Genomic DNA, 576,716 nt, shown 5'->3' with positions numbered 1-576,716 from the left:
TAATGTTCTATTACACAAGTATTACACTCTTTTGATATATCCTGGTACATTTTCTTTCTACCAACATGACATTTAGAAGTACATATATTCACATATCAGTGATTTTTACTCTTACAGAACCTCATTCCTGTTAGGAAAAGTATCTGATGATACATCCAGCTACATGCATATTCATTTAGACAGCATGGATTTACTTCTTGCCAATCATATGTTAAACATTAGTAAAGTTGACATTTCTTCTTAATTTCTAAGCAAAAGTGAACAGCTTTAGTAGTCGCCCCATATCCCAATCTTTTAAAAACTTTAAAATTTTTTTTGATTTTGTTTTTGTCCAAGTCTTGTCTTGGAGCCTTGTCTTCTAACCAAGTATGTTTTTATTTTATTTTATTTTTTTACTTTTTAAAACTATCTTATTTTATATACTAATCCCAGCTCCCTCTCCCTCCCATTCTCCCACTTCCCTCACCATCTCCTCACCTCATCCCCATCCACTCCTCAGAGAGGATGAGGCTCCCATGGGGAATCATCAAAGTCTATTACATCATTTGGGGCAGGACCTAGGCCTCCTCCCACTGTATCTAGGCTGAGCAATGTATCCCTCTGTAGGGAATGGGCTTCAAATGGGACTGCTGGCAATGGAACCAGTAATTATTCAAATATGTTTTGATTATGCATAATCTAACCTACCATTTCTCTTCCACTCAAACTAGAAATGACAAGAGAATCTGTTTCTGATCAAAGAAGTCCACCACTTTTCCACCGCCCGTGACCATCTTTTAAAAGTTTCTCATGGGGATTGTGACTCAGTAGGCAGAGTACTTGCCTAGCAGAACAAACTCTGGGTTTGATCCTAGCATTGTGTAAAATAGGTGTGAAATTCCATGCCAGCACTTATGAGGTTGAAGCATGAAGAATCTAAAGTTTAAGGTCATTCTGAGCTGTGTAGCAAGTTGGGGATCAAGTTGGGCCTCAAATAAGTAAGTAAATAAATAATAATCCCTCAGTGTTAAAGCAAATCAGGATTTTTTGTTACTTTTTTTCTCATTTCTATCAATCCCAACCACTCGACACAAATAAATCTTAAGACTACATAACATACTTCATTGCTGAGGGTGCATTGGGCCTTTCTCCTGGTGGTTACAAATCATGACTCTAATTCTTTTGTATTTCTAAGTGGAGAAGTGATACCATGAATATATGCTTTCAAAAACATGAGAGGTTGTGTTACCTTCTTAAACCGTAGACAACCCATGCCACAAAATTTCCTTAAAACTCCTCTTCCTCCTACTTATCGTCTTGAAAGATAGCTCTAGAATTCCAAGAAGATGAAAAACCTAGTTCAAAACCATCTCTATTATTCTACCTAGTAGTACCCTCTACTCAGGAATGGCTCTGTTGTAATCTCACCCTAGTGAAGGGCTGGTTGAGGGATCTTGTTAAGTCACTACTTTAAGCCAGTCAGGAAAATTTCTGGAGGTAACTTTTCTGAACTACTGAAGATTCTATGTAGGAACACTATGGATTTGAACTGAAACTAAGAATCTGGTGGCTTGGGTGACTGTATATGTAAGGGGAGATCTGTGTATTCAGTCCAAATTCTAGGGGAAAGAGGTCAATTTAGAGATGTGTGTGTGTGTGTGCGCGCGCACGTGTGTGTGTGTGTGTGTGTGTGTGTGTGTGTGTGTGTTTTGACAGAGATCTTTATTTTCTGCTCTGGCTGCTATTCATCTTGTTTGAATACTAGGATTACACTTTTCATTCCCTTTATTATGTTTTATATTGAATTTCTGTATTGACTCTTGGAAGTTTTACATCATATACCTCAATTCTGCTTACCTCCAGGTTCCCCCATTCCTAATGATAAAGAAGTCAACTGAGTTCACAAGCTGTTCAAAATCTCAGTTTTCCTCTTAGGGTCAATATGAATCTGAACAAATGGTTGACTTCTCTGGAATTCACCTCCTGTTCTAAACAATGAGACAATAATAATTTTCCCTATTTACTTTGTGAAGCACAAATGATAGATTATCTGTAAGGTATCCAACTTTTTAAAGAGTAAGAGAATGATAAATGTTACCATGGCCTCTTGCCTTCCCATTTTATATGTGCAGTTGGACTTAATGTAAACCCCAGCATGACTAGGTACCACAGAGTAAATACTGTGTGATGTCTAACATTCATATGTACTCATGGTGGTTCCCCGAAGCATGATCACTAAGTGATGGTTTGCAAATGTTGAATGCTTCTAGAAGTCTGCCCTGGCAGTTGACTTAAGACTTTATTTAGATTTTGTTCATTAGTGCTGCTTGCTGAGTTGGTCTGATGAATGGCATACTAGGGACTGGCCTTTGAGCAAGGAGATGAGCTGTATGCTATATTCTTTATTTTGCTAGTTGCTGGTCAAAATGCGTAACAAAAGGTTGTTTTGGTTCAGTTTGAGAGACTAGTCCACCATGGCAGAGAAGGCACAAGGAAGGAGCAAGGGATGCTGGTCACATGGCATCCACAGTCAGGAAACAGAAATGGATGAACGCTGGTGCTCAGCTGGCTTCTCTTTTAGCCTTTAGTTCAGAACCCCAGCCCACGGGATTGTGTTGTCTATTTTCAGGATGAGTCATGCCACCTCATCTAACTTAATCTAGAAAACCTTTCACAGATATGCCAGAGGCTCCTTTACTGAGTGATGCTACATCCCGCCAAGTTGACAATCAGTAATAGCCAACGTATGTATCAACTCAGCTATTTATAATCAGATCTTTGCTATGAAATGGGGATCTACTGGCTAGAAACACTGTGATTATCTGTAACTTGAAACTAAGCCATCTGACCACCAGAGTCAGAATTTATATGTAAACAAGATTCCTGGGAGGTTCATAAGTAAAATAAGATTCAAATTGTGATTCTTGGATGTTTAAAATATATATGACAACACTCTCATCTGTGGGTATAGCCCAGTACAGAGCACTTACCTAGAAGTCACAAAACACTCAGTTCAGTCACCCAGTACTCCAAACAAGAGTGCCACCACCACTAAGGAAACCAATGCCATTCTTCTTAAACAGACATGCTGATTCTGTGTATGCAACATATAGTAAAAATGGTGGACAAAAGGCCGACAGCACATTAAATTGAAACACTAATTTTTGATTAATCCACAAAATAAGACACAGATGCATGACGGGTATAAATTTTATATATGCATCTTGCCAATGGCCATGAGTAATACATTAAGTTTTGGACTATGGAAGTATTACTAGCAGTACCATGTAGTAATACACAGTTCATCACGTGCCAAACTAGAAAGTTTTATACACTGAGATGAAACTGCACTTGTAGAAAACTTCTTGACTCAATTTTCCTATAGAGTTCCAAATTCGTGAGTTCCCAAGGCATTCTTGAATATACCTCCATTTCTAACAATAAGAACATGTTGCTCTAAATATTTCTGCAACCCATTAAACATGGACATTGAAAGTGTTGAACAGGATAAAACATAATAAATACTAACACCATGCCTGGCACAGAGTGTGTCTTCCATATATGTACAACACAGGTAAACCAGCACTTTCCTCACATCTCAGGTTCTCCCTTCTAGAGGCAATGCCATGCACAAGTTAAGAACACAAGTCTGGAGTAGATAGATTCCCCTTGACTTGAAGGCTTATTTATTCATTTACTATAAGTGGGACTTTGTGGGTATTTTGAAGGCTCTCCAAGCCTGTCTCCTAGACATGATGCTATGTCTTCTACCAGTCTGTACAGAAGGCTAAACAAATGCTTGTACACAAACCACTCAGCTAGTGTGGGGTAGATATTAACTTTCAATACAGCTATTCTTTTGGGAATAAAGTTGCATTGTCCCAAGTTTCCAGATGTTTGGGCTCAGTTTCCCTAGATTATTCTAAGTAGAAATACACAATTCTTTGTTAGTCCCTACTCTTATTACTCTGTTATTCCTTATTAAGTGTTCATATTCTCATTCTAACCATGGATACAAGAGTTGAACTCCTAATGTTACCAGCAATATGCTCAAATCACTGTATGCCAACCAAAGAAAATTGTTGAGGCCCATAAAGATGACTGCTTTATCTTGCCTCAAGGCCGGAAAGTTCATAACTGTCCTTAGTAAATCAAAAGACCTAAAGGTATAAGGCTTAGCTACTATAGGATATTTTGGTCTTGATAGCAGATGTCTTATCTAAATAACAACAGACTTGGGCTGAGATGTGTTTACTCTTGACTTTCAATACTGGATAACTTGTGCGGCTACCAAATGCTTAGAGGATTAAGGGAAGAAAGTCTGTTCCTTATACATGATAAAGAAGTCTTTTGCCATGTCCCCCTTTTTTGTAATACTTAGGAATGTTGAAGAATAAATTGGGAACGTTCAGTATTCACTGGATTGCCCTCCTGACTCTATCCTGTGTTTCTGTCTCTTTCTTCATGTCTTTATCTACTTTTCTCAATCCACACTCCCCTTCTCAGGCACAAACTGCACAAGTCAGGTGGATCCGACTGAAAGCCCACAAAGACAGGTTTCCAGAGAAAATTAACTGAATACAGGTGTGTCCATTAAAACTGTCACTTACATTATTCAGAGTTGATGAATCCACCAAAATACACAATTCTTTAGAAACAGAAAAAGATGAAGACTGTTTCAGAAGTTAATCCAAGAATAAATGAAATCGGAAACAATCTTTCAGATGCTGTATATTATCAAATTGTCTCCTTAATAAAAATATTCCCTGGTGTGCATTGTAATTGGGTATTGTCAGTTTAATATTGTCTATATAATGCATTGTCTGTGAATAACAACAATGAATGGTGCTAATTATATTTGGGTGAAAGAACTATGTTGCATATTCACTGAAAGACACACTCCTCAAAAAGTGCGCAAGTTGAGTGAATACTGAATGGGAATACCCTGAGTTATTTGTTCTAAATTTGCCTCTTGGTTTTCTCAGGGTGTCTCTTGTCTTTCTACAATCCAGCATCTAAGATAAAGATATGATTGCTTTTCTTCCCTCCTCGCAGTGTGTATATCAAAGACAATTGTTACTCCCGCCCCAGATTCTGGTCTATTTCATATTCCATTACGGACTTCTTGAGCATAGCTCTCACAAGGGAATCTCGGGGAAGTGTCAAAGGCTTCCCAAATGCATCAGCATGTGCTAAACAATGAACATACTACTGAACACATTTAGATGACCTCAGGGGATTATCAAGGATTTGTGTAGTGGAATTTGATTTGTTTCTTAGATTTTTATTTATTTACTCATTTATTCTGCTTGTACATGATCGTGTGTGTGTGTGTGTGTGTGTGTGTGTGTGTGTGTGTGTGTGTGTACACATGTGAGAAATACAGGCTACAATCTTATAGTCCTTCCTCAAGCACCTTTCATCTTTCCTTTGAGACAGGCTCTCTCATTGGTCTATAGCAACAGAGGAGGCTAGCAGCTGGTTAGTGAGCTTCTGGAGGCACACTAGCCTCTGCCTCACATCTCCCTGTCACTGTGATGACAGGTGCACTCGCCATAACAGCTGTCCTCATGGTGAAAGTCCAGCACTTTGCCAAGTGCCCTTCCCCTGGCCTGTTGTTTCCTTTGCATGTGTAGTTTCCATGGGTCTTCACCATCTTTCTGATTCTCTGCCCCACTCCAGACACCACCTCTCCCGACCCTTGCCACTGTCACTGGCTCTCTTTGTAATCCATTCTGTCAATAATTCTTTTGTTCACCAAATGTTTCTTGGGCTCATTTTAGGTTCTTGTTGCTGTGGTGAGAACCCAGGATAAAATGACAAACAGAACAGACATAGTCCTTCTTCCTCAAGGAAAATCCCTCCGGGGATGTTTCAGAGGAGACTAACAATGAGAATAGCCAAACACTGAGCCCACTCTGCATTTCATTAGGGCCACTGATATAAACCCAATATGGAAATGGTGTTTCCCTGCCTGCTATTCCACACACACTATGCCCTCTGCTCATAAACTCCACATTTTCTCATTTCTGTGTATCCAGAATTCACAGAATATTGGTACCATGGTTGAGGAGTGTTTAAGTTTTTCTAAGATAAAAAAAATATCTCTTTGTGGTTGTTTGAATAAGTATGGCCCCAGAGGCTCATGTATTTGAATGCATAATCACCAGGGAGTGGAACTTACTGAAAAAATTAGGAAATGTGACTTTGTTGGAGAATGTGTAGCATTGGAGGTAGACTTTGAGGTTTTAAAAGTCTATGCTGCTGTCTATGGGTCAAGATGCAGATCTCAGCTACTTCTCTAGAACTATGCCTGCCACCATGATAATGACAGAGCAGCATTCGAAACTGTAAGCAAGTCCAGATTAAATGCTTTCTTTCATAAGAGTGGCCTTGGTCCTGGTGTCCCTTCATAGCAATAGAGCAGAGACTAAGGCACCCTTCTTCCCAATGGAATAATAAACTAGTACCAATACAAGTGGAACCTGCAGGAAAATCCCCAGATTACATTGTCATTTGGCATAGAATTCCTCCTGCAAGTCGACTCTGAGGTGAGAGAAATTCCAAGAAGTCACTTGGAGATGGAAGAAAAGCTCATATATGGACGTTGGGGGAGGGAGGGAGAGAAAGAGGAAGGAGGAAAGGAGAGCAGAAGGTAAGGAAGGAGGGAGGGAGGCAATGAAAGGAAAGACTATTCAGCTCTGTGTGAGGAGGTGGGCCTCAGTATTGTTATTGCACTGGGGAGAGAAAAATGGGAGCAATGGAAATAAGGTAGAGAAGGAGAATCCCATGAATTGAGAGATCACAAGAGAGAAGCTTACAACCAGTGACACACAGGATGCAGTGAGGCAAACAATGTAACCCGCTAGCTCCCAGAGAACCCAAGATTTCAATAAAATTCTCATGAATATTTTCCTATTACTTTAATTAGGACACCTCTCACATTTGCACCACATACCCTGTAATCTTAAATACAAGGTATCAGTTGATAAATGCCTCCATGAAGTGCTTTTGTCACTGCTCACATGTATGGAAAGAAACAGAGGGGCTGGATTTATATCTAAGACGTCACAATGAAGACCAGAGCCAGGATTCATGGAGGAGTGGTAGGGTTACCTTAAGGATTAAATTAGTGTACCTGGTTAGGATATAATTGTGACTATTACTACTGACACCACAGCTGTCATCGCTGCTGCTAAGGCAGAGTGTTAACACTTACAGCAGGATCCCAGAAGAGTATCTGAACATGTGACGTCACCTCCTTCATGTTGCCCCACAAATCTATGGTACAGGAACTGTTTCAATCCATGCTTCACAGATGTGGAACCAAGGTTTAGAAACATTAAGTAGATATGCCAATGCCACATAACTAGCAAGTGATAACTGAATGAAGCTTGACCTTCAGCATATCTGGTTTTTAAGTTCAGATTTCTTTAATCTGTATTTACTAATGATAAACAATAGTGAACAATTGTATGTGGGTTAATATATAGAGAAACTAATGGTTTACATGAGGTCAATCAATAAATCATTAGTATGAAACAGAGGGGACACCATGATGCTCAGAGGGAAAAATGTCATAAAATGATGGAACGGGTCATGGGGTGGGGGGTTGCCTGTAGTTTGTGTCAGCTAGGGCAGTGTGGGGATGGACTGCCTTAGGAGCATGAAGGTGCTGAAGATGTCAGGACCTAAAAGGAGGAACAGGGTTGATTCACTTACCAGATCCCTGTGCACTCACTCCAGTAATCTTGGGCAATTTCATCTTTCTGTACCTTGATTTTGTTATTTGTAAGTGGGAATGAAAACAGCACTGTTGTTAAGGAGCCGAAAGTGAGGTAAAGCGTGTAGAAATTATAAGATGCTTAGCTCAAAACAAATTCTCAAAAAGGGTTGAAACAGAGAGAAGAAGGTAAAACTGAGAAGCATTTCAAGTTTGGTGATGGACTGGAGGATAAGTAGAGGAGACCTCTAACTAATATCTGCTTCAAGCAGCCAAGGGGTAGTGGTGTCTTTACTGACATAGATAACCCTAGTGTGGAGTCAGATTTAGTCAAAGTGAAATTAAAAAACAGCTTCATTTTCTCTATGAATCAAAGGAAAATAGAAGGTAGGAGGCTTATGAGAAAAGAGGAGGCTGGACTTTTATAAACTTTAGAGGCAACGTTGAATCATTCCTCCTTGTAAAAACTGAAGCCTTTAAAATATTAGAGAAACACAGATGCTTTCGCATGATGTAATGTCTACCTGAGTCTCTCTCCAGCAGATGCTGGGAGCAGCACAGGAGTGCAGGTCGTTTCTATGGAGAGATCAGGCACTGGAGGTGGAAAGTTGAAGATGGAGCTAGGATGGGTGGTAGGCTGCTGGGAGCAAAGAGAGATCATCTTGCTGGGTATCATTCTGAGAAGCCAGGTAGATGAAGAGCAGAATGCTCCCCTTTGCTGCTTTTACCCATGGGCTCTCTTTCCATTGGCTGAACTTTGAGCAACTGCTGTGAACATGCTGTACTTCCAAATTCCACCTATGTGTGGCAGGAGTGAGCTAGAACCATTTTTTTATTTAAATTAGAAACATAGCCGGGCGGTGGTGGCGCACGCCTTTAATCCCAGCACTCGGGAGGCAGAGGCAGGCGGATCTCTGTGTGTTCGAGGACAGGCTGGACTGACAGCCTCCAAAACAATACAGAGAAGCCCTGTCTCGTAAAAACCAAAAAAAAAAAGAAAAGAAAAAAAGAAACATAGGTGTTTCACATGTCAATCCCAGCTCCCTCTCCCACCCCTCTTCCATAGTCCCTCTACCAGCCCCTGTAGCCCCCCATCCAATCCCCACATCATTCCCCAGGGAGGGTGAGGCCCTCCTTGGGGGGATATCCAAAGTCTGTTATTTCATCCAGGGCAGGACCTAGGCCCTTCCCCATGTGTCCATTTTTTGATAAAATGTCTTTAGAGAGAAACATAACTGTGGCTGGAGTGATCTGGGACTATGTAGGTGAGCCTCAGCTACAATGCAAGTAACAATTGAGGCCTGTATATGTGACAGTTCTCTGAATGGTCTTGGCCTGACCTAGTTGTCTCTACTTCTTGCCTATAGTTCTCAGGGATAACTGTATAGCACACAGGAAATGCAATATTCTGAGACAGGAAAGAATTGGCAGGAATTGCATAGGCTCTTGTCCATTTCTCCTCACCCCCAAACTCAATGTCACCCTGCACATTAGCACTGTGACTTCCATTGCCTTGAGGCATAAGACTAAGGGTGTGCTGCTTCCCAGGCTCCCTCAGCTGCTATACAAGTGCATAGGTGAGACTCCCATCCATCCCAGAGCTCAGGCTCATCATGAATCTTCAGTGGTCTCTTGCTACCAATGTGTTCTAAGTCAACATCTTGTAGCATTCATAGGGGTGTTGTGTATCACCAGACTCCATTAAGTTGGGAACCAATGTGCAGTGGACCTCTTTTCCCAGAAGAATGAGACATTGAGAACCTACAATATCTGCTAGGAAAAGATAAGTGAACAATAAACTCAAATTTTACAGAAATCCTGAAATGTGTAAATAGTTTCAGGGTCAATTAACATATAACTTAGGGATCAGATAGGGGAAAGTTAGTGTTAAATTGGGGTGTGAGACTCATATTAGAAACAAACTACACAATTGCCCATCCCTCCATGTAGTCAGCCTTCAGCTAAGAATCTCACTAAGTTGAGAATTTAAGTGGAATTAATGGCCCTCTTCTGTCCAGAACTAATTACTGGAACTTTTGCTGACTTATTATTGTATAGACCAGTATCTAAAATTATACATTTTTAAAGGAGATTAGATTTGGTGTCAGAATAAAGAAGAACACAATAGCCATGGAGAATTCATCTCTGCTTAGAGTCCAATGGGCTGGAATTGCAGTTCTCAGGTCAATCATAGAGTCCAATGGGTGGGATTGTAGTTGTCAGTTCAATCAAGAACTGCTATCCCAATCAGAGTCCCTGGCTTGGGGACTGTAGCCAGGTCGAATCCTCCCCAGACGGACGACCAAGCAACCAGGAGCCTGCAGAGAGAGCTGGTACACTTCTGCCATACTCAGGGCAGAGGACAAAGGTGAGCACTGGGTCTCCATCTTAGACACGATTTCCTCCTGCTCACCCTCTCCCAGAGCCCCTGGCTTGGGGACTGCAGCCAGGTCAACTTACCCACCCCCCGAAGGACAACCAAGCAACGACCAGAAGCCTGCAGAGAGAGCTGCTCCATTTCCACCCAAACCCAGGGCAGAGGGCAGAGTGGATTTGCTTGCACCCACCAAAAGGGAACCCTGGTTGCCTACCCACCAGAAGAGGAAGACACTCTTTCTACACCCACTGGAAGAAGGCATGGGGAAAAGGAAATATAAGAACATACTCAGCAACAGAAAAACAAATATGACACCACCAGAGTCTAGAGATTCTTCACCAGCAAGACCTGAACACCCCAATGTGGACGAAGCAGAAGGAAACAACCTTAAAAACACCTTCATGGAAATGATAGAGGCCTTCAAGGAGGATATGAGATAATCCCTTAAAGAAATGGAAGAAAAAACAAATCAAAAAAATCTAACTAATGCAAGAAAGGGAGGAAAATACGACATGAAAACTACAAGAAACAATTCAAACAATGAAAAGATTGAAAGCTGACATGGAGACAATAAAAAAAAAACAGTCTGATCGCAGCACTCGGGAGGCAGAGGCAGGCGGATCTCTGTGAGTTCGAGGCCAGGCTGGACTGACAGCCTCCAAAACAATACAGAGAAACCCTGTCTCGTAAAAACCAAAAAAAAAAAAAAACCAAAACAAAACAAAAAAAAACAGTCTGAAGGAATGCTGGAAATCAAAAACCTGGGAAAACGGACAGATACTAAAGACGCAAGCATAACCAACAGAATACAAGAGATGGAAGACAGAATCTCAGGTGTTGAAGACAGACTAGGAGAAATAGATTCATCCATCAAAGAAAATCTGAAGTCCAACAAATACATAACACAAAATATCCAGGAAATATGGGACATCATGAAAAGACCAAACCTAAGAATAATAGGTATAGAAGAAGGTGAAGAAACCCAACTCAAAGGGACAGAAACATATTCAACAAAATCATAGAAGAAAACATTCTCAACCTAAAGAAAGGCATGCCAATGAAGGTGCAAGAAGCTTACAGAACACCAAATAGAGTGGGTCACAAAAAAGCTCCCCTCACCACATAATAATTAATACCCCAAGCATACAAAATAAAGAAAGAATACTTAGAGAAGCTAAGGAAAAAGGTCAAGTAACATATAAAGGCAAACCTATAAGAATTACACCTGACTTCTCCATGGAAACTCTGAAAGCCTGGATAGATATTCTATCAACACTAAGAGACCACGGATGCCAGCCCAGACTACTATACCCAGCAAACCTTTCAATCACTATAGATGGAGAAAACAAGATATTCCATGACAAAACCAGATTTAAACAATACGTATCCACTAACCCAGCCCTACAGTAAGTTCTGGAAGGAAAACTCCAGTCCAAAAATGTTAACTACAACCAGAAAAACTTAGGAAATAGATAATCCCACTCTACCCAAAAGAGAAAAGGGGTGGAAATCCACATACAATTCCACCAAGAACAACCATTCCAAAACAAATGAGAACCAGCAATCAAAGGTCATTAATATCCCTCAATATTAATGGTCTTAATTCTCCCACAAAAAGGCACAGGCTGACAAAATGGATTCAAAGACAGAACCCATCCTTCTACTGCATACAAGAAACACACCTCAGCCTCAAAGACAGACATTACATCAGAGCTAAGGGCTGGGAAAAGATTTTCCAATCAAATGGAGAAACTGGAGAATAGTTACACTAGAGAATAGTTACACTAGAGAACAGCACAGCTGAAAGTTCTAGAACACAAAGAAGCCAGAAAATAATCAAAGTAATTAAGGGCTGAAATCAATAAAGCAGAAACTAGGAAAACAATACAAAGAATCAATGTAACAAAGAGTTGGTTCTTTGAGAAAATCAACAAGATAGAAAACCTTTATCCAAACTCACCAAACGGCAGAATGTGAACATGCAAATTAACAAAATCAGAAATGAAAAGGGGGACATAACAACAGACACTGAGGAAATTCAGAGAATCATCAGGTCATACTTTGAAAACTTGTACTCCACAAAATTCAAAAATTTAAAGGAAATGCACGACTTCCTGGATAGATATCACCTGCCAAAATTAAATATCAAGGACAGATAAGCAATTTAAATAGACCTATAACACCTAAGAAATAGAAGCAGTCATCAAAAGTCTCCCAACCAAAAAAACCCCAGGGCCAGATGGCTTCAGTGCAGAATTCTACCAGAAATTAAAAGAACAACTTATACCAATTCTCCTCAATGTATTCCATGCAATAGAAGCAGAAGGGTCTTTGCCAAACACTTTTTATGAGGCTTCAATAACATTGATACCAAAGCCACACAAAGACAGAACTAAGAAAGAGAACTTTGGACCAATTTCCCTCATGAGCATTGATACAAAAATACTCCATAAAATACTGGCAAATTGGATCCAAGAACACATCAGAAAACTCATCCACCATGATCAAGTAGGCTTCATTCTAGGTATGCAGGGGTGGTTCAACATAAGAAAATCTATCAATGTAATCCACCAGATAAACAAGCTGAGCAACAAAAATCACATGATCATCTCACTATATGTTGAAAAATCCTTTGACAAAATCCAACACCACTTCATGGTAAAGGTCTTGGAGAGATCTGGGATAACAGGAACATGCATAAACATGATAAAATCTATATACAGCAAACCAACATCCAACATCAAACTAAATGGACTGAAAGTCAAGATGATTCCGCTAAAATCAGGAACAAGACAAGGCTGTCCCCTCTCCCCATACCTCTTCAATATTGTACTTGAAGTTCTAGCTAGAGCCAAATGACAACAAAAGGAGATCAAGGGGATACAAATTGGAAAGGAAGAGGTCAAACTTTCACTATTTGCAGATGATATGGTAGTTTACATAAATGACCCAACAACTCTACCAGGGAACTCATACAGCTGATAAACACCTTTGGCAAAGTGGCAGGATACAAGATCAACTCAAGAAAATCAGTAGCTCTACTATATACAGAAGATAAGAGGGCTGAGAAAGAAATCAGTGAAATATCACCCTTTACAATTGCCACACACAAGGTAAAATACTTTGGGATAACACTAACCAAACAAGTGAAAGGCCCCACCGGGTGTTGGTGGCACACGCCTTTAATCCCAGCACTCAGGAGGCAGAGGCAGGCGGATCTCTGTGAGTTCGAGACCAGCTTGGACAACCAAGCGAGTTCCAGGACAGCCTCCAAAGCCACAGAGAAACCCTGTCTCGAAAAAAAAACCAAAAAAAAAAAAAACAAGTGAAAGGCCTGTATCACAAGAACTTTGAGTCTTTAAAGAAAGAAATTAAAAAAGACACCAGAAAATGGAAAAATCTCCCATGCTCTTGGATAGGTAGGATCAATGTAGTAAAAATGGCAATTCTGCTAAAAGCAATCTACATACTCAATGCAATCACAATCAAAATCACAGCACAATTCTTCACGGACCTTGCAAGAAAAATTCTCAACTTTATCAGGCAAAGCAAAAGACCCAGGATAGCCAAGACAACACTGCTCAACAAAGCAACATCTGGAGGCATCTCCATTCCTGACTTTAAGCTCTATTGCAGAGCTGTAGTTCTGAAAACAGCTTGGTATTGACACAAAAATAGACAGGTAGACCTGTGGAATTGAATTGAACACTGAGAATAACCCACACACGTATGAACATCTGATCTTTGACAAAGAAGCTAAAAATATACAGTGGAAAAAAGAAAGCATCTTCAACAAATGGTGCTGGCATAACTGGATGCTGGCATGTAGAAGACTGCAGATAGATCCATATCTATTGCCATGCATGAAACTTAAGTCCAAATGGATCAAAGACCTCAACATAAATCCAGCCACACTGAACCTCTTAGAAGAGAAAGTGGGTAGTACCCTTGAACGAATTGGTACAGGAGACTGCTTCCTGAACATAACACCAGTAGCACAAACACTGAGATTAACAATTAATAAATGTGACATCCTGAAACTGAGTAGTTTCTGTAAGGCAAAGGACATGGTCAGCAAGACAAAAAGGCAACCCACAGATTGGGAAAAAATATTCACTAACCCCACATCTGACAGAGGACTGATCTCCAAAATTTACAAAGAACTCAAGAAGCTATTCTCCAAAACACCAAAGGACCCAATTGAAAAATGGAGGACTGAACTAAATAAAGATTTCTCAATAGAGGAGAGACACTTGAGAAAGTGCTCAACACCCTTAGCCATTAGGGAAATGCAAATCAAAACAACCCTGAGATATCATCTTACTCCTGTCAGTATGTCTAAAATCAAAAACACCAATGACAGCCTATGCTGGAGAGGATGTGGAGAAAGGGGAACACTCGTCCATTGCTGGTGGGAGTGCAAACTTGTACAGCCACTTTGGAAATCAGTATGGAGATTCCTCAGGAAAATGGGAATCAGTCTACAACAAGACCCAGCAATTCCACTCTTAGGCACACACCCAAAAGATGCCCATTCATACAACAAGGATGTCTGTTCCACTACGTTCATAGCAACATTATTTGTAATAGCTATATTCTGGAAGCAACCTAGATGCCCCACAACTGAAGAGTGGATAGCGAAAATGTGCTACATTTACACAATGGAGTACTCCTCAGTGGGGAAAAAAACAATGGAATCTTGAAATTTGCAGGCAAATGGATGGCACTAGAAGAAACCATCCTGAGTGAGGTAACCCAGTCACAAAAAGGACAAACATGGGATGTACTCACTCATATATGGATTTTAGACAAGGATCAGGGAAGTGTCAGCCTACAATCCCAGGGCCAGTGAATCTGGGAAACAGTGAGGTTCTTAAGAGATATGCATTATACCCTAGAGAAGTAGAAAGAGGCAACATCTCCTTAGCAGATTGTGAACATGGGGGGAGAAGAGAGGGAACCAGGAAAAAAATAACCAGGATAAGAGGAGGGTAGAAGAAGACATGGAGGAGCAGGAAGGCTGAGTCGGGGTAAGACTAGAGGAGACCAGGATGAGAGATACCATAATAGTTGGAGTCATTATAGTTTTGAGGAGAGAGTTGACACTAGTGAGATTCCCAGAGATGTACAAGGATGATAACACCAACTGGAAAACTAAGTAATAGCAGAGAGACTACATTAATAGCCCCTACCTGATGATAAGGTTGGTGACTACCTTATGTGACATCCTAGAACCTTCATCCTGTGGCTGATGGAAGCAGAGACAGATACTCACAACTAAACAGTGAACCCAGTAATAGAGATGGAGGAGTGATGAGCAAGTCGGTCAAGACCGTGCTGGTGAAACCAACAAAGACAGCTGACTGGACAAGAGGGAGCTCTTGATGACTAAGAGGCCAACGGGGGACTGATACAGACTCCATGAATGTAGTGTCATTCAGGAGGCCTTAGAAATCTCTGGGGCCTTGGGTAGTAGACTAATGCTCACCATGGCATACTTTGGGAACTTTGGGAGCCCATTCCAAATGGAGGGTTGCTCTCTCAGCCTGGACACATGGAGAAGGGTCTAGGTTCTGCCCTAGATGAAATGACAGATTCTGTAGATCCCCCCAAGGAGAGCCTTACCCTCCCTGGGGAATGATGTGGGGATTTGGCTGGGGGTGGGAGGGTGGGGGTGGGGTTGGTGGAGGGAGAAGGGGGGAGCCTGGATTGACATTTGAAGTATGCATGTTTCTAATTTAAATAAAAAATACATAAAGTAAAAAAAAAAGAACTGCTATCCTTAGGCGTACAGTGCTATTTGTGGTTCAGGATTGTGGCTTGTGAGGAGGAATTCCAGAACTTTCTTCCATGATTTGCTTACTCAGCATTTTGCGCCCTGCCCACTGAGCTCTTTCATTCTGTTTTCATCATTCTGACAGGTTCTTCCAACACCATTCGGTCCTGAAAACACTCTGTTTTTTAGGCCTGCCAACCATATTGTGAGCATCTCACTGCTATACTGAAACATCAGTGGTATTACAGCTGCCCTTGACCCCTGGAACACATAACCCTTAACCATCTGATGCAAGTCAAATATTATGCAGGAAGGGGGCTTCCGCTCTCATCCTCCTTTGGGATTCCCATGCACAGGATGAAGCACTTAGAACTGAATGTGTCCTGAGAGGTCTGAAAAGAGAACAGAATTCTCTGGTTTCTGTTTCCTAAAGGATGGAGAGAGAGAATGAGATGTGTTGAACACTTATTTATTTCAACTACCCCTACATGTTCATAGATTATTTTACATCTATTGGTACTGCTGAATGTGTGTGTGTGTGAGAGAAAGAGAGAGAGAGAGAAAGAGAGAGAGAGAATTTACATTTCAAAGCTGCTCTTTCCCATCTGCCCCTTGTAGATACCACTAACCAATCAAGCATTTTATTTCCTTAACATTTGAATGTGTCTCATTCCCGCCTCTCAATCAAATGGAGTGAGGTCATTTGATACCCTTCCCACTTACGAAAGATTTGTCTGAAAAAGGAAGATTCTCTTTCAAAAGGGGTTGTATCCATTACAGAGGCACACAACAATTCTCCCAATCTTCAGGACCATAGAGCACGCCCAAATTGCCACTGAGATCATGTTTCTATGATAACAAGGAGCCAACCCACCCTTTCCCAGCAGCAAACAATGATAGCATGTTCCTGCATTTGTGTCAATTCTTCTTCATTTTACACATTTTACTGTTGACTTGAGCTTAATCATCAAACCAGAGCAGATTGCAGATCCTGCCATCTCACTTGCTGTTAGCAAGAAGCACCCAGCAAACTCCCATAACCTAAGAAATCCCATTTGTTGACATCTCTTCTACTTCAGGTCCATAGAAAAAGGCAACCAGACCACATACTTCCTTCATTCATTCTTCTACCATCCCGATGCTTAGGGTGGATATTTTAAAAGATCTATTTATTTTCATTGTACGTGTATGAATATTTCATCTGAAAGTATGCAAGTGCATTACTATATGCCTAGTGCTTGCAGAGGCCAAAGACTGCCCCAGATCCCCTGGAACTGGAATGACAGCCTGGAGAATTGTAAATCACCAACCCTGTGGATGCTAGGAGCCTAGGTCGTCTGCAAACACAGCACAGCAAGCATTCTTAACCACTGAGCTATCTCCTCAGCTTCATAGAATGGATTTTTAAAGGAGGGTAGGAAATGAGTGTTGCACTTCAGCTTAGGCATGGCTTGGGCTGGGAAAAAGTTGAGGTGTAAAGTCTGAAGGGACTATCCTGTAGGCCTCCCATCTGCTCTCCATACTTTCAGCTGACATCTCCTTTCCAGCCTGTTTTGATGTCATCAAAGCCTTTAGGTTGAGACACAGCCAGAAGTAGCCTGGTGGATGCACAACTTGTTATTACTCTCTCCTTCCTTGCAACAGTGAATCTGGAATGAGTCCTCCTAGGAGAGCACTGTGTTTGCTCTCCTGCTGCTGTTCCCTGTGTTTGATCTGATGTTTCTTGCCTGGAGCTCTTATTTCAAACTAGAGTAAATTATTTATCAATGTTAGCAACCAAGCCTCGTGTTATTCAGGATATAAACCTGAAACATCCAAGGAGTCAGACATTACCAGCTGACGCTGTTTATGCTTTGTAGATAGACAGATCAAAGGGTGATTCATAATTATTCTAACACAATGTGATTCTTCCAAATGGAAGGAGGAGAAATGCAGTTTCCCCCTGGTGACTAGGTACTAAAGGATATGTGCAGCAATTTGAGTGAGTGTTGACTTCTCTTCCTTAAAGTGTCTGCATCTAGAAGGAACAGAGAGAATGTCAGAACCTGGTCTGGCTTGAAAGCAGTCCTGGCTTTTGCCTTGTATATCCATGGTTCTTGGATTATGCTCATCGTAAGGCATGCCCTGGCTGATGCTTCTTCACTTTCTATGATCCCAGCCCACAGGTTTCTGGTGTCAACTCCCTTTTTTCTTGCCCCAGGGATGCTGATGGTGGCCATCCAGAAAACCTTTGTCAGCAAACAGACATTTGAACAGGACTCAAATCCAGACCTATGTCACTCAAAGCCCAGTTTCTTCACCACTTCTTCCACTCACACCCCAGCCACCATTCCTTTAAGGAGGTCAACCAGAAGACAGACTTGCCCCCAAGTTCCTGGTTCTCAACTTCCTCGTGAGTAGAAAAAGGATTTTCACAAAAATGGATTGAGAAAATTTATATTAAATAAATAGTCATGCGAAGGAGGTTGTTGTAGAATATTATTTTAAGATTTATGCTGTGGAACACTTCTTTAATGACATAAAGATGTCTTGCTTTTGTTTAGATTGCATTTGTTTAACTCTTTGAAGCTATGAATCTTTGCCTGTCTAAAACACCTGATGGTCTAATAAAGAGCTGAACAGCTTATATCAAGGCAGGAGCAAGGATAGGTGGGGCTGGCAGGCAGAGAGAATAAATAGAAGGAGAAATCTTGGAAGAAGAAGGAGGAGGAGCAACAGAAGGAGGAGCAAGATAGAACAAGGAGAGGAGAATGGCAAGGGTCAGTCACCTAGCCATCCAGCTAGTCATGGAGTAAGAATAAAAGTAAGATATGCAGAAGAAAAGGAAAAAACCCAGAGGCAAAAGGTAGGTGGGATAATTTAAGACAAACTGTCAATAAACAAGACAAGCTAAGGCTGGGGGCATTTATAAGTAATAAGTCTCCCTGTGTATTTATTTGGGAACTTGGTGTTGGTCTCCCAAAAGACAAAAGGTAAAGACAAAACATCAAAGAACCAAAAAAATTAAGAAAAACAACTAACAACAATAGGAATTAGCATAGCCCTTGTCTATCAATTAACCAGACTGTGTCCATTACTGATGTTGGGCAGGTTTGAAATCTTCCTATAGCTCTAGGAAGCACTGTTGGTAGAAGATATTTAGACTTCTATTCACTGCACAAGGCAGATTCTGCATGAGCATACAACTTGCCTACTCAGACGTTGTCAAACATATTTTGAAAGAATAAAGAGGGTTTCTGTGCAATGAAGAGAAAAATCTTAAAACTAGTTCATATGTCAGCACTCACTCCATCCCAGAATAAGTGCAACTAAGGAGTATGTGAAGGGACTCTTGGGTACAAAGATCATCTAAGACTCACCTCACATGTGTATGTCTGCAACCCCACAGTTCCAACATGACTATCTGAGGCTGGAAAGAAATAGAGCTCAACTCCGGCTGTGTGTCTTTATCAGTGTAGGCACAGGGCTAGACAAAATGGATACATAGTAGTTGTCTAGAAGTCTTTTTGCCTGACTTCTGCGTAGCCTCCTTTGGAACAGAGAAGTACAGTGATAAGTGGCATACACATACATACAACATAAATACACAAACACACACATACAAAACATACATGTCTTTGTGTATGTACATATGCATATGTGCATAGGAATATATAAATCTGAATAAGATCATATAAGGTATATAAGAGCATAAGATGTACATAAATATATGATCATATATACATAAGAATAATGCTATACACATACATATATAAGATATGTAAGATGTATGCAGATATATAGAATAAGTAAATATGTATGATATATCAAATATATTAAATTATGTAGATATAAAAGAATGCATGCATAGTTAGCAGACGAAGAAGTGATTTAGGAGAGGCCAATTTGGAAGCTCTTAAGTCTCAGAATAAACTATGTTCTCGCCAGAGAATCTGGGAGAACTAGTGTGGCTAAGTGCAAATTCCAAGCTTTAGAACCAGGGAAGCTGTTACTATCTCAGCCTATGTCAATGGACTAAGATGGTGTGACCCTGAAGTCTGAAAACAAACTAAAGCTTTGGCATCCAAGAGCATGAGAACAAGAGTGCCTAAGCTCCAGAAGGGATCCAATTGCCTTTCAGCTCTATCTGGGTCCTCAGCTGATTGGCTATTGTCGACAATACCTTTCAATCTCAGTCTGCATCCAGTTATACTAGCACCATTTGTTGAAGATGCTTTCTTTTTTTCATTGTATAATTTTAGCTTCTGTGTCAAAGATCAGGTGTTCGTACATGGGTAGCTTAATATCAGGGTGTTCAATTCAATTCCATTGGTGTACCTGTCCATTTCTGTGCCAGTACCAAAGTGTTTTCAGGACTATAGCTCTATAATAGAGCTTGAAGTCAGGGATGGTGATGCCTCTGGACGTTGCCTTGTTGAACAGGGTGGTTTTGGTTATCCTGGGTCTTTTGTTTTTCCATTTAAAACTGAGAATTGTTCTTTCAAGGTCTGTGAAGAATTGTGCTGGGATTTTGATGGGGATTGCATTGAATCTATAGATTGCTGTTGGCAAGATTGCAATTTTTATTACATTGATCCTACCTATCCAAGAGCATGGGAGATCTTTCCATTTTCTGGTGTCTTCTTAATTGCTTTCTGTAAAGACTCAAAGTTCTTACAATACAGGTCTTTCAATTGTTTGGTTAGAATTACCACAAGGTATTTTATGTTGTTTGTGGCAATTATAAAGGGTGATGTTTCTCTGATTTCTTTCTCAGCCCTTTTATCGTCTGTGTATAAGAGGGATACTGATTTTATTGAGTTGATCTTGTCTTTATTAGCTGTAGGAGTTCCCTGGTAGAGTTTTTTGGGTCATTTATGTAAAGTATCATATCTTCTGCAAATAGTGAAATTTAATCTCTTCCTTTACATTTTGCATCCCCTTGATCTCCTTTTGTTATCTTATTACTCTAGCTAGAACTTCAAGTACAGTATTGAAGAGGTATGGAGAGAGTGGACAGCCTTGTCTTGTTCCTGATTTTAGAGAAATAGCATTGAATTTTTCTCCATTTAGTGTGATGTTGGCTGTTGGTTTGTTGTATATAGCTTTTATTATGTTTAGGTATGTTACTATTATGCTGAATCTCTTCAAGACCATCATGAAAAGGTGTTGGATTTTGTAGAAGGGTTTTTCAGCATCTAATGGGATGATAATGTGAATTTTGTTTCTCAGCTTATTTATTTGGTGGATTACTTCGATGGACTTTCATATGTTGAACCATCCCTGCATCCCTGAGAGGAAACCTACTTGATCATGGTGGATTGGTTTTCTGATGTGGTCTTGGGTTGATTTGCCAGTATTTTTGCAGCGATGTTCATGAGGGATATTAATCTGAAGTTCTTTTTCTTAGTTGTGTCTGTGTATTTTGGGTATCAATGTTATTGAAGCCTCATAAAAAGAGTTTGGCTGCTGGGCAGTGGTGGCACATGCCTTTAATCCCAGCACTCAGGAGGCAGAGGCAGGCAGATCTCTGTGAGTTCGAGACCAGCATGGTCTGCAAGAGCTTGTTCCAAGACAGCCTCCAAAGCCACAGAGAAACCCTATCTTGAAAAAAAAGAATTTGGCAATAACTCTTCTGCTTCTATTGTATGGAATATTTTGAGGAGAGTTGGTATAAGATGTTGTTTGAATTTCTGAGGCCATCTGGCCCTGGGATTTTTTGGGTTAGGAGACTTTTGATGACTGATTCTATTTCATTAGGGGTTATAGGTTTATTTAAATTGCTTATCTGTTCTTGATTTAATTTTGTTAAGTGGTATCTATCCAGAAAATTGTCCATTTCCTTTAAATATTTGAATTTTGTGGAGTACAAGTTTTCAAAATATGATTATTCTCTGGATTTCCTCAGTGTCCGTTGTTATGTTCCCTTTTTCATTTCTTATTTTCTTAATTTGCATGTTCACCCTCCCTCTGCCCTTAGTTTGGATAAAGGTTTGTCTATCTTGTTGATTTTCTCAAAGAACCAACTCTTCATTACATTGATTTTTTTGTATTGTTTTCCTAGTTTCTACTTCATTGATTTCAGCCCTCAATTTGATTATTTCCTAGCATGTACTCCTTGGGGTGAGCTTGCTTCTTTTTGTTCTAGAGCTTTCAGTTGTGCTGTTAATTATTTAGTGTGACTATTCTCCAGTTTCTTCATGTGGGCACTTAGTGCTTTGAACTTTCCTCTTAGCATTGCTTTCAAAGTGTCCCATAAGTTTGGGTGTGTTGTGTCTTCATTCTCATTGAATTCTAGGAAGTCTTTATTTTCTTTTTTATTTCTTCTTTATCCCAGGAATGATGCAACTGTGTATTATTCAATATCCATGAGTTTGTAGGGTTTCTGCAATTTGTGTTGTTGTTGAATTCTAACTTTAAAGCATGGTGGTCTGATAAGATACATGGAGCTATTCCAATTTTTGTACCTGTTGATTGATGTCTGCTATGTTGCCAAGTATGTGATCAATTTTTGAGAAGGTTCCATGTGGTGCTGAGAAGAAGGTATATTATTTTGTGTTTGAATGAAATGTTCTAAGAATGTCTATTAAACCCAATTGGGTCATAACTTCTATTAGTTCCTTTGTTTCTTTGTTAAATTTCTGTCTGGTAGTCCTGTGTAGTGGTGAGAGTAGGGTGTTGAAGTCTCCCACTATAACTGTGTGAGGTTTCATATGTCATTTGAGTTTTAGTAATATTTCATCTTGGTGGACTTCTCTTGTGATGAGTATGAAATGACCTCCTTTATTTCTTTTGATTGATTTTAGTTTAAAGTCTAATTTGTTAGATATTAGGGTTGCTATCCTGGCTTGTTTCTTGGGTCCATCTAATTCAAAAAAATTTTCCCAACCCTTCAATCTGAGGTAACATCTGTCTTTGAAACTGAGGTGTATTTCTTGTATGTAGCAGAAGGATAGATTCTGTCTTCAAATCCATTCTGTTAGCCTATGTCTTTTTATGGGCGAGTTAAGAGCATTAATACTGAGGGATATTAATGACCATTGATTGTTAATTCTTGTTTGTTTTTGAATGGTTGGTGATGGTAGAATTGTATGTGGATTTCTACTCTTTTGGTTGTTGGTAAAGTGGGATTATCTATTGCCTAAATTTTTCTCATTGTAGCTAACTTCCTTGGGGTGGATTTTTCCTTTCAGAGCTTTCTGTGGGGATGGGATATGTATTGTTTAAATCTGATTTTGTCATGGAATATCTTGTTTTCTCCATCTATAGTGATTGAGAGCTTTGCCGGGTATAGTAGTCTGTGCTGGCATCCGTGGTCTCTTAGTGTTGGTAGAATATATATCCAGGACCTTCTGGCTTTCAGAATTTCCATGGAGAAATCAGGTGTAATTCTGATAGTTTTTCCTTTATATGTTACTTGACCTTTTTCCTTAGCTATTCTTAATATTCTTTCTTTATTCTGTTTGTTTATCATCTTGATTATCATGTGTCAAGGGGAATTTTCTTTTGTGGACCACTCTATTTGGTGTTCTGTAAGTTCTTATTGTAACTTCATTGGCATGTCTTTCTTTAGGTTGGGAAAGTTTTCTTCTATGATTTTGTTGAATATGTTTTCTGCCCCTTTGAGGTCAGCTTCTTTGCCATCTTCTATGCCTGTTTTTCTTAGGTTTGTTCTTTTCATGGTGTCCCATATTTCCTGGATATTTTGTATTATGGATTTATTGAACTTAAGATTTGCTTTGGTCAATGAATGTGTTTCTCCTAGTGTATCTTCAATGCCTGAGATTCTCTCTTCCATCTCTTATATTCTGTTGGTTATGCTTATATCTGTAGTACCTGACCGTTTGCCCAGCTTTTGTATTTCCAGCCTTCTTTCAGACTGTGTTTTTTTTAATTGTCTCTATTTCAGCTTTCAACCCTTGCACTGCTTGAATTGTTTCTTACAAGTTTTGCTTTGTCTTTTCCTCCATTTCTTGCATTTTTCATTTGCTTTTTTTCTTCCATCTCTTTAGGAGATTTTCTAATGTCCTCTTTGAGGGCCTCTATCATTTTCATGAAGTTGTTTATAAGGTCATTCTCTTCTACTTCCTTTGCATTGGAGTCTTGCTGGTGTAGAGTCTCTAGACTCTGGAGGTATCATATTTGTTTTTCTGTTGCCGAGTATGTTTTATATTGTCTCTTTCCCATCCCTTCTTCCAGTGGGTGCAGGAAGGCAGCCCAGAAGCAGGCTCTGGTTTACCTAGTTCCCTGGATGGAGACGAAAACTACAATGTTGGGTTGCGTTGTCTGCCCCCGGGATGGGAGCCACCTATAAATGTAATTTTCAATGGGTGTGTGTGTATGCGTGTGTTTGTGTGTGTGTGTGTTCACACTGCATGTGTTGCCAGCAGTGAGCATAAGCTCCTCTGGAGCTGGAATGATGGATGAGCCACTTGAGGTGGATGTTGAGAACTGTACTCTGGTCCTCTGGAAGAGCAGTAAGCACTTTTAACTGCTAGGATATTTCTCCAGACCCTGCTTTATTTCTCTAATCTAGTTTTACATTTTCTGAAGAACTCCAAGGTGCCTTTTTAGAGATGTCTATCCTTTTAGCTCATCATTCTATAGTCCCACAGATGCTTGAGATGCCGTGAATACCAGTAGTGGGAAAATCTAAATTGATGGCTATATTGAAGCTCACTGGTTGATTGGTGGTGATCATTTCATGTCTCTATGTAACAAGCTATTGAAGCAAGTGTTATGCTCAAGAGGCATAATATTTCCCTCACTGGAGTGGGTTTCCTTTTAAGGAACTAAATGCTTGTTCTAGAAACAACCTACTAGTTTGATGTACATCAATATCATCTAAAAGTATATTATGTCATTCATTGATAATATACTTCAGAACTATAGCTAGGCTAGGTCTACTTTAGTGTTGTTTCTTCATCTAGATATATAAAGTTTCTTTAAGGGAAGTCCTCAAGTTTCCTTGCTCGCCTGTTCTTAACAGTTATTTCCTCTGCGTTATTATCTGACAGCAGAGACATATGGGTGTCGAGGACACTTGGATAGTCTCAGGTTGTCTGCGAGTGTAAGTGGGTGCTGACCTTGCATTGTGTCATTTCACTTGGAAGCATATCTGAGGAAAAATGAACTCAAAGCTTATTCCTTGCTTCCTATAAGCTCCAGGATATGAAGCAAACATACAAAATACTTCTGTAATAAGGGACCAAGAAGTAAAAATGGATACCAAACACTATATTTTTTCATTTATTCCTCCAAGGGAACAATTAACAGCAAACTAAGTACAATCTGCTATTTTATTTTGGTTGTTTTTGAGTCACTGAGTGAAGGTAGAAGAGAGGAGCCAGTCTGAACCAAAGACTTACAAGCCACATCACAAAGAATGGGAATAAATGCCACTGTTCAATGGAATGGAGAGACAGAGGAAGTAGACTGGGGTTTATAGCACTATGTTGTTTGTGCAAATTAAAAACATTCACACACAAATGGCAGGTACCATGTTTTTCAAGGGTGCAAGTACATTTTATTTTTTATTTATTTAATTTACAGTCTTATTTTATATATCAATCCAAGTTCCCTCTGCCTCCCATCCTCCCATGTCCCCCACTGACCCCCATCCCACCTCCATCCACACCCCAGGTGAGGCCTTCCATGAGGGAATCATCAAAGTCTGTCACATCAATTTGGGGAGGGCCTAGGCCCCTTACCCTGTATCTAATCTGAGAGAATATCCCTCCATGGGGAATGGGCTCCTAAAGTCCATTTGTGCACTAGGGATTAATACTGGTTCAGCTGTCAGGGTTCCATATACTGCCCATGCCTCTTAACTGGTACCCACATTCAGAGGACTTGGTTTGGTTCAATGCTGATTCCCCAAATTTACGACAGGGGTCTGTGTGCTCTCACTTGGTCAGGTAGCTGTTTCTGTGGGTTTCTCTTCAGCATGGTCTTGACCCCTTTGCTCATCGCTCCTCCCTGTCTACAACTGGATTCCAGGAGTTCAGCTCAGTGCTTAGCTATGGGTGTCTGCTTCGGCTTCCATAAGCTACTAGATGAAGGTTCTAGGATGGCATTTAAGGCAGTCATCAATCTCATTATAGGGGAAGGGCATTTAAGGTAGCCTCTCCACTATTGCTTAGATTCTTAGTTGAGATCATCCTTATGGATCTCTGTATATTTCCCTAGTGCCAGATTTTCTCTTTAAACCTATAATGACCCCCTCTATTAAGGAATCTCTTTTCTTTCTCTCCTCTATTCTTCCCCCAAGACTCAGTCTTCCTGATCCTGCATGTTATTCCCCTCTCCTCTTTTCCCTTCTCTGTTTCCTACCTCCCTCTCCCCATTACACGTGCTTCCAATTTGCTCAGGAGCTCTTGCCCTCTTTTCCCTTCTCTGGGGGACCATGTATGTCTTTCTTAGGGTCCTCCTTGTTTTGTATAAAATAAGGTTGTTGAGTTAGGGAGTATATATTCAGTGTACTAGTGTGTGTAGAAGAGTGGTTGTAAACATTTTAAATGCTGAGACCCTTTAATACAGTTCCTCATAGTGTAGTGACCACACAACCATAAAATTACTTCTTTGTCACTTCACAACTCTAATCTTGCTTCTGTTAGGAATTATAATGTCAGTATCTGATATGCAACCCCCAAAGGTTGAGTAGCATTGTTGTAGAGAGAGAAGAAAATTAAAAATGTTAAATGAAGAGGTGTCTCACCAACTAGTTCTGATAACACATTATGCATGAGGAGGAATCAACCTCACCCTCTCATTAAAGAAAAAAAATAACAGTCTGTGTGTGGTGACTTGCTGCTCTTATTCTGGAGGAATGGTCAGCCAATAGGGCTTTTGGTAGAAGAGGAGGTAGTATGTAATATTATTAGACTTGGGAATCTCCAAGGGTTTAGGTAAACTGCACCACCAAATCTATTCTGCTCCTTAGTAGGCCCAGTTTTGCCTGACAGCATGATTGTCACACTTTCTACAAAGCTATGGGAACCATCATCTCATAATCTGAGAGCATCATAGCTGATTTAATCTGTCTTCTTACCACGTGTACCCAAGCCAGCAGGTGTGTGAGCTATTGAACGTATCGCAGAAGAGAGGTTCACTTAAAGCTGTGGGATTCCCAAGGCTGATTTCTTGTCACTTTCTTCCAATTTCCATATGCATTGAAGATTTCTGATGCTTTGTCTTTATCTATGGATTGAACAGAGTATCGGACCTTTGGTATTTTCTGATCAAGGAAGCCATGAGAATGAATACCTCCTTCATGTTCCTTATTGCAGTGGCTTTCCAGTTGTTCCAAGAACACAGAGGACTTGGTGTGTTTCATGGGCTTGAACTTGGGTTCTGTCATTTACTGATTGCACATCTTGGAGCCTATAATTTCATCTTTCTGTACCTTGACTGTCTCCACTTATAAAATCCCAAGAATAAAAGTATCTGCCATGAGCTCTTAGCATCATGCTTGGAAAACGATACAAATCTCATAAGAATTGCAGTTACATTACTGTTGTTGCAACAATCATCATTTCCATGGCCACCATTACTGTCAGTGTTATTACCACATTATCCCGAGCAGACATGTTGCAAAAGTATGATTGTTAGAAAATAATTTTGAAATTTTCAACACATGTAAAGAAAGAAGAAAGAAGAAATAATAAAAGGAATGTTGGTAGGTATCATTTTGCCTTCATTGGAGCCATTCCTGGTATGTAGTAATCTTTATGCCTACCACCCTTTACATGTGTGCATACTTGCACACACACACACACACACCACTTTAAATATTGATTATTATACAACCAGTAACTCAGTGAGAACCAAATACTGATCTATTGTCCAGGTCCAAAAGACCCCTACCCCTCCTCATTGCTTCCAATGCCAACTCACACAGTAGGCTTCCCTGGTGATAACATTATCAGTGAAACAATTCTAGAACTTTTCTTTGAGCAATAGCATACATTGATGAAATTGTCATTGATCTCTGCCATTAAGAAGTCATGAGCTGTGGAACTCAGTGTACTCTTCAGTCTGTGACATAGAAGCATGCTCTTTAATGCTCTAGATTAGTTTTGCAAGCTGATTTGTTTTTGCTTTTGCATTATGACAGCAATGATTAATTTCAACCAAATTATCCTATCATTGTTAAGCTACCATGTTGTTCTAAGCATTTTTTATGGATTAGTATTGATGCTGGGACTTCTTGGAAAGCCCAGCCAATGAAGCAAACACTTCCCAAGATGTTTATGGATGCTCTTCTATTGATCTAATTAAAGATCATGGTTCCTAATGCAATTAATTCAGTTGTCTTTTCTGCCAGAAAAGTTCTTATACTTTGGAAATGTGAGCACCAGAACTAAATTGCTTTGGGAATAATGAATTTTGAAGGAAATGGCTGTCAGGGTACAAAACTTTAAATCAACTAGGACTTTAATCATGGGATTATCCCCTTGTATTTTAAAGTAGTTGATAGCTATTCTCCTTCAAGACCAAATCTTTATCCACCTGGAGGTTAAATATCCCATGAATTTTGTCAAGTATGTATCCAGTTCTTTATCTGAGAGTCTGTCTTGAGGCCAGGTCATGGAAAACAGTGATTTTCACATCAGCCCAGAAGATTACTAGCATTTCTGGATGTTACAAGGGGGACAGAGGGAAGATAGAAACATGCAAAGACACACAGCAGCTGAGGCTATCTGTAAGAGACTCCCATCATGGACACAGGAGGTGTCCATGAGACCCCATAGATTTTAGAAGAGGTATTGACTATTAATGGTTGCTGGAACAAAAAGTGCATTTTTCATGGTTATCCCTGAAGGGCTAGTTGGGAAGAGGAGGAGGTTCAGATGGAAGAAAAGAGAACTAGCAGACAGTAATGTGTGGAGGTGACATAATCACAAGACAGTGCATGTATGTATTAAACTATTAAAATAAATTAAGTCTAGATCACATATTGTGGAGTTGACTTTTGGAAGGTGAGAAACAATTTATATAGAGAAGAAAGAAGATCAGTGAAGATGTCCAGGTTCTTCGAAACAAGAATAAGGAAGTATGATCTGAATTTTCCTAACTTCTAAATTGAGCATGGTATGAGGAATCTGCTGAGTGCAGGGCAGGTTAATGATGATGACAGCACTACTATCAATAATACTCACTCTCGTTGAGAGTATTCTGTGTGGCAAGGAATATATTAGTCATTGTGCATTCATTAACTCTTAATATTCCAACAGCTTCATGAGGCTGGACTAGATCTTAAAGAGCATAAAAACAAGTGCACTGGGAGAAAAGCATGCATTGTAACTAGCGGACTAGCATGTTCTGTCTTCTGGTTGTAGCTGCTCAGGTGTACAATGGAGAGAGCATATGATTTGCTGTATCTAGGGCTGGACTTTGCCAGGCAAGTATGGTGGAGACAGAGAGCAAGGAGACACAGATCCTAAGTACATGGCACTTAGAAGTAGTTATTGCTAGTGATGGACCAGGAGATCTCAAAAGGGTGATAGCAGGAGCAGGAAAGTAAGATGATTCATAAAGAAGGAAAGCTACAGTGTGAACAGACTGAAGTCACAGAGAAGCTAAAGGGTTACAGCAGGTCAGTAGACTCCAACTGAAAGGCATTGCAGCCATGAGGCATGGAGATGGCAGCTATAAGTCTGTAGATGGATGAGGCAGAGATCAGTGACAGTAAGTTCTAAGTGTGCCCTGAAATACTAGCTGAATTTCAGAGGAGGTGCAAAAAAAGAACAGATAGTATGAGAACTGCATTTACAAAGATAATCAGACTGGCAGAAGTCAGTCTAGAAAAAGAGTTTTAGCCACTTTGGAGAGTGATCATGGAGGTGTGGTTATGATGAGATCGGTAAGGAAGTAGGCAGGTTGGGGAGACATTTTTGTAGGATGGTAGGGATAATTAATTCTTATTCTCAACATGACTAGATTAAGAAATGCATGGTACATTAGTGAGATATACTTGTGGGTATGTCTGTGATGAAATTCCCAGAGCTAATTAGGTCTTGAGGATTCTCACATAATGAATGGGTCAAACATTCAAGGATTAATGACATGTTGAAGTTATTAGGAGGTGGTAAAAGGTAAGAGGGGACTCTTTGGAAGAAATAAATCCTTGGAGTGTGTTCTTGTCCTTATACTTTGCTATATCCCTTCTTCATACTTGGCAGTTGAGTGAGTAATTTCCTCTGTCACATACTCCTCATTCATAATATTCTCCACAATTACAAATGTCAAGTACCCATGAGCGCTGAGACGATGAGCCGAAACAATTTTTCCACACTGATTTTTCATGAATTTTGTTACATCTACACATACACAGTTAGTACAGTGGTGGGTGGGCTCCCTGGGCCTGTTTGTGTGAGTTCAGGAAGGTGTGAAAAGCAGAAGTATATCCAGAGGTTGTGGCCACTATATTGTGGGGAGGAATGATGAGTCCAGAGTAGACATAGAGTCTGGGATATTTTTTAAAGTTTTAAGAAAAATCAAAATGTCTCTATGCTGTAAATACGAGGTCTTCACATGATTCTTTCAATGTTTCATCTCCTAAGAGGAGCAATTTTCATTTGACTAGGTGACTAATTCATTCTAGGTTTTGCGGGAGGAAAGAGTGTTTAAAGAGAAGTGATGGATTCAGAAGTTTAGGGTAGGTATTACAGTATCAGAAGTGAAGATAAGCCCTACCAGGCCTAGAAATAGCTGAAGTGGTACTTCCTGGCCAGACTGAAGAGTCTTTTGAGCCAGGATATAAATAACTGAAGTTATAAACTCTAAACATCCTTTGTGTTTTCCAGAGCTGTGGGCATTGCCAGTGTTGTTCATCTTCGTTTTGAATTCTCTCGGCATTGCCCTCAGAACTTTCTCCACGTCCATCTTACACTCTCACGAAAGAGTAAATTGGGCTGCAGATAAGAAAAACACACTTATACAAGATTGCACAAAGTGTAGGAATGGAATGGAATGATTTGGAGGGTCTTTCACAAGTGGAGAGAAAATGTGAATAGAAGGATGCATTAGAAAGGCTGGAGAAGAGGACAGCTCTGAAAAAATTCAGCAGAGTTGACCTATGAACTCTCAACTTGTAGTTCTGGCCATTGTTGGATTTTACCATTGGTTAAGCAAGGATTTATTGAGCACAGTGTATGACCCTAACCCTAACCCTAAAGCGAAATCTAAACCTTGCCAGGTGCCACGAATACAAAAGCAGATAAAAGCAAAGGTCATCCCAGGAGAGTATGGAATGTGTTAGAGACCTAGCCACCAATCAAATCATTACACATACAAGTGTGTAATTGCAAGTGTGGTTAGTGTTATAGAAAGGTACATAATGCAAAAGTAAATGGGCAAAGTTGCCCCAATGGAGTAGATCTGAGAGCCTTTGCATGACAATGTGTCCCCTAAAATACCAGAGACATAAGTGGTTAGTGTTATAGAAAGGTACATATTGCAAAAGTAAATGGGCAAAGTTGCCCTAATGGAGTAGATCTGAGAGCCTTTGCATGACAATGTGTCCCCTAAAATACCAGAGACATAAGGGAGAAAGCAGAGGTACTGGTTTTCCAGGTAGAGGCAACAGAATGTATGAAGGCCTTCTTATAAGGCATACCTACTGTCTTGGGGTTTCTGTTGTTGTGAAAAAAATACCATAGCAAAAGCAACTTGGTTTATGTCATTGTGCAGCTTTCAGTTCATCTTCCAGGGAAGTTAAGCAGAACAGAAACCTGGAGGTAGGGACTTGCTCCCCATGATTTACTCAATCTGCTTTCTTATAATACCCTGGACCACTAGCCTGGAGGTGGTATTGTCTACAGTGAGATAGACTCTCCCACATCAATCATTAATCAAGAAGATGTCCCACAGGTTTTCATACAACGCAGTCTTATGGGAGCATTTTTCTTAATTGAGGTTCCTGGTTCCTAAATAAAACTAGCTTGTGTCAAGTTGACATAAAATTAAGCAGCACACCTGGTGAGTTCAAAAGCCATAGAGGGCTAACTAGCATGTCTGCAGCACTGGAATGAAAACTAACATGAAATGAGATTATACCTGAAATGGCCATGATGGCTTAAGTAAAACTTGCTAGGACATTATTCCAAGAACATTAGGGAGCCATGTGCATGCTTGAAGCAGGGAGAGGGTTAATGACTTTCAGATTTTCCTTTCAGCCGGGCGGTGGTGGCACACGCCTTTAATCCCAGCACGCAGGAGGCAGAGGCAGGCGGATCTCTGTGAGTTCGAGGCCAGGCTGGACCGACATCCTCCAAAACAATACAGAGAAACCCTGTCTCGTAAAAACAAAAACAAAAACAAACAAAACAAAAACAGATTTTCCTTTCAAAAGGATCAATATAGAAGAATTGTCGATTATGATTAGGAATAACTCAGTTTCTCATTACTTCTTCAAAGAGTGAATCAGATTAGTCCAATTCAGGTCAAGAGTTCATCCTGGTCAAAAGACATATAACAAGAGGGTCAGGTTGTAGCAGAAACAATGGTTTCTGAGAACCTGCCTTGAGGGTAGCTTTCTGAAAAGATGAACTTGCAGGACACCGCTAATAACAGATCACGGCAGTACCAGTTGCTACCATGAAAACCCAAAGGTCCCACTGACCAGCCTGGTTAATCATGGTCTCATTTTAACACCAGTCTAACCCTAAGAGTAGAATTAGGTGGTTATTGTCCCTATTTTATAGAAGTCAAAATAAAACGTTGAACACATTTCAAATCAGGAATGACAAGTTCTGTTGTCTACATACTCTTCAATATTTTCCCCAAACTCCACAACCCTGCTTAATTAGATAAATAATTATTTTATTTTTATCTATAACTCCTGAAAGAAAAAAATGCTTAGTAGATACCCACACAATCTGTGGTGTGCTAAGATGAGTATATTTGCCACAAGCTGTTGTAAGCATTCGTTCATTCAACTCTGATAACAAGCTAATAACTAAAGTAGTGCTCTTGTCTCCTTTGTATTGAGTATAGCAAGCCTCTGAGGACTTAAGCAGTGTAAGCAGGTAACTCACAGGATGGACATAAATCGAAGCTCATCTGGTTGGCCTCAGACTCCAGATTATTAAAGATCATGGACTGTGTCTTCTCCCCTTCCCTCTCAACTCTTCCCTTCTTTTCTTCCTACTTCTTCTATATCTCCTTCTCACCTTCCTTCTCCTCCCAATACACCTCCTTTCTTGCTCCTCATTTCCCCTCTTATTCTTCTCCATCCCCTATCTCTCTCCAAATGCATATGTTGAAAGAGTAAAAATATCACTGAAACCATTATCTATGAATCCATTTAAAATTTAATTTTTCTTTTGGTTTTTCGAGACAGGGTTTCTCTGTGGCTTTGGAGGCTGTCCTGGAACTAGCTCTTATAGGCCAGGCTGGTCTCAAACTCACAGAGATCTGTCTGCCTCTGCCGCCTGAGTCCTGGGATTAAAGGCATGTGCAATCAACGCCCGGCTTAAAATTTAAATTTATGATTAGTGTGTGTCTATTCATATATGATGTGTGGGGTACTTGTGCCATGGTACGTAAAGAAGTCAGATGCCAACGTGTAGAATTGGTTCTCTGCTTCTACCTTTACCTGGGTTCTGGGAATTGAACTCAGGTCATCATGCATGCACATCTATACTTTACCCAATGAGCCATCTCCTCTATTCATTGATTATAATTCTGTGTATACTTTAAAAATGAATCATAAGAAACCATCTACTTTGATTAATAATCCCTCACAGTGTTTGTGCTATTGTTGTTCCTAATGTACTGATAAGGAAACTGACATGCAGGGAGATGGATTGTATATTTGAGAAAACACAGACAGTGCCCAGAGGAATCAAGATTCTAGCTAAGGTGTCAGTTCCCAGAAAATAGCTTCCCTGTCTCCTAGTTACATTTCAGTTCTTCTTGGGTGAACTGTGAGATACTTACCCAAAACAATCTTGGGACATGTCAATATAAAGCACCTAACAGCCCTGGATTCGTGCTACTTCCTACTCCATGGCACCCATACCGATGCGGCTGTGTCCTAGTTTCAGAAAAAAAGTCACAACAAGGGATTGATTTCTGCCATTTTCTGCTTCAGTTATAAACTCCTGGCCTGGGAATGAGTTATTTAGATTGTTAGCATCTGACAGTCCTCATAAATTGCAAGAGGAGGAGGCTCAGCAGGGTGACAGGTGGCACTGGTTTTTGTCTCTGCCATTCTCTCTCTGTCTCTCTGCCTCTCTCTGCCTCTCCCCACTCCACAGATTCTCCCTGCATTTCCCTGTACTGAGTGGTCATAAATTCTACACATACTTTCTGAAGTTTGATGAAAGTTCTTCCCACCTACTAAATTGATAGGTTACCAAGTCTGACTAAAATCTAACCCAAGCACATTTAGGAAAGCAATGTGTTCTTTGTTCTTCTATTATCACAATTTTTTTTCATTGTATCACGCAGTCAAAGTGCTGGGAGAGTTTCTGCTTGCAGTATAACCATCTAGGGAATATAAACTAAGCATCAGTCAAATGAGGCTCTGGTAAGATCATAGAGGTTAGAAATCCAAAAAGTACAATTCTCAACATTCTATTTTATCAGTCAGGACACAGTCTCTGACACTGGAAGCAATAAGCAGAAAAAGACAGAAGCTGTAATAGAGAAACCAAACTCAAAAGTAAGGTTGCAAGACAGAGAAAACTAGAGCCAACTCCCCAGCCTGCTGCTGTGGCTCACCTGTGGGGACAGAAAATAAAATTTAAAAAAATGTATCCTAGGTTTGATTGAAAGCAAAAGAACAATAATGTAGATTGCAAGTAAAGGTAAAGAACCTACTATGGATACAATCTCTGGTGTGGGCTTAAGCAAAATTGTATGAGTCAGGAAAGTTGAGGGACAGTAAATGATTCAAATAGCTCTGAACCCAAAGGAAGGATTCCAATGACATCACTAGGTTTGAAATTCCAAGGCTGCCTTGGTCAGCTTAACTCAGTGTTGTTAGTGCTGCAAAGAAGCTCTCCAGCTGACAGGAACCTCTGGGGAATAATAGCATAGCCATAATGAAAATAGTGCCTCGTTTAAAAATACTAGAAATTTCAACTGTTCATTAAAATTTTGCAGCATGAATAAATGGAGAATCCCACGTGCATAACCTGGTTGAGTGTCCATTCATCACTCATTAGTAAATGATAACTGCAGCCTGGCTGTACAGAGGTGGCCCCTTGACACCCAGTGTATGCTCTCCCACTAATGAACCAACCTCCCACATCCTGGTCCCTTGACAACCAGTGTATGCTCTCTACTAATGAGCCACTCACCCACATCCTATTGTCTCCCCAACTCTAGAGTATCAACATTCTTTTCTCCTCATGCTTTCATCGTTGTTTTTATTAGTAGCTTTTGTGGCCACATTTGTGAGAAAACTAGGTCAGTTCATGAACACTGAGAGCCAAGTGAATTTTGATTATCTGTTCCACTCTAATCACATATATCACCTGTCTGACTTTTGACACCATGAATGGTTGAGTCTCTGAAGGAAGGATGTCCTACTTTGGTGTTGTTTGCAAAATAATGACTTGTACTTAAGGAAGTTACAGATACAGATGAAGAGTGAGGGCAAAATGAAATGACCAATGATTTCACCCATGAATTGGGTATTCCATATTCCTTCACCCACTCAAACTGATTGCTCTCAGCAATTGTTTAAAGGCAAGTTTAGGTACTCTCTCTTCCTCTCTCCTTCTCTTTTTCTTCCTCCTCTTTTTTCCTCTCTTCTCTCTGCTAGGAATCAAATCCATGGCCTTGGAATGGCGCATTACTCACTTTTCCTCTTGCTGTGACACAGAAAAAGATGAAAACAATTCAAGAAAGGAAATGTGTGTTTACGTTGGCACACACTCTGAGGGCATTAAGGAAGGCATGACAGCAAAGTCTGAGGTAGCTGGTCACATCATATCCATAGCCAGGAAGCAGAGAAATGGATGCTGGTGCTCAGTTCTCCTTTTCCTTTTTATTCAATTTTGGACCCAACCCACAGATTGATGCCATACACATTTAGAGTAGATCTTTGCACTTCAGTTCCCTGTCACTGACAGACATAGAAGTTTGCCTCCTCAATGATTCTAGAGTTTCATCAAACAGACAGTCACATTAACCACCACAGATGGGCAGAGGCCGTCTGCATTTATTTTAAGAAAACAATGCTTTAGGTTGCTAGGAAATTCTCTGGAACTGGATTGATTCACTGAGTGCCATTTGCCTGGGACAAGCAAATGGTAACAACTTTCCTTGTATTTTCACATAACTCACTGGGCAGTAGACAAAGATCCAGGTCCTTAGTAGCAACAAAATGTAGCTTCATCAAATTATCAATTGTTTCTTTGGATTTCTCCATAATTCAGAATCTTGACTGATGTCTTTGCACAGGAACCACCATTGCTAATAATTTTTTAAGATGAGGGTTACTTCTCTACCTTTGAGTTTGGTGAAAGTCAGTTCTATGGTGGCTAAACGTTTACCTGAATCCATCTGGAGAAGCCTGGGAACAGTATGGAGCCTTTCCCTAAACTCCCATAAAGGGGGAATCAGAGATCTTCTGGTCTTAGGAGCCTCTACACTGGAACCCACTCCCTTCAGTATTTAACTATAATTAGTGAGAACCATCCATATGGCGCGTCTTCTCGGGCCAGATGGGTGGCTGTCAGGCGGCACATGATCTTTGCTTCAGTTTGAAAGAGTCATGAGTAATCCTGGGGATATTAATCTGACAAAGGCTATATTTATCCTCCTTCCTTTGGCTGATTGCATGTCTCTGTTTCTTCTCTAGGCATCAGGGAATAGAGGGCATAATCACCAAGATGGATTTTGTCAAGACCTAAAGATGCAGGATGCCTGTTTGGATCCTACTGGAGCCCACAACCCAATCCTCAACTTACCTTGGGAAGCCTTGAAGACATGAAGTATCAGAATCTCATGTTATTACAGAGCCTTTGAGGCTGCCCAGGCAATTTCATAGACAAGGAAAACATGGGTGATTCACAACAAGTTATGGAGAAAGCTAGAGTAATGGTCACATGACATCACTGTGGCTTTATGTAAGGCTTAACTTGAATTTTGCATCTCCTAGCACGATGTAGTTCTTTAGTTCTTCAAAACCTATAGCTGTATATGCTTTGTCTGCTATGTGCAGCAAAAGGATGCACAGGGCTGGTACAGAAAGCAAGCCTTGCTATAAGGGACTAGAAGATAATCATAACTCGAAGGAGTTCTAATGTACTCTGTCTGGCTTCCTTCTCCCCAGCTTTCTCCCTGACCAGTGGCTCTACATATTTTATCTCTTAATTTTATTACCTACCTTCAGTCCTAATGATCCCACCTCCTTAAGAGAACATCAGTCTCATTGGCTCTGCTTATAGTCAACATGTTTCCTGGCCATCCTCTTGAATCAGGAGACCTCAGTGGTCATTAATCAACCAATGGATGAGTAACATCCAAGCTCATGATCCACTCAGTTGTAACTCCTAGATCAGAGAGAGCATCTTGTTTGAGAAGGGGTAGCAGTAGAATCATGCTTCTGGAAGTCGGTGTGGTCACAAACACCCTTTGGGTTGTATGCAGAAGGGTCCTTAAGATTTTAATGACTTCATCAACAACATCACAATGACACATTTTATTGAGCATTTCCTAGTACCAATTTATAAATCTTCACACAATACCAAAATATAGGTTTTAATATCCCTATTTTACAGACATGGCTGTGGATAGAGGCTGGATAGTTATTCCCACAAAGCTCTTTAATCCAAACTCCAACTACCTCTACCATCAGCATGTCACATTCTAGGCTAATCTACCCACCCCAGCTATCTCGGATCAAGTATCAGAGTCAGGCTCGATACCCCTAAAACATGCAGCCCTTGTGCAATGGAGCTCATCCTATCCCAGTCAACCTCCCACAAATACCACATTAAGGGATTTCCCCCATAGTGAAAGCTACTCCCATCTGCCTGCCTTCACCTGGGACCTGGTGCTTCTGGGTGTTTCTTCCCAGAACCATGACTGTAACTGACAAAAGGGTGGCCTTGCTGTGCTTCCCCAGCAGTGATATAGTTAAGAGGATGGCAGAACTCAGGGGAGGTAGAGTCAGGCTCAGCCCAAACATCTGCTCATCAGGGGCCATGAACATGAAGGAACCTTGCCACCTCTCCTTCAACCAGGGGCTGAGTCACTGAGCCACACCAGCTCACAGACATATTGCTGTAAAGATCTCCAAATCCTCTGGGCAAGAATCATCTTTTGTATTTCCAGTCTGGACACCTCTTGGAGTTTGTATTGAAGTCTTGAGTGTCATTTACTGACTTCAGCCTTCAGACCCTGGTAAGCTTTATCAAGTCTTTATGACTGTTGTCCTTGCTTTTCACTAATAGTAAAAACCTTTATGATGTCCAGAAAAAGTTAAGACCCAGAGTAATATCTTCATTTATGCTACGAAGGAAAAGGAAGAGTGAAAGTACATGTCTGTACAGTTACATGGGATTTGTGTTGTTATTTTACATTCTCCATTTCTTTAGCAGGCAAGCAGAGACAGCACTTTTCACCCCTGAGTTGTTATGAAGAATGGAAGATAAAATGTCCATGGAAGTGCCCAAGAGAGACACTGGCATTTGGCACTTGCTCAGTACACATTGGAATCCCACCACTGAACTCAGAATTGTCTTGGGGTCCCAGCAGTCATGAAGAATATCCATTTTTTGTTCAAAAGACATTTCCTTGATATTAGTGCTAATTCTGTCTCATTCATTATTTCTTGTTCTCTCATTTTGCCTCATAACATGACTTGCACCCTTAAAGCCTCCCTTTCCCTTGCATTTTAGATGAGGTGACTGCCCTCATCTTTGGCCTTCCTCAGATACATCTCTCAGGCTCTGCTCTGCTTTCCAGACTGTTTCTAAGTGTGAAGACTGACTGTGATTGTGTGATGAAAAAAAAGGGTTTTGAAGTAAGTTTTTAAGTTCAAATTCACTGAGAAAGACTTCCACAATTGTCTAGTAATGTCTGCCTGGGCACAGAGTGCAGAGTGACAGCCCACATACCACAGTTAGTCTTTACTAACATAGCTCTACTCCCCTCACATGCTAGAATTGCTGCCACATCATGCTGATGGTCAGCACACAACTGAAGCCCAGTGCACATCTCCACTGCCACTCAGCAAACCATTTAGATGCATGTGGTGTGGTTCACGTATCACTGCAAAGGGAAATGACCCACTCTTTTCTGAGCAGCTGGAATCAGATAATTAGAATCTTTGTCATTTTCAAACACCTGTAATGATCCATGCAATTAGATACAGGGAAGGGGACGTCTCCGTCTTTAGGCAGGGTTCTAATAGATCACTACCCACACACATCCGAGGGTGCCCTCTACCTTCTCCCTGGCACCACGACAGCCATGCTGTGCAGCATACTTACCTGCCTCCCTTCTTCCTTCCTTTGTACCTACCTTCCTGTCTTTCCCCCTTCTTTACTTTCAATAAAGTTTCTACATGTGTGGAGCCTGTGTTCCTCTTCTACCTGCCTTCTAAATATGGGACCACAGACGTGCACCACAATGTTCAGCTCTCATTTAATTTCTTAGCAACACTAGGAAGTCAGCTCTTGTTGGTTAAGGAACTTTGCTATATGGCACTGTATGTGCATAACCAAGCCAGATGTTACCCTAGATGCCTACTGTGTCCAAAACCTGTTCAACCCCCCCCCCCCCCCGAAATATGTTATTTTTATTTCTTGGCAAAATTCTGCAGATCAGCCTGCCTAGCTGTATAATGTTCTTTTCTTGTTTGATATTTAGTTGTCATTTGAGATGGGGACTTGTGTGTGTGTGTGTGTGTGTGTGTGTGTGTGTGTTTCTGTGTGTGTGTGTCTGTGGATGTCTGTGTGCAAATGGCTCCATGTTTTTGTGTAGTCAGATGTATTTTTTTAACACAGTAGAATGAGCAATACTGAGCTGGGCGGTGGTGACACACACCTTTAATCCCAGTACTCGGGAGGCAGAGGCAGGTGGATCTCTGTGAGTTTGAGGCCAGGCTGGACCGACAACCTCCAAAACAATACAGAAAAACCCTGTCTCGTAAAAAACCAAAAAAAAAAAAAGATGAGCAATACTGTACTCAAGGTGGCAGTTATATAGCATCCACTGATAATTCAAAGAACAGCCATTATGGGGAAATTCTAGACTGGGCCTCAGCCGAATTGAACAGCTTTAGAGATCCCCATTTCCAACTCCAGCTAGGTGAGTTTTCTGTGGAAGGCTGTGATGAAGAATTTTGGATTGAGATGGTTTCTGGCATACTTAGCTTCCTAGCACATAGACAGAAATGCAATATCTTATTCCAGGAGAAAAGGATGGGTCCTGTTTGTGGAATCCCAGCATGTGAGGCTCCCTGCTAAGCACTCTGCAGTAATAAACCCATTTATTTCAGTGTACAATGGGGCTTCTTTGTGCCTGTGTATTCCTCACAACAGGCCAAAAGGGGTAATTCTTTTTTTTTTTACTTTTAAGTTTAAATTTAGATTAGAAACAAGGTTGCTTCACAAGTCAGTTCCAGGTCCCTCTCCCTTTCCCTCCCCTCCTCCCGTGCCCTCCCCCAACACCCCATTGTCCCCTCATTTCCCCAGGGAGGGTGAGGCCCTCCATGGGTGTGTCCATAGTCTGTCATTTCATCCAGGGCAGGGCCTAGACCCTCCCCCAAGAGTTCAGGGTGAGAGTGCATCTCACATTGTTGGATGGGAGTCCAAAGTCCGTGTGTATACTCGGGATGAGTACAGATCTACTGCCCAAGGCTCAATAGATTACCTAGGCCTCCTCACTGACACCCGCATTCAGGGGGTCTTGATCAGTCCCATGCTGGATTCCCAGGCTGATGCCTGGGATTCAAGAGTTAACCTTTATCAGGTCAGCTGTTTCTGGGGGTTAAAGCAGCCCAGTCTTAATCCCTTTGGTCATCAGTCCTCCCTCTCTGTTACTGGCTTTCTTGAGTTCAGCTCAGTGCTTAGCCATGAGAGAGTGCCTCTTCTTCCATCAGCCACTGAATGAAGTTTCTGTTTCCCAGACTCTCTGGCCATGGGATTGTAGGCTGGGACTCCCCAGATCTATGTCTAAAATCCATATATGAGAGAGTACATGCCATGTTTCTCTTTTTTGTGACTGTGTTACCTCACTCAGGATGGTTTCTTCTAGTGTCATCCATTTGCCTGCAAATCTCAGGATTCCATTGTTTTTTTTTTCTGCTGAATAGTACTCCATTGTGTAAATATACAACATTTTCTCTATCCACTCTTAGGTTGAGGGACATCTAGATTGCTTCCAAGTTCTGGCTATTACAAATAATGCTGCTATTAACAGAGTGGAACAGACATCCTTGTTGTGTGAATGGTCATCTTTTGGATATATGCCTAAGAGTGGAGTTGCTGGGTCTTGTGGGAGGTTTATTCCCATTTTTCTGAGGAATCTCCATACTGATTTCCAAAGTAGCTGAACAAGTTGGCACTCCCACCAGCAATGGAGGAGTGTTCCCAAAAGGGGAATTTTTACTGGCCCAAGTGTGAAGCCTAGAAAAGACCCCTGTGAGAGCAGGGCTCAGACTCCATTCAGAAGGACAGGTTTGCTTCTTCCTACCACCTGCTACATGTGTCCATGAGGGCTGGTTGTTGACCAACACCAGCCCAAAGTTCAGACAGACAAGCCAGTGTTGACCAGGAGGACATTGTCCTCAGGATGAGGGGAAACATGAAAAGTACAAGAAAGAAGAATGCAAAGCAGTCTGTTCTGATTGTCTAGAGGTTCCACTGATATAACTATTGACTGATAGTTATTGATAAGGTGAGAACTGTTCTTGCTTTGAAACTCTGAAACTCAAGGTGGTGTTGATTTTGTGATCCACAGATGGCCGAATAGTTTCCACTTTGCAAACTGAACCTGTGACTGTAATTGGGGGCATCAGGAGGAAGAAGAAGCGTGGGGAGATATGGAAACATGGTGGAAAGGCATGCTGCTGTGGCTTCTGTGACTGCTGCTATGTCAGGGACAAGCTGGGTGCTAGACAAAGTGAACTTCACTTTTTCCTTTCCTTCTTTTCTCATTTTTTTCTGTTTGCATGTATGCATATCTCTCTCTCTCTCTCTCTCTCTCTCTCTCTCTCTGTCTCTCTCTGTATATGTGTGTATGTGCGCGCGCGTGCGTGTGTGTGTGTGTGTGTGTGTGTGTGTGTGTGCATGTCACAGTGTTTGTGTGGAGGACAACTCTTGAGAGTCACTTCTTTCCTACTGCCTGTGAGGTCATGGAATGGAACTCAAGCCATGATCAGGCTCATACAAAATTGCATCTACCTGATAAGACCCAGATGAGCTTTACTGAGAAGCAAGGCCTTTGTAATTAATTATTTGCCATAGGTTGTAGAGTTTTAACAAGAAAGTGTATAGCAGAAGTTGTTGCATTAAATAAAGGAATTAAAAAACTCTCATATACCACCACCATCATCCCATATTGGCTTCTGAGAATTGGGGTGCCAGGACAGAACATGTGGATGCTCAGAGGCAAATCCCTAGTTATCCATGATGACATCTTTTATTATCTTGCCATATGAGGGCTCTGGAGAGCCCTTCAGGATTATGCCCTATGAAATTTCTTTTATTCCCTAGTTGCTTCTCTATTTGAGGGAAAGGTCAGTTGCTCTGGGGTTTCTGAGAAACAGCAGAGGTCCATCTGAACAGTGCAGCTTCCAGGATGCTCTGGTGGAGAGAGCTTTATCCTTGACTATGTTATCAAAAATATGTTCTCTTAAACAACTTTTTATTTTTATTTTAGGTATGTCTTCCCTACATGTAAGTGTTCTTACTGTGTGCATGCCTAGTGCCCATGGAGGCCAAAGGATGGCATCAGATCTCCTGATACTGTTTCAGATAGTTGTAAGCCACCACTTGGATGCTGGGAACTGAACCCAGGTCCTCTGCAAGAGTAGCAAGTGCTCTTAACTGCTGACTCATCTCTCTGTCCCTCAAACATGCTTTTAAGTCATATTTGAAACTTCTTTGGGAATATGTGACTCTGAGATCAACAGAAATTGAGTCATTTTTCTGGTTGTGATTGCTTTCACTCTCATGGTCTCTCAATTGACGTTTTAATATTTCTCTAGCAAGAAATGGAGATTTCTCTGCAAGGGACTGACAAGCACAGAGAAGGTTCATCATAACTCCCCAAAGGTGACAACACTGAGTGACTCACCTGTTCTGCTTTGTCAAGATCTTCCTAGTTTTATCACTGAAGGCCTCACAAATGGGTAATCCTCTCAGTCTCAGACTAATTAAAATAGATGGTCATCTTTCAGGTTTCTAGGACTGTGGGTATAGTCCAGCTGGTAGGGGTGCTTTTTTTAGCATTCCTGAAGCCCTGGGTTCAGTCCCCAGCATAAAACAGGGTGAGTGGCATGCACTTGTAATGTCAGTGCCCAGGAGGCAGAGAAGGAACAAAAGTTCCATGTTATCTTCACTTACATAGTAAATTTGAGATCAGCCTATCTAGAAAATAGACAGACAGTCACACACACACACACACACACACACACACACACACACACACACACACACACCTACCTAATTACCTCTTCCAAAATTCTTGTTTTTCACCTACCTAAAGAAATCATTTCTTTTTTTTCTACCCAATGTTAACTTTTTTTTCCTTAAACTACTTTCAAGAGTCATCTGTCTTGATATCTCCCTAAGTACCACTCTCTAATTTCCTCCCTGACTTGATTAGTAAGAGACCCTTGTCCAGGACTGACAGAGGCAATATCTGAAGGGTATCAGGAGTGAGACATATACAGCAATATCTACCTTAAACACACAGCTCAGTGTCAGAGCTATAGTGCTCACCATGTAATTATCTCAAGGTGGGATAAGTTTTATTAAAACTTTTGCTTTCCAGAGAGGAAACCAAAGGCTTACTGAAAATCACACCATAGATAGTGTGAATGGCATCTACACTGTCTAGGTCATGACCAGAGAGAGAAGAGGTCATCTTTTTTCTTTTAGCATTTCTATTAAAATGTTTATTATTTTTCCAGACATTCATATTTATGCAACATTTTTTCTTTTTAACATTTTTTTAAATTTTAAAATAGCTTGTTTTACATGTCAATCCCAGTTCCCTCCCCTCCTCCTGCATCCCACCCCATCCTACCCATCCTCCCACCCTATTGCCAATTCCTTCCACATAGGGGATATCTAGAGTCGTGGGGATGTAGCGCAGCAGTAGAGAAGAGGTCATCTTGAAATAAAAAATTTCAATTACAGATGCAAAGTTTTTCAAAATGTTGGAACTAAGAGGGGGAAAATGTACTGTGATGAAAGCAGGCAAATGAAGCAGCTATATGAAAAACTGAAATGTATGCAGTCCTCTGTTTTTTTTTAAATAACACTATGAAGCTTAAGCTTTGAAACTTAAAAAAGTATTCTGTATAATGTGATTTGTTCATAAAATTATCGTGTTTGGTGTATTTAAAGATGTGAGAACATAGGAGGAAGCAGATGAGTTTGGGGGAAATAGCTCTTTTTTGAGAAAAGTTAAAACGTTTTGAAAAAATTCTATTAAGGTGAAATTTCCCATTTTTTTCCTGCAGATGTTCACAATTCTATTTTCAGCCATCAGTGTTACCCATTCTCAGTTAGCTCTCAGGAACTCTATAGGACTCCAAGCAAATAGCCCAGAGATCCATTGCCTCCTCCCATCTGTCTGTTCTCTCTTCCCCTTGCCACTTGTGGGGCACTAAGTCTGATAGCTCACTTTACCTGACACTTAAACACACTGCAATCTTGTATGCAACTTCCTACTCCTGTGACAGTCTTCTCACTGGGCTGGGCTCTGAGATAGGCTGGGACTAGCTTCATTGAACTGACGTCTTTTGGGAATGACATTACCATTACAATCATGAACTCACAATATTGGTGACTGCCTGAATTGGGCCTGTAGAAGACTGGGCCTGTTAACATTGTCATGGATTTGAGAGGGGCTCATGGGTTTATTTCTCTGGAAGGATGCTGGTAAAGGGAGCCATCCTTTTTAGTGATATACCCACTGCTGAGTCCCCATAATCCAGAGGGTAGCTCTACACCCAAGCCCACATGGGTGGCCCTGCTTAATTTTACTGTGTAAAAACAAAAATACAAAAGACACTAAAGTGAGAGGGAGTCTCTTAAGGAGGAAAAGGGGGGAAGAGGGCAGGAGGGGGTCAGAGAGGGTGTAGGGAAGAATGTAATCAGAATGTATTATATACCTGTATGAAACTGCCAAACAATAAATTTAATAAAAGAAAACAAACTAATGAATCAAACATTACAATGAAAGTAAGTGTGATGTGTAGCCATTAAAATGTCAAGAAAGAACCATGTGCACTAAATAAAGTACAACTTTCTAAATATGTAAGTGAGGGAAGTGAAATACAAAAGAATGCAGATGTGTGTTCCATTAATCAATACATGGAACAGAATAAGAACAATGATAGGCATACAGTAACTAAGCTTCACTGGAAAGGGTCCAAGAAATTGTAACAGAGAAGGGACATAAGTTTTACTTTAAAAAGTAATTTGCATATATTGGCTCCACAATTTTGGTTAACAAAATAGAAGAATGGGTAAATAAATTGTGTCAGTGATACTTTGACACATTGTGTACATTCAAGAAGTCACTGGGCTGGGGAGATGGTTCAGTAGGTAAAGGTGCTTGCTGTACAAACCTGAGGAGCTAATTCAAAATTCCCAGCATTCATGTGAAAAAGCCAAGCATGTCAGCGCATGCCTGCAACCCATGCAACCCATGTGGGTGGGGCACACAGATCCCAGAGCTTGCTATCTAGCCAGTCTAACTAATCTGGTGAGTTTTGGGTTCTGTGATGGACCCATCTAAAGGAAATATGTTGCAAAACAGTAGAGGGGGATACCCAACATTCCTCTCTGGCCGCCCAAGGTATGCGCACTTACACACCTCCACATGCTTTCCATGCACACAAACAGAAATTGTCATACCTTAATTAAATGTTTGAAATCTCTATCAGTTGAGTCATCATCCACACAAAGAGCAGTGCACACCTGTAGTTGAATGACCTGAAGTCCCCCGACTGGCTCTGAGAGTCTTGCTGATTATCTGAGTGTGCCTCCACATGGTTCCCTCAGCAATTTAGCCACTTCTACATCAAATAGTGCCTGGGGACTTTTACTAGGCTCAGGACTGCGGCGCACACTTGTGCTGCAGAGATGAATGTGTCTTGGCTAACTCACCTGACACACCATCCATCACTGCAAGATGATGCAATAACTACTCAGCACAAAGATACTTGATAATGACCCACAAAGAGGATTATTGGAGTAATTGAGAATTTCCCAAGTTCAGAGTGACTCAACATAACTTAGGAGTCCATCTTGTTCAGTTCTCTCACGAGAAAGCCAAGGAAAGCAGACCTGATCAAGGTCAGGCTATGCTCTGAACGTGAAATAGGCTTAGTAATATGCTGAACACTTGGCAAGACTATGACAACATTTAGGCAGAATCTCATTGGAGGAAGCAGGTCACTGGGGGGAAGGTCTTGAAGTTTTATATCCTGGATCACTTTCTGTTCACTCTCTGCTTTTTGACTGCAGATGCAATGTGACCAACTGACCTCTTGCTCCTGTTATCAAGCCTTCCTTCTTGTGACAGACTTCAATCCCTGAAACTGTAAGGCAGAACAAACCATTCCTGAGTTAAATTATTTCTTATCAGTTATTTGATCATGATAATAAGAAAAGAACTAATACAACCATATGAAGATCAGGAATCAAAGCTTTTTAAAGCCAAATATGTAGTTTTGCTTTTGCCATGAAACAAACACTCCAGCATCTCAGCAGCATGAACATACAAGCATTAATTTCATTCTATATTAAAGGGTTGATGAGGGCTACTCTACTCTGCTCCATGCAACTTTTATCCAACAAGGCGTCCTGGGCATAAAATTCTCCTGGCATGGAATACAAACAAGAAAGTAAATAAAGAATAACTCACAAGGCTTTGGATGATGACGTCTTGGAGATGGCACAATGCCATATCTAGAATTCTATTGACTAAAGACTCACATGCTAGACTCAAATTAGAGTATCAGGCATTGTTTTGTCCTCTTTCACTAGAATAAAAAATTTAAAAAGCTAAAGACAAAAGGTGGGATGAGAACAAAGGACGAAGAAATAGTATCAACAAGGAAATCTATAACTGGTGTTTTGGTCACAGCTCAGTGCAGGGGGTTCCTCTTATAGAGTGATTTCTGCTGTGTGAAGCCAAATTCCCTAGGGAGTAGGGAGGGTTGTGGAAGACCCCTATCATCACTCTGCTTTTGGGGACAGCAGGGCAGAGGAACTGGATCTTTTTCTTCTCTTTCTAATCTAATCCAATCTGATTAACATGTAGCAAGTACAGGAGCTCAGGAAAACGATGCTGAGGGCCACCTCCTCAGGAGCTTTGGGAGGTGATGCTTAGAGTCTCCTTAAGGAGGTGACGCTAAGATTTTCCTTAAGGAGATGATGCTAAGAATCTCCTGAAGGAGATGATGCTGAGAGTCTCCTTAAGGAGGTGATGTCGAGGGCCACCTCCTCAGCTCCTTGGTGGATTTAGACCATGAAGAGAAGATAAGTGTGTTAGAGGGGATGGGTGCTCTCCTCTTTCACATATTGCAAAAGTAAGTCTTTTCATTATTTCTTCAAAGCTAGGATATGAATGTTGTGTTGCTGTGAGGAACATGTGTTTAGATAAAGTATGTGTGTGTGTGTGTGTGTGTGTGTGTGTGTGTGTGTGAATATACAATCTTGAGGTGTGTAAAGAAATGCAAAGTCTGACATTCTGGGTTTCTATTGACCTTTGTAGTAAAAAAGAAGAGGCTCCACCTCCAATAGACCCCACTTCTTCCAGGCCCCATTTGGGCTCTCTTCCTCCCCGATAGGGACCTTGCTAGATCCCTGTGGTGGATTAGTTATGGAGAGTGGCTGGAGGAACTCTTTAGTCTGGAAGGTTACTTTCACAGTAATCACAGCAGGTATTTCCTTAGGGGCAAGACTTCTATAAATTGGGAAACACTACAGCAGGAGCTGAAATGACTGTTATTGAGCTGCTTCACACCTAAACCATAGATATCAGTGCTGGAGAAGAAGCAAATATGTTGGGTGAGTGTTGAGTTTGTTTTCAGGAAAACTGGATTGCAAAGACATTCTAGGATGATTCACTGATGACACAGAAGGAGAGGGGTAAAAATAATAACAATGGATGCCCATATATGGAGCTCTCATTCTCTCTCATTCTGTGCTGAACATCTCTCCCAAGTCAACATTTGTCACTACCACAAGGCAGCAATGATAGGTACATGATCTATTGTAGGCTGATCATATTCCTTCCTTGGGTTCTGATTCTAATGATGTGATATAAGAGAGTGGGAATCATTGGGATAAATCATTGTTTTTCCCAAAGTTGACACCTAAATAAATCTCAGTGGTATGTTATTTTCTCTGTCATCTTAACTGAGTCACAGCAAGCCCAGGTATTTTGTTTAACAGTCTCAGTGTGTTCAGGATGGGTTTCCTGGGTTAGCGTTTTAACAGGTGGGCTAGAGAAACAGATTGCCCTTCCTAATGTGGGTAGGCCTTTTCTGGAGGCATAAGCAAAAAATAGGCAGTCTAAAGGAGAATTTTCTTTCTCTGTCTGGCACCTTTTGAGTTGGTTTATGTGTTTATTCCTGCATTTGTACTATTTCTTACACCATTAGCTTCATTGGTTCTTGAGACCTTGGACTCCAACTAACGCCTCACGATCAGCTCTCCTGAGTCTTTCACTTGTTGACAGTAGGATGAGAGACACCATGGTTCCATAATTGCATCAACCAATTCCCATAATAGGCATAGATATAGATGTGAACATGGATACAGAAATGCATATGGATGGCTATAGATATAGATGACATATACAGAATGTAGATAGATGTAGATAGCACAGTGTCCTAGTTTCATTTCTGTTGTTCTGATAAAAAAAACACCCTGAGAAAACTCAACTTAGAGGAGAAAGTGTTTTTGTCCTTACAATATTCATTTACAGTCCATCACTGTGAGGAAGTCAAGACAGGAACCTGAAGAGTCATGTCAGATCCCATCAAGAGCAAAGGTAATCAATGAGAGCATGGTTATTCACCCTTTGATCACTCAGAGTCCTGCTCATGAAATAGTGCCGCTCACATCCAAGGTGGGTCTCCCCACCTCTTCCTAAATAATTAAGGAAACCCCCAGCAGGTATGTCTACAAGCCAAGCCAGTCCAGGACGCCTAACCCAGGCTGTCTTCCCAGGTGGTACTAGGTTGTATCAAGCTGACAATTTGAAGCAAACACCACAGTTACAGAAATATCACCTATTGGTCCTGCTTCTTAGGAAGATCCTTAATTTTTACGTTTGTTTGTTTTAGGTTTAATCTTATTTTGTGTATGAGCATCTTGATTTAATGCATATATGCTGTATGTATGCCTGGTGCCTGCAGAGGTCAGAAGAGGCATTGATTTCCTGGAACAGGAATTACAGATAGTGTGGGCTACCACAGGGGTGCTGAAAATAGAAGCCAGGTCCTCGGCAAAAGGAACAAGTGTTCTTAACTGCTGAGCCCTGGAAGATCCTAATATAACCCTCAGGAAGATTGTGCTTTCCATTGGAGAAGCCAGGGTGTTAAGTAAGTGTTTGTTCAGCCTGCCTCCCACCATCCTGAGAAAAACTTCTGTTCCCTGACTGCATTCAAAGGACCAACAACCAGTTTTTGCAACTATGACCAAAACCTGTAGCTGATAAAACATCCCTGGTACATGGATAAACACTATTCTCTTAAAGGCTAAAACAAATCTGTAGCTATGGACCTGGTGCAGGACGCCAAGATAATGATAAATAGGTGATTTATTGGGGAATAACTTACACAGATAAGAATAAATAACCATTGCGGCCTTCATGCTCCAGAAGATGCAGTCTCTACACTTCTGATGCTTTCTGTGACCCAAAAGAGCACAATCACTCCCAGCTACTCTACCTTAAAGCACCTGAAACCTTGCCCAAAGGGTGTGGCCACCTCTTTAAGTACACTGGCAAGGCAAGATGTTATTCCAGCTACTCAGACAGCAGAAGCAGAATCATGAGTTCAAAGTCCCCACTGGCTAGTACAATTTTGGTGACATTTTGAGTGAATCAGTAAGGCACCTCTGTCCAAGATTTTAAAAGTGAAAAGACCTTAGGATATAGTTCAGTAGTAGGCCGCATAGATTCCTTCCCCAGTAAAGCAACGAAACAAACCGTCCCCCAACCCCAGGAATTCATGAGAGAAAACCAATATCCAGGGAGCATTAGAGCCAGGATTTGAACCAGCATGCCTTATCTTGAGCTCCTCTGCCCCACCCAGTTACAGTGCTCTGAACATATGTTATTGTATTATGGAGGTTTCCTATCAGAAGGTAGCAGACTGGTTGTGGATTGGCGTTGCACCCTCAGTGCGGCTTTTTGCCAATGCTCGAAAACAGAAATTCCCAGAGTGTGCCTCCTTGCCTCAGTCTGAATAAAAAAGATGCAAATAGTCACAGCTGGATAGACAGAAGGTGTGATCTGCTTCAGTCCAGAGCTCAGCACCACACTGTGGACTCTCACTAAATCATCGGGGGTTCTTCCACTTGAGGGATGTAGGAGGTGGTGTATCTTCTTCTGAGGCTTCATTGGTAGACTGAGGAATGGCCATGAGACCAATCACAGCATATAATTTACACAAAAGCACTCTGTATAAACAAAACAATAATAAGAACGTTACTTTATGATGGGTACCTCTTAAATATTTCTATAATCTGCCCTTAATTGTCATATCAGTATCAGCATTATCATCTTCTTTTCAGAAATGGAAAACCAAAGAGAAAATTAAATAACCTTGCTAAGACCTCTAAGCAGGGATTGGAGCCTAAACTCCAGCTATGTTTTGCTACAGAGCTGGGCTTGGAAACCAGGTTGTCAACCATGTTAGTTAAGTGACTGACCACTGGACTGCATTCCCAGCTCTTCTTCTGACCCAGAAGCAAACAGCAGATGCTGGGGCCCCAGGAAGACTCTTTCAGGTACCCACTTCCTGCATACCTGTTTCTCACAGTTTTGGTCCAGAGCTTGAGACATTATCATGTTAGACAGTCTGCTCAGAAACCTTCAGATTTTTTTAGTTACTTGTTTTTATTTTATGTGTATGATTGCTTTGCCTGCATGTCTGTCCCGGCACCATGTGCATGCAACATCATGGAGGCTGGGGGTGGGGAATGCTTGCTGCATCCCCCAAGATTGGAGTTACAGAAGGTTGTGAGCATCCATATGGGTTCTGGGAACTGAACTCGTATCCTCTGGAAGTGCAGTGAGTGCTCTTAACTGCAGAGCCATCTCTCCAGGCCCAGCACTTAGATTTTATGAGAAGTATGATGTCTCCTGTGACCCCAAATAGCACCTGAAAGCTTTGCAGGCTGTTTTTGATGGACAAGGATTTGTGGTTCTGATACTGCTGTTGTGGCTCTGGATTCTTTCACACTAATAAGTTTTGTTCTTTATGAAGCCAACTTCCCAACCACCTACACACCAGGAGTGGGAAAGGATGAGGGCACAAGCCAAGTGGAGCTCATTGCAGAGGTGTCTGTTGCTACCACTATGTTCCTGTTTTGTTTTTGTGTACATATGGGAATGCATGTTCAAGTAGGCAGGTGAGCATGTGTGTGTACATGCACACACACACACACACGTGTGTGTGTATATGTGCACACATGTGCAAATGCAAGAGGGCAACCTCAGGTGCGGTTCCTCATTTACTGGAACGTGCTGATTCAGCTAGTCCAGCTAGCTCATGAGCCCCAGACAGTCACTTGCATTCACCTCTGCAGCGCCTGCATTACAAGGGCACACTGCCACACCTGGGTCTGGTATGTGGGCTCTAAATATTGAACTCATATCCTCACGCTTGCATGGCAAGCACTTTGCCAACTGAGCTATCTGTCCAGCTTCCCTTTGTTACTCTTTATTTACTTTTAGAGAGTAAACATCCTAGCCTCTGATATTCCACATAAGCCTGGACCAGTCTCCCAGGCTCATGGACTAATTTCATCCATCTGCGGTATATATCTTAGACATGGAGAGGGGGCAAGAACACACTCCCTACTCCCCCACCCACAACCTTGTTTTCAGAGGGTTCTAGCTGGCTCTAAGCCTGGAGCCTTAATAAGCCTGCTGAATTAGCTGCTAAGAGAGAAAAAATGGGAAATTATTGGGCAAATATCTGGCTACTTTGGGACTTTATGGCTCCAGGGGTCTTAGGGACAATGGTCGGTGGCAGGGTGCATGGAGGGAGACTGGATTTGAAGTTGAGGCTGAGCACATTTTCAATTATCTTTTTCTATTAGTTCACAATATTGTCATCACTATTATTCTTCAATGCTTATGTGGTTGACTGAACTCAGTCAAGACCTTTAGATATTTCAAGCCATTTCCATATCTGTTTAATGGAGACAATAGACTACAGAGCAGACATATTGTCATGAGAATTAAAAGGAGTATTAGCCATGCATTTACTCAGAAAATACAATACACATATATGATATATACACTATATAATTAAAGCTCTCTTATGGTGTTTATCAAGTGCTTAACAAGCGTTAATCATATGCCAGGCTATTGAATTGGTTACTTAGAAAATTTTAGTTAATTACCACTAAGATACAGTTCTTACACTGTGCAGATTTCAAAGAAAGAGCTTTTCAAAACATTGAGTAGCTGCTCAATGGTCACATGGAAGATAATTGGTAGAGATGATTTTATTGTGACTTATTATTAGCCTTGTCATATGAATCCTGGCTGTAACAAGCCATTGCACATATATTCATGCTCAAACACACCAGTGAGATAAGACACACTCACCTGAATACATAGAGAACAGACATCATGCAATAATACACAGCCAAGTGTACCGCTAAACACCTGTAATTCCAGCACTGGAGATGATGTTTCTTAGTTATGGTTTCCTATTGCTGCTACAAAACACCATGACTGAAACACAAGTTGCAGAGGAAAGGGTTTATTTGGCTTACACTTTAATATTTCTGTTTAACGCTGATGCAGAGGCCATGGAGGGGATATGCTTACTGGTTTGCTCCACATGTCTTGTTGAACCCACCTTATTACAGAACCCAGGACCAACAACCCAGGGATAGCTTCACCCACCATGGTCAGTGCCCTCCCCAATTGATCACTAAATGATAAAATGCCTTACAACTGGATCTCACTGAGGCATTTCCTCAGCTGAGCCTCCTTCCTCTGATTACTCTAGCTGGAGTTAAGTCGACCCACAAAACCAGCCAGTATAGGTAGAGACAGGGGGATGAAGACTTCAAGGTTATCCTCAGCTACGTACAACATATAGGTCTCAAATAAACAAACAACAGAAATAAAAACAGAGATAAAGGATAAAGAGAAAAATAAAAAAGCCTACACAGAAAAAAAGCCCTTGTTGGTTTATAGACTTTAACTTCTCCTCTACAATCATGGTATTTTTGAATTTTTTATTTCAATGCCAATTCCCAGGGTGATAAATTATGGACAGCAAATGCAAAAGCTGCCCGAATTATTTTCTCATAGGGGAAATTTGAGGCCTATGAAAGATGACAATAGAAAACATTGTCAATGATGTGTTGTTGGCCACCAACTATGTCTTGTGCACTGTGGAAGACACCGAAACAGCCATGATGTAACAAGATGCTTGAGTCTACAGCTATCAAAGATTGCTGGTGTTAGAAATGCTCTTGTCACATCCTTGTAATGCCACCTATTTCAATGAGATGGTTGTAATCTGGAGACAGTGGCTCCAATCTTGAGTGTGGATACTGGAATTTGGGGGTCTACCATAACAATCACTAGCCACTTTGGTTAATTACACTTGAATTCAAACATATTAAAATGAAAGCTTAGAAAACCATCAGGGACTCCATCACCATAGCCACAGTTCCAGTGTTTAGGACCTCCATCAGACACATTTATATAACTCAACATATAACCTGACTGAGGGCTCCATACCTGTTGACACATTCTATCAGTGCATAGAGCTCCATTCTGAAGCACAACAACAGAATGTTAGAAAAAAGATAATTTATACATAAACAGCTTTCATTCTCTTTATATAGTTGGTAAAATGGAGACCCAGAAAGAGGTAGCCATACAAGGGACACATAGTGCATGTAACCTTAAGGGAAAACTCAGTCTTTGCCAAGTAATAGCCCTACTTCCAACCTTGCATTGAGCAGCATGTCAGCTTCCCTTCAAAACCAAGGGTATTTTGACCCTGGGTTTGACATTGCTTTACATGTTCTGGGGATGCCAGATAGTCTTCAGAGGAAACCCTCCAGCTGTTTTCACAAGAGGTCATGTTCATCACTGATGACAAAAAGGAAGAGAAGAACAGCAGTCTTCCTGTGTGCATGGCTCCTGATACTGTGCTTGGCAAGCAGTATCTGTTTTAATGGTCTGGGGTTGTTGCAACAGGAGAAAAAAACAAGAATGAGAAAGCTGCATAAACTTGTTCAAGATTACCCAATTACAAGGGGGAAGGGAGAGCCTGAGAGAAAGGAGGAAAGGGAGAGAGGGAGGAGAGAGGTATGGACTGGAACCTGGGTCCTGATCTATGAGCCCATGTTTTCTCTAACCTTGAATTTTATCTTAAGGCTTCATTTTAATTAGATAAGAAACAATTAAAATGACACGCTTTCCTGTTTTCTAGCTCTCCTTCAAATTCAAAAACCAAAACAAATGTAAAACCAAAGTTTGAACAAGAACCATCCCTGCTGGGAAAACCACACATGCTCTTTTCCTTACTGGTCAATTGTAACAGCTCTCCCCCATCTATACACTGGGACCCCCTGGAAACATGGCTGAGGCCAGGAAGGATAGGAGGAGATATGGGTGAGGTTTCTAGAGACCAGGGATACACTGAGGATTCTGAGTTATCCCTATCCCCTCTGTCTCAAGACAGATAAGAGGGACAAACACAGAGACTCCTTTGATGCCAGGCTCCCTTTTAACCTCAGTCATCGCTGTGACACTTCAAGTCTATGTTGGCAAGGATAAGAGCCAGCTTTATTCTTGTGTGATAAGGTGTTATCATCTCTTATTTATGTAGGGTTTACCTTGTTTGTAGTCACTTTGATGACTGAAATATTTGCTTGAGAGTTCTCCCAATGGATCTCCAAGAGCAGGAGGAATGCAGCCGGCTAGTGAGTTTTCTCATCACTAGTTGAGTTTGTTTTGCAAAAATAAACACAGTGAAATGAGTCTTTGGAGACCACCTGAATCCAAAGGGGAATGCAAGTGGGGAGGCAGGGGGTGACTTAGAGCCACACCATAAAGGGCTAAGGCACTGCAGCTTAATTTAGAAAGTGAAAAGGATTTTAGAAACGAGATCTTTTAGTTCATTTTTTTTCAACAGACAACTGTCATGATTTGGGGTTATTTGATCATTTTGCAAATATTAAGTCCCTGCAATGTACCTGCTACTCCTCTAGGCCCTGCAAGCTGCAGCGTGCACCAGGGAGACACATCCAGGCTCCTATGGAGCTGGCATTCATCTAGCATAGTGATTCTCAACTAGGGATTTTGGAACTGTCAGGAAGTGTGGTTAATTTCCACACCAGGTAGAGGGTGGAACACACTTTTGGAAACTAAGAATGGAGTTCAGGGATGTTGTAAACCATCCTGCAATATACAGAACAACCTGAGCACAACTGGCAAGATGTCCAGCTAGTTTTGAAAGCAGTGGGAAACCCTGATCTAGCCATAAGCTTAAGAATAGTATGAACCTGTCTCCTTGCAAATAAATCATGATTGGTACCATAATGCCAAGTGCACAGGTTATAAATAGCAGGTTTTGTGAGATAGCTTTTGAAATGATCCAAGGATATACCAATGTCAGACCTTAAATATTACAGACAAAATTTGAAACCCTGTGATGTTTTTACTTCCAAGTAGCAGTTCAAGGTATTCAATGTGAGGCATTTACAATTAGGACCTCCAGTTCTGGGGGAAATGACTAATGGGGTACTAAGAATCAGGAAGGGTCTGTGACAAGCAGTCATAGACTTTGGAATCTGCCACACAAAAGGGCTAGTGATAGATGATACTTATCAGATACCAGCTACAAAAAAAATGCACTCATCATTGTGTGTATGCAACTACCCTGTGAAATTCAACCACAGATATCCTAGCTTCACAGATGAAGGAACAAAAGCAGAGGGCTTAAGTAACCTGCACATACCCACCCAACATAGCAGAAGCCAGCTTTGAAATATACAGCACTTTGGCCGCAGAACATGCACAGTGCCGACATTTCTTCTCGGGTTACTTAGTTTCCTCTTGTTGATGTTTAGGGACTCACCATTTAGCATCCCCAACTGGCCAGTTAGTCCTGGAAGGTACTCAAATTGCAAACAAATGTATAAAACTTATCTGGAATAGTTGGTAAAGATTCATTCAAGCCAACGCTTGAACATTTTTGTCATCTAGACTCTGATGTTGGCCTAGGTCCCACAATTCCAAGTATTGCTCCTGCTTATGTTGCTATTGTAATTTTCAGACATCCAAGACTAGTGAAGGCTCATACAGAAAAGCTCCAGAAAAGAGTTTCTAAACCAGGGAAGCAGCTCAGGGGTCAGGCTGTGGGAAAAGGGGGATATAATATCAGACTCAGAATGGGGGAGAGGGGAAAGACTGTGGAAGGTGAACAAGCCTAGATCTGTCTGTCTAGGTTTAACTATTGGCTCTACTCACTGTATATAAGTCATTTAATATACCTCTAGTTTCCTATTCTTGAAATAGGTCTATATTAATACTTGCTTTGTAGAGCTGAGTAGAGGACCAAATGAGCCAATGATGCATTTAATCACTCTTAAAATGTGCATCTACATGTTACCATCTCTGGGATTTGAATGGGGCTTACAATTGACAGACTATCATAGATTAACGTGCAGGCATTTTTTCTCAGTGGTGCATAAAATAAAATGTAAAATATTGATTGCATCTCAGAGTCAATAATGTAGTATGTCTGAAATTACAAAAGCTTAAAATATCAGGAATTATTGGCTCTATTTTTATTACCGGCTCTTAGCACACCATCAGGACTCAGTAAATGTAAGTGCAGAACAGATTTATCTTGGGTTTGAGTCTGACCTGAAGGTACATATGAAGATTTGGATCCATACAGCATGTGGAGAGGTTACACTCTGGGCAGTCCTCCTACAGAATCACCTTGGCAAGAAGAGATGACAAAACTCTGGCTGTAATAAATCACACTGGACAGCTTTGTGGTTGCAGGGCACTGTACTGTCTGGAAGGAAGAGGAAAGAGGTAAAATGCCACATGAAAATTTTAAAATATCACTAATAAAAATGGCCAAGAATCTTAAAATACAAACAAGCAGAATCCAATTCAGGCTGGTAGTCATAGCCATAGAAGGAAAGTATTGTCTCTAAAATCAGGAACAGATGATGCTACCTCACCCTCTTCTATTCAATATCTTGCTCAAAATATTAGCTCTAACAATGTAACAAGAGAAAGAAATAAAAGGCACACAGATAGAAAAGAAAGAAATCAAATTATCCCCATTTGCATGTTATATACTTCTTTGCTTAGAAGATCCTAAAGGCTTCACCAGAAAACCCTTAAATTAGATAAACACTTCCATCAAAGTAGGTGGATACAGAATCAATGCATAAAATATTAACCTTTCTATAAACCCATATAACAAGCTATGATAGCATGAGGACCTGATTTAGGTTCTAGCACCCACAAAAGAGCTGTATACATCAGTTTGTGCCCGTAACCTCAAAGCTGAGGGTGTGGAGACTGGCAGATCCCTGGGTCTCACTATCCAGACAGTCTAACTGAAACAACAAGCTTCAGGTCCCAATGAGAGACCATATTCAACAAGACAAGGTGGAGAGTGATAGGGGAGAACACTTTGCATCAACTTCAGGCTTACACAATTGCAAATACACGTTCATACACCTGCACGCACCATGCATACATGTGTATACACATAGTTTTTGATACAGGAATAAGAGGGGAAAGACCCATTCACAATACTTCAGTCAGAAAACCCTAAGAAGAGGCCTAGTGTAGAAGGCAAAAGAACCAAGCAATGAAAACTTTGAAGAAATAAATTGAAGAACACAAGAGATTGTGGGAAATCCTTCCTATGCTGATAGATTGGTATAACCAATACACTGAAGGGCTATACTACTGAAACTGATCTACAGAACTGATCTACAGTTTCAACACAATTCCTATCAACATTTTAATCACATTCTTCAGAGAATTGGGAATAACTCTTAAAATTCATATAGCAACAAATTCCTCAAATATTCAAAGCTATTCCTATGAATAAAAGGCAATGCTGGAGGGACATAATATGTGCCCTCTAATTATACTGAAGATTCATAGCAACAAACCCAGCATGGTACTGGCACAAAACAGATAAACAGATCAACAGAACAGAACATAGTACCCAGAGATTAAACCCACACAGCTATAGTCACTGTTAAAAACCAAAATGCCAAAAGCATAAATCAAGAAAAAAGCCTCTTCAACAAATGTATTTTAAAAAATAAAACTGGATATCTACATTTAAAGGACAAAACAAGATCCATGTCTTTCACGCTGCACTAAAATCCATTAGAAATGTCTAACTACAAAATCTGAAACTGCGGAGGACTATTCCTTTACACTGTGTGAAGATGTGTCACTGTGATTGGTTTAATATTGAGATGAATATTGAAATGAAGCTTAACTATGCAGAAAACTTAATATTGAGATGAAACTTAACTATGCAGAAAAAGTTTATGCAGGACTTCTGGGGACAGAGAGGTCTCAGGTGAGAGGAAAGGCAGAGCAGCCAACCAGATGCTGAGGAAACAGAACACGCAGGAGGAGAGGTAAAACCCACAAGCCTTGGGGCAGCACATAGATCAATAAAGAGTTAATTTAAGTTATAAGACCTAGTTAAAAACAAGCCTAAGCTAAGGTTGAGCCTTCATAATTAACAAGAAGACTCTGTCATGATTTGGGGATTGATGGTTCAAAAAAGTGTGTTACATGAAACTCTGAAATTGCTAAAGAAAAATAAAGTCAAATTACTTGAAGATATAGGCACAGGGGAGATCAGTCTGAAAAGGATTCAAACAGCACAGAAAATAATCCTAAGAACTGACAAGTGCTATTTTATGAAATTCAAGTTTCTGTACATCTAAATAACCAACCATCAGAGTGAATAGATAAACTGAGAAATGGGAGAAATCACTGTCAGCTATACAGCCAACAAGGGATTAACATTTAGACTTTTAAACATTGGAAAATCTAATCAATAAATGGGCTAATGAACTGAATAGACAGCTATCAAAGGAAAAAAAGAGAAGTGATCAATAAGAATTTCAAAACATGTTCAATACCCTTAGCTATCAAAAAACTTGAATAACTGAAGAAAGATAATGTACATGCACACAATGGAATTTCATTTAGCTGAAAAATAAAATTGTGACATTTTCAAAAAATAGATGGAAATTGAAAATAGAATAATGAGTGAAATAAGCCAGACTCAGAAAGACAAATACATTATTCTATAATGTATAGAGTATAGGTGCGCGTGTGGACGTGTGTGTGTGTGTGTGTGTGTGTGTGTGTGTGTGTGTGTGTGAGACAGAGAGAGAGAGAGGGGCGAGGGGGAGAGAGAGGGAAATAGGACAGTGAGAAGGGAGAAGAGGCAAGAGAGGTGAAGGGAACAAGAGAGAGTAATAAAATACACTTGACAATAGAAGGAAAGTAATGTGGGAAAGGAATGTGACCAGCTGGAATGAGAAGCAGGGTACTGTGGGGAGGATAAATAAGAATGAAGTATAATAAAACATATCTATGAAATGAAAATATCACAATGAAACCTGTTGCTTCAGGTAACAACTAAAAAAATAACCTAGCATATTGCATCCTAGGCACTTATCAATGAAGTGTGCATCCAAATATTTAATTCTAGGTTAAAGATATCATGCCAAGGCAGTAACGGACATATCTCTGTGTGTTTGAGTCCAGCCTGGTCTACAAGTCCCTAGACAACACAGAGAAGATCACACCATATATAAGGTGCATACCCTTTGAACATCCCAATCTTTCATGAGAGGAAGAGTGCTTCCAGTGGATGCCCAGTTTGCCCCATTACAGTTGGACCATGACACACAGTGGTTCCATTGCCATGTTCTTACCTACAATTCGAAGTAGCAGCCCAAATTAGATAAAAATGGCTCCCTAAATGGAAGAACTATGGCAGGGTTGTCTGGGGCAGTGTATGTGAAGCATTTAGCCTAGTTCTACAGTATCGCAACAAATAAAGGTTACTGTTGTAAAAGCATGTACCTTGTGCTGTCATACCATGTCCTTAATGTAGAATCTCTTGCTTTAACAATGGAAGCTTCATGGTATGGCCTAGCCTCTCCTAAGTACATTTGTAGGTGCTGTATTAAAAGGGGTTTCTTTCTGGCCACACCAAAAATAAAATGAGTAGTAGGTCTCTTATCACCAAACTTCCTTCCCCCCCCCCATACAACCTGTGACTACAACATGTTCTATTTGACATGGGTGTACCCATATGCCATTTCAAGGTGACCAAACAAGTTTGGGATTTGGATCATAGATAGATTAAGGTGCCAAGAATAAGGAGTTGTGGTAAGGAAGATTCACATGGGTCTACCCCATCACACTTTTGTAATGTATCAAATAGCATGATTAACTGCAGGCCCCATGCTTTACAGTAGATCTCTAAGATCTGATCACCTTTGGGACTAGAACTTTGTGCCAAGCAATGAGCTCCTTGGTTTCTACCCACCAAGTTCCTAGCAACTGCCATCTTATTCTATGCTTTTTAAATTTTTTATTTTACTTTTTATCTGTGTGTATACCACTTGTGTGTGGGTGTTCACAGAGGCCAGACAAGACATCTAGTACTCCAGACCTAGAGCTGCAGGAGGATGTGATCCACCAGATGTAGGTGTCAGGTCCCCTTCTGAGCAGGGAATGGCCTTAAGTGCTGAGTTATCTCCTCAGTTCATTACTCCATGAGTCTTACGACTTTTGAATTCATGTAAATATTCTTAATACAAAAGAAAAAAAGATGGGAGAGTGAGAGAAAGGAGAGAGAGAAGGAAAGTGATGGCTTCATGGGCATATGCATGTATCCATGCTCATCAAAGTATGTAGATTTAAGCACGAGGGTATTATATGTGGCTTTTCCATCAATGAAGCTGTTAATAGTAAAATAAAGTGAATAAAGGATTTCCCTTATTGCATAAGGAATTGCCCCAGAATTAACCCTAAGCTTCTAGAGGGGATGTCAAACTTAGAAATCCATGGAGGGTGCATGTGGCCCCTGGGCTTGCCCTCTGCCTACTAGCCAAGCCCTCCCTTTGTCCTGGTACCCACCACAGAGGTTTCCACACAAAGCTTTATGTATAGTTTACCTTGGCAGAGTAAATGCCGTGTGTATTTGGTGTAAAAAAATTAGGAAAACACTGAAAAAGAGAAAGTTGCGACAAAAATAAAATGATCCATTTCCCACCACCCAGAGAGCTGTAGATAACTTGGCACAGTTCCTTCCATCCCTTTCCCTCTGTGTAGCTTCAGGTTTGTTTTCCCTTTCATCTTCATACACTTGTGAATGCTTTGTGTACACAATTTGCTACCAGACTTCCCACTTAAATTAGAAGCTTTTCCATGTTATTGCAGGCTGTTCATAGACATTGCTTCCTTCCCATTAATGAAATGCAGCATCCCCTGACCTCTTCCCACTTTTAACCATTTACATTTGAGGTTTTCCTGACAGTTACCTCAATTGTAAGGGTGTATTACTTTCTTGTCGCTGTGATGAAAGCCCATGACAAAAATCGACTTCCAGAATAATGAGTTTATTTTGGCTTCCAGATCTAGAGAGAGTCCAGTATGACAGGGAAAGCATGGTAGCAGGTAACCAGAGGAGAACAGGCAGAAAGGCCAGGCCAGGGAAAGGCCACTTTGTGCAAGGCCTCCATCTTAGTACTTAATGACTGTTTGCCCTAGACTCAAAATTCCAGAAAGATAAGTTCCCAGAAAGCAACCAACCAGAAAGGAACAGCCATGACTGTTTAGTTGTTACGATATGACTGTTTTTTTGTTGGTTGGTTTGTTTGTTTTTTGGTGTTTCTGTGGCCTGGTTATACAGATACCCAAACATTGTTTTAAGTTGCTTTAGCCTCTTGGTAGAACAGACCAATTTTTGCTTCATTGCATAGATGTTGAATGTCTTCTTATAGTCCCCCCCTTCAAAAAACAATGACAAGAACAACAACAATAATATAAACCTTCCCCATACCTCTCCTTCAAAACATGACTAAGATTTGGCATTAAGGATGTTGTCCTGTCCTGCCAGCAGCTGATCAATCTTTTTTAACTCTAATCAGATTGAGGCTATAGTCTTATCCCAGGAGTCATAAAATTGATAAAACAGGCAGCTGGGAAAGTGGGGGAGTAAAAGGGAAGTGAGGAGAAGCAATACACTATTATTATAGCCAACCCCAGTGATAAAATTCCTCCAGCAAGTTCCTCCTACAAGTTCCACAATTCTCTAAGCATGGGGAACTTAACTCCTTCACATTAAATTTTCTCCTGTTGCTTCCCCAACAGTTAGCCCTTCATTTTAATTTCACTTCCTATTGCAATTATCATTTTGAAATAATTTCCAAGCACCACTTTTTCCTTCCTGTTAACTGCTTGTCCTATAACACTTCAGGATTTTAGACATGAATCAGGGGATTGCCAGCATATAATCCCACTGCCAGAGAGTCTGGGAAACAGAACCTTCATCCAGCAGCTGATGGAAGCAGAGGCAGACACCCACAGCTAAACACTGAACTGAACTCCTGGAATCCAGTGACAGAAAGGGAAAGCTGATGACCAAAGGAGTTAAGACTGGGCTGGTTTAACCCACAGAAACAGTTGACCTGAACAAGGGGTAGCTCTTGGACACCAGATTGATGGCTGTGTGGAAAGCATGGGACTGACCCGGACCCCCTGAATGTGAGTGTCAGTGAGGACGCCAAGGTAATCTGTGGGGCCTTGGGTAGTATTTATCCCTGGCGTACAAATAGACTTTGAGTGCCCATGCCACAATATGAGAGGCTCTCTCAGCCTGGATTCTTGGGGGAGGGCCTAAACCATGCCCTGGATGAAATTACAGTCACTGGAGATCTACCATGGAGTGCCTCACCTCCCCGGGAATCAAAGTGGAGATTGGGTAGGGAACTGGGGTGCCTGGTGGGGAGGGTGAGGGAGGGGGGATGAAGAGGGAGCTGGAATTGACATGTGAAACAAGCTTGTTTCCAACTTAAATAAAAATAAAATAAAATAAAAAAATTTCAACCAGAAAAAATCTTTTCTTGCTATTCTTTTTAATCTTTCTCAATTTTGAGTCATAGTTGTTTTTCCAATTAGTCATTTTTGATAATGTTTACAGTCTTTATCTGAGCCTTGAAAATCATTTTCAAAGTCTACATTATTATAAAAAGGCATCTGTTAATGGCTGCATAATATTCTGTATTTTGACTGTACCACAACTTGCTTCAATATTATAAATGTTTAGGTTAGATTATAAGGCAGTTATTTAACTATTTGCTTTTATGAATTATGCTATAATAAGAGATCTGAGTTTCTGTGCCTGCATCCATTTTTATTTTGTTCAAGTGTCAGGCTTTCTACTCCATTGTGTACTCTTGATCAATATTTGTTGAATTAATGGACCAAGCATAGCAAGTTTGAATAGTGGTAAGACCTCTGATGCCTTACTACTCCCCAGCAAGTCTTCTACGTCTTGGATACCTGTGACATTCATGACCATACAGCACGAACCATTATCATATCATCCTTATTTGAAAAAAAAGAAAGGAGAACTGAACTAATTTACAGTAACTGTGACATTGCCTAATTTTGTAATAAAAGTTTTATTTAAAACATTGCCACAAACATTTGTCTATAAATTACAAGATTCATGCAGTGACACAGGTGGGTCTTGTTGAAAAAGACTATAGTATTCAAATGGTAAAATACAGTAGACTTAAATGCTTGCTGCTTGGCAGGGCTGTGGTGGCCAACATATTAGTTCTAGCACACAGAAGGCAGAGGCAGCAGATATCTGAGTTTGAGCCAGCCTGTTCTATAGAGCAAGTTTCAGAGTAGCCAGGGCTACACAGAGAAATCCTGTCTCAATAAAAAATGAACAAAAATGCTTACTGCCCAGATTTTTATGGACACATTGATAGAATTCTTGTCTACTAGGTCTTAAAGAATATGCCTAAGGTTACTGTCACAGTTTTAGACAGAGGAAATCACCTGGAGTGGGATAGTTTTAGACAGAGGGAATCACCTGGAGTGGGCTTTGCCTTTCTTCCTAAGCATTGTCTCAAAAGAAGAACAGGGAGTATGTAATTCAAGTATGAAAGAAGCAGGCTTGCATATTCTAGCTCTTTTAGTTTTCCTAGAAATCTTGTGAAGCACCTCCTATTTTTGTTAAGTCTTCTGTTTACAGAGGAAAGAACTGGCACAAAAATCATGCCTAGTGATGGGCATCAGAATAAAATCAATCATACCTGGTAGTAGGCATCAAAATAAAATCACAAGAAAAGCAGGCAGGCTGCCTGCAGACTCCTCTTCTTTCTTTGTTCCTAAGGATCCAATACCCCAGTCTTTTTTATTATTATTTAGGTTAGAAATAATCCTGCTTCACATGTCAATCCCAGGTCCCTCTCCTTCCCCTCCTTCCCTGCTCTCCCTACCAGGTCCCCCCCCCCATCTCCACTCTGATCCCCAGAGAGGGTGAGGCCTCCAGTAACTGTCATTTCATCCAGGACAGGCCTAGGCCCTCCCCCCAAGAGTCCTGGCTGAGAGAGCCTCCCATATTGTGGCAGCGGCACTCAAAATCTATTTGTACGCCAGGGATTAATATTACCCAAGTACCCATAGATTATCTAGGCCTGCTCACTGACACCCACATTCAGGGGGTCTGGGTCAGTCCCATGCTTTCCACACAGCCATCAATCTGGGGTCCAAGAGCTGTTTCTGTGTGTTAAATCAGCCCACTCTTAACTCCTTTGCCCATCAGTTCTCTCTGACACTGGATCTCAGAAGTTCAGTTCAGTGTTTGTCTGTGGGTATCTGCTTTTGCTTTCATCAGTCACTGGATGAAGGTTCTGTTTCCTAGACCCAATCCCCCAGTCTTATCCTAGGTTCTTTAGCAGAACAGCCTTGACAACATTCCCTGACCTCCTCCCATCTCCTGGGGACCCCACAGCTCTTCCCCTTCTATCTTTCCTCCCCCTCTTGTTGCTTTGTCCCAAACTCCAACCCCAGAAGGCACCACCTGATAATCAAAGAGCAGATCCTTCCAGGACAAAAGTAGTCTGAAGGCAGACTCATACCTCTCTTACCACTCCTGAATTTCAATACCACCACTCTCATCTGTAGCTCTGTATCAGGAAAACCACTGTGGTCTCCCTTCCGTCTTGGACCCCATCCTAAATAAACCACAAAGACCGTCTCCTCCAACCTCACTTCTCCCAACTCATCCCAGTGTCCCAACCTGAGACACCAGTAGGCATTGGCTGTGAACATACCAGATGAGCAGGCCAGAGAACAGGAAACACACCACCATCACACTCTCCCAAAAACAGAAACCAAGGAACAAAACATCCACCCAACAAAGACAAACCCAGAAATCAGCAGTGAGTCCTATAATCATCCCAAACCAAGATGCCTAGACACCAATGTAAAAAGACAGTCAACTAAACCAGGGCAATGTGCCTCAGGACAAAGATTTGGGAAAATATTTTGTAAGCAAATGAACCTAAGAAGCACACTGGAATAGCCACTTTAATATGTAATAAAATAGACTTCAAACCAAAATAAATCATGATACGAAAAGATACTACATATTCATCAAAATAAAAATCCACCAAGATAGCATTTCAATTCTTAGTATGTGCCCCAAACACAAGGGCATTCAAATTTGTAAAAGAAACATCACTACAGCTCAAACTGCACAATGACCTTCACACACCAATAGTGGGAGATTTCAATGACTCACTCTCACCAATGGACACGTCATTCAGACAAAACGCCATCTAGACAAAATCTAAAGAGATAGCAGATATTATAAACCTGTAGTGAGATATCCACCCTGCTTATACCTGTAGCACTGACCATGCCCATTTGTGCATGGTCACAGGTGTGGATGTGACAGAGAGTGGGTTTTATATTGGGGTCAGAACAGGTGACTCTTTCTTGCTTCAGGTCAGGTCACAGAGGGCAGCCTGAGTGAATCCTTGGAGATGGAACTTGCAGCAGTCACCTGCTTCTTGGGTAAATTCATTGTCCCCTACTAAAGTTACATTAACCAATTTTGAGACTACACCCATGAATCTTGGTCCATGCATTCACATAAACAAAATGGACTTAGAAACTAGAGAATCTACACCCGCAAGACCTGAACAGTCCACTGCAGACGAATCAGATGAGAAAGACCTTAAAAACAACTTCATGAAATTGATAAAGGCCCTCAAAGAAGATATGAAAAAAAAACCCTTAAAGACATGGAAGAAAAACAAACCAAAAAAATACAAGAAATGGAGGAAAAAACAATCCAAAAAATGCAAGAAATGGAGGAAAAAACAAGCCAAAAAATTCAACAAATGCAAGAGGGGAAAGGACAAAGCAAAAATTACAAGAAACAATTCAAACAGTGCAAGATTTGAAAGCTGAAATAGATACAATAAAAAAAACACAGTCTGAATGAATTCTGGAAATAGAAAAACTTGGAAAATGGTCAAGTACTACAGATGCAAGCATAACCAACAGAATACAAGAGATGAAAGACAGAATCTCAGGTGTTGAGATATACTAGGGAAAATAGATACATCTAACAAAGAAAATCTTAAGTCCAACAAGTCTCTAACACAAAATATCCAGGAAATATGGGACACCATGAAAGTACCAAACCTAAGAATAATAGGTGTAGAAGAAGGTGAAGAAATCCACCTCAAAGGGGCAGAAACATGTTCAACAAAATCGTAGAAGAAAACTTTTCCAACTGAAAGAAATACATGCCAATGAAAGTACAAGAAACCTACAGAACACCAAATAGAGTGGACCACAAAAGGAAGTTCCCTTGGCACATAATAGTAAAAACCCTGAACATACAAAATAAAGTAAGACTATTAAGAGAAGCAAAGGAAAAAGACCAAGTAACATACAAAGGCAAACCTATCAGAATTACACCTGACTTCTCCATGGAAACTCAGAAAGCCAGAAGTTCCTGGATAGATATTCTACCAACACTAAGATACCACAAATTCCAGCCCAGACTTCTATACCTAGCAAAAATTTCAATCACTGTAGATGGAGAAAACAAGACATTCCATGGTAAAACCAGATTTAAACTATATGTATCCCCTAACCTAGCCCTACAGAAAGTTCTGGAAGGAAAACCCAAGGGTTTTCTACAACCAGAAAAACATAAGCAATAGATAATCCCTCCTTACCAACAGCCAAAAAAGAGGTGGAAATCCACATATGATTCCACCACCATCAACTATTCCAAAACAAACAAGAATGAGCAATCAATGGTCATTAATATCCCTCAGTATTAATGGTCTTAACTCGCTCATAAAGAGACACAGGCTAACAGAATGGATTCAAAGACAGAACCCATCCTTCTGCTGCATAGAAGAAACACACCTCAGCCTCAAAGACAGACATCACCTCAGAGTTAAGGGTTGAATCCAGAGATCCAAGTTCAAATCTTGGTGGGACCTTCAATTGCCATGCCCACTGCTCAGCCTGTGTCTGAGAATGTGCAGAGGGTGTTGGGATTGATGACACTGAGACCTGTCAGTGGTGTAAAGAAAATTTTAAGAAGGCTTTTCAGAATGCTCCTCAAGAAGGCTCTGCTTTATCTTTACCCTGGCTGGTTTTATACACCAGAGGTGGTGTGGTGGGTCAGAGAGAGGCGGTTAGTCTTTGGAAAAGGTCAAGGTCAGGGTGTTCCTGTGGGTGAGCCCTTATCAAGAACTTATTGCTCCAGGCACTGTATTGTTTTTAGTAAACATTGTCTTACAGCTGCCTACTCCCAGGCTGATGGGGAATGGGGCCTCAGGCCAAGGTCTGTTGTTCCCACAATTGGGAAAAGATTTTCCAATCAAATGGACCCAAGGAACAAGAAGGGGAGGTAATCCTAATATCTAACAAATTAGATTTTAAAATAAAATCAATCAAAAGAGATGAAGGAGGGCACTTCATACTCCTCACAGGAGAAATCCATGAGATGAAGTTTCAGTTTTGAACATCTATGCCCCAAATACAAAGGCACTCACGTTCATAAAAGACACATTACTAAAACTCAAATCACATATAAAGCCCCACACACTAATAGTGGGAGACTTCAAGATCCCACTCTCACCTCTAGACAGGACTACCAGGCAGAACTTAACAACGAAGCAAAGGAATTAATAGAAGTTATGACCCAATTGGTATTAACAGACATCTATAGAACATTCCACCCAAATAAAAAAGAATATACCTTCTTCTCAGAACCACATGGAACCTTCTCAAAAATCGATCACAAACTTGGCAACATATAAAACCTAAACAGGTACAAAAAAATCAGAATAACTCCATGCACCTTATCAGACCACCATGGGTTAAAATTAGAATTCAACAACAACACAAATTGCAGAAACCCTACAGACTCATGGGAGTTGAATAATACACAATTGTACCATTCCTTGGTCATAGAAGAAATATAAAAGAAATTAAAGACTTCCTAGAATTCAATGAGAATGAGGACACAACTTATCCAAACAAATGGGACACTTTGAAAGCAGTAATATGAGGGAAGTTCACAGCACTAAGTGCTCACATGAAGAAACTGGAGACTAGTTACACTAGAGCATTAACAGCACCACTGAAAGCTCTAGAACACAAAGAAGCAAATTCACCCAGGAGGAGTAGACGCCAACAAAAAATCAAATTGAGGGCTGAAATCAATAAAGCAGGAACTAGGAATCAATACAAAAAATCAATGTAATGAAGAGTTGGTTCTTTGAGAAAATCAACAAGATAGACAAACCTTTATCCAAAGTTACCAAACAACAGAGTATGAACATGCAAATTAACAAAATCAGAAATGAAAAGGGGGACATAACTACAGACAGTGAGGAAATCCAGAGTATCATCAAGTCATACTTTGAAAACCTGTATTCCACAAAATTTGAAAATCTAAAGGAAATGGAAAATTTTCTGGATACATATCACTTGCCAAAATTAAATAAAGAATAGATAAGCAATATAAATAGACCTATAACCCCTAATGAAATAGAAGTAGTCATCAAAAGTCTCCCAACCAACAAAAGCCCAGGGCCAGATGGTCTCAGTGCAGAATTCTACCAGAAATTCAAAGAACAGCTTATATCAATTCTTCTCAAAGTTTTCCATGCAATAGAAGCAGAAGGGTCTTTGCCAAACTCTTTTTATGAGGCATCAATAACATTGATAACCAAACCACACAAAGACACAACTAAGAATAAGAACTTCAGGCCAATATCCCTCATAAATATTGATACAAAAATACTTAATTAAATACTGGCAAATTGGATCCAAGAACACATCCACCATGATCAAATAGGCTTCATCACAGCCCTGCAGGATTGATTCAACATATGAAAATCCATCAGTGTAATCCACCATATAAACAAGCTGAGAAACAAAAATCACATGATCATCTCACTGGATCCTGAAAAAGCCTTTGACAAAATCCATGTTAAAGGTCTTGGAGAGATCTCAGATAACAGAAACTTACCTCAACATAATAAAAGCTATATACAGCAAATCAACAGCCAACATCAAACTAAATGGCTCTAAGATCAGGAATAAGACAAGGCTGTCCACTCTCTCCATACCTCTTCAGTATTGTACTTAAGTTCTAGCTAGAGTGATAAGACAACAAAAGGAGATCAAGGGGATACAAATTGGAAAGGAAGAGGTCAAACTTTCACTATTTGCAGATGATATGATAGTTTACATAAGTGACCCAAAAAAACTCTACCAGCAAACTCCTGCAGCTGATAAATACTTTCAGCAAAGTGAGAGGATACAAGATCAACTCAAGAAAATCGTTAGCCCTCCTATATACAATTGATAACAGGGTTGAAAAAGAAATCAGAGGAACATCACCCTTTACAATTGCCACAAACAAGATAAAATACCTTGGGGTAATGCTAACCAAACAAGTGAAAGAACCATATCACAAGAACTTTGAGTCTTTAAAGAAAGAAATTAAGGAAACACCAGAAGATGGACAGATCTCCAATGCTCCTGTATAGGTAGGATCAACAGAGTAAAAACAGCAATCTTACTGAAAGCAATATATAGATTTAACTCAATCCCCATTCAAATCCCAGGAGAATTCTTCACAGACCCTGAAAGAACAATGATCAACTTTATATGAAAAAAAAGACCAAGGATAGCCAAAACAACCCTGTTCAACAAGGCAACATCTGGAGGCATCACCATCTCTGACTTCAAGCTCTATTACAGAGCTATAGTCCTGAAAACAGCTTGGTATTGGCACAAAATAGACAGATACACCAATGGAATCGAAGTAAACACCACGATATTAACCCATACACGTATGAACACCTGATCTTTGACAAAGAAGCTAAAATTATACAATGGAAAAAGAAAGCATCTTCGACAAATGGTATTGGCATAACTGGATTTTGGCATGTAGATTTTGCAGATAGAGCCATGTCTATCTCCATACACAAAAATTAAATCCAAATGGACCAAAGACCTCATTATAAATCCAGCCACACTGAACATGTTAGAAGATAAATTGGGAGGCACCCTTGAATGAATTTATACATGAGACTGCTTCCTGAATATAACTCCAGTAGCACAGACACCAAGATCAACAATTAATAAAAGGGACCTCCTGAAACTGAGAAGCTTCTGTAAGGCAAAGTACACAATCAGCAAGACAAATAGGCAACCCACGGATTAGGAAAAGATATTCCCTGACTCCACATCTGACAGAGGGGTGATCTCTAAATTTTACAAAGAAATCAGGAAGCAAGTTTCCAAAACAACAAAGGATCCTATCAAAAAGTGAGGTACAGAACTAAATAGAGAATTCTCAGTAGAGGAATCTAAAATGGCTGAGAGACATTTAAGAAAGTGCTCAACATCCCTAGCCATCTGGGAAATGCAAATCAAAACAACTCTGAGATACCATCTCATTCCTGTTAGAATGGCTAAAATAAAAAACTCCAATGACAGTTTATGTTGGAGAGAATGTGGAGACAGGGGAACACTCCTACACTGCTGGTGGGAGTGCCGACTCATACAGCCATTTTGGAAGTCAGTATGGAGATTCCTCAGGAAAATGGGAATCAGTCTAAGACAAGACCCAGCAATTCCACTCTTAGTCATATACCTAAAAGATGAACATTAATACAACAAGGATGTCTGTTCAACTCTGTTCATAGCAGCATTATTTGTAATAGCCAGAACCTGGAAGCAACCTAGATGCCCCTCAACTGAAGAGTGGTAGAGAAAATGTGGTACATTTACACAATGGAGTACTACTCAGTGGAAAAAAAACAATGGAATCTTGAAATTTTCAGGCAAATGGATGGCACTGGAAGAAACCTTCCTGAGTGAGGTAACCCAGTCCCAAAAGGGAAACATGGTACTCACTTATTTATGGACATGAATTTTTTAGACATGAATCAGGGTAGGACCAGCATACAATACCATTGCCAGAGAGTCTAGGAAACAGAGCCTTCATCCAGCAACTGATAAAAGCATAGGCAGATGCCTACAGACAAACACTGAACTGAACTCCTGGAATCAAGTGTCAGAATGAGAGAACTGATGGGCAAATGAGTTAAGACTGGGCTGGTTTTACCCACAGAAACACTTGACCTGAACAGGGGGGTGCTCTTGGACCCCAGATTGATGGCTATGTGGAAAGCATGGGACTGACCCAGACCCCCTGAATGTGGGTGTCAGTGAGCAGGCCTAGGTAATCTATGGGTAGTATTTGTCACTAGGGGGTTGGGGGAAGGGCACGGGAGGAGGGGAGGGAGAGGGAGAGGGACCTGGAACTAACTTGTGAAGCAACCTTGTTTCTTATCTAAATTTAAACTGAAAAATAAAAAAGAGTAAAATAACAACAAAACAAATAGACTTTGAGTGCCCCTTCCACAATATGGGATGCTCTCTCAGCTGGGACTCTTGGGGGAGGGCCTAGGCCCTGCCCTGAATGAAATGACAGTCACTGGAGATCCACCATGGAGGGCCTCACCCTCCCTGGGGATCAGAGGGAAGATTGGATAGGGCACTGTGGGACCTTGTGGGTGGGCAGGGGTGGAAGGGAGGGAGATGGAGCTGGGATTGACATGTGAAACACTCTTGTTTCTAACTTAAATAAAATACAACAGCAAAAAAAAGAAAACATAAATGGAAGGAATTCTAGAAATAGAAAATCTTGGTAAGCAAAGAAGAACTACAGATACATACATCATAAACAGAATACAAGAGATGGAAGACAGAATCTCTGTAATTGAAGACATGATAGAGGAAATAGATACATCAAAGAAAAATTTAAATATAAAAATTCATAACACAAAACATTTAGGAAATCTGGGACACTATGAAAAGACCAAATATAAGAATAATAGAAATGGAAGAAGAAAACTATCTCAAAAACCCAGAGAAGATATTTACCAAAATAATAGAAGAAAATTTTCCCGAGATAAATAAGGACATGCCTATAAAGAAGCTTACAGGACACCAAATAGATTAGATTAGAAAAGAAAATACCGTAACCAGATAATCAAAATATGAAATATACAAAAACAAAGAAAGACTATTAAAAGCGACAAGGGAAAAGGGCCAAGCAATATTTAAAGGCAGACCTATTAGAATCACATGCAACTTCTCAATGGAGAATCTAAAATTCAGAAGGACCTGGACTGATGTCTTGCAGTTTCTAAGAGACCATGGATGTCACTCCAGACTACTATACCTAGCAAAACTGTCTATCACCATAGATGGAGAAAACAAGATATTTCATGTCAAAGTCAAATTCAAATAATATCTGTCCATAAATCCAGTCCTATAAAAGGCACTAGAAGGAAAACTCCAATACAGGAAGTTAAGTATACCCACAAAAGCACAGGCAATAGATAATCTCATACCAAGAAAACTCAAAGAAGGGAAACACACAGACATAGACACACACACTCACACACACTACCACCACCACCAACAAAATAACAGGAATTAACAATTATTGGTCATTAATATCCTTCAATATCAGTGGACTCAATTTGCCAATAAAAAGACATAGGCTAGTGGATTGGATAAAAACCACGATCCAACATTCTGCTGCATACAAGAAATACACTTCAACATCAATGATATTACCTCAGAGTAAAGAGTTAGAAAAGTATTTTCCAATCAAATGGATCTAAGAAGCAAGCTGGTGTAGATATCCTAATATTTACCACAATAAACTTCCAATCAAAAGATCTGGAAAACGGCATTTCATATTCATTAAAGGAAAACTACACCAAGGTAATGTCTTGTTTTTAAACATCTATGCCCCAAATGTAAAGGCACTCATATTTGTAAAAGAAACATTAATGAAACTTAAATTGCACATAGGTCCCCACACAATAATAGTGGAAGGTTTTACCCCTACCCCTCACTATCACCAATGGATAGTTAATCCAGACAGAAACCAAACAGAGAAATCACAGAACTAACAGATTTTATGATTTAAATGGACCTAATAGATTTCTACAAAATGTTTCACCAAACACAAAAGAATATACCTTCTTCTTAGCATTGTATGGAATCATCTCCAAAATTGACCTTATACTCAGCCACAAAACAAGTCTTAACAGATACAAAAAAATTGATCACCATGGATTAAAGCTGAATTTCAACAACAAAAACAACAGAAAGTCTACAAACTCATGGAAACTGAACAAGTGTTTACTGAGTTATCACTGGGTCAAAGAAGAAATAAAGAAGTTGAAGACTTCTTAGAATTCAATGAAAATGAATCACAACATACCCAAACTTATGGGACACTATGAAAGCAGTGCTAAGGAGAAAGCTAATAGTTTTAAGTGCCTTCATGAAGACTTTGGAGAAATCTCATACTAGTGTCTTAACAGAATACCTGAAAGATCTAGAACAAAAAGAAGCAGAAACACTTAAGATGAGTAGATGACAGGAAATAATCAATCTGAGGGGTGGAATCCATAAAATATAAGCAAAGAGAACAATACAAAGAATCAATGAAACAAAGAGTTGGAACTTCCAGAAAAATCAATAAAAAGTAGATAAACCCTAATCTAAACTAACTGAAACACAGAGAAAAGGTACCTAAATCAACAAAATCAGAAAAAAGTTGGACATAACAATAGACTCCAAGGAAATACAGAAAATCATTAGATTATACTTCAAAAACCTGTACTCCACAAAATTGGAAAACATAAACAAAAATGGACAAATTTCTGGATAGATATCACTTACCTAATTTAAATCAAGATCAGATACACAATTTAAACAAACCTATAACTGCTAAGGAAATAAAAAACTCATTAAAATCTCCCAACCAAACAAAGCCCAGGGTCAGATGATTTTAGTACAGAATTTACCAAACTTTCAAAGAGATAATACCAATACTCTTCAAATTATTCCACAGAATACAAAGAGAAGGAACAGTGCCAAATTATTTCTATGATGTCACAGTTACCCTGACACCCAAGCCACACAAAGATCCAACAAAGAAAGAGAATTACAGACCAATGACACAAATATAGATGCAAAAATACTCAATAAAATGCTGGCAAACTGAATCCAAGAATACATCAGAAGATAAATCCACCATGACCAAGTAGGCTTCTTCCCAAAGATTCAGGGATGGCTCAGCATATGCAAATATCTCAATGGAATCCACCATATAAGCAAAATGAAAGAAAAAAAACCACATGATCATCTCACTAGATGATGAAAAAAGGCCTTTGACAAAATCTAACATACTTTCATGTTAAAAGCCTTCAAGAGATTAGGAATGCGGGGCAGACCTAAACATAGAAATGTAATTTACAGCAAGCTTATAGCCAACATCAAATTAAATGGAGAGAAATTTAAAACAATTCCACTAAAAGCAGGAACAAGAAAAGGGTGCTATTCTCTCCATATCTATTCAGTATAGTACTTGAAGTATTAGCTAGAGCAGTAAGACAACAGTGAAACAGATCAAGGCAAACACAAACTGGAAAGGAAGGAGTCAAAATATCCTTATTTGAAGATAATATGATAGTAATTATAAGTAACCATATAAATTCCACCAGGAAACTCCTACAGCTGATAAATACTTTCATCAATGTAGCTGGGTACAAGAGTATCATAAACAATCAGACAAATGGGATGAGAATGAAATAAAGGAAACAATATCATTCACAATTACCACAAATAATATAATATATATTGGGGTAACTCTACAAAGCAAGTGAAAGACTTGTATGATAAAAAATGTCAGTTCTTTGAAGAAACAAATTGAAGAAGATATCAGAAGATGGAAATATCTCCCATGATAATGGATGGGTATGATTAACACAGTAAAAATGATCAACTTACCGAAAGCAATCTATATATTCAACACAATTCCCATAAAAATTCCAACACACTTCTTTACAGATCTTGAAAGAGCAGTTTTTCAACTTAAAAAAACTCAAGTTCAGGTGGATCAAAGACATGAACATGATCCTAATACACTGAACCTGATAGGAGAGAAAGTGGGGAAAAGCCCTGAACACATTGGTACAGGAGACAACTTCCTGAATAGAACACTGATAGTGTAGGTGCTAACACAGGTAATCAATAAGTATGACCTCATGAAACTGAAAAGCTTCTGTAATGCATATGACACTGTCAATAGCACAAAACTGCAGTTTGTAGAATTGGAAATGTTTTTCTTTTTTTTAAACCAACTTCACATCTGATAGAGGACTAATATCAAAAATATATTAGGAACTCAAGAAACTAAATATCAAAAACAAAATAACCCAAAATAGTTAAAAATGGGGTACATATCTAAAGAAAGAATTCTCAATAAAGGAAAATAAAGTGGTTGAGAAACACTTAACAGAAATCTTTGACATCATTAGTCATCAGCAGAATGCAAATCAAAATCTCTTGAGATTCTGAAGCAGCAAGAACAGGCCTACATGGGTCTACACCAGGTCCATGATGTGTATAAAGCTTAATATTTGTATGAGTCTCTTGACTGTGAGGACAAATGGGTCTCTGACTCTTGTGCCAGCTCTAAGGACTCTTTTCCTCCTGTTGGGTTGCTGTGTCCAACTTTGATATGGTAGATTTTGCTTCATCTTATTATGTTTTATTTTGTCATGTTAAAAAGGAAGAATAAAATTATGCCCAGTGGGGGGACATCAACATCTGTGATGTAGAAAAATGAGAAGGAACATGCTTACAAGAACATGGACTATGCTAACCTGAAAGCTGTGTGAACACCACTGTTTGGAGCAGGCATCTTGCATCTCCCTGCTCATATCTTCCTTCTTTGTCTACTTCCCTGTGTTGCTGTCATTTATCAGCTCTGCTTAGTTAGTATGGCTCAAAGTATTCAACAGAACCTGGGCCAATTCGTACCCCACCCAGGGACCAAGTGGTAAAGAAGACATGTATTTATAGAAGTTATTTAAAGTTGCCAGATAGAATAGAGGATTCTCACTTAAATTGAAGTTGTTGATTAACAATGGATATTTTAGTTTAAGTATACTCGAAAATTTTAAAGGACTCACATGAAAAATGTTTGTGGTTTAAATTCAAATTTATGAGTGTTATACTCACATATAAAAAGCATAATACACATTGTGGTATGTTTAGATTTGAGTGTTATATATATTTTTAGATATGGTATCTCTACATATACCTTGCTTCTGGGAAAGCTTGCATGATATTTTTATTCTGTACATACATACATACATACATACATACATACATACATACACTTATATATTGAGCTCAGGACCCTCAGTGCTATATATGTTCTTAGTTTGAGAGCTCTATGAATACTTTTGGTATGGAGGAAGACAACATAGAGTAAAAAAAAAAACATCAAGCCAACACACAGACAGAAACACACACACACAGATGAAAGAAGAAATACCTTCTGGGCCCTGACTCATTGCTTTTTGCATTCCCAAACTTGAATTCCACTTGAATACCCACCACCTACAACTCAAAACCATATTGATAAAACTCTCATGCAGTGTTAGATACTGAAGTACAAAAGCAAAGATATATTTATAATTTATGGAGGATTTCAAACAAGATTCCAATTTTCCAATCCCTGTTAGAATTCTTGATGGTAGGTTTGTATCTATGGCATGCAAATCTACAAAATTACTTTTCTTTCATACATCACTATTGAATTAGATTACCCCTGATGAATAGACAGAATTCTAAGGCAAATATACATCAGAAGAGTCACTCTTTGGGCCAAAATGTAGGATGAAGAGTTTAAGGGCTGAGACACACATAAGGCTTTAATTGAATTTTTCATGGTTTAGTTCTCAGACTATGAAATGAATGTCTGCATGTCCATTCAATTGTTCCTGGACAGTTTACATTTCCTGAACACTTTATAAAAATAACCCACTACTCTTAAAACGCATTTCCAATTCTTGAACTTAACTATAACTGTAGATTAGGAGGAAGTTCACATCTTTATTTTATCCTTGTCCAATATTTTGAATACAGAAGTTATGTTTTACTTTGCATTTGTGTTTTGTCCACTTTTTATTTTGTTTTATCAATTATGGCTTGGTCTGGAATTTTGTGGAATGGGCCTGTGCTCCAATTTTGACTGTTCATTTTCTCCATGCAAAGACTTCACCACCTGTTGGGGAAGTCCTTTGACAATAAAGCACTGCTGGCCAATAGGAATCTAGGTAGGTGGGACTAGAAGTCCAGGAGGACTCTGGGAAGGAGAAACACAGAGAGTCGAGATGTAATGCCATGGGGTAGGAAGCCCGGAAACTTCTCCGGTAAGAGACATACTTAGATTAACAATTATGGGGTAATTACTTAAGTCAGAGCTAGCCAGTAAGAAACAAGCAAGGCCAACAGCTTCATAATTAATATAGCCTCCTGTGTGTTTACTTGGGACTGATGCGGCTCTAGACCCAGGCTGGCGGGAAGGCTTCTCTCAAGGAAAAGGCTTCCCTTTACAACCACCCAGAAACCAGTGTTCAATATCTATTGAATCAATAGAAGACAGCAACATAAATTCTTGGCTGTGAATGACTATTTCCTTTATATCCTACTTCACCTCCCATCATAGATGTGCTTATGCCTGTGCTATGTTGGGAGGGAGACAAGGTAGACAAGAGGGAATTTGGTAGGGTTATTGTTTTCTCTGAGACCAATGCTTATTGAACATTATGTAACCAACTTGGTTTTCACCAATTTTCATTGAATAAAATGAAATGAGGGCCGTGGCTTCAGGACCCTCAATGTTGTGACTACAAAGGATGGGGGAGGACCAGGACCCATTATTCTATGTACCAATCTCTTGCCCTGCTACTCCTCCTCAACTAGCATGCTCTCTGAAATTTATAAGACATTTCAACCACATGGTCACTCACAAGAATCCAGAAAAATAAAACCCAGAAATTCTTCTTTCCCAAGAGGATGACCTACAAAAGGAAAGTTCATCCAGTCTGATGTTTTGAGGTTAAAGTAGCTGTAGGATACTGTCTCTCATTTTCTCATTGTCCTGTTTGGGTCTATAGAACCTATAAATAATTGCTTTCTGAGAAGATCTTAGTGTGGCAGAGGTACACTGAATGTCATGAGAGAGCAAAGGACCCACGAGTATTACAAGGGGCATGCAGCAAGATCAGTAGCGAAGTTTCCCAATCTAGTCTGTGGAGCCAGCACCCAGGCTATGCTTCGTGAATGTCACCTCACTTTAACTACAGTGACATCCAACTATAATTTCTGGCAGGATCACCAGCTGTCCTCACCTCAGCATAGATGTAAGTCCCTAAGTTTCCCAAAGAATCGATGCTTGGATCTGGATTGCTAGCTCAGTTTGAGTTGAGTAAAACACTACCATGGCACATAGAATGGCTCAAAGTTCATTTCCCAGAACTCATGTGAAGAAAAGGCTAGGCATGGTAAAAGGTACATGGAATCCCAGTGCCCAAAACACAGAGAATGGGAATCCCTGGGGCTTGCTGGCCAGCCAGCCTGGTCTACTTGGTGAGTTCCAGGCTAATGAGAAATCCTATCTCAAAACACAAGATGGTCAGTGTCTGAGGAAGGAAGGCTGAGTTTAACTGTGACCTTACACACATGTGGCATATGCATGTGCTTCTGCAAACACATGAGCATGTGTGCACATACATATACACACATCCTAAAAGGAAATTCAGCTCACTGGGTTGATAAGAGATATAGTCATTTTTAAGTGTAAAAGAATAGTTTAAATCACTCTTTTAAAATGTTAGAACAAGTGTTTTGTTAATTTCCTACCCACTAAAGGTACGTGAACAGCCTATTGACTTCTATATTGATTTCTATAGAGAGAATGAGCAAGTAAAAAAACCAAGTGACGTTCAATAAAGTCTTGGAGCTTTATTGCATAAGAACAGTGATTTCAAAGGCTTTGAGAAGAAATTTGTCTAATTAGTCATTGTAATCAGATGTGTGCAGGGATAAGTGCTAATTGTTGAAATAGACAAGCAATTAATCATGTCTACTTGTCATCTTGAGGGCTAGCAGCAGCCTCTGTGCTCCTGGATTTTTATACAGACAACATGAGCAGACTGCTTTCCCAGGCTTTCACAATGGAAAGTTCACCCCTTTCAAATGATGAGAGCCCATCATAGCTCATCACCCAGCTTCTAAATTCTTAAAGCTTCAACCATGAGCCCGGAAAGACAGTAGCAGAATATATGGGGAAAACACATTTTAAGCTGAATGTTTCTTCTTTGTTCAGAAAGGAATGATGCTGACAATAGATCACATTTTTTAAAATGGTTACTATGTTCCAGTTCTGCATCAAGGAGTGGAATTCTCTTTGATGTCTTAGGTCTGCTGTGATTCTCATGTAACAGGTAGCAAAGCAGGCATTCAGAGTTGACAAGTGACAGCTTTGAGTTTGCATGGATGCAAATGAGACTCGAACCCAAGCCAGCATGCTGTCAGTTTCCATTCATTCCTTGATACCACAGGACCTATCTGTAATAAAATAAATAATAAAAAACTTGCATACAATGTAACTATTTCATTCATAAACATTCAGAAACTACTACACTGGCACAAATGCTACTGACTTCCACAGGTACATATGCAGGTATCCCTATGTGTGCATTTATCTTAAGGTGCTTGATACATTCACTGATGTCCTTTGATCCTAACAAGGAGAAGTGACAGCTTAGGACTTGGGAGTCTGGAGTTAAAACCCTGGCAGGTCACAGCCACTCACTGATTTTTGGATTGCTTTGCTCTGGGAGAGGGTGGGTACCATGTGAACAGCTGATGTAAGAATCCTTTCCTTTGTGGAAAGGATCTGGAAAGAGCCATCTTGAAAGCCTCTGAAGGGAAGGCTTTGATCCCTCTCCAGCCTGCAGATGACCAAAACCCTAACTACCTTGTGGATTGCTGATTTTTGGAGCAGTTGAGATACTCTGAGAATTTGAAAGTCCCAACCTTCAGACAGTTAGGTTTTATGTTTTTATTATTCAGTTTATTTTTGATTGATTATGAAATGTGTTTTGTTGTATTAAGCCAGGGATGTTGAAGCTTAACAATAAAATGAGAATTTGTGAGTGCTTTAAGGTTTTTTTAAATTGCTACATTTTAGGGTAATTCATTACATAGCAATAACTAGTACCAGAGCATGCCTTATACTGTATCTTTATGTATCTATAATCTAATAGTGACTCAAAATTTAAAACAAAAAAGCTGAAGGGCAGTGGTGTGACCCATGTGCCATTAGTCCCAATGCTCCCTGCTCTTGGCAATCCTCTTCCTCTAGTCTCCAGCTTAGTTGATGAAACAATTAATCATCTGCTCAACCAACCAAATGAAAACAAACAATTCCAGGCTGCCCTTGACTCCTCCCTCCTACAGATTAGTTCTCAGTGATAACCCAACTCCTGTTACCCATCTGTCATCACTCTTACCAGGCTATTCATCAGCACAAAGCTATATTGTTCAGAGCATTTTCTTAGTTAACTCTTACTATACTTCAAAGCCCCGAGACTCTTCATTTTTTATGAGTCCTTTCTTCCCGTCTCTGTACTTGGCACACACTGGTAGTTCTGTTTAAGTAGCTAGCCTCCTACTTTCACTAGCTTTTGCTTTTCTGATGACAAGAGCTATGTTTCATTCCTCGTTATGTCTCCTTTCTCATGCAAGGGTCTGGCAAAGGCAGTAATAAGAAAATATTACTGTACTGATCATCTGTTCCATTGTAACAGATTATCTCAGAATAGCTTAAAGAAACAAACATCTCACATTTATTTTCAGTGAGTGATTTAAATCTATTGTTTAATTCTGAGTCCTGCCCAAGGATTCAGTCTTCACTCAAAGTTCATCTTGAAGTTAAAAAAAAAATGTACTAGCAGGCTGTTTGCAGGGTGCGGCTGCTTCCCAATTGGAATTATCAGTTCTTCACCTTATGGGCTTCTCCCACAACACAAAAGCTGGGGCTCACCAGAGAAAGGGAAGGAGAGACAGGGGGCAGAAACAGGGATGAAGGATGAAGAGGAGTAATCATAGGAGAAACAGGGAAGAGAAGATGAGGGGGAGAAGAGGAAAGGGAGGAGGAAGGATAAGTAAGGGGACACCAAGTGCTGGAGCCCTAACCTCAGAAGGCCTAGCCCAGCACCTCTGTTGTTACTGTGTGCATTAGAGGCTGGCCCAGAGGGGTGATTACACGAGAGCCTGAATACCTGGAGGATGGGTTCATTGGAGATACTTTAGGAGGTCACTTTGGACTTGTCTTTGGGAATAAGTCCACTCCTGTTTTCTCACACTCCTACCATATCCCTTTCCTGCAAAGACCAAGCTGAGACATCTGACTCTCAGTGGTGGGGGCCTCATTTCCTTGGCCCCATTGTCCATTCATGTGTCTGCATTTCCTCTCTGGAGGTGGCATCCTGTCTCACCAGCAAACTGATTAGTAATAAAACTCATCACATTGGTCTTAAATGGGTGTGGCCTGCATGTGTGCCTGTGCATGCAAAGGCCAGAAGAGGGCAGTGGAGTCCCTGGAGCCAGAATTCCAGGCAGCTGTGAGCCTCCATGTGGGTGGTGGGAACAGAACCCAGGTGCTCTGGAGGGGCCACAGTGCTTTCACTGGCTGAGCCATCTCCAGCCCTCACCCTGTAAGTTTCTAGTGTACAAATGTTCCATGCAGGGGGAGGCAAGGCAGCTTACAGGAAGGACACATGCTCCAGTGGACAGCTCCACAGGCTGGAATACATGGGCAACACAAATTAAACTTTAGGTTGTTTTTTGTTTTAAACATGAAGTTGTCAATGGGTGAAGGTAGAGGTAGGAGTCAGTGGTGAATGTGATCAAAATACATCCTGTGAAATTCTCAAAGATTTCATAAAAATATTTTATTGAAAGGGTTTTAGTAAGGATAATTGGGTACAGTCACTCACACCTGTATTCTCAGCACCTGGAAGATGGAGGCAGAAGCCTTGCCCAGTGAGTGATAGTGTAACAGAAACCAGAGACCTCTAACCAGACCAGTGACTCCTTTCAAGGAACACTTGAAAGTAAACATACATGGATAAAAAGGTTTACTGTGTGACTCACTATCACACTATAGCTTCTACGATGAAGTTTTTCTATTTCCTTTTTCTCTTTTCTTTTAGCTTTTATTTTTGGGGGAGTAGGCTGCATGGGCAGAGGATGCATATGAAGGGACTGGGAGATGAGTAGGATTGAAACCCATAAAGAATCAATAAATATATATTTTTAGAAAAGAAAGCACACACATTCTCTTCATTGTACTTTTGACCATAGAAGTCAAGGCATCTAAAAAACAGCTTCTATGTGGTCTTGAAGGTAGGGTCTGGAACTTGAGGTTAAGAAACACAAGACTGAGAGCAGCCTTGAAGACAGATGTGCTAAGACGGACACTAGAAGTAGATTGAGACTAGATACCAGTTGAAATTAAACATAAAAGCCACAGTACTCACAGAAACCAGGCCTGAAGGAGACCACGGGTGCAGCTGGCTTGTGTTATTCAGGACTCTCATGCAACCATGTCAAGCAGGTAGTCATTCCAAAATTCAAAGAAAAAAAGGAACCATTTAAAAGTGAGCAACAAAGTAGCACTGAGAAATGTGCACCTTCCTGCAGCTCTCACCCTGTTACAGCTGGAAGGCATCTCCATTGTCCTAGCTCAGAATGCTTTCCTTGCTCAGCATCTTGCCACTGTCTTCTCCCACCAAGGCCCTGGCGATGCTAAGGTGCATAAGTCTCATTCCAGGTCCATGTTTATTGTTTGGCTTCTTTTGCTTCATTTTTTTTTGCATAGTGTTTTTTGAGGTGCAACCACATATTTTACTTTTCTTTTTTGACAGTATATACACATGTATATAATATTGTTAGGGTCTTGGATATATCCCACAAAAGATCACCATCCACATATGCAATCGGCAATATTGTTTGTTATCTTGAGACTAGAAGTATCAGTACCCTGGTGTCGCACATCCAACACAAAGGCAAAGATGGTGAATGGTGACCCTTCCAAGAAAAACTTGCATGTTCATTTATACAACTAAATGAATTCTAAAAGCAGTATGATCATTCTATCAAGGATTGGCTTACACAAGTGGCAATAATATTAGCACTTTTCTAATTGGTTAGAGCTAAAAACGGCTCGGCTAAGGCTTTAGATTTTTCATTCTTAGGCAAATCTGTACAAGTCCCAAGCTTTGTTCTTACTTGATTATTGCCACAAGGCCCATGCCTAGTATGTACAGTTCTCTATGTCTTCACTGTCAGGAGTGTTGCTGATTGGTTGCCTTTTGTTTGTGTCTTCCTCAGAAACTATCTTGTTTAGTTTTGAGAGGCAGGAACTGAAGCCTAGTTCGTAAATGAGTTACTAGAGGCCTGTTAATGATGTTTGCCTGGCCCTCTCAAATATATTTTGACCATGCTCACCCCCATTAGGCTTTCATGCCCTTCCTAAACTCCCTCCTTTTCCCAACAAGACCCCTCCTACTTTCATGTCTTCTTATGTGTGTGTGTCCTGACTTTACTTAGGGTTGCTAGCAGAAGCATGGCCATGGGGGTATTAATAGAAGCAAAAAGCAGATGTTATACCTAGGGAGAGCATGGAGCCTTATGAGTCCCACAATCTCACCCTTTTCTCATCCATTCAAAGTGTTAATGAACCCAGTCTTGAGCGGGATGGTGCATGCATGTTGGGGTGTATACATGCAGTGGATGGGTGCTGGTGATAGGTGTGCATGTCTGTGTGGAGTCCAAAAGTCTGCATCACATGTCTTCCTCAATCTTTCTCCACCTTCTCCCTTGAGTTGAACCTGAAACTTACAAACTGGGCTAAGCTGGGTGGTCAGTGAGCTCCAAGGATCCACCTGTTCCCATTTTCCTATCACTGGATCACAGATGCACACTGCTGCACAAGACTTTTGCATAGGTGCTGTGGATCCAAACTCAGGTGCCTGTACCTATGTGTGTGGCAAGTTCTTTACCAACCAAACTATCTCACCCTAAGGTTCATCTACATTCCTGGTGGTTCGTCTTCAGGACCCACTTGATTGACTTGAGGATCACCTGGGAGATTGATGAAGTACACCTCCAGGTATCAGAGGGGATTTTCAGGAAGGTTTAACTGAGAAAAAAAGCTCAGCTGAAATTCAGCAGCCAACAACCACAAAGGCTGACTCAGAGGGGATACAGAAGGGGAAAGCTAGAGTGCACAGGCATCACCTCTGTCTCTCGGCTTCCTGGCTGCTGTGATACAAGTTTCTCTGCTTCACCACATTCTTCACACCACAATGAACCAAAAGCTCTCAAACCAAGAGAGTACATGTAAAATAGAGCCGCTCCTGTCTGTTTAACCACCGGAGGAACTTACCTGTGTCTCCTTCCTACAGATGGAGAAAACAGTACAACTTCATTTTCACAGATTCACAGTCCTTTAGGGAGGGAGACCTGGAAGAAAGAACCCACTCTGGGTCCAAGGCAAGATACCTAAGAAGGGAAGAGAACAACTGGGACCCCACCCAGAGGCTCCAGATAGAGGAGGACTCCATGACACATTATGATGAAGGAAGCAACTATGTCTCACTCAGGCTGAGGTCCTGCTTGGACAGAATGTGGTCCAGAGGGCCTCAGCTGTCCTTCCTGGATATTTGGTTGATAGAACAATTTACCATTCAGAACCTTGACAGATCCAAGCCCAATGCCATCTAGGCTCTACTAAGACAACTTGCATCACAAATCCTCACAGTTATTTCCACAGTGAATTCGTGCTTGAAGTAGCCAGGCTGACTCTCATGTGCTGCATTAGTTTCCATCACTGTGAGGTGTAGGCTGAGTTTCTGTTCTGCCTGGTCCCACTGCCATTTAGCCCCAAATAAACACAGAGACTTATATTAATTATACACTGTCGATGGTTCGGGCTTCTTATTGGCTACCTCTCTCTTATTAACCCACTTCTATCAATCCAGGTATTTCCACATGGTCTTATGTTACAGGAGAACAGTCTGGGCCTGTTACTCCTTCCTCGGCTACATGGAGTCTCCTTGCAGGCTTCTCTCTGCCCTCTCTTCCAAGAATTCTCCTCATCTGGTAGTTCCGCCTGTACTTCCTGCCTGCCTACTGGACAATCAGTGTTTTATTCATCAACCAATAAGACAAACATATATACAGAAGACATCCATCAGTGAGGATGCCTGGCAGAAGCAGCTTAAGGCTCACAGTTTCAGAAATTTGAATCCTAATGGACAGGAAAGTTTGGTAGAACCCAAGTCAGTGGGAGCACAGTGGAAACTCTTCACATCCTGAAGGACCAGGAAGCAGACAACAGTTGGGAGCCGGAGTCAGGCTATCCACCTCTACACAGGCCCTAGCGACCTACCTCTACCAGCTAGGCCTCACCCCTAAAAGTGCCATAACCTTCAAAATCAACTGGGGTTGAGTGCGCAAAGATGCGGATTATTCTGATTTGATTGTGACATGCGCGGGAGTGAAGACTCTCGGGGAAAGTGCCAACGATATTTTTAAAGGGGAAATGAAGACGACCTACTTGGAAAGGGGAAAAGAGAGCATTGGAGCCCAGAGTGGGGAAGAGGAGAGAGAATGCAGAGAACTGAGAGACAGAGACACAGGGAGAGATCTGATCTCAGGACTAAGGGGTGTCTTTATCTTTGCATTGGGCAGAGTCCACACTTCTCTGAATTGAAGCATCGTTCCTTTGGACAATTTCCCCCTGACTGGAGGCCTGTAGGGGAGAGAGTAAAGACAAGAGATGATGATGTGGCACATGTATTGATTCCATTCCCCCAGGAGCACATCGGAATGAATTCCAGGATTCAGGTGAATCGATCCCTTCAAATTAAATCCTTTGTTTGCAGCTGCTTCTCACCCGGTCTGTCCTAATGGGTCTCTGATGTCCGGTTCACAATGGGACTTTCAGGAGACCAACTTCACATTCTGCTGGCGGGGTTCACAGACCACACGGTAGGTAGGGTAAGATGTGAGTCATGCCCCTTTCTGACTTTTTCTGGAGGGCCCAAGATGCACTAGCTAGTAGGCAAGTAAAGACAGGAGTGGGGAATCACATTTGCAGAGGAGCTCCCCTAATGATCGGGCTAAAGAGGAGCTGGCTTTCCCTTACAGTTCCTTACATCATGGCATCCTACTCAAATGGAAACTGGGGGTGGAGCTGGTCCAGGGAGCCAGCACATCGTGAAATGCAGGAGTACCAGGGAAAAAAGTGAGCAAACCTGCTTCTGAGCTCTGTTCTTACTCCTGCCAGCATCTTACATCTCATTTTACTTGAATCAAGGTGCAATTTCACATTCTGGAAGAAGAAAATTGATGGGCTACATTGAAATAGGGAGGGCTGGATACAGGTGGAAATGGAAGGTGCGATTTGGGGAGGAGTCTCTTCAGGAAAACCACAATCTATCTGGAGTAGCATCTGCGGGGTGCAGATGAGGACACCGAGGCAGGGTTACACAGCAGAGCCGGCACTTGGCCATTAGCATACATATTCATTTCTACCACGTGGAACTCCACAGCTCGTTCTGAGCAGCAGAACTTCAGCTCTTCTGCCTACCAGCTGTATGAGTTTGGGCAAGTTATGTAACGTCTCAAGGCCTCAGCTACTCTGTAAAGGGGAGAGGAAGTTCATATCCACTTTAGGAGGTTGCCAAGAGCCAATGAGTTGCAAAGTCTCCATGATCTAAATGCTCCTTTAGAAGAGCAGCTGCATGTGCCAGGAGATGCTAACCATCTTTGAGCACAGGGATCTTTAGACCCTTGACCACAAAACAGTTCAGTGCAATCAAAGGAGTGATGCTAGTGTATTTGCTGGAGAGGCTGTGTAGACAAAGGAAGAATCAAAGCTCAACTGGGCACTGGCAATGGCCAGGAAGTCACTAGCCTGTGCTCATGAGTATCTTGCTGAAAGCCCTCTGCAAAACAGCTTTTGCCTTGCTTTGTCAGTTCTGAGGGGAACCAGTGAGACTGCTCATATAAATCAAGGGGACTGGGGACAGGCCTCCAGGCTCCCTGTGCAGACAGTTTTCCACTCTGTTTGTAACCGGAACCCAGCACTGTGTGCAAAGATTGCTCTGAAAGCCATAATTAGGTCAGACCTCAGCATGGGCACCAGGATGTGCTACATGGAAGTCTGGGCCCTCCTTCCCAAGGGCCCACTTAACTGAAAAGCTCATCCTAAACCTGCACATAAGCATTATGCCAGATGAGGCATGAGCTTTCTCTGATCTGTAGGGCTACCAATCCCAGAGAATGCACAATGTGGCAGTCAAGAGCTTAAGCCCTCTGTGTAGAAAGAAATAGGTTCAAATCCAACATCTGCCACTTCTGAGTGCTAGGATCCAGGGGAAGTTACTTATAAGGACATAGTGTGCTAATCCCTCACCCCAGCTCCAAAATAAGTATAGTGACATGAAAGCATCTGGATTGCTTGGAGGTGGTTGCTGTGATAATACAATATCCAGATTGTTTTGGTGATCGCTGGTTGAGACCTCCAGCTAAAACTTCCAACACACCTCCTGGGATACACTGATAAGTTATATAACCACCACTCCCATGAACAGACTGCTAGAGTTTACAGTGGACTCTCTCCCGGGGACATAAGCCAGTCTCTTCCTCATCAGTAGGATCCACTACAGCCTCTATGACCTCAGCTTCTGGGGCATCTGCAAAGTCATGTCTGGGAAGCGTGGTGCATTGTTACTACATGGAGAGGAGTGTCTCTGAATGAATAGCAGTGAGTTATTGGATTGAACAGATCCACTAAATTCACTTCCTTTATCTGCACAGGTTTGTTCAATGGAGAACTTCCAAAAGTGTTGCCTGAGCTCGACAGCACCCAGAGGTCTACTTCTTTGTCTTGCTCTGACTTCCAGTAAGCTGCAGTCAACAGTTATTCCAACAACTGTCTTACTGTTTTTCCTGAAGCCAGTCCCTTTCCTGACTAATGGTCTTGTGTCTACTGTACCCTTTAAATGTATGACTTTTTATCACCCTATTCAAGTACCCATCTAGGACATTTCTCTGACTAAACTATTTCAGATGCCCCACTGCAGTCCAAGCACTCCTGGCTCCCTCGTCTGTTTTACATTTTCCAAAGACAAATGAAAATCCAACTCCAAACATTTGTTGGCTCAACATTTTAACCCATAGGAGTAACCTAATTAATATTAAACTCATAGAATGATGAAGAAAGCCTTTAAGATGGTCCTTCTTGACTGAGAAGTTGGTAAGTGCCCAAGTTCCATCCACAAGGGAATGGGCTAAACTATAAGCAATCATTGGTGTACTGGAGAGGCATGTGGGCATCTCATCTTTAGTGCTATGTGGATGTCCATAGAACCGGTCATAAAGCAGGCATGCTGATTAGTTTTTACTTCACTTGACAAAAACTGAAGTCACCTAGGAAGAGGGGATCTCAAATGCCCAGATCAAATTGTCTTGTGACATATATCTGAAGGGAACTGTCTTGATCATTAATTGATGGGTTGATTGAGAGTTGGGCTCACTGTAAACAGAACTATCTATCCAGCAGGTGATCCTGGGCTGTATACAAAAGCTCTCTGGGAGTAGCCAGTGAGTGAACCAGGAATCTGTCTCCATCATTGGTTCTGCCTCAGTTTCTACTTGAGCCCCCACCCTTCTTTCTGTCAATGATGGACTAAGACCTGGAATCATAGAATGAAGTAAAATCTTTGCTTCCCAAGTATTTTTTGTTCATGGCATTTATCACAGCAACTGACAACACCCATAGGTGTGTTAATATTTATGTACAGAGTAATTCTAAAAGATGCATGGAAGTCTACAAGTCAAGTTGCTATAGGCATTGCTGTAAGAAAGAAATTGTATTGTTCTCTTTGCTTATATTTTATGGATTTCACCCCTCAGATTGATTATTTCCTGTCATCTACTCATCTTAAGTGTGTCTGTTTTCTTTTTTCTTTTGTATTTTGTCAGGTGTTTTAAAAAGTAATGATCGTGTTAAATATAATAAGGAAGTAATATTGTAAGATATATAGAGACTTTAATAAGCCATGCGCCTTATGGCCAAGGATGTAATGATCAGTTCAACAGACAGAATTGTACTCCCTTAACATTCAGGGTCATCTGGAGTCATCTGCCACATTCCCAATGTGTGTTTTAGTGCAGTGAATCAGAGACATGCCCCCCCGTGTGTGTGTGTGTGTGTGTGTGTGTGTGTGTGTGTGTGTGTGTGTGTGTACACTCATGTACTCTTCAGGAAACAGAAGATAGAAAATAACAACCCTCTAGATAATTTAAATGGATAAATAATGCCAGGATTTGTTACATAAAATGCTAAACATTTGTAACTTTAGGATGTAACCACTTACTTTTCCACCTTCAGAAATTCTAGAGCTTATTTCTTCCAAAAAAGATGATGAGTGGAGTTTTTTTCCATATTTTTTATTTAACTTTTTATGCATGCCACTTTCAGTTCCCTCTCCCTCCCCTCCTTCCCCACCTCCCATCCCTCCCATCCCCTCACCTCCACTCCCTCTCCCCTCCACTCCCCAGGGAGGGCAAGGACCTCCATGAGGGATTTCCAGAGTCTGTCACATCAAGATGATGAGTGGAGAATTTTACAGAGGGGGAAATTACAACTCTTTTCTTCCAAAAATAAAGAATAGGTAGGAGGCAGGAGATAAGCTTTCAATAAAATAAAGGATTCACCTATGTCTCTGTTGACAGCACACTGAAAGGTAAGCTGGAATTCATAGTGCAGATGTGGCAGTTAGGGCCTGCATGAGGACCAGACCTCACTTTGCAAGTTAGCAAATAAGATTTGGTGGAGGACAGACCCTCCCATTCCTACATCACGCAAGCAGGGTCACATGGCTCAAGAGATGCCATCTCATAACAACAAGACATGGGTTTTGATTCTCTTTGCACAAGCTTTAGAATCTTAGAAAATGCCTTTTCAGGGGGTTGGGGGAGGAAGGGAGGACCTCCAGAAGTCAGCTCAGAATGCATTCTTTAGGCAATGGCAACTTATATCTTACTTTTTCCCTCTTAGAGCTTCCTTTCCCCTCCTCAGTCACATCCTTTTCACTGCCTCACATTTTAAACTTATTTCAGCATTTGTTGTGAGTTGTTTTAGCTCTGACCTAATGTAGAGTTCTGCTTTGTCAATAAGTGCCCTTCTTCCAATGTTACAAACCTAGTAAAGGTTCTACATACAATATCTGGTGAAGAACACATAAGAGTTTTAGCAAAAATGTGGAAACCTCTTAAGGCTTCAATTTAGAAACAGCACATACCCAGGCATGGCGACATATGCCTTTAATCCCAGCACTAGGAAGGCAGAGGCAGAGGATCTCTGTGAGTATGGGGCCAGCCTGGTCTACATAGTGAGTTCCAGAACAACCAGAGGTATATACAGAGACCCTGTCTCAAAAGAGAAGACAGAGAGAGACAGGAAGGAATGAGAGAGAGTGAAAGAGAGAAGAAACATCATTAATTTGCTTCATTTAGTTTGAGTCACATGGAAAAATCAGAAGAGGGAAATAATATCTCACCCATGTAATTCTCCTGGTGCCAAAAAATTAACAGTTGTAGGCTCTGCACTGCTACTAAGCCACTGTTACTCTCATGAATTTACAAATAAATGGCCTCAATTCCCCAGGTACAGGATGAAAGTCAGTTGGATGGATTAATAAACAAAATCTACTTTCCATTAGTCTATAATAAATTCATCTTGCCTTCGAAGATATGAGCCCTGAAAGTAAAAAATGTAAAAATTATTCCAAGCAAATAACTGATGTCACTGTCCTAATACTATCTACTAAAATAGACTTCAAACTAAAACAAATCAGAAGAGAATAAGGAAGGACACTTTGCTCTGGCTACACAGTGGGAGAAGGGACTTAATTTAAGAATAGACCAGAGGCAGGGACAGTCATTAGGAAGTTGCTGAAGGTGTCCAGGTAAATTAGCAGAAATAAGTAAAGAGATAGAATAAAAACCAGGGACTGCTCTCCTTCTTTGTATATATTCGATCATCAATCTTTTACTGTTTTGCTATTGTTTACTTTTTTTAGAAATTTATTTGTTAATTTTATTTTAAAATAATCTTAATAAAAAATTAATTAAAATACAATGACATCACTTGCCTTCTTTCCTCTCTCCAACCCCTCCCATGTTCTACCCCAATTCTCAAATTGGTAGCTTTTTTTCTTTGATTATAATTGTTACAAATATATAACTACACTGATGAGACAATTTTGTTGTTTATGTGTATATGGTTTCAGGGCTGGCCACTTTGTGTTAGTGGGATCCTACGAGATGTTCTCCTTTTTGCTTTATCATGTCTATTTATACTGTCATTGTTCAAATCTTGTTTATGCAGTCATTCGTAGGAGAGAAATGATGCAGAATGTAGTTAAGGTATTGTACTGGCCTAGCAAAGGGATGCTAGTGATGCTTCTAAGAATAAGGGCCTTGCTAGCCTGGAATGGTAGCTATGTTTCGAGTTACAGGCATGATTTCCCTCCTGTTAAGAAGGCCTTAGGTTCACTGAGACAGCTGTTGATAACCACCAGTATGTGAGTGCCACTATTTATACCTTTATGAATGTCTTGTTATGTTGGTCATTGTTGTGGATCATAGGTGTCACAGCTGGGAATGACAATTAATTGCTTCCCTCTCTCAGCAGCTTGCATAGTACTTTCTGGTATGATGGAGGCTAGACCACAAGAAGGAGGCATTCAGTTTCGCTCCAGCTCAAATAACCTCTATGTTGTGTTCCAAGTATACAATGCCTTCAGCAGTAGGGGCTTACCTTCAAACTCTGAGAACCCTGGGGTAACCCTATTATTGTTTGAGGTATTATACTACCCTGGCCAACCATCTGCAAGGATGTGTCTCTTCTTAGGACTGGTACTGGGATTTTTGTTAGTGTGTGGTTTTTCTGGAGAGTATTGTCAGATCAAATGTCATAGCTTCATTATGTTTGGATGTATGCATTATGAATATATGTATGTGTGTATGTGCATATGTATAAGTATGTATAATGTGAACATTTATAATACACATTATATTATTCATTTGTATTATTTATTGTATATAATTTTATGTAAATATAAAATAATATGATTCCCAAAGTGTTTATCAAACAACCTGTTTTTGTCCCTCCCCCTTCTTATATTTCTGCAATGATCTCATTTTTCCATTTTCCCCTTCATATCACATGCATCTGCTATTCCCCTCTCAAGGCCCACTCCAATGGTCCCTTTATAGTTTCCTTGGTTTTGTGGCAACTCCACATTGTTTAGTAATACCTTATATTTTAGAGATAGGAACTCCAGATGAGAGAAAATGTATGGCATTTGTCTTTCTGGGTCCAGTTTATTTCACTCAATGTAATTATTTGTAGATTCATCTATTTACTTGTAGATTTCATAACTTCATTTTTCTTCATAGCTGAATAGTATTCCATTGTGTGTGTGTATATATACATATATAATATACATACATATTATAGACACTACATTAAATTGCAGCTAACAATTCACAAATGAGACCTCATAAAAATAATAAAACCTTCTGTACAGCTAAAGAAACAATCGATTGAGTTAATACGAAACCCACAGAGTGGAAGAGAATTTTTGCCAGCTGCACATCTGACAGAAAGTTAATATCAAGAATATACAAAGAACAAAACAAACAAATAAACAAAAACAGCAACAGCAAAAAGAGACAAGGAAACAAATGACCCTATTAAAAATAGGATCAGAATATAAACAGAGTTCTCAATAAAAAAAATAGCTAAGAAATACCCCCAAAAAATCCCACCACCAGAGAGTCTGGGAAACAGGGAGGACCCTAAGAGAGATATGCATGGTACCTGGAGAAGGGGAATAGGACAGGGTCTCCTGAGCAAATTGGGTGTATGGGGAAGGGGAGAGGAAGCAGGGAGAAAGATAATGGGAGAAGAGGAGGGGAGAGCAGGACATAGGGGAGCAGGAAGGTCGAGTTGGGGGAAAGAATGGAGAGCAGGATGAGAGATACTATAATAGAGCTAGTCATTATAGGTTTGAGGAGAGATCTGGAACTAGTGAGATTTCCAGAGATCTACAAAGATGACACCAACTGGCAATCTAAGTAATAGTGGAGAGGCTACTTTAAATGCCCTTCCCTGATAATGAAATTGATGACTATCTTATATGCATCCTAGAGCCTTCATCCAGTGACTGATGGAAGCAGAGGCAGACACCCACAGTTAAACACTGAACTGAACTCCAGGAACCCATTTGCAGAGAGGGAAGAGTGACGAGAAAAGGGGTTAAGAATGGGCTAGTATAACCCCTAGACACAGATGACATGAACAAGGGAGAGCTCCTGGCCCCCAGACTGATGGCTGAGAGACCAGGATGGGACTTATCCAGACCCCCGAAATTGGGTGTCATTGAGGAAGTCTCAGCAATTTCTCGGGTCTCTGGTAGTAGATCAGTATTTATCCCTGGCATCCGAATGGACTTTGAGAGCCCATTCCATATGGAGGGATGCTCTCTCAGCCTGGACACACTGGGGAGGGCCTAGGTCCTGCCTCAGATGATATGATAGACTTTGGAGTTCCCCCATGGAAGGCCTCACCCTCCCTGGCAGGGAGCAGAGTAAGGATTGTGTGGGGGATTGGGAGGATCGGTAGGGGTGGGGGAGGGAGAGGAAACTGGGATTGGCATATAAAGCAAGTTTGTTTCTAGTTTAAAAAAAGAATACCTCAAAAAGGGTTCAACATCCTTAAAATGCAAATTAAAGCAACACTGAAATTTCATCTTACTCCAGTTCGAACGACCAAGATCATTCGAACAGTAATTGCGGGAGAGGCTGGGGGAAAGGGGAATCCTCCTTGACTGTTTGTGGGTGTGCAGACTGGTATATCCACTATGGAAATGAATGTGGAGAAATCTCAAAAATTAAAATGAATGTGCCATATGACCCAGCTATATCACTCCTAGCATATACTCAAAAGGTTTTTCATCCTACTTCATAGACACTTGCTCAGCCATGTTCATTTCCCCTCTATCCACAATAGTTAGGAAATGGAAACAACCCAACCCAAATGTCCTTTAGAAACAGTTTTGTGAATTAGGTACCAATACTTCCTCATTTAATGGTGGTGATATTTATTTATTTATTTATGACGATGCTAGGGGTTAAACCCAGGCTTTGTGGATTTCTAGACAGTTGTTCTGCCTCTGAGTTGGCTCTCATACCTTGTCTCTTTGGAGACAGGACTTTATTAAGTTTCACAGCCTGATTTTGAACTGATCCTAAAGCCCAGACAGGCCTTGAACTTGCAAACCAACTCAGTCTCTCAAGTATCTGAGATCACATGTCTGCACTACCATACTCAGCTCAGATGGCCTTTGAGGTAAGAAATCTGTCTAGATTTCAACCCAAGAGGCTTAGATTCTGAGTGCAGGGTAGTAACTTCTTCATGATTCTTCCACTGCAAACAGTTAGGAGATTTATGGGTGGAGCAGAGAACATGACTTGTGAGTGATTCCATGGAGGAGATGAAAAGAAGAATCTCCTCTCAAGGGAAATGCATGTGTGCAGGTGTGTGTGCACGTGTGTGTGAATATATATGTATATATATACATATACATATGTGCATGTGTATCTGTACATATGTATGCATGTGCATGTGTGTATGTGTGTTGCATGAGTGTGTATGTCTTTGAATGTGAATGTTTATGTGCATATGTATGTGTATGTGTGCATGTGTATGTATGCATTTGTATGTGTGTATATATGTATATATGTAGGTGTATGTGAACATGTGTGTGTATGAATATATATGCATGTGTATGATTGAGTTGAGTTGGAGGTATTTACATGTATATTTCCACTCACAATGATACACAGCACAAAGGTCTTAGTGTATCTTAAGAGAGTAAGATCGTTTTGTAAGAAAACTCATGAGCCAGGAGGTGGTGTTGTATGTCTTTAATCCCAGCACTCGGGATGCAGAGGCAAATGGATCTCTGTGAGTTTGGGGCTAGCCCAATCTACAGAGTGAGTCCCAGGATAGCCAGGGCTACACAGAAACATTGTTTTGAAAAAACAACAACACAAACAAAAACAATGAAAGACTCATGAGAGAATGACTACAGTCACCAAATGTTTGAAGCATTTTCAGATGGAGGTTGATTTTGACTTGTTTGCTGGAGATAAAAGAATCAGAATTGGGACAAATAGTTTCTCAGCGATGGATTTGTTTTTAGTGGATAGAATCATTCCAAAAGAATGGGCTGCATTCATCCTGCACAGGGACTCCACATCCTAAGGCAGAGATAAAGGCAGACCACTACCCTCCTTTCTCTCCTCCCTCCCTTCTGTCTGCTACAGAAGAGCATTTTCATGCAAGTATGACGTATACTTTAAACAAACAAACTTGCCCAATATTCCACTCCTGGACTCACTAGTCCCCTTCATTCCCTAAACAGTTTCATCTCTACTCCCATATTACCAGTACATATATGATCTGATGGGATCTCACTTTAGCCTGGAACAACATGCAGAGACTGTGAAGAATCTGCTTGTGTACTGGATTGCTTCCAAAACTGCAGTAAGTTCTTGACAATGGGAATAATACTTTAAAGAAGAAAATGCCTGGGTGTTCTGGTGTTGTCTTGTTCTTGCTCTGTCCCTGTTTGCTTAGGGAGCAATGTTTCTTGTATCTGAACAGAAATCAAATCTGGGTTTTCTGCAAATTTAAGCAAGAATTTACTTTTATAATGTACCCACATTCAAAATGGGTAGCTTAGAACTTTTACCATTTTATTGCTTTATTTATTTATTTATTTTTGTGGTAGTTTTGAAATGTGGCCCCGGAATGGCCTTAAGAATCTATAATCTTTTTGCCTCAGTCTCTGAAGTCCTGAGATTACAAAAGTATGTCACCATGCCTAGCTGAATATTTTCTTGTTGGCAATTTGGAAAGTGTACTTCCTTTGATTAAGTTTTTCTTTGTAGACAACCTGTCAAGACATGGTATAGAGCACAGCCTCCGAGTCTCATCTCCTTTTCCTGCCCTTGTTTTGAAATTGAACTTTTTGGATTAGTCCCTCTTATTTGAGAAGCTGATTACATCTGGTAGGAGACAGATGACAAACTCTGGAATGAGAGGTAGATCTCAGCCTGGACACCTGATGAGGGCTACTAGAAAAAAGAGAATTTGGGGAAAACTGGAAATCTGAGAAATAATTGAAAGGATGAAAAATACCCAGATTTTTTCTCTGGAATCCATTTTGTTTTAAGTGTAAGTACTAGCAGGCCAGTGAGCTGGCTTAGTAGGTAAAGGTGCTAGCCACCAATCAGGGCCTGAGTTTGATCCCTGAGACCAGCATGGTGGAAGGAGAGAGCTAACCACTGCAGTTGTTCCCTGGCCTCCACACACCAGAGTAGCATGCACAGCCCCACTTCACACATACCAATAAACAAACACAATAAGACTTTTAAAGCTCAAGGTACTTTATGAGCTCCACACATAAGATAAAAAGCAAAGGTAGGAGCAAACATGAAGAACTCAGCCTCTTCTGAAGAAGGAGGCAGGACTAGCAGCTCTCTTGCTCTGCTTCTTCAATTGTATGATGCAGCTTTTAAAATGAGCAGCCAAGGCAACACACAGACACATATGAAGTTGCAGTTGACTCTTGTCATTCTCAACCTAAAGACTCTCAGCAATCTGGACCAGAGTTCACCTTGGCAAGAGACTTCAGAACCATGGATAGGACACCACTTTCAAGGTGCTAGAAGCTAGTACAATTGGTCTTTTGCTGAGATCATTTCAGAAGAGGAGGCAGAAAGACAATGAGAGCTGAAGAAACTGGGGGTTTCCTGCAACATTGTGTCACTTAGAAATGTCAGAAGTTACATAGGTAAAGTCTCACCAACTTGACTGTGCAAACATGAGCTGAGTGAAGACAACACCAACAGACATGCTGACACAGACTGGGGAAAGCTCAGAAGGTCTCCTCCCTACACAAAGAGCTACTGGCAACTAAGGAAGGCTGAAAGAGGGGAGAGCATCAGGGAAGTTGATTATCTGATATCAAATGGTCAGCCCTGAACAACATATATACAAAATGAATCCTATATAGACTGAGGAAAAGAATATATATAATCACACACACACGTCTTGAGTTTGAAGAAAGGAAATGTATATGAAAGGGTTTGGAGGGAAGAAAGGGGAAGAGGAAATTATGTACTTATACTATAATCTCAAAATATAAAATAAATAATTTTGGAGGTTATTTCTATAGAAGAATGACGATCCATATTAATTGGTGTTCTCTAGAGGCACAGAACCAATAAATGAATATACTTTTATATCAAAATAATTTACTAAAAAGCTTATATTGAAATAGTAACAACAACTGTCTCATGCCTGAGAGGCTGAGAACCTGATAGTTTCCCAGTTCATTAGGCTGGGTACTTCAGGCCTCAGAGTAGACAAGTAGTAGCTGTCTCAGGAGAGGCTGGCAGCTCAGTCCATATGGCTGGGTGCCTCAGCTATCAGGTCCTGGTAACAGACAATTGGAAGGTTCCTGAAGAACTGCTGGTTCTCAGTCAGTGGTGGACACCTACAAACTCTAGTTCTACCATCAGTAAAAGAATCAGCAGTTGCAACAACAGGGTAAGTCAACTCAAAAGTCAGGGGGAAAAGCAGGTCAGCACATGTTCTTTTGTCTGGCTGCTACCAGAGGCACTGCCCACGTGTCATTTAGGGAAGTCAGGACAACTCTTGAGTTGAGGCTTCTTGCTCTGGTGATTCTAATCCATGGAAAATTGACACTAAAACCAACTGTCACAGGACCCGAGTTCATTTCTCTAGCACTCACTTAAAAGAGCCAGGCATTGTGGTGCATGCCTGCAATCCCATAACTGAGGAGGAAGTGTCAGGAGGATACTAGGGGCTCACTGGCCACTCAGTGCAGCCAGTCAATGAGCTCCAGGTTCAATTAAAGACCTATCTCAAAAAGTAAGGAGTATAGTGATGGAGGAAGACATCAGAAACTGACCTCTGGTTACCACATGTGCACACATAGAAACACACACACACACACACACACACAGAGAGAGAGAGAGAGAGAGAGAGAGAGAGAGAGAGAGAGAGAGAGAGAGAGAGAGAGAGTCTAGAATCAAAAGGAATCTGGTAGGGAAAATAAAAATATAGGGAAATTCTTCTAAGCTTAAAAGACAGAAGAATTTTATAGATTCATATGTAAGAAAATTGTGAAGTCCAATGAAGAGTATTGTAGTCATGCCTTTTGTCAACCACCTTCTCTGTCTCTTTAGCAGAATTCATGTGTTTGTGACCCCTATGGTGTCTCCTAGGAAACTCAAAGGCAGGTTTCTAATCTGCCTATCACAGCTGGCTAAGGATATAATAGTGCCTATTTTCACCCTGTGCCTGATTCTGTATTATTGCTCTACTCTTCTATTTTTCAGGTTTACATCTATCTGTGAACCCAGACTTTCTCAGTTGAGATTAGCATATTCTTTAGTATCAAAACTGTGATTCTTACAAAACAAATCATATTAAGACATACACTGACATGTGTGTATGTAAATTCAGATGGTTCACACACACAGGCTTATATTTTCCCTATGAGGACCCTTTCTGTACATGTAAAAAATACAATATGACTACATGAACAACATGAAAACATCTAACTACACGAAGTGTGTTTGTGTAATGGAGTCAGTGTATTTATTTTGTTATTCTTGTGTCAACTTCAAATTTCTAGTCAGGTATATTCAGTTTGCAAAGATTAAAACAAGAACAAGTTCTAGTCAGCAAGCCTGGTGTATCAAGTTGAAGCAGGACCAAGACGCTCCCTTCTGCATCAAGGCTGATCAAGACTTCCCATCACAGGGAATGGGTTCCAGAAATCCTGGTTCCACTGCCAGGGCTCCACAAACAGACCAATTCACACAACTGTCACACACATTCAGAGAGCCTAGTTTGGTCCCATGCAGGCTCCCCTTCCAGAGTCTGTGAGTTTCCATTAGCTCAGGTCAGCTGTCTCTGGGTTTCACCATCATGAGCTTGACACTCCCCTTGCTCACATAATCCCTCCTCCCTCTCTTTGACTGGACTCCCAGAGCTCAGCCCAGTGCTTGGCTATGAATCTCTGCATCTGGATGAAGGTTCTATGATGACAATTAGGGTAGTCACCAATCTGATTACAGGAGAAGGCCAGGATCTAGACTTGATTTCAAAACACCTTGAGTTTGAACCAGGAACTTGATTTCAGCAATAGAAAGTTAGAAGGTACGATCTTCTCAAGATTTGCAGTTTAGGTTTCATAAAGTCTTGTAGTGGCTATCTTCAGTCATGAATTACTGTCTTGAAAGCACCACATAAAGAAATAGAAATCATCTACTGAAGAGGCCTGAGAAACCACATAGCATAGCCAGCCTGCAGTAGCTCACGAACAAATCAACAGCACGAGTGAAACAAAGCTCAGTTCTCCTGGCTCTAATCTCACTCCCTTAGAGGACAAGCTCAACTCTGCCTTTCCTCCACAGGAGAAGACAGCATCTGTGTAATCAGAACCCTGATGCAAGCAGGAGACCAGGACAAACATCAAAACACAGACATGCAGTCCCAACAGTCACCAACACTGGATGTTTATAAATGAGTTAAATGGCCTCGGTTCTTTGCCTGCCAGCAGGTGGATGGAGAAGATCTTCTTTAAGCTCTGAGAGTTCTCAATGGTGTGACTTGAAAGCACATCTTCCTTGCTCTTGGATGTAGAGTGTGTGAACCACCATCTGGGAGCTGGTGAGAGGAAACATGGGGGGGTTTCATTTCATTCTGTAACCTCCCCTTATTCTAAAGAATAACACTGCCACTCACATCTTATCTCACTGTGAGCTTGCCTTAATGGTTTATTTGGATTTGAGTTTGGATTGATCATCCTGGACAACAGGCCACACAATGGACTTACCACTAAGTAATAGCAGTGACACAAGGTATCAAGTTCCCTGGTTTCTGTTTCTAAACCAGCCTGCTGCATCCTCTTTGTCTTAACAATGGTGTGACAATTCTTTCCTGGTGTTTTCATCTTAGCTAATGCCTAGCATGAGTGTCCATCATGGCAAAGGATGACAGAGAAGACTCAATTCTATTGACAACTTCGTTCCCTCTAAAAACCAATGTACTTTGGCTCTCTTCTATAAATGAACACCTTTGCCCTTTCATCATGTTGAAGAAAAATCAATATTATTACCACACAGCAATACTATAGAAGTATAGACTAGATCAGACACAAATAGTCCCTTTCATCTCAAAATGATTTATTCACACCCAGCTACACATACAGCATAACCCATGTTTAGTCCCAAATTTCCAGCCATAGAACAATTCTATGTGAATGAATAAATCTTCATTCTACTGCATTTATTTTCTCTACATTTTTAACCCTTGTTGGAGTCCTTAGGTCATAGTGCTAGTGTTTTTGTCCCCACACCAGGAATCTCAGTGTTAGTCAGGATCATCCAGGCATCAGGAGGAGATCTAGGACAGGTCAAACTAGCTTCTGGGAAGGCAGATTTTGTGCTATGTGTCTGCAAAGGCAGAATAGCTCAATTGGCCAAATACATGTGTGAGAGTTCTTGTAAGTTTTAGAGCTTGGATGCAAAGGTGTCCTGGCAGTCAGGCACCAAAGTATACCACAAAGTCATACTGCCCAACAAGCCTCACACAAGAGCAGAGAACTGAGCAGAAACCAGGGTTTATGCAGTTTCTTGGGAAGTGGGATTGAACTTTTCAGAATGAAACTTTCCAGGGTGGAAAATGGTGGGATTTCATGTCCAGAGCTTAGCTTTTTATTCTTTAAGGCAGGGGCAGGGTCCTGTGGGAGGAACCTGGCAGCTGGAGGCCCTAGGAGGAGGAGCCTGGCAGCTTGTGTGTATGTCTTAAGGGGCTTCCTGTGTTTATCTTGTAGATCTGATGCTAAAACCCAACGCTCTCAGAAGCCATTATTCTATTCTGTTCTATTCTATTCTATTCTCTTTCCATCTCTCCCTCCTTACCTCTTTTCTTTTGTGCTTCTACCTCCCAAGTAATTTGTGCTTCTACCTCCCAAATAAGGAACAAGGAGACCACACAAGAACATAACCCTGCTGCTGTGCAGCTTGTAATTACAGACTCCAAATTGAGAAAAAAATCTATTATTTAAGCCAAATCTATGCTAGTTTGTAATAGTTGTCCAAGCCAACCGATACAAAAACAATACAGTTCACTTAAGTTCTTGTCTCTGTAGCTGTTTGGTGCTCTTTTCTCAGTTGGCTTTTACCTGTTGGTTATTTTCAGCTAACATTATCACTTTAGCCTCAAGATTTACAACTCAGGTTTATAATATGAGGGACATAAGATTCTGTGGCTCAATAACACCCTTGTGCTTCACACTCAAAAGTCAGGGTCGGAGCTGGGGAGATGGCTCAGCTGCTAAAGTATCGGTTACTGGAGCACGAGGACCTGAGTTTACATCCCCGGCACCCATCTAAAGGCCAGTCACTGCAGCATGAATCTGGAACCTCAGTGCTAGGAGTGGGAAGAGATAGAGAAATCCCTAGAGTTTGCTGGCTGGCCAACTGAAACAAATTGGTGGACTTCAGGTTCAGTGAGCGCTGTCTCAAATAATCACTGACTCAGAAATTCAGGTGGAGAGCAATTGTGGAAGAAGTTGAATGATGATTTCTGGCTTCTGTGTGTTTGTGTGTGTGTGTGTGTGTGTGTGTGTGTGTGTGTGTGTGGTGTGCTGTGTGTGTGTGTGTGTGGTGTGCTGTGTGTGTGTGTGTGTGTGTGTGTGTGTGGTGTGCTGTGTGTGTGTGCGCGCAAACACATGCATGCATTGCACAGGTGCATATCACACAGACCAAAAAAATTCAAAACTGAGCATGTTTGTTTCTCTCAAAGCTCCTCCTCTGATCCTACATCCATCACACTCTTGATTTCTGTGAACTGTCCTTCATTCACTGAGTAACTGCACCCTTCTCACTAGTTTTTATTATATAAAATAAGCAGCTCTAGATCATTCTTGACTTTTCCCTATGTTGTCATTTTGATGACAATATCTTCACAAAAGTACATATCAATGCTCATCTAAATTTCTGCCACACTCTTCATTCTCTGTAATTCCAGTTCTCCACTCTGTCATAGGCTCCTCCCTCTATACCTTACATCCTATATGTTACATGAGTCACAGCCTCATGATGTTTCCTATGCCTAAAACATAAAAAACACCCTTTGCATAGCCTGACTCCTACATACTTTTAGCTACCACTGAATATGGCTTATCTTCTCAAACTCACCTAAATGTTTAATTACCAAAGCTACATGTTAGTATCATAAGGGGGGTAAATTTTAATCAACTATTCATATGTAAGATGTTTAAGAAGTAACTAAGTTTAGATTTTCTCCATGATGGAATTTTGGTGGCTTTATGAGAAGAGGGATAGAGACCAAACCCTCAGAGAGACTTAACACTCATACTATGACACAATGCATGACAGTTGCTAGAGCCTACAATATTATTTGCATTTCTAGCCTCAAAATAGGGAGCTCAATAAACCTCTTTTCTTTATGAAGTGGCCCAGCTTGGGTGTTTTATCACAAATGTAAAGCTAAGCTAATAAACACTCCCAACATCATATCATTTCTTACCACTTCCTATTTAGAATGCCTACTTCAGCAATGTAGACCAGTTACTGTAGGGGTGAGCCCCACAAAACTCTTCACGCCCGTAAGGGCGGAGATAAGGAAATTAGAACAGGAAATTAGCAAAAGGAAAAGGAAGCCCTCTTTGGAAGCTTGCCATGCTTCTGATTCCCAGCTTGTGTAATTCTTTCTTTCTTTCTCTGGTAAATAAATATATTATATTCCCTATTGCATTGACTTTCATCTTAAATTACCATTCTCTGAAACTACATCATGTCCGGTAATGTCTCTAGATAGTTGAAAGTCTCTCTAATTTTGTTCATCCCATCTCACTCAAGTGAACTAGTTCACATTATCCCTTCTAGTTTCCATTTCTTTCTTTTACTGGGAGACCCTATGCCACATACACACTCCAATGTAACTGAGTTTTCATGGGTTCCTGTAGGCCCACTTTATGCTCTTTTAAATTGGGGATTACCTTTTCTATTTCCTGCTAGACTGTGAGTACCTTGCTGGTGGGAGAATGCTTAGAGCCTACTCTGAATGCTTAATTAATAGTAATACTTGCTCAATTAATATGTCTGATGGGGATGTCCTTCTGTATATATGTTTCTCTTATTAGTTGATGAATAAAATACTGTTTGACCAATAGAGGCAGGTAGATAGGCTGGATGAGGAGATGAGGAGAATTCTGGGGAAGGTAGGCAAAGGGAGACTGAGAGGAGATATCATATAGCTACCAAAAGCAGCAGTAAGCCAATACCACATGAAAATACTTAGATTAATAGAAATGGGTTAATATTTAAGACAGAGGTAGCCAATAAGAAGCCCTAGATATAGACCAACAGCTTTATAATTAACATAGCATCTCTGTGTATTTATTTGGTATTGAAGCAGTTGTGGGACCTGGCAGGACAAGAAAACTCCAGCAACAATATGTCAAAAAGAAAAACACTTATGAAAAGTATTCAGATCCTGCTGGCAAATAGATTGAACCAGAAAAAATCATCCTGAGTAAGGTAACACGGATGCAGAAAGACAAACACAGTATGAACTCACTCCTAAGTAGATATTAGATGTGAAGCAAAGGATAACCAGTCTACAATCTTCAACCCCAGAGAAACTAGGTAACAAGGAGGACCCTAAGAGGGATGCATGAATCTCCATGGGAAGGGGAAATGAATGAGATCTCCTGGGTAAACAGGTGGGAGAGGAAGTAGAGGAGATGGGGGATGGGAACATGAGGTATTCAGGATGGGATAGAGGGAGAGCCTGAGAGGGAGAACAATGAAGGAGATATTTTGACAGAGAGGGGTAACAGGGAAACTCCCAGGAAGATTCTTAGCAATAGTGGAGAGGGTACCTGAACTGGCCTTTTCCTATGATGACATTGGTAACTACCCTAACTGTCATCATAGAACCTCCATGCAGAGATACACAGCCAAGCACTGGGACAACCTCCAGGAGTCCAGTTAGAGAGAAGGAGGAGGGATTATATGAGCAAGGGGGTCAAGATCATCATGGGGAAATCCATAGAGGCAGGTAACCCAAGCTTGTGAGAGCTCACAGACTCTATACCAACAACTAAAGGGCCTTCATGGGACTGACCTAGGCTTTCTGCATGTGGGTGACAGTTGTGTAGCTTGGTCTGTTTCTGGGGCCCCAGCAGTGGGATCAGGGTCTGTCCCTGGTGCATGAACTGGCTTTTTGGAACCTATTCCCTGTGGTGCCATGCCTCCATCAGCCTTGATGCGGGAGGGAGGATCTTGATCCTGCCTCAACTTGATATCCCTTGCTTTCTTGACTCCAGTGTGAGGCTTTAGTCTTTCTGAGGAGTAAATGAGGATAGGGATAGGAAGGAGTTAGGGGGAAGGAATGGGAGGAGAGGAGGAAGGGGAAACTTTGGTATATAAAATAAATTTTAAAAAATTAATAAAATGAAATAAAAAAGTATTCAGACCCATGTCCAAATCCCAATTCACAGTAGTCAGAACCCATTCAGTTCAACTTTTTCTTCTGTAAAAAAGTAAAAGGGCTGTAAGATGCTCTAGTGCTAGCTATTAAACATGACAACCTGAGTTCAATGTCTAGGACACATGTAATGAAAAGAGAGAACAGACTCCCTGAAAGTTAAAGTTGTACACACACACACACACACACACACACACACCGTGTCAAGTGTACTCTGCACACACATAAATAAATATAAAAATAAAAAATCTTAGGTTGCATAAACAAAACTGGAACAATGACAAGATGAGTAGACATACTAATGTGGGAGGGGTAAACGTCATGGGCTCCCACACCTAGATAGGAATTATAGGCAAGTAATGACTTCTGGGAGAGAGAAAATCAGAATCCCCCAGGGTTGAGTCTCCTTATCCACCACAAAGTAGGCAGCCCTGAAACTATATACATATAAACAATAAAAATGGACTCAGCATATTATATTTATACATGAGTATATACACAAAATATATTGTAATAATAATAACCAACTAAAAAAAGCTGTCAGTTTGAGAGTGGGGGTTACATAGGAGAGGTTATAGGGAGGGTATTCCCGAGGGAGCTGGAGGAAAAAGTGGAAAGGGAACAGTGATGCAATTTTATTTTAATTTAAAAGTATTACATTTGTAAAAAATAAAATTCAAACAATCTCCTCCAACATACCACATCATGAATACCTGGAGTCTGTGTGTAAGGTCTCTGTGCAATGTCATTTTCATAACTTTAGATGCCAGGTCAAGTTGATTCAGGCTCTGTGCTAACTTCATTAACGTCTTGAAAATCTATTCTACTTGTCAATGTCTGTCATTCTGGAGTACGTTGATCTACAAATGAAGATCTACTGTGTCATTGATTATCCTCAAGTGATGAATAGACACACATAAAAGCTTTCAGATGGATTTTGCAGATGGTGTGTTCCTTTGTTGTTTACCTTCTCCTGAATATAGATTTAAAGTGGACTTTTTATCACTGTTCACTGTGTGATAAGAAACACTGGGTGTTATATTTCACCCAGACAAGGTATTCACTTAGACCTATGCGTTTAGTTTATCTAGGCTCTGCAATTTTACACTGGCAAATAAATGTAAACATAAACAAAATGTTTGGATACAGTAGCTGCTCTGAACAGGAAGCTAGGCTGTCATCAGATGCTTCTGGGTTAAAGTGTATGACTGGGTGGAAGAAGAAAATCAGCCATAAATTAAAGGCATCCCCAGAGGCTGAGGACATGGCTCAGAGGGCGGGGTATCACTGCACAAGCATAGAAACACAAGGTCCCATTCTAGACCCACACAGGGTTTTATGGCTTTGTGGGATGAACCCTGGTACTGGGGAAGCAGCAACAGTCCATCTGAAATAGACAATTCTAGATTCAGTGAGCTACACTGTCTCAAAACAAAGTGGAAAGTGCTAGAGAAAGATATTCATGTCATCCTTTGGCCTCCACATATGCATGTATGAGCATCCCACCCCATATGTATGTGTACACACATGCGTATATCAACACACACACACACACAATTTTAAAAACAGCAATCCATAGCGTAATTAGAAATATGGTAAGAATGTTGAGAAACCACAATAATAGAGAAAAGTAGCTGGAAAAAAAAACTGAAAATGATGAGTGGGTTAAAAAAGCAAAGGGTCACTGTTTATCAGAAGGAAAACTGATTAAAAGATAGAGCAGTTAATTCAGACCCTGCATATCAGAATTGCTTCATGTGATCTGTTCAAGCTTATGAGAACATCTTGGGTGTAGACCTTAGACCAAATATTCTAAAAGTGGAATCTATGACTAGAGACATAGAGCATGGCCCAGATAACTTCCACCTTCCAGGAAGGACAAATAACAACACATTTTCAAAATAAAACATCCTCTACAGACACAGCAAAGGAAATCCCAACCTTCCTCCATTCCCTTATCTTATTAGATAAAATAAAGAAACAGAATTAAAATCACCCATGATCTAAATCTGCAGTCATCGCCAAGAAAACAGAAAATGTTCTTGAAATTTCTGAATAATTGCTGAGCTAAAGAATTGCTCCCCAGCTGGCAACATCACTCAATTTAAATCTCATCGATAATTACAAACAAAAACCAATAAATACCACTCATCTGAAGAAATCCAATAGTGTATAAGAGCATTCAAAAGACAATAAGGATATTAATCTGTAAGGAACAGTTAACAAATTAAACTAAAAGAAATTTATTGTACTGTCACACCAGTAGGAAAGATCAGGCTGTGGTGGGGAGTGTAATAACTCTCAAAAACAATTGGAAACTAGTGTGGTGGTTTTAATTGACAACTTGACACAACCTAGAATCTCCCAGAGAAGAAAATCTTACTGTGAGATTGTCTATATCAGGTTAGCCTTTGGGCATGCCTGCAGGGCATTTTCTTGGTATAGGTGATGTGGAAGGGCCTGCCGTGGGTAGTGTCATTTCCTAAGTTTGGCCCCTGGTCTGTAAGAGTAGACAGGGGACTGAACACAGGAAACTCTTTCTGCTCTTGAGCATGGATGTGACTGGCCTTTTCCAGCCCCTCTTTCATTTTTTCTCAGTGATAAACTGTAATCTGGACCTGTAAGACAAACATCCTTTTCTTAGAGTTGCTTTGGCCAGCATGTTTATCATAGCCACAGAAAGGAAACTAGGACAATGAAGATTGCCAACCTAAGAACTAAAAAATGGATGGTCTGTATAGAAGCGTGGATAACAATGAATATTAAAAACTTGACTAAAGTCGGGCGGTGGTGGCACATGCCTTTAATCAGCACTCAGGAGGCAGAGGCAGGCAGATCTCTGTGAGTTCGAGGCCAGGCTGGACCGACAGCCTCCAAAACAATACAGAGAAGCCCTGTCTCATAAAAACCATAAAAAAAATTTGACTGAAATATTTAACTGAAAAATATGTCCATAACTAGCTAATTAAAAAAAACATCAAATATAAAATGCATGTACTTGGTAGATTCAGTATTTACTCCGTAAACCTTCCAGAGAATGAAAGAAATTATCAAATAAACATGGAAGGATTGGTTTTTAGAATTTATTTTAGTTTTAATTATGTATTAGTATATGCATGTAAGTGTATGCACACAGGACAATGACACTATCCCTCTGGAACTGCAACTCCAAGTGAATCTGGGGTCCCCAGCATGAGTAGTGGGAATCAAACTCGGAGCCTCTGTAAGAGCAATACCTGCTCTTACCTGCTGCCATCATGCCAGCCTCCTGAGAGGAATTCCAGGCTTCCCACATAGTCAGTGGTAATATTTCATTTATTTAATTTATGTGTATGTGTGTAAGATGTGGGGGTACACATGCCTTGGCACATGAGTGGAGGTCTGAGGAGGACTTTTTAGAGTACAGAGGTTCCACTAATGTACAGAAGCCAAGGCCAGGAATGATGTCTGGCCTCCGCAACAAAGAAACTTGGACTCTGTTTAATCAATTGATATTTGTAATGTTATCAAAGACATGAATGTGGACATTGACTTTGATGGAGAGCATTCCTTCTAGATCCATAGCTTAATTGAGGTGTCTCCAGGCTTAGTAGATACTAAATGTTATCGGTTGAAAATGGAGCTTAGACCCTATGGTGCTGGAGGAAGTATGCCGAGATGTAGGGGTTGCTGGTTCCAGAGTGCAGAGACTTGTTAATACTTCCATGCCATCTGGGAATCCAACTGAGACTGTGGATGCCTTTCTTTTAAGATAAGAGAAGACACTAAAATAGGACTGACCCATGGCCTGCCCTTCTGACAGTTGAGAGCAAGTTTGAATAAGATCTGGGGAGAGCTGTAGATGAGTGAGCCAAAAGATCTGACAGACAGGTCTATATTGGATTCACACTAGTCAAGTGAAAATCCAAATATGCGAGTTCATGGCCATCATCTATCACTCGGAGAGCTTCCTGCCCAAACAAGAAGAAGACTCTACTATCTCTGCAATATATTATCCACCATAGTTAACATTAAATTAATCCACTGAATACACACAAAAAAACAAGTTTAAAAGTGTTTCACCACCAAGAAAAATAAAGCCATCACTCTGATTAGTCCTGAGCTGGTCCAAATATGGAGATGAGCAGATGAAAAATTTATACAACTATCATAAATCCTGTCAATCCTCTGTATCCACAGGTTACACCAACATATAGCCTGCAGACTCACTCAGCCAAGGACCAAAAGTTTTAAGTATTTAAAATTGTATCTGTCCTGAGCATGTACAGGCCATTCTTCTCGCCATTACCATCTTCAAATGCAATGTAAAGTATTTAGGTGGCATTATCATAAGTAATCTAGAGATGGTTAAAGCAATTGGTTTGTGTCAGTTCTGTGCAAATACTATACAATTTTGTACCAGAAATAAGATCATTAATAATTAAGGCCTTGCAACCAATTCTGTACTAACAGTGAGAAATGACTGTATGTGAAAATGATTTAAGAATTTAAGGAAAATATTGTCTTTATGGGTGAGTAAGAAACCTCATCACTGATACAGAAGTAAGGAAGGATCAAATGAAAATCCTAGACCTTACATGCAGAATAACTAAAAGCCCAATAGCTGAAATGTAGTAAATCACTGTGTGGGCAAATCAAACTCACAGCAATAGTAATCCTAACTAAGACAATGACTCAGGATCTTCTGGGCTCCACCAAGGGGCTTGTGTCACTTCTTTGGCTCTGCCCTGGGTAGTACACACACACACACACACACACACACACACACACACACACACACACACACACAAAGCTTATCTTTTGGGCTCTGACTGGCTCTACTCCACTGTTGTCACTGTTTTTGGTGGTCTTCCCATCGTATTAGCATCCCCAAAATGCTGTGGTCTTCTGCTGCAACTGGGCAGCACATTTGCTAGTAGCCTCTCCTGGGTTCTCTTTGGTGACTCTAGCCCTACCACACATTGTTAAGCCTCAGCTGCTCTCCATGACTCCTTTATGCCTTCAAAACCAGTACCACCTAGGGGACTCTTACAAATTACCAAATCCCCTACCAACAGGAGGTACAACCTCAGCCACTTGTGGAACACAGCTTCCTAAGGGAACACTTCCCAGAAGACTTCAACTCAGTGATGCTGTTTCTTCTTAATCACAACTGATTCTTCAGCCTCACTGACCAGCATCCTTTGTCCCAGAAAAGCAAGGTTTTGCTTTAGTTGTTCTGCTCTCTTGTTACTCACAGCTGACTCTTCATCTCCAGATGACAAACCACCACAGATTCTTCGCACAAAGAGCCTGGTATAGTCTTTGTTTCACTTCACAAGCCAGGCCTCCACCATCTTTACTGACTATTTTATCTTCCAAGCTCTCAAGTCTCAATGACTGTTTTAGTTCAAAGTTCCAAAGTCCTTCCACACCCGCCCCCCCAAATGATGTAGTCATGTTTATCACAGCTATACTCCACTGTCCTGGTACCAAATTGTCTTAGTTAGGGTTGCTGTTGCTGTAATGAAACACCATGACCAAAGCATCTTGGAGAAGAAAAGGTTTATTTGACTCACACTCCTAGATTGTAGTCAGTCAGTGAGCAAACTCAGGACAGAACTCAAGCAGGGCTGAAACCTGGAAACAAGATCTAATGCAGAGGCCATAGAGGGGTGCTGTTTGTTGACTTGCTTGTCATGGCTTAATAAGCCTGATTTCTTATAGAAACAAGGACTACAAGCCAAGGATTGTCACCATCCAGAATGGGCTGGTCTCTCCCCCAATGAATTACTAATTAAGAAAATGCATTAGCTTAACTTAGGTTCCCCCTTCTCAAATGACTTTAGCTTGTGCCAAGTTGGCATAAAACTATCCAGCACACTCATAATTAAATTATTTATCCTAAAGATGAAAAGTTTCACAAAATCATAGGGGTAGGAGGAAGTAAAGCAGTGGGTTTTAGTTCAAGAATCTCAATAAATATAATCACATTAAGGAATAATACAGTTATCTTAGTTAGCATCTGCGATCACCTGACCCAGCTTGGAGTCATCAGTTAAGGGACTGCCTCAGCCAAACTGGCCCATGGGGTATTTCTTTGACTGTTGGTTTATGTAAGCAGGTGGCTCTCAGCTGTATAAAAATGCTAGGAAGCAAGAGTAGAAAAAGAGGTTCTGTTTCAGTTCCTGCCCGGACAGTATAAACTGTTATTTATTTACCTTTCGTCTCCTAGTTGCTTTCAGTCGGTGCTTTATTACAGCAAACAGCAACCAAAAGCCAACAGAAAAAAACAATGGCCCAACTGGAAAACAAAAATAAAGTCTGAAAACAAAAACATGAGATACACAAAACACAGGAAGCATGGAGAAGAAACATCAGTGACTTCTCCCTGAGCCAATGGAAGACAAAGACAGTAGAAGGAAAAAGATGAACATAAATCTAAATATGACAGAAATAGCCATCCAAATTAGGAGATAACATGGACATTTTAGATAAATGCAACCTAGGATGATATATTGTGAACAGGGACTGCATTACAGGACATAGAAAGGTTATCCTTCAAGAAAAAAGGAAACAAAACAGATAAAAGTCTGGTTAAAACAAACAAACAAACAAACAAACTATGAGCAACAGAAATAGTAAGAAGACATAAAATGTGATGCTTTTCCTCATAATTTTCATAAAACAACACTGACTAGACAAAAACAGCATTGCAAAGTGGGATTTAAAACAGACATAGAAAGAAAACTACACAGACCAGAACATAAAGCAGAGGGGTTCTTTGTAATGAAATCATACTCATCAAGTGACAGGCATGAAGTGTGAAATGTAGAATTTGAAGCAGTGGTAAGGGGGAGTAGCTGTGAAGAGCAAACAGAAGGTATTCAGTGTGAAAATGAAAGGATACAATCTCATCATATGCAGATAAATTAAAAGAATATATTTGTAGAACCAGAGCAACCACTGGAAATCACAGTGTCTTTGTTTCTTCCCTGTTACTTTAACAAAATCCTCTGACAAAGGTCAATTAAGGGAGAAAAGGTTTATTTCAGCTCACAGTTCAAGGTGTGGTCCATCAAAACAGAGAAGCCAAGTCAGGAGGAGCTTGAAGCAGGTAATCACATCATATCCATAGTCAGGGTATGGGAAAGCAGGTGATCACACACACCCACAGTCAGGATGTGTGTGGGATGAGAGTGTGCTGGTGCTCAGCTCCTTTCTCCATTTACATGGTCTAGAGTCTACTACTCAGAGAATGGTCCTGCCCACAGTGGGCAGATCTTTGATTCTCAAATACAGTAATCAAGATAATCCCCTACAGACATGCCCAGAGACCCTCTCCTGGATGAGTCCAGATCCTGCCAAGTTGACAATTTAACTGTCATATAGGAGATATTTAATTAAGGAGGTGATGGAGAGTGTCGTATAGATAACACATTACACAAGACCTTAAAGAAACATGTTTCAGAACATAAGCCCATGGTGTGACATTATAGCTCATGTATAGACTGCTTATCTAAAGCTGGGGGTTCATTGTGCCAGGTTTGTGGAATCCCAGAGACTAACCCAAGGAATACACACTTACGATGCAAAAGCAAAAGATTTCTTTTAATTGTTCAAGTTGACCAGATTGGATCTCACCCCATGGCAGGGAAATGAGATGCCAACCAGCCAAAAAGAGCAGATTTAAAGGGAAAAGGGGAGGGGAAGTCCTGAGACCAAAAGTCTCAGTTCTCAAGGTTCCCATGGTTACAGAGATTACTTAGCACACAAAGTTTCCATACAAGTTTATCATGAAATGAAGGTCCATAATGAAGGCAGTAAATGTCATTTGATTAGGTAAAATTAATTGGCACCTCTGTGGGGTAGGGTCTTACGACTGGAGCACATCCTGCGATCTAAAAGTTTTACAGCTGGTAGGTTAAGAGGCTACCTGGCTCCCAGTCTTTTCAAGGCAAGGGATTAGGGGCAAATGTTGGCACAACTGCTCCTGGGTTGGAGATTCTGGGCAGGTACTCTGTGATCAGAGGGCTCTCTCTTTCGTTGTCACAGCCTAAAATTTTATGTCTTTTAGTTATTAATTTTTTCTATCACAAGTTCAACCCCCATGGGATCTAAATAAATAAATATATGTATGCATGCATACATACATACATGCACATGTAAGTACACAGAGAAACATGTACAGCACTGACATTTAAAACGTTTGCTGTGAAAACAGCAAAAAAAGCCATGAAAGCCTATTTAAAAGGAGTACTATGGGCTGGCACTATAGTTCAGTAGTGGAGCACTTGACTCACATGTGCAAGGGATTCAATTCCCAGCATGGAAATCAAAAAGTCATTCCCAATATCAGGTTTTATGACAAGAAGTTTTAAAGAAATGAAAAGGAAGCATAACAACAGTAATACTCACCATGAATATGCCAGAATATTAAAATTTATTAAGCAGAAACTGACAGGAATAAAGAAATAAATATTTTAAAATCATATTTGGAGGTGTGAACAAGCCCCTCCCATCAGCTAATAGAGGAAGTGAGAAATTCTCAATGAGGGTACAAAACTTCAAAACAACACTGTAAGCCAACTGACCCAGCTGGTGTTTGTAGAACTGCTCTCTCAAAACTTCAGAACACATTCTTTTCAAGGGCTTATGAAGCATTCACCAAGGTATGTAGGAGGAGACTATAGGACTGTGCAGTTAGCCATACGGTGCTCTAGAGGCACATATGCATGTGATAATGAAAGGGCATTGAACTATGCTGCTAACCATGCCCACTTTGGGGTGTGGCTAGAGGCGTGTACGGAGGTGGGAATAAAAGACCGTGCAGGAGAGCTGCACTCTTTCTCTTCATCTTCCAGTTCTATGACCAAAGCTACTTGACTCATCTTGGTTGCCCATATTCTCTTGTAAGTAATTTCTACAATAAACAATTACCTATTCCCTCAACAAGTGTGCCATTTATCGTTACAGTTACATCTGGTGTCAGGAGTTTCTGGACCCAGACCCAGGCACCCTGGGAGTGGCTGCTCCTCCTTGGCCCGAAGTGGAACATAATGTTGAAATACGTAATGAAAAAAACTGTTCTGTGTTTGATGATTTCACTAGCAAACTACAAAGACTGGAACATAAGATTGAAATGCTAACAGAAAAGATTTGTTCCATGTCTGAGAACAATGACAAACTAGCTGATAGAACGTTATTTCTGGAGGGCAGTTTACAGGCTAATGAGATACTTTCTAAGGATAAGACTATTAAATATTTGGAATCACATATAAATAATGACTGCAAAAAATGAACGATTTCATGATGTCCTTGGAAATTTATTTGAGCCAAGAACTTCAAGAGCTCAGAGGAACAATGATAAATTGATTGCAGGTCTCAGAAGACATCCAATCTGATACTTCAGAATCAGACATACAAGCAACAGGTCATGACAGAGGTTTCCCTACACCTCCCAGATGCCAAGAAGTCCTTTCCAAGGTTGTTATGCCCTCTCCTATGGTCTTCCCAGTATCTGTAATGGAAAAACCAACAACAAAGGAGCACCTAATCGGTTTCATTGCTTATGAATGGGGACCTATACAGATGAAGGACCTAAAGTAAATCAAAGAGGCCATTGCTTTATATGGTCTTGATTCTTCTTATGTCAGAGAGCTCCTGAACTCATGGGCCACTGCAAATAGAGTGACCCCTAGAGATTGGAGCCAAATGACATCAGCAGTGCTCAAAAATTCATGTCAAATTCAATGGAAAGCTTTATGGAGGCAAGAGGCAAAAGCCCTAGATATTCAGGGATTAAAGAATGGCTATGAAGCACTCCAAGACAAGATTCTTGGGAAGGGGGATTATGCTAACCCACAGGTTCAGTCTGCATATGATGAGCACATGTTGTCTCTATGATGTACAGGCACGTTGAATGCTTTGGATAAGGTTTATGAAACAGGAGAGACAATGCAACCCTATGCCAAAGTAGTACAGGGTCCAAAGGAAAGATACACTGAATTTTTAGAAAGATTGTCTAGAGCAATAGAAATACAAGTAACAAATCCAGAATCTAGGTGACTCCTTATAGAATCATTGGCATATGACAATGCAAACCCACAATGCAAGCAGGTACTTTGGCCATTAAAAATAAGATCAGCGCCATTTTTGGAATGGGTCTTATATACAGCTAACCTTGAATATAAAAGTCAGGATACAGGATCTTGGGTAGGTGAAGTGATTTCTACAGATTTGAAGAGGCACCAGGATGACAAATGCCTTACCTGTGACAATATAAAAGCTTGGGTAGGGGAAGCAATCTCCAAAAATTTCAACATACATAAAAACACTAAGTGCTTTAACTGTGATAGAATAGGATATCTGAGTAGGAACTGTAGATGAAGCATTTCTAGAAATAATGCTACTAACAGGAATGCTTCGAACAGAAGGCCTCAGGCTTCTGGTCTCTGCAGGAGGTGTGGCAAAGGCAGACACTGGACCAAGGAATTCTGGTCGACCACAGACAGACAAGGAAAACCTTTGCAGATGGGAAACTGGTCCAAGGGCCTCTTGTTGGAGGCCCCCATATTGAAAGTGGACAGGTCTTTCCCAGTAACAGTGGTGGACAGCCTCTCCCAGGCCAATTAGAAGATCCACTGCCAATTATAAATAATATGGTGCTGAATAGTACGTTAGCTACATAGGATGAATCAATTATAACTGGAAGAATACAAAACATCTATTTTGGCAAATTTCTATACAGGATCATAGACCCAAGTTACCAGTTAAAGTGAATAATAAGGTGATTACCGGCATTTTAGCCTTAGGAGATGATGTCACTATCATAAATCAGAAGTCTTGGCCCTTTAGATGTCCTCTAAAAGCTGTAAACGTTCAATTCTTAGAGATTGAAATGCTATCTCAACTTAAAGAAAGCACTAGATGGATTGACTTTATTGGTCCAGAAGAACAGAGAGGAAGATGGAAACCATATGTTGCAGATATTGCTATACATCTCTGGGGTAGTAATCTATTACAGCAATGAAATATACAGATTAACATTCCTCCTGTATCAGATATAAATCATAGACAAGCTGTTGGTGGTAGAAAGAATATTGTAAGGCATTACAGAAAACAGATGCCAAACATACAGGATGTACATAAACAGGATGCTAGTGCCAAACCTACAGAGCAACCAAAAGCTCTACTCTTAAAATGGCTAAGAGATGAACCTGTCTGGGCAGGTCAATGGCCTATGACCTTTGAGAAATTAGAGGTTTTGGAGAAGTTATTTCAGGAACAGCTAGATGCTGGACATATCAACTATTGCATGGATTTCACCTGTTTTGTTATCAAAAAGAAGTCTGGGAAATGGAGAAATGTTACTGATCTTAGAACCATCAACAAGGTAATTCAACCAATGGGCTCTCTACGACCTGGGATGCCACTACCTTCTCTAATACCTAAGGATTGGCCAGTTATAGTTATAGATTTAAAAGACTGCTTCTTCACTATACCATTACAAGAAAAAGACAGAGAAAAGTTCTCCTTCACTATACCTACCTATAATAATTCCCAACCCATATGAAGATTTCAGTGAAAGGTTTTACAACAAGAGATGTTACATAGCCCAACTTTGTGTCAGTATTTTGTGCATAAACCTCTGGAAATACTTTGCAAACAATTTCCACAATCGTTAATATGTCATAATATGGATGACATATTATTGTCTGATTTAAATAAAGGTACTTTGGAAAAGATGTTTAAAGCAGTAAATGAAACTTTGCCTTGCTGGGGATTACAAACTGCCCAAGAAAAAAATGCAATGAGGAGATTCTACTAATTGTTCAAGTTATAAAATAGACTCACAGAAAATTAAACAGCAGAAAGTACAGATTAGAAGAGATCGTTAATGATCTTCAAAAACTATTGGGAGAAATCTATCAACTCTAGATAATTATTGGTGTAGAAGGCCATGATTTAAAACACCTGAAAATGGCTTTAAAAGGCGACAAAGACCTAAATAGCCCACGAGCACTATCAGGTGAGTCTGAAAAGGAATTAGAATGGGTAGAAAAGAGAATATTAGAAGCACATGTGGACTTTGTGGATCCAAAACTGGACTGCATTCTGGTTATTTTACCATCTAGAGAATACCCCTCAGGAATTTTAATGCAGAGGGAAGACGTACTAGAATGGGTATTTCTGCCACATAAACAACATAAAAAAACTGAAAATGTATGTAGAAAAGATCTCAGATTTGATATTAAAAGGTTAAGTTAAGACTTCCTCAACTGACTGGAAGAGACTCAGCATAAATTATTGTACCTTTGACTAATGAGGAAATTTCCTCCTTATGGAAGGATAATGAGTATTGGCAAATGGCTTGCAGTAACTTTTGGGGAACTATTAGTAACAACTCTTCCAAAACAGAGAGAATCAAATTCATAAAGAAAACAATTTGGATTCTTCTTTGTATCATGAGAAAAACACCTATTTCTGGAGTTCTCACCTTCTACAAGGATGCAAACAAATCAGGTAAGACAGGGTATAAATCAGGAAACATAAGTAAAGTAGTTCAAAGCCCTTACTACTCTATACAAAAGGCAGAGTTGTATGCCATTCTCATGGTACTTAAAGACTTACAGAGCCTCTCAATATAGTCACGGATTCTCAGTATGCAGAGATAGTTGTTTTGTACATTGAGACTGAAGTATTTGTTCATGATGGCACAGAATTAATATCATTGATTTTACAATTACAGAAAATCATCAGAAACAGAACTCATCCCTTATATATAACACTCATCAGATCCCATACGGGTCTGCCAGATCCTCTGGTGCAAGAAAGTGTGTTGGAAGCTTCAGAATGTCATAAGAAACACCATGTTGACAGCAAAGGTTTAAAGAAGGACTTTTCTCAGGCTTCCAATAGGCTACTTCCCTCAGCTCTGATAAGGCTAATTCTGTTATTACACACCTCTTAGAGGTGATGGCTGTTATGGGTATACCTGCACAAATAAAATTGACAATGCTCCAGCATATGTCTCCAGTAAATTGGAACAGTTTTTCAAATATTATAATTTAAAACATGTAACTGGTATACCTTACAATCCCACAGGACAAGCAGTGTTGAAAGATCTAAACAAACCTTAAAAGAAATGCTTCAAAACAGCCAGGGGGAATGAAGACCCCCAAACAAAGGTTGCATCCTGCTTTACTAAGGTTGAATTTTCTTAATGCTAATGAAAAAGGACACACTGCTGCAGAAAGACAGAGAAAACTTCAGAACTGAACCAACCGGTGTATTTTAAGGATGTTATGACCTCAGTCTGGAAACCAGGATATGGGTTACCTTGGGGAAGGGGTTATGCATTTGTTTCCATAGGAGAAGAAAAACTTTGGATTCCATCGAAAATAATCAAGATTTGATCAGAACAGAAGACACCTCAGGAGGAGGAAAGATAACAGCTCATCTACAAGGTCATATTCTATCATGGGTAAAGTGACCTCATAAAAGAAAAGAGAAGTGTTTTGATTTTTGTCTTCACAGGAAAACTCAACAAAAAATACTGGATGTTTTCCAGAGAACAAGGGATTTACTGACAGCAGTCTTCAACTGCTTGGGAAAGAGAACGGGACTCCAGTTTACCAACTCCACCTGATTCAACTTGATGCATCTGAACTGCCCCACATCATTGATTCCACCTGACAAGCACCATCCTGAAACCTGCTTGGAACTACATCACTCGACACAACTCCAGACCAAGGAACTGATATAGTGCACCTTCTACAATCTGGCCAGAGCTTCAGACGACAGCTTCAATCAACACTAGAATTCCAGTCAGGAACTTCAATCAAGAACAAACGGCTCCAGTAGTGTATAACACCCCCAAGGACAGGGATCCTGTCCAGTCCTTGAATGTTAACTGTAAAACTTTTTGTTTATGCTCTGTTTAAATACTGAGAAGGGGACTTTACCACTCATTATGGTCCATGTGTTCAATTGTTCTAAATGGATCCTTTTTTCCCCAGTGGGAAAAACTGGCAAAAATGAATTCTGTGTTTTAAAATCTCCAGTACTTTGTGGTATCTGGGATGAAAACTCACAGGTTTGGGGAATCGATGTAGTAGGCCTGTTGAGAAAATGGAAATCTCAAACCGACTGCTTTCTTTTTGGGACTGAAGATTCAATGACATCAAGGGTCAGGAACACTAGTTTAGTGGATCTCCCTTGAACTGGCTAGGGCAGGTTCTCAAGGTCTCAGGTCTGTTTGTCTGCTTGTTTGTTTGTTTGTTTCATGCATCTTAAACATTTTGGCAGTCATGGAACTTTTTTCCTGTAAGAAAACACAAACACGTCCTCAACCCGAAATTGTTTTTTTCTACTGCCTGGTGTATAGATGTTTCCATCTGACCTGAGAAAAAGTTGTTAGAGTTCCATCATGTCAGAATCTTTTTGCAGCAGATTGCTCACTGGCATCCATATTTAAAAAAAATAGAAGTGTGCATGATTTAGTGTAATGCCCAAGCTACAACAATTTTTAAAGATTTGGGTGAGGGCCTAAGGATTCAAATGAAGACAAAAGACATCGGGTCATTCATGTAAGGAGAATGTCGTTTATTACAAAAGGGGAGCATTATATACCAGTTAGTAAGCACGGTGGAAAACTACGAAGGACAGAAGTTCAAGTTCCCGGGGCCCTCTGGCAATAAGGATGGGTGGATAACAGGAACTTGCATTTAGGCCTTATTGGAAGGAGAGTAACAAGAGGTAAGCTCCTAATCACAAGATGGTCTGCAGATCCCAACAGACTATGATACCTGGAGTTGGGTTTGACATCTGACAGGTTTAATAAGAGGCAGTGATAGTTTTTAATAATTAAAATTAATTATGCCTTAGAAACATGCATGCATGCTTCACATGTCAATCCCAGCTCTCTCTTCCACCCCTCTTTCCTTGCCTCTCCCCCAGCCCTCCCCAAGCCCCCACCCAATCTCTACATCATTCCCCAGGGAGGGTGAGGCCCTCCTTGGGGGTTCTCCAGAGTCTGTTATTTCATCCAGGGCAGGACCTAGGCCCCTCCCCATGTGTCCAGGCTGAGAGAGCATCCCTCCATATGGAATGGGCTCCCCAAGTTCCTTCCTACACCATGGTAAACACTGATCAAATACCCAAGGCCCTAGAGATGTCTGAGGCCTCCTCACTGACACTACATTCATGGAATCTGGATCAGTCCCCTGTTAGCTCCTCAGCCATCAGTCTAGAACCCCCCTTCTCTGGTTGCAGTCTTTGTGGGCTTCACCACCACAGCCTTGACCCCTTTGCTCATCACTCCTCCACCTCTGCCACTGGGTTCAGGAGTTCAGTTAAGTGTCTAGCTATGGGTATCTGTCTCTGCTTTTGTCAGTCACTGGATGAAGGTTCTAGTATGGCATATAAGGTAGTCATCAATGTTATCATCAGGGAGGGGCTATTAATGTAGTCTCTCTTCTATTGCTTAGTTTCAGTTGGTATTATCCTTGTAGATCTCTGGAAATCTCACTAGTGTCAGGTCTCTCCTCAAATAAATAATGACTCATTCTATTATGGTATCTCTCATTCTTCTCTCCTCTATTCTTACCTCAACTCAACCTTCCAGCTCCCCCATACCTGTTTCTCCCCTCCTCTTATCCCCCTTTATATTTTCTGGTTCCCTCTCCCCTCCCCAGATATTCCCAATCTGCTCAGGAGATCTTGCATCATTTCACTTCTCTGGGGTATAATGCATATCTCTTGGGAAACTCACTGTTTCCCCCAACTCACTGGCACTGGGATTGTAGGCTAAATTCCATATATGAGTTAGTAAATACCATCATACCATGTTTGTCTTTCGTGACTGGGTTGCCTCACTCAGGATGGTTTCTTCTAGTGCCATCCATTTGCCTGCAAATTTCAAGATTCCATTGGTTTTTTTTTCCGCTGAGTAGTACTCCATTGTGTAAATGTACCACATATTCTATATCCACTCTTCTGTTGTTGGGCATCTAAGTTGCTTCCAGGATATAGCTATTACATATAATACTGATATGAAGATAGTGGAACAGACATCCTTGTTGTGTGAATGGGCATCTTTTGGGTATATGTCTAAGAGTGGAATTGCTGGGTCTTGTGGTAGACTGATTCCCGTTTTCCTGAGGAATCTCCATACTGATTTCCAAAGTGGCTGTACAAATTGGCACTTCCATCAGCAGTGGAGGAGTGTTCCCCTTTCTCCACATCCTCTCCAGCACAAACTGTCATTGGTGTTTTTGCTTTTAGCCATTCTGACAGGAGTACGATGATATCTCAGAGTTGTTTTTATTTGCATTTCCCTAATAGCTAAGGATGTTGAGCATTTTCTTAAGTGCCTCTCAGCCTTTTCAGAATCCTCTATTGAGAAATCTCTATTTAGTTCAGTCCCCCACATTTTAATTGGATCCTTTGGTGTTTTGGAGACTGTCTTCTTGAGTTCTTTGTAAATTTTGGAGATCAGCACTCTGTCAGATGTGGGGTTTCTGAATATCTTTTCACATTCTGTGGGCTGCCTTTTTGTCTTGCTGACTGTGTCCTTTGCCTTACAGGAGCGTCTCAGTTTCAGGAGGTCCCATTTATTAATTGTCTCTCTCAGTGTCTACTGGTGTTATGTTCAGCTACTGGTGTTATATTCAGCTACTTGTGTTATGGTACAGCGGTCTCCTGTACCAATTCGTTCAAGGGTACCTCCTAATTTCTATTCTAACAGGTTCAGTGTGGATGGATTTATGTTGAGGTCTTTGATCCATTTGACTTAAGTTTTGTGCATAGCAATAGACATGAATGTATCTGCAGTCTTCTACATGCCAAAACCCAGTTATGCCAGCACCATTTGTTGAAGATGCTATCTTTTTTCCACTGTATAATTTTAGCTTCATTGTTGAAAATCAGGTGTTCATAGGTTTGTGGCTTAACAGGGTGTTCAACTCGGTTCCATTGGTCTACCTGTATATTTTTGTGCCAAAACAAAGCTGTTTTCAGGACTATAGCTTGAAGTCAGGGATGGAGATGCCCCAGACATTGGTTTGTTGAGCAGGGTTGTCTTGGCTATCCTGGGTGTTTTGTTTTTCCATATAAAGTTGAGAATTGTTCTTTCAAGGTCTGTGAAGAATTGTGCTGAGATTTTTGATAGGGATTTCATTGAATCTTTAGATTGCTTTTGGCAGGATTGCCATTTTTAGGACATTGATCCTACCTATCTAAGAGCATGGGAGACTTTTCCATTTTCTGGTGTTTTTTTATTTCTTTCTTTAAAGTCTCAAAGTTCTTGTGACACAGGTCTTTCACTTGTTTGGTTAGCATTACCCCAAGGTATATTATGTTGCTTGTGGCAATTATAAATGGTGATATTTCTCTGATTTCTTTCTTAGCCTTGTTATCGTCTATATATAGTAGAGCTACTCATTATCTTGAGTTGATCTTGTATTCTGCCACTTTGCTGAAGGTGTTTATCAGCTGTACTAGTTCCCTGGTAGAGTTCTTTGGGTCACTTATGTAAATTATTGTATCATCTGCAAATAGTGAAAGTTTGACCTCTTCCTTTCCAATTTGTATCCCCTTGGTGTCCTTTTGTTGTCTTATTGCTCTAGCTAGAACTTAGAGTACAATATTGAAGAGGTATGGGGAGAGGGGACAGTCTTGCCTTGTTCCAGATTTTAGAGTAATTGCCTTGAGATCCTTTCCATTCAGTTTGATGTTGGCAGTTGGTTTGCTGTATATAGCTTTTTTTATGTTTAGGTATGTTCCTGTTATCCCATATCTCTCCAAGACCTTTATCATGAATGAGTGTTGGATTTTGTCAAAGGCTTTTTCAGCACCATGTGATTTTTGTTTCTCAGCTTATTTATATGGTGGATTACATTGATGGATTTTCATATTTTGAACCACCCCTCATCCCTGGAATGAAGCCTACTTGATCATGGTGGATGAGTTTTATGATGTGTTCTTGGATCTGATTTGCCAGTATTTTATGAGTATTTTTGCATCAATGTTCAAGAGGGATATTGGTCTGAAGTTAGTTGTGTCTTTCTGTGGCTTGGGTATCAATGTTATTGAAACCTCATAGAAAGAGTTTTGCAAAGATCCTTCTGCTTCTATTGCATGGAATTCTTTGGGGGAGAATTGGTATAAGCTGTTTTTTTTATTTCTGGTAAAATTCTGCACTGAAGCCATCTGGCCCTGAGCTTTTTTGGGCTGGAAGACTTTTGATGACTGCTTCTATTTCTTCACTGTCCATTGTTATGTCTCCCTTTTCATTTCTGATTTTGTTAATTTGCATGTTCATACTTTGCCATTTGGTAAGTTTGGATAAAGGTTTGTCTATCTTTGTTATATTGATTCTTTGTATCGTTTTCCTAGTTTCTACTTTATTGATTTCAGCCCTCAATTTAATTATTTCCTGGTGTCTGCTCTTCTGGGGTGAGTTTGCTTCCTTTTGTTCTAGAGATATCAGTTGTGCTTTTAATTCTCTAGTGTGACTATTCTCCAGTGTCTTCATGTGGGCACTTAGTGCTATGAACTTTCCTCTTATTACTGCTTTCAAAGTGTCCCATAACTTTGGGTATGTTGTATCTTCATTCTCATTGAATTCTAGGAAGTCTTTAACTTCTTTTTTATTTCTTCTTTGACCCAGAAATGGTGCAATTGTGCATTATTCAATTTCCATTAGTTTGCAGGGTCTCTGCAATTTATGTTGTTGTTGAATTACAACTTTAAAGCATGGTGGTATGATAAGATATATGGAGTTATTCCAATTTTTTGTACATGTTGAGGTTTGCTATGTTGCCATGTATGTGGGTGATATTTGACAAGCTTCCATGTGGTGCTGAGAAGAAGTTATATAATTTTGTGTTTGTATGGAGTGTTCTATAGATGTCTGTTAATCCCAATTGGGTCATAACTTCTATTAGATCATTTGTGTCCTTGTTAAATTTCTGTCTTGTGGTTCTATCTAGTGGTGAGAGTGGGGTGTTGATGTCTCCCACTACAAGTGTGTGAAGTTTTATGTGTGATTTGAGTTTTTGTAATGTTTCTTTTACAAATGTGGATGCCTTTGTATTTGGGACATAGATATCCAGAATTGAAATTTCATCTTGGTGGATTTCTCCTGTGATGAGTATGAAGTGACCTCCTTCATCTCTTTTGATTGCTTTTAGTTTAAAGTCTAATTTGTTAGATATTAGGATACCTACCCCTGCTTGTTTCTTGTGTCCATTTGATTGGAAAATCATTTCCCAACCCCTAACTCTGAAGTAATATCTGTCTTTGAAGCTGAGGTGTGTTTCTTTCATGCAGCAGAAGGATGGATTGTGTTTTGGAATCCATTCTGTTAGCCTGTGTCTTTTTATTGGCGAATTAATACCATTAATATTGAGGGAAATTAATGACCATTGATAACTCATTCTCGTTTGTTTTGGAATGATTTTTGTTGGTGGAATTATATGTGGATTTCCACCACTTTTCCTTTTGTAGGTAATTTCCTTGGGTTGGAGTTTTCCTTCTAGAATTTTCTGCAGGGCTGGGTTAATCGATATATATTGTTTGAATCTGGTTTTGTCATGGAATATCTTGTTTTCTCCATCTATAGTGATTGAAAGCTTTGCTGGGTATAGCAGCCTGGGCTGGCCTCTGTGGTCTCTTAGTGTTGGTAGAATATCTATCCAGGACCTTATGGCTTTCAGAGTTTCCATGGAGAAGTCAGGTGTAATTCTAATAGGTTTGCCTTTATATGTTACTTGGTCTTTTTACCTAGCTGCTCTTAATATTCTTTCTTTATTCTGTATGTTTGGGGTTTTGATTATTATGTGGCGAGGGGACTTTTTTTTAGGTCCACTCTATTTGGTGTTCTGTAGGCTTCTTGCACCTTCATTGGCATGTCTTTCTTTATGTTGAATATGTTTTCTGTCCCTCTGAGGTGGGTCTCTTCACCTTCTTCTATACCTATTATTCTTAAGTTTGGCCTTTTCATGGTGTCCCATATTTCCTGGATATTTTGTGTTAGGGATTTGTTGGACTTAAACTTTTCTTTGGTCCATGAATCTAATTCTCCTAGTGTATCTTCAACACCTGAGATTCTCTCTTCCATCTGTTGTATTCTGTTGGTTATGCTTGCATCTGTAGTACCTGACCATTTTCCCAGCTTTTCTATTTCCAGCATTCCTTCAGACTGTGTTTTCTTTTATTGTTTCTATTTTAGATTTCAGCCCTTGCACTGTTTGAATTGTTTCATGTAATTTTTGCTTTGTCTTTTCTTCCATTTCTTGCATTTTTTGGATTGTTTTTTTCTTCCATCTCTTTAAGGGATTTGCTCTTATTCTCTTTGAGGGCCTCTATCATTTTCATGAAGTTGTTTTTAATGTCATTCTCTTCTGCCCCATTTGTGTTGGGGTGTTCCAGTCTTGCTGGTGTAGGGTCTTTGGACTCTGGCAGTGTCATATTGGTTTTTCTGTTGTTCCTTGTGTTTTTATATTGTCTCCTTCCCATCCCTTCTTGCAGTGGGTTCCAGAGGGTGCCTCTTCCTCTCCTGGTGGGTGTGGGACCAGGGTTCCCTTCTGGTGGGTGTAGACAAGTCCAAAGCTCTGGTAGCTCTCCACTTCCTGGTGTGGTGGGTGGAGAAATGGACTAGGATGCTGGGGTGCTTTGGATCCCGCTGGGATGGATGGGAGCCCAGTGGTAGACCCCAGACACAGGAGTGCAGCCTGGAGACAGGCCCTGGTAGTCTTAGTCATGTGGATAGAGCAGGAAATTAGGGTGCATTGATTCCCACCACTGTAGTGGAAGCCTCAGTGGCAGACCCCAAGCACAGGCAGCCTGCCTAGTCTGAGGGTGGAGCAGGAGACGAGGTTGCTGGAATGCCTTGGCTCCTGCTGCTGGAATAGAAGCCACCATGGCCGTCCCCAAGCACAGGCCCGGCCACTTCTTGCAAGGGGAGAACTGTAGCTCTGTCGGCTTTGGCAGGTTGAGAGCATGTAGCAACTCGAGAGAAGGTGGGGAGCATGTGAAAGTGGGTGTGAGAGATGGCCCCTTGGAGCAGCCCGGTGCCAGACCAGAGGTGAGTAAGCTGGATGGAAAGAGACTGAAGAGGAAGAAGGAGGAGGAATAGGAGGAGAAGAATCAGACTGTATAGTCAGATGTTGGGGGCCAAGCAGTGGAGGTTTGTCAGCAGGGTCTAAATTAGTAGAGGTTTCCTCAAGTTTAGCTTCCATGCCTAGAAGAACACAATATGGAGAAGAGCAAGGGGAAAGAGAACGTTTAGTAGAGAGGTGGAGGAAAGCTTGGATGTAAGGTAGCTCCTTCCATCTACCCTTTCACTGGCAGTAGTTAGAAAGGTATGGTAAAGTATCTGCGTCCTGAGAGCCATTAGGTGGCCAATTTGATTTATCATTGGGGGGGTACCTAGGCTATTTCTTAGTACTGAGGTAAGTGAGTCTGGATGCCTTAACAAACAGCCTTAAGTGAAAGGGTTTTAAATTTTCTAGAAGACATCCCAGTGGAGTGGATGGGCTTATGTCCTTTGTTGGTTTATTTCCCATGGGTGAAGAAAAAAAAAAAGGCAAAATTCTCTTTTCAAAGCTCGTCAGCCTGAAGAGCACAGCCAGGGCAAGAAAAATGGCCCTGATAGGACACAGACGTTCAAAAGGCGGCAAAACCACCAAGTCTTGGAGCTGAAAAGATTGCCGGTAATGGATCTCACCCATGGGAAATGTACCAGAAGTGATTGTCAGCGAGAGGGATCAGTAGTAATCATGAAGATCATGGGTGGGTGCTCCCCCCACCACTTCCAAGAATAACAGAAGTTTCTGTGCACTCAGCAGTCAAACCTTCGGGTTCAGGCAAACATTTACGCCAACCGAGAGGGGTTCCTTACCGAATCTTAGTTGGTAGGATCTGTAGGGCCCCAGCGAATGGATGAGATGAAAAGTGGGCCATCAGTTTGAGATTAGGATTCCCATGGGTTCTCATGTGCCCACCCACAGGCTGTGAGGGGGAGAGAGAGACTGAGAGACAGAGACAGACAGAGGTTCCTAATTCATCTCATTCTAAGAGGTGAGCATGCCTCTCATACGTTAAATGCATTCAAAGAGACAGATTGCAGAGTGATATTTCTCATGAAAACAGATGCACATATCCTCAACACAACTTACCTAATGGAATCTAACAATGTAACTCTATTTTTATAAGACACTGGGGTAAAACTAAGTGCATCCAAATGAAATATGAACTTTTGTTAGAACTATGTATAGTATGTTAACACTGGTTCCTTAATGAAGCATGCACTGTGACAAATGTGCCATACCAATGTAAGGCACTAGTGATAAAGGACACTAGGGTCTAGTATAAGGACCCTTCTGAAATATCTGCAGAATAATTCCATAAATCTAAACTACTCAAAAGTAAGAGACTTTATTTACAACATGGGAGGCGAGAACTGGGAATAGTTGCAGTGCATTTGTATCACGGATGGAAGTGAATAGAATGTGGGTAGAGGGGTGGAGGGTAGGCAGAGCAAATGTACGAAAATGAAGTTCTGAAACTCAGAAATGTACTAGTTTGATTCTCATTTTAAAATGTAGGTATACTCCTTAGAAAAAAATTGAATGTAATACTATTGTTCAGTCTACACAAGTCAAGAAAGCAAAATGGAGACACACACACAGTTATACACTCACACATACACACACACACACACACACACACACACACACAAACCACACCATCTGATAAAAATAAACATTTCTGTGAATGGGAAAACTGGTTCAAATCCCACCAGCAGTTACACAAAATGCAAACAGCCTGAGCATGTAACCTGTTATGGGGTTTAAAAAGAGAGTGTTCTACTATTTGATGTCTGTCTATAAGACTCATGCTTTATTATTGCACTCATTGTCTTTCTGTTGCTGCGATAAAGTATCATGACCAAAAGCAACTCATACTGCCTAGGAAGGAAAGGCTTGGTAGCAGGCATCAAAAGCAGAAGCTGAGAGATCACATCTCAGCTGCACCAGGAAGCAGGAAGCCAGTAGCTGTGGGGAAGGCTATAAACCCTCTAAGCCAGTGGCTTTCAACCTGCTCATATCAGATATTTCCATTACAATTCATAACAGTAGCAAAATCACAGTTATGGAGTAGCAATGAAGTAATTATGGTTGGGGTCACCACAACATGGAAAACTAACTGTATTAAAGGATCACAGCTTTACGAAGGTTGAGAACCACTGCCAGCTATCCCAAGTGACACACTTTGCCCAGCAGGGCTCCATCTCCTCTGGGTTCCAAGACTTCCCCCAAATAGTGCCTCCCTGGGGCAGGGATATGGGGTAGAGACACAACAAGTATTCAAATACATAGGACTTTTCTTATTCAGACACTGAAATTAAAGGGCTCCAGATAATCAGAAATGTGTTCCCCGAGCATATCCCACCCGAGCACGGGTTGGGAACTGTGACACTTGCCCTTCACAGCAATGAACTTTTTTCTTTATTTTGAGTGGTATGCAGTGAGTGCAAGTTAGAGGCAGACTCAAGGCCAGCCTTCCTGAGACACCTGATCATATGCCTCACCATTGGTGGGGAAGGTAGACCAGATAGTGAGTGGCCTATGACACTGCATTGTTAAATAAATAACCTTGGCCACGTTGGGAATGTGTGTTTGATAGTAAGTAGCTGATGTCCTTGGCTAGAGGGAATTCCATGGAGGGATGGAGATCACTGCTAAGTGCCCTTGACTTTTTCAGCCACTAAGGTTTCTCGGACAGCCTGTGCGCTGTGGAATTTGGGCCATTTGATCCAGTCAGAAATTTTCTCCTCCCTCCTTTCAGGGTCAGTCAGTGGTAATTTGGCTCCCCTCTGTCTGCCCCCATTATCTCTTCCCTAGGGGATTAACAACCACTTCACTGCAAAGCTGCTAGAAGCAGGGCTTATTAATTAAAATTTAAAAGAAAACCATTTTATAAGCCTTTGTATTAGAAACCACAGGAGTGACTAACCTCTTAAAGAGATTTCAACTGCTTGTCATGGGAAAGAAAACTTTTAAAAAATCATATTTATATTTACTATTTGAAGAAACCTTCCCCCCTCTAAGCAACATTAGCAGCATAAAGTCCATTTCCTAAGCATATATATCAGTAATCAAGCCATAAAGGCATACATTAAGGCAGAACAATCTTGCTGCATATAGCACTTGGAAATTTCCCCAGAACATTAAATTGGATTCATATGGGGAAAGCAAGAGCCAGGATACCAAATTAAAGAAGAAGAAGAAAACTGATGAATAAAAGTGACAATTTATGATAATGACCAGTCCATTGTCTTCTTTATCAGGTGCCAAGACAACTTTGGATGAACAGAAACACATTTTTAATGTTTTCATTTATGAGGCTTCAAGTGAGAAATAAGCAAACTAATGACATGTGTTATAGACATCTGTCTGGCCAAATCCCTTACTTGTGTCACAATGAAAAGAGGCAGAGGCTGTGAGTGACTTTCTCAAGGACACAGCAAGTGATACACTCCTAAATGGGATCACTTGGGAAGCCTGGACAGAAGGCTTAGCTGGTGACACACTTGCACCCAGTTTCAGTCCCTGCACCAAATGCGTAAATCAGGATTTAATAGTCGAGTTTGTATTCCCAGCATGGGGAAAGCAGATATACAGGATCTCTGGAGGTCAATGGCCAATCTAGCTGAATGGGTGAGCAGCTGGTCCAGTGAGAAACCCAGCCTCAAAATATAAGATGAAGAGGAGCAATGAGGAAGACAACTGGATGTCAACTTCTGAGATCCAAGCATATGTACAAGTACATGTGAATAGGTACGTAGGCACATACCACACACAGATACACATTTTAGAAAATTCAGTTTCCACATAGGTATTTTCAGCTTCAACCCACTTGAACCTGATACCCTGATTGGTGGCCCCAGAAGACTGTCAAATACGATCCCAAAAGATGAGCAACTGTGAATTTGACAATGGATGGCAGAGCTGCAGGCTCTTAATTTTAGGAGAATCAAGGGAGAAAATGAGAAATTCGCTGAGCTTCTCCTCTGAGACTGGCCCCACAGCCTTTTTGTTTGAAAACTCTGGTTGAATTTTGCTAATGCCTTCACATTTAGCAGTGGGGGAGCCTTGAATGTTAAGAGACTTACCCACCAACACAGCCACCTTGCTGCAGACTGGGATTTCACAAAATAATGCTGGGGCATTATTAAAGAGTCTCAACCAGTAGGGTTGGGCTGTTTTGCGTTGTCATGCAGGGGACACAGGTGAAAATCGGGTCCTTATTAGCACTGCTGTCCCACAGTTAAGAGCAAGGTGAGTTCAAAGGAATATAGCAGAAATTCTGATGAGTCACCTAGAGGCTGGGGCACAATATCTCTACTGTTGTTAATCCACAGTTTGACAAGTTCAGACAATGGGAGCAAAAGCAGTCACACAGATTTCTCCAGAGTGTAAATCTTCAGGGAGAAATATGGAGGAGGGCATTAGTGAGTCAGCATGGAGAGTTTGCAGGACTGGTAAAGGACATGGGTGGTAAGAAAGGCTGGGGGAAAATGAAGACCCTTTCTACCCATGTGTAGTCCCATGAGAAACTATGGCATGGCAGCGTATCTTAAGAAAGAGGAGAGAAAAATACAGCATGGTAGCACATCATAAGAGAGACAGTAGAATTCAGTATTCCCAACCCATTGTGCCCAGTACACTCAGCACTTACATAACTATAACTTTTTTTTGTCTACACATGGTGCATTGCTGTCATTTTTCCAATAACAGTTGGCTCTACCAGTTCTATGAGAGTGCCCACAGATACCTCCCCTTCCCTATTGATTTTACTTATACCAGAAATAACTAGATGTTATACACTGTACTTAGGTGGACAGTAGGAGGATGGGGTAGTTATCCCGACTTCACACTCACATCAGATGATTGCTTGCTTACAGTCTACTACCATGGCTTGTTTTTTGTTTTGTTTTGTTTTGCTTTGTTTTTCTCTTTTGAGTCAGGTCTCTATAACCCAGGCTCAAACTCCCTACATCCTTTGACTTTGAACTTATCATCCTCTGGCTTCCACCTCCATGTGCCTTCATGTCTGGCTCCATCTGTGTTTCTTGCTGTCTCATCACATTGCTTTTATAAGCAGCTCTGTTGTGGTTTAGTTTGCATCTCAGGGACCTCACCTGTTTCAAATATACTCTTGTGAATTTCAGTAACTTAACCAAGTGTTACAGCTACCATAATCAATCAGGTGAGAACATTTGCAGGCAGGCAGGCAGACAGACAGACAGACACACACACACACACACAATCATGCTCACACACGGTATTGAGTTAATAATGATTTTTATGGCTTCTTTCCCTTCTACCTTCCCTTTCTCCCTATCCCACCCACCCCTTGCTTTTCTTCTTCCTTCCCTCTATCCCTCCTGCCTTCTCTTCCTCCCTCCCTCCAGCCTTCCTTTCTTCCCTTTGGAGTATACTGTGAGAGTGTGGTGTGTGCAATGTATGAGTACACATATGTGTAGATGTGCCTATGCAAGCACATGGAGGCCAGATAAAGTCACTGTGAACCCTCTCTTATCTGTCTCAATGTTTTATGTAGACATTAAGGATTCGAACTCCTGTTTTTGCAGCATGTGCTCTTACCCATTGTGTCATTGTTTATTCCACACGATGTATCTGAAGTCTACCAGTGAGCTCCTGAGCCAGGACTTTGTTTCTTTCTGTTTTGGAGAGGGGTCTCAAGGATCAAGCAGACCACATTCCAGCTCCCTGTGACTACACAGAGCTGAGCACAGGGAAAGCACGGCAGTGGGTTTGTGCACAGCTGCAGGCTGGCACCAAGGAAACACTCTTAAACAAGTGTCCATTTTTGGTTCTCAGGACCAAACGCACATGATGAGTTTTGAATGGGCTTGGAGGTCTCAGGACATTCCTTGGCAGTCAAAGTTCCCTGGAGGCACTGCTCTGCAAAATCAGAGACAATTTCCCTCCTTTCTGAGCTTCCATAGCCCAATTCTAGATCACCATTGTGGGCCTTTGACTTACTGTTTCTTAACGTGGCCTAGATGGGATGGATGTGAGTCCCACGATACAGCACTTCATCTGGACAGCTGGCTAGGACCAGGGCTCTGCCATCCAAGGTGCTTTCCAGGCTATCTTTTTGCAAGGTCAGTTTTTTACTTCGTTTACCCATCAAAACCCAAGACAGGACCCCTTCTGTTTTCAGTAAGACTCCTAACCGAGCTCCCTCTGCTGGAATGTGTCCTTCAACTGCTCCAAGATGAGTTCTTTGGGTTTTCCTGGCTCCAAGGTGCTCTTCCCACGTTCTGTTTACTGCCTATTTCACTGGGTTAATAAGAGAAAAGAGAAATTCAGCACATTGTGGCACTGTCTGCCCAGTCACCCCATCACGGAAGCATATTATTATCTTTATTTCAGACACTGATCCACAGATAGGTTAATTGGCCAAGGTCATATAACTGCTAATTGCAAATCCAGTACTTCAACTCAAGTCTTAATTCCAGAGTCGGTGTACTTTGTAGTACAATCTGCTGGCTTCCTTCCATCTTGCTTCTTAGCAGAGAGGGTTTATACTTTCCCTTTAAAGTGCAATTTAATTGTAAATACATGCTTGCAAAGCTCATTTTCTCTTTTTCTTTCTCACTCTACCAAAGGTCTCCTTCCAAAGAAGCCAGTGGAGGTGGCCTGGAGAGTTGCAGCCTGTCCTGATACCCTCCCTGTTGGGTCTGTGGTTTCTGAGTAAAGCATTAGCTTCCTGCTATGAAGTCCTCTAGCTTACTTCACCCAGCCTGTAGCCCACAGACCCTCACCTCCAGGGAAAATGCAAATGAAAGGCAAACTGAATTTTTCATCAAATAAACAGTTGGATTCGTTTGGAGTCTGGTGAGCAAGGCAGGGCATTACTCCATTTAAGCCCTTATCAGAGCCGAGCAAACATTTCCTTCAATGTATGAGTGGGTTAAATTGACTGCTGCAGGTAGAGAGGTGATAATGGAGTCATCCTCTCAGGGTCTCATTTCAGAGCACTTGTTATACAAGTTATAAAAGCTCTCTTTGGGGAAGTGTCAGCCTTGCTGTTGAGAAACTTTCCAGAGGTAAAGTTTCAACAGATCTGTGGTGCCCACATGTGTACGGGTTTTATTTCCAAACCTGAGATAGATCTAACATCTGTGTTTACAAATTACATGGCCTTGGTCAAATTATAGCACTTCTTTGAGTGACAGATGGCTACCATCTCTACAGTTTTATTTCTGCCATTGCTTCATGCATTCACCCAGAACTAATGGTCATGTTCTTTCTTCTGGCCACAACAGTCTACAGTACTACAGCTGAGAGAAGCCATCTTATTTCTGCCTATGTCTTTTAGATAGGAAACAGAACTATGGAAAGGGGAGCAATATCTAAGATCACAAAGAGTCAATAGAATACAGGGCTTGGTCAAGGCTCACTGTTAATAGAGTAAAATGGGCAAGCATGGAACAGAGTGAGCCCAGACATGGTGATCTAAAGGAGAAATTTGGCCTGTGGGTGACCACTAAGAGTTTGAGAATGCTGAGATATGTGGAGAAAGCATTGCCTTGCCAATTTCTCATAGACTTTAAGTCAAGTTCTGAGGGAGTCAGTAGTATCTCCATCATACTGGGTGTGTAGTTGATCCAGCTGCTATTTATTTGTTTTATTTTTTAAACTTCTAAATGTTTAGTTATTTAAATATTTGTAGGAAGGAATGTATATCCATGCGCATACAGGACAAATGTCTGTAGGAGTCAAAGGTCAAGCTCAGGTGTTTTTCCTCAGAAATTGCTCACCAAGTTTTTTAGGCAGTGTCTGTCTCTGGAACCTGGAACTCAGAGTGAATAGCTTCAATGGCTACTAAGTGCCAGAGGCTATCTTGTCTCTACCCAGGGATTACAAGTGCATGCCAACATATCCACCTTTCTTACATGAATGGCGAGGACTTTATCAGCTGGGCATCTCCCAAGCCTTCCAACTGGGATGTAATCTCTGACTTGGATGGCATGCTGTGTATTCCAAAGGAATGCAGATTGCTGCAAAAGTCTTGCAGTGCTTTGTATGAACTCCAGGTTTATACCTTTCTCTAGGGTCAGCTCAGGCTGAATACTTCTTGAAAGGCTTCTTGGGTTCTGCTTCTTAGGAGCCCCTTCTGTCCTTCCTCTGAAAGATACAGCACTTGGCCTGTACCTTCCTGATTTGAGCATACAGATTTTGTTTTTAACCTGTGGTTCTTCATAATAATTTTATTATTTCTGAATTTTCTTACACTTCTACAATGTATTTTAATCAGGTACATCCACTACTATCTCTCTCAAAACTTCATCACTCTATCATTCACAGGCACCTGGAGGCAACCTTAATCCTGATATTCTAAAAAATGGCATCAATAAATAATATGAGGGAAAACGGAATACAACATACTCATGTATGAATGTTTAGTAATGCAGAAGTAGCCTTTGTAAAGGTCTTGTCTCTAGGGACCCACTAAGAGGGGAGACCTGAAGACAAGATGAACAATGTAAAGCTAAACTGTGTAGAGATTTAAAAAAAGGAGCACATGTTAGGAATATGCCAGTGACCATGAAAACAGACACTGGGTTCCCATGAGCAGAGCTGGATTCTTCTTCTCTGACCCTGAAGCTCAAGAACAAAGATTCTCCTGTCCAAGCCAGCAGGTGCGAGGAGTCAGATTTGTGAATGGTGCTTCCCTGGGTGAGTATCCTTTGCTCTCTGCACACAGGCACGTTATCCTCACAAAGCGAATCTGCCAGAAATGTGCCCTTTGTTATCTTTTGCTTGGAACCCACTATGAGTGCTAACAGCTATATGTATAATGACAGGCATGTGGGTATAATTAGTATGATGTGTCCACTTGAACACATAATAGGGACTTAGAAACTTTGTGTATGGAAAAATTAGTGACAGTGGTTTCGACCACTGTTGCTACTTTTTTTCTAGCTGTGTGTTGACTTTTTTTTAAATTAAAGGATATCTAGGATAGATATAAAGACATTTAGCTCATTAGAGAAGAAAAATCCCAAGGAATTGTGCCTACCATGCTACGAGGGAAGAAATGTTGACATTAAGGAAGGAAACAAACCCATTGACACTATCAAGGGAGCATCTTCATTCTCTCATATATGTGGAGAACATTATGTACTGCAAAGCAGTTTGCACAGTGTGAGTTTCTCCAAGGGGGAGTTTTTCCTTGAACATAAGGCATGGCTTACTCATTTCAGCATCTAAGCGTCTTCCTGGCCCTTATCCACCACTGATTCCTACTACAAAACAGCTAGTCAGTTTCCAATGGACTGCGGGTATTGTAGGAGATGAGCTGGAAGGTGGGGAGGTCAGGAGTGGGAGGTCCGACATGGCCCTCTATGGAGGTTTTTGGCTATAGGAATCCTTTGAGAGGATGTGTACTCCAAGAGAACAGTTCCAGTTGCTACCTAAAGAAAGTATGGGACAAGAAAAGACCCCTGGGGCCAGATTCTCACTACCTCCAGGGACCCATTAATTCGATTTTCCAAACATAAGCAATATTCTTGGAGATACAGAGAAAATAGAGCAGCGAACAGACCCAAGTTGCTCTGACTCACTCCTAAAGGCTTACCTCAAGTAGCAAATGGATTGTATCATTTTCTTAACTATCCCCCTCTCCTTATACAGTTAGAACACATTGTTCTTTTCACCATTGTAAATAACACAGTGAAGTGGGGTGGACTTTTTTTCTTCCTTTGAATACCAAGTATCTCTGGCTGCCTTTAGAATTGCTGGAGGTAGAATTGAATTAAGAAGTATGGATATTGATAAACATCAATCTTCCCAAAGGCCAGTAGCATCAGCTCACATGGGCTCTGGTCCTTGCCTGTATGAGTCTCAATCCTGCCACATCCCAGTCAGTTCTTTTCTCCCCCACCCCTCTCTCTCTGAAATGGTACACAGTTTCCAACAAAAAATAGCATCTCCAGATTCATTTTTATTTCTTTGTTTACCAACAAAGTTTAACACTTTCCCTTATGTTTTGCATTTTGTTTACTTTTTATGCTATTTTTTTCCTCTTTTTGGTCTTTTTATTTTCTTGCCTGCTTTACCTTTTAGGATCTTACTGATTTTCTCAGCTTTTTATGTTAAAACTGGCAAGCCTCAGTTTGCCATTCTTGCTTAGAAAATGGTCCCATTTTACTTCTCAAGATTTGTGAAGTCCCACAACTGAAGAATGGATAGAGAAAATGTGGTACATTTACACAATGGAGTACTACTCAGCGGGGAAAAAAGAATGAATGGAATCTTGGAATTTGCAGGCAAATGGACAGCTAGAAGAAACCATCCTAAATGAGGTAACCCAGCCACAAAAAGACAAACATGAACATTCATCCAGTGACTGATGGAAGCAGAGACAGATACTCATAGCTAAACATTGAACTGACCCTGTGGAACCCAGTGACAGAGATGGAGGAGTGATGAGCAAAGGGGTCAAGACCATGCTGGTGAAACCACAAAGACAGCTGACTGGACAAGGGGGAGCTCATGAACCCCAGACTGATGGCAAAGAGGCCAACAGGGGACTGATCCAGACTCCATGAATGTAGTGTCAGTGAGGAGGCCTCAGAAATATCTGGGGCCTTGAGTAGTAGATTAGTGTTCACCATGGCGTACAAATTAATTTTGGGAGCTCATTCCATATGCAGGGATGCTCTCTCAGTCTGAACACATGGGGAAGGGCGTAGGTCCTACCCTGGATGAAATGACAAACTCTGGATATCCCCCCCAAGGAGGGCCTCACCCTCCCTGGGGAATGATGTGGGGATTGGGCTGGGGCAGGACTGGTGGAAGGACAAGGGAGGAGGGGTGGGAGAGGGAGCTGGGATTGACATGTGAAGCATGTATGTTCCTAATTTAAATAAAAACATAAAAAAGATTTGTGAAGCCAAAGACTTGTTCTAAAATATAATTTAATCCACCAATCCAACATTTTGTGATGCTGTCAACCCAGTCTTTCTGATTCTGCTCCCTGATAAATGTTCAATTTTATTTTATTCTGTTGCTTATTTGTATTTAAAAGAAATCACCTTTTATTCTGGAAGCTTGGGACTTCTTTTCTTTTCTCTATTATCAGGATCAACTCTGATGTGAGATTAACCTGAGCTTTTGCTAGATTCCAACCACCGTTTGTCTCAGTGGTATCTATTGTAATAATCCCACAGTTCCTCGTCCTCATTAAGTTCTTGTTTCTTAGAAAGGCTGTTTCTGGTCCCTCCGTTTGGAGCTATACAAAGGCTACTGCGGATGCTCTTATTTCTCTCTGTCCCAACCACAGCCACCTACTGAGTTTCTCTGCTAGCAGAGTTCCCAGAGACAGCCTAGGACTTCAGACCAGAGGGGAGCCTCTGGAAGACTTTGCTTTTTACCTATTTTGCATTCGCAGTGGCAGCCTGAACTCTGGGAGGTCTGGGACCTCCTGAGCAATTCCGCTAGACACCTAGCCTAGGCCTGTGCCTGTGGGAAGCTGCTGTGTGTCCGAACCTGTTGACATTGCTGGCAGCAAAGTCTCCCTTCTCTTGAGCCTGCCCAAGTCTCAGTGTGTAGACAGCCTGAACAAGGTTCTAGAGAGGCACTGAAGGCTCTGAGAAACACAGAGCCCCGATCTTAGTCCAAGACTGGAAGAACTCAGTCATCTTCTGAAAAAGGAAACCAATAAATGACACAGAAAAAAAAGCAACAACAACAACAAAAACCCAGCTATGCATCCATGCTTAAAACTATGAAACAAACTTTCAAGAAGAAAGGCCCCTGCTTCGAGGGATTGGCCAACAAAGGGAGAGAGGAAGACAGGAGAACAAGGGCTACCACTCTTCATCAGAAAGTTGATTGACACTTCTAAGGGTGGGTAAACAATTGCTCTGAGACAAAAACATAGCACATCTTGGGGATCAATCAACTGAGCATGGCAACACAAACAAGGTACACAGCATGCTTACAATCATACCCGATGTCTGGTGAGAAGAACTGGATCCCTCTCCATAATGTAAGATAATAAATTCTGCTTACGTTTCTCCTTAGGGAGCCTGCAGAGGTCCAAGAACACTAGCTTGTAGTGGTGAAGACCCTATGTAGGCACCAGCTCTGCTTCTCTGTATTCATGTTTGTAACTTGTGTAGGTGGTGTCTTCAGCGATTGGGCCTTTCTGTCAGTTTGTGGAGAGCAACCTATAGCCTTGAAAACCTCCTGGACTTTGGGGGCATCCCGTGGGACCCCTTTGACCAAAAACTCAATTAGATGTTAACCTATTCCGGGTACAGAAAGGTTTATTTGGTGGGAAAAGATGGCCAGTTGGAACTTTGTTTCCCCTCTTTCGGGTGTCCCGCCTCCAAAACATGCTACTGTTAATGGAGCCACAAGGCTTGTGGGAGTGGCCCACTAATCCCTGATCTGATCCATGAGATGGAACCCATACCCGTTTCTTGTCTTTTCTCGGGCTCTTTTCCTTCTGTTTGTTTCTTTTGACCTATTCTTATCAGTGTCTTTTTGTTTTATCTTACATTCTATTTCATTATTATCCTTAACATACCTGTTTGTTTTCTAATGGAAGGTAGAAAGGGAATGAATCCAGATGGTGGGAAGGTTGAGAGGAACTGGGAGGAGCAGAGGGAGGAGAGGCCATAATAGGGATATATTGTATGGGGAAAAATTTACTGTCAAGAAAATGAAGGAAAAAAAAGAAAGAAAACCACCACCATACACTCTCCCCATCCAAGCCAGCAGAAGAGAAACGTTAGAGTGGGGAACTGTGTTCTCACTGTGGATGTGCACTCTGGGTGTGGGCATAATGTACTCTGGGTGTGGGTACATATGTACTCTGGGTGTGGGCACAATGTACTCTGGGTGTGGGTACATATGTACTCTGGGTGTGGGCACAATGTACTCTGGGTGTGGGTACAATGTACTCTGGGTGTGGGCACAATGTACTCTGGGTGTGGGTACAATGTACTCTGGGTTGTGTACAGTGCACTCTGGGTGTGGGTACAATGTACTCTGGGTTGTGTACAGTGCACTCTGGGTGTGTTACAGTGCACTCTGGGTGTGTGTACAGTGCACTCTGGGTGTGTGTACAGTGCACTCTGGGTGTGTTACAGTGCACTCTAGGTGTGTGTACAGTGCACTCTGGGTGTGTTACAGTGCACTCTGGGTGTGTGTACAGTGCACTCTGGGTGGGGCACATGCATTATTTTCATAAAATGAGCCCCCTCAAAACCTTCCTTTCATTTATCTTTTGCCTCTGAAGCGAGAAGGTTCTCTCTCCCACACTAACAGTCCACAGTATGGGAGAAGAAACAATGTCTCCTTCCTTTCTTTGGCTGCAGCATCTGTCACATAATCTAGGGTGGTTTTCTGTTCACTTTGGTTTTCAGACAGGACCATGCTGTGCAGCACAGGCAGCCTCAAATTCACAGTCCTCTCTGCTCAATGTCCTGATTACAGACACAGACCACTATGCCAAGTCATCAGTGCATACATATGAGTGGTGAATATTGAAGGGGGGATAGAAGGGAGAGGAGCAGGAAAAGAAGGGAGAGAGGGGAAAGGAAGGCAGGGGAGGAAAGAGGAGGAATGTTGCTGTTTTCCTCAGATGCTTATCCATTGGTCTCAGATGGCCTCTGGGAACATAATCTAGTTTTCATACTCAAGGTCAAGATGAATTCTTTCCCCAGTCTTGGACTAAGGTGAGGATTCTGTGACTAATATCAAAAGTAAATACACTGTTCTTCAACTTTCCTTCATATTCCTAAAGCAGGACTCATCCACTCGATGCCAGATGTTCGGAGGAGAATCTTTTGCAACACAGCCCAGTGCTAGAGACAAGAGGGAGGCAGCTCTTTAGCATAGTGAGACAAGAGAGACACCAACAGCAAAGCTTTTATTGAATTTTGGGTACTTCAAACGACCTTGCTTAGAAAAGCAAGGGGTACAGCCGGGCGTTGGTGGCGCACGCCTTTAATCCCAGCACTCGGGAGGCAGAGGCAGGCAGATCTCTGTGAGTTCGAGGCCAGCCTGGTCTACAAAGTGAGTTCCAGGACAGCCTCCAAAGCCACAGAGAAACCCTGTCTCGAAAAACCAAAAAAAATAAAAAAATAAAAAATAAAAAAGAAAAGCAAGGGGGTATTCTGCTAGTTTTCCTCTGTACTCAAGGTTGAAACATCCTTCCTCCTCCTTCCTCAGCTGTGTCCTGGAAGTTTGTGTAAATGTGGCAGCTGGATAGGAAAACCAAACACACCAGGAGCAGGAGAAACCCCAAGGGCCAAAATTGTATCTCTGGTTATATTAGTGTTGGTAAAATTATACACATAAAAACACATTGTAAGGGAATTTTTATGCTACATTTAATGGCATGCATATGTAATCCCAGCAGTCAGGGGGTAGACACAAGAGGATCTGAGTTCAAGGCCAGTCTGAGCTAGATAGCTCCATACTTTCTCCAAATATTTAGAACTGAAGAGAAGGAATGATTTTCCTGGATAATAAAAAGTATATAAGCAAGGTTTTTCTATCTACATAACCCAATCTCCTTATTTGGAATTGTGTATAAAATCCCAATAAGTTCTGCCATTGTAGACAGATCTCATACACCCTTACATTGCCTTACCTGATAATGGTCAATGAGTACTGGCACAGTCACAAAAAGGACTTTGCACATAGCCATGAGGAATTATGGGTTCCCGATCATAGTGTCTGTGGCTACTATCTGCAAACACTATGCCCATAAACTTCCCAAATAACAGTCCATGCCAGCTCCAGTCCCCAAAGGAAGTATCTGAGGGAGGTGTTTGTGAGGAAAGATGGCATATGTGAGTAAGGTTGTGGAAAATGGCATGAGAACCCTAGAAATGAGTTTAAGAGACAAAGAAAAAAACTGAGTCCTCAGCAGAGGGGGTGGTTATGTTGAAAGAAACCTAAAGACAACCAAGCAAGGGTATCTACGTGGATGCCAGCATCTGAAATTCTGCCTTTTAAGTAGGTTGCTGATGTTCACTCATTCTTTTCAGGTATAGAGCATATCAGAACTAGCTCTTTACTTGGTGATTGACAGTCTGTTGTTTTTGCTAGATTGTTTGGAGACATTTGAGAGGGGAAGAAGTGTTGTTTTCCTCTCAGTCTAAACCTCAAAGAGAACTTGTGTCTCTTATCTCCACTTTCCAAGACTCTGTCGAGGGGGCCCACCTGGGCTGACCGATTTAATTAATGTCTACATTATCTACCTGCTGTTTATGAAGCTGTTTGTCATGTTGTTGATATTACAGCTGCACTGTGACATGCCTGAAGGCTAGTTTTTGCCAGCAGACTTCCAATTCACTGACATCCTCAGCCATGGAACAGAGAAAGGAGGCAAGAGATGCTTTGATTCCTGGGGAATAATTTATTTCTTCTCCTAAGAAATTTGGCCACAAATACATTCAAACATCAGTAATTCTATATCAATATCCTCATTCTCTTTGTCACGGTCCTCTAAGGCCCGTGAATGCCATGGTCACCAGCCCATATATCCTCACAGAAAGTGGTTATGATCACAGCCCTCGTCTGTTGGACATGTAGATTATACTCCACCAGCTTCTTCCAATATGAATGCCCAAAATGTGTCTGTCATTTTGTGATTGCCATGAGCAAAGTCCTGAGATGAGTGCTTAGGAGGGCAGGACTGTTCTGAGCGCATGGTTTTAGAGTGTCTAGTATGCACTGCTTGTCTAGTATGAGTTGGGCAGAGCAGCATCACAGTGGATCGGACAGTTTAGCTAAGTATCTGCCTTATTTCTTGGTAGAAGAAACAAAGACAACAGAAGGACTGGAGATCTTGTATAACCTACCATGATGTACTTCTAGTGATCTACTTCCTCTAGATAGTTTCCACCTTCTGAACCCCCCCCCGAAATACCACCATATACTGAGACCACACTTCTAAACATGGGTTTATGTGGGACATTTTGTTTTCAAGTCATTACACAAAACATTGAAAACAGTGTGCTGGGTTATAAGGAAGTCTATGATAAATATAATTATACTATAATGTTTGGGTGCCCAATATTCATTATTGGTCAAAGTAAAAAATACAAGCCCTCAAGCAGCCCCATTAGCTCGACAAAAACTGATGAGAGTCTCCAGATCTGGAGTAGCTGAATATAGTATAAATTGGACTCTTATCTTTGCCATCAAACAATTCTCAGCCCAGTTACCTCATGTCAGTGTGTAGCAAAATAAATGAATGTTGTACTCATCATTGTCAGTGTTACTATTTCCCAATCAACAGCAGCAGCAGCAACATCAAAATCATTACAAATACTGTCACAAGTATCACTATCATCATCATCATCACTAGCAGCAGCATCACCATGACAATCACTGCCATCACTATCATCGTCACCAAAAATATCATGACAATTATTATTGTCATAATAATAATAACCATCACCAATAACCTTGTGGATTAAGAATGAATTAATACCACTATTTTATGAACTATCCTAGACAACCCTCGATGGCATAAAAAACAAAATCTTGTACGTTATCACATCCTCATTTCCAAAGAACGTGGCTGAGTGCCCTGTAACTATTCAAATATTATTACATTGGTGAACAGGTAGACGGGACTTGGGACTTGCTAAGCAATAAAGTTATTAATTTTTTACATTCCAATCCCAGTTCCCTCCCCTCCTTCCCTCCCAAACCCTCCACTCTCCCCCCCCTTCCCATCTGTAGAGCCTGGTTTTCAACGCTCAAGGTATCCTTGGGAGATTTCCACATCCATCACTAGGCTATTGTTATAAAGATCCTGCAAAGTTAAGTAACTTCTCAAAAGGCAGATCATTAAGAATCGGCAATGAGCCGGGCAGTGGTGGCACACGCCTTTAATTCCAGCACTCGGGAGGCAGAGGCAGGCAGATCTCTGTGCGTTCAAGGCCAGGCTGGACCGATAGCCTCCGAAACAATACAGAGAAACCCTGTCTCGTAAAAACCAAAAGAAAAAAAAAAGAAAAAAAACATTTGGCAATGGCAGTACTCAAGCATACATCTGTCCAGTGATCATTTCATACCAGGCTGGCTCCCTAATGAACAAGCAAGAGTACCTATACAAAATTTTTTACTCTGAGTAGTCTAAGTAATCAGACTTTTACTGCCTCCAAATAAGAGAGAGGAGCTAGGATTGGGAATGAATGGCAGATGGCCCAACGGTGTCAACAACACCAAATTACCTGGCATTCAGACTGCTAAGATTTTCTAGTCAAATTCTAGTCACTTATAATTAAGAGAGTGTATATTTTTTCCCATTTGCAAAACTATCCATCCAAACAGGGCATGCTGAGAAGTCTGGTCATGATGTTGTTATTTGCACAGGCTGCTTTTAAAATATCTGCAAAGAAAATGACAAACACAGGCTTAAGTCACCAATAAAAATAAGTATTTAAACTGGGGTTTCTTCCAACACAACGAGCAGATTTCATCAAAGGGAGAGGGAGCTAGCTTTCCAACTGAAAAGGTCAAATTATAGGACTTTTACATAAGTACTTATGGGGGCACTCTAAGGTACCATATGGAGATGGTACTCTGTGTAAATGACACCTGGGCTGTTTCTCAGAACCACAATATTGAAACTGATGTAATAATGCCTCCAGGAAACAGCAGTCAAAAGTCCTCTACTCCATGAAAAACAATCAAAATGCTGCTATAGGGATAACAAATCAAGTCCAGGGAGATGCTGTGGTTGGCAAAATGCTTGCAGTGTTAGTCTGGGGACCCAGTTCGGTCTCTAGACCCATGTGAAAATAAGCTGAATGCTGTGGTATGCACTTTCAACTCCAGTGCTGGCGAGGCAGAAAAGGTAGATCTCTGAGATTCAGTTACCAAGCAGCCAAATGGGTGAGTCCTGGGTCAGCGAGACACTGTCTCAAACACTAAATGGCAAAGTGGGAGGTAGAGAGATTGCTCAGGGAATTGGCTGGTGAGATGGCTCAGCAGGGAAGAGCACTGGCTGTTCTTCCAGAAAACAGGGATTTGATTCTTAGCACCTAGATGGCATTTTACAATCATCTGTAACTCCAGTTCCAAGAAACCCAACAACCACTTGTGGCCTCTGCAGGTATTGCATGCACTTGGTGCATATACTTGGCAGTCCAGATACCCACACACATAAAATAAAATTAAATAAACTTCAAAAAATTAAGGTAAATAACATCATGAGGCATGGCATCCATAGTTGGCTTCTGACTAATAAATGTAATCCCACATACATATGAAACCACACACACACTACATACACACACACAAAGTTTGCCATCACATAAATCAAGATATCTGGGTTCTAAAGATAGTGGTGATTATGATAATTGCTGAGCATGTAATGTAACCACAAATACCCTTAGTTACCACCCCTGGGGTTCTATTCAGTACCTTCTAGGGTTGTTATTGTTAGACCAATCTCACTGATTGGAATGAGAGTCCCAGAGGTTAAGTAACTTGCATGTAATTAATAAGAAGTAAGTCAGATGCTACTTAGACCAGCTTAATTACATTCATTAACCCATACACAGCATCCCCAAGTCTGTCTTCAGGGTTATAACAAAGCATCTTAAATCAGTAGCAATATTGCTAAAACAGAAACCTCCTCTCAGAAGGTTTCCATGCCAGTTGTCAAACTATCCAGGCAAGAGGAAGTATGTCATCCCTTGGAGGTGGTATCCTTTTAACAGTGGAGGAATGAAGAGGGAAATGACAGAGGAGTCTAGTCCTATCTCTACTCTTACAAAACAACCTAAGTGAACATAGATTTCCTGGTAGGTCATTTACATGATATCAGTTTTAGAGTTGGAGTGGTGTGTGTGTGTGTGTATTCATGTAAGTGTCTGCATGTAAATAGGCAGATGTACGTAGGCAGATGCATGTGTATATATGAGTGGAGACCAAAGTAGAAGGCCAGTGTCTCACTCAAACACTTAATTTTTGAAACAGGATCTTTCACTGGATCTGAAGCTCAGTGATTTGGCTAAGCTGGTGGTCTTAAGCTGCAGGGACCCAACTGTCATCACCTCCTTGGCACTTACATTACAGACAACTACAACAATGTTCAGAAATGTATGTGGATGTTGGTAATCCAAACTTGGCTCTTCATGTTGCATAGTAAGCACTTCTTTGACTGTTCCATCTTCTGGAGTTTATAGCACTGGGTCCAAGGGCAAATTAGGTCGACTGATATATGGGCCCAAGAGTCATAAGTCTACATATTTTTTTCTGGGTAAAGAGTCACCACCTTAATTAGATGCTCAAAGGTTTGAGACATCCTTATCACCAAGGAAGAGCTTCAATCCCTAGGACCATCAACCACAAATTGTCTTTCATACTCAGTAAGCCCTTGTCATATATGTTCAGAAAGCTATTAGGATGTAGTAAAAATAGCATTCATTCTTATAATTTTGGTTGTGAGCCTAGCCTTTAACAGCTGAGTTATCCCTGGAGGGTCTAGGCCCTGCCCTGGATGAAATGACAGACTATGGGCACCCTGAAGGAGGGTCTCACCCTCCCTGGGGAAATGAGGGGATATTGGGGGTTGGGGGTAGGCCCAGGAGGAGGGGAGGGAAACGGAGAGGAACCTGGAACTGACTTGTGAAGCAACCTTGTTTCTAATTTAAATTTAAAATAAAAATAAATAATAATAATAATAAATAGCATTAATTCATGTATTCACTTTTCTCTTGTTCAAGTCCTTCATAATTCCTTCATTTTATGATTTGTTCCAAGCACTGTTGATTCAGAATCCATCTTTAAGGAGATTTGTTGCATGAACTTGTCCTGGTGAGACATGAGCAAATGTCTACTCTTCAAAGTGTATCATCAACAATAGAACTAGGTAATGATTCCACCCAAGTCTAGATTAGTGAGTTTATTGGACTTATTTATGGAAGCATGGGTGATTCCCAAATTACTGTCCCCATCTCATCATAGATAGGTACCTCCCAAAAGTTGTGGAGATTAACTCTCTCAGCTCTCTTCAAGGGACCTCCCAGACTCTATTTAGAAATAACCCCCTAAGGCCATGTGTGGTTAAGGAAGAATTATATACTACCAAGATGGAAATGCATGCAGGAGGGAGTGACTGAAACCTCAGTCTAGGCTCTGAGAACCTTCTCTACTCTCTTTCTTTGCAGAAACGTCAGTAGATCTTGAGGCTGCCTTTCTGGTAATCCTGACTACTCTGATTAAGATGGCAATGGCTGCTATGAGCAGAGGACAGCAGTCTATGAAAAACTCCCAGCATGGGAGATTCCTAAGCAAAAGATTACAAGGCTGGATGTTGTCTTTCCAGTTATGGTTATTTCAGGCCATAAGAAGAAATGAGCCAGGCTGGAAAGGCTGTGGGAAGTTCTAATTCATGTCTTAGAGAACAAGATGTAGAAAGCAATTCATTCTGAGCTGAGCCTCAGATTAACCCAGATGGTATGAAATACAGGTGGATGAATGGAGGAAATCCAACATGAATTTCCCCAGAGCATAAAATGTTCAATAATAGTAAAGGATTAGAGAGGTTGCTGGGCAGGTTGTAGAGACTGTCATCAGGCACTACTTTATTATAGGGAGGTGACCTGTCTTAGAGTTTCTTTGCTGTAATAAACACTGTGAGCAAAGGTAACTTGGGAAGAAAGGGTTTATTTCAGCCTACAGCTCAACAGCACAGTAAATCATCAAAGGAAGTTGTGTCAGGAACTCAAGCAGGGCAGGAACCTGGAAGGAACAGCTGATACAGAGTCCACCAAAGAGTGCTGCTTATTTGCTTGCTCCCATGACTTGCTCAACCCACTTTCTTATACTATCCAGGACCCCCTACCCAGGGATGACACCACCCTCAGTGAGGTGGGCCCTCCTATGTCAATCCTCAATCAAGAGAATACACCACAAGCTTTCCCTAAGGCTAATCTGGTGGGGATGTTTTCTCAATTGAAGTTACCTCCTCTAAAATGACTATAGCCTGTGCCAACTTGACATAAAAGTAGCCATTAAAGGACCTTTTATGTTTTTTAACACTTCTGTAACAACTTATTATTCATATGATGTAAATGTAAACAAAGACAGAGGTCATTGCTTGCCATGGGATGGAGGTTATATTTCACACTGTCTTTCCTGATATGTGTTTCCAGAACCACAGACAACTAATCTCATGTACAATATTTTTGAATGAATAAATTAGCAGTAGAGATAAGGAGGTGGGATTAATGTTTGACAAACATGTAGCATGCTAAATCAGCACAAATTTGAGATAATCAGATGTGAAAAATAAAGAAAGGGGAAACTGAATCTCCTTCTAGCATCATGAGATGAGTTTACCTTCTGAAGTAGAAGGCTAACTTTTCAGAGATCACAAATGTAGGGTTGGAAAATGGTTGTGGTGGCCTCACATGAAGTGACCGGAAGGCAGTTACATTCTTTCTGTGTGTGAAAGAGAGGTGTTGAAGAAAGGAACTGAGAAGTAGAAAAGAAGAGTCGCAGAGTTTCCAAAATGGAAAGACAAAAAGAAAGCCAGAAAAATCAGGTTTGGGAGAGGGCAGGTTTGAAGGTGAAGGAGTGCATAAAATACAAACTAAGACAAAACGATCAAGCAAAAAGTGTGTGTGTGTGTGTGTGTGTGTGTGTGTGTGTGTGTGTGAAAGACAAGGGAGAAAAGCATGGGCAAGCAGTGTGCAGGCAGTGCGTATTGACAGCATTTTGTCTGGTAAGGTCAAGTATAAGTACACAAGTGTGGGGAGTTATTAAATTAGTTAAGAGCCTGAGGAGGATGAAGAGAAGAGAGGGGGAAGACAGAGAATGAAAAGAAGTATGTGCAACAGGCCCCTCTGGATGGAGAGGAAAGCTGTTGTGATGCTAAGTCTGTGCAGCCTCCTGTCTGACCCTCCTAACTAGGATCTAGTCAACTGATCCATATAAAGGCCATGTTGCCTCTGTTTGCACCTGTTAAACAAGATGGCACTTCACAAGCCAGGAAGGGACTGATCCTTCACTTGCCAAAGTCCAGTTCTTTTGTTTTGCCTCCAAGGTATCCACTGAGGATTCACCTGATGCCACAGAGGCAGAAAAGTTTTGATGTCATGCTAGGAAACCATGCTTTCGAGGACATTAGGACATACATGATTTTTTCTGGGAAGAATCATGATAATTGCTGACAGTCCTCTGTGTGACAGATGGCAAAGTCTTGGAATATGCAAATAATGAACGAGCGTTCTATTAGTGGATCTGCTATTACTGACCTTCTAATTGGGTGTCTGAGTCTCCTAGGGTTCCCTAAACCATGACATGGCTCTCAAAAAACCCAGAGACCAAAGCTGAAACATAGTTACTCATCACGGATATTCTGATTGCAATCAGTGGCCACTTTGGAAACAGGGATGAATCCCATTGTCTTTTCCCCAAGATTTGTGGTGATTAGACAAGGACATTTCTCTATCAGGAAACAGACTTGAATAGAAGAATCCTGGCTCTCCCAATTCCTCCTTGCTTAGCTTGTACTCTGAAACTCATTTTCTTTCTAAAGTTAGGACTAATAGTTCTCACCTCAGATGAGTGTGTGTGTGTGTGTGTGTATACTATTGGTAATATATGCAAATTGCCTTGCACATAGTAGACTTTCAATAAATGATAGCTATTGGCTTTATCATTTTTATTATGGTGGGCATCTTTGGCCAGGATGCAAAAAATTGGCAGTCTGACAAATAAAAATCCAGAGCTACATTTAGAAAACTACCACCCAAGTGTGCAGTAGCCCTAATTAGAATTATCATTAAATTCTGATAATGAGAAATGTGTGAGAAGACACTTTTCAATCTCCCAGGAGAAAAGAAGAAATGAGAGAATTATTTTTAAGGGAAAAAAAGAAAAAAATGACTTTCCATATTATCTTACTTGACTTCTCAAACTCTGTGAGTGCTGTGGGGGGTTAGATGAGGTGTTCTTGTGTTCCCTTTGACACCCTTTGACAGGGTGTTCCATAATTTTCTTGCCAAACAACGGCCCCCACATTGTTTCTGCCAAACTCAAGAAGTAGTGAACTCTCACAGTGAGTGAGCATGGGCTATGGTGTAGTTCAGAGTGCTGGAAAGGAGGCTAGGACAAAGGTTGGCACAAGTGGACAGGCTTTAGCCTGAAGTCATCCCCATATGAAGCCATGTAACTGAATGGGGTCACGAAAAACATGCAACAGTAAAAGGTTTTTTGAATAAGCAATAATGAAAGCTGAATTCAAAAATCAAGTGCCTAATGAATCCAAAATGTTTGCAGCAGTGTTCCCCCACTTCAGCCTTGCTCTGAACACACAGCCTGTGCACTTGGCACCGTGCAGTGTGGGTGAATGTTACCCTAAACACATCTGCTCACATTTGAGACTTTTATATGCTATGAATTGTAGGGCTTTTTCGATGCACACAAAGTCTTCTGCTTGTACAGAAGCCCAATGCTGTAATTATGAACAATGAAGACTTAATATTTTTCTACCACCATCCTTCAGTGTAAAAGTATCAAGTTAGTATATCTTTGGGTCCCATTTGTGGTTTGAGTAGCTCACTTGAGTTTTATTTTAAAAATCATTAAATGAATTTCAACTTGAGGGTTGAACAGAATTTGCAACTATTTCTAAAATAGACCAAAACATACTTGAGCCATTTAGTATTATGTCATGTCCATAGTACTGATGTTATAAAACTAAACTATGTATCAACTCTGAAAATCATTAAAAACATGCTACATCCTACAGTATCAAATATTCAGCCAAGATTGAATTCTTTATGCCAAATCAAACTTCTCTCACACTGGTATGCAAATTTACATTAGTTTATTTTTTTAATTAATGGGAAGATTGCACATATATTGAAGAACTACTTCTAAGTAGCTTTATAAGGTTTATTACTAGAAAATATTTGTGTGTATTTTATATGGCTACATTCTTAGGATCATGTAACAAATTCTTGAGGGAAAGGGGCCCAGATGGGAAAGGTGTAAGAAGCTGTGTTCCATAGCAACACGTTCCTTCAAGGTTATCGTGTGACCCAAGAAAAAAAGTGAAGCTTAAAGAGACTGAGCAGTGTGAACCAGGACCAAGAACTTCAGTGCTGTCTTCATGAGAAATGCTAGTGAGATTTCTTTAAGGAATAGCATGGGGCTACACACAGAATTGGGTCATTAATGGATAGTCTATGGTTTTAAGAAATCTTTGAGGTTGGCCATCTTGTTTTTTAAAGCATCTCTTCCCATATGCAATGATGGGGCCCTTATTATAGTAGCCAGGATAGGATCATTATCATTTGAATCCCAAGACACTTCCTTTAGTTATTCTTTTGTGTTTTCATGATGTCTAGAAAGACCTGTTGAATATCCATACTGTCATAAGCACTATGGTGGATGTTGGACATTACAACTACAATAAAAAATTGGCACTCTCAGGGAGCTTCCATTCCAATGAGAAAACATGGATAATATGACTAGACATAAGTAGGTAAAACAATACATTATGAAGCAAAGCAGTCAGTGACATCAAAGAACAGAGCAACTTAAGTACAGATGAGAAGATTTGTGACACCACGGGTAATGCAGGAATAGGCAAAGACGTAGGTATCTGGCCTCACTGAGAAGGGAGAATACTAGTGGAAACTTGAAAGAAGTAAGGGAAGGATGTAGGGAGGGACAGAGGAAAGGATGGAGGGAGGGATAGAGGGAAGGATGGAATGAAGAATGAAGGGAGGGATGGAGGAAGGCATGGATGGAGGCAGAAGAGTGCTGAATGAAGAAGGATCCTGCATACTCTCATTGTTTAGTTACTTTTCCAGTTGCTGTGATAAAACACAAGATGAAAGCAACTTTAAAGAGAAAGGGTTCATCAGGCTACAGTCCATTTTGGCAGAGAATATGGAACAGCTGATCACCCTGTATCCAAAATCAGGAGGCAGAGAGAAGTTAATGCCAGTGCTCAGCTAACTCTATAAGGTGCAGAATACTGGCACAGGGAGTGGAGCCTAGTATACACAACCCCTCACAGGTGTGCCCTGAGGTTTGTGTCCTCAGTGATTCTAGATCCTATCAAGTTGTGAACAAAAATATCACCCTCATCTTTAGGACTGTGCACATTTAGAGCCATATCATCTTCTGTTGCTGTAACTGGATAGTCCTATATGCTCTAGGCTATTTTGCAATATCCCTCGCTTCTATCTGCTAGGTGCCAATAGCAACCTGGCCCCACTCACCTACAACCCAAGTGGTGACAACCAAACAAATCTGCCCAGGTAGGGAGGTAAATTATCCCTACTGAGAAGCTCTGTCAAAGTAGCAAACCAAGTGTGAGCACAAAGAGAAAGCACCAACAAAGACTGATGGCTAGAGCTACATTAACATAAAGATGAGCTGGATGACAGAAAACAAAGGAGAAACTGGGTGCCAGACTACAGTCTGTACAGTTTTTCAAAGGATGCAATAAAGAGGGAATGCAAGAAGAGTGTGGTATGGTTTGTGTTGAGGGAAGGTGTTAAGTACCAGACATTGCTGCAGGATACTTTACTTACATTGTGATTGGCCACAGATCACAATGCTAGGATTAAAATCTGTTCTCTCTGGCCACGTGCAAAAATCTCCTCTTACCTGACCCTACTATATCACTAAATAAATAAATACTGAATGCTGCTCCTAGACCTGTAATCTTGTTGGCTATCTAGGCGGCTCCAACAAAACAGGGGATACAAGAACAAAGTCTAGACAAGGTACTCTGTGAAAGCAGTGATTTGGGGAATGTCCTTGAAAAGGAGAGAAGTGCTAGGAAAAGTGAAATGAAGAGGGGAAAGCCAAGCCAGGGAAGAGATAAAACTTATAACCCCTGTGGACAAAAGTGAAATGAAAAGGGGAAAGCCAAGCCAGGGAATAGATAAAACTTATAACCCCTGTGGACAAAATGGTTTCCAACCCTCTAAAGACCCAGAGAGAAGTTGTTATGTTACTTAAAAATCTTCTGCCCCAAATCAGAAACGAACAGTGAGTTTTCACCCTCCACCGTTCAGGATTCTGGGTATGAGTATTTACCCATTCAACCTCGCATACAGTCTCAGGGCCCACAGAAATGGCTCCCTTCATCTTGTCTTAAGGTCAGAGAGTTCAAACCCACAATTGCTCTCTCAAGGTTAAACAACAGAATGGTTGGCCTGAGACGTGTCTAAAGTAATGAGTATCTTACATTGACAACAGGGTATTTGGCCTAAGAAGTAACTAATGGAAGTCTTACTTTAGCTAGAGTATATTTCAGCCTATGGTGCAGCTATTGTCTATTTTGCCTTGACAACAGGATATTTGGTTTAGGGTGTGGTTACTTGATGTTTTGGGTATTGAGAAGTTAATTGTGCTTGCTTGTTCTTTGTATCTTGGTAAGGAAGTCTGTTTGCCTTCCCTCACTTTTGATTGGGGTATATAAAGCTGTGTGTAATAAACTTGGGGCTGTTTCCCCCAGTATTCACTGGAGAGCCCTCCTGATTCTGTCCTGTGTCTGTCTTTTCTTTAGTATCTATAATTTTTCAACCTGCCAATTCTTAATCACACTCCCCTTCTCAGGCATGAACATGGGAAATGACACTCCAGGTACTGGAAGGAGAAAGGCAAAGAGTCAGAAGAGCAGATACGCCACAGCTCACCTTGCCAGGTACTGCCTGCTATTTGTTATAGTCATGGTCAAAGTTAAAATTACTTAGCCAAGAGGAATAAAACTGGGCTCCGAGGGTATCTGATATAAGAGATGGGGTGAAGAGCTGTGTATGGTCATGTTCTGTAGGGGTCAACTGGTTGCTCTGAGCATAAGGAGGAACAGGATTGCTTAGCTACATCCCATCCTAGTAAGGAAGTCACCAGCAGGAACAGGAGGTGTATCTTCACATTACACCAGTGTGAAGAAGAGAGCAACGAGTGTGTGCCTGATGCTGATCTCTCTCCATTTCATGCAGTCAGGGTTTTCCTGCTCAGGGTGTACTCCTGCCTGCACTTAGATGGCCTTTCCACACCAATGAGTGAGTGTAATCAACCTAATCAGGCATAGCCAGAGGCCCGGGCTCCTTGGTGATTCTAGATACTGACAAATTGACAGTTAACATTAGCATCAAACTACTTTTCCTCCATATTGTATGGAATTATGAGTCTCCTTGATTTGATGACAGCTGCAGGAGACTGCTATGCATTATAAAACATGTACCAAAGTCGAGCTGTTTGTGGGTAGACTATCCTGGAAGGAATTCCCTACCAGCCATTGTCCTCTACACACCTCCTTAATCAATAAGGTGTACCAGTGTAGGGGATAACCCCTCCCCCAATAGCAGTGACTCCCGAGAACAATATGCATCAGATGGGATCCTAAGCAGGTAGACCTGGAAGCTATATGGCTTTTGCTGTGAGGAATAAGACATGAAACTGAGCTATCTCCCAAGAAAGGTATTCTGCATCTAAGTGAGGAATTACAATAACAATAATGTATATATGGATGGTATCTTCCACAATCGACTCTTATTTGGCAGAAAAGTGATATTGGGAAAAGATGAGATGGAGCTGCTGTCTTGATGTTTCTTACATCTGCTGCTACGTAAGGACTGAGACTAAAGGTTAGATCTGTCGTTGTAAATCCTTCCTAATATCCAAAGACTTGGAAGTGATGGGGGGAATTAGGCAGTGGAGAGAGTGAGGTGAAAATGGTAAAGCCCACCTCTCAAGTCTAACATTTAATACAGTAAAAGTAAAAACCCATGATAGGGAATACTCTGCCTCTGAATGACTTGAACTGAGAAAAAACTTCTAAATTGGAAATAAAATAGCCAATCACAGGCTGGCTTGTGAGTCTGTGGGACATCGAGAGGATGCAAATATGGTTGGTGTAAGTGCCCTGACAGCATAGAAACAGTAATAAAACCACCCATTCCCCCTTAAGACACAGGTTGCATGACTTAAGGCAATGTGAAGAAAAACAATCCTCTGGTGGACTGGCTAATATAAGACATTAGGGACATTAGGTTATTTCTGGCTGAGGCCTTCGTAAATATAGGGGCTAAAACACAACAGGAGCACGGAAAGAACCGGGTGTATGGAAGGCCATGTATGATGCCCAGTGTGCTGGCTTTAATAGGCTTGTGTTCACAGGGGAATTAAATATGTTCATTCATCCAGGACCTCACGGCTGTTTTATAGGACTCTAGTGACTTTTCTAAGTGTCATTGTGGAATGTGATATTATACAGTGTATAAATTGGCTTTGTAAGGTCTTAAAGCATTCAAGAGAAAGAGGGGAACAGGAAAGCAGATGAAACTGGTCACTCATAAACAAATGTGGAAAGATTTGTTTTGAATAGAAATTCCTACAAAAAAAGTTGACAGAAAATCAAATGCTGTGATAGTCAAAGCTCTGGGAGACCTTAGAGCCTATACAACAATTCATCAAATGGTTGAAAAAAAAGAGTGAATGGGTGCAGCATACTTAAATAAAAATATGAGTATTGTAGAAATAGGAAGTTAGCTTCCCTAAGCATGCTAGACACATTCTCTCCTGCAAGAAAGTTTGTGGGGTAGAGATTGTTTCACCAGCCTGGGGCCCTTTCAGTAGCCATGCCTGACCATTAGAAAGTTAATGGCCAAGGAGCTGCCCTAAAGCCTGTGAAAACTGGGGACCCAGGTCCAACACTAGACACAGTCAAGAGGGTGGCCTTGCTTTCTCATAGCCTTTGGCCATGCCAAGGGGTATACACTGGTCTGGATGAGCTCACCAGGACAAGGAGGTGGGCAATAATGAAGAGATGTGAAGTATGGATGATTTATGGAGAAGATCTGGATTGGGAGGATATAGATGGAGTTTCTGTTCCACCTGATCCCACAGCTCTTTAGCCCCAAATAAACACACAGAGGCTTATAATTAATTATAAACTGTTTGGCCAATAGCTTGGGCTTTATATTGGCTATCTCTCTCTTAATTGTTAACCCATTTCTATTAAATTATGTATTACCATGAGGCTGTGGCTTGCCCATAATTCAGCATGTTACTCCTTCAGCAGCTACATGGCTTCTCCTCAGCAGCTTTTCTCTGCCTCATTCTCCCCAGAATTCTCCTCATCTGGTAGCCCTGACTATACCTCCTGCCTGGCTACTAGATAATCAGTGTTTTATTCATCAGCCCGTAAGAGAAATATATATACTGAAGGGCATCCCCCATCAGAAGGAAGGCAGTGTCTCCCATTTTCACCCTTGTAGGCAACACTGTTTTAGTGAAGCAATTGATAATTGATATGGATAATGAGATCTTCTAATGCTCTATTGGACCTTTTTACCTTTAAAAATTACTCTCTTAGCTGCTAAAGACCAATTGGCATTTTCTTGGAGTAGATGATAGTTAACCTTCAGAGATTCCATAAAAAGATTTGTTATTTAGGGTTTTCTAAGTTTGGAGTTAGTGTTTCATAAGTCAGAATAAGCATCTGGAAGAATAGAAAAAACAGCAGTTACCGAGTATGAATAAAGATATCTTACATGACATGTGTGGGAAAAGATTCAGTGCCACAGCTGAGCTATCTGCCTATGAATTGTTGGCCATAGAAGCACTTGAAGTCCCATAAACAGTGAAGACTATTGTTGCTGTTCTTATTTGCATGTCAGAACTAGATGGAAAAACCTTGATGAGGAGATTGCACTATAAGAAATCAAACTGGAACTGAGCTAGAAGTTCTCTTCCTACTGGCTAATTTCCATAGTTCAGGAAGGTACTATGTAGATTGCTAATGAACCTTTCATCAACTTTCATCAACTGTCCTACTCAGCTATAGATGCTGAGTACCACATGCCAAATAATACACTCCCACTTGTTCAATAGTGGCATGGCTATTATGGGTGTTACCAACCATTTTACAATTACATTTGTGACCTGCTTCACAGGAAGAAATCCATGTTTCATACTATAAACAAGAACCTGTGGTTGGGAGGTCATGGATACCAGTGTGAAGACCATTGCAATCATTTTATTAAAGTAATTTGTCTATTGAATTGACTTCTAGACATTGTGATTATACTCAAAGATTATTTGTGCTGTCAGCTTTGCTCACAGAGGGAAAATTCATATTTATAGTGGGTAATGTTTTCTTTGGAGGCTCGTTAATGGCCAAACTAAGAATAAACGACTGTAAATTTGTACCTCCCCTTCCAAAGTTCAAAAAACATCACAGAGAGGAGGCAAATATATCAGGACAGGAAGAAAGTATGGAATATTTCAGAACTTTTCCCTCTTAATAGAAAATGTTTCTTCCTAGAAGAAAGCAGAAGCCTTATAAGACTCAATCTCATGAGAATTAGGAGGCCCAGAAAGCTCATGAAATTTGGAAAAGAATGGGTTCCCTTCCTGAGGTTATATACCTAGTATTCAGTTGCTGAGCAGAGGAAACTTTTCTCAGGAGCTGCCTACACAGGGCAGCTCCAGGATTTGTAACTGAATGCCCTACTGGGATGGAATTTGTTTATGTTTTTGTTTGGTTTTGGTTTTGATGAACCAACATGCTCTTGTAGATAGCCTTTCATGCATACTGTTACACATAACTTAGATACACTACTGGTTCACCACACTGAATTTGAAAGGTCCTTTCCCTTGTCTGCTGTTGATGTCCTGTCTGGGGTGAATAGGCAGTAATCATGTCTCTTCAGGAAAAGTTATACTACAATACATAAGGGTAGTTGGGTTTGTTTCTTCTAAAACCTTTTAGGTTTTCACATCATCCATTTCATTTGGTACTCAAAGAAGTCCTGCAGTGATGCAGCACATGGTTGAAGAGCCTCACTGTGCAGAGATGCTCACATGCCCTGACAAACTAAGTGAGAAGCTGACAAAGGACTAGTGGCAGAGCCAAGCTTAAGTCTCTGTAAGTGTGTCTCAACAGTTGTCTCCAATAACTTACATTAGAATCTCTGAGGTGTTTCTTAAAATGACTGGTACTTCCAAATTATACTATTAAAGTCTAAGACATACCACTTTATGCAAGTTGGAAGAGTTCATCTCTCCATATGCAAAAACTAACCTCAACTTTCTAATATTAGTTGAATGCTTCTAGCCAAACAAGTCTGAGTCCAGCTTTCTGGATGTAGAATTTTTCCCAACCCACATGTAATCATGACCTAGAATCCTGAAATGAAAAGTACTAAATTGGTTTCTATCTACTAAGTGCCATACCTTGAATAAGAAGAGATAGAAGAAGAAGGAAGAAGGCAGTGTTCCTGGGTAATAATATTGGAGTTGTCCTAAACTACCAATGAGAATTATCTCTCAACTATATGAGCAGGGGAACATGTCTAGTATCATGAAGCTGAACTTACAGCTGGAATTAAAGCCAAGAAAGTCATCCTGGCTCTAATTTAACTCCCTTAGAACTACATTTATCTCCAAAATAGCAGGCAAAGCATCTCTGCAGCTCTGTTGCCCAGACCCTCAACTCCTCACTGCTGATGTAGTTGCAACTATAACCTTGATTTGCAATTTCCCAGGACTGCTTATCTGCACCCTCACCTTAACCACCTTCTGGATAGTTTGCAGTTATCTCTAAGTCATGGTCTACCACGGATAAGTGTAGGAGTTGAACTGAGTTCCCAAACCCTCATGGACTATGTAACTTTCAAGAGAGCTTGGGACACTTCAGGAAGAGGCAAGGGCTTTACAGTGCAGAGATGGGATGTTCTTCTGTGTATATACTAAACTACTTATGTATGTGAGGGGATGGGCAAGGGAGGGTACAAACCAAAAATGCAAAGATGAAATGAAGTAGAATGGAGTAGTGTGGGAGGATGGAGAGAAGAAACAATTCAGATATAGAGAGGGAGAAAAGTGAGAAAATGTGAAGGAAGGATACAGAGTCTTTAATTTGTGTGTTTTCCTCACTCTATGTCTTGCCAAAGTCTTAGAAGACAGGGCTGATCCATGACAGTCTACCAGTGATTGGTCCTGAGTCTGACATACAGCAAACATGTACATGTTTGTCAAATAAATCAAGGAACATAAAGATATCTCTACCTATAAACAAACTTTTAAAAAGTGTATTGTTATCCTTATTTCATATATAAGGAAATCTAACTTTAAATCAATTACCCAAGTGGTACAGTGCTAATGGCTTGAGTGTCCTCTCCAAAAATGGGACTTAGAATTAGATTTCCAGTGTAATCATAGTGAAGGGTAGGACCCTTAGGCATTTAAATTCTGAGGACTCTATAGAAAAGGAATCATGGTCTGGTTTCCTGATAACAGACCATGTTCCTGACTCTTTAGTCTGTCTCACATATGCTTATGTGTCTGTCAGCCACATTATGATTCAATGTGGAGGCTGCTGCCAGACACACTATGACCTTGAACTTTCCAAACTTCAGAATCATAAAACCCAATAAAACTCAAGTATCTATACTATATCAAGCTGTGGTATTCAAATACACACCTAAGAAACTGACTAAGACACATGGGCTCTAAAACATGAACTGTGGGTGTAGCTTAGTTGTTAGAGTACTTGTCTAGCATACATGAGGCTCTGGGATTGATCTCTAACACTGAAAAACAAGAAAATAAATAAATAGATATGTACACTGAGATTGAACCTTAAGTCAGACTGACCCCTTAAGACCACACTCTACAAGCTTCCCATTATATTTAGTTCTCATTGATAAAATTCTCCAAATTTCTTGCATTCATGAACCAAAGAAAATTTATCCTTCTGGGACCAAGTGAGAACTAACATCCTTCAGATACATAGCTCATGCTTCACCTCAATGTTTCTTTCTGGGTCCTACTGGCTCCCTCAGGAGATACGGTGAGAAGGCATGGCATCAAAGGCACAGACAATGGGATTTAGGTAAAAACAAACAGCATCCTCATTATTCAGCAATGGTGAGAGCCTTGTATACCGTCTCACCACCCAGGTGTTCTGATCCATTGACAATGTGTGATCGCTTCTCGTTGGCTAGGCATGATCAGGACCTCTGACAGCATCTGTTGCTAGACCTTCAGACAGACTGCAGGTTGGTTCATCTCTTGGTCTTGTAGACCTTATCTTCCTATATATCCACCCTTTTTTATTTATTACAGGGGCACTCAGTGGGAGTCAGAGTTCTTTGCTCAGGCCTTGTTGACCCCACTCCATGAGGGCTCAGTGACTGGACTGTGCCTGTCTTAGGTTGGCCTGCCCAACAAGCTCTTACTTGTCATTGACTACCAGCCCTCAAAAAGCATTCATTCCTACAAGGTTGCCAGAGGGGACTAGGTGGTAGTCTTTTGAATTTCAGATAACCAGACATGCATAACCTGCTGCAGAGGACTTCCAGAGGGATGCTCAAGAGCCATTAACACCTCAGTTGCTGCCTGATGCTGTCAAATATGCTGCCAGAGACATTTTAAGAGAATAAGGATTAATAATATCATTCTGTCAATTAAGGCATATGTGAGCATCCAGGAGGATCAAATAGCCTTTTTTATAATATTCAAGCCTTTAAAAAAATGAAGAGTCTCCTGGCGGTGGTGGCACACACCTTTAATCCCAGCACTCGGGAGGCAGAGGCAGGCAGATCTCTGTGAGTTTGAGGCCGGGCTGGACAGCCTCCAAAACAATACAGAGAAACCCTGTCTCGTAAAACTAAAAAAAAAAAAAATGAAGAATCAAAGGCCATAACTGCTTCCCTTATCTGATCCAATTGAAAAAATTGTGTCTTAGCTGTAACGAATAATATAGAAACTTAGCTGACCACGGGCTCTTAATATATGCAGCCAGCTCCTGGCAAGCTAAACTAACATTCCTCATCTCAAAAAGTGTCATGCAAAAGGAAGAAAGCAAGGGTCACAATTGGGTCTCATCAAGGTATTTAAAGTGCCAATTTCTTCCACTGACAATAAATCAATTTGTTTGGTGGGGGTGGCAATGAGAGCAACAACAGGGAATATATGCTACAACAATAAATCACTTTGTTTGGGGGCCAATGAGAACAACGAAAGGGAATATATTCATTGCCTATCCTGGGTCATTACCTCCTTTGTAGAAGCAGGCTGATCCAAGGTTGGGTGCATGTCTCTTTCAGGGACCCATATTGATGTCATGGCAGTCTCAGGAAAAACACCAGCATGCCCTTGCCCATGGGTTAGCATGAGGCTGGCAACTGCCATTGGAGGAAGATACGATCTCTACATTTTACCAGGGACAAGGGTGTGTTCTTTGGCAGAGACACCCCATGCTGGTAGGCCAGACTGAGCCCCTTGTCATCAAAACTGAGAAAGTCCATATGCAAAATGACCTCTGTTAAGGCCAGATGAGGATCTCTCCTAACCTCTGGTGAGATAGACCTGGCCAACAGCCCCTTAAGAGCACATTGCGTCCTCTTGGCAATGGCTTGTTCCTGCAGATTTCAGGGGATGCCAATGGTATAGGAAATCTTCAAAGACTTCAGAAAGTCATTGAATTGTTGAGAGGCATAGGCAGGGCCATTGTCAGTCTTAAGTGCTCAAGATACATGCATAACTACCATGGCTGACTTGATGGCTTTGATAGCATTGATAGCTATCAGAAAGGGTGAGGGCATAAACAAAGAAGGAACAAGTATCTATTATCATATGAGCATATTTAGTATGAGCATATGTAAGGTTTTCAAAGAAGGCATAATGCATAACAGATGGCACTAGGCAACAAGCCCCATGGATCAACCCCTGTGAGCTGAAGTGGTCCTAAGAAGGCAAGAGAGGAACAAGTAGCACATGCCCAGGATGAATATTTACATAGGGAAAGTGGCAATTTTGGAAGAAGTCTATGCAAATTCTGTGGAGACAGCCACACAGACACTTGGTTCAAGAGCCATATCAATGGAATGGGACTAGGAGGCTCAGTAGTGATGGATTTCTGATAGACAGTGGCCCTTAGAATTGGGGATGTGACTCATCCATAGGATAGTGATTTGCCAAACCTGTCCTTTCATGGACCTGAAGGTCATCAAAGAAAACTCTAACATCAGTAGTACAGCAGCCATATCCTCCAGGATGTCTCTGCCCCAGATGTTTCTCAGTACAGTAGAAATGATAGCATGAATGGCTCCCTTGTTGCCATCAAGGTCTTTCCAGTGGACCCAGTGGGTGGTATGTTTGAATCTTGTTTGTCTCCTACTCCATTGAGGGGAGGACAAGATCTAAATTCCCAATGGGAGAAGCAGAACATCTCCATTTCTGTTAATATGGTGATGTCTTTACCCATGTCCAACAAGCCTCTAATGGCTTGTCCATCAAGATATGGTCAGCATTGGGGAGGATGGAAAAATGGACAGTGTCCAGCAGATTTTTGGATTACCAGAGTTTCCTCTTACTGGCTTGAGGAGCATCCTGACTGGAGGTTATAGGGGCAGGTGCTTCTTCAAGCTGTGATTTGCAATCCTTTTCCCAATATAATCCTTTATTGCATCTGGAGCATCGGGTCCTAGGTTTTGCCTGGGGGCAGTCATGCCACAGATGGCCTGGTTTACCACATCCTCAGCAAGATCTACCTATTTGGGTGCCTTGTATGTGTCATTAGCACTCTGCCTGTCTGCAAAGAGGGCATCCAGGGAAACAGTGAGGGCAGAAATAGGACCGTTACTGAGGTCAAGATCTCTTGTGGTCAGTAGCCACTTGTGAATGTATTCATTGAGGACCACTGAGACCACTTTGTATGTCGGGGTATTAAGCCCTTCCCAAATTAGTTGCTTGATTAACATTTCCCTAGTCAGGCTTGGGTCTACTTGCCACTCCATTGCCTCATTGACATGTATGAGAAAGTCAGTAGAAAGTTCCCCTAGCTGTTGAGTAAGATTGTGGAAGTAAACTGAAGGGTACCTCAGCGTGCATGCCTTAAGAGCCTTGAGGCCAGGTCAGAAACCTGTAGTAGGCTTGATGGCTAATCTTTACCTGATGGATGGGATAAACAAAGTTACCTCATCCAGTGAGCATGTCAAGGGTCACTGGAACATTAATTAAGAGGTTTGTTTGTGCTGGAGCTTCTGCCTAATCATCGTAAACAGATTTCCAGTTATGAAAGGCAGCAGGGTCCAGCACAGCTTTTAGCAGACCGTATCAATCGAAGTAAGTCTGTAGATATATTGCCCATTGAGTGAGAAACTGTTCAAAGTAAGGTTACCCATTTTGTACAGGGAAACAGTAGTCGAGCAACTATCAGAGAGAATATGGCATCAATAGGGGTGGAAAATTGTGCCCACTTTCATGATTTATGCTGAGTGGGGGACTTCCATGGTCTTTTAGGCCATAGCTGTATGCCCACACAGTGTCACTATGCCAGGGATGGTGTTCAGGAGCTGAGCCTTGGTTCCACTTCCTGGAGGGTCAGCCCTTATATGCAGGTGCTAGGCAAACCAAAACAGAAAAAAAATGTGCCTTCCTAACTGGATGGGCAGTCAAACATGACAGACTACACAAAAGAAGGAAAGGAAGGGTCCCAATACCTAGATGCCAAAGGGACCAAAATACACTACTTCTTGGGGCCTCCTCTCCAAAACATGCCATTTTGGGAGCGCTGTCCATGCTGCCAATGAAGAAAGGGAGACAACTAGAACCTCTTTGGGCACTAGATGTTTCTGGATCCTAATGACTCTCTCAGGGGGGGGGGTGAGAAGGCACAGCATCAATAGCACAGGCACCAGTAGTCAGGTAAAAGGCTAGTTTATTCAGCAAAGGGGAGAACCCTATATACCCTCCCAGCACCCAGGCGTTCTGAACCACTGACATTGTGTGGTCGCCCCTCATTGGCTAGGCATGATCAGGATCTCTGACAGCGCTGTTGCTAAGCCCTCAGGCAGACTCCAGGTTGGCTCATTTCTTAGACTTATCTTCCTACAGATATCCTCACATTTTCCTATTCCATGTACTTCTTTTCCTGGGTTTGTGTCCCATTGACTATTTCAGTGGCTGGGGCTGTTTGTGGTCTTTGACTTTCCCATGTTTTTGACAAGTGGGTGGCAAATGCTTAAGGATTAAATCTCAAGACCCTGGGCACACACTGTGAAGAGTTATCCCCTACCACCACCCACTGTGAGATGTCACCTAACATTTGATCCTTGTTTGGTTTGGATTCTTCCTCTTCTGCCAGGCTGTTGTCATTCCTTTGTCATTTTTCTCCCAAGATTTCCTTCCTGGAGCATTATCCTCATCTCTGCATCTTTCTGATGACCTTGGCACACAAAAAAATTCTAAAAACTGACCTACCCCATTAGCTTGGCAGTCAGTGAGTCAGAAACAATGGTACATGAATGTTTCATATTAATAATAGCCCTGACTTATTGAACACTCTCCATAATTAGATGCTGTTCTGTCTTTCTAGTCCTCAAAGAACACTGGATTGGTGTTATTGGATTTTTTTCTAGTGATGAAAATTACAGGCACTGCAAAGCTCAGCAGCTTTCCACAGTTTACACACTAGAAATGATTCAAATCCAAGGTTTCTAACTTTCTATTTCACATTCCTAAGATGGCACATAGTTACTCAAAGCCCATGCTCCCCTTCTTTAGGAGGAGAAAGAAGTAGGCAGCCAATGGATTCATGTCCTGCACATTCCCTACAGAATCCTAAGCAGACTCTGTGAACCAAATAACTAAACAAGGAGGTTTGAGCAGAAACATGTTCTCTATATTTTACACTAAATTCCATTGACTCCTCATGAAATGCATTCTTCTAAAGCCTATGTCAAGAAATAAAAGTGAGGACAAAGACTTCCCTGCACAACCTACACAGTGTTCACTTTCGGTGTGTAGAACCTGAGAATTCTGCAGGCACCTAACTCACAGAATCACTGTACATTCAGCTCAACTGCCTTTGATAAAGGGTCTCCAAAACATGAAAACAAAATAACAGCATCAGAAACAGTTTCAAATTACCAGAAAATAAGACACCTGCACAGCCTAAATTGCATCTTCAGTGTTCCAAATTTTTGCCTTTTAAGATGGAGACAATGAGTGCTCTGTTTGGATGTTGGGATTTAAAAAAATGATGGGCCCTTTTTATAATGGTTTTCAAAGAGACATTATACAATTTGAATCTAAGTGAAACCTCTGAACTGGCAAACGAGAAAACTTCAAGAGAATGTGACAAAATTATTTCAGCAACCATGACATTTCTTGATGTGAAACACTTTCTTTGAACTGTACAACACTGAACGAATAAGTATTTGGAATCTGACAGGAAAATAAGTGAGATGCCAAGCTAACGATGAAGACATTCTTCTCCTACCAAGTTTTTATTCTCCCATAACTGAATCTAAGTATAGACAGCAATATTGAGAGGGGTAAATGGAGTACCTGAAAGTGGCAGAGTCAGGCAATCTCAAACTCAGATTATCACTCTAGCATTTGCCCTGTGACCTTGACTAAATCACTTAACCTCATGGTTCCCTTATCCATAAAACAGAGCAATTAACGTTGGAGTTGCTGGGAGGATTGAAGATAAAGCATTAAAGTTGTTAGCCTGGGCAGTGATGTTAATGGTGGTAGCATGTTTCCTAAGTGACTTTTATGTACCAGGCGCAATTTTGTCTTTGCTAAGAGGATTCTGGCTATTCTAACAGTCTCTAAAACTCAGGTCTAAATGCACGAGAAGAGCATGTTGCACAGGGAAACTGAGGGGGTTGTAGGAATGGTGGTAATGGAAGTTGCATATACACAAAGTCATCCAGAAATTGCTTGAAGGAAGTGTTGTCACCTTTAACATGTGCTTGCCAAGATGGCCTGGGTGTTGACATTCAAGCATTGGTTTGAAAAGAGCACTGGATGGACCGTGCTGGACGTTTTCAATGGGCTAGATCTCAAAGTGTCCAAAAACAGACACATAGCTCCCATACTCATAAAGAGAGGGAGGGACAGGACAGTTATGACTATAGCCACAACTTCCACACAATGTCCTTCTTGGATATTCACTCAGCAATCCATATCAATCAAATTCCATAGTAATGACCTCACATGGAGAGCTGGAGGGGTGTTCTATTATCATCCCAAAGACAGAAATCCTGAGGCATATGAAGAAATGAGCAAATGAAGGACTAAAGTCTGGTCTCAGGCTATCTGGGTAGCTGCTATTCTAACTATATTTATGTGTTCATGCTTTGGGAATGAAAGGATCTTATATAACATCTGTAGCAGACAGCTTCCAAGATTCTATGAGTAGCTCTGGCATCTGCTCTTCAGAGCCTTGTGTGATCTTTTCTCCTTCGGTAACTTGCTTCTGATCAATAGACTATGATAAGTTGAAAAGATTTCACTTCTGGAATTACACTTGAAAAAGTGGTGATTTCTGTTTTACCAGTAGACACATGATTCTGACTACCACTTATCATCTATCTCTCTATCTCTATCTCTCTGTCTAACTTTTTATCTACCTACCTACCTATCTATCCCTGTCTCTCCCTCCCCTCACTTCCTCCTCCCTTTCTGCAAGCCACCACACTGAAGATATCAACATGGAAAGGGATTGATGATAGCCTTCATCTAAAAGCCAGCTAGGAACTGTCATCTCACCAATCCCCTGAGAACTGAAATCTGAGAGGTTAGAAGCATGTTTTCCCCACTGAGCCCCCATGTGAAGCTCCAGCCCCTGTTCACACTGATTCAGGGCCTCATTAGAGGCTCTGATGTAAAGGACAGAGTGAACCTTACTCAGACTTCTGACCCCAGAACTATAAAAATCTGTTTTGTTTTTACAAAAGTATAGTTTTGTGGGCTTCTGGGGTCTTCCTGGACAACAGTTCCTAGAGAAGGATTTTCTTCTTTCTTTTGTTTTTTACTCTTAAGGTTCTTTACTTAACAAATTTCACTTTAACAGTAAAATAAGTGTACCTATTAAATTATATTAAGAATGTTTAGGACATTAAAAATGGTCTTTGGTGATGTTTAATTAAATCAACCCATGGATCATGAGATTGGCTTTATCCACACATATGTGGTGCCTAAATGTTTCTAAATTATCATTTAAGTTAGCAGGTTTTCACATGACTTCTCAATACAGTGTTAGTTTTAATGATTCCTCAAGGGTCCCTTTTTCATATAGGTCATCTTTTTAATTCTTGTCACTCCAAGTATACCCTTCCTGCTTCCCCATCACATGTCCTACCACTGCCATCCCCTTTTAGGCCTCTTCCACCCACCTCAACTCTGACCATGGCCCTTTGCTAACTTTCAAACCTCTATGAACTTTCCAAACTAATTAAACAAATTAAAATTTGAAACTATGATGTACATATGAGATAAAACATGTGATATTCAGCTTTCTTGGCCTGGGTTACCCATTCATTATAATATTTCTAGTTCCATCCATTTTCCTTCAAGTTTCATAATTTTCAGCTTTCTTCTTGCTTTCATTATGTTTATATGCCCCATTTCCTCTATTCACTCACCAGTAGATTGACATCTAGGCTAGTTCCATTTTCTATCTACTGTGAATAGAGCAGCAATGAATGTGGATATGAAATTATCTCTGTGGTAGGGTATGAAACCCTTGGGTATATACCCAGGAGTGGAATAACTGGGTCATGTTGTAGGTCTACATTTTGTTCTTTAAGAAACTTTCAGACTGATTTCCATAGAGGCTGCATTGATTCCCAACTCCCACTAACAGTGTATAAGTGATCCTGTTTTCCTCCATCCATACCAGCATTTGTTATCATTTGTATTCTCAGTGAAAGCCATTCTGACTTGGGTGAGGTGGAGCTCATTTTTTTTCTGATGACGAAGGATGCTGAACAGTTTCTGAAATGTTTGCTAATCATTCGTATTTATTCTCCTCAGGAATTTTGTTCAGTTCTCTAGCATATTTGTAATTGGTATCTTGTTTTCTTGGTTTGTTTTAAGTTCTCTGTATGTTAATCCTCTGAAAGATGTATAGCTGGCAAAGCTTTTCTCTTCCTGTGGACTGCCTCTTTGTCTGATTCACAGTTTCCTTTGCTGTGCAGAAGCCTTTTAGTTTCAGAAGATGCCATTTTCAATTGTTATTCTTATTGTCTTCCAGAGTTGTATTCAGAAAGTCCTCACTTATGTCTGGAAGTTGAACTACACTTCCTACTTTTCCCTCCAGGTGTTTCAGAATCGGCTCTTATGTTGAGGTCCCTATATAGCCTTTGGTTGCCTACTAGAACTGGGTGGTAAGACCTTATTGCTAGAGACACCATACCTTTGCTACAGAACAAAGAAAAGCTATACTGAGAATGGCCTGCAAGCTTTCTCTATGCTGGCAAGCTTCCCAAATAAGGGAAGTTGCTATGTAGGCAGCTGGCAGAGAAAAATCAGCAATAGTCCCCCCTCAGTTTTGAACACTGAATGCTACAATACCAACTTGCTAAGGAAGGTGTGCCTATTGGTACAATAGTGGCAAAACTGTTGTAGAAATAACCAGCTGATTTCTGACTGAATCTGAAACCCACTCCACAGGAGGGAGTTGATGTCTAGTACTACAGACCTTGACAAAGGTTCAGACCTTGATATGTAGGCACTAAGGGTGATTCTAATATATTTTGTGGTAGTAAGTAGGCATGTTGTCAAACTGACTCCTAATAACTTGTATTTACACACACAAACCAGTGCTGTCTTCAACTCTGATAAAAGAAGCTTCTCTTTTACATGAATGATGATCAACACAGAAAACAATGGCTGATGAGGTATAAGTGACAGTTGTGTGCTCAATTTTAAATAGAATAGCAATATCACCCTGTCAAAGGACATCAATAAAGAGAGCAAAAAGAATGTAAGTTTGACAATGGTGAGGAAGGTCATGCAGTAGTGCCTTGTGGGCATGACATGGTCATGGGACCCATGAGTTCACATAGTTTGCACAAGACTGAGACTGTAAACATCTAACCACAGATGGAAGAGGAGTTCATACAGGGCCCACTCCTCCCCAGGAGCTGAGGGCTTCTGAAAAAGAGGAGGCTGCTATCTTCATTGTTGTAGCCACTATTGAGTTATTCATACTCCTGTACTTTTGTACCCATGCCCATGTAGGAAGTCCTGATCAGACTCCATGGCTCAAAAACAAAAATTGTCTGAAAGTGAAAGGAGATATGGCAGGGGTAGGGTGAGATGTCTAAGAGGTAAGAGTAGGCAGGGGTTGCATATCCAGAATGAAGTGTGTGTGTGTGTGTGTGTGTGTGTGTAAATTAATTTTTAAAATTGGTAACTTTAGGGAGAAACATGTGGTATGCAAAATAAAAGTAATCCATGAGTTCTCAGATTTTTTGACCACTATGTGCCTCAATAATTATTATTTTATTCGATTTAGACTGCTAGATCAGAAAAAAATTCTTTCTACCAAATAAGCACATTCACTAAGGAAGATTGGTTTTCTTTCTGTTTTTTAAAATATTGTATTAAACTATATCTAGAAGACTATACAAATACATAGTATTCTGGTCTTTGTCATGACATTGTTAGCAGACAAAGAATTAGAGGAAAAGGCACTGTATCAAGTACACTCATGTCTCATCTAAAGAACATGGTACTTTTTCACCCAAGGCCTGGGCATGTAGCCATCTCTAAACAAAATTTTAAAATGTTGAACATAATGTTCTCTAAGCTTGTATACTTCTGTAAATTCTCTTGCTTCATTGTCATAACAACACTTTGATGTTGTTCTTTAATGCTGACTGGGGCTCAAATCATTCCTGAAGCTCCCAGGTTCCTTCTCTGTGTTCACTAGTTTCAATTATCAACTTGATTACATCACAGTGCGCCTATGAGATTAGTAAAGCATACTTCTGAGTGTTTCCAACAGGGATTGATGAAAGAGTTAAGACTTGTCTTAATACAGTTGGTACCATTCCATAGTCTAGTCTAGGAACTCAGAAAGAAACAAAGGGAAAAGAGGCAGTCCAACAGCACAGCTCTCTCTCATTCCCTCCTCTCCTACCTTTCTCATCCTCTTCTTCCTTCCTTCCTTCCTTCCTTCCTTCCTTCCTGTCTAAATCCCTCATTTCTCCCTCACCATCTCCTCCTCATCCTCCCCCCATTTCTGTTCGCATTCTTGGTGGCCATGATATCAGCTGGTTTTTCCCACTACAACTTCCCTGACATGATGAACTGAAACCTCTGAAACCATGAACCAAAATATTTTTCCTCTTTTCCTCACTGAAGTCATCCTCAGATACTTGTTACAGTACCAAATACTCTGAAGAATAGATATTCTCATTCTTCTCATAGAGATGAAGGGTGGGGCTATCCTTTGTTGTCTACTCCAGTACATTTCTGGCCTCATTTCAGAGACATTTGTTATAATTCTTTAATGATATAGCATGGTATATTATCAAGACTTTGAGGCTAAATCTGAAGGAAACTTAAGATTCTTAGTGTCCTGTCTATTTGTCCCAGAATCCTCCTGTTGTCTTGCTTTCCTTCCCTGGTCAGACACTTAGGAATTATAAGTACCAGGTCATCTTTGTTGGTCATCTGTGAATGGAGAATAAACATGAAGAAGATGAACAGAAATACTAATGAGCAAAGTGTCGTTCAGTGCCTCCACATCAGTGATAAGTGAAGAAGAGACACCAGTGGTGGACGTGACCTTGTCCAGAGGATTATGCTCTTCTCTAAACTGTATTTACTTGTAACGATCTTTATCTGTTTGTAGTTGGACAGGAGAGGAAGCAAGCAAAGGTATGAATCATGGATGAATTAAATGAGCCACAGCAATAGAATTCCTTTGGAATCAGACAGTCTAGTTTGGCTTCCAAACGTGACACTCACCAAATGTTTCACCATGACTCATTTGACTTCATTGAAAATTAAGTTTCTCTATCTTGAACATGGTTGTAAATCTCCTGTTTGGAGCTCTGTCTAGATGAGGACATGAAGCAATACATATATACTGTCTAGTCCAGATGTTATATGATAAATATTCTATTGGTGATAAGGATTGTTATTATTTTAATATTAAGAGTATGACTATCTTCCCATACTGAGGCTGGGTCTATAAAGAAGGCTACAGTTTTGTGTAAAGTATTGCTGATAAAATTTGGTTTTATAAAAAGAATCTTTCTATTTCTGGGTCTTTGTAACTTGGATCTTCTAATCACTAAATTGGACAGAAGTTACTTAGCATTCCTCTAAACAAGTAGGCAACTACTGAACTATGACACCTACATCTTTCTTCTCAAAAGGGATGAAGAGCTGGGAATTTATTTTGTTGTCCACTAGAGCATCTATCTGGTCTCATTCTAGGAAGTAATGAGGACATTTAATACAATTACATTTTTTATAAAATAGTCCCACTTGTTATGTGATCAAGAAATTGAGGATGAATTGGAAGAAGGAGATGTCAAATAGCTATGCCACTGATACACCGCTTGCTACTTGAACAAGCTTAACATTTCTGGTGCTTTGTGTTTTCTTCTATGAATGGAAGATAATAAAGTACTATTTCATAGGGTAAAGTAGACACATAATGAAATAATTATTATGATAGCAAAAATGCCTTAAGTATTTTCTAAATGTCAAGCCCTGAGCTAATATCATTATTATTTTTCTCCTTGATATAGCCAGCAGTAATTATATTGCTGTCTCTATTCTAAGGTTATGACTATGGAAGCTTAGAATCAGGGGTAGCTCTGTGTCTCCTAAATCTGCCAGTCCAAGGGCAGACTCCTGAGAGATCTATAGGTAGAATTCAGTGGACTTGTGAACTTAAATGGGGAGAGCATTATTTTCACAAGACTCTAACGGAAATATAGTGTGTTCTTAAATGATAAATGTAGAAAAAAAACAAAGACACTACCACCACTGGGAGTATCAAACCATAGTTGCAACAGAAAGCATGAAGAACTGTATTTCCAGTGATTGGAGAGATGGCTTAAGAGCACTTGGCGCTCTTGCATAGGACCTGGATTCAATTCCAGCATCCATACAGTGACTCACAAACACTTGTAACTCCAGTTTCAAAGGATGTGATACTCTCTTTGGTCTTTATTGGAAGCAGGCACACATATGGTGTATATACATATATGCATGCAGACAAAATATTCATACACAAGAAATAAACCTTTGGGGGGGGTAAAAATTGTGCTGTCATGACTTAGAAACTGACCACAAGGCTTTCTGTTTTAATACATTTACTGAAAGTGCATATATTTTTTACATCACAAAAATGCGGAGGTTTAAAATATTTTCATGACTATATTGTAATATAATAAGCTTTGGAATTCTATGGGTTTTGTGTATTTAAAAACATCCTTCTGAGCAAGGAACTAAGGCACCAAAAGTTAGGTCTCCAACCAGACATGGTGGTGCACACCTGAAATTCTGATGATTAGAAAGCAAATGTAGGATGACTGTAAGTTTAAAGCCAGAGACTCTGAAGAAAGAAGGGAGGGAAGGAAGGGGTGGGGGAGGAGGTTCTGTCTGTGTGAGTCCACTGCTGGTTGGGAACCAAGCACCTAACATGTACGCAAAGAACAGGGGATTACTAGGAAAGGAAGCAACATTTCAGGGTTGCAGACAAAAGTAAAGCAAGAAGAGTTTCAACCCATTGGCTGTTCCACCGCCAAGGTGATTCCAGGGAAGGCTCAGTCAGATGACATGGCAAGATCAAAGACTAAGCCAGACTTTCTAACAGAATCACAAAGAAAGCGATTTCCAGGCCTGGAAACACAGTGAGCAAGTGTTGGAGTCAATAGCATTGCCTACCAGGTCTATTTAGCACAGGACAGAACCTTCCAGTGTTGGAAACAAAGCCAAAGGAGGCCCCCTCTCTGCATGGGCATCGTGTCTTTCCATTTCCTCTAGGTCCTGAGCTCTCAGGAAGAGTTGCAGAGGTCAGACGCCCAGTGTGCTGCTGCTCAAACCCCACCCTAATCTGCTGCCTTGAAAAGGTCTGGAGCTTGTTCTAAGTGCTGGCTGCCCTAACTCACACCCACTTCATCTACCCTGTGCAGGAGCACCTAGGGACCAGCATGCTTCTCAACTCCCTGGCTATGAGAACTGCTGGCAGAGCAGGCAAAGATGAGCTTTTGTTCAAATTCCTGTTTCACTACTTATTAGATGAGTTGATCTGAATGAATTGCTTCATTGTAGACACATCTATAAACTTCAGCTCTAAAGCAAATACCTGTGAGGACTAACGTGCCAAGACGCGGTGTTTGGCAATATCTGTCTCTGCAAAGATACTTTTGGTTGTTGTTTATGAGTGTGACTTAACTCGGGTAGCTTAAGTAGTACAAAAATGTGTCTCTCTCCACAAAGGCAGAAAATGCTCTGTACTGTGACTCTGTCAGTGGGGCTCCAATGTGTCATGGTTGGTGGCTTGACCTTTGAACATGTTCAAGTGCCAGAAGAGCACTCTTTTCTTCCAAATACGCCTGACTGCCCTGCTCTGTATCAGAGAGTTTACCAGATCATCTCTGTGCGATGCCAAGTAACCCTCTGGCCAGTGGAGGACTCTCCAAATGAGGGGCAAAGTCCCTGACCCTGACTGCTGATTGTGATCCACATCCCCCTTTGTTTCATCTGGAAAGCTTTTCTGAACACCCCAGCCCCCAGCTTGTACACGTTATGCCAAAAGGACCGTCAGTCTCTGGATGTGAGAAGCCACTGTGCTTTTCTGCCCAGCTCTGGCATCTTTGCACCAGCTGAAGCTGGTGCACAGTGACTGTTACCAATTGGTTGCCAATTGGTGCATCTCTGGGGTATGGCTTTCTCTTATACTGAAAATGTCTCTGTTCTTGTACTTGCCAGCCTGGAACTATTTCCTCATGTGAAGTCCCCAGAATGAGTTAATTCATGATACAAATCAGACTTGGATAGAGTAATTCTGATAGTGTGTGCTTAACACTTTTCTTCCTTTAGGGACAGGAACTCACTCTCTAGTCCTGTCTGACCTAGAACACACTATGTAGGCCAGACTGGCCTCAAACTCTGAGATCTGTCTCCCTCTGACTCCTGAGTGCTGTTTTTGAAACACATGCTACCACACCTGCAGTATCTTCTTATAGAGTTTATCTTCATGAGAGCAAGGAAATGGAACCAGTGCCTAAGTATCCATTAAAAGATAAATTGATAATAAAAATGTGAGACATGAAACTGATGGAATATTACTCAGCAGCAAATAAATACGAAATCATGAACTTGCAGGAAAACACATTGATGCATACAAAGAAAGGCAGACATTGCACATTCTTCCCTGTATGGGATGCTAGCCTATAATGTACATATGTGTGAACGTAATACTGGGTGATTATGAAGGATGGGAACAACACAGAGGAAACACACAGGAAAAGATATTGGGGGCTGGGAGCTGCATAGAGGACCAAGGGGACAAAGAGATTGAGTCAGGAGAAGCACACGCACACACACACACACACACACACACACACACACAAAACACACTCTTTCCCCAAATGTCATATATCTAATATATTACATGATGATTTTTAAGTATATAAATAAAGTCAATAAAAGTGAAAAAAATAGTTTACCTACAACATTAAGCCTCAACCATCTATGGTGACAATCGACATGATAAGGTCCCCAATTTGCTAGTTTCCCTTTCATATTCTCCATCTCCTCCCAAGAACCCATCTTTTAAAAAATTGTATTATACTTATTTATATGGAGCATTGCATACATAACATAGGGAAGGTACTTGTGGAGATCAGAAAACAGCTTGCAGGTGACAGTTCTCTCCTTCTACCAACTGGGTTCCCAGGGTCAAAAGCAAGTTACAAACTTGGCAGCAAGCTCCTTTGACTACTGAGCCATTTGCCAGCCCACATTTACTTCTTAAATTAGTGACTTTCTCTCTGTGTTTCAGACTTTCAGCCTCTTTCAGGAGGAGCCATACTCTAACAACTTCTTCTCAATGCTGACAGAAGCCATCCAAGAAATGCAGTTTAATAAACAGGGGGAAGAATCTCATTCCATCATGGCAGTAGTCATGTCTACTATACCTTGATTACTAGTAGACACAAATGTCTGAAGCTCAGCCATGCTCTTTGCCACTAACCTGTTTAGTGCTGATGAAGAGACTCAGAAATGCCATATATAAGGATGCAGAGTGAACTCTGACATGTGCATACTTACAAAAAAAGGCTAAACACTCTGGAACTCATGTCTAAGTCGCTCACAGCTGGGAGCCTCAGCTCCCTGTGAGGATGAACACTGTTCATCAAATACTCATTAATAGAATCCCAGATTAGGCTGCAGGTCTCAAGAAGGACGAGGAGACACCTAGAGCATCACATATAATCAGTTTATTGCCAGGTAAGAAATTCATATTAATATAGTGAATACATATGTTTACAAATAAACATTCTTAGAAAACAAACAAACGTTTTTTTTTTCTTCATTGTAGGAAGTGTTATTGTATCATAAACTCTGCAGTGTGACAAATGTTAACACAGGGTTACTTGCAGAACATACAATTACTAAAATATTTGCACATAAAATATGCTCCATTTACACAAAAAAACTGGGGGAGGTTAGATGGGAATTCCAGGCAGAGCCCAAGGCAGATGGAGGCTGAGACACTCCAGGAAGGTGAAGGAAACCAGATTCTGGTCACATGGAGTTAGAAATCAGCGGTCACAAGGACGGAGGAGAGAATGGTTTTGTAATCATATTTTTCTCTTCTTCTATTTCTCCTCTGGCTGGCCACAGAAGCCTTGTCACATGGCAGCCATTAATTGTTCTACAGGTCGTGTTCCCTTTAAATATCAGAAGGTTTATCTACCCTCTCAAGAGGAAGAAAGAATAGACAGATCTTCCCTGCCTTATTGTCCCTTCTCAGTTGACCTCCCAAAGTCAAATGGGAAGTAATGAAACCAACGCTTTGTGAGCTGTCCATGGCCCGAATTACTTGGGAAATATATGCCACATCATATTGGCCAGACTGTATCTTTGAAGTCAAAATTACAGTTGCACACCTAGAAGCCAAGTTCACTGGATGAAATCTACTCTGAAAAGAAGAGTGAGCAAGAAATAGAAGACTATAGACTAGAAATCAAGAAAGACCCTTAAATTAGAATTAGATAAAAGGGAGATGAAGTGAGTGGAGGGGAAAATGAGCTAGAAGGAAAGAAAGGATTGCAGAACTTGACCTGGAAAGTATCTCTCAAGTAGGTCAACCCAGGATTTCTTGAAGTATGTCACTAGTACATGCAGATTGTATGGCATGGAGGTAGCATATTTAACACCAACTTTAAAAGACTTTCTTTACATCTGCTTAACCCTTTACTCAATTATCCCAAGGAAACTCTCTATTGGGTACCATAATCTTTAATGACACTAATGCCTTTATGAGAAGAGACAAGACATGACAAGACCTTCACTAGAGTTTCATTTTTGAGGCCTTCATGTTTTTCATTATGCTTACTCTCTATTCATGGTAATTGATGCTGGTATTCTATATGTGATGAAGGCAGATGTTTCTCTTTTAAAATAATGTGGATTAAAAGTGAGTCCATTTAGATGCCAATATTGTGATGGTAATCCCCAGAAGATGATGTGTTTCAATGGTAGAGCTAACTCATGTCAAAGAGAGATGAGTATGTCAGGAGTGCGTACTCCCCTATGGAGAGTGCTGGGGTCTCAACATGTACTCTGACCTCTGACCTCTGTGTTGCCCTTCTCTGCACCTCTTATATGGAAATCTTATAGAATCTACTATTCTTTGCAGAACTGTAAATAAGAACAGAGTAATATTTAAAAAAACTGAAAAGGCTTGACTTAGGCCAGGTCCCCCATGCTTCAGATGGGAGACAGCCCCAGAGAGATCAAAGGTATTTCCAGGCTCTTCATACTTGCTTTGAACATGGAGAAAATATTCGGATGTGCTGATGTTGTGATGCCAGAGAGACCCAGGAGGCAGCGTACCACATGGAGTGCTCCAACTCACTTTCACATGGATCTTTACACTGAAAAAAGCTGTGAGTCTTTGGAATGTTTCTGTCAATTAGTTAAGAACTTCAGGGATTATTTGAAGACTTTCCTCTTTAAACAAACTTCTCTTGTTTCTCCATGCACCTGTCTACATTTCCACAAAGCATAGGACTTTTAGCAGGGCCCTCCTTCTTGGAACCCAATAGCTGTTGGCTCCAGGAACCAATCTGGAAAGCAGTTTTGGGAGAGTCCAGGGAGAAAAAGATGGCACAGAATGACTCTGGAAGTCATCTGGCGGGATTGTGGGATTCTGGGAGTGTCCTTAGGGCCCCCTGACATTGTCGCAGCCCCTTCAAAGAGTATTAATTGATTAGCTGGGCTCACCTACAAAGGGAAAATGGGACATCACTACTGCAGAAGAAACAGGAGGAGGAAGGCTAAAAGAACAGAAGACGCACTTAGAAACAAGACCGTCACTTGAACAACAGCAACACATTGAAGGCACCACCCACGCTTATGACGTTTTCACTCCAAAGCAGTTGAAGTTTGGCAGCAGCAGCAGTGACACGCTGAAGAGGAAAGGACAATGGGGACAGACAATTCATAGAGGACATTTTTGCCATTGTCTTGCCAGGTCTTGGAGGTGAAGGAGAAACACCAGGAAGTGGAGGCTTCTCAGTCCCCATCATACACACCTCCTGTTAACTCTCCAATTGCACATTTTCTAAGGCCTGGACAAAATTAATATGCTGCTCAGTTTACGTGTCACTTTAAAAGTTCATTTTTTAGTATCCTCTGGACCCTCTGGCCATCATGAAAAGCCCATTCCTCCCAACAGCATGGTCTTTCAGGGAGTTCTCTAGAATGTTCTTCCCTTCCATCACTGATGGTGGGCTTAGAGAATATTAACTTGTGAGTTTTTTTTGCTTTCAGCTTTGATAGTATGCAATATTCCATCAGTATAATGCTTAGGGTCCATTACTGCCTCACACTCATCACTATTCTCTGTTTCCACCACTTCTTGGGACTAGGAAATGCTTGTGATGTGAACAAATTCCTCCCCTAAGCACTCTGAAGCTATCCCTGCCAGTGTGCCCACTCTCTTCCTTTTACCAGGAAAGACAGAACATGGGGGATGGAGTATACTCCATGGGCAGTTTGTCTATTTTGTGCTACTTATATATATTTGTTATAATGGATTTAAGTTTCCAGTTAGGGGGAAAAGGAACATGAGCCCCGACAACTTGGGCCTGAAGCTGAAAATTTACCCTCTGCTGTATTGCTGAATGTCCATGCTTCATTCTCACTCAGCTGCCTGCTGGAGCATATTAGGCATGGTCCAGGGAAAGCATGATTCCGTATCACGAGTAGGTCTGTGGTTGGTTCCTGGAGAACGGAGTGTGTGTGTCTGCTTGGGGGTTGGGCAAGACCAGGAAGGTATAGGTGGGATGGAATTTTTTGCCTTTCTCAGTTGAGTATGGTCTCCAGGGTACTCCCTGAAGTGAAAGCTCAGACAGTCACTTCTGTTTTGCTGTTGGTGATGAAGTATGGCTGTGTGGGTGGGAAATGCTGGGTGCGAGTCCCCAAGGGGTCGCAAGAGCCTGACTCAGCTATACCAAGCTTGCCCTTGTTGCCATATGCCTGTCGCCGAAGAGACTGGTCACTGGGGTCCCAGGTCTTAAAGTTGGCAGTAGAGTTGTAGGCCAGGGGATGCGGGGGCATCTTGTTGGTGCGAGACTTCTGTCCATTCTGCTGAGTAGGCCCATGCTCTGGGCTGAAGGCCCGGGGCTCATCTTCCACTCTGACAGGGTGCAAAGGGAGATTTCCCTTGGCAGCCAGCTCTGCCAGGTGCCTTCGCTTGGTGTAGAAGTCATCATTGACCTTGTCAGCTGCACAGTGGGGTGGGCAGATGGAGAAGAGAGCAGAGACAGGGAAGAGAGAAAAGATAGTTAGGGAGTTAGACTGGTCAGTTTGAGAATACTGAAAAATGGGCTGACAGTCCAAACAAGACACATCGGGACTCCACCTGGAACAAGACAGAGGCAGGCACAGCACCATGCCCTTTTCACAGTTCAGAGCAGGAACAGGAGGTTTAAAGGTACACCCAATCAAACTCATCTAGACCCACCCAATTAAACACATCTAGAACACCCAATTAAACACATCTAGAACAACCAGTTAAACAAATCTAGACCATCCAATTAATTAAACACATTAGACCACTCCAGTTAAACACATCTAGACCACCCAATTAAACACATCTAGACCACCCCATTAAACACACCTAGACCACCCAATTAAACACATCTAGACCATCCAATTAAATACATCTAGACCACACTAGTTAAACACATCTAGACCATTTAATTAAACACATTAGACCACTCCAGTTAAACACATCTAGACCATTTAATTAAACACATTAGACCACTCCAGTTAAACACATCTAGACCACCCAATTAAACACATCTAGACCACTCAATTAAATAGTTCTCCCACAGCAGTTCCATACCTCTCCCCTAACCTTGGGTTTTCTAACATTCAAGTGTTGTTTCTTCATCACTAAGATAATTCTCACTGAATAAAACACTGAAAATGTTGAGAAATGTGTATATCATTTATCACTAAGGAACAGCAGTATTGGCCGGTGGTTGTATGTATCTTCATCTGGACTCTTGTGGAGTTTGTGTGTATATGGTGGAGGGTATCAACTTTGGATGTCTTTCTGAATTACTCTCCATTTTTTTTCAAGCAGGATCACAGATAATGCCAGATGGCTAACCACAGAAGTTCAGGGGTTCTCCTGTTTCCATTTTCCCAGCACTGGGATTACGAGAGCATGCCTTGACTTTTCTAGGTCTCAAACTCAGGTCTCCACCCTCCCACACACACGCTTGTACAGAAAGCATGTCACCAACTGAGCCATTTCTCTGCTCCTCTCCTGGATTGTTCCTAGTTTGTGGGATTACTTCTGTTTTTGCTGTAAGCTTTAACTAGCTTTGTGCTCAAATTCCAGGTCTGTCACAGGCCTGAAGTGTAACTTTGGCTGTCTTACTTAAATTCTACAATCAACTTTTACATAAGGAAAGTACTCAAAACAAACAAACAAAGTGTATTTCATGGTGTTGTGTGTACAGCTAAGTGATTTGATGTGTACTGAGTACTTTCAGCGCTTCTGTCTTGGACATCACTATTATCAAAACAGCTATAACTCCTCCTATGATAGTCTATGGAGCATCCCCTAACTTGCCATAACTACTTAACAAACAACATCTTAATGACTAAGTATTATTTCATCAATTATCAAAATAAATCCCTTCAGTGATGAAAAGTTAAGCAATGCCGATTTTGTACTTTTATAAATAAAGCTGAGATAAAAATCTTTTTAGTCGAATCTTTTGAATTAAGATTAATTTGAATACGTGTTTTCTTAATCTGCACCAGAAAGTAGCAAACTGTGGCTCACGAACTTAGCTACCATCTGTTATTATAAATAATGTTTTCTCTAAAACAAAGCCACGCCCATTTACCTATTGCCAGTGGCTGTGGTGTAATTGAGTTATGTGGCAGACAATCAGTGGCTGAAGAGCCTGAAATCTCTACTACTCGACCCTTTAAGAAAAGGTTGACTGACTCCTGATCTGGATTGTCCAGTGTAGAGTGCTATCTCCAAGAGTAAAGATGTTGTCACTGCTCTTCATTTTGCCAACTGTTAAGAGCCGATTTGAGCCGATTCTCACCACACGCTGTCCTCACTGAATGATCCCTTGCTTTCTCTCTTTCTCCTCACTTCATTATTTTTTATTCATTTTTTAGAATTTCTTAAATGAATACTGTGTTTACATCATTTACACTCCTTCACCTGTACTCCATTTCTCCCCTTCAAATTCCCTTTTCTTCAATTATATTGTTGCATATATGGTGTGTGTGTGTGTGTGTGTGTGTGTGTGTGTGTGTGTGTGTGTGTACAGTCTAATGAGTTCTCTTAGTGTTGCTGAAAGGGCGTGCACTTGGGACTGGATGGATACCCAGTCAGGAGACTCATCCTGGAGAATACTAACTCTCCCTTCTTCAGAAGCCATTTATTGCCTGTAGCTCTTGACCTACAAACAAGACCTTATTTATTTAGATCCTATTAATCTAATAATCTGATGATTGCCCTTTTAAATTTCTTCTTATTTTATCTTGTAATTTTTATTTCTATGGTTCTTTATAACTTTAAATTCATTTCTTAACAGTACACTTTTGAAATTGCATCTCACTAAGAAGTTTGTTGTTCATTTGCCTATGCTGATAACAGCTAGCATCCCATAGAATCCTTAGGAGGCTACAGATGTTCCATAAGCACCATTCCTCATTCTTTCATCACTTGATTTTCATTTTGAACTCTTTACATGGGTTCTGCTATACAAACCAGGGAGCTATCAAATTCAAACACATGAAATGACCCAACTGAGGTTACCCACAGCTAGTAACTCAATCCTAGTAATAAAAACAGCTACCTGGGATCAAGTGGACAAATATCCAGGTACCCAGAACCATCTCTAAATGTGTTTAATCAGAATCTCTGAAAGGCCAGTCCAGAAACCCTTAAAGTCCATGCAATCAATGCTAAACCACTGCTTGAGGACTCCAGGAGCATCCTATCACAGTGACGCAGGTAATTTTTAGTGAAAACCAATGGGCAATGGATCCCAACACTACTGGTATCCTTCACTTCTCCACTTGAGAGGATCCCTCCATAACATGCTCTTATCTGAGGTTCTTGCCATTGCTCCCACTCTACAGCTGTTCCACACTATGTTCATTGTTGTTTATTTTGCTCACTAAAACTCCATGAAGGCAAGGCCAGGTCTTCCCTTTCACAACAATGTGAAGCTTGGTATCTAGCAAATATTGGACATACAGATGTTCAATGGTGAATGTACAAGCAAAATACATAAAGCACAGAGGAACATATCAAGAGTATGATGGAGAGATTTTCCTCACTAATGCTTTCCCAATCTTCTCTTACTGAAAAATCTCACTTACCTTCATTTTGTACCCAGTCTTGGTCTAGCATGGTCATTTGTGTACTCCTACTCCTCAGACATTAAACTAAGCCCAAGATCTGCTCGGACTATGGCTCAAAGGTTCCCATCTTCACAAATGGAAAAACTGATTATGGAAGAGGCAAGGCCATCTCTGAAAGCTATAAAGAGAAGTAAATATGGGAACAGTTGACCCTTGGGCTGTCAAGGAAGAAGAGAGGGTCCTTGTAGCTGACCCAACCCAAGCTGTTATCTTGGTAAACCTGGTATTGGAAACACCTTGGAAAGTGTAGAGTAGACTTTTTTAAAAAGTGTGTGGACGCTGAGGTCAGATAGACCACAAATATGCCACTAAACACCTTATACCTGTTTACTTTGGCTGAAATGGGGATAACACTAAATAAGGGTAGACATGAAGAATAAAGTATATGTGATATATATGCTATATACCATAGTTCCTACAGCACAATACAACTGCTCACTACATATATTTTATCTACTTCTTGCCTAACATAAGTAGCACAGAATCATAATAAATATACATTTATTGAGCATTTACTCTGTACCAAGCAACCTACTGGGCATGAAGTGGGCGTTCATCAAACCAATCTGCTTCATTCCTTTACCACACCTAGCATGTTCCGTAAGTGTCCAGTTACTCCATGAGAGAATATACAGAAACTAAGTAGTGGTCAGGGCAGGCTTCCATAAAGAAATCTTTGAGTTGGCATGCAAAGGTGGCGAGTAAATCTTCACTATATCACAAGACTGGCCATAGTCCTCTGCAGCTCTTCCTATCAGGGGACAAAGTCTATTTCTGCACACCTAGAACTGGGCCTGCTTCAGCTAGATTTTAGCAGCTCCTGGGAGCAACTGCTTGGAGCCTCTTCCTCGTGAAGCCCAGCTTCTTATCCTTAAAGGGTAAGAAACCCCCAGGCCTACTACTCACATTCAACACAGTCAGCAGTCTTCCAGTGACCAGTTGTCTAGTGAGAGCATGCTCCTGGAAAACAGCTACAGTCAGCCTGGCTAAGTACCACGTAGAACATTCAATCACACCAGAAGAAGGCTCAGAACCATAATCCAAGTAAGTAGTGGCTATGCTGAGCCACTAAGTGTTGGAACCATTTGTTCTGTAGAACTTGAGCATGTTGTAAACCCTCGTTGTGGGAAGAAGCATGGTAGCTTTGGGAAACTGAAACACTCATGTGGTATAGGGAAAAAAGCAAAATTATATCATCTATCATCTAATGTCCCATGCCTGTTGACATGGCTGACAAAATCCCTCCAAGGGACTCTGGGGTATTTTAGAGAAGTGAAGTGTAGGCATAGCTTTAGTACACAGGCGCAGAACAGACACCTCCAAAGGATGTTTCAAAGATGATTTCAACCACAGATTGCTGATTGGAAGCTAGCAGGATGAAGCACTCTCACCTGGCAATGCAGTGTTCATGAAGCCCACACCCCCTCCAGTATTTCTGGTCTCCTATTTGTGGACTGAGATGGGGTCTGTTTACCTGACACACTACATGTGTGGTCCTGTTTTAATATGTCACAAAGCACCTAGTGAGGGAAATAACAGATTCACTGAGCAGTCTTGTAAGCCCCATTAACAAATTCATTAACCTAATCATCCCCACAGCTGATAGGCAGATGGCTGACAAGCCGACTAAGAAACGGATGCTGTGGTCATTCAGCAGCATTAAAACTCTCTGGTTTGATTTTCTCTTTACCTGAAAAAGAGGGAGAAAAGAAGAAAAAAGTGTTTTCTTTCCAATGAGTCTAATTGCCTTGAAGGAGCCAGGATGGTAAAATACAATTGCACCTTCCTCTATCTGTCTCTCTTTTAATTAGCAGCAGACATTGTAGAGGTGCAGGTCAGGTGGAAGCCTGCATCTGGGGAAGTAATGTTGAGATATTAACTAATTCCTCAGACAAGCTACACATCTGAGGGGCTTGGTGGGTGGCCACCCACCTACCTCCTTTCCTTGGGCCAAAGGAACCTCCAGGAGGCTTCTTATAACTTGTTTTCACCTGGTGATATTCAAGAATCTCAGAGATGGGTTCAACTGGAAAGCAATGTCCAACCAGTTGTCACCAGCTCCCATCTCTCTCTGTCTTTGGTTCAATGATATGATAAATATAGCAATTAGTCTTTCAATCACATTTAAACACAGGGTCTGCATTCTCTGCAGATACCCCCAAGTGTGCATGACTGGACTCTTGACCTTTGTGCACACTGCTCTATTCTGTACTGATGGAAACCTATCACAGGATGCATTTCCCCCAAGGCTGCTGCAATAGGATACCACAAACAGACAAGCTTTAGACAACAGACACATATTCTCTTTTAGTTTTGGAGGTCAGAAATCTGCAGTTACCATGGTGGCAGAACCACAGATGTTCTCAAAGCTTTGCCTTCCCTAGTGTCTGTTGGTTGCCAGGAATTTGGGGCATCCATTGCTTTATAAGGTCTAGCTTTACATGGCCTTTTCCTTTCCCTCCCTCCCTCTTGTCCTTCCTTTCCTCCCTCAGTCCCTCCCTCCCTCCCTCCCTCCCTCACTCCCTTCTTCTTCTACTCTCTCTCTCTCTCTCTGCCTCTGTGTGTGTGTTTCCAGATGTATCTCCTCTTGTATGACCTCAGTCATTATGTTAGATCCCACATTAATCCACTTGCCTTTATTTTAATCTGATGGCATTTACAAAGACCTTATTTCCACATGTGTTTACAGCCTGAGTAGACATGATCTCGGGGACACCATTCTACCCAGGATATACAAATTGTTTTCTGTTCTTGAACACAGAATCAGTATAACTAGGCCTTTGAACCTCACTCCTATTTATGTTAGGTAAAGTTCATCTTTCAGCCCTCTGACCATAGCCTACTTCCTCTTAATAGTTTTCCTTCTGGCCCAAGAGAAACATTTCCTGATATTGTCCTATTAGGCCCATCATTTATATTGCTATATAAAATTATCTTTTTAGCATTTTCTTTCCCTTTGGTTAATATAAGGTCTCTACCTGTTGTCACTGCTGTTTCTCAAACACTGAATTCAGTGTCTCATGCAGAGCAGTCACTTTCCAAGACAGGAAGGAGTCAAACTGTACTTTGTGAATCCCATACAGATCTCCTGAAAGCCACAACATATTCCCCCCTGCCTTGAACTGGAAAGACTGCAGTAGTGAATCTGGAGGCACTGAAATGAAAATAGGTATTTTGCTCCTCCCTCCCTCCTGGTTACCATAATGTGAAGTGTCCTGCTTGACCACTCTTCCAGACCCATGATGAACTGAAGCTATGAATTCAGGTGCTTTGCCTAAGCAATAAGAATCCTAACCCTGATGGCACTATTGAAAGACAGTGGAAACTTTAGGAAATAAAATTGGGACCCTGACACCCTTCTACCATCCACCAGGATACAAAGCAACAGGGTCAAGTGTCCATGAACAAAACATCTACAATGAAAATAAACCCTTTCTCCCTTTAAGATATCCCCTCAGGCATTTTATCACAGCGGGAGAAAGCAGAGCAACACTCTGCATGATACCAACCAACTCTGACAATGCAAATACTGGTAACACAGCTAGGCACTAAAGCTGCAGGGTAGTGAAAGCTATATTCCTGTGGACCACTTGGGGCCATATGGCAGAGAAATACATCTTTCTTTTAGGCCACTGTATCTGTAGAGCAATATTTACTTTAACTGGTCCCTGCCTATTTTCTTCCTCCTTCACAAGCTAAATTAGAAGTAAGAGGCAAGGTGGGCAACTCAGATTGTTCAGGGCATCCTCCAGTCATTTGAAATGCATGCTGTGAAGCAGTCCAGGTTCTGCAGAAGTCTCAGCAGGCAGGAACAGGAAAGGCAGAGGAGGCCTGATCTGTTCAAGGGCTTCTCCGCACCACCAAGGTGGAGAGAAAACATTTCTCTAGGGCAAGTTAGTTCTTTACTTGGTTCAGGGCCTTTCAAGGAGAGGAGATTGTGTTTGAGCCAGGCCCTAAGGATGGAACACAGAACACCATATCATTCCTGCAGCAAGCCTCTCTAAGAGAGGAAAAGAAACAAAGACAAAAGCAGAAAGTAGCATTTGGGCACCTGGTCTTTTTCTGCCTTAACTCTGAAGTCCCTGACTGGACGTCTTGCTGGTTTTGCTGGAGAAGGTCCTGCCTGGCTTGGGATTTGCATCAAAACCCTCCAGAGCACACCATGAACTGCTTGATTGTAGCTGATGGTCCTCTGAAGTGCTGGACCCTTTGTCATTTTCCTCAGGCTGTCTGGCTGGGTAGTCTACATTTTCAGCAAGGCTGCTAAACAAAGGAGTATAGACTGGGCTCCAGCCAGAGCTAACCACAGAGTCTCTGACACAATACAGCACAGAGTGGATTGTGTCTGTTCACTGCCTTCCTGTGTGTCTGGCAATGCTGCTACACAAACACAGCTCTACTGAAAAAACCATTATGTGGTTTGACTTCTGTTCTACCTCCAGACTGGTGAAATGTTCACGTGCGTTTAAATTGGAGCAACTGAAGAGAAAGGCTCTAGTCCTACGCCCTGCACTCAGCAATTTCTACTTTACTGACTCTTCCTGGGACAATCTAAAGTCCATTGGTAAGATTTGAGGTGCTCTGGTAGTTGGAGGTATTAATGAAGTTTTGCTCTCCCTGATATCAGTAACTTCTCTCCATATGACATTAAACTCGTCCAGAAAAAAATAAAAAAGAGAAATAAAGCAACTTGGAGAAAAAGCTCTCATTTTTTCCCTCTACCACTGGGCTCTAAGTTCATCCCCATGATCGACAATATTCACAGACAGGACCAAGACGGTGGTTGGAAGAAGTGCATGCTGGGTTTGCTTGCTCTCTGGTTCTATCATCACTGAAGCTTGTCTCAGCTCCCTCAGTAAGATGAGACTTGTAGAGCTGAGCATTCCATCATTCCAGGAAAAAGAAAGTGCCTAGATGAGCCAATGTTCAACAATCCTGTTTGGGGGCAAACTCAGCTGAGATCTGAAGAACCTCCAAACCCACAAAAAAAAAAAAACACTGATGCAAAGAGTCCTCATCTGAACAGATGCTGAGCCCAGGGAGTTCTGTGTGCTCTGAGCCCCTTTGTCACACAGTGTTGTATGGTGACCTGAGTTTCCAGGTTGGATCCTCCTTGATGCTGCTCCTGGTATTTGTGTGTGGATGATAGATCTGCCCACTTCTGGTTGTTTTTCCACTTCTCTGTCCTGTTTTGTTTCAGTAGTTGTAAGAAAAGGACAGGATTTTCTCGAGTGCTTTGCATCTCTTCATTTAGTACTACGAAATTATGCTGAGTGTCTACTGTGAGCTGCGAGTACCGCACAAGTCGGCTCTGCAATTGATGGGTCTGGCTGGCTTACACTCAGAGTGACACACTTTTAAAATAGTAAACTGTGTATTGCAATCTTGATGTGATGGCATTTTTATGAAGGCCAAAGAGCTCTTTCCACAGGCTCATCTCATAGCCCGGGGGTTCTCAGGCAGGTTCACCAAATATCCAGTGCTGCCCTGTGCTTTCAAAGGGGGCAGAATGGAGGACAGGGTGGGATTTGAGTTTTATTAAAAAAATTCTGCTCTTATCACCCCTGTTCCCTCTGCTTACTACCAATAACCCAAATCAGGAAATTGCCAAAGCTACAGCATCAAGAAATAATGTCTTAAGGCTGCCTTTGGGTGAGCATTTCACTAGCGTGGACTGCAGGCTTGTATACTTCAATGAAGAGGTAAGCAAATTGAACATTTGCTTTTGTCCTGTGCCTCCTATAGCATTTCTTAGAAGAACAACGGTCACCATGAGACGTTTGTCTTCTTCCTTTTGTCATCCTTTTGTTTCCTCCTTCCTTACTCATTTCTATGTTTTTATCAAGAGATTGTCTCACTATGTAGACCAGGCTAACCCAAAACTTGTGAACTGCCTCCCTCAGGCTCCAGAGTGCTGCGATTGTAGGTGTGGGAAACACCTGGCATAGCTATCTCTTATGAGAATGAAGTAACTAGACATTTTTAAGTACCTACTATGGGTTAGATAATGTTTTAGCCTTTCACTTCTGTTATCACATTTAAAGCCTCTTAAAGAAGCAAGACAGACAAGGCATCATTGCTCTTTCTGTGAGGTAGAGAAAGGAAATAAGACCCAGAGACAATGGGCATCTTGGTTGTCAAGTCACTCTTCCATGAGTTGCAGAGCAGGAAATTATATGGAAGATCTACCCCACTCATGTTCTTTCTGCTGTGGCATGGCTTTAACTACCACAAGTAATATAGTTTTCAGCAAACATAAAAAAAAGCATTGTTGGTTGCCTAGGGATTGGGGTTTGGAGAGGCACAGCTAAAGGGGCTGCTATGTTTTGTTCAGCTAATGAAAATGATCTAAAATTGACTGTGGTAATAGTTGCATTTCTGAGGAAATATAGTAAATGCTGAATTATGAAGGGAAATGCACCTTGGGAAAAACGATGGCATGTGAAAATTGGTGCTCTGAGGCACCGATTATGTATTCATGTTTGCATTTAGGGTTTGGTATTAGACAAAGTGGAATAAAATAAGAATACTCAGAAGATATATTAAACAAAGAATGTTCTGGGATCCTTCCCCCCATATGCACACTTACAGGCTCAGATTCTTAAGGGTGGGTGGATCCAGGACTTACATTTGCAACTTACATCTCTAGTGATTCAGGGTTAAGTCCTTATGTCCCTGTCTGGTCTTAGCCCTGATCCTGTTGAGATGTAATTTTCTCATATAGCCTGAGGCAACCCCTAGTTATCTCCAGAAAGATAGGGATGGGGTCCCAGTGTCCTTACCTGTGCATTTGTCTCTGAAAGTCTCCTTCACCATTACTAAGAATAATCTCTAAAGAGTTGAATAGAGACCCTTGGACCACTGGCCTATTCTTTGAAAATTCTGGACATTGCCTCCTCATAGAGGTACCACCACAAACCTCATGGGGAGTGGATACTATGATTGCCTCTGTCTTAGCAATGGTAGAAACAGGAATACAGAGTATGTCAGTGGTTTGAGTAAGAACACAATGGCTAACTCCAGTCAAAACAGCAGCATTCTGGGAGTGTCCTTCAAATTATGTATGCTCCAGTGTAGCTCCAGAAGATCCATACTTATTTAGAAGAATGTTTTCACAAAAGCTGGCTTCAATTTGATTGTGGACTTGAAGCATTGCCTTCCTTTTGTGGTTTTCCCACAAACAAGCAGGGATTCTCAGGGTTGATCACAGTGAATCAACATCAGTGACCACTACAGGTGATGTCCATGGAGGACACTAGGTGTTGAAAGATGAATGTGATGGCTGCCACTTCCTCATACCATTTCCTGTCCTAACAGATATGATTCTCTCCCAAGGTGAATCAAAACCAACACAGATGGCAGGAAGAAGCAGGCATCAATGGGGATTTTTTCTATCATAGTTACAATTTCTTACCCAAACTCTCCGGGAGAGACCAAGCCCCTGCCATCTTCACACTGTTCTCCCGAGGTTCTAAAAGTGGACCCCCAACAATATCAGAGTAACCAGCTGTTAAGATGCCAAATGACCTACCATAAAATAAAAGACCTGATATCAAGGGTGTCTGGGAGATGAGTTAACCAAAGTTTAACTGCTTTGCATTGGTATGGAACTCTCCCTAGTCCCCGGCCTTTCTTCACCTGCAGGCGTTTACCACTTTCTATATGTCAGGGAATATAACATGTGTTTAAAGCACTATTCCATTTTTGCAGCCATCTATTTAGGAACTATCTGATGTGGTTATCTCCACTTTGCAGGTCAGGAAAGCAGGACTTAGAGTTTTCTACTTTGAACATGCCTGATAGAGTCTCTTCAGAAGCTAATCCAGGTCGGGTCTGGTGAGTACTTGGATGGAAGAAAATACAGATAGAAAAATTGAAGGACTAGCTGAAAGTACCAAGACCATCAGAGCAAGGGCAGGGCTGGGACTCCTGTGTGGCTGGCTGAGTCTAGGCCCAAGCCAGCTTGTCTCTTCCTATAAGAAGGGCATGACTGTACAAACCTCAATCTTGTTTTCATGCTTTGTCTATAAGGTGAACAGGTTACATTTGGGAAAGACCAGTGACCCCAAAAGAAGTTGGTCTGGCCCTCTTTTGTTCTCCCACATAAGGTGAAATAAACAGAGGTGCACTAAGCATAGCAGCTGGGGGCTCCATTTGAGCAAGAAATAGCTTTCAAGCCTTTGACATGGCCTGAAATACTGTCTAAAGACATCAGACCACAGCAGACTGATAAAGGCCAGGATGCAGCCTGCTTCCCCAGGGCTGTCACAGGACCCTAATAGCTTTGTTTTTCACATGCATACTCAAATTAGCAGGTCTGTTGTGTTCCAATTTTTTGCATTTCTAAAAATGGGATTTGACATGTGAAAAATTATTATCCAACGCAGGACCCCAAATCTGCCTCTCTCAAGTCAACAGCCTGGTAGTCAGGGGACTTCCATTATACATGGGCCTCTTCCCCAGAGTGGGACTGTTGTGTCCCCTGATTGAGTTTGAGCTCTGGATTCTTTGCCAAATTTCTTCTTCATTTCTTTCTTAAGTCTTGGGGAGATATTCCATGCCCTCATTTTAGGGTGTCTGCCTCCCAGCAAGATGTCTGCCCAGCAATAGTAATATTAAGTGCCCAGGTCAGCAGTGAAGCCCGCAAGAAGTTATGGACAACTCAATGCCTGGAGCATCATCCAAGACCTAGTAAATTCAAAGCCCCTGAGCAGCAGAGGACTCACCTTCTTCTAGTGCAAAAACCATTTGCCTAGGGTCCTTACTTGTCATGTCCACTTGCTTACATAGCCTGCAGCTCCCAGTTGTCTCTCCAGTCCACTTTCTTCTCTCTACTCTATAACTATGCCAGTGGAACTCCATCTGTGTCCAAGAACATCCTACCTGGTGTCACCAACCCCATTCCAACTTTCCATAGTCTAGTTCCCATTGAGAAGTCATAATGACCTTTTAAGAAGGCAAAAATGACACAGAGGCACCTTGTCTAGAGTTTCTCTTGTCTGTATCCTGCTCTTCCTCTGTTCACAGTCAGTAAAGAGTTCTATCTCTGCCTCTTTGGGGTGGCCACTCCATTCCTACTGTGGGATCCAGTGGTGTATATTGAATGAAGAATGATGAGAGCAATACTTGTAGTTGATTCTGAGAAATAGATGTTCCTACCCTCCACCCCCTGGGGAGCAACTTCTCCATTATCATCAGACAAACACACTCTCAAGTTACAGTACCACCTTCAGTGGCCAAATTCCTTTAGATAAGTGTGCCTCTCTCTCACTTGGACATGCATGACCTAGTTCTGAGTGGGTATGACAATACTCAGCCAAGCTTTTGGAAAATCAAGTGACACAATAAATGTGAATGGCCAGAACCCTGGCACATAGTAGGGGATTAATACTTCAATGATATCCACCACTTGACCTAGTCACCCAACTAGTTAATTCAAAGACTCAACTCAAAAAGTTCCTCAGTCCAGCTGCTCACTCTGCTGGGAAAATTGAAAACAAATTTGTTCCCCAAAAGCCCAATTCCCCAGACTTATGGTCAACAACTTGACTGTGTTTATCTCCCCATGAGGACTGTTTCTTCCCATGTACCAGCAGTGATTCTTCCAGAATTAATTTCTCTTATGCTTTATTTCTGCCACTTTGCTTTTGTAGTTCTCTTTGATGAAACTGCCTTTCCTGAAATGTGCCTAATAGAAGAATTTCCTTAAAATGACAAATAATGGGAAGTGAGCAGAGGAATAGCACATTGTCCCACAACTTCCCTGAGCGTGGACACCACACCCACGTGCATGCACATGTGTGCACACATGCTACGAGACACACCTCTGCACTGGAGATTACACAGACTTATAGGCACCAATTAGAGAACACACACACATAACCAGGTAACATACAAACACGGGGACTCTCTGTCTCTTCATTATTCAATGTTGAGTTTGACAACACCTGGACAAAGAGTGAGCAAAAGCAATACGGTACCTTTTGGTGACTTAAGTGTCGCCACTGCCCAGTCACCATCAGAATTTCCTAAAAAAATAATAATCAAGAGATGCTGATCTGGTTGCCAGAAAGCCCATGCCGTGGTACCCTCACACCCAGGTGGCATTTGCTGTCTCATCTGCAGTGTCCAAGGAATCTGGCCTCAGGGAACCCAGAGAACAAGGAAGAAAGCCAGTGTAAACTTGCAGTAGGTATGCACTTGTTCCTACCAGACCTAACAGGATATCAGGAGAGACTTGCCCTGAACATCCAAGGCAACAGCAGCAAAGGAAGAATTAACAAACAGTAGTCTGCTTACAACTTTCTACTCACTATGAGAGGTTGGTTTCACTAATGTATACACAAGTGGACAAGATATGGAATTTTCTTCCTGTTTGCTACCGACATTCTTCTGAAAGAGGGTATGTTATTGTTAAGGCACACTCCAATCGCAAAGCTGAGCATGCCCTCCTGCCCATAGTTGTAAATGCTGCATTGGGTATAACCTGTCTTTCCAAATGCCTAAGTGTGAAAAAATACTGTGAAAGAGTGAGTGGATTCACTCTTCTCCAGAGTCACTTTTCTTAAGTAGGGAAACGCCCCCCCAAAGCTAAAGGGATTAAGCTTGTTCTCAGAGAACCCTATAATGAGTAATATGTTGTTTTACAGAACTTGTGTGTAGATGGAATTTGAGTTATAAATCAGGTTTTCCAAATCTAATTCCAGATGTACCCAGTAGCCCCTGGGCAAGTGGTCTCATTAAGAGAGTCTCAAGGGATGTCTCGTAAAATAAACAGCTATGAGGAGAACTCTGATTGTACCCCCACTTCTTCATTAGCGTCTTCTGTAAAACTGAATTTAAAGTGGAACAAACTCTGCCAATTCAAACCTCACTCTATTGGCTGCTAGCCTGACCAATCAGTGAGTGTTACTGGCTCTCCTTTTCTTTCCTAGGAACCTATTTGGAGAGACCAGCACTGAACACTTTCTGTACTTCCAGAAACCAACAGACTGAGAGGAAATCGAGGGAATAGCCCGTGGCCAGTATGATTATAGAGCACAGATCTGGCCCCATTTAAATATTTCTGGTTGGTCTCCCTGGCATGCCAAAGAGCTTTCAAACTGTCATGTATGCCCTGGGGATCCGAGCCTTACACCCTCAACACTCAAACAGAGTGGAACTGGGAGCTGCAGGAGAGTAAGGTAATGTTCAGTGCCCTGCCTGCTATGTTTCACCATGTCTTCTCCCCTCTGGAAATAGGGAAAACATAGGGACCCAGATCTTCCTTTGCTTGTGGACACCAGTCTGACCAACCCCCAAGTCACAGGCTCCATGGAAGGAATCTTCCCTGAATCAAGTTTGCCTTTAAGGTAGGATCCGGTCTTCCATAACCTTTTGTCCAGCTTCCAAGTCATGGTGGCCGGTCTGACCATGTGGTAACTAACTGAGACCCAGGGAGCCTAATTGTTTCTAAAATTCATTGATAATGATGGAGTCCGGACTAAAAACTCAGTCCTGACCAAGTTTAGTGTCAAGTACATTCTTCCTTCTTGCTGGTCACCTAAGGTTCTGACTTGACATGATATCTATCACATGTCAGTTCAATGGCTTTACAAAGGGCAATGATTGTTTGAAATGCCCCCTATAGTGCTGCGTACTGGAGACATTGTAGATGGTATTATACAGGTGCGTAGCTCAGTGTCACCTATAGTCAAGGGACACAAAGTTCAGTACCTGAATGAATGATATCTAATTCCAGCATACTTTCCCCCCACAGAGTCCTGTGTGGCTCAGCCCCTGAAATTTCCCTCTTGTGTACTAGTCTTTTACCAATAACATAGCAGTGAGACCTCTGGGGACAGACCATTCTACTGTCACATGCCAGATATGACCAAACAGTGTGTGTCAAGGCCCTGAACTCTAAAAGAAGAAAGTTCTGAATATGAATGGGGTGATTTCAATAAAGCAACAAAAATAGAATGAGAAACAAAGGCAGGCAGGTTTGGGGATTTAATTCAGGGCTTTAAAAAAAGTGTATAACCCTTTCTTCACATCTGACCTCCCACCAACACTGGCATTCGGTGAATGAGATGTTTCAGCCCGCAGTTATTCTGGTAACTGGAAGAGGCAGAATGGTTTAATATTGCAATTACCAAATTAGAGTGGTATTGGGGACCATCCAACCCTGATCCCTTGCTTATCATATGAAGTAGAAGTCTATGTGTTTCTGTGGCTGGCTCAGTGGCATACAGCTAAGTAAGGGAAGAGCCTGAACACTCTAGGAGCACCTGAGAGATAAGCACCTGATGCTTTGGATATTAAAGCCTTCAAGGTAGAGTTTTTTTTTAAGTTGGCAGTTAACAATACAGGTTGTCTAGGCTCTCCTTATCCACTGGATTGAAAGTTTTCACACAGTGAGTCTGGCTCTGGGAGGTTGCAGAGCTTTAGATAGCAAACCATTTTTAAACAGCCTTGCCCCTGGGTGGTAATGATCTTCTGATGGAATACATTTCCTCTCCTTACACTGGCTTGCATTACACCTTAAAAAAGAAACCTTGAAAGAACATTTACTATGGGATTTGAAGTTCATTGATGCAGGCAAACACTGGGGTCCCAGGGATTGACTGGGTCAGGCAGTTCCTCAGTCAGTCACAAACTGACACTCCACTCAAAGGCAATGCACCAGCTCACCCAATTAGAGCCCAAGAACTCCACAGTTGTCTGAGGAGAGGAAGGGAAGCCAGTTAGCCATTTACTGCATTGGGGCAAAATCCCAAGAGAGATTCTTTCATTTGCTACAAGATATAAAGATGACTTCTTAAAACCCAGCTAGTATCTGATTCTTGTCAAAGGTAAGCTTATTCATCCGTGCAAAAATATTCTAGGAGTTCCTGGTTGCAGAAGAAAGGGCTACATAGGGAGTGTCAAACATATTTTCATATTGCAAATTCCATTCCAAATGTTCAGCAGACATTTCTTGTCTAAAGCAACTCTGCAGAAATCCCAGGGTGGATCAGGGAGCTGTGTTGGAACATTCATCAATTATTTACCCTAAGAGCTACTAAGTATTTGGTTTGTGTGAGGGTCTAAGTTAAAGAAATGAGTTACATGGAATAATTTGACTATTTCTCAAAGAAATAAAACACATCTGTGTTGATTATTTTAATGTCTAAAGAAGAATCTCATATAAGAACAGATGTTATTTATCACTGAATTGCAGGGTTCAGAAAGGGAGGGGGCAGACTAGCACTTGCAGATTGCTGCAACCATGTGAGCAGTGAAGACACACTCATCTGCTCTCATCATCAATATTACCTCTCCCTTCCTTGTAAAATGCGGATGCTTAGGATATAAATGTTATACAAGAACAATATGGAATCAAGAAAATCGATGACTATAGAACATAACACGGGCGTTTTCTTTTTCACCAGGGGCTAAGAGAGGCAGGAAAAGAAAGCATAAGGCTTGAATAACTAGTAGGGAAAGCCTTACCAGGCAGGAGATTTAGAAGAGCTTGTCTGTCAATTAAATTTGTGACCTTGGCACTCTACACTTTGCTCAGTCTCTTCTAATTACTCCATCCTGAAGACTCAGGCAACTGGGGAATAGGAGCTCTTCGACTTCTGATACAAACACTAATCACCTAGACTGTCTCTGGTCTTAAGTAAGGTTCTAATACACTTGTTTAATGAGTATTATTATCATTATCAGCCATAGATACCATAAATGTCAGAGCCACATGGTAGTGAGTGTCTGTCTATACTTTGAGGTTAGGATATTTTGTAGCTGAATGAATCAAAGAGTACCTACTATCCCTTCTCTCTGAGGAACTGGAAGAAAAGAAGCTGAGCAATTGAGAGAAAAAGACAGCATATCTGTGGCATCCTCTGTCTATCCAATGTTTCCTGGGACCAGAACTATGTGAGAATAAATGAGTAATTGTCAGAAGAGCAGAAAGAGCTCCACCAATCACTCAAATGGAATTGTACCCTAAGGATTCCAAGAATCTAGGATTCTAAGGTCCTGGTAGTCAACCCTTTACTGAAGGAGAAGAGTCTTCCATTAAGGAGAATATTTAAAGATAATGAAGAAGACCTTCTGGGAGGACCCAAGCTCAGTCCAAGGGCTGCTGAGGGTAGGGTGTTGCACAGTCACCCAGAAGCCATGTGGTGGAGCCAGGATTTGAGTTCATATCTGTCTGGCTCTTTTCAGCTCCTCAAAACATAAACCCAGAGAAGTGGCAGGCTAAGTGGAAAGGCAGACTTAACCTCTCCTCAAAAAGAGGACTAGAAAATGGAACTCACGGTGTGTAACAATAAGGAAACAAATTTCCTGTGTCTGGAGTGAACTAGAATGGAGAAAGCAGGCATGGGACTTGGGGGGAGGATGGGAAGAGCATGCAGTGGACATGGGGTCCAGTTCTACCAAATGACTGCTTGTGGAGGCGTCTAAGTGTGTAGCCTTCAGCTTTGGCTTTATATTAGAAATATTTATACTTTTTAAAATTTCACATATAAGGGTGTTTAGTCATGTATCTCTATGCACCTTGTGCATTCCTGTGCTTATGAAGGCCAGAAAAAGTGTCAAATCCCCTGGAATTGGAATTACACATGTTTATGAGCCACCATGTTGGTGCTGAGAATTGAACCAGGGTCCTCTGAACGCCACTGAGCCATCTCTCCAGCCCCCTTTGTTTTCTTTTTCAAATGATCATGTCTGAGATCCACCCTCACCCAGTTCGGTTAAAATCCCCAAAGCACACTGGGGCCCTGGTACTATTTACTGCATGTGAGACAGCATGCTTAGGAAGTCAAATGGAGTACTATACACTTGGTAAGAACAACATTTATATCAGCTCTAGAGTCTGTAGTCTAGACCACCCTTCCTCAGGAAATGTTACATCCTGGAGGACAGAAACTACCTGAGCATAGATTGTATAATATCCATAAGCTTCTCAGAGATGGCAGAGGATGTGTGGGTGATTGGCATGACCTTGTTAGAAGTCCAGGCATTGCTAAGACTAACAGGCCAGGTTCCACATCTGAGGGTCCTGAGTACTACCTAGGGCAAATGGGGAATGATAAAGTGGGTTAAACATAAGTGGGACCAAATGAGCATCCAGGTCTGTCTCCCCAGGAAAGAATCCCAACTAAACAAGTACTCCAGATGATCACCCTGCCCAGACAGCAAGGCAGGACTCAGCTAGGTCAGAGGAGGGGGTCCTGGTTCTATATAGATCTGTAGATAGAGGGAAGATAGATAGATAGATTGATTGATTAGAGGATAGATTCATAAATTGACATATATACATAGATGATAGATTTGTAAATAGATATTTATATATACACATAGATGATAGATAATAGATTCATATATATATACAGAGATATAGATAGATGATAGATATACACACATAGATTTATACATACATAGGCATATACATGCATAGATACACACATGAATTGTTTAGTAGATATATTTATACAAATATGATAGGCAGAAAATTATAAATAAGCAGAGGAAATAGTTTTAATAAAGAAATGAGTAAAAAATAAAGAAGTCTATAGGGAGAAGCCAAGTAGGGAAGCAGGAGGAGAAAGAAAACAGGTTTAAGCAGCATGTCCTTACCTACTGCCTTTAAGGAGGCATACTTGTTGAGCTCTTTTCCTGGAGGCTGCTGTTCATATGGATTAGAAATCTGGCCCAGGTTGGGATAAGAATGTGGGTGTCCCATCTGCTGGAGCAGAGGAGAAGTGGGCACTGCATTGTTCATCTGAGTGGTATCTGAAAATGAAGAGAGAAATGGTCATAAACAGAGCAGGACCTTCCCAACCACCCCCCATCATCATCACATCCCTCTAGCCTAAAACCCTCCCCCCACGCGTGGAAGAGCATCAGACAGAATGGTAACACGTCAAGTTTCTGTCACTGTACAGCTACTCATGTTGTCAAGACAGTATGTGGTACAGTAGAGAAATGGCTCAATGGTTAGGAGTCCATTGTGCTTTACGCAACTTTGATTCTCAGCACTGGTAATCAGCGTTTCACAAACACCAGTAACTCCAGCTCCAGGGCACCTGACATCTCGGCCAACCTGAGAACTTGTACTCACATGCACATACCCACTCAGACACACAGAGACTCAGAATTAAAATTAAAAGAAGTATTGTAAAAATAACAAGATTTTGGGACTGGGGGAATGGCTAGGGGGCACGAGTCACCCAGCCTCTGTGTCCAGAAGGCAGGCGTGCCCATGTCTGCCTGCACTTCTCACACTAGTGGGCAGAGACAGGCAGACCCTTGGAGCTTTCCAGCCAGCCTAACAGAGACACCCAATTTCACAATCTGTAGCTTCTACATGTGTGTGCACTGATGTATACCTCCCAACACACACACACACACACACACACACACACACACACACACACACACACACTTTAGAACAAACAGGATTTGTGCAGCAACAAGTTCAGCTTCAGCAAATGTAACTCAGAAGAGCTCCTAGCATCTACCCCTTTGCCACAAAGCTGACGGACAGGGGGACTGCAGGTCCTCACTGATGGCAGGAGTGCTGGAACAGAGGCCTCGGGAGCATGAGGCCTATGGCAACCTGCTCAGCCTGCCATACCAGCCTGCCACACCTGCAGACACGCTGAAATGCCCATGACATGTGTATGTGAAACAGACAGAGCCACCTCTGGCAACCAAGCCTACAAAAACATATAATCAATCGCCAGAATGTACAGATATTTGCTCAGAAACACTTTTTGAACTATTTTATTATTTTGATTTTTAATGTAAACTGGAAAAAAACTGAACTACTATTATAGAAATTCTTTTCCTTTCTTTCTTTCATTTCTTTTTTTATTTGAGACAGGGTTTCTCTGTAGCTTTGAAGCCTGTCCTGGAACTCACTCTGTAGACCAGACTGGCCTTGAACTCAGGAATTCTTAAAAATATTTCATATATGCGTTATGTACATTTGTTGTGCATATGGTAGAATATCATCATCTGTCGGGGAGGGAGAATTTATAGTAAATCCACACTACGTGTCTGGGAAGTTTCCAGAGACTGGACAGGAAGCACGCGAGATGGTATAAATTTTAGAGTGTTTATCTTAGAAAAGAAAACGTGCCTATTTCTGCACACAAAGGCTTGCATAAGCTAAACAGAAGATTAAGAGGTACATGTATTGGATACTGACTACTTGGGAGGGACTGAAAATCATGGGAAGGAAATTTCCAGAAGGTTCATCTCATCAATGCATTCTGAGATGAGACATAAAGGAAAAGTAGAATGTCAGCCGGGTTTGGCAGATGAGGGAAGACACTAGAAGAGATTACAGGCAGAGGAAATGGCAGGTGGCTTTGTCACTGGAGGGAAAAGGGCAGGTTCAGGTTCAGGCTCAGAACCTGGGTCCTTGGTTTAGAACTAGGGTTTTCCATAAAGGGTCAGATAGCTTAGGCTTTGCAGACCTCTGTTGCAACTACTTAATCTGCCATTGTAGGATGAAACTAGCCTGAATGGTATACAAAGAATAGTCATGTCTATTTCAGTAAAAATTTATTTTCAAAGCCAGGTGATGCCAGGCTTAGCTCAAGGGCTTTTATTTGATCAGCCCTGTCTACACTTTGCCTGACACCAACACACTTGTATGGCTACTGTACCTTCCCTTTGTGCTTCTGCACATGTGTGCACGCACGCGCGAGCGTGTGTGTGTGTGTGTATGTGTGTGCACACGCGCGTGAGTTCTCTGAAAAGCACTCCCCAAGAGCCATGAACTGAATCCCTGTCTCAGACTCTGCATGTAAATGATGCAACTCATGACATATATAGATGTTTTTAAATTCAGAAACCAGTGAACCCAGTTGTAAAGAGACAGGGTACCATAGGTACTTCACAAATATAATGAGTATGTTTTTATCACTACACACATCTGGGCTATCATATAAACCAGAATGTCTAGAGGGGGTGCTGTGAAGCACAAGCCATCTAATCCAGCCTCAGGCTGGCATCCAAGACATAGGGTGTCCTGCCACCATAGCTTTGGCTCACCCCAAGTGTTGAGAGGAAAGGTGTTGATAAGATACGACGCTCACTATGCCCCGGGCCCTGAGATACTCCTACATTTTCCGATGCAGATCCAACCTCCAGCTGATATGTCTTCTACTTCTGGAAATGTCAGGCCAACCAAATATTTTCCCAAATGCTGGTACAATGGAAAGAAGCTCAGGATGCATCATCATCTGATGTGCGCTGTGTTTCGTTGTGTGTGTGGTTTGTTTTTTTTTTTACTGTTCAGCCACTGTATTTATAAATTCAGAATCACCACTTCTTTTAATATGCTTCTCCATTTCTATCAGAGTCATATGATGAGCTGTCAACCATATTAACTGTCTGAGTGTGGGCTTGCCTGGAAATCGTGAGATAGGACCTTAAATGCAAGCACATTTGGGGTATTATCTGAGGAAACACTTGGAGCAGAAGAGCAGGAGACACAGGGAGGAAAATGAAGCAAAGAATGTGATATCTAGGGAGATACACTGGTGGTGACCTGGCTTAATGTCACTCTTGGATTCTACTGCGTGGTGCTGAGTGCCTCCTTTGCAATATATCGCTACAGGTACAATGGGACTCCCTTTGTGTTTGCATAGCAAGCCTCATCTATTGCTGGTTGAGGACCCTTCTTAAAAACTGAGCTCTCAGATTGGATTTAGGTTTCTATAAAAATGGTAGTTCTCTTGCCCCACTGCCTTGCTACCAAGCTACATTAGAAACTTCCAGATGGAAAGCAGGGGAAGAGGCATGGGACAGGTTGGCTAACAGGTACAAAGATGAAGTCTTATAGTAGAATGAAAGAACTAAATTCTGATATTAATCTCATAGTAGGGTGACTATTAATAATAATGAATTGTCTATCTACAATACCTAAAAGAAAAGATTTTTCATGTTCTAGCCATGAAGATATGATAAATGATTTGAGGTTATGGATATGTTGCTTGACATAATTGAATCAATTATTAAGTGGCATGATCCATGTATCAGGGTACCACACTTTACCCCTGGATATGACAATCATTGCATGTCAATAAAAAGTGAGATAAAGCTTCTAAGATTGACTGAGTGATGCATAAAGAAAGTCCAAGGACATTAGTAAATGTCTTTTTGCCCCCTCCCCCAGAAAGAGATCTTAAACACTAAGGTCTAGTTAGAACTGACATCCTCAAAGTCAGTCCTCCAACATGAACCTAGTCCTCCAATCTCTCCATCATGCATCCTGGACCCTCACCGCTACACTTAAAGACTATTTCTAAACTCACCTAGGAATGCTAACCACTTCATTAAAGGAGGAAAAGACTGTAGAGATGCTCTGCACAAGATGGGACAGCTTTTATATTATTAAACAGAATACTTAATATTCTATTACAGACCATTTGCTTTTAGATGATTTCTGCTAAGTCTTGTGCTGCCTCAAGGGCAGTGAGTGGTTTTTGAACATAAGTAGGTATGACGGAGAGGGCCCACCGAAATGAACCTTCTCACAAGAAGAAACGTGGCTGCCCCCAAGTCATGCTTCTGCTTCACATTCACAACCTCAGAAAGTGACTCTCTGGCAGCCTTAGCCAGCCATTTTGTGCTACCTTCCAAGCTCTGGATATTCAGAAATATTAAAATTCCAACCCTCAGGGAAGCCATCAAGGACTGTTAAACAGATACTTGACTTTTGACACATTATTTTTGTTTTCCTAGACCTCATAGCCTACTGTCTGTTGAGTTCCCCCAAATGTGCCCAGCAAAGGAGACACAAAACAAGCAGATGAGAGGAAATCCTGGGCTGCTGTGTGAAAAATACAGAACAACCCTGTGGAGAGGGCAAAGCAGGGGAGAATGAGGCTGTACTCTGGAGCCACCACAGCCAGAAGTGTAAATGTGTGCATTCAGATGCTATCTGTAGCTACATGTACAAATGCACACATCCACATACCTACACTGTACGCACACATAATTTCTTTCACATAGCTGTGGCCATAGAGGAACCCAGTTAAACTAGGGGAGTCTTTCTCTTTGAAGAGTGATTTCTCTTCTAGATACATCTCAGCTCCAGAGAGATCTCATGCACCTGCATAGAAACAGACTCTGTCCAACCCAAAAACAAAATTGTTCCACACCCTTATATTTTTACAGTTCATTACAGCCCTTAGAAAGTCACCTTTGTGTTTCTTAGACACTAACCATATTACAGAAAGAACTCCATTAGCATGCGAGAAGCCATTGACACCCCTGCACTTTTCTCCCAAGACAGAAAGGGCCCTCATGTATCTGAATCATTTTCAAAGAATGTCGAGGCATAATTACTCTAATTGGAGGCATCTAGTATTCTTACACCAAGGTAACCACCTTGGAGGTACCATTATTATGTAGTATATCTTAGTCATTCAATAGAAGTAAGGTGCATGCAATTCAGATCATGTCAGTTAGGGTAAAAAGCACTTAGTTACAAATATGGAGAGGGTGCTTGGAGTTTCTGTGCAGAAAAGACAAATGATGACCAGTAGCTCATTTTGGAATAATGACAACACAAAGAGCCCCAAGACATTTCATGTGGAAGATTAGCACTGAAAATCCGGGAGGCCCCAAGTGTGCTGCTTTGATGGTACTCACGGACTAGCTTCCCAAATGCTGCCTCCTTTGCTTACTCTGTCATGTCTGCCAGCAAGGGCTGAGTGCCTGTGTGTCCATGTTCATGCTGATGGGTGTGTATGGGGAGGCCACAGGTCAGCATCAGGTGTCATTCTTCACTATTCTCTGCTATGTTTCTTGAGACAGGGTTTCTCACTGGACTTGGAGCTCATGGATTTGGCTAGGCTGGTTGTCCAGGGCTTCCTGTGTCTCAAGCTCCCCAGTCCTGGGACTGTAGGTTCATGCTGCCCAGCCCATCTTTTCTACACAGAGGCCAGGGATCAGACTCATGCTCAAACAGCAAGCACGTCCTTGACTGACAGTCTCCCCAGCCTCTGGAGGATAGACATTTAAATTTTATCTGTGGATGAATATTTTATCTGCATGTATATATGTGTACCACATGTGTGTCTAGTACTCAAGGATGCCAGGAAGGCATGTCAAAAGCCATAGAACTGGAGTTACAGGCAGTTGTGGGCTACCAGGTGGGTGCTGTGAATCAAACCTTAGTATCCTAAAAAAAGTGCTCTTTACCGCTGAGCCATCTCTCCAGACAGACACTATCATAAAATAGTTTTAAATCTACTAAAATACTTACAGTGTGGTACAGAAACATCCACTATTGCCCTCAACCCAGTTTCTCTATTATGAACATGTTCTTTTGGGATGTTTGCTGCAATCTATGAGCCGTTATTGACAGTTTACTAACAAAAGTTCGTACTTTATCAGGGTTCTGGCCACTCTTACCAATGCCCTTTTAGAATCCCATTCCAGCACTACATTGAACTGAATCATGTCTCCTTCATCTCCTTTGGCAACAGTTTCCTCAGAATGAGCACTTTTTTATGTTTTTGATGCTTTTGAGGATCGTGGTCTGGTGAGTACCTTGTTCAATGTCTTCCTTGTGATTTAATTGGGGTTATTGTCTCAGGGGAAGGAGCATGTCATCGTAGCATGTCATTGCTGGGATGTACATTTTTATCACCTAGCTCAGCTGGCAGTGTGCACAGGGCTTATCCACTAGTGATCTTCTCCACTTCTTTTTACCTCCTGCCTCTCACTCTTTTGAAGGAAGCAGATGTGCATCACCCACACCCAAAGAGCAGCAGGGGTGGATGCAGCACTTCCTCAGTGGAAACGTAACACACAGGCCACTTCCCCATTCCCCATTCCAGTTTTTATTCCTATCACTGTCGAAGTGTCTTATGTCTTGGGTTATAATACATAATACTTGACGTTGCTGTGTTCCTCAGTTTGCTACTTTGTTATACTTCCGTGTTTTTATGTTTGGGGGCATTGTTTATTTCTTGGTAATGTAATATATCTCGTATTGCATATTTCCTGTCTTGGCCCAAGGATCATTCATCTCTTCAAGGACCTAATTCATTTTAAAGAGGACACCAAAATTTGTGTATAAGTGAGATGTGGTTACTTTTCATATCACTCAGATGACAGAATAAGAATGTTTCCATGTGTGAGGAGATAGACATGCACATAACCACCTGTACCTGTATTAGCCTGTGCATGCATTCATTCTGATGTCCATAACTATGATTCATTATCATGTGCAGCATTCTTTATCACCCCACCAGCTTATCTTAGCTCAACTTCTGAACTCAACTCCCATTACCCTCCATCCTTCCAGTTAATTATTGATTCATATATATATATATATACATATATATATATATGAATATATACACACACACGTGTGTGTGTATGTGTATGTGTGTGCATGTGTGATGGCATTAGAATTTTTAGCTCATATTCAGAAGGGAACAAATTTTATCCAATAGAATAAGTGATTGGGAACTGTGTATTATCATTACTCATTATACAAAATTATGCACTTCATTATGACATTTCATATACGTTTATCAGGTGCTTGCATTCATATCCTATACCCTCTCTTGTCCCTGACTTCCCAATTCCCCCTGATCCTTTTCATCTTCTACTTTCATATTCTGTGCATATTATTTGAACTCTAGATTTTATATGTAAGAGAAAACATGTAACATTTGTCTTTCTGAGTCTCCAGTTCCATCCTTTCCCCCAGCAAAATGACATAGCCTTTGTTCTTCTTTGTGACCAAATAAAAATCCACTGTGTACATGTATCCTGTTGTCTTTATCCACTAAACTGTTGGATATGGAGGCTAATTCCATAAATAATGTATTTGGGTAATACTACAATGATTGTGGATATGCAGGCATCTCTGTGGCATGCTCATCTTGATTCCTTTGTATTTATACCTGGACTAGTTAGAACAGGACTGATTTTAGTTTCTTGAGCCACCTCCACACTGATTTACAAGGGGGCTACACAAGTTCACATTTCCACCCACGGAGAATAAGAATTGCCTTTTCCGGAATCCTCACCAGCATTTGTTGTTGTTTACTTGGTAGTGATTCTGACTGGAGTGAGATGGGATCCCAGTGTACTTTTGATTTACATTTCCCTGATGGCTATGGAAACTGAACATTGTTCATATGTCTATCGGTCATTTACTTTTTGAGATTATAATGTAATTACAACATTTCCCTCCCTTTTCTTCACTCCAAACCCTCCCATATAACCCCCTCCTCTCACCTTGAAATTCATAGCCTTTTTTTCACTAATTGTTATTGCATGTACATACACATTTGTGTATGCGTGTGTATTCTGAAATAAAAATGTTCAGTCACTATAATGCTAATTGTATGTGTGTTTCAGGGCTGACTGTTTGGTGTGCTCTTCCCTGGGAAAGACCACCTCTCCCAGCTTTCCTCAGATACCTGTAGTTCTTTGTGTAGGGATGAGGCCCATTGTAGTTTTTCCTATCCACTTTGGCATGTCCATTGGTGTCTTTCTTGTTCAGGTCATATTTGAACAGTCATACTGGTGTCACTTCTTTTGAGAACTGTCCAGTCTATACATTTCCTAATTTATATATCAAATTATTTGGGTTTCAGTATTTACTTTTATTTTAGTTCATTACATGTTCTATCTTAATGCCTCATCAGATGGAGAGAGGGTAAAGACAATTCCATCCTTCAGGCTCTCTCTTAGCTCGCTGATTATCTCCTGTGCTATACAGAGGCTTTCTAATTGGAAGTCATCCCATTTGTCATGTTCTGTTATTTAGCTACTAGCGTCTTTTGCCTGTGCCTGTATCTGGAAGCATTTTCTCTGCTTTGCTCCAGCAATTTCAAAGTTCCCCATCTTACATGGAAGGCATTGATCTACTCTGTACAGAGAGAGGAACAGATATCTAAACTTCTACACATGAATATATGAATATCCACTTTCCCAGCACCATTTGTTGAAGACATTTTGCTAGTCTGAGTTGTTTTCACTTTTGTTGAGAGGGAGAGAAAGAGAGGGGGAAAGAGACACACACACACACACACACACAGAGAGAGAGAGAGAGAGAGAGAGAGAGAGAGAGAGAGAGAGAGAGAGAGAGAGAACACAAATTATTATCTGGAGAACCTATGCTTGGCAGATGCTGTGTAGAGCTAGGAATTTAGGATTTATGAGGAGGTGCACAGTCAAGGGAGAGTGACAATGATGAAGACAATGCTAAAGATGGAGAACATGAAAACATTGCCTATTCATACCAAATACAGAAGGCTATTGAGACACAAGACAGTCTTCATATATGAATTCATCCACTTTTTCTGGAGTACCTATGTATGTGCATATTCAGCTCCATTTCATTGAGGAAGAAATTCAGGCACAGGAAAGCTTTGTCTACATGAAATCCTGTGAGAGCGGTGGAGCCATCCTGACTCCAACAATAGACTATAACTCTGTGGTTTCAGGCATTTCCTTCCTGTCTCTCTAGGAGCCAAGATTCAAATTTCTGATACTCAAAAATCATTTTACAGACAGATAATAATCAATTTCTAAGCTAGGCTATTATCTTTGCAGAATATTCCCCCCTCAAATTCCTTCATTTCCACTCCCTGGCATATTAAAAACAAGACAAGGTTGACAGGACAACAGAGTTTTGATGAAGATGGACCAGAGAAGAAAAACACAGAAAGCTCATCTGCATTGACTCTCGAAGGGTCTGAGGATGAAAACAAAGAGACAAAGAAGACTAGATTCTATCATGTGACTTCCCTTCCACGAACTTCCAAGCCCAGGTAAAGAGAGGAATGCTGGAGAATCAAGGGAGGGAAATTAGAGGGAGGTCACTCGCAGAGCTCCTGTTTGGGATTCTAGCTAGAGTATACAGAATTAGCTCTGAGTTCCTGGAATAATTATGTAAGAAACAGTGATGTGGGGCTTGTGAGATGGCCCACTAAAATGCTTGCTATATTAGCACAAGGGCTTGAGTTCAGTGTCCCAGAATCCATGCACAAAGCTAGGCATAGTACCTTTCACCTTTAAACTCAGCACTGGGAATGCTGTGACAAGATACTCCTGTGCACTTGCTGGCCAGTCAGCTAGCTGCATTTGTGAGCTCCAGGCTCATTGATAGACTGTCATATCTTTAAAAAATAAGGTAGAAAGTGAATGGGAAAGCTACTTGACATTGACTTCTGGTTTACACACACACACACACACACACACATGCATGCACACACAGAAAAAAACAGTGATAAAAGCTGACCAAATGATTGCCTAGTTGTTTCCACGATTCTAAGCCTGGGATCTCGGGTCATTGAATTGATCATTGAACCTGACACACACAGCAAATGGAGTAAATTTCCTCCCATTTCATTCTATTCTCCTTTCTCCCCTAAGTACATTTAAACCACAGTACTCAGACATAGGTCATATATTCCAAAAGGCTAAATGAAAGGCACATTAACCATATGGAAACATTTCTCTATATTATTTAATACCAGTCTATAGGTAAGGAAACCAAAGCTCAGAGAGAGGATCAGGTAGATGGCTCAATCATAAATGCTCATCATGAAACCACAAGGACCCAATCCCTAGAACCTATATTAAAAGCCAAGTGTGGAGGTGTGGAGGTGCGGAGGTGCACTTGTGATTCCAAAGCTTGAGACTGAAGACAGATCCTGGGACCTACTGACTGGCAAGCCTTATTTATTTGGCAAGTTTCAAGTCAGTGATAGACCCTATCTCAATAAAATGATGAACAGTACCTAGGGAATAACACTGAACATGTACTCCGGCCCCCACGTGCACACATATGCATGCATACTTGCACACATCCATGTACCCTCATACAAACACACACAAAGGAAAGAAAACAAAAGCCAGGCGTATTCAGTGATTTGTCTCTGCAGTGTTTCCTCCACTGAGCCAGGCTGCAGTTAACATAGCACTGAGCCTTCTGTATGGACAGAAAGTCCCCTGCCTCCAGTCCCTTTCCTTCTTCGTGTGGTGTCCCAGTCAAAGGAGAAAGCCCTGTCCAGGGCCATGCCCTGCTCAGATCCATGCCCATCCAGAGAGCAGAGTTTACAATATATTCAGAGAATGAATGGGCCCTCCATTCTACAAAACCCAGTGTCCTTTTTGAATCCCTGGTTCCCTCGCCCCATCATTAGATTCACACATTCATTCCTTGGCACAGACTTTAGTATTTCTGATCTTCCCAGGTTTCACTTTGCAGGTGAGTTCTAGCTTTTATACTAAGGAATCTCATGAAATCATTTCAACCCTTTTACCATTTGAGAAGGACTGAGTCTTTATCTGACTCCAGAAGCCGTGGTTCCCTGCATCCCCACCCTTTCCAACACACTGTGCACAAAACTCAGACTTAGGCTTTTCTTGGGTATCCAGCACTATGGTGGATAATATAATGACACAGGAATGCACTCTAGGAGGCAGTCTGGCATTCAAACTGTGACTTGCTCATCTACCTATAGCACCTTTGATGTGTCATAAAGTGTTTATGGACCTCAGCCTTCTAACCTCCAAACTGGGACCATAACAGCTCCCTTCTGAGATGCTGTGGGTTTACAGCCCTGAAGCAGAATGTGTGTAGTATCACAGGTGAATCGTTACCGGCATCCCACACTCCCCCACAGTAGCTGAAGCCTTATTGTCTCCAGTTGCCAGGAAATCAAAGCAGCATAAGATGGCCACGAGAAGAGGAGTGTCAGGTTTCAGAACGCCTGTACACAAACCAGAATTTCTTTTCAGCTATATCAAAACTGGACCTTTGAGAGAGAAAGGTCAGAAGATGTCCCTGCAGGCACCAATTGCTCAGGTAATTATCACAACAACAAAGAGAATGGGCATTCAAAGTCAGAACAGAACCCTGGCTTTTAGCTCTGCTTTTTCCCTTCTAACCTTTCCCAGTCTTTATGCCTACCGTCCTTTTAAGGGAGAAAACCTGAAAATTATATTATTTGAAATACCATGTAGATTTGTCTTTTGCCACGAACAAGAAAAAAAAAGCTAGTCAAAATTAGCCTGAATTTGTCAAAATAGGACATAGCAAGCTACTCTCCGACCAGAAAATATTCATGCCTAAAGAGAGTTAAATCCATCTCACTGAGTCTCAGTAGCAGAAGGGCCAATTCACAATGGAGGAAAAAGCACAAACGTACGGCAGTAAAACCTCTGGCAATAGCGGCTCATGCAACCCTCAGGTTTACATCTTCATTGTGTGTAAGCACTATTATTTCTATTTTGACCATTTAAGAAGGGAATATTTTTAAAACTAGGGCTGTAAAATATTTATTTAATGTTCAGTTTGTGGCCAGTTTTATGTCAGCCCTGGAGAACAGAGATTCATGTCACTGTCTGGGATTGTACTTCAAGAGAGTGCAGAGTGAGAGTCACATGGGCTAAGGGACAGAAAACATGACAACAACACAAGTTATAATCTGCGCAGTTAAAACTGTGACACAGCCAGATAAGAGCACTGGTGGAAGTGCCAGAAAGGAGCTGGAGAATTGGCCCTGCACTTAAGAGTGCTTACTGTTTCTACAGAGGATGCTCCTACAGAGGACCTGGGTTCAGTTCCCAGCACACACACCGTAGCTCATAAGTGATGGGGGAAGTCCTGTGTATATGTCAATAAAGCACTGTTGGCCAATAGAGAACCAAGATAGGTGGGACTAGGAGTCCAGGAGGACTCTGGGAAGGAGAAACAAAGAAGTCGAGATGTAACGCCATGGGGTAGGAAGCCCGGAAACCTGTCCGGTAAGAGAAATACTTAGATTAGCAATTATGGGATAAATACTTAAGTCAGAGCTAGCCAGTAAGAAACAAGCAAGACCAACAGCTTCACAATTAATATTGCCTCCTGTGTGTTCATTTGGGACTGATGCGGCTCTGGAACCAGGTTGGCAGAAAGGTTTCCCTTTACACATAACCACCCATTTCTTGAGTACCCAATGACCTCTACTAGCCCCTACATGCTCCTGCATGCACATGGTGCACATAAACACATGCAAACAAACATAAAATAAAATACATGTACACAGAAATAATTTTTAAGTGCAAGATGTCCGTGTAAGTTGGCTTCGCAAGATAGAGTCTGCTTTGTCTCTATTTTTTAAAAATAAAAAGTAACAAAGACAGCAAAAACAAGAGGAACCAATTTTAATCTGAAGTGTCATTGTGTATTTGCTTAAGGAACTTGGTTACCATCTTGCCACAGTCTGTTGTTAACACCTCTACACAGATCATCTCTGCTATGCCATTATGGGAATGCTGTGGAACAGATGTTGGAATTGATCCCTCACCATAACGGCACTGAGAGGTCACGAACCCTCTGGAAGATGACTAGAACATTAGGATGCCCTGATGAAGGTCTCGTGGGACAGTCAGTTTCAGCGACAGATGGTGTTTGCCCCTTTGTTTTGCAACATTTGTCTCTGCACACAGCCACTTGCTCTTCCGTTGCCTGCCATGAACGGACACACCATGGTTCCTTTGCCAGCTAGAGCTGCCCAATTCAGGGCTGCCATCCTCTAAACCCTGAGATAAATCATCATCTTTCTTTATAAATTACCCTGTCTTGGGTATTTTGTTACAGCAAAAGGAAATGGACTAAGACAGGTATTTAACTTGAGGCTGATGGTTCAGAACCATCACTGTGCATACAAAGGATCGTTCAATGCCTATACCAGACATCTCAGCTAACTTCATGGAAGCGTTCTAGAGGTGGACACTTGCCCCTTTGCTCATCAGTCTCAGAGTGCTGAGATTTTGTTGGAGTTTCTTCATCTCTTCTCTGTACACCCTGTCTTATGATTCTTCTTATTCTGTGGTTTCTATTTGTCCTGGCTCTTTCTGTCATTCTCTGCTGGCCACAGAGCAAGCAGTAGCCAATCCTTTTAGCCTTTTTTATTTCAAGCTTTAATATTGTGAGATTAGAAACCAGGTGTCCAATCATGTTGGAAAAGATTACAAAGTAAGAATTAACCACATTTTAAAATGCCACTTAGTCCATAACATGCTCTGATTTGTGTTTGTGAAACTAATGCTGAACTGTCTTTTATTTCTCAGCTTGAGTCCTGCATGACTTTCACAGCATGAGGAAAGACAGCTTTACACTACATTAATGTATACATCAATGATGGAACACGTATATGTCAGTGATCCTATAAAATATCACTCATTGATGCTGTAGCCCTCTTTGTATAAGTACACTCAATTATATTTGCACATTGGCAAAATACATTCTAGAATGGCAATGTACATTCTAGAATGTATCTCTGCTGCTGAGTGATGTGTAACTGTGCTGTTGTGGGTCCCTTGACTAGCCTGGGAAGGCTATGTAACAATATGCTATAAAACTGAGCAGTGTTGACCATAGAAACATATTGGGAGCTAGGAGTTCAAGATCAAGATGTGAGCAGATATATTTTTTTCCTTAAGATGGCAAGGGAGAGCCTTGGTGGCTGGCATTTGATATCCTTGGCTTACAGAGGTCAGCCGTCACCTTACATTCTATCCAACAGCAAGCTGCTTCATCTCAATTCCTTGCTTCAGTCTCATTGAATGAGGGTCCACTCTGCTCCAGCATAGACTCATCCCAATTTATCATATCTGCAGTGATCTTGTTCCCAAATAAGGTCACATTTACTGACATTAGAAACTACAAACATCTATATGAATTTGAGCAGAATATAAGTCTTCCTTACACACTTGACAACTCTTCCTTACACACTTGACAACTCTTTTCCCGTTACTGCTTTGAGATCATGGAGTATATCTGTTTTCTTTCTCACCCCTGCCCCACCCTAGCTTCTCACATGGAAATTAATTCTCTTATAGGGGAGAAAGGGAAGGAGACTGTTTCCAGATACCTACTTTGTAACAGGCAATATTTAAGATAAAGTCAGACTTTGCTCAAAGCAAACGCACAGGGATTAATATATTGGTTTAGCAATATAAGCATTCGGGATGCTCTGAATTCTTTTTCTCTTTTTGGAATATGTGCATAGTGCATAAATCCTTTGTTTATGGAGCATTTGATGCCTGGGACCAAAAATGACAAGAACAAGGGGGTATAGGAAGATAACAAAACAAATGAGAAAACAGGGCTTAGCTTTCCTGAAAAGCCTGGATACTGAACTACTCAGATAAGAAAACAGTCCATTTTTCCCCTGGATGTGAGACAATAACTAAGTGATCCACAGCATGACTGTAGCAAAGACAGTTGGCACAGGACTGGGAAGGGTTGCTTGCTTTCTTGCTTGCACCAATAAGGCATTTGGGTCAGCTTTAGTCAAAGCTGCCTGTGGTCAACATGTAGAGCCTTAGGAGGACAGGACACACAAGAGCTGGCAGGAAATAGAGAGAGGACAGGGGATCTGGATCCAGAACTAAAGACAACGGGGGGGGGGGGTTCATACAACTAAATATTTCTAAACCACTAGTGAAATGGATGATGGTCTTAAAGCAAGGTCTGTATGGAATTTTGCCTAAGTGATATCAGATAGGTACATTAACCCCTCTGATGACTCTGACTTATCTCCGAAGCATGAGCAGGGTCAGGGAAATGGCTTCTCAATGAAATCCTTGGTGTGCAATCATAAGAGCCTAGAATCATGCTCTAGAATCCACTAAAAAGCTGGTTGTGGTGGCTCTTGCTAACAATGGGAAGGCAGATAGGTGGGTCCCTGAGACACAGTCCAGCCAGTTTGACTTAGCGAGTTCCAGAGAACTGAGAGACCCTGTCCCAAAAATAAAGGCAGGAAAAAATGGATGATGCCTAAATGCTCTCGAGCCTACACACAAGCACATGTAGCTACACACAGACACAAACAGACACACACATGGAGAGGAGACATACTCATCAATAAATAAACTAGCATATAATGAAAATATATTATCCTCATGTATGAATACAATTTTTTAAGTCATAATACTTATCTCAAACAGCATGCTTACCCTCAAAAACACCTGAAAAATGAATCCCAGGAGAGCACAGGAAAATTCAAAATATTGTGGAAGATTGGGTAAGTTTTATTGTCATACTTTGGATCTTCCAGGATCAATCATTGGATTTATAACTTTCTCTATGCGTGTTCCACATCCCAGCATAATGATGCCCCAATGTCATCACCTCCAGCGTTTCTTACCTTCCAACATCAGCCCTTTCATACTGATGGCATAGGACAAGTTTTGTTAAAATTCTAATCATTGTCTCTCCCAATTCTTTTCTGAGTCTCCTAAAGTAATTGTAGGTAACCATGGCTCTGTTTCCCAGATTTACCCTGAAATACACATTACAGGACATTTTACTTTTTAAAATTGTTCTTTGAGAACACGAGCAATAGTATCTTACATATCCTTCCTTCTAATTTCCCCAGGACCTCCATAATCCCCTCCCAACTTAATCCTCCCCCTCTCACTCATCCCCCCTCCTGCTCCCTCTCCTCTGTGTCCCTCTCTCCCTTCCTAAAGAGTGACTTTATAAAAAAGTAGATGCAAAGAGAGTCCAACATGCTGAGTAAGAAAGCATTCTACACAAAAAAGTGAAAGTTACGAGTGTGTGTGTGTGTGCGTGCGTGCGTGTGTGTGTGTGTGTGTGTGTGTGTGTGTGTGTATTCACTCTCCTTTCTGTACCACAGCTGGTATGAGTTAATGAGCGCAATAGACATGCCATATCCAGAAGACAGCACTCCACAGGACTCCTCCTCATCTTCTTCCTCCATGTTCCCTGAGCTGTGGTCAGGGGTCTGGGATTGATGCATATGTCCCATGTAGAGAGAACACTGGGCATTTTATTTTCAGCACTTTACTGGTTATGATTGCAGCCACTGCAACAAGAAGCATCACTGAACAGACTGAGATCAGCTTAGGTCTATGGGCACAAACATAAATATTCAGAAGGTAGTCTGAGGATGTCCTCCAGTTCTCCTTCCAAGTTATTTCCCAGATTCACTCCTTCTCCCATCTTCTTTCTAGACCAAACCACCATTGTTCTTCCAGAGACAGATATGTCTGCCTTCCTTACACCCACTCCTATATGTTCAGTGCACATATACCAGCGTACCAATTTCCCTTGCATCTTAAGATGGAAAAACAAATAGACACCATTTTAGAGATCTCATGTGCACTTAGCAGCTGTTTTCTCTGCAGATATGCTTCACTGCTTTCCCATGACTCCACACAGTGTGCCCAGAAACCTGAGACCTCATTTGTACACACACACACACACACACACACACACACTCGTAACTTTCACTTTTTTGTGTAGAATGCTTTCTTACTCAGCATGTTGGACTCTCTTTGCATCTACTTTTTTATAAAGTCACTCTTTAACCTCCTTACAGAAATGCAGTCATTAAACTATTGAAATTAATTACTAGATATAACTATTATAGAAGGACAAAATGATAACACAACACGTTTTCCTTTTCCTTCATAATCATAGTTCATGATAGTACATCTACTTGTGTGATTATTTATTGATGCTCCTCCTCCATCTACGTGATGGTCTACCCTTGAACCTGACCCAAGGGTGGAAGGACACCCTGAAACCTGAGAAGAACAGCAAGATTTCTCTCCTGGAATTGTCCTTAAAGTTCAAGCATATTTTCCATTCTGTTCACAGAATCTCAGAATAAGTCCATTCTTTCATCCATTTATTCATTTATTCATAATAGTTTGCAATGTCTTTCTGTACAAGACATTTTCTCTGTCACTGAGACTATATCAGTGAAAAAGTAGACCTTAGTGCTTAGAGCTCAGAGCCCAGTAGGTAAGACAAAAATTAGACAAAAAGAAATCACACAAATGGATGCCTACTTACAACTGCCAGATTATTCTTAAAGAAAATGTTGGCTAACAGCCATGCTTAATGCAGTCATAGTGGGATATTGTAAATAACTGAGTATAATATTTCCCCTAAGCCATTTTTGAATGATGGGCACTTCCTTATTATACAGATGCTCATACGCAGCCAGTCTCTGAGAAATTTATAGTGGGATCACCTACAAAAGAGCCCAGTTATTGATTTTTGAGGTTCCAAATACAGTATTGATACAAAACAAAAAACAATGTTTGTTTGTTTTAGTATATCCCAGGAGGCAGGACTTCTAAGTTACAGAAGAAATAATTTCAAATAGACAACAATTAATTGAGTTGTGTGTTCTCTTAGATGGAGCATTGTACACTGTACCCTGTCCATGGTAGAATCAAGATGCCAATCTCTCTAACCTGTAGATTTTCAAAACATCTCAGAGTTTGGTGGAGGATTACACACACACACACACACACACACACACACAGAGAGAGAGAGAGAGAGAGAGAGAGAGAGAGAGAGAGAGAGAGAGAGAGAGAGATGGTGGATTTAGCAGAGAAAAGGAAATACAAAGAGAAACACACTTGCTAAAGTTAGCAAATGAGGATTCCCAGCCCTGGGCCCTCAAAGATCAAAAGTGGAAATAAAAGGGCTATTATTGGATTCATGTATCTTAGCCAGCTTTGGAGTAACCACACAGATGAATAACATTGAGTCAACACCGTGGCTTGTTTATTGTCTCAACAACAGATTAAGAACAGAATGAGAGAAGAGACGTGGGTGATCTGAGGGCTATAGATCTGTGAGGCCATTATCTGCCTTGAGCTTCAGCCCACCCTACCACCCACTCCTCCAAGTGAGGTTATAATGTAACAATAACCCTGTAATTATATTTCACTTGTGAGGGGAAAATGGTGATGAGTCAAAAGGCAGCTCAGAGATGCACTGGGCACCAGTCTTCCCGTAAGTGAGAAGAGCCATGCTTGGGTTGAATCTAGAACCCTCAGCACATGTGATGATTAATGCTAATTAGTCATCAACTTGACATGCTCAGGAATTACCCAGGAGACATGCCTCTTTGCAGACCTACAAAGGATTATTTAGTGTAGGTTAGCCTTTGGATGCACCTGGCAGGGGTTATCTTCATTATGTAAGCTGAGGTGAGAAGATCCATCCTAAAAGTAAGTGACACCATTCCCAGGGTTGGGAGTGTAAACTTGGGAAGAGGAAAGCTGGCTAAGCCTGCACATTCACTAGTCTCCTTTTTTTTGCCTGTAGTTATAATGAGACAGTTGCTGCCACCCTGACTTCCTCACTATGATGGAGTAGACAAACTGTGAACCAAAATAAACCCTTCCTTAAGTTGCTTTTATTAGGCATTTTGTCACAAGATACAAGTAACATTGTGGGTCCACGTGCTGTCCTGGGCTGGGTCTCAATGTCTACAAGAAGTCCTTGGGCCTGACTGGCATAAGAAAGTGTAGTAATTGGCCATTAAGTGCATTAAGTTGTGAGTGCTAAGACCCAGGCTCTAATAACAGGAGACTTGGAGACTTGGATAGGCCTTGGGATCAGGGAAAGAATCCATAGCAAGAGTTGTGGATCATACAGTCAGAGGCCAAAGGAAAAACTGACTTTCTCTCCTAGAGTAAGGAGTGATGGGCTCACAGCAACCAGGAACCAAACTGGGTAGCCAAAGCCACTGGAATTAAGGACCATAAGCAACACCTTGACAAGTACATGTGGAGACTTTGTGAGACTTCTCTAAAGTTAGATGTGACAACCTCAGGGATAAGAGTATGACATAGTAAATACAGAAATCATAATTGGGTGAGCTTTTAATATTAAGCAGAATAAATGCAAATGAGAAACAAAGGTGCAACTTTGAAAGACACACAACATTGTATATCATAGAGAGGCAGAAGAAAAGAGAGAGTGAGGGAGAGATTGAGACTATCTTTGTTTAAAGGTCAAACCCAAGCCCTATCACTGTATGCCTTTGTTCCTTCACTGGTCTCTTGTTTGATTTCCTTATACACTTTCAAGTCAAATGGTGCTAGACCTTCTCAGGCTCAAAAGTACAAGCAAAGCCATGTTTCAGTGTCCACTGTCACCACTTAGCACCTCTCCTCCCAAATGCTAAATTCTATGAGTGAGAGTATCCCTCCTAGGGATTCTCAGCAACACTGGAGTAATCCCGGATTCCTTAAGGACCAGCTGAGGAGTTCCTTCACCTCTTGCTGGATGCATGCTATCATCGTCAGCCTGGAAGACCATGAAGCCATCTGCCTGGGTAGATGCTGACCTCAGAATCAGGTATCAGCTATGTCTCATCCAACCCAAGAACTTTCCACCCCCACTAATACTTTTACTTTCTCTCAACTTAACCCTCCAGCATCTCTGAAACATGGGAAGAGTCACCATCTTATTGTATCTTCACTGACAATTTTATACCTTTATGGGATATAATGTGCAACTTGGATAAACAGTGGGTATAAGGATTAAATAAAAGCAACTAGTGTCAATCAGAAACATCTGTCATTTCTTTGTTCTGGCTATTAGTTACAGTTTCACACAACAGAGCAGAAACATTTTCCTTCTACACTGGGTTTTCACAACTACCGGTCAGCCTCTCCCATCTTCTCCCCACTCCCATCTTTCTTTTTTTAAAGGGGAGACATGAAGCTCAGTGATATCAAACACATACAGATCTTGGAGACAAGCTGACACTATTCCACACCAGAAGTGGAGGAGTCCTTTGTGGGGCTCTGTACTGATATCAGGACACAGGCTAGACTCTCTTGTCTCTTGGAGTGTAATGAGTAACTGGACACAAGGAGGATTTCCTCCTCATGAGAAGTCTTCCTTTACTGGTCTCAGGACCATCTCTGACCCATGACAGTGAAGATTGTTCCTTGGTCCCTGTCTGGCCCCTTTATTTGGAAAGGAGGAATGATTGAGAGCCTCTCCTCTACCAGCACAGCTTACTTGTATACTCACTCAAGAGTTCAAGTCCAACTGTTCCCCCCTGGACAGTCCCATCTCCTAACCCCTGGGTGCAGCACTAACTTGAACCTCGGATTCCTTCTCATCAACAGTTTCAAATGTCTTACTCCCTACCCCACTCCCAGATCCTCCCCCATTTTATCTGTCCTATTTCAAGCTATCACATTTTTCTAAAACCACCAATGGGCCCAAGGCTACTAGACTTCTAAGAGGAGCTCACATACTATGGTAGAGATAGAGAGAAAGGTGGTATACAAGTCATATGAGGGAAGAGTTCTGTGTCTTAGAAGCCAGTACAGGGCAGGCTGTGGACTAAGAAAAGCCATTTGCTATTAAGTAAATAACGAGGAGTCTAGAACTTTCCATGTGAGCATATTTTTCAATTAAGGGCAAAAAATAGAAAATAAAGTACACATCTGTACTAGAAAATAAATTATTTTGTACATAGTATATATCTGTCCTCTCAGTGGGTTCTAGGTCATAGGCTACACAGCATTCATTGTGTACATTGAATTGTGTGAAACATATCATTGTTTCACAAATGATAACGAAGTGTATGTCTAAGGAAATAAAATCAATATGTTGAAGAGAGATACCTTCACTCCTGTGCTCACTACAGTGTTTTTCATAATCTCCAAGAAATGGAAAAACCCTGGTACTCATCCACAGATAAATAGATGAAGAATGAGTATAACATACAGTGCTCACTTTATACAGTGCTCACATTGGCAAAATATAAATTAAAATTGGAATGATAGAGTAGCAGAGAAAGATATGTGGAATATACACATATGGCTCAGCCATTTAGAAAATATATGAAATCCTGTCCTTTGAAACATCATGAGTAAAAACAAAAGTCATTGAGTTACATGAACTAAGCCAGGCATAGAAGGACAAGAATCACCTCTTATAAGCAGACTCTAAAACAACTCAGTCTCAGAGAACTTGAGAGTAAAATGATGGTTGAACAGGGTAGATTCAATTAGATGATAGTTACAAGGGAAAGAGAGATGAAGAAAGGTTGACAGATTGGTATTAGATTATATTTAGATTTGAGCAAGAATCTCTGGTGTGCTTTAGCAGATGAATGAGTGTTTACTTTAAGTATCATATGATGTAAACTCTAAACATGCATGTTCTGGACATGGCAGTGCACACTTGTCATACCAATATTCCACAAATAGGGTAAAGAGGGTTATGAGCTTAAAGTCAGCCTAGAACCATATTTAGTTCTAGGTCTGCCTTAGAAACATAATGAGACCTTATCTCAAAGAAACAGCATTATATGTGACTCCATCAATGTGTATAATTTTCTATGTTATGAGCTAGTTAAAAAATGAATTACTTTGAAAGCATTTAAGTCCTATGTAAGTGGATGCTAAATGAAGACATAGAACAATAAAGCAAGTTAGAAATGACTTTGGAATCATCTATTCCAATTCCTCATTTTACTAGGAGGAGTAGGAGACTGAGGTCCTGGGAGGTGAAATCGTTTCAGTAAAATCATGCTTACTGGAGCTGGCCTGTGGCTATCGGCAGAATTCTAACCCCCTATTTATGCTTCTCAGAGTCTTTTCCATTTCTTCTTTTGGTTAATAACTTCAAGCTTTTCAGTTCAGCCATTACTAGGAAACCCAGACTGCCCCACCTCAAGCTGGATTAGGTAACCTACTATTTGCACTGGCAACAATCAGCCTAAGCTCCCCATTGACACTGACTGTGTTTATCAGACTCTGTTACAATGGCTGGACTTTTCATTAGGCCATGATCTCCTAATCTTGGTAAGACTGACATCTTGGGGATAGATGACTCTTGGCTTGGGAGTGAGAGGTTGTGCTACACCCTGCAATGTCTTGTGGCATCCCTGTCCTTTGCCTACAAGATGCCAGGAGTCTCTCTTGCAACCCAAGATAACCAAAAATGTCTTTAGACATTGCTACATGTCTCCAAATGGGGTGGATGGAACAAAACTGTCTCCAGATGAGCACTGAGTCTATAAGAGCAGAGATGAGACCTGTGGTTCTCTGCAGTTTACTCTGCCACACAGGTTTGGCAGCTCATTAACTAGGTGATGTGCTATGTGTGTATTTCAACTTGTCATTCCCATATTGTAGTATCCAAAATATGTTGTCAAAGGATGCAAAGGATATTGTTTCGCTGGGACTTGGCCAACATTTCTGCCTCTTTCTGTGGCATTGTTAGAACAAAAGTAACGAAACATGGGGTTGAGGAGATGTGCTTGTCATACAATCATGAGCACTTGAGTTCAGTGTCCAAAATCCATGTAAAAATCCTGGGATGGCAGTATGTGCTTGTAATCCCAGAGCTAAGGAGATGTAGACAAGTGAATCCTTGGCACTTACTCTCTGGCCAGCCTAGTTTACTTAGCAACCCCTGATCAATGAGGGATCCTTATCCAAAATAAAGTTAGAGGTGCTTGAGGAAGAACACTCAAAGTTGACCTCTGACTTATACACACACACACACACACACACACACACACACACACACACACACACACACACGGAGGGGGTTTTGCTGATAATCAAAGTTTAATAAGCCTTTGCTTTGGGAGTAACTGAGAAAGTGTTTGTGTGTGTATGAGGGTATGTGAGAAAGTATTTGTGTGTGCATGTGTGTGTGTGTGTATAGTGTGTATATTAGAAAATGTTTGTGGGTGTATAAGAATGTGTTTGTGTGTGTGTGTGTGTGTGTGTGTACCTCTGCTCTGATTGATGAACAATTATTTTTTAAGCAATATTCTCTTGGAGAAGAAAAAGTATTTTCAGTGAAACAAGAAATCCCTTCCTCAGTTTCATAAAAGACATTATTGGGTCATTAAAGTCTCATTATATGTTGAGCTTCTAATACACTGGTCTTTACTTGGGAGCACGTAGCAATCACAAGGAAGAATTTTTATTGCCAGATGAACAGATCGGGAAGTAAGATATTATGAAATGTGCTCTTAAGCAGCCGATAAGTAATTAGGTGACAAGCAAAATACATTATCTGGCATTTCACAATATTTCCACTTCATCACCAATTCATTAAAATCCCGCCTCCTCTCTCATGGCCCACTAGGAATTAACATCAAGATTATTTACTGAAAATAAATACAAAATGAAGCCATCAAGATAAGTGAATTGTGATTAAATCCTACGATTGCTTTGAGTACTTTTCTGGGTGTCCAAATAGATGCGGGATCAGACTCCAGTTGTCACTAGGTCAGTGGATCACTGGATCACTGGGTGATGCTGTGCTTGCCAACTTGGGGAATGGTAAGGTGATGTTTTAATGATTAGTCTGCAAAAAGGGGAACTGAGAGGTCATAGATGATGCAACAAAAAGGAGAATGGTAGAAGCCAATAGCAAGATTATTATTCATCCTTAAAGGGATGGTGTACATTGACTTTCTGCTGTGACTGATGACTGAATTCAATAACAAACTCCCCAAGGTAGAGTGATGAGCAAGCCAAGTGGTTTCTGTTTAGTCTATTTATGGAACACCTTCATTTTTTTGGTTTTTATGAAACAGGGTTTCCCTGTATTGTTTTGGAGGCTGTCGGTCCAGCCCGGCCTCGAACTCACAAAGATCTGCCTGCCTCTGCCTCCCGAGTGCTGGGATTAAAGGCGTGCGCCACCACTGCCCAGCTGGAACACCTTCTTGTGTTCTTTGGGTAATATACATGCCCAGGTTAATTAACTAAGATGTGGGCACACAATGAGAAACCAGGCATAAAGTGGTCTACTAAATACTTGTTAGTGGACTGACAGATTCAGTAAGAGAAACAAGCAAGAAGGAGATCCCAGTTTAGAAAGAAAAAACACCAACTCCTAAAGTTTAAAAGACACGAGGCATATGCTTAGTTCACTTTAAAAAGACAGAAGAGAGGATGGGGAAAGGAAGAGAGGGGAGGAGAGAAGCAGAAAGTGAGGAAGAAAGAAACGAGGAAAAAGTGGGAAGAGAAGAGGTGGAGAAGAAAGAGAGAAGGAAGGAAATGTTCCTGCATGAACTCTCCAAGCACTGGGAGCATTTTTAGCTGTGTGGGTTTGTGCACACCTAGTGAAATCCAAAAAGCCTGCCATTAGGACAATTTCATTAATGAGGAATGGACCAGAGAGAGAAAGTAATTCATCCATTCTCTCAGAGTATTTCAACCTTAACACAAGCACATGTCTGTGTGCTCACATATACGTAAGAACAACCATGCCATTTGCTGCTCATGGTGGTATCTATTCTCTCCAGATGAAGATCGCAATCTTGTCTGTTCACATAGTACCTGGCTGTTCTCAGACCCCTGTTCCAGGCATTCTCTTATCACCCACTACACTTTCAGCTACCTGGCCTCCTTACCACATTCCAAATGTTCTTTGTTCCATGCTCATTTGGGATAGGCAGGGGCCATTTTCTTTTTTGTTTTTTTATTTGGTTTGATTTTTTTTAATAGCCTCCCCATTCATCCATTCATCCACTCACTTTGCTTCTGAATACACTTTTTCTCATGTCAGCTTTGGAAAGAGCTGTTCTCCATTTTCTTTGATGCTGATGCTGCCTAAGTCCTCCATCTGTTACATCAAACTCATTTGCAGTTGCTGTAACTTCTCGGTGCAAGGATATTCCCTATTATACTAGAGGGTCTCATGATTCAGGGATCTTATGCAATCCATTCACACCTCAATCTCCTGTAGCTGCCACAGTATACAATTTGTGATCATTGTCTGTCACAGTGGTGAATCAATGAGCCATTGGCCACATATGTTTAAATGACTATAGTTATAAACACATGCACAAGAATTCCAAATGAGACTTTCCATACCAGCCAAAGATGCAAGAAACCCAGGAAATCCCCAAGAGAACAGAGTGGTCCTGAGCTGGGAGCAGTATGGGCTTCCACCCAGAGCTATGACCTGCCATCATTAGATTTGTGGGAGCCTAGGGATCACACCACAGTGGCTGTGCTGCTCTATAACTGCTGGCCTAGAATGCACACAACTGTTTCTGACACCCAACACCAGGAATATGTTGAAATGTTCTCCATGTTCTGTCTCCTTTGAAAATGACAGATCAATGGCTCTGAGTTTTCATATGTTCTTCAGTCCTATTTTTCTATCAGCATTTCACATTAAGGATTCCTCATGAAAATGGCTATAAGAGGAGAAGAATATAATGGGATTGTGAGTTTTTAAAGCTCTGTCTCCCTAATTAATACCCCAGAGGGAGAGATTTTTCTAACATAATGGCCTTTCAGTGTTAAAAGGGCATAATATTATGGTAATATGTTCCCTTCCTGGCTTGCTGACCCAGCTGATAGCATGAAAAGGGAACAGATCTGTCCTGCTTGAGCTTCTGGCACCCCAAATGGTGTTGTTTTCCGTGTTTCCATAATGAACTAATCAACTGCTTATTCACTAATTTTGTCTACATTAAAAACTTATTACCCTGGAAAAGGGATGCACTGTAATTGACCTTCCAACCAGAGTGGGAGGGGTGAGCACCACATGGTAAGTTGGAGACAAGAGGAAATAGCCAACATGAGGCAGGATATTTTTCTCTTCTCTGAAACAGGTGTGAGGTCCTCTGTCAGGTCACCATATGTAGAGATGGAAATCCAAATGCGAGGAGATGTTGCTGTTTTGTTAATGTCTGTGACTGTAGGTTTGCCATAATTACCAAGATAACTGAAATGGCCACTCTAATGACGGCAATCAGTTGCTGCGCTCTGTGCACGCATCATCACTGATGCCCAGATCAACTCTGTGAGGGAGTCATGGATGCCCATTTCTACTAATAAAACTGGCTCAGACAGGGGAGGTATGACTTGAAAAACACCACACACCCTTTTCTGACTTCCATTTTCTCACCTTAGATGTTTATCTTGCAAGGAAATGACAGAAAAATATGGAATCCAGAGCATAGGACTGTCTCCTGGTTTTCTACATAACCTTGTCAAGGGTTCTATTCTCCTTTATATCATGTACCAGGAAGCTCATGATTTGTGCTTTACTGTAACCAAGGCACATTGGAAAGATTACATTTCCCAGCTTCCTTAGCTTATATCCACTAGGTACATGTGATCACACATTGGTCAATAAGGTATGGGTAAGAAGTTACTGAAAACCTTTTCTATGCTACTAGTGTAGTAATTTTAGAGATCATGTTTGGATGTTTGACTACAAGATGGAGGTGGGTGCCCAATGTATGGAAGACTTTGTATAAGAAAAGTTTCATTGTGATAAATTATTGGATTGGCAAGTTTGTTCATCACTGCTAGCCTAGCCTAACAAGGAAGCCCTTATAGAATCTGTATCTCTATGTTCTACATCTATTATAAACATCTTTCATGTGCAAAGCATCAGAGATACAAAGACTATCAAGACATGCATATCCCAAGCCTCAAGTCTAGTGGGCGAACAGACACGACAAATAACTAGACAATAAATTTTAAAAAATAGATCATTACAATAACAGTGCACTGACCATGGTATTGACAGGCCCTCTGGGGTGAACAAGTCCCCAGGACATCAAAGCATTGAAACTAGAAAAGGCAGTTATTACAGACATGGAAGCTGAAAACTGACAAATGAGAATCCAATCACCATGGAAAGAGCAATGCTCAATACATATAAATCGACACTGAAGAGCTAAAATGTCAAATGGAGATGCAGTTGCTGAAAATGAGAAAGAACAAGACAGGTGAGTGTTCCAAGAAGCAGGGCACACAATTGCACCACCAGCTGCGAAGGACAGCAGAGAAGAGAAAAGCAAGGCAAGAAAACTAATCCTGTGTGTTCTAGCCCTTGTCTCATCCTGTGCCTCTTTTCTCTGTAACCAAGCAGACCCCTTGTTCAAAGTCACTTTCTAAAGGTCTCTATCATTACACTCCATTTTTTTCACTTTTGACAGTATCTCTGCAGTGTTTGGGGGAGGCACCAGAGATGGAACACTTAGATGAAATAGATAAAAATACCTTTCTCAGGACTGGGGAGATGGGTCAGTTTTCAGCCATGTGTCACTTGCTTTGCAAGCATGAAGAACTGAGTTGAGATCCCCAGAACCCACATAACGAAAGACAGGTGTGGCCATGCATGCATGTAATCCCTGTGCTGGAGAAGCAGAAATAGATGGATTTTGGAACTCACTGACTGACCAGGTTATTCTACTTGGCAAAAGTCAGAGCAGTTAGAAACCCTGTTTCAAAAAAAGAAAAAAAAACAGTGAGCTTCACACACACAAGGAAAGCCTACTCATGGGAAAAAAGGATAACAGATTTATGAATCCCAAAGTTCTGCACAAAAATAATGGAGGAGGGAGAGAGAAAGTTTAGAGGAAATAGGGAAAAGGGCTTTATTCAATACATCAGGGAATGGCTCAGCAATTTTGCCTTGTTGGCTGTGCTAAAAAGCAGAAAATTGACCCAAAGTGGAAAGAGATGTGCTAAGACAGGCAGGAAAGATCTGTTATGAGAAGACTGGGTATGGGAGGGATCTGATCGGAACATGGACAGATCTGTTATGAGTAGGCTGGGTATGGAAGGGATCTGACATGCCGGAGGACTGTCCTCAACCATGTGCTACTGTTTCTTGTTTCTGTGTTTCTGACTCCATTGTTTCTTATGTCTGGAAAGTCTTAGTAATCAGGAGTGGGGGTGGGGGGAGAGAATCCTCAAACTTTGGCGTTCTTTTTCAGTCTTCAGGACCTTGGCTATCATCTATGAAATGGGAAGTAATAAAACTGGCATTGGCAGAATTACGGACTACATACATAAAATCCCGAGGGCAAGCTCCTGCAAATACAAGCTATTGACAAACCACAGCTATCATTATGAGGGTGACTCCCCATGCAGAAGCCAGTTGCTGGGGAACCATAAACTCAGAGTGATAATACCTATTATTTTCTTAGAGGTTGTACTGAGGCTACCACATTGGACCAACAATGTTTTAGGGGCCTGATTTAAAAGTGCCCCACAGTTTTTTATAAAGATCTGTTGACATGATTTATTTGAAACAGTATGTATTAACATTTTAACTGCTCAATAACCCCCAACCACCTCTGTGAATTTATCTTAATAAATTCACAGCAGAAAGGATTTTGCTCACCAATCATCCTGTTATAGATGGTCTCCTGTATCATGCTTGTGAAAATGGATGATGTGTGAGGGATTGTGAGTTAACAAAAGACAGAGGAAAGACCCTGTGAAGCGTTGTCTCCATTCGCCATCTATGAGACCAGCACATACTTCAGCCTCAGCTTCCTGGTATGTTAGACAACTTTTAATAGGATGTTTCTGAACCCTCTCGTGTACATGGTTGTTGTCTCATTTCACCACGATCTACACCAATATTTATTAAACAACTACATCCAACTACAGCATTGCTACCTCTGCTTTGTTCTTAGCAGAAACACCCATGAAACTGAAGAATTGCTATGCTACTACCTAACAGCCAGAATTTTCCCTGCTGAATTAAAACATTGAAAGCAGAGTACCCAAAGTCCTCCAAATACACATTATGGTTGTGTAGGTTAGTGTTCCTGTCAGACTCCTAACAGTAAGAGTAGGGCTGTCTCTAACTCTTGTGCCTGCTTTTGGGACCCTTTCCTCCTACTGAGTTGCCTTGTCCTGCCTTAAAATGAGGGGACTGTGCCTGGTTTTATTATGATTTGACATACCATGTTTGGTTAATATCCCTAGGAGGTCTGTCCTTATCTGAAGGGAAAGGAGGAGGGAATGTGGTAGGTAGGGGGAGGAAGGAGAAATGCTGTTGAAATGAAATATATCAGAGATGAATAAATTAAAAAAGAAAGTAGAGTACATTTTCCCATGCCTTTGACATCTTCTCTTCCTTGCCCAGAGTGGACCCAGAAGCTGAAGCTAAGTTGTTATGCCAAGATGGGCTGAGGAGCATAGGTTGTAACTCAGGCTGTGAAGTCTGGCTGTGTCTTATACTTCCATGGTTATCTTGGTGACTTGACCAAGTCAGGTAAGGAAACAAAGCTCCAAACAATTTAGGACAGTGTCTATCATGAATCATGTACTCAAGAGATGTTAATGCTCTCTGTTATCATTTTGTTTCTGTTAAAATGTTCCTAGGGAGCATAGCAAGTCCTAAAGTGTGGTAGACATGCTTCTGGGGAAACATAGAAGCCTGAGGAAAGCAACCTGAAAGGATGGCAGGATCATCCCCAGAGCTCAGTCAGGAAAGACGATAGTTTCTGCTACACAGCCCAGACATCCCAGAAAGATTCTGCTTAGCAATGAGGCAAAATTATCTCTAGCATAAATGTTATTAAGGTCTTCACCAACAATGCCTTCAAGCAGTTCCCAAAAGGATAAAACTGTCTCCAAGCAACTTGATTGCATCCTAGAAAAAAAGCTAAGATATTTACGAACAAAAGCAAGCAACAATCCCCAAACACCCAAGGTCAGTGTAAAAATGGCTGCCACTCAATAAAAATTACCAAGCATGCAAAGAAGCAGTGAAAACAAGCCATATAATATAAAAATCAATCAACTGAAGCACCCTAAAAAGATATAGTGTGATAGAATTAGGAAACAAAGACATTAAACCACTGATTATAACTCCATGTTCAAAAACTAGGGGAAATACTCAGCATCACAAGTGAAGATATATTAAAAAGCTCAAGACAGGATTAAAATCTAAACTACACAAAATAAATATACTGAAGTGATTTCAAAGATTACACAATGAAGGGGAAAATAAATACTGATGAATCAAAAATATAGTAACACAATTAATTAATGTGAAACAATGAAGGAGTCTGTGGCCCAACAATAAATCTCTTGCCTGGCATACTTACATCCTTGGGTTTAGTCCCAAGAATGGTGTGGGGTGGGGAGGTAAGGTGACATTTAATGATTTATTTGCTGTACACATACAGGACCCACTTGGAAGAGAGAGTTCTCTCTTCTACCACGTGATTTTATGAGGATCAAGCTCTGGTCATCCCTTTTCAGGTTTATCTCTCTTCTCATCCCATAAAAATGATTTTTAAAATAAAGTATAGGAAAATAGTACCATTGAGCTTTGGAAACACTAAGTGTCCTGATATGTGTATGATCTCTGTGGAGAAACAGAAAAGAGGATATAGAAAATACCTATTAGATGAACTATTCTCAAAAAGTTATGGAAACTATACTCCAGATCCAAGAAGACTATGCAGAAGCAAATCAAAACCAAATTTTTGAAAACCAGTGATATAGACAAAACCCTTAAAATTTGCCAGAGTAATAAAAAGAGAAAGCAACATAAAATACCTTGGGTTAACGCTAACCAAACAAGTGAAAGACCTGTATCGTAAGAACTTTGAATCTTTAAAGAAAGAAATTAAAGAAGCCCTCAGAAAATGGAAAGATCTCCCATGCTCTTGGATAGGTAGGATCAATGTAGTAAAAATGGCAATCCTGCCAAAAGCAATCTACAGATTCAATGCAATCCCCATTAAAATCCCAGCACAGTTCTTCACAGACCTTGAAAGAACAATAATCAATTTTGTATGGAAAAACAAAAGACCCAGGATAGCCAAAACAACCCTGTTCAACAAGGCAACGTCCGGAGGCATCACCATCCCTGACCTCAAGCTCTATTATAGAGCTATAGTCCTGAAAACAGCTTGGTATTGGCACAAAAATAGACAGGTAGACCAATGGAATCGAATTGAAAACCCGGGTATTAACCCACACACGTACGAACATCTGATCTTTGACAAAGAAGCTAAAAATATACAATGGAATAAAGAAAGCATCTTCAACAAATGGTGCTGGCATAATTGGAGACTGGCATGTAGAAGAATGCAGATCGATCCATGTCTATCGCCATGCACAAAACTTAAGTCCAAATGGATCAAAGACCTCAACATAAATCCAGCCACACTGAACCTCTTAGAAGAGAAAGTGGGTGGTACCCTTGAACGAATTGGTACAGGAGACAGCTTCCTGAACATAACACCAGTAGCACAGGCAGTAAGATCAACAATTAATAAATGGGACCTACTGAAACTGAGAAGCTTCTGTAAGGCAAAGGACACAGTCAGCAAGACAAAAAGGCAGCCCACAGAATGGGAAAAAATATTCACTAATCCCACATCTGACAGAGGGTTGATCTCCAAAATTTACAAAGAACTCAAGAAGCAAGTCTCCAAAACACCAAAGGACCCTATTAAAAAGTGGGCTGCAGAACTAAATAGAGAGTTTTCAATAGAGGAGTCAAAAATGGCTGAGAGGCACTTGAGAAAGTGCTCAACATCCTTAGCCATCCGGGAAATGCAAATCAAAACAACTCTGAGATACCATCTCACTCCTGTCAGAATGGCTAAAATCAAAAACACCAATGACAATTTATGCTGGAGAGGATGTGGTGAAAGGGGGACACTCCTCCATTGCTGGTGGGAGTGCCAACTGGTTCAGCCACTTTGGAAATCAGTGTGGAGATTCCTCAGAAAAATGGGAATAAACCTACCACAAGACCCAGCAACTGCACTCTTAGGCATATATCCAAAAGATGCCCATTCATACAACAAAGATGTCTGTTCCACTATGTTCATAGCAGCTTTATTTGTAATAGCCAGAACGTGGAAGCAACCTAGATGTCCCTCACCTGAAGAGTGGATAGAGAAAATGTGGTACATCTACACAATGGAGTACTATTCAGCAGAAAAAAATAATGGAATCATGAGATTCGCAGGCAAATGGATGACACTAGAAGAAACCATCCTGAGTGAGGTAACCCAGTCACAAAAAGAGAAACATGGCATGTACTCTCTCATATATGGATTTTAGACATATATCTGGGGAGTGCCAGCCTACAATCCTATGGCCAGAGAGTCTGGGAAACAGAAACTTTATTTAGTGGCTGATCGAAGAAGAGGCAGACTCCCTTGGTTAACATTCTAAACAGGCTTTTTAAAAAATAGAAATAGCATTTCTTTTATTATTATTATTATTATTGTGTAAGTTGTTTGGCCTCTTTTTATTTAAATTAGAAAAAGGCTTGTTTTACAATGTCAATCTCAGTTCCCTCTCCCTCCCCTCCTCCCTTGACCCCCACTGATCCCCTATCCCATCCCCTTTCTGCTCCCCAGGGAGAGTGAGGCCTTCCATGGGAGATCTTCAAAGTCTGTCATATCATTTGGAGCAGCCCAGGCCCCCCCCCAGTGTGTTTAGGCTGAGAGAGTGTCCCTCTATGTGAAATGGGTTCCTAAAGTCCATTCAAATACTAGAGATAAATGCTGATCCACTACCAGAGGCCCCATAGATTGCCCAGGCCTCCTAACTGACACCCACGTTCAGGGGGTCTGAAACAGTCTTATGCTGGTTTCCCAGCTATCAGTCTGGAGTCCATGAGCTCTCTCTTGTTCAGGTCAGCTGTTTCTGTGGGTTTCTCCAGCCTGGTCTTGACCACTTTGCTCATAACTCCTCCCTCTCTGCAACTGGATTGCAGTTCAGCTCAGTGTTTAGCTGTGCGTGTCTGCCTCTGCTTCTGTCAGCTACTGGATGAAGGCTCTAGGATGGCATGCAAGGTAGTTATCAATCTCATTATCAGGAAGAGCATTTAAGGGAGCCTCTTCACTATTTCTTAGATTGTTAGCTGGGGTCATCCTTGTAGATCTCTGGACATTTCTCTAGTGCCAGATTTCTCTTTAAACCTATAATGGCTCCCTCTATTATGGTATCTCCTTTCTTTTTTCCTCTATTCTTTCCCTGATTCAATATTCCTGCTCCCTCATGTCTTCCTTTCCTCTCCCCTTCTCTTTCTTCTAACTCCTTTTCCCCTCTCCCATGCTCCCAATTAGCTCCAGAGATCTTGTCCCTTTCCCCTTCTCTGGGGGACCATGTATGTCTCTTTTAGGGTCCTCTTTGTTTACTACCTTCTCTGGTGGTATGGATTGTAGACTGGTAACCCTTGGCTCTGTCTAAAATCCATATATGAGTGAGTACAGACCATGTTGGTCTGTTTGTGACTGGGTTATCTCACTCAGGATGGTTTCTTCTAGTCACATCCATTTGCCTGCGAATTTCAAGATTCCATTGTTTTTTTCCCACTGACTAGTACTCCAGTGTGTAAATGTATCACATTTTCTTTATCCATTCTGCATTTAAGAGGCATCCAGGTTGCTTCCAGTTTCTAGATATTACAAATAATGCTGCTATGAACATAATTGAACAGATGTCCTTGTTGTATGAATGTGCATCTTTTGGTGATATGACTAAGAGTGATATTGCTGGGACTTATGGTAGACTTATTCACATTTTCCTGAGGAACTGTCATACTGATATCCAAAGTGGCTGTATGAGTTTGTACTCCCACCATCACTGTCTGGGTGTTTTCTTTATTTTAGCCATTCTGACAGGAGCAAGATGGTATCTCAGAGTTGTTTTGAATTGCATTTCCCTGATGGCTAAGGATGTTGAGCTCTTTCTTAAGTGTCTTTCAGCGTTTTAGATTCTTCTATTGAGAATTCTCTATTTAGTTCAGTCCCCCACTTTTTTAATTGGATTATTTAGTGTTTTGGAGACTAGCTTCTTGAGTTGTTTGGAAATCAGCCCTCTGTCAGATGTGGGATTGGTGAATATCTTTTCCCATTCTGTGCTGTTTTTGTCTTGTTGGCTTGCAGAAGCTTCTCAGTTTCAGGAGGTCCCATTTATTAATTGTTGATCTCAGTGTCTGTGCTACTGGTATTATGTTCAGGAAGTGGTCTCCTGTACCAATTCATTTGAGGATACCTCCTACTTCCTATTCTAAAAGGTTCAGTGTGGCTGAATTTATGTTGAGGTCTTTGACCCATTTGGACTGAAGTTTTGTGCATGGTGATAGATATGGATCTATCTGTGGTCTTTTACAGGCCAGCATCCAGTTATGCCAGCACCATTTATTGAAGATGCCTTCTTTTTTCCATTGCATAATTTTAGCTTCTTTGTCAAAAATCAGGTGTTCGTAGGTATGTGGGTCCATATCAGTGTTTTCAATTGATTCCATTGGTCTACCTGTCTATTTTGTGCCAATACCAAGCTGTTTTGAGGACTATAGCTCTATAATAACTTGAAGTCAGGGATGGTAATGCCTCTGGACATTCCTTTATTGTACAGGGTTGTTTTGGCTATCCTGAGTCTTTTGTTTTTCCATAAAGTTGAGTATTATTCTTTCAAGGTCTGTGAAGAATTGTGTTGGGATTTTGATGAGGATTGCACTGAATCTGTAGATTGCTTTTGGCAAGATTACCATTTTTACTACATTGATCCTACCTATCCAAGAGCATTGGAGATCTTTCTGTTTTCTAGTATCTTCTTTAATTTCTTTCTTTAAAGACTCAAAGTTCCTTTTATACAGGTCTTTCACTTGTTTGGTGAGTATTAACCCAAGGCATTTTATGTTTGTGGTAATTGTAAAGGATGATGTTTCTCTGATTTCTTTCTCAGCCCATTTGCCTTCTGTATATAGTAGGACTATTGATTTTTTTAAGTTAATCTTGTATTCTGTCACTTTGCTAAAGTTGTTTATGAGATGTAGGAGTTCCCAGGTAGAATTTTGGGTCACTTATGTAAACTATCTTATCATCTGCAAATAGTGAAAGTTTGACTTCTTCTTTTCCAATTTGTATCTCCTTGGTCTCCTTTTGTTGTCTTATTGCTCTAGCTAGAACTTCACGTACAATATTGAAGAGATATGGAGAGAGTAGAAAGCCTTGTCTTTTTCCAGATTTTAGAGGAACTGTGTTGAGTTTCTCTCCATTTAGTTTTATATTGGCTGTTAGTTCACTGTGTATTGCTTTCATTATGTTTATGTATGTTCTTGTTATCTCTGATCTCTCTAATACCTTTATCATGAAGGGGTGTTGAATTTTGTCAAAGGCTTTTAGAAATATCATTCCTAATCAAAAATTTATCCAGAGGGATTAGAGAGATATTTGAGTAGTTAAGAAGGCTTCTAGCTTTTCGAGAGGACCCAAGTTCTGTTCCCAGCACTCATGTTGACCTGTACTGCTATGTGAAATGAGGATGCTCTCTTCTGACTTCTGGCTTCCATGGGCATCCCTACACGCATAGCAAACTCTCTCTCTCTCTCTCCCCCTGTCTATTGCTCTTTCACACATTCACAAGTATATAAATAAGTAAGTAAATAAATAAATACATAAATAAAGTGTTTTAACAAACAAAACCAATACAGAAATTTTAAAAATGGAAATAGCCAAAGAACTTTGCAAAGTAGAATATAGTTGATTTGGAGATAGTAAGAAATGTCCCCAAGGAGGAATGAAAATACATTCCTTAAAATACTGAGGCTTATTGGTCCCAAGTGGGTCCTCCCAAACATATTTGATGATTGCATCTTTACCAAGACCCTAGATGTTAAGCATCATGAACTTCCTTTCAGTGACAAGAAAATGGAAATAGTCTGTGAAGTGACTTGCACATTTTTCTCAAATTCTGTCCATTTTCTGCAAGCCAGCATATGCTTTTTGTAAAACAGGCACTGGAGACATGGCTCACCAGTACCACTGTGTGTGGCTCACAGCTCCAGAGGATCCAACACCTCTATCCTCCAAAGAGCCACATATGTGCACTTGCCTACACACAAACACAAACGATTTAAGTTTAAATACATGGTTTTTATGAGCTGATGTTTAATACAAATTGTTCTTATACCAGTCTATGTTGTTTCCTCACATAGTCAAGAAAAAGCAATAACAATTTGTTTAAAAACAGTAGAGTTATCGGATAGATGACCATGGAAATGTAGTTAAAAATGAATGGCCAGGGGTTCTTCCAGCAGCAGCAGGTAAACAGGCCGGCTTCCTGGCCTGTGCTCCAGTGCCTGCAGATCGCCTGGGACCTGCACAGAGCTCCCAATCCCGGCGGGAGCCAAGCACCCCAGACTCCGGATCTTCGCTCACACCAACGAGACCAGGAAAGGAGAGGAGGCTGGGAGTCCAGGGAAGCGGCGGTTCTTCCAGCAGCAGCAGGTAAACAGGCCGGCTTCCCGGCCTGAGCTCCAGTGCCTGCAGATCGCCTGGGACCTGCACAGAGCTCCCAATTCCGGCGGGAGCCAAGCACCCAGACCCCAGGTCTTCTCTCCCACCAACGAGACCAGGAAACCAGAGGACCCAGGGAGACCAGGGGAGTAGCTGTTCTGGATCAAGTACAACAGGACCCAGCATAGGGTCCAGGGGACCAGGTAAGAGGATAAGCGCCCCAGATTCCTGTTCTTCTTCTCCACCCACGGGACCAGCATTCGGACAAGGAATAGAAGAGCCACCAGATTATTGGACTTGCTAGCACCCACCAAAAGGGAACTCTGGTCCCCAGACCAGTAAGGGGCTCCTTCTGCACCCACTAGAAGAAGAGATGGGAAAGAGACAATACAAAAACACAGTCAGCAACAGAAAAACAAAGATGACACCGCCAGATTCAAGAGACTCCACACCAGCAAGACCCCAACATTCCAATGAGGATGAAGCAGAAGAGAACGACCTTAAAAGCACTTTCATGAAAATGATAGAGGCCCTAAAAGAGGATATTGGAAAATCCCTCAAAGAAATGGAAGAAAAAACAAACCAAAAAATGCAAGAATTGGAAGAAAAAACAAACCAAAAAAGGCAGAAAATGGAAGAAGAAATGAAGCAAAAAATGCAAGAATTGGAAGAAAAAACAAACCAAAAAATGCAAGAATTGGAAGAAGAATCATACCAAAAAAGGCAGGAAATGGAAGAAGAAACAAAGCAAAAAATGCAAGAAATGGTAGAAAAAACAAAGCAAAAAATGAAAAAAATGGAAGAAGAAACAAACCAAAAAAGGCAGGAAATGGAAGAAGAAACAAAGCACAAAATGCGAGAAATGGAACAAAAAACAAACCAAAAAATGCAAGAAATGGAAGAAAGAAAAACCAAAAAATTCATAAAAGGCAACAAACGGATGAACAGATAAACAGAAAATTGCAAGAAGCAATGCAAACACTGCAAGGGTTGAAAACTGAAATAGAGTCATTAAAAAAAACACAATCTGAAGAAAGGCAGAAAATAGAAAAGCTGGACAAACAGACAGGCACTACCAATACAAGCATTACCAACAGAATAGAAGAGATGGAAGAGAGAATCTCAAGTGTTGAAGATACGCTAGGAGAAATGGATTTATCAACCAAAGAAAACCTTAAATCCAACAAATCCTTAACACAATACATCCAGGAAATATGGGACACCATGAAAAGACCAAACCTAAGAATAATAGGTATAGAAGAAGGAGAAGAAATCCAGCTCAAAGGGGCAGAAGGCATATTCAACAGAATCATAGAAGAAAACTTTCCCAACCTTAAGAAAGACATGCCAATGAAGGTACAAGAAGCCTACAGAACACCAAATAGAGTGGACCACAAAAAAAATCCCTCGCCACATAATAATCAAGACCCCAAACATACAGAATAAAGAAAGAATATTAAGAGCAGCTAAGGAAAAAGGTCAAGTAACATATAAAGGCAGACCTATCAGAATTACACCTGATTTCTCCATGGAAACGCTGAAAGCCAGAAGGTCCTGGATAGATATTCTACCTACACTAAGAGACCACGGATGCCAGCCCAGACTACTATACCCGGCAAAGCTCTCAATCACTATAGACGGAGAAAACAAGATATTCCATGACAAAACTAGATTCAAGCAATATGTGTCCACTAACCCAGCCCTACAGAAAATTTTGGAAGGAAAACTCCAACCCAAGGAAGCTAACTACAACCAGAAAAATATAAGCATTAGAGAATCTCTCTCTACCAACAGCCAAAAGAACAAAGGGGTGAAATTCCACACATAATTCCACCAACAACAACCATCGCAAATCGAAGAAGGATGAGCAATCATTGGTCATTAATATCCCTCAATATTAATGGCCTTAACTCACCCATAAAAAGACACAGACTAGCAGATTGGATTCGAAGACAGAATCCTTCCTTCTGCTGCATACAGGAAACACACCTCACCCTTAAAGACAGACATTACCTGAGAATTAAAGGTTGGGAAAAAATTTTTCAATCGAATGGACCCAAGAAACAAGCCGGGGTAGCAATCCTAATATCTAACAAACTAGACTTTAAAATAAAATCAATCAAAAGAGATGAAGGAGGTCATTACATACTCATCACAGGTGAAACCCACCAAGAGGAAGTGTCGATTCTGAACATCTATGCCCCAAATACAAAGGCATCCACATTCGTTAAAAAACATTATTAGAACTTAAATCTCATCTAAAGCCCCACACAGTTATAGTGGGAGATTTCAACACACCACTCTCACCACTAGACAGGAATACCAAACAGAAACTCAACAAAGAAGCAAAAGGGCTAATAGAAGTAATGACCCAACTGGGATTAACAGATATCTATAGAACATTTCATCCACATAAAAAAGAATATACCTTCTTCTCACCACCACATGGAACCTTCTCAAAAATCGACCACATACTTGGCAACATATCAAACCTCAGCAGCTACAAAAAAATTGGAATAACTCCATGCATCTTATCAGACCACCATGCTTTAAAATTAGAATTCAACAACAACACAAATTGCAGAAAACCTACAAACTCATGGAAATTGAATAATGCTCAACTGCACCATCCCTGGGTCAAAGAGGAAATAAAAAAAGAAATTAAAGACTTCCTCGAATTCAATGAGAATGAAGACACAACATACCCAAACCTATGGGACACTTTGAAAGCAGTGCTACGGGGAAGTTCATAGCGCTAAATGCTCACATGAAGAAACAGGAGAACAGTTATACCAGAGAATTAACATCACAGCTGAAAGCTCTAGAACACAAAGAAGCACACTCCCCAGGAGGAGTAGATGCCAGGAAATAATCAAATTGAGGGCTGAAATCAATAAAGTAGAAACCAGGAAAACAATACAAAGAATCAATGCAACGAAGAGCTGGTTCTTTGAGAAAATCAACAAGATAGACAAACCTTTGTCCAAACTTACCAAACAGCAGAGAGTGAACACGCAAATTAACAAAATCAGAAATGAAAAGGGGGACATAACAACAGACTCTGAGGAAATCCAGAGAATCATTAGGTCATACTTTGAAAACCTGTACTCCACAAAATTCGAAAATTTAAAGGAAATGGATGACTTCCTGGACAGCTATCAATTGCCAAAACTAAATCAAGAACAGATAAGCAACTTAAATAGACCTATAACCCCTATGGAAATAGAAGCTGTCATCAAAAGTCTCCCAACCAAAAAAAGCCCAGGTCCAGATGGCCTCAGTGCAGAATTCTACCAGAAATTCAAAGAACAGCTTATACCAATTCTTCTCAAAGTGTTCCACACAATAGAAGCAGAAGGGTCTTTGCCAAACTCTTTCTATGAGGCTTCAATAACCTTGATCCCCAAGCCACACAAAGATACAACCAAGAAAGAGAACTTCAGACCAATATCCCTCATGAACATTGATGCAAAAATACTCAATAAAATACTGGCAAATCGGATCCAAGAACACATCAAAACAATCATTCACCACGACCAAGTAGGTTTCATCCCAGGAATGCAGGGATGGTTCAACATACGAAAATCCATCAACGTAATCCACCATATAAACAAGCTGAAAAACAAAAATCACATGATCATCTCACTAGATGCTGAAAAAGCCTTTGACAAAATCCAACACCCCTTCATGATAAAGGTCTTGGAGAGATCTGGGATAACAGGGACATACTTAAACATAATAAAAGCTATATACAGTAAACCAACAGCCAACATCAAACTAAATGGACAGAAACTCAACGCAATTCCTCTAAAATCAGGAACAAAACAAGGCTGTCCACTCTCTCCATACCTTTTCAACATGGTACTTGAAGTTCTAGCTATTGCCATACGACAACAAAGGGGGATCAAGGGGATACAAATTGGGAAGGAAGAGGTCAAACTTTCACTGTTTGCAGACGATATGATAGTTTACATCAGTGACCCAAAGAACTCTACCAGGGAACTCTTACAACTGATTAACACCTTCAGCAAAGTGGCAGGCTACAAGATCAACTCAAGAAAATCAGTAGCCCTACTATATACAGATGATAAAAGGGCTGAAAGAGAAATCAGAGAAACATCACCCTTTACAATTGCCACAAACAACATAAAATACCTTGGGGTAACGCTAACCAAACAAGTGAAAGACCTGTATCGTAAGAACTTTGAATCTTTAAAGAAAGAAATTAAAGAAGCCCTCAGAAAATGGAAAGATCTCCCATGCTCTTGGATAGGTAGGATCAACGTAGTAAAAATGGCAATCCTGCCAAAAGCAATCTACAGATTCAATGCAATCCCCATTAAAATCCCAGCACAGTTCTTCACAGACCTTGAAAGAACAATAATCAATTTTGTATGGAAAAACAAAAGACCCAGGATAGCCAAAACAACCCTGTTCAACAAGGCAACGTCCGGAGGCATCACCATCCCTGACCTCAAGCTCTATTATAGAGCTATAGTCCTGAAAACAGCTTGGTATTGGCACAAAAATAGACAGGTAGACCAATGGAATCGAATTGAAAACCCCGATATTAACCCACACACGTACGAACATCTGATCTTTGACAAAGAAGCTAAAAATATACAATGGAATAAAGAAAGCATCTTCAACAAATGGTGCTGGCATAACTGGAGACTGGCATGTAGAAGAATGCAGATCGATCCATGTCTATCGCCATGCACAAAACTTAAGTCCAAATGGATCAAAGACCTCAACATAAATCCAGCCACACTGAACCTCTTAGAAGAGAAAGTGGGTGGTACCCTTGAACGAATTGGTACAGGAGACAGCTTCCTGAACATAACACCAGTAGCACAGGCAGTAAGATCAACAATTAATAAATGGGACCTACTGAAACTGAGAAGCTTCTGTAAGGCAAAGGACACAGTCAGCAAGACAAAAAGGCAGCCCACAGAATGGGAAAAAATATTCACTAATCCCACATCTGACAGAGGGTTGATCTCCAAAATTTACAAAGAACTCAAGAAGCAAGTCTCCAAAACACCAAAGGACCCTATTAAAAAGTGGGCTGCAGAACTAAATAGAGAGTTTTCAATAGAGGAGTCTAAAATGGCTGAGAGGCACTTGAGAAAGTGCTCAACATCCTTAGCCATCCGGGAAATGCAAATCAAAGCAACTCTGAGATACCATCTCACTCCTGTCAGAATGGCTAAAATCAAAAACACCAATGACAATTTATGCTGGAGAGGGTGTGGTGAAAGGGGGACACTCCTCCATTGCTGGTGGGAGTGCCAACTGGTTCAGCCACTTTGGAAAGCAGTATGGAGATTCCTCAGAAAAATGGGAATAAACCTACCACAAGACCCAGCAACTGCACTCTTAGGCATATATCCAAAAGATGCCCATTCATATAACAAAGATGTCTGTTCCACTATGTTCATAGCAGCTTTATTTGTAATAGCCAGAACTTGGAAGCAATCTAGATGTCCCTCACTCGAAGAGTGGATAGAGAAAATGTGGTACATCTACACAATGGAGTACTATTCAGCAGAAAAAAATAATGGAATCATGAGATTCGCAGGCAAATGGATGACACTAGAAGAAACCATCCTGAGTGAGGTAACCCAGTCACAAAAAGAGAAACATGGCATGTACTCTCTCATATATGGATTTTAGACATAGATCTGGGGAGTGCCAGCCTACAATCCTATGGCCAGAGAGTCTGGGAAACAGAAACTACATTTAGTGGCTGGATAAGTACTGAGCTGAACTCAAGAAAGCCAGTATCAGAGAGGGAGGACTGATGATCAAAGGGATTAAGACTGGGCTGGTTTAACCCCCAGAAACAGCTGACCAGACAAAGGTTAACTCTAGAATCCCAGGCATCAGCATGGGACTGATCAAGACCCCCTGAATCTGGGTGTCAGTGAGGAGGCCTAGGTAATCTATTGAGCCTTGGGCAGCAGATCAGTACCCATACCAAGTATACACACGGACTTTGGACTCCCATAGAACAATGTGAGGTGCACTCTCACCCTGAACTCTTGGGAAAGGGTCTAGGCCCTGCCCTATATGAAATGACAGACTATGGACACCCCCGTGGAGGGTCTCACCCTCCCTGGGGGAATGAGGGGATAACGGGGGGGGGGGATGCGGGGAGGGCACGGGAGGAGGGGAGGGAAAGGGAGAGGGACCTCGTACTGACTTGTGAAGCAACCTTGTTTCTTATCTAAATTTAAAATGGAAAATAAAAAATATTAATAAAAAAAAGATGTCAAAAAAAAATGAATGGCCAGTGGAGATCTTACAGAATCAAATGCATTCTATGCAGGTGGATTTTTCTGTCCCATCTGCTAGCTCCCAAATAACCACACCAAGACTTCTTATTAATTATGAAAGATCAGCTGATAGCTTAGGCTTTTTCCTAACCTAAGAATAATAGGGATAGAAGAAGGTGAAGAAACCCAGCTCAAAGGTTGCAGAAAACATATTCAACAAAATCATAGAAGAAAAATTTCACAACCTAAAGAAAGACATGCCAATGTAAGTATAAGAAGCCTACAGAATACCAAATAAAGTGAACCACAAAAAGTCCCCTTGCCACATAATAATTAAATAAATCTTAAAATGGATACCAAAATTATAGGAAATGGATTTTAAAAAACTTTATTCCTTTCCTCTTTTCCTTAATTTTCTTCTTAGAAACACAAGGAACTATTTTTTTTTGTTTGGTTTTTATGAGACAGGGTTTCTCTGTATTGTTTTGGAGGCTATCGGTCCAGCCCGGCCTCGAACTCACAGAGATCCGCCTGCCTCTGCCTCCCGAGTGCTGGGATTAAAGGCGTGCGCCACCACCGCCCGGCAAGGAACTATTTTTTAAAATGCATTTACCTCAATGATTAACATTAAGCCATCTTTGGGCAACAGAATAGCTGCTACTCTGGTGTGATAAAACACAAAGGACTCTAAAACCTTTCTCTTTTCCTTATACCAGTATGTTTTCTTAGAAATAACTAAATTTACTTTCATTTCCTGAATGTTGCAATGTAAATCTTTTTTTAAGTCTTTTAACTTCTATGTTGCTAAAGTCCTGTTCAGCTTGCTTCTCTGCCAGTTATCAAACACCTGCTTGATTACAGCCACCAACTACTCAAAGTTAGCATTATAACAATCCCTCCCCCACCCTTGGTTAACCACTGTCAGGACCCAGAGCTAACCCACTTCTTCCGAGGTCTGCCTATTACAATCTGGTTTCCTCAAAGGGAAGAATCTGCACAGGTCTCTGGCTTGGTTTACTCTTCTAGAAGTCAGCTCCATGCATGAAAGATGTTCTCTCCCCAGAACAGTGATTGCTACCAATGTGAGGCACAAAAGAACACCCCTGCCTCTCACAGCTCTTTTCCTTGGTAGTCCTGTTAGAATCATCTCGGTAGCTTGTTGAATGCGTGTCTGAATTCTCTTATATCCTGACAAATACTTCAATTGCCTGTTTCACAGAAAAGAATTACACCATTCTACTCCCACTCAAAAAAATCCTAAAAACACATTCTTCTTATTTCTTCTATACCAACTAGTTCTCCAAAAACCTGAGATTTATGTGCCTATACTCTGTCCCCAGAAGGGAAAACTCTTTTCCACCTCCCTCTCAAACACCTGCTTTTCTTTACTTTATGCTTTGTGTCAGAGCATCATGGACCATGTGAGTGAATTCATCTGCTATTGACAGTCACACGTTAGGGCCAGCTCTGCTATCATGTTTTCTTACTGCACCTCATTTAAATCCCCAAATCGTGGTAAACTTCTACACTAATAGGAAAAAAATAAAAAGAAGTGAGCTCTTTCAGGGTAGAGTCCTAACTCCTCGTGCTTATTCAACTCAGAACATTTCTTTGCATTACTGGCTGCTTGAAGGACACACCACCTATAAAAGAATGGGCATGTGGTACCTTAGCTTCAGGTAATGTTCAAGGTTAAGGTAGGAAAGATGTAGAGGGACAAAACTGAAAGGAAGAACAATGACCAGCTGTTCAGAAGAATGCTGCAAGAGTAGATAAGGCCGATTACAAGACACTGCTCAACAATGCTGCCAGGACCTGGGTCTCTGGTGGACAGTAAATCCCTGTGCCAAAGAGGCCTCAGAAGCAGGGAAGGTATCTGGTGAAGTCACAAAGAATGTCCCACCAATATAAGAGAAGTTCCACAAGTTTCTGGCCATCCTAGGAGATTCTACTTTCCTACAGGCATGTCCAGAATCCCCAGCAACCTGAAAGGCTGCAGCCTGTGTGTCTCCCTGCAGCACCTCCTGGAGCCGGCTAGGACAGGAAAGTTTGAGCAGGACTGTGTCTCCTTCAAAACCTTTTTATTGTTAATTCTACTCAGTTTTCCATTTCCAGTAAATTATTGATAAAGCTCTAGCTGCCATGCCATCCTTCCAAGCTCCTTCATGGCAAAGGGGTCTAATGAGAATGGGTCATTTTGACACCCGTCAACACCAGAAATCTGGTTCTTTGGTAACCATGATGTGTAAGGAGATGCTGAGTTCATCCCTAGCCCATCTCAGCCAGAGCCTGCAGAATTGGAAGGTGTCATGTGACATCACTTCTCTCTGTCATCATGCTCCTGACTTGTTTTCCAAAAGGTCTGTGTAGACACTTGACAAGAGGGTTGTTAGTATTTTCAAACTAAGTCCAATAGAATATAAAAACTTCCCCCCAAGAAGACCTTAGGAGAATTTCCCATCTCATAGAGGTCCTTTTATTCTATGCTTGGGCTCAGATATCCTGATGGGATTGCACTGGAAAAACACACCCCACCACATATATACCCCACCTAATCCAGGGTAGGAACAGGTGGACTTCTGATTTGAACTTCACTTTGGAGGAACTAGGGCAATCTGACAAGGATGAATATCAGTCAACAGTAGTTAGGTACTTCTTGAGTGAATGATACACAACAGTAATGCATATCCCTAGATGGATTTGTGGCAAAGAAAAATAAGAGATACAAGCCTACTCTGTAGATGCTGACTGCATAAGCCAGGTAGGTATTGATCCCCAGAATACACCAGCTCATATCTACTGAAAGATCCATATATAACATGGCTTCTTCCCATGGGTCCTGATCTGCCTCTTTATTTGAAGGGACTTTTTAATTTATTTAAATTATGTTATATTTCACACAATACAAAATTATTTCCTTTCTTGTTCATTCTCCCTAATAGCAATTAGCTTGTTTATTTTATTATCCACTTTGTTTCCATTGTGACATAGGCACTCAATAAATACCCACAGGAGGAATAACAAGAGTGGTAAGGAAAGGGAGGCAGTGAGGGCTTCAGAACCGTTCAAACCTAGATGACTGTGAAGAACACTGAGGACTTGGACTTGAACTAAGCCTTGAACAATGGGGAAATAATTTGGACATCTTCATGTGTATATATTTTCCCCTAAGGGAGACCTGTCTGTCAGTATCTGATGCATATGGTACCTGATTCCAAAGAATCATATAACAAATGCCTATGAAGAGAAAAGCAAGATGCTTTGGAAATGAACCAATAACCACTTGTCATTTTCCAAATGGATTGCTTACTTTTACAGAATAAGACCTTCCCAATTCTAAATTCTTTGAGGGAATTTGATTAAACTGGACTCTATATCAAGAATAAGTACTCATGGAAAGAAGGCTTATTCTCAGCATTGCTAGGATTGAAGGTATTATGAGAACTGCTCCTGGATACTTAGATGTGAGAGTACCTACTAGAAACTAAAACAGAAACTCAGACATTTTTATCAATTTTTAGGTTTTGAAATTATATTTGCATCATTCCTGCCATTCTCTTTCCTCCAGGCAACCTTTTCTATGTATCCCTTTCATGACCCTTTCCTTTAATTCTTAATTTGTTGCTGTTGTTGTTACTTGCATGTATATTATCTCAAGACTGACTATTTTGTATTAGATAACTAGTCAGTGGGGGATGACACACTCCACTCTCAGTATTCCATAATTGTAGTAGTTCCATATCCAGGTTTCAGGCCTGGTGAACTATCCTCTTCTATGTTATAATATATTGTGCTGCCATCACTGTTCAGGTCTTGTTTTGGGATCACACTCATGAGATTTCATGTGTGTAGCTTCTTTGACATTTCTAAGAAAAATAATCTCACAGAAAACTTCCTGATCCTCTGGTTCCTACGATCTTTCTGTCCTCTCTTCTACAATAATTCATTAGCTTTAGGAGGAGCTGTGTTGAAGTTGCATCAGTTGAGACTAGGCACTACACAATCTCTTGTTCTCCGCATTTTGAACAGCTGTGGTTTTCAATCATAGTTGCAAAGAGAGGTGTCTTGATGGCAGGAGAGAACGAGACTTATCTGTGGGTATAAGGATAAGTATTTATGGCATAGTTAAGGGTTGTGCTGGTTTAGTTAAGTGCTAATTGTAGATTTTCTTCCAAGATTCATGATTTCTCCATCTCTGAGTAGTTGGCTAGGTTTCCAGTAGCAGGCATGAGTTACCTCTTGTTGAGCAGGCCTGAGTCTAATTAGAAAGATGTTAGTTACTGCCAAGGTATGTGTGCCCCTACTGCACCCATAGGGTTATTGTGCCATGTTAGTGGTTGTTGTGGTTCATAAATATCATAACTGGGTATGACTAAGGGTTGATTCCATCCCTTGGAAGCTTGCAGAGTTCTGGTCCTTTGGAAGGAGGCTTTCAGTTCATTCCAGCTGAGGTCCTCCAGACCCTTAGTGTGAAGTACATGTTATCTTGAGGAATAGGGTTTTATCTTCCACCTCTTGCAGGCAAACAAGGGTGACAACAATAGCCTATAATGTCTTGGAAATCTCTTGGACAACCCTAACCAACAATTCAAAAAGGATTTCTCATGTGTGGTGTTTGCATTTTTCTTAGATCATCTATTTTTCAGGGGGTGGAGGGCTTCAGCCCAGATACTAAATTTTAACTTTAACTACACATAAATATGTCTACTCAGACATACACATACACACACACACACATATATATATGAAGTAGATAAATAACATGCTTTCTTATGACTTTTTCAGACATCCTTACTGTTATTACTCCCTCTTGTTTCTTTCCTCTCTCCCTAATTAAAGTGACCCCCATGTTTTCCAATTGTTCCCTTCAAATCAGCTGTACCTTATATTCTCCTCTTTCTGTTGCCCCCTTCACAGTTCCCTTTTTCTTTCCTGGCTTGGTTTCTGAAGTTACTCCAGAAAAAAAAAAAGAATTTGTTAAATACAAATAATGTGCTAGGCAACAAACCTATATATCAATCACAAGAATCCCTAGAAATGGGTCTTGTTTTCTAAATTTTAAACAGGAGACATCCATAGTAATGCTATCAGTTAAAGTTTAGTCTTCTTGTGTTCTGTTGTATCTCAGTCATTCTCATCACTTAACATATGTTCAGAAGGGTCTCCCTGATCTCCCTACCTGATCTCTTATGTCTCCCCTTCCCCATCTGATCTCATATGTCTGTCTTAGAGAAAAATAATTGCTCTCTAGGGAGTTGAAGATAATTTTTCTCAGTTTGCCATGCTCAAATGATAGCATGTGACCCAGGCTTGGCCAATCAGACATTCCATCCCTAGACTTGAAGTAGTGTTACAAGAAACAGAGACAGTGATGAAGCCATCTTGGGAGTGGAAGCAAATGGCAACATTCAGTGTATAGTAGAGGGAGCATCACCTGTGACATAAATGGGAGGGCATGTCAGGAAACTGCAATCTTATCATCTTACTTTCTGCAATAGTTCCCAGACACCCTGAAAATTCTGTGGATCCCTAATATCTTTTCTATGCATTCATTTTCTTTTACAGTTATTTAGAGTTTGTTTCTTTGCTTTGCAACTAAGAACTTAAGCTGACTCTGCTTCAGGGAAGACAAATAAACTTCAACTGGTAAGAATAAGATCAGGGTTTGACTAGCACTAGGGAAATTCTCAGGAATCCACAAGGATGACTCTAGATAAGCAATAGTGAAGAGGGGACCTTAACTGCCCTTTCCCTGTAGTCAGATTGATGGCTACCTTAATTGTCATCATAGAACCTTCATCTAATAACTGATGGAAGCAGATGCAGAGATCCACAGCCAAGTACTGGAGTCCAGTCAAAGAGAGGGAGGAGTGATAATATGAGCAAAGGGGTCAAGATTATGATGGGGAAACCCACAGAAACAGCTGACCTGAGCAAGTGGGAGCTCACTGACTCTAAACTGACAGCTGGGGAACCTATATGGGACCAAACTAGGCCCTCTGACTGTGGGTGACATTTGGAGGTCTTGGGCAGTTTGTGGGGCCAATAGCAGAGGAACCAGCATTTGTCCCTAGTGCATAAACTGGCTTTTTGGAGACCATTCCCTATGGAGAAAGACCTAGCTCAGCCTAGATACAGCAGAAGGGACTTGGTCCTTCCTCAAGTGATGTGACAGACTTTGTTGCTTCCCCATGGGAGGGCTCATCTTCTCTGAGGAGTGAGTGAGGGGAATAGGAGGACAGGAAGGAGAGAGAACTGATGAGTTTGTAAAATAGGATTGTTTTTAAAAGAAAAAAACCGGGTTTGGAACGCTGTTGACTGAGAGAGAGAGAGAGAGAGAGAGAGAGAGAGAGAGAGAGAGAGAGAGAGAGAGAGAGAGAGAGAGAAAGAGAGAGACAGAGACAGAGACAGAGAGACAGAGAGAGACAGAGAGAGAGAAAGAAAGTTTGCTGGGCATCACATTTTACTCATGATGCACAAAAAGGAGATTACCTTTGAGACTAGAACCAGGTTTGAAGCTCCAAAGAGCCCATGCCACATGTCAAAAGAATGAAAACTCTAGAGGTAAGTCAAATGGGAAAAATATCCACAGCAGACAAGTAGAAAAGGGCATGTGCTGTATCCCACTGGTGTTGCTAAAAATCTCTTCTCAGACAAAGGTGAAGCTGTCTTCACCACCAGGTCCTGGAAACCTGGGAGAGGGGATGAATGATTGATTCAGAGTGTGGTGGCCTTCATTTGGGAGATGGTGAGAGGTGATGACCAGCATCTAGTCACAGGAACTGCTCTGCGAAGTCCAGGGTTACAGTACCAAGTGCAAAGGGCTGCCTGAGTAATAGCAATTTTAGTAAGAACACACAATATTTGATAAGTATCACAATATGTTTTAAATGTTCTCATGTTGTGGCCTTTCATTCCTCACCAAACATTGTTGCAAGTGAAGTTCTGTGACCTCTGTTTTAGTGATGAGAAACTGGGGTGATGAAAGGTTAGGTAAATTGCCCAGACATAGCAAATGAATGACAGAGTTGGCATTTGACTTCATCTATTCTAGCTTCAAAATCTAAGACTGTAAATTCTATGCTGATCAAGAATTAAAATGCATATAATAGCACTCTACAGTTGTAAATTGATCTGTATATATTATCAAGTAATTTGCTCAATGTCAGTATAGATTAAAGGTGCTAAGAAGATAGAATCATGTCTGCCTTACAGGCCCAATGCTTAGCACTATGTTTAACACAAAGTAAGTACACAAATCATCTTAGTGGGATAGATGGATGGGTGGGTGAATTGATGGATTGGTGGGTGGGTGAATGGATGCAGGGATAGATGGATGGATGGATGCATGCATGCATGGACGGATGGATGGGTGGGTGGATGGATGGGTAGGTGGGTGGATGTGTTGGTGGTTGGGTAACTAGGCATTTAAGATGAAGACTAGGTAACAATAAGGTGGATGGGAATGAGTCACTTGGAACAGTGAAAGAATGAAGCACAATTTTCTAAATGAGTTTTCTTTTGACCAAGGTTTCAAATGTCTTCAGCTATGTTTCCAATGGAACTTTGCAAATCATATTTATAAATATTCAGCTTCAATTTTTTCTGCTTTATCTTTTGGTACATATGCAATTTAGAGTCTAGTATATACAAGCACATCTGACTTATCTATGTGCAGTTATGGATGTAAATAGACCTCCTTGTATCAACATAATCTCATAGATGTGTGTCAAGCTCTTGGTGTACACAATTTTGCAAGGATATAACTTAAGTGTGTACACGATTAGTCCTATCAGTGAGTGTTTATAGGATGGTGAACATATGTATTGTGCACATAGTTAATATGGGCTCTTGTGTGGTTGACTCTATCCCAAGCATATTACACACATCACCCCATTTAATCCTCCCAGCAGCTGTGGACACACCAGCAATGCACCACAGCTATGCCTGGGCTGTGTGTCCACAGATTTCTATTAGGAAATCATAAGCTCAGACTGGCTGTCAGTTTTCTGCTGCTTAACCCAAGCTACATGGATAGTATCAAGGAGGCACACTCTCCTGGACTAGAAGCAGTAACAATGAATTAAAAGATAGATCATAAAGTCCTTTCAAAATACCATCCACTTAAGAGACAGCAGACACTCAGCCTGCACTTCCTTGCTGTGTAAACACATTCCCACCACCTCACTTGCTTAAATAAGGCTCACTATGGTTTGGCATCCCCACAAACACGGGTTGCTTTTTTTGCTGTTTCTAGTTTCTTTTTCAAAAACAAGATTGCTCCCTCGGCAACAGTTTCCAAGCACATCTTCTCATTCTGGGAGAAGGAAGGATAAAGCAGAGACAGCCTTTTGTTACTATACAGGGGACACAAAATAGGGTCTGGGAGAAAAAAGAGTAGGAAAGGTCAAAAGCTAATGATATAGTAAGATGTACTTTACCAAATGTCCCCTTGAACAACAATGCTTAGGCCTGTGCCATGATCTTCCCTGATCTTCCCCCTTTCTCTCCCTCCCTCCCGTCTCTGTCTCTGTCTCTGTCTCTGTCTCTGTCTCTGTCTCTGTCTCTGTCTCTCTCTCTCTCTCTCTCTCTCTCTCTCTCTCTCTCTCTCTCTCTCTCTCTCTCTCTGAAGACCAGAGGCCATCTCTAAGGCAGTCTAGTGGAGTTAATGAGAAAAATCACAATTAGAGAAAATACATGCTGCTAATGATGACATAGCCTGGACTTTATTTTGACTACTTACAATAGCAAAATTAGTCCCAGAATGAGACAATATAGGAGGGCAGAGAACTAGAAAACAATGTTTGCTGCCTTCTACCCTAATCTGTCTCATTCTAATCTATGCCTTTAAAACAATAATTGGGAGTTGGGAAGAAAATTCAGCCAGGGAAGTGCCTGCCTCTGCATGAGGACCTGAGTGCAGGCCCCTGAGCTCACATCAAACCACCATGCTGGCTATCTGCAGTTGCAGCCCTAGTGTTGGGAAGAGAGTTGGTGGGAACAGGCAGATCTCCAGAACTCACTGCCCAGTCAGTCTAGATAACCAGTAACTCTGGGCTCACGGAAGATCTTGTCTCAAGTAAGTAAATAAATAAGTAATTGAAAGAGAAACAGCAAGACACACCAATGTTAGGCCGTATGTTCATGAATGTTAGCCTGTGGCCTCCATGTGTACATGCATGTGCACTCACATAAAACGTGCATAAACACAACCACACATATACATCACACACACAATTTTTAAACATTTTTAAATTTATGTTTTACTTTCCAATGCCAGTTCCCTTCCCTGCTCTCCTCCCTCTCCCCTCTCTTTCCCCCCACCTCACCTCCCATCTGCTCCTTGGAGAGGGTAAGGCCTCCCCTAGGAAGTCTACTAAGTCTATCCCATCATCTTGCTGAGACAGGACCAAGGCACCTCTTCACCACCATACCCCTGTGTCTAGACTGAGCAATGTATCTCTCCATATAGAATGGGCTCCACTAAGTCAGTTTGTGCATTAATGTTAGATCTTGGACCCACTACCAGTGACCTCATATATTGTCACCTATATTAAGGGAGTCCAGTTCAGTCTTATGCAGGTTCCCTATTTGTCAGACCTGAGTCAGTGACTTCTCACTAGATCAGGTCAGCTGATTCTGTGTGTTTCCTCATCATGGTCTTGACTTCTTTGTTTATAGTATTGCTCCTCGCTCACTCTGATTGTACTCCAGGAGCTTGGTCTAATGGTTAGTTAACTACCCACACTGTTCCCATGTCATCCTCATGTCAAGTACCAGATGACAGGCAAACCTCTTTGTGGCATATTCCATCACCACAGTGGAGGCAGTAAGTACACAGAAAACTGAGTATTGTTTCTCCAGATTTTTATGCAGAAAAAATTCATTTCTGCTCATATTTAACTATGTTAAAAATAATGCATGCCTCACTCAAAGTTCAGGAAAATAAAGAATTTATTGATAAGCATAAGGACCATCAAAATTCTGTGGACTGGCTAGGAGACCCTAGATAAATTTAGTGGGATGCACAAAAAAAAATGCCTGTAAGTCCCCTAACTGTGATTTCAAGTCCTAGTTTTCTTACATATAAGATAGCTATAGCCAAACCTGTTTCTTAGGATTGTCTTAAATTTTAAATGAGGATTGGTGAAACTGTTCAATGCCTAGAGGCATTTGTTATAAGCCTGGTGACCCAAGTTTTATGCACAGAACCAATGTAAAAGATGGAAGGAGAGAACTTATTCCACTAAGTTGTTACCTGGCCTACCACATTTGCCATGGCTTGCACATGCATATGCACTTGTGTGCACATATACAGGGATATGCTGTTCACATAAACACAATAATAATAGTGTACATATTAAATAGGCAAGTATATAATAACCCACTAAGTACACTTAGGTACTTAATAAATTTTAATTTCCTTCCCAAACCTCAGATTTATCTCCCTGCCAAAATCCTTGCAAAAACATCAGAGGCCCAAGCTAAATGGCTGGGAACAGAAAGGCACACTGAGCCACAGCCCCACTCCCATCCCACCCTGAGATCTGCTTCCTCTAACTGTGACAGGAGCTTCAGCCACGTGCTCATGGATGATCCATCTGCTTCCCAAATGTAATTATATCACAACACTGATTTCTGATGGGCAGAGACCAATACTAGAGATGCTTCATTCCCAAACATTGCAGAAAAAAGTACCACACTCCCCACAGCAGAAGTGTAGTCACAACGAACGATCATCAAGTAACAATATTTTTCCATGCTCCAGAGAAGACTGGCAGACGTCCTGGAACATCAGGTTTGGTCCCTTCCAGAAAGCCACATTGCTCTGCTTGCTAGAGCTTCTAATGGGGTGCAGTTGGTACATCAAGACACAACACATTTACCACACCTAAAGACCCCATGCAAAGCAAGCTCTGGAGACTCCATCCCTTCGTAGAAATCCATTCACTGGCATTCTGTCACTAACTTCTAGACTCTGCACACAATAGAGACAGCCAAGACCTGTATCCACTGTCCATGCATCTGTTTTGGATTACACCTTGAGAAAATGCTATGCTTTTCCATCCCTTCATAGACTGCACCATTAAAACCCAATAGAAAAAAAAAACATGTTCAAAGGTACACCCTGTTTCTGACATGCGTTTCTTTTCCTGATGGGTATCTGTGTTCATTTCCTTTTGCTGAGGCGACAGATTGCCAGCCATCAGTTTAATGGCTTCCAAAAAACCACCTCTTCGGGTCATAGATCCAAATTGGGTCTCACCAGGTTAAAGTCAAGGACTGCACACTGGGCCTGGTGGTACAGGCCCATAATTCAGAGCTGAAGTCAGGCCTGGGCTATAAAGTGAGTCCAAAGGCCAGTCTGGGACACTTAGTGAGACCCTGTTTCAAAATAAAATGTAAAAGAGGGCTGAGGTAGGGCCAGAGTTCTTGCCCTGCATGTATTAATTAAATCAAATAATAAAAGGTAATAAATTTCTTTCTATAGACTAGGTCAGCCTATTCTCTTACATTTTTCAGCCACTAGAGGATGCTATATTCTTTGACTCAAGGTCACCTTCTATCTTGTCAGTTGACACTTGGACATTCTTCCATCTGGTTCTATATTGAAAAGTCCCTTGAGATTCTATTGGCCTGCCCTGATAATCCAGGTTAATCTCTTTATTTAAATTTAATAAAATCTTAATATTATTTACAATTTTAATTCTTCATTGCCATGTAACATAACATGTTCATAGTTCCCAATAGTCAGGACAAGGATGCCTTTGGGGGACCATTCTACAGCAACATCCATTCTTCCTTCTCCTGATACAACTGATCCTTCAAACTGGTTTTCCATCCTCACCAAGACCACAGAATAAACAGAGTCCCAAGATGGGCCTTGGGATTTGAACTTTGAGTTGAGTTGCCCCAGTTATTGAAAGCAGTTGGAGTCCAGTGTTCTCAATGACAAGGAACCCTAAAAGAACCCGCCAGGTCCAGATTTCTGCATCTGCTCTCCTACTAAAAACTGATTCTCAAGCATTTCCTGTAGTGTGGGGGCTAGTATCAATTTCTTTTAGTAGACCCTGAATCTGTTTCATTCATCCACAGGTGGGTGCTGTTGTTGGCAGTCTATTGGCCCTGATAGAGTCATACACTGTAGTGAAATGGGACTAAAAGCAGAGAAAGCCACCAAGACTAGAGATACACATGTATAGACAGCCTCTCTCAACTCATACAGAGAAGAGATTGATTGGCAGGAGAAGGAAGGTAAGCCTGAAATAAGAAGCTCACCAGAATTCATTTTTAGGGAGTGGCAGATTTCCTCTGTGCTTTGGGTATTTTCAAGGTTCTGCTGTTGAAGCTGGCCCCCATTTAGTTACGCATGATGAAGGAAAGGGGACATGAAGGTATGCATTAAATCCCAGCCTTCTTTGTTTTCTTCCCTTATCTTTTTCTTTTACTGTTTAGTCTGCTGAGCCACACTGATCATGGGAGACGAAGTCTGCAGAACTGATTCCAGGTGATGGGCATTTATTCATTCAAAACCCACTTAAACTTTACTGTGCTCCATAAAAAGATACAATGATTCAAAAAGGCTAGATTCTTTGTATCCTCGGGTCCTATATATTTCTTTGCCAGTGGAAATCTTCCTATGGATATCTTCTAAGTGCCAGTCTAGTTATCCCCTCTTCTTGTCAGATCAGAGTCAGGTAAGAAGGGCTTCAAGTGGCACATGCTGTTGTGCAGAATCTGTTTTTCTGAATGAGAAAAATGCTTCTGGCAAGTTTGTAAGCATCAAAAATGCAATTGGTTCAAGTGTTTGTAAAGGTTTAATTATGTAGCCATGTAAATTTGGAAATGTGCTTTATATAAAAACAGTAGCAATAGATACTAATTGAGGGAATTTGAGGTAATATGTCTGGGTGGATATGATATATAAAGATACCAGTAAAACAAGTAGGCTACAGTGACAGAATCTTCATGGTCATGTGACCATAGCAAGGAAAGCTTGCTGTTGTTCAAGCAAAGGAAGAGAGGATGTGATCCTCTGAAAACAGAAGGGAGTGGGTACCACTCCGGGCAACCTCTGTTGTGGAGTCCCTCTTCATGTTAACAACAATATAAAATCTACCTGCAAGTGAAATAAATAATAATCAGAGACAAAGAAACCCAGAGTGTATTAGATCTTCCTTTGGGAAAAAATGGGTTAGAGTTTGAGAGATGATTTCAGATTGGGGAAACTATAAAATGAAGAAGTATTATTTGGGGATGTAATGAAAAGGACAAGCCAAGACTGGATTCCCAATGGCATCTTTGATAAACTGCCTATCACGGGTCTCCTCCCTGGTCATGTACAAACCTGACTTGCCAACCTGTCTGTCGTCATCAGCGCATTGGAGGAGATCCCTGGACAGAGCCATGAGAAACAAATCCTGTCATTATTAGCATTCATATTCTGGTTATTAGGGACAGGGTAGGGCTGAAACAGGAATTCTCTGTCAAGCCTCCAGCTGTGATGATGATAACCCCAGAATGCACTTGGGTAGCAAAGCTAGGAGCAGCCTGAGGCTACTGAGGCTGCTGTGAGTCCTATTCAGTAGCACTTCCTCACAGCTCCCAAAGAAAGCTAATTCAGCCAAATGCTTGAAGGATGGGGTTTAGGAGAAAGGGGAAGAAGAAGTGTAGCAAAAGAGGCAAAATTAAGCAAAAAATTAGGCAAAGAAACCTAATTTCAGAACTCGGTGAGGTAGCACAGGGATGAGAATGTTTGCCTACCCTGTCTGATCTTTGGCGGGAATGTTTGCCTACCATTCTTTGGCAATGAAACCCATATATTTTTTTAACAATGCAAACTAACTCCGGGCTGGAACATCATTAAAGGTGTCTGAGCCCAGTGTTGAAAGGTGAGCAGAAGTTTGCTAACGTGACGAGGAGAAAGTAGTGGCTTACACAATAAGAAAGCACAAGAAACGACACTTAACACTAGCAGATGCAGCTATCTGAAACTGTGTAAAAGTCAAAAGGATGGGTAAAGAGTAACATGTGGCCCTCAAATGTAAACTATGAGAATAAAGGTTTTTGGAAGTTGGCATGACCAGAGTGGGAGCGTGGACACCAAGAGACAGGCTTAGCTTCTTAAAGGATGAAGATGGCAACTTTCTAGCACTTTCTGTGCCTAGCACTATGCTGAGCTCACTCATGATTATCTTTTTAAAACATTGCTGCAATCCACAATTTAGAGGAGATAAAGAAAGACTCAGAGAAGTAAAATAACCCCAGGGTCAAGGAGCTAGTGGATGGCAGAGCTGTAGGTAAATTCAGACACAGACTTCCCCATGTGACTGACTAATATCCCATGCCACTATGCCTGTCGATACAGGAGGACCGCTAACCCTGCTGGGTCCTGGTGGTTGGAGTAGGCAGGTGCTGTGGAGAGTGAATGAAATGTAGTGCTGATGTGTTTGCAGAAGGACATGGCCTATGGCCCCATGAACCTACAGCACAGCATCTGCACTTACAGCTGTGAGTTTGTAGTGGATGTCAACAAACCCCCAGCAAGAACTTCATATAGTCTCTTTCTATGGATCCCTCAGATCTATTCCAGCTGCCCTTCAGCCCCAGGTTCAAAACTGTAGCATAGGTAGTGGGAGTTCCCTTTTCCTCCAAACATTTGTCTTTTGTTCAGAAAACATGCAAACGGGGTGTGGTCAGCATATCTGTAATCTCAGCACTTGGGAGGCTGGGGCAGGCACATCTTGAATTCAAGGTCAAGATGGGCTGCATATGGAGATCTTGTTTCAAAATAAATAAGCAAATAAACAGGTAAATGAATAAACATCTTGTGATGCAGGGACAAATACTTTCCACACACCGGTCTGCTCTTCAATAGTTACAAAGTAGGGGGTCAGTGTACCAAGGAACCTCAGCGAACATGCTGAAAGCATCACCCCAAAGACATCTGTATTCTACTGCTTAAGCTCAGAGTAAATGTCTTTCCTCACCTCCTCTAGGACACCTGCACTTTCTGCTCTTGGGGGGTGTGGGTAGGTAAAAGGGTGTTGAGCTTCCATCAGCCAGCCAGTCACCATCAATGGAGTAGGCACTGATGTCAGGAGTCAGAGCTTCTCGAGTTACATAATGCCAGAAGCTGCCTGAGCAGGGAATAAGGACATGCTTAAAACCTTAGGGAGCTAAAAATAGTCAAGGAAACTTGTTTCTTCACAAACATTTTAAGCTTTAACGCACATACACAAACATATGTGTGTGTGTGTGTGTGTGTATGTCAGTGTGTGTCTGTGTATGTGTGTGTGTGATCCTAGACTATTGTTGTATGTGGATTCAGGCAAATCTTACTACTGAATTGGGATCTCAAGAAAATGAATATTATATCTATGTATGAGATAGTGTGTGAGAGAGGGGGTGAGTTAATTATGTGCGTGTGTGAATGAGAATGTGGAGTGTGGGCGGGTGAATGAGGACATGTGCTTGTATAGGGAGTGTGTGTGTAAATATAGATATAGATAACAGACAGAAATATAGAATAAAGGTGATCTGAGGTTTGCTGTAGTGATCTTGTACTGGCATGAGTGCTAATTTGGCTTTGGAGGGTGCGTGAGTGCTGGGTGTAGGTATTTTGTGGGGGGGAAGACTTTGTCACGGGTGTGTTATATTGGTTAAAAGCATGTGGGTTTTATTTTTGTGGGTATGTGGGGGTGCTGTGGAGGATATACAGCATGTAGTGCCAGTGTATTTGCAGGCAGGTGCTAAGGCCATGTGAACATAGCACACTGCATCAGAGAGTCCTTAATGTCCTGTCTTGAGGCTTAGTACATTCTAGGCCACCCTCAAAGTCATCAGGCATTTATGGAGAAGTGTCTGAAGGTGTTCTCCCGGGCATTTCACCATTACCATTATGCTCATCTGTTCCCAGGGCCCCAGCTTCTAATTACTCCCTTGGTCAGACTCAAAACACTTAGGTCAAGTAGCATTTCTTGGTACTTAAGATTTTCTTTCATGTTCTGATCTAGAGACTTTTTATCTAGTAGAAATAGATAAATAGCTTACCCTGAGATGAAGCCTCAAAGCTCAGTTTACATTTTCCCATAATAATTAATGAAATTCAGTACCCCACCCCCAACCAGGGAAGCAGTTAGGCTAACTCAGATCTTCACTTCTCCCTCTGCTCCTTCCTTATTCCTTCCTCATCTCCAGGGGATCACACAGATCTTCCCCTCCAAACTTCCTTCTCCCTACTTTATCCCAGCACCCAACTCCAACAGGCTTTCTCTGGGAACCTGCCAACCAAACCTAACAGAAAATCAAGTAGGCCAGGGAAACAGATAGGCAAGCTTCACATCTTCATCTCCCATCTCCCTCCACTGCTCTGTATTCAGTTCCCCCAGACTCATCCCCAGCTCTGTGTCAGACTAGCTATTGTGGGGTCTCCTCACTGTCTGCCCCAATGCCCAAAGGACAAAGTGGTGAAACACACCACTTTCCTCCCTCATGGTCACCCCCAACTTCCTCTTCTAGCTGAACCTAATTCCTAAATGTCAGCACCCAAACCCTAAGAACACATTTTCCTGGAAATCACAGTGATCACACCTACCAGAAAAAAATTCATACCAGAAAAGCACACACAGCCAACACACTCTCCTGAGGACCAGAGAGCAACAGAAACTGAGGAATAAAATACCCACTCAACAAAGAAAACATAAGATATCAGTACCTAGGATTATAACCTTGCCAAACCCAGATGCCTAGACATCAGACATGAGAACACAATCAATGACAGCCAGGACAATATGTCACCAATAGAGCCCAGCAACTCAATGACAACAGGCCCTGAGTATTGCAGCATAGCTGAGGCACAAGACAAAGACCTTAAAATACCCTTTATGGATATGACAGAGGCCCTAAAATAGGAAATGAATGTCTCTTAAATAAATCTATGAAAATATAAACAGTGGAAGCAAATAATTTAAACAGTTCAAAACATGAAAGTGGAAATAGAATCAATAAAGAAAACCCAAACTGAAAGAAATCTGGATATGAAAACTATAGGAACTTGAACAGGAACTTTAAATACAAGCCTCACCAACAAAATATAAGAGATGGAAGAGAGGATCTCAGGCATCAGAGACATGATAGAATGATAGAAAAAATGGATACCTCAGTTTTTAAAAAGTTACATATAAAAATCATAAGGACACACTTTAAAAACCTGTACTCCACCACACTGGAAGATATAAAAGGCACAGATAATTTTCTCAATATGTACCACTTACTAAAGTTAAAACACAAGCAATCTAAACAGGCTATAATGAAACAGAATTAGTAATTCAAAATACCCCCACAAAAAAGTCCAGGGCCAGATGTTTTTTAGCATAGAATTCTACCAGATATCCAAAGAAGATTTACTGCCAATACTCCTCAAATTATTCCACAAAATAGAAACAGAAGAAACACTGCCCAATTCATTTAGTGAGGCCACAGGTACCCTGATACCCAAACTACATAAAGGCCCAATAAAGAAAAAGAATTACAGACCAATTTCACTTATGAACATATATGCAAAAGTTCTCAGTAAAAAAATGCAAACAAAATCCAATAACACATCAAAAAGACCATCCACCATGATCAAGTGGGCTTGATCATGTAAGAGATGAAGGAATGGTTCAACATATATAAATCAATACTGTAATCCACCATATAAGCAAACTGACAAAAACACATGATCATCTCATTAGATGCAGAAAAGGCCTTTGACAAAACCCAACACTCCTTCATGACAAAAAGACTTGGAGAGATTTTGGATACAAGGGTTATTCCTCAACATAATAAAGGCAGTTGACAGAGGTCTAAAGCTCATAAAAACTTAAATGGAGAGAAATTCAAAGCAATTCCACTAAAATTGGCAACAAGATAAGGTTGTCCACTCCCCACATACCTATTCAGTATCGCACTAAAGTCTTAGCTAGAGCAATAAGATCAAGGGAATACAAATTGGAAAAAAGAATCCAAAGTATATTTGTTTGCAAATAGTATGATAGTATATATATAAATGGCCCTAAAAATTACACATGGAAACCTCTACAGCTATAAACACTTTGAGGAAAGTAGCTGGATACAAAATTAACTCACAAAAATTAGTGACCTTTCTAATTTTGCAAATGATTAATGGTCTGAGAAAGAAATCAGGGAAACAACACCTTTCTAATAATATAAAGTATCTTGGGATAACTCTAACCAAGCAAGTGAAAAACCTGTATGATAAAAACTTTAAGACACTGAATATAGAACTTGAAGAAGATATCAGAAAATGGAAAGACCTCCCATGATCATGTATTGGTAGCAAAAATTGGCCATCCTAGCAAAAGTAATCTACCAATTTAATGCAATCCCCCTCAGGATTTCAACATAATTCTTGACAGGTCTTGAAAAGATCATTTTAGTTTCACATGGAAACACACACACACACACAAGCACACATGCACACACACACTCACGCATGAGTGAGCGTGTACACGCATGTGAACACACACACATACACACACACAAATTATCTAAAACAATCATGAGCAACAAAAAACTGCTGTACTCTCTCCATTCTCGATTTCAAAGCTATAGTAAAGGAACAGACAGACATACTGATCAGCAAATTCAAATTGAAGAGCCACTCGCATAAATCCAAAACCTATGGATATCTGAGTTTTTATAAAGAAGCCATTAATACACGTTGGAAAAATAAAGCATATTCAACAAATGATGCTTGTCAAACTGGATATCTGCATGTAGAAGAATCAAAGTAGATACATACTTGTCAGACTGCATAAAATGCAACTCCAAATAAACCAAAGACCTCAACATAAAATCAGATACACTGATTGAATAGAAAGTGGGAGAAAGTTCTGAACTCATAGGCACAGAAGAAGACTTTCTGAACAAAAAATTGCTAGCACAGGCACTAAGATTAGCAATTAATAAATGGGACCTCATGAAACTGACAAAGTAGCAGCCTATAGGATGGAAAAAGTTTTACACCAACTATGCACTCAATAGAGGAATAATATCCAAAATATATAAAGAATTCAAGAAAGTAGATATCAACAAACCAAACAATCCAATTAAAAATAGGGTGCAGATCTAAACAGAGAATTCTCAATAGAGGAATCTCAAATGGATGAGGAAACACTTAAAGAAAGGTTCAATGTCCTTAGCCATCAGGGAATTCAAATCAAAACTACTTTGATATTTCATTTCAAGTTTGTCAGAGTGGCTCAGATCAATAACACAAGTGACAGCTCATGCTGATGAAGATGTGGAGTAAAGGAAACCCTCCTCCATTGCTGGTGGGGGGCAAATTTGTACAGCTAGTATGGAAAACAGTGTACTAGCTCCTCAGGAAGATGGAAATTGATCTGCTTCAAAATTCTGCTGTACCACTCTGGGCATACACAGAAAGGACACTTCATCATACCACAGAGACACTTGCTCAGCCACGTTCATTTGTTGCTTTATTTACAATTGCCAGAAATTTGTAAACAACTGATATGTCCCTTAACAACAGAATGGATAATGAAAATGTGGCACATTTACACAATGGAGTATTACTCAGCTATTTTTTTTGAAAAATCATAAAATTTACAGGTAAATGGATGGAACTAGAAAAAAAATCATCCAAGACAAAAATGGTATTTATTCGCTTGTCTGTGAATACTAGCTACAATCCATAGAACCATGAAGGTTGGGTATAAAGCAGGGGACTAGGGAGTACAGATAGATCTCATTAGGAAAGGGAAATAGAATAGATAAGGATAGATGGTGTTGGGCTGGAGTGAGAGGATCAAGTGGGGACAGGGATAAGTGAGCAACTACACAAGACAGCTAAAATTTAGGACCACATGAGGGGTAGTAATACAGTAGAAGCTTCCTAAAATATATACATACATGAAGACAATCTAAATGGAATAACCAGATAATAGGGAGACAGAGCTTCAGCTTGACATCTCTTGTTACCAAATGAAGCTTCCAGTATTGAGACTAGGTTACATCTAATTGAATTGTTGGCCAAAGGGGTCCCATGGAAACACCCCCCACAAACAACCAAGGCTGTTGTCATGACTATAAGTTGCTCTTTACAAATTGATGCTGAGGCCCCATTGATGAAGAGAATATCTATACAACCCATTGCATATGGATAAGTTGAGCTGGTACCTACAGAGAGCCTTTACCTAGTCTTTGGTAAAGGAAGGTACTTTACACACTACCAAAAGAGAAATATGAACACAAAACTAGCCTTAAGCCCTTCGATCTGTAATGCTGTCCTGATTACCAGACATGCTAGGGCAATGGTGGCCTAAAGTTTGTGGGAATAACCAACCAATATCTGATTTGACTCCATAGGATAGAACCCACAAACTATACTGTTGGGGAAGTCCTATGTCAATAAAGTACTGTTGAGCCTATAGGGAACCAAGATAGGAGGGATTAGGAGTCCAGGAGAACTCTGGGAAGGAGAAACACAAGAGAGTCAACATGTAACGCCATGGGGGTAGGAAGCCTGGAACTATTCTCCGGTAAGAAACATACTTAGATTAACAATTATGGGGTAATTACTTAAGTCAGAGCTAGCCAGTAAGAAACAAGCAAGGACAACAGCTTCATAATTAATACAGCGTCTTGTGTGTTTATTTGGGGACTACAAAGCAGCAGAGCCCAGACAACTCGCGGGGGATAAACCAGAGCGGCTAGCAAAGAAAAAGCTTCTCATAACAGAATGGTTGTCAGAAGCGGGATTGAATTTCCACACAAAACAACAAAAGTTTTAAAGGAATTTTAGAAACAGAAGAACGGAGAGAAGCACAGATTTTTGGTAGCAGCATTTTTCTCAGGTGTGCTCTGTTTTGTTAGCCACAAGCCGAGATTCACGCGGCTAGCTTACTGGAGTCTTCCTGACTCGGCATAAAAAGAAAAAGAAAAAGAAAAAAAAACCAACAAGGTTGTTTTAAGAGACTCTGCTAACGATTGAAAGGTGTGTACGTACAGCTGGAAGTGACAGCTTTTGCTGGATGTCAGCCTGGACTGAGGCAGTAAGCTGGAGTCACGCTTACGCCCGCCATCTTGAAACGGCAGTTTAAAACAGCCGCGGTTTTACAGATAAGACACGTGGCCAGAAAAGCATAAAGATTTACAGTAAAGTCAGACTTGGATGAACAAAACCTCTAAAGGTTTATAGTGTGTTTAAAAATATACGTGAGATTGAGAGAGAAAATGAAACGGCAAAGTGGTAAATAAATACAAAAGCTGGCTGTGGTGGCGCACGCCGGTAGGAATTACTCCAGAGGCAGAGGCAGGCAGGTTTCCAAAGAGAAACCCTGTCTCAGAGAAAAATAAATAAAAGTGAAAGAAATAAAGTAATAATAGATAAATAAATAAGCCATGTAAAGATGGAAAATACACAGAGTGTCTGGATACTGTATGCTATTGTGTTTTTCAGTTTTTTGATTGCTAAGGAAGGAACAAATGCTAAAGTACACTTGATTATAAATGCTGCTGAATTAATCCAACTTCTATCTTTTGAAAATGCCTTGACTTCAAAATTTAAGTATAAAGATATGTTACTCGGAAAAGGAGTTTTTGCTTATGTTTCTACAGAAAATGAAAAGCTGAGGATTCCTTCCAGACTTCTGTGGTTTGACGAACCAAGACCCCCGGAAGCAGTGGACTAGGTGTTCCAACTATTGAAACAGCTAAGATGATCCAGTTTTACAGACCCCGAAAATACGGACTTATACAGGTTTCTGAGTTTTGTCATGATCCCCATGGTATGAACAGCGCCCCCTTCCAGCATGAAGCAGTTTGGAATGAGCGGCGTCCTAATTCCCATCTTGTTTATAAATCTTTGTTTTCATTTAAATGGGATTGTTTATAATTGGCTAGTGATCACAGCCAATCTTTTTTAATGGTAAAAAAGGGAATTATGGTATAGGTATTGTTTTTCATTTATTGATATAAATTCAAGGTCAATTTTGTGATGTGTATATTTCTCCTCTTGATTAAGTATTGTGCTTATACGGATCTTTTAAAATGTAATGCCTAATTGAATACAGACTATAGATAGTTATTTATAACAGAATTAATAGTTAGGTAAGTTAGGTTTTCTAGATATACAGAAATATATTTGAGATGGACAGTCTTCAAACCTCTCAAAGACCTTCAGAACATGGCATTTAAAATGGTTTAGGGTTTTTCTTGACAATGAGAAATGTCTACTCCTGGCAGCACCAATTATGTCTGAGAGGAAGATGGGCATCGAAGAAACTCGTTATGGAGTTTGCTTTCAACATGGCAAGATTAGCCATTTGGGCAAGAAACTGCTCTTGCCTAGACTGTTTGACTGTTGTTGTATAATCTGGACATGCAGGACCCACAGGAAAGTGACTGTTGAACTCAGTCTTACAGGGTTCCTGCTTCATGGAAGAGTCTGCAGGACACAGAAAAATGACTGACAGACTGCCAATGTAGATGGACAGTTTGAAATTTCCTGCTTTCCTGAGAAATCTTCCAGACACATTGTGGCCTATGGGCTGAAGATGGATGCCCCAACATTACAGAGAACTTCGGGTGACTGTCCAGTCAGTAAGATATCTCTGTCAATACTAGTGTTTATATATTATCCTTCTGTGGTCTTTGATGGAGTTGAGGACAGATAGTTATAGTTTTCCTTAGTTATGATAAAAGATAAGCTACATATAGGACTTTGGACTCACAAGAATGAGATAGATGATATTTTCTTTAAATCTTGCTGAATGTTGATAGACAAAATATTGTAACTGTATTCTTACTTGATAATTGTTCTGTTATATACAATTTGACTATGTTAAAGTTAAGACCTTTCTTTTTGTTTAAACAGAAAAGAGGAGATGTTGGGGAAGTCTTATGTCAATAAAGTACTGTTGAGCCTATAAGGAACCAAGATAGGAGGGATTAGGAGTCCAGGAGAACTCTGGGAAGGAGAAACACAAGAGAGTCAACATGTAACGCCATGGGGGTAGGAAGCCTGGAACTATTCTCCGGTAAGAAACATACTTAGATTAACAATTATGGGGTAATTACTTAAGTCAGAGCTAGCCAGTAAGAAACAAGCAAGGCCAACAGCTTCATAATTAATACAGCGTCTTGTGTGTTTATTTGGGGACTACAAAGCAGCAGAGCCCAGGCAACTCGCGGGGGATAAACCAGAGCGGCTAGCAAAGAAAAAGCTTCTCATAACACTATACTACTTGCATGACCAAGAACCTGACACTAGATAGCCAAGGAACCTAGGGAAAAACTAAATACCATTGTTCTAAACAAACAAACAATAAACCTATAGCAATAAAATCACTCCCAATGATATTCTCCTGTACTCATAGATTAGTGTCTTGCTCATTCATCATCAGAGATGCATCTTCCTACAGCCAAGGGGAACAAATACAGAGATCCACAGCCTGGCCATGAACCTTGAAACATTTAGCCCTAAATAGGATGTCTCCATCAAATCTCTTCTCTAAACTCAGGAAACCCTGAGCAAGAGGCAGAATGTAAGCCAACAGGAGCGAAGGACACCAAGAAAACAAGGCCCTCTAAACCAATGTGAGCAAAGCTCATAAGAACTCACAGAGACTGAGACAGCATGGACAGGGCCTGCATGGGCCTGTTCTAAGTCCTCTGTGTATGCATTATAGCTTCCAGTTTAGTGTTTTTATGGGATTCCTGAGTGTGAAAACAAGTGGGTCTCTGATTCTTGTGCCTTCTCTTGGGTTTTTTCCTTTTGTTTGTTTGTTTTATCTAATTCCAGTGTGCTTGTTTTTGCTTTATCTATTATATAATATATCATATCATATCATATTGTTATTCCATCGAAACCTGTTTGTTTTCTGATAAGAGATAAAGTAGATGGATCTGGATGGGGGAGGAGGTGGGGAGGACCTGGGAGGAGTAGAAGGAGAGGAAAGTATAATCAAAATACATTATATGAGGAAAAAACAATTACTTAAATTTAAGGAAAACTATTTTAAAATTGGAAAAAAGAAAATTCAGGGTGACTTGGAAGGTGTGTACCAGCCTGGAGTTTCTAGCTCCCATTCAGTAACTACTTTGTGGTCTGACCTTGGGGAAAGCTTTCTTCTTTTTCTTGGCTCTATACTCTCATCTTACCTCTCAACCACTTCAGCTATGTGTTTATGTAACGTGTCTTCTGTGCTTCCCCACAGACTTTGGACAGTGTCCCAGTGTCCTTAGCATAGTATTCAGGATACTTCATGACCTGGCCCAGCTGCTTGCTGATTCCTGGCCATCTTTCTACCCACCAGACCTTGGTTCACTCACCTACTAATTGCTACTCAAAGGCAACAGTTCTCAGCAAAACAATGTACACACTATTCCTGTTGGCATTTTAGCCACTTTAAAAGAGACACCTGATAGAAATGCCATAAGAGAGGGGGGTCTTATTTCGGCTTAAAGTTTCAAAGGTGTCAATCTATCGTGGTGTGGAGTGATGGTATGATATGGTATTGTAATAAGACAGAAAGGGGGTACAGAGGGCAAGATACAACTCCCAAGGCAGTGCCCCTAGTGTCCTATTTTCTTCAACTAGGTCTCACCTCATACCTTTCACCATGCGTCATGTGAATTCGTCAAGGGATTAATGCATTCATGAAAACCCCCATTTTCTGCTTCAGGAAGCCCCTCACAGACAAGCCCTGAGACATTCTTCCCTACTTTCCTAGGCAGCTCTCAAGTCAGTCACATTGACAGTGAAAATTAACTGTCACATGGGCCTTTGTGCTCAGTAGATAAGTCTCTCTTCCTGAAAGACCAATTGCAATCAAAGGCATATTCTAATACATTCGTTCATTTGTAGGGCAATAATAGGCTTCAGGAATTCAGTAAGATTAGGCATTCCTCCTGCCCCAGCAGAGCTTTGGGATTAAAATGAAAACAGGCCTTTCTCCAGTTACCTTGACCAGTAACGTATACAGGGATGTAGAGTGTAGGACGGTTTGAGGGAAAGATCCCACCCTTGCCCCACTCCCACTGTACTCTTCTCCATATCACACCCTCCCAACATGATAGAACGATAGCTATGGAACTTCAAGCCAAACGTATACCAATAGTCACAGCTAAGAGGGCTATAAGTTCAAGGGTAGGCACATCTGTGTTTGAAACCTGATTGTCATTGTGTGTGGTCTTGAGCAACTTTTCCAACCTCTCTAAGTCTCAATCACTTTGTATGACAACCCTACATCACAGGTTTGAATGAGATGTTTTCTCATTTGCAGGTCTAAGTCAACACTGGCTTTAGCAGCTATGCCCCAATGTCTTCCTGGTGAACTTGGGTAGTACCCCTTTCATTTCTTTAATGGAAAAAGAAAAAAAACCTGCCCTCAGCTAAGGTACTATGTTATTCAGTGTCTCCGCAATTCAAACACTAAAACTTCAGTTTACTAGTGTGTTAGGACATGAGATCCATGGGGATAAATGATTTTTGTTTGTTTGTGTGTGTGTGTGAGTGTGTGTGTGTGTGTGTGTGTGTGTGTGTGTGTGTGTGTGTGTGTGTGTTTGGTTGGGTTTTGTTGTTGTTACTGGAAAACCTTCAGCACCTAGAGCAGGACCTGACACATAGTAGGTGCTCAGTAAGTATCATTTGGCCCCAAGAAGCTGGAATTTTATTGTCATGAGTCACAGCTCTTAAGTGACCCAGTGACTGTGCATCATTTATCCCACATCACCACTTCCTTCACTTTCAGCAGGAGGAACATTGTTGCTATCTTGAAGTTTTTGCATAGATCTGGAATGAAGTGAAAAAAAAAAGATTAACTCATTCTTTGGGGATATTCAACAGAAATTCTCAGTCCTAGGTGAATGAATTCTGCATCTGTCAGCCAACAGCAGAAACTGATCTGTGTAGTCATCATTATGACTAATAACTCAATCACAACATGACAACACAGTGTGCTCCACACCTCACCTTTGACCTTCATCATTATTGTCAAAATCATGAAGGCAGACATTCTACTTCATAGGTAAGGCAGCTGAGCCCAGGCTCAGTATGCTCACTAAGTATTCCAATCAAAGCCAGGCCAACCCTCTCCTATGCTGTGATCCACGTCCTTCTGCAGAGTCTCTTAAAAGAACCTTGCTGTTTTTTTTTTACTTTTTATGCCAAGTCAGAAAGACTCCCGTAAGCGAGCCGCATGAATTTCCGCTTGTCGCTAGCAAAACAGAGCCCACCTGAGAAAAATGCTGCTACTAAAAATCCCATGCTTTTCTCCTTTCTTTTGTTTCTAAAATTCCTTTAAAGCTTTTGTCATTCTACGTGGAAAGTCAATCCCGCTTCTGACAACCATTATGTAAAGGGAAGCTTTTTCCTTGAGAGAAGCCTTCCTGCCAGCCTGGTTCTAGTGCCGCATCAGTCCCAAATAAACACACAGGAGGCTATATTAATTATGAAGCTGTTGGCCTTGCTTGTTTCTTACTGGCTAGCTCTGACTTAAGTAATTACCCCATAATTGTTAATCTAAGTATTTCTCTTACCAGAGAATAGTTCTGGGCTTCCTACCCCATGGCGTTACATCTTGACTCTCTTTCCCAGAGTCCTCCTGGACTCCTAGTCCCACCTATCTAGATTCCTATTGGCCAGCAGTGCTTTATTGACATAGGACTTCCACAGCAGGTTCCCGACAAGAGGTCAAGAGTCTTAATTAACTCTGCTCCCTCCAAAGGGGTCCTTGGCTTACAGTGATGTACACGGAGAAAAAATAACTAACATTAGCATAAACAATAAAGCCAGAGAAACTGTTGTCAATAAGTGCCCCCAAATCATGACACTAATTAAGAAAGATGCTCCTTGTTCTGCCAAAAGCTCTGTCTTCTCTCAGGGATCAATAAATCAAAAATAATTGTTTGCTTTGCCTAGGTCCCCACCCCCTTGCCTGTATTTTTCCTTTTTTCTTTGTACAACATGAAAGTTGATGAAATGCCTCATTTTCACGAATAAAGGAAACGTATCTTTTGACACTATATCCCTCATTAAGAAGAGCAAAATCCACTTAGTGGTGGCTCCTGATGCCCCTGTTTGTCCAAAGCAAGACCAGAGGTCCAGAAGGCCAGTTTGGGCATAAATTTCAAGCTTCCACTCAATCCATTGCTATTGTTTTTAAAGACATTATATAATAGTTCCAAAAGGCACTAAGTGACAGCAGCCTCTCCTCCCATTTGCTTCCTTAACAATGTACACATGACCAGAATGTAACTGGCCCCAAAGAACACGAAACCTAAAAACCTACTGAAGGATAGCATGTAAACCTGGAAACCCCTGAATACGGGTGAATACCCAACAGAACTAGGTTATTTAACTTACAGAATTAGTAAGTAATTTTCATCTCCAAGGCTCAGCTGGAATACTAAATTCTCAGAGGGTTCTTTCCCAGCCATCCACATAGTAAAGAGAATGAATGAAGAGATCAGTCATGTCCCTTCCAGGACATACACTGCTCTACCCATACAGTCTGGGCATATTACATAGTACTTACTACATGTTAGACCAGTGGTATGGCAATAAACCTAACAATTAGGTTTTAGGGGACAAAAAATGGCATAAGTGGAAACATGTGCCAACTACCATAGTATAAATACTCCCACCCCTGCAATGTGGCAACTACAAGTGCTCAGTTACTCAGTGTAAGGTCATTGAATGTGTATTTTGGCAGAGCTGTATCTAATGGGTTCTCATGGACCAATGTTAGTTTGCTATAGCATCCTTTGGATTTTCAGTTAATGCCCCATGTAATTTGGACCATGAGAAAGGATTCGTTTTTTTATATTTTAACATTGCTTGCTTAATAGCTAGCTCTTCTTCCTTGTGAAGTTTTCATGGTGTTTACATGCCAGCCTTCTTGGAGTCAGTTTCTGAAGCTCAGCCAAACCAAGAGGGACTTGACTAATACATGGTGACCAGAACACATATGGCTTCCCACCAAAGACCCACACACTGGCCCACTGGACTCTGCCTCACAGAAAATCATTATCAACCACTGTTTTAACTGTTTCCCTTCCTCCACATCAGTCTCTTCTGACAGGCTCTGAATTCCAGAAAGATTAGTAGTACACCATGGAGTTAGTTTATCATTTTCATTGTTATGTTACGGCGCACTAATTAGAGTACTCGGAGCAAAAAATTGAAGCCCTCTCCACCTACACTTGCTGTTAAAGTTCATGGCCACTGACTTCAATATTTTTTCCTCCATGAAAACATAAAAACAGGACTTAGGAACCAAGTTCCCTCTAAAGAATTCCCTAACCTACATGCTAATGTGCTTTTGATGGGTTCAAAATGGTAAGGTTTCTGTATCACCATGGAAACTCCCCCCATTGTGAAATAATGTGATAGTAATAAAATAAAGGTAATAATGAGATGGTAATAAAATAAGGAACTTGGGGTAAGCAAGAGGCAGAAACATTTTGAGCAAGATGATGGTAATTACAGTCCATTTGGCAAGGAGAGAGAATGGATCACCTAAAAACTGCACAGGAGAAGCGGGCAATTACAGGGGACTCTAGTCCTCAGACTTGAAAGGCTGCAGACTACCAGTTCCCATGTGTTCAGGTCTGTACGAACTGCTTCCCCATTGCTAAGACAGGAGATCGACTTAAGACAGGAAGATTTACGCAGGCTCAGAGATTCACAGAATCCCATACGTAGTGTTGAGGCATGGCAGGGTGGAGCAGCTCAGTCATGGCAGCCATGAAGGAGAGAGAGAACTAGCATTCGGTTTTCTCTTTTTCTCCTTTTTATTCTGTTCAGGGCTGCCCTGCCCTGATCCATTTTTTAGATCCACTTTTACAGTGGGTCCTGTCCCTCAGTTAATCCCACAACACCCACAAGTGCGCCTCAGTAGTCTCCTAGGTGACTCGAATGCAGTCAAGTCACCATGGAAGATTAACTGTCACAAGGTCACCTTACCATTGGTCATGGGAGTACAGGACAACGTAGATTCCACTGAGCACAGTGTGAAAAACAAGTAGAGCTGGAAGAGACTTAGAGGCTACAAAGAATTAACCTTACTAAAGTGTATTTAAAGGCATTTAAACTCTTTAAAATATCTAAACTAGCTGGGGATTTTGCTCCATATGTAAGCATTAGGACCTAAGTTCAGACCTTCAACTTCCATATTTTAAAAATAAATAAACATTGTGGTACACACCCATTATTCACATGCTAAGGAGGTAGTGATAGGAGGATCTTCCAGGCTCATGGGCCAGTCAGTCTAGCCCAAATTGGTGAACTCTAGGCTTGGTGAGAGGCCCTGTCTCAAAAAATAAAGAGGAAACCTGGTTTTGTATTTCACTTGGAGAACAAATGGAAGCCAGGAAACTAAAAAGGGCCCTTGAGGGACTGTGTGGGCACATTAGGGTAAGAGGAATAGTAGATTACAGTATTGAGGTGGAATGCTAGGTGTGGGATGGCTTAGGCAGGGAGGGGCTTAGGAGTGTCAGGGAGGCCTTGAGGTGAAAGGGAAGACTCACCTCAATGAAGATAGTAGGAAAAAACCATATGATAGCCTACTATTTCACAACAGAGCTTAAGAAAATAGTCTCCCATCCAGTCCTGCTTAGCTTCTAATATCAGGCATATCCAGGGTAGTATGGCCAATAGTACTAGAAAGCTCCATGTAAACTTCTAAAGGAGGGAAGCAACCAACAATACTAACCAGCTATGACACCTGTGAACCACATCAATGACCAACAAGACATGATAACCCCAAGGATGCAGCAGTGGTACACATACCTTGGTGATAATCTACAGTTCTCTTAGACCCTGGGACTTAAGACCCTCTCAACAAGAGGGAAACCATGCTTGGTACTGGGAACCTAGACAACTGCTCAGTGTCACTGAAGTCATAGTTATTAGAAAACAATCTATAACCACTACCTTACTAAGCCAGCATAATCACTAAAACTAATCTGTAAACATATCCTTATATTCACAGATAAGTGTAGTCTTCACTCCTCATCAAGGAAACTTCTCTTTGCAACAGATGGGCTACTACAGAAAATTACAACCAATAAAAATGCAGAGTGGTGAATTCCAGTACCAGTGGACACCTCTACAAAACACTCCTGAACCTAAGGCTCAGCAAGCATTGCAGAGAAGGGGTAGAAAAATTTTGTAGGAGCCAAAGGATCAGGAAGTTGTTGTAAAACTATGTCTCCTAGAATTGTAAGATGCAATACCCATAAAGTCTCACCAACATGACCGCCCAAACATGAGTTTAACAAGGAACACACCAGTGAGGATGCTAAAGTGGGCAGGGAAAAACCCATAGGGCCTCAACCCTACACAAAGAGCTATAGACAACTGGAAAATCTTGAGGCAAGAGAGGTGATTTTCCCCAGGGGAAAAGCATACTGTTCACTACCAAACAGTCAACCCTGAAACTTTACATACAAGTTACATGATACAGACTGAACAACACATTACATTTAGGAATATATATGTATATATGAAGGCAAGTTAAAGGAATTTCATGAATGCTCGAATAAAGAATAACATAATTTATTCAGGGAGCACTCACACATGATGGTAAATAACTGCGTCAATCTTATGACACTGGTGAGTCAGGGCCTGCAATGCAGGATACTAAGACCACAATCCAAGAGAGAGCCTGAGTGAGCCCCTCCTTTTCCTAATAAAGGGTCACATCTGCACACTGAAGCCACACCCAAAGGCCATTACCTCAAGCCTATTGGCAGAACAAGATGTCACTACATTTCCCCCTTTTGTCTAAATAAGAGAGCTTTAAACCTGATAAAAGACTATATACAATGATAACAAATGTCAAGTATAGTCCAGGAGAAAGAAAGATGAAAATATATACAAATTTAGACCTGCAAACCAGCAAGAGCAACATCAAACAAGAAACACATACTAAGTGTCCAGGCCAAAGATAATGACATAAAACAGGGATTACTCCAATAGCTATCTTATTCTGGAAAGTCTGCCCTGTACCTAATATGCTCTACATAAGATAAGAGAGGATTATTAGTTGTGACTATCTAGTCTTCATCCTCATCAAGGAAAATAACATTACTAGAGTACTCAGAAAGTACAAGCAGGCAACCTCCTAAAGGTGCAAGAAATGACAGAAACAGTTGGCTACCTAGACAGTTACCCAAGGTCTCACAACAATGTCAGGGCAACCAACTTTGACTAAGTATCTGACAGACCATTATCAGAAGCAGGAAAATTTGAAAAACTGTTCTACCCTGTGTTGGCAAGGTTCAACAGTCTCTTTTTGCTTATATCCTGCTTGTCCAGTTGGGACAGCATGTCCATTGACAATGGTTGAGGCAAGGGCAGTTCTTTGCCCAAAAAAGCCAGTTTTATCAAGAAGAAAATGAACTCCAAATGGAGTATCACTGGTGTCCATCATACTCTCGGGAATAGATCAGTGTTGCTGTTGATGGGGGGGGGTGTCCTTCTGTATGCTGTGAATACATGTTTCTCTTATTGGTTGATTAATAAAGCTGTTTTGGCCCAGTGGCAGGATTTAGCCAGGCAGGATTTAGCCAAGCAGGATTTTAGCCAGGCAGGAAATCTGAACAGGAACAAAGATAATAAATAGGCAGACTCAGAGAGTTACTATGTAGCCATCAGGGAGGCAGGATCCCCAGGCATTACTGGTAAGTGAAAGCCACATGAAGATATACAGATTAATAGAAATGGGTTAATAATTAAGAGTAAGCTAGACAGTAAGAAGCCTAATCCAATGGCCAAACAATTTTAAATAGATATTAAGTCTCAGAGTGGTTATTTCACAGTGGGTGTATGCATCTGATTGAGTAGACAGAGAAACAGGGCCAGTGGGACTGAGACTAGCCAGAGAAAATCTCAACATATACATAAATACAGATATGCATGCAATAATAATTAATGGAAAAAGAAGCCATAAATTTGTTAAAGAACAGAAAGGGTATATGGGATGGTTTTGGAGAAGGTAATAAAAACAAAAATTCTGTAATTATATCATGACCTCAATTTTTTAAGTTAAATAGTAGTAGACCCCATGTGGAATGAAAGAAGAGGAAGGAATGCTGAGGATGAAAGGATTAAGTAAGAGTAGAGGTGAGGAAATGGGGGAGGCAACTGGGTTAGTTGACCACAACTAAGGAGCTATTTTTTAAAAGCTTTATGGAAACTCACTAGCTAGTAAGATTACACAGTGGAATATTTATTCAGCTGTTCAAAAATTGACATCATGAAATTTCAGACAAATGGATGGAACTAGAAAAAAAACATCCTGAGGGAGGTAACCAAGACCCAGAAAGAAAAAGATAGTATGTACTCACTTATAAGTGGATATTAGCTGTTAAGTAAATGATAATCATGCTACAAGCTGCAGACTCAGAAGAGCTAAGTAACAAGGGGGGCTAAAGGCAGGGTGTGTGTGGAGGGTCCTGCATGGATCTCTCTGGACAGAAGAAATAGAATAGATTTTTTCCTTGTAGACTGGGGACAGATGGGGATAGGAATAGGAGAGATCATACAGAGAGAGGGACAAAGGGAGAGAGTACTGACTGGGAGGGATGGCTGGAATTGGGGGACACTCAGGAGGCAATGTGGAAATCTAGTGTAGTGAAAACTCCTGGAATCTATGAGGGTGACCCTAGAAAAGATCCCTAGTAATGGGGACTACGCAGCCTGAACTAACAATCTTCTGTAACTAGGCAAGACTTCCACTGATGGGAATGGGACACCAAGCCAGCCACAAAACCTTTGACCTACAATTTATCCTGCCTGCAAGACATGCTGGGACAATACTTGCACAGAATTTCTTGTAGTGGCCAACCAATGACTGGTACAAATTGAGTTCCACACCAGGAGAGGGAGTCCATGCCTGACACTGCCTGGATGTCCAGGAACCAAAGGCTGAATAGCCCAGAGACCTAAGATAGGACCAAACATAACTGGCCAAAAAAAAGTTAATGAAATTATTTCTAATGATATTCTTTTATACACATAGATCCATGACTGACCCAGTTATTATCAAAGAGGCTTCATTCAGCACCTGATGGGAGCAGATGCAGATCCCACAGCCAAACATTAGGCAGAACTCAGGGAACCCCAAGGAAGGAAGAATTGTAGGAGTCAGAGGGGTCAAGGACACCAGGAGTACATGACCCAAAGAATCATTAAACAGGGCTTATGGGAGCTCAAATAGACTGAAGAGACAATCATGAAACCTCTATGGTTCTGACCTAGGTCCTTTACATATGTGATATGGTTGTGTATCTTGGTGTTCTTGTGGGACTTCTAACAGTGGGAGTGACAGTACCTTGGCTCTTGTGGTTGCTCTATCAAAAGGGATAACACCAATTGGCAAGCTAAGCAATAGTGTAGAGACCACCTCGAATGCCCATTCCTGATAATGAGCTTGATGTCTATAACCATCTGGGAGCCTTCATCCAGTGATTAATGGAAGCAGAAGCAAACACACAATTAAGCACTGAACTGAACCCAAGGAACCCAGTGACAGAGACAGGAGTGATGAGCAAATTGGGAAAGAAAGGGCTGGCAAAACCAGCAGAGACAGCTGATCCGAACAGGGGAGAGCTCATGGACCCCAGACCGGCAGCGGGGAGGCCAGCATGGGACTGATTTGGACCCCCCAAATGTGAGTGTCAGCGAGAAGGCCTGGGCAACCTATGGGGCCCTGAGCTGTGGATCAGTGTCTATCCCTGGAATACAAACAGTCGTCGTGTGCCCATAGCACAAAGTGGGATGCTCTCTCAGCCTGGACTCTTAGGGGAGTGCCTGGACCCTACCCAGAGTGAAATGACAGACTCTAGATATCTCCTATGTGGAAGGATTTGGCAATAGGGTGGGAGGCTGGGGGAGGGAAGGGGAGTGCGGGAGGAGGGGAGGGAGAGGGAACTGGGATTGACATGTAAAACAAGCTATTTAAAATTAAAATAAAAAATGATAAAAGAAAAAAAAAGAAACCTTTTCTTCCTACTGGGTTGCCTTGTCCAGCCTTGATGTTTGAGTTTGTACCTAGTTTTATTGTAACTTGTTATAGCATGTTTATATCCCTGGGAGGCCCACTCTTTTCTGAAGGGAAAGAGAGGAGAAATAGATTTTGGGGAGAGGGGAGGTAGGGATGCTGGGAGGAATGGAAGGAGGGAAAATTGCAGTTGGGATATAATGCATGAGGGAAGAATAAATTTTAAAAGAAGAAAAGATGTAATTTCAAAATATGACTTTAAAATGAAAAATAATAGTCTGATGGTATTGTCATGCATGATAAACAATGTCCCAGAAGACATGGATTGCTAAAGAAAAAGCAAGTACAAGTATGGGATGCTTCCATAAGAATTTGTGCCAAAGTGGCCCCCTCAATCTCCAAACCAACACAAGCAAGTACCATTACCCTTGGTTACCTATTGTAACTTCATGATAATACCCTATTATTGGAGACAACACACACTTTGGCTGCAAGAAATAGAGAAAGCAATCTCAAACTATCCAGAAAACTCTCGCCCTGCTGGTTGCTGAGGAAGAAAAGGCATCAGTGGCCTTACCTAGCACTGGACCCTTTAGGCAAGACTGACCTGCCAATCGAGGTGTGCCCGTTAATGTGACAATGGCACAAGCGTTATGCAGTAACTGCTACTTTCTGATTTAATTTAAGGCCAACTTCACAGGATGAAATCTCATGTCTGGTACTTTATTCTGGTTAAAAGTTAGGGAAGTTATGGGCCCTGGGGTAGAGCATGCTATTTTTATTTTGTTAAATTGACATGCTGTCAAATTTCCTTCTAAATATATATTTTCTTACACATTGTGGTTGTCTGAATAGAAAATGGCTCATATATTTAAATTCCTGGTCATTATTTGGTGAGACTGTTTCAGGAAGAATTATGATACATGGCCTTGTTGGAGGAGTTTTGTCACCTAGGGTGGTTTTGGAGTTCCAAAAGCTCATGTCAAGCCCAGTTTCACTCTCTCTTTCTCTGCCTCCTGTCTGCAAGTCAGGATATAAACTTAGCTACTGCTCCAATGCCATTCTGGCCTGCCTTCTGTCATGCTTACCGCCACCCCCCATGATGGTCACAGAGTCACTCTCTGAAACTGTAAGAAGCCCACGGGTAAGTGCTTTCTTTCATAAGCTGCCCTGGTCATGATGATTCCTCACAGTAATAGGATAGCAAGACATACACAGTACTAATCTGCTCTCTGGTCAAAGAAATTTCTTTGTGCAATGGACAGCTGTCAATGGAGAGATACACAGCTGGTTAGAGTGATGAAAATAAAAAAACAGTGTAAAGCCCTAACTGGAACATTAACATTAATTCACCAATAGGTCTTACTGCACATCACAGGAGAAAAAGAAATGTAAAAGCCAGAGGATGGAGAGGAGTGCTCTAAAATGCAGCCTTCTAGATTAAATATAGATAACGCAATCATGAACTCACAGTATCTATGATTACCTGCACAAGATCTGCATAAGATCAAGTCAGCCAGACTCCTGGCATAGATAAAGTAGGTTATCCCCAGGTCACATCCCTTTCTGAGGAGCTTTTGGCGGTGGATAGTTTCTGGGGTGGTGAGAGAACCATACATGTTTGAAGTTGTGACCAGTGATAAGTTTCTTACTTGCTAGTGAAGTGGTTCTCAACCTATGGCTCACAACCCCTTTGGGGATCAAATGATTTTCACAGGAGTCACCTAAGACCATTGAAAGCACAGATATTTACATTACAATTCATAGCAGTAGCAAAATTAGTTATGAAGTAGCAATGGAAATAATTTTATGGTTGGGGGGCACCACAACATGAGGAACTGTAGTCACATTAGCCTTGGGTAGTAGATCAGTTTTCATCCCTAGTATACACATGGACTTTGGACTCCCATCCAACAAAGAGAGATGCACTCTCACCCTGAACTCTTGGGGGAGGGTCTAGGCCCTGCCCTGGATGGAAATGACAGACTATGGACACCCCCATGGAGGGTCTCACCCTCCCTGGGGAAATGAAGGGATATTGGGAGGGTTGGTGGGAGGGCACGGGAGGAGGGGAGGGAAAGAGAGAGGGACCTGGAATTGACATGTGAAGCAACCTTGTTTCTAATCTAAATTTAAAAATAAAATATAAAAAAAGGTCACATTAGGAAGGTTGAGAACCTTCCCCACATCCATGCACACATGGGCTGCACTAGCCAGACTTACTAAGTTAAGAAAGAAATACATACACAGAGACACAGAGACAAACAGACAGACAGACAGAGACAGCAAGTTGGGAGGGATATGTTGGAGGAGCATGGAGGATCTGGAATGGGAAATAAAGGCTATGGATATGATCATATTTAATTGTATACATGTATGATATAAAAAATTAAAAGGTTTAAAATAATAAATAAGGTGACTTTTTGACAGCAATTGAGGAAGACACCCAATGTCAACCTCTGACCTCCATCTGCATGAGCACACAGAGAGAGAGCATCAATCTGAATATGCATGTGAGGCAGGAGACTGAAGAACAGAATGGAGTAGAGAAGAATTTGCCAGAGATTAGCATATAGAAGACATAGGAAGACTGGAAATCCTGGAACCTTGTGACCCATAAATTCAGCCAAAGCCTACCCTCTCCTCTCTTGGAACCAGACCACAGGCCAGGCCAGGTCCAGCATGCCTGCAAGCTTGTCTGTATCTCCCCTTTAAGTATATTATTTCTTCCCTGTATTTATTGTAAAGTAAGAAAAAATTCTCAAATGTCCTACAGAGGCAGCCCTCCAAACAAAGCCTGTACATGTGACACACACATGCATGTGTATATACATGTATACATGCAAATGTGGGCATGCAATAAATTTAAATGCATGAGATCAATAGAAGTGAATCTTTTGAAAAAAAAAGATGAACTACTTGGCCCAGGCATCATGGTTTGAGAGCCCCACACTCAGGAGCTGAAGAAGAGAACACATGCGCTGCTCTTGTCTGGGTTAGGGGAGCCCTGAATGCAGTTATGGCTAAACCACCAGCTTCCTCATTGGAGACACCCCACTTTAAACCAAATGATACTGGTTTATAGGCCACCACTTTACACAGTCCACACCAAGGCAAGAATGAGTCAGACCCACAAACTTTCTCCAGTAGGACACAGGTTTAAGGCTGAGCTCTGAACTGTACATCAAATGAGTACTCTGGCATTCCAGATATTTTAAAAGGTGGTTGTTGGGAAATCTTCCTGCATGTTGAGTTAATTTCCTGCTCCTGTATAGAAGATCTGAAGATCTGGTCCTCCAGTGTTATCAGTATGAAACATGTCCTCAATATCCAGTATTGCAACTTTTGAAAATGTGAGAGGCATATATAGGCAGCAACTGGACACTTTATTTTTAGACAGATTTCTGTGGTTTGTCTATTTTCTTATTTAACTGACAAAGGTAATGGCCATCAACATCAGTTAATGAGAAGAGCCTAAATGGGAAACCAGGCTGAGGGGCACAAAGGAGGCTTCACACTCTTTTTTTTTCAAGTTTTCTGAATTTCTAAGCCATTCTAAAATACTTTCTTAGAAGACAATAAGTGATCCAGCTCATTGAGACTTTGCATAGGGCCCAAGCTTTGGCTCGGTTGGGGAAGTAAATGCTTCCTAGGGCAGGCTGAACTGGCCACTCCATTTTAGAAAACTCCCCCTTGTCATCATCCCCATAGAGCAAAAGACCTCACAGAACAAAGACCGGAAGGAAATAAACAGAAGTATTGGCTACTGTTTTTCAATGGGAGGATTCATAAGCAAGGCAAGTAAGCAGGTACTTCCTTAGTTTTTGTCTTCTAAATTTATCATGGCTACTTACCAGAGAAAGAGAAGTTCTGAGAAAGACTTTGCCAGTTTTCTACCCTCTGATCTGTGAGAGCCCTTCATGTAACACATGGGTCTTTGTGGAATGGTCACATTTTGTGTCCACCTTCGCCATCTATACTCTCCTTCCCCATTTACATGAAAGTAATTCTACATGTCCTCCTTTTCCCCAGAAATGGTGTATATCTTTATAACTGGATCTTTGTACATCTTCATAGCCTTAAGCATCTCCTCACCTGCATAACTCATTGTTGGTTGCTTCATTCAAAAGCTCTTGGAAACCTTCTCACTAACCATCTCTAAAGAATGTACTCTCTCTTTACCTTGTTACACATGTTCCTATGAATGCACTCACCACACTGGCTGGCATGTGTCTATTTACATCTGAAGACAGACAAGGAGCACAGTAAAAGAAAGGATAATTAATATTTTACATGTCACAACCCCTCTGCCCAGTCCAGTGCCTGGCCCACAGAACTGGTTGTAAGAAACCTTTGTCAGACGGACTTACTAGGTAGATAAATGAAGATATGCTTGAACTACCTGTAGGCAGGAGTGTCATCTACTCACCAAAGGACTGACCAAGATTCAAAAGCCAAATCAGAAGGGAAGAGCCAAACTGGGAAGTCATGTTAGAGATGGAAGGGACCATTGTAAGAGCACAGAGATGACTGGGATAGTCACTGGAGTCAGAATCAGTGACTTGCTGAGTGACTAGCAGGAGCTGTTTATTCTGTGGTCCCAAGGTGACAATTTTAATTATGTTTTGCCCATAGATGACAAATAACAAATTCTACCCTGACTTGTCTTGCTTATATAATTATTAAATTGCCATGGATAAAATACTTGGGAAATGATAAACCATTGGAGATTATTTGGATGTCTCACAGGGAGAGGCACTTAAGTAAGATGGGTTTTCCATGCATACTGACTCTTATTTATGTGACAGTGCATGCCCTGATCATGAATCATTTCTCTTTTGTTCATATGAGCAGGTCATAAGGACCTTATTTGGTAACATATTTTTTGTCAAATCTATTCTGTTTGAAGATTCTATTCCCATGGTACCAGCTTTGCCTTTGCTTACTGGGCATCTTCAGGTGTTCTAAGAGTAACCCCTTGCACCCATGAGAGGAGCTGGGGAAGAAGATTCAGAGATCACACCTTCTGAATAGAAGGTGCAATGTTTGCTGAGCTGACAATGAGAAGAACAAAGTAATAAGTTCAGTGCAGCTACCAGCCTCTGTAGCTTCAGAAGCTTTACATCCAGCTGTTTTCCACGCTTTCCTTCTTTTAGCTTCTTTCCCCCTCCTATCTCCTCATTTTCTTTTTTCCTTCTCTTCCCTTTCCTATTGCCTTTCCTTTTCCTTATCTACCCCACTCCCTTTCATTCTTCTCTATTCTCACGTTCTCCTAACATCATCACTTCCTTTACTAATAATTCTTTATGATATGCCAATATGTAAGCAATCTTCCCAGGCTGAATTGGGCAAGTTGAAAACTAAAGAATTATTCTACCCCATACTCCCCTGTCTTTAAACAGTCCTTTAGAATTCAGCACTTATTCCAAACACATATGTAAATTATTGTGATTTAAAATATCTAAGAGCCTTTTTATTCCTAATAATTAAGTTATTGTCATCCCACAAGAAATTCTTGAAGGAAGGATAATAGAGGGGGTGGAGAGAAGTGGGGAGAAAAAAACAGGAGAGAAGAGAAGGGGAAGAGGAGTGGAGGGGAAGAATGGGGGAAGGAAGAGATGGATAAGGGAGGGAGTTAGATAGCTGAAAAAAGGAGGAAGAAAATGAGGATAGAGGAGCTGAAGAAAGAAAAGGAAGGCTAAGTTGTTTTTAAGGGTGTGACACATGGTTGGTTGACCATACTCCAGTGGATGGGCACACACCCATGGTTGTATGTACAGCACAGATTAAACTTGATGTGGGAGAGATGGGGGAGGATAAAACAGACAGAGATACCATGATAGACAGACAGATACACACACGCACACACACACACACACACACACACACACACACACGGAGGAGCAGAAACAGAGATTGGAGAGATGGCTCAGTTAAGAGCACATGTACTTACAGGTACTCACCCATACTTCTATAAGCAAGTTCACCAAATTTAATTCTTCTGGAATTGTTACTTTGGTCTCTTGTTAGCTCCCTAACTGAGGTTAATGGGTGTTTATTCATTTTTTTCTTGGAAAACTCATACAATGATCAAATTCTCTGGGTTAGTCATAAATACATTTGAGAAATAGCAGCCTTGTGAATTGACTTGAGTTTAGTCCTGAAGATGGAAGGGTTAGCCATGAGACCACAGACAGAAGAAGGAATCTCACAGAAGCAGGAGCTTGGACAAAGACCTAGAGGGAGGAATGATGCTTAGGGTGGAGACGGCTCTTAAGTTCATCTGGAGTAAGAACACGTGGTCAAAGAAGTGGATCAGTGATGTGGTCAAAGATTTAAAGAATCGTTTTTCTTTATCCCCAGTGTGATACCATTCAGTAACAGACCGTCTTTTTCTTCCTCCAACTCAGGACATCACTTACCCTCCAGGTATCCTGGGATGTATCTTTCTCATGACATTAGACTGTGATCACTGCTTCATATGGGATCTCCATGCAACAGCATCTATCATAGATAGCACTATTTGTCTTCCAGTTAAACTCTGACATATATATTTCATTTAATTCTTCTTGTCCAGATAAAGAAAGTCAGAATATCACTTGCAACTCCAAACTAGGCCTCACTTCCCATCCCTTAGACAGGCTTGAACACTTCTGGAAGTGTTCAGACATGACATCTTGAGTTCTGTCATCTGTCCCTTCCACTCTTCTCCTAGAATTCTTCTGAGATACCAGCAATTTAAAATTATTAGGAAGAAAAGTGTCTCATAGACATAAAACTCTTGATATACCAACGTGCCACAGGAATTGTAAATGGATGGCATGTGTGCCACCACTCTGTCATTTTTCTCCTGTAGCAGACATCATTCATCAGTCACCACTTTTTCCTATTTATCCCTGTTCCTGTCGTGGAAATCTCATCCTAGCTTCTTAGCTTTACACCTCTGACTTAGTAGAGCTTCTCCCTATGAAGAAATCCTCCTAGTCATTTATCTTTTAAACAAGACATATCAGCCAAAATAAATGGCTTTTAGATATGAGGGGCAAGAGGCACTAACATAATTTGCTATATATGTAGATTGGTCAGTAAAACATACCCTAGCTAGAGTCTAGGCCAAAATACTTACTTGACAAGGAAGTTCTATATGTTGTACTCAAGGAGAAGAAAAGAGAAGAGATACATACCGATTGAGCCTCTCTATATGCCATGCACTTTGCCAGGATGGATGTATGGGTAGAAAGATGGTAGATAGATAGGTGATGTATAGATGATAGATAGATAGATAGATAGATAGATAGAATTATTAGTATAATAAATTATAATGTCAAGCATAAGATAGATGTTTTCATTATGTTATGTCCTTACCATAGGCTAGAAAGAGGAAATAACCAGATTGTAGAAGCAGTGATTAAGCAACAGATCATTCCCTAGTGTTTTGTCTGATAAAAACACTGTTTTAGTTCTTATATATTTTGTGCTCCTGGAGGAAAAATTGCAGGGATCTACTTAATCACTAATTCACAATCTGCTTAGTTCCTTGTGTAAGCTTAGTAAGGACATAACATAATGAAAACGTCTATCTTGTACTTGACATTATGGTCTAGTACATAAATATGTTAGTGTCATTATCAGCATTACAACAGTGTCACAGGCTGGGTTTTCCATGAGCAGAAGCTGTGATAACATTTAGGGTTCAGGGTATTCCCCAGGAATCAACACCCTTCATAGGGAGGGAGATTACAGGATAAGTCAAAGGGAGAAAGTGAGCTTGAATCTGGTCTGAAAAGCCTGGGATAACCCAGTAATGAGCTATAGGATGAATGTTGCCCATTAGGGTTTTCCTCTTTCAGAAGAAAATAGTGTAACCCTTGTGTATCTGCCTCATTTCCTCGTTAATGCTGGATACTTCAGGAAGAATGTGATGATGCAGAGATCTCCAGCTGAGGCAATCCCTACAGGAGTGCACATCTGTAACTCCCTGCTGAACACACTCCTCGAAGCTAGAGCAGCAAGCCCTTTGAATAATAAGGATCCAGGTTGCACATCTCTATTTTTCCAAAGTAATGATAACTGCTGGTGTTTGAATAGGGCTTGACATTTTAATATCTAATTACATTTGCTTCTCACAATCCAGAATTGACTAAGAAGCGCTCTGGTAGAATCAACTATTGCTCAAAACATCTGCTGCTTTTCCCTATGGAGGAATTATTTCATGCTGACACTGAGAAGAGGGTCAGACAGTGACTTACATTAGCCATTGAAAAGTTGGTGAATGTGATGTGTATTGTTTCTAAGCAGAAGTTTAAGAAGACTCTTTCCTTTGTCTTCCTGGCCAAGAGTAAAGAGTGGCCAACAGAGGGTCTGCCCCTTCAGCACAGATTCCCAAGTGAAGGACAATGGAGATTGGCAGCTACTTCACCACTGTGTGTGGCTATTGTTGTTTTAAGACATTAACATATTGATGGTATCTGTACCCATGAGAACTTAGCTCAGACAGGCCAAAACATCTCCCATCACCTATAAGGCACAAAGCTCCCACATGTCAGACACGATTTCCATATTTGGTCCCTGGACACCTCTCCAGCCTTATCTCTCACATTTATATTCACTCCCATCACAAAAAACCCACTTTTCTATTAGAAGAATTTCCATAGCACTAATTCTCAAAGGGGAGTTATTTCACCCACAAAGACCTGGGGAACGATCGACAAAACAATTTTGGTTGGATAGAGGCCAACGGTGTTATTAGATATTTAATGCTCAAAATGAGTGTTCACTCTGAATTTTTCTTTCTCACTTCTTCTCAGTATTAAATAACCCTTCTGTCTTCTCTTTAGTCCAGATAAGAGTCTATAAATACTTAATCAAGATAAATAATAATTAGTGCATAGTGAAGAGTTAGTACATGCTGAGCACTTTAGTAAGTTATTTATATGTATTATTTATTTAATTTGATTTGTAAATTAAATTAGCTATTACTTATGCCTTTTATTTTTCATTAGAGGGTAAGCCTGGGAGGGTAAGCACTTTGGTCTGTACAATCTGGCACCTCAATCCACTGGACTCTAGTTCTCTCCAATTCTAACAAAGTTCTCACACAAAGTGGAAACTCACTGAAAAGTAGAAAGTAGCAGTGGTGCATTAAAGTCATGGTTGCTGGAGAGCTCTGTCCCCAGTGAAACAACAGAATGCACTTACCATCTGTAGGGAATTTGAAAACAATTATGAAATCATTACGATTTGATTCACTGTGTGGCCACAATTCTAAACAGTATTAGCAGTAAGATAGTCTTCTCTACCAAGATGGAGCACTTCCACCCCACACCTCTTTGATAGAGCACGGAACGGTTGCTAAGGGAATGAATGAACTCATTCATGACAGAGCTGGTGATAATGGAAATGAGGATGCAGCCACTGACTGACAGCAAGCCAATTATGTCCATGACTTTCATTTACAGCAACGCCCATAACCTGGGTGGCATGGTGCCTCCCTTGGGTATCATGTGCAAAACGGGGTAGGGAGTCCAGCAAACCCAGCTGACTAGACTTGGCACTTGGGGCAGGAAGCAAATCACCCACTTTGCAGACACACATGGACAGCTGTGCCTCACTCACAACCTGGTACCCCCACTAAGTCTGCATAGGCATGAAGAGTCAGGAAGGCCTTAGAATCCCAAACCTCCGAAGACCCGTTGTTAATTAGACAAGTCTCTAGAACCCACTGCTCACTAAACTAACATTCTTTCAGGAAAAGAAAGAGGAATGAACACCATATGCACAGCTCTGATGAGTAAGTACTGAAATCTGAGCTCTTGATGATAATTCTATGGGCATTTTACCATGACAGAGAATGGGAATTCACTGTTTCTCCAGCATTCCTCATCAATGCAGAATTCACTTACAATCTATTAAAATGTCAAGGTCCAAAAAAAGAAAAAGGATGTGTTAATGCCCACCAGGCTCTTGACTTTCAGTCTGAGAGAGTACTCGTGTATTGTCTGCTTGTCTGCTCCCTGGGTTACTTCATGAATTTCTACAAAATGGAGAAGCCTAACTCATGCATCTTTTGTTTCCATAACTATGAAAGTAGCCTTTGGTTTGTTGAATGAATAAATAATGGCTTTGCTTCTCTCTGCCATGTTCTTACCTGGTGACTAACTCCTTGTACACATTCCCTAATTGGTTGTGAAGTTTACCCAGGAGTTATTCCTGGGTCATCAAGAAGACATAGACGTCTGGGCCTGACTTTAAACTGAAATGTCCCTTTCAACCTGCCCACATTTTCCCTGAAGCATCCTCTGAAGACCTCGATCACTCAACTGCTTTCAGTTCTTTTCCTCACCAACTTTATTATTTAATTTTTTCATTTTGCATACTAAACCCAGTTCTCCCTCCTTACCCTTCTCCCACCTCCACTCCCCCCTCCCACTCCCCCATCCACTCCTCAGAGGGAGTAAGGCCTCCCTTCGGGAGTCAGCAAAGTCTGGCATACCAAGTTGAGGCAGGACCTCGCCACCTCTTGATGTTTTCACTTTAAGAGGAAGGTGAGTGCTACAACTAGACAATCACAGGGAGGAGATCATGACATTGAACTCCCCCTCAACTGGCCTCTGGATCTAGGGAACATTGGTAATGTCAGAGCGTTGTTCTAATTGTCACAACCACAGAAAGAGTTGTGGGTACAGGCCAACTATCTTGCTAACACCTAAAATGATCAAGGTAGGCCCATGACAAAGAATTATGCAGGTAAAAAATGTAAACAGAGACACACACACTGTATGAGACGCACTAGAAGTTAGCAACAGAAAGTGTGCCGGGTTATAAAATGTTGAAAAAATAATAATGATAAAAGCCATGAACACCCCTCAGGAGACACACACTCAAGTGTCCTCTGACATATGACTACCAACTCCATGTTACTAATAAGGAAAACAGGACACCTGTGGGGCCCTCGGTTGTGGAATAGCTGAGCCACTATGAGTATATCCACTGTTGGCTTCAAATCTACATTCCTTATCACTCTGGAGGACGTGCGGTAAGTGGGAGCCTCAAGAAAAAAAAGGCACAGTGTCTTGAGTTCATTGTGGAAATTAAAATGCAACGAAGCAGAGGGGTCACCCTCCTGTAGGATTTTGTGGAAGGAAGCACTCCTGGTGGGAGTGTGAGCAGTCACTAGCATTTGCAGTCAGAAGCACAAAGGGCAAATCTCTGAGTATCAGTTGGGTTTCTGCTGTTGTTGTGGGTAACACAAGAGAGAGGCAGAGTGGAAAGCACATTGTGTCAAGAAGTAGAAAAAAAAAACAGGGATGCAACTTGTAACACACCCACAGCCCGTTGTGGGGCTTTGGTGAGTTCCCAAGACTTGGTTATACATATGGGTTTTCTGTTTTAGTATTTTCCATGGCAGGTTTACTGCTATAGACGGAGTGGAAGTGGGAAATCTGTGGCTCATGAACAAGCGTGAGCATCACTGTGTTTGTGTTATTAGGAGGCTGTGGAGGAAATGCTTCCTTGCTGTGCGATCATGAGCACATGAGTTTGATTCCTAGCACCCATGTGAAAGGTCAGGTGTGGATCTGTAATCCAAGCACTGAGGGAGAGGTACCAGTTGCTGTCCAGCCTGCCCAGTGAGTCCCAGAAGTTGAAAATGAGGTAGAGAGCAGTTGAGAAAGACATCCACCACCAGCCTCTGACTTTCACATACACAGGTACATGTGTGTGCACACATGGAAATATGCACATACATTCACTACATGTGTATACTCACAAAGAAGTTCTTACTGGCACCTGAGCACACCCACTTTTTATGTGTGACCTAGGGTGACTGTTGTGCTCCCATGATAAAGTAGAGAAGTTGTAAAAGAAATCACATGGCCTATGAGCCAAATTGTTTACCACCTGATCTTGAACAGAAAAATTTTGCCCATCACCAGTATCTTGATATGGATTTTTAAACTCTGAAATTAGGAAAATCAAGATTCATAAGTATTCTAGGCAATACATTAAAATATGCTGTTCTAATGAAACCATATATAGGAAAACACTTTGGGAAAATGCTAAGAATATAAGTACTAAAGTATTGACATAAGTGGATGGGGTGCACTTGACAAAGTAAAAGGAGTGGAGGAGAGAGAGAGGAAGGGAAGGATGGAGGGACAGAAGAAGGGAAGAAGGGAGATGGAGGGAGGGAGGAAGAGAGAGAGAGAGAAAGAGAGAAAGAGAGAGAGAGTCAAGTACACCAGAGTGTACAAACAAGCATCATCATAGTGATTTGGAGACAGTTATTAAATAGATTAATTCTCAGTTCTCATTTTATCTTTTTTAACATGTGAGTGTATGCATGTAAGAAAGCAAGGGGAAGATGTCTAGTATTCTGCTCCATCACTTACTCCCTCCTCCCTTGACACAGGGTCTCTCACTGAACCAGGAAACAGACTGGTAACCAACAAGCCCCATGACCCTCCTTTCTCTGCCACTCATGCTAGGGTTACACACATGAATGGCCACACACCTGACCCTTTACACAGGTTCTAGGGCCCAAATCTGGATCTTCATGCTCACGCAGCAAGCATTTGTACAATTTGAGCAAAATTCCCAGCCCCAGCCCCAGCCCCAGTTTTCTGAATAGGAAATCATATTGGAGCAGACAGGGAAAATCTCAAATCACCCCTAAAGCTTCTGGGGTTATTAAATAAGATACACTCAAAGTCTGACCAATTTGTTCACTAACTCCTCACATCCTTGTCCCACATTGTTCCAGGAGCTGTGCGAATCTGCAGCTAGCTATGCTTAGACAGCCTGTGGCTCTTCCTTCTCTTAGGACATGAGGAGAGGAGACCGATCTTGAATAAGGAATTTCAGCACAAGAAAGAGCTTGAAAACCTTGAGAGTCATTCAAATCACGTGACTCCATCATTACGACCATTCCTAATGGCTGAGAATATTTTAAAGGCATGAGAAGCTCTCTGGGATCCTAGTCAGGAAAAGCCTTTGAAAAGGCAATGGAGGACCCACAAGCATAGCAGAGCTTCACTCGGGAGAGGGAAAGGAGAAGTCACGTAAGCAGAGTACCTCACAGATTAGGGGTTCCAGCAGGACGTGAAGTAAAAGATGGCAAGAGTCATGTATTAAAAAAGGCGCGTCGCCGGTGAGTGAACCCTGGGGACCAGTGAGGAAGCAGTATGCATACATGGGATGTGTCCTCTTTCAGATAGCCCTTCTGAACCCTTCCAAAAGAAGCCCGGCATTGACCCTCAGCAGAGCATCAGCACAGCCATCACCGTGTACAGGTAGCAGAGGTTGCTACTTCTTCTTCCCTGGAAACTGGACCACTTTTCCAGCTTCCCTTGTCATTATACAGAGTCACACCTGTTAAAGGTCAGTAGAATCTTAGTAGCGTCACATCCCTCCCACCTATATCATAGCTGCACCACCCCCTTTGTCTGATGATCAGGCACACGGGACCTAGGTGAGCGCACCAAGGTCCAAACAGAAAGAGAGCCAGAAGACAGAAATTGTGCAAGCCCCTGGCTGACTGAATGGAGAAGCATTTAGTGGGTGAATAAGAAATAAACATCAATGATACAGTGACTTTGTGGTTTTTTTTAATATCTCAAATTTTTCTTCATGCCCCTTTATGCATTTGGTCACTGGAGTAGAAATACCATGAAAGTAAGAACTTTATATCCACTCAACCCTCTGGTTCAAACAGCATCTTACATAAAGGTACTCAAAAAACATGCACAGGCAAAAAAAAAATACCAACAACCTGAGGGCAATATAAATCACAATCCACACTGAAGAAACATTGGAAAAATAAAACCAGTGCAAACACACAAGTCTGCACTTCTGAGAAAAAAATGAGTGTTCTGTCTTGGCATCAGTTTTACCATCATCATAAAAGTGGGTTTGCACATGCAGAAGCTTAAGTACAATAATGGGCTACATGCCCAAGTGAGGCATGGCCAAAGTGAGGGGCTGTACCCCCAAACAGCAAGGCATGGCTACAGTGGTGAGTTTTACCCTTGAAGAGTAAGCCAAAGGAAACTCTTTTTCCTTCAGTTGATTTTGTTGGGCGTTCTGTCACAGTAGCAAGACAAAAACAACTAATTTGTCTTGTGTCCTGGCTACTAGGCCTGAAACATGTGCCAGCTTTTCCTCCTTCATAAAACAGGAGTAGCAGAATTTATCAGATAGGGATGAAATTAAGTTGGATTAGGCACGTGGAACTTTCTGTTGAACACCTGGCATTTAGAAGGGGCTCAAAAATGTGCTACCTCTCTCCCCTCCCTTTACCCCAGAGATCACGGTTGTCCCTACCAAGCTCTGATCTCAGAAACTCAGCAGCAAGCCGAGGCTGTGTCCCCAAGTGACCCAATCACCAGGACCAGCCAGCATGCACCCAACCCTTAATAGCATTTAAACTTTGTCTGGGCACCTAATTATCTTGATGATGCAGAACTCAAAATAGCCCAGTGTGTGCACCCCAGGAAAGGTCCAGTCCACAAGCCCAGCCCTATTAGGCCAGAGAAAAGCATCCAACACAATGATTTAACACTGCAGCCCTTATACCAGGCTAGCCTCAGAAGCTGGCCCACTCCACTACCCTCCTTTTCTCTTGCCCTTTCTGTCTTCCTCCCACTTCATCAAATCTGTAATTTTCCAGGCATTTGAGAATGTGAACCACAATACTTAGCCTATCTTCAAGAAGCCTACACTCAGATGAGAGAGAGCAAAGAGATAACCACTCAACCCTAGCAGCAATAAGGCTTGTGATAAGATAATGGGATGGGATAAGGGCTAGGAGAGCACATAGAAGGATCTCTGGGAAGGCTTGCTCCTAAGACTTTCTCTGCTCCGTTGGCACAACTGCAAATGTCACCATCCACACACATAGGCTTCCCAAAGATTCGCCAACTTCGATGGACCACTGAACCTATCTAAAGTGCAGGCCACTCTCCTGGGCATAGCATGAAGTCATACCACAGCTGGCCTTCCACCAATTTCAAATGTCAATGGCCATATCTGGGGTGAGAGCAATTATTGAGACAAAAAGAAGGCAATTTTTTCTTTGTGCTCCATTCCAGGTCAATAGCCAATCAATAGTCAATGTCCAGTACTACCCAAGGAGCAAATCAGTGCTCTGTACTGTGTGAATCAATTAAAAAATAATAAGTAAATATCCCATGAGCACCTGGAATGGTCTCATGAAAAAAAGAATCATATGCCAGATTTGGAACCATGCAGATTTGGGCTCCTAATTCCAAGATTCGGGGTAAGTTTGTGTGTGTGTGTGTGTGTGTGTGTGTGTGTGTGTGTGTGTGTGTGTGTGTGTGTGTGTGAAGGTCAACCTCAAGAGTCATTCTCAGGTATGCCCACTTTGTTTCTTTGAGGCAGGGTCTCTCACTGGTCTGGTTTGCCAGTGAGCTGCGGTGATCTGTCTCCCCCGAGCAGTGCTCACAAGCTTTCACTGCCAAGCCTGGGTTTCTTCTGTGAGTCCCTTCTGCTTGCACAGCGAATGTTGTACAACCTGAGTCACCTCCCTGGTCCCTGAGGAAGAAATAATCACTCTATGGATCTCTTGTTTCATTTTTACACGTGTGGACAACAGTATTGAGAGTTCAGGATTGAAGGACAGGACAGAGTCTCATGTAATGTCTCATCCACCACAAAGCAAGGATGAAGCAAAGGATACTATGGTTCCTGAATGTCCTGACTGGCCCTCCTCACAGCTTCTGAGACGTGTGACATCACTGCTTATACACTGGGAATGAAGTAAAGGAGACTTCTGGGATTGGAGAAGCAGTAGTTGGTTACATTTCTAATAGTGACAGGTTCCAAATGCTTCATGATCTAAACAATCCAGTCTTGCCTGGGCATGGAGACTTGACACTACTTCTCTCAGCTTCTCTATCTTGGCTAATATGCCGGGTCAGGTGGCACCCTCTCCCAGCTTGGGAAGGTCTGATTTAGTGGTTGTTCATTATCCCCCCATTTAGACAATCTTCCACACACAGTGGAACTTTTAGACAGTGTGAACAATGCTGTCAATCTTTCCACACACTGCCTCTGCTAGGCACTAAGAGATAAATTGACTGCGCAGCAGGGGTGGCATTAGGAACAGTTTCCATTAATAGTAACAGGCCTTGAAGTTCAGTAGAGAGAAACGGGCACTTCAGACACCTGCATACTAAGAGTTGGGCTCTGTCTGAGTCAATGGACCCATGGTTAGGCCTTTCTTCACCAGGGAGACAATTCTCAGCTATGTGGTTCAATGGGGTGGGCAGAGAAGAGAGGCTGTATTGAAAAGGTGCTATGTGCAAAGGGCTCTAGTACTATTTAGTCATATTTCAGAGGCGATAATGTAGAAGTAAATATATGAATGTTCACATCTTAAGTAATAGAGCCATGGTATGGTTTGGATATGAAATACCCCCCCTCACACACACAGGCTTATGAATCTGAATTCCTAGTGTTGGGCTGGCCATGCGATTTAGAGACTGTGGTGACTTTAGAGATAGTGGGTCCCTGGAGGAAGCCCTTCAAGGCTCACAGCTCCCTCCTGCCATGCTATGGTCATCTCTTGAGATGTGAGATGTGCCTGCCATACTCTCCTACTACCAAAAAATTCTACCATGCTCACCAGCCCTGATGGAGTCAAACAGTGAGTCAAAGTACAGCTGTTCTTATTTAGGTTGCATCTGTCAGTTTGTCATTGTGCTGAACAAAGTAATACAAAGTAGAATGTGGAATTTGGTCCTTTTTAAGCTCTGATGATCCTAAGGTTACCAACCTTCTGGAAGCGGGGCTTCTCTCTTTACCAGACTAGGTGGCTTCCTTTGGGGGCAGTTGAAGAGCTGCCAATTTATCATCATCTGCTAGTGTTTCAAATGAGACATCCTCACGGGATCCCCCGGGGCTGCCAAATAATTCTTCTCATCCATCTTGTGTCTTTGTTCAAACCAGAATGCAGTTCACTCCCCCTTGTTATCTGTACTGCTCAACAAGGCACTGTCTCTTTGCTAGGAGAGCAATTTTTTTCCGCCCCTTGAGTGCCAATCAAAGACACAGCAGCCTGACCACTATTCCCCATCCTACATCCCTAACAGGCACCATTAATCAATTTCCCACCAAGAAGCTCTTCCTAATGGATCAGATTAGATACTCAAGATTTAATTTTCTTTCCATCCATGGCCCAACCAATCACAGGTCTCAGATAAATGAGTGAGTGAGTCTGTCCTCAGTGAAACACAAGGTCTATTCATTTCTGCCTTCCCTCCCCCATTTCCCAGTAGAGCAGAAAATCAAATTGATCATATTCTAATGATCCATTTACCATTATGTGTCTTTCATTTTTCTCTTCTCCACACACCTTCCTAAGACTGGAGTCTAGACAGATATCCTTGTATTTTCATCTTAGTTGGTTTATGTTTAGTTGACTTAGTCTCCACATGTAAAACAGAAATCATAACTTCTCTGTGATATCAGGGGGATATTCAAAATGAGCCCACATTCTAGTGACCAAACACAATATGTGCCACCATGTCAGTCCATGAGCATCAGTATCCTTTCCCCCTTTCCAACCACCAAAATCATGCTGGCTTAATGTCCTCCTATAAAAATTGGATTAAAAGCACTGTGGACTAAACTCTCAAATCCAGGTAGCACTCAGCATATTTCTTCTACAACTTTATTTTTCAGAAAATATCCAAGCATCTTTGGAGCATTGCTTTCTCCTTCACCACAGCATCTAGTGTCGTTCCTGTATTGTGAAGTTTTGTTTGTTTGTTTGTTTGTTTGTTGCTCCAGAATTTAGGAAGGATGAGGCTCTGTGTCACTTTAAGATAAATTTTGACTGATGGCTTGGCAAGAAACAGCCACATCCTAAGAGGAAAGCAGGAGAGGATCTTTGGTTGAACAATAGCAAATTCTGTGTTGGCTGGTGGCCCCTTACAGTGGCACTGCATGCCAGGTGAATCCTCTGCCTTCAAAACCAATGCCAGTGCCAGTTTATTTGTTTCTTAAGCAGCATGTCAAAATTGTGGAGCCTACCATGAGCGTGGTACAGTGTGGTGATATGTTATTTAGGATTTATGAAAGCTTGCCTGAGGATTCAGAAAGCAAAGTCAGCCCCAAGCTATAGAGATCAGGTGGTGGTGGAATACACCTTTAAATCCCAGGAGAAGGGCAGGTGGATCTCTGAATCTAAGACCACTCTGGGCTACCAGAGAGTGAATCAGAGTGCACATCTTTAATCCCAGCATTAGGGAGGTATTTGAAACAGAAACAGAATCTCAGAACTGCCATTTCATTCTCCAGTCACATTGAGGATAGGAAGGCATAGAGTCTCTAGCCATGTTGAGAAGAGCATAGCAGTCTGAGTGAAGTTGGGAGCAGTATGAGGAGCTCCCCTTTGGTCTGAACTGAGGTAGAAGTAAGAGCTAGTGGCTGGCTGCTTTGTTGTTCTGATCTTCAGCTTGAAACTTGAACCCTAATATCTGTCTCTGGGTCTTTTACAGTACACATTAGACTAACCAGTTTCTACATAGCGAACTCCAGTTGTTTTAGTCATTAGCTTAAACCTTGTCAGTAACAGTGGACATGGACAGAGAGTTCCCTACACAATGGGTATCTTTCATGGACAATATTAGCTGAATGGTAATCCCATGGAATATTTCTGATATCATCATCATTTTACCAAGGAGAAACTGAGATTGAGAGAACAAATGCTAAAAGTGCCTTTTATAAAGCCATGTCGTGTGTGTGTGTGTGTGTGTGTGTGTGTGTGTGTGTGTGTGTGTGTGTGTGTGTAATACAGTGGTCTATGATCATAGCAAGAATAGGAATAGGCAAAATGAATGTTTAGACATAAAACACTACTTCTCTTCCCCATTCCCATTCACATGATTCACATTATAGTGTTTGCTACAGATGTTTGCAGACACTGTTCACAGTGGAAAAAAAATGGCCATAATGGATATCATCATCCTTGTATTAGACAAACTATTAGGGGTTTCACTTGTTTATTGTGTATATTTTGGTTGAAAAGTGTTACAAGAAAAACACAGAAACAGATGATCTCAGATTATCGACCCATCACAAGACTCCCAAGCCCAAACTGAGTAAGTTAGATATTACACTATACAGACCAGCACTATAGACCATGAACGACCTCTGCAGCTGGAGGCCACAGAACCTCATGCAAACAGAAATCTCTCCTCCCCCCTCTTATTCTCCCTGACCCCTCCCCTTGTTCTGTTTCTCCTGAGTAATTTGAATTCCTAATCTCTGGTCATCTATGAAATGGACTACTAATGAGTCCCCATGTTTAGGAAACTTCCTGTCCTAAAGATATTTGTCACTCAGATGAGACAGCCCAGTCCTTTCTTTCCTCAGAAGCTCTATCCTCTGCTCAGCCTGACCTCTGTGTCTTCTTGCTCTAAAGAGGCAGCTCAGGCATCTTGTGTATTTCCTTCTCTGGCTTTCTTGAGAACTTCTAGGACCAATTGCCTCTCTCATGAATATTTGCAAGAATCCAGGCTTCTCTGTCTCATTGTGTTTTCATGTCTTGTTTTCCACCTTCTTAGCAGAGTTGGTTTGGCATAAATATTTATGTGTAAGAGGATGTTCTCCAGGTCCTCAGTGCCTTCCACTATGCACACTACTGTGTGGGGCTGTGAGACCTCCAATGCAGTTTCTCTGTGTGCCCTGTGGAGCACAATGGCCATCAATGTTATCCTAAGTTGTGAGAGAGAGAACAATGTCTGATATGTAATCTCCACTTTACAAGCACCTCACAGGTGCCAGGACCTGAAAGATATACCAAAGGTTCCCATGCTCTAAGATAGAACTTGCTAGCTCTCTCTGCCTCTCTAGAAATGGTCCATGGTGTGTGGATTGGTGGGAACAAATCTGCATCGTCACTGCCTTGGCCAACTACTAGAAATAATTACATATCTAATTACATGTCTGCATCTGTCCTTTCTTTAATCCTTTCCTTTAATATTACCTGCAGCCTTATCCACATTTACCCTCCCCTCTTATGACAATTGTCCTACCCTCATCACCCAGCCCCTAAGCTATCCTACCCTTATCCTCCACATCTCTCTGATTTGGTCACATATTTGGTGGAGTTGTCTGTTTTTTTTTTTTTAGGTCACCCATTAACCTCCCTATTTCTTCTGTGATGGTGGACTACCCCAGGGTCTAAATCCTGTTCAGTCTTCAACAATGACACAGTATTAGCCTCCTTACACTCACTGTTCAACACTTATTTGGTGTAACTAGCTACTCAAGAACTCAGTAACATGGTGGTTTCAAGCTAAGCATGAATTCCACACTGCATTTCTCAGAGCTCAGATAAGTAGAAAAGATATTTCAGGAGAATCCCAGTTCACTCTCAGATCCTGTGGGGTACTTTCTCTGGAAACAATAGCAAATAGATTGCTATCCTCACCTCTTGGGAAGTTTAAATATTATTTTATGGTTATATAACATTTGTTTAATATATGAATATTACAAACAACTAATAACCAACATGTTTGTCACATCAATTACCAGCTGACATAAATAACCTTAAAGAAAAGCATGTTTTAGTAAAACTTTGTGGTGAGTTGTTTAAAACAACAGTGGAGTCAAAGTAAAAAAAAAAAAAAGGTTCTAAAATCAATACTATTTAAACCTCTGTGACTCAGAATGGCACCACCACTCCACGAACATCTATTATCAGGGATGTAAGTCAGGGGTCTAGCTCTCCCCAAGTGAGACTCGAATCAAATGAGAAACTGGTAAACATGCTCTAGGCTTTAGTTATTCACCACCTTATTCTCCGGTGTGGATCTGCAAACCAGCAACCTCCGCACTCCCAAGGATTCAAAAGGTGTGTGTCATCTCTGGACCCACCTCAGATAATTTGAATCAGAATCAGATTGTCTTGATCTTCTTCATTTTAATAAGAGCTTTTTCATGCTCAGGTGAACTTCCTGCATCCCACCTTGGGGAGCAGGGTTCTGAGAGCCTGCCAGACCTTCCCATGAGTTAGAACATGCTGTCTCATGCCTCTGTGCTGTCTACTGAAATATCCTTTTAAGGACTATCTACACTATATACTCACAGTACACACACCTGGTACAAACACACACACACACAGACACACACACATACACACACACACACACACACACACACACTGGATTATCTGCCCCAACTGTGTAATATGGAGAAATTGCCTCCATTGCCAGATTAGCTTGCTCTGTTGTAAGACGTTAGGTTAATGGGGCATTTCCAAGATTTGGACATGCCAAGTTTGAGTGTTTACAATTATTTCTGTGAGGATGTACAATATGCAATTCTTGCACAATGCAGCACAGAAACTGATGGTTTTAGGTCCCTATGCAAGCCATAACAAATTACCAGAAACTGAGTGACTGAAAAAGAAAACCACAGAACTTTATTCTCTCTGTTCTGGAAGGCTGGAGTCAAAGTGTCAGCAAGGCCAAGTTCTCTCTGAACATCCTAGGAAAAAGTCCATCCCTGACATCTGCCAGCTTGGTAGCTCCAGGGGTCTCTGCACATGGCCATGTTATGTCCTCCCCTTCCTGGTATCTTGCTGTTCTGTTTCCCTCTTATAATGACACTAAATTTAGAACTTGCAATCATCAAGCATGGACTCCTCATCTCAAGGTCCTTGATTGGTTTTCAAGAACCTCTTTTTACCCAAAGTGACTTCATTCACAGTTGTTGGATGAGAGTCCTTCTTAAGGGTCACCATTCAATCCATCATACCATCTCACAGCAACCACCCAAAATAAAAGCCTGCTATGTTGATGAAGACTCTTAAAGACACACACACACACACACACAAACTCAAAGGTTATAAGATGAGCCTAAGACTTCTCAGCATCACACAACAAAACATCATGTAGACAAGTACATTTACCCATTTCCATGGCATTTGTACTTGATGGAGTGTATTCCCTGAATCTCTACTATATGCTGTAGTTCTGTTGTAGCACACATCTGTGAAATCTCCCTTGTCCAACAATCCTGTGGTTTGACATTTATCTTAACCATTTTCCGATCAAGAAATTCAGATATTTCAGGGATGTGTCCCTGATACCTGAAACCTGCATTCCAGGCAGATTCCATCATTAATTCTTTGCTGACCTGCTCAGAGTGTGCAAAATTCCTCAAGTACTGGCTTATGTGCATGTTTGCTTGAATGATGGATATAAAATAAAGTCAGAGAGCTTGATAAGTAGGGGTCAGTGCCAACTATAAGAAAGTCATCATTTGGAAGGTCACAATTCACAAACAGTATGACAGATATAATCCCAGCTATGAAGAAAGATAGAGAATTAAAATGAAAATCTATCTTGGGAAGCCAGAGTTACACATGCAGGATTTGATATTTAAACTTAACCTAAACATTTCTATGACCACTGATGAGCAAAGATTACAGAAGGGCAGGGGGAACCAGAGAGAGTTTTGTTCATGAGAGTACCAACACAGGAACAACTGCATGGACAACACACATAAGCCTGCAAACTGAAGAGCTCACACATAAAGGCACTGCTTGTAGGTATGAATCAATATGGGGAGGTCATATGACTGAGCTATCACACAGTTTTTGTTATTTACTTCCTGGGGCATATGAGTCGCCAAATATATTAAATACTGCTCTGTTATAAGAAACATGCAAGGAAGGTGAGTGAGTGAGTGAGTGAGCAAGCGCAAAGTGGAAAAGTAGCCAGAAAGGTGATATTCAGGTATGATGATGTTATTGTTGCCATATCATGAGATTCATGATAACAATGCATATCAGATATGCTGCAGATAGATGGGTAGATGGATGGATGGCTGATGAGTGGATGGATGATTGATGGATGGATAGATTGATGGGTAGATGGATGGGTGAACAAAAAGGAGAGAGGTAGTTACCAACAGATGAAAACAAATGTGATTCTTCACTAGACACTGACACATAAAAGATCCTAAACCATAATATTGAGTGTGAAAAGTAAAATGCAGAATTAAGTATAAAATATGATAAATTTGCTCCAATGAAAACACATAAGATCTTAAAGTTAAAATATATAAGAAATTAGACATACAGTGGAAAGAAGACACCCAGATCTGTCCTAGCCTTGTTGGAAGAGAGCAGGACAGAGATTCAAAGGGGGAGGGGAAATGTAAACATTGTTTGTAACCTTTTTAAGTTTGGACAATGTCTTGGCCATCTGGCCAAGCACATCTTACTCATAGACAACCTTGAGGAGTGAGAACCTGGGTGGCTATTATCTAGTTCTTTGTAGTTTCTGTATTATTTTTAATTTCTAACTTAACAAGATCATTGTAGATGAAGGAAGCCTGAAAAATATGACTTTGCTTATTTAGCAAGTCTCTGTGTTTTTGGAATGACCAACATATTATTTCCAGGGATATCTCAATGGACACATGCTACCCCAAAATGATGGGGCATGATTCCTAGTTATAACATTGTTGGTTGAATGAAGGAATGAAAAAATGACAGAATAGATTAGTGATTCCCACTAGGGTACTTAGGAAAGTCTATATTGACGGGGAATTCAATTAGATGACCTGTTGTCTATGGCCACAAAGCTGTTTTCCTTCCTAAAATATGGGTCTGGGACTTTTTCCAGTTTCTTTTGTGTTCAGCCCTCCTCTTCTATGGCTTCCAAGAACACAGCCAGAGAACACAAATGAAAAAGCCCAGTAATTTGGGGGCCATTCTCAGTTCCTGGGCTGGGTCCCTGGAGCAGATGAACACTCAGCACATCAGCTCTGACCTTGCTGCTCAAATTCCTTTGTACCCAACATAATAATGAGCTTTAACCTCTCCAACAAGACAATTTTCCCAGGGCTTCAATGTTTATTCCTGTCCGGTGAGTGCCAAGTCCTGAGGAAGACTGCCAGTTAACTCAGAAGCACCGTTCCAAAAACTTCAAAATGGCCTTTTTCTACCCTGGGAGGGTAGGGAGTACAGACTTCACAGGTTTGTCCTCAGGGACACTCCCTAGAATACAAGGTCTATCTAGCTCCAACCATAAGTGGCTGGTAGAGTCCTCTTCCTCAGCCCACAGCAGATGCTCTGTTATCTCTCCCACGGGGAGCCATCAGAGCCATCATCTCTACAACTAATGAAAAGACTTTCAATGGAGATCTGGAAAACGGGAAAATGTTTTCAGATTTATTGTTCCAGGGACTAGAGTTGGAATGGCAGAAGAAAGAGATCCATGTCCTAAGAGGGCCTGGGTATAGAGAAAGGGAAAATGTCAACCCCACATTCTTTTGTCCTTGCCAATATAAACTGGAGCCTGCATTGAAATGGGGATACACTTTATGTTCTCTGAAGGAGTCCAAAATATCAATATTAGGATCACTGGAAAACTACCTGCTTCCGTAAACCCAATATAAGGTGGGGTCCTAGAACACTGGGCTGTCCAGCCTGTGGCCTCTGTGCTGCAGAAGCCCAGGATAGCTATGAATGTAACCCAACACAAAAGTCCTAACCTTAGTTACATGATTTTTAGGCCTTTGTATTCTGCAAATTAATGATGAAGTTCTCAAATAAGTCTGAACTTGATAGAGGACAATCCATATCATGCCTGCGTCAAAAGGTTGAACACACGTGGAGCATAGAGCCTGGTAAAGCCTCAGAAACCAGGGGAAAGCCAAAACCTTCCCTTCCTCCCTTGCCTCCTCATACTTCAACTCAATACACATTCATTGAATATCTTCTTAACCAAAAGACCGTATATCCTTTATAATTCAGCAACAATTGAAGTTTTATTCAGCATATTAGTCTCTGATTAATCAGAGACAATATAGCCCACTTCCTTTAAAAAATTAAATTAAACATTTTATTCCTTTGTTTGTTCATTGTGGGGCTAACTGGGCTTAAGTGGAAAGAGTTTGGGGTTCACATTTAGAAAGCAAATGGCAATCCATATGTGGTGGTGCTAGCCTGTAACCCCAAACACTCAGGGGAATAAAGCAAGAAGATCATGGGCTCCAGAGTAGCCTTGGCAAGACCTTGTTCCCCAAAAAGGAAAGAGGGGGAAGGGGGGAAGAAAAGAATGAAGGGAGGAAAGAGGGATGGAAAGAGGGAGGGACAGAGAGAGGGAGGGAAGTGGGGAGGGAGGAAAGGCCCTAAAGTAAGGAAAACAGATTGTGAACCCCAGACACCCTTCTTTGCTATGTGTAGGTAAGATCCCTAACCTCTCTATGCTTCAGTTCTTTCATCTGCAAATACTAAAAGTAATGGCCCTCCAAGGATACCAGCCTGATCATGAACACTGAAGGCCAAGTCACCACCCAAGAGCAAGCTTTCCTCTTCCTTCATTCCTTCTTTCATTCCTTCCCTCCTTCTGACATACCTCTGCCATACATTACACAACCAAAATCTTTAGGGAGTGTCAATGTTGAATTTCCAGGGGGGGATCTGGAATAGCACAAGATTCAGATTCCACCTACCTGGTAGAATGATTTAAAATGTTTAAATTGTAGGTTAGAAGACAGATCAGGCACCATTGTGACCTCTAGTGATCTAAACAGATGACACCAATTGGCAAGCTAAGCAATAGTGTAGAGACCACCTCGAATACCTATTCCTGATAGTAAACTTGATGTCTATAACCATCCTGGAGCCTTCATCCAGTGACTGATGGAAGCAGAGGCAAACACCCACAGTTAAATACTGAACAGAACCCAAGGAACCCAGCGACAGAGAGAGAGGAGAGAAGAGCAAATTGGCAAAGAATGGGCTGGCAAAACCAGCAGAGACAGCTGATCCGACAGCTGGGAGGCCAGCATGGGACCGATCCAGACCCCCCCTGAATGTGAGAGTCAATGAGGAGGCCTGGGCTACCTATGGGGTCCTGAGCAGTGTATCAGTGTTTATCCCTCGAATACTAACAGACATCGTGTGTCCATAACACAAAGAGGGTTGCTCTCTGCCTGGACTCAGGAAAGTGCCTGGACCCTACCCTGAATGAAATGATAGACTCTAGATATCCCCTATGCAGAAGGAATTGGCAATAGGGTTGGAGGACGGGGGGGGAGGGGTAGGGGGTGCGGGAGGAGAGGAGGGAGAGGGAAGTGGGATTGACATGTAAAACAAGCTATTTAAAATTAAAATAAAAAATGTTTAAATTGTAACACACTAAGTGTTTTTTACATAGATGTTATCAATAGGGAGGAACAAAATCAGCCCTACTACAAACATACAGAAACAAGGCAGAGAGAAGGTAAGTAAGATAGCCAATGATCTTCTTCAACCGAGATTTGAACTCAGGTCATCTGGTGCTGGAAATGACCACAAATGAGACAGAAAAGTTTTCCCATGCCTCCTTATGGGTGCCTTTCTAACATCTAACTCCTGGGAGCCTGGTCCTTGATATTATTTTAATGCCTTCAGGCCCATTAGGAGAAATCAGTCACTAGTAATGAGCCCTGTAATGTTGTCACCTGTTCAGTTTAAACGGCTCCTTTAGATATGAAAAGGCTCAGTCCAGTAGCATCTGTTTGAGATCAGATTCCCCAGCCTCCCCAGGGAAGAGCAAGGTCACTTCAGTCTGTGATCACAGGCTCCAGATATATCACAGTTCTTTGGCAGGCTGGCCTCATTGGCCTAGCATGCCCTCACAAGGTTGTTTCTGTATCTCTAGCCACCTTTGATTTTTATTTATGTTTTAAGTCTCTCTTCTGTAAGCCTCTGGACATTACCAAAGATGCAAGCAGTCTCTCAATGCAACCCATTTATTCTAGGGACACAAGACACAAACACTCCTCTCTTTTCAGGCTAGTTTCCAAAGTTTACCTTTTCTGGCTCAGCATTCATGGTTTTTTTTTTCTCTCTCTCTCTCTCTCTCTTGCATGAAAATCCCTTTTCAGCAAGGAAAATTGCAGTTGCTTTTTGCAGCTATTGCATCCATCCCAGCTGGAGAAAACTCCAAGTTCAGATGCCACATGTGTTTCCTGTTCCCTGGGGTGGCTGTTGCAGGGATGTCATGGTTGGAGTGTGGCTGGTGAGTGGAACTGCTCCAGCAAATTGCTAAGCTGGAAGGATGTGAATTCTTAGCCACAAGTCCAGCTGTAGTTGTTCATAGAGCACACTGGCCCATGAGGGATGCTCAGATATAGCCTTTTGATAAGGCTGGGAGGACTTTTGTCTTGTTTTTGAGATAGGGCCACAGTCAGGCTAACCTTGAAGTCACTATACAGCCCTGGCTGGCCTATTCTCCTTTCTTAGCCTCCAACTAAGAGTGCAGGCATACCCCACACATGCCGAGCTCCAAAGGGCGTTCTGACACAGCATAAAATTCTTCTTTTTCACTTTAATATAATCTTAATGCATTACTCTAACATCCTGAGGCTGGAAACCCTAACAATGAAAGTGCGTATCCATAAAAAGATATGCCTGTCAATATTTGTGGTACCATCACTCACAATAGCCTCAAATGAAAAAAAGCCTCAAATGTCTACCAATGGATGAAGGTAGTAGGCTGTCCATATAATGGGATTAACATTTCTCAGCAGTTAGGAAGTAGATGCTCTTGTGTCTTGATTGATTAATGGTTCTTTCTCAGAGACTGTCTCCACCCACCCTCCTCAACAACACCCCCTGTCCTACCTATCTTTTTTCCTGGACTACTTCTCTTTTTATCTCTCTTGTTAGTTTTCCATTGCTGTGACAATGTGAAAGGAGAGGCAGGAAAAGATTTATGTCAACTCACGGTTTCATAATTTTGGTCCAAGGTTAGCCAACTCCATTGCTCTGAGCCAGAGATGGGACAATAATATCAAGGCAGACAGAGCACATAATGCAGGAAGCATCTCATTTCATGTCAGCCAGGGATCAGGGGAACAGGGGGTACTAGAGCGGGCTACTGCCATCAAGACATGCCTCCAGTAACACTCTTCCTCCAACCAGCCCCACCCTCTGCAGTTCTACCATATCCCAAGGAGCTAGTCAAATGTTGGATCCAATAATGGATTAAACTACTGACAATGTCAGCCTCCTGCTGATGAATTATCTCTTGAAGACACCATCTCTCCCAGACACTCCCAGGAGTGTGCATTACTAACCTCCTAGGTGTCTCTGAATCCAATCAAGATTGAGATCATAGCTCTGATCATCATGTGACATATGACCAAGGCACTGAAGCATCCAGTGCTCTCTCTCTCTTTCTCAAAATGTTTGGTAAGAGACATGTGCTCCACACATACTACTTGACTGAAAGTGTGAATTTAATGAAATAGGACACCATAAAACCACGGCTGTCATAAAATCTACTCCATTCCATTGGGATTGGCTGTGATTAGGGCTTGCACCATGCTCAACAATACTCTAATTCATAGCTCCCCTTCCCAATCTGATTTATACCAGACCTCACATACTCTTCTACTGACATTCTTTGGTTTCTCAAATGGTCTACTGACCTTGAGTTTACCCATCTAAACCATGACCTCTGATGAATTCTCAGGGCAGTTAAGATTTCTGATGACATGGCTCCAACCTACCTGGTCAATCTTCACAGCAACCTCTATTGTAGCTCTCCCACAAGAAAAGTACTTAGTTTCAATAACATGTTCCCAGACCCTAAGCAATTAGTTGTTTGTAATTTTAAACATGGTGGACACTGTGAGGTGAGTGTTGACAAAAATCAAGCATACATTAGACCTGTCACAAGAAATCTCAGACATAATAGGGGGAAGGTTTGTGTGAGTAGAACCCTGTATATACAAATGAGCACAAAAGCCAGAAAAGAAGATATCTGCTATACAGAAGCATCCTATGTCTATCCTGGGAAGCCTAGAGTGGCTGGGTACTATGTTTGAGAGCTGGAATGAAGCTCACCTGAGGCTCTTCTAGCTCTGCCTTTGTCCATGACCTTGGCTTTCTTCCCATCAGCCCTTGCATTCACCTGTTTGTAGGTCACTAATGTTCAATAAGTAATCTCAGAAACATGACCATATCCATCTATGCAGAACCAAAGTTTGGTAAACCAAATATACCAGAAAAAGACAAATCACCAACCTAGGAGGTGAGCGCTCAGAAGAGGCAGTCCAGTGTCCCAGAAGGACAAGGATGAGGTGCGGGACCATGGAGATGTGGAAAGAATCCTCCTCGACTGCCTGAAATATTTTCTACCCTGTGAATTCTAGACCTGGTTACTTTTCTTTACCTTGATTTCCTGATTGCTGCAATGTTAATGACTGATTCATGACTGTGTATGGATGTTTGCCTGCAAATATATGCTTGTGTACCATCTGTGTCGCTAGTACCCACAGAGGTCAGAAGAGGTGTTGGATTCCCCCAGATCTTCTCTTTATATGAACATATGTTTTTTCATCCATTTTCTCTCACTGAACATTTAAACAAAGACAAAACCTGCCATTTTTAAATACCTGTATAAACCAGAAATTTCACTCACAAGCAACAAAAATCAAGTTCAGCCAGTTCAAAGCAAAAAAAAGGGGGGGTAGGAAAGAAAGGAAAGGAGGGGAAGATGGAGGCAGGTTTCCAGGTAAGCAGCTCACTAGAACCATAGCTTAGTTGGTAGAGTGCTTGCCTAGTGTAAGAAACTAAGCATTCAACCCCCAGAACCACATAAAAGTGTGCATGGTGGTATATTCCTGTAATTCCAGCACTCAGGAGGTAGAGCTAGGAGGATCAGAAGCTCAAGGTCATCCTTGGCTACATAGAGAGTTGTAGGCCAGCCCCAGTGACATGAGATCCTATCCTTAGAGGGGAAAGTGCATGAATGAGTAAAATAATGGGAAAAAAGCTTTCGTTTTCTCTGGCTATTGTAGAACCCAAGAATGATCTAGAAGCTGAAGCCATATGACCAGAACTCTTCTGTCCATTCCACTTCTCTTAGTTGTTTCTCTAAGCCTTCTCATTCTGAAGAAAGCCCTCTCCTGCCTGGTGGCAACAACAGGTTACTGTGCATATGACTGCTAAAACACCCTTTCAGAGGAATGCAGCATCCTTCTTCTTGATATTTCTCACTGAAGTCTCAGAGAAGGCATAGATTGGCCCATCCACGTTGCACAGTGACCTTTGAACCAATCCCTTTGACCAAGGAAATTCCTCATTCTGATTGGTCATGCAAGCTAAAGTCATGGTGCTGTCTTTGGAATTGGAGGCTAAAGTGATCTTTATATTGTTGTATCCATTGAGAATGAGTACAGTTGGGTTCACAGATTGGGTATAAGGCAAACACCAACACGTATCACTTTACCAAATCTTCACAAGTAACCTGAGTTGGGGTTATTATCCTCTAATGAAACTGGGGCTTGGAAAGCTCTCCCAAAGCCACTGAGTTAAGAAGTGGGGATATCTGACACTACACTGAAACTTAAGCATCACCAACTTGCATTGGGTTCTGTGCTGGGCAGGGAAATCACAGAGATGAAAATTGGAAGACCAAAAATCACACAAAGGAGAGAGTACATGTGCTGGTATGCCATTCCAATACAATGTAAAGTCATGTGCTGACACTCTGGAAATTTTCAGAAAAATATAGGAGGCATGGAGCTTAATAGTCAAGAACTTGAACTCTTGAATAATGAGTCCTTAGTTCTTGAACTACGGGTTTCATCTCTGCCTGCACAAAGAAGACAGAGATGGCATGGCTGCAGGAACAAAAACAGAGACAGGAGAATAAGGATACACAAAGGATCAATACTAGCTTAGGTTAAAATGCAGGTCTAAAAGGTGTCTATGAGAGAAACCAGACCACAACAATCAAAATGTTGTATGAAATTCTCAAGGAATTAAAAACATATTTTCAGTCAGCAACTTATCACCTGAGAGTGTGTTCTTCATTACGTTCCTTGTTTCCAAGCCTTGAGGCTCTGTACCCCAACCCAGAAAGAACTAGACTCTCTACAGCACAGGGAAAGATAGAGTTTCTCTGCCTCTGGCAGCTCTCCTAGCACACAAGGCTGATTTCTCGTGACAGCCAAGCAACTGCCAAGCCCAGAATGAAACTGGCTGTTTGGAAAGTTTAGCTCCCTTTCTTCACTCTATTTTCTCCCCTTGCTGCTGGCAGAAGCCCAGCCCTCCCTCCTTCTCTGGAGTCTCCCCACAACTCATCTAATTGGAAGGCTTCGGGAAGCCCCATGGGGACATCCTGCCCCTCCCCTGACTTTCTGAGCCTCTGTACAAGAAGTTTTGCAAAAAGAGGAAGCAGGAGCCTTGGGGCCTGCAGAGAAGGGGAGGCCTGTTGTGGTGAGTAAGGGCAAGGGAGGGCTGCAGACTGAAATGATGTTAGACAGGACTCACGTGGGACTAAATGCAAACTGTCATGACAACACTGCATCTGCTCCAGTCTTAGACACCGTCAACCTACTGACAAGATGCACACTCAGAAACACTTTCCAAGAGAAACCAAACCTGATGGCTTTGCTAGCCACATACTTCTATGGTATGATTCCAAATGTATGTACCACAAAGGCTGGCTTAGCAGTCAGGAAAACGACAAATGCAGAAATAAACTTTCAGTGAACACATTGCATAGAGATGCTCATTTTAATACACCTAATCACATTAATTCTGTATTTTGTTATGTTAAATACACCCATGCTTTAGTCTATGCAAATCTTTGAGATAAACCTATGAAGTAGTATCTATGCCCACTGTATAGATAAAGAAGCCAGGGCTGAAGAGAGTGAGGTCATCCATGTTGGTGGAAATGGCAAGCAACACAGTAAGAGTTCAGATTAAAGTCATCTGAAGCCCAAACTCATACATTCTCTTCTCAAAAGAGTACTATTGGGAAGCAATCTAGTAGCAACCATAAATTCACTTATTGCAAAAATATAGTTCTATTTCTTAATAAATAAATAAACCTGAACATTGCTACATATTCTGGTCACCATCATTTTTCCGTTTCAGAATGGGTCCCTTACACCTATTTGCTGATAATCTTCATTTCCATCTCCAGCCATAGACAGCCACTAACCTTTCTGTCTCTGCATAGTTGTCTCCTGCGGACAACTGAAAATATAATCATGCAGTCCACACATCTGGCTCCCTTCACTCAGCATACTGTTTTTGATGACCTCCCATGTTACATCAAGCATTAATATCCACAGCCTTTTTATTGCTGCATTATATTTCACTATATGGATATACCATATTTCATTTATCCACTAACTGCCTGATTGGCACTTAAATAGTTTCTCCTTTGGAGTTATTATGAATAATGTTTGTATGAATATTCATGGGTATGTCTTTATGTGAACATATGTTTTCATTTCTCTTGGGTAGATTCCTGGGAGGAAAAATTGCTGGTTTGAATAGTAAGTTTATATTTAACATTTTCAAAAACTGCCAAACTGTTTCCCAAAGCTGCTGCACCATCTCCAACCCACCCAAACACTGCTATTAAATGTTGCTGTGTCCCACCTCAAAGCCAAACTGGAACTCCACACCAGGTGAAGGCAGAACCTCTTAGCCTGATACTCTGACACAAATCGCTTTACATGAGTTAATTATGAGTTGATAACATCTATCCCTTTTAAACCAAATCAATGTCCTCCCCTTAACATGGCTAGCAGGCCTCTTTGTAGTAACCATTATACTCTACAGTGTACTTTCTTTTCCTATTCATTTGCCCAAACACAGTATAGTAAACTGAATGCTTTTCTTTTGCAAAATACATACTATTAACTTACATTTATAGTTAATTTTTTACCATATGGAATTTGAATCTCTTTATAGGATTAGGACAGCAATTATTGGGCATCTAGGTATATCCAAGAATATACAGAAACCAACTGAAACACAGATTGCTCTAAATGTAAACAAATAGAACTACGAGGAAAAGGGAGCAGATGACAAAAACACATGAGACTGAATTTGATGCAAAGTATCTAAAAGCCAATGTGATGATGATGAAGAGTTGTAGATACTATGACATACACTGGACACGGATTTTCAGAAACTCACTTGATATGTTTATTTCATTATTTCAATTTCTGAACTTGCTTCATTAGGGAGTGATGGTGGTGATCTCTTCACTCTGGAGATTTCAATTTTGTATTTTAAAATATGGTAACTTAAAGATGTCTCTTAGGTTTATGAGAATAAATCATCTTTTTCATTACTATGTTTATATAGATTGCTATGTTCATATGAATCATGTCATATGGGTTATTCATTTTCTGACTTTATTTATTCAATATAATTTATGTAATCTTTCTAATACAGGTATAATTTTAAGTGTTTTACTATCAGTGAGTCTTTCCATCTCTTGAGGTTTTCTTTTATGGAGATGATTGCTGTTTTGATGGTTCCATGATGTAAGTATACCAGGCTTTGTATGTATAAAAATAATGGAAGGAAGGAAAAGGAAAGAAAGAAAGAAACAAAGAAGCAAAGAAAGGAAGGAAGAAAGAATAAAGAAAGAAAGGAAGGAAGGAAGGAAGAAAGAAAGAAAGAAGGAAAGAAAGAGAGGCCAAGGTTTGAGAAAATGGCCCCACTTGTAAAGCACTTGCTGTCCAAGCATGAGGACCTGAGTTCTGGTCCCTAGAAATCATAATTTAAAAAGTAGCCATAGCAGTATATCTATAATCCAAGCACAGGGAAGTGAAAGCAAAGGATGAACCCCTGGGCTCACTGGCTATCTAATCTCATCAAACTGGTGAGCTCCAAGCTCAGTGAAAGAACCTGTCTCAAAATAATAAGATGGAGAGCAATCAAGGAACACATCTAAAATTCATCTGAGGTCTCCATATGTGTGTGCCATGCATGCTTGTGCGTGCATGTGCAGAGGCAGACAGACAGGCAGAAAAAGGGGAAATGAAAATCTGGAATTTGAATGAGCAATTTATCTTTTATTATTACTCTGAGTCCCAGCAGTGGCTGTGTTGGATGCCACACGACTGGGAATTAACAGAGGCAATACAACCCACAGAGGCTGAATTATCTCCAAACATAAAGGGGAATCAGTGAGGAATCCCAGTGGTGGAGAAACAGGGATGAGTCGCAGGGAGTCCAGAGAGAGGACAAAAGGAAGAAAATCAATTCTGACACCATGGCTAAAATGCTTCCAGAGTCCCAGCTGCGAGCTGAACTTTGCCATGTGACCAAGTTGCTCCAGAAAACTACATTTGGGCATCATGAGGGACAGAGGGAAAATCTGCCCTCTTCATTGTACCCCAGTATTTCACAGAAGCAGCAGCTTCTGCCACTCAAACCAGGACCAGCAGATAAGGACAGATTTGCCTGGTGGAAGCTAAGTCCTTCAGCCCCAAGAACTCAGTGCTGCTGGGAACTTATCAAGGGGGAGGGCCTGAGCCTGCTAGGAAGTCCTCCTCAGAGCTGCTCTGCTCCAAGCCCCGGGATTGAGCTGTGGAGCTTGATGTTTGGGGGATTGCAGCAACAGCAAGGGAGTCATAACTAGATTAGGACTGACTCAATGTTCTAAATCCTGGGAATGGATTTTCCTTGAGAAAAGACATAGCCCCAGAAGAGCTTTGCCTCAAACCTGGAGCTCCAACCTTAACAGATCCAAACCCAGAAGCCTGAAAGAGCAGGAGGACAGGGAGGGATACTGTGAGCAAAGAGAACCTGAGGCAGACCCCAGGTTCACTAAGGGAGTGGCCATTCCCAACACCCACAGGAATCCGGGCCTGGTGTGGCCAGCATCTCCTGGTGGCTCAAGACTAGAAATTAGAAAGAAGTCCTATTTCCTCCTCCTCTTAGTATATTCTTATTTATTTTTAACTGGAAAATGACAATGTACAGAGAACCTCCCAAGCATTGGAAAAGCTCTTATCAGAAGAGGTTAGATGATCAGTGCTGTGAGGGTGTGGAGAAGGGCTGTGGAAGGAGTGACAACTGATACAGACATTCCTCTAAAAAAATAAAAATAGAATTACTACATGATCCAATCTTCTTGTTCCTAAAATACATACCCAAAGGAGCCAAGTCAAAGCTTAGGCATTTTAAAAGTCAGAAACTCATTAAAACATTGTGTGTGTGTGAGAGAGAGAGAGTGAGAGACAGACAGACAGACAGACAGACAAACAGAGACAGACAGAGATAAACAGAGACAGAGACAGGGAGAGAGAGAGAGAGAGAGAGAGAGAGAGAGAGAGAGAGAGAGAGAGAGAGAGAGAGAATAGGGCACTGGGAGATGGTAGGCAGAAGGTAAAGTGCTTGCTTTGCAGACACAAGGACCTGTACTGTATTGAGTCTCAAAACCCACATACAATAAGCAAGGTGTGATAGCAAGTTCCTGTAATGCCAACACTAGGGAGGCAGAGACAGGCAGATCCCTGAGGTCCACTAGCCAGCCAGGGAACCTACTTAGTACACTCCAAGCCCATGAGAGAGGCCCTCCCTGTTTCTGAAAGCTAGGTGGATGATTTGAGAACAGCTGAAGACCTTGTTCTTTACATATGTGCAAGTACAATACATGAAAATATGTGTACACACAAAAAGTATATATATATACATATATGTATATGTGTATGTTATACAATATGTAGACATGCTTTATTTATAATATGACCCATGAAAAACCCAAGGGCTGCCCAGATTGGCCTGAGGGATTCATGCCTTTCTGTTGGTTTTCTCTTTGCTTAGATTAGCTTTTTTTATTCTAACCTTATTGAAGTACAACTGGTAAATAAAACTTATGCATTCTTAAGCAGTATAACTTGATGTTTCCATAAATATTCAGATCATGAAATGACAAACACACAAAAGATAATTCACATGTCCATCACATGACATAGTCACCCCTTCTTTGGGCTAAGACTTAATGTTTACTGTACATCATTTCTCTGTAGCACATCATACTACAGGTGTCGTGACCAATTACAGCACATCTAAGACTTGTTCTTCTCACATAACTGAAACTTTGTCCTTTTTCAGGCACATGCTCCTTTTCCAATAACCCCTGGTAACACAATGAGCCTGAAGGACATTACGCCAGATGAAAAAAGCCAAGAACGAAAAGACAAATGCCTCAACATCTGACATAGATGTGAGCTCTCAAGCAGTACCACTCATGAAGGCAGAGTGTAGATTTCCAGTGTTCAGGACTGCCCTGTCCCCTAGTGTGTGGCTTGGAGAAGGCACTGTGAGTCCTAGGCTGCTCAGTCTTTTGAACATCCATGAGCACACAATCAGACAACATAACTGTGATGCTATGGTTGGATATGAAGTGTCCCCTCTTCAAGTGATAAAGGTTTTAGTCTCCAGATAATGGCACTGCCAAAAAGCGATTGGACTCCAAGGAGATTGGATGGCTTCAGCAATTAGTTCCTAACCGAATGGACTGTTAGGGAGGTGGGGTCTGATGAAAGGAAGTGTGTTGTGTCACTGGAGGCATGCCTTGAAGAGTAGATCTTGTCCCTGGATCCTTTCTCCATGCCCCCTCATGTTTTCTGCTTTCTACATCTCTTGATCCTGAGCCATGATGTTTTGAGGTGCCTCTGCCCCAAAGCAATGGTGCCAATAGACCACAGACCAGAGCCTCTGAGACCATAAACCAACATTCTAGCTTCAAGTTGATTTGCTCAGACATTTAGTCACACAACCACTGTGACCAACATGGTGCTATGAAATTACCCTCTAGGCAACAGAAACCAAAAGTGACATGCAGAATCAAATACTGGTACTTTGTATTTATACCCCTTAGGGGCATCTGCACAGAACTATGGAGTCCTCCTAAGTATGTTCTAGTTCAAGTCACAACTTATATGTACAAATTACTAGAAATGATTTTCTAATGCCAGGTATCAGTTGGAGCACAGGTTCTTGTGTATGCATACATACAAGTAAGTAAACATACACATGTATACACATGTGGGTGCACACCAGCTCCTTGAATTCAGTAAACTAAAAATATCTTTGCTAAAAAGACAAGACACATTTGTTTTGTGTGCTATTTAAAACAGATAGGATGAATTACTGGCCAGCATGTTAAAGTTGCTAAATGAAAAGCTTCATCTCTTGTTCCCTAGAGGTTCCAGCTCTAGTGGCACTCATCTCACAAGCCCCCCCCCTTATAGCAACAATCTGCTAGAGACAAGTCATATCTTAAAGGACAGTGTGTTCTTTAGTTTATTCTATGACTGTCCCCATAGCTTCCAGCTGTGTCTCACCTAGCCGGGCCTTTGTTGGTGTCTGAAGTCTTAGCCCTGTTGGAATTACGAAGGGAAACAGGCAAGGATGGATGGTTCAGAGATTCATCTGGAGACTCTCTGGCATATTTCCATTTTAGACATTGCCCAGAAGCTCCAGAGGCCCTATGCAATGTAAAGCATGCTTTGTGTCACTTCAAGGGTCAACACTAAGCAACAACTTTTAGCTCATTCAGAAAGAAAAGTAGTTCTGGAAAGCGCCACCAAGACAGCTGTGGTGGCTCAGGCCTGCAGTCCTGATACTCAGTAGGCTGAATCGGAGGACTGCTGTGAGTCTGGAAACATTCTGGGTTACAGATAACGCATGTTACAGAACAGGCAAAATTGCAACCAGGCCCAGGATCAGATGAGGGTCCTCAACCTATTGCCCCTCTCATTCTCCTTCAGCCTGGTCTCCTTACTACATCAAGCATGAGTCTGAATCAGGATCTGTGTGCAGTTCCTTCTACCTGGAGGATTAATCCCTGGACATTTTTTGAGTTGAGTTTCTCAACTCAAGGCTGAAGTCACAACCATAGTCCGTCCCCTCTCCCCTCTGCCATCCTTATCTTTCCTACAGATTTTATTGTTCCCCATCATGCATGCTACACTCCAGTGCAATGTATTTGTATAATATGTGGAAGGAGGAGGACTTACGAGGCTCCTTACTCTCTAGGGATCTATAGGTAGTTAGTTGGTGGTTCCTGGAGGAGGGTCAAAATTAATTTTTCAGTGGTGTGGTGACTGATAAGTTTCCCATGCTTCTGAATATAACCTCTCACTCATGCTCCTGGAAGCCAACCTAATGGATACAAAAATAACACAAGAGTAGATGGGGACTGGTTAGAAATGAAAGAGAGATCCTTGGTAAGAGGGAGACAAGAGACAGTAACAGAGGAGTGAGCAAGATCAAAATGCAGTGTGTGTGCGTGTGTGTGTGTGCATGCGTGTGTGTATGTGTGTGAGAGAGATATCATAATGAAACTCATCAGTATGTATAATTAAGATATGCTAATAAAACTTGTACATTACAGCTTGCTACTCAGGAGACTAAGGCAAGACACTCACGAGCTCAAAGACTGCCAGACGACATAGAGAGTTGAAGACAAGCCTAGGTGGCTTTGTTATTAATGCCCTCTCTCAAAATACACAAAATTTTGGATATCATTCCAATGGTAGAGCACTGGTTCAGTCCCCAGAACACACACACACACACACACACACAAATACAACACACATACAACCACACACACATATACTACACATGCATATGCACACATATATATCATCCATACACCACACTCAAGCACACCACACACACATAAATATACCACACAGACATATACACAGAAACACACACCATACATACACACATACACACATACACACGTACACCTCACACACACACCACAGAAACACACACACCCCAGGCACACATACATACACACAAGCAACACATTTAATTTATCTATACTTTGTTTTCCTCCTTCAAGAATGTCCCATGAGGACAGACATGTGTATAAGTGTTTTTCTATTTCTCATCACTGGCATCATCAGGTTTTCAGACAGATAGTAAATATTAGAACTTTGTGGAACACACAGTCTCTGTCACAGTTACTCAGCTCCATCACTGGAACAGCAAACCAGCCATAGATGACACATTAATGAATGGCTGTGGATATGTTCCAGTAACACTCATTTACAGAAACAGGTGGCAGCTGGATTTGGCCTGAAGACCAGTGATTTCCAACTGCAGTCTAGAATGGTATTTTCAGCCCTTGAGTCCTGCATGAGTATTTTCTGGACCGACTCGGCATCATTTCATAACAGCACCTACACATGTAGAACCTTAACTTTATTTATTCCTCTGTGGGCCTTCTTTTGTGTGTGCTGGGAGTTGAAAATAAATGCTTGACTAGATGCTCTGACTTTTTCTTTTGAAGTGGGATGTTGTGGACCTTCAACCCATTCTGCCACCCATATGGGCCTTGAACTTGTAATCAGTTTCCTGGAAGCTAGGGTAACAAGCCTGTGCCATTGTATCTAGCTTTGTTACTTAGAATTATGCTATATTTTTAAAAATATTTTTTAATTTATTTATTTTACTCATGGGGAACAGAAGGGGGCATCTGGTCCCCTAAAACGGAAGTTGTAAACCATTGTGCACCATCTTGTGGGTTCTGGGAGTAGAACCTGGGTCCTCTGGAAAAGTGGTCAATGTTCTTAACCACTGAGCCATCTCTCCATCCCTAAATTGTCTAAGTAAAAGAGAAACCATAAAATTAGCCAGTTAAAGAATGACGACTCTGAGTTTCTGAGACTTTGGAATGGAACTACAGCCGCTCAAAGCAGCTAATCCTGAAGTAGCAGCAAAGCCCAGGAATGATTAGCTGTAAAAGCTGGCCTTACTAGACATCAGCTACATGTCAGGAACCCACTCTGCTCTCTAAACACCATGCTCCAGCAAAAGAGAATATTTTCACTCTCTTTCTGTAGATGAAGAAACCAAGGTTCAGACTTGTCTTTCACTGGAAGCCACACAGCTTCTAGGTGTCACAGACCAAAATTTGAACCATGCTTACATAACCCTTCAACATCAACATTAAAAGTCTGTGCTCTGGACCCAAGCAACCTTGGTTCAAAACTGTAGATAGGTAACCTCACCTCTGGGAGCCTCATATTCTTTATAAAATAGGTGCTAGCAATGCTTGTGAATTTACAGTAATTAAAATAGACCCTATAGCAGGCACTAAGCATAATAACTCACACAGAGTAACCATTCAGTACTGATTATGATTGCCACATCATATACTGGGGTTAGAAGTAAAAGGACAGCACTACCAGACTCTGCTCTGACACAAAGGGTTCTCACCATTGGCTAAGGTAAGGACAGTCAATGAGGTAGCATGAGCTCTACAAAGAAGTCCACTATACCCTTTTCTAAAACTCATTCCCACTCACCCCACTCAAAATAGTACTTTATATAGGAAGGATACCCCCAAATAAATGATTTAAAGGATTATGTGGTCACATTCCATAACATGCACCATCCAATAGCCCATTATCTATAACCCATAACCCATCTCATAACATGTTTTGACCAGCACATGCAATTGTATTGATCAAGTGGTCAAGAGTCTTGGGCTCAAGGTCAGAACTAATGCAAACTCCTTTGTGACCTATGAAAATCCTTTATTTTCCTTGAGCCTTGGTTTCTTCTTATACCTTTGATTGTCTCCCAGGACCCAGATGGGAGTCTCAACAAGGACTCACACAGGCATCCTTTTCTTTGCACACATGACATTTAACAAAAACTTCTCCAGTGTTTACAGTAGGTAAGACCATAAGACACACTCAGTGCCTACCTTTATAGACCTGAACTTCTAGATTAAAAGATGAGGGCATATACTTTTCCCAAGTAAAAGTATCATTGAAAAAAAGTACAATGTAAGGAAAAGAGTATTCACTTTAAAAAGAGGTGTCAAAGGGCTAATGTTAGAGTACTGGTTTCTTGATCCCATCACCAGCACTACAAATAGCAGCAGAAGATAACAAGGTCAACAGTCAGGGATAGCACCCTTGAACAGGTGCCATGAAAGGATGAATTCATCTATCCATAAAAAAGTCTAAGAAAGGGAATTCCAGGTGGAAGGTCCAGCACATACAAGTGTCTAGGATCAAGTCAAGCTTTGGGTCCTCACAGAGAATCCAGGAAGGATGAAACTGAGCAAGTGAGGAAATCCCCATATAGTAAGTATCCTGGGAAGTAGATTTCCAACATGGACCACACCTTGACTTGATTTGAGTACCACGAAAAGCCTTTGGGAATCTATGAGATCAGCAAGTGGGTGATACCAAATCTTGTCCAACATTTTTCTGCCCAGAATCTTCTACATTTTAAAATATACAGCTTTGGTATATATTAGATATATTAGATAGCCTCTGTCAGTGCTCCTTGAGAACCTCAAACTCTTTTATGGGACTATGATAGATATTGGTGTTAGAATCACCATGATGGCAAGTTTCTGGACATATCCCTCAGAACCTTTCTAGATTTAACCAATTGGATGAGGTCCTGGACTAAATAAAAAGGAGATAGAGATCTGAGTACTGTGTTCACTGCTGTCTGAACACAGATGCCATATGAACATCTGTCTCAAGCTTCTGTCACCATGTCTCCCCATCATTACACACTGTGTTCTCCTGAACTGTGAGCCAAAATAAACTTCTCCCCCCTTAAGCTACTTTTTGTCAAACATTTGATCATATCAAGCAGAGGAAAAATTAACACAGTAGATGACCGTTAGTTTGACTAGATACCTTCTTGTTGCAAACTCCCTAAGGGTGGGGAATTTTTCTCCAGCCTTCACAATGCATGGCTCAATATAGTAAGTACATGCTATGAGCTAGACCTACACTGAAAGCAAATATCTCACCAAATCCCCTTTGTCACTTTAAGACATAGGGGTGATTAACCTGATTTCATGAGTATGGAATCAGAGACTTAAAGGGGGGTAACTAAGTGGCTTACTCAAAGTTACCCAGATATAATCAGTGAAGCAGGGATCCTCGCTCCTGAACTTTCTTCTCAACTACCAGAGCAGTGGTTTTCAAAGTGTGGTCCCCAACCCAACAGAGCCAGTATCTGCTGGGAAACTTTTGTAAAATGTGTATGATGGTCCCAAACCAGACAAATAGCCTCAGAACCTTTAGACATGCTGGCCAACAGTGTGTTAACTAACCTTATATGAGGTTTATATAAACAATAAAATCTGAAGACCATTAGATAGTATTGTCCCACAGTATAACCACTCACTATTCTGTAACAATATAATGGTGAAAAAACACCATCAGTAGCTCCTCCCTTTGTGGAATCCATTGCATCATATTTATTGATTGGATATTGGATATACCATACTTAGAAGTCCAAGTTCCTTCTCCATTAATTTAAAACCTTTATTGAATACAGAGGCCAACCAGTATAAAAATAAATCAAAGTGTCCACTTCTCATCTTAGCTTGAAAGTATGGAGGTGAATTGTGTGTTATAGGCTAAGGGGTCTGCCGATGCCCCAGTGATAGAAATGAAAATGTCAAAAGCAAACCCTTCTAGGCCCATCCCTAGAAATAAGTTCTACATGGATGTTGCCAATAAGCTTTGACACTCAGGAAGTTCTTCTCTGTACTCTGTACTTCTCCCTAACCAGGAAGTGTTTGACAAATCACTAAACCCAACACAATTTCTCTGCCAAGAAGGAAGAAAATGATGGATCACACCAAAAGATATGTGTATTTACCAAGGACTACTGTATGCTAGGCGCTGACTCTACTGTCTGTGTTGTGTATACATTATTGTTTATTTTAAAACACTCTTACACAGTAAAATTAATGCCTCAATTTTAACCAGAACTCAGAGAGACTAAGTGACACCCAGCTAATAAGAAATAAAACTTGAATTAAAACCCAGGTTGGCTTGACCATCAACACATGGTCTTATTCATTATAGTATACTTTATCCTTCTTTAAAAACTCAAAATAAGTCTCTGAGGCAATTAGGATACAGGTCCAGGAGAGTCCTTCACTAAGGAAAATATTCCTTCCTCAATTTCAAAAGTGTAAATCTCATTTAATAGGGTCCAGACACTGAGAGAATTGGAATTAAAGTTGACTTTACCTCCAACTCTGAGAAAATATTCAGCATGTGTTTTTCTATTTTAGGCATAGTTACAATCAAAGTAGTCAAAGTGAATTAGTTGTTCTTTCTCCTCTCTCCTCTCCTCTCCTTTCTCTCTCTCTCCCTTCCACCTCCCTCCCTCCCTCTTTCTCTCTCATTTTTGCCTAGTCATCTGTAAACAAGATCTATTAAAATAATTAAATGCAAATTCAGTAATTTCTGCAACATTTAACTCAAAATAGCAGATTTTATAAGAATGGGTATATTTAGCACTAAATTATTTCTTAGTTTAAAGTCATGTTCACAACGTAGGAAGTTTGGATGCATGTTATCAGCTGTCCCGTGGCATTCCAAAGAGGGACAAACTCATCTTCCATGCTCATCTTAAATCAAAGGAGCATATTTGAGGAATTTGACATACTTTACCTTTTCTTCTTTCTTGTGATACTCTTTTCTTTCCTAGAATCCCTTCTGCTTGGTACCATGACAAAGAAAAAGGAGAGAATGGAAGAGTACCAAGATTCCAGGACCCTGTATCCTCCTTAAGATGGGAGACTGGTCTGCACAGCTCTCATTACAGCATCCCTTTAATGGACACAGCCTAGAGGTGGGCAATGATGGGAAAAGCAGACAGAAGAGGGAGGGGCAAGGAAAAAGTGGATGGGGGTAGGCCCCACCTCTTTAAGTCCTGTGGCACTTCCTTTCTCTGAGTCAGCAACAATTCCATGTGAACTAGTTTGCCCTGATGCTATTTATATCCCCCTCAGTACTGCGTAGTGCGGTAGAGAGGCCCTGCTAGGGATGTGCAGAGAAAGGGCAGGGCTGAAGGAGCTGCAGACGGAAATGATCAAACTCCCTAAGAAGTACTCAAAGCACACTTGAGTTTCTAGAAAATGTGCCAGGACTCCCCTGAAGTAACAGCCAAGAGAACCCAGCATCCCAAGACACAGCTTTCTCTGGGCCTCCTTTGATGTATCCATTCCTATCTTCATCTCCCACATGTACATAACCTACCTTGAATTTTAACGGTGAATTGCTCTTTCAAGTCTTTATCTGGCATTCTATAGCAGTTAATAATCACAGGTTGTCCCCCTTTATGGGGTTCTTCAAAACCCAAGGTAAGCAATCTCCCCAGAGACACCCATGCTTAACCAGCTTTCTGCTGATTACTATTATAATTTTACAATACACTTGTCATTCCATGCATGATGGAGTCAACCCCATCAAAAGCCCTGAAGGGTGATGCCTTATCACCATGCCCACTTTGTGGATGTCATACTGGGGCCCAGCAGGGGAAAGCACCAAAAACAACACTGCCTAGAAAGTAAATAAGTGAACCTGCACATCTCCAGCCCCATGGGGTCATTCACCTGCTACCAGGGCTTCCACTGAGGTACATGCTCAGCCCTCATTGTTTTGCTTTATATTTGAGACAAGATCTCACTAAGTTGTTCAGGTTAGCCATAACTCTCTCTAAAACACAGGCTAGTTCCAGATAGCTAATCCTCCTGCCTCAGTCTCCCAAGTAGCTGGGATGACAGGTCTACACTGCCAGGCCTGGATCTAGACTTCATTAGAGGTTCTTTCATTCTGTGGCAGTTCTAGGAACACATAGATGTAGAATAATGTCAAAGCAGCCTTGCTGGCCAGCTGTCTCTTGGCTCCCACAGTAAGATTTCTGTCCCACTCACATGCCAGCACTGAACACAGATCTAGCTCTCTTTTTTCTCACTGCAGATTTTTCTTAACCTTGAACTTTGCCGCAGCGGAACCTTCCTTGGAGCTCCCTAGGACACGTGGACAGTTCTTCCAAAAAGTGGGAGAGTTGTGGCACCTGGAAGTGTCAGCTGCAATTCCAGTCCCACATGGCTCCGGGCCACTTAATGAGATCCCAGCCTTATCAAATGTGTTTTATCTTCTAGAACTTAGGCCTTGTAACAGTCCCCACGATGCTTTTCTATATTGTTAGAAATTAGTCCTGGAGCTCTAGGTGATCATAAAAGGCAAGGACCATTTGAGCCTATCTTATTGCTAAGCCTGCCCATCCCTCCTTACCACCACAGTCATTATTATACTTCTAAGACTGCAAATTTGATTGGGATATGGCTTGGTGGCAGAGTACTTGCCTACCAAGCATGAAATCCCAGTTCCATAGAAAACAACACATAAAAAATACAAATCTTACTTTGTTAAACCTAGCACACACCATGCACATACCACGTGTGCACGCGCGCACGCGCGCGCACACACACACACACACACACACTTCACACATACTTCTCATTTTCATCTAATTCACTCACTGGCAGAGGTTTCCACTCTCTTGGCTTCTCTGGACCACACTGGATAAACTACTGTCTTAGGCCACACATTAAATCAAGCAGTTTACACCACATGACCTGTGGGGTTGTGAGAACATATGCATATTAATTTTATGTGACATAGTAATGTGAGCTATCCTGATATTCCCCTTCTTCCATGAGGTACCCTGTGCCTTGGAGGGAGTGTTATCAATGTCCAATCAATGGTCACCAATCTCTTAGATGATTGGGATCAGTGGGAGGAAAACTGAGAGAACAAATGATCAAAATGCATCATATACATGTATGAAACTGTAATAGTGCATAAGTAGTCTATTCTAATTTAAAACAAATTAAAAAGTAACTTCAAAAAAGGATGGGCAATTATGTGTTCATACTAGTCTGGGCTACTTGTCTTTTGTGAACTTGATTTTCCTTGTTTTAAACTGAGCTGATCCAGATGGTCTAGAAGGCATGTCTCTTTGACAAAAACTATGTTAATGTGAATCACGTCACTTTAAGATGCAGGGAGTTTCCCCCCTTTCCTTGTCAAATGCTTGCCTGCTGGCAAGTGACTTCGGGCAATTGGCTTGAACATTACACTTCAACTGCATACCTGTAACATGGAAGTAATCCCAAATCCTGCCTCCTACCTCCTTTTGCCACCAGACCATATCCACCCTGAGTCAATGGCTGTCATTGGCCCCCTGCCCAGATTCCACCAGCGGCTGTCCTCATCCCCCAGCTAGTGTAAAAACTAGCTACTCATGGCTCACTATTATCTTCTTGCACAATTGACTCCGGGCTGAATAAGAGTTGGCTATGCTGCAGGGATCCTCCTAGACCCCTGAACAGGGTCTGGCTATCCTACAGGGATCTTCCCAGACCACTGAACAGGAGATACTGATCCTCCAAGTATCTTCCAAGACCACTGACTACCTCAGCCCAGTCACTAACTAATTGACATGGAAATATAGAAAGCTAAATCTATGTGATGTGGGAAGCCCTTCTGTATGATGCAAACATGTGTTACTTTTGTTGGTTGATGAATAAAGCTGATTTGGTCAATAGCCAGGCAGAATAGAACCTGGTGGAAAATCCAAACAGAGTTACAGAGAGAAAGAAGGTAGAGTCAGAGAGACACCACATAACTGCCGAAGGGATAAGATGCCTCCACATGCCACAGCCATATGTTGATACACAGATTATTAAAATAAATGGGTTAATTCATAAGACAGAAATAGCTAGCAAGAAGCCCGAGCCATTGGCCACTTATATTTAATATTAGCCTCTGAGTGATTGTTTCATGAACATCTGTAGAGAAAAATCAGTCCAGGGGGACCAGTGGAATAGAGAAAAAGTTCAGCTATACCTATGCTGCACCTTGGGTCCTGACTTAAGGAAGAATCTCCCTCAGAGCTGCTTCCCAGGAAGCCAGTAAAGACACAAGCGAGGCACTTTTGCTCTGCACACATCATCTCCTGTGACAGCCATCAAGCCCTGATTGGTGCACTCTTATGCTCATTGTGTAGATGAGATACAACACTAAGATAATGAGAAACTTATGTAAGCCAGAGTCTTACAATGTCTCTGTCCTGGTAGTTCTGTGTCAACATGACACAAGCTAAAGTCATCTGAGAGGAAGAAGCCTCAACTGAGAAAATGCGTCCAGAAGAAAATGTAGGACATTTTCTTAATTAGTGGTTGATAGGGAGGGACCAATCCATTGTGGATGGTGCCAATCCTGGGCTTGTAGTCCAGGGTTCTATAAGAAAGCAGGTTGAGTAAGCCATGAGGAGCAAGCTTCTGCATTAGCCTCTACCTCCAGGGTCCTGCCCTGCTTGAGTTCCTGTCCTGACTCTTTCAATGATGACCAGCAATGTGGATGTATGAGCCAAATAAACTCTTCCTCACCCAGTTGCTTTGTTCATGGTGTTTCATTACAGCAACAGTAAGTCTAACTAAAACAGTCTCCATGAGATAAAGTAGCCATTCAGTCTCATGAAGTAACCATGAACCCTGAAGAGATAAACCAATGCTGAAAGGAGAAAAGGTTTCGTCTTGTCACATGTGTCTTTGACAACCAGTAAGAGCAGATGCACAAAGGCATACGCCCACACACAGGCACACACACACACACACACACACACACACACACACACACACACACGCACACACAGCATACTGTCTATTGGCAGACTGATCCTAAATCTTACAGTTCTGGAGGACATTCAGGAGCACTTGACACCTCAAGTTTGAGATGGATGGAAATTAGGAAGAGAAGTTCCCAGGAAAGTTGGTGGAGCAGTCCAGCAGAAAATTGAACAAACAACTTTCCACTCCAAGAGACAGTGAAGGACAATGGGCATCCTTGGGAAGGGAAAGAATTTCTCTAAAACTGCGCCTTGGTACTCTGTGCACACCATGAACTTCCCATCTGGTCCCTAGTTCCCATATCACTCAAGGGGTGATTCTTAGACGACACACAGCCCCAAACTACAAATGTACAAGTTATTTTTGTGAAAAAGTATCTTCATTGATTTTCCAGTATCCATTCTTCTCTCCCCATTCAATAATACCCTAGTCCTTTGGAGAATTGACTTCTACTCCATCCCAACCATGTGGTTTGGGCAAGACTGACATTTCAGTCCTAAAAGCTAACCTTCAAACCATTCCCTAGCCAGCAGCTATGTCAGAGATTAGTGCAACTCCGCAGTTAGAGCAATGAGAGAAAGAGCATCCTGCAAATTGCGCAAAAGTCACCTAGAAGGTATCCTGTCTTTTCCAAACAGTGTGTGATGAAGATGCGAATTCTTCCATTGCTCATCCATCTTTAAACCATAAAAAAGGCAGCATGACTCTAGTATGATCCACCAGGAAGCAGCTGATTATAAAGCAAGCTTTACAGAAGGTAATCAGGTCTTTGAACTGCTCCGTCAAGACATACCCACAGTAAGAAGCATTTCTCAGTTTTTCTATTGCTTTTGCCAGTAAATCACATAAATTATTCAACTCCAGGTGGTTCGCAAGTTTTCTTTTAAGAAATAAGAAAAATCTTAGGTTATTTTATTTAAATTCTCAAGAGAGTTCAGAGTCTCTTGTTGGCATCTCACATCTACTTCAGAGAGTTGGTCGCTACAAGTTCCTTAATCCCTCAACTCAACTCTTGGGGTTTCTGCTGTGGTTTCTTGTTATTACGTTGCCTTAGCAGCTATCTAATGAGTTATTGGTAATTCCCAAGAATGGTAAAATACTGTGAAATGTTGATTGCAGGCCATGTTTCCACTTGTCACACTAGTCTTGAATCAGAATTAGAGGCAATAAATTATCCTCCGCATAATCACCACTCCATCACACACACACACAACACACATGCACACACACTTGCTATACCCTTTTCCTATTGCTGTGAAAAGACAGCATGACCATGGCAACTCTTATAAAGGGAACCGTTTAATTGGTTCAGTCCATTATTCATCATCATGGTGAGACATTATGGCATGCAGGCAGACATGGTGCTGGAGAAGGAGCTGAAAATTCTACATTTTGTAGGCAATAGGAAGTGAACAGAGAAACTGGGAGTGGCTTGATAATATATAACACCTCAAAGCCCAACTCCACAGTGACACAATTCTTCCAACAAGGCCTTATGTACTCCAACAAAGCCTCACCTCCCAATAGTGCCACTCCTTTTGGGGGGCATTTTCTTTCAAACCATCATACCCTATAATGAATGCAGCAACAGAAACATTACTGTAGGAATGGTGTGAAATGTATTCCCCTCAGAAGATAAATACTACGATGTCCTAACTTAATCATGTCACACAGTCATCAGGTCCCCATTATCCATGGCTCTGTAATCTGTGCTTTCAGCTCCCTAAAGTCAGTAAGGAGGCTCGGCATGGTCCAACAAGTTGACAAGAGGGGAGAGAGGAAGGAGAGGAAGGAGTAAAGAAAACTTGTCATAGTATTCCATAAATGAAGCATTCTTGTGAGTGTTATAGATACAGGAAAAGCATAGTATAGATAAAACTCAGTCCCATCCAAGGTTCCAGCCACCCATAGAGGACAGTGATGTGGAAGATCACTATGAGTCCTAGATGCAGGATTAGCAGAGAGAGGTGTGGAATGCACAGACTGGCCACCCTGAATCAAAACTATGCCTTACAGTTTGCTACATTCTTTTTTTTTTTTGGTTTTTACAAGACAGGGTTTCTCTGTGTTGTTTTGGAGGCTGTCGGTCCAGCCCAGCCTCGAACTCACAGAGATCCGCCTGCCTCTGCCTCCCAAGTGCTGGGATTAAAGGTGTGCGCCACCACCGCCCGGCACAGTTTGTTACATTCTAACTTCTCTTACAGACAGAAAGTCCTACCTCATGTTCTACTAAATAATTCAGAATGCAGTTTCAAGCCCAGTTTTTTTTTTTTGCCTGAGTCACTGCCCAAGCAGACTGGCCAGTCAGGCCTTCCTGAGCCATTTATACCATGATGAAGAGGGCTGTAAAGCTCTTTTCCATCCCATCATCTCCCACATGATAACCAGTCCCTTCCCACAGTTTTGGGTTTCAGTTTGGACAAGGAATTGTTCTCTGTACTAACCAACTGTAGAGCCCAGTTGTTAAGCTGCTTGGCCCTTGGAGGTCCATTCTATATCCATTCCTTGCTACAATAAGATCTGCCTGGATTAAATAAAATGAAACTAAAGAGAGTCTTTAAAGTCCCAATCCTACAGAATTTAATGCTATATTCTGAACATTTTAGCTTCCCCCCTAGATTCACAGGTTGCAGCCATGATGGTTTTAGGAAGCATGCCTTTAGGAGGTAATTAGGTCATGAGGATGGGGCTCATGTAAGTGAGATTTGTGCCCTCCTGAGAGAGGAGAGTGATGATCAGTCCATTGATCATTTGAGGGTACAACAGAACAGCAGTCATTTTCAAAGCAGGAAGTGAGCCCTTCCTAGTCCCTGCTACATCTGCTACATCCCGATTTCTAGGATTTGAGACCTTCAGCCTCCAATACTGTGAGAAATGAATGTTGTTCAAGCCATTCCATCTGTGACACTTTCCTCTAAGATGCCTTCTTACACAGCCTATTTTATATCTCTACTGACAGCTACCCTCACCTTATCAATTACTTCCAATAAAGTTGAATGCTAACTAGCCACTGGCCACCATTAACTGGACATTTTGGTAAGTGACAACTAAAGGAAAGGAGTTTACACGCATCAGCATACCATCCCCCATTCCTCTTATACCTGCTCTACTTTTAAGACCTATCCTGTCCCTTAAGGGAGATAAAACTGTTAGCCACAAGTCTCATTCTGCCATCGTTGTGGTGTAATGCCCAAGATAGCATAACAGAGGTGCCCAGACTCACAAGCTTCTGTCCGCAGTTCTTTGTCCCAGTTGCTCTGGGCCTGTGGTGGCACAGTACATTATACTGGCAGTGTGAGATGGAACAGTATTGTTCCTTGGCAGTTGGGGGAAAATAATGGAGAGGAAGAGACCAACATTCCCAAGGACAGTCTCCCAGTTACCCAATTTATACTCACTAGTCCCCTCTCTCTAAAGATGACTAGAGGCTGGATTACAAGCTTGTAATACAGGGGCATTGGGGGGACATTTCCAAACCTTAAGCCTGAAACAACAGAAATGGTGTCCAAACCCCAGGGATGCTTCCCAGGATTTTATCCCATGAAACAAGGTTGAGACCAAGGCTGCAGCCCATAAAGAGATGGAGTCGGAAAAGACTGGCCAGCTGCCCTGCTTCCCACACCAAGTCTCTTTAGCCTCTGATTATTTCCCCTTCCCTTCTCTTAGACTGTCAATATATTCTCACTTCTTTCTTTCATGTTATGCAATGTTTTTTCTGCAGTGTTAGCTCTCCCAGGTGTTTCCTAGGATTTTTTAGCTTTGAGTGTGTGTGTGTGTGTGTGTGTGTGTGTGTGTGTGTGTGTAGAAATAGATATACTGTATAAAACAATGTATGTATTGTTTTAAGAATTATACATGAATGCTGGTATTACATAAGACTTTGGCCCCAGGAATGAATAGCAAAGTTTCTCCCTTGTATAAATCAAAAGATGTCATGACAACAGCATTTTGTCAAGGAACCAGAGTCCTCTGAAACTGCTTCTGTGATGTTGATCTCATGTCTCATTAAAATTAAGCAAATGAAAGAGAATGTAAGCACCACCAGACTGGGTGAGTATTGTCAGTAGAAACAGTGTGTATTCCAGGAGAGATGCTTTGTCTAAGCAGTGTTGTGATTGGCACACCAGCCTCCTCTCCGTAAAGCTCTCTTTTGGGGGGAAAAGGAGTATAATTTGCTAATTGCACAGTGCAAATCACTGAATGGTGGAACAGGTTTCCTGTTGTCAGTTTTGATGACCCACCTTTTCCTCCATGCTCCTCTAGTTTATCAATCCAGAATACTGATGGCAAGGAAAAGCAACAATGTGCATATAGCGAGAGCTCACACACTGCAACAAGTACTCTCCCTGCACTGCCAGAGTTCTTTCTGGGAAACAGTAAGCTTACATATTCCCCACAGTTGAAAGCAGAGACTGAGTGGAATTTGGATCCTGGAACCATACTTTGATGGCATGGATTGCTGTGTGCCAGAAACTAGGGTAGATATTTCATGTGGCGTTCTCCTCTGACATGTGTTCTCTTAGCCCTGAATTACAGAAGAAGAAGAGCCTCAGAGAGGTTAAGTAACTGCCATGAAGCCCAGTTTGTCTGTAATTCAGTTAGAACCCCTGCTGTTCCTCCTCTAAGGAAGGCTAGCCACACTTACCCTCTGTACTTCCTTAATCAATCTTAAAGCCCTTTGGAGGTGTTTAAACACTCCAGTTTCTACTGCCCACTATCAGATTCCACCTCACACTCAACACTGAGCTGGCTAAGGATTAAATGAATTGACACAGAATCCATCCACCAGTTAGAATAGGATATGACAAACTGTCAAGTTTCTTTCTTTCTTATATGCAAGAAAATAAACATTGTTTCCAAATATTATAAGGACCTCTAACTTCTAACGTGTATATTTTGTCCTTTCAACCATTATGGCTTTCTTCAATAAAGCTGCCCCCAAGCTACTGCTTATCCACGTATTTCTCCACTTTACCCCCTTCTGGTCCTCTTACTTTTTATTCATCTTTTGAGAATTTCATATAATGAGTTTTAATCATATTTTCCCTTAATGATCTACCCACTTCTGTACACAACCAGCTTTGTAACTTTTGCAGCCATCAGTCCTATTTGTGCTATTTATTCTTGGATATGTGGCCTCCACTGAAGAGTGGGTGACTGCAGGGTAAACACTTTTAAAGAACACTGACTCTCAGTCTCCCAGGAACTACCAACTGCCAATTGATCCTCTGCTTGGGGTGGGACTTTATGCCTCTCTGACTTCCCATGCTGGGATTTGGTCTGACATGAGCTTGCACAGGGATTGTACATGCTGTCACAATCTCTATGAGTTTCCACATGTAACTGCTTTCCTTGCTGTTTCCAGAAGACAGTTTCCTTTTAGTCATTCACTGTCATTTCTTTTCCAACAGAATCCCGGAATCTTGGGAGGATGTAGATGTTCCACTTAGGGTATATCAATGTTCAATCTTATTCTCTGCTCTTGACCAATTGTGAGTCTCTGTGTTAATCAAAATCTACTGTAAATAAAAGCTTTTCTGATAAGGGTTGAGAAATGCATTAATCTATGAATATAATGATGTAATTAGGACTTAGTTTAATACTATTTCTATTTAACAAAGTAATAGCTATGGGTTCTCCCCTGGGATCTATGGCCTACCTGGCCACAAGGTCTTGGCCCAAGTGGTAGCAGTTTTCATCCTGTGGAGTGGAATGTAAATCCAATCAAAAAGTGATTGGTTACTCTCATGATGTTGGTGCCACTAATACACCAGGGAGCCAGTCTTACCAGGTCAGTCATTATTATAACTCAAAGCATCCATAGCTAGGTAATAGTGATAACTACTTTCCTACTCTGATAACATGCATAGTACTTTCCAGGATTATAAAAGTTATCTAGTAAGGATAAAGCTTCAAGATCAGTGCCAGCTTGGTATCTATATGTTCTGTGACTCAAGCATGTGGTGTCTACATCAATAGTTTTATTGTCAATTCTGGAGGGAAACAAATAGCATTGGCAATATCCTGTAACCTCTGGGTGTTTATAAGATCACACTATTCAAAAACTCCAAAAGAGGAAATCCATTTTAGGCACTGGGATTTTTATTTGTTAGCCTGTTGTGTCAAGTAGGGGCATTGCCATCCCATTATAGAGTAATTCTATTTAAACTCTTATTATATATGTGTCAATATTTATTTTAGGAAGCTTCTACAGTATTAGGTAGGTTTCACATGTCGTTTTCAAAAGGTCTTTAGTATTATTTATCCCTTCCCATATTCCTTCCTATACCATGCACGTCTATCTTCTACCCCAGTTTTTGTTTATTCATCTTACTTTTTAATTTCTGATGAACACACACTCACACATATTCCTAGACACTTGCAAATTGCATAAAGTTCAAGTGAGGGGAATGACTTGAACAGTTTCTCATGCCTTTAAACATTCCATGACTTTAAACATTTTTTTTAATTTTAAATAGCTTGTTTCACATGTCAATCCCAGTTCCCTCTCCCTCCCCTCCTCCCGCACTCCCCCACCATCCCCCCCATCCTCCCACCCTATTGCCAATTCCTTCCCATAGGGGATATCTAGAGTCTGTCATTTCATTCAGGGTAGGGTCCAGGCACTTCCCTAAGAGTCCAGGCAGAGAGAGCATCCCTCTTTGTATTATGAACACACGATGTCTGTTAGTATTCGAGGGATAAACACTGATCCACTGCTCAGGACCCCATAGGTAGCCCAGGCCTCCTCATTGACTCTCACATTCAGGGGGTCTGGATCGGTCCTATGCTGGCCTCCCAGCTGTGGGTCTGGAGTCCAAGAGCTCTCCCCTGTTCGGATCAGCTGTCTCTGCTGGTTTTGCCAGCCCATTCTTGGCCAATTTGCTCTTCGCTCCTCTCTCTCTGTCGCTGGGTTCCTTGGGTTCTGTTCAGTATTTAACTGTGGGTGTTTGCCTCTGCTTCTATCAGTCACTGGATGAAGGCTCCAGGATGGTTATAGACATCAAGTTCACTATCAGGAATAGGCATTCGAGGTGGTCTCTACACTATTGCTTAGCTTGCCAATTGGTGTCATCTGTTTAGATCACTAGAGGTCACAATGGTGCCTACTCTGTCTTCTAACCTATGATTCCCTCTTCCCCATATCCTACCCCCCCCCAGTCAACCTTCCTGTTCCTCCACGTCCTACTCTCTCTTAAAAGATATACATGGTACCCAAGAGAAGAGAAATGAGGCAAGATCCTCTGAACAGATGGGGAACATGGCGAGGGGTGGGGGGGGGAGGGGGCGCTGGGAAATAGAGAGGGGGAGAAGTGGAAGACTTTAAACATTTTCTAATTTCTAGTTCTTTAGAAATGTACAATGCATTGTTACCAACTATATAGTCACCTTCTGTATATAGGGTTCTGAACTTACTCTTCCTATCTAACTGTAATATTGAGTCTATTGCATCTCTTCCTGTCCCTCAATTCTGTTCTTTCCTTCTCTCGTGGCCTCTGGAAAACTAATCTACTCTGAACTTCTATGCAGTCAATCAGAGTTCACATATGGGTGAAATAACATGAAAATTGTCTGTGCCTAGATTGAATTGCATAATGTCCTTCAGGCTTACCAATGCTGTCTTAGATGACAGATTTCCCTCTTTTAATTATTATGTAGTGTTTCCCCTCTCTCTCATCCTGTGTGTGTTCTTTATTCATTGATCTATTGATCACCATCTAAGCAGGTGACCAGAAAACCTCCATAACCCTGCTCAGCTTCCTCAGCAGTCTTGGCTCTCACATGTAGGTCAGGGAGCAAAGCTGCACGCCCACTGACTTTGCTGACCTCACCCCTTAGCCTTGACATTGTTCCAGGGTGTGCTGGCAGAAGGGCCAGTACAGGGACCTCAACAGGCGCATGTGCTTCCACCATACAATAGGTTCACTTCTTCCCCTGCCAAGTGCACAGATGCAGAGAGAACTCACAGTAAGAATAGCATCCCTGTGAGTGTGGGAAGCTGGTTAAAGAATGTCTCATTTGGCTTGGCATGGCCAGACTGGGATATAAGAATATATATATATATATATATATATATATATATATATATATATAATCAAAATATAACACCCCTTGAGGCTAAATGCTTTCAACTCTTCAGGCATGCATGCAAATCACACTGGAAGCTTTAAAAAGTATGCATATCTTTGGGCTGATTCTGACTGGGCAGGCAAGTGATGGGTCTGGACTATCTGCCTTCTAGCAAAAATCCTGCTATGGACAACTGATTCTCAAACTTTGTCACACAGTGCAATCACTGGGGGTGGGAGGGGTGTCTGGCTCCCTTTTCTGTGCTGATGATAACAAATGACCTCAAGCTGGGAAAAAGAAACAACTATCATTTATTGCCACATAGTTCTAGATACCAGGAGAATGAGGTCAAGATACCACAGGCTTCTGTTCATTCTGTGATGTTTCTTGCATTACATAATGACTGTCAACAGCAATTGGAATTTCTTGGCTTGTGGGTACACCATTCTGATCATGCCTGCCTCTTCACATGCCTTCCTCCCTGGTACATCTTTCACTTCTCTTCTTCTTTTAGAAGGACACTCATCATTGATTGATTTTATGGTTCATCCTAATCCATAATTGTCTTATCTTGTGACCCTTGTCATAGTAGCATCATCTAAAGGGCTGGGAGATTGCTTCTGTGGCAAAGTGCTTGCTGGTGAGTTCATTGCACAAAACCGAAGGGGGAAAAAAAAACAAAATACAAAACAAAACAAAAACAAAAACCAGTGTGGTGGTCTGTTCTTGCAACCCTGAAGCTAGAGAAGTGGGGACAGATACATACCTGGTGCTCACTGGAGACCCAGCCTCGTCTAATTGGTGAGCTCCAGGTCCCAGTGAGAGAGTCTGTCTCATAGAGTATGAAAGAGTGAGAGAGCAAGAGCAAGAGAGGGCAGAGAACTTAAGAAATGACAGTTACACATACACACATACACACACACACACACACACACACACACACACACACACTCACACACTGACATTACCAAAGGCCCTCTTTTCCAATAAAGTCACATTGATTCATAGGTGCTTACTGCTCACCATCAGCATCAGGCTGACAGCTGGAGATTCTGACTCTGGAGGTCTAAAGTGGGACCTGAGAACCTGCATTTCTGGCATATCCCTATGTGATGCTGATGCTATGGGCCCAGACCTCCCACTGGGGGACCACAGAAAATATTCCCCAAATGATTTCACACCGCAGTATCGAGCAAGTGTCAGGCAGAACTATGAAAAATGACAAGGACCCTTTGCCCCCATCTTTCAACCTTGACCATGTAATAAATCCCTGTTCTTCTCAACAGTGACCCCAATTAATCCTTAGATGGCAGCATGTCCTATTGGGAAAGAAAGAAAGATAAAGGGAGAGGTTGAGCTTGGTAAGACAGCTCTACAATTTGCTACCTGTATGCACTTGGATGAATTATTCTGTCTCTCTGAGCCTCAGTTTCCCCCCCTGTAAAGTAGGCATAAGAATATTGTCTTGGTGCTTAAGAGATAGCTCTGTCATCAAAGTGAAAGCACAAGAACCTGAGTTGAATCCCTAAAATTCACATAAAAGTCAGGATTGTGATGGCTGCTGGTGACCCCAACAACAGCACCTGGGAGGCAGAGGCAGAAGGAGGATCCTTGGGGCCTGCTGACCAACCAGTCAAATCTACTCGGCCAACTCCAGGCCAGTGGAACACCCTGTCTATTACAAAATAAAAAAGTGACTGTGCCCAGGGAACAGCCAAGGTTGACCTCTGGTCTCAACATGAATTAGGGCTAAGAGGGGCTCAGTGGTTAAAGCACTTGCTACACAAGTCTGGGGATGTTCCAAGACTTCATATGTAAGGAGGAGCTAAGAAATACACTGTTCCTGACATATGAGAGACAAGATGAAATAGCCCAGCAGTTATATATTGCCAGGAGGCCTCTCAGCATCCATAAAGTGGCTCCAAAGTTCCAAATGGCTGATTCTTATCCTTGGAAAAGCAAGGTACAGAATCACAGTTGCACATCTGGCCCTGAGTTATCTTTAAAACTTGCAAAATAAATGTAACATAGAACTGAGGAGATGGCTTGGTGGATAAGGTGATTTCTACACAACCTGAGTTTAGACCCCAAGAACCCATGTCAAAAGCTTGGTGTGTGTCAGTCCAGTCTGTATTAGCCCCATGTTGAAAGGGCCATTTCTCATGGACCGATGTCTTTGTGGCTGTGATCAGAACCAGCTGAACGGCCCTGGGTCTGACCCTGAGTAGAGGGAGGAGTGTGGACATGGGGCAGTCAAACTCTCCAACGACTTTAAAGATGAGACAGAGACATCTCGTTATTTCAGGAAAGCTATCAGTTAATACTGACAGCCATGGTTTATTGTAGCATCATCTTAAGTAACCATCCAAAGGTGGGGGCAATGGCAGAAGACATCTATTATCATGTATAAAGGGCTGGCAGCAAATATTTCCCTTAATCCTGGAGACACTTCTTTGTAGTATGTACTCAAGCCCTCAGGTACCCCACACCAGCACCTTTCACTAGCCCCCAGGCCTAAGTCTTTTGTTATTTAGAATAGGAGCCATTCCCCACCTAGGTCAGGCCATCCAGTGGTAATCAGCAAGCATCTAAAAGACAATAGAAATTCTGAGCTCTCAGAACTCCTGGCTGGGTAGAATATATTTCCAAAATACTATATGGGCCCCAACCGGTGTGGTCATACCCAGACAACCAGCAGTAGGTTAAGGGAGGAGACAAGCAGATCCAAGGGCTTGCTGGCCTGCCAGTCTAGCAGAAACCTAAACAGTGAGCTCCTGGTTCAGTGAGAGACAGTGCATGAAAAATAAAGTGGAAAGACAGAAAAGCAACCAGCTTGTAGCTCTGGCCTCTGAACACATCCACTCATAAGTGATAAGTGCACTCATATACACACGGGCATGTTCCACACCAAAAAAAAACCGAAAATGGTGACGGTGGTGGTAGTGCTGATGATGTGATGATGATAAAAAAATTAGCAATCTTGAATAGTCAGTCCTTACTGCTGTATGATGGCATTAAGTGTGTTCATGCTGCTGTATAACTACCATCTATCCATTTCCCTGTCTCTCCCTCCCTACTTCTCCCTTTCTCCTCTGTGGTGCTTGGAATCAAACACAAGGGCATTCACTGTACATGCTAAGCAAGAGCTTTTACACCCAGCCGCATCCCCTCCCCTCCCTTGTCCTTCTTGAATAAAGACTACTCTGGTATAATGCATCCACTCCCAGGAACTTGACAGCTCCTTGAACCGGATGACAGTTATCCAGAGAAGGAACCAGAATCAAGGTTAAGGGTGGACTGTGCAGGAGGGAGATGCTAAGCACTATCTGGCCCATCCTCCTCTCCCCTCCCCTTCTTTCCCTTCCGGTAGAACCCCCAGGAATCAGTGAAGACTAGGCATGGTAGCACACACCTGTAATACCAGCACTGAGAATGCTGAGGCAAGGGGATTTCCAGTTCAAGGCCAGCCTGGGAGTACGTGTCTTTTTAAAAAGATTTAAGACCTCACAAGACACCCTCTCTTTGCCAGGTGTTACTTATTCTCCCTCAGCCTCCCTCTCCTAACCTGTAGAATAGGGAGAAAAACAACACCTATGCCCAGGCTTGCTAAAGCTGATACACAAAAAGTGGCTGTTCTCTAGGTGTTAGCCATGAGGCTCACAGCACCCCACCCCCACCCCAACCTCCTGCTGTTTTTAAAATCCATGCTCCTGGCCTCCTTATGTAACTCCAAATCCCCCAGCAGGCCACCAAAGCCTTTGCCAGCAGCGAAGTCCAGCCCACCAAAGCACATTGATGTCTCTGACACATTCCTGAGATTATCCCTCCCCCTCAAAGAGACTGCAGACAAGAGAGAATCACCCCGAAAATCTGCCCACCAACCGGGAGTCAGGTCCCAGCCTGACCAATCACATGTGTTCACCCTGTGCTTGTTGCCTAGGTAACCAGCACTCAGAGAGACTGGGTGCTGGGAGAGGGGAGGCTAGGGAAAGAGAGAAAGATCTGCCCAGAGACCTTCAGAGAGGGGACAAAGCAACAGGGACAGTCATGGAGACAAGCAGGAGCAGGCAGGTGTACAGGAGAAGCAACAGAAGGAGAGAGGGGGCCACCTCTGGCTGTTTTTAGGCACATGTACACACATGCAAGCACACACCGGTTGATATCTTTTTAAGAAAAATGGCTAAAACCACACTATAAAAAGGAAGGTCCCAGATGGTAGGATTTCTCAGTGACACCCTCTCTCTCAGTTCATTCAAGCTGCTGTGCCAAAATGCCACGTGCCAAGGGCTTGTCAGTCACAGAAACCTTCATCCCACTGTTCTTGATACTGGGAAGTTGAAGACTGAAATGCCAGCAGGTCCTGCCCCTCGGGCCCATTCCTTACAGATGGCATCTCCTCACAATAGCTTCACATGACACAAGGGGAACATGTGCTGTCTCAACATGGAGCCCTTGGGACTTAGTCATCCCCGGATGGCCCCACCTCCTGATGCCCGCATTTATGGAGTAGGTCCTAAGACATGAATGGGAGGACAAATCTTAAGGCCATTGCACCCTGCCTCGTAAGAGCACACTTAGTGATATTTATTTATACACACACTGTAGAACCTTTTTGCCACTGTGAGTCACTCTGGAAACCAGGTTTCTCAATGGCCCAGTCACAATATTTGTTAGAATTTAGGCTATCTGCCAAACTGACTTGTATAGCTTCTAGTGGGGACACACAGAGAATGTGGTAAGGCACCCAGCCCTATTCCCCAAGCTGACAATCGCCTGCTCTGACTGGCTCAAGGTGCGCCAGAGGCTTGAAACTGTGAGGAGAATATCCCACATCCCATAGCAGCAGATGAGTGAGGATGAGGGTGTCTGTGTGTGAGCCCTTTTTTGGAAAACCCTTAAAGTTGACAAGGTAATGAAAAACAGGTAACCCTACCCCTAGCATTCATCTGGCTTCTGGGATCCAAACTCCAATCCCAGGTTTTGTGAAGCAAGTGCCTTAACCACCAATCCTCTCCCCTGCCCTATAACCAGTATTGTTTAAAACACTTTCTAGATGTCAGTGACCACTGTATGTGTAACATCTTGTTTTATCTACACAGAGAGTGCAGTTGGACCATTGTGTGGATAGAGGAGCTGAGACATGGGAAAGTGAAAACTATCTTTTAGTGGCTGATATCACAGATAGGGGAACTGAGGCACAGGGATGTAGAAAGCATGTCCCATGAACCTAATAGCTTCCCATGAGCTCAGTCATGAACCCAGGGTTCTAACCCTGGGAGATTGGTCTCAGAGCTTTAGTGTTGAGTTCTGCAGCCACTAGAGCCTTCCAGAATACTGGCCATACCCCAGCTAGTCTAAAGTTTGCAGTGTGCTGGAGAAGGCAGACAATTAAAAAGATGACATCAGTTTGCATGTTAAATGCCAGTGTCCGTGGGTTTGAGGAGGTGACGTCTAAGTGAGATATGAAGGCTGGGGAAAACCGGTGGGAGGACAGCAGAGGGCGGAAGACAAGAACGGGGTTTGTGAGTGGAGTAGACAGCAAGAAGGCCTGTACAAAATCTGGATGGAGGCACACAATAGCAGAAGCAGCAGACAGAGTGAAGACATCAGGCTCTCCCTGAAGACAGTGCAAGCCACTCAGGGCATCTGCCTTAGGAGCTCAACCATGTGACCAGATTCACCTCTGAAGAACATATTGGCTTCATCCAAAGGAGTTGACTGAAGAAGGCAAGTCCACGTAGAGAGATGCAGATAAGCATGTGTCCCTCACCAGAATGGTAGACGGGCACACCAAGGCAGAGAGGAGAGGCCAGATGCACGCATCACTCATCTAGAGAGCTGAGGAGACATATTCAAACCCGAGGTTCATTCAGTAGCCCTTTGGTACATACACAAGTCCCTGCTTATCTGGGCTCCCTGAGATCTTATCCAATGAGTCTGTAAGAGATTTCCCTGTTACCAGTGCTTTCTCGTTGGGGTTAGATCCCACAGCCAGCACTGAGAAACCTTCTAGGCCACTAATTCCCATGACTTCCTCCTGACTGAACACTCACCCTAAGACCCACAGCATTTACAATACCTAGACTACAAGTACCCAAAACTTAGTCAGCTCATGGATATGTGAAAGTGACTGTCATCAAGGTCTACTTTGGAGAAATGAAATGCACAGTTAACTAAACAAATAAGATAAAATTGAAAAACTATCAAAGCCACAACATTTCAAAGACCTCTCCTGGGTAGGACAGAGGCAAAGGCCCAGATGTGAGTGGAAAGTGATCAACAAAGAGCAGTCCTGTAGCCAGAAGGGACAAAGGCTACTGGAATAGCCAGCGACAGGGAAATCCCTGCTGTCTCCCCAGGAAAGAACATTCTGGGCTGTTCATGCTCATGGTCTCCCAGGTGATGCCTCCTCAGGACTCCCTTCTTTCATGTCATTGTCTGTGTCTCTGTCACAAGCTCTACGGAATGGACACTCTTACTTAAATTCCATCACCCCTCCCTGCTGGCAATGGCAACATGTAATTAAAACTTCACAAGAAGTAAAAAATAGACTGTCTTCCTGGAGTGGAGGATTGTGAAGGAACCAGTCACAAGCACACTCTATGTCCATGTCTCATTGAGGACTCCCAAAGAGTCACCAGCAAAGAAGGTAGCAGGTCTCTGTTTTACAGGTGAGAAAGTAGATTCTACTACAGTGGAGCTCAGAGCTATCCCATCATCAACCCTTGGTAAATGCCAGGCATGAGGTTGGGCACTTGACCTGATCTTTTACTCCTAAATAACAGTCACCTTTGAGAGACATGCTCCTGTTATATCTATTCTACAGAAAGAAAAAACGGAGCCAGGGTTATTTATCTTAAAATCAATGAGTTTGAAAACATAACCAGGTGAGCATGTTTGGCCCAGACACTGTTGTTTCCCCCCAGTGACACCAAAGCATGAGACTACAAATTCAGTCATTAAAAAGGATAATATGAAACTCAAAGTTTTAAAAATCAAAAGTAATTCCCCTGCAAAATCCATGTTGGATGAAGTATCAGAATTTTAAATACAAACAGAATCAGTTATGGTCTGAACTAAGGCCTGGGGCAGAAGGAAAGATCAGTAATATTCATCTCACCTTGTTCCAGGAAATTCCTCTGAGTATATTTGTCTTGGGGCCATGAAGACTGCAATTGCTTATGCCCCCCAATAGGAAGACCCCAGTACTCCTTACAGCAAACATTCTGCAGCCAGGCCCTCAGTAGAGAAGACCCAAGTTAGGACCCTGCATCTTAGGTGTGGCAACTGGGACACGGGAAGGTTAAGCAACCTATTCCAGGTTACACAGCAAGGTCAGACCGCTCTCTATAGGCCTGCAGACTAAGATAGAACACATAAAATAAAGCATGGTCTACTTATACAATCTACCTGCATGCCCCTGAATAGAGTTAGTTGACCACTACAACTAGGATTGCCAGATTTAGTGACTAAAATATAAGACATCCAGTTAAGTATAAATTTCAGGTTACCAATGAGGGTGTGTGTGTGTGTGTGTGTGTGTGTCTGTGTGTGTTTGTAAGTCCTATGCAATATTTGGGACAAAATCAGGCTAAGCTCTCACACATTGTTTATCTGAAATTCAAATTTATCTGGGCATCCAGGGTTATATTTGGCAATCAGAGCTGTAACAGACTTGGGAAAAAATAAAAATAACAGGAGCTAACACTGCCTGGGCACATCCCTCTGCCACTTCCCCCTCCCCTTTTCTCCCCAGCATCATCAGCACTCTCCAACTGCAAACACTTGGCATGAGGGATCCTGTCATTCATGGTGCTCCTTCCCCTACCCATCAACAGATTAAAGTTTTTAGCCTTGAAGTCTTGACTTAAGTGGTACCTCTGAGGCCACACCAAGCCCGTCACCTCATATCCTGTTTAATTTACTTTTCATGCTTTTATTGATGATTGTATCTATATTCTTTGCTCAAACATATGACCCCATTAGTCTCTCTTATGCCTCCCTCTGCTGTTGAACCCTCCCTCTTTCAATCAAGTGTCTCCCTGACTTCCATGTTCCATGTCAGTGCCCACTAAGTTTAAATAGGGTTGGTTGCCTGAGCATAGGTGGGGGCTATTGAAGTCTGGTCAGTTTATGAGGGGCTACATTATTGAAGGAAAAAAATCTCTTCCTCTTCCATTCATCCATCAACTTCCCAAGGAGGAGTGGGACCTCATGAGCCAGCAGCTGCCCCATTTATCATTTTTTTTTTTGCAGAAGTTATCACACCTAGAAGTGACTGTAGTACATGGCTGGCTCCTTGTTTAGGGGCTACATTTTGAATGGGTTGCAAGCTCAGAGAACATGGCACGGCCTGGGTGGTTCAGTCTGTTTTCCCAACACCTAGCACCATCCATTGTTTAAAGCCTTCAGCCAATGTTGAGTCAAGTAACCATGGAGTAGCCATCTTCTTCCACACAACGTCATATCACCTACCCCTACAGCGTTCTCTCATATGCCCTTATGCTCAAGTTCCTTTGAATACACACAGTTTATGAACGGGCCCAGATCAAAGATTTTGATGGCATCCTATAACTTTAGGGACTCAGCAAGCTTTAGATCACTTAACAACAATAGCAACACACACACACACACACACACACACAGAGAGAGAGAGAGAGAGAGAGAGAGAGAGAGAGAGAGAGAGAGAGAGAGAGAGAGAGAGAGAGAGAGAGAGAGAGAGAGAGAGAGAGAAATATTATATAACTTCAGATGAGGAATAGTCATCAAAACTACCTCCTTGCCTACATTACTGAGTTATTATTTTGACATCTGTGTAGGCTGCAGAATGATTCTTTGAACGCTGTGTGAGGCATATTTATATCTCAGGCTGTAGCACAGGCATATGCAGAGCTTTCAGAAGCCTGTTCTAGTAGGTCTCACTCAGCCACAGCAAGCCCTGTGTGGAGAGCCTGGAGCATCACCCCTGTGTTTACTATGTCTTACGGAATACACTCCCAAGTGGCAGGATGAAAACTAAGCCCTGCCTGTCCAATGTGCTAGTTTCTTTGATCCTTGTGGAAACATAAGCATTGGGTCCAGAAGGTTCCATCCTCCTAAGCCGTGCAACCAGATCCCAGAGAACACACCATCCGTGGTCTAGTGACAACAGCTTGTAGTTGTCAGCTCTCCATCACGGTGGCAAAGCATGGTTATGACCTCTTAGAACAATGGCCAGTGTCCTACATCTGTTAGTTGGGCCTTACATCCCCCAAACTCCACAATTTCCCAAAACGCCACGAGCAGCTGAGGATCCAGTGTCCAGACATACACACCCATGGGAGACGTTTCACATTCAAAAGGTAACAGCTGGCCTTGAGTGGCCAGGTACTTTCCATCCCTCCCCTTTTTCCTTCTCATGACATCACAAGTGTGCATCACTGTCCACATCCTACAGAGCAGGAAGGTAAGATCTGGGAGAAAGCTTTGGTGTAGAGAAATGACAGTGCCTTTTATCCCAGCTCAGGAACCATCCCTTCCCATGTTCACAGATTTAATATCTCTAGGGCCAACCCTCCAACTTGTATGTCTAAGAAGCTCTTGGGTATCGTAGGTTTGGGAAGTGATAAAATCAGATTTCTCTGAATGCAGTCACTAGAAATACCTTTTGTTTATTTTTCAACTTAAAATTCATGTGCCTGCCCCATTCTGAGCCTTCTGAGTCAGCCTCTGGAGGCAAGATTGGCATGTTTATGGGTGCAAATGGTTCTGCAGGTGCTTCTGAGGGCACACTTGATTTAGAATCACTAAGTTAGAGCTGCAGAGCCCAAGCATGTGAGGTATCAGATGCCCTTGGCTGTGTGTTTGAAATGTGAACTCCCAGCCTCTTATTTCCCATCATCTGATTACACAGATCAGGGATGAGGCCAGGGAATTAGGAACCCTGGAGACATTGCCTCCTGAAGTTGCTATGTCCTAAGAATATCTATTTGTTTGCCTTTTGGTCACAACCATCCCACTGGGCAGCTCACTGGCTGCTACCTAAAACTGAAGGGTTAGCCCTGTGTGCCCCAGCTGTGTGGGACCCACCTCTAGTGGATTGTTACAAGTGCTGATGAGGCTTGGCTTCTGAATCAAGTCCTTGGACTTACCATCACAGGGTGGGGCAGGAAGTTCTGTTCTACCATGTTAGTCTCTTAGCATGTCATCAGCCAGTCCTTGATGGGCTATTAAACCTGTCCAACTCCCCTGCCCCAAACCTTCTTCTATTTACCTTCTCACTTCTTTGTTTTTTTTAATTTTTAATTTTTTATTTTTTGGTTTTTCGAGACAGGGGTTCTCTGTGGCTTTGGAGGCTGTCCTGGAACTCACTTTGTACACCAGGCTGGCCTCGAACTCACAGAGATCCGACTGCCTCTGCCTCCCGAGTGCTGGGATTAAAGGCGTGTGCCACCAACGTCCGGCTACCTTCTCACGTCTTTAAAATAACTTTGGGTGTTAATCTACCCAGTCAGAGAACACTGTTTTGTGATGCCAAGTGGCTCCTCCTACCTATTGAAGCCAATGCCATACAGTCCCACTGCTCTTGGTCTCATGTGCCCATGGGACATATTAACCCACTAGCCTCCTATCCCAGACATCTTAAAAAGCAGACCACAGATTTGATTCCAGGGTTACTTGTCTATTCAACTTTGCTCTCCAGAATCCATGTTAATTGAGTCTTCACCCACATGCACCCCTTCCTGCACTATTGTCTGACCTTCGTGTCTACAAGAAATTCCAACATGGAGAGAAACGATTGGGGATTTAGAGAATAAGGTTTTTATTTCTTAGCCCCTGAGACTTACATTCCAGCTTCGTTTCTGTCACTGTGATAAAACATTCTGACTGCAAGTAACTAAGGGCAGGAAAGGGCTTATCTGGCTGCACCTCCAGGTCACACTCTCCATCACTTCTTGCTGAATTACTGACAGGCTCTGGCTCAGCTAACTTTCTTATAGAGCCCAACCCACCAGTCCCAGGAATGGTGCTTCCCATGGTGGGATAGCCCCTCCTACACCAATTAACAATCAAGGCAACCTCTTACAGACATGACCACAGGCCAATCTGATCCAGAAAATCCCTCAAATGACATGCCCTGTCTCAAATTCAATGAAAGACAACTAGGCCTTCAAGATCGATGACAGCTAATGAGTACACTCTCTAGGCCTTCTCTAAACAAATCGTACATTGTCTACACCATAAAAGTGCATTATTCACCTGCCACTGAAGTCTGTTTAATTAAAGTGAATGCTCCAACATGTTCTGTTATGTGATGTGACACTTGTGTACGGTTTCTCTAACTTATTCAGGTTCAGCAGTCTTCATCTGTCATCATTCATTCACCCAACATTGTCTGGGGACCTGCCATGAGTCCATGCCCAAAACTCGCCCTTGTAGACCATAGCTCAAGGTGAGCACATATAATAGAGCACCATGGTCAGAAGCAAAGAAAGAGAAAGAAGAGCAGAGGTTCCAATAGACCCTTCAAGGGCACAGTCTCAATAACCAATTCATACCCAACAGGCTCCCTTATGAAGGAGACAGGTCTGTTGCTGGGAAACATATCTGTGTCCCAAGCATTCTGAGAACCGCATGTTGTGGCATCAGTGAGAATCTAGAGATTCAGGAAACCCTTCCTCCTAGGCATCTTTTAGCGGGGATGTGTCAGCTACCATAAAGGACAGTCACTTTCACCTGCACATAAGGAATGATATTTTTTTAATTCCTTGGTTGAGAAACAGGAACAGGAAATTGATTTTGTAGGATCCTCAGTAATGCCGTGACTTCTCTGTGGTTCAGTGTTATGATTTGAATTTTAAACATTCCCCACAAGCTCATGTCCATCTTGAATGTTGGATCTTTCAAGCTGGAACAGTTTTGAAGTCCATAGAGCCTTTAATAGGTGGAGTCTAGCTAGTGGAAGTAGGTCATTAGGGGGTGGGACTTTGAAGGTTAGACCCACCCTGAGTTCTGTCTAAGGTCATGTGACCAAGAAATTGTCTTGGGTTCCCACTGCCACAATAGGATCTACTCTGCCCTTGCCTTTCCCACTAAAATCCCTCTGAAACCATGAGTTCCATTCCCATTAAGTCCCCCTTCCTCTAGTAAGTTGTTTCTATCAGGTATTTTGTGACAGTGACATACAATAGTAACTATTTTTCTCAGTGTGTCATGGAGACACGGAGTCCTGCTCAGCTCTTGTACATCATAGAGGTGCACTGACTCATTCTAGCAAAACCCCTTCCTGGGGGCATCACCAAGGTCTAAGACCCTGAAATGCAAAAGTACAGGGTAAGGGGTATTCATGGACCCCAGGGTAGTTGGTGAGAGTATCGCTGTGAGACTCTGCTTAAGCATCAAGGGACCACTATTCCCAGGCAGTTTAACAGAAGCAGCAGGCTGAGGTCATAGCCATGACTCTAGAACAAGGGGAGCAGTGATCTCACCCGCTTCTGCCTTCTGAGCACATGCTCATAGGTAAGCTGAGATTCCCACAGCTGAAGATATGCATAATTAGCATGCAGACACTTTCTTTTCTGTTGCCAGTCCCCAAAAGCGCCACGGATATGTCTTATTAATTATGAAAGCCCGGCCTTTAGCTTATATTTGTTCCTGACTAGTTCTTATAACTTAAATTTCTATGAATCTGTGTTCTGACATGTACTGCCCATGCGGCTTCTTCCGTGTCTCCTGGTGTCTCTCTTTCATGCACCTAGATTTCTTTTCCTCTTCCTTTAACTCTCTGGAAATCAAACCTGTTCCTGCCGCCTAGATATTGGCCATTCAGCTTTTTATTACAGCAATCACAACAATACATCTTCACAAACTGCACAAATATCCCACAACATTGGAGTGGCAACCTCAAGTTGCTTCACATGTGTTACATAAACTAGAATGACATAGAGAGTACAGAAAAACTTCTAACTGACCTAGTACTGTGTAATTATGGGCAAATGGGCCATGTTAGTGCAACATTTCAACGTGACAACACAGGAGGCACAAACACCTTAAGGGAGGACAGATGTATTTACTCATGGTCTGAGCCTTCAGTCCATCACTCAGGCAGAAGCACAGTGGGTTAGCTAAGTCCCTATCTTGGGGTGGTGTTAGTTATGTTTGGAAAGGTCTTCCCTCAGTCAGTCTCACAAGAACTCCCCACAAATACATGCAGAAGTTAACTCAGCAGAAGTTAACTGAGATGCTCTGCTCTGTGTGTGTGTGTGTGTGTGTGTGTGTGTGTGTGTGTGTGTGTGTGTGTGTGTGAACTCAGACATTCTGAGGTGAGTATGTTGGGGCATCTGAACTTGGACACTATGATGCATAAATGTGTGTGTATCTGTGTATGTGTGTGTGTGTTTGTGTGTTGTATGTGAACTTGGACACTCTGGTGTGTGTGTGTACCTCTATGTGTATGTGAACTCTGACAGTCTTCGGTGTGTGTGTGTGTGTGTGTGTGTGTGTGTTAACTCAGACATTCTGAGGTGAGTATGTGGGGGCATATGAACTTGGACACTATGGTGCATGAATGTGTGTGTATCTGTGTGTGTGTGTGTGTTTGTGTGTTGTATATGAACTTGAACACTCTGGTGTGTGTACCTCTGTGTGTGTGTGTGAACTCTGACACTCTGGAGTGTGTGTGTGTGTGTGTGTGTGTGTGTGAACTCAGACACTCTGGTATGTGTGTATATGTTGTGTGTATATGTGTATGTGTACTCAGCCACTCTGGGGTGTGTGTGTGTGTGTGTGTGTGTGTGTGTGTGTGTATTCATCTGAACTTAGACACTCCAAGAGTACAGGGTACGGCTTAAGGTCTTAAACTTTGAGTGAAATTTCCCAAGAGTGGCTATTTGAGATTTGAAGGGACCATGAAGGTGCCTAGGGAAAATGAATGAAAACTATAAGGAGCAGCATGAGTAAAGGTCCTGTGGCAGCAAGGGAGCATAGACATTTCCAAGCGCAGAAATGAGGTCAGTGTGGCTGGAAGGCAGACAGCAGAGAACACAGCTCAAGGTGAGGCCAGAGGCCAGAGTAGCTGCACACTGGAAAGAGTTTTCTTTCTCTTCTAGTCATTTTCCAGAGAGGCAGGTAGTTCATTGTGTTCCCTCTTGTTTAGCATCTCTGGGGGAGTTTCACAAGCCCCCTTCAGCAAAATCCCACCATTGCCCTAAAAACCAGTCCAATTCACCAGCTACTTTTGAAAGGAGGTTCTGAGAGAAAACTAAAGGCAATCTCCTTGATTCACCAATGAGAAGTTCCAGGACTGTGGATGTAGTCAAATGACTTACAAGCCTCCTTCATTCCCAGAAATATCAAGGAGTTTAAAATAGAAGTCATCATTTGCTGCTGGGGAAACTTCAATGCCATGCAAAAAGGTGGAAGAAAGGGGACAAAGAAACTTTCACTTAGGGTGAGGTTTGCACCTGCTGTAAGCAGACAGGGGCCCCAACATTCATACCTCATCACCCCTATGTCTTTCTTTCCTCTCTGGTAAAAAGGAGTAGCACCAACATTTCCATAGACAACAACACTGAAGATCCCAAGACTGGCCCAAGACCAGTGTCAGAACCAAAAGTCTGATTCCAGTAGCATTTCTTGTAAGCCTGGAATTGTGGTCCAGGTGAGGATGAGAGAAACTGATGGCTACAGTGGAGTTGTTGACAGGGCCACCAGTCTTGTTTATTTGCTCAAGACTGTGGTCGAAAATCCAGGACTGGAGTGATGGCTTAGTTGGTAAAATGTTTGCTGTGCATGCATGAGAACCCAAGTTTAATTCTCAGAATCTATGTAAAAACAGAAACAAGCCATCTCAAAAGCCATGGCAGCCTACGCTTGCAGTTCCAGCACTGGAGAGAAAGAAATGGTGGGTCACTACAGCTCCCTGTTTAGCCACTCTCTGATGAGCTCCATATGAGTGAGATAGCCTTCCTTAAAAAACCAAGAGACAGAGCCCAAGGAAGGACACCTGAGAGTGACCTCTTGCCTACACACACACACACACACACAGAGAGAGAGAGAGAGAGAGACAGACAGACAGACAGACAGACTAGACAGAGAGAAAATTGAAAATGCATGTGTGTCTTAGTTCACATGACATGGTGATTAGGGTCTATCTGTCAACCAGGTGTATTTCTTCCAAAGATTAGGTTCAAGAATCAATTATTTCAGAGAAATTAGCACATGAACATCAAAGAGACATTGTTGGTTTATTCCCCATCGGCCCAGGAGGGAACAAGAGTGGACTCTCCTACTGGCCATTTTGCAAAGCTTTCACTAGATGATGCCTGAGATGCAGGCTTCGTGCCGTATCCCTGCATTCTCTCACACACTGTCTTTCATTATCTTTAGAACCACAGAGCTCAAATAACATGTTCACCAAAAACTATGTCAGAAAAGCTGTCTCATCTCCAGCCTAGGAAGTATATGCAGGAAAGGATAGGGAAAAAAGACCCAGATCACTGAAAGAAGCATCACATCACATTCCTTGGAGGTGGATGCCACGTTGCTGCCTTCTTTCACAGTGGCTGAGGTTTCCATCCTGTGTAGCCACGTTGCACTCATTTAGTCCCCTCATGAGGGCCTATGGCTTGCAATGAGAAGTTTTAAATTATTTAAATTATTTTAAGAAAACATAAAAGCTGTATGTGGTCTGTTTGGGGGTAGGTTGTGATGGAATCTAAAGTGGTCCTAACCTCTTAAAATACAGATAGTTTCCAAAATTCATTCTTCTTTTCTCACCTGCTTGTCTAAATCACCCTTGCTGTTTCACAATTGATGCTCATGCCAACAAACTTCTGTAAACTAAAACAAATAAAAAGGGAAAGAAAACTAGCCTGAAATCCAGTAGATGAGAAGGAAAGGGGCTGTTAGAGTGATGCTTTCCAAACCCTAAACTGAAGGCTGTGCGCCACCAAGCAAAGCAATCATATGCCTGTCTCATACTCTATCAAGCATTTGCTGAAGCATTCTCCCTTAGAGACTTTAAGGGGTCTTCGCAGATGGGAACTGTTTGGAGCCCCATTTTTCACACAGCAAAACTGAGGTTAAGAGTCACACAGTTAAGATGAGGTGAGACAAACCCTCAGTTCATGATATTACCCAGAACCAACAGGATCAATGTGGCTAATTCCTTGACATTGAGATTTTCCTCAACAAACCTGAGGAGACAGGATGTTCCACAAAAACAGCTGAGGCATTACCAGAAGGACTAAGTTCTGATTGACTACTGGCTTATTCAGGTAACTTCTCCATACCCAAATTTACCCATTTCAGGGGATGATGGCTGAATTATTAAAAATTAATATATATGGAATTATGGGCTGGAGAGACAGCTTGGTTGTAAAGAGCTTGTCTTACGAGCATGGGGACCTGTGTTTGACCCTCAGAATTCACAGAAAAATTTGCAAAAGCTCAAGCTAGTGACACCAGCTCTGGAGAGACAGAGACAGGAGGATTCCTTGGACTCACTATCTGGATGGTAAGTCTAAGCCAGGGAGATATTCTGTATCAAAACAACGGGGGGAGGGGAGGTGTACAGAGCCCAAGGAACAACAACTGAGATTGTTCCCTGGCTCCCACACATAATCCACACTCCCACACATATATCTGCACACACACACACACGCGGAGTTATAAAGCTATAGGGAAATAAACAGATGAAAAAGTTAAATGTATCCATAATAGTGCATCAAAGATGCTTTGACATTCTGCTGTCTATCATCACGTGTGTGTTCATCTTGCTATCAGCTTCAAACAGCAATATTATTCACAATATTAGAAATCATGATGGCAGAGCTCTTTGGTTTTTTTGGTTGTTTTTTTCATTCAATTACAGAACAGTAACAATTTTATATAGGGCAAGATATTTCAAACTATTAATTTTGAAACAGAAAAGAATATAACTGGAATTATGGTGGTTTGAATCAGAATGGCCCCCATAGGCTCATGTGTTTGAATTCTTGCTCTCCAATTAGTGGAACTGTTTGGGAAGGATCAGGAGGTATAGTCTTGTTGGAAGTGGTGTGTCATTGGGAATGGGCTTTGAGATTTCAATATCCAGTACCAGGCTCTGTCTTGTTCTGTCTGCCTGCTGCGTGTGGATAAGGTGTAATCTCTCAGTTACTGTTCCAGCACCACACCTGACTGATGCAGCTATGCTTCCACCATGAGGATCACAGACTAACCCTCTGAAACTGTGAGCCAGCCCCCAATTAACTGTCTCTTCCACAAGTTGCCTTGGTCATGGAGTTTTGTCTTGGCAATAGAACAGTAACTAACACAAGAACACAATAAAAAATATTTGGAACCTGGACGTTGGTGGTACACACCTTTAAACCTAGCACTCAGGAGGCAGAGACAGGTGGATCTCGAGAAACCAAAAAAGGGTGGGGGGAAACAATAATTATTATGTAACAGACTTCTGATAGCTTGGTTTTCTTTGGTCTGATCTATTCTAGTTTGGTTTTCTTTAGGGTGGGAGGTGTTCGTCTTATTTTTGATAACTGAAAGGAATTTTTATTTTTCCAGATCTCTTTCGAAGTAAATTTTAATCCATATTGTAGGTTTATTTGTGAAATTATAGTTGAATGACAGCATTTCTCCAATCTTTTTCCTCCCTCCAAACCCTCTGATAAGCCCCCCCACCTCCTTCATCTTGTTGACAGTCTCCCTATGCTGCACAGGCTGGCTTTGCACTAGCTAATGATGTGCAAGCTAAATTCAAGTCCACATTGCTTGCCTCAGTCTCCATGCTCCTATCTAGCTTGTTTGCTTGCTTGTTTGTCTTTGTCAGTCTTTTGGATCCCAGCCTGACTTGAACTCACTATATAACTAAGGATGACTTTGAACTTCTAACCTATAAGATTATTACCTTAGAATAAATTTGAGGTGTCGTTTTCCCTTAAAATGAAATGTATAACTTCTGTCCTTAAAGACTGACTGAGTTAAGCATGGAACAAACGAGAAAACAAATATTGAAAGAAAAATACATGGTCTGGGGTCCTATTCATGACACCCTCTCTCAAATTTGAGCATCATTTGAGATGAGGCTCATGAGACCAAGAAAGCCCCAGAAGTGATGGAAGATGATGCTGGGACATTTTGACTGCACAGTCTTAGGAAGAAAAGCAGCAGCAAGTTAAGAAGTGCTCATTATCCCTTCAGGAATTTTTTGTCTAATTTTCTCCTTTTGACAGAGAAGATTTATGCCACAGATAGAGAAGAAGTGCATTCTGTCAAGAGCTGTCATTGTTTCAGTGACAATGTAAGCAGCCAGCCCCACTATTGGGTCCTCCTCACCGTGATCAATAAATCAGTGCATGGAAACAACCAGGTGGACACTCCTCCCCAGAGTGTGAGGAGGAAAGCCAAACCAGGTCATCTTATGACACACCCTCATATCAAATCAGAGCAGAAGAAGCACAGAAATGATTGCCTACTGTGAGCATAGGGCTGGGCATTGAGCAAACAATCAGAAAATGGGTCTGGAGTCATCTGATTAACCCACCTATTTTATAGATGGGGAAAGTCAGATTTCAAGGATGGTAGTTGATCTGCCAGAATGAAAGCTTCTAACTGGTCCTGAATCTGCTTCTTCTACCCTACAACTGTTTAGCAACATTCATCCACGTTGTTCCACTTCGTTATGTTGTATTCATTTTACATTTTCATATGAGAATATAATGGGTTTTGGTTCTTCTCGTGCTCCCGTATTTGTCTCCTCCTTCTTTCTCCCACTGAAACACTTCTACTTCCATGTTGCTTTCTTACCCAAAGATGCAGAATAACTTCCATGACCATTAGACACCTATCTTGACAAAGTCCAAGACTGATCTTAGAAGTCAAGGCACACGTGTACACACACACACACACACACACACACACACAATCAGAATGATGTTCATATCATTGCATTCATCAATAATTACTGGCTAGTGCCTGCTGAGTCTAAAATAAGAACTAAATTTCAATTGAATATTCTTTTCCTTTTGATAATCCACCACATCAGACATGAGACCAAAATATTGGCTGAATGATTCAAGTGCTGTGTCACTGGGTGAGTACATACATGCACATACTCACACGTGCATGCCACCTGCAATTTTTTAATGCTGAAAGTCCATAAGCTACATCCGTGTCTCAGGGCCTCACTCTGGAGATGCCTGGATTTCTTTTCACTGTCAGTGATGCCATGTCTTCCTGTCCTGATCAGAGGTGCCAAGGACCCAAACTGAGTTTTAATTATGCAAAAGGGGGAAAGATGGAAGCAACTGTTTCCTGCTCCTGCCTCACACCACGTGTGAGACATGCCATTACCAATACAACAGAGGAAAACAAATATGAAATTAGCTATTCAGTAATAAATGCCATCCTTAAAACTGCAGCCTCTGAAATTATCAGAGAAAACTAGAGCTCAACAGGACACTAGGTGGAACTTCTGGGAACTGCATAATATGGTTTGGATCCTGAATGCCCCCAAATGCTATATGTTGAAGGCTTGTCCCAAGCTGGTGAGACTATGAGGAGATGGTGAACCCTTAACCATCAAGGTCTGGAACAAGATGTTAGTTCATTGGGGCAGGCATGCAAAGGGAATGTTAGGACTCAGCCCCTCCCCTTCTTGGACTTCCTGGCTACTGTGAGGTTGGTAGCCTTCTGTTTTTGCCACAGTGGACTGCACTACCTTAGTCCCAAAGCAAGGGGGCCAGATCACCAAGGATTGAACCTTCTGATACCATGAGAGTTGTTTGTCTCAAGTATTTCATTACAGTAACAAAATGCTGACTAATACATTGGAACGATAAACTTTGGAGCCTAGTGGACCGAGTATAACTCCAAATTTCACATACATAAATCTCTGGATATTTTCCAGGATCTGTGATACAGAGCTTCTGTCTATGAAGGGACATTAACAATGCCCACCTTATAGATGAGGGTAATCATTCCCAGAAGATAACATGTTGCAAGTATTCACCATGAGGTCTGGAACACAATAACTACTTGGTAAACTCCAGCAACTTATTGTTCAATATCATGACCTGTATTTATCCCATGGGACTTGTGTGAGCCTCAAGTGAGTCAAAAGCTATTGAGAGTGTGGCTCGGGGTCTGGCTCTCTGGGGCCTCTTGACAAAGGGTTACTTCTTGTCACTTTTTTCCAGATGACCTTATTGGGAGTTTTCAGAATGTATGATTTTCTGCAGGGCAAAAAATTATTATGCAAGCAAATCCCTATATACCCTCTAAAAGCTACTATCAAACAGTAATCCCCAGCCTTGGGTCTACACAAAGTAAGCAGATAGACTGGCAACTTCTTTTTTGTTGCCTAAAAAATCCTATTAAAAATAAAAATGGAAAATGTGCCCCAGTCTGAGACTGGATGTGGTTCAGCGTTAGACGCTACAACTGGAGGCCCTGCCCTATTCTAAGATGCTTTCATAACTTTTCCTGATTTTTCTCCATCATGGACAAGCAGCCTTCTGGCCATGTGCAAGAATGAGCTAGCACCTTCTTACCATGGTGGCCAGAGGGGCCATGAAGAATTGATGGAGGTTTTGAGGGAGATACAGTGAGATATAAATCCCTGGTTCCCAAAGGCAGGGAACCAGAGAGGTCTCTGTGGAGGAAGATTCCAGACTCCTTTGTAGGAGATACTAACGGGTCACTAGACAGAACTGCACACTGGCTGCCACGTTGAATACCAATGCCCCTCACTGGGTCTCTTCCCTGTGCCAGCATGGGGCACTCTAACCTAGAATTCTGGCGAGACATAATGGAGTGAGGTAGCCACTGAAGTAGGAAGCACAGGGAGAAACCAGCCAGGCCAGACCCAGGTACACCTTTCTGATGGAGGAAATGGCCTCACTCCAGTCTTGTGGGTAAAAGGGAGATGAAAGCAATTAGACAAAGAACGACAGCAGAAATTAAAGAAGTTCACAATGGCTAGATAGGAAAAACAGGAGAAGTAAGAAGTCAAAACAGACCAGAACCAGGTCACACAACATGGAAAAGTTTTAGCTTGCTCTGTTAAGGGATGGGAGCCATAGGGTATTTTAGACAGCAGGCAGAAGAAAGATATTTTCTTTGGTGAAACTGCTTCACAAGGAATGTGTGTTAACTTCCTGTGTGACTAGAGGTTCCTTGGACCTGCTCCAAGCCCTGTTTTCTGAAAAATGAGAAAAGAGAGCTGAAGACTTGGAGCCGTAGCTCTATTATCCTGGATCTCCTAAGAAACCTGTGGATTTCACTGCATCACTTAGCCCCACCTTCAGTCACAGATCTGTGCTCAGAAAGCCAGGGTCTCCTATTTAAAAGCAATGGAATAGCTTTTGTCAGCCTCCTAGACGTGAAGCTAGGCTCACTTCCTCTTTTCGTAGAGACCCAACACCCACAGAAGTCTACATTTCTATCTACCTTGGACACAACAAGGTTGTGCAATAAACACACAGTCACAGAGAAAAACTTGCTTCCCTCTCAGAAAGAAATGAGAGGGCATAAATACCTACCTTGAGCTGCGAGCTGGCTTAGTGGGTAAAAATGCTTGCCCCCAAGCTTAACAACTTGAGTTCAGTACCCTTCTGTGTGGAGGGAGAGAACTGACTCTGACAAGTGATTCTCAGATCTGCACTTGTGTACCATGATGCCTGTTCACATATGCGTGAACGTGAGTATACACACACACACACACACACACACACACACACACACATACCCACACACAATATAAAATATACATCATTGAAAAATACATAAGAAGAAATCTGCCTTGCATCTGATCATGGTCTACAGTGATGTCCTTGCTTCACCGCATTTATGGGCAATTAATGGGCTTCAATGGTTTCTCGGAGGCTGCCTCCCGGGTCCACTGTGAGAGAGCTACAGAATTATGCCACTAACAACCTATAGTAAATCTATGCTCTGCACACTCATGCAGAGGTCTGACTCCACAGGCCTGGCCATCTTCAAATTTGAATGGGGTTCCTAGTGACACAGCTTAACTTATCATTCCCAGGCATGAAATAGCCTCCTGTATGGGGGCAGTCGCATGATAGCTCCCTGGTCACTCTCTATCCCATTATCTGCCTCTATTTCTATCACAGTATTTATCTGGGTCTGGAATTATCTGCTCTGTGTCTCTGTGTGTTGACTTACCACCCTTATGCCAAAGCTTTGTGGAGATTTGTCATTGTAACCCTGGCATTTAGAGTGGAGCAGAGCGCATAGTAGACATCCAACAAGTATTTCCTGAGTGCACAGTTGTTCATCACGTGGGTCTTATTCCCAGACAATTACTCTATGCTAGTTGAGCCCGACAAGAGTGGAGAGGTTGTGTGTGAGTGGAGCAGGCTCTGGAAGCAGAACACTTGCATTGGTGAGTCATTCTGGAATCCCAGTACTAAGGGAGGAAGAGGGAGATCAAGAGTTCATGGCCAGCCTGAGCTACACAGTGAGTCTAACGGCAGCCTGGGCTACATGAAACTCTGTTTCAAAAAAGCAGAAATTGTGTAGAAAGGAAAAAACGAATAACCCTTACTCTGCCATTCACAATATAAATTGGAACTTACCTATCTACATCTGCAAAGTGCGTTGGCAATACCCGCCTCCTAGTAAGCATTCTGTGAGCTACGTAAGTACCTTAGGACTGCCTAGCAAGTACTTGTACACAGCAGGCTATGGCCTTGACATTTTTACACTGATTACCCTTTTGTCTTAAGTGCATTTTTTAAACTTTCATCCTACCAGGAACAGCCTTTTGAATCCCTACAGTGATCCAGTAACAGGGTGCATTATTGTTCCCATTTTAGAGATCAGAAAACTGAGGCATGAGGTCTACTGTGTCTTCCTATCCTTACTTATTCAGCTTGTCCAATCACAGGCTTTGCCTCATGCTCCATAATGCAGACTGGCCCACAAAAATATATGTTCTTGGTACTCAAGGCACACAAAATGCCACAATGAAAACTCCCACTGCTTTTGAAATGGAAAAGGTTGAGGATCAACATCAATACCTTTGGCTTTAACTATAATTGAAACTTGCAAAACATAGAGAAAACATGACAACAAAGGTTAGAGTGATCCTTCAGCTGTTATCCCTGACTCATCCTGGGACTAACCACAGTGACAGCCTCATAAGTCAGGAAATTACTGCCATTTTCACTGACACCCCACACAGCCAGGGATCCCCTCAACTTTTGTATCCGTCCTTAGCTTCTTAAGTTAGTTACATTTGCCAGAAACTTCAGGTCTGAACCCCTCATCACCATTTCCTGAGTCCTGTCTTTGTATAACAATTGTGAGCTTGATTTTCAAAGCATTTATCAGGCTCCCATTGTTGTAAGGTTTATGTTTATTTCATTCACTGCCACATGGCCTCCACTCAGTAGGCATTCTATAATCTTTGCTTCATAAAACAAGCAATGGCTCCCAGGTATGCAAGTACACACCTACTATCCTCACACTTGGGAGGTGGAAGGAAGAGAATCATAAGTTCAAGGCCAGTCCAGACAGCACAATGAGCAGTCCAGTCATCGAAACCGGGGATAGGGAGGTGGCAATCAGTTAGGCACTTGTCACACAAGCATGAAGACCTTGAGTTCCATCCCTAGAACTCACATGAAAAAGCTAGATATGGCGGTGTGCATCTGGAACCCCAGTGCTATGGGGATGGAGCACACATCTGGAACCCCAGTGCTGAGTGGGTGGAGTGCACATCTGGAACCCCAGTGCTGAGTGGGTGGAGTGCACATCTGGAACCCCAGTGCTGAGTGGGTGGAGTGCACATCTGGAACCCCAGTGCCGGGGAGGTGGAGACAGTAAGATTCCTGGGGATTGCTGGCCAGCCAGGCTAGCATACTCGGTGAGCTGCATGCAGGCTAGTGAGAGACCCTGTCTTGTGGTGGCAGAGGGCACAAAGTGGGTGCTGTGTGATGAAAACTTCCTGTAGTTGACTTCTGGCTTCCACCTGACTACACACACACACACACACACACACACACACACACACACCACATACAATATACATACACATACACACTATACACACACACCCCAAACACATGCCATATATACACACACATACCACATACACACAGACACATATACACATGCACACATACAATATACACACATATCACATACACACACATGCACACACATCAAATAGACACACATCACATACACAGCTCACATACACACACACATACAAATACCACATACATACACACCACATACACACATCATATACACACCTACACACACACCACATACACACTCATCATCATCATCATAATCATCATTCTGTAGATGAGAAAACAAACTAAGGACCAGGGATTTCAATAATGTCTCCAGAGTCACGCAACAGTAAGGACGGGGTGGGATTCGAATCCAGGCCTGTAGGTCCAAGTTCTTCCTATTCACAAGTTTTCTATTAGCACCACATAGGTGACCACATTCACAAAACTGAAAATGAAGAGTTCAAGAAGACGCCCTTTTGGGTGCCTCCCCTCAAGCAGACATTCAGAAGGGTGTTAAAGAGGTCCTGGGTGGGGCTGTGAAGTCCCATGAGTGGATCTTCAGCACCCACCCTCTCTTCTTACTCAAGTGTCACTGGCCTCATCTGTGCGGTGTGAGACAAGGAGAAACGAGTTACTCTTGCCATCTGTGGTGAGGGATACTAGATAAGGAAGGGCAAAAACAGGCACAGTGAATTGAAATCCAGAAGTTTTAGGCTCCATGACTGGGAGAAATGGGAGTTGGAAGATTGGCATAGCAGAGAGGTAATTGAGGACCAGCCAGCCTTAGTTCGTAAGGATAACGAAAGCTTTCATGGTGGATACAGAGCTGACACCTGGAAGGAAATGCACAACTCTACGAGACAGGGCACCAAGATCCAGGTGAGATTTGGGCCCAAGGCAGTTACTGGGACTAGGAGTTCAGGCTCCAGATCATATGTTCCTTGCTGGAGGAAAAGAGATGGGGACTATATCTCTTATTCCTCATCTGAGTGCCAGCAAACTCAGGCTGAACCCAGAAAAGGCTTGCATTGATCACCAGAACAACATTAAGCAAGCAATGTTTGCTCACGATTCTACAAAAAGTATGTGTTAGTCTCGGAATGGGGGTCATTGGTGGAGCACTGGGCCAGCATGCACTAGATCCTGAGTTCCATCCCCAGCATAGCAAAATAGTGGCAAACATATCACTTAACACACAAGATCCACTCTTCAGAATACTGTAGGGAGAAGGAACAGGCTTCCTGAGTAGCTTTTCAGTATTTCTTAACTTGAAAATTCTACCTGGATACTCTGTGCAAGGCCAGCATAGGCCTGCTCTCTTGAGGTTTATATTCTAATGAGAAATTCAAGTCACGTGAGATATGCAAATGAATGAGATCATCTTGGATGTGATCAATGTTATGAAAAATTAAACAGATACAAAAGAGACCGACTGGCAAAAGCAGGAAGCTGTGTAGAGAAGAAGACCATCTCCAGAGGTGGCATTTGAGATGAACCTGAATGACATAAAGATAGCCATGCAAACACGGAGAAATTGGGTGGCATGCATCATGATGGCACATGATGGCACATGCATAGATTCTGAGGTGGGGAGCACCGTAAGTTTTGGGGGTCCAACCGGAGGCCAGTATGACAGGAACAAGGATTCAAGGAATCAAAGGGAGGGAGAGCAGACAGAGCAGCCCCCCTTGTAGGGCACAGCAGGGAGACAGTAGGAAGATCCCCCCACCCCCAGTGCAGTGGGGTAGCATGGAGTGGAATAGAGACAGGAAGTGATCAGCAATTGAAGGGCAGCATTAAAAGGCTGTCATTCATGTGACAAGCAGGACAGAATTAGAGAAGCCTGTCAGGAAGTTGTGAAAGTTGCCCAGCAAGGACCAAGTGGTGCCAGGTGAGTCAGGATGGGCGGTCAGTGTGCTGCACACCAGCCACCTACAGGGATGGCATGCTTCTTTGTCAGATTAGGGAACCCAAGGGTCAGGCCCACAGCTGGAAGCTGTCAGGCCCCGCCCCCAAGCCAGGTCCTCCAGGCTGCAGAGGAGGCTCCTCCACCTCCTGCTGCTTAGTGCAGCTTTTGCTCTTGGCGGTCAGTGCAGAGGAACAGGTGTGTAGGGGCTGTGCCTTCCACATTCACCAACTGTTCCTCATTTGGGGAGGAAAAATGAACCTCATACTCATTAATGCCACACTGTTTATTGATTTAGGCAAATGCTTGGCAGCTCCAATTCATCTTCTGAAGGCTAATGCAATAAGGGCCCACATTATACTATATCTTTCTCTGGGCTCTGCATATGTCACATCCTTACTCGCACAGTTTCTGTGAGTTAGGGAAATAAACAAGCCGTGGCATTGACTCATTGGGCAGGCATATCATCCGGAAAATAATGAAGCTGGGGTGGGGGGAGTAGAAGCAGAGCTTGAAGGCGGAGGCTCTTTCAACAGCTGTGTGATGTGTGATACAGCGCTAGCTCCTTAGCCTCTCTCAGCCTTAAATTTCTCATGTACCCCCCAAAGTACATGTCTGTCTGCCTACCTACCTGTACAGTATCCTTGTTCCGCCAATCCTTCCATTTGAAATGTAAGTCATTTAACGTGTTTTGGAAGACTTGGGAGTTAGCTCAGTGGATAGGAAGCTGGCTGTGACAGCATAAGGACTTATTTCCATTCAGATCCCTGGAGCCCGCATGAAGTTAGACAAGGGAGGGTGTGTGTGTGTCTGTAATCCCAGCACTCCTACAGTGAGATGGCAGGTGGAGACAGGAGAATTCCCAGAGTCCAGCTTGCCAGGCATGCACACAGGCTAACAGGAGGGGGCACCAGGGCATCAGGAAGAAGGATGGAAGGTGGAGGGGAGTGATGAGACTGAAACAATGGAGGAAACCACATGAGGAAGTTCAGGGTAGGGGAATGTTGAGCACATTGATTGAGATGGAGGAGGAGTAACACACATGGGTTTAGAGAGATGCAGGTGCAACACAAACTGGGAATGGATGGAAGTGGGAAGACCATTTGCGCTACTACTTCCAAGGTCCAAGCAAGAAGTGAAGGCCACCTGATACCTGTGTGGGTAGGAGATGATCCCAGCAGGTGACAACCCCGGTATGAGCTCCCATTCTGCACCTCTAATTTAAACAGCACTCCCTACTAAGTCTTAGCCATTAACTCCAGAATAATCACCTTAATTTCTTTCCAAAACCAACTTCGCTGAGGTAGGATTTGTAGTCAATAAGTACATCCACTAAGTTATACAATATGCCCAAGAAGAGTTCCTCTCCATCCTGTTCCCATACAGGAGCATTCTCCAAACCTCGGCTTCCAAGGTCCTATCAGCTGTAACTCACACACCACCCTGCTGCAGCTGCCTCCTCCCCAACTTGGTCAGGTGCTTCTCAGGAAGCCAGCACAGCCAATGCATGTTATATAACCACTATTCCTATCCCAAGAGAACAAAGAGGGGAAGGAAGTCTGTCTGACAAGGCATTTTGCACGCTGAGATGATCTTTCAGAGACTTGGGGATGCATCTACAGTAGTTCCACACATGGGTATGTACCCTGACTCACCTGACCACTTCCTTCAGATACCCTGAGAGCAGAATTAAGTTACCCAGAAGAGACAAAAAGAAAAGAGTCTTCCCTTTCAGAACCTGGAACTCACCCTTAAAGTTTGTGAGCGTGTGTGTGTGTGTGTGTGTGTGTGTGTGTGTGTGTGTGTGTGTGTTTGATTCATTATTCCCCACTATCCTTTTACATAGAAAATTGCACCAGAGGGCAATGCCTATTTCTCAACTGCAAAATGAGGATAATAATAGCCTTTAATTTACAAGTCATTAGTTAGCATAAAATGAAATAATACATATAAATAGGGCCTTCTGTGATATCTGGCCCATAGTAGACATTCATTAGAGGATTTCTGGAGCTGCCTTTTAACAAGAACCTATTCTACTGCCAAGCTTCATGCTAGAGGCTTCCTCTTGCCTTTCCTTATTTACTATTTCCAGGCACTGACCATTGTCCTGCTGTATCTTTGGCAGTTGGACCCCTTTACATTCTCAGCTCCAGGGAACTGATTATGTCACCCCATCAATCATTCTCCAGTAATTCCTAGCCATGTGACTTCAAGAAGATGTAATTTTAAGGCTCTGAAAAAGAAAAGGGCTTTCTGAAGTATGATTTATAATCAACAAGTGCACCTTCTGAGTGTCTGTGTTTTGATGGCTTTGGACAAATGTGTACACAGAGCACTCTACAAACATCCCACTAAACATCCTCTCAATGGACCTCTCATGCCCAGCCTTAATGATACTGATTTCCTGATGCTACAGGCTTGACTTACCATTCCTAGATTTCATATAAATGGAATTATTATATGTCATGTATTCTTCTCTACCTGCCTTCTTTCTCTCAGCACAATATGTTTGAACTTGTCCACCCTGGCAGACATGTCAACACTACTCATTTGTGTTGCTGGTTTATCCTGCAAGTAGTTTCTCTATCCATATAAACGTGGACTGGGGAGTTGTTTCCACCTTGGCACCTTTATGAATTGTGAACACTAGTGTACAAAGTCTGCATGTGTGCATTTTTCATTAACCATGAGAAAGAACTTACGTTTCCATCTGAAGGGGTACATGGCTAGCTCGGGCTTAACGTCATTTAGTTTTAACCGTGAACCTCTTTTTGGCTATAGCATCTCTTTTACCTGCGTTGTATGAGAATTCTGCATTCCAACCCTTACTGGGTGATGTTGCCCTTTATAGTATTAGCCATTCTAACAGGCAGTTATTTTTGACCATTTCAACTTAAGTTTCTCTGATGGCAAGTGATACTGAGTAACTTTTCTAGTGGTTATATGTCACTGTTATATACCCCTTAGTGGGATGCTTATTTATATCTTTGTCCACTGAAGTCTAGTTTGAATCACAATACAAGATCTTCATGGTAGATGACGATACATGAACTCCAAAATAATGCAATCCATGAGAACACCCCTTTCTCTGAACTGAGCTCGCTGGACTCACACCTATTTCTAGCACAGATGCTGAGTGTGCAGGTGTACTGCAGACCTGTGGGCATAGTAGTATAGTTGGAAAGACCTGTCTTGTTATCTCAAACCAACCCCTAACTAGCTAGTTATGAGTCCCATTCCAGTTGTCTACAAACCAGAAGTAATGCAATCTTTTCATTGTGCTGTCGAGAGCAGAATCCAAAATCCGTGTGGTATGTGTTAGATGTGCCGTGGGTGAAGCAATTTATTCTATCCCAAATGCACTAGGCATCTATTTATTGCCACAATAATGCTGCCCAAAGGCAATTCCCAAACAGTATAGTCTTTGAAAACTGCTCAGAGACTTTGGCAAGGATCACATATCTAGTCTCTGTTCAGTTCCTCCACTATCTAGGCCTGGCTGGCTGTTGACTGATCCGAGATGATCTTGGATGGTGCTAAGGAGTGACCTGGCTCCCACTTCCCATGTCTCTCATCCTTCAACAAGTAAGTCTAGGAGAGTTCTCTTGGCAGTATGGAGGTGCAAGACAAAAAGTAGAAATACACATGCTCCTTTGGCTCTAGATTTGTGACTGGCAGACTGTCCTACCACAGTCGTTTGGCCAAAAGAAAGCCACAAGGCCAGATAGACTCAACAGGTGAGGAAATAGCTTTCACTTCTTTGGGGATACAATCTCCTAAATCAGGGAAACTGTATGTTCACAGGGAGGAACGTTTAATTTGAAAATAAGAAAAAAAAAAAGCAAGTTCCAAGTGACCCAAACAGAGACTCCTTGCCTCCCTGCCATTATAGCACTCTAATTATGGACAGGGTGGAACATCTATGATCCAGTTGCTTCCTATCTCAGAGGGAAAAAGAGCATCCTGGTGACCTGACTTTTGTCAGCTGTGTGTGCATACCCACTCATTAGCAAGTCTGGCAGGGCCAGGAGGTGAGACCAAAGCTAACAAGTTAGGTCATCCTTATGTCATGTTGATGGCGCTCTCAACTCCACTCTGTTCCTCTCTGTCCTGAAAATGAGCTGTCACCCAAGTAGCTAAGCCTACTACCTCAGATGCTTAGAAGAGGGGAAGCTCTGACCTCAGGTGGCAGTGCCTTAAGAAGCTTTCTTTGCTTCATTGTCTGTGGACCCAAATCCCAGTCCATGCTGGACTCAAACCCTGAAAACAGTCACTGGTAGGTTGAGAAGGTCTGACTTACTATGGGCCCCTGCTGGAAAGCATGACCTACTCACAGCGACAAACTCTTCTCTCATCCATGGAACTAATGGTGGGGGAAGGGGGAGGATGGTGGCTGGCACATTAATTTTACAGCAGGGCACCTCCATCACTATGTTGGTCTTTGGTGTTTTCAATGCAGATGGGCTCTTGGTCCAACAGAATCAGAATCACCACTTAAGAGTTTGAAATTGATTTATACATTCCCTTCTGATGACTGACTCTGCAGTAGTTTGAGAAATGTAGGGTTGGCAGTACCTGCCTATTGTAAAGAGAAGGAAACATTTCAGGGGGGAAAAAAAGAAGAAAAAGGAAAAGAAAAGAAAGTAAAGCAGGCATGAAATCCAAATGCTGGTCCTGCGAATTTCTTTCAGTGCTGGTTCCTGGATCTGTCTAATACTCCTTCTTACCTACCTAGATTCCAATATTTTAAATTTCCTTTGGAGAACTGCTTCTCCAACCCCTTAGTCTATACTTCTTGCAAAGGAGCTGACCATAACCAAGCAAGAGTGTCACCTTCCTTGGGTTGCATTTATAATCCCAGAGATGGACATACAACCCAGCTGCAGCCGGTTCATCCCAAGATTTCAGCAGACAGAACTAGGAGAGTCACCATCCCATCTACATTAGCCTTGAAGCTATATGAAGTGAGCCAGGAACTGGTGGCCACCATCTGGTTTTCACAAGAAGAAAGTCTGCCTGCAATGGAGACAACACAGCAGAAGGTAGGGCTGGGAGGTGGGAACAAGGCCCTCCTAACAATACAGACAAGTTCCCATAGCCAGCCTCAACTGAAGCAAGAGCTTCGGGAACTTCTTGGTTCCAAGCCAAGGCATTCTTCATATTCTAACTTAATCTGTATATCCTAGGGACTGAACCTGGTGCTTTGAACATGTTTGGCAACTATGCTTATCATTGCACTATTTACCCAGCTCCTAAAATTTCTTTTGAGAAAATATTTTCTAGTAAGCATACAAAATAAAGTGTTGCTTAATGACATTTTCATGTGTTTTTATCAATGGTCTTTGCTCACATGTACTCCCCCATCCTCCTTGTACACAGTCTCCCTTCCGCTCACACACATGTATGTGATTCTAGAGTCTACACATAAGAGAGAATATACACTACTTTTCCATCATATGTTAAATTAATTTGATCTCAGCAAATGTGAATTTGAGTTTTCTATTGCTTATAAAAATTACAACTATGACATCTCTGAAGCAAGGTCATCCTGCATGATTCCTCCAGACTGCTCATGAGTCTTCCGTTTCAAGCTAGGGGGCTGGAGGAATTTCTCTCACTAATGGTCCAGAGTCCTGGTCCAGCTCTCCTCTAGCCTGATAATATAAGGTTGAAAAGCAAGGATGCGAGAGCACTTCTGACACTCTGCACAGGAGACTACTACTAGGCACTTTCATTATACATTTGGCCTGTCCTGCTGTAGCATATGCAGCCCTAAACTTGATATCCTTTGAAAAAAATCATACAATAAAACTACAAGGTTTTAAGAAAAATCAGCTTAGGGGCAGAACACTCATAAACTTCATCAGTGACATAGTAAAAAGAAACGAGACCCTACTAAAAAGGTAGCACCACTTTACATGTGTTGAGTGGCTTTAAAACACTTAACTACTTCAATAAACATTGTGTTAGCCTGAAAGCCTGCAGTTGGGTTATCAAGGCCAGTCCTGCAGGATGGCTGGAGTTTATGAACTTTGTGGAGCAGTGGAAGCTACACAGAATGTTGTAACCTCACAAGGGGATGGGAGTGGTTCATAATTTAGATGATGGGAGAGGCTGTCCAGGTCCTGTCTCAGACTGCACTTTTTTATTTCTGGATGGCTCAGTTCCACTGAGGAGTTTTCTGCAGTCACCAATTGTTTTTCACTTAATGAAGCTACGCATAATCGATGTGAAATTCACATTATGTTCAAATTGCTTCCTACTATATCAATCTCACTGGAACAAATGCAAGTTTTCAGACCACATGTTGTCATAGAATGCTCACATGAGCCTAACGTATTAGTTTTCCCATCTTAAAAGAGAAAGCACTGAGGCTCAAAAAGTCAGTGAGTGACAGAGATAAGAGACTTGTGTCCACCTGTCACCCAGTGCTTACATGCTCCCCTCACTGGCCTGGTCCACCTCAATCCCAGGCTCTTCTCTGACACATACAGAAGACCTACCAAGTCTCAGGAATGGTGGTATATCACAACCAAGACCTTAGTGAGTCCTCCGCATTCTTCAGGCCTCAGTTTTCTCCTCTGTCTAATGCTGTGCTGCCCACTCCACCGCAGTGACCCCATCTGAAACAGATTCTTATTGTTTTCTATTCATTCACCTCACAGTGAGACATGTTGGCTGAACACAGAAAGTTGAACATACGTGCACTACAGCTCATGAACCTCCCAGTGCATGCTAATCAGCATTCATCTAAGGCACTCCATTGGACAGAGGAGGAAACTTAGCCTGCAACATGTAGAGAACTTGCCAAAGTCACATAAAAGACAGTCACTAGAGAGGGATTTAAACCTGGAACTGTGGGTATTTTCCAACATGCCTGGAGTAAGATCCACAAGAACCACGATGTCTCCTAGGATCTTCAGCCACTGTTTATTGAAACCACTCTCTCATCAGCAACATAATAGTAAAGACTTTCCAAGCCATACAATTTTGCAAAGTCACTTTCCTGAATGCCATGAAGTGACTGGTCATTCTGACACAGAGTAATAACCCTTATTAGGAGCCAAGGTAATCAATTCTGCAACCAACTTTTACTGAGAACTCCCATTAATGACTCCTTCCCTTTATACCATAAAATATTTTTTGGAATTAATTTCTCTTGCTGCATTCCTGTCCTATAAATGTTTTCATGGAGCTTGCCTATCCAGGAGCTGCATTTAATATGGAATAATTAATTCTTTTCTACCATATTTTATTCATCAAAGCCTTAAAGAACTGCCAGTCTGCCCTCTGGTCTGCAGGAGAGGTAACTGCACTTCACTGAGACTCAGTGTTGATGAAATTCTAGCTAAGGTTGGATAATGTGGTGTTGCAAATCACTTATGGTGCCCAGATCTCAGCCTCAATACTCTTGGCGTCAGCTCTGAAATCAAATTTGAATGGTGTCTTAGTATCCTACTGCTGTGAAGAAACATATGACCACAGCAGAGCATTTAATTGGGGCTGGCTTACAGTTCCAGGGGTTTAGTCCATTTTCTTCATAGTGGGGAACATGACAGCATGCAGGCAGACATGGTGCTGGAGGAGCTGAGAGTTCTACATCCAGATCCACAGGCAGCAGAAAGAGAGAAAGCAAGCCATTGGGTCTGGCATGGGTTTTTGAAACCTCAAAGCCCACCCTCAGTGACACACTTCCACCAACAATGCCACATCTCCTCCAACAAGGCCACACCTGTCAGTCCCTTCCAAGTAGTGCTACTCCCTGATAACAAAATAGAGATGCCTGCCAAGCTTATGAACAACTGAGGCTCAGTCTTGTGGGAAGCTGCTGGGACAGGCTGTATTAGTATCTCAGGGTATTCTCTCTCAAGGGATGAGAACGCTGACCAGCCATTAGCTTAGCTTTATTTCCAGGAGCATAAACTCCCTGATTCTCCCAAACCAGCAACACACTCAAGACATGTGAGAGGATGCAATCAATGTAGCTGGTGATTGAAGTGCTAATGTGTCAAAGACACCTGCTGCACTTGGTTCTAAGTCAATGTTCCATTCTATAAAGTCCTCCAGAAATACTAGACCTAGAAGTAAATGATGCAACGGATAGCAGTGGCTAAGTACTTACTGTTTGGGTAAAGTGTTAACACAATGTGACTTACACATCTACAACTGTGTCACGAGGCTGGTCCTATAATAACCCCCACACAGCCCATTTACAGAGAAGGCAACTGAGCTTTGAAAAGGTTGAATACCTTGCCTAGAGTCAGAAAGCTGGCAAGAGGCAGACCTGAGATTTTAAACTAACCTCCCCCATCACCAAATCTAGTGCCTCTGTCTTTCTACTCCTGCGTGCTCGCAAAAATCACTCATAAAAGTGATGAAAAACGGTGGGTGTGATACTGCAGCATAAGAAGACAGAGGAGGAAAGAGCTTAGCAGGAAGGCTCCAGGGAAATGTGAGTTGAAGGCCTCTCCCTCAATGAATACTTTTCTCTGTCTTCCAGGAATAGCATTTCCATGTTCTTCTCCATTCAAATCCCATGCATATTTGAAAAGCTGACAATACACTAGATGTCCAACATGATCTAGGCCTGACCAATCCAGCACAATCATTGGTTCAAAGAATGTCACATGATCTCTGTTGAACAAGCTCCATCTATGCCACAACTTTTGCCTAGGAAGAAGGCCTCTTTCTGAGTAGGTTGCTGAAGTGTGTGGTATAAACCACCAAGATCCTCATTGCCTGCCTGAGGAGAATGTCAGAAGCTTGCAGAGCCACGATCTCTTCAGCTAAGCATTACCAAAGCATAATTTTTAACTCACTAAAATGAATCATGCAGAGTGCATAGTTTGATGAATGGTGACACATGCATCTAGCCAGGATCAGCAAGGAATTTGAGAGACAGAACACAACACCTGAGAAATGTATTTCACATTTCACACTTGGTGGCTACATTATGTGAGCACAGTCTGCCCCTCCCCCCACTTAAGACTCCCTGAATGCCGCTGCATGGTATTCAGTGCCTGTATTCTCGCTCTCTCATTCAATGCAGTGCATCTGAGATGCAGTCATGTTTTGTGGATAAGGACATTCATTCCTTTTTGTAGCTGAGATTTATTTCCCTGTATGGATATGAGGTACGCTTTTTATGCATTTTGTTGATTGGCAGGCATTTGGGGTTGCTACTAGCTTGGGACTATTATGAATAAAATGTGTGTGAATATGGGTGTAGATTCTTTGTGTGGATGTAAGTTTCAATTCTCTTGGGTCATACATGGAAACGGAGCTGCTGGGCAGCATACTAAAGATACATTGAATCTTAATAAATAGACGTGTAAGAACCTCTTTCGAGCACCTGTATCCGGCTGCTTTTGTAAGCTTTTCTAATTTGATTCAACAAATAGCACTAATTGCTGAAGCAAGCTTGAGATGGACTTTGCTGGTAAATCCCTGAAAGGGTACTGGGGAAAGATGGGCACTCTGTACTCAATACAGAGCAACATAATATAGAGAATGGGAGTCTGGAGACCCCACATGTTTTGCTGTTCAACTGATGGTATATAGCCTCCAAAGATTCCAGTATAACAGGAAACTGAGGGAAAGCTCTTCAACCTTCATCCAGACCACAGTAGTTATGGTGCCTTAATGGTAAGTGGTGCCGCTGTCATAGGGAAGTTGTTGACATCCCCTTCTCGTATTTCCTTCACTTTGAACTGAGGAGACAGTTCAGAGGTTAGAGAGCTTGGCTAGCAAGCACCATGAATGGAGTTTGGATTCCCAGAACACATCTAAATGTGGGTGGGCCTGCTATCCGGACTGTAATTCCATCCTCAGAAGGCAGAGATGGAGCAAGCTGCCTAGCAAGAGTATAGTAATGAGCTCTGTGTTTGACTGAAACACCCTACCTCAGTGAATAAAGTGAAAGACTGTCCTAGGATTATTCCTCACATTAACCTGCAACATCCACATGTATATGGTGTGAACATGTGCCCACCATACACATGCAAAAACATACACATGCACACACACATGCGCACACACACACACACACACACACACACACACACAATTAAAGTTGCTCGGTGTCATATTCTTCTCTAGTAAAGTGGAAATAATACTGCTAGAGGTGACTGGACATTTCCCATTGTATCATATGCCTTACATATTCCATGTAAGTAATTCTCAGAACAATGAATGAAAAGATTTCCATTATTACCACATTGCCTTCAGCAAATGAAGGATTCCAGAGGTTAAGGACTGACCCTCATGAACAGATGGAAACAGAAAACAGATGGAAGTTGTCCAAAAAGCTTAGCACTTCTAAGTGATGCAGGGATCCTGTTTCTAGGGTATAGACAAAAGAACTGAAGCCAGGATCTCAGACAGACACCTGTATTCCTGTGTTCTCTGTAACACAATTCACAGCATCCAAGACTCAAAGACAACCCAAATGTGCCTCAACAGATGAATGGATAAATAAGTTGTGGTGTATCCATACAATGGAGAAATACTTAGTTTTGCAAAGGGGAAGAAATTCTGTTGTATACTACAATATGAATGAGACTTGAAGATATGATAAGTGAAATATATTAATAATAAAAGAATGAGTCTCATGTGTCAATTCTATGAGGTATTTGAAATAGTTAAACTCATAGAAACAGATCATAGAGGGGAATTTGGTCAGGGTTTTGGTTGTAAATATTAAACAAGGAGTATAAAGTCTCAATTTTACAAGATCACCTCCTATGTAGTATTGTCCCTATAACTAACAATGCCAAATTATATGTATCTTTTGCAAAAATTGTAAAAGTTGTTAAGAGAGTTGAAAGAACTCTCACTGCTTTTGCAGGGGACTGAAGTTCAGACCCCAAAATTCATATTAGGTGGTTTACAATTCCCATAACTCCAGCTCTGAGCTATTTATTAAAATTTAATATATCTTTGAACCTCTGTACATATCCCCACATATGTATCCACATACCCAAACACAGACATAAACTCATATACATAAATAATAAAGTAAATCTTTAAAAAAATGTTAAGAAGTGTTGTGGAGTTTTCTTTGTCCCATTTGGTCCTGCCACCCTTCTCAGCCCCAAATAAACACACAAAGACTTATATTATTTATAAAATGTTGACCAGTGATTAGGGCTTCTTATTGGCTATCTCTGTCTTAATTATTAACCCATTATGATTAATCTATGTATTTTGGCATGGCCTTATCTTACCGAAGAATGCCTGGCACGTCCTACGCTCCCAGGCTCCACATAGCGACTCCTCTGGCTGGCTCCATCATCCTATCTTTCCCAGAATTCTCCTTGTCTGATAGCCCCGCCTACCCTTCCTGCCTGGCCACTAGCCAAACTGTTTTATTCATTAACCAATAAGAGAAAAATATGTATAGAAGGACAACCCCCATCAAAGAAGGGGCTGAGGGCACAGCTGAGGTGTTACAGTGTGTGCTTAGCATTCATGAAGCCATAGGTTCAATGCTCTGAAAGGTATAAACCAGGCATGGTGGTACACACCATAATTACAGCATGGGCAGTGGAGGCAGGAAGACTAGGAGTTTAATGTTATACCTGTCTCAAGAAAGCAGTTTGAGAAGAGAGACCTCATGCTAGGTTTTCACCATAATACAATGAAAGTCAAAGAGAAGTGATATGCAATTGTAGGAGAGTAGATTTGACTGCTATGTACCAATTGTCCATTTGGCCTTCAGCAGCCACATCCTACTAATCAGCAAATGAGGCTCCCTGTTGGTGGTCCCCACACTTGCTAAACATGATTGTGTCTCCTCATAACATCAGAAGCTACACCTGCGAAGTCTCACCAACATAACCACTCAAAGATGAGCTGAACAAAGAGCATACCAAATGAGACATGGAAAGGCCCATTACCCTCAACCTCATACAAAGAACTATAGGCAGCTGAATAAAGCTGGGATCTAGAGTGTAGCCTTCCCCAGGGAAGAGTACACCAATTGATCGTCAAGTGCCAAATGGTCATCCCTGAAAACATACATGCAAGAAACATTATATGGATTCAACAGAATATATATTTACAAGCACAAATACATATTTGCATGCTCTAACAATTAATGAAAAAGAGGTCATTAATTTGAAATAGAGTAAGGAGCTATATATGGGAGGGCTTGGAGGGAGAAAAGGGAGAAATGCTGTCATTAAAATACAATCTCAAAAATTAACAAACAAGAACCTCTGGAGATTTTAAACAATTTCAGTGGACATGCCACACCCTTGCACAAGAAATCAGAACCTGCAGAGTGCAGACAAAAGCATCTGTAATCACCAATGCTTCTCAGGGATTCCAGAGCACAGCCACACTTGAGGACCAATGATCTAGGTCAGAGGTTTTGAAGCCTGAGCCACTATCAGGATCATATGGAGGCCTGCCATCCCAGAGAGCTCTGTTGGCATAGGTCTGCAGTCCATACTCTCCAGGAGGCTGACATAGAAGGATCTCAAGTTTAAGGGGAGCCTGGACTACAAGGTACAAGGTGGATTAGAATCCAAACTGGTAAATTTAGTGAGACACTGTCTATAAATAAAGTAAAAATAAGGCTGTGGGTATAGCTCATTGGCAGAGTGCTTGCCCAGCATGCACAAGGCCTTGGGTACAAATCTATGCCAGCCACAGGCCTGAAGTTTCTGCTGCAGGGTGTTCATGGTGCTCTCAGAACTGTGTCCATATTTCTACAGGATGCTGCAGCTGCTGCTAGTCTGAGGACCAAAGAATCATTAGCCCTTGAATTCAGATCTGTCCCTGTCTCATAAAGAGGCCATTGTAATATAGTGTTGCAAGGACTATGATAAAATACAGGTTGTTCTCAAAACTTAGAGAGGAAGGGCACCAAACATGAAAAGGTTCAGAGGAATGGTGCCAAACAGAGATGATAATACACTGAGTTTTGAAGATACTCTTAAAATACATTTGCACCAATGCCAAGGTTACTGTAAGACACGGCTAAAACACCTGCATAGATGCACATTGTACCTCAGTGGAAGAGCCCTGGTTGAGTGAGTCACTCAGGACCCAGAACCATGCGCCCCCAACACCTCTTCTCCAGAACCTGTCTCATCCCTGAGCAATGAGGTCACCACAGCTGCATTTAATGAAAGATGTCTGGCCATGGGATCCTAGCTACACAGCTGCTGTCTCCAGACAAGCAGAGACAGAGCCTGGTTGGACACAGAGAAGTATCACAGGAGCCACAGAGTACTCCAACACACGGTCTGGGGTCCAGCAGGGAGTGGGCATTGCCTAAGGTGACATATTTTGTAAAAAGGAATTAGCACAGCCAGGTTTGTAGAGTTGGAAACCAAGGCTAAGGGAGCTGGAGTAACTTACTTATGACCACACAGCACATAAATGGCAAAGACAGAGCTGGGAATCAGCCCAGCCAGTAAAGTGTTTGCCTTGCAAGCATGAGAACCTGAGTTAGAATCCCAGAACCTGTTGGAGGCAAGGCCAGATAGGGTGCCACCAGCTAGGGAGGCAGAGATAGTTGGTTTAGGACTCGCTGACCAGCCAGACTAGCCTACTCGGTAAGTTCCCAGCCTGTAGAGTACTTGTCTCAATACATAAGTGTGTGACATCTGAAGGGCAGCACCCGAAGTTGTTTTCTGGCCTCTGTACCTGCACCCCAACATGCACATGTGCATACCCACACGGCAATAATAATTAACAGATTGACAAAGGTGGTATTTGCTTTCAGGTTTGTTTCACCCTAGTCTGCTCTTCCTAACACTCTACACTGCCACTAAGAGAGCGCTGCCTGAGAGAGAGGCCCGTGAGAGCGATGGCTGTGTGTGCACAAAGCTGTAGGTTCAAAGGCAGAGTGAGCAAAACACTTGCCGCTCTGAGGACTGGTGTTCCAGTCCTCCAAGACTAGAAGGCCAGGCTAAGAGTGGCAGCCTGCCTGTCCTGCCTGTGATCCCAGTGGTCAGGGGCAGAGACGGAGAATCACCACAGCAAACCAGCTAGCCACTCTGTCTAAAACAGCAAGCTCCTGGTTCACAGAGAGATCCTACCTCTATGGATAAGGGGGAGAATAATAGAAAAAGACACCTGATGTAACCTCTGGTCTCTACACATAACGCCACGTGCATACAGAGACCGCACACATAGATATGCAAACAAAACAAAACAAATCATGTTTTAATTAAAAAGAAACCCTGCCTGCCTGCTTCCCACCAACTCCAGTGTCCCTAGCGGGAAGAGAAAATTATAACCCTGGATTCATTATCTGGTTCCCCTACAGTGCCAAGTGGCCAAGGGTGTCAGGAGAGTGCTGCATCTGAACCAGCAGAGGTCTGTCATTACATCCTTGCCTCAGGAGGCTCTGGGCCAGCCCGCTGCCCAGCACCTGGGTTCCAGCTGCCAGAAGCAGACAATTGAACACCAGGCTGGGGAAGGCCCAGGAAAAGCAATGAATGGTAGCTCCTGTTTCAAAATAGATGTTCTGGGCTTGGCCTTGCCCTGCAGCTGCTGATCGGAGATGGTGCAGATGTTATCATTGTCCCAGAAAGACCTAGGCTCTGAAGCAGATGATCAGATTCTATTCGGTCCCCGTATAGCTCAGCTGCTTGTCTGCTAGCTCTTTAAAATGGAGACACTCAATCCATTAAGTGCTGGTAAGATTCCTGGAGATGAGAAACAAAGAGCATGAGTCCAGCTCCTGACCTATTAATTTCTTCTCTTTGGCCTCTCCTTTTCTTGAAAACTGGTTGGTAAATCATATTGCAGAGAGTGTTTACCCTTTCTGTCTTCTTAAGGTATGTTTGCATGTGTGTGCAATGGGGGGGTCATACAAAAGGAATCCTGCATATGGAGGCTGGAGAATGTCGTCCTCCAGTGCCATCCTCAGGAATCCACCCACCTCCTTTGGAATGCTCACTGGCCTGTGAGCCTTAGGGACTGTCCTGTCTCCACCTCCCTGAGCTGAGATCACAAGGACACACCCCAGCATTTCTGCAGGGTGCTAGGGGTCTGATCTAGGCCTGTGTGATCATAAGGCAAGCACTTTGCTGAGTGCACTTTCTCACATCCCCTTTCCTCTCCCTGCTGTAGTGGTTGAAAAGCAGTGCTACCAAATGCCACACCTTCAACTTGTGACTGAGATGTTATGTAGGAAAATGCCTTTGTAATGTAATAAAATCTTGATCTTGAGGTAAGGTTAACTCAGCTCACTGGGGTGGCCCCTAAGTCCAGTAGCAAGTGTCCTCAGGAAAGTAAAGCAAAGAAGCAGGGTGTGGAGCATAGGCTCACAGTCTCAGGACTTGGAAGGCTGAGGCAGGGGGATTTGGAGGCACACTTCTTCATAGGATGGAAGATCACCTGAAGATGCTGGAGTCACACTCTCTCCCCTCCTCCTCCTCCTCCTCTTCCTCCTCCTCCTCCTCTTCCTCCTCCTCCTCCTCTTTACCCTTCTCCCCTCCCTTCCCCTTCTCCTCTCTCCTCTCCACTAACTCACCCCTGTCCCCATATGTGTGTGTGTCTGTGTGTCTGTGTATGTGTGCATGTGCATATTGTGTTGGAGAGAGGAATGTGAATCCTGTGCATCTTGAGATAATAAGCAGCAACTCAACCATGACTTACTAGAGGGCAAAAGCCAACATTGTCTCCCAGTGATACCAATAGAATATGTCTCCAGATACTGCCAGATTGCCCTGGGTTAGCTAGCAAACAGGAGATGCTAACTAACCCCTGGTTGGCAGTCATTGTTGAGTAGAAGGAAGGTCCAACACTTATGATCCCTGCAGTGGAGGTGATACAAGCAGGCCATCATCATGAAGTCCAACAAGCAAGTGCAGCTCTTCAGCACATCCAGCCATTACTGAGTCAAAGAACTGAGGGCATAAATCTATTCAGGTTTCTAGGTCTGCACTTCTTGGCCCTCTACCAATCACCAAAAAAAATACACCCAGGACTGGAGAGATATTAGGTAGTCACAGTAGATGACAGTAAAAATTCTGTATCCTTGAGTATAACTCTCTGAAGGAGAGTGAATGACAGGAATCTGGCATCCAGTTCGCATAGAGACTACCTATTGCACCTGAAGAAGCCTGGGAAACTTATCCCTCCAAGATACAGGGGCTGTTACCATTTACCATAACTGGACAGTGCTGTGCAAAGGGGAAGGGTGATGCAGATACTTGGATCTGCAGAGATGACATCCTAAAGACTCTCAGGTGACATATTATTACAGACCGCATTTCCTCTAAAACTGTTGAAGCTCTAGCTCTTCAGATAGGTGGCTGAATCCAGAGATGGGGTCTCTGAGGTAGGCTGATGGCTAAGTAGATGGGCTCTGGTCTAATAGAACCAGTGCCCTTGCTAGAAGAGATACCAGAGAAGCCGCTGCCTCTCTTAACACACTCCCTAGAGAAAGACCAAGCAGGCAGCTGTCTGAAAGCAGGGAGGAGGGCCCTCGTGAGAAACCAAATCAAATGAATCAGATCATTGAGAAAATACATTTCAATTGCTTAAGCCACTCTGTCTATGTCATTTTCTTTAGCAGCCTAAACAGACTAATGCACAAGCTAAGGAGTTCAGACTTTTCCCAAGCTCCATTCTTGGACCATCCGCAAGCAAAGAAGCAGCACCTCTATTGGATCTGTCTCTGTGAGTGGCTGGGACTCTGTACTTGCACCCACTCAACAGACAGTATTTATGCATAAAATTAAAATTTTATGACCATGGGAGGAGGAGGCCAGGGGATTGGAAGTTCAAAGACAGCTTTGGCATCATAATGACTTCAAGGATAACCTGGGCTGCATGATATGCTGTTTATAAAACTAAAAAGGGAGTACAGATGTATTTCAGTCAGTAAAGTAATTTCTGCAAGCATAAGGCTCAACCTCAGTGTGATCCCCAGCACCCATGTGAAAAGTCATCTATTGGGACTCACAGTTATATACCCATCAACAGGGAGGCAAAGACAGGCAAGCATCTACATGGCTCCCTGCTGCCTAGACTACTCCATGAGTGAAATATCAGTCAAGTATTATTATCGATGACGATGATGATAACAACAGCGACTAAAGAAGTAGTACTTTCAGGATCTCAATGGGACCCTGGATCATCCAGTAGGAGTTATGCTTTCAACAGATGATTTAGCAGTTTTGAGTGTCAACTTCCTTGTTTACAAACGAGTTGTGTCTTAGTTTCCTTTGCTATAGTTGGGATGATAAACTCTGATAAAGCAACTTAGTGGAGAAATGGTTTGTTTTGGTTCACATTTTGGGACTACAGTCTATCACTGCAGAGAAGTCAAGGCAGCATGAAGTTGGTCAACTAAGCCAAAGGAATCAAGAGCAGGGAGAGAACAAATGCATGCACACTTGTGTGTTGTATGTTTGTGTGCTGCACACTTGTGCATAGCTCACCCTTTTCTTTTTTGTGCAACCCAAACCTGGGAATGTTGCAGCTCACTTTTAGTGTCTCCCAGCGCTCTCCACAGGCCAGTCTGATCGAAACATTCCCTCACTGAACCTTTGTCCCAAGTGATTCTGCGTTGTGTCCGTTAGAACTGCTGTCTAACTGTTGAGTAATTTGTTGTTAACAGTTGCAACTAAGCATCACAAATTATAATTGCAGACAGGAAGTCTGAGACAATGTAGTTATGAGGTAAAGGAAAGGAAGGGCCTTGCACAGAACTCCAGACCCCATGATTTGAGGAGGGGGAGGGATCCCTGGGCCATGCACTCCTGACAAATAAACCTCATTCACAAGCTCCCACTCTTCTCAGAATGTACTTTGAAATTCTTAATACCATGGAATGCCCCCACAGTATTAGTATTGCTCTTTCTTGTGTGTGTGTGTGTGTGTGTGTGTGTGTGTGTTCATGCATGCCCATAAGCACACACATGTAGAGGCCAGAAGGATAATTTTGTGTGTCATTACTCAAGCACCATCCACCTTAAGACTTTGAGACCGGTTCTACAGCTAGCCTAGAGCTTGCTGAGTAGGCTAGACTAGCTGATCAGTGAGTCCCAAGACCCTGCCTGTCTTCACCTCACCAGCACTGTTTTGCCAGCACCATACCACTCCCAGAATTTTATGTGAGTTCTGGGAGAAGACCTGGAGTCATTACGCTTGTGTATCGAACACTTTACCAACTGAGCCACCTCACCAGATGGACATCTACAGTTTCTAATTTCCCTGATGTGTACCCAAAATGTATCACCACAGGTCCCTGCCTCATGTGACACCACAGCGCCAACTGTCCAAATCCAGATGCTTTTAAGTCTTGGTTTAAAACTAGAGTGTAAAATAAATGTTGCAGGAACTAGGGATGTGGCTCAGATGGCAGAATGCCGGCACAGCATGCATGAAGGTTGCATCTGATTCCCAGCACTAGGCAAACTGGTTGCAGCAGGACACACCTGCAATCCCAGAATTCAGGAGGTGGAGGAAGGAGAACCAGAAATTCAAGATCATTCTTGGCTTCATAACAAGGTCAAGGCCAGCCTGGGTTACACGAGATCTTAAGGCAAACACTAATTAACTGAATAACTAAATAAAGGCAAAGTGATTTGGCCTGTGGCCTGTGGTATGTCAACTCTGGAGAAAAGCATGAAGCCCACAGTAAATGGTGGCTTTGATAACGCTGATGCTGCGTGTGATGTCATGCCACATAAGGTCCATTAACCAGGCATTTCTGAGCACTTCTTTGTGTAATATTCCTTTATACCTCGTGAATATATGCTACTGTGATTGGTTTAACACAGAAGCTGACTGGCCAATAGCTCAACAAGATAAGGTTAAGGGGAAAGCCAAACAGAGAATGCTGGGAAGAAGGGCAGAGTCAGAGGAGCAGCAAGCAGATGCAGAGAGAAGAAAGAAAGGCATGCTGTGTTACTAAAAGGTACCATGTCATGTGGCAAGGCATAGATAAGAAATATAGGTTAATTTAAATGTAAGAATTAGCTAGTAACAAGACTTACCTATTGGCTGCACATTTATAATTCATATAAGCCTCAGTGTGTTTACTTGGGAGCTGCTTGTGAGAGAGAAATTTCTGCCTACACTTGTTTACATCTATCCTCTGCTAGACATAGGCAGGGAGCAGGGAGCGTAGCAGGCATAAAGGGGAGGTCAGAGGAGTAGCCGGGGGTTGGATCGCTGCAGAGTTCCTGTTGACGCCCATATGAAAGCCAGCGACCACATGAAGCAAGGGTATTTCACTTGCTCTGCTTAACTACTGTCAGTGACCATCCCCACACTGCTGTCACAGGGTGCTAACAAGCAAAAAGAAGAGGGGTGGAGGGTCAAATAGTCTAAGGAGACACCCTATCTATGAGATGCACAACTCAAATTAGCCCACTAAAGAGCACATTCAGTCCTGATTCCAAGAGTCCTATTTAAATTTGTGATCTCAGAGGGTGGCTACCATGTTGGATCTTAACTCAGCTGTGTTCACTGGTATATGTTAATGCTCTAAGCTTCAGTTTCCTCATTTACAAAATGCTGATTGTCTAAGTTAGGTTTCTATTGCTGTGATAAACACCATAACCAAAAACAATTTGGAGACAAAAGGCTTTATTTCATCTTAAAGCGTTTAGTCTTTTATCGAGGGAAGTCAGGACAGGAACTGAAGCAGAGGACATTGAGGGGAGCTGCTTACTGGCTGCTCCCCTTGGCTTCCTCAACTTGTTTTCTTATAGAACTCAGGACCACCAGCCCAGAGGTGGCACCACCCACAATGGCTGGGCCCTCCCCCAACAGTCACTAACTAAGAAAATTCCTTACAGACTTGCCTACAAAGTGATCTTATGGGGAGGGGTCTCAATTTCTCAATTCCCTCTTCTCCTCTCCAATGACTCTAGCTTTTGCCAAGTTGACAGAAATCTAGCACAGTGATAACAGTCAGCAGCTCCCACCCTGTGCTTTGCCGACTTCAGCTGATGCTCTTGGGCACCTAGCTCTATTCCTACTTGTGGTAATAGGTACTTTTCTGTCTGCTGTGGTTTAATGTGAGACATTCCCCCACAGGCTTATGTATTTGAACCCTTGATTCCCAGTGGGTGTTTTAGGAAGGTAGTATGGACTTTGAGGAGAAGCCTGGTTGGACAGAATGGGTAATTAAGGAGTGGGCGTTGTGGGTTGTAGTCCAGCCAGGATCCCAACTCAAGCTCTCTGCTTCCTGGCTGGTACTGTGTAACAAGCAGCTGTCATAGACTCTGCCTCCACTAAGCCACATACCATGGCACATTTCTGTCCAGGGTGGACCATATTCCCTTAAACCATAAGCCAAAATTGATCCTCCCCTCCTTACATGGATTTTAGTCAGTTATGCATCGCAGTGACAACAAAAGTGACTAGTATACTCATAAGTCTCCTTACCAGTAGACCTTACCAGTCTCAATAGCCAAACCAAATAGACTTAGGTGGGGCAGAAAATGGTGAGAGGATGTGAATGAAGGTGATACCTTAGGGATAAAGAAGAGCCCTTCAAAGCTCTTCAGAACAGTCTCATGGGTGGGATGTTTGGTAGATGAGTACTTAGCATCTAGTTAAGCCCTAAATGATGAGGCATGGCTTGAGAAAACTGGACATGATCCTAAACAACTTGTGACTTAGTCAAAATGGTTTCCATCGAGTCCTCAGTTCATGGGTCCCTTCTAAGAGCCACAGGCCACAATTCTCCAGGCACACAAAAGACCAACTTGCTCCCAAAGCTCTGCATATCAGACCCAAAGGACTAAAAAGCCAATATAGGCCTGAGGCTAAGAAACAAAGGGTTGCCAGTCACTAACTCCTCTGGGCTATTCCAAAAGAAGCCTGTGTCAACCAGCTCCAGCAAAGGACAGAAAGTCTGCAGTGGACTTATTCCTGGTCAAAGCTACAGGTTTTGCAGCTCATTAGCACTGGTCTCTCAGAAGACTACCAACCCTGGAGACCCTTGATGCTGCTCACAGACCATCACAGGCTGATAAAGCTGCCTCTGGTCCTAATACAGATGGTAGGAATGTCCTGCCTCATAATCCTCTGCCTGCTTAATCAATAACAGCTTCAGAGAAGGAAGAGAAAGGGTAAGAAAGGCAGGTCCCTTTTTCCCTGTCTCCCTGTGCCCCTCCCACCCTCCAGGATGCTGAAAATAGCCTAATTAGATTGGCCCCCTGCCTGGGTGCCATGGAGATGACAGGCACAGAGGCTGTCACAGAGCTCACACACCCTTCTGAAAGTTGTCTGTAGCTCTCTGTTTGGCTGTGGCTGATGGTGCACGACCAGGAGGAGAAGCTGTCACAAGCCAGCAGTGATGTGTAGGTAGTACAAGCAGCAACAGGATGCCAGTGAAAACACTGAGCAGAGTCAACTGAGTCCCCTTAGGAAACTACATGTAGCTAAGGACAGCATCAACCCCCAGCCCATTCTCTGAGACCTGACTACATGCAAGACCACTTAACAAGCAGTAGCATTCCACATGTGGAAGGCTGAGGACTGGACCAAGCTTGACAGTTTATGGGTATTTATTTGGAAAGAAAAGATAGCACTCACCCAGCTATGTGACTCTGCCTGCAGCTCCCCTCTCCAGCCCCCACAGCCACACCAGTGCTCTCACTTAAACATGATCACCCAAGACCATCTCCATTACTGCGACTTACATTACCTCTTCCTGGGACTCCCCCTAACTGAATCACCCTCATAACTCAGCTCTCTGCTCTAAGTTCACCATAAGAAATATGGCCGGGCGGCACTCGGAAGGCAGAGGCAGGAGGATCTCTGTGAGTTCGAGGCTGGGCTGGACTGACAGCCTCCAAAACAATACAGAGAAACTCTGTCTCGTAAAACCAAAAAAAAAAAAAAAAGACAGAGACACATTAAATGACTGCTAATGACACTCCTTCCTTTCACCCACCTTCACTATCTATATATTATTCTGTTCAGATCTTCTTAAAAATGAGCACTGGCTAAAATCAGTGTGTGTGTGTGTGTGTGTGTGTGTGTGTGTGTGTGTGTGTGTGTGTTTACTTCACCCACCCACACAAGAATGTAAATAACATCACAATAGGGTCTTTGTCTATTTCATTGCTGTACATAGTAGGTTCTCAATAGAAACACTCTTAAAATAAGTTAACAAGAATATCATAGAGGGGGGAGGATGTCATTCAAGCAGACATTTGACAGCTAGAGGCCCTGAAACAGCATCTCCTGAATCAAGTGCTTGATTGGTTTAGTTTCATTACTGTTGCTGTGATTAAAAACAAAACAAAACCAAAGACAACTTAAAAAAGAAAACTTCAGTTCCAGGTTACAGTCCATCATTGCATGGAGGCCAGGTGCAAGCAACTTGAAGAAGCTAGTCACACCGCATTCACACCAGGAGCAGAGAGCAGTGATTATGCACTCATAGCGTTCAGCCCTAGTCTTTTCATCTAGTCCGGGCTTATCCAATGAAACAACACTGTCCAGTGTCTCCCCCCACCTCAGTTAACCCAGTGAAGAAAAGATCTCACAGACATGCCTAGAGACAACCCACTCCAGATAGTTCTTCGCTGAGACACCCTTCTCAGAAGGTTCTAGAATGTGTCAAGTATTACCTGTAGAACTGAATGAGTGAAATACTAAGACTCTAAACCTGAAGGGCCAGCTCTGGTTTTCTGCCTCCAAGAGTGACGAGCACACATTTGGCTGCATGAGGCTGGAGCTCCAGAGAGTTAGAGCCGAGACTGAGCCTGCATTGCTGTTCCATTCACTCCCACCTGAATAGACTGGCACAAGAACGGCACTCCACAAATACCTGTTGGTGAAAATGAGTGAGGGATTTGAGGGGCTTCACAGCACTGAAGGACTAGACACGGTGTGCTAAAGTGTGGCAGATGTTACAAAGAGAGCTGAATTTACAAAGTCACAGTAGTGGCCACACTGGTTGCCCAGGAAGTGGATGAGAGACAGAGGGGAAAGTAGTCATTGGATAGACTTCAGAGACCAGAGAATGCTCAGTGGCATCCAGCAGGTGTAGCCAGTGAGGAAAAGAAGGGGATATAAGTGGCTGTGGCTGTTCCTGTGTCACCCTGCTTCAAACATCTGAAGGCAGATCACTGTCTGTTCATCTGTGTCTAATATAGGTCATTCTCTCATTCATTCCCTCACTTGGCCACCCAACAAATAATTATTAAGCACCTATTATAATCAAGCATCATGAAGGATAATTCAATAAGCTACCTAGTGGGTGGGTGGATCAATGGATGGAAGGGTGGATGGATGGATACATCCCCAAAGTCCTTGAGGACAGAATCTCTGTGTCATGCTTCACTGGTATTCTCTTTGCCTTCAAACATTAGTCAAAGAGACAGAGAAAGTACTCAATAAATATTGACCAAGTGTCATAAGCAGACTGATGTCTTGATAGGTGGTTGTGGAATAGAATGAGACCATCTTCCCTTCCAGATTCATTCTCACTGTTCCCACTTCAGGTTTAGAGTAAGCTAAAGGATGGTTACTTAACCATATTATCTGCCCCCAGGTTGCTGAGGTCACTCTGGCCCCTTCCTTTGGGGAGTAAGGGAAGAGATCAGACAGGGGTGCTTTTGTTTTTCTTTCAAATCATGCAGATTCTCTATGTGAGTCTGTTTGCACCAATGACATGCTAGCCAATATAAATTGGTCATAAACACCTCTCTCTCTCTCTGTCTCTCTCTCTGTCTGTCTCTCTGTCTCTGTCTCTGTCTCTGTCTCTCTCTCTCTCTCTCTCTCTCTCTCTCTCTCTGTGTGTGTGTGTGTGTGTCTGTTTCACTGCATCTGCAGTTTGAGCTGTCGGGAGACATATGCCTTTGTGGGTGGCTTTGAATCACAAAGGACTCCAACACTGGTTCTCTACTCTCTAAAATAAAAACAAATCTCACTACTTCAGACCTTCCTCTGCTGATAGCTGAGGTTGTCCAAGAGTTGCAATGGGCAGCAATATACCTCAAAATAGGCAGCCACTTAGGCACCATTCTGTGAGCACATACTGGGCTCCTGCCAGAATCTACCCTTGCTGCCTTTGTTGACTTTGTTGAGAATCCCCCCCACCCCCGTGTTTACCTTCCAGTGATGGGCATGGGTGAGGACATCAGAATGCAGTGTCACGGATTCCTACGTTGGTATGTGACCCAGATGCAGCCAATCAAAAGGACCCAATAAGTGAATAAGACAGAGACAAAAAAAAAGTCCTCGGAATTTTCAAGGAAGAATTTATTCTAGGATCCTTGTGGGATCTATAGAATGTGAGGAGTGTGTTTTCTAGGAGCAAAAGAAAAAAACACGGATTTATATGCCACCTCCTTTGTTACTGACCAGCTGTGTGACCTTGCATTGGTGACTAAGCTTCTCCTAGCCTCATTTTCTTTCACTCATAAAATGAGCATCCATTCATGTGCTCCTTGCAAGATGGTCCCACACACAGTGGGTGCTTTATAAATCTAGAATGCCCTTCTCATTCATCCACCCTCTTCTTGTTGCTTCCCTAGCAGCTAATCTCATGAGTCATATATATAACCTTTCAGAACTCCCAAGTCTAAATCTCCAACAACAACCTTTCATCTGAACTCCAGACGCATACATCCAACAGCTGACTTGGCATCTCTATTTGGATGTCTCCCAAGCATCCTTAACTTAACAGTTTCTCAAAATGAGGCAGCCATCGATGCCTCAGAACTACCACCTTCAGAAAACAGTTCCCCTCATTTCAAGGAGATGGGCCTGGGGGAGGTGTTGTGTGTGTGTGTGTGTGTGTGTGTGTGTGTGTGTGTGTGTGTGTGTGTCCATACTCACCTGTGTGGAGGCCAGAGGTTAACATCAGGTGTATTCTTCTATTAATTTGAGACAGAATCTTTTCCTTCACCTGGAACTCACTATTTATACTGGACTGGCTAGCTAGTGAAACCATGGATCCACTTCATTCTGCCCTCTCTCCAGGGTTGCAGATGTGCACCATTGTGTCTGGCTTTTTACATGGGCTCCAGGGATCATAACTCAGTACAGGAAACACCACCCACTGAGTTACCCACCCCACTCCAATGATCCTAACTCATACAGAAAACAGTACCCACTGAGCCACCCACCCAGTTCCAGGGTTCCTAACTCAATACAGTAAACACTACCCACTGAGCCATCTACCCAGCTCCAGAGAGATTGGCCTTAAGTGCCCCCCTACTTGGGTCTTTATAGGCCCACCTAGAAATCCAGGATGTATTCTTGACACCCCTGTCTCCCATCCTTATAACTAGACATCACCCAGTTCTGTTTATTTTACCTCTATATTTCATGAATCTCTTTCTCGGCATCTCAGGTGTCAACTCTTAAGTTCCTTTACTGTATCAAACTTAAATTGCTAGGTCAGTCTATTCTGTGCCAAATATCTAGGCTGTTGTGCTTTGGGTACAAAGAGCCTCACAAAGGGCTCATACACACTGAGATGATAGCCCCGAGGTGGAGCCTGGTTGGAGCAAACGCTTGGATATATCTCATTCCTAGCCCAGGCCTGCCTCTCTGCTTTCTGTCCACCATGAAGTGAGCAAGTCTTCTCTATCATGGTTTTCCATGGTCATGGTGTTCTACCCCAGAACATGACCACAAATAACCATGGATTTCACCCTCCAAAACCATGGAATATGATAATAATTTCTCTCTTACCTCCATCAGCCATTTAGCCATAGCAATATAAGAGTAACTAATTAATAAATCAGTCTGGTTACATCACATACCCTGCGTAAAGTCTCTCAGTGGCTCCCCAGGAAACCTTAGAATAAAATAGTCTTAACCCAACAAGAGAACAGGTCCTAATTGTCAAGCTGATCTTGGTTTTATCCTGACTTTAGTAGATATCTGTCTTGACTCCCCGCCCCCCCCCAGACTCGATGCTGAGTCTTGTCTATATCAACCCCCCCTCCTCTGTATCTCTCTGGAATAGAAAAGCTGGTCACCAACGTGGACATTTTCTTCCAGCTGCTCTGAGGCAGGCTTGAAGAAGAGAAACATTCTGCCCCTCAGCATCCTCCACTCCAACACCTTCCAATGCTTATGAAGTGGAGTGCTACAAACATGCCGATTCACTTCATGCTGGCCCACTCTCCCTGCCTGTTGCCATGTGCAACACATCATTTGCCCAAGACACCCCTGTGATGGAAATCATAAGGAACATATGGCTAGTACACAGTCTGTCTGAAACTATTTATTAGTCCTGCTGCACACAATACAGTAGATATTCTAACTTCATGTGGTTATTTGTTATGAGTAGTGGTTACAGGCTGTTGTTATGTCCTCTGCCCTACAATAGGGAAACATTGTCATGTTAGCATAGCAGCTTGTATTTTTATATATAGCCCAAATATCTGAATCTTGGAAAAACACCACTGTTTGAAATATTTGAAATCTCACCATCCTTGTGACAACAAAGCAATGGACTGAACAAAGTGTGGGGCAGACAGACAAATTGGAATGCATTGGGCCATTTCGTAACTTGTTTCGCCATGGTTTTCCCTTACCTGAAATCCTGACATGACTATGACTGGGGGCTGAAGTCCCAAGGCCCTCCCAAGATGGGACCCTGCAGGGTATGTCCCTGCTTCCCATCCTATAACATGCTGCACCAAACCTTCCCTCTGTCCCTTTATTTTAACCACACTGCTGCCCGTCAACTGAAATCTTTCCCAGGAAGTTTTTGAACTTTGTCAGTTTAAATTCCATTGTATTTCAGGCCACTGTCTTAAGAAGACTTTCTTATGGCCTTTCCAGTCCTAAGGTTCAGCATAGTACCATTTGATGCGTTCATACATCAGCTAATGATAACTCTACAGCATAGGCCACAATCAAATGGCAATTCCTTTCTTGTCTCCGTCAGCTGGTGGCATAGCTAGCTAAGAATAATTAATTCATTGATCAATTTAATCACATCACTTGCCCATGAATATCTTCCATTGGCTCCCAAGGAATCCTAAAATAAAACAAAATCTCTTTCAAGAGAGCATTAACATGTCCTGGTTGCCATAGAAGCCTCTCTCTCCTTTGACCCTGCTTTTGCCCTGACTTGGAAGCATTTGTATTGACTCCCAAAGAGACAGCGTCTGGTTCCTGAACTACCAAGGCTCATGATGACCCTTTTCTACATCCATGGAAGCATAGCTCTATGATGGAAGAGGAGCTGAATGACCTTGTCACAGTGCATCAACAGATCCTAACACTGGATCTGAAATACAGTAGTTCATCCACTGAATGAATTAGTTGATTAAGTTGCTTCACAGCCTTGATGATGAGCAGAACTAAAGTCTAGAATGGTTGAAGAGAAAAGCAAGGAAATTGCACCATTTTAGCAAACCATGCAGTCTTTTGCCGACTCATTCATGCTGGCCCACTCTCCCTGCCTGTTGCCATGTGAAACACATCATTTGCCCAAGACACCCCTGTGATGGAACATCATGACTGTGATGGAACATCATGACCAAAGCAAGTTGGGGAGGAAAGGGTTTATTCAGCTTATGCTTCCTCATCACAGTTCATCATCAAAGAAAGTCAGGAAAGGAACTCAAGCAAGACAGGAGCCTGGAGACAGAGCTGATGCAGAGGCCATGGAGGAGTATTTCTTTCTGGCTTCCTCCTAATAGCTTGCTCAGCCTGCCTTCTTATACAACCCAACACCACCAGCCCAGGGATTTTCCCCACCCACAATGGGCTGGGTGATCCCCCATCAATCACCAATATCTGAAAATGCCCTACAGGCTTACTTGCAGCCCAAACTTACAGAAGCATTCTCTGGATTAAGGCTCCCTCTGCTATGATGACTCTAGCTTGTGTCAAGCTGACACAAAACTAGACAGAAAATATGCCAAGTATGTGTCAATGGATAAATAAAAAGTCACCATCAGCCTGGCTCTGTCACTTAGTAGCCACATGACGTCAAACCTGGGACACATCTCTGTTTTGAGGACTCAATTAGATCTTTTATGTAAAGTTTCTGGTATATAGTGGGAACATCACAAGATACACATGTTATTATCTATCAGAGGTCACTGGTTCTCAGTCACCAAACGAACACTGATGACCAGGACCCTTCCAGTTCATCTGGATCCTTTATTCTAAAGGAGATTCCTGGGCATTGGGCCTTTCCTCAATGTTCTTACCATGAAAATTTGAAGTACATGATAGATGAAAACCCCAATGACAACCTAACTAATATATCCAAGACATAATAATATTGTTTTATTACCTGTTTATCCAACTATCCCTCTACTTACTTAACAATCTAATAGGTGAGGCTGTGTTGTTGCTGTTGAGACATGGACTTACTGTGTAGCTCAAGGTGGCCTAGAATTCACCATCTTCCTTTTAAGCATCTCAAGGACTCAGGCTATCAGCATGCACTCTTATGGCTGACTCCATGTTATTTTTTTATACATCTCAAAGCAAATGGTAGATATCAGTATATTTCCCCCATATATGATTTCATTAATTGGAGTTCAACATCTGCTTACATATTTGTCTTCTGAGATAAAATGTATTTAACATTTAACTTAAATCTTAAGTATTCTATTTGATTATTTGATGAGTTTAACATTGTATATGCCCACACAACCCTAGTCTTTACCAAACATAGGGCAAAAGATCCCTCAGCTTTTGCACCCCTATTCCACCACAAATTACTTTAGAGTACTGTACTTCAAATATTCTAGAGGAGAGTCTTTGTGAAGTCAAGGTTCTGAACCAAATGGGTACGAGCATCCACCCTAGGAGAGGGGAAAGAGTGAGGGAGCAGCAGAAGGGCTCTCCAACATTTAACCAATTAGTCTAATTGTATGGTCAGGGCAGAGAATAAAATGCAGATTTCAGGACCCCACTCACCATTTATTGTGGCCATCTAATGTTTGCACCATTAGCCAATAAGGAAATTATGTCTCAAAAAGAGGCAGCACAGGCTGGGGACAGTCCTTGATCAGTAAAGTGGTTTCCTTACAAGCACAAGGACCTGAGTCTAACTCCCAGAATCCACATTAAAAGCTGGGCATGGTAGCATATACTCACACTCTCAGCATTATGGAAGTGGATACAGGTGGAACCCCCCCCCCAAAGCTCACCAGACAGACAGCCCACTCTGCACAAAGCACTCTCGGATACACATGAAGGGTGGAATTTGAATCCTCAGAAAAACATCTGGGTGGGCATGGTTGTCTGTCTAACTCAGGGTTCAGAAGGCAGAGATAGGAGATTTATAGATCAACTAAACTCCCTCAAATGATGGAAGAAATCCAGGTTCAGCAAGAGGCCTGTTATGATGAATAAGGAGGAAAGTGGCAGAGGAAGGCTTCTAATGTCAACTTTAGGTCGGTCATCACAAGCACATGTACACAGTGCTATAGGTGTGTGGACCTGCACAACACATACATGCAAAAGAAATCAAGGTAGATGGCTCATGATGATGAACATCCAAAGTTTACCTCTAACCTCTACATGTATGTACACACATGTACAAGGCATGTACACACAGGCACAGGTACACTCGAAGCAGCATAAGATGAAGGCAGTTACCCAACGTCCCTCTGGCTATTTTCACATTCAAGCTCTCTAGAAAAATGGTTTCTTTTTGACATTTGAGCCTTTCCCTCTCCTATAGCATGTACCCAGGGTCTAAATTTAGACATCAGGTTGTCAAACAGGAATTATTGCAATAATAATGGTAACTGCCTCTTTTTACATATTTTCTCTGACCCAGGAACTCTGGTAAGCAATTCCTATACACTAACTCCTGTGACCCTTCTCCCAGACATATCAGTGTCTCACCAAACATCCCTTTGCCCACTGCTGCATATGGAGTTGATGATGATGGTGTTGGTGGTAACAATGATGATAGTGATGGTGGGGACAATGATAGAAACAATGAAAATGATGAGGGTGATAATGATGATGACGACGACAGTGGTGGTAGTAGTGGTGGTGATGGTGATGGTAATGGTAGTGATGGTGGTGGTGGTGATGGTGATGGTGGTATGTTGTGGTGGTGGTTGTTTATTATTCTTGCAACTTCTCTAGGTCCATTGGAACCACTTTACTCAGAGATCCCAGGGAATTTCTTCTCCAACTCCAGAGAAGCCCAGAAACCAAGACTGACACAAGAGCTTTGTTCTTTGCCTCAGAGTCAGACAACCTCCAGGGTGCAATTTATACACCAGAGTTAGCCACTAGCCAGTCTCTAAGCAATATCCTTGTTTAGTCTCCTTCCTACTCTGCTGTTATTCCTCCACAGGCTTCTTCCAAGGGTGCTACCTTGTGAATTACTTGCACATCAGTCCCTCTCTCAAACTTTGCCTCTAGGGAAAAATGACTTAAGATTTCCCCTTTGTGAAATGGAAAACCCAGATGCAAAGAATTATAGCATACCATTCACAGTACCAAGTTACAACTGGAGGAATCAGAACTTTGATCCAAAGTATATATGCTCTACTCCAAATCTCTATTAGGATTGACTTCTAATAAGTGATGGTTAAGAACCATACTGTGCAGGATAGTCACAGGATGATCATGCATAAAAGAGCCCTATAGTAATAGAATGATATAAAAGAGAATATCTCCCCACAGATGTGATGTCAAGGCTGGCAACAAACCGTTTTAATCATTCACTAATGCTTACTCCTTCTTCACTGGGCACATATTTACACTGTACTTCCAAGTTTCCATGACACTAGGTGTGACTAGATCACTAATTCTGGCCAAGGAATTTGGGATGAGGTGATGGTGAACATTTATGGACATTGATTTTAAGGAGAAAATCATTAACACTTTCTTCGTCCTTCCCCTGGTGTTATGAGATACTCTTAGGACCCTAGAGTTCCCAAAGTGAATCCAAGGCCCGCTGCCAGTACAACACAGCAAACTCACCGTTGTGGCAAAGACTATTTTTTAAATATTTGTTCTTATTGTGTGTGTGTGTGTGTGTGTGTGTGTCCCACAAGGATATGTTCCATGCAGGTGTCCACGCAGGCCAGAAGAGGGAAGCGGGTGCTATTGTGAGCTGTCTGATGTGGGTGCTGAGAACTGAACTCAGGTTCCCTAGAGGAGTAGATGGTATTCTAAACCACCGAACTATCTCTCCAGACCCTTAAAGTCCTTAAGGACACAGAATAGCATCTGTCAGGACCATGTATTAGCTCAAGGTCATCTAAGGATCCACATCCATCGCCATGTTTTTATAATGTCATAGTTTTATAAAAATGATGCTGATGGTTGCTATTGTTACAAGCAAGTATACTAGCTTCTCTGTTCTTACATATTCTGTATTTGTGGACTCACCTACACAGTACACATAATTTGTAACCTCAAAGTCAATGCTTGAAGTCATGTCATTTATGAGCATATAGGCGGAATGGTAAAAATGACTCACCCAACATTCCCATTCCCAGTCAAGGAGCAGCCATCTGAGCCTGAGCCTCCCCATTCTAGATCTCATACTTTATTCAAGGGTCCTTTACAGGATCTACTTAGTGCCCACAGCTTTGCATCTTTCCATTTCTGTTGGTCACTGTCTAGCATAGGCCCTAAGCCCAGGGGTAAAGTGCTACTTAAAGAAAGCTGTACTGTACATAGAAGCTATGTGTGTGTTTGGATAAGCTTTCTCAGGCATAAATTATAGTACCATGGGCCATTACTTCAATGTTCCTAAATCAACAGTTTCTATTGAATAAGATGCCTTTCCACAGAAGTGCACATGGAACTAGGTTACATATTGATGAGCTGAAAAAAACGCTTGGGGCCAGAGGCCAGGGAGGGGTGCTGTGAATGCTGTCTTCTGAACATGACCATGGCCATTGCACTCATGAACTACTGCCTCCATGGTCACCTGCCCAAGGCCTAAGCAATGAGCCTGTCCTTCCATCATCATGTATGAGGAGGGGTTTAGGAAGTGCTGCCCTTCCCTGAAAAGCTACTCATAGTTAATCACTGCCGAAGGGGAATTCTTTCTTCCACAGTGATGTAGCCACTGATAAATTATTCATGCTCAAGTAAATGTCCCCACCCCTGCTCATGTAAGCACCCCTTATTCAACTCAGTGGGTCCCACAAAGATGATACAAAATAGGGAGACGCATAGGGGGAAACATGGATTCAGAGGAAGTAGGGTAGGTAATAACAGAGTGATGGGGCTCTGAATATGTTATATGTGAAGGAACCATCCCCCTGTTTTAGCAGCCATGACAGGCTAACATGTGCTAGCCTAACCTTGCCCCTTATGTCCTACTCACTTGGAGGTCAGATACCCTCGTGGCAAGGAACCAATCAGAAGTTAGCTGGCTGGGCTGTGTTTTACATATAAGTGCACAACAGTGATGTGCAGAGCATAGAAACCATCCAGGGAAGGTTTATAGGCCATATCAATCAATTCACCAATCAACACAAGACAGGTCATTCAAGCCCAGAAGTGTACGAGTCCTGAGACAGTTGCCTACCCCTAGATATTGCCCTTACGTTATCCAATATATTCCCTGCCTAGTGGTTTCTTGGGGTCTTTTCTCCAGCCATCTGCTGCAGTGAATGGATGTAAGGCCTGAACTAATGGGGTTAGCTCGTTAAACAACAGCAATAAAAGACTCTTTGCTTTTGCATCAAAATGGGTTTCTTGGTGATTTTGGGGTTTTCAGAATTTGGGCACAACCATGTATATATATGAAATTGTGAAAAAAATAAATAATTTTAATGTCACTAAATGTTCAAAAGAACCTCACCTTGGATTTTTACCAGAAAGAGTGTCTCCAGATCACTGGCTCAGTGTTTGCAGTGACCTTGGAGGATATTTCTACAACAAAGAGGAATCTCCTGAAGTTCATGAAGATCTGATTAAGTATGTATCTAAAAACAGTACTGCTTTACCACTGACTGTTATGAAAAGAATAATGAGCAGTACTTTGAGAACCTAAAGTGAATGGAAGGAAGGTGTGGGCTACCGCCCTGGGGATGACAGAGCCACATACTAAAAGCTACCTGGGTCATGAATGGCCACATGGAGAGGAGCTGCTCACCAACCAAGAAAGCTGCCTTAGACTGTCACATAGCAAGAAATAAGCATCAAATGTCTTTGAGACATTCCACACCACAGTATTTTCCTTTTCTACAGTGCTGTAGCAATCCAAAATGGTGTATGTCAATTCTTAGCTTTGCAAATGTAGCTTTCATTGTCATACATGTATAAAACATAAATTAGGCATGCATGAGTCTAAGAAAAATATGACATTCGAGGTAACTGGACACATTAACTCAACTAGCAACATCACTTTCGTCTGTGTACAGGTAGTGGGGGGAAAATTAATAAAACATAGGCATAGTCCCTGGTTTTCCCTTTTACTGGCATAGGAAAGACATGCTCAAAGGCAAATGTTTTCAGCAAAGAGACAAATTGTGGTGTAAAAATTCCTCCATATTGAAACATTCTAACTTGGAGGACGGCTCATTAAGACAAAATTTACAAGAAGTAAACTTAGGAAGTAAATAACCTCTAAGTCTCAGGAAGCCCTTAAAACAAGTTTCACAATGACTCTCAGCAGTGTCCTTCTGCTGCAGAAAGGAAGTCAGCAAATAGTTGAGCAGCCTACAAGCTGTGTAGGAACAACAGGGAGGTAGGCTTTGTGAAGAGGCATCACCTAGGCAGAGTAGACTTGTCAGTGATAGAGTTGCCTTTGAGTCATGAGTGCTCCTTAGGTAAACTCTCACTCATACTCCAGTAAGTAACCTCAATAAATTCACTATTTCACCATGTCTGACTTGGGTGGAGCCATTCTTCATCTTATGCTGTGCCCTACCTGGAACAAGTAGACATTTGCTCAAACCTTACCAGCAAAAGCCACACAATACACGGTAGATAAATACATAGATGGTATGCAAGTAAGCAGGCAGATGGGCAGGCAGGCAGACAGACAGACAGAGTGAGCAAACCTGAATAGAAAGATGCCACTTGTATAATTGACCAGATAAGCCCATTAGTGAGGATCACTATAAAGTGTTTTGGCAAACACTAGTTCTTGAAGCCAGCTGGGGAACCAGGGCTGAGATGATGAAGGGCCTCAAATTCTGAGCTCATTCTAAGCTAGAAATAAGCCCAATGCCATCAACAGAATAGATAATTAGTGTATAATATTCAGGGAACTATTATTCAGAAATAAAAAGATAATGAACTTGTACGCACAGCAAAGCCCAGTGAACCTCAAAGATGACTTGTTATTGAAGGAATCAAGCACAAAGCGCTGTGATGCTATGACCCCACGAGTAGAGTGTTCCTGAACATGCGAAACTAATGTACAGCCATACAAATCAGAACACTGGTCTCCTCTGGGGATGGTGACTGACTGAAAAAGGACGTAAGGGATTATCGGGATTCAGGGAAATGATCTTCAGCTTTATGAAGGCACTCGTTACATGGGGAAAAGCATCTGTCAAAATGTATTAGTTGCACACTTATGATATGTCTATTTCTCTGTATATAAATTATACTGACTCCAACAAATTCTAGGCTAAAGATTTGGCAGTTGATGGCTTCAGAAGGCAATTATATGCAAGCTGAGTGATTTTATCCCCAAAGGACTCAACACTGGGTGCTTTATATAAAGCTAATTTTGGGAGACATCTTTTTCAACTTTTCTAAAGAAAAATCTCCCCCATCACACTGTTATTAAGCACTCCAAAATAACAGACCAAACACAAACCATTCTGTTCAAAGCAGAGGTAAATGATGGAAGTCTTTAAAGGGCCTGTGACTTGGGCATCTCCTTCAACTCTGTAGGTACCCTGAGAAACATTCAAAAGGGGGAAGGATTCAGAGATTGTGGGTTGATAACCAGTGATTCAAGAAAGCAAGTGGGACAACCGAGTTTAAGCTACACAATTGAGTACAGCACAAATATGGGGTGAATGGCGCTCCCTGGAGGTGTGCGAGGAGTCTTGCTGGCAAACTAAGCAAGTCAAACAAGCTTGGAGAAAACAGGCATGTGGTAGCTAGCCTTCAGCCATAGCCTCCAGTTCAGAGAGGGGTGATAGAGCCTGAAGAACATAGGAACACAGCCTAGTGTAAAGGAAGCAACCTCTGCCCAACCCCAGCCCAGCAAGGCTAGATATTCTGGGGTAGGTTGAGGTAGGGTGTGGTGAGATAGAGTGTTGTTTTGTCTTTTTATTGTTAGTGTTGTTTTGTTTGGTTTGGCTTTACTTCCCAACTCCGAGCTTTATAATCATGCTTCCCTGTTTTTGCAGGCTGGAAATTAAGTAAATTTTGAAACTATTCTACATCCCTCAAGCCCACCCTTTCTAAGCCACAAATTTGCAATTTTGGGGCTAAAACTATTGCAAATACACCTGTGTTCCTGGCCTTAAATGAAATGAGGTATGGTTACTTCTCCTCTGTGCCCTGCATCTATCCAGGGTTCTGAGCTGTCTGCTCTGGGAGTCAGGGGAATTTACCAAATCCTTTCTTCAGTTTCTTAGGAGTTATGCAACCAGCCTTGCTGAGACCAGCCCAAGTACAACTCCAAAGCCCTGGGATCAAGGTTGGAGCTTTCTGTGTGTCTGCCCACTCCTTAGTCGTGTGATGCATGGCAGCCACCACTACAAAGCAGGAGGTGCATGAAGGCAGCCCATAGCCCCCACCCTGCTTGGCTCTGGAGCCATTTGCATGGATACAGAAGATAAAATCACCCAATTAAAATTCTTGCTAGGTCATCAGAGGCCTGCTTTTTATTTGTAAATAAGTAAACAGAAATGAAGTCAAACAGGTTTTGATCTTCTGTCTCTTAGATCCATCTGATGGCTTTGGCAACTCTAATGAGAGAAGGCAGAAGGCAAGCAGAGCTGCCAGAGAGCCCAGGAAGATTGAAAAACCAAGTATATCACTTCTGTGCGATTGGGTACTGGATGGATGCTCAATAGACACTTGGTTTAGAGTTGAGACATCCCCACTTAGACCAGTGGCTCTCTAGTGTGATACCACATACCCCACCATAGATACACAAAGCTGATCCTTAGAAATATATGGTTAATTCTACCAGAAGCCTATTAGGGAGGGGGCCTTGATGAGAGACTACAAATGCTCCATCTTCTTCTCCACTCAACCCTGAAATATGTAATCTCTTTTAGAGGAGCTACAAACACACACACACACATACACACACACTGCATTTCTAAAATATCTGAGATGAGGAAAATGGAGAGATAGCTCAGCTCTTAAGTATGCTTCCTGAGGGCTGAAGCTCAGTCCCCAGAACCCAGGTCAGATAGCTCACAAGTGTCTGCCATTCCAACTCCAGGGGAACAGACACCCTCTTCTGGATTTTGGGGGCACCCACATGCATGTGTGAATATACATATGTACATACAAATAAAGAAAAGAAAAAGAAATCCAAGATGGAGCTGGGAATAATGGTACATGCCTGCAATTTCAAGCACTTGGAAGGCTGTGTAAGAAGACTTTGTCTCACAATGCCAACAGTAAAAATATCCAAGATGGAAAAAAGAACAAGGTTACTGTAGCCTTTACTGCTGTGCTATGGCATACTATATGCTACACTATGCTATATACTATAGCATAGTATATGCTATGTTATACTATACTACATGTTATGCTATGCTATTTGTTTTACTTTGTTAGCAGTATTATACTGTATCACAGTGTTGACTGATATGATCTTCCTGTCTTTCAGTTTCCCCAGTTATGAAATGGGATAAACACACTCATGCCTCCTCAATAGTAGTGTGCAAAGAAATCAAAGCTGTAACGAGCATTCTTCCCGCCAACCTGGTCCCTGAGCTGCATCAGTCCCAAATAAATACACAAGATGCTATATTAATTATGAAGCTGTTGGCCATTTGCTATGGTTTCTTATTGGCTAGCTCTGACTTAATTATTAACCCATAATTGCTAATCTATATATTTTTACAAGGTCAAGAACACACAAGCCTCATGTGTCCTCTCTTACTGGGATCACATGGTGACTCTGTTCTCTTGACTACATTTCCCAGAATCCTCAACTCCTAGGCAGACCTATCATGCTTCCCTATTGGCCAACAGTGCTTTATTTGTCAACCAGTAAAACAAATATAGACACAGAAGGACTTCCCCCATCACAAAGCAACACAACACATGGGGTGCTCAATTCTTGCCTGGTTTATGGCAACACTCAGTACACATTCACAGTCACTGAAAGGTTGCCCTTGGGAAACTTCAGGATGCCACTGATCCTTTCCCAAACAACCTTTTGCTATAAAATTATGTCCCTGAGACAGAAAAACTGGATTTGGCCCATTTCTTGGCTCTTGCCCTACAACCTTGGACAACCCTTCTGTGAGACTTATCTTTCATATCTTAACACATGGGTGTTAACAAGACTATTTCTCCAATTCATTCTTTTACCTCCGTTATACTGTAATTGTGAATATCTATGAACCTCCTATACTAACTTATTCAAGAGTTTTATCTTTATTCCTTCACTCAACAAGCCTTTGTTAGAAGCAATGTGGTGGCATATACCTGTAGTGTCAGCACGCAGGAGACTGAGGCAGAACACTGTGAGCTTAAGGCCAACTGAACTACACAACAAGCTCCAATCCAGCCTAGGCTACCCAGTGAGATTCTGCCTCATTTCTTTTTCTTTTTTGCTGAGTGCCAGCTATATGCCAAGCATTACTTCAGACAGAGATGCTGTTGTAGATTGTTTTTACTTAATGTCTATTTTGCTCCCACCCTGAGCAATAATATCCCTGAACTCACACAAAGACTAAGTGAATATTGGTGGATTTTCAAATGCATATTAAAAATGTCTAAATAATCAAAGAAAAATGTTCCATCAATATCTGCCTGAAATCTCAAATACAGTCAGGAATGCAAAGTGGATAGTTTGGACCATAGGGATTTGGGTAGGATCCGCTGCAATGCTGAGGCATATACAGTTCTGAATTCCTGTGGAGGGAAGTTTGACATGGCTCATCTTCCTCTCTTCCAACCCACTCTGCTGCAGAGATGAACAGAGTGACGGTAATTGAGTAATTATTCAGAATTACAAGAACTTTTTCTGTGCCTGCGAGGAGGGCTCTGTCAGTTTGAGAACATACTTGAACTTCCAGGGTCTCTGTTTTCAATTCAGAGTCCAAACTTCAGTCACTTCCATCTTCCATCTTCTTTTCTTCAAAAAAAATGGTGTGTTTGTTTACACCTGGGTGAAGGTGTTTTCATCTTCAAAGAAAATTATCAACCCACAATGACCTCTCTACATCTGATGGGAAGAGACTTCCAAAACCCATAATCATCCTACTAGACAGCTCTTGCTAAACACATTTAGCACATTGTGCATAACCAGTCAAGAGTGATGTTCAGAGCTGCCTTTGAAATAGTTTTTTTAAAAAAAAAAAGGATTTGAAGGGAAAACTTTCCCCACCAATCAATTAAAATTCCTAAAACTTCAGTAGAAAAATAGGTTAAGGACATGAACTGGTAATTCACTGGAGAAGAAATATAAACAATTAATCAGCACATGAAAAGATTTTCAACTCCTGAATCATCAAAGAAAATACAAATTAAAAAAAGAGAGCTGTAAGACTTTTCTCTCTTTTGTTTCAAGTTAAGCAGGGGTTATAGCACCTAAGTGATGTCTCAGCAGGTGAAGGTACTCGAACCTGATGGTCAGCCTTTTGTCCTGAGTGTATGTGATTCCTGGGACACAAAGTAAGGAAAGAACCAATGTCTTCTGACCTCCACACAAATGCCATGGTATAGCTCTCTCTCTCTCTCTCTCTCTCTCTCTCTCTCTCTCTCTCTCTCTCTCTCTCTCTCTCTCTCTCTCTCTCTCTCTCTCACACACACACACATCAAGAAAGAAAATGCTGTAAGATAATAATGTTTCATGCTCTGTAGAGTAGGGAAAGGATCCAATAGCATTCAAAAGTGACCTCTCTCCATATCTGAAAAACAACTTGGTATTGTGCCTCAGGAACTTCAAAGGATCTCATAATCACTGAATAATTCCCTTTTTAGGACTCCACCTGTTGTAGAACACTGTCCTCCAAGCCAAACACAGATAAGGCATAGGCACCTACTTGCAAGAGGCCATCCAGGCCAACTGATACTCCCTTTCATAGGGAGCAGGTACAGAGTCACTGGACCCTCTCCTAAAACTCCAGATCACTTCCGCTGCCATTTATATATAATTTTACCCTATGATCTGAGTCTCTACTGGGGCAAAGGTATCCTAGGCTGTGAAAAGCTAAGGGAAGTGGGCTCCATCTGCATAGCTATAGGGATGGTGCCATTCTTACTGGGTAAGAACATTCCATTACAGCTGCTTTGGGGTCAGTCATGCTACTTACTGTAAGCAACCCTTCTCCCATGCTCTGTAAGTAAGCCCCATAAATTCACCTCATCAGTTCCCCAAGAGGAACTTTGGTGACACTAAAGTCTGGTTCAACATTGGGAACCTATGAAGGAGAGGTAGACATATTTACATGTTTATATCTCCCCAAAGAAGAAATTTCTCTAATAAGGACAAGAAAAGAAGGAATTGTTGAAATATCAGCATAAGAAAATCATGGCAGTTCTAACATGCTTGATTTAAAAATTAAGTATGTTCAGAATGATAGTTGTCTACAGAAAAGGACTCTCAACGGCAGCATTATGGGCATCTGGGGTTAGACAATTGGTTCTCCATGGAGACTGTTCTGAGAACTGGGGGAATGTTCAGCAGCTGGGGGGACTGTCCTGGGCATTGGAGGCTGTTCAGTAGCATCCTAAGTCTCTACCTGTCACACCCTGCCTACTCAGTCCCAGTTACCATAACCAAAACAGTCTTTAGACACTGCCACACGCTGCTTGTCTTGGGTGGTTAAAATCTGCTTCAAGAGTCACTGATCCAAGATTAAAAACTTCCAAATCACCAAAATGCCCAACCACAGAAAAGAAAAAAACTATTTGTGATCTGCTAACATCGTGGACAATTATAGATTCATTATATGTTGTTTTTAAGGAATATTTAATGACATAGAAACACATCATAATAAAAACAATAATTTTGGTATTTAAATAAAATTATTTAAATAGACATATATTCTTAGAAAAGTAGCCCCCCCAAAAGAAGTTAAATTGATGTCCATTGTAATTATAGCAAGAGAATAGGATAAAAGGCAGTTTTTATTTCCATTTTCAAAATATCCAATGGTTCTGTAAGCTCAGAGAAATTATTCTAGTCCAAAAAGTCTGGCTCTGGACCCCAGTAGTGCTGATGTCTAGTTCCTATGTACTTTAACCTGCCAGTCACTGGGACTTCATCCACCTAGTTCGGTAAGTTTGTGGCCATCACAGCAAACAGTCAAGGGGAGGATGGTACGTGCTTCCCAAGGTGCCCGGCAGGTTATCAGCATCCAAAACAAGGTAAATTCTCATTGGTTGGTATCCCTTTTCCAATCAATGTTGTTTTTTTCTTAAAAGTGAAAACATGCAGAACAGCAGGAGCTACTCTCTCTCATCTCTAGGGAGACTGTGTGACAGGGGGTGATTGCTGAGTTGGAGGTTTGGCACTGAGCAGAACTTGGTTAGTGAGAATAAAGACAGGAGGTCCTGGGTAGCAAGTGCATACATCGGGCATCTGGCTATTTTCTGATTACAAGTACTCATTAAAATGTGGGCATACTCATGCATCCCAGCCATGGGAGACCAGGTTTCCTAGAGAGAAACTGAAATGTGGATTTGAATGTCCATGGCTTATTTTAATAAAATGCTCATGGCAAGCAGGAGACAGACAGGTTGCAGATGATGCAGCAGAGAAGGAAGGAAGGCTGGGGACTTCAAGCAAGTCCTCGCATGATAGGCTCAGTCTGGTCCAACAAGGTGCTCCAGAGAGCAAGACTGCTGATCTGAAAAGTCAAGCTTTCATATTTCTGCACCTGGTCTCATCAATCAAAGGCTGTCTGGAAGCAGGGTACAAACTTTCAGGCATTTCCACCCTGCCCCCCATGTACGTATGACAAGCAGAGGACCATCTTAGGTGTCACTCCTCAAGCACCCTCTCAGATGTCACTCAGGCACCACTGGCCATTATATTTATGACAGATCTTTCACAGACCTGTTGCTCATCAAGTAAGCAGGCAAGTCTGGCCGAGTCCCATCTCTGCCTCCCCAGCACTAGCATTATGAGCACACACCAGTATGCCCAGCTCTCTCTCTTTTCTTTGTTAAGTGGGTTCTGGACATGATTGTGGAACTGGAATTCAGGTCCTCATGCTTTCAGAGCAGACACCTTACTGGCTGAGCTCCCTTCCCAGACACTTCCATTGCTTGTTATTCAAGAAAAGCTGATCCCATGGCCTGAGAGTGCACTGCAGAAGCACAATTTGTACTGACTATTGGAAGTCAAATCACAGGAAAACTTAGGATTAGAAACCACAAAAAACAATTAAAAAAAACCAAAGGCACTAGGAGAAACGATAAGAGCCAGCATCATCTACAACAGGCAAGAGTCAAAGAAAATCTCCCACTGGAAGAGAAATATGGCAGCAATGGCTTCAGCCCTCTGAGCATAGGTACCGTCCAGATGCTCAGCATTTCTCCAAGTAGGTAATTCATTTTTGGATGCCCTCTGAGGCTTAGGCTCACTCCTTTCAATGTCAAATAGAACAAAAAATTTAAATGTACAGAGTGCCTACCATGTATCAGGGACCATGCATATGGCATGTCCAACCTCACAGCACCTTTTCAAGGTCTGGGAATCACCCCATTTTATAGACACATAGAAATCCAGCAAGTTTTTGTTGTTGTTATTGTTGTTGGAAAGAGACCAGTAGCTTATTGTAGAGTGAGGTGGGGGTGCCTCCCATGGTGACCTTGATTATAGGCAAGACAGGTTCACATTATTCCAAGCAAAGTCTCTGGAAGGGTGGTCCCGAGGTGGGAGGCAGTGACCTGCCAAACTGGAAACTGGAAACAAAGACCTAATTCCAACAATGTCCACAGTTCTGGGAAAGTCTCAATGGTGTATATACAGGCAGTAACCCTTACTCTTTGGCTTCAGTAATTCTGATCCCAGGTAACAACACCCATGAGAAAGGCTCAGGAGTTTTGTCTGGTCCCTAACACCCAGTGTAGTTGCCAGCAGTTCAATAAAGGACTTTCTATGGGCTTGAAACCACGGTCAAGGCTTCTTTTCTGGTGGAGCTTCACTAGGCTTTCAGACCGACTCTTCAGGTGGGGAGGCCCAGCAACTTTAAGAGATCTAAGGAAGTCTTCCCAGAGAGAGGCAACTAGGAAATTCTAATAACCTCAGGTCTGCCAGGCCCTAGAGTGCAGTCCTTTCCAGCACTCACCTCCTCTTATGACGGACTGATGTATGTATGTGCATGAGTGTGCATTTGTGTGCAGCTATATGTGGGGATGTACACCTGTGTGTGTGTGTGGTTTGCAGAGGATAACCTCAGAAGTCATTTCTCAGATGCCATCTACCTTCCTTTTATCTTGATTCATGGTCTCTCACCACCTTGAACTGATCCAGTAGCCTAGACTGGGGTGGTTAGTCAGTGAGCCCCAGAGATCTCTCTGCCTCTGACCCAACAGTCCTGGGATTAGAAGCACATGCCATCATGTCCAGTCCAATCCACATGTGCTCTGGGGATTTAACTCAAGTGCTGATACTTACTAGGCCAGCATTTTACCAACTGAGCTATCTGCCTTGTCCTGGTTGATGATTTTTAAATTGATAAACACAAGCGGTATATATGTATGATGTATAATATGCTTTGATGTGTGTGTGTAGAAAACAATGCTGCATCTTTGAAACAAATATGAACCAGAAGGCAATCATTAGGTAGAATCATATACAATTCATGTCATTCAGGAGGCAGCCCAAGAGAAATTGGTCAGAGGATGATGGAGGCAGAAAAGGGAAGAGGGCCTAATCTGGCAAGGGACAATTTCAGGTCTAGTCTCAGCCTCAGCTTGGTTCCTTATGGATCTCTTGAATATACACACTGCACTGTAGAGTTTGTTACAAGTAGAAGCAAGACAACTAGGCTGTCATGTGTCCATAGTAGTTAAGTGTACCAGAGTGGCTCTGATTGCCCAAGGAGATCCTCTGAACAGAATTTCTTGGGGAGATATGAAAAAATGTCTATTCACCCCAGACACAGACAATGGAACAAAAACAACCCCCCCAGGTTGAGCTTGGTAAGCCAATTAGCTTATTGGTATTACTTTTGGGAACACGGTTGATTAAGAGATAGCTGTACCACTGAAAAGCCCTCCCTAGCATGGGTGATGACTCACAAAAACTTAACCCCAAGAACTGGTTGCAAAAGTTAACTTCACCAAAATACTCCACTCCCCAGCAATTATTTAGTGCTTTTATATAACTCTTGTATGTTTTAGGAGCATCCTCAACCTTGTAAGTTTCCTTAGTTTTTTAATTTTCATTAGCTTTTCTCATAAAATATCAGCTCAGTAGAAATCTCTACCCAGTGACCACAGGAGAAAAGTCAGAGGTAAAGGCTAAAGAAGCCTGTCAAAGAAACCACAGGCCATATAGACAAAACATGTGCACAGTCCACCCAGACAACTGACATGCCTATCTAAGAACAGAACACTTTCTCAAACTCTGGTCTTTAAACCTGGAGAAACAATTTCCCTCCTATCCAGGTGAAAAAAATATGTATCTTTTTTCTAATGTTCTAAAGATTACCTCTAGGACCATTTACAGGAGTTGATTATTTAAATATGGCTTTAATCTAGGGAAAGTATCCAATTTCCTATCTCTAGAGAGAAATGCGTAATTGAGTAACTTGTCTAGGAAATTCCAGCTTTACTCACATTGACATCACAACTTCAGAAAATTGAGCTCATATTTTGGGGGCAAGATAAAAGGCATCTGAGATTTCATGTAAGGTCCTCTGCAAAAAGCATGATTGAAAATATTATTGGGGCTTTGATTTTGACCACTGTGTATTCTGAATATGCCTTTCATTTCTTTCTGATGCACAGTACCTCTACTCATTTCCTTGATGCTAGAGGTTCCAAACCAGAGGAAGCTTAAAAAGGAGGAAATTTCTGTGTGGATAATGGATTGACTGGGGAAAACTATTTGGAAGGCCAGGGACCCCAGGCTGGAAAATCCAGGATAAATGCCAAATGCCATGTGAGGAGCAGATGTATAAATAAGAAAATATATCAGTTTCAAGTAGACTAGGAAACTATATAGAGGCCATGACCAGAAGTCAGTGGCTACAGCCAACAAACATGAATTATCTAAATCATGCACAATTTGGTTATTAGAAAAAGGTGAGACAAATAGCTCTGGATCAAGGGAATTCTTATCAGAAGAATTTAATGTAGAAACCAGAGTTTAAAAGTCAATAGTCAAGCGGGCAGGCCAGCATGGGACTGATCTGGACCCCCCCCCCCCGAATGTGAGTGTCATTGAGAAGGCCTGGGCAACCTATGGGGCTCTGAGCAGTGGATCAGTGTCTATCCCTGGAATACAAACAGTCATCGTGTACCCATAGCACAAAGAGGGATGCTCTCTCAGCCTGGACTCTTAGGGGAGTGCCTGGACCCTACCCTGAGGGAAATGTCAGACTCTAGATATCCCCTATGTGGAAGGAATTGGCAATAGGGTGGGAGGCTGGGGGAATGGGGAGTGCGGGAGGAGGGGAGGGAGAGGGAACTGGGATTGACATGTAAAACAAGCTATCTAAAATTAAAATAAAAAGTGATAAAAAAGTCAATAGTCAAGGAGCTAAGGACTCAATCCAGTCTCTGCAGTTGGTTCCACATGCATCATATTGCTTACTGAGGGCTCTATTATGTATTAGAAACTAGGCTATACACCTGAGGACATCGTAAAATTCAAATTTGCCCATTTTTTTCCGGTTCGAAAGCAGAAGTTCTTGGAAATTTCCAAGATTACACAAGTAGTAAATCACAGAGTTGGGATTCAATGTGTCATCCAGTGTCCCACCGCTTACACTTGTCTACAAAAGCTGTCTGAATCTCTCTGCTTCCTGTCTATCTGCCTATCTGAAGGTCTCTGTGGATTGGTTTTCTCCTGCCTCAGTAGGCCTGCAGAATGACAAAATAGCCTCCCCAAATCTACTTCTAAAGAATACCCAAAGGACAGTAACCACAGGAGACTTGAGCCCACCATTATCCATCATTGCATTCAACTGTACCAATGCCACTGCCAAAAAATGTCAGTATCTTCTGGTTTTAAGTTCCTGTTAAATTATATTTAACAGGGAGAGGGCACATACCATGCTGCCCATGTAGAAGAGTGTGGAGAACATTCTCAAGCTGGCTCTCCTTTCAGTGTGTAAAGGGTTAGGACTGAACTCAGGTAAGCAGGCTTGATTGTAAGCTCCTTTGCCAACTAAGCCATCTTGGCAATCCTTAGTTCAAAGTCTTAAAGAGACAGACTGCCCTTTAGCCCCTTTTTCTGTGACAATGGGACAGCTTATATATAGGGTAGGAGTAATGTGACTGTGAAATGGGTGTGTGGGTAGGGAAGAGTTAGGGACCTATATGAACCTCATTTCTTCATGCATACCACACCTTTCCAGGTGTCAGGGGATTTGCTGGGGAAGGAGTGCTTACACCACCCTCAAGAGTTCACACTGTCTAATACACAGTTGGGGAAAGCCATCACACCCATCAGAATGAGCGCTGTTAACAAGGCAAGATAACGAAAAATACTCTCATCTTACAGAAGTGGGCACCTGGTTCAGCCTAGAAAGACACATCCTAAACACAGAGGGATGGGAACTGAGCTGACAGGTAAGCATCCATATACAGGGAGTCTAGTACACGCCTCACTGGGGGACTCTGGGACACTGGTTAAAAACAGAAGACAAAGGCTTCATAAAGAGTGCTAGAGAACAGAGATTGCAAGGTAGGCCAGAGTCAGGCTATGAGCAACAATCTGTGCTCAGAAAGGGAACATGTAGCTTCTTGGGTGTCGATACAATCCAATGAGCTGCTGCCCAACAGAACTTTCCATGGTGATGGAGATGCTCTAATCTGTGCTGTTCAACACAGCAGCCACGAACTAAATACTTGTCATTTCTCTGGTGTGACTCAGGAGTTGAATCTTTAATTCTATCTAATTTAATAAATTTTGATTTAAATTGTTGCATGAGGTAGCTGGCTGCCAAGTTGGACAACTGAATCTAATAGTTAAGTTGTCAGCCCTAGAAGCCAAATGATACTGGTCCCAACACCAACTGGCCTTGTGATTCCGAGCAAGCCCTTCAAAGTTACCCCAGTTGAACTATTTATAAATGTCTCTGGCCTATGTGAGCACTCCACATGCTTCCTTGTAGCTCAACAGAAGGAAACATGGAGAGCTCTGTGGCAGAGGGGTGATCTGCTACCTTCTTTTGAGAAAGAATATTTACTCAAGCTGCCTTAACAAAGCAACACAGTCACACAATGAAGGCTTGTGTCCTCACAATTCCTGAGGCTCCGAAATCCAGGGTAAGGTGACAAGGGTTGACTTGTCTCAGACTTCAATTCTCTATTATCTTTCCTCCATATGTATGTGGATTACATAAGGGCACTAATCATACAGTATAAGAGCCTGTCAATAGGACTGACGTCACTTCACTTAAATGACCTTCTTAACTCCACTCTTAGGCATATATCCAAAAGATGCCCATTCATACAACAAGGATATCTGGTCCACTATGTTCATAACAGCATTATTTTTAATAGCCAGAACTTGGAAGCAACCTAGATGCCCCTCAACGGAAGAATGGATAGAGAAAATGTGGTACATTTACACAATGGAGTACTATTCAGCAGAAAAAAACAATGGAATCCTGAGATTTGCAGGCAAATGGATGATACTAGAAGAAACCATCCTGAGTGAGGTAACCCAGTCACAAAAAGAGAAACACGGCATATATTCTCTCATATATGGACTTTAAACATAGATCTGGGCAGTGCCATGGCCTAAGAGTCAGGGAAAAAGAACCTTCATTCAGTGGCTGATGGAGGCAGAGGCAGACTCCCACAGCTAAGCACTGAGCTGAACTCAAGAAAGCCAGTAACAGAGAGGGAGGACTGATGACCAAAGGGATTAAGACTGGGCTGGTTTAACCCCCAGAAACAGCTGATCTGACAAGGGTTAACTCTTGAATCCCAGGCTGATGCCTGGGAATCTAGCATGGGGCTGATCAAGACCCCCTGAATGGGGGTGTCAGTGAGGAGGCCTAGGCAATCTATGGGGCCTTTGGTAGTTGACCAGTATTTATTCCTGGCATACAAATGGACATTGGGTGCCCATCCCACAATGAGAGATGCACTCTCACCCTGGACTCTTGGGGGGGAGGTTCTAGGCCCTGTCCTGGATGAAATGACAGACTAGGGACATCCCCATGGAAGAACTCACCCTCCCTGGGGAAAGGAGGGGGTATTGGGTAGGTGGTGGGAGGGGGTGGGAGAAAGGGAGGGAAAGGGAGAGGGATGTGAGATTGACATGTGAAGAAACCTTGTTTCTAATTTTAATTTAAATTTAAAAATAAAATTTTTTAATATTAAAAAAAGACCTTCTCCGCAAATGAAGCCACAGGGTGAGTTAAAGGAGTTTCAGAGTGTAATACATGATTTTGAGGAGACAGGGCACAATTCTACAACAAAGACCCAGCAAATTGAGGATCAGGGCTTCTAACTCTGAGCAAGATACTGAGCTCTAGCTGCACCATTGGTGGCCTTCACCACAGAACTAGGAAACATAGTGACTAGATAAATGAAAATAGAATAGATACCTCTTAAGAACAAATCAGTCAACTGGAAGACAAGATGAATGAAGTCTTGCAGAAACAAATGCTGATTGACCTTTGGGGAAACAGAGGGCTGATGAGAGATTTCTGGGTAATCTGAAGAACCCTGACCATCAAAAAACAAACCAGAAGGCAGGTTGCAGACAGTGTCCTTGTTGCGGGCCTGCCATCACGCCAGGAAAAACAGTGCTATCCCCACAGCCCAACTCGGCTCTCCTGCCAGGGATAAATCAGGGCAGATATAGACTCTTGGGTGTGACTGGACAGCTGGTATGGGAGCTCTGCCTCCTGGTGTTAATTCCTGTCCCTCCCTGAAGGTACAAAGACTGACTCACAAGTCAGGCCTTAACCATCTACACTGACCATCACAGAAGTCTGATACCTCCATGCCAGTATGAGCACTCAGCAAATATTAGCTCACAGCCCCAAATGCAAGCTACTTGAAGAGTCAGTCTTTCCAAGAGAAAACACAATGGATGACAGAGTTCAACAGAAGCAAAAACATTAGATCAGATGGACTTAAAACAGTTATTCTTTTTAAAAATTTTTAAAAATACAGTATTTTCATTTATTCATTGAGAATTTTATGCATATATACAATTACTTTGATCACATTCACCCTCCTACCACTTTACTTGAACTCTTCCTGGGCCCTGCCCTGCCCACTATGTGCTCCCTTCTTTTTTTTTTTAACTTAAATTAGAAATAAGCCTGCTTCATATATCAATCCCTGCTCCCTCTCCCTCCTCTCCTCCCCCTGCTCCCAGAAACCCCCATCCCATCTTCCCTCCACTCCCCAGGGAGAGTGAGGCACTCCATGGGGGATCCCCAAAGTCTGTCATATTATCCAGGGCAGGGCCCAGGCCCTCCCCCATGTGTACAGGCTGAGAGCACATCCCTCCACGTGGAATGGGCTCCCAAATTCCATTCATACGCCAGGGGTAAATACTGATCCACTATCAGAGGCCCCATAGATTGCCAAGGCCTCCTCACTGACATCCATTTTCTGTGGGTCTGGATCAGTCCCATGCTGGCCTTTCAGTCATCAGTCTGGAGTCCATGAGTTCCCCCTTGTTCAGGTCAGCTGCTTCTGTGGGCTTCACCATCCTGGTCTTGACCCCTTTGCCCATCACTCTTCCCTCTCTGCAACTGGCTTCCAGGAGTCCACTGTCACTGGATAAAGGCTCTAGGATGGCATATAAGATAATTCTCAATCTCATTATCGGGGGAGGGCATTTACGTAGCCTCTCCACTATTGCTTAGATTACCAGTTGCTGTCATCCTTGTAGATCTCTGGAAATCTCCCTAGTGCCAGATCTCTCCTCAAACCTATAGAGGCTCCCTCTATCATAGTATCTCTCATCCTGCTCTCCTCTATTCTTCCCCCAACTCAAACTTACTACTCCCCCATTTACTTCTCTCCCATTCTATTCTCCTCATCTCCTTCTCCCAATTCCCTCTCCCCTTCCCCCATGCTCCACTCAGGAGATCCTGTCCTCTTCCCCTTCTCTGGGGAGCCATGTATGTCTCTCTTAGGGTCCTCACTGTTTCAGAGTTGTTCTTTTATTGAAGATTTTTAAATGAATGATTGAACAATATAAAATAAGAAGAAACAAATTCAAAGAAGAAAGTTTAAGCATTCAGGAATGAAAATGTTGACATAAAGATCACAAATATTTGGTAACTGAATTCGGGATACACAGAGCTGAAGAATGAGTTGATTGATGGGGAGGTGAAATTGAGGAAATCCTCCAGAAGGAAGATGTGACAAGATAGAGGAAATTAAAAGCTGAATGATACTCAAGAAAGACAATCACATAGTCCCAGAAAATGAGTGAAAATTAGAGAGAATGAGACCTTAAATAAATAGATAAAATATTTCTCCAATTTTTAAAAGTCCCAAACACTAGAAAAAAAGTACATCTAGAGGAATTGGAGTAAAAGCAAAAAAGTTTATCAAGGATAAGAAAAAACTATGAGTTTCCAGGGGAAAAAGATCAAGTTTTTGTTGTTGTTGTTGCTTTTGTAGAATATCAGATTGACTCTAGAATATCTATCCCATCAGCAATAATGATAATATCAAGAATATTTGAGATAATATTTAAGCTGTAATTCAAATATAAAACTATGATAAAATATTCTCAAACATAGACTATTTTAGATATTTCTCATAGACATTTTCAGATTAAAACACCTTTCAAGGGCTGCAGTGGGTAAGAGCACTTTCCACAGAGGCAAGAGAACCTGAGTTCAAATCTCCTGTCTTCATGCCATAGGCAGGGTGCCTGAATATCTCCTTGAAGCTCCAGTGGCATGGAAAATGGAGACAGGAGAATCTCCAGGTTTTCTGGCTGCCAGTCTAACTCCAGATTCAATGAGAGACTCTGTTTCAGGTAGTAAGGCTGATAATAACACAGCAGGATTACCAATATGCTCTTCTAGCCTCCATATTAACACATATGCATGTGTACACACATACACACATACACACACACACACATACACACACACACACACACACACACACACACACACACCATAAGTACACACACACTTTTGGATAAATTATCTAAACCAAGGGAAAGACACCTGCAAGAAATTATTCTAAGTGTCTTGATTAAATGAATCAAATGCCTTGGTAACATTTGATGCTATTTTTAAAGAATAATAACCAAGTAAAAAGAGAAATTATGCTTTTAAAAATACAGAATTTTTATAGTTTTTAAAACACATTTTTTACTATGTTGGGGATCAAACCCAGGACCTCTGTGCCTGCTAAGCTGTGAGTGCTAAACAAGTCTTCTACTACTCAGTTCCATCCCAAGTCCAGACACAAAGTTTAGAGACTCTGCTCAGATTTCCTGGTCCAGCAGAATCAGTATCACCTCAGCTTGGTAAGCATGTACCCACAGCATGCTAGGACAGAAAGAATGCACCCACAGCATCACAGCATACTGGGGCAGAAAAGATGCACCCACTGCATGCTGGAATGGAAAGCATGCACCCACAGCATGCTGGGACAGAAAGCATGCACCCACAGCTTCTGGAATGGATGATGTGTTCTCATGAGGTACCCTAGATAACATGACTGTGTATTGAAAATCAAAAACCATTGGTTGACATGATGTCAACATAATGATATAATGGATGCAACAGTGGGTAGGGGGAGACAAAAGGATGGGGGCACACTAAGTTTTTACTTCACTAGAAGAGAGAGAGACACTTTCTTTTTTAAAAAAGGAAAGGAAAGATTAAAAGATAAAAGCAAGACATACTGAAATAAATTAAGATGAATATCCTGCAGCCAAAATAAATGAAGTATAGCAACAGCCATTACAGGTGGATTTTAGTAAATGGGAAAAAAGACATGGGAGTCCAAAATAGTGTATAGCAGAGCACACATTTCAAAGGGTAAAAAGCAGCCATAATAAAAATATAGATATTCAGTAATGCAACAGAGGCAATACTGCATCTGAACGAAGTGGATAAATGATTGTTGATGATGAACCTTATACTGAGACACAAGATATTGTTAACGTTTGGGCTTTTGTTGGATGTATGCTTATTGCATCACTGCACGTGACTCTATTAAACACAGTTAATTAGACAAAAGTAAGTCCTATATGGAATTAAGGAGTGACTTCAGCAATTATGAAGCATTCAGTTTTATGTGCCTATGATGCAAAACTAAATTTTAAGAAAATCCAGCTCCTGGAAGGGTGTCCTGAGTATAGCAGGCACTGAAAAATCTTAAGGAATAAATAGGGAATTACTTTAACCACAGTGTGAAAGATTGAACACAGAACAATCAGGCAAAGAGGGTGTGCCTGGAACCTAGACATAACTTGATGAAGAAGGGAGCCACTGCAACAAGAAATGGGAGGGTGGCATCCGGAGATTCAGCATAGATTATTAGATGGACAGATGCATCAAAATTGGTCACCAGGTTCCAGGATTTCCCAAAGAGAACAGGAAGCACATGGTGATTCCAAGAGACTCCTCTTGTGGTTTTGTTCCCCACACATCTTCTCATGCAAACTATCCAGTATACAGAAAGAATTTAATGCGGAGAAGGTACACACTCAGCTCCTAGAATCCATGGTTAATACTAGGTGGAAACACACATGCCCAACCCTCTAGTCATCCCTTCAGAAACTCCTCATTCTGGTTTGGTTTTGACTTCTTGTATATAAAGAAGAGGAGATTCTCTTATATTGTAATGGGAAGAAAAAATTAAAGTTGCTCACTTAATTTAAATACTTGGGTTTTAGGAAAACCAAATGGTCTCCACTGACCTCAAACTGTAACTGAAGGTCAGAAATTCCTTCAGAACTACTTATGACATCACCATTTTACATTAGACATTAAGTGTTTTATTCTGGAAACAAACACTGTTCTTGGTGATTGTTTACAAGAGTTTTATGGAACAGGCCTTTGGTTTGAGGTTTGGATACAAACTTACAAGTACGTAAAGTTATTTACCATTTGGAGCATAATTAAATTCTGAGTGCTTCAAATGATCCACATGTGTCAGTTACAATCACAATTGACTCTTTGGATCACATAGCACTTTTCCCTCTCAAGGTAAGTTGATGTAGGGCCACATTTTCTCAGGAGAGTGTGGAGTTGGGAGGGAGTCAAGCTCCTTCAGTCCAGAATAAATGGCAAGTGATCCAAGGAGCTCTACCAAGTTAACAGTCTAGATATAGACAATGTGGTGTACTACCAAGTCAACAGCACCATTTTGGTTACTGACTCTATGGTCTAGATACAGACAGCATGCCGGAATTCCATGCTTTCTGGAGAACAGCCTCATGTCACTGTGCCATCTGTCTGTTTCCAAGCACCTGCATTGTTTCCTCCCCTTCTTTTGTATCTGTCTTCTCACCACATGGTCCCTCTGCAGAATCCTTCAGCTTGTTCACCCACTCAACCCCCTCTCAATCTTCACAACTCAGCTTAAGTCAGTTTCCCCAAATCCTCCCCGGTTTCCCAAGTTAGTCTGTGTGCTATGCAGCACCAAGACCTGTCATGAGCTCTCTGAGGGCAGGGCCATTTTCTTCCACTTCTACATCTTCAAAACCCACTCTCATCCATCATAACCCAAGTCCACTAGAACTTCTCTACTATCACAAATATTATCAGTCTTCCAGAGAGGGGAAAATAACGCCTTGCCTTGTGCAGTAGTTCTTAAAAGCTTATACCCACATGTAAGTGGCAACAATAAGGCATAGGGTTATACTTAATTATATGAGAGCTGGGAAAAAATGTTCAAGACACTGTCTTACTTCTACTTCCAATGATTCCTCATCCACAGAAACTGTAAAGTCAGAACTATCTCCTCCCAAAAGCCTGTCCTGTCCTACCACCAGACATCCTCCAAGTCCCAGATACACCTGCCATTTCCACATGTTTTACTTTTTATATCTACAGTGACATTCAAGGCAGAACCATTCCTAAAACCATAGCAGTCCCACCCTTAGTAAAGATATTTTTCTGGCTTTCATTGTTATCAGAGGAGTGGGGAAGACATAGGTAGGTTCATTTTAGAAGACAGGGAGTGATTTAGGTACATCCTGAGAATGGAGAATGGGTCTTTGGTCCAAACATAACTAAACTGAAGAGGATTTAAGCATCTTTCCAAATGCCTCTGGTTCCATTGAGATGATAGCAAAGTAAGAATTATCTAATGAAAGGTGTTAGGGAAATGGCTCAGTCTGTAGAATGCTTGCCACACACATGCGAGGACCTTAGTTCCCTAGGTTTGCTGGCCAGTCAGTCTAGTCAAAGCAATAAGATCAGGGCTGATTTACAGACTCTGGCTCAGAAATGCTAAGCAGGAAATGTTTGAGAACTACACCCAACATTATCTTTGGTCTATACACAATCATGTACACACATGTGCACATACAGAGGACATTCAATCCCAAACATTTCCACTTGCAACATCCACAAGGGCCAGAAAGAAATCTGAAGGACCATCATCTACAAAAGTTAATGACTTTCATTTGCTAAAGCAGTGAGTGGAAATTTGAGTTTGGAAGGCAACCAGTGATTGACTTCAGCTTGTTGCCCAGTGAAGCTCATTGAGGATCACAGTAAGACTATGGTTAGTTGGGATTTTCTGAGCTGTCAGATTTAGTGATGAATTAAAACTTAAATGGAAATTTCTACAGGTTTTAGTTCACTAACAAAAACACTGTTCCAATAAACAACACTATTGTCCTTCTTTATAACTTAGGCAACCAAGTATGCCTTCATGTCCTTCCAGGGTAACCAAGAGTCTCACCGACTCTCTGGGTTATCATCCACCCCATGCCTGACCCTTCCCCATCCCACTCAAAAGTTATAACTTAATCTCTCACATCCGATCTACTCTGTATCAGACCATTTTCCAGGTTGTACTCATCAGGTGTCCATTGATCAACAACCGTATATAATTAGTAGCTGCCACATTAAACAGAAGAGATGTAGAGTATTTTTGTCACCATGGAAACTTCTTCTGAACAAAGCTAACTTAGAGGACCAGCCCACTCTTACTAGGGTTTCTAAGATTGTCCTCTGTATCCCTCCTCCCAGCATCTTCATTTCATCATGTGTCATAATTTATATTCATTTGATCCTTACTACACTGGCTTCCAAAGCACTTGTACAATTTGTTGTATACTTTTCCTGACTCGGGATCTTTGTACCAATGGTCCCTCATGGCTGGAACCCTCTCCCACGATCTTTTGTTGCATTTTTTTAACAAGCATATCTTAATTCAGAGGATATATTTTCAGGCACCTTCCCTGAGATCTCTGCCTTTTTAATGCCAGTGCTTACAGCTAGTGAAAGTATTTGTAATTATTTATTAGGTTATCTTGTTATTCACTTCACATACACACAGGCATGTTCACACACACATACACACTAGCAGTACACTCTAAGACACACTCCCATACCCCCCCCCCACAGTTTGTTTACAACCATGTCCCCAATGTCTAGAATGGTGTGTGACATAGAAGAACTCAAGAGAGTGTTTTATGGAATAAGTAAGCTAAATATAACACAATGTCAGGTGTAGAATCCATGGGATAACTCTCTAAAGAAATAGTTAATAGAAATAACCCCACGGGTCCAACTAAATTGAGCTGAACACTGAACCAGAACAGAGAGAATAAAGTCTGCAGAATGTAGGCTCTCTCTCCACTTCTTCTCCCAAGATTTTCTGCACTTTGGCTGCTTTGATTAATTGCTTCAAAGACCCAGACAATAATAATGGCATTGATAATGATAGAAGTAAAAAAAAAAAATAGGGCACCAAGCATGTCCCCCGGTGCTCCGGCTCCTGGGAAGCAATGATCTACATGACAGCACAGCATGAGTAAGGGGATTCATGAATTTTTTAAGCAACAGCATTCCCAGAGCACAAGGAGGAAGCCTGCCTCCCCAATTATACATCAAATGAGGCTGCAGCTCCCTCCAGGTCCCTCCCCAAGGGGTTGACTCATGCTTCATGGGAAGACCTTTCTCCCATACAAGTCTGGGAAGACAGCCAACAGCCAAATGGGTTTCTGCCTGCCTCCCAAACCCTGCAGGCCATAGCCTCTGTCTCTCACATAGCCTCCTTCCCTGTCTGTGATCAGAAGTGATCTCAACTCTCTAGCTGCTGACAAAGGCATGGGTAGGTTTCTGGACAGCCCTGTAGAACCAGTGAGTAGAAGGTCCCTCCAGCCTTCTCCTCTCATTGACCTTTTGAGGACAAGCATGAACAGCAGGCACCATCTTTGAAATATCTGCTCCAAGATATTATACTTATCATTTAGGCTATAAAATAGCTATGTCTTGTTCCAGGAAGATGGCTTGGTAGTTAAAATACTTGCTGAGAAAACATGAGGCCTGGTGTTCAGGTCCCCAGAGCCTACACAAATGCCATGCAGGTATATTTGCCTAAGTCTAGGCTCTCCAGATCAAGCTAGCTAGCCAGCTTTGGGTAAAGTAATGGACCCTGCCTCAATTAATTGAATAGAAGACTCTTGACAAACACCTCCAGCCTATAAGCACACAAACACACAGGTACACATGCACATACAATCCACCCACCAACACATGTACCTACATGCAGGCAAACACACATACATACACACACCACAAACAAGGACAAAATATGAGCATGTCTTACGACTGGGGAAAGAGAGAACCCTTGGAGTGGCCAAATTTCCTGTCATGACTCCAGTGTCCCCTGGTAGACAGATCCTGCTTCTGCTGCTAGGGAGCCTGTACTCCCTCACCAATCCATAACTGCCCAAAAGGGGAGCATATAATTCATCAACAATTATCCCATGAGTGCCATCTGTGTGTCAAGCCCTCACTCTCAGGGCCCTGTATTCTTCTGAGTTCATGTTAAAGTGTGCAGGAGCGCACGTGCGCGTGCGCACACATACACACACACACACACAGAGACAGAGAGAGAGAGAGAGAGAGAGAGAGAGAGAGAGAGAGAGAGAGAGAGATTGTTTCTTCTGCTATAACTGAACTCTTCAATACATGGAAGAAAATAAAAAGTAACCCAGTGAAGCAGTGAAGCGTGACTGTGACTCACTGAACTTAGCAAGTGAAAATTAGAGCTGGGCCTAGAGGTGAAGGCCTGTAGTCCTACACACTGAGGAAGCCAAAGCAAGGGAACCACATGTTCAAGACTAGTCTAGACTACACCAGAGTGAGTTCAAGGCTAATCTGGGCAACTGAATGACGCCTTGACACAAATTTCAAAACAAGTAAAAAGAGGATCAGAGATGTAAGTCAGTGGTTGAGCTCTTGTCTAGCTTATATGGATGTCTGTGTTCAATTCCCATTGGCACATATAAATGAATAAATAAATATATCACCCACCAAGCCCCATTTCCTCCCTCATTCCTGACTCCAAGATCCCACTTCCCTAAACTTGATGCTCATTGTTCTCACAAGCATCTTTTTAACTTTAATCCAGTTTATGGCCCCTCAGTAATTTATTAGTTTTTAGTGTTTTACATTTTAATACAGCTCCCATAGTTACTGTTTGCACATTAGATTTGAATACAGAATTCTAGCTCATTCATTAAGGCTTTTCTAATGTAAAGCAAATGTTGGAGAACATTGGAGAAAAGTGCTATTTCATAAATATGCAGGGACAAATGTCAACAAAATGGATAATCAGTGGGTTTTGAAGTAATTTCCAGAGTCCCAGAGACTATCTCACATGTTTTTACACTCAGGAGTCTCCACCTGGTAATGAGTTACACAGACCTTTCACCATGAGCCTATTGCTTCTGAATACAGATCAGTAAACAGCATATACCAGGAGATGTGGGTTAGCCCAATGCACTACTTGTTCTTATGAATAAAGTTCTATGTGAACACAGCCACCCTCACTCATTTGTCTCTGGTTTATGGCTGTGTTGGCAAAGCTGAGCATCAGTAAGGTACCACATCACTTACAAATCCACAACATTCACTCTTGGGCTCGTTACAGAGATGTTTACAGGCACCCTTTATAGGCATTCACAGAACCTGAGATGCACAGCAGGCACACGTTGGTATCTGCTTCTTTTATTCCACTGTGTGTTTGTAAGATTCATACATATGACAGTAGCCCTTCGTTCTGGCTGATGGATGATACTCCATTTTGTGTTTGCAATACAGTCTATTTACCCATTCAAATATAGATGGATGTTTGGGTTGCTTCCAGTGTGAGCTCTTATGAATAATGTTGCAGACAACATTTTGTTCATGTCTCCTGGCAGACCCTATCCACTACAATCATGGCAAGGTAATCCATTACATTAGGACATCATAATATAGCTATTTCATCACTTGATAATGGATGTCGAGGCCAGTAATTTCAAAAGTAGTCTACACTGAAATTACCTAGAAGCTTCAGAATAATGACTAGGTCATACCCAAGCAATTGTAGTGTACTTGATGTGGCATGTTCATAGCTATGGGCTTTGGAATTTTAGAAGATCTCCAGTTGGCAAAGGCAAGAAGAGAGGGAGAAAGAAACCTTATGTATCATTGATAAGAATATTAATTAATGTAGCCATTACGGAAAGCAGTATGGAGATTCCTCAAAAAGACTAAAATTAGAACTACCAGCTATATCCTCCTTGATTTATACCCAAAAGTGTCAAAGTCACTTACCACTGAGAGATCTGCTCACCCATGCTTATCAGAGCCAAGTTATTTAATCTGCCTAGAGATGCACCAACGGGTGATGGTTGACTAAAATGGGATATATGATATAATGAAATATTATTCATCTATCAAGAAGGACAAAATCATGTCATTTGCAGGAAAGCAGATGAAAATAAAGGTAACCAGTTAAACCAGATAAGCCAAGACTCAGAAAGACAATGTTTTCTCTCACTCATGGAATCGTTTGAGAGACAAAAGCAGAAAGAAATAGGAGGAAAACTGCCAGGGAGTAAGAAGGGACTGGGCAGGGAGAAATGGGGGTTACAGACATGTTGCAGGGGATGGGAGGTCACTAAGTATGCAAACTCTGTACTCTGAAGCCTGAAGAGCTGAATTGATCCAAGTCCAAGTCCGTGTGAGAAAGCCAGGTAAGGTGTGCACTTTTAATTCCAGTACTGAGAAGGGGGAGACAGGAGAATCCCTGAGACCCACTGACCAGCCAGCCTAATGATTTCCAAGTCCCATTAAGAGACCCTGCTCTGAACAGAAGACAGAAGACTCCTGAGCAATGTCACCTAAGGTTGACCTCTAAAATCCATATGCATACAATAGCACTTGCTTGTACACCCAAGTACATGCCCCAAAACATTCATAATGATGATGACCATCTGAAGGATAGAGATGTGCGTCCACATAGATATAGATACGAATATGTGAATGAATTATCCTAGGCTCCCCTTTTTTAATCACCATGATTATTACACTTATTAGTTGCCATGGCTACAGCATGCAGCCATACATTTTTACACAACTTTAAAAGATATCATACCCAGCTGAGATTTCTGACAATAGCAAACTCTAAACAGGACAAAAATTCTAACAGTGGCTTCATGGTGAGTTTCATTGGCTTCTCCAAGGTGAACACAGTGAAGAATGCCTTCACTCTGTCATGTTCTCTATCTATCTGCATTTCACAGAAAAACTGGGCAGTCTGCTGAACCCTTCCCATCTCAAATAAGATTGTGTGTCTGTGGAAAACTATCCATGACCAAGCCACAGCACCAGATTTCAAACTGGGTTGTTGTAAAACATGTCCTTCGACAAAACAAAGACTTGCTAACACTGACATTGCTAGATCAAACTTTTCCTGAACCCCACAATACTTTTAGACATTTGGTTACATAGACAAAAAATTCCATTCTCTCATTATTGTTAAGCCTGTTCCCAAACGGAGGAGATTGCCTTGATTAATATACCATGGCTTGTTCTGTTATATTGTATCTATGGTGACGTATGAAATTAGTTTGGGACATTTTCTATTTGGTCAGGTGGTAGATATTTATTTAGTATCCACTGTGTACCAAGGATTTGAGTCTTGACAACAATGTACACATTCTTACATCATTTTAAGAATGGCTGTGTTGTATCATGGTTCCACATTTTCTTCAAACGCAGTGTCCCCTCAGGGTAGACCTGATAATGGAATAGTTGTTAATATATCTGGGATAGACAAGAGACCAATGCCCCTCCAACAGCAATTCAGTCTGGTGAGAGTGGTGATTTGTCAGTGCTCAGACTTTGGGCCTTTGAAGCCTCCTTGTTCACAGGAAAGTTGTCATTGAGTTAATTATGAGGCTATGAGTTGAAGAGTTTCTGAAGCCTGCTCCATAAAGGTTGGAGGGAAAGGATAACATTAATGAGTTTTCGCTTGACTCCAACATCTAGGATATGCTTTAGACCTTGCTTTAAGGACTTCCACCGGAGGTGAGTGTCATGTAATTCAGGGCCATGATGTCTCACCCTGTCATTCACAGTTTAGCTGGAAACTAACAACCCTATATCATACCTCAAGTGTCCATGGGAGCTAGAAAAAGGAGGACTTGGAACCCAATGACATTTCCCTGTAACCATGAGCTAGTTACATGACTTTACCTTGGTCTCCCCATCTGCAGAATGGGAGGAAATAATAATAGCTACCTCCTTGAATTACTACGAAGACCAATGGTAGATAATATAGAAAATACAAATGCATTTGGTGCTTGGTAAGTGTTTGATTAATGCTGATTACTATTAGTTGTAATTATCTCACGCAGTGAATACTTTTCTCTACCCCAATGTTTTCTCCTTCATGCCCTTATTGCATCCACCCCAAACATTATGGTTATTTATGCCTGTTTTGGCCTGAGTCTGAAATGTTTCCTCATGGGGCTCACTCACACTTTGAACATTTGGTCCCCAGTTCGTGGTATTTGAGGCACCCAACACACACACACACACACACACACACACACACACACACACATCCCAAACCCCTTTCTGTGTGAGTCATACAAAAAAGACTAGAAGACTGTGGATCAGGCATAGCAAACAGCAGAATCAGAAGTGAGTGACAAGAACCATGGTCCCTAAAGGCCCCTCCCAGCATCCCTGTGGAGGGAATGTGCTAGACTATAAGAGATTAAAGAGACCAGACCCAGGACAAAGAAGCCAGATGGTCCAACGTGGTCAGATACCCACCAGTCAAGCCCTGCTGAGAGAAATATTTTCTCCAAGTGGTAATTCAGCATGTGGCCATTGTCTTAGCCAGCAAAGAGTGTGTTAGCAAAATACATAAATTGGTAGCTTAAACAACAGAAAATGTATTCCTCACAGTTCTTGCAGTGGTTTCAATGGAAATGGGCCCCATAGAGAATGGCACTATTAGGAGATGTGGTCTTGTTGGAATAGGTACAACCTTGTTTGAGGAAGTGTGTCGCTGTGGAGGTAAACAATGCGTGGTGGCATGCAGGTAGACATGGTGCTACAGAAGGAGCTGAGAGTTCTCACATCTAGACTCATAGGCAACGGGAAGTGGCCTGTCTCACAGGGTGTAGCTTGAGAATATAGGAGACTTCAAAGTCTACCTACACAGTGACACACTTTCTCCAATAGGGTCACACCTACTCCAACAAGGCCACGCCTCCTAATAGTGTCACTCCCTTTGGGGGCTATTTTCTTTCAAACCACTACTTTTTGCTCCCTGGTCACAAAGGCTTATAGACATATATCATAATGAAAAAATGCATTCAGTCCAACTTCAAAAGGCCCCACAGTCTATAACAGTCTCAAACTTATTTAAAAGTCTAAAGTTCAAAGTCTCTTCTGAGATTCATGTGTTCTCTTAACTGTAATCCCCTGTAAAATCAAAATCAAAAAGGAGATCACATACTTCCAACATATAATGGTACAGGATATACATTACCATTCCAAAAGGGAGGAATGGAAGAATGTTGAGGAAATACTGAACCAAAACAAGACCAAAAAACCAACTGGGCAAACTCCAAACTCTGCTTCTCCATGTCTGATGTCAAAATGCTCTTCAGATCTCCAACTCCATTCAGCTTTGTTGACTGCAACACACCTCTCTCTCTCTCTTGGGCTTGTCACCCTCCCTGTTCACAGTTTTCCTTAGCAGTTATCCCACAGCTCTGGCATCTCCAACATCTTAGGGTCTCCAAGGCGATCTAGGCTTCACTTTCACAGCTTCATGCAATGTCTCCTTCATGCAGAGACACTCCTGCAACATGCGTAGCCTCAGTAGCTTTCCTTAGTGGAAGAGTCAATCCACAACCCCTTTCTTCTATCCTTAATTCCAGAACCACATGGCAGAAGCTACCAAGTTCTCCTGCTTACTGGGGCTTGAACATGGTCCCCTCATTCAATTACATCTTCACCAAATTTCTGTTTTTAATGGTTTCCTTCACTGCTTAAGCTTGACTGTTCTAGAACTTTCTCTGTATACCAGGCTGGCCTCAAACTAAGAGATCCTCCAGCCTCTGCCTTTTGCCTTCCTAGTGTCAGGATTATAGGCATACACCACCACAATGGACTCTAAGCTTTTCTTTAATTCTTTTTCACAAGTTGGAAACTTAGCTGGGTGAGATCTTGCCCTGAGGTCCCATTCCCATTATTCCATTTCTTAATCTGCTCCATTCTACTTCCTGGTACCCTTTTTCTTCTCAAATTGTACATTTTGTAATTTACTCTGCTCAGGTTACTTCTTTTCATTATAAATCTTCATTGGAGTCACCACTAATAACCACATGACAGTCTCTACTATTCTGTTTTGAGATTTCTTCTGCCAGAAGAATTAATTCAAAAATCTCCACTTTGGCCTCAGGCAGAGTTTTTGGACAAGGGAAAAAGGCAGCCACTTTCTTCACGGAAATATCACATGACCAGTCTCTAGGCCACATACTAACATTCTTCTTCTCTGAGACCTCTTAATCCAGGTAGCCATAGTTCAAATAACACTCAGCACCACTGTCTGCCATGCTCCTATTAGTATGACCTATTAAACAGTGCTTAAAGCATCCCACTGCTTTTCTAATCCACAGTCCCAAGGTTCATATTCCATCAACCAAAAGCATGGGCAGGCCTACCACTGCAATGCCCCAGACCCTAGCACCAACTTCTGTCTTAGGGTTTCTAATGCTGTGAAGAGACACCATAACCATGGCAATGTTTATAAAGGAAAACATTTAATTGTGGTAGTTTGCTTACAGCTCAGAGGTTTAGTCCATCATCAACATGGTGGGAAGCAAGGAAGCAAGCAGGCAGACATGGTGCTAGAGAAGGAGCTGAGAATTCTTACATCTTGACTCACAGGCAACAGGAAATGGGCTGTCTCGATGGGTGTGGCTTAAGCATGCACTAGACCTCAAAGCCCACCTCCATAATGACATAATTCCTCCAACAGGACCACACCTACTCCAATAAGGCCATATCTCCTAATAGTGCTACTCCCTTTGGGCACTATTTTCTTTCAAACTACCACAGCCAGTAACCTCAGAAAACTCAGAGGAGCAGAGACCACAGACCTTGCTCTGTTCATGGGAGCCTTTGTGAGCCTCAGTTTCCCCTGCCTGTCTTGTAGGGATTTTGCCCTGAAAACCGGGGACCTTGTGTATGAAATGACAACAGCATGACCCCAGCACACCACAGTCAGGTGATGGATGGCAATGCCCTCCATCTGGCTAGAGAGAGTCTGCCCTGTGTAGACAAAACAGGCAGAGTGCCGGGCCTCAGAAAACAAGTCCAGCCACAGCCAGAGGCCTCCATTCTGGGAGCTTTGCACTAATGTCACCACAGGACAGACCATACTGATCCTATTTTAATTACTCTTCCCAGGCCAAGGCTCTGGCCTCTTGGTGTTTTGTCCTAGCTGTTCTGGAAGACAGCACTTGCTGGCCAAGAAAGGCTAAGTGAGTAAGTGCATGCAATCACAGCTGACAATTACCCATCAGTCAAGGTCAGCTGATGCCTGTACCTGTGAGGCACATGCAGCTTACAGGTGAGCAGCGACTGAAGGGAAAGTTCTAGAGCTGTGCACTCCTGTGCTTTACAGGCCTGGTTCCCAAATGGCTCTCAGGTAGGAGGGTGGGACTCTGCTCATTAGAATTCTGAAGTCTATGAGGTCTCCACTCACCCTCTTCTTCAGCCTTCTTCTTTCTTCAGCTACTTGTTCAACCTTCAGGGAATCATTCCCAGGACACATCCCCACAACTCCTCAACCCTATTTTCAGTCATTCTGCTGTCCCCACATATACACACCATTGCATCATGCATCTGGACCTTAGGCCCTTGCCATCTCTGCTAACACTCTCACCAGCTCTTCTCTCAATTAACTCATCACTTCCAACCCACACCCACCTCCTCTGGGACACCCTTGCTGGCTGCTCATTGTCTCTCTCTATACAACTGCACTCTGGTCTTCCTCATAACATGCCATATATCAAAGGTGCGCTGCCTCTTTGAAAAACTGATGTACCTGAACAACACATAATCCTCACCATTAAACTTCTAGCATGGGGGCTGGAACACAGTATCTGCTCAGCTGAGTGAGAAAGCGAACTAGGGAATGTAGTTCACCATCCTAAAGAGAAAGGGCACACTGCTATTAGCTGGAGGAGGATAACAAGAAGCCCAGCTCAGGACTCAAGGTCCTGGCTGATCTAGCTCCACCCACTTCTCCAGCCCCATCCAGATGTTGTCTCCAGAGCTCTACATTCCACCCCTTATGATCTTCCATTACCAAGTCTATGCTTTTGCATATTTCGCTCACTCTCTCCAGAATACCTTTCCCTCCAAGTGCTCTCTACCCTCTACCTGGCTGTCAAACTCTTATACATGTCTCAGGGCCTTGCTAAGGAAGCTCCGTCTCTTCCAGGAAGCCTCCCCAGACTCTCCTCTCCTATTTCTCTACGCTTCACTTGGGCCAGGCATCTTTTGACTTACAGCCCCCATTATGCTGTATAGCAGTAGCAGGTGTCTATCTGACTCATTAGAAAATGAGCTGTGGAAAAGTGACTTTGCTTCTTATTCATTCCTTGCAATATTCTGTAATACCACAGCACTGAATACACATTGCACAAAACAAACACTCAGGAAGTAACTTTAGATTAGTAGGTGGCTTTCCACAGGGCATCCTAAGGGTGACCTTGAACAGTTCATCTCACCTTCCTATGCCTCCACTGTCTTACTCACAGCACGAAGTAGATAAGCTGTTGTGAAAATGAAATGTTCCGTATTGGGAGTATGGCTGGCATCCTGCATACAGCAAGTGCTCAATAAAGTCAGATAGCCTCCAACTAGCTTTCTACACAACTGTCTGAAGACACGGATGACATACTCACTAGTGTTACGGTCTTGACAAGATGTACATAGGCGCCTACTACTTGAAGCCACCTGTTCAATATATGGTTGAAATATCAAGGTCACACACCTGCATACATACCCACTACATACCTACATATACATGAACAAGTGCACACACACACACACATGCACACCATCAGTATCAGACTAAGGAGCATTTAAAATGATCATAATTGGGAACTGTTAATGGTAACCATGCTCCCTTTAACTCATCAATGAATCTTTGTTGGGGGCGGGGCAGTGGGCAGGGGTTGTGCAGGCACTTGTAACCCACATGAAGGTCAGGGAAGAATGCCAGGTATCCTACTCCATAACTCTCTGCCTTATTTCCTTGAGACAGAGTCTCTTACTGGACCTGGAGGTAGGCTGGTAGTCTGCAAGCCCCAGTGATACCCCTGACTCTGCCTCCCACAGTGCAAAGATAACAGGCACATACACTACCATGCCTAGCTCTTTCTGTGGGTGTTGAGGATTTGAACTCAGGTCCTCATAGTTGTGTACCTCATGCTCTTAACAACCTAGCATCTCAGCAGGAATTGTCACTGAACCTCTGACCATAACAAAGCATTAAGAACTTTGTGGCAATGTTTGTGGAGTGAAAGGAGGTAAGGGAAAAAAGAGCATGTGGAAAGGAAGGGAGAGAAGGAGGGGAGGAATGAGGGAGAAGCAGGGAAGACAAGGAGGAAGGGTGAGGAGGGAGGTTGGGTAAGGGAGGAGACAGAGGAGAGGCCATGGACATGAAGGGAGAGAAGAACAAATGATCTGTTAGGCAACGCCCTGCAGCCAGCACTGTGTTAGACCCAGAACAGAGAGGAATACAACAATAAACAGAAAAAAAATCCTGCTTGCAGTCTGACGAGCTGACTCATTTGAATAGGAGAATATAACTGGAGTTCAAAGCTGAGCAATATCAGGGCCAAATGCCAACGGACACACCAGGCAAATAAATACACAGGCAATTCGAGCCCTGCTCTGACCTATTTATAACACAGTTCTTCAAAGATCCCATAAATACGTAGTACCGACTACTATATAATTAGAAGCCATGGTTCTTATTCCTGAAGGGGAACCTTTCTATGTGAACAGTTAATTTTCAATGTAAATTCACGTTACGTGGTTGGTTTTTACTTATGGAAATGGCATTTTTAATTCAAAATAAGCGTGATTAGCTTTCTTTTCCAAAGCCTGTATTTAGGTGAACGTGGGAATGCAGCATGGGGTCTAGTCTACCTGGTTAAACAAGTCAGCAAGTAAGTCCTCCCGCCTCAGTTTTCTCTTCTACACGATGGAGCTCAGGAAACTCATGGAAGATGAGCAGCTCTAACAATTGCTCTCTTCTTTCCTAGTGATTACACCCCAAAACAGAGACCCAGGAAACTGGAACCCAGGTATGCCCCTGTTTTACAAGGTCTGACGGTGAAGGATTGAGACAGGGTTCCATATGAGGGCTCCAGGAAACACGCAGTGTCTTTCCCAGTCCTTCCTGCTGCCACCCGAAAAGGAAGTACTCAGCAAGTGTGTTCTCAGTGTGTAGAATCATTCTGTGATTCAGTCAATGAACTAGTGACTCACTCAGAGAGTCATGCGGCTCCTCACCTCCCTGATGGACTAGACTCTCACCATTCTGCTCTTCCTCGGGACCAAATTCATTGCTAAGTAAATAAAACACAGGATCTCTTTCATAAACAATCACAGGAATCCATGGCTGAGCAAACAACCCAAATAAGCTCTTAAAACACAAATCAGATCATGGCCCTCCTACATAAAACCCTCTCGTGGCTTCCCATTGCAATAACCATCAGTTTCCTTTACTGTGGCTGTGGGGCTGAAGCCCCTGCTTTTCCTTGCTGACATTAACTTGTGCCACTATCATCTATGCCTGGACATACTGGCCTGTCTGAAATCATTCCAAGTAGAGCCAGTCCCCAAAATCAAACTCACAGGAGAAGGAAAGCTATAGAAGGCCCTACCCATCTCCAAATTCTCACCTTCAGGAGCATCCAGCCTTCAACCAGAAGCAGGTTGTGGACCAGTGAGATAGCTCAGTGGTAAGGGTACCTTCTGTAAGGCCTTACTACATGTACTGGATTCCTGACCCACAGAAAGGAGAGAACCCCTGACCTCCATGTGTGCAATGGCACACGCAAGCCCCCACATAAATGCACACAAAATAAATGATCTAAAATGTAATAAAAAAATTTAAGTAGGTTGCCCAAGGTGACCCTATACCTATATAGGTAGCACTGATGGAACTCAGTAGGCAATTAATTGATTCATTAAAGTTGGGAGGGAGATATGTGGGGGAGTTCTGGGAAAGTTAGAGGGTGTACATGGGGTGAATATAATCAAGATACACATATGAAATTTTCAAAAAATAAACAAAAATATTTTAAAATTTTGGGGGGAAATTATCTGCACTGAAAATATGTTTTTACATTATTCCATAAACAATATAACAACCCTTTCCATTGCATTTATATTATGATAAATGCTCTATGTGATTAAGAGACAATTTCAGTTTACAAGATAACTTTATAGCTTATATGCAAACCCTATAGCATCTTTTGGAGGGACTTGAGCATCTATGGTTTTTCTTCATATTGAGAGGGTGTTCTAGGACAACTCTCCTCCCTATTGATGTAAGTTGATGAGATGTGGGGATATTTATTAAGAAGTACTGTTGACATTAACAGCTGACTGATGTAGTGTTCTAGTACTTCCATTTACTACATACACAATCTTCAGAAAGTCACTTAACCTCTTTGAGCCTCAGAATGCTTTACAATTTTTTGAAGATATGCTGATCTCTTCTCCACTAACTTCATGCTGGGACAACAGATGAAAGAGATTTTAAAAACTGTAAAAATGGTTGAAAATGTAAAATAGCATTATCATCAGGCATGGGTTTGACCTTGCAACAGAGTGTGGCTCAGCAGTGTAACCCAGGACATCTGTCATGAAGCTCACCATGTCCCAAAATTTCAACAAGCTGGGAATCAAAAGTCATTGTCACTTCTGTGCCCTTACCTGATGGGAGCCATTATGGGTACACACAGACTGGAGTATAGGGAGGTCAGTCATAATTTAGATAGAGTGGTGGGAAATTAAAGCAATCTACATGTCTAACAGTGGAGAACCAGATAATCTGTAAAATGCATCCATGTGGTAAACCACCACAGCACTACGCATAACCATGTTAGATCAGAGAACTTTTGCAAATAATCCTGCTTGGGATCTGAAAGATCTGAGAGGTGATTCAAGAGCGAATCTGGATGAGAGAAGAAAGGACTTGGCAGAATGTGGGTCCTCTACTCCAGTAAGAGAGATGCTCAGGACTGAAGATATGGAGTGCATGCTGCTCCTACAGAAGATGGAAGCTTGATTCCCAGAACTTACCTCAGGTAGCCTAAATTCACCAATAATCCCACCCCCAGAGGAGCTAACATCCCCTTCTGGCACCAGCAATCCCCACACGCCCATTCTTGCACAGACACACACATCCTTCCATGCACACACACATACATACACACTTGCAAACACTTGTGATTAAAAGACAATTTCAGACAATTAAGACACTTGCTTACACATGCACATACACATACACACACATGCATGCACAAATAAAAATAAAATAAATCTTGAAAAAGAAAAGGTCAAAGAAAATCTCATATTGCACTTACACTATGGACAAATGCCTCTGTCCCCCTCTACTCCGTAAAACACGTATGCTGAAGTTCTGTGACAGTGTGAGCCTGAGCACTGCCAGGAAAAGTGCTGTTTGGGGAGAAGAGGAACCTCTGGAAAGTCAGGTCTAGCTGTAAGACCCGCAATGCAAGCCTTGGGGATTATACTCAGGGTCTACTTCCCATCTTGTCTGCACTTCCTGATCTGCTAAGCTGTAAGCAGCCCACACCCCAAGCTCCCTCTAGCCTGGAATGACCTACCTCTGCCTCCACCATGATGAACAAAATTCCCCCTGAACTGCGGGTCAAAACCAAACCTTGCTTCCTTAGATGACTTCTGTTCAGTATTTGTCACTAATGCAAGCCCTAACCCTCAACGTAACAGTAACTAAAGGTGGTGCTCTGGAGATAATTAGGTTTAAGTGAGATTATAACTGTAATGAACACCTGTTATTTCAGCCCTAGTCCATGGGATTGCATTATAGCAATCTGCTGAGAACTCTATTTATCTCCACAAAACCCCATGTTGACTCACTACCCCTCAGTGGGATGCTATTGGAGATGGGGCTTTGGGAAGGTGATTAAGATTAGGTGAGGTCATAAGGGAAGAATGCTCATGAAGCAAATGAGTGCCCTTTAACAAGTCAACAGTCAGCTTGCTGTCCTCTCTGCTCTCTGCTGCTCAAGAAGACGCCCACCTGCAACCCAGAAGAGGACTGTGACCAGAACCCATCTACACTGGCTCCCAGACCTCAGCCCTTCAGCCTCCATAATGGTGAGCAGTAGATATCAGTTGTGGAGAAGCCACCCAGTCTACAGTGTTTGGGGACAGCAACTTGAATAGCTGAGACAAAGGCCAAGCACACTGAGAATTTCTTAGGAAATGTTTCCAATGACTGTATAGAGAAAGATTTAATGAGCTGCCTCAAGAAGTTTATGGACCACCATCACCAGAGAAGCATAAATCCTGAAAGAGAAGTCACCTAGAGGGTGGGGACTTACTGTGTGATTTCATCTTGTAATGAGGAAGAGGGGAGGGTTAAAGAGAGAAGTAGGAGCCTGGCAGTGGTGGCACACGCCTTTAATCCAAGCACTCGGGAGGCGGAAGCAGGCAGATCTCTGTGAGTTCGAGGCCAGCATGGTCTACAAGAGCTAGTTCCAGGACAGCCTCCAAAGCTACACAGAGAAACCCTGTTTTGAAATCCCCCTCCCAAAAGAAACAAACAAAAAAGGAGGAAGAGGATGTAGGAGTGATGTTCTCCAAACCCAGCTGTATTTAGCTCGATTTGGATCTTTTCTTTTGATTTCTTCACTTGACTTACCTCAACCTGCTCAGTACTGATCAATTATGGTCCCCTGAGTGAAAGAAGACAACAGGTCAAGTAGTCACATTCAATAAGCCATGTCCTTGTTATGGTTTGAGTATAACCTGCAAATACTCATAGGTTGAAGACTTGGTCCCAAAGAGTAGCAAGACTGAGAGATGGTTGGGTCCTGAGGGCTCTGAAATCCTCAGTTACTGATTAAGCCATCAGTGGGTTCATAATGTGATGACATTTTTGAAAAGTGATGGAAATTAGGAGGGAAGGTCTAGCCGGAAGTAGGTCACAGGGGACACTTGTGACAGGAAGTGCCACCCCCAACCCCTTCCTGTTTCTTCTCTTTACATTCCTGCAGACATACTAGCAGCTCTGCCCTGTCATGCCCTTCAATCCATGACGCTCAAACTCAATTCAGACCCAGAAATACAGAGCCATGAGATTTGAACTGACCCCGCCCCTGAAATCACTAGCCAAAATGAAGCTTATCTGTGTTGGGCCATTTCTCTCCAATTGTTGCCCTGGTAACAAAAAGTCCAGCTAACACAGTCCTTATGCCTGCAGTTGACTGAGAGCACTTGAGGCCAGATGTCTGGGTTCCAATTCCATCTGAACACTGATGAACTGATGTCCTTGGACAAAGACTGAATCTCACCGAGCCTGAGAATCTCAGCTGCTGTGTGGAGGCCTCAGAGCTCTGCTTCATTGCATGGTCAAGACATTAACAATCAACTGTCTGTAAGGATCCAGTGAGAGACAGTGCAGGGAAAAACATTAACAATGGAATGTCTGGGCCGGGCAGTGGTGGCGTACGCCTTTAATCCCAGCACTCGGGAGGCAGAGGCAGGCAGATCTCTGTGAGTTCGAGGGTGGGCTGGACCGACAGCCTCCAAAACAACACAGAGAAACCCTGTAAGGATCTAAGGATTCAGTGAGAGGCAGTGTAAGGGAGGCCTGTAGAAGCTGCTTGCACCGTAATTTTTTCAATCATCCCCAGAAGACATCTCCTCCAGAAGTGTTTTGCCTGCTTTTTTTGAGGCACACACCCCACATACATCCTTACTGTATTTCCCTTCCTGTCTTTATTGTATTCACAGCCCTTATTACTTCATGACCTTGTATATTTTATTTACCTATTCACCATGCCTCTTCACCACCAGCGTGTAAGTCGGGCACTGTGGCTGGCTCACATGTCCACCAGCGTGTAAGTCGGGCACTGTGGCTGGCTCACATGTCCACCAGCGTGTAAGTCGGGCACTGTGGGTGAGCTGTGTAGACTCAGCACATGGTAAGAGTTCAAAGAACATTTGTGAAAGGCAAGGAGAAAGGAGATGTCAATTATGAATCAATGGAACAGAAAGAATTTGACAGGAGGACAGTAGAAATGGAGGTGACCATCCTAAAACACTATGAGTAACATCTAGGGAAGAATCAATCATTCAGTGCGGCAAGGCCCACTGAGAGATTCTCTGTATCTCCAGGAGGGACAGAGCTGCACAGTAGCCAGAGCAGAGATTCAAGTCCAACCTAAACAGGCCACGGAAGGTTCTCTAGACACTACAAAATCATTTCAATAGAACAATTCCACCTTGAAAAAAAAAACATGAACCAGGGAGCTGCTGTTCCTCCAGAATTCTGTATTAATTATTTTCTGGCCTAAGGCATTCTATGTTAATTGCTCTCAAATGAAAAACTCTGTGTTTATGTTTGCATTAGCAAAAAGCTGTGGGGATATGTCATTTTTTAAAAATCATTTATGTCCTCAAGACAGTGCCTCCATCTTCCAGGGTATACCAGTCGCACAGACCTTCGGGGTACCAAGCAGCATCTTCAGAGGGCATGTGCTCCTCCCCTCCAGTTCTGAGTGAATTTTAGTGGTGTTTTCCTATGCTAAGGAGCCACCCATATTTGAGCAGCTTGTCTGGTGGCTACTTTTCCACATCTTCTACATCTACAACCTTTAGCTTATGTTTTCTGTGTATTTCCCTTAAAGGAAAGATAGAATTGTCAGTGTGTGTGTGTGTGTGTGTGTGTGTGTGTGTGTGTGTGTGTGTGTGTGTGTTTCTGGTGTGGTGGCACATACTTGTGATCCAAGTGCTAAGGAAACAGAGACAGAAGGTTTCCTGGGGCTCACTGTCCAGACAGCCTGGCTTAATTGGCAAGTTACAGATCAATGAAAGATGCTGTCTTTAAGAAAATAAAAAGTAGTCATTACATGAAATACGGCACCTGAGGTTATCTGGTGATCTCCATATGCACACAAATACATGTGTACCCACAAATATATAAACATAAACACACACACATGCACACACAATAATGATGTTGACATTGACTTTTTCATACTAAGCTTTCACAATCTGATGTGTATTTACATCAATGGCACATTTGCACTGGGACAGCCCCCTTCATTGTCACAAGTGGCTTTGGACTGCCATACTGGAAAGAGACACTCTTGAGTCATCCGTAGTGAAAGAAGAGGTGTCTCACCCCATGCAAGAGTTTCACATCTTTTCCTTCATCAAGAACCTACAACAATGACCACTGGCATAAATCCATGGCTGCAGCAAGGGGTTAACTGGCTTAGTTTATGCCAGCTCTCCCATGGATCAGGCTGAGATTTGTCTCCAATGAAGACCTTTCCTCTTTTCTCTTCCCCTCCTTTTCTATTTAAATTAGAAACAAACTTGTTTTACATGTCAATCCCAGTTTCCTCTCCCTCCTCTCCTCCCATGCCCCCCCAACTCCCTACCCTATCCCCTTTCTGTTCCCCAGGAAGGGTGAGGTCTTCCATGGGGGATCTTCAAAGTCTGTCATATCATTTGGAGCAGGGCCTAGATCCTCCCCCATGTGTCTAGGCTGAGAGAGTATCCCTCTATGTAGAATGGGCTCCCAAAGTCCATTCGTATCCTAGGGATAAATACTGATGAAGTAAGAGAACAGGGTGGGGACAAAAGAGGAAAGATCCTGATTTTTGACAAGGAAGGACCTTTCCTCTTTTGTTCCCAGCCTGCTCTTACTACCATTCCCCCCTTCCAGAGCTCTGCCATAGAAGTGCCTTGCACAAGAATTCCCATCTCGAGCTCTGGCTCTAGGGAACTTGTCTAGGTTTGGAGGGGAAAGGAAATAAATATTTATTGCATATTTAGCATATGTTGGACACATAGTAACTACTATCATTCTACAAAGTTGTAAGATGGGAAATATGATCCACATTTTATATATAAAGGAACCATGACAGCTAGACATAATGGTACACGCTTGTGACCCCAGAACTCCTAAGCAAAAGAATTTGGGGATTAAAGCTAACCTGGACTACATAGTAAGATTCTATCTCCCCATCACAAATAATAATGATGATGATGATGATGATGATGAGAAGAAGAAAGAGTGGTACTGAGGAGAGAGATATGGAAGAGAAAAGAAGAGAGGGGAGGGCAAGGGAGAAGACAGAGGGAGTAGAGAAGGGGGAAATGGAGGAGAAGGAAAAATAGAAAGCAGGGAAGAAGGGTAGCAGAAAGGGAGGAGAGAGGAAAGGAAAGAAGGAGGAAGGGAAGGAAATGGGAAGACAGCATATACAGTTATATAATAACATACTATAGAGTTATTTAGTAAGACTTGTAAACATATGTAATAATAATGAAATGCTCAAGGCATAACATCCCCTTGGAAAAGTAAGACAAAAGTCACCATGTAGATACATGAGTTTTTTCCAAATATGATCATTGAAATTAATACTAAAATGATTTTAGGTATGATCTGAGTGTTTTTGTCTCCCCAAAATTCATATATTAAAATCCTAACCCTTAAAGTAATGATAGTAGAAGGTGGAACATTTGGGGATTTCCTAGACAATGAGGACAGAGTCTCACAAATGTCATCCACAGCCTTATAAAGAAGACCTGAGGGAGCCTGCTTGTCCCTTCCTGAGATCATCCCCAAAATAAAGGATTCTTTTCTCAAATCCTTGTCTCGGGTTCTGTCTGCATCTGGGGGAGCTATATTGAGGTGGCCCTGCCAGCAGGTGGACACTGAAAAAATTTCTTCCACGTATAACAAGAGACAAGCAGGAGTGTGGGAAAGCACATCGGTGACTTGATAGGCCATGTTTGGTTGATATCCCTGGGAGGCCTGCCCTCTTCTGAAGGGAAAGGATGGATGGATCAGGGGAGAGTGGAGGTGGTGGTAACAGAGGGAGACTGGGGGGAGAAGAGGGAGGGGAAACTGTGGTCCAGATGTAATATATGAGAGAAGAAAAAATTAAGAAAAGGAAAGAAAAAAGAAAAAGCACTTGGACTCCTTGCTACTTTCTGGCTGGAGACTGTGCCTCTAAGAAAGCTCACGTGATGACTTCATGGAGACCTGTCCTCCGAGAGACTTTCAAACCTGTTTCTGTTGCTAATATCCCAGTCCCCACTTGCTTCAGTCTGGTCCTTCCTGGCAGCTCAGTACACAAGGGTGACTTTTCACGAGCCTAAGGTGTGGTCAGTGGCAGAGGGCTTCCCTGGTTACCCATAAGGCTCCCTGTTATATTCCAGAACTACGAACTTAAATTTTTTAAAGGCATTACTTTGGGCTTAGCAACATTCCTGGAAAAAATAACAGAGATTTCAAAAGCTGACATGCAAGTGCTTGCTGTGCCTCCGAGAGTAAGCCCACACAGCTATTGTTTAGTACTCCCAAATAGAAACCGGAACTGGAGAGATGGCTCAGTCAACAGTGTTTACCTTGCAAGCACAAGATCCTCAGTTTGATCCGAGAACCCACATTTTAAAAGCCTGATTTGGTGGTATATATTTGTAATCTCAGTACCATGTAGGCAGCCACAGGCAGATCTCTGAGGCTCACTGGCCAGCCTAGTCTACTTGGCAAGTTTCAAGCCATTAAGAGAACCTGAAAAAAAAAACAGTGCTTGAAGATGATGTATGTACATCCCTAAACAGGCATGTACACACACATACACACATGTGCATATCAATAAGTGCCCATGAAGAAAGTATCTGCCTAGAGGACAAGACAGCACAGATGAAGAAGTTCAAAGTGTGCCAGTTCATTTAGTGAAAAACATTTACTGAATATCTATTAAGTACCAGTGAGTGTGATAAAGATATGAACTCTAAGATGTAGTCTCCCTTGTAGTTCTTGGCATTAAACTGTGTGTGGGATATGCATTATGTGAGGCATCTCCCCCAGTTAGCCTTGGATTCATGACACTCCTGCCTCAGATTCCCAAGTGCTGATAGTATACACCACTGTGCCAAGCTAGGTAGGAGCTTACAACACAGTCATGCTCATAACAGAGGTCCTGACTGTGCAGTGTCCAAAAGACAGCTTACCTTTCTTTTCATATATTCTGCATCAATCAAATATATTCCCTTACTATGATGAACTGCTTGAGAAAACGACTTATAAGAAAGTTCACAGTTTCAGATGTTTCAGTTGTTGTCATACACTTTCATTGCTTTGAGCCTCAGGCAAAATCTGGAGATCACGGTAATGGCAGTAGCAGCATATGGTGGATGAGGCCAAGAAACACAAAGGGGGTTGGAAGAGTGAAAGAGAGAGACAGAGACAGACAGACAGAGACAGGGGAAGATGGGGCTAGAGACAATATAGACCCTGCCAAGGTACCTCTACAAGAATCTACTTCCTCCAACAACTAGGCACTCTTATTTTCTACCACTTTCCAACAATGCCTGCGAACCGCAAATCCATAATGTACTGATCCATCAGCTGGGTCACAATTCCAATGATGACTTCCACAAAACCCAAGCTTGAAGTTTGCATTCAGCCTGAATCTTTAAACCCTGAATCTTTGGAGAAAATTTACAATTCAATTCATGGCAAATTACGAAGCTTCTGCTCATCTCTCTGCCCATCTTTAACCAACCCCTCCTTCCTTTTTTATGGAGCGATGTGCTGTCTTGTTTATCCAGTCAGTTTACACATCTTATCATTTATTTATTCAACCTCATTTCACAAAAGATTTCAGGCAGGAAGCAAAACATAAATAAACAATCACACATTGAATACAGGAGAAACATAAATCAGTACAGGGGTATTTGTGTTTTTGTCATTGTTGTCTATTTAGAATCTCTTCCTGAAGATCTACCCTTTAAATATCACCAGCATAGACAGACAGAAAGACAGACAGACAGACACACACACACACACACACACACACACAAACACCTCCATGTTATGTAAAGCCACTGCTCTGCCTGTGAGATTTGGGCAGATGACTCCACCCCCTCACCCCTAACTAGCCAATTGGAGCACTGCTTCCCTTGTTGCACATTACTTCCCACAGGCCAATCATAAACCTCTCTGCGGTTATTAACACAGCTGTAGAGAAATATCCTCTTCCCCTCTCAGGATCTCTGGATCACTAGAAATTACCACAGTAGTGATGTGGCCATTTCAGTAAAAGAACTGTCTAGAAATTAAGTCAAGAGAAAATACACAATCTATACAAAATCTGTATCTATAGATAAAGAGACAAAGTGAAAGTCCTGGAAACACTGGAGATCTAACAGTGTTTACAGGTCAGACATGGTCCAGCACATTCTTCTTTTTGTTTACATTAGATTTCTGTCACCAGGAACTCCAAGTCCCTGACATAATTCACGTCCTTTATAGTCCAAGATGCGTGGAAGATGCTAAGCAGGCAACAGGAGATGAGGGTCTCTGAAGTTTCAATTTTTCATGTACTCTTTCAAGCAGAGTGAGAAATTGATCAATTACACTGTTTTCCTGAAGCATGAGGTAGAAACATTCTAGAACCTTGGGGAAAACAAAGTTCTTGCCCTGGCTTACACTTCTTGAAGCATGGTAGGCTTTGTAGAAAGAAACACTGGGTGGATAACTGAGGGTGGTGAGTCAGCTGGTAGAGCACTTTCTTGGAATTCAAGAATCCCTGAGTTCAATTCCCATCACTACATAAAACTAGTCATGGTGGCACAAGCCTATAATACCAGTTGGTGGTGGTACATGCCTTTAATCCCAGCACTTGGGAGGCAGAGGCAGGCAGATCTCTGTAAGTTTGAGGCCAGCCTGGTCTACAGAGCGAATTCCAGGACAGCCCCCAGAACAATACAGAGAAACCCTCTCTGGAAAAACAAAAACAAAAAACTACTAGCACCTAGGAGGTAGATGTAGGAGGATCATGGATATAGATTCAAGGGCATTTTTTTATTTAAATTAGAAACATGCTTGCTTTTTTTTAAGTTTTCAATAGAGAATAATTTTTCCTCAATATATGTTTTTATTTAAATTAGAAACATGAATGCTTCATATGTCAATCCCAGCTCCCTCTCCCTCCTCTCCTTCCCCAACTCCTCACCAGGCCCCCCAGCCCCACTCCTAATTCCCACTCCAGTCCCAGGGAGGGTGAGGCCCTCCATGGGGGATCTACAGAGTCTGTCATTTCATCCAGGACAGGGCCTAGGCCCTCCCCCTAGAGTCCAGGCTGAGAGAGCATCCTACACTGTGGGATGGACACCCAAAGTCCATTTGTATGCCAGGGATCAAGGGCATTCTTAGCTACATAGTAAGTTCATGGACAGCCTGTGTGACATGAAGCTCTGTCTCAAAACAACAAGAGAAATACTGAGCACAGCAAGGATGTTGACCTCACTGATGGTCATCCTTCAGGAAATCCAATAATAATATTTAATAAGGCTTCTGCTGATAGGTTCTGCTATGGGTGCCAAGGGACTCATCTCCAACTTGCACTTGATTCTGTAGGATTGGACAGAGATGATATGGTCTGAGCAGGCACGCTCCCAGAGGGTGTCTCTACAGCTGAATATTGTAGGAACTGCTCCCACACACTAGCCACTACTAATTCTCAGCCCTTGCACCAACTTCTGAATGGCCTACTCTTGTCCAACTCAAGAGGGAAACTCAAGAAGCTGGGAATTTCAGCCATCCAACCCTGAGAAGTGTCACACAGACACGCTGGCAAACACTAGGGGCTGTCCTCCATGGTGTCCCATTCCTCACCTCCTGCTTGTGATTAATTTAAGCTGTTTCCATCTCACGTTCCCACCAGGCTGTCACTGCACTGAGGATCTCAGATGGCTCCAGCCCAAGTAACAGATTGTTCCAAGATACTTATCCTTACAAACAAACAAGAAAAATATTGCACTGTGCCCTTACATTTGATAAAATCCATTCCAACCACAAGTCACACTCAAGTACCAAGGACAAGGGCACATTTCAGACACATTGTTATAACAATGGCACTGGATCTCTTTTTGTTTTTCCTTTTAGAGTGTATGTTTGTCTTAGCTACCCTAGGAACTGTGCCAAGGGTCTGACACACATTATTTTCTTTTGTCTGCACAGTGATCTAAGATACTAAGTAGTAACACCATTTCCTACAGGAAGAGGGAAACCCTATGTGACTTTCCCAAGGTCACTCCATTAGCAAAGGGTCAGCCCCAGAGAATCCAATCCCAGATGCCCCTTTGTTGGCCTCTGACTTATAACCTTAAAAGTACCACAGACCCATCACAAGCAAGAGCCCCTATCCAGGTTCAGTTCATCCAACCAAGTTTTTCTTTTCTTCTCAGCAGGGCCACACAAGACTCCAACCATAAATGTTGTGTTGGGTTCGTGCAGGGAACAGAGTTCAGGGGAAGAGCACTTATATAGCATGTACAAGCCATTGTGTTCAACCCTTGGAACTGCAAAAATATGATATTTAGGATAGTCAACTCTTAAAATGCCAAAACTGTCTACTACTTACCATATAGGAAGAATTAATTGGCCAGATAAGACTTGAAATGCAACAGCTCTCAAATTATTGTCCATGGCTATCTGCATCAGAATCAAATGGAAGGGGGTAAGTCTGCTAAATATGTGTCTATCACAGCCTAGTCTCCAACCATAGCCAGGGCACAAGCAAAACCTAGTTTTCAAACATAGCCAAGGCACCAGCAAAGCCGGGACTCCAGCCACAGCCTGGGTTCCAGCCATTGCCTGGGCTGCAACCATAGCAAGGGCTCCAGTCACAGCCCAGGCTCCAACCATAGCCTGGGCAGCATCAAAGACTGGGTTCCAGACCCTTATTGCTGCTCTAAGAGAACAGGGATCTACTGAGACAATTTCCATTAAACAGAACTTGCAGAGTTCCACATTCTATATTGGGTAGGTGCTATATGCCATATATTTATCATTGCTTGAAGGTTCCATTGACTATCATGATAAATGACAGGGACATGAAGACAGATGGTGGATAAAAGGAAGAAAACAAAAACTAGACACATTTAGGATTTCAAATTTCCCAACAACTACTTACGCCAGTGACAACTTCTCTGATTATGTATATGAGAGCTATAATAGGTGCATAGTAAATGACAATCATTGGTAAACTGTAGGATTCCATTCAAAGTGCAGTGGCCTTTTCCATGTATAAACTCCACCAAACAATTCCAACAAATACTGGAGAGGGGCATGACTTGTGCCTACATTGAAACTGCACAGAATGGTGTTTTTGTCATTATTCCCTAACTAAGACGGTAGAGCTGCTACTTAGCAACCATGTCACTAAGTACTATGAGTAACCTACACAGGATATATGCAGATGCTCTGCCATGTTGTGTATGAGAAACTTGCAGCTTTCAGATTCTGGGACAACCAACTCCCAGTGAACACCAAGGGACAAGCACACAGTATGCCTAGCACAAACACAATGTGCATCCCACTAACAGCAAACCTGGGAAGAAACGTGATGGGACAATGAATTACCTTCAGACAAAAACATCCTGGGCCTCTCTCCTTTCTTTTGCATTCTTCTTCCCCAGAGCAGCAAGAGAATGTGTCCTCCTATCAAGCATTCACCCAGTGTTTTCAGAAAGCAGGGCACACGCTAGACGTGGCAGGGAAGACCTAGAAGTGTTTAGCGTCCTCAGAGAGTCTGCATTCTAGTTATAAAGGAAAACAAGCAGCCCCATGAAAGATAAAAGGCACAAAAGCAAATGCAACTCGGCAAACAAAACCACAGGGCAGGATGAGAACTCTACACCCATAAGCAAGTGAGGAGAGATTGGAAATGGATGGAACACTGAAAACTAACCATGGACACTGGGTAGAAAGATGGGCTGAGAACAAGCTGAGCTGGGCCATGGTTGAAGTCCCAGAATGGGGAAGGGACTGAAGTGTAGGGGGGTATGCCAGAGATGCACGGTGAGAGGGTATCTACAGCCCCACTGTGGTCTCAGGATCTCTGGAGGCTTGGGTTCCCAAGGACCAAGAACTGCCTTGCCAAAATATATAGACTGTAACAAGGATAGCTTTCTCCTTCCCTTTCCTGCATGGGGCTCCATCTCTTAGCCTGGGTGTCCCTCTCACAATCACCCTCAAAAGAGTCAAAGGCTCATGAAGTCCATACTCTCCATATTGAGCAGCTCATCTGAGAACCAGCAGAGCCCACCTACTGAGGTCCCCATGATCCTCCAGGATATCCAGATTTGGATTCTGCATCCCTCCCCTTCTAAAGTCCTATCTGTTACCAGCCTACTGCATCATCAGTTCAGTCTGCAGGAAAGATAATAATGTATCTTTGCCCAAAGCTACTTGCTAGATAAGTAGAGATATCATCTACTGCTGCAGACTGAATGTCTGTGCCCTGCCTCCATACTCATATATCGAAGGCCTAGTACATAACATAACTGTAGGTAGGGATTGTGAGCACATGAGAGTTAAATGAGAGACTTGCAAGAAAGAAATAAAACCCCTTCTCTCTAAGAAGCCTCACCGGAAAACCACCTGCCAATACCTTGGTTTTGACTTTCCAGTCTCCAAAACTATTAGACAAAAATATTCTGGTGGTTAAGCCACCAAGTCTGTGGTACATTGTTGTGGAAGTTCAAGCAGAGTAAGACAATTAGCTAGAGAGTAAAGTCAAGTACAGAGCTATTTATAAATGTTAACAAATGTATCAGATATCTCTGGAAGACCAGCCAACAAATTGATCCCCATTGGAGACTCTGGAGAAGAGAGGTGAGGCCTGGAGGATGGAGGACATTCAGTATTTGGTGTATATTCTTGATGTTTTTTCCTGCATGTACACATTGATCTATTCAAATACATCCATTTTTAAAGATGCACTACACAGAAATGGACAAATGACTAGCCAAAAGACATTGCCTGAATGTGAAGAGTAGCTATCCTGGGAAATTTTAAGCTCAACAGACAATATAACACTCAATTCATAAAATTCTATCACATCAAAACACAGGTCCATGGCAAGCTGCAAAGCCCGTGCTTCATGGGGGTCTGCTGTTTAGAGTATTTTCTGTGATGTCAAGAGACAACACATGGACACAGAATAAATGTGTAAAGCTTGCTGATTCCTAGTGAGGCCACGCAATTCTGAAAATGGCCAAAATCATATGGTACCACCCATGGCTACCAAGAAGGGGTGTCACAGAAACAGACAGGGAGCCTCATCTTGGGCAGAGAGCTGAGATCAGAAGGGACAGCTCCATTCATGTGCTGCTCAAATTCCTTGGGATGGCTGTTTCTTTGGTTAAGCACCAGATGATGTAACTAACTTGTATTTAGGGGCCAAGTTATATGAAAAATGCATATCTTTAAATGCTAGAATCACACTCTGGAGCAGCTCGTGGGAAGTGAATGTGTCTGTGGCAGAAGCAGACGCATGTCTCCCGTCTCACTTCCAGCATATGCTCACTGCATGGAAGGGGGACAGGAACACTTGAATTATTTATGTTACAAGCTCATCCTCTTGCTCTGCCCCCACTACCACCAATCTCTTCTCCTCATCCCTGAACTGAGATCACAGAGTTAAATTCACACAACTGAAAGACACTATGGCTCACTGTACTCCATAGTAAGGTAAGAGAATACAGCACCAGGCCAGCCTGGCTCCTCCTCCAATCATGGAAACCTAGAAGATTATTGTAATCAGATCACAACTGCTCAAGCATCCCTCGTTTCCTAGCAACCCTCAAAAGGTTCTGGTGAAGGATTGGAACAAAGACTTCATGGGTAAAGTAGTGGCAGCTGTTTTGCTGGAGCACATCTCAAAACGATCTTAAAGGGCTCTCTTCCCTACCACCCAACAACCTCACAAGGCCCCTGTTAGAAATGGTTGTCAGGCCCAGGCAAGAGCTCCCAAAGTCTCAGTTCTGAAATTTTCTACCTTGTCTTTGAAGCCTTCCACACATCTTTCTCCACGGGTCCTCATATCCCATGAAAATCTCCTCTGAGCAAGCAAGGCAAGTTCTCTCTATCTGTTAGCAGCTTCCTGCAAACACGCTTCTCTGTGGGCTCATGTGACTGTTCACACCTCCTTCTCAGTACATTGCATGGCCAATACTTCCCAGCTGATTACTTGGCTATCTACCAGGCAAGCCAGTTTTTGTTGGAGACATGCTATAATATAATGAATTCACAGGGAAACATATCCCCATTGTCAAAGAGCACTCCAGGGGCTGAGGCATAGGTGATGAGAAACAAGCAGACAGGATTGTTGGTGAAACTGAATGGTATGGACATCACTTGGATATCTGGCAACAGACAACAGGATATGCAGGAGAAGGAACTATTCTGGCTTCCCACTGGAGTACACGGAAGCCTATATTCTGCTTCTTCTGGTCATCACTGTAGTTTCCTTCTATACATATGTCACATGGCATCTTTCTTGTGTGCACCACTCTTTAAAATCACAACACTGTGAGCAGTCAGGAAGCAGTAAGAGAATAGGAGCTGAGGTGTGGCTGAACAGGAGCACAATCTCCTAAAGGTTCTACTGTCTTACCTCCAGTGCCTCCAGCTGGAGACCAAGTGTTCAAACACATGAACCTATAGAGGCCATTTTATAATCAAACCACACAAAGTGCATGTCTGAAATGCTGTAACCTTAGTACTCCAGAGGCTGAGACACGAGGATAGTGGGTTCAAAGTCAGCCTATGCTAAGTATCTCAAAAAGAGGAGGACAGAAAATGGGTGAAAAAAAGGAGTAAAGCCTATGTTCCTGCCTTCCCAAGCCAAAACACTCATATATTTCTTAGTTCTATGAACCAACACACATTTTTCCAAAAGTTAGGTTTCTTCCTTTACCTTTTGTAGAGTCAACTTCTGTTGCTTGTAATCTACCACTATGACATGGACTGGTTCAACTCTGAGCCTTAAATGGCAAGGGCTACTGGGCAACAGAGAGGAAAGGGAGTAACTAAGTGGCTTTAGCTTTTGCTTCCTTTGGCAGCTGTTTTAAGGGGTTTAGCTGAGAATATTGGAATGGACATAAGGCAAACAACTTGTCAATAAAATCAGCCTGGAAACAGGATGGATTGCAGTGGAACATAATGAGTTTATCACCATAGGAGGTGATTAAGTAGGGCCAGGTAAGCATTAATCCACTAACATTTTTCAGAGTTGGCTCTCAGAATATTACTTCCCCCTAGATATCAATAATTGCTACACCAGATGTTAAATAGATATATCGGCTTGAAAAACTGAAATAAGCACACTTACAAATGGTTTTGTTGCATTTTTTTATAGTCTCTCATTTATTTTCCCTAAGAGCTCTGATTTTGAAACTCTTTTTCTAAAGAGCAGTGTTTAATGTCACAGTCACTGGGAAGCAATACTGGATGGCAGTCACTTCCGATTCACCTTTGAGTCTTGCCTTCACTGTCACTTCATCATAGGAGTCTTTCTGGGTATAACCACATCACCTCATTTATTTTATCCCATATTTATCTTAAGTAGCATTTCTTATTTGTATCTATTATCTTTTTTTTGACAGTGTCTTAGTTATGGTTTCTATTGCTGTGAAGAGACCCCATGACCATGGCAACTCTTATTAAAAAAACATTTGAGGTGGCTTATAATTTTATAGGATTAGTTCCTTATGATCATGGTGGGATATGGCAGTGTGCAGGCAGGTATGATGGTGCAGAAAAAGCTGAGAGTTCTACATCTTGATCCTAGGCAACAGGAAGTAAACAATGTGTCACTGAGAATAGCTTGAGCATAGGAGACCTCAAAGCCCCCCACAGAGACACACTTCCTCCAACAAGGCCACACATCATAATAGTACTATTCCCTATGGGGACCATTTTCTTTCAAACCATCAGTTTTCCCTTACTAAAATACAGGTTCTAGAAGTCAAAGACATGGTTTATTTTTAATTTATTAGTACATGTCTCTTAGATAATACTATAAAAAGACATGAATAAATTTGGAATACACAAGTTATTCTCTATATAAGGAATACTGAGGCAAGATGGCTCAACAGATAAAGGCATTTGCCACACAAGCTTGTGTTCAATTCCCAGCATCTATGTGTCCCAGTTAGTTTTGTCAGCTTGCCACAGTCGAGAGTCATCTAAGAGGAAAGCCTCGAGTAAAGAATTGCCTAAATCAGATTGGCCTATAAGCCAATTTGGGGATTGTCTGGATTATTAATTGGTGCAAGAGGGCCCAGCCCACTATGGACAGCACCAGCCCTGGGTAGGAGGTCCTAGGCTGTATAAGAAAGTTAGCTGAGAATGACCCTGTGAGTGAGCCAGCAAGCAACATTCCTCTGTGGTATCTGCCTCTGTTCCTGGTTTCCCTGATTTACCTTTGAAGGACTACAGCCTCAAAGTGTAAATGAAAGAAATCATTTCCTCTCTTAAGTTGCATTGGTCATGGAGTTTGTCACAACAATGAAATCAAACCAGAACACCATATAAAGGGTGGAAGATGAAAACTGACTCCGCTAAGCTATTCCAGGACCTACACACATCCTCTGTGGCACGTGTGCTCCCTCCCGCAGACAATATGCACGCAGAGATGGGGGAGGCCCTTCGTATCCTGTGCACACATGTTTCTCTTACTGGTGGATGAATAAAGCTGTTTTGGACAACCAGGTTACAAAGGAAAGTGGCTGCTGAGCTTGTCAAGACACAGGGTGGTCCTTTGGGGTTCCTGCTTTACAGCATGAAGCAGCTGATGAACTTTGTCAATACAAGGCAGAAGGATTGTCAAATTTCCTACTTCATTAAAAAGTCTGCCAGACACTATGGCCTATGGGCTGAAGATGGTTGCCCCAACATTACAGAGAAACTTTGGATGATGGTCCAGGCAGTGAGATGTCTCTGTCAATTCTAGAGTTTATAAATTATCCCTCTGTGGTCTTTAATGGAATTGAAGACAGATAGCTATGCCTATGGTTTTCCTTAGTTATGGTAAAAGATAAGTTACATATACAATGTTAGGTTCACAAAGACAGGATAGATGACAGGATATTTTCTTTAAATTTTGTCAAATGTTAATGAACTAAATATTGTAACTATAATTCTTGCTTGATAACTGTTTGTTATATATAAATTTAATATGTTAAATTAAAAACCTTCCTTTTATTTACACAGAAAAGAGAAAAAATATATGTTTCTCTTATTGGTTTAATGAAATGCTGATTAGCCAGTAGCCAGACAGGAGGTATAGGTGGGGCTACCAGACAAAGAGAATTCTGGGAAGAGGAACACAGAGAGTGAGTTGAGAGAGAGTTGCCATCTAGCTACTGGGAAGATAGGACACCAAGTCAATAGCATATGGAGATACATATATTAATAGAAATGGCTTAATAATTAAGAGAGTGCTAGCCAATAAAAAGCCTGAGCCATCATCCAAACAGTTTATAATTAATATAAGCCTCTGTGTATTTATTAGGGACTAAATGGCTGCGAGATCAGACAGGAGAGAAACTTCCATCAACAATACACAGTAAACATTTTACAAGAACACTGAGCAATGTGAACTCCCCATTTTCTACAGCAGCTTTGCAAAAATACAAATAGATGAAATTTCCCTTTGTTACATCAACTACAATTTGAAAATAAATCAATACTGTTAAAATATAGTTCTGGATTAGCATTCCCATCAGAAACTAAAGAAATGGTATCGATAGATGGTTTAAAACACTCGAACTTAACTAAAGAACTCTGATGATATCAAGTTTTCACATTTTTAACTATTCAGTTGAATGTTCACTCATTCATTAAGCAAAGATATGTTAATTGTCTACTATATATCCAAACACCATATGCTATACACTTCACACTTGAGGCCTTCTCGATCTATCAATTTGGTTTATATTCCCCAGTAGCATATCACATATATCTCACTTGATTTACAAAATCACTTGTCCTTTGGAGGTCTTTTATCATATTTGTAGCAGAGATAAGAGTAAAAATATATGGTGCATAAGAACTAACCTATTCTGCTCTCACTGTAGGCGTGACTAGGCAATCACAACACTCATGCCTTCTCACTTCAGGCATGACTAAACAATCACAACACTCATGCCTTCTCACTTCAGGCATGACTAAGCAATCACAACACTTGTGTTCTCTTAGCTTGAATACAGTCTTGAAATCCATTTTCAGTATTTAATTGCAGGCAGCAATAACCAGTTATCAGTGACAGCATTCATACTGAAACTTCCATTCAACTTTGGATGGAAGACAGAATCCAGGCTTGGGAGTCAGACCAGAGTATACCTGATTCCTGCCTTCTCTGGACATTAAATATAGAGTCTATGCCTGTTTATATATGACATAAAGATCCTTAAGACATTGTCCTTAAAATATGGGTAAGCTCACCCATTTTGCAAAGCGTTGAAAGAATAAATGAGGTAATACATTGAAATTCATGGCATACCACAGCTATCCAATACAAATTATCAGTGTTGGTCACTTTCCACCTGAGTACACCTTATACCATGGCTTACATACATCTGTTGCTTGATAAAAAAATGAAGAGCTGCAATAAGACACACAGAGATCAAAGATCAAAACCCAGAGAAAACTCATACTTGAGAGAGAGGCCTTTTCTTCAGTGGTGTAGCCTGTGAACAACTCTCACCCACACTCCTATAAGTGACCCTGATTAAAGTAAATGTTTGGTTTTCAAAGAGACATGAAAATTAAAGGAGACTAGTTGGGAAGAAGAAGGCCACCAAGAGGAGAGAGGGTAAAGTGTTGTGAATGTGATTAAAGTACAGATATGTATGAAAATGCCATTATAAGACATTTATGTATAAATAGTATACGCTAATCAAAACTCAAAAACAAAACAGGGAAACACCTTCAAGAAGGGTTTCCACCCCTCCCTCCACAGCAGTGGTTCTCAACCTACAGGTCTTAACCCCTTTGGGGTCACATATTAGATAGGCTGCATATCAAATATTTACAATACAATTTATAACAGTAGCAAAATTACAATTATGAAGTAACAAATAATTTTATGGTTGGGGGGTCACCACAACATGAGAAGCTGTATTAAAGGGTCAGAACATTAGGGAGGTTGAGAACTGCTGATCTACAACAATCAGGCTGTTTCTCAACATTCCAGTCTAACCACTGCTAACCAGAGTTTAGAACTTGCCACTTGACAATGATTCTGTAAAAGATTCGGGACTGACCTGTCTGTGATCTATGAGTTTCCATTTTCCTTCAGCTCTACATCTTCACCCTCTGAGTTTTAAACCTCTTTTAAACTATAATAATTTTTGTTGTTGTTTTTTGAGACAGGGCCTCTCTGTATAGCGCTGGCTGTGCTGAAACTCACTCTGTAGACCAGGCTGGCCTCTGCCACACTAAAGACATGTGCCACTATTTCCTCCCAGCAGACCATAATAATTAAATGTGAAACATAGCTGTCACAGATAGTCTGTTTGGTAACACACTAAAATCAATATTATGATCCAAAGGAGAGGATTATAAGGTTACTTTGCCTCTCCAGACCTAAGTTTTTTATTATTCATATCAAAATAACAAAGTCATTTCATAAATATTAAACATACCCAATTCCCTCTTTAGTTTGCTTTGACGCTAATATGATCGAAAACTGGCATAGATAGAACTTCATGAGGCTGAGAAACAAAATGAAATTGAGGGAAATACTACTGAAAAAAGTCAATTGTGATTGAATCAGTAGATTGATCTTGGGAAACACTGCCTTTGTGTAACATTTCCTAATTGCCAGCAATGTTAGAATACAGGCTTGTGAGCTTTTCAAGGTACACAACAACTTCTCTTGGCACATGACGTAACATTTACTAAATTCAGATGCAATGAGAAAATTTGGTTCACAAGAAAAAAAAAACTCCAGCAGATTTACAAAGAAAAACAATAGAAGCAATGCACTGGATAAAATATGCCTCCTATTGCAGTCTGACAACATTCATTTACCCAACAGTTTTTTTACAAAGCACCTCTTAGGCACCAGGGACTGGGGATACAGTAGGGAATGAGTCAGACAAAGCACCCTGGTGTCTGCCATCTTGATGGAAAGACAGAAATGGAATAAGGAAGAGAGATGAGTTTAGATAGTGATGTGAGCTGTAAGGTAAATGGTGAATTCCAGGAGCAGTTCCCTGCAAGGCAGCTCTACACAGAGGCTTGGCACAAAGCAGGCATTTTAAGAGAGAACAGGTGTTCATGTTGCTGTGGCAACACACTTGCTGGAAGCAACTCAAGGGGGGATTTCTTTGGGATAAAAAGTTTGAAGGGATACAGTCCATCATGAGGGAAATTGTGGCCACAGGCAGCTCCACGGGGCAGCAATGGTCAGCTGAAACTCGCATCTTGATGGAAAACGAAGCATAGAGCAGACAGGAAGTAGCAAGGCACCTAAAACTTCAAGGCTCACTTCCTTCAGCTAAGCCACTTAGTTAGGGTTTCTATTGTGACCATGGCAACTCTTATAAAGGAAACATTTAACTGAGGCTGGCTTACAGTTTCAGAGGTTTAGTCCATTATTATCATGGTGGGACTGGCTGCATGCAGGCAGACATGGTGCTGGAGCTGAGAGTTCTACATCTTGCAGGCAACAGGAAGTGAACTGGCTCACCGGGTGTGGCTTGAGCATATATGAGCCCTCAAAGCTCTCCTCCACAGTGACACATTTCCTCCAACAAGGCCACACCTCCTAATAGTGCCACTCCCTTTGGGTGCCATTTTCTTTTCTTTTTCTTGTTTTTTTTTTTTTTGGGGTGGAGAACAGATATTTATTTTGCATCAAAGACAGTATTTGTTTTCTAGTATAGTTCTGAAATATCCCCAGCCCCCATGGGAAATAGCTGGCTTTCCTTGAAGACTGTGGTAAATGACGAGGATAATTATTTGTTTTATGACTCCTTGAAGGTCACAGACTTCCAAAGATGTTGAAAAAAAAAAGAAAGTGTTTAGTGTTGAATCAACCACCTGCAACACCTTTTTTTTTTTTTTGGTTTTTCGAGACAGGGTTTCTCTGTATTGTTTTGGAGGCTGTCTTGGAACTCGATCTGTAGACCAGGCTGGCCTCGAACTCACAGAGATCCGCCTGCCTCTGCCTCCCGAGTGCTGGGATTAAAGGCGTGCGCCACCACGGCCCGGCCATTTTCTTTCAAACCATTTGGGGGCCATTTTCTTTCAAGCCTAGAATATCTGACAGACTTTCCCATGAAGCAGGAATTTTGAAGGACTGTCCTACCTTGTCTTGGCAAAGTTCTGCAGTCACTTTCTTTTGTGTCCTGCTTATCCAGTTTGGACAGTATACTTTCAGCAGCCAAAGCAAGGGCAGTTTCTTGCCCATGTAGCTAGCCTTTGCTGCATTGAAATCAAACTCTATATGGAGGTTCTTTGGTGCCTAGTGGTTGTTCAAAAGCAGACCCAACATTCTGTCCTTTTATCCCATCATTTCTATACTATATCCCACTTTTCCCTTCAGAAGAAGATCCATGGATCTAATTCCCTTTGTTTAGCTTTTTTTCTCTGACCACTACCAATAACAACTTGTAGCCAATCCCTTAAACAATGACAAACATCCACAACCCACTGAATGACCAAAAATCACCCACCCCACCTCTTGGGAATGCTGATGTCATGTTCTCTAAACCGTTTGCTGTTGTCTGCAGCAATAGCATCTTTAGGGAATCCTGAGGAAATTGAGATAATGGTCAAGTACCAATAGAGCTAGCTGTATTATTTTTTGTTTAGTCTCTGTGTGATGGGAAAGTGGATAATCTGTGAGATTGGACCAGTTCAGATAGCAGGTTTGAAGTTCTTATGGATGCAGAATTTTGAGGAAACTGCAACAGAGTTATTATGAGAAGCTGGATCACCTGGAATACTTATTTTTTGGTATCTGGTCCCTTTTTTCTGAAAACACACAAACAGATATGCGCATTAACACACGTATGGAATATGCCATGTACACAAGTCAGGTAAAGATGATTTTTTTCTTCTGTGTTTGAGCAGGTAAAAGGCATCTATCAATTGTTTAACTGCTAGGACTATATAATCAAACCTCTTCCATGCCATATGAAAGGATGGTGTATAATAAATAAGCCATGAGGACTCTGTAGTTAACAAGATTTATGATGTCCAAATCAGTCCTAGACCTGTTCCTATGTAGAGGGATCAACATATGCATCACCTGTCCTATAGTCTTTCTTGCTTTATTTTTTTATGTCTGTAGACAAGATTTTCAAGAGGTTACCCCAATCAAATCAGATCTTCATTAATTTTGAGGGGAACCATAACTTTTTGTTTTCTATGGAAACAAAGGCATAACCCCTTCCCCAATGTAACATATTTTCTGACTTTCATTTTGAAATTAAGATGCTTTTTTAGTATATAGGTTGGTTTAATTTAGCAGTTTCCACAATCCAATGTCTATCAGCAGTTATTTGTTTTTGTATATTAGCATTTAAAAACTTCAAAGTCAACAAAGTACCATACAGGATTCAGACACCTTGTATCTTTCCCATCACAGAAGTCCCACCTATACCTCCTGTAAAGATTCAGGCATTGTTCTGACCTGTCCCTGTCACCTGGCAGAATGTACTCAGGCAGTACTCTGGCCAGCCAAGGGTTCCGTGATTGTGTAGTCTGGACGTAGGTGCAAAGGACCCCTTTAAAAGGCAGACCCCTGCCCACTTACACTCTTTTTTCCAGTTCTCTTTCTCACTCTCTTTCCTGCTGCTTCCCTGGGGCAGACAGGACTTTTCCTGTCTCCCTCTTCTCTTCTGCCCTCTCTGTGTGTCTCTGTGTCTCTTTACCTCTTTTCTCTTCCCTTCCTCCTCTGTCCCCTTTCTAATAAAACTTCTCACTTAAACTCTGTCTGCCTGGTGAGTTTGTTCCCTGCCTCGGTCACCCTTGCCTGCCATGGAATCTGCCATGGTCCCTCACACAAGGACCCCCTAAAGCTTTATCATAACACCTCCTGCCTAGCTATTGACTGTTCAGCTCTTTATAAAGCCAACCACCACAATATATCTTCACATAATGAATTAATATCACACAAAAATAGATGAACCCCAAGTCACAATGTCTAGAATTTAGTAAATAGCAAATACTCATTTGATTATCAAACAGGAAAAACACAAGCATACATTCTCATTTTCAGTTAGCTAAAAGATTGATGGATGATAGATAGATAAATAGATGATAGATAGGAAAATAGCAAATTCATATAAACATAAGTTTTGTACTTTGTGACTTTTTTGTTTACTTTGTGTTTGGTGGGAGTGGGGGTGTTGGGACAGAGTCTTGCTTTCCAGCACAGGCTGGCATTGAACCTAGAACGCTGGGGCTGAATGCAGGTGCCACCAAGCCCAGTTCAGATTTGGTTTTGTTATGATAACTAGCTCTTTCCTAAATGTTTGGTATTTAAGTACCCACATCTTTTATGGCACAATAAAGATAACATTTAGTAACTGCTTCTTAATTTTCTTTATTGGAAAAATTGTAAGCCTAGCACATTGCATGGACTCCAGGTCTCCTCCTCTGTAAATTCCCTGACATCTTTGAAGTCAGGAACACAACAAAGGCAAGGCAATACTAAAGTTCACCCCAGCTCCAAAAATCACCTGAGATAGATTTTTTGGGGAAGGGGGTGGCGGGGTGGCTTAAATTGGGTAACTACTGCCAAGCGGTTCAGCACCGCAGACAGATCTGGGGCCGGGCTGTGTGTGTTTCCACAGGTCCAGGGAGCTGGATTTAAGTATATAAAATACAAGCACTGACAGAAGCACTCTGAATGTAAACTCAAGACTCCAGGCTGAATACCTGAATTAATGACTTTGAATCTGCATTTAATGTAATATTCAGATTGTGATTACACTCGGCTTTATTAACTGTAATTCTCAGGCTAATGTAATGAGATTTTCTTTCAACTTGTAATTAACTTTATTGAGAATGCTTACAGGGATTTTTTAAGGCAGGTTTCCTCAAACCTTACTGTAAATTATTTTAATGTATGTATCATGATATTAAGTATATTACTTATTTTTTGTTGGCTGTTAATTTCCAAAAAAGCAAAAGATCAACATTAATCTCCTCTAGAGGGAAACAGCAGGCTGGCAGAGTGAAGAGAATCCTCTAACCAGAAAATAACACATTAAATTCTTGATAGTTGACTCTGAAATCTAGGCTTCTTCTGTCAGACATGGCATTCTTATTTTCCTACAAAATCATTATGATCCTAATCAAACAAAGGCTCCTTTCTTTGTACAATTTGTGACAGAAAAATAAAAACCCTTCAAAAACAGTTTCCTGTGCCACCAAGTTCTCCCTTCAATCACAGGTGAACAACTTCAAAGCGCTCCCCCCACCTGCTTCCCTCCAGCTCTGTTTTCTTGAAAAGTTGTTAGGGAGGAGTAGTTTTCTAAGAGAAGAAATTTCATGTGTTTCTCAGGGAAGCTGCCCTCGCTCCTTTGTAGACCCATATTCAGGGGGCCCTCGTGTCTCCTCCCATGGTACCCTCCAGCATCCCCCATCATTACCTTCATAGTTTTATCCTCCTCACCCATATCTCTACCTCCCACTGCTACATAGAGGGAATTTTTTAAATGCCAGTTGAAAGTTGATTCAAAGGAAATATTAATTACAGTCAAGTAAACAACTGTCAGAAATATTTGGTGCTCCATAACAGGATTGGTGACTTTATTTAAGTGAGTTTATTTTCAAAGATGAGGATAATTGAATGCTGCAATTCTTAGAGGGAATAATCAGTAAGGTAAAGAAAGAGAAGGGAAACAACACTGATAAACCGCACAGCAAGGGCCCCCAGGAAAAGCATGAGAAAGGGCATGGCCAGAATGTGAGACTCAGCACATGAATTTAGAACCAGAGCCCAAACTCCTTGCTGAGTGTCCCTGTGGCCCTGGGCAGGTCACTCAAAGCCCCTGAGTTGACCTTTGTTGCTGAAAACAGAGTTCTGTTGTTTCCTGCTTTGGGGGGAAGTAAAATGAACACACCTGGTAGGCAATGCACAAACGGGTTTGTTCCACTTGTGATTCTTTCTAGCCCATCAAATCACACAGCAAGTGCATCCCCTCCCTTCATCCAGACAGGACAGAAATGTTCTCGCAAAGGAATCATGTCCAAGGACAGGCTCTCCCTAGCAAGGAAGGAGCACAAACTTGGCATCTCTGGAACTCAACCAGCCAGAGGGGTGAGTACTTGTACTTTCTTTACAAATAGTCCTACAGCTGGTGGGGAAAGAGGTACAAAGTTGATTGGGCAGCATATATAGCCACAGGAGAAGAAAATTTTGAAAAGAACTTACCTAACTGATTTTTGTTTTCCTTTTAGGCCTCTGTCTTATTTAGGGTTACTATTATTGTGATGAAACATCATGACCAAAGCAACTCAGAGGAAATGGTTTATTTGGCTCACCCTTCCACATCACCATCCATCATCAAAGGGAGTTAGGACAGAAACTCAAGCAGGGCAGGAACCTGGAGGCAGGAGCTGATTCAGAGGCCATGGAGGGTGCTGCTTACTGGCTTGTTCCCCAGGGTTTGCTCAATCTGCTTTCTTTTTTTTTTTATTACTTTAATTTTAAATAGCTTGCTTCACATGTCGATCCCAGTTCCCTCTCCCTCCCCCTCCTCCCGCACCCCCGCACCACCGCCCCAAGCCTCCCACCCTATTCCCACTTCCTTCCACATAGGGGATATCTAGAGTCTGTCATTTCACTCAGGGCAGGGTCCAGGCACTCCCCTAAGAGTCCAGGCTGAGAGAGCATCCCTCTTTGTGTTATGGACACACAAAATCCGTTTGTATGCCAGGGATAAACACTGATCTACTGCCCAGGGCCCCATAGGTTACCCAGGCCTCCTCACTGACTCTCATACTCAGGGGGTCTGGATCAGTCCCATGCTGGCCTTCCAACTGTCAATCTAGGGTCCAAGAGCTCTCCCCTGTTCAGATCAGCTGTCTTGGCTGGTTTTGCCAGCCCATTCTTTGCCAATTTGTTCATCATTCCTCTCTCTCTGTCACTGGGTTCCATGGGTTCAGTTCAGCGTTTAACTGCGGGTGTTCACCTCTGCTTCCATCAGTCACTGGACAAAGGTTCTAGGATGGCTATAGACATCAAGTTCATTATCAGGAATGGGCATTCAAGGTGGTCTCTCCACTATTGCTTAGCTTGCCAGTTGTTGTCATCCCTTTAGATCACTAGAGGTCTCACTGGTGCCTGATCTGTCTTCTAACCTATGACTCCCTCTTCCCCCTATTCTACCCCCCACTCAACCCTCCTGTTCCCCCATGACCTACTCTCTCTTCCTCTTCTCCCTCTCTCTTCTTCCCAGCTCCCACCCCCCCCACACACCCTTTGCCGTGTTCCCAATCTGTTCAGAAGATCTTGCCTCATTCCTCTTCTCTGGGATTTCATGCATATCTCTCTTAGGTTCTTTCCTGTTTCCCAGACTCTCTGTCAGTGGAAGTGTAGACTGGCACTATCCTGATCGATGTCTAAAATCCATATATGAGTGAGTACATACCATGTTTGTCTTTTTGTGACTGGGTTACCTCACTCAGGATGGTTTCTTCTAGTGCCATCCATTTACCTGAGAATTTCAAGATTCTATTGTTTTTTTCTGCTGAGTAGTACTCCATTGTGTAAATGTACCATATTTTCTCTATCCACTCTTCAGTTGAGGGGCATCTAGGTTGCTTCCAGGCTCTTATAGAATCCAGAAAGGACCATCAGTCCAGGGACAGCACCACTGTGGGCTGGCTCCTCCACTATCAATCAGTAATTAAGAAAATGCCCTACAAGCTTGCCTACAACCCAGTATTATAGAGGCATTTTCTCAGCTGTAGCTCCCTCCTTGGGTGATTCTATCTTGTGTCAAGTTGACATAAAACTAGCCAGTACAGACTCTGTTTCTTGGTTGACAGCACATACAATGTACATGCACAACCCCTCTCTCTCTCTCTCTCTCTCTCTCTCTCTCTCTCTCTCTCTCTCTCTCTCTCTCTCTCACACACACACACACACACACACACACACACACATAGACTGGGCTGTCAACCAACACAGAGAATGAGAATGAAAATAGTGTGAACAACTGTCCACTGAATGCATCTCAGTCCACATCATTGCTCTCTAGTGAACAGATAATTAGTCCCTCATTCTAAAAGCAACAAGAGCAGCAATAGATATTTATATATCCAAGCATGGTGCTACACTCCTTATATGGGCTCATACATTTAATCTTCACAGTCATCTTGTGTGGTAGATACTACATTATTCCTTTTGTAGTATAGAAATGAGGCTCAGAATGCACAGCTGGTAAGTGATGAGACAATGTCCAGGTCCTAGCTGTCCATCTCTGAAGTGAAGATACTCCACTTGCTCACCCCACTGCCCCACACTCCTGCTAGGCATGTTTGGTAAGCATCTTCCCAATGTGGGAGACTCACAAACTGCACTGAGACCAGAGACAAGTAGATTTCTTGTGGTGATACATTGTTTATGATCTAATAAAGCTTGCCTGGAGATCAAAATGCAAAGCTAGTCACAGCCATAAAGGCCAGGCAGTGGTGGCACACACCTTATTCCCAGGACTCAGGAGACAGAAGCAGATGGATTTCTGTGAGTTCTAGGCAGGCCACCCAGGGCTCCATGAGAGTGAATCAGTCTAAAAGAGAAACAGAGTTCACCACACCTTTAATCCCAGCATTAGAGGGGTATATAAGATAGGAAAAGGGTCTCAGAGCTGGCATTCATTCTCTGGCCATGTTGAGGACAGGAAGGCCTTCATTGATCATCCACATTGAGGACAGGAAGGCAATTAGTCTCCAGCTATGTTGAAGTCAGGATCGCCCCAGCCCCGGTGGAAATAGAGTTCTCTGGTAACTTGGCTGCTTTGCTTTACTGATCTTCATCTTGAACCCCAATGTCTGTCTCTGGGTTTAAATTGTTCATACTACAATGTCTCAGGCTACAGCCACCTGAAGTCATCTAGCACAGATCACTTTCATTAGCTATATTACAGCAGTGCATGTCCCAGAGCCATTGGAGTCGGGTAGGACAAGCAGTGTGCCTTTCCATGGCAGGAAAACTTTTAGGGCTCAGGAACACGTTGGTATATAAGAGAGTTAAACTCTCACTTGAGTTGGAATGAGCCAAGTTCCTTCAAAATTGGAAATCCTAGGAGTCCTCCTTATTGTTCATTCCACTAGGGTTGTTGTTGAGCTTGTGCTAGACACTCGTGAATGTATTGACCCAGCAATGTCTATGAACATAGTACATTTTCTAAATTCTAAGGAAATGGGACAACCTAAGCAAGTGCATCTCTGTTCATCCTCTACTTCCCATGCCCCTGCTTGCAGAATCTGCCCCACCCAGCACTTAAAAAACCCAAGAATACCCTCTGCTTTACCCAGCTGACGGATCAACAAGGGGACAGCTGATCCCAGAAGACTCACACACCAGAGACCAACATTTGTTGCCCCATACCCAGCCCCCATCGAGAATGAAGCTGGTATTGATCTTATTGTGTCAGCCCAGTGCCCTCCTCAGGCTCATGTTTGAACATTCTCAAGCTAGTGACTCTCTCTGGGGAGCCAGCCTAGCAGGGCGAAGGCCTTTGAAGGCTATACCTGCCCCTGGTTCCCACTCACTCTCTGCTTCCTGGTCCTCCACCAAGTGAGCAACCCCTACCATATACTCCCACTGCTGTGTGTTCCTGCCCTCATGGACTGCACCCCTCAGCACGCCTTCCCTTCAGCAGGGGGCCGAAACTCTCTGAAGCCACAAAGAAAAAAAAATCCTGTCTTAAATCACTTCTGTCAGGTGTTTTGGTCACATTTATGGAAATATCACCTATGTACCCCCCCTACTCCTAATATCTGAAACTCAGGAGGAGGCAGGCCACACTATGTACATACCCAGGTGTGAATCCTGGCTCTTTTGCTTAGTCAGTGCAATGTCACAGCCAGAGGCTTTAACGTTAACTCCTAATTTACACATTTATACACATAGTGAGAAAAAGACAAACTCTGGGTATTTTGCCACCCAGACACAACGACTTTCTGTATTTTTCCAATTTTGTTTCATCTACCATCTCCCACAATTTTCTTTTTTTCTGGAATTAAAAAATCTCAGTCAAAATGTTAAATGAATTCTTTAACGTCCCCCCCAGTTTCTTATCTATAAACTGTAACATTGCCACCTACACTGGACAGACATTCACACAGTTGCTGCCTCAAACAGACACAACCCAGTGTCAGGGAAACGACTGTGGACATACACAGTACTTTCCTCCATGGGTTTTGCTCTGTGCTGGAAGACAGATGGATAAAACAAGACAATTTCAGACAGAACAGTGTGTTATAAAGAAAATCCTGGTGAGGTGAGAGCAGTCGACGACTCAAGGCCAGAGATGAGCAAGAAGATCTCACTGAGGAGACAGTTTAGAATCAGGTGTGCCAAGTGAGGGGTCCTAGGAACAGTGTGCTTGGGTACAGTGCATAGCTGGGGCAAGGAGCCAGAGGCAGAATGGGCGTAAATACCTGGAGGCTGTTCAGAGTACTAAGGAGTAAACACATTCACAGCACCGTGCAGCAAGTGTTCAGTACAGGCCAAGCCTCTAAAGGAGGCCGCAAGAAGTCAAATTGGATGAGGCTCTTCGCTGTGCTACCAGAGGACCTTTCGGTTCCTTCAAAGCAACCACCCATTCCCAGAGGGACACCACATGTTCTGCAAACACCTGCAACACAGGAGAGATCGAGATCGAATGGTGCTAATCACAGCCCTTGGGGCCTCACTGGCTCCATTTTAGTAACCCTAGCTACTATGGAAGAGGAGTTAGTTTGACAGCTGTCTGAGCTACAGAGTGAGCTTAAGTGCAACCTTGGCAGCTTGAAAAGACCCTGTCTCAAAAACAAAAACAAAAACACACAAACAACAACAACAACAAAAAAAACGATAGAGGGATCTAAGGATGTCTCAGTGGTAGAATGCTTGCTTACCATGTGTGAGGACATGGGTTCAGTCACCAGCACTGGAGGGGAAAGGGTTGCAGTTCTACCAATTCATAATTATACAAATGTTACATCATTAAGTCTTTGAAGCCTCAGTTTCCTATCCTAACAATGACAAAAACTATCAGTTTTGATAAAGCAGTGTGTTTGGGATTTACACTGCCATTTGCCCAAATCATTCATAATATTGTACTACCTTAGATATACTTTACTCTTAAACACTGATATCTATATAGATCTCTCTGCCTGCCCTGGCTAGGGAATCTCCCTGGCCCCTACATATTACAAAATATCTGAGAGCCTCCTCCTCTGTAACACCAGTGCTGGTATGTAGAATGATGAGGATCCCAGGGGGTCATTGACCAGCCAACCTAGGTAAAATGTAAAGGGCCAGGCTCAATGAGACACCCTGTCTCAAAAAAATAAGGAAGAAAGAGAGACAAAGCCATCCAATGTTGATTTCTGGCCTCTATATGCATATACATGGGTAAGCACACCTGCACATACTTGTGTAACAGATAAGTGATGATAGATAGATAGATAGATAGATAGATAGATAGATAGATAGATAGATTATAGATAGATAGAGATAGGTGATAGAAGATAGAGGTAGATGAGAGACAGACAGAAAGAAAGATAGATGATAGGTGATAGATGACTGATTGATGTTAGAGAAAAATAGAAGAGACAGGTAACACATAGATAGGGATAGATAGATAGATAGATAGATAGATAGATAGATAGATAGATAGATAGATAGATAGATAGACAGATAGACAGATAGACAGTCAGACAGATAGGCAGATAGAACGAGTACATGGATCAAATGCCAAAGCCACACTGCTCATAGAGCATAAGCGCATACTGCCCCACAGCTCTGTATCCAAAGCACATTCCAGGCAGCAACTGTTTTCACTCCAGCACTGACTGCATGGCTGCTTTCACGTGGGTGTTAGAAATACTGGAAGATACCTGTACCTGAGTTGATATTGCTCTCCATCTTCATCACATTACACTACAATGTCACACAACTAAAACTCAGCAACCAGGGTGGATCATGAGATACAAAGAAACCAGTAAACAATGTGTAGCTGAGAGACATTTGCCCATGCAGATTCCTTAGTGCTGATAAGTGAACCTGAGTGATGTAAGATGCTAACAGAAGAGAGTTGGTGAAGAGTGTGCAGGACTCCACGGACAAATCTCTGCAAGTCTACTGAAAACAAAAATATCCAAAACATTTTTATATCAAAAATGCCACTGTTAACACTGCTAAGCTGAGATATAACAGCCTGCTCACACCTCCCATCCCGAAAAAGAGCAGATTTCAATAGGAAGGCTTTCTCTGGAAGACAGAGGTCACAGAGGAGGAGTGAGGGCGCTTTCTAAGGACACAAGACACAATGTTTAGCGAGTTTGCAGAAAATCAACATCTCATCAAAATCCATACCCTGTTCATCAGCAATGCCGAAGCCTTTCTGATTACCACAACTAATATGGCTAGGCAACATCATTGAATGCCTGGAAAGAACAGAAACAGCATTTGTTTCTAGGGGGTGGAGTTAGTCCAGCCTTTTATAGAGGAAAAAAAAAAATCAACCCTGGGAAATTTACAAAGGAAAACTGGTAACAATGATTCCCACCTTGAAGCTCTCTCCTTCCAGTTCTCCTACCACCTTTTTTCCCCTTCCAAACACCTGTATTTCTCCAGGGTAACATTTGACCCAAATGTAAAGGACTTGTCAGGAAATGAACTAGCCCCAGCGTTTTAAAGATGCTGAGAGCTCCTCATAGTGGCACAGGACTGCAATTCCAGCACACAGGAGGCTGAGACATGAGGATTGCAAGCTCAAGGCAAGCCTGAGACACAAAACACAGAGGGATGGGAAGGAAGGAAGGAGAGGAGGGAGGAAAGAAGGAGGGAGAGAGGGAGGGAGAGAGAGAGAGAGAGAGAGAGAGGGAGAGAGAGAGAGAGAGGAGAGAGGAGAGAGAGAGAGAAAGAATGATGAGAGAATTAAAAACGGAGATTGAAGACATCAGTAAAGGATTAGGACATGCCAAGACCAAGTTCTCCGCACAAGGCACATTTACTTGCCCCAAGGGGAAAAGGGGCAAGGAATACGAGACAAAGATAGGAAACTGAGTACAAGGGAGAGGGAACAGGGATATTTGCCCCAGATAGACAAAGGGCTGCTCTGGATAGAGAGGAGACAAATGTGGCCCATAGATAAACAGCAGTTTATAAAGGTAAAGGAGAAAGCCCACGTGAGGATGAGGTGTTTGGTTTTAATTGGGCATGCTAGTTTTAAGTGAGCCAAAGGGGGCTTCTGATTGCTGGACTTCAATACTTGAATAGCTGGACTTTGGTAGTCAGCCTCAGGAGGAGGAAGAGGCCAAATAAGGGAATAGACCTTGGAGACTAGTTTTATGGATGTAATCTAGCCGTTTTTCAGCAAGGCGGAGGGAATGGGGAGAAGGACAAGATCCGCAGAGCTATGCCTGCCATGCTCGGTCTAGCCAGAGTCCCTTCAGAGATTAGTGCTCTCTGAAAGCACTGTTGATCAGAAATGAAAAGGACACGTAGACTGGGGCTATCAAATCCACAGGCAAATCCAGCAATAACCCCAAATAGAATCATCCTCCCTTCTCGATGTGTCACAGATGCATGCATCTGCCTTTTCTTTTTGCAATGGTAAATCACTATAGCTCCCACAATGTCAGGGAGTAGTTTTATATTCAATTAGGTTTGTCCTAATTCCATGAAGGGCTGGTCTAATTGTCCATTGATCAGATCAGATAGATTCCTCTCCCATTTCTTCTCCATCAGCCAAAATGGGTTGTGACTGCTCAGCTTGTTAAGGCCTTGGTAAGTAATTAATATCAATCATGTAGTCCTAACCTTTCAGGGAACTCCCAAGGTCATTCCATCTTCTGATCATTTTAGGTGACTATAATATATAAAAAGTTTCTATAAATCAATAAAATATAAATTATTCTTTACAAAGAAGCTCATCTTACTGTTTTGCATACAATTTACCTTTCTAAAGTGAATTCAACTTACAAGGTTACATAATCCCTACTATTCCTATTAGTCAAATGTTCTCAAGAATGCTTGAGGGAGAAGGACTGGGTCAACCTGGCAGAATTAAATGAAAGCAATGTCCATAGAAAGTCTTGTATTGATACAATGTTGGGGATAGCACCAGTAGAGTTTAGTAGGAACATCCTCCTGTAGTGTTCTCTTTGATGTCAAAAGACCACAAAGTCAGGCCTTGAGGCCTGTGATTCCAGCTACAGGAAGGTCTAGAGTTTAATGTGAGCCTGGGCTACAGAAGAGCTCAAGGGCACCCTGGCCATTAGTAAGTGAAACCTCGGTTTCAAAATAAAAAGAATAAAAAAGGGAAAAAAGAAAAAGACTGGGTATGTGTTCCACTAATATAATGCCATCCCACCCAAGCACGGCCTAGATCCTACTCCTAGTATTTAAAAAAATCATCAAGGCACAAATATAGACCCAAAGAAATATCATATACACACCAAAGTGGCTTCTCAAATCTACCTTAGTTCTGCAGTCCCTGGACACCCACATCCCAGCAGTCACTTACTTTCAGCACAATTTGAAACAAGAGCCCCTTATTTAAGCAGGATTAATTAGCATTCCTTTCCAGACCTTCTGCCTGTGCATTGAGGAAAGCTAGGTAAGTTTGTTGTTCAATGAACAACTCCAGTGTGGTTCAAATCACTCTAGACAGAGAGACTCTATGTTAAAAACTGTGAACCAACACCATCCATGGCCAGAGACTCCACACCATGTCTTTGTTTTGATGACCTCCATTTGTTTATTGCTTGGGGTCCACATTCATCAGATTTGGGAAGAGAATGTGCTCACTTCATCCAAAGCAGGGCCAGATACAGCAACTACTATGTCACAGTTGCCACCACTTATACTATCTTCAGGGTCTGTGGGATTTGCACTGCAGTATGGTGATTTCTAATACCGTATTATGATCCAGTTCACAAATAAATAATACGTAGTTACTTAACATTACAAAACCTGAAGCATCCCATTGGACGGCCCAATTTCCTACCATGTCAGTGTCGAATACTGTCATTGACAACAGCACAAGCACTTCAAATTCACGAAAAATTATCACCATAAAATGAGAGAAGTTATGTCACCTAACAATCTAAAACTATGTCTCAGCAAATAAACAAGTCTTGCAGCTTGTGGGTGAGTTTCAGCAAAGGATACCCACCCTGGAAAAGCACATGATGCCAAAACTTCCACTGCCATTGGAAACATCCAACTGTGGTTAGATGTACCATTCTGCCTGCTGCCTCTGTTGCTTTCATCCATGATTTTCACATTGCTTTGAGGTAGGGTGACCTGAAAACATATTTGCTAGCAATGACCACCATACTACAGTATGTGTTATACAGAGTTTTGGAAGGAAAGGAAACTTGTGGAAATGGACCAGGATTCCCTAAGGGTGCTCTGTCCCAGGAAGAACAGCTCCTGAAACATAACAATAAAAGCACCTTGCTCCTTTTTCCTGGCAGAACAAGGAAACTGAATTTACTGTTGTAGAAACATGCATAAGCACACCAAACCATCTTAGCCAGGACTCAATATCCCCACTATACACATACATGGTATATTAACTATCGAGGCCAGGACTCAACATCCCCCACTATACATACACATGGTATTTTAACCATCCTGTCCAGGACTCAACATTCCCATTATACACACACATGGGGAGTTAGCCATTGTGACCAGGACTCAACATTCCCTCTATACACACATATGGGGAGAGGGTTAGCCATCATGACCATATGGGGAGAGGGTTAGCCATCATGACCGGGAGTCAACATCTCCATTACACACACACACACACACACACACACACACACACACACACACACGGGGAGGGAGTTAGCCATCATGACCAACACTTAACATCCCTACTATACACACACATGGTGTATTAACCATCCTGTCCAGGACTCAACAACCCCACTATACACACACATGGGGGCAGTTAACCATCATGACCAGGACTCAACACATGGGGGGGTATATATCTGTTTTGTGAAGTCTGTTTTATATTTTAAAAGATAAAATTCTAAACTTGTTCCTTGAAGCAATATGAAACCTAAAAGTAACAACCAGACAACTTCTGAAGGCAAATAAAATAATTGGTTAACAAGTGACCCCAATCAAGATGAACCAGTAGCCCAGGTGATGGTGATACAGGCCTTTAATCCTAGCATTTGGGAGGCAGAGGCAGGCGGGTCCCTGTGAGTTCCAGACCAGCCTGGTCTACACGAGCTAGTTCAAGGACAGGCTAAAGCTAGACAGAAAAACCCTGTCTCGAAAAACAAAACAAAAAAGATGAACCAGTAGCTCACACAACCCAATCAACATGAACTATATAAGATGGATTAATTATTAACAAATTAACAACCTAAATCTAACATGATGGCCAAGTAAATAGATCAACAACAATGAACCAATCAAGTCTTCTAATACTTAATAAAAAATCAAGTGGATCACTATTTAACAGAACACAACCAAGTCAACTCTTAGGGTGCCAAATTCAGCATCACATCAAACCAAGAAAGCTAACTCATCCTTGAGTTGTTCTTCACTGATCCAGACAGGCCTAGGAAAATCCCGCCATACCACTACCTAGTAGGACCAGAAGTGGCCAGTGTACCCGTACTTACGGAGATTATTTATGGGGGTTCTTGTGTCCATGTTCTCATAGTGTTGCACGTGGACGACAATGTTAAGGTCTCTCTCCATGTGGTCAGTGTTGCAGTGACCCTGTGGCCTCATGACATCTGCAAGGGCTCTGGAGGAACAAAGAACAGAACGCTGCTCATTCTCAATACGACAGCGTGCACCTGCCGTGTGCCCAGCACTGCCCAATTGGACAAAAGACAAAGCCATCTTTTCCAGGGAGCCATCATTCCAGTTAGGGATAGACAGGAAAACACAGAAGTAGTAAGTCGGAGGTTACAAAGTCACTCTACACTCAGATCATTGGTTGTCTACCAGATGGCACAGCTGAGCAGGCCAGATGATTATCATGCAGGGTGGCTCTACCCCAGAGGGTGACACAGATGCCCACACTTCCTGCTTAGCAATGGCCCAGTCCTTGCCATAAACTAATCAATCATTAAGCTAACCATGGAAAGCAATATGGTGGCATCTCTTACAAAAGCCAAAGAATATAGACCTTCTGTTGACTTACAAGTATTACTCCTTTACAGAAGAGTAAATGAAGACTCAGAGAGGTAAATTAACCTGCCCAAGGTCACACAGCCAATGTGCAGCACAGAGACGCCAGCCAACCTTTTCTTTTTACTTACATGTTTTTTTTTCTTCTTAAGAGGATGGGAATACAGTCGTTCTGATACTGATAACCATCACAACAAAATGTAAGCTGTGTTTGCACTTAGAACAGAGCAGACAACATTCACACCCTAAAATCAGACCCACAAACATGTCTCCCTCTTTATTTGCCCTCCATGATATGCGCACTTAGAGATATGCAAATGCTCTTAAACATACGTGGTACCAGAGTGTTATTTTCATGGGAATCCCTCCACACATGTAGTCTTCTTGAACCTCCTTCTGTTTTCCCCTTTGTTCATGCACATGAAGCTAAGGGGAGTGCTGAGTTCTCCAGCCTCTTCAGCATCATATCCACTTACCTGCAAGGATGTCTGTCGCTATCTGCAACCCTAGCAAGGTGGAAGAACCAACCAGCCACAGTGGAGCTACAAGTGTGGAGGTGTTCTGTGAAAAGCCAGTAGATGCGTCTCTGTTACTATGAACAATCCCAGGAACCAAGACTTTGATGTGCATCTTCATATTGATCTCCTCTTGGGCCAGGAAGAGGTGCATACCTGCAAGCCCTGTTTCCATATTTTAGGGGATAGCCCAGACACTGATAGCCAAGTAGACTCAGAGGATCCACATCAAAGAAGACAGAGAAAGGGGAGGCACTGCTTTGGAGGGATCCATACAGATTCCCGGGAGCTTGGCAGAGCTTATCTGCTGAAGGAACCTGACTACAGCAGTGATGATCACAGCTTAAACTGTCTAAATCCATCTGAACCCAGAGGGTTAGAAACCCCAGAGCTGGGGCATGTGGGAGGTGCTTTTGGAAGCCCTCCGGTGCACTGACTGTGGGCTCAAATTCAGTTTTGTGTCTGTGCTAGAACAACAGAGACCCTGCATGAGGAAGGTTTGATTGTTGTGACAGGCTGTGGTCAGAACCACAGCTAGGGAGAACTATGAAGCAAGAGAGACCCAGGGCAGTAAGCCAGAAGCTGTGGGGGCTAGAGGCCAAGATGGAATCCATGAAAAGACAGGAGAATAACAACAGCTCACACACATTTGTTCATTCAACAGATGTTTATTGTCTACAGCATGCCATGCATGACAAGAGGCCCTGGGGATATAGCACTGCACAATCTGAAAGAGGTCGTGGCCTTCTTGGAGCTTACATTCTATGGGAGAGAATAAAAATAAATATGTTAAATAAAAATAAGCAAGAGCTGAAGTAAACAAAGAAGAATGCAGCCAACAGAGCCAAGTGCCAAAACAGCATTTTCCATAACAGCCAAAGAGTAGACACAGTCCAAATGTCCACCAGCTGATAAGCAGAATGCAGTGTATGAAATGGAATATTACTCAGCCATGAAGAGGAAGAGTGGAGCCCTGACACTAGCTCCAACATGAATTAAACTTGAAAATCTTATGGCCAGTAAGAGAAAGCAAACACAAAAAGCCCTGGGTTTTATGGTTTTGTTTACAGCAAATGTCTAGAATAGACAAATACATAGAAAAAAAAAGGACAGTTATGGTTGCAGAGGCTGTGTGGGAACTGAGTGCTGACATATAAGGGATGATTTGGGGTGGGGGAGCAGTTTGTGCCTCATTAGACTTAGTGGTTCAGAAGTAAATTTAATGGTGATTATTGCATTTTAAAATGGGAGAGATGGGGTGAATTGCCAGAGCAGCATTCTGTGAAGAGGTGAGGCTTGAGTGAGCAAAGATGGACTGGTCATGTGAGGCCACAGCTTGGATGTGGACTCAAAGATGCATGTCGTGACACTATGGATGATCATGGGGACTTTACAGGCAGAGACAGTTGGAGGTCTTCAGGTCATTGGAGGCATGTCCTCAAGAACTGTGGGACCTGGTGTCTTCCTTTCTCACTGTTTGCCTTTCTGGCCATGAAGAGAACAGCTGTGCTCCAACACATGCCCCTGCCAAGACATGCTACCTCATCGCCAAGGTCAGCAGACTGTGATCTGAAGTCTCCAAGGCCGTAAGCCAAAATGAACCTTTTCTCTGTGTAAGCTGATTAAGTTTGGATGTTTGCTGCAGCAACAGGAAGCTAGCTCACACACATGAAGGTGACAGAAATAACATGTCAGGCAGGGCAGACAGAGACATTAGGCAAGCAAGCCAGAAAAGCTGGAACAGGGCAAACGGGGAAACACTGCAAGGTACAGCTCCTCATAACCCATTGTGCAGAGTAAGGAACTACCCACATCAGCTCCACTACTCACTGAAGGAGTGAGTAGAGTCCCAGTCCTGAATGTCTGAAATCAAAGCTCACGCCCTTCCTACCTCTGTGCAATAGGCACGGTCTGAAACTCAGGAAGGCTTCAGGGAAGGGGAGTTCTGAGAGGAGGACAGGGCCTTGCAAACCTAACTTGCCTTTTTCACTTCTAAACGGGCTCTTCATCCTGGGCTTCAAAGGATCGCTGAATTCCTCTGGAATTGAATGGAAAAATTTGTTTGTGCTGTATTTTTTTTCTTGAGCAAAGAAGCCATTAATTTCATCAAATTCCCCACGGGCTCACCCCCAAACCATCAAATAGTGAAGCTTTCCAGAAGATCACAAAGCAAGGGTTTGGTGTGGCAACCTTCAACCGAGCTGGCACAGGTCCCTGAGCAGCTTCTGGGTACTGGGAGCTGTAATACTCCAGCTTCAGACTCACAAGGGAACTGTCTCCCAGGACTGACATTCCCAAGGCATGCAGTGGGACCAAAACCTAGAGATCTCCAGTTCTGGATACAGAGCATCAACAGCATGCTTGGTTCACTCCAGGAAATGCAAAAATAATAATAATAATAATTGTATTGGGTGGGAAAGGCAAGGCCAATATATGGCTTTTAGTCATTAAAATGAGAAAACAATTCACTTCCGAGTTCCCATGCCACTCTCTTCATTGGATCTACACAGCAGATGGCAGAAGTCAAGGACCAAGGACCAGGGGAAGCAGCCACCAGCAACACTCTCACCAAGATCCTTACCATATGCGTCCCAAAGGAAAGGTAAACAATAAATTGAAAACATTAGGTCAGGTTGATCATCTTGAAGCAGGCATGTGGCTAAATGAAGAGCTCTCCTCCACAAAACCACAGGCCAAAGGCAAGGCTGCTAGCGCAAGCAACGGTAACAACACGGTAGGTCAGGTGTGGGGGTGCACACCTATAATCCAGCAATGGGAATTCCTGCCGAGATTAGGAAAATGGTAACTCTGAAGCTACCCTGGGTTTCATGGGGGAGTTCAAGGCCAGCCTAGGCTACATAGTAAGTCCCCAATGAGAAGCAGAGCAGGGAAAGGGGTGAGAGAGGACAGAGGGAGAAGGGAGATGGGAAGGGGAATGGAAGAACAAAGGCGAAGAGAAGGAAGGGAAATAAGAGACAGCAGTGATGGAGGGAGAGGAAGGAAGAGGAGGGGAAGGAAGAGGAGGTGGAGAGAACTCTACTCTCCATTAGCTGTTTACAAAGCTAAAGCAGGATTGGTCCATTCAGATCCAAACAAAGTCACCCCCCAAAAAACTCAAAACTCTCAAGAACAACATTCAAAGCATGGGTTTATTTATGTGTGTGGAACATTATCCTTAGGGTACACAATGCCTTGGAACTGTAGGTAGTGGAAACAGGAAGACATCACAACTACCTGCAGACTTCAAATAATGTTTATTTTCCCATCTCCTACGCAGTACAAAACTTTCTTATGCATGCTTTACAATACACCTCATACTTGTCCATAGGTCCTGGGCATATGCTAATTAGTAAAATGAGCATATATTATGGGGTACATGCTAAAAAACTTTAAGTAGGGATGTGTCAAAGCCTATAATGAATCAGTAGGAAAGACCATCTATTAGTCACAAACAAAACAAAGCAACACTTAAGGGTTAACACGTGGTTCTGGTGTCTGCTCAGCGTCAGTGTGCTTGTAAAGATTATCTGAAAAAACTTATTAAAATGAAAATTATGGTTCCATAACTCAGATAGGACCTAAAATTTTGTCAGATAATGTCAATACTGCTGGTCCGTAAACCAGTAAATGAGCATCAAGATGCTACAGGAGCTGATGTTAGAAGCACTGCAGTAATTTGGCCACATTGTGCCAAGATGTTTGACAAAACTATTTTCTGGGTGCTTCTAAGAAAGTAGTCTTGGATGAGATAAGCATCGAATTGGTAAACTGAGGAAGGTAGATTTCCCATTGTAATGTGGGTAGGCCTTATTCAGTATTTGAGGGTCTGAACAAAATAAAGGATTGACCCTTCCCCAATTAACAGAATTCTCCTGCCAGATGGCCATGAAGCTTGAGCATTGGTCCTTCCTGGTTCTGTAGAACCCTCTCTGTCAGCCTTCAGGCTTGAACTGAGACGGCAGCTTGGCAAATTTTGGACTTGATAATTCTGTATAACAAAGCTTTTGATATATTGGTTCTGCTTCCTGGAGCATTCTCTCTCATTTGTATCCCTCACAGAAGCAACCACACTGACTCCTTTCTTCCCCTCCCCCCTGCCAAACACATTTTCTTAACCCGGTTCCTAACAATTATGTTGACATATTGTCTTTGAGGTTGAAAAATGATTGAATATTGGCAATTTTTCAAGTTTCAACCTAGTTATCAATTTTCTTGTACATTTCATTGTGTGTCACCTATCCCTCCAATATGTGACTAACAGCTCTGTGAGGGAAAGAATTGCATCTGTGTCTGTCACTGTTCTCTCATAGTTCTAGCTCAGTGTTGGCCAGAAAGTAGGTATTAAATGAGTATCCATTAGATGGATGGAGGATGGATGGAAGTATATATGAATGGATGGATGGAGAATGACTGATGGATGGATATAGATAGATAGATAGATAGATAGATAGATAGATGATAGATAGATATACAGATAGATGAGCAGATAAACGAATAGATGGATAGATGAATAATATATAAATGAATGGATTGATGAGTGGATAAATGGATAGACGATGGATGGATGGATGGATGGATGGATGGATGGATGGATGGAATGGTTAGTGCCATGTAAAACAGAATGCTAGAAACAGAACTCTCTGTATTGGGTACTCAGGACACAACTATGGAATGCTTGCCCCCCGCATTCCTTACTGTGAATGATAATGAAGAGACGGATAATAAGCCAATCAGTGATAAACCAGTAGGTTATTTTTGAGACCATGCTACAAAGGGAAGAAAACAACACTGAGCACTCAGCTGGAGCATGTGGAAAACTGGAGAGGCTAAGCATGAGAGGGCTTCCTGGAGAAGGGAGCACTGTAACTGGACGTACCACTTGAGATCTAATGGGAGAGGGGTAAGCTAAAGACACAGATCTGAGACGGGAATGAGCGCGGCCCCTCAGTGGTGTTAGGATAATTCGAGAGGGGGACCTTGTTAGAGGATTCCATGGCAGGCAAGGAGACAGAAGGAAGGACGGGGGGTGGGGGGGCCGACACGGCACGGGACAGGATAAGATATGGTACAAACAGGCAGACAGAGCTTAGTGAGAAGTTTTATGGAAAGAGCAAAGGGTGGGAGGAACGACACACAGAGACACAGAGAAAGGACAGAACAGAAAAGGGACACGGGAAAAATCCTGTTTGCCCCCAGGGGAACAGCGGGAAACAGAAACCACCTCAGTGCAAAGAGAGGAGCTAGAAATAGAGCTTAAGTGGATGGAGGTCTTTCTTTCTAAGGGGTCCTTTGTATCTGGGCTGACCAGGGTACTGCCTGAGTGCATTCTGCCAGGTGACAGAGGCAGGCCAGCATAATGCCTGAATCCTTACAGGTGGGACAAAATGGAAACATTAAATCACTTTTCTTTCTGACACAGAAAGCAAATATTTCCAAACAGAGAGCCAGTCCTGGTACCTTGCTGAGAGGCCCCAGGAGTCCAAGTCGAAACTTTGGAGAGGATTCCTTTCTTCTTTGCTTGTTTTTTGGTGGGTATATTTTGTTTTGAGACAGTCTCATGTATTAGAATCTGATCTCAAATTCCCTATGTAGCTGAGGGTGACCCTGATCTATTGGTTCTCTTACCTTTCCACCCCCGCCCCAGAACTGGGAGAATAGGTGTGCACCACCATGCCTGGTTTTATGTCTGGTTTGATGGGGCTCACCCAGGGCTTCATGCAAACTAGGCAAGTACTCTGCCAACGAAGCCACGTTCCAAACTCATGTCCTGAGTTTTACACACATCAGAGGGCTTCCTGATCGCCATCTCTTGCACAAGAAACTTCATTCATTGTTCAGAACACAAGGACAATGGTCACAGTCGAAATTTCTAGAGTGGTAGTTACACCAGCGCAAACAAATATCAAAGCTTATCAAACTCTACAGGCAAAATGTGTGCCCTTGGCTTTGCAAGTTATGCTCTGTAAAGCTGATTTCAGTCCCCAGAGAGAAGCAAATGTGCCCTGCAAGAAAAATAGAGACATCTGTGGTCAGCACACGGGGGCTTCTCCAGGCAGCAAAGCCGTGAAATAACCACAGATATGCAGAAAAGTGGCAGGTGGGAGGGGTGTGGTCACAGGAAAGGCCAGGGGAAGGGGCATTTACCACTACATGCCATGTCTTTGCAAAGGACTACAGATCTTCTAACCCATTTTTTAAAATCACACAGGGGACTACTATGTCATTTGCCCACATGGGTTTATTTTTCCTGACTTAGATGTTTTTATTCTGTTTGAAGGTAGGAAAAACATACGCTTCTGCCTTCAAGGTTGCTTCCCCAACACTTCCACCACCCCTAGCCCTGCCAGGACAGATACATAAAATATTCCTAGATGTGATCTCACACTGACTCCTAGAACAGGCCCTGATGCACAGTGCTATTTTTGGGACACTGGGCACTTCTTTGGGATCTGAGCAGACTAGAGGTCTTATGGATCCACACTCCAGAGCAGTGCAGCCTAGCGACCAAGGCCTTGGTCCCTGCTTCAGACTGTCTGGGTTTGAAAACAGACTCCTCTAGCTCACTGGATGCTTGTTCACCCCCTTGGAAAGCAGTCTGTGCCTCCGTAAATGGCAGACTGTCATAGAAGATACCTTGAGGGGGAGGGGTGTGAAATTAAATGAGAATTTACACATAAGCTTGTGGCAAAATTGCAAATCTAACACGGGTTCTTCGACATCCCCTAGACAGCACTTTGCAAGTACATTTCATCTAGTTACACAGAAGCCATCCCTCCTGTTCAGGGACTGCCAGCTTCCCTGATCAAATGGAAACGCAAATCCGGAGAGGTTAGGAAACTTGGCCACTGCCACAGAGTACAAACTACAGACAGGTCACTGTGGCCCCAGCTGCAATGCCACCCCCTTCAGTGAACAAGAGGAAGGACTTCCAGTAAGAAGGATACTAGGTGGTGACTTTCCAAGTCTGCCCCTCTGTGAATTCTCAACCTTCAGACAAGAAGTGGAGTCTCAGAGAGGTGAAGCAACCTTCCCAAGGTCACACAAATATTAAGGCTTCACTAGATCTGCTGGGAGCATGTGCCACTCACACAGCCTCCTGATGCTCCCAGGTTCACAGGTGACATGATAAAGTGAGTTGGAAGTAATCTCTAAAGGGGGACAGTCGCTACCCTGCCACGACCAGTGCTACTATGTGAGGACTGCAGGTATGGATTAGCAGATCTCCCAAACTGGTCAGAGGAATCAGAAATTGGAATTCTCTGAGAAACGCAGATTTTCAGTACTAGCTACTGACTTGGGAGTTGGTTTTAAAATATTGTGAATATTAGGGACCAAAGAGAATCTGCAGCCAAATACAACACCTCTTTACCAGATCCAGACTTACAGCCAAATTCTGAAGGGCATTTGGGATATGAGAAGGAGACTTTAATTTGACTGGACAAATAATGACAGTGTGGCATTTTTGTTCTCTTTCTAAGTTATGGTCATGGAATTGTATTGTGTGGAAAAATGCTCTTGGTCTTAGAAGACCCATGCTGCAAGTATGTGGGGACTGAATGCTGTGTCTGCAACTTATTTTCAAAATGGTTGAGCTGAAGTGGGGAGATAAGAAGGAAGAAGGCAAGGGAGGAAGGGCAGGAGGGAGGAAGGAAGGGAAGAAGGGGGAAGTAGAAAGAGAAAAGGAGGGGAAAAGGGGAGAAAGGAGAGAAGAATGGAAGAGAGGGGAGATGAATGGAAGGGGGATAAAGGTCAAAAGAAACAGGAAGAAAGCACGAAATGAAGCAAATCTGACAGCACTGCAAAGCTAGTTTAATTAAGATTAGTGGTTCTCACTGGGGGGATTTTACTCCTTCATGTCATATGACAGTGTGTAGTGACATTTTCTACTGTCATGACAGGTGTAGGGGGGTGTCATTTACTCAATGGGTAGAGGCCAAGGATGCTGTCAAACCCCTACAATATGCAAGGCTGTTCCCACCACATCAGTTCCTATCCAGCCCTGATAAATAGTGCCAGGGGTGACAGGCTATGATCAAGCAAAAAGATGTCCTGCGGTTCCTCATATTCCCTTCAAGGTTTTTGAATGTTTACATTTTCTCGTAGTAGAAACTTATGGTGGCACACACCTATAAACCCATTCGCTGGGAACCTGGGGTGAGAAGACTACACGTGGGGGAGGGGGCACATAGTCAGTCTCTTGAAACAAAACCCAGAAAACTTAACGCTTTGCAAAACAAACAATATCTACCCAGGAGCTTTAAATGGCCACAGTTAGCCACCACTGCAGCCACATCTTCCAGAAGCAGTGGCTGCCTGTGGCTGCTGCCATGGTGCTGCAGGGGTGCATCCACGACTCTCATTTCCCTTCCCTCCCTCTCCCCTCCTGCAGTGTTGTATGTTTGTGGGGGGCAGTGAGAGGTGCATTTGACTGTGTATGGGGACACATGGAAGCCAGAGGTCAGTGTCTGAATACCCTCTTCTATTCTCTCCATCTTACTTGGGGACAGAGTGTCTCACTGAACATGGAGCTCACCAACTGGGATCCACCTGTCTCTACCTCTAGCTCTAGGATTACAGCCATTCACCACAGTGCTCAGCTTTTTATGTGGGTGCTGAGATTTGAACCCCCCAGGTCCTCATGCTTACACAGCAATCATTCTTCCCTCTTTGAGCCATCTCCCTAGCCCCTGCATTTGTACAGTCCTTACAAGATGGCATGGGTTCTCTCCATCCTTCCTGATGTCTGTCCTTCTCTTTCTTTTCCATCCTCAACTGTCCAGAGGGAAGCGGGCCATATGCCAAGAACTCCAAATGAGCATTCTGACATGGTGGAGGTCTCCAATGGAAAACACAAGTTTCCTGGACACCAGGATGAGGTGCCAGAGGAACACCACCACCCTCATGTCCTTGACCAGGTGCTTCCCAGGCAACATAAGAACAAACCCATGTCTGCATCCTGCAGCTCCTAACAGACACTAAGAGGCTATGGCTGGCAGGCGAACTTCACCTGGAATGTGCCTCACCTCAGAGCAGCCTTTTTGCTACTAAGCTTGGGGCACTGGCCCCTGTGGAGGATCTTAGCACCATAAGGCAAGAGCTAATGAGCCTTTGCCAGACTGGGTTCCAAATGATTAAGTACAAAAGCAGCACGTGATGCCTCCCGAGGGACCTGGGGCAGCCCGGGTGCCACAGGAAGGTTATACAAGTGGGGAAAACAAGCCACAGAACGCAAAAAGACTCACACTGCTCCCCGCTGTTCTCTTGGGTTAACCCTGAGCTTCCCATCTTTGTAAAATATTTCAAAACTCAAGGCCAGTGTTTCTCCTGGATCTCATATTCACTGAAAGAGGGTGCTAAAGAAGACGTCTGGGGCCCACTCCAGGCATACTGACTCTCAGTCTCCAAAGCAAGGATTGAAATTTTGCACCTTGGGAAGCTCCCCAGATTCTGATGCTGGGCCTAAAAGCATATGACTCGGGTACAAGCGAGTTCAACCCAGTATTACTATGGGCGACTGCACAATTGTCTCCTAATTGTGTGACTCTGAGCACAGCCACTTTACCTGTGCCATGACTTTCTCCTATGTAAACAGGGAATTAAAGTAGCAGCTGTCTCATAAGCTTGCTGGGAGAACTGAGTTTTCACACACACACACACACACACACACACACACACACACACACACACACACCCCTCACAATCCCTGGCACCTAGCCCTGGGCTCAGCAGGTGTTCATTCTTTTCCCTTCACAGAATCACCCAGAGCTTTGCCAGCCCAATGGTACTTGGCTCCCACTCCACATTCTAATTTAAAGTCAAAGTGCCCCCCCCAACAAGGACTTTAAGCAGTACAGGTGGTCTCAAACAGCAGCAAGCTTGAAAAGCATGCCTAAGAAGCTGCCAGTAACATAATCAAGTCCTCTGCCTTTCCAAAGTCAGGCATTCACTGCATTCTAGAAGCCCAACTGTTTCTAGGAAGAGTGAGTAAAGTGATGCTATGCCAGACCTGGGTAGTCCTGGATGTTGCCCCTAAACAGACCTTGCCTAGAACTTGCAGAAAAACTGGAGTCAATGCCTCCAAAAGATCTGCCCAAGATGTGGCATTAGGACAGGTTCAACCAGAGAACCCAATCTAAGGAAACTTGAAGCTGAGGCATAGATGTCTCCCACAGATCTGCAAACAGTAGCTCTCTTGTCACCAAATCCCAAAAAGGGAGACTTGAGAACCTAGAAGAAAAGGCATGGTGGAGATTTCAGCCCCAGTTTAGGTGTCAGCAAGGCAACATACCTGTGTCTGGGCACTAGCTCCCTACATAGCAACACACTTGTCACAGATATGCATCCATGTTTCACCCTCACCCTAACAATGACATGGAGACTTCTGTGGATGAGGCTCTCCTTAAGAGAACCCACCTGGAAGCTGGAGTTAGTTGACAGGGCACCTTGGGGTAGCAGGAGATAGACTGAGCCAGTGCCTTACTCTTTTGGAACTGGTTTCTTGGACCCCCTGGAAGGTTACTTTTATGCCCCAGGACCACACCATCTACCTAGACCTCCCCACTAACCCAAACTTATCAGACCTTCCCCACCTTCCCCTCCAAATCTCTTCTCTCTGAGAAAAGAAGAACTCATTGGATACTCTTCCACATATAAATAGAAAAATAATTACTAGTGAGGTGATGTTCCTTCGCCTATTTTTGGTGGGTCTCTTTGTTCAGATTTTTTAGGCAAGTACATGGATCAAATGCACGAACAATCACGCATACACACACACACACACACACACACACAGGCACACACGCACATGCACATGCACACAAGCGCGCGCACATGCCCGCACACACAAGGACCCCAGTGCGGGGTGGGGGTAGGAGTAGATTGGAGGGTGATGAGAACACAGTGACTTCAATGCCCAGACTCAAAGTCGGCTTTCGCTCCAGCCATCCAGCTGTCAGTTGTCAGCGGGCCCTTGTGGTAGTTCGTTCTCCTTTGGTGTCTTTGCCCAGACCTCATACTAACCCCTCATCTTTCCCCTGGGGCTGGGCTCAAGTCTGAATCCTTCTCCTCCGAAGTTATTGAGTTCTGGGAATCAATTTAGACACTCGGGAAAGGGGTTAAACAAAAAGGCAAAAAGCTCTCCATTAATCCCCAAATGCTTTCTCCCATCTGCTGAGACTTTGCCCGTGTTGGGACTTGCATAATAAAGGGAAAGGCAAAGTTGACGAATCAAGGTGCTTGGAAGGTGGAGGAGGGTGGCCTCGGAGGCAGCTCCAACCCAGGCAAGGGCGCGCAGCGTTGTGATGGCCGCTGCATAAAGATAGATGGTGAAGGAGAAAATGACCAAGGGGAGAGATTATGTTCCAATCAGGGGCCATCAAAGCCCTGAGAAAGCAAAGCGGCCGGCTCCAAGGAGGCTTTTGTGCTCACTCCCTCCACGCACTCGCCCTCTCCTTTGCTTCATTTTCGCTAGGGTACGAGTTACAGGAGGCACTCACTCCTTTCCCCCTTCCTCCCCCACACACGCACACGAGGGATCACACCCTCCCCCTCCCTTGTCAAGTTTGCCTGCCTCTGTTTACCTAGAGAGGAGCATTTAGAATCAATGGATCATCTCCCCCCCAAACCCAAGAGTTTGGAGACCCGGTTGTGTTTAAAGTCCCACCACCATCTCTGGTGAGGGGGAAAAGCAAGTGGGTGAGGGGGGAAGAGACCCTCCCCTTTTACACTTGGCGTTCACCCCCCACCTGTGTTAAGCTCAATGCCTCTGTTCCATACTGCAAGCGAAAGTTGTTGTCCTGGTGACATTCCCCAATCGGGAATCTTGGGGTGGGGAGAACTATGGCTAGGGATGCTGGGCTGGGAGGGAAAGGAAAGTGGACCCATAGAGGAGGGCGAAGGGGGGGGGCAGCCCACCTGGACATGTGTTCCCTTTGGGGCCGGTGTGCTTTCTCCAGCCCCAGCTTGGTGAAGATGCCCACCAGCACCATGACAGCCACCACCCCGCAGATGATGTAGACGATCAGATTGGTCTTGTCCTTGGTGGGGTCGTGCAGAGGGTCATCCTTACGCGCTGGGGGCTTGCCGGTGTTGAGCCAGAGCGGCGTGTCGTAGTTGGTACAGGTGCTCTGGTTCAGTCGCCGCTTCTTAAACGTGCAGCAGAACCGGAAGCCACAAGTCCCGCAGCAAAAGATGAAGTCGCCCGAGCTGCAGTTGAACGGTGGGTCCCACTGGCCCATGACATCGAAGTATCCCCGACAGGAGTCCGGCGTGGGCGCCCGAGTCGGCGGTGCGTCGGATCCCCCGACGCCCTCACCGGCCTCTCCCGAGGCGGCCCCGGAGCGGTTGCCCCCTGTGAGCAGCAGCACGCCGCCCAGTTGCGCCAGCTGCCCGTGCCCAGCTCTCTCCTGCGCCCGGCACACGCGGGCGCACAGCTCGGTGAGGAAGCAGCCAAGGAGCAGCCGGAGGACTCGGCGCATCGTGTCTCCCAGACTGGGCAGGAGCGCTCGGCCGCCGCTGGAGTCGCTGCCGCCGCCTCTGGACGCGCGGCCGAAGCTGCCGAGGCTGCTGGCGGGGGGCTGCGGGCCGCCGCTGGCCGCACATGCAGGGAGGCGGCGCGGGGCGCTCGGTGGTCGGCGGCCACTGCGCTCGGCTCAGCCTGCGTTCGCCTCCAGCGCGACGCGCGCTGAGGAAGGGGGCTGGCCGGGGAGGAGCGCGCCGGGGCCGGGCGGGGACGAAGCTAGAGCGCAGGCCAGCGCGGGGTGCAGGTCCTGCGGGCCACCGGGGGAGGTGGGGGCGGAGAACCGGGGAGAGTCCAGTCGGTGTGTCCGTAACTCCGCCTGCCGCCCGGGACTCGGCTCCCACGTTCGCTCGCTCGCAGGATGCTCTTCACCTCTCCAGCTCGCCAAGTGCGCTGGAGAGAGCGAAGCGACACTTGTGGAATGAAGGGAGGGCCGGAGGGAAGGGGGAAGGGCGGGTAGAGCAGGCGCGCGGGGGGAGGGGGCGGGCGCGATCTCGAAAGGGGCGGGGGCGCGGAAAGAGGTGGCTCGGGCGGGCGGGGGCGAGAGGGGGGCGTGCAGAGAGTGCTCTGGTAGGAGCAATGAGCTCCGCAGCCTCTAGGTTCGGGAGAGCAGCTCGGATTTCCCAGAAGATGGAGAGAACCGCGGCCGGGACCTCTGTCACCCTCTCGGGAGAAAGGTGCGGCTCACTCCCCAAGCAAGGGCTCAGAGGTGGCTCTGCCCTCGGCTTCTCCTCCCCCCCCCCCCCCCCCGAGGTGCGTGCGCAGGAGCTGCGGTTGCAATCTGTCGATCAGGGAAGGGGTGACTCGGGGAGAATTGGGACAGACTAGGTGGCTTGCACACTCTGACACACTGGATGCAGTATAGACAGAATTGTCCTCCCACTCCCGGGCGAGCGTTACTGCCTTGGGATGCACCCTCCCGCCTGGCGCGAACCCGGGATGGTTTGAGTCCTTGGACAGAGAAGAAAGAGGCTGAACTGGGAAGGTGGGTCAAGTGCCCAGCCCCTGGGCTGTGGTTAGCACCCCAGAAGAGGGGCATAGGAACTCATTAAAGAAGCCCCAGGGTCTGAGGAGGTGGCCAGTGGATAAAGCCAAGGCAAATGGCTCGTGCTGGAAGGTGTCTCCCAGGAACTCGCCTAGCCCCTAAGACCTGCAGCTTTCTGTCCCTCTTCGCCTCCGCAGCGTTCTCTGAGCTCCACAGGAGGGCACACGGCGGCGCCTCCTCTGCGCTGGCAGTTTTGGCGCAGCGCAAGGCCTGAGCATGCATCCTCAGTCACCCTGTCTTTCCTGCAGCCTGTGAGACTGTCTCCACAGCAGGCTCTCCCTGTCCCCTCAGAGGCCCCTTCCCCGACATCCTCACAGAGCTTGCTTCCTTGCCTCCCAACATCTCTTCTCAGCCTTTCCAAATCCTCTCTCTCTCTCTCTCTCTCTCTGTCTCTCTCTGTCTCTCTCTCTGTCTCTCTCTCTCTGTCTCTCTCTCTCTCTCTCTCTCTCTCTCTCTCTCTCTCTCTCTCTCCCTCCCTCCCTCCCTCCCTCCCTCTCTCCCTCCCTCCCTCCTAGTGGATTCCTCTGAACCAGCCATAGGCCCCTCTCCCATTTCTCCCACTTCTTCCTGTCCTGTTTGAATTTGACTCCAGTAGTCCCTAAAACAGGATTCGCATCAAAGCTGCTAAGCTAAATTTATATCCGATACACCCTGACGTTTTGGTTTTTTAATTGTGCTAACTAAGTATGCTCTTTGCAGTGGGCTGGATGATTCCCTGGGAAATAATGCTCTCAGTGCCCTCTTCTCTATTTGGCTTCAGCTGCAGGACTCTTTGGGGCCATTTTCAAAGTACCAAGAAGTTGGGCCACCTGTAAAAATGTTATGTTGGGATCCCCTTAATTGGAAAATTGTGGGAGGGTTTATAGGGACTGTGGGGCAAGTTTTCTCCAAATCAAAGAGTTTGGCTAAGCTCCCCCTTCCTTTGATTTGAGTAAAAGGCACCTTTTGCTGTTTGGAATAAGATTTACAAATGCAACCCAGGGCCACCTTGGTAGACTACACCAGGCCTTAGAGCCAAGACTGACTGCTGTAGAATGTACTCCATCCCACCCACCCCAATTCATCAGCTTCCTCACAACAAGAGGACAGACTGGGTGGGAGGTACCCACACCTGCTGCCCCCTTGTCCCATCTCGTAAACACTGGCATTGGTGTGGGAGCTGAGAGCAATGGACATTTATCTGTGGCTTGCAGCATAGCCCCTCAGCTTCCTTTTATTAAAAATCAGTAATTAACTGAGTACCAGACAACCTGGGGGCTTGTGGAGGAACCGCTGGGCTCAGTGGCCCCATTAACTTTCTGCCTCTTGGTTAATATTATCTTCCCAACAGCAGCATAGAGAAACTGTCTTAGCCACAAAGCAATGAAAGAAGCCACCCAGGGTAGTTAGTGGAGTGAATACTAGAATTGACATTTGTTTCAAGAAATCTGCTTCCAAAGCCTGTGGCCTTCTTGTGCCTTCTTCACAGACACTCAATTCAACTTCTATTATATATTTCTTAATGTCTCCAAGCACTGCCATGTAAATAACATGACTGGAAGGACTGTGGTTGTCTGTGTTCCCCAGCACATAGACAAAAGTTAGCTATGAGCTATGCTAGCTAATTGTTTAGTTATTTGAGATTTTTAACAAGTTGTGAATCAGGAGAGTGCTTACCATAAAAGCATGAGGACCTGAGTTCAATCCCCAGAGCCTACATGAGAAGGCAGAGCATGATGGACACACTTGCAGTCCCAGTGATGGAGAAGTGAGACAGGCAGATTGACCTGACCTACCTGTGGATCTCCAAACAATGAGAAAAGTAGTACTTCTCTTAAACACCAAGATGGAGGGGCTGGGGAAATGGTTGAGCAGTTAAGAACCCCTACTCTCGCAGAGGATTCAGGTATGGGTCTCCGGACCCACATCAGGTGACTTACATAACCTACAATTCCAGTACTGGAGTATGTGAAACTCTGCCTCCACAGAAACCTGCATGCCCTTGGTAAACACAAATTCACACACACAGACAAACATATATGCACATGAAAGATAAATCTTTTAAAAATTACCTCTTAAGGAATGACACTTAAGGGTGTCATTTGGCCTCAACATGCACTGGTACACATGCATACCAGCACCCACAGGAGCACACGCATGCACATACACACACACTATTGTAAGATTTGGGGACTTTAAGACTCTTTGAAACATGGTTTTTAAATACCTTAGGCAAACTCTGGATGGGAAAGTCCACTTCGAGACCTGCCTATGGTCTCAGAATGAGCCCCTGTATTCAAGACTTTGACTCATGGCTGCTGCTCCAGCTTTAATTAACAGAGACTGCCCCCTGTTTGCAACAAGGAAACTGCAGGAGCTGTGCTTCAGAAGGAAGCAGCCTGAGATCCACCCTGCCCACCCTCTCCTGGAAGAACCCTAAGCCTCCTCCAGTTCTCCAGGAGCTTTCCCCTGACTCGGTTCCCTCCCTAACTTCAGTGACTGTGCCTGTGCTTGTGCCTGCTGGGATTGCCTCAGTCTGTGTGCCAAGCCTTTGAAAAATATTTAGGAGAATCATCTTTATTCTCTTCACTCTTCAAAGGAAGGGAAAAATGTTCATTTTCTCTGGACACATCAAATTAGCAAGTATAGCTACTACCTCCTGGTAGGGGTATAATTGTTGGGCACACATGACTAAAAGGGCATTTCTTTTAAGGCTTCTATGTGTGTGTGGGGGGTTTATAAAATCGCTCACTGACCCGGCAAGTTCATGGACAAGGAAAAATCACATCATATCTCTCCACAAAACCACTTACAAAAATGAATCCATGTGAACATGTCACAAGGAAATGCACAGCCCTTTATGAAATTGTCTTTTCTAAGAAAGAGATGAAGATGCTATGGTTTTGCAACGGGCCTTTTTAATATTGAAAGAGAATCTCTTTTGCTCTGGCCTCAATTTTTTCAGGCTATAGTACCCACTGCAACAAGCACGCAATTGTACCCACTAACAATCAAAGAGGGGGAGCTAGCAGAAGAAAGGATGTAGGCTGCCTGGCACTACCTTGAAACCAGTGTTTAAAAGCCATGCAACAAATTAAATTATCTGCACTGTGGCCCCTGCCTGAATGAGTTGTTTGTTAATCTTCCCCATCAGGTGGCTTTTAAGGTTTCAAAGAGGTTTCCAAGCAACTGTTAGCCTTGAGGGGAAAGAAGGGAGAGATGGCACAGAGGCAAATTGTAGCAAGCCTCTCATGCTTCCAGAAACACATATTTGATGGATTTTATTCTCCGTGTCTGGAGAGGTAAAGAAGCCTCACAGAAGAAGCAGGTCAACACTATGGTTTCCCCACCACAGATATTTCACTTGTCAGTAGTGTCTTGCTTGTTTGAATATGTGTGAGAAAAGAAAGCACATCCTCCAAATGAATTCATAGGCAGAGGTGCAGTTGATTCTTCCAAACTCACTAATGTAATGTCAATTTAAGAAAAATACACACACCATAGTATTTACAACAAAGAAAAGAAAATGGAATTTCTGGTGTGAAACCCAGAGCTGGGATGTGGGACTTTGGTTTCAGACTGTTTTTCCTGGTCTTGGCACCATTGTCATTTGGAAGTGGGTACACCTGTATCATGGGGACATCCTATGCACTGTGGGACATTTGACTGTATTGTTAACCCCTACCCACCAGTTGCCAGTATCACCATGCCCTTACGACGTTGTAACAACTAAACGTTTGATGGGCATTTCCAAATGTCTGCTAGAGGGCAAAATGAAAACCAATTAAAAACCATGATCATGATATTATGTTTACATTCAAGTCCCAGCTCTTTCTGGCTGGAGGTCTTTTGAAACTTGAAATGATTTTGTGTGGGGGTCAGTGAGACAAGGTTTCATTATGTAGCTCAGGTTGGCTTTAAACTCCTGTTTTCAAGTAAGTTGCTTAATCTTTCCAAGATTTGGTTTTCTCTTCTACCAAATAAGGGTAATAATGATGCCTAAGCCAGGTGTAGCAAGCTCATGGGCTGTAGTGTAAGCACTCAGAAGGCTGAAGCAGGATCATGAGTTCAGGGCTAGACTGGACTATATAGCAAGACCGTGTTTCAACAACAAAAAAAGAGCAAACGAAGAATGATCTCTTTCTCCAAGAATGCCAAGACCCTAGACACTTTGTATTGTGATAGGCAATGTGATTGGAGACTCTGAAGTACTTCAAGAGCGCTCTTTAAAATGTAAGGGTGCAAGATGTCAAGGCTATATAGAACTCAGGAGGTGGAGCCTGGACCGTCCCCTCCAGCATTATGCAGTCTCTAGAGAAGGTATACAGTACAGAGACTGAGGTGGGACCTCCGTATGCAAAGGAACCCTACATTTAGAGTGAGTCCTGCAGATGCCTTTGAAGTTTGACGTGATGGTGTGAGACAGGGATTCTCTGTGTAATTCAGGCCAGCTTTAAGCTTACCTTCCTCCTGCCTCAGCCTTCCAAGGGCTGCCATTGCATGTGTAAACCAAGCCCAGCCTCAGAGCAATTTTTGAGCAAAAGGCCCAGCACTTTCATTTTACAGAAATGGGGGCCGAATTTATAGACGAGTGGAAAAGAGCATGTGAGGAGGAGGATTAGCAAAGACCAGAATAGGAACAAATATCAACATTATGGAACCCATTATTTTGTATGCTCTTTTTTAAAAACTATATAAAAAAACTAAATGTTGTTTAGCTCTGGTAGACGGGAGAGGAGGCTTCCCAGAGCTGGTGACATTTAATCAGCCATCAGTTAAGGTATGTCCGCATTCACAAGAGCACTGCAGGACCACACTGCCACCGACACAAGCACGATGTGGATGGGTGGAGGTCTCCACTGGTCCCTAAAATGCCAAGGTAAGCCTGAGGAAATGTGCTAGGTAAGCACCTGCTTTGGGTGCTGCACGTTGTATTCATGCTGCACTTCACTACCAGAAATTAGTGTTGTGTTTATCAGAATTTGTATAAATGAATGAGTGCTTTTAAAATTCTTCTAATGTGTTGTCATGCACATCCACGTGTGTGCAGGTGTGAACATCCGTAACATCCATGTGTATGTGCGTGAGGAGACCAGAGGACAGCACTGGGTATCACTCTTCAGGTGCTGCCCACCTTGGGCTCTCTCTCTCTCTCTCTCTCTCTCTCTCTCTCTCTCTCTCTCTCTCTCTCTCTCTCTCTCTCTGTGTGTGTGTGTGTGTGATGTGTATGTATGTATGTGGTGTGTGTGGTGTGTGTATATATATGTGTGTGTGGTGTGTGTATATGTGATTTGTGTATGCATATGTGTGTGTGTGTGGTGTGTGTGTATGTGTAGTGTGTGTGCCCATGCATGCACATGTGTGTAAGTCTGACATTGATGCCAGGATTCTCTCTACCTTACTGCTTGAGCGCTGATCTCACAGCTACGCCCAGAGCTCCCCAATCTATCTGGTCTGTTTAGCCAGCTTGTTTTTGGGATCCTTTGTTTCTGCACCCCAAAAGTCAGGACTGTGGTCAGGTCACACGCCTACCCAGAATTTATGTGGGACCAGGGGATCCAAACTCCACTCCTCACATTTGTGTGGCTAGCACTTTAACCACTGAGCCCTCCAGACCCTTGCTTTGTTTTTCAAGACATAGTCTTATACTGGGACCCAGGCCTCTTGGACTAGGCTACGCTAGCTTGCGTATCCTTGAAAATACTAACATGGAAATATTAGTAAAACTGTTCATTGAAGTTAAAGATCCCAAATTTTGTTTGTAGCAGGCAGATCCTGACTCCTAAGTTAAGAGACTGACAGTGGCTTTTGTTCACAAGTTGTAAATGGAAGCAATTATCTGAATAATTGAAGTTCCTCCAATTGTTCCATGAAGCCGAAATAGCTGTGGGGATCATTAAAATAATGAGATATGTCCCCAGGAATAAGATAAGATGAAATCCCCACAGCTGTGTCATCTGCAGGCTTATGGCAGGTCACCAGTCAGTTCTCACCATTTAACAAATCACCCCCCAAAGCTTGCAGCTTTGCGAACTCACTCATTGAATGGACAGTTCTTCAGGTGGGACCTTGGGTTGGTCTTGCCAAGATGCCTTTTCTGGACTTGGACAGGCTCACTCCAGCATTTGTTATGGATAGCCAGGCTGGCAGGTGCTGCGTGGCCCCTTTCTGCTTGCCAAAGTGAACCAGAAAGCCTGTACAGAGTCCAAGGGTGCAGAAATGTACAGTGCTTGACTTGGAAGAGCTACAGAGTTACACAAAGGAGGTGTGCATATATGTAATGGCTATAGCTGTTACTAGGATCAGCCTCTACCTGTCACTGCATACCCACAAGGCTGCCTGGCCACTGGGATTCTGTCATTGGCAGAACTGCAAGTTGCTATGTTAAATAAAGTAAGCCAGACTCAGAAAAATTGTCACATTTTCTCATATATGTGGAAATTATCTATACTAGAAAATTCCAGGCACTAATATACTCACATGTGTCCTAGCAGTAGATAGGGAGGTCTTGGATGCCATAGTGTCTTAACTTCTCTTAGTCACCAAATTCATTTAATTCTCTGTAGATATTAATCAAAACTTCAATTCCCTTTGCCTCCCCCTCCTTTCAAACCTATCTCTCCCCTCTCCTTCCCTCCCCTCCCCTCTCCTCTCCTCCCTTCTCTTCCCTTCCTTTCTCTTCTTTTCTATCACCACCCCTTAACCTCTCTTTCCCTTTCCATGGTCTCTACTGTAGCCCCAGCCCTCATCATTTTTCTCTTGATGACAATTTTGTCTCACTCTTACTATCCCTACCTTTCTTTATCTCCTCATCCCAAAGTACAATTGCCTTTTACTTACTCAGCAAGCCTCTACGAAAGGTTCACTTAGCACCAAGTGCTATGCTAGGAGCTGGACATCAGCTAGTAATGAGACACAAAACAGATGTGTTAGCCAACCTAAGTCATGTTCTATGGCAAACACTCTCAGTGGCTTAACACAACAAGTGATGACTACACCATCCTAAAATCACTTGCAGCAAGCCATGCGGAGGAAGGCGAGCACACAAAGGGTCAAGTGAAGCATTTTGGCCTCAGGACATCAGATTCCTTTACCTCAATTCAGCCCTACACATTACACAAATCTGAGAACAAAAGGAGGCTTGGAAATGTAGTCTTCTTGCGCACCCTGAGAAAGGAAGACAGCTGAATACAAAACCAGTCCTGAACCAGCAGAGACAACTGTACTATATGAAATGGATCCTGTGTGTAAACTTTCTCACCATCATGAGAGGATGCCTCACAGAAACAAATTAAGGGCCAAGTAGATGGTTTAGTGGGTAAGGTAAAATCCCCATGTAAGCATGAGGGCCTGAGCCTGGATTTCTAGCTCCCACATAAAAACTGGACATGGAGATGTATGCCTGTATTCCCAGTGTCAGGGAAGCAGAAGCAGAAAGATCCCAGGGCTTGCTGGTCAGTTCATTTATCCCAGTCAGTAAGCTTCAGTGTCTCAAAAACTAAGGTGGAGAACAATCAAGGAAGATACTCAATGGCCACTCCACGTGCATATGTGCACATGCACAGACACGCACACAGACGAATTAAAGGAAGAAAGATATATTTTGTTCACTGTTTCAGAGGGTTCAGGTCATGGTTATTTGTCCCAGGCACTTGGGTAAGGAAAGCAACATGGTATCAGGGTCACGTGGCAGAGAAGACTTTACCTCATGGCAGACAGGAAGCAGAGGATGAGGTGGGGACCAGGTACTTTCAAAGTCCCGCCTCCAGTAACTTACTTCCTCAACCTAAGTTCAGCCCCAACCGTCTTACCAGATGCAGACAAAGGATTCAACACTTGGGGGGAACAAACCATGTTCAAAACATAGCACTGTAGTAGGAGAGACAGATGCTCTGCTGGAAATGGGGCAAGGTTACACTTAGTACGACCTGGATGCAGGAAGGTAGAGTAGTAGGTGAATACCGGCTCCCAACCCTGGAACCTGAAACCTTTTACCTAGCAAGAGACCTGACAGACATAATGTAAAGCACCTGAAATGGGAAAACCAGGCTGACTTGCCCACCAGACTTCAAGAGCCATCACAGTGCCCTTCAAGAGGAATCTGCAGAAGAGATGGGAAGACATGATGCACTTTGAGAAGAGACGAATAGGACTGTGAGATATCTCAGCACTGTGATTGCCATGCTATTCAACCTCCAGAGAGGCCAATAGTAAAAATGCCTGGTTTTGCAGCACTCTCTGGTAATCCCAGCACTGTGGAGGTGGAGACAGGCAGCTATCTGACCTCAATGTCCAGCCAGCCTACCCTAATTGGTGAGCTCCAGGCCAAGTGAAAGACTCTGTCTCCAAAAAATACAAAAAAAAATCAACCAAAAAAAAAAAAAAAAAAAGAACCGAGGTGGATGGAGCCTGAGGAAAATATTCTCCATCCTAAATTATTCACTTTATGGGATGAGGAAATGTTTATGAGAGAAAATTCAGCCAAGTCTATGCCTATTTTATGCACTCTTGGGATGCCAAAAGTGTATGTGCTTGATGCTTCCTAATCCTTCATTGTGAAATTAGATCAAGGTCATGTGACAAAGACAATATCTGTCATCTACTAACCTTCCATCAGCAAGTTCATAAAGTGAAAAAATATATTAATGATTTGTTCAGTAAACAACAAAATAAGAGAATTATATCCTTCTGTCAACGGTGGGCAGGTGTTGCAGGGACATTTTCTCTGGGGAACAATAAACAAATGTCCTCATACAAAAACATTAACAAACAGAAGTTCATCATGGGGAATCAGTGAGTTTATTGGACTCATTTAAGGGGCAGGGGGGAGAGATGGAAGCGTGGGTGACTTCCAAGCAGCTGTACCACTCAGCATGAATGATGACTTCCTATAGCAGCATAGATGGTATCCTTCTCTTTAGTAACCTTCCACAGTTATATGACCCAACTGTTCCAAAGACCACAAGGTCATGTGCAGTTATGGTAGAATTACATGCAGCTGGCCAGGAGATGAAGATGGAGTGGCTGGTATCTCATATGAAGATCCCAGTGACCCTTCAAAGCTCCTTTTTCTATGACACACAGTTATCAGTCCACAGGCATGATCTCTGGGATCACTCCAAAGTAGTCTCTGATGAAGATAATGGCTGTAGTGCTCAGAGGTTAGCAGCACATGACCCAAGAAAAAGAGATGGCCCTATCTTTGAGGATAGCTGGCATGAAGACAGGGTAAGAACACAGCTATGTCTGAGTGTCATTCATTGGAGAACCCATTGATGACTCCAACTTGGAGATCAGACATTCCAGACATGTAGGAGGCATGGAGAGTTGTTTTGTTTTTGAGACAGGGTGAACATCAACTATCCTATAAATCATTTGCACAGCTCAGGTTGGCCTTTAAATTGCAACGATCCTCATGCCTCAGCCTCATGAGTAGGAGGATAACATACGTGATCCAGAGAGAGAACCTTTGAATCCGTGAGTCCAGCCAGCACAAGGCTTGACCTTGTATTTGGAATTTTAGGAGCGGATATATGAAGCCACTCTTTGTTCCCTTAAATCAAGTTGTTTTCATCAGAACTGAACAGTACTCATTTAAAAAGGCCATCTTCACACAATCACATATTTAACACACCATCTTCATACAGTCACCATACTCGGAAAATGTTGGATAAAATTCCATGATAAATCTTAGAATGTGTGGGATTCAATCAAAGAATTTAAAGAGAATACTGGCTCCTGAGTCATACCCATAGGATAGTGGACCCCAGAACTGCATTCTGGAAATACCTCACCTAAGTCCAACATCATAAGTCACAGAATTGGGATGTCTTTGTGGTACCCAGCTTTACCAAGAAGGAAGGTAGCTGTCTGACAGAGTGCTTTACCATGAGCCATAGGTCTCAGTAAGGCACACTGAATGTGTGCGAAAAACCTTGGGGAATACTTCACTTCATGATTGTAAAGAGATCTGAACACAAAACAGCAATTCAATCCTTGCAACAAGGGCAGACAGATGTGAGAAATCACACAGCTCAGAGTCTCACTGCCTCCCAAACATTAGTTATCCAAGGAGAAATGTAAATAGGAGAACTTCATTCTTCCTTTTGTGTTTAAAAGGTAGGGGTAGGGGTGTGTGTGTGTGTGTGTGTGTGTGTGTGTGTGTGTGTGTGTGTGTGTGTGTGTGTAGGGGGGAGAGACAGGGAGAGAGACAGAGACCAGAGATCAATGTCAAGTGTTTTCCTCCATCATTTCCCACTTTATTTTCTGGATCAAGAGAGTTTATTTTCACTGAGCCTGATCCACTCACTAGCTAGCTAAGGAATATCAGCAATCCAGCAAGCCTCCTGCCTCTCCAACAACAGAGTCACAGGCATGATGTCACCACACCCAGACTTTTCCATGGATGGTCTGGCCTCAATTCCTCATTGCACAATATGCAATCTGCCAACTGAACCATCCCCCTGCTCCTGCATGCTTTCTGAGTGACATGTAATTCCCATGATGAGAGAGGAGGAGGAAAAAGAGGAGGGGAAGATCTGCTGCAAGCAGAAGAGAGTAACAATGTTTTGCAAGCACAAGTCAAGCAGACGAAAGAACTTTGTGGTCCCTAGATCCAAAATCCATGTAATCTAGAGGCCCTGTAAGAGATTTGACTGAACACTCACATGTGGAGACCAGAGAGTGGCTGGGCCCACAGGAAAATGATTCTTACTAATCAGAAGTGCTGTGTGTTCATTCTGCTTCTAAAGGTGAACACCTGACTGCTTATCTGAGCGGCCACCTTCCTCTCTTCTTCCCTCCCGGGGATGCACAACAGTAGTTCAGTCAGTCAAACCCAGAGGTGCTTTTGATTTAAACCAAGCCAGAAAGCCTCAGCCATCACTGGCCTGCCCTCACTGGAGAGTTTCCTACCAAGGTGAACGGGAAGGGACAGGGCAGGATGGGAGGCTGGATTCTCCTTGGCGTGGCTGGGGTTAATCTATCCCACACCATGCTGGCCTGATAATGCAAACCTGGTCTCTCACTGCTTCCGAGACAACAAAAAGGTTGACATTAGAAAGAGCCTCAGAAGAACATGTCTGCTAATCCTCTGGGGGAGACAACAGGTTAGTGTAACATCTACTGAGCAGATGTGCTGACAGAACAGGGCCAAATGGCAGCCTTGGTGAAAAGCAAAAGCCAGTTGTAATACAGATGATTTCTCAATGAGAAAGTGTTATGCTACGGTAAGTAGGTAAGTACTGTTAGCTCTCTCCCTTGCTATTTGTCAACAGAGTGGAGTATTTTTCACTTGAACTGAAAAAAAAATGAGTTCATCTTTGGATAACTGATTATATATTTTCTGGGGAGGGTGGGTAAAGAAGGGGTCTGTGAAAAATGCCAGCGTCATCCTCTGCAAATAGTTGTCCCAGACCTATAATGTTCTGACTTAATGATGGGGGAAAAATATGAACCCAGACCCAAAAGGACTTAGAGCCTAATTTTAAAAGTCCATCAAGACACTGGGAGACAATGGAAATTGTAGAGCATTGGCCCCAACTGCATCTTTCGAGGCCAGTTTGCTGACATCAGCATGTTGTGTGTAAAAAGTACAGCACCATCTCCTTTTAATAACACAGTGATCTGCCCACGCATCCACAGAAGAACACGGTGTTTGCCAATTAAAAAGTGTAATCTCAAATGCAGGTACAGGGAATTCATGTTTTCTTTTTAGGGCAGACAAGAATTTGACACAGTATCTTGGGTAGGAACAGTTACAACAAATGTAACAATGATCTGAACATCAAAACCACATGGAGGAGGAAATTTGATAGAGGAAAAATCTCCAGGTCTCACTGGGAAATTTAGCTTCTTTAGAAAAGAACTCGTGTGTGTGTGTGTGTGTGTGTGTGTGTGTGTGTGTGTGTGTGTGTGTTAAACAATTCTCAAGGAAAGATGTATAGTGGTAAAGGAACTGATTGTGAACAAATGTATTGTGTGATTTTGGGTGTGGTTTAGAGATATAACAATGTCCTGACTTACTGGAGTTTTCTCCAGCTAATTTATTTCCCATTTTCACTGCTACATAGTATTCTGTTATGTGACTGTGCAATTTGCTTATCTAATCTACTTATGAGACATGTTTAGGCTGCTTCTACCTTGGGAATATATTTGAGCAATGACTCTGTGAACAAATATTCAAGTGCATACGTTTGTTAGGGTCTGACTTACTAAATATTCGTTAAAGAGCTTCAGAGAGCTCTCTACAATGATACATGCCTTTATGCTAGTATTCAGGAGGCTAAGTTTAGAAGGCTGTGGTTCAAATCCAGCCTGGGTAACTTAGTGCCATCCTTTCTCCAAAAAAGTGGAGGGGGACAGGACAGAAGTGGGGATAGAGAAGGGATGGAGGGACAAAGGGAGAGAGGGAGGGAAGAAGGGAGGGAGAGAGCGAATAGGAAGGGGAAAAGTGAAAAGAAAAGGGAAGGGGAGGGGAAGAAGGGGGAGGGAAGGAAAAGGTAGCTGTAGATAGACCCTGCCTGTTTGTCATTTAATAAATCACTGTCTAATCATCTTGTTACACTCATAGACTTTCTAGAATGCATCTAAAATTCCTCTCTGGCACCAGGATTTAGCTTTCAGTGCTATCTGAGTCCAATGCTCTGGGACTTCTACCTACCTTTTTTCCTCCCCCCCCCAACTCTTTGCATAAAAGAGCAAGGGACTCTGTGACTCTCATGGGTCTTCTACACCATTCACCAGGACAGACTAGCTAAAAGGAAAAGTGTCATTCATACGTGAAACCTCTGATCAGCTCTCACTGCCCACAGGATAAAGTCCTAAGTTTCTCATATTTTTCAGAGTTCCCTGGAGTTCCCCAGTCTCCTTGCCAGCCACACACTGACCTACTTCCCTGGTTTCGTGACACCGATGGAGCTTTGAGGTCCCTTGACTCCACAGCTTTTCACACCCTTCAGCCATGCTGGCTCTCTGCCTAAGACAACTTTCTTGGATCTTGTTTTCCACATAAAACATCACCCATCCTCTAAGGATCACCTTAAACCTTCACTGCTCCAGGAAGTCCAGTTTCTTTATGGGCCCCTAACCCCATCCAGGCCCATGCCCTCTGTTTGCACCGTCTAACTGCTATGGACTTGTATGGGTCTCCTACACATGGTGCTATAACTGCCTCACTGTGCTGAGCGATCATTGATCTCTCTTTTCAGTGCTGAACATTGTGCTGGACACACTGTGTGCTATGTCAGCTGGAATATGAAGATGCTTGAGGTTCCCCGCTGACTCCACGTGCACCATGGAGCATGCATGTCCACATTCACACAGTTATACACAAATAGTTTTAAAGGTGGAGACAGAAAGAATTCGTTCTCTCCACAGGCCTGCCTGTTTGACTAGGGCACTGGGGATTTTGCTCCATTTTTTATGCCCTCCAATTGGAAGTATAACACTGTCTTTCCTGGGTCACCAGCTTGTAGACAACAGATCTTGGGACATCTTAGTCTCCATGATTCTTCACAATAAACACACACATACACAGAATTGATGATAGGTTGGTTGTGTGTAAACATCTGTTGTGCCTGCCTGCAGGAGACTCTCTCACAATCAGGCCTATTGGGGGAGACTCATCAGACACACTCACCTGAAATCTCAGCCTCTCACTCAGTCTCCTCCCTGCCAGCTGCATGCAATTCTGTCCCAACTGCATGTGGTCTCGTGGTCTAAGGAGCTGCAATAACATGGAAAGTTTACTGGGGTTTAGAGAAGCTACCTATGCTGGGATGAGGCTTTCTGGCAGTGTAGCTGTTTATAATCCTCATTGAACTGAACTGAAACTGACACATAAACATTAGCTTAGTCTGGACGAGCCTTGGCGGAAGAGGAAGTGCTCAGGGCATTGGGCACTGTTCAGATGGCTGCAGTAAAAGGTGCCTCTGAGGATCTTGAGGTCAGGGGGTCCTGGATGACACGCATATGTAAGCATAATTAAAAATAACAGATGTTTTCAAAGAAAGGAAAAAATATTCCATGTGATCCACCTATCCCGTAATCTCCATCCCTTGAAACCTAAAAGTTAGTTAGAATCAAGCATGTTAGAATCGCCTAATATAACTATGGAAACAAGCCACATCCTTCAATGACCATTTCCCCTTTTAGCTGAAATAGACTCTCAGTCAATACTATAGCAAGCCAATATAGCTTGAAGTTTATATGGATTAATTAAGAATTCAGTATCTTGCTGTATCACACCGTCAGCTTTTAGGCTATAGAGTAATCAACACACAAGCCTCCAGTGAAGTATAAGACATTAGATTAGAATTTCAGGAACAGAAATGCTCCAGAAAATTCTCTTTTCCAATGTTTAATATGCGTTCCCCCCTTTATATACTTCTGTGTCTTGGGCACATGGAAACAGATGTGTGATGATTTGGAAGAGGGGAGTTCTATGTAAAGGACGTTCACCCTCTCTTATCCCATCCTTGTGGCAGACATTATTACCTGATCCAGAGCTTCAAAAACCCTCAAGAAAGTGCTCTGGGCAGAAGTGACCCAGGACGTTACATGAAAGATAAGAAATGTTTAAGCAGTGACTCTTCTCTTATTTTTTTCTAAATTGGATGAAGATATATTCTAGTTATTGCTAAAGTTGACCCCAGTGCACTGTCACTTAGAAACTGGAATGTTGTCCTCCCACACTGGTGCTGACGTAGCCCTGAGGGCCCTCCTGTTGTCTCCAGCCTACAAAGTTTTTTCTCCTCCCTGATTGCCAATGGTCTTTGGAATTCAGGCCAGGTAGGTGCTCATCTGGCTGGACTGCTAAAGTTCCCAGCAGTAGAGACAGAAGCAGACAGCGCAGAGGCTGGGCACACAATAGAGATGCCCACAGATATATTCCTTCTCTCGGTTTGGTCTGAAAAGAGAAGACCACAGAAAAAGATTGTGCCTTTTTTATTAATATTTTTTTATTTTCCATTTTAAATTTAGATAAGAAACAAGGTTGCTTCACAAGTCAGTACGAGGTCCCTCTCCCTTTCCCTCCCCTCCTCCCGTGCCCTCCCCCCCATCCCCCCCCGTTATCCCTCATTCCCCCAGGGAGGGTGAGGCCCTCCATGGGGGTGTCCATAGTCTGTCATTTCATATAGGGCAGGGCCTAGACCCTTCCCCAAGAGTTCAGGGTGAGAGTGCACCTCACATTGTTCTATGGGAGTCCAGAGACCGTGTGTATACTTGGGATGGGTACTGATCTGCTGTCCAAGGCTCAATAGATTATGTAGGCCTCCTCACTGACACCCAGATTCAGGGGGTCTTGATCAGTCCAATGCTGGATTCCCAGGCTGATGCCTGGGATTCAAGAGTTAACCTTTGTCTGGTCAGCTGTTTCTGGGGGTTCAACCAGCCCAGTCTTAATCCCTTTGATCATCAGTCCTCCCTCTCTGCTACTGGCTTTCTTGAGTTCAGCTCAGTACTTAACCAGCCAGTAAATGAAGTTTCTGTTTCCCAGACTCTCTGGCAATAGGATTGTAGGCTGGCACTCCCCAGATCTATGTCTAAAATCCATATATGAGAGAGTACATGCCATGTTTCTCTTTTTGTGACTGGGTTACCTCACTCAGGATGGTTTCTTCTAGTGTCATCCATTTGCCTGCGAATCTCATGATTCCATTATTTTTTTCTGCTGAATAGTACTCCATTGTGTAGATGTACCACATTTTCTCTATCCATTCTTCGGGTGAGGGACATCTAGGTTGCTTCCAAGTTCTGGCTATTACAAATAAAGCTGCTATGAACATAGTGGAACAGACATCTTTGTTATATGAATGGGCATCTTTTGGATATATGCCTAAGAGTGCAGTTGCTGGGTCTTGTGGTAGGTTTATTCCCATTTTTCTGAGGAATCTCCATACTGCTTTCCAAAGTGGCTGAACCAGTTGGCACTCCCACCAGCAATGGAGGAGTGTCCCCCTTTCACCACATCCTCTCCAGCATAAATTGTCATTGGTGTTTTTGATTTTAGCCATTCTGACAGGAGTGAGATGGTATCTCAGAGTTGCTTTGATTTGCATTTCCCGGATGGCTAAGGATGTTGAGCACTTTCTCAAGTGCCTCTCAGCCATTTTAGACTCCTCTATTGAAAACTCTCTATTTAGTTCTGCAGCCCACTTCTTAATTGGGTCCTTTGCTGTTTTGGAGACTTGCTTCTTGAGTTCTTTGTAAATTTTGGAGATCAACCCTCTGTCAGATGTGGGATTAGTGAATATTTTTTCCCATTCTGTGGGCTGCCTTTTTGTCTTGCTGACTGTGTCCTTTGCCTTACAGAAGCTTCTCAGTTTCAGTAGGTCCCATTTATTAATTGTTGATCTCACTGTCTGTGCTACTGGTGTTATGTTCAGGAAGCTGTCTCCTGTACCAATTCGTTCAAGGGTACCACCCACTTTCTCTTCTAAGAGGTTCAGTGTGGCTGGATTTATGTTGAGGTCTTTGATCCATTTGGACTTAAGTTTTGTGCATGGCGATAAACATGGATCGATCCGCATTTTTCTACATGCCAGTCTCCAATTATGCCAGCACCATTTGTTGAAGATGCTTTCTTTATTCCATTGTATATTTTTAGCTTCTTTGTCAAAGATCAGATGTTCGTATGTGTGTGGGTTAATACCCGGATTTTCAATTCGATTCCATTGGTCTGCCTGTCTATTTTTGTGCCAATACCAAGCTGTTTTCAGGACTATAGCTCTATAATAGAGCTTGAGGTCAGGGATAGTGATGCCTCCGGACGTTGCCTTGTTGAACAGGGTTGTTTTGGCTATCCTGGGTCTTTTGTTTTTCCATACAAAATTGATTATTGTTCTTTCAAGGTCTGTGAAGAATTGTGCTGGGATTTTAATGGGGATAGCATTGAATCTGTAGATTGCTTTTGGCAGGATTGCCATTTTTACTACATTGATCCTACCTATCCAAGAGCATGGGAGATCTTTCCATTTTCTGAGGGCTTCTTTAATTTCTTTCTTTAAAGATTCAAAGTTCTTATGATACAGGTCTTTCACTTGTTTGGTTAGCGTTACCCCAAGGTATTTTATGTTGTTTGTGGCAATTGTAAAGGGTGATGTTTCTCTGATTTCTCTTTCAGCCCTTTTATCATCTGTATATAGTAGGGCTACTGACTTTCTTGAGTTGATCTTGTAACCTGCCACTTTGCTGAAGGTGTTAATCAGCTGTAAGAGTTCCCTGGTAGAGTTCTTTGGGTCATTGATGTAAACTATCATATCGTCTGCAAACAGTGAAAGTTTGACTTCTTCCTTCCCAATTTGTATCCCCTTGATCCCCCTTTGTTGTCGTATGGCTATAGCTAGAACTTCAAGTACCATGTTGAAAAGGTATGGAGAGAGTGGACAGCCTTGTTTTGTTCCTGATTTTAGAGGAATTGCGTTGAGTTTCTGTCCATTTAGTTTGATGTTGGCTGTTGGTTTACTGTATATGGCTTTTATTATGTTTAAGTATGTCCCTGTTATCCCAGATCTCTCCAAGACCTTTATCATGAAGGGGTGTTGGATTTTGTCAAAGGCTTTTTCAGCATCTAGTGAGATGATCATGTGATTTTTGTTTTTCAGCTTGTTTATATGGTGGATTACGTTGATGGATTTTCGTATGTTGAACCATCCCTGCATCCCTGGGATGAAACCTACTTGATCGTGGTGAATGATTGTTTTGATGTGTTCTTGGATCCGATTTGCCAGTATTTTATTGAGTATTTTTGCATCAATGTTCATGAGGGATATTGGTCTGAAGTTCTCTTTCTTGGTTGTATCTTTGTGTGGCTTGGGGATCAAGGTTATTGAAGCCTCATAGAAAGAGTTTGGCAAAGACCCTTCTGCTTCTATTGTGTGGAACACTTTGAGAAGAATTGGTATAAGCTGTTCTTTGAATTTGTGGTAGAATTCTGCACTGAGGCTTATCTGGACCTGGACTTTTTTTGGTTGGGAGACTTTTGATGACAGCTTCTATTTCCATAGGGGTTATAGGTCTATTTAAATTGCTTATCTGTTCTTGATTTAGTTTTGGCAAATGATAGCTGTCCAGGAAGTCATCCATTTCCTTTAAATTTTCGAATTTTGTGGAGTACAGGTTTTCAAAGTATGACCTAATGATTCTCTGGATTTCCTCAGAGTCTGTTGTTATGTCCCCCTTTTCATTTCTGATTTTGTTAATTTGCGTGTTCACTCTCTGCTGTTTGGTAAGTTTGGACAAAGGTTTGTCTATCTTGTTGATTTTCTCAAAGAACCAACTCTTCGTTGCATTGATTCTTTGTATTGTTTTCCTGGTTTCTACTTTGTTGATTTCAGCCCTCAATTTGATTATTTCCTGGCGTCTACTCCTCCTGGGGAAGTTTGCTTCTTTGTGTTCTAGAGCTTTTAGCTGTGATGTTAATTCTCTGGTATAACTGTTTTCCTGTTTCTTCATGTGAGCACTTAGTGGTATGAACTTCCCCCCGTAGCACTGCTTTCAAAGTGTCCCATAGGTTTGGGTATGTTGTGTCTTCATTCTCATTGAATTTGAGGAAGTCTTTAATTTCTTTTTTTATTTCCTCTTTGACCCAGGGATGGTGCAGTTGAGCATTATTCAATTTCCATGAGTTTGTAGGTTTTCTGCAATTTGTGTTGTTGTTGAATTCTAATTTTAAGGCATGGTGGTCTGATAAGATGCATGGAGTTATTCCAATTTTTTTGTAGCTGCTGAGGTTTGATATGTTGCCAAGTATGCAGTCGATTTTTGAGAAGGTTCCATGTGGTGGTGAGAAGAAAGTATATTCTTTTTTTTATGTGGATGAAATGTTCTATAGATATCTGTTAATCCCAGTTGGGTCATTACTTCTATTAGACCCTTTGCTTCTTTGTTGAGTTTCTGTCTGGTATTCTTGTCTAGTGGTGAGAGTGGTGTGTTGAAATCTCCCACTATAACTGTGTGGGGCTTTAGATGAGATTTAAGTTCTAATAATGTTTCTTTAACGAATGTGGATGCCTTTGTATTGGGGGCATAGATGTTCAGGATAGACACTTCATCTTGGTGGGTTTCACCTGTGATGAGTATGTAATGACCTCCTTCATCTCTTTTGATTGATTTTATTTTAAAGTCTAGTTTGTTAGATATTAGGATTGCTACCCCTGCTTGTTTCTTGGGTCCATTTGATTGAAAAATTTTTTCCCAACCTTTAACTCTCAAGTAATGTCTGTCTTTGAGGGTGAGGTGTGTTTCTTGTATGCAGCAGAAGGAAGGGTTCTGTCTTCGAATCCATTCTGCTAGTCTGTGTCTTTTTATGGGTGAGTTAAGGCCGTTAATATTGAGGGATATTAATGACCATTGATTGCTCATCCTTCTTCGATTTGCGATGGTTGTTGTTGTTGGAATTATGGGTGGAATTTCACCCCTTTGTTCTTTTGGCTGTTGGTAGAGAGGGATTCTCTAATGCTTATGTTTTTCTGGTTGTAGTTAGCTTCCTTGGGTTGGAGTTTTCCTTCCAAAATTTTCTGTAGGGCTGGGTTAGTGGACACATATTGGTTGAATCTAGTTTTGTCCTGGAATATCTTGTTTTCTCCGTCTATAGTGATTGAGAGCTTTGCCGGGTATATTAGTCTGGGCTGGCATCCATGGTCTCTTAGTGTAGGTAGAATATCTATCCAGGACCTTCTGGCTTTCAGAGTTTCCATGGAGAAATCAGGTGTAATTCTGATAGGTCTGCCTTTATATGTTACTTGACCTTTTTCCTTAGCTGCTCTTAATATTCTTTCTTTATTTTGTATGTTTGGGGTCTTGATTATTATGTGGCGAGGGGATTTTTTTTGTGGTCCACTCTATTTGGTGTTCTGTAGGCTTCTTGTACCTTCATTGGCATGTCTTTCTTAAGGTTGGGAAAGTTTTCTTCTATGATTTTGTTGAATATGCCTTCTGCCCCTTTGAGGTGGATTTCTTCTCCTTCTTCTATACCTATTATTCTTAGGTTTGGTCTTTTCATGGTGTCCCATAATTCCTGGATGTTTTGTGTTAAGGATTTGTTGGATTTAAGGTTTTCTTTGGTTGATAAATCCATTTCTCCTAATCTATCTTCAACACTTGAGATTCTCTCTTCCATCTCTTGTATTCTGTTGGTAATGCTTGTATTGGTAGTGCCTGACTGTTTGTCCAGCTTTTCTATTTTCTGCCTTTCTTCAGATTGTGTTTTTTTTAGTGACTCTATTTCAGTTTTCAACCCTTGCAGCGTTTGCATTGCTTCTTGCAATTTTCTGTTTATCTGTTCGTCTGTTTGTTGCCTTTTATGAATTTTTTGGTTTGTTCTTTCTTCCATTTCTTGCATTTTTTGGTTTGCTTTTTGTTCCATTTCTTGGATTTTGTGCTTTGTTTCTTCTTCCATTTCCTGCCTTTTTTGGTTTGTTTCTTCCTCCATTTTTTTTCATTTTTTGCTTTGTTTTTTCTACTATTTCTTGCATTTTTTGCTTTGTTTCTTCTTCCATTTCCTGCCTTATTTGGTATGTTTCTTCTTCTAATTCTTGCATTTTTTGCTTTGCTTTTTCTTCCATTTCTTGCATTTTTTGCTTCATTTCTTCTTCCATTTCGTGCCTTTTTTGGTTTGTTTTTTCTTCCATTTCTTGCATTTTTTGGTTTGTTTTTTCTTCCATTTCTTTGAGGGATTTTCCAATATCCTCTTTTAGGGCCTCTATCATTTTCATGAAAGTGCTTTTAAGGTCGTTCTCTTCTGCTTCCTTCGCGTTGGAATATTGGGGTCTTGCTGGTGTGGAGTCTCTAGAATCTGGCGGTGTCATATTTGTTTTTCTGTTGCTGACTGTGTTTTTGTATTGTCTCTTTCCCATCTCTTCTTCTAGTGGGTGCAGAAAGAGCCCCTTCCTGGTCTGGGGACCAGAGTTCCCTTTTGGTGGGTGCTAGTAAATCCAGTAATCTGGTGGTTCTTCTATGCCTTGTCCAAATGCTGGTCCGTGGGTAGAGAAGAAGAACAGGAATCTGGGGCACTTAGCCCCCTACCTGGTCCCCTGGACCCTATGCTGGGTCCTGTTGTACCTGATCCGGAACTGCTACTCCCCTGGTCTCCCTGGCTCCTGTAGTTTCCTGGTCTCTTTGGTGGGAGAGAAGATCTGGAGTCTGGGGTGCTTGGCTCCCGCCGGGATTGGGAGCTCTGTGCAGTTCCCAGGCGATCTGCAGGCTCTGGAACACAGGCCGGGAAGCTGGCCTGTTTACCTGATGCTCCCGCCGGGATTGGGAGCTCTGTGCAGTTCCCAGGTGATCTGCAGGCTCTGGAACACAGGCCAGGAAGCTGGCCTGTTTACCTGATGATGCCAGAGGGACAGCTACTTCCCTGTACTCCCAGCCTCCTCTCCTTTCCTGGAATCGTTGGTGGGAGAGAAGATCTGGAGTCTGGGGTGCTTGGCTCCCACCGGGATTGGGAGCTCTGTGCAGTTCCCAGGTGATCTGCAGGCTCTGGAACACAGGCCAGGAAGCTGGCCTGTTTACCTGATGATGCCAGAGGGACAGCTACTTCCCTGTACTCCCAGCCTCCTCTCCTTTCCTGGAATCGTTGGTGGGAGAGAAGATCTGGAGTCTGGGGTGCTTGGCTCCCACCGGGATTGGGAGCTCTGTGCAGTTCCCAGGCGATCTGCAGGCTCTGGAACACAGGCCGGGAAGCTGGCCTGCTTACCTGATGATGCCAGAGGGACAGCTACTTCCCTGTGCTCCCAGCCTTCTCTAGTTTCCTGGACTCGTTGGTGGGAGAGAAGATCTGGAGTCTGGGGTGCTTGGCTCCCACCGGGATTGGGAGCTCTGTGCAGTTCCCAGGTGATCTGCAGGCTCTGGAACACAGGCCGGGAAGCTGGCCTGTTTACCTGATGCTCCTGCCGGGATTGGGAGCTTTGTGCAGTTCCCAGGCGATCTGCAGGCTCTGGAACACAGGCCGGGAAGCTGGCCTGTTTACCTGATGATGCCAGAGGGACCAAGATTGTGCCTTTTTGATAAGCTTCAAGAAATAACATCTAAATAAAAACTTGGTGAGATTAAGACAATTGCAAAACAGCTCCTCTGCCCTTTCCAGTCTAGGACATTCAACCCATTTACAGTCACATCGTGGAGAAAGTCAGTGCAGGCTGCATTACCCAAATTCAGGAGACCTTTGCTGGGCTTAATCATTAAATATTTCAAATAACCTCTCCCCACCTTTCTCCTGACAAGATTATTAATTCCGAATCTTATCACTGCTCTGAATTTAAATCCTTTCACCATCTTCCCCTGAAATGCCCCATTGCCGTGGAACAGCCTGCTCCTCCTAAGTCCCCTTCCCTCCATCCCCCGCCTCCATCCATCCTCTCTTTTGGCTAGGGAGATAGTTCAATTCATAAAGTGCTCTCCTTTCACACATGAAAACTGGAGTCCAGCCTTTTAGAGCCAGGTATGGTGGCACAGTGGCAGATGCCTGATACTCCATGGCCAGTCAGCACAATCTGCTTAACCAACTTCTGTACAATGAGAGACCACAGCTCAAAACACAAGGTGGGAGCTGAGGAGATGACTCAGAAGAGTAAAGTGCTTGATATGCAAACTTGAGGACATGAGTTCAGACCCACAAACCATCTAAAACCCAGAAGTGGTAACCCTCACATCCATAGTAGAGTAGGAGACCGAGATGGAGTTCCTGGAAGTCACAGTCAGCTAGCCCGGCCTATGCAGAAGGGAAAGGCCCAGTCTCAAACGAGGTAGATGGTGAGGATGGACACCCAATGTGGCCTTCACACATGTGCTCTGGGGTTTCCTCTCCCATCAAACATTTCCCAGATCCTGGGCTTGAAACACTGCTGCTCCAATTGTCCAGAACACAGTGTTTGCATCATGCTTGTGATTCTAACCCTCTGCCATGAAAGAGCATCAGCTTCTGGGTCTGATAGGCACTTGGACCGAAATCTGGGAAGCTTGTGTGCTTTAAATGAAGCTCTTATTTCTTTTTTGTTGTTGTTGAAACACTTTTTATTATATATTTAAATTAGAAACATGCTTGTTTCCCATGCCAGTCCCAACTCCCTCTCCCTATACTCCACGCCCGCTTCTCCCCACCAGCACCTCCCAGCCCCCCAAACCCCACTCCATTCCCCAGGAGGGTGAGGTCCTCCATGGGTGATTTCTAGAGTCTGTCATTTCATTCCAGGGAGGGCCTAGGCCCTCCCCCAAGGGGCGAGGCTGAGAGAGCATCCCTCATTGTGGGATGGGCACCCAAAGCCCATTTGTGTGCCAGGGATATATACTGATCTACTATCCAAAGCCACATAGATTGCCTAGGCCTCCTCACTGACACCCACTTTTGGGGGTCTAGATCAGTCCCATGCTGGCCCCTCAGCCATCAGTTTGGGGTCCAAGATCTCCCCCTTGTTCAGGTCAGCTGTTTCTCTGGGTTTCACCAGCCCAGTCTTGACCCCTTTGCTCATCACTCCTCCCTCTCTGCAACTGGGTTCCAGGAGTTCACTTCAATGTTTAGCTGTGGGTGTCTACTTCTGCTGATGTCTGTCACTGGATGGAGGTTCTAGAATGGTATATAAGATAGTCGTCAAAATCATTATCAGGGAGGGGCAATTAAGGCAGTATCTCCACTATTGTTTAGTTTGCCAGTTGGTGTCATCATTGTAGATCTCTGGAAATCTCACTAGTGCCAGATCTTTCCTCAAACCTAAAATGACTCCCTTTATTATGGTATCTCTCATCCTTCTCTCCTCTACTCTTCCCCCAACTCAACCTTCCTGCTCTCCCATGTCATCCTCTCCCCTACTCTTCTCCCCCTCTCTTTTTCCTGGCTCCCTCTCCCGTGCCCTCCATGCTCCCAATCTGCCCAAGAGATCTTGTCTCGTTTCACCTTCTCTGGGGTATCATGCATATCTCAGTTAGATTACTTCCTGTTTCCCAGACTCTCTGGCAGTGGGATTGTAGGCGGGCACTCCCCTGATTCAAGTATAAAACCCATATATGAGTGAGTACATGCCATGTTTGTCTTTTTGTGACTGGGTTACCTCATTTAGGATGGTTTCTTCTAGTACCATCCATTTGCCTGCAAATTTCAAGATTCCATTGGTTTTTTTTCCACTGACTAGTATTCCATAGTGTAAATGAACCACAATTTCTTTTCCACCTTTCCGTTGAGGGGCACCTAGGTTGCTTCCAGGTTTGGATATCACAAATAGTGCTGCTATAAACAAAGTGGAAGAGATGTCATTGTTGTATGAATGTGCATCTTTTGGGTATATGCCTAAGAGTGAGAATGCTGGGTCTTTTGGTAAACTGATGCTCATTTTCCTGAGGAATCTCCATAATGATTTCCATAGTGGCTGTACAAGTTGGCACTCCCACCAGCAGTGGAGGAGTGTTCCCCTTTCTCCACATCCACTCCAGCATAAAATGTCATTGGTGTTTTTTATTTTAGCCATTCTGACAGGAGTAAAATGGTATCTCAGAGTTGTTTTGATTTGCATTTCCCTGATTGCTAGGGATGTTGAGCACTTTCTCAAGTGTCTCTCAGCCATTTTAGTCTCCTCTATTGAAAATTCTCTATTTAGTTCTGTAGACCATTTTTAATTGGATCCTTTGGTGCTTTGGAGACTTCCTTCTTGAGTTCTTTGTAGATTTTGGAGATCAGCCCTCTGTCAGATGTGGGGCTAATGAATATCTTTTCCCATTCTGTTGGCTGCCTTTTTGTCTTGTTGACTGTGTCCTTTGCCTTGCAGAAGCTTCTCAGTTTCAGGAGGTCCCATTTATTAATTGTTGATCTCTGTCTGTGCTACTGGTGTTATGTTCAGGAAGCAGTCTCCTGTACCAATTCGTTCAAGGATGCCCCCCACCTTCTCTTCTTAGAGGTTCTGTGTGACTGGACTTATGTTGAGGGCTTTAATCCATTTGGACTTAAGTTTTGTGCATGGCAATAGACATGGATATATCTGCAGTCTTCTACATGCCAGCACCATTTGTTGAAGATGCCTTCTTTTTTCCATTGTATAATTTTAGCTTCTTTGTCAAAAACCAAGTGTTCATATGTGTGTAGGTTAATATCAGGGTTTTCGATTCGATTCCATTGGTCTACCTATCTATATTTATGCCAATACCAAGCTGTTTTCAGGACTATAGCTCTATAATAGAGCTTGAAGTCAGGGATGGTGGTGCCTCCGGATGTTGCCTTGTTGAACAGGGTTGTTTTGGCTATCCTGGGTCTTTTGTTTTTCCATATAAAGTTGAAAATTGTTATTTCAAGGTCTGTGAAAAATTGTGCTGGAATTTTAATGGGGATTACATTGACTCTGTAGATTGATTTTGGCAAGATTGCCATTATTACTATGTTGATCCTACCTATCCAAGAGCGTGGGAGATCTTTCCCTCTTCTGGTGTCTTCTTTAATTTCTTTAAAGACTCAAAGTTCTTGTGATACAAGTCTTTCACTTGTTTGGTTAGCATTACCCCCAAGGTATTTTATGTTGTTTGTGGCTATTGTAAAAGGTGATGTTTCTCTGACTTCTTTCTCAGCCCCTTTGTCATCTGTATATAGTAGGACTACTGATTTTCTTGAATTGATCTTGTATCCTGCCACTTTTCTGAAGGTATTTATCAGCTGTACGAGTTCCCTGATAGTTTTTGGGTCACTTATGTAAGCTATCATATCATCTGCAAATAGTGTAAGTTTGACCTCTTCCTTTCCAATTTGTATCCCCTTGATCTCCTTTTGTTGTCTTATTGCTCTGGCTAGAACTTCAAGTACAATATTCAAGAGGTGTCGAGAGAGCGTACAGCCTTGTCTTGTTCCCGATTTTAGAGGAATTGCTTTGAGTTTCTCTCTGTTTAGTTTGATGTTGGCTGTTGGTTTATTGTATATAGCTTTTATTGTGTTTAGGTATGTTTCTGTTATCCCGGATCTCTCTAAGACCTTTATCATGAAGGGGTGTTCGATTATGTCAAAGGCTTTTTCAGGATCTAGTGAGATGATCATGTGATTTTTCTCAACTTGCTTATATGGTGGATTACATTGATGGATTTTTGCATTTTGAACCATCCCTGCATCCTTGGGATGAAGCCTACTTGATCCTTGTGGAAGATTTTTCTGATATGTTCTTAGATTTTATTTGCTAGTATTTTATTGTGTATTTTTGCATCAATATTCATGAGGGAAATTGGTCTGTAGTCCTCTTTCTTAGTTATGCCTTTGTGTGACTTGGGTACAAAGATAATTGTAGCCTTGTAAAAAGAGTTTGGCAATGAACCTCCTGATTCTATTGTGTGGAACACTTTGAGGAGTATTGGAATCGGCTCTTCTTTGAATTTCTGGTAGAATTCTGCCCTGACGTTATCTGGGCTTGGGCTTTTTTTGGTTGGTAGACTTTTGATGAATGCTTCTATTTCATTGAGGGTTAAAGGATTGTTTAGATTGCTTATCTGTTCTTGATTTAGCTTTGGCAGGTAATATCTATCCAGAAAATTGTCCATTTCCTTTATATTTTCGAATTTTGTGGAGTACAGGTTTTCAAAGTATGACCTGATGATTCTCTGGATATTCTCAGTGTCCACTGTTTATGTCCTCCTTTTCATTTTTGACTTTGTTAAATAGCATGCTCTCTCTCTGCTTTTTGGTTAGTTTGAATAAAGGTCGTCTATCTTGTTGATTTTCTCAAAGAACCAACGCTTTATTTCATTGATTCTTTGTGATGTTTTCCTGGTTTCTAATTTATTGATTCAGCCCTCAATTTGATTGTTTCCTGGTGTCTACTACTCCTGGGTGAGTTTGCTTCTTTTTTTTCTAGAGCTTTCAGTTGTGCTATTAATTCTCTAGTGTGACTGTTCTCCAGTTTCTTCATGTGGGCACTTAGTGCTATGAACTTTCCTCTCAGCACTGCTTTCAAAGTGTACCATAAATTTGGGTATGTTGTGTCTTCATTCTCATTGAATTCCAGGAAGTCTTTAATTTCTTTTTTTTTATTTCGTCCTTGACCCAGAAATGGTGCAATTGTACATTGTTCAATTTCTATGAGTTTGTAGGGTTTCTGCATTTTGTGTTGTTGTTGAATTCTAATTTTAATGCATGGTGGTCTAATAAGATACAGGGTGTTATTCCAATTTTTGTATCTGTAAGGTTTACTATGTTTCCAATTATGTGGTCAATTTTAGAGAATGTTCCATGTGGTGCTGAGAAGAAGGTATATTCTTTTGTGTTTGGATGGAATGTTCTATAGATGTCTGTTAAACCCAGTTGGGTCATAACTTCTGTTAGCTTTTTTGTTTCTTTGTTAAGTTTCTGTCGGGAGGTCCTATCTAGTGGTGAGAGAGGAGTGCTGAAGTCTTCTACTATTAGTGTGTGAGATTTTATGTGTGATTGAGCTTTAGTAATGTTTCTTTCATGAATGCAGGTGCCTTTGTATTTGGGGCATAGATGTTCAAAATTGACACTTCATCTTGATGGACTTTTCCTTTGATGAATAAGAAATATCCTTCTTCACCTCTTTTGATTGATTTTAATTTGAAGTCTAATTTGTTAGATACCAGGATTGCTACACCAGCTTGTTTCTTGGGTCTGTTTGATTGGAAAATCTTTTCCCAACCCTTTACTCTGAGGTAACATCTGTCTTTGATATTGAGATGTGTTTCTTGTATGCAGCAGAAGGATGGGTTCTGTCTTCGTACCCATTCTGTTAGTCTGTGTCTTTTTATAGACAAGTTGAGACTGTTGACATTGAGGGATATTAATGACCATTGATTGTTGATTCTTGTTTGTTTTTTGATTTATTGGTGGTGGTGTTATTGTGTGTCTGTTTTCCTCCCTTTTTCTTTTGGTGTTTGGTAAAGTGAGATTATCTATTGCCTATGTCTTTGTGAGTGTAGTTATCTTTGTTGGTTTGAAGTTTTCCTTCCAGAAATTTCCGTAGGGCTGGATTCATGGACATATATTGTTTAAATCTGGCTTTCTCATGGAATATTTTGTGTTCTCTATCTATGGTAATTGAAAGCTTTGCTGGATACCATAGTCTTGGATGGCATCCTTGTTCCCTTAGTGTTTGTAGGACATCTGTCCAGGATCTTCTGGCTCTCACCATTTCCATTGAGAAGTCCTGTGTAATTTGGATAGGTCTGCCTTTATATGTTACTTGGTCTTTTTCTTTAGCTGCTCTCAATATTTTCTCTTTTTTCTGTAGATTTGATGTTTTGATTATTATGTGGCAAGGGGCCTTCTTTTTCTGGTCTAGCCTATTTGGTGTTCTGTAAGATTCTTGTATTTTCATAGGCATATCCTTCTTCAGGTTAGGTAAGTTTTCTTCTATGATCTTGTTGAATATGTTTTCTGCACCTTTGAGTGGTATTTCTTCACCTTCTTCTATACCTATTATTCTCAGGTTTGGCTTCTTCATGGTGTCCCATATTTCCTGGATATTTTGTGTTAGGGTTTTGTTGGACTTGAGATTTTCTTTGGTTGATGACTATGTATTCTCTAATGAGTCTTCAACACCTGAGATTCTCTCTTCCATCTCTTGTATTCTATTAGTTATACTTCCATCTGTAGTTCCTGATCGTTTACCCAGCTTTTCTATTTCCCGCATCCCCTCATTCTGTGTTTTCCTTATTGTTTCTATTTTAGTTCCAAAGCTTTCAACTGTTTGAGTTTTGCCTTTATTTGTTTGGTTGTTTTTTCTTGGCTGCTTTAGATTCTTTAAGAGATTAGTTTATTTCTTGAATTTTATGGTTCACCTTTTCCTCCATTTCATTTTTGTTTGTTTTTTCCTCTATTTCTTTAAGGGGTTTTCTCGTTTCCTCTTTGAGTGTCTGTATCATCTTCATAAAATAATTTTTAAGGTATGTCTCTTCTTTTTTTTTTTTTTTGGTTTTACGAGACAGGGTTTCTCTGTATTGTTTTGGAGGCTGTCGGTCCAGCCCGGCCTCGAACTCACAGAGATCCGCCTGCCTCTGCCTCCTGAGTGCTGGGATTAAAGGCATGCACCATCACCGCCCGGCAAGGTCTGTCTCTTCTGCTTCACTTATGTTGTGCTCTTCAGGTCTTGTTGGCATGGGGTCTCTAGATTCTGGTGGAGTCATATTGGTCTTTCTACTGCTGAGTGTGCTCTTATACTGTCGTCTTCCCGTCCCTTCTTCCAGTGGGTGCAGGTGGGGTATCTCTGTCTCCATTGGTCTCCTTCTTTCCTGAAGCCAGGCATGCAGGTGTGGGGAGAGCCGGGAATGCAGTCTGGGAGGGCTCAAGTCTTTCCTATGTGGGCAGGTCCTCTCAATGCTGGGAGCAGCCCCCAGAAGACTGAGGAAGCAGGTAATGGGCAGGGAAGGGGTCCCCAGGAGGACCCAACGAAGCTCTTATTTCTTTGGGCTCCAGTTTCCTCATTTGAAAAATGAACATAAAAGCAGCACCCACCAGTTGGGGGGCCTGGGCAGTCTATGGGGCCTCTGGCATTTATCCCTTGTGCATGAATGGGCTTTGGGAGCCCATTCCCTATGGAGAGATACTCTCTCAGCGTGGATACTGGAGGGCCTAGGCCCTGGCCCAAATGATGTGACAGACTTTGATGATCCCCCATGGGAAGTGGATGAGGGTGAGATGGGGTATTGGTGCGGGGCATGGAAGTATGAGAGGGAGCAGGAACAGGGATTGGTATGTAAAATAAGATTGTTTTAATTTAAATAGAAATTTATTTTTTAAAAAACAGCTCCCACATTGCCCAGCATTTACCAGGACAAGGTGAAATAGCAATTGCACAGCATCCACAGTCATACACACAGTGAACACCTATTTAAACATGTTTCCATAGTCGTAAGTGCCATGTAATCTGATATTGGTGGGCAGTTTTTAATGTCTATCCTTTTATGCTGAAGCCCTTCAAGTTGAAGGATTTATCATGTCTCCTAATAACCTTTAAACATCCCAAGGGCACTGTTGAGTTAATTTTCCACACCTGTGTCAGCTCCCGTCCGAGAGTAATGAGCCATCTTCTAATTTAGTGCTTTAAATAACATCAATTATTGGATTTAGTGGTTCTTGAATTTTAGCATGAATCAAAATCCCTATGAAGGCTCCTGGAAGCCCATTTCTCCACTGTCCCATCCTAACAGGTGACACTGCTAGGTTAGGGCACAGTCTGAGGACAAACAGCTTCACTCATGGCCAAAGCATTCTGGGCTGCACTCAACTGGTATAGCTGGATCTCGATTGGAGGTCACTCATGCATCTATATCCAAGTGACTGAATGTCACTCATGCATCTATACCCAGGTGACTGACTGTCACTCATGCATCCTGCCATTCATGCATATACCCAGGTTATTAAATGTCACACATACATCTATACCCAGGTGACTGACTGTCACACATGCATGTACCCAGGTGACTAAATGTCACTCATGCATTTATACCCAGGTGACTGACTGTCACTCATGCATCTATACGCAGGTGACTGACTGTCACTCATGCATACTGTCACTCATGCATATACCCAGGTGATTGAATGTCACACATACATCTATACCCAGGTGATGGACTGTCACATATGCATCTATACCCAGGTGACTGAATGTCACTCATGCATCTTTACCCAGTTGATTGAATGTTGCCAGAGGTTGTTAGGATCAGAGCCAGGCTCTGGCAACCCTGTCAAGCTACATTTGGCCACCTAACCCTCAAGAGACCAACCAAAGAGACGAATTATTAGTGAAAAGCAGAGAAATGAGATTTATCTAATGCCTTCACATTGAAAATAGGAAGAAACAGGTCCAGTGACTCCCCACCCACTAAGCCCATCTTTAGGACTCTGTCATGAGCTTTATTTTCAAATAGAGGACCAGAGGTAGACAGAGCTATCAGTCCTGCTATGTGGATTGTCCTTCCCATCATCACTACCTAACTCCAGTCTTTCCACCAAGGTGGGCTGACAAGTGATCAGAACTGTGTAAAATCTCTTCCTGGAAGACAAGCTCCCATTCTGGCTGGCTAGGCTTCAGTTTCCCAGCACAAGGTTTCTAAGGAAGTTATAATTTTTTAAGGGTCCGTTGTTTCAATAGTCTGATAGCCCAAAAGAAGATTACAAGTGTATCTTTATCTATAAAAAGTGTATATGATTGTTTTGCCTACATGTATTTATATGTGCATATAGTGTTCAAAGATATCAGAAGAGGGCATCAGATACCCTGCAATAGAGTTACAGACCATTGGAAGCCATCATGTAGGTACTAGGAACCAGCCCTGAGTCCTCTGGACGAGAAGCCAGTGCTCTTAACCTCTAAGGTGGGACAATTAGAGCCACACAGCAGTTTCTGGGGGTTGGCTGTTGGATGTGGCCGATCAGCTCAGGATCATCATCATAGGGATCCAAGGAATCAAAGCTACAGGCTTGCTAGCTCCAGGCTAGCACCGTGGCTTTTGCTACATCACAAGGCCAGCCCCACCCAAGAGTAAGGACAATGAGCTTGCCATCTTGATGGGACAAGCCACATCTGTGTCTTAGAAATGTGGCTGGTGGAAAGGAGGCAGTGAAACACACGGTAGGTCACTGTGAGAAAATAAATGAGTCTCCTGGCAACTGTCCTATTTGTTTACTTTGTTTTGCTTGTTTGTTTATTTGTGGGACAAGATTTTGCTGTATAGTAATCCTCCTGTCTCAGCCTCCTGAATGCTGGGGTTATATGCATATACCACCATGTTCCAGTGAAACAAATTAACTTACAAGTTTACATATGGTGTCATATTTGTGTCTTCATTCTGTTAGGTCTCAAACCTGGGACAAACAGTTGCAGTGCCTGCCCATTAGCATATCAACGTGGACCTGGCCACCAGGTTCTCCCAGCATCTTTCAGTCTCTACCTGTTACAGGTCCCTCCTGCATTACCTGTCCCCCATCCCAAATTTTTCCAGTTTAAGGACTGGGATGCCCTTCCCCTAGCTTCCCTTCCTATATAATACAACCATTTTGGTTACCTGGCCTTTTCTTTTCTTTTTCTTTTGTTGTTTTTGTTTGTTTGTTTTTTGAGACAGGGTTTCTCTGTTGCTTTGGAGGTTTTCCTGGAACTCGCTCTTGTAGACCAGGCTGGTCTCGAACTCACAGAGATCCTCCTGCCTCTTCCTCCCGAGTGCTGGGATTAAAGGCATGTGTCACCACCACCCGGAGGTTACCTGGCCCTTTTGGTTTACACTTTACTCTCTTGGTCAGTCTCTTGGCCCAGGTTGGCATCTCCTCTTCTCTTTCTTTCCCTCCTGCTCTCCTCACATAACCCAGATCAGTCTGGTCATGTGCACTCTGGACTCTTCCAGATGTCCCTGCCTCTGGCTACACTCTTCCTTTTATCTACACTAAAAGCCTCCTCCACCATACCCAGGAGCAGTCAGGTTCTTCATTTTTTTTCTTTCTTTTTTTCTTCTTTTCATCCAGCCCAGCATAACACACATATCACTGAAGAGCACTCTTCCTTCTTGGGCTGTGTATTCTTTATCTCCTTTCTTTCTTTCAAATATAAAATAAGGATTCTCACCTCTCTGAATTTGGGCAAGGACTGAATTTGGGAAGCAGTGTGATGTGAGGATTTTCAGATTTCCTGAACTATTTAACTTGTCTATGCCTCAGGTCTCTCGTCTAAAAGGTGGTCACAAATAGCACCCATCTCACAAGAGCTCTGGGGGATCAGATGGGGACATGTGTGCACTGTGCTCACCTTGTCAAGCTCTCATAATGGTTTCTAATGAGATTGCATGACCCAGCACAGTCCTGGTAACAGTAAACACCAGGCTCAGATAACACTTGGAGTTTAGGAATTACACTTCCTGCTCAATGGGTATCAAAAGAGCTGTTGGAGTGTGCTTGGCTCCAAAGTTTCAGGCAGGTAATAATGTGCAGAGTGCCAGTTATGAAAATTCAAATGTGCAAGAAGCCACCAGCAGCTTGGCCAAGTGAGTTCCCACAGCTATCTCCAGCTGGACACCTCTGCCCATTTCTCTTCTACATCCAACCCACAGCTCAACTGCCTCTGCTTATGAGGTGAAAGTAGGCCAGCTCGATTGTTCATATTTTAGAGACAGGAGAGATGAGGTGGGAAGAGCCAGAAGTCTAGGTGATAGCTAGGGAGCTAGAAAATTCACAAAGCTTTTGCACTTGCCATGGATGAGAACAAAGGAAAAGGAGGGATAACAGGAAACCGAGGAAAGAAGGAACTGGGGCGGGAGGGAAGATTGAGAAAAGGTGAAGAAGCCTGCAAGGCAGGCGTTGTTCTGTCCCCACCATGGGCAGCTCTGAGAGGAAAGACTACTGTGCTAAGTGAGCAGTCTTGTCTGCTGCTCATTCAATTGCTGGGGAAGCCACAGACACCCCAGAAAGCCACATGCTCCACTAAAGCTTTCAGAGTGGTCCCTGGGGCTTCCCTCTCTCCAGGTGATTCCCATTTAGGCCAGTGTTAATAGGTGTCCTGCCAAGAAGCCCTTGTCAGCCCTTGCAATTACAAGTGCCTCTTTCAAGTAATCGCCATTAGAACCCAAAAGGTTCTGGCCAGAAGGCAGCTGAGGTATAGTTCTAGGCAAGACCCAAAGCAAGGCAGCCTCCAGGCCTGCTATCTGGACTGTCTTACTCACTTCTCAAGATAGACAAGGCCTGCTTTTCGGACTCACAGGGTGGAAGGGAGCTTGTTGCCAACCCAGAGTCAGATTCTGGTTCAAGTCCGCTGTAGGAAAAATGAAGAAATCTGAGGAATTTTCCCCAGGAGGAGACAGAAGCACTTCTCCCACTAGGCATCTAGGGATGTTCATGAGCTGCGGTCTAGTTGGGTCTTCTTGAAGGTGCCAGGAATGGTTTTTATGGCTCAGCCAACAGGGAAGAATACTCTTAGGGAGTGAGGAGCATAAGAGGACACAGGCCAACTAAACCAAGAAGCAATCAGGACAGTGTCTGAGAGGGACATGAAAGGATAGAATAAAGTGTTAATAATCAGCCTAAAGTGACCACAGAGAAAAGCAGTATTAGATAATAGTTTGGGGCAATCATTAAAAGACACTTGTGAGTACATACCATGTTTGTCTTTTTATGACTGGGTTATCTCATTCAGGATGGTTTCTACTAGTTCCATCCATTTGCCTGAGAGTTTCAAGATTCCCGATCATGAGACTGATGACTGCCTTATATGCCATCCTAGAGCCTTCATCCAGTAGCTGATGGAAGCAGAAGCAGAGACCACAGCTAAACACTGAACTGAACTCCTGGAATCCAGTTGCAGAGAAGGAGGAATGATGAGCAAAGGGGTCAAGACCGGGCTGGAGAAACCCACAGAAACAACTGACCTGAAAAAGGGGAGAGCTCATGGGCCCAAGACTGATAGCTGGAAAACCAGCATAGAACCAGCCCAGACCCCCTGAAAATGGGTGTCAGTTAGGAGGTCTGAGAAATCTATGGGGCCTCTAATAGTGGAACAGCATTTATCCCTAGTATACTAATGGAATTTGGGAGCCTATCCCACATAGAGGGATACTTTCTCAGCCTAGACACACTGGGGAATATCATGGAAATATTAAGCTACACAAAGTAGGGATGTCATATGTTATTTATTTAGGGAGAAGCCACTTACACGAGAAGCTGAAAACCCAAGGTTAGTGCTCTGCTGCTCTCAGAGACCCAACTGGAATCCAAAGAGCAGACTGGAACCCAAAGAGCAGCACGTCTCCTTCCCCCTAACTCCTTTATCCCCCTGTGCGTTCTATGTACCTGTGACCATGCCTATGACCACGTACTATGGGTACATAAGGTCTCTCCCTACATGGGAGGGTCTAGGCCCTGCTCCAAATGATATGATAGACTTTGAAGATCCCCCATGGAAGGCCTCACTCTCCCTGGGGAGCAGAAGGGGGGGAATGGGAGGAGGGGAGAGGGATCTGGGATTGACATGTAAAACAAGTTTGTTTCTAATTTAAATTTTAAAAAAGACATTAGTGATGTGGAATTCTCCTCCATATTCTGTGAATATGTTTTATTACCATTGGCCAGGGAACTGGTGAGCAGGACAGACAACATCCAACTGCACACTTGAGTGAAACCCTGAATGTGCTGAGGAAGCAGCACTGTATATGAAGGAAGGGCACGTAGGCAGAGAAGCAAAGATCTTGAGTTTGGAGCAAGCTCATATTAGGACATAGGGAAGGTGGATGTGGTAAGAGGCCTGTGAGTTCATAGGAAATCAAACCAAATAAGTAGGTCATGGTGGTAGCCAGCCTCCCACCAGTACATCACAGGGATCCCCACTCCTCCTGGTAGTCACGACCTTTCATAGACAATGACCTGCCGACACAGGGCACAAGTCAAAGTCAAAGAAAACTAGCCCTTTTTCTGCTCCCATGGGCCACACACACAGAAAATGCAGCCACATGTGTGGAAGGAGCCCCAGTGGATGCATAGAAAGGTTAATATGGTAGGTAACTGAAATCTCCAACCAACAGCCACTACTTCAGAAGACAGATCTCCTGACCAAATCCTCACCAGGGCTATGAACAGGGTGATCCAGCCAAGTCACTCCCAAATTCCTGGTCAAAAGGAAACACATGCAGTGATGATAAAGAGATGACTGAATCAATAATGTGCTTGCTATACAAACAAGGGGACCTGAATTTGGCTCCCCATCATCTGCTTAAAAAGCTGTGTGTGGTGACACAAGTCTATACTCCCAAAACAGGGGAAGCAAAGGACTCCTGAAGCTCACTTGTCATCCAGTCTAGCTAATAGGTGAGCTCTAAGTTCAGCAAGAGACCTTAGCTCAAAAACCAGTTAGCAAGTGATCAAGGAAGATGTTCAGTGTCCACATTAGCCCTCAATAAGCATGTGCACCCACATGAACACATCCACAGAGCACACACAAACATCAATATGGAAAAGTTTGTGAAGCTGTTTGAATCCTTGGCACTTCCAGGATTATTTGTTATTCAGCAGTAAATAACCAATACAGTCATGATATCATGGTAATAACTGTGCTGTTTTTGGTATCTGGAGAGGATAAATGAGAAAATGACAGGCATGAGAGCTCTGTGAGAAGAATGGAGTACAAGAAGGTAAGAGAGACAAAGGTACAGGGAGACTCTGATATCCAGACTTCCATATAGCTCACAGTGGCAAAGATGTAGTGACATCTGAAGATGAATAGCCCTCTTCCCCATCCTGCCCAGAGCTTCTCTCATCAAAAAGCATTTAAGAGAGGTATCCCGAGAGGTGGTGGTGCACATCTTTTATCCTAACACTCAGGAGGCGGAAGCAGGCTGATCTCAGAGTTCAAGGCCAGCCTGGTCTACAGAGGATGCTCCAGGACAGTGAGCAAGGCCAGCCTGATCTACAGAGAGAGTTCCAGGACAGCCAGACCACAGAGAAACCCTGTCTAGAAAAAAAGAAAACAAAGGAGAGGGGGGCATAGCTACATCATCCTAGATCCCAGAGCGACCATGGGAAGCAGAACTGGTACCACTGTCAGCCCTAGACTCGCACAGCTGAATGGATTATAAGGCATTGAATATCCTTGGAGGATGTTTGTTTTCTCCTTGTAAACCCCACATACTTGCTATACATACTCTCCTACAACCGGTTTATTGCAAGTCACCTATCTGACCTTAGTGTGAAGCATCACTGGTGTCATTTAGTTTTCAGCACATCCCTTGCAGAGCAAAGATCATCTAAAGTTTTAAAAGATGAAAAATGGAAGCTCAGAGGAGACAAGTTAAAGTAAGAAGCTTGGAGCCCATAGAATCACTGTTTGTAGGGGTTTGAAAATAAAATATGCCAGGAATAGTAAACTCTTAACTTTTTTGCTGTATATTATATTCCTTCTTTTTTGTTTTAAATTTTCTATTCATTTTACAAACCAATCAGATTCCCCTATCTCCCCTCCTCCCATTCCCCGCCAACCTCCCTCTACCCTTCCCCCCCCATCTGCTCCTCAGAAAGACCAAGGCCTCCCATGGGGAGTCAACAAAGCCTGGTGCATCAAACTGAGGCAGGACCAAGCCCTTCCCCCCTACATCAAGGTTGAGCAAGGCATTCCACCATAGGGGATGGGCTCCAAAAAGCCAGTTCATACACTAGGGACATATCCTGGAGCCATTGCCAGGGGTCCCTCAAACAGACCAGGCCACAAAACTGTCAGCCACATGCAGCTGGCCTAGTTCAGCCCTTTGCAGGTTCCGTATCTGTCAGTCCAGAGTCCATTATTTCCCAGGAGATCAAGCCAGCTATTTCTGGGGGTTACCCTGTCATTATCCTGACCTCCCTTGCTCATACAATCTCTCCTCCCTCTCTTCAACTGGCCTCCAGGAGTTTGGCCCAGTGCTTGGCTATGAACTTCTGCATCTGCTTCCATCAGTCACTGAATGGAGGTTCTATGACAACTATTAGGGTAGTCATCAATCTGATTACAGAGGAAGACCAATTCAAGCAATTCAATACTGCTAGGGGTCTTAGCTGGGGTCATACTTGTGGATTACTAGAAATTTCTCTAGCACCAGGTTTCTCCCCAATTCCACAATGGCTTCCTCCATCAAGATATCTCTTTCAATGCTCTCCCTCTTCACTCCTCCCCCAAATCAACCATCCTGTTCCCTCATGTTCTTATCTTGCACACCCCCACCATCCCACCCCCAATTTACCCATGAGATCTCATCTGTTTACTTTACCTAAGGCAATCCATGCATCTCTCTTAAGGTCCTCATTGTTACCTAGCTTCTCTGGGGCTCTGGATTATAGACTGGTTATCCATTGCTTTACATATAGAATCCATTCATGAGTGAGTACATACCATGTTGGTCTTTCTGGATCTGGGTTACCTCACTCAAGATGATTTTTTTTTCTAGTTTCATCCATTTGCCTGCAAATCTCATGATGTCATTGAATTTTACACTTGAATAATAATCCACTTTTTAAATGCACCACATCTTCTTTATCCATTCTTCACTGGAGGGACATCTAGGTTGCTTCTAGGTTCTGGCTATTATGAATAATGCTGCTATGAACGCTGTTGAGCAAGTGTCGTTGTGGTATCACAGAGCATCCTTTCAGTGTGTGCCCAAGAATGGTATTGCTGGGTCTTGAGGTAGATTGATTCCCAATTTTCTGAGAAACTGCTATATTGATTTCCAAAGTGGCTGTACCATGTTTGTACTCCCACCAGCAGTAGAGGAGTGTCCCCCTTACTCCACAACTTCTCCCACATAAGCTGACCTCAGTATTTTTTATCTTAACCATTCTGACAGGTGTAAGATGGTATCTCAAAGTTGTTTTGATTGCATTTCCCTGATGACTAAGAATGTTGAGCAGTTCCTTAAATGTCTTTCAGACATTTGAGATTCTCCTGTTGAAAATTCTCTCTTTAGATCTTACCACATTTTTAAATTGGATTATTTAGTATTTCGATGCCTAGGTTCTTTTATATTCTAGATTATCCCTCTGCCAGATATGGGATTGGTGAAGATTTTTTTCCCATTCTGTAGACTGACTTTTGTCTAATTTACCATGTCCTTTGCCTTACAGAAGCTTCGCAGTTTCAGGAGGTCCAATGTATTGATTGTTGCTCTTAGTGACTGTGCTTCTGTGCCAAAGTTTTCAATTTCCCATGTTCTCTTCTATCAGGTTCTAGTGTATTTGGATTATGTTGAGATATTTGATCCACTTGGACTTAAGTTTTGTGCATGGAGATATGGGTCTATTTGCATTCTTCTACATGTTGACATCCAATTATGCCAGCACCATTTGTTGAAAATGCTTTCTTTTTTCCATTTTACAGTTTGTCTTCTTTGTCAGTAATCAGGTGTTCATGGGTATGTGGATTTATGTGAAGGTCTTCAGTTCAGTTCCATTGGTCCACATGTTTGTTTTTATGTCAATACTAAGCTGTTTTATTTCTATGTCACTATAGTAGAGCTTGAGGTTAAGGATAGTAATGTCTCCAAAACTTCCTTTATTGTACAGGATTGTTTTAGCTACACTGGGTTTTACAATTTGTTTTTTTCCATATTAATATTGTTCTTTTGAGGTCTGTGGAGAATTGTGTTGGGATCTTGATAGGGATTGCATAGAAACTGTAGATTGCTTTTGGTGAGATTACCATTTTGACTATCTAACAGCATGGGAGATCTTCCTGTTTTCTGACATCTTCTTCAATTTCTTTCTTCAAAGACTTAAAGTTCTTGTCAAACAGGTCTTTCACTTGTTTGGTTAGATATTTTATATTATTCATTGTTATTGTAAAGGGTGATGTTTCTCTAATATCTTTTTAGGCCTATTTATCACTTGTATACAGGAGAGCTATTGATTTTTTGTTGTTGTTAATCTTGTACCCTGCCACATTACTGAAGGTGTTTATCAGCTGTAGGAGTTCCATAGTAGAGATTTTGGGGTCACTTATATATACTATCATATTATCTGCAAATAGCAAAAGTTTGACTTCTTTCTTTCCAATTTGTATCCCCTCGATCTCCTTTTGTTATCTTATTGCTCTAGCTAGAACTTTGAGTACTACATTGCATAGATATGATGAGAGTGGACAGCCTTGTCTTCTTCCTGATTTTAGAGGAATAGCATTGAATTTCCATTTAGTTTGATGTTGGCTGTCAGCTTGCTATATATTGCTTTTATTATATTTAGGTATGTTCCTTGTGTCCCTGATCTCTCCAAGACTTTTATCATGAAGGAGTATTCGATTTTGTCAAAGGCATTTGTCCACGTCTAGTGAGATGATCATGGTTTTTTTTTCTTTCAGTTTTACATGGTGGATTACATTGAAAATTTTTCATATGTTAAACCAACCCTGCATCTCTGGGATGAAGCCTGCTTGATCATGGTGGAATTTTTAAGTGTTCTTGAATTCACTTTGCCAGTATTTTATTGAGTATTTTTGCATCAGTGTTCATCGGTCCATAATTCTCTCTTTTTTTTTTTTGCATCTTTGTGTGGTTTGGGTACCAGGGTTACTGTAACCTCATGAAAAGAATTTGACAACATTCCTTCTGTTTGTATTGTGTGGAACAATTTGAGGAGTATTGGTATTAGCTCTTCTTTGAAATTCTGGTAGAACTCTACAATGAATCCATCTGACCCTGGGCGTTTTTTGGTTGGGAGACTTTTAAAGACTGCTTCTATTTCCTTAGGGATGATAGGTCTATTTAATTTGTTTGTCTGGTCTTGATTTAATTTTGGTATGTGGTACTTAAACAGAAAACTGTCCATTTCCTTTAAATTTTCCAATTTTGTGAAATACAAGATCTTGAAGTATGACCTGATGATTCTCTGGATTTCCTCAGTCTCTGTTGTTATGTCCCCTTTTCATTTCTAAATTTGGAAACTCCCTCTCTCTCTCTCTCTCTCTCTCTCTCTCTCTCTCTCTCTCTCTCTGACTTTTGGCTAGTTTGGATATGAGTTTGTCTACCTTGTTGATTTTCAGAAGAACCAACTCTTAGTTTCACTGATTCTTTGTTTCTATTTTATTGATTTCAGCCTTCAATTTTATTATTTCTTGTTGTCTACTCCTCCTAGGTGAGTTTGCTGTGAGTCCTAGAGCTGTCAGGTGTGCTGTTAAGTCAGTGGTGTGAGATTTCTCCAAATTCTTTATGTAGGCACTTAGTGCTATGGACTTTACTCTTAGTACTGCTTTCATAGTATCCCATAAGTTTGGGTATGTTGTGAATTCATTTTCATTGAATGCTATGAAGTCTTTAATTTCTCTCTTTATTTCTTCCTTGACACAAGGGTGATTCAGTTGAGCATTATTCAGTTTCCATGAGTTTGTAGGCTTTCTATAATTTGTGTGGTTGAATTCTAATTTTAAACCATGGTGAGCTGATAAGATGCAGGGGTTTATTTGAACTTTTTTGTATGTGTTAAGATTTATTTCATGACCAAGTATGTGGTTGATTTTAGAGAAGGTTCCATGAGGTGTTAAGAAGTTATATTCTTTTATGTTTGAGTGGAATGTTCTACAGATGTCTGTTAAGCCCAAATGAGTCATAACATCTGTTATTTCCCTTATTTCTCTGTTAATTTTCTGTCTGGCTGACCTGTCCATTGCCTAGAGTGGGATGTTGAATCTCCCACTATTAGTTTCTGTTACTTACGTGGGTTCCCTTGCATTTGGGGGCATAACCATTCAGAATTGAGACTTAATCTTGGTGTATTTTTCCTGTGATGAATTTGAAATTTCCTTCTCCATCTCTTTTGATTAATTTTAGTTTGAAGTCTATTTTGTTAGGTATTAGGAAAGCCACACCAGCTTGCTTCTTAGGTTCATTTGATTGGAAAGTCTTTTCCCAACCCTTTACTCTGAGATAATGTCTGTCATTGAAGTTGAGGTGTGCTTCTTGTATGCAGCAGAAGATTTGCTCCTGTTTTCATATCCATTCTTTCAGCCTGTTCCTTTATATGCAAATTGAGTCCATTGATATTAAGGGATATTAATGACCAGTAATTGTTCATTCCTGTTATTTTTGGTTTTGTTGTTATTGGTGATGGTATGTGTGTGTTTCTCTTCTTTGGAATTTGCTGGTGTGGCATTATCTATTGCCTGGTTTTTTTGCGGGTGCAGCTAACTTCCTTGGGTTGAAGTTTTCCTTCTAGTACTTTCTGTAGAACTGGATTTGTGAATAGGTATTACTTAAATCTGATTTTATCGTGGAATATCTTTTTTTCTCCATATATAGTGATCGAAACTTTGCTGGGTATTGTAGTCTGGGGTGGCATCCATGGTTTCTTAGTGTCTGCAGAACATCTGTCTAGAACCTTCTGGCTTTTAGAGTCTCCATTGAGAAGTTGGCTGTTATTCTTATGGGTCTGCCTTTGTATGTTACTTGACCTTTTTCCTTTTGAAGCTCTTAATATTCTTTCTTTATTTTGTATGTTTAGTGTTTTGATTATTATGTGGAAAGGGCACTTTTTTTGGGGGGGGAGTCCAGTCTATTTGGTGTTCTGTAAGCTTCTTGTGTCTTCATAGGCATTTCCCTTTTTATGTTAGGAAAGTTTTCTTCTGTGCTTTTGTTGAATATATTTTCTGTGCCTTTGAGCTGGTATTCTTCTCCTTCTTCTATCTCTATTTTCCTTAGGTTTGGTCTTCTCATGGTGTTCCAGATTTCCTTGCTATTTTGTATTACCACTTTGTTGACTTTAAGGGCCTCTATCATCTTCATAAAGTTATTTTAAGGTTGTTTTCTTCTGCATTGGGATGTTTAGGTCTTGCTGTTGTAGAACCACTAGGTTCTGGTGGTGCCATATTGCTCTTTATATTGCTTAATGTATTATTTCACTGGCATCTATCCATTTCTTCCTCCAATTTGTGCAGGCACTGCTAGTGACTCTGGGGGTTGCTCTTCCTTTAATTGGAGCAGGCAGTGTCTGTGCTTCCAGGTTTTACACTTAGTACAATTGGTACAGGCCATTGAGGCCATGAGGGGTGGAGGAGTGGGGGGTAGAGTAGGGCTTGTAGATTACAGGGTCCAGGGAGGGATGGTGGTGGAGTAGTCTTGCCTTTTGTCTAGCTAGTGGGACAGTGATTGGTGGAGGAGGGGCCAGGGATGTGTCCCAGGGCCTAGGGCCAAGAGGTGATGGTATCCAGCTGGGAGACCAGTCACTTGCCTCTAGGTCCAATCAAACTATTAACTCTTATTGGGACAAACTTCTCAGCATCCCATGTCATCAGCTTAAGCTGAAAAATAAATCTCTATTTTAGGAAAAAATGAAAACCTTTACATAAGAAACCAATTGAAATGGCACAGTTGTGAGGGCTGGAAGATTGGGGTCTTGGTTGTCCTCTGGGGATGGTTTTCAGGGGAGCACTGGATAGTGACATAAAGAGGAGGATAGACAGTCAGAAAGCCACATTCTGATGTCTGCCTTCAGGAATTGCCTCTCAGCCATAATCTCTTCTCATCAGCTAAAGTTTCTTGGCACAGTACAGGTCTTTCTTACTATATAACTCGACATCAAACTTAATTTCCGTGTAAGTGGCTGTTACAGACCATTTAGAACTCCAGCTTCAAGGGAGTCTGGCAAATTTGGACCTTGTTGGCTTCTCAGTGCTCAGGACAAAGAGGTACCCTAGAAAATTGTTGAATTGGTGCTTGAAGGAGACATGTACTGGACCTATCACCCTCTCTTTTCCCATTTGAAAATAGGATCATAATTTGTGTTCTACCTACTCATGAGCTGCATGAAGGATAGACACCCAAGCATGTAAATATACTCAAATATCAGTGCCTTCTCAGTATTGAGTGTAAAAAATTTATCATTTCCATCTTAGTAATGCCTAAGTTAAATCTTCAAGACTTCTTACAGGTGGTAAATTCTGGGTGTGTTGCTATAAGCTCCACCATATTATATTCACACTAATGAAAAAAATCCTTTTCAAGATAGACTCAAGGCATTACCTCTACATACAAAGAATACTAAAGTTAATGCAGAGACTAATAACTAGTAAAAATGACTATTGAGTTCTAAGCACTAAATGGGATGTCTATATCATCCCCTACCTAGACTCAGGGGACATTGCAGAAAAGGGAGCAGAAAGAATGTGAGAATCAGAGGGAGCACAAGTGCTGTGAGATGTTGTTGTCTTCTAGGTATGACTTGGCCATTGAAATAATGAATCCACAGCAGTGATGTTTGCCAACCCAACAAGATCAGTCACATTTCACAGGCAAAACTAAGCAGACTCAATTGAGTATTTTGTTTATTTGTTTTGTTTTGTTTTGGGGAGAGGGCAGAAAAGGAAAGGGAGATACCTTGCACCTAGGGGAAATGAAAAAAATAGATATAATCAAAATATGTTTTTACAAGTATGAAATTCTGAAAGAGTAAATAAATAAAAGATAATCTATTTTATAAAAGAGGGTGGCCCACAAAATCATCTCACCTTGAAGAGAATGATGACCCAGCCAGTGAAAGAATGTAAAACAACCAAGCCATTCTCTACATCCCTGAGCTCAGATGGAGAATTTTCAAGCAGCTGATCAGCCTCTGGCCAGTTTTGACTCAAAAAGGCTGATGTTTTGTTGTTGTTTTAATGAATCCCAGATGAGAGGGAGTCATGGTTCCTTTAGTTTCTATCCTAAAATGAAATGAGTCTTGCTAGGGAAACTTAGGACTAGAAAGATTAAGAGCTATTTTTTTATTCCTTTTCTTTTTAAAATCCCTTAGTTCTGAATTTCATTAGTTTTGCATTAATATTGTGACCAAAATTAATTTTAGACCAATCAAAGGGGGGAACATTATTCTTTATTTTCCTTAAAATATATTTTACCTTCAGAAACTTGGCAAGTAGTAAAATGAAATTCACTATTAAAGAAAGCCTTGATAATTTGCAATAATACCTTTAGTAAAGTGTTAAGGGAAAAGAAATACTACAAAGATTCAGAGAGAAAAATGTTGAGAAGAAGTAAATGCAATTAATGCAAAAGAAAAATAACAACCTAGTCCTGAAGGAATGCTAAGAAGTTATTTTCTGTAGGAGACCAGAAAGCAAATATCAACAGCTTTATAGTCCATAGGGTCTTCGTTGTAAATTTACAAATCTACCATAAACAATTTATAAACATATGCAAATAGAATATAAACCTGTAGGTGCATATAAATAATATGGAAATATGTGTTTGTCTAAATAATATGCAAACAAATAAATGTGGTCCATGCTCCAGTAAAACCTAAGAAATTTGAAATATGAATTTCACTTTATTTTCATGTTGAATATATTATTTTACTTTGTTCTAGTCATTCTCAAATATAATAAATACTGCTAATTCATGGGCAGTCAGATTCAGTACTGGGCTCATAGTTTGCTACCCACTGTTCCAAAGCCAACTTTAAGCATCATCTCTGCTGTCTAGATGGTGCTAAGTATGCTTTGGGAAGACACAGAAAAGGCCTTTTGTCCTGTTTATCAATTGCTGGCCATTGCATGGTTCAGCAGACCCTGTGAACCCTTGAGAAAGAGGAGGGTATGGCACTCTGAAACCATGAAGGATTCATAACAGAGGTTATCTTCCATTTAGATATCCATCAGGATGTGGGGCAGGAGATAGTTACATGCCTGCTGGTGACACTCTGTCTTTATGTTTAAGTGTTTAATATACATCTCTTCAGGCCATGTAATTTTGCTTCTAGGAATTTCTCAGATATAAGCAAAAATATTTACAAAAGAATATTACTAGAAACTTTTTTTGCTACAAAGAAGAACTAGGCATGATCTGAACAGATAATACCTAAGAAGAAGCTTACAACATTGAAATCCACTCTTTTGTAATGCTCATAAAAAAAGAAACTTATATTGCAAATATCCCATGGAAAAGTAAGCAGCAATAAGAAGGAATGAAATCAACTTTCATAAACAAATACAGATAAACCACATGCATAGTGTGTGTGTGTGTGTGTGTGTGTGTGTGTGTGAACATTAAGAGATAAAGAAGATAGGATTTGGGATTCAATATTTTTGTTTTGGCTGTAGTAGGGATGGGAAGATGTCTCAAATAACTGAAGCGAGGGTCTAGAGGGTAGATCCCTACTAGACTGACAGATAGAAAGGTCAGTCACAAACAGATGACAAACTTCTGGCTTCTTCTGTACACCCCTGACAGAAGGCAAAGGTTTGTCTGGCTTTTCCTCCCACCAATAGAGTCAGGTTCAAGGTCAGATCAGGACATGTTTACCCCAAAGCTCTAGGTCTATCAGCTTTCCTATCTCTGTTCAAATAGACAAACCCTAAATTGAGGGAGGAAGACCCTCATCAAAAACCTCAAAGAAAGATAACCAGTTTCTTTCCTGGCTAAAAATAAGAAACATCTTTGGGACTCAAGGCAGCTTCTTCTTTGCCAGAGGACAAAGGTGCCAAATGTGTTCGGGGAACTCTGATCTCTGATCTGGTTCTTAGGGTCTATTGTCTTTAGGGAGTCAGGAAATTAAAGTAGCAGTGGAGGCCTTAGGAGAAAACTCCTCCTGCTCAAGACAGTAGACTCAGACCTAACCTTTTAATGGAATCAGGTCAGTCTCCTGGCCAAGCAAGCACCCCTAAGAAGGCAGGATCATCTTAAACCAAGCTAACTAAATAGATGGAATAATAGTTCGTACTAGGGGCCCAACTCAAACTTATTGAGTCAACTAATACTAAACAATTGCTCCTTCTCTGTTGCAGGTTTTACCCAGAATAGGATAGAAAAAGAAAGCTGACATCTTAGTGCTTTTGAAGAAAACAGTATTTAAAAAGAGGAGGGATTTGTGAAAAATATTTTATGAGCCTTTTCTATCAAATACTATGAAACCTGTCTTTAAAACAAGAAATTCAAATATTTTATCTTCCCTAGCTTATAAGACACTTATGCAAATGTTCAAACCCATCCTCCTTTTATCCCCCCACCCTCCCACCACCACTACCCCAGTCCCCACCTCCTGCAAAACACACACACACACACACACACACACACACACACACACACAAACACCCCTGGTAAAATCTTTGGGCTTGGAGCAGTAATCCTTTCTCCTTCTTTTCCTTTCTGTAGGTCCTTTTCAAACTATCTAATCAAATAAGATTATGAGGTCTGACCCCAGCCAATAGGAAAAGGCATGAAAGGTAAAAAGTCTGGAGGTATGGCTCCGTGATTAAAAGCACCAATTTCCCAGCACCAACATGGTGTTTCACAACCAACAGTTACTACAGTTTCAGGGGGTTTCTAAGGCCTTCTTCTAGCTTCTATGGTTACCTCGCATGCTAGTTGAACACAAACGAACATGCAAACGAAACATCAATACACATAAAATTTTAAATAAAAAACAAAATATTTTAAAAGAAACTGTCACCACCTGAGTTAGAATAAAATCAAAGCCTTTCATGTCTCTCAATTATCATTTTCACTCTTATATCTCTCAAGCAAGAACCAGTTAATACAGATAAACCATTTAGAGCAATGTCCCCCACATGGTAAGGACTGTGGAGATACATGTAACCGCTGATATGGTGGAGATGCTGCAACTTCTGCTGCTGAGGAGTTATTGACCATGGAAATGGGATTACACTATGCACTTGGAGTAGTCAAAATCCATCCCTTTGACTGAAGAGGAACTTAGCATCCTTGGAGCACATGAGTACCCCAGCACCTAAGATTGGCATTTGCTGAGGCCACTATCACCATGTGCTTTACACTCAGAATAGCTCCACCACTTTATGTTGTAACTGACTGATTGACTATCTTTTTCTGTGCCCTCAAAGGCTTGTTAAGAAACCACAACTTGTGTATCATCATTAAAGGTATTTGATAGGTATTTTTTGAATTATTAATTATGTGGATGGATGGATGGATGGATGGGTGGATGGATGGATAGATGGGTAGATGGCTTAGTAGAGGAATGTATGAATGAAACTGTGCATTAGTGAGTGAATGAATGAGTGGGTGGGTAGATGAATAATAAATTAATGGATGGGTGGGTAGATAGATGGCATAGTGGAGGTATGGACGAATGAATGTGTGAATTGGTGGGAGAATTAGTGAGTGATAATTAGATTAATAATATATGAATAGATGGATGGTAGGTGAATAGGTGGACTGGCTGATGGCTGTGTGGATGGATTCATGGAGGAAGGGAGGGAGGCAGGGAGAGAGAGAGGAGGGAGGGAGGGATTAGTGGGTTAATGAGTGAGTGAATGGTACAGTCAGTCTTTCTTTGGACTACCAGCTCCAAACTAATTATGAAAGCTTGGCCTTAGCTTAGGTTTGTTCCCAACTAGCTCTTAAAACTTAAATTAACCTGATTATATTCATCTACATTCTGCCACATGGCTCATTACCTCTCCTCAGTGTTATATGTCTGACTTCCTCCAAATCTTACTGGAAATCTTCCATCCTAGATTCTTTCCCAGAGTTCCTATCTCTATCCCACCTATCCTCTCATGCCTAGCTACTGGCCATCATCTCTTTATTAAACCTATCAAAAGGTGCCTTAGGCAGTGAGGAAGGACATAGGCACATCTTCACACAGTGTACAAAAAGATTATCCCAACAGGGTGGGATGATGAGGGATGGATGGATGGATGGATGGATGGGTGGATGGGAGGGTGGATAAGTGTGCTGAGTGGATGAATTAGTAGACTAATGGAGGGGTGGATAGATGAGTGAATGTGTCAGTTGGTGTGTGGATGGATAGATGGATGGATGGATGGATGGATGGATGGATGGATGTATGAACAGGTAGGTGGGTAGGTAGGTGGATAGATAGATAATTGTATGAGTAGATGGTAAGTAAATGCATATATGGATCTAGAAACAACTGCACCCTGACATCACTGAGCTAAGAATGCTGTGTTTGTGCTCCTAATACCAGGCAGAGCACCAAAGGGAAAAGTTTATTATGGGTACTACAGTCTGGCAAGAGTCTTTCAGACGCTTCTGTCTACCTGTGTCATAGCTGCTCTCCAAGTTCATCAAAGCTACCATACCTATTTTCTGGACCAGCTTGGTGAGTCAGGCCTATTGTCCTTAAACCTCTTTCACTCACTTCAGTCCTCAGATGGAGCTGGTGTCCCACACCCAGTATTCTAACTCATTCTGAGGAGCCCTTTCCATGCTTTCCCAACCTCTAATCTTGAGATAAGATGCACATCTTTCACAATTCTGTACTCTTGAGACAGGATGAACCTCATTCAGAATTCTAAATAGTGAAAATATTGTATCCTCAAATTTTAGAAAGAGCAGATTCCCTGCAACAAACTAAAAATTAATTAAATAAAAGCAGGGACCTTGCTTTCTTCTTCACTACTGCCTCTCAAAAACCAGCTTTCAAAATAGTTTTCAGTGAAGAATGAAAAAAAATAAACATAATGTTTTTCATTTTTATCAAGTTAACATCTATTATGCAATAAATACTTTGAGAGAATTCATAGAAATATTCTTCAATTTTATTTATTCTTTCTACAAACACTTACTGGACAAATACAGCACATTCTGCACTTAATTCTTCATTAATGAGACTTAGGTGACTAGAAAAATTCTCTAAAGACTCTTCTCCTGGGATATTCAAGTCTTCTGGATGTGCCCTCTTTGAAGATGCACATACCAGAGTTTATTGCTGTTCAGATAGACATTGTGGAAGTTGTGGATGGGATTTAATAAGCATGGCATCTCTGTGTATCTGTCATCCTGGTTTTCAAGAATTTTATATGCAGGTTTAGATGATTTCCATAAAGTTACTCATGAAAGTTAAACAATTTATGAATACTAGATTTGGGCCCATCTTCAAAGACCATGGCTGTAATACAATACCTGACAGAGGTTAAGTTAAAAGAAGATGGACTGAGGACTGGAGAGATGGTTCAGTGATTAAGAACTTGCTGCTTTTGCAGGGAATCCAGGTCCAGGTCCCAGACCTCATGTAGCAGCTCACAATCATCTGTAACTCCAGTTCCAGGAGAATCTAATGGCCTTTTCATCCTCCCATGGGCACCAGGAACAAACATGGTACATAGACATGCATTCATTTAAGCAAAATACCCATACAAATAAAATGAAAATAAATAAGTCTTTTTTAAAAATTCCTTTAAAGACAAGGAAAGACAGTTATTTTGGCTCACAGTTTCAGAAGGTTCAGGTCATGAGTTTAGATAGGACATTATGGTAACAGAAGTGTGTATGACAAGAGCGACAGGAAACAGAAGGACAAGGAAGGGACAGAGACAAAATATTCCTAAGGACTTGATTCCAGTTATCCATTCTTCATAGTTCGGTTCCACCTTATAAAGAATCCAGAATCTCCTAATAGTGCCACCAGTACGGCTGTCTCATATGATCCTGTAGGGAACCTTTTACATTCAAAACCAACAATCATTCTCATTTGAATCAGTGACAGAAACCTGGATCTCTTCCCCTTTTTCATGGGGAAAAGACATCCCAAATTCTAGGCCGAGTGCATAGCCACCCAGAATAAATACTGCATACATACTCTGCTGAGCAAGTATGATATGGTGGTTGAATAGGAAAAGGAATGGCTCCCACAGTCTCATATTTGAGTGTTTAGTCCTCAGGGAGCCGCACTATTTGAGAAGGGTTAGGAGGCGTGGCCCTATTGGAGGAAGTGTGGCCTTGGGTGTTTCAAAAAGTTTACACCAGACTCAGTGTTTCTCCTCTCCACCTACTCAGCCTGTGAATCAGGATGTAGCTCTCAGCTGCCGCCCCAGTGCCAGCATGCCACTATGAAGATAATAGACTAAAGTTCTGAAACTATAAGGAAGCCCCCAATTAAGTGCTTTCTTTTGTAAGAGTTGCTTTAACCATGGTTTCTCTTCACAGCAATAGAACAGTGACAGTTAGAGGAGTGCAACAGTGGACTCATGTTCATGAGATCCATTGGTCTTACCATGCTTCCGACCATCCTGAAGTAACTGGCCTGGTAGAAAGGAATAACTACCTTTTGAAGACACAGTTACAGAAATAGCAGCAGCCTGGATGTCTAGGGCAGGGTTCTCCAAAAGGCGGTATATGCTTTGAAGCAATGTCCACTATATGGTACAGCAAAGCCAGGGTCCATGAGTCCAGAAATAAGGGGTGGGAAAGACAATGGTTCCACACATTATCATCTCTAATGACCCACCAGGAAACAATTTGCTAGCAGTTCTCATGGCCTTAATAAGTTCTGTTGGCACAGAAGTTTTGGTTTCAAAGCAAGGAGTACTTCTGCCAGATGACAGAATAAACATTCCATTGAACTGGCAGCTCAGACTTCCCCGTAGCCACTTTGGGCTTCTAATGCCCCTAAATCAACAGCTAAGAGAGGATAACAGTGTTAGGAAGGGTGATCAATCCAGATTACCATGAGGAAAGTGGATTCTTTCTCCATAATGGTGGTAAGAAAGATTATGTCTGGAGTACAGGAGTTCCTTTAAGGGTGCCTCTTGGTGCCACCATGTCCTATGACAAGAAACAACAGCCTAATCCAGGCAGGGGGAAAAAAAGCACAAATTCTTCAGGGGTGAATGTATGGGTCACTCCTCCACAAAAAGAGAATGAAGGAAATACAAAACGGATAGTAGAGGAAGGTATTTCCAAATACCAGCTAAGAATGTGATTGTACAGATATTTGTGTTTTTCCCTCAATTTATCATGTGATGTAACATCAATTAAGAGATCAGTATTTCTCATATTTAAGTTTTGAGGTACTAAAAGAATGTCCCTTAAGGAACATTAATAAAATCTGTAATTAATATAATATAATATATATAAACATATAATAAATATAATAAATATAAACATAAAATAAACATATAATAAAATCTATAATATATTGGCAGTTGCATGAGGCATATATAGGCATAATTATGACCTGGTTATTTTTTCCACTTGGAATAATTAAGGATGACATGAGGAAGGAAATATGATTATGTGTCCAGTTGACAAGAGGTGGGCTTTTGATGGCTATTCTTGGTCGTCACCTGGATCACATCTGAAATTAACTAAAATCTAAGCTGTTGGGTAAAACTGTGAGGAATTTTTCTTAATTAACTCACCCACTTTTAATCCAGATCTTTTGAGGTTGAAGACCCACCATTAATCCGGACTACACATCCTGTTGGTAGCCTGCATAAAGAACATAGAAGAAAGAAGCTTTGCTCTCTTTGTCTGTTCCCACTCTTGCTCTCCTTGGCAAGTCTGTTCCTCTGCTGTCATTAAAGCCCACTTCTCCAGGGTTCTGGCATACACTGAAGACCAGTTCAGACATCCAGCCTCATGGACTGACAACTGCTGGATTCTTGGACCTTCTGTTAGTAAAACAGCCTTTGTTGGATTAGCTGGACCACAGCCTGTAAGCCACTCTAATAAATCAGATAGATAGATAGATAGATAGATAGATAGATAGATAGATAGATAGATGTTCATTCTAGCAGTTCTGTCTAGAGAAACCTGACTAATACATATGACCATGGGATTAAATCCTGAAGTAGAAGAATAACACCTAACAGTCTTCTGAATGTCTTCATATGAGGTGGCATCTTCCCTTTCTGTTCCTTCATTTTCTCTTTGACCTTCCTGCTGACAGGAGCAATGACATCATTTTGAACAATGGGCTGAAAGTTTGTAAAGAATGTGAAAGGAGCCTAAGCCCACCCTGACCCATGTTGTCATTCTTTCCCTACGCTACTTAAATCTAAACTTCATTTATATGAAAAAGAAATATACTTCTATTAACAGATATTTTTAGGGATTTCCTGTCACCAAACTCTGTGCTAGTATTGTCACACCAAGACATTTGTAAAACATCCTAAAATGATGATCATTATCAATTGTAGCTGAAAAGACCTCAGGGAATCAAGACCCTTAAAGCAACAATACTCATAAAAATAGTTTGTTTCAAGGGAATATGTAACAGAGCTATTCCTGAAACTACTGCTGTTTGTCTTAGTTTCTGTCAAATACTGATTTCTCCATCACATGACTCTGAATTTGTCATATGACTCTGTATTCATCCTCAAAGAAATAAGCTAAGGTGGAACAGAGAATGAGAAAGCAAGGAAAAGGTTCAACTGTCTCCTGCACAAAGACACTGTGCAGATTCTCTCTTATTAACATGGTAAAAATATGCATTAAATATGGGGCTGTACAGAAAAAAATAATGGAATCATGAGATTCACAGGCAAATGGATGACACTAGAAGAAACCATCTTGAGTGAGGTAACCTAGTCACAAAAAGAGAAACATGGCATGTACTCTCTCATATATGGATTTTAGACATAGATCTGGGGAGTGCCAGCCTACAATCCTATGGCCAGAGAGTCTGGGAAACAGAAACTTCATTTAGTGGCTGATCGAAGAAGAGGCAGACTCCCTCGGTTAAGTACTGAGCTGAACTCAAGAAAGCCAGTAGCAGAGAGGGAGGACTGATGATCAAAGGGATTAAGACTGGGCTGGTTTAACCCCCAGAAACAGCTGACCTGACAAAGGTTAACTCTTGAATTCCAGGCATCAGCCTGGGAATCCAGCATGGGACTGATCAAGACCCCCTGAATCTGGGTGTCAGTGAGGAGGCCTAGAGAATCTATTGAGCCTTGGGCAGCAGATTAGTACCCATCCCAAGTATACACACAGACTTTGGACTCCCATAGAACAATGTGAGGTGCACTCTCACCCTGAACTCTTGGGGAAGGGTCTAGGCCCTGCCCTATATGAAATGACAGACTATGGACACCCCCATGGAGGGCCTCACCCTCCCTGGGGGAATGAGGGGATAACGGGGGGGGGGGGGGGTTGGGGGAAGGGCACGGGAGGAGGGGAGGGAATGGGAGAGGGACCTGGAACTGACTTGTGAAGCAACCTTGTTTCTTATCTAAATTTAAACTGGAAAATAAAATATAAAAAAAAAATATGGGGCTGTAGCTCTTGGTAGAAGTGTTTGTCTAGCATGCATGAGGCCCTCTTATCAATCTTCAGAGCCACATGAAAAAATAAATACCAGAATTAAAACATAGTTGATAATTCTGGATTATATCTAAAACACACAGTAGTCTTCCATAAACATTATATTAAATGGGGGCTGGGTAATAATGCAATCACAAGGACCTAAGTTCAATTTCCCAGAACCCACATAAGAACAATCAGGTATCTTGTAATTCTGGTGCCAGAGAGGAGACAGGAAGATCTTTGGGATTCCCTGGACAGCTAGCCTAGCCTACTTCACAAGTTCTAAGACAACGAGAGACCCTGTCTCAAATACTAAAATAAACCATACCCAAGGAATGAAAAAGCTGTCTTCTAGATTACATGTGTACTCATGCTCACACATACTCACATACACAAACACACACACACACACACATTCACATCTACAAATTTATATTTAATTTATATTTTTAAAACTATTTACTCAAGCCGGGCGGTGGTGGCGCGCGCCTTTAATCCCAGCACTCGGGAGGCAGAGGCAGGCGTATCTCTGTGAGTTCGAGGCTGGGCTGGACCGATAGCCTCCAAAACAATACAGAGAAACCCTGTCTCGAAAAACCAAAAAAAAAAAAAAACTATTTACTCAAAGTTGCATTTTCTCCTCTTGAACTGTCAGTGGAGTATACTGAGCATATTCCCATGTCCATTTTAGACAAAGATTAACTCATCCCAAGGAATTTTAAATGGAAGCCTAACTTGGCAAGACAACAAAGAAGACCTGAGGTGCAGGTTTCCTATTCCATTAAAGAACCCTCTAAAAGTTCCTGCATGACATGTATAAAGTAGTGATAGGGTATTGTAATAAAAACAGAAGGTATCCATTAAGGTGCCTTGGAGGAAGGGACGGAACTTCATTGCCACTAATCTGTGCTGATTTTCGTGGAAACATCACCCTGAAATATGAAAACAGCATTTAACTTTGAACTTTTACTTTTAAAATTAGATTTATAGAAGCCAATTGCTGCCCACTGTAGCTCTCCATTAATTTCTTAAGATTGACTCTTCCAGGAATCCTAATTACTGGTGACCTCCAAATGGATCATTTTAACTCAATATCAAATATTTCTTTCTTGAGCTGTTTTTCTTGATCATTTACAGTTTTACTATGGAAAATAGATGATTTTTTAAAACCTCTTAAAATGTTTATTACATTGATTTATGTGCATATGAGTGCATGCACATGTGTACACACATACACCACAGTATGTGGGTGGACCTTTGGGAGCTGCCCACCATTTGGGTCCTGGAGATCGAACATAGGTCGTCAAGTTTGGTGGCAACCACCTTTACCTAGTTAGCCAGCTCACCAGCCCAAAAGAAAAGTCTCCAGACACATTTGCCTGTTTATTGTTTGTTTGCTTTAAGTGTATGGGTGTTTAGTATGCACGAACTTACGTGTAGCACACATGCAGTGCAGTCCCCATGGAGGCCAGAAGAGGGAGAGGGTATGCATAAAACTGATGCTAAAGACAGATCCACCTTGTGGATAAAGGAAACTGGACTGGGACCCTCTGCTACAACAGTAGGCACTGGGCCCCAAAAGAGGGAATTTTAAACTGATCAAAACTATCTGTGAGCTTGTATGTTTCTAAGGGTCCCTAAGATATGAACTCGGAGACTGAATTCTAATTCTATATTTTGTCATAGCTATGATTGACTTTATGTCATATGGTTCTTGAAAAATGATGCTAATTTGTGAACATCCATTTCTAATGCCAACATTTTTGCTCTATAACATACTAAGTACAGGGATATGCTGCAGGAAGTGAACCTATTTTTAGGAAGTGATTTTTAAAAAGTGATAGTTTGACATTATGGCTAAATCTATAGTCACAGACTCAAATGAAATGAATTTGAATTGTGCGCCATGTTTGAGCAAGGCCAAAGTATTTTCCTTGTATACATATACCCAGAGAAAGGGATGTATGTTAAATCTCTCTCTCTCTCTCTCTCTCTTCTGATTTCTCTCTTGTCCCTCTGTGTCTGGTTACATGTACATGTTCATGTGTGTGTGTGTGTGTGTGTGTGTGTGTGTGTGTGTGTGTGTGTGTGTGTAGAGGACAGAGGAGAACCACAAGTGTCACTCCTCAAGAGTGTTCCACCTTGTTTTTTTTTTGAGACACAGTCTCTCATTGGGGCTGGGGCAGGCTAATCAGGAGAGCTGGTTGGTAAGAGATTCCCAGGGATCTTTCTGTCTCTGCCTCCTCGGCACTAGGATCATGCCTGGCATTTCTATGTGGAATTAAACTCAGGCCCTTGTGCTTCTGCAGCAGTCACTTCACCAGCTAAGGCATTCCCCAAGACTAGACACCATCACCCTCGAGGCTATCTACCTCTTTGACAAGTACAGTAAACCTTTACAATGCATTATGTCCACAAACTATTGTTCCACCTTTCATTTCCTCTTAGCTGTTGATGTCTTTGTTGTTCAGACAAGGTCTTTCTATATTTCTTGGGCTGGTTTTTGCTTCTCAGCCCTTCTACCCGGGCTCCCAAATGCTGAAGTTATCAATGCTTAGTTTACATTTTTTTAAAAATTGTTTCCTATGTGACTATATTTTCAACTTTCAATTTTCATGCTTCCTTTTGAAAATATTCAGGGTTGAAATAGAATACTTGTAATTTTATGAAATAAAGGTTTCCCATTTAGTGGTTTTTTCCCTGGCATCAGGGTTTCCAGGGATAGATCAAAGTCATCAATCACAAGACAGATCGATTCTTTCCCATATAAAAATAGAGCAACACATGGTCCAGCTCAGCTATGCACTCACTGTCTTCCTTCCCATGTGTTAGAATCTATAGCTCCTGTACATTTTATCTGCATGGTGTATACAGCTTGCATAATCTCCAAGATGGAGTGGAATTCAGTTTACAGATCAGACCTTGAGAAGAAGGGGGAAGGCTGTAATGTCACAGGTTGGTCTAGGTTATCAATTTGCCTGGATGAAGTGATGTCTAGGACTGGCCTTTCTAAAGAGGATTAACATGTGGGACGTTGGTGAATGTTGAGAATGGTAAGCACCCATTGTGAGTGTACATGGTACCTTCCAATGGGCTGGAAACTGTGATGGGAGGAGGTTGGACGAGGAAGAAGCCAGCATATACAGGTGCATGAGCTCCCTCTTCTCATAAAGCAGTGCTTGCCAATGCTGCCGTTGTTCCAAGATGTCAGACTCTAGCGTCGTCTATCTTCCAATGCAGACTCAACACCAAAGTTTCTCCAGCTGCTTTCCAGACCTGTAGCACTGGTTGGGACTGCTGAGTTATCCAGCCTCTTAGACTGTGCAGATCTCTAGGGCTTGCCAGCTAGCTAATGTAGCCTAAACATGAAGTTGCAAGTCAATGAGTGACTCTCAGAAAATATGCTGTGATGCTAAGAATGCTGGAGGCATGGCTTTACAATGTGCTTCTACAATTGCTGGTGAGGAACAAATCCAGACGCTTTCACACCAGCAATTGGATGCTCAATTGGATGACAATGACACCTGACTCTACTACCCACAATCCATTGGCCAATGCTACCTACACATGTGGCCCTGCCTGGTGGAAAGGAAGCTATAAGCACCTTTGTGTGCTTAGGAAGGGACAGTACCATGAGCAGTGATAACTTCAGTCACAACTGTCGGATTCTCCAGCTCTGTGCTTGAAGGTAACACTGAGCAGTACACCCATGCATTCGTTTCAAACCAGCAGTCTGCAGGGTGGATCCATCCACAGACATTCAATGATGACTACATGCTTCTATGTGTTTTCCTAATTCATTTCCTACACTTACAAGATGAAAGCATAGTTCAGAGGTTCTTCTCAGTGGCAGAGTACTTCTGCCTACACATGAGGCCCTGGGGTTGGTCCCCAACATCACTGAACATAATAATAATAATAATAATAATAATAATAAAGAAATAAAAGCAAGCATAAGACCAGAACTTTCTCCACAGAAACTTCAGCCTGTGCTTTCTATCAAAACATGTGGAAAGTTTAGCAATGATCTTTTCTAAATATCAGGTAGAGCTTTGGGTTCAAATGCATCACTATACTAAGAGGAAAAAGTGAAATTTCATATATATTTTCCTACATATGGGCATATGAAAAACAATGTAGAAAAATATGCACACCAAACTGTCACTTTTAGTTAACTGCTGGGAATGAGGCAAGATAGGAGAGAAAGATTCACAACCCATAAACTATTTATTTTTAATTAATTAATTGAGACAGAGATATACGTCAGGCCCATCTTGAATTCACAGAGATCCACCTGCCTCTGCTGAGATTAAAAACATTTACCACTGTGCCCAGCCCACAAAATGAAGAGTTCTGTGGCCAGGAGCTGCCAGCACATTTGTACCTTTGTCACAAAGGTGAGAAGTTTAACGCCTAAGCTACTGAAGAACTGGAAAGCACTTCATTTAGGATTGCTTTGCTGCCTTCAACACAGCAGAAGGAAATGCGAATGTAATGGAGCTTCCAGCCAGCCGCTGGTATGAATTCCACACTCGTTTTTCAAAAGGAAAAGCCACAGGGGAGTAGCTGAGGAGGGGATTTTGGAAACTTCAGGGTAATTCACATACCAATACAAATCCATTTTGTTCTTGTTTCTTCCAGTTTCTTACTGCCAACCGGAGGAACATACAGACAACGAGAACCATCGGAGGAAGCTTTGGCCTTGAGCTGATCTTGGCAGGCTGCTTGTCTGTGTCTGCTAGGCAGTCCTTCTGTCCCCTGGAATTAGGCATCGCCTCTTCCAACAGTTTCTTCTGGAAGATTTCTCCTCACCCACTGCACCTGGAGTTGCTGACTGACTAATATAATCGAATGCCTCTGCAGAAGGTATTTTACTTACATGCCCTTTGCTGCAACAAGATTCCTGACAAGAACAACTTAAGGAAGCATTTGTTTTTGCTCACAGTTCCAGGGAACAGTCAGTCATGGCAGGGAACACGAGGCAGCTGATTGCATTGCATCTGCACTCAGGAGGCAGAGAGAGGTGAATGCTGGTCTCAGCTCCCTGTCTCCTTTTTAACTGGTCCAGCAGTTAGGGTAGGAATTCCACCTCGATAAATGTAATGTAGAAAGCCATCATAGATATGTTCAGAGATTTGTCTCCAGAGCTATTCTACATCCTGACAAGTTACCATCACATAAACCATCATAAGTAGCAAGATAACACGTGCCCCATCCCAAAGATAGCCACACCCTCATCCCTGAAGGTTATTCATGAAGACTGCATGTTGTAATATCTATTAACCATGTGATCTTAAAGTGGGACATGGGTATCAGAAGCAGAGCACTCTCAAAATCCTTTTAAATGGAAGAGGGACACGGAGGAGGAGAACCAGAGGGAGATGTGAGAAATGGACTGGGGTCTTAGCCCAATGTGTGCAGTCTCAGACTTCTGACCTCCACAGTCTTATCACCCATTTGCATGGCTTTACCTTAACACTGCAGCAATAGGAGACTTACACATGAGCTCATCCACTGCTCCTGGAGAAGCTGGGGTGCTGTTGCCCAGCTGTGCCTCTTGCCACCCTCAGTGGATGCTGGGAAGGTTCCCTGCTCTGCCTTTATACCGACTCAACTTTCTCCTCCTTTATATGACTCTCAAGAAGCCCCCCCATACATGCACCCCCTCCTCAAAGCGGTTCAGGCACTGGGGATCCTGACATTTGCAATTAGTTCATTGTATTTTCAAAGTTTGGCAGAGGACCATTGTTCAATAGAGTCTTTCTTTTTCCTTCTCTTTTTGGTAGCATAGTCTTACCACTCATCTGACATCAGGGAAGATTGAATACCAAGCTAGGAAAGTAAATCTAACTTCTTTGTTCCCTTGGAATGGGAGGGAGCTTGAAGCTGGAAGCCCCCCTCCCCCATGGATACTGACTTGTGCATTTTATAGGGCCTCTGGGTCCTCCTTTTCCCACAGTGGTCCTGTTTATATTCTTCCCTATGCCTTTGTACTGCCCAGGCTCCTGCCTTGTCTTGGTTGGGGAAGACGAAAAGCCTCTATTGTTAATGAGGATGGAGATGAAGTAAGCTTGTTTATATAAGTCTCACTTGTTTTCGCATTACTTCTATGAAAAATAAATATTAAAAACAACACCTTAATACAAGGGGAGGAGCTTAGTCCTACAGCAACTTGGTATGTCATGTTGACACCCATAGAAGGCCTGGTCCCTTCTGAAAAGAAACAGAGGAGGAGTAGATGGCTCCGGAGGGAGGGGAAACTGCAGTCGGGTGTAAAATAAATAAATACATTTAATTCATAATTAAAACCACAGTGTGGTTGATAAAGATCTGGGCTAGATGTGTAGATAAATCATGTGGCTCACAGTTCAAGTTCCATTTTCTGTGCTTACTTGTGTGATCTTGACTATTAACTCAGTTGCCAACCCCTGCCCCCTCTCTCTTTCTCCCTGGGTTGGTCTCCAGCTCTCCATGTACCTGAGGATAATCTTGAACTTCTAACTCTCTGCTTCCTTCGCCCAAGTATGGGATTATAGGCATGCATCACCATTCTCAGCTTATGTGGTGCTAAGAATGAAACCCAGGGCTTCCTACATGCTAGCCTGGCACTCTGCAGACAGCAACAAACTTTCTACATGGTGATTTGACCATCATGCGCCAACGACTACCTCAATGTTCATTTTAGTGTTTCAAAGAGAAATCTTCGCACATATACACGTGTGCATACACATATAAACACACATCCTCACATACATCAACATGCACACACATACACACATACCCTCACATGCATCAACACACACACACAAACACACACACACACACACACACAAAACAAACAAAGTGGTTGTCTAGCACAGAGATGGTGTCTTCAGCCTCCTTCTTCTTGAACTCAAACACAACAACATCGATATGAACTTGCCCTTCCCTTTGGACTAAAAGCATTTTCCTGCTGTTGCTGGGTGAAGGAAAAACACAGCTGAATCTCTGTTGTCTCTGGTGACATTTGCCAAACACATGGCACTAGCCATGATAATCCTGTCTGCAGTTGAAGAGTCACAGATAATGAGCACTCTAGAAAGTGGTTCCATCCTGACAGTGTTCCCCAAAGTAGATCACTTGAATCCATGTCTCAATTAACTGCACCTCTGAGCCTGGGAGTTTGCACACCCTGCTTTCTAATCCCAATATTGCTGACATTTATATGGCTAAGAAGTTCAGGGCAGAATGAAAAAAAGTAAAGATTCCCCATTGAGACACATTAAAAATTGTTGTTCTGGGTCACTATCACTCTTGCTGGTACAGAAACTATGTGGGTATAAAAAATATATCTCAAAACCATAATTATATCTTTGGGGAAAAACTCTAAATGTGTTTCATACATATGTATTGAAAATGAGTTTAAGAAGTTTTGTTGGTGTATATATTACTTTTGGTTTATTTAAGTATATTTTACAGTGTATTAAAATCCAGTAGAAAATTATTAGCTGTAAATGTGTAAAAAACCCAGCAAAATATACATATGTATGTATAATAAGCTGAAAGAATTATGTTCCCAACAGTGATTAATGTTCCAAAGCCAACTTATACTAATCATAAACTTAAATCTAATATATTAAAGAATTAACCTTACTTTCCCTCTGAGAAGTCATGTAGTCTGTGGTTTGTTATTTCTCCTAAGAAATTTACCTTCAGGGGTGTCTGGATTTTAAAATGAATCATCTTCCATCTATTTAAAATAACAGAAATACATATGTGGGCTGAGTTGGCTTGTAATGCCAATCTCTGCCACTGGGAGCAGCAGTATCTATTATTTTACATGTTTTTCTGGGTGGATGAGGCATAAGATTTTGTGGTTTTGCTTTTTAACTGGGGTGATCACTTCTCTTTGGACCTCAGTTATTTCAGGAAGTGTCTGGAGGCTCTGAGATCATAACCCCTCAGTTTCATGATTTAATGGTGGTGTGGTGTTTTTAAGATGGGGCAGTGACAAGAACTTTGCTACAATTCCAGAGATGACAGTAACTAAATTCTATGATGTGCAGCCATAGTCAATCACTCTCTGAATTTCTGTCACAAAATATTGTAAACTGGGCTTATAAACAACAGAAAATTCTTTCTGACCCCTGGTGAGCCTAGGCCAAGGCATTGTCTCTAGAGAACTGCTTTTTGGGTCAAAGCTGTTTCCTTCTTTCCAGTTAGCTCTCTTCTACTAGGGCAAAAACACTAATCTGTCTTTGCTGTGTTCCTCCTCTGCACCCCCATCACCAAGATACCCTCGCTTTCCTGTTATAGAGGCACCAGTCCACCCTCCAGTGTGATCTCACATTGATGTGTTCACATCTTCAGACAAGGTCACAGTCACCGGTGACAAGTGAGCACTTGAGAGACAATTCAGTCCAGTAGGAGGGTGGTGACGATGAAAGATGGAAAGATGGGGAAAGGATGAGGAAAAGGAGACCAGTAATGACTGAGCACACAGAGCTCTACCCTGAGCAGTCCTTTGGAAAAGGCCATGTCCCTCTCTCAGGCTAACTCCACTTTCTAACCCGACACTTAGCCTCTGAGAGGCCAAGACTTTTTTTGTCAACAAAATGAATGTGAGATTCAAATCTGGGACACCAGGCTCTGGCCACACCTGTCTTGCCCTTTATCAACCCATTGTTAAAGGGTGTAAAGAGTGAATCCTCCCCAGGTTTTAGCTCTACAAACCGACAAGCATAGTATTGTGCAAGGCAAGCAACAGTACACAGGTTGATTTTCGGTGATGTGTAAGCACAGATTACATTGTGGGGGTGGGGCAGCATCCTCTCCCTTTCAACACTTTATTTTGGTGTCACATGGGTCTCTAGGAAGCTGCTCCGGAAACAGGATGGAAAATTCTGAATATCCGTCACCCTGTTCAACGCTTTACATCCAACACAACTACACAACTATGATGACATACCAAACTCAGGAAGTTGAGTACTACAATATTTAGGTTTCATGGGCTTTGACATTTATCTGTGTGGGAGTTTGTGTGTGTGTGTGTGTGTGTGTGTGTGTGTGTGTGTGTGTGTGTGTGTCTGTGCATGTATGGTATGTGTGCATGTGTACAATTTGTATATGTAGTTCTGCAAATTTCTACCTCATGTAACTGTCTACCCAAACTCAGTATAGAACAGACCTCTTCCACAAAGGATCTCTGAAGTGGTTAATCTTTACTGTCAACTTAATCTGATTGAGCAATTCCTAGGACATCAGAGGAGCACAACTCTGTGTATGTTTTGGGAGGTGCTTCTAGGGAAAGACTCATCCTGAATACAGGAGCTACCATCTCATAGGCTGGGGCCTCAGGCAGGAAGAAGGGGAGAATGGAGGAGCCTACCAACTCGAGAATCCTGTCTGCTCACAGTCTACTGTTGGGTAGTAACTTTTCTTTCTGCCATGATTCTTCATCCTCACCACAGGCTCAGACATGGAGCCAGTCAGCTATGAATCAAAACCTATGAAATTATTAGTCAAAATAAGTCCTTCCCTCCTTAAGTTGCTCTCTCATGTATATGACATGGCTGAGCCTTCCTTGAATTCACTTCATTCATTTGGAAAGAAAGACACTATTGGCATCCACCATTCATATACCATATCACACTTGGCGCTGTTCTCATCAAGAAAGTCTCCAGTCTTGACCTTAGCATCACTAGCAGACAGCAGATGTTGCTGACATTCACTAAGAACTTGAATTCTCTGTTTACTCATGCCACAGAGATACTGGTTTTATAGGATATGAACATAGACATTTTTTTATCTTAAGCAAATGTTTGGGAGTAATAAAAGTGAGAAGACACATAAATGAAACACAATACAGGTGATTTGCAGATATGGCAAAGAAATTAAGGAAGGTGATATTCTGATGCAAGGGCCTGGGGAAGTGAGTCATTGGATCAAGTACTTGTCCGACAAGCATAAGGACATGAGTTCAATCTTTAGCACCTGTATAAAAAAGCCAGGCACTGCGACACAAGCTTGGAATACCAGAGCTCTGGGGGCAGAGACAGGACAATCCCTGGAGCTTATGGCACAACCAGTACAGCTAAACCAGTGAGCACCACGTTCAGCTCTGTCCCAAACAACACTGTGTTGGTAATGAGAAGGCTCATTGGTTAAGGTCACTTGTCACCAAATGTGACAACTTGAGATTGATCCCTAGAATCCAGCCGGTAGAAGCAGAAAACTGATGAGCACAAGTTGTCCTCTGACCTTCACACACACACACACACACACACACACACACACCATGTGATATACAAACTTTGCAGTTTAAAGTTTGCAGAACCCTGAGTTAGGAAATGACTTTAACCCTGATACAGACTGAGTGTTTTACAACATCCTACAGGAAGAATAAAGTACAGACGCTGCCTCTGAAAATGCAGAGCATGGCCATTAAAACTAGGAATTAAAGAAATGTGTTTTTATTCCTGTATCTCAAGGCCTTCTTGTCAAAGGAGATTTCAATTTGGCTGGTCACTCACCATGGTGATTCATCCAGCCAGTCTTTGTAGTCTTCCCATTATTAAATATTGCTGCTGCAGGTACGGGTGGGGTATCAGGGCTAGGACAAGGTGGTGGCTTGACTTTGTAGGTCTGGCAGGCAACTGCTCATCTAAAAGAAGGTGACATCACCATCACCAACAGGCAGGACTTCTGTTTTTCCCAATGAACTACAATGGGGGAGGGATCCCCAAACTATTCCCTCTAAGAAGCAGAGGAGCTAAAAGACAGTAGACAGGACGACCTCACAGAACAAGGCTCTACAGAGTGTCAAACTCATTACTTCATCATCCCTGCCTCTTCTTCTTTTTTTTTTTTGGTTTTTACGAGACAAGGTTTCTCTGTGTTGTTTTGGAGGCTGTCGGTCCAGCCCAGCCTCGAACTCACAGAGATCTGCCTGCCTCTACCTCCCGAGTGCTGGGATTAAAGGTGTGCGCCACCACTGCCTGGCCTGCCTCTTCTTTTAAAATAATTCAAAGCATACATTTTGGGGCCTTCAGATAAATGGTTTAAACTCACACTGAGTCAGGAAAATTAATTAATTTCCAAAACCTTACTGTAGGAAATAATGTCAGGTCTGCCTTCTTTTGTATGGCAGATTTTTTAGGTGATTTGGGCTAAGGTTCTTAAAATTCCACTTCATATGTGACATGGTTCCTGACATCCATTCACTCCTTGATTATTGAATAGCCAACTCTTGAGACACTACAATGAGCCAAAGCAGCTCCAAGCATTAAAGATAAAGGAACAGGGAAAATGCAAGCTCCTGTAATATCAGAGGAGAAAATAAAAAGATAACGTATTAGTGTAAACTGCTTGCGTGAGGGCCTGAGTTTATGTAGGGAGAGGAAGGCAGATTGCTGCAGCTCTCCAGGCAGCCAGTCTATCAAGCTAAACCAGAAATTACTAGGTACAGTAAGAGAGCCTCTATCAAAAAAAAAAAAAAAAAAAAAAGGACACAGAGCTATGGAGGAAGGCACTAGCTGTCAACCTCTGTACTCCATAGGCATGCATACATATGCACTCACATACATGTCTACACACACCCACATGTAGTACATACACCACATACACACGCACACACAAGACAAATAGCATGACATGTCTTGCTGTGATAGATGCTAAGAAAATACAAAATCAAAACAGTTGGAGAGAGAAATGGCAGACCGTCTTTGCACTCAGATGAGAATCTAAGTGACGAGTCCATAAGCGTTTATCAGAGACCTATTATGTCTAAATGTGCTGTTCTGAGAAAGAAGGAGAAGGTAGAGTGATCATGTTGAGTAGGCAACAACTTCTGAGAAAGACAGTGTCACAACGGTAACTTGAAAGGACTAGGTGGAGGTTTCCTAACCTCATGAAGACTTAAGTAAGGGGATAACTTAAATTACACTACAACAGAAAAATGCCATCCCTGAGATTTGAGCTCAGGCTTGTTTGATTCTAAACATGTGTCTTTTTTTTGTGCGGATGAAACTGATGAAAGGTATAGTGAATTCAAATGTCTGTCATAGATTTTAAATATCTCAAACTAAAGAAATGCTCAATGTTTGAGATGATGATTTTGCTAACTACCCTGATTTGATGACTATGCTTCATGAAGGAATGTGCTGCTACACTGTACCTGCAAAATATGCAAGGACAGAATGAACTAAAAACAAAATTATGAGACTGGAGAGATGGTTCTGCTGACAAAGCTGCATAGGCATGAGGACCTGAGTTCAATCCTTGGTACACAAATGAAAGCCAGTTGCACTGGTAGAGGCCTGTAACCCCAGCATTGAGGAGATGGAGATAAGAGGATCCCTGGGCTTGCTGGCCAGTTCATCGAGGCAAACCATCAAACTCCAGGTTCAGTGAGAGACTATTTCTAACAAAGAATAAGGAGCCAGTGGTGGTTCACATCTTTACTATCAGCAGCACTCAGGAGGCAGAGACAGGTGGATCTCTGTGGGTTCAAGGCTAGCCTAATCTACAGAGTGAGTTTCAGGACAGGCTCCAAAGCTATGCATAGAAACTCTGTCTCAAAAAAAAAGGAAAGAAAGAGAGAAGGGGAAGAAAAGAAAGAAAGAAAGAAAGAAAGAAAGAAAGAAAGAAAGAAAGAAAAAAGAGGGAAAAAGATGGAGTAGTCTCAAAGGAGACAATCTATCCTGACTCATAACCTCTACAAGCACACCCAAGCATGTGTTGTTGAACATGCACACATGAATACACACACACACACACACACACACACACACACACACACACACACACACATTAAAAACAAGTAAATACCCTTCAGGTTCCAGTTACCATTTAAGCTGTAGAAATATATTCAGTTGGATGACTCAGTGGTTGAGAATACTTGCTGCTCAATCGTGAGGATGGGAATACAGATCACTGCACTCGTGACAGGCAGCTCCCAAACACTGTAACTCCAGCATTAAGGGAATCTGGAACTCTCCCTGGCCTCCAAAGGACCCACACATGTGCATATACACACTCACAGACACAGACACACTCAGAAGTGTGAGCACACACACATTAATAAATGAAATCTTTGTTTAAAAGATCAACTAAACTAAAACAGAAGTCCTTTCTAAAACAAAAGCTGTATTACTGTAAGGATTAATCAGAAGAGAAGACATCTGAGGATCTTGGGAAGTTGGGAAACATCATTGTGAACATCAGTTGTTACTGATTCTAGGTACCTGGGCATACTGACATATGCTTCTGAGTAATGGATGATATGGCTCCCAAAAAATGTAGACGAAGAAATAACCCAAGCCCTTTATGGCTATGAAGCTAAGATCTCTTGGGAAGTCCAGATGTGCCTATGCAGCCACTCCCTGACACCTTTGCATGCACTTGTAAGAGGTGCCCTGATTCTGTATGCTCTGCAATCGCTGCCTCCCAGCCTTTGTTCTCATCTCTCCTCTGAACAACACCTTCCTTCCAGGAGCAGAGGACAGAATCTTAGAACTATTTCTGCCTCCTTCTTGGCTTCTAAGCACTCAGGAATTCATCCTGGCCTCATTTTCAAAGTATATTCAGAACCTAACCATTCTCTCTACTTCCATCTTCGGCATCTTCTGGCTTGAGCCATAAGCAACTCTCGTCTGTGGCTTCGTGTCTTCCCAGCCTTTAGTCAGTTTTCAGTTCAGCAATCTGAGTGAAAACCTTTCAGAATTTAAGTCAGGACATGTCATCGCTCTGCCACCTGCCAGGGCTCTGCACTTCCTTCAAAGTAAGGGGAAAGCTTGTGCCATGAGTGGTATTAAAGGTTGCTGTATAGCAGTGAACTCTCCATGGCTATTCTCTCCTCTTGTCCACTTGTTCCCAGAACATTTGTGTCTTTACAGCAGTCAGAACACTTGCTGCTTCTCTGGGCCATTGCACAATGCAGGCAGCAGGCACTGAGTCCCAGAAGCAATCCCTCCAGCAGAACAGGGCAGCCCATAGAAGGAAAACCTGCTCTGGGAATCTTTACATATTTTGTCTCTGGAGACACTTTGCGAGGAAAGTAAGGAATGAGAGATGTGGCTACTGAGTAGAGTACAGGGGCTCTCTGTGGGTGTGACAAGCTGTCTCCATATTTTCACTGGAAGGAGAAGAAACTGGTTGTTATAGTTTGAATCTGAAATGTCCCACACAGGCTCATGTTTTAAAAGTTTGGTTCCCTGATTCTGCTGTACATTAAACCTTTAGGAGATGGAGCCCAACTGTCCAAAGTGGATCCCTAGGGGTGGCCTTAGTTCTAGATACACTTGCTGCCATGCCTTCCCTACCACAATGCAATGAAATCATTGAACCCTCTGCCTTCTCCCAAGTTGTCTTATCAGATATCTGGCTCTGGTGACTGAAAATGGTACTAACACAATGGTCCAAATGCAGAGATGAGCTATGTGTGCTGTTGGAAGATGAGGGGATAGGTAAAGGACACCAAACAACTATCTTGGAGACTGGAACAGAAAGACCCACCACAGAAATCCAGAGGATGCACTCCCTGAACTAAGGCCAGCTAAGGTATAATGTCAGACATGAAATGTGTCCATTGTAACAACTTTATTTAAAAAGTAAATAAAGCCCAGTGCCCTGAGCAGAACCACCAGAGACCTGAGGATTGCGCTGTGCACACAGCAGATCTCATCCCGACAGGATTCAGCCTGTCCAGAAACTGCCAAAACCATATGCCCTTTCTCCACCCATGGGGCTAGATAGGCCTGGCCCTGTTTATAGCCTGCCTTCCAGCGATCTGCGCACAACTAGCCGAGGTCAGGGTACTGCACACTGCAGCTCCCATCCCGGCAGGAGCCAGCTCACCCAGAGACTGCCAGTATCCAAGTTCCATTCTCCACCCACCAGAAACACCAGAGACCCGAGGACTGCAAGCAGCGGATCCCAGCCTGATGGGAGTCAGCCTGCCCAGAGACAGCCAGCACCATAGTCCTTTTCTCCACCCATGGGGCTAGATAGGCCTGGGCCTGTTTACAGCCTGCTTTCTGGTGATCTGTGCACAACTAGCCAAGGACAGGGTACTGAACACTGCAGCTCCCATCCCGGAAGGAGCCAGCCCACCCAGGGACTGCCAGCTTCCAAGTCCCAACTCTCCACACACAGAACAAGCAAGGGTCCAGCCTACCCAGAGATTGCCAAGGCCCTGATACTAGGACAGCCTCCATCCATGCAAGAGGAAAACCACAAAGGTATTGGACTTGCTCCCACCCAGTGGAAAGGAACGATATATACCCACCAGGAGAGGAAGAGACTTCTTCTGCACCCACAGGAAGAAATGATGAGAAGGAGACAATATAAAAACACACCCAGAAACAGTAAAACCAATATGACACCACCAGAGACTAGAGATTCTACACCCAAAAGACCTGAACAGCCCATTGCAGATGAAGCAGATGAGAAAAACCTTTAAAAAACTTCATGAAAATGATAGAGGCTCTCAAAGAGGATATAAGAAATCCCTTACAGAAATGGAAGAAAAAAACAAACCAAAAAATACAGGAAATGGAAGAAAAAACAAGCCAAAAATGCAAGAAATGGAAGAAAAGACAAACCAAAAACTCCAACAAATTCAAGAAAGAGAGGAAAAAACAAAGCAAAAATTGCAAGAAACAATTCAAACAATGCAAAGGTTGACATCTAAAATAGGGACAACAAAAAAATCACAGTCTGAAGGGATGCTGGAAATAGAAAATCTGGGCAAACGGTCAGGTACTACAGATGCAAGCATAACCAACAGAATACAAGAAATGGAAGAGAGAATTTCAGGTGCTGAAGATACACTAGGAGAAATAGATTCATCGACCAAAGAAAATCTTAAGTCCAACAGATCCCTAACACAAAACATCCAGGAAAAATGGGACACCATGAAAAGACCAAACCTAAGAATAATGGGTATAGAAGAAGGTGAAGAAAACCAACTCAAAGGGGCAGAAAACATATTCAACAAAATCATAGAAGAAAAATTTCTCAACCTAAAGAAAGACATGCCAATGAAAGTACAAAAAGCCTACAGAACACCAAATGGAGAGGACCACAAAAGGAAGTCCCCTTGCCACATAATAGTAAAAACACTAAACATAAGGAATAAAGAAAGAATATTAAGAGCAGCAAAGGGAAAAGATCAAGTAACAAACACAGTCAAACCTATCAGAATCATACCTGACTTCTCCAAGAAAACTCTGAAAGCCAGAAAGTCCTGGATAGATATTCTACCAACACTAAGAGACCATGGATGACAGCCCAGACTGCTATACCCAGCAGAGCATTCAATCACTATAGATGGAGATAACAAGATATTCCATGACAAAACCACATTTAAACAATATATATCCACTAACCCAAACCTACAGAAAGTCATGGAAGGAAAACACCAACCCAAGAAAGCTAAATACAGCTAGAAAAACATACACAATAGATAATCTCACCTTACCAACAGCCAAAAGAAAAAAAAGAGGTGGAAATCCATATATAATTCCACCAACATCAACCATTCCAAAACAAACAAGACTGAGCAATCAATGGTCATTAATATCCCTCAATACTAATGGGATTAAATCGCCCATAAAAAGACACAGGCTAACAGAATTAATTCAAACACAGGAGCCATCCTTCTGCTGCATACAAGAAACACACTTCAGCCTCAAAGACAGACATTACCTCAGAGTTAGGGTTTGGAAAAAGATTTTACAATCAAGTGGGCCCAAGAAGCAAGCGGGAGTAGCAATCCTAATATCTAGCAAATTAGATTTTAAAATTAAATAAATCAAAAGAGATGAAGAATGTCATTTCATACTCATCACAGGAGAAATCCACCAAGATGAAGTTTCAATTCTGAACATCTATGCCCCAAATACAAAGGCATTCACGTTCATAAAAGAAACATTATTAAAACTCAAATCATATATAAAGCCCCACACACTTATAGTGGGAGACTTCAACACCCCACTCTCACCACTAGACAGGACTACCAGACAGAAACTTAACAAAGAAACAAAGGAACTAATAGAAGTTATGACCCAATTGGGATTAACAGAAATCTATAGATCATTCCATCAAAATAAAAAAAGAATATACCTTCTTCTCAGTGCCATATGGAACCTTCTCAAAAATCAACCACATACTTGGCAGCATATCAAACCTCAACATGTACAAAAAAATTGGACTAACTCCATGCACTTTATCAGACCAGATGCATTAAAACTAGAATGCTACAACACCAAAAATTGCAGAAACCCTACAAACTCATGGAAATTGAATAATGCACTATTGCACCATTCCTGGATCAAAGAAGAAATAAAAAAAAGAAATTAAGGGCTTCCTAGAATTCAATGAAAATGAAGACACAACATACCCAAACTTATGGGACACTTTGAAAGGAGTGCTATGAGGGAAGTTCATAACACTAAGTGCCCACATGAAGAACCTGGATAATAGTTATACTAGAAAATCAACAGCACAGCTGAAAGCTCTATAACACAAAGAAGCAAACTCACCCAGGAGGAGTAGACAACAGGAAATAATCAAATTGAGGGTGGAAATCAATAAAGCAGAAAGTAGGGAAAAAATCAATGTAAAGAAGAGTTGGTTCTTTGAGAAAATCAACAAGATAGACAAACATTTATCCAAACTTACCAAAGGGCAAAGTGTAAACATGCAAATTTAAAAATCAGAAATGAAAAGGGGGACATAACAACAGACACTGAGGAAATCCAGAGAATCATCAGAGCATACTTTGAAAACTGTACTCCACAAAATTCAAAAATATAAAGGAAATGGACAATGTTCTGGATAGATATCACTTGCCAAAATTAAATCAAGAACAGATAAGCAATTTAAATAGACCTATAACCCTAAGGAAATAGAAGCAATCATCAAAAGTCTCCCAACCAAAAAAAAAAAGCCCAGGGCCAGATTGTCTCAGTGCAGAATTCTATCAGAAATTCAAAGAAGAGCTTATATATACCAATTCTTCTGAAAATATTCCACACAATAGAAGCAGAAAGGTCTTTACCAAACTCTCTACAAGGTTTCAATAACCTTGTGAGCCAAACCACACAAAGATACAACTAAGAAAGAGAACTTCAAACTAATATCCCTCATGAACATAGATGTGGAAATACTCAATAAAATACTGGCAAATAAAATCCAAGAACACATCAGAAAACTCATCCACCATGATCAAGTAGGCTTCATTCCAGGGATGAAGGGATGGTTCAACATACAAAAATCCATCAATGTAAACCACCATATAAACAAGCTGCAAAACAGAACTCATGTGATCATCTCACTAGATGCAAAAAAAGCCTTTGACAAAATCCAACACCCCTTCATGATAAAGGTCTTAGAGAGATCTGGGATAACAGGAACATACTAAACAAAATAAAAGCTATATACAGCAAACCAACAGCCAACATCAAACTAAATGGACAGAAACTCAAGGCGATTCCGCTAAAATCAGGAACAAGACAAGGCTGTCCACTCTCTCCATACATTTTCAATATTGTCCTTGAAGTTCTAGCTAGAGCAATACAACAACAAAAGGAGATCAAGGGGATACAAATTGGAAAGGAAGAGGTCAAACTTTCACTGTTTGCAGATGATATGATAGTTTACATAAGTGACCCAAAAAACTCTACCAGGGAACTCCTACAGCTGATAAATACCTTCAGCAAAGTGGCAGGATACATGATCAACTCAAGAAAATCATTACGATAAAAGGGCTGAGAAAGAAATCAGAGAAACATCACCCTTTAAAATAGCCATAAACAGCATAAAATACCTTGGAGTAACACCAACCAAACAAGTGAAAGACCTGTATTGCAAGAACTTTGAGTCTTTAGAGAAAGAAATTAAAGAAGAAACCAGAAAATTGAAAGATCTCCCATGCTCTTGGATAGGTAGGATGAACATAGTGAAAATGGCAATCTTACCGAAAGCAATATAAGGATTTCATCCAATCCCCATTAAAATTCCAGCACAATTCTTCACAGACCTTGAAACAACAATAATCAATTTTGTATGGAAAAGCAAAAGACCCAGGATAACCAAAGAAACGCTGTTCAGCAAGGCAACATCCGGAGGCATCACCATCCCTGACTTCAAGCTTTATTACAGAGCTGCAGTCCTGAAAACAGTTTGGTATTGGCATAAAAAATAGACAGGTAGACCAATGGAATCAAATTGAACACCCCAACATTAACCCATGCACATATAAACATCTGGTCTTGACAAAGAAGCTAAAGTTAAACAATGGAAAAAAGAAAGCATTTTCAACAAATGGTGCTCACATAACTGGAGGCTGACATGTAGAAGACTGCAGATAGATCTATATCTATTGCCATGCTCAAAACTTAAATCCAAATGGATCAAAGACCTCAACATAAATCCAGCCACAATGAATCTGTTAGAAGAGAAAGTGGGAGGTACCCTTGAACGAATTGGTACAGGAGACTGCTTCCTGAATATAACACCAGTAGCACAAACACTAAGATTGACAACTAATATATGGGACCTCCTGAAACTTAGAGGCTTCTGTAAGGCAAAGGGCACAGTCATCAAGACAAAAAGGCAGCCTACAGAATGGGAAAAGATATTCACTAACCCCACATCTGACAGAGGGCTGATCTACAAAGAACTCAAGAAGCAAGTCTCCAAAACACCAAAGGATCCAGTCAAAAAATGGGGTACAGAACTAAATAGAGAATTATCAGTAGAGGAGTCTAAAATGGCTGAGAGACACTTAAAAAAGTGCTAAACATCCCTAGCAATCAGGGAAATGCAAATCAAAACAATTCTGAGATACCATCTTACTCCTTTCAGAATGGCTAAAATCAGAAACTCCAAGGACAGTTTATGCTGGATTTGATGTGGAGAAAGGGGAACACCCTTCCACTGCTGGTGGGAGTGCCAACTCAGACAGCCACTTTGAAACCAGTATGGAGATTCATCAGGGAAATGGGAATCAGTCTACCACAGGACCCAGCAATTCCACTCTTAGACATATACCCAAAAGATGCGCATTCATACAACAAGGACGTCTGTTCCACTATGTTCATAGCAGCATTATTTGTAATAGCCAGAACCTGGAAGCAAGAGGCCCCTCAACTGAAGAGTGGATAGAGAAAATGTGGTACATTTACACAATGGAGTACTAATCACCAGAGAAAAACAATGGAATCTTGAAATTTGCATGCAAATGAATGGCACTAGAAGAAACTATCCTGAGTGAGGTAACCTAGTCACAAAAAGACAAACATGGTATGTACTCACTCATTTTTTATTTTAGACATGAATCAGGGGAATGCCAGCCTACAATCCCACTGCCAGAGAGTCTGGGAAACAGAACCTTCATCCAGCAACTGATGGAAGCAGAGGCAGATACCCACAGCTAAACACTGAACTGAACTGGAATTCAGTGACTGAAAGGGAGAAGTGATGGACAAAGTAGTTCAGACTGGGATAGTTTAACACAGAAAAACAGTTGACCTGAACAAGGGAGAGCTCTTGGACCACAGATTGATGGCTGTGTAGAAAGCATGAGACTGACCCAGACCCCCTGCATGTGGGTGTCAGTGAGGAGGCCTAGGTAATCTATGGGACCTTAGATAATATTTATCCCTGGCATACAAATAGACATTGAGTGCCCATCCCACAATGAGGGATGCTCTCCTAGCCTGGACTCTTATGGGAGGACCTAGGCCCTGCCCTGGATGAAATGACAGATTTTGGAGATCCTCCATGGAGGGCCTCACTCTCCCTGGGGATCAGAGTCGAGATTGGGTGGGGGGCTGAGGGACCTGGTGGGGAGGGTTGGGGAGGAGGGGAGGGAGAGGGAGCTGTGATTGGCATATGAAACAAGCTTGTTTCTTTTTTTTTTTTAGGTTTTGCATTGCTATTATTATAATCATTTTAGGATTCATTTGTATCTTTAAAATGAATTATTTTTTCACTGCAAACATTATAAATGCATGTTAATATCTTTGTCTTGCTTTTAACAGCTAAAAATTAAGAGCACATTTAAATTTGAAATGTTAGTGTGTTTATGTGTCTAGATACATGGAGAATTTTAAAGGGTAGATATAAAGAATAAAACTGCATGGTGCTCAATTATAATACAAGGTGTTTCTAACTTAAATAAAAAAGAAAAAATATAATAAAAAGTAAACAATGAGCTTGTGCCTCGAAGTGGAATCTGAAGTAAAGAAAACTATTAACTGAAACAAAGAAGAAAGAAGGAAGGAAGAAATGTGAGGAGGGAGGGAGGGAAGGAGGGAAGAAGTGAAGCAGGGAAGGAGGAAGAGAGGGGTAGGGAAGGGAGAGGAAGAAAAGAAAGAAGGAAGGAAGGAAAAAAGAAAGGAAGGAAGGAATCTTAGCTTGATATTACACAAAATCCCAGCATGGATGGTGGAGGAGCTATCACACCCCACCCATAACTGAGCAGTTATTGGCAGCTGATGGCTGCCAGGAATGGTAGAATCAGTTTTCTTCAAGAATGTGGGTTGCCCACACTGCAATGTATGATCTAGCTTCATGTACATATGGACAGCACCAGTTGAACTCAGTTCAAAAAGAAGGAAATAAAGTAGGGAGAGAGACCTGGTGGGAATCTGAAAGGACTTGGAAGGAGTAGGAATGGATACCATGAAAATACATTGTACAGAAATCATTGTATATGGCATAGTACATATGACATCTCAAAGAATAACCTAGATCTTAAAAAAGGAAAAGAGGCTACAGGAGGTATAAGGGCATTAGAAGATGTGGAAGGAGATTAAAAAATAACTTTTGTTTTAACATGCCATAATGATGCATAATACTGTGTATGCTGATCAAAAACTAAAGAAACTAGTCTATTCACTAGTATTAATTGAGCTTGCTCATGTCTGTTCCTTGTATCCTCAGGTGGCCTGAAGGAAGATGCTGCAAAATGCACATCCCTTTACTTCTTCTGTGTAAGCCTACCACAGTTGCCTAGGAAAATCCCTAAAGCAAGCTTGTTGGGGAGGGAGGAGCCTGCCAACACTCATCAACAGCCTTAAAGATGCCCAGCTTGTGGCCTGTTTATAGCATTCTAGAGTCTTTACTGTACAGAAATAATCCATAACCACTCCAAAATCTATAGCTTGGTTAATTATTGAACCACTGCAGCAGAATGACTGGGAAAATTAAAATGTGTTCATGAGTGTGGCTGCAACACTCAAGGCTGAGGCTCTGTACCTTGAGAAAGCTTCTACAGCCTTGTTCCCAACAAGAGACAGACTGAGAACAGTCTAAGAAATTGACAGAGAAAGGACTGGTGAGGAAATCAGTCTATCCTTACAAGAAGGGGTTAAGAATAGCAAAGCGGATCAACATTTACAAGATGAATGCACATCTGTACAGCACCTCCACTAAGGATAGGCTTTCATTGTTCTCTTATTGCTTTTTGTTCACTTTTATTGACACAGAATCTGGAAAAATTAACAGTATGTAGATGTTCAATCAGTTTCTGAATCATAAATATATTTTCTTAACAATAATAACCCCTAAAAGAATTATTATATAAGAATAAATAAGGTAAAAAAAGATGGCTCAGTGGGTAAAGCTAGCCTGATAACGTGACTTCAACACCCAGAACCTAGGTCAGGGTGAGAGTTGAGAATCAACTCCATAACGTTGCCCTCAGAACACAATGCAACATGGCATATACTACCCTCCCACTAATGAGTTAAATTAAATTTTCATTAAAATGTAGAGAGGAGACCATTTGAATAGGGTTGTGCTTAAATGAGTGCATGTGGATAAGCATATCTAAATGTATGTGTATAGTTTTAGCTACATGTGGGCATACTAATATTCTAGTACATGTGAGGATTGGGTAAGTTATGATGCTGTAAGAGACAACCCCTGTGAGAGTAACTGGCAGAAGCCATGCTGTCACCCTTGGGAATGGTGCATAGGTGTATTGTAAATGGAGCTCTTTAGATGGCAAGACCCTTTGGGGAATTCCATCCATTTGGCAAAGACCTATGGATACAATACTGCAAACTCCTGCGCTGACCTTAGGGAGCTCATGGGCTTCAGGCTTCTCTAACTTGCTATGCATAATGGAAACTCTTAGTACTGCCTTGTTAGTTGGGATTATGCCTGAATTTACTAGGAACAAAAGCCTTTACAGAAAAAAACAAATTTCTCTGATATGTTACAGGAACCAGTTTCTCCAGTTGTCCCTGGCTGCCTTTGCAGTCATCCTGAATAAGCAGGAGGAAGTTACTAAGGTTAATGATTATCGCTTATTCAATTTCAAAACAAGATAAATATATTCCAAAGAATTTAAGAACCAAGAAAGTGGTTTCTTAAAAGATGACATTAAAACCTTATAGGAACACAGAAGGAAAAGGAGATAGGACATGAAAGGTCAGACATCTCTGGCACTGCGATAGGAACACTCAGATGCTTTTTCAATATTAACATATCAATAAAGAAATCTAAAATTCCTAGTTTCTCTTAAAGAAGTACATTTAGAAATTGCCATGAAGAACAAAGAAACTTAGTCTGGATAGTTACAGAGTTAGTTAGGTGTTAATCATTATTTTGAGAACTTATAAAGAATAGGATTATAACTGCAATCTACATAATAAGTTGACATACAGATTACTCAGAAATTGGTATACACCTGAAAATGATACTCTAGGCATCACAACATATTCAGCTGATGTCATAGTGTTAAGAATTAAGCACTGGGCTCAAAATCTCTTACTTTGTAACCACATTTTTGCTGCTGGCTAGGGCATAGTATGAATAAGACGTACCTAGCTAGATGTAAACATTTGGCTTGCTATATAATGATATGGGGTAAAGGTCAATGACATAAGGAAGTGGCAAAGAAGAGAAATTAAGATGTTAACAGTTCTTGGAAAATTATTAAAGAGAAATGCTTTGAAACTGCTCATTCTTGAATGAATTAAAACCTATATAAATAAAGATGTCCTGAGCTACTCAGGGCCATCAGTTTGAAAGACAGCTGGTGGTCAGATGCCTCCTTTTTTGTTGACTTCAAAAACCTCTCCTGCAGCACAAGAACCCCCCTGGAGCTGGACTCTGGCAAATAACATGATGCATGGTGTTTCTCATTCTCCATGTTCACAGGTAGCCTGGATGCTTCATTCTCTGGGTCTTCTTTCTGAACTCTTTTGATAAGCAGCTACTAGTTAGTTCTTCCACAGGCTTTTGACTGAATATATTTCATTGGCCAAAAATAGTTACATGATCTAAGCCAACTGTAAGCTAGGCAGTAGGTGGTCATGCTGTACATCTGGGATACTAAAACCTGGAAACACTTAACAAATGACACTAATGGCTACCATAGACACTATCTCAGAAAAAAACACATGGAACTGTGAGGAATAACTAAAACTACAGAACATCTTTACTTTTAACCACTATTCTGTATAAGAGTATTTTTGCAAAGCTGTTGAGTCAGAAAAGTACCTCCTGAATGAGCACCAAGACCTGAGTTTGGATTACCAATTCACATGAGAAGCTAGTGTGTTGACACACGTGTATTCTCAGCAAGGAGGAGTAGAGATGGTTGGGTGCCCAGGGTTTTGCTGATGTGGTGAGCTCTGTACTTAGAGATCCTGTCTCAAAATGTAAGGAGGAGAATGATTGAGAAAGACTCTTCGCATCATCCTGTGTTCAACACACATACACACACACACACACACACACACACACACACACACACGTGCATCTGTATAAATGAATGTGTGTACACACATACAGAATGTGTGTATGTATACATAGTATCAGTGTCATATATTTTTCTATAGTTTTTCACATTTCATAACTGACTTGTTCAAGGAGGAACTATTTAAAAGAGATTATATATTTTGAGGGTTGTGGGTTAAACAGTAAAGCTAAGAGAACTCTGATGTCTGTGAAAATGCTTACCGGAAGAACATTAGGAAGAAATGTATTGTCATTAACAGTGTTGATTTTGGCATATTCAGGTAGGGCAATTATGTCTGTTTTCCTTGTCTCCTTTTCCCTCTCCTCAATATTTCTCTAGACTCTTTAAATTCTTCACAATAATTAACCATTATTATTATCAGTCCTAAGGTGATAATTCTCACTAAAAATATGTTTTATTAGTGATCAGTGTTAAACTAAGAAAGCTAAGAAGTCCAGTAGTGAATTCCCATTGTATCAGTAGTAGTGGTCACTATGTGGTAACCAGCTGTAATTCCTTAACATTTTATGAACAACTATTTGACTTAAAAATGAGAAGTATTAACAAAAGCAAATGAGAAAAGAAGAAAAAGAAACAAAACTTTAAAGGGGATTGATCTCAAGAGGAAAGCCTAATTTGTCCAGTTTAACTTTCTATAATTTGTTTTTTATTATTATATGTATGATGCATGTGGGTGTTCATGAGTGTGAGAGGCTAACTTTTGGGAGTGTGTCCTCTCCTTCCACAGTGTAAAAGCAGGAGCTCTCTGATTGGTTCTCCTATCTTGAATACTGCTTGCTGATTTGAATACAGAACTCTTAAATCCTCCAGCACCATGTCTGCACGCATGCTGCCAAGCTTCCCGCCATGATGATAATGGACTAAAGCTCTGAACTGTAATCCAGCCCAGTTAAACATTTTCCTTTATAAGAGTTGCTGTGTACACCTATATCAAGCTGGAAGAATAGGCAGAAATCTTTCCTGTAGGGATGCAAGCAAATACTGGCATGATAAGCTGTCTATTTTGTATTAGAAAAGTGACACTAAAAATTAAAAGAATCTTTGAACATTGAAAAAAAAGAGTTGCTGTGGTCACAGTGTCTCTTCACAGCAATGGAAACTCTAAGACAGAAGTTGGTACTAGGTACTGGGGTATTGCTATAATAAGCCTGACCATGTTTTTGTTTGGAGAAATGTGGACTTTGGGGCTTTGGATTAGGAAGACAACTGAACACTTTAAGCAGGGATTAATTAGTGGGCCATTCTAGTAAAAGCATGGAAGAGTGGTGCTAAAGGTGATTTGAACTGTGGGGCCCTTGCTCAAGACGTTTCAGAGGAGAAGAATATTAGTATGTAACATAGAGACAGACCATTCTTGTGATATTTTGGTGAAGAATGTGGTTGCTTTTTGCCCTTGTTCAAAAAACAAAAATCTGCCCCAGACTAAACTGAAGTGTCATGAATTAACAGTGTTGGCAGAGGAGATTTCAAAACAACCTAGCATTGACTGTTTGCTTGGTTATTGGTGGCCAGTCTTGTGCAGATCTAGAATGAAAGGAGCAAGCTGAGAAAGGAGAAATAGAAAATGTATACCTTAAGGAGAAGAGGAACACTGTGAAGTGTAGTGAAGTCAAATCCAGAGCTTGAGGAGATAAATGTTTAATGAAAAAGCTGATGCTAAATGGCATAAATGGAGTGGTGACCTTAGGGTAAGGCCCCACCCAGCTAAGCTTCTAACTTTGTGAAAAGGAATTAAAGAAAACTTGAGGGTTGGCTATGATTGAGGACACCTTTGGTCATAGCACTCCTGAGGCAGCGGTAGGCAGATCTCTGTGTTCCAGGCCAGCTTAGTTTACAGATGAAGTTCCAGGATAGCTAAACTTAGGTAGTGAAGGAAACCATAAAAAATAGAAAGGTAGTGAAAATGTATTTGAACAAGAGGGCCATGTTCTAGCCCTGGCAAACAGCAGAATGTGGCAGCTTTGGCCATGTGGTTCTGGCTTTAGAATCAAGGTCACAAGAAAAGGGTTATGGAATCTCCCTCCATAACTAAGAAAAGCCACTGAGGTTAGGCATGTGTCAGGGATGTCTCTGAATGGAGGCCCAGAGAGGCCACAGCATGAAGCTGTGAAGGTAAAGCCTGGATTACCTTAGAGACTTCAACATGTCGGAGAAGCCAGAGCCTTTAGAGACCTGCTAACAGTGAGAGAAGCAATCTGACCAGAGAGAAGTGTGCTTCCGTCAACAAAGCTGAAAGGGGTGGGAGATCTGAAGAGCGCTTTGACATCAGACATGGAAATACAGAGTTTGGAGTTTGCCCAGCTGGTTTTTAGCCTTGCTTTGGTCCAGTACTTCTTCCTTATACTCCCTTTCCTCCATTTTGAAATGGTAATGGATATCCTGTTCCACTGGATGTTGGACGTATGTGATCTGTTTTTTCATTTGATTTTATGGGGGTTACATAAATCTCAGAAGAGACTTCGAACTTTGGACTTTTAAATAGTGTTGAGACTCTTATTTACTATGGGAGTGGTACTATTAAGATGTGTAGCCTTATTGGAGGAAGTGTGTTACTGGGGTGAACTTTGAGGTTTCGAATGCTCAAGACAGGCCCAATGTGTGTATAGAGCTCTGTCCAGCACCATGTGTGCCTATAAGGCACCATGTTCTCTACCATGACAATAATGGACTAAACCACTGGAAATGCAAGCAAGCCCCAATTAAATGCTTTCCTTTATAGGAGTTGCTATTTTTCTTAAGGTTTCTATTGCTGTGAAGAGATCACAGCTGTTATTGAATAACCTTTTCATATACTGTGAAGAAGTGTCACTCTGGCTGGTTTAATAAAAAACTGAACAGCCAAGAGCTGGGCAGGATTTCTGGGCACAGAGGAAAGTGGGAAGAAGAAAGGAAGAGAGGCAAGGGTGTTGGGGAAGTCCTGTGTAAATAAATCACTGTTGGCCTATAGAGAACCAAGATAGGTGGGACGAGGAGTCCAGGAGAACTCTGGGAAGGAGAAACAGAGAGTCAAGATGTAACGCCATGGGGTAGGAAGCCCGGAACTATTCTCCGGTAAGAGAAATACTTAGATTAACAATTATGGGGTAATTACTTAAGTCAGAGCTAGCCAGTAAGAAACAAGCAAGGCCAACAGCTTCATAATTAATATAGCCTCCTGTGTGTTTATTTGGGACTGATGCGGCACTAGAACCAGGCTGGCGGGAAGGCTTCTCTCAAGGAAAAAGCTTCTCTTTACACAAGGAGACTCCAGGAGATTCATAGGAAGCACCATGGCAGTACAGAGGAAAAAATAACTGAGCCACATAAAAGAATGTAGACTAACAGAAATAGATTAATTTAAGTTATAAGAACTAGTTAGAGCTGGGCGTTGGTGGCGCACGCCTTTAATCCCAGCACTCGGGAGGCAAGAGGCAGGCGGATCTCTGTGAGTTCGAGGCCAGCCTGGTCTACAGAGCTAGTTCCAGGACAGCCTCCAAAACAATACAGAGAAACCCTGTCTTGAAAAACCAAAAAAAAAAAAAAAGAACTAGTTAGAACTAGTTAGGAACAAGTCCAAGCTATAGCTGAGCTTAATACTTAATAATAAGTCTCTGTGTCATTATTGGGAAGCCGACAATCCTGATGTAAAGTCTGACTACACATGACAACTCTTATAAAGGAAAGCATTTAATGGGGGTGACACACTTCCTCCAACAAGGCCATATCTACTCCAGCAAGGTCACACTTCTATTAATTTTATTTTTTATATTATTTTTTATTTTAATTTTAAATAGCTTGTTTTACATGTCAATCCCAGTTCCCTCTCCCTCCCCTCCTCCCGCACTCCCCTTCCCCCCAGCCTCCCACCCTATTGCCAATTCCTTCCACATAGGGGTTATCTAGAGTCTGCCATTTCACTCCGGGTAGGGTCTAGGCATTCCCCTAAGAGTCCAGGCTGAGAGAGCATACCTCTTTGTGCTATGGGCACACAATGACTGTTTGTATTCCAGGGATAGACACTGATCCACTGCTCAGGGCCCCTTAGGTTGCCCAGGCCTTCTCACTGACACTCACATTTGGGGGGGTCCAGATCAGTCCCATGTTAGCCTCCCCACTGTCAGTCTGGGGTCCAAGAGTTCTCCCCTGTTCAGATCAGCTGTCTCTGCTGGTTTTGCCAGCCCATTCTTTGCCAATTTGCTCATCACTCCTCTCTCTCTGCCACTGGGTTCCTTGGGCTCAGTTCAGTGTTTAACTGTGTGTTTGCCTCTGCTTCCATCAGCCACTGGATGAAGGCTCCCAGATGGTTATAGACATTTAAGTTCACTATCAGGAATGGGCATTCGAGGTGGTCTCTCCACTATTACTTAGCTTGCCAATTGGTATTATCCCTTTAGATCACTGGAGGTCACTCTGGTGCCTGATCTGTCTTCTAACCTATGATTCCCTCTTCCCCCTATTCTACCCCCACCCACTCAACTTCATGTTCCCCCATGACCTACTCTGTCTTTTTCTTCTCCCCCTCTCTTCTTCCCTGCTCCCACTCCCCCTTACCCCTCACCGTGTTCCCCATCCATTCAGAGGATCTTGTCTCAATCCTCTTCTCTTGGGTACTATGCATATATGCATATCTTTTAGGTTCTTTCCTGTTTCCCAGACTCTCAAGAAACCATATATGAGCGAGTACATACCATGTTTGTCTTTTTGTGACTGGGTTACCTCACTCAGGATGGTTTCTTCCAGTGCTATCCATTTCCCTGCGAATTTCAAGATTTGATTTTTTTTCTGCTGAGTAATACTCCATTGTGTAAATGTACCACATTTTCTCCACCCACTCTTCAGTTGAGGGGCATCTAGGTTGCTTCCAGGTTCTGGCTATTACAAATAATGCTGCTATGAATATAGTGGAGCAGATGCCCTTGTTGTATGAATTTGCCTCATTTGGATATATGCCTAAGAGTGGAATTGCTGGGTCTAGTGGTAGATTAATTCCCATTTTCCTGAGGAATCTCCACACTGATTTCCAAAGAGGCTGTACGAGTTGGCACTCCCACCAGCAGTGGAGTAGAGTTCCCCTCTCTCCACATCCTCTCCAGCTTAAATTGTCTTCAGTGTTTTTGATTTTAGCCATTCTGACAGGAGTAAGATGGTATCTCAGAGTTGTTTTGATTTGCATTTCCCTGATGGCTAAGGATGTTGAGCACTTTCTTAAGTGTCTCTTGGCCATTTTAGCCTCCTCTACTGAGAATTCTCTGTTTAGTTTTGTACCCCACTTTTTAAATTGGATCCTTTGGTGTTTTGGAGACTTGTTTCTTGAGTTCTTTGTAAATTTTGGAGATTAGCCCTCTGTCAGATGTGGGGTTAGTGAATATCTTTTCCCATTCTGTGGCCTGCCTTTTTGTCTTTTTGACTGTGTCCTTTGCCTTACAGAAGCTTTTTAGTTTCAGAAGGTCCCATTTGTTAATTGTCGATCTCAGTGCCTGTGCCACTGGTGTTATGTTTAGGAAGTGGTCTCCTGTACCAACTCGTTGAAGAGTATCTCCCACTTTCTCTTCTAAAAGTTTCAGTGTGGCTGGATTTATGTTGAGATCTTTGATCCATTTGGACTTAAGTTTTGTACAAGGCGATAAACATGGATCTATCTGCAGTCTTCTGCATACCAGTACCCAGTTATGCCAGCACCATTTGTTGAAGATGCTTTCTTTTTTCCACTGTACAGTTTTAGCTTCTTTGTCAAAAATCAGGTGTTCATAGGTTGTGTGGGTTAAAATTAGGGCTTTCGATTCGGTTCCATTGGTCTACCTGCCTATTTTTGTGCCAATACCAAGCTGTTTTCAGGACTATAGCTCTATAATAGAGGTTGAAGTCAAGTATGGTGATGCCTCCTGAAGTTCCTTTATTGTATAGGGATGTTTTGGCTATCCTGGGCCTTTTGTTTTTCCATATAAAGTTGATTAATGGTTTTTCCAGGTCCTTGAATGGAATTTTGATAGGGATTGCATTGAATCTGTAGACTGCTTTTGGCAAGATTGCCATTTTTATTATGTTGATCCTACCAATCCAAGAGCATGGGAGATTTTTCCATTTTCTGGTATCCTCTTTGATTTCTTTCTTTAAAGACACAAAGTTCTTGATATACAGGTCTTTCACTTCCTTGGTTAACATTATCCCCAGATATTTGATGCTGTTTTTGGCTATTGTAAAGGGTGATGTTTCTCTGATTTCTTTCTCAGTCACTTCATCATCTGTATATACTAGGGCCACTGATTTTTTTGAGTTTACCTTGTATCCTGCCACATTGCTGAAGGTGTTTATCAGCTCTAGGAGTTCCCTTGAGGAGTTTTTTGGGTCACTTATGTAAACAATCATATCATCTGCAAATAGTGAAAGTTTGACTTCTTCTTTTCCTATTTGTATCCACTTTATCTCCTTTTGTTGTCTTCTTGCTGTAGCTAGAACTTCAAGTACAATATTGAAGAGATATGGAGAGAGTGGACAGCCTTGTCTTGTTCCTGATTTTAGAGGAATTGCTTTGAGTTTCTCTCCATTTAGTTTGATGTTAGCTGTTGGTTTACTGTATATTGCTTTTATTATATTCAGGTATGTTCCTGTTATCCCTGATCTCTCTAGGACCTTTATCATGAAGGGGTGCTGGATTTTGTCAAAGGCTTTTTCAGCATCTAGTGAGATGATCATGTGGTTTTTCTTTCGCAGTTTGTTTATATGGTGGATTACATTGATAGATTTTCTAATGTTGAACCATCCCTGCATTCCTGGGATGAAGCCTACTTGATCATGGTGGATGATTTTTCTGATGTATTCTTGAATTCGGTTTGTGAGTATTTTATTGAGTATTTTTGCATCGATGTTCATGAGGGAAATTGGTCTATAGTTCTCTTTCTTAGTTGTGTCTTTGTGTGGCTTGGGTATCAAGGTAATTGTAGCCTCGTAAAAAGAGTTTGACAGTGAGCCTCCTGCTTCTATTGTGTGGAATGCTTTGAGGAGTATTGGAATTAGCTCTTCTTTGAATTTCTGGTAGAATTCTGCACTGAAGCCATCTGGGCCTGGGCTTTTTTGTTTGGGAGACTTTTGATGACTGCTTCTATTTCATTAGGGGTTATAGGTCTGTTTAGATTGTTTATCTGCTCTTGATTTAGTTTTGGCAAGTGATATCTATCCAAGAAATTGTCCATTTCCCTTATATTTTCAAATTTTGTGGAGTACAGATTTTCAAAGTATGCCCTGATGATTCTCTGGATTTCCTCAGAGTCCGTTGTTATGTCCCCTTTGTCATTCCTGATTTTGTTAATCAGCATGCTCTCTCTCTGTCTTTTGGTTAGTTTAGACAGAGGTTTGTCTATTTTGTTGATTTTCTCAAAGAACCAACTCTTTGTTTCATTGATTCTTCTCTGTGTTTTCCTGGTTTCTACTTGATTGATTTCCTCCCTCAATTTGATTATTTCCTGGTGTCTGCTCCTCCTGGGGGAGTTTGCTTCTTTTTGTTCTAGGACATTCAGCTGTGCTATTAATTCTCTAGTATGACTGTTCTCCAGTTTTTTCATGTGGGCACTTAGTGCTATAAACTTTTCTCTCAGCACTGCTTTCAAAGTGTCCCATAAGTTTGTGTATGTTGTGTCTTCATTCTCATTGAAATTGAGGAAGTCTTTAATTTCTTTTTTTATTTGTTCCTTTACCCAGGGATGGTGCAAGTGTGCATTGTTCAATCTCCATGAGTTTGTAGGGTTTCTGCAATTTGTGTTATTGCTGAATTCTAATTTTAATGCATGGTGGTCTGATAAGATACAGGGGTTTATTCCAATTTTTTTGTATCTGTGGAGATTAGCAATGTTTCCTATTATGTGGTCAATTTTAGAGAAGGTTCCATGTGGTGCCGAGAAGAAGGTATATCCCTTTGTATTTGGGTGGAATGTTCTATAGATATCTGTTAAACCCAGTTGGGTCATAACTTCTATTAGTTCTTTTGTTTCTTTGTTAAGTTTCTGTCTGGAGGTCCTGTCTAGCGGTGAGAGCGGAGTGTTGAAGTCTCCTACTATTAGTGTGTGAGATTTTATGTGCATTTTGAGCTTTAGTAGTGTTTCTTTCACGAATGTAGGTGCCTTTGTATTTGGGGCATAGATGTTCAAAATTGACACTTCATCTTGATGTACTTTTCCTTTGATGAATATGAAGTGTCCTTCTTTATCTCTTTTGATTGATTTTAATTTGAAGTCTAGTTTGTTAGATATTAGGATTGCTACACCCGCTTGTTTCTTGGGACCATTTGATTGGAAGATCTTTTCCCAACCCTTTACTCTGAGGTAACGTCTGTCTTTGATGTTGAGATATGTTTCTTGTATGCAGCAGAAGGAAGGGTTCTGTCTTTGTATCCATTCTGCTAGTCTGTGTCTTTTTATAGGCAAGTTGAGGCCGTTGACATTGAGGGATATTAATGACCATTGATTGATGATTCTTGTTTGTGCTTGATTTATTGTTAGTGAAGTTATTTTGTGTAATTTCTCCTCCCTTTTTCTTTTGGTGTTTTGTAGAGTGGGATTATATCTTGCCTGTGTCTTTGTGAATGTAGTTATCTTCCTTGGATCTAGGTTTTCCTTCTAGCACTTTCTGTAGAGCTGGATTCATGGATACGTATTGTTTAAATCTGGCTTTGTCATGGAATATTTTGTTTTCTCCATCTATGGTAATTGAGAGCTTTGCTGGATATAGTAGTCTGGGCTGGCATCCTTGTTCCCTTAGCGTTTGTAGGACATCTGTCCAGGATCTTCTGGCTTTCATCGTTTCGATTGAGAAGTCAGGTGTAATTCGGATAGGTCTGCCTTTGTATGTTACTTGGCCTTTTTCTTTAGCTGCTCTTAATATTTTTTCTTTACTCTGTAGGTTTGATGTTTTGATTATTATATGGCGAGGTGACTTCTTTTTCTGGTTGAGCCTATTTGGTGTTCTGTAAGATTCTTGTATTTTCATAGGCATATCTTTCTTTAGGTTAGGGAAGTTTTCTTCTATGATTTTGTTGAATATGTTTTCTGTACCTTTGAGTTGTATTTCTTCGCCTTCTTCTATACCTATTATTCTCAGGTTTGGCTTCTTCACGGTGTCCCCTATTTCCTGGATATTTTGTGTTAAGGATTTGTTGGTTTTGAGATTTTCTTTGGTTGACGACTCTATATCCTCTAATGAGTCTTCAACACCTGAGATTCTCTCTTCTATCTCTTGTATTCTATTGGTGATACTTGCATCTGTAGTTCCTGATCGTTTACCCAGCTTTTCTATTTCCAGCATCCCTTCATTCTGTGTTTTCTTTATCATTTCTATTTTAGCTTTCAATCCTTCAACTGTTTGAGTTGTTTCCTTCATTTTTTTGGTTGTTTTTTCTTGGTGCTCTTTAGATTCTTTGAGAGATTTGTTTATTTCTTGAATTTTTCCCCCATTTCATGGATTTTTTTGTTTGTTTTTTCTTCAATTTCTTTAAGGGATTTCCTCGTTTCTTCTTTGAGGGTCTCCATCATCTTCATGAAATAATTTTTAAGGTCTGTCTCCTCTCCTTCGTCTATGTAGTCCTTTTCAGGTCTTGCTGGTGTTGGATCCCTAGATTCTGGTGGGGTCATGTTGGTCTTTCTATTGCTGAGTGAGCTCTTATTCTGTCTTCTTCCCATCTCTTCTTCCAGTGGATGCTGGTGGGGTCTTTCTGTCTCCACTGGTCTCCTTCTTTCCTGAAGCTGAAGCTGGACTAGCTGGGGTTTGGGGCTTGGAAGAGCTGATGTCTTTCCTGTGTGGGCGGGTCTTCTGGATGCCAGGAGTGGCCCGGAAGATCAAGGGATGGGAGTGGGGGGAGGATCCCAGCTGGAGACCCAATCTCACCTGAAGCTGGGCTCACTGGGGTTTGGGGCTTGGAAGAGCTGATGTCTTTCCTGTGTGGGCGGGTCTTCTGGATGCCAGGAGTGGCCCCGAAGGTCAAGGGGATGGGCATCGGGCGGGGGATCTCAGAAGCTGGACTCGCTGGGGTTTGGGGCTGGGAAGAGCTGATCAAGGTCACACTTCTTAATCTTCCTTAAGATTTCCTGACAACCAAGCATTCAAACATATGAGCCCATGGAGGTCATTCCTATTCAAATCATCACAGGAACTAAACTCAGGCCATCAAGCTTGCTTGGAAAGTACTTTATCCTGCCAGGCCATCATTTTTCCAGGCCCCATAACTTTATTTGTGGGAGATCTCTTTTTAAATATATATAATATTTTTATTAATTTTTAAAGAATTTAATAAAACATACTTTGATCACACTCACTCCTACCCCTCTCAGGTTCACCCTAATCCTCCTAACTTCAGGTCATATCTACTTCATTAAGTCCAACAAGCTCATAGGTGTGAGACCATCCACTGCAGCATGGCCATAAGCTTAAAGAAACTGACTGTTCCCCCCACCCCAGAGGCCATCAACTGTAAATAGCTCTTCAATTTGGCATGAGGATTAATGACTCCCAACTCCTTCCTTGTTGGAGTGGTGACTAGCTTGATCTTGCATAGGTTTTGTGCAGACACAGCTACTGTAGGTTCATGAGTAAAGCCGTCCTGTCATTCTCAAGACATTGTTTTGCTTCAGTACTCCCGACTTCTGACTTTACCATTTTTCTAATCCATCTTCAATGTGGTCCCATATATTTTTAATGTATATCCGAGACTGGCCTCAAATTTCTGATCCTCCTGCTTCTGCCTCTTTGACATATATTACCAGCATGTGCCACCACATCTGGCCCTGTAACTCTTAAGAAGAGTATATGAGTTTGCGCATAGCCATAACACTTTAGAAAAAAATCAGTGGTAATTTATCATTTCCTTTCTCAGAAATGAAAATAGTGAGTTTCATTTTGTAAATGCCCTTGCAAATAGGAATGAGATTATTACACAAATATGAAACCTAGAATTGTTCTTTTTAACATAAAGTAGGAATGCAGCTTCAGTAAAGACTACTTTCAAATACCACTTGAAAGTAAGATTTTATAAAACTTCAATTTTTAAAACAGTGTTTTCTATCTCACCAAAATAGATCATTGCTTCCAACTCATCTTGATGAAAGCCTACTCAAGACACAGTATTTATACCCTTCTTGACTCGAATATGGAGCTGGATCTATGTTTTACCACATGCTGAATAGGAGAATTCTAAAGCTGGAAGGACCTTTAAAAATAATGAGGAAAATGGAAACTCCAAAGGACATGAAATAATCACTGTTAACATTTCTTGGGCCTTGTATATGAAATGCACATTCAGTGACCCATCTTGAGGTTGGAACTACTGACATTTCAGACCACATAATTTTTGGTTGTAGATGGCTGTCCTATGCCTATGGGACGTTTTGCAACACCCTTGGTCTCTATTCACTACATGCCAGGAGGGTCCAATATGCATAACTGTAACACACATACACACATCTGACAACCAAAATGGCTCCAGGCATTGCCAAATGTCTCCCAGGTAACATTTGGAGTCTTCCATTCAACCCTTTTAGAAGCATCCTCCATGCCAAGGTATTATCATGATGCCCAGTTAATAGATAGAACAACTGAGTCTCAGAAGATTAAATGACTTATTACTGATCATAGATGTAATAAATGGCAGAAGCAGAACTTGTCAGCACTATATAATCCCATATCTTCACCCATAATACCAGGCATCATACATTTTGCATGTATATCCTCAGGAAACTCTCACATCCACTGCAAGAAGTAGGCACAATAATAACTCCTGGGTTCTGTCAAAGCAGAGTTATCAACGTTTTGTAACCTTGGCCAAGATCACACAGCTAAGAAACTACAGTTTTGAATTGGACTTCAAGCCTTTTTGATCCCAATGTTTGCCTTCTCAATGGCAATGTTCAGAACTGAGGGCTTCCTATACTGTACTCTTCCAAGGAGAGCACGAGACATCCAAATTGTTCACTCATTCGTTAATTATATGTGCAGTGACATCAGAGAGGCAGTCCACTACACTCTGAAGAGCACTGCCTCACATCCTGCCCTCCTAATGAATACCTGTGCACTGTGGATGAGTTACATATGTTCTTTGAGCCTTGAGTTCCATTTCTGTAACCAGTAAAAAGGAAACAAAATTTTAGGATTGTTATGAAAAAATGATGTGTTGCATGGAAAATGTATTGATTTCAGTTTGAGGAGGTACCTCATTGGGTGAGAGTGCTGATCCCCAACACTAAGACACACAAAATCTTGGCTGCAAGTGCCTGTATCTCAGTCAATGCTCCTGCACATATACTACATACCACACAAACATATAAAATGCATAGGGAAGAATGAGCACATAGAGAGTGATCAATAAAAATGCTAATAACTGCTATTATTGTCATTGCTGCTTCCCAGAAGGAACTGAGCTGGCTAACTTCTGAATGCATGCAGAGGTAAATAATATGGAAACAGATAATAAGAAAAATCACCCTGCAAGGAAAATGCAATTGAAGTGCCAGAACAATCCCTAGGCAGTAAGACATGAGCGCATTTACCTGCTGTTCCATATGTTAGTTTTTGAAGGAAAAAAAAAGCACAGTAATTCATGTTTGTCATTAGATTTTTAAAAATCACAGCACTTTGACTTCATATTGGTAAATGCAATGGAATATACTTACAGCACAAATTGCACTCACAGGAAACTAAAATATATCGACCATTTTCTAGATTTCTTGTCATCAGTTCTGTTTGCTTCTACTCGGAGGATTTGGGGGCGAAAAAGAAAACAACTTCTGTTGCTAGGAACATTTCAGTAAATTAATATATACCTCTGCCCGCAGAGGCCCCCATGAACTAGTCCCCCCTTCCCCTGAAAACCAAATTACACACAGAGGTATGGCTGAGTCTAAAGAGGTTTGTCAAGGTTAGTCATTTCAATTCAAAATTTAGTTACAGATGCTAAATACAAAGGCACGGACAATATTAATTCTCTCTCTCTCTCTCTCTCAAGGCACTTGGCTTCTCCACTTTGAATTTGCTTGATTTTTATTTCTCCTTATGCAAGTTGGTCAGATGTTCTAAGACTCACATGGAAGGCTGTGTTTAATGGCTAGGGGTCAGATTTTGGTGTTAGAAGCCTTATGATTAAAGGTTAACTCTCGATGTAATCTGTAAAACTAGAAAGTGTGTTCCCCTCTGCTGGATTGTTCAGCTTCCTTCTGAATTGGAAGATTAAATTTAAAAGTATAACACATTTTAAAAAGCACTGGGGTACATATGAGACTAACAGCACTAATCTTTTAGGGAAATAAGCAGGTTAATTCATCCGAGGCAAAAGAGCATAGCGGCTAACTGGGGGAGCTTCAGAGTTTCAGGGTGTGGCTTCAAGCCCGAGTTCTGTTATTTACCTGCAACAAAAGCAACTTAAGGAAGGAAGTTGTCTCTCCATTCAAGGACACAGGCAGTCTATCATGGTGGCCACTCAGGGCAGCAAAGGCTCAGGTCACATCGCCTCTGCAGTCAGGAAGCAGAGAACATGAATGGCTGGTGCTCAACCCTCATTTCCTTTTTGATTCAGTATGATAGTGCAGTCTATGGGATAGTGCCACCCACATCAAGGATGGGTCTTCCCAAATAACCCCATCTAACTGCATCACAGACACGCCTAGAAGTTTTTGTCCTAGGCAATTGTGGTTCCTGTCTCATGGACAATCAATATCAACCACCACTGAGCTAGCCTGGCACTTGTTTCTAACCAAAAGAAACAGCAAAGACAATGGGATGTCATTTCTGTGATAAGGCTATACAAGAAGTTTGCTTTGTCCTTTTCTGGCTTTAATGAAGTAAGTTTCCATGTGTGAGCTTTAATGTTTGAAAGAACCATGGACAGGGAGCCAACAGGTGACAAAGGCTCATAGTCCAACAGCCCTTGAGAAACTGAAAGTATCCAACAATCACATGGTGAACTTGAGAGGAGATCTGTTCCCTAACATGAGACCTCAGCCCTAGCTGGTGCCTTGATCTCAGCCTCTTGCAAGCCTATAGCAGAATATTGTTGAAGAACACATGATGATGTTTGCCTGCAATCCCAACACTCAGAGACTGAAGGGCAGTTTGCAGCCAGCCAGTGCTACATAACAAGACCCTGTTTTTAAAATTAAATGCATTAAATAAGAAAATCTATAAGTAGTAAGTAAATATGTTGTGTTAAAGTACTAAAATCTGCAAACTTGATTTGTAGGGACAGCAGCTGCACCATCCAGATGAACAATTAACATCTCCTTCCCCGAAGGTGGGAATGGTGATACTTAGATCTTAGGAAATGATGAGCCATCAAGAGGCTAACATTTAACACACCATAGCTGGTACCTTGTAAACTGACTTTACATTGTACTATTATTTTATTCACAACACTCTGTATTCACAACTCTTGTCCACCTCAGGATAATTAATGTGATGGATAGGACTTTTAAACACACAGGCCAATGTTAGAAACCACATTTCATGTGATTCTATGGTAACATTTTAGATTCAGTCAGGCTTCTGCATGACCCTCATACACTGAAAGTGAGGGAGACAGTTATGTGTGTCTAGTTGCCAGAGGAAAGGGGATCCCAAAGGGAGGTAACTGGGAATGAAAGTTCCACAGAAAATCCCAACAGAGAGAAGAGCATATGGGCTTAGCCAGCCAAGGGTTTCCCTCATGGCTTGTAGAACCATTTGGCAAAAGCATGGGAAATTAGGGAGTCTCATATGTCATTGTTGGGAATAGGAAGGCACTCTTCAACACAGTGACCCAGTTTCTAGGCAAGTATTCTAAGAAGTTATCAGACAGGGCACCAGTAGTTTGCTTGTCCATTCATGGACAAGAACCCTAATAAATGACTGGCATTTAACCATTTTAACCTATAAATAAGACAATTTCATATAGTTTTACTTAACCGAACAGCATTTGAGACAATTTTAAAATTCAAGTGGGATCATGGATCAGTTGAAATTTCACCTCACACACACTACACACATACACATAAGTAGGCGGAATTTTCCTGTGCCCAGGCAGCTTCCCAAATAACCAACACAAAAACTCAATATTAATCACAAATGCTCAGTCGATAGCTCTGGCTTGTTACTAGCTACATCTTATACTTAAATTAACCCATATTTTCTTATCAAGGCTTTGTCATGTGTCTTGGTACCTATTCTCAGTATAGCACGACCATCTTGCTCTCTCTGCATCTCCTGGTGACTCGTTCACTCCGGCCCTCTTCATCCCAGTATCCTCAGATTGATTCCCCACCTAAATTTATCCTGCCTTGCTATAGGCCAATCAGCTTCTTTATTAACCAGTGAGAGTACTACATAATCACAGTTTACAGGATTATTCCTTAACACACATACAGTCATGTTTCTATATTCATGGAATTCATACCTTCAGATTTGACCATAAATCAAAATACTTGAATTTTTATGTCTATTTTACATATTCACAAACCTTTTTATTGGGTAGCCTAGATATCACACTATAGTATTTATTAATACATTAGTATCCTACTGTATTAGGCATTTCAGTAACCTATAAATAACATAAAGTATCCAGGACCATGCTGCATAGGTTATATGCAAATGCTAGGTCACCCTGTATGATAGACTTGATTGTTCACAGGTTGGGCATCTTTGTGGGGAAACTAGAGCCAATCTCCTGAGAATATTGTTGGGCAACTGCACATATGTGTGTGTATATATAGTAGCATTCTTCTCTTGTCCGATTGAATATTTTTATTTGATAATTTTTGACAATTTCATGTGCAATGCACTGTAATTATATTCACCCACACATTAACACCTCTAATTCCCTTCTCTCTTCTACCTTGCTCCCTCTTTCCAGATGGTTTCTATTTTACCCTCACGTCTCTCCTTTTCTGTGCAGACAGTCACAGTTGCTGTGTGTCCATGATTGCAACAGCCCTGCTGTATCCAGAAGACACTACCCCATTGCCCTCCTCCCAGTCCTTCAGCTCCTGCAGATGCCTACCATCTGAAAGTCAACCATCTGTAAGTCAAATGGACACATATTCTCAAAGACAAGTCTTAAGAAACTCATGTTGGATCAAGAACAGATAAGCAATTTAAATAGACCTATAACCCCTAAAGAAATAGAAGCAGTCATAAAAAGTCTCCCAGCCAAAAAAAGGCCAGAGACAGATGGGTCAGTGTGGAATTCCACCAGAAATTCAAAGAACAGCTAATACCAATTTTCCTCAAAGTATTCCACGCAATAGAAGCAGAGGGTCATTGCCAAACTTTTTGCCAGGTTTCAATAACATTGATACCCAAACCACGCAAAGACACATAAGGAAGAGAACTTTAGACCAATATCCCTCATGAACATTGATACAAAAATACTCAATAAAATAGTGCTGAAAGGGCTGAGAAATAAATCAGTGAAACGCCATCCTTTACAATTGCCACAAACAACATAAAACACCTTGGGGTAACACTAACCAAACAAGTGAAAGACCTGTATCGCAAGAACTTTGAGTCTTTAAAGAAAGATATTAAAGAATACACCAGAAGATGAATAGATCTCCCATGCTCTTGGATAGGTAGGATCAGCATAAAAATGGCAATCTTGCCAAAAGCAATCTACAAATTCAATACAATCCTCATCAAAATCCCAGCACAATTCTTCATAGACCTTGAAAGGACAAAAATCAACTTTATATGGAAAAACAAAATACCTAGGATAGCCAAAACAACCCTGTTCAACAAAGCAACGTCCAGAGACATCACCATCCCTGACTTCAAGTTCTTTATAAAGCTTGGTACTGGCACAAAAATAGACAGGTAGACCAATGGAATCAAATGGAACACCCTAATATTAACCCACACATGTACAAACACCGGATTTTTGACAAAGAAGCTAAAACCATACAATGGAGAAAGAAAGCATCATCAACAAATAGATTCATGTCTATTGCCATGCACAAAACTTAAGTCCAAATGGATCAAAGACCTCAACATAAATCCAGCCACACTGAACCTCTTAGAAGAGAAAGTGGGAGGTATCCTTGAATAAATTGGTATAGGAGACCACTTACTGAACATAACACCAGTGGCACAGACACTGAGGTCGACATTTAATAAATGGGACCTCCTTAAACTGAGAAGCTCTGTAAGGCTAAGGACACAGGCAACAAGACAAAAAGGCAGGCCACAGAATGGGAAAAGATATTCACTAACCCTACATCTGACAGAGGGCTAATCTCCAAACTTTACAAAGAACTCAAGAAACAAGTCTCCAAAACACCAAAGGATCCAATTTAAAAAGTGGGGTACAAAACTAAATAGAGAATTATCAATAGAGGAGTCTAAAGTGGCTGAGACACACTTGAGAAAGTGCTCAACACTCCTTAGCCATCAGGGAAATCCAAATCAAAACAACTCTGAGATACCATCTTACTCCTTTCAGAATGGTTAAAATCAAAAACACCAATGACACTTTATGCTGGAGTTGATGTAGAGAAAGGGGAACACTACTCCACTGCTGGTGGGAGTGCCAATTCATAGAGCCACTTTGGAAATCAGTATGGAGATTCCTCAGGAAAATGGGAATCAGTCTACCACAAGACCCAACAATTCCACTCTTAAGCATATACCCAAAAGATGCACACTCATACAAGGGCATTCATAGCAGCATTATTTGTAATAGCCAGAACCTGGAAGCAACCTAGATGCCCCTCAACTGAAGAGTGGATAGAGAAAATGTTGTACATTTGCACAATGGATTACTACTCAGCGGAAAAAAAAACAATGGAATCTTGAAATTTGCAGTCAAATGGATGGCACTATAAGAAACTATCCTGAGTGAGGTAACTCAGTCACAAAAAGACAAACATGGTATTACTCACTCATATATGGATTTTAGAATGGATTAGGGGAGTGCCAGCCTACAATTACACTGCTAGAGAATCTGGGAAACAGGGAGGACCCTAAGAGAGATATGCAGATATCCAGATATCCAGAGAATGGGAATGGTACAGGATCTCCTGAGCAGATTGGGAGCATGGAGGGAGGGGAGAGGAAGCTGGGCAAAAGAGAGGGTGAGAAGAGAAGAGGAGAGGACTACATGGGGAAGCAGGAAAGTTGAGTTGGGGGAAGAATAGATGAGCATAGGATGAGATATTTCATAATAGAGGGAGTCATTATAGGTTTGAGGAGATATATGGCACTAGTGAGATTTCCAGAGATCTACAAGGATGACACCAACTGGCAAACTAAGCAATAGTAGAGAGGCTACTTTAAATGCCCTTCCCAGATAATGAGATTGATGACTATCTTATATACCATCCTAGAGCCTTCAACCAGTGGCTGATGAAAGCAGAGACAGACATCCACAGCTAAACACTGAACTGAACTCCTGGAACCCAGTTGCAGAGAGGGAGGAGTGATGATCAAAGGGGTCAAGACCTGGCTGGTGAAACCCACAGAGACAGATGACCTGAGCAAGGGGGAGCTCTTGAACCCCTAACTAATGTCTGAGAGGCCAGCAAGGGGCTAATCAAGACCCCCTAAATGTGGGTGTCCGTGAGAAGGCCTCAGAAATCTATGGGGCCTTGGACAGTAGATAAGGATTTATCTCTGGCATACAAATGGACTTTGGGAGCCCATCCCACAATGAGGGATACTCTCTTAGCCTGGACACATGGGGGAGGGCCTAGGTCCTGCCCTGGATGAAATGACAGACTCTGAAGATTCCCCCATGGAGGGAGGGCCTCACCCTCCCTGGGGAATGGAGTAGGGATTGGGTGGGGAGTTGGGGGTTGGTGAGGGAAGGGGGTGAGGGGAGGGAGAGGGAACTGGGATTGACAAGTGAAACAAGCTTGTTTCTAATTTAAAATAAAAAGAAGAAAGAGACTCATGTTGGGTGTGGGTGATATATACCTGTAGTCCTAGAGCTTGGGAGTTGGAGATAGGAGGATGGATTGGACTTAGGAGTTCTAAATAAATGTAGGCAACATAGTGAGATTCTTTCAAAATAGAAGACTTAAACTCTTACAGTCCAAATGTAGGCAAGAAAGGAAGTCAGCACAGAAGAGTTCTAAAGAGTAGCAGTGTGAACTTGAAACCAAAGGGCAGAAAACAGGAAGAGGGAACTAAGTTCTTCCATCTTAAGAAATGATGGCTGACTCCAGGAAAATTACCTCAGGCTCCACGGGCTCAACTTTAAAAAGAACTAAAAAACTTATTTTGTCTTGGTAATAAAAGGAGAAAATATACATGAAATAGATTAGTAGATAACTTACAAAGAACAATTATATATTATGACACGCAAAATAGTTTTATTTCTGACAATAACAACAACAACAAAAAGATCACCTAAGCTAACAACTCCCAAAGAGGGTTATTGAGACTTCTAAAGGGTGAAAGGACACATGCTCACATTGCTGCTGAAGTGTACAGGTCTAATTTGGAAGTCTACAAAAATATATCTAATGAGAGGGGGAGTGTTATTGCTAGCAACCCATTACCATTACCACTGAAACAACAAATCAAAAGTAAGCCAGAGCTGTGTTCCAGTACCTGCAGATCGCCTGGGAACTGCACAGAGCTCCCAATCCCGGCGGGAGCCAAGCACCCCAGACCCCAGGTCTTCTCTCCCACCAACAAGACCAGGAAGCCAGAGGAGGCAGGGAGTCCAGGGAAGCAGCTATTCCTGAGGCAGCATCAGGAAAACAGGCCGGCTTCCAAGCCTGTGCTCCAGTGCCTGCGGAGCATTTTTTGGTTTGCTTTTTGTTCCATTTCTTGCATTTTTTGCTTTGTTTCTTCTTCCATTTCCTGCCTTTTTTGGTATGTTTCTTCTTCCAATTCTTGCATTTTTTGCTTTGTTTTTTCTTCCATTTCTTGCATTTTTTGCTTCGTTTCTTCTTCCATTTCCTGCCTTTTTTGGTTTGTTTTTTCTTCCAATTCTTGCATTTTTTTGGTTTGTTTTTTCTTCCATTTCTTGCAGTTTTTGGTTTGTTTTTTCTTCCATTTCTTGCATTTTTTGCTTCGTTTCTTCTTCCATTTCCTGCCTTTTTTGGTTTGTTTTTTCTTCCAATTCTTGCATTTTTTGGTTTGTTTTTTCTTCCATTTCTTGCAGTTTTTGGTTTGTTTTTTCTTCCATTTCTTTGAGGGATTTTCCTATATCCTCTTTTAGGGCCTCTATCATTTTCATGAAAGTGGTTTTAAGGTCGTTCTCTTCTGCTTCGTTCGCATTGGAATGTTGGAGTCTTGCTGGTGTGGAGTCTCTAGAATCTGGCGGTGTCATATTTGTTTTTCTGTTGCTGAGTGTGTTTTTGTATTGTCTCTTTCCCATCTCTTCTTCTAGTGGGTGCAGAAAGAGCCCATTACTGGTCTGAGGACCAGAGTTCCCTTTGGTGGGTGCTAGCAAGTCCAATAATCTGGTGGTTCTTCTCTTCCTTGTCCTCGTTCTTGTCCCATGGGTGGAGAAGAAGAACAGGAATCTGGGGCTCTTAGCCTCCTACCTGGTCTCCTGGACCCTATTCTGGGTCCTGTTGTACCTGATCTGGAACAGCTACTCCCCTGGTCTCCCTGGGGTTTACTGGACAGATAGCCTAGTGAACTTTAGGTAGTTGAGAGACCCTGACTTAAAAACAAAACAAACAAAACTGAAGCAAACAAGAAAAAGACCAAACACACACACAAAAAATTTAGGACAGCCCCTGAGGAATGATACAACTGTTGTTGTCTGGCATGTGGCATACACATTCGTGCACATGTACACAAACAAAAATATGCACGCATGCACGCACATACATGGCAGAGACCTAATTTGCAGAAGTGAAAACCTTGTACCATCTCTGTCCTGACTCCAACCATACCATGCCCTGTGCAAATCAGTACTGAGCAAAGCTGAGGGGTATGTGTACCCACAGAGCTGAGCAGACACCTACAGATGAGGGGTATATGTACATTCAACTGCTCCTTAAACTTTCTGTGAGCACATCATCTTTCATTCCAGTTGACACCAACTCGAGCTATGCCCCCAACTCTGGGATTATAGTCTGTACTAAAAGAAACAGAACCAATGGCATGTGTCTTTATGTACAAGTGGGCTTACTTGAAGTAATTTGCTCATGTGATTATGGGAGCAACTGTGTGGACTGGCAGGCTGACAACCCCAGGATGAGTTCAAAGGCTGTCTGCTGGGCTGAATTCCCCTTGCATGGGAAGAGGTCAGTCTCTTCTCCATCTAGCCCTATGACTGACTGAATGATACCTGTGATGGTTAATGCTGACTGCCAACTTGATAGGATCTAGAATCGAGCCTCAGGGCAGGAGGGTTCTAGAGTAGGGTATCTGAAGGGAGAAGCCAGACCTGTGCTAAATATTGAACATCATCATCCATGAGCTAAAATCTTGAACTGAATGAAAAGGAGATAGTGAACCAAGCACCAACATCCATCTCTCTCTGCTTTTTGATTACAGATGCACTGTGACAGCTGCATCACACTCTTGCCACCATGCTTCCCCTGCCTCAGATAGTAAGTCAAAATAAAAATTTTTTAAAACTTGGATTGCTTCTTGTCTGGTGTATGGCCACTTTTCTGTTGCTGTGATAAAATACCATGTCCAGAAGCAGAAGCAGCTTATAGAAGGAAGGATTTATCTGGGCTTACAGTTCCAGAGAGACATGGTTGCAGCAGGCATGGAGGCAGGAACAGCTATGAGATCACATCTAGATTAGTGAGCAGGAAGCAGAGCAGATTGAGAATGGTGCAAGTCTTTATACTCTCAAAGTCTCCAGTGACATACTTCCTTCAATAAGGCCCCATCTCTCAAGCCTCCCAAACAGTGCTGTCAATTGGGGACCAAGTATTGAAATGCCTAAGATTTATGGGGGACATTTCTCATTCACACTATGACATCCACAGCAAAAAGAAAGGTAACTGCAGTGGTGGTTTGGGTAATACTCCCCACAGACTCATATATTTGAATGGTTGGTCACCAGGGAGTGGCACTGTTTGATGGGGATTAGGAGGTAGGTGTGATCTTGTTGGAGTAGGTGCGACTTTGTTGGAGGAAGTGTGTCAATGGGGTGGGTTTGATATATCAAGAGCTCCAGTCAGGCCTAGTGTCCTCTTTTCCTGCTACCTGCAGATCCAGATATAGGACTCTCAGCTACCCCTCCAGCACCAAGTCTGCCTGTGTGTTTCCATGCTTCCACCGTGATGACAATGGACTACACCTCTGAAACTGTGAGCCAGCCCCAATTAAATGCTTTCCTTTATAAGAGTTGCTGTGGTCATGGTGTCTCTTCGCAGCAATAGAGCACTGACTAAGAAAGTTACTAATACAAGGCCCACCACACTATGGACGGTGAAACTACTAAGTTCATAGGTAAATAAAACTCATTCAAAATAATCAATTCAGAAATATCCAGAGTAGCCGGGCATAGTGGCCCACTTAGCAGGCAGATCGTTGTGAGTTTGAGACTAGCCCAGTCTACAGAATGAGTTCCAGGCCAGGCCAGCCTAAGGTAGACAGGGAAACTCTGTCATGAAGAACCAAAAAAATAAAATAAAATAAAAAGAGAAAGAAAGGAGGGAAGGAAGGAGGGAGGGAGGGAGGATCCAGAAGAGTGATGTTTGACCAAGTGTTTTAACCTATGGCCCAATAAAGTAGACACAAAATTATCCATTGCAGAGCCTCACCAGGAATATTGCCATCTGTTGGAGCAAGGCCCTTCTATGTAAATCAGACCTCAGCTTCCTATGCATAGTAGATACCTAGAAACCCAGCTGTTTCACAGGCCACCAACTGGCTCCACCAGCTGGGGCAACCGAGAAACAAGATAAGGAGGTAGATTGCAGGAGTGTGTTACAATGGGTGCTGTAACAATGGAGGTGACTACTCCTAACCCAGTTGCAAGGAGGAGACAAATGGTCTGCAAAAAGTAGAATTTCAAAAGCTCAGCTGCCTCATACCTTGGAGTGTGAATGAAGACAATTGTTCTGCTTGCTTCATGGAGGGAGGCACTCACACAGCCCAGGACAGGAGCTTCCCTCTAGAATGTAATGCTTCAACTTGGAGGAAGTTGCTACCCAACACAAGCTGAGAGGAGTATATAGCATGTTTCTATTAGCTCCAGCCATAGGAAGCCTTCAGGAAGAGCTGGTGATACTGTTATTCAGACTACATGCTGAAGACAGGATGCTCCTTTCTCCTAAAAAGATATCTGAACAGTGTTTTTCTGAGAAAGATGGGATGGCCTACTGTTTAAGAATGATATAATCCATTCTAGTTCCTAATAAAGATGATCATGGAGCAGGGTGGCATTCCAGCCAGTGACTTCCACCATTCTAAAATCTACCCCTTTCCTCCCTACTCACCCCTGGTAAAGGTTCTCCTTTTTTCTTTTTTCTTTACTCAGAAAAGCTTTGAAATAACACCCACAAGTGGCTATTGTAACTGAGATGTGGGAAAGGGGGGATGTAATTGTAAATATCAACCTAGTACCCATTGCTGCATCATCCCTTCATTGAGCAGAAATTACTTCCTGGAGAGAGGTATGGCTCACATCACACATTCTTGTACCAATGACAAAGTCTCTTGCTCAGGCTCAGCTATTCTTTCTCAACACCTAACAGAAATTTTCTTTTTGTGTGTGTGTGGTGCTTCTTTTTTCTGCTTTTCTTTTTTATTATTTATTTTTAAATTTAAATTTAGATTAGAAACAAGGTTGCTTCACAAGTCAGTTCCAGGTCCCTCTCCGTTTCCCTCCCCTCCTCCCGTGCCCTTCCCCCAAGCTCCTCAATGTCCTCTCATTTCCCCAGGGAGGGTGAGGCCCTCCTTGGGGGTGTCCATAGAGTGTCATTTCATACAGGGCAGGGCCTAGATCCTCCCCAAAGAGTTCAGGGTGAGAGGGCATCTCACATTGTTGGATGGGAGTCCAAAGTCCATGTGTATACTGGGGATAAATACTGATCTACTGCCCAAGGCTCAATAGATTACCTAGGTTCTCATTTTTCAAAGAGCCCATTCAAATATGCTGTGCAAAGAAACTGTATCTACATGTTTAACAAATTGAGGTAGCTACAAAATTACTGCCTGAGAACTAGGCTGGGGCTGGACCACTCAGGATCATTTTGGCTTTGGCTCTCAGTCATTCACTTCCACTTGTAAATTTCCTCAGATCCCTCCTTAAGTCCAGGTTGTATGTGGGCATTAGAGGTATAAAGATTAATAACAATAACCGTGGCTAATATACCTCGGTTACTCACTACTTGCCATTGGAGCTATTATTTAATGCGATTTGACATACAAATGCATCTGTACTTGCTACTTTGCTCCTTGCTATGACAGAAACAACTTAAGGGAGGAAGGACTTATAGCCGTGCCCTGTTTCAGGTGGTTCAGATGCTTGGGTCATGCACTTGGGCAGAACATCACAACGGTGGGAGTACATGCCAGAGGAGGTTCTCAGCTCACAAAGGATGAGAAGTAGACTGAGTAGCAGAAAGTGGTTAGGAACAGAATTATCTCCAAGACACACTTTCCAAAAGAACTTGTTTCTCTAACTTGGCACCACCTTCTGAACTCCCCCCCCCCAAATACTGTCACTGGCTGGGGTGAACTGTCCAGCATGAGTTGTGAGACCAAAACAGGAACAAGAGCAATATACCTTGCAAGTAAATGGAAGACCAAAATAGGAAAATTTACCTTTAAGGTTAAGAGTTCTGTTTGCAGTTAAAAATAAGTTCCTGTTTGCCCTATGTTTATTTGACCCATCTGCTCCGGATGTGGTCACATGTGGGCAGGAGGTACCTGAGCAGGAAATACATCAGGATGTATACTTGCTCCTGATTGGACCTGATGGGAAGTACAGTAAATTATGGGTTTTGCTTCTTTAAGCCCCTGAAAAACCATGACTCATGGCTATTTCCTGGGAACCCAGAGATGCACCTGGCCAGAGGCCATTCTGGTCAGTCTTTAATTAAAGAGTGTTTCAAATTTGGCTTTAAGTTTTGGTAGTGGTCTTATTCTCAACCAGTGGAATTAACAGAGCTTCTGAAAAACATCTTATATTCAAATCATAACATCTTCTAAGTTTCTCATTAACCCCATGATCCATTGGTTCTCAACCTATCAGTCACAACCCCTTGGTGGTCAAATGATTCTTTCACAGGGGTCACCTAAGAGCATATGCATGTCAGATATTTACATTACGATCTATAACAGCAACAAAATTGCAATTATGATGGAGCAACAAAACAACTTTATGATTTGGGGTCACCACAATATGAGAAACTGTATTAAGGGGGTCAAAGC

General features: G+C 42.1%; 1 protein-coding gene and 3 long non-coding RNA genes across 7 annotated transcripts; 2 read left to right on the top strand and 2 right to left on the bottom strand.

Moving 5' to 3' along the window:
- Nucleotides 1-49,797: 49,797 nt before the first annotated feature.
- LOC121133823 lies at nt 49,798-57,290 on the bottom strand. 2 transcript variants are annotated; one of them, XR_005870821.1, is made up of 3 exons: nt 55,098-57,290; nt 52,840-54,438; nt 49,798-50,678 (listed from the first exon to the last, which is right to left on the bottom strand). It is a non-coding gene; the product is annotated as an uncharacterized LOC121133823 (long non-coding RNA). The 2 variants fall into 2 exon arrangements; XR_005870820.1 differs by having other exon boundaries at nt 52,840-57,290.
- Nucleotides 57,291-174,896: 117,606 nt separating this feature from the next.
- Nucleotides 174,897-472,677, bottom strand: Shisa9 (shisa family member 9). Of its 2 annotated transcripts, XM_040730667.1 has the most exons (5): nt 471,633-472,677; nt 458,688-458,815; nt 197,221-197,376; nt 191,592-191,639; nt 174,897-178,427 (listed from the first exon to the last, which is right to left on the bottom strand). In XM_040730667.1, exons 1-5 carry the CDS (start codon nt 472,193-472,195, stop codon nt 178,048-178,050), a joined length of 1,275 nt encoding a protein of 424 aa, XP_040586601.1. In that variant the 5' UTR covers nt 472,196-472,677; the 3' UTR covers nt 174,897-178,047. The 2 variants fall into 2 exon arrangements, with proteins under 2 accessions (XP_040586601.1, XP_040586602.1); XM_040730668.1 differs by lacking the exon at nt 191,592-191,639.
- LOC121133768 lies at nt 304,248-320,599 on the top strand. Its single transcript, XR_005870744.1, has 3 exons — nt 304,248-305,008; nt 317,054-317,123; nt 318,357-320,599. It is a non-coding gene; the product is annotated as an uncharacterized LOC121133768 (long non-coding RNA).
- Nucleotides 472,678-472,770: 93 nt separating the features above from the next.
- On the top strand, nt 472,771-572,959 carry LOC121133831. Of its 2 annotated transcripts, XR_005870832.1 has the most exons (4): nt 472,771-472,913; nt 531,317-531,541; nt 567,313-567,437; nt 572,874-572,959. It is a non-coding gene; the product is annotated as an uncharacterized LOC121133831 (long non-coding RNA). The 2 variants fall into 2 exon arrangements; XR_005870831.1 differs by lacking the exons at nt 567,313-567,437; nt 572,874-572,959 and having other exon boundaries at nt 531,317-534,322.
- Nucleotides 572,960-576,716: the final 3,757 nt, after the last annotated feature.

The sequence above is a fragment of the Mesocricetus auratus genome, unplaced genomic scaffold, assembly GCF_017639785.1.
Source record: "Mesocricetus auratus isolate SY011 unplaced genomic scaffold, BCM_Maur_2.0 Super-Scaffold_100024, whole genome shotgun sequence".
NCBI lineage: Eukaryota > Metazoa > Chordata > Mammalia > Rodentia > Cricetidae > Mesocricetus > Mesocricetus auratus.
Note: the sequence above shows the minus strand (reverse complement) of the source record. Positions and strands in the feature narration are given on the sequence as shown.

What these genes read in the sequence shown, in the direction of transcription:
- Shisa9 (XM_040730667.1), bottom strand. Translation starts at nt 472,195, where the DNA reads ATGCGCCGAGTCCTCCGGCTGCTCCTTGGCTGCTTCCTCACCGAGCTG. An exon ending in CAAAGGGAACACATGTCCAG is followed by an intron (nt 458,816 to 471,632) that starts GTGGGCTGCCCC and finishes TTGTTCCTCCAG; the next exon opens with AGCCCTTGCAGATGTCATGA. An exon ending in TGCCTCCTTAAAGGCAGTAG is followed by an intron (nt 191,640 to 197,220) that starts GTAAGGACATGC and finishes TTATTTTTTTAG; the next exon opens with GAAATTCTGATGGTGACTGG.